The 576,716-nt window shown below is 39.0% G+C and overlaps 2 protein-coding genes, 4 long non-coding RNA genes and 1 pseudogene across 19 annotated transcripts, besides 18 other annotated features; 2 read left to right on the top strand and 5 right to left on the bottom strand.

Annotated features, from left to right (window-relative positions):
- Positions 12,136 to 13,335: an enhancer, noted in NCBI's record as "CDK7 strongly-dependent group 2 enhancer chr18:54877070-54878269 (GRCh37/hg19 assembly coordinates)". NCBI's record gives its function as "activates an origin of replication core promoter dependent on BRD2, BRD4, P300/CBP, MED14 and CDK7 cofactors, with strong dependence on CDK7, by STARR-seq in HCT116 cells {active_cell/tissue: HCT116}" and the evidence as "EXISTENCE:reporter gene assay evidence [ECO:0000049][PMID:35650434]".
- Positions 13,098 to 13,207: an enhancer, noted in NCBI's record as "active region_13368". NCBI's record gives its function as "activates an Ori minimal core promoter by ATAC-STARR-seq in GM12878 lymphoblastoid cells {active_cell/tissue: GM12878}" and the evidence as "EXISTENCE:reporter gene assay evidence [ECO:0000049][PMID:35858748]".
- On the top strand, positions 51,980 to 53,559 carry LINC02565 (long intergenic non-protein coding RNA 2565). The gene is made up of 2 exons (NR_149129.1): positions 51,980 to 52,041; positions 53,144 to 53,559. It is a non-coding gene; the product is annotated as a long intergenic non-protein coding RNA 2565 (long non-coding RNA).
- A 19,204-nt stretch (positions 53,560 to 72,763) lies between these two features.
- On the bottom strand, positions 72,764 to 76,087 carry BOD1L2 (biorientation of chromosomes in cell division 1 like 2). The gene has a single exon (NM_001257964.2). It carries the CDS (start codon positions 75,859 to 75,861, stop codon positions 75,343 to 75,345), a length of 519 nt encoding a protein of 172 aa, NP_001244893.1. The 5' UTR covers positions 75,862 to 76,087; the 3' UTR covers positions 72,764 to 75,342.
- Positions 75,323 to 75,918: an enhancer, noted in NCBI's record as "H3K27ac-H3K4me1 hESC enhancer chr18:54814487-54815082 (GRCh37/hg19 assembly coordinates)". NCBI's record gives its function as "activates a minimal SCP1, AML or CMV promoter by ChIP-STARR-seq in primed H9 embryonic stem cells {active_cell/tissue: H9 hESC(primed)}" and the evidence as "EXISTENCE:reporter gene assay evidence [ECO:0000049][PMID:30033119]".
- Positions 143,852 to 144,800: an enhancer, noted in NCBI's record as "H3K4me1 hESC enhancer chr18:54745605-54746553 (GRCh37/hg19 assembly coordinates)". NCBI's record gives its function as "activates a minimal SCP1, AML or CMV promoter by ChIP-STARR-seq in naive H9 embryonic stem cells {active_cell/tissue: H9 hESC(naive)}" and the evidence as "EXISTENCE:reporter gene assay evidence [ECO:0000049][PMID:30033119]".
- Positions 144,801 to 145,750: an enhancer, noted in NCBI's record as "OCT4-NANOG-H3K4me1 hESC enhancer chr18:54744655-54745604 (GRCh37/hg19 assembly coordinates)". NCBI's record gives its function as "activates a minimal SCP1, AML or CMV promoter by ChIP-STARR-seq in naive H9 embryonic stem cells {active_cell/tissue: H9 hESC(naive)}" and the evidence as "EXISTENCE:reporter gene assay evidence [ECO:0000049][PMID:30033119]".
- Positions 145,086 to 145,155: an enhancer, noted in NCBI's record as "active region_13367". NCBI's record gives its function as "activates an Ori minimal core promoter by ATAC-STARR-seq in GM12878 lymphoblastoid cells {active_cell/tissue: GM12878}" and the evidence as "EXISTENCE:reporter gene assay evidence [ECO:0000049][PMID:35858748]".
- Positions 145,751 to 146,700: an enhancer, noted in NCBI's record as "OCT4-NANOG-H3K27ac-H3K4me1 hESC enhancer chr18:54743705-54744654 (GRCh37/hg19 assembly coordinates)". NCBI's record gives its function as "activates a minimal SCP1, AML or CMV promoter by ChIP-STARR-seq in primed H9 embryonic stem cells {active_cell/tissue: H9 hESC(primed)}" and the evidence as "EXISTENCE:reporter gene assay evidence [ECO:0000049][PMID:30033119]".
- Positions 150,209 to 150,922: an enhancer, noted in NCBI's record as "OCT4-NANOG-H3K27ac hESC enhancer chr18:54739483-54740196 (GRCh37/hg19 assembly coordinates)". NCBI's record gives its function as "activates a minimal SCP1, AML or CMV promoter by ChIP-STARR-seq in naive H9 embryonic stem cells {active_cell/tissue: H9 hESC(naive)}" and the evidence as "EXISTENCE:reporter gene assay evidence [ECO:0000049][PMID:30033119]".
- Positions 150,923 to 151,636: an enhancer, noted in NCBI's record as "OCT4-NANOG-H3K27ac hESC enhancer chr18:54738769-54739482 (GRCh37/hg19 assembly coordinates)". NCBI's record gives its function as "activates a minimal SCP1, AML or CMV promoter by ChIP-STARR-seq in naive H9 embryonic stem cells {active_cell/tissue: H9 hESC(naive)}" and the evidence as "EXISTENCE:reporter gene assay evidence [ECO:0000049][PMID:30033119]".
- LINC-ROR (long intergenic non-protein coding RNA, regulator of reprogramming) lies at positions 151,055 to 168,615 on the top strand. 2 transcript variants are annotated; one of them, NR_152602.1, is made up of 5 exons: positions 151,055 to 151,270; positions 153,171 to 153,364; positions 166,488 to 166,543; positions 166,645 to 166,773; positions 166,933 to 168,615. It is a non-coding gene; the product is annotated as a long intergenic non-protein coding RNA, regulator of reprogramming (long non-coding RNA). The 2 variants fall into 2 exon arrangements; NR_048536.2 differs by lacking the exons at positions 166,488 to 166,543; positions 166,645 to 166,773 and adding an exon at positions 165,174 to 165,674 and having other exon boundaries at positions 166,924 to 168,615.
- Positions 157,961 to 158,496: an enhancer, noted in NCBI's record as "OCT4-NANOG-H3K27ac hESC enhancer chr18:54731909-54732444 (GRCh37/hg19 assembly coordinates)". NCBI's record gives its function as "activates a minimal SCP1, AML or CMV promoter by ChIP-STARR-seq in naive H9 embryonic stem cells {active_cell/tissue: H9 hESC(naive)}" and the evidence as "EXISTENCE:reporter gene assay evidence [ECO:0000049][PMID:30033119]".
- Positions 160,595 to 161,484: an enhancer, noted in NCBI's record as "H3K27ac-H3K4me1 hESC enhancer chr18:54728921-54729810 (GRCh37/hg19 assembly coordinates)". NCBI's record gives its function as "activates a minimal SCP1, AML or CMV promoter by ChIP-STARR-seq in naive H9 embryonic stem cells {active_cell/tissue: H9 hESC(naive)}" and the evidence as "EXISTENCE:reporter gene assay evidence [ECO:0000049][PMID:30033119]".
- Positions 171,082 to 171,301: an enhancer, noted in NCBI's record as "active region_13366". NCBI's record gives its function as "activates an Ori minimal core promoter by ATAC-STARR-seq in GM12878 lymphoblastoid cells {active_cell/tissue: GM12878}" and the evidence as "EXISTENCE:reporter gene assay evidence [ECO:0000049][PMID:35858748]".
- On the bottom strand, positions 171,692 to 173,078 carry LOC105372136 (uncharacterized). Its single transcript, XR_935515.2, has 3 exons — positions 173,038 to 173,078; positions 172,151 to 172,603; positions 171,692 to 171,936 (listed from the first exon to the last, which is right to left on the bottom strand). It is a non-coding gene; the product is annotated as an uncharacterized LOC105372136 (long non-coding RNA).
- Positions 173,079 to 173,878: 800 nt separating this feature from the next.
- WDR7-OT1 (WDR7 overlapping transcript 1) lies at positions 173,879 to 183,195 on the bottom strand. Its single transcript, XR_001753461.2, has 3 exons — positions 181,556 to 183,195; positions 178,977 to 179,214; positions 173,879 to 177,378 (listed from the first exon to the last, which is right to left on the bottom strand). It is a non-coding gene; the product is annotated as a WDR7 overlapping transcript 1 (long non-coding RNA).
- A 3,372-nt stretch (positions 183,196 to 186,567) lies between these two features.
- WDR7 (WD repeat domain 7) lies at positions 186,568 to 571,815 on the bottom strand. Of its 13 annotated transcripts, none has more exons than XR_007066131.1 (30): positions 571,598 to 571,815; positions 550,500 to 550,677; positions 543,736 to 543,842; positions 541,783 to 541,861; positions 540,321 to 540,495; positions 537,142 to 537,218; positions 536,200 to 536,319; positions 531,813 to 531,958; positions 531,357 to 531,459; positions 528,414 to 528,555; positions 527,976 to 528,224; positions 526,712 to 526,932; positions 505,015 to 505,210; positions 491,577 to 491,791; positions 465,822 to 466,591; positions 464,221 to 464,309; positions 446,294 to 446,392; positions 443,625 to 443,743; positions 441,518 to 441,641; positions 407,030 to 407,143; positions 343,009 to 343,230; positions 299,066 to 299,252; positions 287,269 to 287,386; positions 284,492 to 284,641; positions 283,781 to 283,863; positions 260,645 to 260,744; positions 202,325 to 202,429; positions 194,954 to 196,170; positions 193,212 to 193,349; positions 186,568 to 188,819 (listed from the first exon to the last, which is right to left on the bottom strand). XR_007066131.1 is itself a non-coding variant. In NM_015285.3 (28 exons), the coding sequence occupies exons 2-28, from the start codon at positions 550,656 to 550,658 to the stop codon at positions 195,967 to 195,969; spliced, it is 4,473 nt and encodes a 1,490-aa protein (NP_056100.2). In that variant the 5' UTR covers positions 550,659 to 550,677; positions 571,598 to 571,815; the 3' UTR covers positions 193,382 to 195,966. The 13 variants fall into 13 exon arrangements, 9 of the variants coding, with proteins under 9 accessions (NP_056100.2, NP_001369416.1, NP_443066.2 ...); XR_007066134.1 differs by lacking the exons at positions 186,568 to 188,819; positions 446,294 to 446,392 and adding exons at positions 191,034 to 192,868; positions 192,983 to 193,081; XR_007066132.1 differs by lacking the exon at positions 446,294 to 446,392 and having other exon boundaries at positions 186,568 to 187,000.
- Positions 210,254 to 210,754: an enhancer, noted in NCBI's record as "H3K4me1 hESC enhancer chr18:54679651-54680151 (GRCh37/hg19 assembly coordinates)". NCBI's record gives its function as "activates a minimal SCP1, AML or CMV promoter by ChIP-STARR-seq in naive H9 embryonic stem cells {active_cell/tissue: H9 hESC(naive)}" and the evidence as "EXISTENCE:reporter gene assay evidence [ECO:0000049][PMID:30033119]".
- Positions 218,147 to 218,196: an enhancer, noted in NCBI's record as "active region_13365". NCBI's record gives its function as "activates an Ori minimal core promoter by ATAC-STARR-seq in GM12878 lymphoblastoid cells {active_cell/tissue: GM12878}" and the evidence as "EXISTENCE:reporter gene assay evidence [ECO:0000049][PMID:35858748]".
- Positions 235,653 to 236,502: an enhancer, noted in NCBI's record as "OCT4-NANOG-H3K27ac hESC enhancer chr18:54653903-54654752 (GRCh37/hg19 assembly coordinates)". NCBI's record gives its function as "activates a minimal SCP1, AML or CMV promoter by ChIP-STARR-seq in naive H9 embryonic stem cells {active_cell/tissue: H9 hESC(naive)}" and the evidence as "EXISTENCE:reporter gene assay evidence [ECO:0000049][PMID:30033119]".
- On the bottom strand, positions 265,705 to 265,904 carry LOC124904382 (uncharacterized; annotated as a pseudogene).
- Positions 348,864 to 349,452: an enhancer, noted in NCBI's record as "OCT4-NANOG-H3K27ac hESC enhancer chr18:54540953-54541541 (GRCh37/hg19 assembly coordinates)". NCBI's record gives its function as "activates a minimal SCP1, AML or CMV promoter by ChIP-STARR-seq in primed H9 embryonic stem cells {active_cell/tissue: H9 hESC(primed)}" and the evidence as "EXISTENCE:reporter gene assay evidence [ECO:0000049][PMID:30033119]".
- Positions 386,416 to 386,917: an enhancer, noted in NCBI's record as "NANOG hESC enhancer chr18:54503488-54503989 (GRCh37/hg19 assembly coordinates)". NCBI's record gives its function as "activates a minimal SCP1, AML or CMV promoter by ChIP-STARR-seq in primed H9 embryonic stem cells {active_cell/tissue: H9 hESC(primed)}" and the evidence as "EXISTENCE:reporter gene assay evidence [ECO:0000049][PMID:30033119]".
- Positions 571,695 to 572,084: an enhancer, noted in NCBI's record as "active region_13364". NCBI's record gives its function as "activates an Ori minimal core promoter by ATAC-STARR-seq in GM12878 lymphoblastoid cells {active_cell/tissue: GM12878}" and the evidence as "EXISTENCE:reporter gene assay evidence [ECO:0000049][PMID:35858748]".

The raw sequence follows: 576,716 nt of genomic DNA, 5'->3' as shown, positions 1-576,716 counted from the left end.
TGCAGAGTCGTCTGGCTCCTGTGGGCCAGTAGCCAAAGAAATTCAAGTGGGGGCACGTATTTGGGCTCCTCTGGATCAATCCTTGGAATCTGGGGGCATGATTTCTTCTAGTATCTTCCTCCTCCTTCTTTCTTCCTCTTTTTTCTCTTCCTCCTCTCTTTTCTTCTTCTCTTCTACTCCCTTCTTTCTCTTTCTCTTCCTTCCTTCTTCTTGTTTTTTCTTTTTTCTTTTTTCTTTTTAAAGAAACAAGATTTCAGGCAAAGGCCTGTGTTCTGAGCAGCTGGCTGTAGGATGGTGGAGAAGGTTGGGGGTGGGACACCATGGAAGTAGACTTTTATTTTTTAGTTATTTTTTCCCCAAGCTGAAGCCTGTGGTTGTTTTCTCTGTAAGAGGATAATGAAGAATTTGCTGGTCTAGAATACAAGAATATTGAAATTGTTTCTCATCTGTAAGAAGGGTATGAGAATGACAAGAATGGACAGGAATGGCACCAGCTTTCAGAGGGTGACTATATGGGAGACCCAAGGGCAGACCACATGGAGATGAGGTATCATGGTACAGGTGCGGTTGAGGGACACAAAGGGCATGGTAGGACAACATGACGACCGAGATGTCAGAGCACACATGTTGAGCCTCTTGGAGGTTCCTGAGTGTGTGGTCTGTGCTCAGGCAGCATCTATAGAAGGCTGTGCTCACAGGCAAAGGCAACATCTCCCTCTTTACCAGCTTTAGTTGGCAGTCAAGGCATCATGAATTCATGCCTTTGGTCACTCCTAATTTATTGAGTACCCTCCAGGTTCCAGGGACCATGTTAGGCACTGAGGACAGGACAATAAGGTACCAGGATCATGCCACCATGAGGTGACAAAAATAAAGGAAAGGCCAAGAGAATCCCAGTGATGCCTGCACCACATCATTGTTCTTGAGCCGAGACCAGCAGCCCCAAACCTTCCAACATGTGTTGAGCCCACTGGAGTAGGTGCAGCCCCTGCTTCCAAGGGTCTAATACAGACAAACGGAATATAAGTGGATAAGCATCCCAAGAGTACAGCAAATACCTAGGGGGCCTGGGGACACAGAGCAGGGGCACTGTGCCAGACATTTCCACAACCACTCTCTACCCTTTTTCAGCTGCTCTGGGCCTGGGAGGCTGACCTAAAGGTCTAGGGTGGGCTTCTTTGTCCTCTAGCTCCCGTTGGGTTGGGCCAATGCAAGTCTCTGCCAGGAGATCAGAGGGTGGGAGGAAAGAGTGAGGTCAGGGCAATCACCCTCTTACCACTGCTTCCTCCTTGCATGGGCCACTCTTTGGGGCAGCCAAGTTCTCCTAGTAAGGGCCACAGCTTTTGTGGGACAGCCCTCTTCTGCAGCTGTAGCTGCAGCTTTCTCCAAGACTTAACAACCTGCTTCCTCCTTTAGCTCTCAGGGATGGAACATCTCTCTGCTGTGCCAACCCTGGGGGTTTGGCATCCTTTTCTGGTTTCCCTTTGCCCTATTCATACTTTGTAAGAACTCCTCTCCTGGTTCCCCCATTGAGCATGCCATCGGTTTCCCTGGGGATCTGACCAGGTTGTCCCTGATACATACTTCTGCCCCATGATGATGCGGGGCTTATCTCTAAAATAATATAAATGCATGCAAAACAGATGCTTTTACATCACTGTGTCATATTTTATCCTCACAAAAACCCTGCAATTGAAGCAGGAAGGAAACTGAGGCCCCTGGGATGAGCATCTGCTGAAGGTCCCACAGCTAGTTGGTCCCGGAGCTGGCATCTTTGACCTCCGTAAGGACAGGCCCTACCCTAAGGAAGGGGTGGCTGTCCTCTGTCTGGAGCCCTCTCTGATGCAGGGACTTGGTCAGCACAGCCTCCCTGAGCTTCCATTGTACCTGTTGCTCCCCTCCCCCACCCCTCACTATGCTGCAAAATGGAAAATGCTGTACCCAGCCAGCAACAGCCCTTTGTTCCACACTAACGAAACATGTTCTATGGGGAGCTAGCGTTCCACTTTGATTTTTGGGACTTACAAATAACGCTCTACAGCACATTGTTTGCTAGAATTACCCAGAGCTCAGCTTTTCTGCATTCATTCTGCCGTATGGAAAGAAGCTGCAGCAACAATCGATGGGTTTTCCATGGTCTCTGACTGTCCACTAGCTCGTATTTTACTGGTTTTATTTTGCTTATGCAGTCCCAGCTGTGATTATCAATACATGCATTCAAGCCGCTCCTGGCTCAAATTGTAGCAACAATAAGCTTGGGGGCAGGGGTGGCGATCTCCCACTCTCTGGCAAGGTTATAGTCTCTGGATTGAGAGAGAATAGGTGAGGGAGCAAAAGGGAGGGTGGTAGGGAGAAACTGAGCTCCAGGAGGAGGGAGGAGAGAAAGGAGAAAAAGCAAGGCAAGCCTCAATACCAGCATGCAGAGAGCCACTCTATTTCAATGCTCCAAGCGAACTTGAGTCCCAGCCCACCGATCTCTGAGCTCAGACTCCACATTCACAGACAAAACATCTCTCTCCAGCTGTTCCCTGTCACCCTTAAATCCTTTAAATACAGTCAGATGAAGCCAGCAGGGTTGCAGGATAAATTAACATGTTCAAGCAATTACCGAGGCTTTTTGATAATTCAAGTACAAGGGGCTTAAGTATTGGGTCTGGAGGAAAGAGAAAGAACTTCTGAATCCCTCACATTGTTTTTTAAAGTCTTAAAGTAAAAAGGAAATGTTTTCTGGGTGGGATGGGGATAGAGGTGAGCATTGTGCCACCAACTGATTTGTAATGGCCAAGCTGGTCTGAAATGTTCATTCAAATCTTCAATCAAATGCATGTTTGTTTAGCCAGCACCTTCACATCTAAATTGTGTGCATGTTCTAATTTATCCCTCTTATAACACACCTAAGTAAATGTTTAGATTTGTGATTCTCTTGGATATTCAAATTTGACCAATAGATTGTCTATGACACTAAGTAGCCATAAAAATACTTGGGGTGTGTGTATGTGCATATTGCCAGGAGAAGTTGTAATTAGAGCCAGACAAAGCCACAGGAGACATGCAAAATTCAATCAGTTATTATATTAATATCCATAAAAGTTGCATAGTCCTAACAGAGAAGAAGAATAAAAAATAAATTAGAATGGAATGGAGTGGTAAATAGATTATTGAACCCAATTAAGTATGTGGCTACCTGAGGAGAAGTAATAGACACTGTATGACTTAAAAAATTATCTAACATCATAACCCAGGAACAGGGGCGTGGGTGGTGGTGTGAGGACCATTTCACTCTTTGAATTTTGAAAATCATGACGTTGTGACAGTAAAAGTGGCTTTAGCCTAAATGCTGGCTAAATTGCCGATAAGAATCTGGTCAAATTATGATTAACATTCCTGGTCATTTAAGAAACCTCATCTAAAGGAAAAAACAAAAAAAATTTAGAAAAGTAATCCCCAAATTTGTTTAGAATAACATTGTTTGCTTACAGTGCAAATATGTTTTAACCCCAGAAAATTTTTAAATTAAAAATACAGATGTTTAAATGATTCAAACTGATAACATTGATATTTTTGCACAAAGAAATTGTGTGCATTTTTGTATCTATTTTTTTTTTTTTTTTGAGACGGGAGTCTCGCTCTTTTGCCCAGGCTGGAGTGCAATGGCGGGATCTCGGCTCACTGTAAGCTCCGCCTCCTGGCTTCACGCCGTTCCCCTGCCTCAGCCTCCCGAGTAGCTGGGACTACAGGCGCCCGCCACCACGCCCGGCTAATTTTTTGTATTTTTAGTAGAGATGGGGTTTCACCGTGTTAGCCGCATTTTTGTATCTTGAGTTTGTAATGTTTAAGAAAATTTACCTTCTTAGTAACAGTTTAGTCTCATGACATTAGTTTAAAGTGTGAACTGAGTGATTCCTTAAGTGTGTGATTTTAAGTGGAAATCTTACAAAATTAACTTACAGGGTTAGAATACAGGAGACTTTAGGGTTCATCATATTCATAAGTTTAACATATTACATTGATAAGAACTTAAGTTTTAGGAGGATTTTGTCAGTCAAACAAGCACTTTAAAAGGAAATTGAACATATTACATTTATAACTGTAGTTTAAAATGTTTAAATGAGTTTAATTAACCAAGTTTGTACATGGAATCATCCATGAACCAAAGTCTCCTTTAAAGTGGTTGTTACAATTTTGTAGACTTACACAAAGAATAATGAAATGTATAAGCTGAATGTAAAAGCTTAAATTGGTTTAAATTTGGCTCTTTAAGGAGAAACAACAGAATACAGTGGTTGAGAGCTTGGTTGCTGCGGCCAAACTACCAGGGTTTAAAACCTAGCATTTCTGTTTAATTGTTGTATGATCCTGGACCGGGAAATTGACCTGGCTGTGCCTCAGCATCCTCACCTGTAAAATGGGAATGCTGACATTAACAACATGCTAAATAAGTTAATAGGTGTAACCTCTTAGAATAGTTCCTGCCATATAATAAGCACTCATTAAATGTTGGCATTCGTTACTAAGATATTGAAAATCTTATTTCTAAAACTAAGCCTGAAATAGTCTTTTCTGCATACCAAAGCCTACTCATAAGAACATCAAAGACCTCACAGTGACATGCATGTCTATATAAGGTGCTTCTGACACAGCTCCAAGAAGTCCCTTGACAAGTGAAAAATTCAGTCGGTTTTTCTCTCTTTAGTTCTAAGTAGGTGGCGTCACTTCTCTGGGCTGGTTGAATGTCGCCAGTGCCTGTGCAGGTGGCACCACCTCCAGAAGTGGCTCCAGTCTTCCAAATTGGTTTCAGCGGCTCTCTACTCTAGACCAGTGAGCCTCTGGCATCACCTGTCTGAGGACATCTGCCAGCAGCAAAACCTTTTCGTAGCACTTCCTTAGTGAGTGGTCATGTTTGGTATCTACTAATTCAGAAGCTATGTAATGTGAATTTGAGAGCATTTTTCTTTCGTGTTTTAAACATCTTTCAATTTTATTATAAATATTTTTAAATATAATTAATCATTCCACAGGATAGGGAGTTTTGCCTTCAGTAATGGCAGTACTCTGCCATAATTCAGACTAAACCTTTCACTCAGAACTAGAGAAGCTGGACATGACTTAAAATATATCAGTTTGAACAGGGCCTTGAAGAGTCAGGATGTCAAGAACCAGCAGAAGAAGGAAGCCTAGACAGATGGGCCTGGCACTGAGGGGCTAGACTGACCATAAGAGTATATGACAGAGCCAAAGAAGGTAGGTGGAGCGTGCAAGGCTGGAGGATGAAATCTGGGGTTCAGGGCATAGCAAAGAAATGGAAATTACTAAACACACTTTATGCTTATAGTGGAGACCCAGTGGGCTAACCCCTTAAAGTAAGGGTGAACCAAATATATACCATCCCTTGTAGGAGTGAACACTTAAAGAAGAAAAATGAGATGGAAAACTTTTATTGCTAGACATCAAGACTTACAAAGCTACAGGAATGAAGACAGTGTGTAACTGGCGAAAGGATAGACGAATAGACCAAAGCAACTGAAGAGGAAGTTCAGAAACAAAATCACACTTACACAGACACTGCATTTTTACAAAGACGGCACTGCAGGCCAGAGAAAAAAAGACAGGTTTTTAAAATAAACAGTGCAGGCTATCCATAAGGGGAAAAACTTGAATCTTGACATTAAGCAAAAGAAGTGAATTTCACCGGGCGAGGTGGCGGGCGCCTGCATTCCCAGCTACGCGGGAGGCTGAGGCAGGAGAATGCCGTGAACCCGGGAGGCGGAGCTTGCAGTGAGCCGAGATGGCGCCACTGCAATCCAGCCTGGGCAACAGTGAGACTCCGTCTCAAAAAAAAAAAAAAACCAAAAAAAAAAAAAAAAAGAAGTGAATTTCAGACAGATGATTGGCCTAAACGTGAAACAAAAAAACTTCCAGAATATAACACAGAAAAATAGCTTCATGATTTCAGGGTAGGTATGATTATTTAAACAGGATGCAAAGAGCACTAGCTATAAAATAAAAGTTTAATAAATTGGACTACATTAAAATTTAGAACTTCTGCTCATCAAAAGACAGCTTTAAAAAATTTATTTATTTATCCATACATTACGTTGACAGAAAGAAGCCAGACACAAAAAAATTCATATTGTATACTTCCATTATGTAAGGTTCAAACGGGCAATACTAATCTATGATGGTTATTTTTGGGCAAGAGGTTTGATAGGGGCTCCCGAGATGTCAGTAAAGTTCTATTTTTTATCCTGGATTACTGTTATATAGTGAGTTCACTTTTTTTATTTTTTATTTTTTTTAAGACACAGGGTCTCACTCTGTAGCCCAGGTTGGAGTGCAGTGGCACAATCATAGCTCACTGCAGCCTTGACCTCCCAGGCTCAAGTGAGCCTACCATCTCAGCCTCCAGAGTAGCTAGGACTACAGGCGCATGTCCAGTTAATTTTTGTATTTTCAGTAGAGACGGGGTTTCACCATGTTGCCCAGGCTGGTCTTGAACTTGTAGTCTTAAGCAATCCACCTCAGCCTCCCAAAGTGTTGGGATTGCAGGTGTGAGCCACTGCACCTGGCTGAGTTAACTTTTTGATAATTCATTTTTGGTCTTCATTCACTTAAGATTTTTGCACCTTTTTGCACTGATATTTTTCAGTACAATAATATATTTTTTTTTAGTTAGAGAGACCAGTACAATGAACTCTATCTAGATTCATTCAGATTCAACAATTACCAGTGTTCGCTTCATCTGTTTTTTTTTTTTTTTCTGGTATATCCATGTATCAGATTACTTCACCCCTACACACACCAGCAGGAATCTTTAGGAATACAGACAATTTCTTACATAACTACAATGTCATTTTTGAATCTAACAATTTTCACAATAATTACTTGGTATAATTTCATATTTGTGACTATATATTTTAAATGACTTTGTGTGATTTTTAAAGAAAATCACAATAGTTCCCATGTATATTTGAAAACTAGTTGTACTCACAAGAGAAAAACTAGAAGTGGCCAATAAACCTATGCAAAATTCTTCTTCATTAGTTATCAAAGAAATGTCAATTAAAGTAGCAATTGAATATCATTTGCCACCTATGGATTATAAGATAGGGAAAAAAATGTAAAAAAATGATCATATTGAGTGAAAGCTGCCCTGCTGGTGAGATTTATAAATAGGTGAATTTCCGGAGGACATTTTGACGATTTGCATCAGAAGTCTTGGAGAGGAGCATACCCGGAAATTCCACTTCTCAGATTTTAACCTAAGGAGAAAACCAAGCAAACAAGTCTGGAAAGATGCATGGAAGTAAGTAACAAACCACTGTTAACCAGAGTGAGTGCTGGAAGCAATATCAAACATAAAAATATCCCCAACAGTAAGTAGATTGTGTTTTTGAAGGAAAACATCATATATATGATGTTTATATATATATAAAGAATGTAATACCATGAAACAAGCTAAAATGATAAATTGAATATACTTTTATTATCATGGAGATGTTTACAATGTAATGTTTAATTTTAAAAGATTATAACACAGCTTGTGCAATATTTCATTTCTGTAACATGCATCTGTGTATGTAATGTATGTGTGTCAAGTCTTAAGATACACTTCAAAATACTATAGTTTTCTCTGGATGGTCAGACTAAAGGTGATTCTAATTCTTTTTGCTTATGTGTACTTTCTATTTTTCTATGATTACTTTCATAATAAAAATATTTTAATGGAACCATTTACAGATACATGTGGGCAAGATCATAATAATAGCTACCATCTTTTTAGTACTTACCATGTGCCAGGCCCATTACAAATATCATCTAATTGAATCTCATTACAAACTTGAGGCAAATACTGTTATAATTCCCATTTTGCAGATGGAAGAACAGGATACATCTGTAGTAGCTTGTCTTGCTCTGAAGCCTTTGCTGTGCTTCCCCACCTTTCTGATGCCTGGCTTTGCTGCATAACTTGCTTTGGTCAATAAATTATGAGCAGCAGTGATGTAATCTACTTCAGAGCAGAAACTTTGAGTCATTATGTGATTATGTGATTCTGTCATTTAGTTTTTCATTCTGCTACAAGATCAACATGTCCCAGATAGGGGCTATTTCCTCAGCCTGGTATATACTAAGTTTTTTTTTTTTTTTTTTTTTTTGTGACGGAGTCTCGCTCTGTTGCCGATACTAACTTTTTGATAATTCATTTTTGATCATTCATTCACTTAAGACTTTTGCACCTTTTTGCACTGATATTTTTCAGTACAATAAATTTTTTTTAATTAAAGTTAAACTTGGGGACTGTGAGTGGGAAATTAAGCTTTCATTTGTTTATTTATGCTACTGAGATTTGGGGGTTATTTGTTACTGCAGCACAATTTAGCCTAGGCTGACTGACACCAACCAGGTTAAGTAAATTGCCTTAAATCACTGAGCTATTAAGTGGATGAACTGGAAATGAAACCGAGTCAGCCTTACACCAGAATCTGTCCAATTAACAAGCTACATAAGAATTTATTCTGTCTTTTCATTGTGCATTTTGCCCTTATGATTTTGACAATCCTTGCAATTACCCTGTGGCTCCTATGCCCAATATCTTAGGTCTGTCTTCTGCGTCTTTTTGCATGTATGTAAGCAATCCGATCCTGAGCTCCAGTCTTGAGCTTCAGATTTTGGCAAGCACATTAGTCAGCGTTTTCCAGAGAAACAGAACCAATAGGCTATATATAACGAGATCTATAAGAAGAGTTTTATTATAGGAATTGGCTTACGTGATTATGGAGGCTGAGAAATCCCACAGTCCACTGTCTGTAAGCTGATAAGGAAAGCAGGTGATGTAATTCAGTCTAAGTGTGAAGGCCTGAGAATGGGGGAGCCTGATGGCATAACTCCCAGTATTTGTCTGAGAGCTCAAGGACCAGGATCACCCATGTTTGAGGGCAGGAGAAGACAGATGTCTCTCCTCAAGCCAAGACAGCAGATTCACTCTTCCCCCACTGTTTTGTTCTATTCAGGCTCTCAGCAGATTGGATGATGTTCACCCACATTGGTGAGAGTGATCTTCTTTACTCAGTTAACCAATTCAAATGTTAATCTCTTCTGGGAACACCCTCACAAACAAACCCCAAAATAACGTTTTACCAGCTATCTGAGCATCCCTTAGCCCAGATAAGTGGACACATAAAATTAACCGTCATAGCAAGGAACTAATTCCAAATAGTGGCAATCTCCCTATAGCAGTCTCCCTTATAGCAGTCTCCCTATAAACCCAGGAGACCGAGCACATAATTATTTCCTTATTGCTCTATCAGTTTTGAGATTCCACGTATTTTCTCGGACTATAAGGCCTATGTACACTTTTGAGGCTATTTAGAGAACTGGCAACAAGTTCTTTCCATGAAGTGTGCAAGAAGAAATTGGTGAACAGAAGTTGTAACTAAAGATTTGGGGCAGGAAGAAAAAGAAACATTTAGCCTTGGAAGTACACATCAAATTATTCAGGATGCAAATACAGCTTAATGGTAGTATCCAAGGCAACTCTGGAGCAAGACTTCATAATTGCTGAATTCAACCAGGGTTCAATGAGGAGTTAAACACCAACCTATCCAAGTAAAAAAAAAAAATGGGGTAGCCAACCAGATAATCTCCCTCAACTCCACACTCACCCATGCATCATTCAGTTTCATCTTAGTCTCAGGGAGTCCCTGCCTCCTCCCATCTCTGCCCTGTAACACGCACACACATGCACTATCATTTTTTTTGCATATTACAGTCAATCAATAAATCTACTGTATTTAGAATTACAGGGTTGTAAAGCTAGAAGAGATCTTGGGTATCATCTTAGTCAAACTCTCCCATTTTACAAATGATGGAACTGAGGCGCAAAAATCATTAGTGACCTGCTCAGAGTCAAATTTGAACTACTCAGTTGTAGACCTCAGAGGAGAACTTAAGGTACCATACTCCAGTGTTCTTTTCAGTCTACTGTATTGCATTGTTAATTCAAGAACACAATGAACACCCAGCGTGAGCACATGATGAGAGCCTGTGTCTACAAAAAATACAAAAATTAGCCAGATATAGTGGTTCACACCTGTAGTCCCAGCTACTTGAGAGGCTGAGGTGGGAAGATCACTTGAGCACGGGAAGTCGAGGCTGCTGTGAGCCATGATCACACCACTGTACTCTAGTCTGGGCAACAAAGCAAGACCCTGTCTCAAAAAAAAGGAAGAAAAAAGAATACAATGAACAGGTTTTCTTTTGAAGTGACGGAAATGTTTTGGATCTAAATGTGTTAGTTGCGCAACAATATAAATGTACTAAATGCCACCAAATTGTATACTTTAAAATGGTTCAATTTACGTTCCGTGAATGTTCATGCTGATAGAAAAAATCATTACAAAAAGAATATGATGAGAATTAATTATGTCAGAACCCATTATTAATTGTACACAAATAAGTCCACCTGAACAGCATTAACCCCTAAGGCCAACGTTACTAATTCAGTCCCCCAAAATCATGGTGGTCTGCTGCACGACACTGGGTAAATAAGGCTCAATGTGTTGGCTTTCATCTCTTCATTTTAAGCCCAGCACTGTTGTTTCCACGGTACTGTAATGTCAGGGAATTATATTTAAGCCATTCTTAACTCCTCCAGCCCACATTGATCTTTCCCTTCTCTGAAACTCCAGCACTTATAACCTAAACTAGATGATTTAGAACTTAATTACGTTCTATCTTGTGCAGTTCTTTAATTGTTTGATGTAGGATAATCTTGTCTTACGATAAGACTGTAAGAACTTTGAAGTTAGAGACTCTTGTGTTAAATTTATTTATTAATGCATTCATTCATGAATACATCTAAAACCACTTTTCACCACCTATTGTGTGCCAGGTGCTTAGAGAACAAGACACATCACCCAACAACAAGGAGCTTGGTGTCTGTGAAATCTCCTCTGTGCCTGGCATGATGAAGGAGCATGGTACTTCAGCATCCAGCCTTAAAACTGAAAGACTTTGTCTCACTACAGATTCTCTTTTCTTGGGTTCCCTATTTCAGGTCTCAGTGAGAACATCAACTTTCCTTCTCAATCGCTTTTCCATGGCCCTTCTTTTCTTCATTCCCTCTGATGCTCCCTGGTGGGAGCTTTGCAGGAGCTTTCAGACAGATCTCCCTGCTTGTCCACCCACTGCTAACTCCACCTCCCTATTGCAACAAGAAAGATCTTTCTCAAACTGTGCTGTGAGTCTATCACTCCCTTATTATAAAACTTCCCACTGGTTTCTCTGTGTGCTTAAGAGAGATGAAGCCCAACCCTCTGTCAGGCTTGCAACACCCTTTGTTTTTGCACCCTTCTGATTTATCCAGCCTCATCTTTCCCTGTTTCCCCCATCATCCATCATCCAAGCTCCAGCCATCCTAAACTTTCTGCAGTTCCTCATCCTATGCCCAGCCTCTGATCCTTTGCACATGTTCTTCCTTCTTCCTGCAGCGCCTTCCTTTCTCCCCTATCTCCTCTGCCTGCTAACTAACTCCAGCTCATTTTATTGGTTTTAGCTTGGACATCACTTCTTGCTCACTGGCCTCTCTCAGGAGCTCGGAAGTCCTTCTGCATTTTCAGCTTCCCATGCCAACACCTTTATCATACTGCATTAGAATGTTCTGTTTCCTTGTCCATATCTCCTTTCATCTTCTATACCAATTGTTCCATGAGGGCAAGGACTAGGTCAGCTCGTTTATGGCTGTCATCCCACAGTCTAGCATATAATAGATGCCCAGTGAACATCTGTTGAAGTAACTGAATTTGATTATATTGAAGATATGATTGCACTAAAGAAAAAAGATACTAATTGTGTCAGAAGCATTTTGAACCAGTGTGACTCCATCTTGTATAGGGGCTGGGTGAAATAAGGCTGAGACCTACTGGACTGCATTCCCAGGAGATTAGGCATTCTAAGTCACAGGATAAGATAGGAGGTTGGCAGTGAGGGTGACCAGAGGTCACTTTCATCACCATCTTGGTTTTGGTGGGCTTTGGCCAGCATCTTTACCACATCCTGTTTTATTAGCAGGGTCTTTGTGACCTGTATTTTGTGCCAGCTCAGACTGCAGTGAAACTGCTGATTTTCCCTTACACGGTTGCCTGGTGGGTTGCAAGTGAGAAATCCAAGATCAGGCTCCAGGAGGGTGTGGTGGAAACCACAGAAAAAGCCTGGAGCCTTTGCACAGGCCAGGGAAGAGTGAGGAGGGGAAGGCACTGAGATTGGGGTGGAGTACCCAAGGAAAAGTCAAAGGTCAAAGTCCTCTCTTTCACTCTGTGATATCTAGTCCTGATCACTCACAGAAGTCTATTGAACTCAGTGACACTTTGTGCAGTGTCTGCCCTGCCCTCAGGTAATCATGGGAAAACCCCCAAATTCCCTCTCAGGTTTGGTATTTTATGGAATGCTAAATACCAAGGCTGAAGATTTTCGCATAGGATTGTAGGCAGGATAAAATTCTGAACTCAGGGTTCAGGACTCCCCTCATAGTACAGACCCTGGGGCAAAAGAATGTCACAGGACTCGCTCTTGGCACAAAGAAGGTTGATTTTCTTCATCATGAGAAGCTACACTTTGCCCAGTGCGGAGGAAAGGCTTGCAGACACTCCCTCGGCGCCTGCTGGTCCTGGCTAGGAGGAAGATGAGTCATTGTGCATTTTTCCCTGAGCTGGAGGCGGAGCTGACTGAGCAGTCCCAGCTCCCGCACAGCTTTCAGAAGGGGGACCTGCACACATCCTGCCAGCTTAGCCCCTTAATCACCTAAGGGATGTCTTAAGGTCTAGCTTGTTAATGCCCGCTCTTTCCTATTCCAAATTATTGCCTACCTCTGTTTTCTTGGTTTTGGTCCTGCAAAGTCAGGGGTTTGTCACCAAGGGACTGTCAGCAGGGAGTGTGGCCTCAGTGAGTTGCAGATTCACTTAGGGATGTCCCCAGCCCTCAGAAGTGAGATAAAGAGCAGCCCTAAGCGCTTCTCCTGCCGCTTCTCCACCTCCCCGACTAGTAAATTGCTCAGAGGAGAGATCAATGGGTCCGAGAGAAATTTCATTTCTCTTCCTCCCTCCGTGGGGTGTCTTTGCTGCCGCATCCTCCCGGCTGTAAATGCAATTCAGGAACTGGCTACAGTGAGCGGTGGGTGTGAGAGAAGGAACTCTCAGCATGAGCCAGAAGGGGTTTTCTTTTACCTTTGTCAGCATTGCACCTAATGATACCACGATGTGCCATTTTACATCACGGCATGTCAGAAATCAATGGGCCACCTGGGCGGTTGGCAGGTGGGGAGACAGAAACAGAGACCGCATCTTGGCAAGCTGGGGGAAAATGAAAGCTTGACTCGGCTGTGCCAGGGGCCAGGCCTTTTTGCTTTAAATCTCTCTTATCGTAGCCCCACAACACAGGAAGAAATGCTTATCTGCTTAATGCTTGCTTTCCCCCACCAAGTGGTAAACTGCAAGAGGATAGAGACTGTAAATAAATGAATGAATGAAAGAGATAGCAATGGGGAGAGATGTAGGACATGAGGGTCCAGTTCATTTCATGTCGTGTAAACAGAAATAATTATTTTAATTTTCAATATACTTACATGGCAACTAAACTTCTTACCATAAAAAATAAAGTGATATCTGTACAAAACATAAACCATTAAGTCCATGAATAATTCAGTCTGTCTTGGGATGATTTGTCTGTGCATTGGAAATTTGGATTAACTGCCTTCATGCCCAAACTGACTGCAATGGCTTTGTATTTTGATCTCATATACATGTTGCTTCTGGGTTAAGTAGATACATCTTGGATAGGACTGTTCATTCTCAGAAATAAACTCCTGATCTCAATCATTTAGAGAAAAACGCTTGGAGACGGTTCAGTCCTGCTCAAGAGTAGCCCTGCCACATCAAACTTCCAGGAATGCCAAGTGGGTCGGTATAAAGATTTGATCCTGTTGCGAATTGGAGCTGGTCCTGTACAAACAGTATGGCTAACTACTGCACAAGCCCACCAGACCACCACTGGTCTCCAAATCTCAGCTTTTCTCGGGCTCCTGCACACTCACCACACCATCTGCTCTTTCCTTCTGAGTTGAGTCACCTGCTGACCCGATGCATGGAGATTGGACCAAGTTCCCATGAATTATTTTCACCACGTGGTGAAAATATTTTCAGGAATGGGCACAACACTTTTTTGTGATTGTTCAGCTTCTTTGCACAGGGCATTTTGACAGATTTGTGGTTCTTTTTTTATCTGCTATATTTCTGCTCAAGAAAGAAACATTAAAACTGTCACATGGCCACTGAGTAGCAAAGAGCCCTCGTAGACTCCTTTTCTTCCTATCCAATCTTGCACCCTCACCCTCCTGCCAACCCCTTCCTGCCTCACCTCTCCTGGGGATGAACAATGGCATGGCCCTTGCAGAGGTGGTCAGGCACCCTTAGGGGGTTACCCAAATGAATCCCAAAGGTTCTACTTGCCCCATGTGCCAGCCATGGAGCCTGGACTCTTATTTTGAGATTCATTCCTCCATCACTGGTAGAGTTCAGGGTCTCTAGCATGGTTCTGTTATATCTTCCAGGGAACAGCTCAGCCACTTGCCTTCCAAAGTGACAGCCCATGGAGGAATGGGCATGAACTTTAGGGAGAATGGGTAATAAGAAAGAGGCTTGCCAGGAAGACCAGGGCTGTGGGCAGTGGTGGGGGGGCAGCTGGAAAAGAAAGAAGGCAACAGGTACTACAAGGAAGAATGGAAGAGTAGCCACAAGAGTGCCTTCCTCCTTCAGAGAGGACCACAGCATGCCTGGGGACAGGTCGCCTGAGCCCCAGGCGGTGGCCCAGCAGTTGACACTCCCTGGATCAGCTGGAAGAGTTCAAGTTCAAGGTTGTTATACAAACAAGCAGCTCCTGCTGCCTAGACTATCCCGCCTCCCATCAGTACTGCTCCTGAGCTCACCCCAGGATGACACAGACACACCTTTTAGATGCCACGTGTCACACCACTTCCTGTTTGGCTCAAGTTCCCTCCTTTATCCTCTTTGCCCTGAGATTTATTATTGTGCAGCGATCGCGTTGAATTGCATTCAAAATCAATTAGCACAGGTACTCAAAGATGAATGCTTAGGCTCTGAAGAAAGGTGATGAAAACATACCATTTAAATAGAAATCAATTTTCCTTTCATGTATTTCTTCCTTGCTGCTGCCCAAAATTAATAGTTTTTGGACATTTTTGTGTAAAGGGAAGACGTCTTTCACATAAACCATTTCCGCACTACCTCCTCTTGCCTCCCTTGGCTTCCACTGTAAGGCATATTCCCAGCTGGTAATATTACTGCATTAACTGTCTCCACGGTGATATTTAATGCAATGGTCATTTGAATAAGCTCAGCAGCACAAGGTGCTGGGTCAGCCTGGGAAAAAGGCCTTTGGACTTCTTGCATTGTGTCAACAGCAGGTAGATGGTTTGGGAGGCAGTCACTCCATTCCCACAACATCCAACATCAGGGCGGCTGACAACAATGTCCCCATGACATGCTCAGCCCTCTCTCTGCCTTCATCTTCATCAGAAATTCTGAGTGGAAAAATTAGATTCTCCATGAAGAGAGGCTGACAAAAAAGAGAAGTGAAGAAACTGTCACTCAGGGGAATCAGAACCTTTTTCAAATGTGGATATCAGAGCTGCTACAAATGGAGAAAGAGAGATAGAGAAGGAACTCTAGCAGTAAGGGTGAAGAAATGGTTAAGTTTGTGATAAATTAGCCCAGGAAGCCCTTCTCCAATTCCTCTTTGCTTCTTTCCTACTACTTCTCTCCTCCCCAGGAGCTAAGGCACTTACTGCATTCCAAGCATTCTGCCAAGTAGTTTGTGTATTTGGCCTCTCTTAAACTTCTCACCAACCAGGTGAGGAAGGGGCTGTGATAACACCTATTTTATAAATGAGGAAACTGAGGCACAGCGAGACAAAGTGACTTCGTTCAAGGTTATAATGGTTAATTTTATGTAACAATTTGACTAGGCCATGGGGTGCCTGGTTATTTGGTCAAGCATTAGTCTGGGTGTTTCTGGATAAGACTAACATTTGAATCTGTGGAGTGAGTAAATCAGATTGCGCTCCTGAATGGGGGTAATCCTCACCCAATCCTTTGAAAGCCTGAGTAGAATGAAATGCTAAGCAAGAGAGAATTTTTTCTCTACCTGACTGTCTTTGAGCACAGACCGAAGCACACTCTTCTGATTTCAGAGTCTGGCTGGGACTTGTAGCATCAGGTCGTCTCCTGGTTCTCGGATCTTGGAACTGCTCAGCCTCCATACTTGAGTCAATTCCTTGTAATAAAAATATATACTGGTTCTGTTTCTCTGGAGAATCCCAACTACCAGGAAAGTCATACAATTTGGACCCAGAAAATCTGATTCTGGATGGGTTCTCTAAAATGCCTGTTCTCTGCCTTTTGTTAAAGGCACAGACTTTGGAATTGTTATAGAATCCTACGGGGATTTGTTGAGGGGGTGGGGGGACATTTCCATGTTATCTCTAAGAAGCCCTAGGTCTTGGAACATGCTTAGAAAACCTCTCAGCATTCTGAGCTTCAGGGGAAGTTTTGTCCATACAAACTGTCAGGACAGGGATAAGACTACTGTGGGACGGGGGGAAGGGCCACAGCCAGTGGACACTTAAAATTGGCCTCTGGTGCCCACATGTAAGGCTGACATGGCCTCCATCCCTTTGGGGAGTACAGAGGAAATACTAGAATTTTCAGGCAGAAACCTGACATCCCTCTAGGGGAGCATCTGGATCCCTGGGACTGTCACCTTCTAGGGGAGCATCTGGATCCCTGGGAGTGTCACCTTCTAGGGGAGCATCTGGGCCCCTGGGAGTGTCACCAGCACTGCCTTCCTGGTGGTCACCCTCACAGACCAGAGACACAGCTCATAATCACCCTCAGCTCTTTGCCTTCAGTTGTAGACAAATCACAGCCTGGCTGAGGAAGAAAGAGCTGCCCGATCAGGGCACTTCAGTTTCTGGAGTCTGGTGAGGTATCCGACCAATATTCACCCAGTTAAATTTCCCTGGGGCTGAGGAGGTTGGATGTACCCTGTTATCTTCCCTTACTGTTTTAGAATCCAGTGTGGGAAGGAATCCATTACCAGGGAGGTCTGAATGTTCACTCTTCACTGAGCTTCAATTTATATTTTTTCTTTTGAAAAAGGAAAGGGCTTTCTTCAGTTGTTGTAGGCATGTTTCTATGCTAGAGCTTTAAATTGCGCTTCCTTAGTTCTGTTTTCAGGAACACGCAGTTCTCCCCTGCCAGCCTTTTCCAAAGCACACTGAATGGAGCATTTTAGAAATTTCACTGCAGAATGTAATTATTGTTCAGACCCATTCCAGATACGTCTGGCACTCATTTTCTCTCCTCATTCTCCTTCATTAAAACATATAATCAGATGAAGGGGTTGCCATGAATGGGAAGAAGAACTTCCTGGTACTCAAAGGCAGCGTCTCTTCATTAAAGAATGTGTCAGTCGCCCACTAGGAGAGCTCAGGGAGGCATTAGCTGTGGCTCTAGGACTGTGAAATCTGACTGCAGAGGACCTTAAAGCTTGACTCATGTATGGGTGGTAAAGATGGCATCAAGTCATCAGGCTCATCCTGCTCTTGACTGCTGGTGAAACTGGCTAGTGTATTTGGACCTGAAAGAATCTGAGACACCTGAACTCATCCTGGATCCAAGCAGCATAATACAGAGCTCCCACCGAAATGCTCTAAGGGCCCTTCTGTGTAGGCATAACCTAAAATCAAACATCAAAACAAAACCTGTACAGCCAGAATTTAAAAGACTGACAATACCAAGAGTTGACAACAATATAGATCAAATGGAATACTCACATGTTAATGGTGGGAATGAAAAATGGCACAGCCATTTTGGAAAGCAGTTTGGAATTTCTTACAAAGTTATTTATATACTTACCATGAAACCACACAAACTAATTCTTAGGTATTTGCCCAAAATAAATAAGAATAAATATTCACACATTAACTTGTACATGAACATTCAGAGTAGATTTATTCTTTTTTTTTTTTTTTTTTTTTTTTTAGACAGAGCCTTGCTCTGTTGCCAGGCTGGAGTGCAGTGGCGTGATCTCGGCTCACTGAAACCTCCAATTCCCTGGTTCAAGCGATTCTCCTGAGTCAGCCTCCTGAGTTGCTGAGATTACAGGCATGCACCACCACACCCAGCTAATTTTTGTATTTTTAGTAAAGATGGGGTTTCACCATGTTGGCCAGGATGGTCTTGATCTCCTGACCTGGTGATCTGCCTGCCTCGCCTCCCAAAGTGCTGGGATTACAGGCGTGAGCCACCATGCCCGGCTGATTTATTCTTAATAGTCCAAAACTGAGAGCAACCCAAATGTCCATGAACAGATGAATATGTCAACAAACTATGGTATATCCATTCAGTGGGATACTCTTCGGCATTATATAGGAATGAACTAACTGATACATACTGATGGATAGATTTCAAAACATGTTGAATAAAAAAAGCCAGACATCAAAGAGTGCAGATTACATATGCTTAACTCTAGAAAACAGTAATCTAATCTATAATGACAGAAAGTAGATCTGTGATTAGCTAGGGCTGGAGTGGAGGAAAGTGACAATTGACTGGGAAAGGACTTAGAGGGACTTTGGGGGGTAATGGAAATGTCCTCTATCTTGACTATAGTGGTGATGGCATGGGTATATAAATTTGTCACAACTCATCAAAATTTACACTTAAATGCATTTTACTGTATATAAATTATACCTTAATAAAGTTTATTTTAAAAGTGGGGTCTATGTCTCATGGTTCTGGGACCTGAATTAGAGAATTTATTCAGCAAATTGATGGAAAGAGAAACTTAAAGTTCTCTTAGCTTCTGTTTCTTATTTAACAGAGACAAAGGACCAGAGGGGTTGAGACTTGCCCATCCTTATATGGTTTCCTAACTTACAGTACTATCTTCTTTGCGGTAGACCTCTGGATGCTCACTCTGGAAGTAGAAATTAGATGTCCTAAAATGCCAGCATGTTGCAGAAGGGAAGAACTTGACACCACGAAGCTTAGCATTGGGTCCTGAGTTGGGGCCTCTCTGCCTATCTGAGGGAGTCATCTCTAGGCCTTCTCTCCTCCCCCTTATCTCTCTTTCCACTGCCCAAATCTTCCATATCCTCAAGGCCCAGCTCTTAGGTATAGCCTCCTAGGATTACCCCCAAAACTGCCCTGCCTTCTGAAATCCCTCAGTATTAAGTAGCTGCAGAAAAATATCTTGAGTTGCTATTTAATTCTTTCATTACTATTTTCATATTCCCCACATCTGGACACATAGTAGGTCCAATGAATACTTCCTGAGTAAATGAAGTATTTGTTGAGGACAACATCTACACCCAGTGGTATTGGATGCTGAGGAAGACACAGGGGAAGACTGATATCCAGTCCCTGGAACTCAGGAACCAAATGTCTAGAAGCAGAGTTTCAAAGGGAAAGACAGTGTTAAAGCATCAGGAATGGTTCTCAACCTTGGCTGCACAATCACATGGGAAGTTCTAAACTGCAGACACCTGAGTTTTCTTGCAATTCTGATATAATCAGTCCAGAGTAGGGGGCTACACAGTCAGAGATTTTACATTTCTCTAGATGATTTGAACATGTAGCTGAGGTGCAGAACCAATGAAATAGAAGTTGTAATCTGCCTTCTAAACTCTACTCATTAGCAAAAATGAGACTGTGTCAGAGCCTTCTTTGAACACGAGGTGTGGTATCAGAAGGCAAATCATCTTTGCCTCTCCAAATTCCTGAAGAAAATTTGTGACATCCTCCCCCAACACACTTGCCCTACCAGCTGCTCTATTAGCATTTCCGAGAGAATTTCCAGAACTTTAATGTTCATTAAAGTCTTTGGCAGGGATCAGCAGACAAGATTAGAATTAGACAAAAACTCTTTCTTTTGTTTGGCAAAGGGAAAAACAGCTGATATTCACAGCCTTGGGAAGCTCCTCCTTTAAGGGAAGTGTGGCACAGGGTGCTTGTTTCATCGTTAATTGTGCCATTCAGCTCTGGGCCCTTGAAGAGAGTGTACCAGGTGACTCAAATGCTGTTACTTCTACAGAATAGAGCATTAATCATTTAGCAGTTGTGGAAAGGTCTTGAAATCCAGCTGAAGTTGAATTAATCACCCTAATATTTATAGAAGGAATCAAAGATTGGTAGAATTGTTTCTTGGGACTTCGGGCTTCTGAACCTAGATGTCTTTTTTGGGAAACTGAGTGCTCTATTATTCTTCATTCCAGTTGGCTCAACAACCTAAGACTGTGTTTCTCAAAGTGCAGTCCCCAAATCACCTGCGTTATAGTCACCTGGGAGACTTATTGAAAACACACATTTTTGAGCCTCACCCCAAATCCTCTGGATCAGAGATACTCTGGGGGTGGGGACCTGGAATCTGAGTTTTAAATAAGCTCCCAAGGTGATTCTTCTGCCTCCTTAAGTGTGATGAAATCTGATACAATGGAATAAGCACCATGTGTTGAGTCAGGAGGCCTGACCATGAGTTCCAGACTTTAACATTAACTAGCAGCGTAAAAATGGGCAAGTCAGTCTATCTGAACCACCATAAAAAGACTGTTGTGAGAGTTAAAAGAAATACATGTGAAGATACTGTATACAGTGGGTCCTGCATAAAGTCTAGATGAATCTAAAGGTGGCCCTCTGCTTGATTCATTTATTCTTAAACTTTTATTATGCAAAATTTCAAATATATACAAATGTAGACAGAATAGTATGCACCCATGACCGAGTTTCAGTAATGATCAACGCATGGCCAGTCATGTCTCACTAGTGCTCCCTCCCTGCGTACTCCCCAAGTTTTTAAGTAAACCTCAGACTTATTATTATTTTACCTCTGAATATTACAGTGTATGGCTTTACAAGGTAAGAATTATTTTAAAACTAAACATTATCACACCTAAAATATTGACAATATTTTCTGAAGATCATAAAACATCCATTCGGTATTCAAATTTCTCTAATTGTCTCATACACACACAACACACACACACTACAGTTTGTATTGGTTGAAGTATCTCTTATATCTTTTTAAAATACATGTTCTTTCTCCACTTCTTTTTTTTTCTTGTAATTTTGCTTGTTGTTATGGAGAAAACTGTCTTCTGTAGCAATGGTTCTCAAAGCGTGGTCTCCATCACTTGGAAGCTTATTAGAAATGCAAAATTGCAGGTCCCACCCCAGAACTCATGAAACAGAATTGCCTAGCTCCCAAAAGCTCTCCAGATGATTTTCTTTTTTACTCTTTTTTTTTTTTTTTGAGATGGGGTCTCACTATGTTGCCCAGGCAGGAATTGAACTCCTGGACTCAAACAATACTCCTGCTTCAACTTCCCGAGTTGCTGAGATTACAGGTGTGGGCCCCTGCACCTGCCTTTCCAGGTGATTTTCATGTAGTTAAAGTTTAAGATGCATTTGTGACTGATTCCTCTTGGCGTCCCTTAAAATGGTCTAGTCTTCCCTATGTTAATGTAAATTAGTAGTTAAATCTAAAGGTTTGATCAGATTCATGGCTATTTTTTTTTCTTGCAAGACTACTTTCTAGGTGAAGTTGCTCACCTTCTGCTTTAGATCACATTTGTATTTATATCTTACCTGTCAATGCAGTGGTCACCCTTTGCTTTAGATCACGTTCGTATTTATATCTTACCTATCAATGCAGTGCTTTGAAAATAGATCAGTCAGTATTTGCAGATCAAAGAGCAAACTTCTGCCAAACATCATTCCCTATTTTTCTAACTATTTTTAGTATAATTTCTAAATACCTCCTAAATTGATCCTCTTTGAAATGAAATCTTCATCTGAAGCAAACATGATTCAATCACTTTGGGAAACTGAAACATTAGTCCCATTAACTTCTTACCACCTTCTAAGGGATTCACACCCACCTGCTCAGGATACATCCACAGATGCATTGGTTATCTTCATGGGGTGGTTTATGATGCACTTGGAAAAGACCTAAAACCCAATGGCTGACCATTGTGCTGAAAACTCTACCAGTTGAGATTCTTTCCTTTGGGTTTAAGGGATCAGCTCTCCAGTTAATTATATTTAAAGTGTAAAATGCTTCTGTGGGTAACAGATTTACCCATTTTCAGTCACTAGTATCTCATGCCTATAGTATGGATTCCCCAGTGCTGCTGTATAAATTGGCACAAACTTGGTGGCTTAGAGCAATAGGAGTTTGTTCTCTCACAGTTCTGAAGGCTACGAGTCCACAGTCAAGGTGTCAGCATGGCCACACTTCCTTAGAAGCTCTAGGAAATAATTCCTTTCTTGCCTCTTCTCGCTTTTGGTGATTGTAGGCATTCCCTGGCTTGTGACAGCATCACCCTGTTCTCTGCCTACCTCTGTCTTCACATGGCCCACTTCTCTTCGGATCTCTCTATGTGTCCTCTGCCTGTCTAATAAGGACACTCGTCATTGAATATAGGGCTCACCCTCAATCTAGGATGATTCCATCTTGAGATCCTTAACTATCTCTGCAAAGACATTGTTTCCAAATAAGGTCACATTCTGAGGTTCCAGGTAAATGTGAAATTTAGGGGAACATCATTCAACCCATGACACCGGCAATATATTTTTTGGCCAGGTTGCTGAGGAAAAGGGTGAGGGAGGTTGAGGAGAGCTCTGGGACACAGTTCACCGTCCAGCTGCCTTCGTGATTGGGAGTTTGCTCAGCACGAGGGTCCCAGTAGACCAAAGGAAGGGGGCAGCACCCAAGAGGAAAGAGATCCACAAAGGAAGGCCAGGAGCCCCTGAGATGACCCATGCTGACCTCACCATCTGGCCGAGGGCCTGCTCTATGCCCATAACAAGGTGTATCATTTTTCCTAATTTATTAATTCTGAGTCAAGATATGGTTTTTCACAAATTCCATCTCATGTTTTATAGAAATGTTCTAATGCATTCTGTCCAACTAATGCACAACCAAAGGCCTGGGAAGTCCTGGGGTATCGCTTGAATCTTGTTTTTAATTTAATAATAGCCTATGGTACTCATTTTTCAACATCTTAAAATCATGTCCAATGAAACTGACTCCTTTTTTTTTTCCTCCCTCGTAATCAACAGCGGGGGATAATGGAAAGCAAAATGCTTATTGTTTGAGAATGCACATCTCTTTGTTCTCTTCAGCCCAAGCAGCTGTAGCTCCATAAGCATCAGGAAGCTAACTTCCTAGACAGGGGAAGAATCAAATACTGATGACTTCACTCTCAGCTTCCTTAATCTTATTTTTCTTTTTTTCTGATACCATCCTCAGCTTATTTCATTTGTTGCATTTGTTGAACACCTATTGTGGGCAGGTTGGCATGTGCAGAGATGCAAAGATGAGCACAGCATAGTCCTAGTCTGTAAGAATCTCACAATCCAGCATGAGAGATGAATCAGAGCCATCTCCTTACAAATTCAAATATTTAAGGTTTGGAAAGAAACCTTCAGAACCCCACCTTCCTGGGTGTATTTGGTCCATGGCATCCCTCTCTGATCCCCAGAGTTCCCTCTGTTCTGGAACAGCGGGGAAGTAGAAGGAGGTAGGGGTGCTTTTTTGCCTCCTCATCTCCCTGAGATAAGAATTTGGACATTGGTAATAACAGCTAATATTTACCAAAGTTTACTATGTGGCAGGTATTTTCTAAGCATGTTATGTGCATTACTCATCTTCATCTCCATTTTCCAAGAGAGGAAACTGAGGCACAAAGAGATAAATAACTTACCCAAGCTCCAAGACTGCTCAGGTAAAAAGTGAATCCAGGCAGTCAGACCCAGAAACCCTTTAGGAATTAGGAATTTGGCCATTTGCTCTGGAGCTGGTTAGTTCTGCTCAGCCCCCTAAAATCCCTTAAGAGAGGAGAACTCATCCTTTAGGGATAAAACAAACTTGCCCCTGGTCTAGAGGGAGCCCTTCCAAAATGGAGGAGGAGGCTCTGAAGGTTTTAGTTCAGGCCTTCTAGGGAGGACAGCATGAGCCAAGTTTTGGCCACCTGTAGACGTGCAGGGGACTCCTGTTCCCATGCACCATCTTATTCAGCCCTTATTATCACATCCCAATGGTGCAACCAGTTGGTCAAGAAGAAGAAAGAAAGATGAGGATAAGTCCTGGGGTACATGCCCAATGGGGAGTGGACACATAGGTACCAGCACAGGAGAGGAAGAGAGATAGAAGCAAGGGAGGGGAGAGGTTCAGAAAGGAGGGAGGGATCAAAGGTCCAGTACTACAAAGAGGGCAAGAAAGATAAGATTGATAAATGGGCACTGGCGTTAGGGTGTCAGGGTATTTGGAGTTAAGGAGAGGGCTGGCTGGTTAAGGCAGAGTGGATAAGAGTGCACCCCTGGGACCTGGGAGTTGGGGGAGTTTAATGAATGGTGGCAGAGAAAATCCTAAGGATTAGCTTCTCTGGAAGGCTGAGAGGTTGGGAGCTTGGTGGAAGGGCTGGTCAAGCTAAGGCAGGGCCTAAATAGATAGGGCCTTAATAGACACACCATGCAGCTAAATGGTGGAGCAGAGGCCTGAAGGCGAAGAGGGGGTAGGTGGGTAGGGACTGAGTATTCCAGGGATCCCTTGGGAACAGGAAATGCCTGGAAGATCCAACGATAGGGCAACAGGACAATATGGCAAGGCACATCCATATGGTGGCATGTTTTGCAGCCATGAAAAATGACACCTCTGAAAGATATTTAACAACATGAAAAGTGTCCCCATAAACAGTATAGGGAAAAGAAGCATAGAAAACTATATGGTATGATTCCAATTTCCTTGAAAATGTGTGCATATTTGCACTGGCAGGAAATACACCAAAATACATGTGCTTTTAAAAATTATTTTCAGTATGTTCCAAGTTTTCTAAAACAAACATGTGTTACTTTTGCTATGATTAAAATGAGTACAGATGGCTGATAGCTTTGGCTAAACTGTAAGTATTTTTGGGCTTTTTATTCTGTTATCTGACTTGGAGAACTGGGAGGAAATGGCTTCTCCCACAGTTAGGTCCATCAAGCAACAGAAGGAACATCATGGGTTGATCATGTGCTATGTCCTCACATCTAGGCTAGGCTTGGGAAGAGATGGGGAAAATGCAAAGTGGCTTTAAAGTCCCTGAGACAGGAAGAAGCACATAAGAAAAAACAGAATGACGATGATATGGCCTTTGCCTCTTCGGAAAGAAGTGTTTGTCTATGAAGCTGGGGTGATTGGAGAAGTGGGACTTCATCTAGACCACGGGGAGTAAAAAGGTTTTGAAGGGCAGTCTCTTGCTTTGGGTTAGAGCCATTGCACACAGGCTTGAGATGGGGAGAGCCAGAGGTGTGCTGGGTTCCAGAAGTGAAAAGAAGACTCTGTCCAGCTAGTACTAGACAAGCCACTGGAGTCCCAGTACCTGCTGGAATCATCACTACTGAATGTCTGTGCTTTGTGGTTCATACAGGCCACAGCTTCAAGGGGCATGAGAAACAGGGCCCTGGAAACGTGGGCTGCCACAGTGGCTTCTGCCCTCCCCTCCACTTCTGTGATTCATTAACCCTGGAGGAAGGATAGTGCCAGAGAGATGATGAGAGGAGATGAAAGGGAGCAGAGCTTAAATGCTGTCAAAGCTGGGGAGAAAGGGGGACATCTGCTGTCAGACAGCATGTTGCCTCCAACTAGTTTGCTCTCTACAATCCACTCTGACTTTCAGTCTCTGATTTAGGCATTTCCTGCTACAGAAGCAACTTTCCTTCCTTGTCCTTCTCCCAACCTCCTCCCTGCCCCTGCCCCTACCTGATGTGGTACTGGGGCTACCACAGAGACCACTCTGGGCTGCTGTGGGCAAGAGGGTGCACTGGAAGAATGGACATGCCCTGGACTCTATTAGCATCTCTGCTCAGAGTTGATGAAGAAGGCAGGTCCTGAAAGCACCTCTTTGGATTGAAAAGGCAAGGACACGTCTCTCCGTTTGAAATCCACTGGGTATCTACTCTGAGCCAGGTGCTGCTAGGTGCTCTGGGAAAGATGCGGTCGGTGAGCAGAGACCAAACTGCCTGCCTCTGTGGAACTTGTAGCCCTGAGCACAGAGATAAGCACATAAATAATCAACTCAACAGTATGGCAGAGATTGCTAAGCACTTTGGAGAAAACTAAAGCAGGGAAAGATGTGGTGTGGGGAGGAGATTGGCTCCTTTGCTCCTAAACTTTCCTCACTGGCCAGCCCTAGTGTCTTCAGCCCTAGTGCACACCAGGAGACATGAGATTTGTGACCGTCAGCAGCTGCTCACTGCTTATACCTCTTCCAGCCAGAGGACTATCCCAGAACAGCCCTGGTCTTGATAGAAGAGGGGCTGTACACACGTGGTGCTGTGCTGCTCATTAAGACATGCAGGTATTTGGTGATGACTTTGGAAAAGCCAATGCCAACAAGTAAACAGGGTCCTCCAGGATCAAGTCAATGGTCTTTCTTCTGTCCTTGGGAGGTCAGCACCGTGACTTTATCCTCTCTGCCCATCCAGCTTTGCTCCACCTAAGTAGCTATGAGGGTGGTCATGGGACAAGTCTTCATTTTGCATCTGTCTTCTTCACTTCTCAAAACTCATCCCCAGAACTAACTTGCATGACTGGAAGGCACATGGTGCAATTTAAGGAAAGCTGAGTGAAGACCTGTCTAACCAAAAAGTCCTCCCAGTCAGTGCCAAGGCAGAACCCATGCTAGGTCCTACACACAAGGAATTGGTGACCCAGGCAATGGAAGTGCCAAGAACACCAAATTGAGACAAGGAGACTACTCAGAGATTGGTCAGAGCAGGAAGCCACTGCCACCCTAGGGCTAGAGAGGCCATGGGAGAAGGGTGTGAAGCAGGCCAACTAAAGGTGCTGGAACCATGGGCTTTGGCTGCTTAGTGAGACTGAGTCCAGGATTGAAAGGCTGCCCAGAAGGTGCACCATCACCTCTGGGACACAGAGATGGGAGGCCTGCCCTCACCTCTCCGTGCCCTCTCCCGGTTCTGGCCATGCCTCTCTGGTAGTTAGTTTTATGTGTAAGCTTGGCTAGACTGCAGAACCCAGTTATCTGATAAAATGCTAATCTATGTGTTTCTGTGAAGATATTTTATACACAGGGCTAACATCTACAATCAATTGACTTTAGGGAAAGTAGATTACCCTCGGTGGTATGGGTGGGCCTCGTTCAAACAGTTGAAGGCCTTAAGAGCAAAAACAGGTTTCTCAGAGAAGAAATTCTGCCTTACGACTGCACCATCACCTGCCTGAATGTGTAGCCTTGCCAGGCTGCCTGACAAATTTTAGACTTGTCAGCCCCAACAATCATATGAACCAGTTCCTTGATTTAAAGCTATCTATCTATCTATCTATCTATCTATCTATCTATCTATCTATCTCTATGTATCATCTATTATCTATCAATCATCTATTATCATCTATCAATCAACTATTTATCTATTATTTATCAAAGTATCACCATCTATCAACTATTATCATTATTATCTATCAATCATTTATCATCTACGTGCCTATCATCATTATCTATCATTTATCCATCAATCATCTGTTATCATGATCATCTATCAATCACCTACCTGTCTATTCATCTATCTTTATCATCTATCTATCTATTATCTATCTATCTATCTATCTATCTATCTATCTATCTATCTATCTATCTATCTGTCTATCTATCTATCTCTTATTGGTTCTGTTTCTCCAGAGAACACTGCTTAATATAGTCTCCCATTTACCAAAACTACATGGACACTGCCTGGCAAAGAAGCCTGAGAAGTGTACCTCTCTGCGATTCCATGCAGAATAGAGGAAGACTGGGAAATAAATCTGATAAGCATCGTAAGTCATTTACCTGGAATGACATTCCATTCTGTCCCATATTTCACTGAATGCTCCTCTTCTACAATTCCCAGGGGTTTGCATAGCAAGAGTAGCTAGTACATCTCACTAAGTCCCAGGCCCTGTGCTAAGTACTTTTCATGTATTATCTAATTTCATCCCCTTGACTGTCCAATGGGGTAGCTGCTATTATTATCTCTATTGTGCAGAGGAAGACACTGAGAGTGTAAGTAACTACCCAAGGCCACACAGTTAGCTTCAGTGGTAGAGCTGGGACTAAGCTCCAAAGCCTTCTGGCTTCTCTCTTTCAGACATGAAAAGAGTGTAGTTAACAGATTATCCATCTGGCAATCTGACAGTCCTGTGTTTGAATTCAGAGTCTACTTACCTTTGCAACATTGAATAAATTCATGAACTTTGCTCACATTGCATTTATTCATCTCTAAAATGGTGCTGTCTCACAGAGTTGAGAGGGCTGAAGGAGGCCACGTCTGTCAAAGTGCTCTTTAACCCACAAACTGCAACACAAATCCAAGCATTCTCTTCCTCGCTCACCTTTCTGCCCTTTTTTCTCCCGCTCAGAAGTGTCACTGTACATGTTCCTGCTTTCAAGTGGCCACATACGGCTCCATTTTGTTTTTTCTCACCAGGTCTATACCAACTGATTTTGCCCAGCCTGACACCCAGACACAATGGTGAGGGTGTCTTGGACATGTCACCATCAGCCAGTCCAAGGGCTGGAAGGAAACAATGCATGATTTATTGTGTCTGGCGCCCATGCAGTAAAAAAGGTAGGCTGGGGGCTTCCTGAAGCAGGAATATGGCATTTTCCAGAAGCACTGAATTTACTTCCAGCAGGTTCTCATTGGCTCCTTTCATTAAAAAGAAAAGGGGCGAGGGGATTGTCTTTACCTCCTCCTAGCCCTGGAAACCTGTGTTCACAGTTAGCTGCTTTCTTGGACACAGTGCATGGATCATGCAATAAAACCTGGCCTTTTGGTTTCTTTTCTCTAAGTATTGATCACTGTTCTGAATTTTCCATTCCAGCTTTTTCCTGCTATGATTTATTTTTTAAAAAGGAAGTAGGTCATTCTTCTTCAAGCTTCTCTTCGTTTCCTTGGCTGTTTTTCATTTTTACCTACCTACTAAGAAGGGAAAAATCATTGTAGGATCCTAGAATATTAGAGAAATAATCTGGGTTTGCATTTCTCAAACTGGAAGATATATTCCTAGAGGTGGGGATGGGGAAGGGTCTGTGGCCTTGTGCCACAGGATAGTTTTTAAAATATAAATTAAACATGGAACATCTTTTTGAAACATTAACTCACCTCCAAATTTGGCAGAGATTTTTTTTATATTAAAACAAATCTTTATTATGGAGTCGATTACAAAATTTACATGAATTTTTAGGTGAAAGACCGAGATTTTTATTTCAAAGACTTCATGTAGAGGGAGGGCAGGGCGAGGCTGGGCTGTAACCAGGAGTTGACCTTTCCAGGTCTCCAAATGCTTTAACCAGTTTATAACCCCAGGCTGAAGACTGAAGGTTTCTTCTTGGAGAAAGTCCCAGAGAATAGACAATCTTTAATAACATTTGGGGAACCCACCCTCAAGTAAAAGAGCAGGGTTCCCACCTCATCTGTTGTTTCTGCCCTACTAGTAAAGACTAATGAATAGGACAGAATTGCCAGAGTCTTGGACATGTGGGGTTGGCCCTCAGTTCTATGTCTGCCTCCTCGAAGTCTGTCTTGCCGTACTCTAAAACCTGGAAAGCTAAAAGGGACATTTCCCAGATTTCCTTGCAGCCAGGGTATGAGAAGTGAATTTGGTTTCATCAATAAGAGGCATCTGGCAATTTTGAAAGGTGGAAGGGAGGTAGAGGCCATCTTCCTAACGCTTAGGGCTTTCTGCCGGCAAGCAAGATGATGAAAGCTTCAGACAACAGTCTTCCCAGTACCAGTCTCCAGCTTTGTGAGAGGTGGTGGTGAGCTGTGGCAGCGTCCTGATCCTTGGATCACATCTTTGACAAAATGTTCTTGAACTCAATTCTTCCTGTTACAACCTCCTGTCTCCCTGCCCCTCTGGATATGGCAAAGGTAGGAGTCCCTTGACAAGTAGGTCTCTGAAGTTGTTAGGAGCTCAGCATAAAATCCTGGAGCCCAGTCCTCTAGGTGATTTTAAAAACACTCAATTCCCTTTATTAAATCTCTTTCTCCTTCAATAGCTAGACTGATTTCTGTAAACTCTGTATTATGTGGATTGTGCAAAGCCTGCTGCTTTTTACTGATATCTATTTTCTTCAATTAAAAAATTCCTGAGTTTTAGATGGAAATATGGCCACCTAACATGAGACCATTTCTCACTCTCCCTGGAAGCTAATTGTTGCCATGTGACAACCAGCCATGTGTCTGGCCAAAAGGGTGTGATCAGAAGTGATGTGTGCCCCTTCCAGGCCATGCCCTGAAAGCCATGGGCGTGTATTCCTCTCTCCTTTCCTTTGTTCCCTGTGGGTGGGATGCAGTTGTGATAGTGGCAGCTGAGGTAGCCAACTTGGACCCAGAGACAAAAGCTATCTGTTGAGAAAGGCAGTCAAATGATCATGACAACCTATGTCTGCACAAGTATAAGACAGGAAAATAAAATTATATATTGAAGTTAGGTTGCAGGGAACTCTGTTATAGTAGCTTGGGCTGAAATTTAACATAGAGAACCTGTCATTTTGGGAAAGTATCCAATAGGAAAGACAATCTAGCAGGGAAAAAGGAACTCAGGATAACAAAAAATATATAGAACAGAAGAAAACTAATAAAAAAAACCCCTATAGTAGTTAATGCTCTCAGGGAAAGAAGAAAAGATATTATATCTATGAAAAAAGAATAGTATAGTTTCTCTTTAAAAACAATACTCAGAAAATATCAAAGAACTCTTAAAATTATACAACCAAAAGTTTTTGAAAAGCCAGGGAAAAGTTAAAAAGCAAGATAAGGAAATTTTCCAGAATGAATAAACTCAAAAAAAAAAAAAAAAAAGGAAAACAGGAGTATAATGATCATAAATTTAGGAAATAATATCCTACTAAGAGAAATCACTATGAATTAAAACCAAAAATGGAAGAGATGAAATAATTAAATAAATAAAAGTAAACTGTTTCCTATAGAAGAATACAAGTTTCCAAATTAAAAGGGAAAACTAAGTGCTTAATACAATGAAACATGCCAGTTTCAGAATACCTGGGATAAGAAGACCTTAAAAATTGCCATAAGGAGAAATATGGCTTTCATATAAAATGTTTGAAATCAGAATGGCATCAGACTTCTCAACAGCACACAAAAATGCATAGCATTAAGACAGCCCCATTAAAACTCCAAGGAAAAGTAATTTTCAGTTTAGAACTTTCAGTGTAGCCAAATTATCCAAAACCATGCCCATTATAGGAACAAAATCTTCTCATTTATCATTCAGAAAGAAGCTATTGAAACGTGTTCCTTCCCAATGAGGGAATAACCAAGAAAAACAGGACATGAGATACAGGAGACAAGAAATATGGGGGAGAGGCTGTTATGGGTTGAGTTTCATCCCCTCAAAATTTATATGCAGAAGTCCTAACCCCCAGTGCCTCATAATGTGACCTTATTTTTAAACATGGTCATTGTAGATGTAATTAATTAATATGAGATCATGCTGGAGTAGGGTGGGACCCTAATCCAATATGGCTCAAATTTTTATAAGAAAAATGCCATGTGAAGAGACAGACAGACAGACACACACACACACACACACACACACACGGAGAACGACATGTGAATGTTGAAATGATGCTGTCACAACAAAAGAACCACCAGAAGCTAGGAATGAAGTCAGCACAGATCCTCTCCTAGTGCCTTCAGAGCGAGCAGGGCCCTGCTGACATCTTAATCTCTGTCTTCCAGCCTCAGAACTGTGAGGCAATAAATTTCTGTTGTTCGTGTGTGGCACTTTTTAATGGCAGACCTAGCAAACTAATACAGAGGGGAAAGGACATTAACAAATACTGGAAATGGTGGCTGCAAAATGACAGGTGGGCAACATGCCTAGTAAACAACCCATTCATCTAGGAGCAGGAAGACAGAGGTCTTCAGGAAGAAAACCAAGTAAGTATATATGTATTTTTTTCTGTTTTCCAAGTGAGAGGTAATGCAGGGAGAAAATTTACAGCTCTATTAGAGAGTTTGGGAAGAACTAGTGATAGGTACACAGAACAATAAGCCAACCAGAATCCAAATTAAAGCAATGAAAGGAGACAATTATTAACTCCAAGATAAACACACAAAAATGAAATGTAATTGTAGCACACTATGTGGCTCAGCAGTGAACAGTAGCTACCCAGTCTTAGCAATGTATCCTTAAATATTGATTTAACCCAAAATTGTTATGTAACTCTACTGGGAGGATGGGAAAGTGGGAGGGATAATAAAAATTCATAAACAATATTAAAACATTGATAAAGGGAAGAAATACAATATAAGCATATTATTTGAAGGTAAATAACTAAATAAGCTGCTAAAAGAGTTTTAAAAATACCTGCCTTGGGAGCAGGACTTGAGAACAGTCAAGACAGGGGAATACTGTTTTTAAGTCTTTTAGCATTCTTTAATTTCAAAGTGTGTGTGTATGTTATTTTGAAACAAAAAAAAAAGCTTTTTAAAATAAAATCTTTCATTTTCTTTTTTCTTACTGAGAGGGAAGATAGAGAATAATCATCGGCACTTCCCTTATCATTCCTTTGTCCTTGACAACAGTTGTCATACCTGATAGCCTTCTCTTTAGTTTAACTGCTTTTGCTATTTCTCTAATGCCTCAAAATATTTCCCCATCCATTAAATCACTTTAGTCATTTTTTTCCTATACTGATTCCAGTTTTTCCTCATCTTTCCTAAGAAACAGGACTAAAAACCACATAAGGTCTCCTCTGTGGGGGCACTGAAGAGTGTTGGCTTCCTGGCTAGATGGCATTTGCCTTCTGCCATTCATTGAAGCCATGTGGCTTCTCTCCCCATCTGGAGGTCCAGCCTGACCTACAATCTGGACAAAGACCAATCTTGTGCCTGAGTAGTTCAGTGTCATTCTTGAATCTTGTTTCATGTGTCTTCATTGAACTAGTCTGTTTTCTGTGACTTATTCAATTTAGTCTACTTTGTTATGATCCATGGATACGTTGCATTATAAAGTCTATCATCTACACTACAGATAAAGGTGGGTAATCTAAAGAACATCTCTTCCTTTTGGTTCTCTTTGTCTCTCTCTCTCTCCCTCTCTCTCCCTTTCTCTTTCTCTCTCTGTTTATTCTGAGAAAATGGCAAATGTTGGGAGGCAGATCCTGCCTTCACCTCTGCACACACACAATCTTAGTATGGTATAAACTCAAAACTGGATTCTGGCATTTGTATGGATGGAGGAGCAAATTGCTAAGTATTTGCTGGTTGTCTGTTTGCAATGGAGGGGATGGATTGGGGTTAAGCTTCCTTGCTCCAGTCTCCTAACATTGCTGCTCACATGCCTAAGCATTCATTCATTTCAGAGACATTTATTAAGTGCTAGTGGTGAACAAACCCTAAGTAGGCACAAAACACAGGTTTGTTAAATAGAATTGTGTGACAATAAACATTGACTCACTGAGGCAGTGGAGCAACAAGGAGGAGCACATGGCAAGAGCTGAATCCATGGCCATCTTGTAAGCTCTGGGGTTGTTGACCCCTGGCCTGAACCACAGCAAGCCAGCTTGTCACTGAGCCTGTCACGTGGGGCAGAAGCAAATGCCTTGCTGAGGCCTCAGGTCGATTACATCTATTGCTTCCACCTTATCTACATGGCTTGTCACTCTGTCATAGAAAGAAATTAAATTGGTCCAACTTGATTTACTCTTTACACGGCTGTGTTCATAAGCTCCCTGGGCCTTGCCCCCTTCTGGTTGACTGCACATTGATTGCTTGATGATTTGTTCTAGCATCTTCCCCAGAAGCCAGGTTAAGCTTATCAGGCTATAAGGAATGTGGTCATCTTTTTCTGCTTCCTAAAAGAAGGGCATCATGTTTGCTCTTTGTGGAGCTCCCGAGGCAACACCACTTCTCTGTGAAGGCTCAGAATAATTGCTGGTTTCTCCCCAATGGTCCCTGCCAATAATTCTCCAGGTCCATTCAAATTGAGTGTTGTGAGTCCCTGCGGGTTTCATTTCAGGCAGCTTTTTGCAGAGGATGTCTGGTCTATTTCAAGTATACTGGCCCTGGCCAGGACACATGGGCTGAGACTCCATGCCTGCAAAACAAGCCCAACTGCTAAAGACGAGGGAAAGCCTCAAAAAAGAAGCATTCTACTGTACTCATCTATCACTGGCTGGCTGGAAGGGGATCAGAAATCTTGAGAATTATTGGGAATTGGTTCTGTATGAGACAAAATGTCTGCTTGTGGTTGCTTTCTGAGTGTAACCCACAGACCTTACATCAACATGTAGCATCTTTTAGTAAAGACAGATGTAAAACTACACATTAAAACCTGTGCTATTTTGAATCCTTCTGCTACCTGCTTGCCCTCTTTGTCCATTGGGACATGTAATGCAAATGAAGAATGCTTCTGGTAAAATTTCATAAAAGCCTGTCTAACCTTTCTGCTCTTGTGTCCACAGGATGAGGCCACCTCTTTGTTCCTCTGTGATTTGTTTTTCTCCCCTCTCTCGCTCTCCTTTCTCTGCCCCACCTGTTCTCACCTCTTCCTTTTATAGATCCGTGAATACATCTCCATCTTCGTTCCATTCCCATCTTTTCTAAGTTCCAGAATTTTTCCTGAGGCTCCTGAGCTGCATATTTAAAGGGCACCTGTTTTTCTCCCATATTTCTTTACTCATTTGATTTTTCCCCTCCATTAGGTAGTGAGAAACTTCTTAATGAATTCCTTCAGCTTATAGAAATCTGCTTTTTAAAGGTTGTCTCTGGGTTTCTTCTTTCTTCTTCACTATCAACCTCTGGTTAAGATTATAGTTTTCCTCCAAGCTCTAAATCTCTAATTCTCTTCCTTTAAGAAAATGAATCAAGATAAACTAAATTTTCCTAATATACCTTTAGAATTCAGCAATTTTTGTCCTGATCATGCTGTAGATATTTTAATATAGAAAATATCTCTGTGCACACACACACATACACACCATTCCAAAATCCCAAACTTGTATTTCTTTGGGGATCTCATTTCCCACACCAGATCTAGATTTGTAGATTAATTGTATGCTTTACACTTTTAAAGGAAATGGTTGAACAATTTTCTCTCAAAGGAAGCAAGAAACTCCAACCACAGCCTAAAATTTCCTTCCAGCATTATCCCTTTCCAATATTGTCCCTTCCCACCCCAATTCCCCATACACACAATTTTTCCCCATTTCCCCTTCCTTCATTTATTCTTGATGATCTTGGGCAGATAAAACCACTTGTGAGATCTGAGTCATGTTAAAAAGACTTGCTTGTCTCTTCCTACTCCCTATCCCATCCTGTCCCACTGCCTGGACCTTAATTAGTGCCATCCTCTTGTGAAAAGTCTGATCCTCAGAAGATGGTGTGCTACATTTAACTCACTAAGCTACCATCATGTCCCAACCTAGCAATCTGACATCATTTATCAGGACTTTGTAGAATTTTGACATGGACAAATCTTCATGACCCAAGGAGAAAATTGCCATGTGCCATGCCATCTGGGGAGGTAAGGTCAGAGTGAGGAGTGGCTTCCAAAGGCCAGTTAGTGGCCCTTGACGCTCCAAAAAAGGGGGCAGAAGAGTAAGAAATTGAAGTTAGGGGCATGGACAAACTTCATGAGTAACATTTGGCTGGAGGAGAACTGACTTTCTCCATAAAAAATATAAAAGAGAGGTGGGGAAGGTCCATTTGGTGATTTGATACAGTCCATGCTGACACAAGGTAGATGGTACATATTTTCCTGAAATGACTTTAAGTTCACTTTTAAATTATTCAAGGGATAGGATGCCAATGGGAGGTGCCTTCTGGAAGGGCTATTCATCTTCCAAGTCAAGGGGCAGGCATCCAGTCAGCTGAAATTCTCCCATGCTTGATTCCAATCAATTGTTACTGCCAATAAGCACTCCTCCCTAAAGCAGCAGCACTGGAATTCAGCAAGAAAAGTGACAAAGACCCTCAGAAACATGAGAACTCTAGAAGGCAGCATAGAGAGGGAGGCAAAGTACCTGGTGAGGATGAACTCAGAGCCAAGAGGGACCCCACTTTGCAGGGAAAAGCTAAGTGGGAGATCCCCAGTGGTCCCCAATGCTATCACAGATGCCTACAATCCTAGCTACAGCAAAGCTCAATGGTCCTTGCAGCCCCTTAGCACAGTATGAGGAGCTGCCTGGAGTCCATGCATCTGCACTGCTCCGGAGAGTGAAATTATGTCAGGTCTTCCACATTCCCTGGGATCTAGGCTATGGCATGGCACCATTTTGAGAGGGGAACCATTACCACAGAGCACCCTGCCCTGAACCCCAGTAACCCCTGCATCTCCCTGTCCCTGTGGTGAACCCACTATCATCTTACCATGCTGAGGAAAGCTCCAGTGCTATGACCCCAGCTGCCTCCACAAACACCCAGTAGTGCAGCCATGACCCCAGCACACAAGCCCAAAGAACACCCTACACTCCAGGTAGTGGGTGGTCCAGTGCAGCAGGGGCCTGTCCCCAGGATCAGAAAAGCTGATGCATGTGCTCCCCAGGGGCTGAGAGCAACCCACCACCACCAGCAACCTTGCCTCCTCCACCAGCAGAGCCACTGAAGGCTGCATGGACTCCCCGGGGACAGACGACCAGCCCTCCCAATGCTAATTGCTGTCAGCAACCCCCAACCCCCTGCAGAGAAACTGCACATTGCCCATGCCCCCAGGGACTGAGGACTGGCTTGCCTGGTGCCTGCCAGTAACCTCACCCCATCTCCACAGCAAAGCCACTGTGGTTTGTGCATGCTCCGCCAGGGCCTGAGAGCCAGCCCCAGCAAAGCTGCACCACTGCCTCCGAAAAAAAAACCTACAGCCTAGGCCACTGAAGCACTTGCAGACACCACTGGCAGTGATTACAGCTGAAAAAAATTACACAGAGACTACACTACTGCACCCACCCAGAACCAAAGCCAAATCACCCTACTCAACCAATGCTACAGGATACATCTACCAGAAAATAAAATCTATTCCTACAAAAGCTACTCCAATAATGTTGGAAGAGGTGACTGTTCCACCAGATATGCAGATATCAATGGAAGCACACAAGAAACACAAAAATGTAAAGAAACATGACAACTCTAATGGAACACAATACATTTCCAGTAACAGACCTTAAAGAAAAGGAAACCATGAGATGCCTGAAAACAAATTAAAAATAATTATCTTAAGGAAACTCCGTGATATACAAGAGAATACAGATAGACAATGCAATGAAATCAGGAAAACAACTCATGACCTAAATGAGAAATAGAGAGAGATGTAATAAAAAGGAAACAGACAGAAATACTGGAACTAAAGAATTGAATGGATAAAATAAAAAATACAATTAAGAGTTTCAACAATAGATGAGATGAAGCAGAAGAAAGACTCTATGAACTTGAAGCCACATCTTTTGAAATAAGCCAGTCAGACAAAGAAGAAGAAGAAAAAAAAAGAACAAAGAAAGCCTGTAGGACTTATGGGACATCACTAAGTGAACAAGTGTTTACATAATGGAAGTTTCAGAAGGAAAGAGATAGAGAAAGACATAGAAAATCTATTTAATAAAATAATAGCTGAAAATTTCCCAAGTCTTGGGAGAGATATGGACATCTGATTCAAGAAGCTCAAAGTTCCCAAATAGAGTCAGCCCAAAATGATCCTTTCTGAGGAACACTATAGTAAAACTGACAAAAGTCAAAGACAAAGACTGACAAAAGTCAAAGAGAATTCTACCAACAGCAAGAGAAAAAGCATGAGGTCACACATAAGGGAATCAGACTAATAGCATTTTTTCAGCAGAGACCTAATAGGCCAGGAAAGAATTGAATGTTGTATTCAAAGTGCTAAAACAAAGAAAAAAAAAATGCCAGCCAAGAATACTATACACAGCAAAGCTATCTCATAAATGGAGGAATAAAGTCTTTCTCAGACAAGCAAGACTGGAGGGAATTCATCAATACTAGATGAGCCTTACAAAAAATGCTGACAGGAGTCACACATATGAAAGCAAAGATGATGAGTACCATCATGAAAACACACAGAAGTATAAAACTCACTGGTAGAGCAGATATACAAATGGAAAAGGAAAAAGGAATCAAACCTTATCACTATAGGAAACCACCAACTTGGCCAGGCACAGTGGCTCATGCCTTTACTTCCTAGAACTTTGGGAGGCCAAGATAGGAGGACTGCTTGAGTCCAGGAGTTCAAGATCAGCCTGGGCAACATAGTAAGACCCCGGCTCAACAAAAAATACAGAAATTAGCTAGGTATGATAGCACATGCCTATAGTTCCAGCTTCTCAGGAGGCTGAGGTGGGAGGATCACTTGAGCACAGGAGTTTGAGGTTGCAGTGAGCTATGATCATGCCATTGCACTCGAGTCTGGGTGACAGAGAGAGGCCCTGTCTCAAAAAAAAAAAAAAAAAAAAAAAAAAGTAGAAGAAAAGAAAACCACCAATGGGAGAGATAAATAATAAAAGGAATAAAAGAACAAACAATATATAAAACAACAAGAAAACAATTATTAAAATGACAAAAGTAAGTCCTCATCAATTAATAGCTTGAATGTAAATGTTTACATTTCACAGTTAAAAGATAAAGACTGACTGAATGAATTAAAAACCCCAACTATATACTGCTTAGAAGAAATTCACTTTACCTATGACTGAAAGTGAAGGAATGAAAAAAGATATTCCATGCAACAAAAGCCAAGAATGAGCAGAAGTAGCTATGCTTGTATCAGATAAAATACACTTTAAGTCAAAAACTGTAAAAAGAGACAAAGAAGGTCATTATATAACAATAAAGAGATATATTCTGTAGGAGAACATAACAATTGTAAATGTATATGTACCCCACACTGGTTCACTCAGATATATAAAGTAAACATTATTAGATCTAAAAAGAGAGAGATATTCCAGTACAATAATAGTTGAGAACTTCAACACTTCTCTTTCAACAATAGACAGATCACCTAGACAGAAACCAAAGAAACTGTAGTCTTAAACTGCACTATAGACTAAATTGACCTAACAGGCATTTACAGAGCATTTCATCTAACAGCTACAGAATATACATTCTTCTCATTAGCAAATGGAATATCTTCCAGAATAGACATATGTTAGGCCATAAAACAAGTCTTAGCAAATTTTTTAAAATTGAAATTATATCACATAGCTTTTTAGACAACAATGGAATAAAACTAGAAATCAGTAACAAGAGGAACTTTGGTAACTGTGCAAATACATGTAAATTTATAGTAGAGATGGGGTTTTGCCATGTTGGCCAGGGTGGTCTCGAACTCTTGACCTCGGGTGAAAAGCCCACCTCAGCCTCCCCAAGTGCTGGGATTACAGGCATGAGTCACCGCGCCTAGCCCTAAAATATCTTGAAACAAATGAAAAGAGAAACACAACCACAACCTATAGGTCAAAGCAGCACTAAGAGGGAAGTTTATGGCAATAAACACCTCCATTAAATCTTTCTAAGATTTCAATAAACAACCTAACAATGCACCTCAAGGAACTAGAAAAGCAAAAACAAACCAAACCCAAAATTAGTAGAAGGAAAGAAATAATAAAGATAAAATCAGAAATAAACACAACAGGGACTAAAAAATATATAAAAGTTTAACAAAAAATAGTTTTTTGAAAAGATAAAATAATTGACAAACTATTAGCTAGACTAAGAAAAAAGAAGTTCCAAATAAATAAAATTAGAAATGAAAAAAGTAATGATCCTAGTGATACTACAGAAATGCAAAGAATCATTAGAAACTATTATATGCCAAAAAATTAAAAAACCTTGTGAAAATGGATAAATTCCTGGATACATACAACCTACAAAAATTGAACAAAGAAGAAATAGAGAACCTGAACAGACCAATAATGAGCAACAAGATTGAATCAGTAATGGAAACTCTCCCAGCAACAACAAAAAGCCCAAGACTGGATGGTTTCATTACAGAATTCTACGAAACTTTTAAAAAAGAACAAACATCAGCTCTTCTCAAAATATTCCAGGGAAAAAAAATTGAAGGGGAAGGAATTCTTCCAAACTCATTCTTTGAGGCCAGCATTACCCTGATACCAAAACCAGAGAAGAACACAACAACAACAAAAGAAAACTACAGGCCAATATCCCTGATAAAGACAGGTGCAAAAATCCTCAGCAAAATACTAGCAAACAAAATCCAATAGTACATCAAAAAGATTATACAATATGATGAAGCAGGATTTAACCCAGGAATTCAAGGATGGTTCAACATATGCAAATCAATAAACCTTATACATCACATCAACACACTGAAGGACAAAAACCATGTGACTATGTCAATAGATGCATGAAAAACATTTGATGAAATTCAACATCCCTTTATTATAAAAACTCTCAACAAGTTAGGTATAGAAGAAATATACCTCAACACAATAAAAGCCATATATGACAAACTCATGGCTGACATCTTAATGGCAATAACTTGAAAGCTTTTTCTCTAAGAACTGGAACAAGATAAGGATGCACACTTTTATCATATTGTTCAACATAGTACTGGAAGTCCTAGCTAGAGCAATTGGGTAAGAAAAAGAAATAAAAGGCATCCAAGTTGGAAAGGAGAAAGTCAAATTGTCCCTGTTTGCAGAAGACATGATCTTATATAGAGAAAAGCCTAAAGACTCCACCAAGAACTGTTAGAACTGATAAACAAATTTAGTAAAGTTTCAGGATACAAAATCAATATACACAAAATCATTAACATTTCTGTACACCAATAATGAGCTAGCCGAAAAAGATATCAAGAAAGCAATTCATTTACAATAGCTACAAAAAAATACCTAGGAAGAAATTTAATCAAGCAGTTAAAAGATCTCTACAATGAAAACCACCAAATACTGATGAAAGAAATTAAAGAGGTCACAAAAAAATGTGAAGACACCTTGTGTTCATGATTAGAAGAATAAATATTGTTAAAATGACCATACTACCCGAAGTGATCTACAGATTCAAAGCAATCCCTATCAAAATACTAATGACATTCTTCACAGGAGTAGAAAACAATATTAAAATCTGTATGGAATTATAAAATACCCTGAATAGAAAAAGCAGTCTTGAGCAAAAAGAACAAAGCTGAAAACATCACACTACCTGACTTCAAAATATACTGTAAAGCTTGAAGTAACTAAAACAGCATGGTACTGGCATAAAAACAGATTCATAGACCAGTGGAATGGAATAGAGAACCCAGAAATAAATCCACATATCTACAGCCAACTGATTTTCAACAAAGGCACCAAGAACATGTTACACACTGGGGGAAATATAGTCTCTTCAATAAAAGTTGGTGGGAAAACTGAATATCCCTATGCAGAAAAATAAACTTAGACCCCTGTCTCTCACCATATAGAAAAATCAACTCAAAATGGATTAAAGACTTAAATATAAGACCCCAAACTATAAAAGTACTCGGGGGAAAAAAAACAGAAGAAATGCTTTGGACGTTGGTCTGAGTAAAGATTTTATGGAGAAGACCTCAAAAGCACTGGCAATAAGAGCAAAAATAGACAAATATGGTTATATCCAACTAAAAAGCTTCTGCACAGCAAAATAAACAATCAACAAAGTGCAAAGACAACCTACAGAATGGGAGAAAATATTTGCAAACTTTCCAACAAGGAATCAATAACCAGAATATATAAGAAACTCAAACAAGTCAACAGAAAAAAAACAAATAACACAATTAAAAATGGATAAATGAAGTGAAAAGACATTTCTCAAAAGAAGACATGCAAATGGCCAATAGGTATATGAAAAAATGTTCATCACTGGTCATCATGGAAATGCAAGTCAAAACCACAATAAGATATCATCTCATCCCAGTTAGAAGGGCTACTATCAAAAAGACAAAAAGTAATAAATGCTGGTGAGGATGTAAAGAAAGAGGAACTCTTATACACTGTTGGTGAGAATATAAATTAGTACAGCCACTATAGAAAACGAAGTTTCCTCAAAAAACTAAAAATAGAACTACCATATGATTTAGCAATGCCACTACTGGGTATATATTCCAAAGGAAAGGAAATCAATATATCAAAGAGTTGTCTGCGCCCCCATATTTACTGCAGCACTATTTCTAGTAGATGAATGAAGAAAATGTGTTACATATACACAATGGAATATTATTTGTTCATAAAAAAGAATGAAATCCTGTCATTCACAACACCATGGATGAGCCTGAAGGACAGACATTATGTTAAATAAAATCAGCGAGGCACAGAAAAATAAATACTGCATGTTCTCACTCATGTGTGGAAGCTAAAAAAGTTTATCTCGTAGAAGTAGAGACTAGAATAGTGATTATTAGAGTCTGGGAAAGGTAGCCTGGGAGAGGGGAATAGGGAGAGGTTGGTTAAAGGAAACAAAATTACACCTACATAAAAGGAATAAGTTCTAGTATTCCTTAGCACTGTAGGTGGCTATCATTAACAATATTTAATTGTATATTCCCAAATAGCTAGAAGGGAGGATTTTTACCCAACACAAAGAAATGATAAATATTTGAGGTGATGGATACGCTAATTACCCTGATTTGATCATTATGCATTGTATGCATATATTGATATATCACTCTGCAGCCCATAAATATGTACAATTACTATACGTTAATTAAAAATAATAATTTTTTAAAACCCTTCCATCCCAGAACAATTAAATCAGAATCTCCGGGGACCCAGGCAACAAAACTGCCCGGGTGACTGCCATGTGCAACCAAGGTTGAGAACTACTGAGTTTGCCACTCTATATTTTCAGGCAACCCAAATTAGGAGGGGCCAAGAAGCCTGTTGAGTCTCTTTCTTCCCTGCACTCTAGTGCATTGGTTCTGTTGCCTCATTCCAAAGGTTGTCAATCTTTCTGTGTTTGTGTCACTCTTTTAAACTGAGATTTTTGGCAACATACCTGAAGTGATTTGAAAACTCAACACTGACAGCTAGCAATTAGTACAGTGCAATCGGCACCAGGTTATTTACATGTAATGTATAAATGCCTCTATAAGCTGCTGCTGTAACACGCTATTGAGAGATTTTCCATTTCCTATTGGGTTGGAACACTTTGGTTCTATCCAAGCTCTTATACAATCTCAAGACAAACTTCTTACTTGCTTCAGTGAACACTCCCTCTTACTTTTGTATCAACCTGATGTTATGCCATGCTTCTTACCTATTTCTCTCAAAAAGTTATACCTAGTGCTACCCCATGGTGTTTGAGCCACTCAGGTTTGATCTGAAAGACACCAATGTAGCATTACTTAGTGGCCAATGTCATACATATTGATTGAAATCTAGCAGTCCTCCATAAAGGTTTGAAAAGTGAGCCACCGCAGAGCAGTTAAGATCCCCTGCCCAAATCACTGCAGCCAGAAATTTCTCCTATCTCTGGCCCAGCACCCGATTCAGGCTGGGTAGGCACTTACCTCCCCAGCTTTCCTGTCTCCTTCAGGCTTGGGTTCCCTCCCCCGAGGAGTTGGCCCCGTCCCAGAGGAAGCATATAGTAAGTTTTCTCTCTGGGTGGGAAACTGCATCTCACCAGAGATATCCTGCCACCTCCCACCTACACACCTGCCCACTAGCTTGATTTCTGACTCTCCACCTTCACTCACCCTCTGCTTGCCTGGTTTCTCTTCCTGCTCACCTACTCCTACCCTGACCACCAGCCTTCAGTCTCCCAGACTCCCTCCTATCTCTGGGCCCGGATCAAGCCTGCTTTCCTTGGTTCCTACTTGGCCTTCCTAGCTTGGCTATCTGTCCTGCTACCACCATTTTCAGCCCCATGGTGAGAAAGCCATCTTCAGCTCATGGTCAGCCTCAGAACCCTGCTTCTTTCTGCCTTCTGTTCAGCTGGTCATGTTGGTCCCTCTGACCCAGAATCCATGCTCTACCTTCACCTCTCATGGTCTTTTTGGCTCCCTTCTCCTGGGTCTTCCCCTCTTTATTATCAGCATTGTACTTCCCAGTTCCATTTGACCCAGAATGTGATAGGGTTTCTAATCCCAGTGGTGGTCTTGGGAGAGATTCTTCTATTCTCTCTGCCTTCTACCCCATTGCTCTGGGACTGACAGTGCCCCAACCCTGACCTTGTAGACTGACAGAGCCAAGAGCTAGAATCTCACAGGGTACACTGTGCTCAAGAGCCTGGGACAGAGATATGGGCACTTTCTGCAGTGTGCCATGAAGTTAAATGCCCATATTTGCAGTAGACACAACAATTCACTTGAGAACGTGAGCTGAGCATTCCTACGAAGCTCCATTATTTTGATAGCTTTGTGTTCTCTACAGGGACAGTCTCAGCAAAGCCAGCCATCTCAGTATCTCTCTCCCTTTCTTCCTATTTTTCTCTCATTTACCTGATGCCCTTGAGATTCTGTGACATTCTCAGAGTCAGCACCTGTATGCTGAGCCTGTCCCTGCCTTCTGCTGTGAAGCCAGGAGGCAGGATGGAGCTGTGGTCAAAAACACTCTGCAGCCAGACTGCTCAGATTTCATTCCTGACTTTGTCACTTACTAGTTGTATGACCTTGGGAAAAAGACTTAATTTCTCTGTGCCTCAGTTTCCACATCTATATAAGAGGGCTACATTTTTTTTTCCCTATTCATAGGGTTGCTGAGAGAGTAATGTGTGTTAATGTACATAAAAGCTCTTAGAACAGTTTTTTATGCTAAGAGCATAAAAGTTCTTAGAACAGTTCCTGTACCTATTAACACTCACTATAGGTTGGCAATTACCAGTCTTCCTTTATCATCTCTCACCTGCAGGAGTCTTCTGCATCTTCTTCATGCTTCCACTTTTGCCACTCAAGACAAATCACAAGATGGCTTCTCCTGCTTTGATTACTGGCATTCCATTGCACTTGACACAAGCTCTTCACCAAGGCCTACTGCATATGGGCCAGGATCCTTCTCTCTCTGCTTTGCTCTCACTGCACTGATCTCCTTTCTGTTCCTCCACACATCAAACTCCTCCTACCTCAGGGCACTTGCACATGCAGATTCCTCTGCCCTGAACCCTTTTCCTCCTTCTTCGCATTGTGGCTCCTTCAGTTCTCACGATAAAGATCATCTTCCTGGAAAGGGCTTCCCTAACCATTCTCAAATGGAAGGGCAAGAAGAGTCAGGTAGAGAGATTAAGCCTTGGGCCTGGAGCCAACCACTCATGAAAGCATCTGCCAAGAACAGTGGAGTCCTGGGGCCATTTTCCACAGCTGCCCTGTTGTGGGGCTTCAGTGGGGGGTGCACTAGGGAGTGTCAAAAATCAGGAGGCCTGGGCACAGGCCTTGGTCACTCCCCCTCTCTAGGCCACATTCCCTCTCCTATAAAAATAAACACAAGGAACTCCTATATCTCAAAGGCTTCTTCCAGCTCTAATATTCTATGATTTGTGCCTTTATCTAACCATACCCTCCAGCTTAGCCACAGAACAAAGCATAGAGACATTCTTATGATAGAATACAGCATTGGGGTGTGGGGAGCTGAAAGAGCTTTATGTGGCCAACAAAGAGCCTACTGACCCCTCTCCACTAAGAGGCAGTTTCAAGAAGCCTAACCCTGGAACCGCAGTCTAGCACTCACCTAATTCTTCTAGTCTCTTTCTGCGGTGGGTTTCCCAGGGAAACCTAGTGTCATTTCTGCAGACGGATCACATATTATCTTATTCTTCCAACACAAAAAGAAGTAAAAGGAGACGTAGGCAGAGAGGACCACTGAAAATAAGATGGAATCAAAAGGGCTTTTCTCTTTTAACAATTTGATATTTTCTAAGGCTGCCACCCTGGTAAGTATGCTGTTCTTTTCCTTGAAGATATTAATCAAAGGACAAAAACATGGACTTCTCAGAAGAAATATATAAATTACCAATCCAGACATAACGTGAATAATCTCACCAATGTGTTGAAGGCAAACCAAATCCATAGTAAGATAATATTGCAAAGATACATAGTGTTGCTAAAGACTTGGGAGAGATTAGACAAATTGGGATCACCTAAAGAGTTTTAAAAACGGCATACCTTTTGAGCCAATAATTTCATTTCTAAACATTTCTGCTATAGAAGAGCTCCCACAGGTACATGAAGTTATATGCATGTAAGTGGTCACAGCAGACTTGAGGGAGGAAAAAAATTGTAAACATTCTAAATGTCCAAGTGATAGCATTTTTTTTTTTTGAGACAGAGTCTCACTGTGTCTGTCAAGATGGAGTGCAGTGGCACAATGTCAGCTCACTGCAACCTCCTTCTCCCAGGCTCAACCAATTCTCCCGCCTCAGCCTCCCAAGTAGCTGGGATTACAGATGTGTGCCACCACACCTGGCTAATTTTTGTATTTTTAGTAGAGACGGAGTTTCACCATGTTGGCCAGGTTGGTCTCTAATTCCTGATCTCAGGTAATTCACCTGTCTCAGCCTCCCAAAGTGCTGGGATTACAGGTGTGAGCCACCACACCTGGCCAATAGCACATCTTTATACAAAAATATCAGACAGTAGTTAGGAAGTTTGGGCATATATTTCTAAGCTGTCCCTGAAAGATGCTTATGATATTTTTTTTAAAGAAAAGAAAGCAGCTGGGCACGGTGGCTCACGCCTGTAATCCCAGCACTTTGGGAGGCCAAGGTGGGTGGATCACGAGGTCAGGAGATCGAGACCATGCTGGCTAACACGATGAAACCCCATCTCTACTGAAAATACAAAAAATTAGCCGGGCGTGGTGGCGGGAGCCTATAGTCCCAGCTACTCGGGAGGGTGAGGCAGGAGAATGGCATGAACCTGGAAGGCGGAGCTTGCAGTGAGCAGAGATCGCGCCACTGCACTCCAGCCTGGGTGACAGAGCGAGACTCCGTCTAAAAAAAAAAAAAAGAAAAGAAAGCAAACTATGGAAAAGTGTTACAGCATTTTTTGTAAAAGAAATAAAGAGGAAAGTTGTATACATATTGTATATATATTGTGTATATATATATATAAATACATTCAAGCAAGTTGTATATATTTACACAGACATAGAAGGATTCAGAGGTCTCAAAATCAACAAAGGCATCCTAGACAGCTGCTAAACTCCTGGCCCCAGTGGGTTGGGTAGCATCTCTGAGGAATCACCACTCCCAGGGGACAGGCTTTCTGGTCTCTAAAGGGACCTTAGTGGCCATCTATTCGAACCTCTCATGTTAGAGACCTACAGGCTGAGCCCCAGGGACAGGCCAGAAGGCACAGAGCTTGCTGAGATTTGCTGCACTTTAGCACATTAAATGCCTGGCACAATTTTTCATGATTGTGACATTAATTTGACAAAATTAAATGCAGAGCTGGAGCAAGGGTGGCTGAGTCATTTGTGGAATAAGTTCATATGATGAAATACATGATGAAATAAGCCGTTAAAAGTGATATAGTAGAACAAGGTTTATTGACACCAATACATGAAATATTTCTGAGTTAACAGTGCAGGCAATCATAGTATATATAGTTTGAAATCTTTTAAAAAATACATATGTGTATAGAAAAAAGGCACAAGAAGGTGTGTAATTAGTTAAGATCTTCATGGTAAAGTTGCCTATGAAGTGTAGTATTTCAGAGTTTTCCTGATTTTCTACCCAAAACAAATGTCCAGTAGGCAGTCTACAAGATGGCCCCAGTGATCCCCTCCTCCTGGTATGCATGCCTTTGTAACCCTCCCTCCCCTTGAGTGGGGGCTGATTTAGTGACTTGCTTCTAGAGAATAGAATGCAGTAGAGTTGATGGGATGTCACTTTTGATATTAGTATATAAAAAGGCTGTGCACTCTCTCTTGCCTTCTCACTTGCTTTGAGGGAAGCCCACTGCCATGTTGCAAGCTGCCCTGTGAAGAGGCCTCCATGACAAAGAACTGTAGGGTCCCCTGGACAACAGCCAGCAAGGCAATGAGACCCTTAGTCCAATAGCCCACGAGGAACTGAATCTTGCCAAGAACCACATGGATGAGGTTGCAAGTAGGTCCTTCCCAAGGTGAGCCTTCAGATGAGACCACAGCCCCTGCTGACTTCTTAATTGCAGTCTTGTGAGACATCTTGAGCCAGAGGCATCTACCTAAGCCATGCTCAGATTCCAGTCCCATAGAAACTGGGAGATAATCATTCTTTGTTGTTTTAAACTGCTTAGTTTTGGATTCATGTATTACACAGAAATAGAAACTAATTCACTTATATAATAATATTTTAGAAATCACTTTCTAAAAAAAATTCTAGAGGCAAGTTTGCCAACAAACTCAGCACTAACTTTTTAGCTGCAAATCTCCTTTCCCCTGTCCAGTCCTTTCTTCCTGACATTGCCAAAACTAGTCATATCTGAACACCTGGGTTCTGATGCTTGACTAACTACAGAATCTCCTACTTCTGTAGGCCTCAATCTCCCCCTCCCACCCCCCGTACTTTTTTCAAACACAGCTGCAGCAACCCAACAGCCACACTTTACATAAAGTATCTCCCCAAAGTTCCAAATCTGAAGAAATTCGTGCTTGTGGCCGGCCTCTGGGTAAAATTAGCCCCCGCTTAAAAATGAGGTGCCAAGATGAGCTTCTAAACCTCTCCAGACTTAAAGTTTTCTGTACTTTAACACCTCGGCCAGCCGGGCATCGTGAGAACCTGGAATGATTCTTTATGAGCCCAAGCCCATTAAATGTGCTAGGAAAGTGCTTCTTTAGTCGTTAATGGAGTTGAGCATGCTGAGGGGAAAGAGATCAGATGAATACCTCAAGTTTCCATTCTGTAATCCCAGGAAAGCAATCTTATCAGGAGCTCAGTTAAATACGGTAAAAAGCACAGACCTCTCTTAGTCCTCCAGAGATCCAGAACTGGTCTATTTTGTCTCCAGTGTGGCTCATCGCATAAGCCCAAGACAATCCCACTTCAAGGATAAAATAGTATATTTTGAGGGTGATTAAGCACTAAATGTTCACTAGGTCAGAGATCTAAGTGGCCTGGGCACTCACAGGATTAGGGTACTTGCAGAAAACTGATCCCATGCCAGTCCCACTTTTTGCTCACACTCCCGAGAGTTTGATGCTGGACTTTAAAAAATGCTTCGGAAGTCAGCTGGTTTGTTTCTTGCTCTTCTTGTGATAACAGACCTTCATCTCTTGTCAAGGTCCTTACCTTCCTGTGAGATTGCAGTAACAGAAGAGTAATAATTGTAATAACCACTAGCCACTACATATGCATTATCTAATTTAAATGTTAAACTATGGGGTAGATGTTATTAAATCCATGTAAGAAATAAAGAGATTGAATCATAACAATATTAAATCATTTCCAAGGACATAAGTAGCAAATAACAGACCTGGGTTCAAGCACAGACCCTTGTGACTCTAAGCCTGTGTTCCTTGCAGTGTACCCTGGACGACATTGTTACATGTGCTTTCCCAAATCCACGGACTTCTGGCTGATCCGGGGTTGCAATATGCACTGCACCACCATCCTCTCTCTTGGAAATTCCCTTCGGCTGGGAAAGAAATGGATGATCAAGGTCAGTGGTTTCCAACCAGGCTGAACATCAGAATCCACAGGAATGATGCTAAGCCCCATTTCACCTCTGAGACTTTCAGGTTCAAGCGTCTGGAATGGGGCCACAGATCTGAATTTTTAAAGAAGGGTTCTGGTTGACTCTGACAGTTACATTAAATGAGTATATTTTGGAACCACCAGGCTGAGTGGCCTTAAAATTTTCTTCAAGAACTAAGGCTCCAGGGCAGGAGGGTACTAGGGAAACTGCCTGGCCACCTGACCCTTCTCTGATCTCCTCACTCTCTCAGGTGACCCCTTCCTGGACCTAGCATCCCTCAACTTTTCTGACTTCCCTGGACCAGGCTGGGAACTCACATTCTCTTCTAGAGAATAGAATGCAATAGAGTTGATGGGATGTCACTTTTGATATTAGTATGTAAAAAGGCTGTGCACTCTCTCTTGCCTTCTCACTTGCTTTGAGGGAAGCCCACTGCCATGTTGCAAGTTGCCCTGTGAAGAGGCCTCCATGACAAGGAACTGTAGGGTCCCCTGGACAACAGCCAGCAAGGCAATGAGACCCTTAGTCTCATCAATAGTCTACGAGGAACTGAATCTTGCAAGAACCACATGGATGAGGTTGCAAGTAAGACACCCTGGCCCAACATTGTGCCCCAGCCCACTGACCTGCCTCTGCCTAACCTTTCATTTTGGTACATTTTCTTTGGGTTCTGGCTCCTGCTCCCTGTCATCTAATCCTTCCAGGCCTTTTTGTTGTTGTTGTTGTTGTTAATAGCTAATGCATATATACAGTACAAATCTCCAAGGTTATAAGAGTATATTGAGAATAGCTTCTTCCCAATCTATTACTCAGCCACCCAGATCTCATCCCCAGAAGTCTCCTCAGGTATGTTTTATAAAAAGAAATACAAGGCAGGGTGCAGGGGCTCACCCCTTTAATCCAAGCACTTTGGGAGACTGAAGCAGAAACATAATTTGAGCCCAGGAGTTTGAGACCAGCTTGGTCAACAAAATGAAACCCCATCCCTACCAAAAACAACAACAACAACAAACAGACAAACTAATTGTGCACGATGGCACACACCTGTAGCCTGTAGCTATTCGGGGGGCTGAGCTGGGAGGATCATTTGAGCCCAGGAAGTCAAGGCTGCAGTGAGTTGTGATCATGCCACTGCACTCCAGTCTGGGCCACAGAGTGAGACCTTGTCTCAAACAAACAAAAAAAACATGGTAGCTCACTATATATACCATTCTTTCTTTGCTTATTTTGAGGACACGTTCTTAAAGATTGTTCCAGATCAGTGCCAAGGAAGTTCTGCAGCTTAATTTTCTATTGCATGAGTATGCAATAATTTTTTAGCCATCTTCTATTGAAGAACCTTTAAGCTGTTTCTAACAATGCCACAGTGAATATTCTTGCATGTATGACATTTCTCACATGCATGAGAATATCTGTAGAAAAACATCTGTGAAATTATAGGTCAAAGGGTATGTTGTATTTAACTCCAATTTCTCGTCCTTTCCAAGCCAGGCTTCTAACTCCTGGTACCCTGGGTAACAGAGCTCAGGCCTCTACTCATTTATGTCCCCAAGTCTTTAACCTGGGTCCCTGACTTCCTGCAACTGGAGGCTGCAGTGGCATTTCAGTGTATCCAGCCAGTCTAGTCACCTTCACCTGCTCGATGTGCACTCTGCCAGGCCCTCATCTCAGACTTGTTACTCAGGCTTCCACATCACAGTTCGTTGTAAAGTTTTTTTTTTTCTCTCTCTCTGAAGGGCTTATTCTCCAGACCCTGGGATATCCTTCCCTGTCTAGATTTAAAGCTCTTGGGCACCTTTCTATGCTAACTGACCTCAATAGACATCTCTGTCCATCCAGGTTCTCCCTTTTCTAATTCAACCAACCCAACTCTTCACCTCTCTTAGCTGATCTGCCATATTGAAACTCAAGACCTACCACGACTCATATGATCTAAACCTTCTCCCAGTAAAACCATAGTGTAGGTGACATTTGTCTTAGGGCCTTTCTGTCTACTTTCTCTGGGTCACTCCATGCCCTTAAAAATGCTCTCTGGGTCCCAGAGTTTCCTCTGGACACTTTGCCTGGATTCCCCTTCTGTCTTTAGCAGTGTTTTGTGTCCAGTTTTTTTACATTCCCTTCATTCTTGTTTCAGAACATATCTGTCTTATCTTCTATCTCCCAAGGGTCCAATTAGATAAACTCATCCTCGCTGGCAGATAATGGCACCAATGTGATCATCCTCCTAGAGGTATTTTCATCTTGGTATGGAGCCTCCAGAGCTATCTTTGCTTGAAAGAATGAAACTTCAGGAATGAAAGTTTGCACATAAAGGTGGGTCAGGGGTGAGATATTTTAGGAAAAGAGGAGTGGGTCTTACAGATAGCATGGCATGGTACAAAGAACACACAAAAGAAAACAGGTGTTCCAGGTCACCACTTCTCACTGGGAGATGCCAACAGTCCCTCACTTTGCAGAACCTGTTTCCTCACAATGCATTTTTCATAGTGATATTGAGTTCAACTAAGATAATTGATGAGAAAGTGCTTTGCAACTAGGAAAGACTTGTTCAGGTACAAGGTATTGTTACTCTTTCACCAGCATCCCACAAAGCCCAGAGCACTGAAAATGCCTAGAATTCCATGCCCTTGCAAGGCAGCCACTTGGCAAGAAAGAAGACAAAATCATTCTATCTTTTCTCTGCCTCATTCTCTAGAAAGTACTGATAGCAACAGATAATCCAATGAAGCTCTTGTTAAAATCCTTACATCATCAGAGTCAGCTCTAATTTTTTCATCCTGCCTCAAATGTTTACTTTGATTTCTTAGATTTATACAGAAATAACTTATTTTTATGTTACAGGTAGATATTCTATTTGAATTTGTTTTTGAGCGCTAGACATTTAAGTGTCCTTTCTGCATCCTATCGGTTCTCTCTAAGTTTTGGAAAATGTCCCTTATATCTGGCAGTCAAACCGTGTCTTTCTGCTTATTCAATTTGCTGTGGGATCCTGACTGTTGTGAGGAGTCTTTTGGAACAGCCTAGATGAGAGCTGACAGCTTCTCTTCTCCACACTTAGGATTCCCAGAGCACCCTGGCCACAGCTTCTGTCCTAAACTGTACAAACCTGGTGTCTTGGATGCAGATGCTTTGTTTCTCTGCATTATTCTCTTGCATTTGTTCAGATTTGTACAGGTCCATTACAATTGGTCCAGGTCACTGCCTCCTGGATGATTTCCTCAAGGGAGGCAGGGATTATAAGAATAAGTATTTTGTCCCAAGCCAGAATAATATTAAATGAAAAAAAGAACAAATGCTTCTTTCTATGACAGCTTTAGAGATATCTTTGGCTTCTCATTCTCCCCAGGCCAACTCAAAAGAAAATCAAATCCCAAATCTCCAAAAACTCATTTCTATCCCTACTTGTTCTCCACAGCAAGCCCATGAGAAAGACATTTCGGGAAAACTAGAATCCTGTTAAGTTATGGGATTTTTTTCAAGCCACATGGTTGATAAGTAGTCTGACCAGGATCCTGGAGCAACACAAGGAAGACAAGGACCCTTGAAGACAAGGCAGCCTTGAAACCAAATGAAGCCCTGGGCCAGTGAGCATGGCAAGAGGAAGACTGTTAATTGCGAGAAAGCTGGGTCTTGAAGATGATTCCATATCAACATACAGGGAGTTCCACCACTGAATGGTCTATCGGTTGGGAATGCCATCATTTATTTTCACCAGTGGGGAAGAATTGGTATTAATATCAAAACCACAGTACTGTCATACCCAGCTATAATTTGCAATGTTTATATGCCTGTACGAATGAATAATTAACAGTTAAATGAATCAATATATATCTATCTATGTGTAGGAATATCTAATCTATAATATATGCTCGCGTAAGTGGTAATTAATCTCTTTTTTGAGACAGGGTCTTTCTCTGTCATACAGGCTGGAGTGCAATGACATGATTATGGACCTTCAGGGATTGAGCAGCTCGACATCCCAAGGATCAAGCAATCCTCCGGCCTCAGCCTACCAAGTAGCTGGGACTACAGCCATTTGACACCCCACCCAGTTAATTTTTGTTTTTTGTTTTTTTGTAAAGACAAGGTTTAGCCATGTTGCCCAGGCTGGTCTGGAACCCCTGGGTTCAAGCAATCCTCCCACCTCAGCTTCCCAAAGTGCTGGGATTATAGGCATAAGCCACTGCACCCAGCATAAATAATCTCTTATTTGTTCATCCATGGTGTTGTCTTTAGTTTTTAAAAATGGATCCTTTTGTTATTCTTTTATAGCCCCAGATTAAGAATTTGTCCAAGTTTTGTATATTTTTTCAGTTATTTCAATATCAAAGCCCAGCACATCTTTAAAATCACTTCTATGTATAGATATTAACCTTTTTGACATTTGTGTTTTGGTATTCCATATTTACTCAGTTCTCCTTTCACACCCTCCCTTTAGAAGAGGAGTATGACCATGGCAGGATGGAGGGGTAGTGGCAGTAGGGGCCATAGTATGTTTTCTATATTTATCCAGCATATTTAAAACATGGTATTCTAGCTTCAAGGGAGAACATTGAACTCCCATTTGGACATGTTAAGTTGAAGATGTCTGTTAGACACCCAAGAGAATATGTCAAGCAGATATCATCTGCCCTTGTTTTTCCTTTTCCAAACTGGCTCTCCTTAGTTCCATCTCCAGATGACATGGTCCTCAAACCCTTTGTGATCTTGGTTCTCTACTCCAGTTCTTCAATGTTTTTCTTGAATGTGGCACCCAGAATTAAATAGAGCACCCCAGATAATGGCTGCCCAGCAGGATAGACATGTGTTTGTTATATAATTCTTAGAGACTATAGCTGACGTCACTGGTGCCCAGCCCATATCTTCTTGAGCCCTAGCATTTTCGTGCATGGTGGCCTGATTTCTAACTGTCAGCACCTAAATATCTTTGCCTGAGGACTTTCTCTGTCGGCCAGAGCCTGCTTTGTGCACAGTCAGAAGTGCCAAGGAGTCAACACTCCCCAAAGGAGTCTTCAGCCAGTAACGAAATGAAAGGTGGAGTATAAAAACCCCAGCTCCCTCACCACTCAGCTGGGGTAGCCCTGAGATTCATGCTCTCCACCCTCTTCAGAGTTTCCCGGCAGCATCATGTTCCTGTTACCCTTCTCACTACTGACTTGATGCTCATCCTTTCTTGGCTCCTTCCCTGTGTCACTTCCCCCATCCCATATGGGAGAAGGCTTCCTGGGTTCACCTTCCAAAGTAATTACTGGTACTGGAATTCTCATCTCAAGTTTTGCCTTAGGGTCACCCAAACTAAGACAGTGCCTAATGCTGCATCAGCTTTCTTACCAGTCACATGATGCTGTTGTATCCTTAATGTCAGATAAACTCCCAGCTTCTTTTTATGTCAACTGCTACCAAGCCACACATTCTCAGTGCTGTGCCTTTGTTATTGATTTTTTAACCTAAACTCAGAGTTTATGTTTATTCCTGTTATACTCTTAAGTTTTTTTCCATATTCCAACCTAACAGAATAACTTTGAATATTGATTTGTTCTTTCGTTGTGTTAACTATCCCTTCCAGACATGAGTCATATGTAGAAATCTGATAAGCATGTTTCCTGTGCCTTCATTCACTTAAAACAAACAAACAAACAAACTTTGAACAAGGTAGGGTTAGGAAAAGAATTCTAAACTCAATTCCTCCCATTGTTCAATAATCAAGATTCTTTCAGTAAGAATGCTTATTGGTAGTGATTCAAACTATCTGCACCAGTTCAACCCAGAATTTACAAATTTGCCCATAGGAATATCAGGCAAGCTCAGCTCAGTTGCTTTGCTAGAATAGAGAAGATCCACAATTATGTCATGCCTCTGATACATGAGCCTATAACCTTATCAGAAAGGAAATATGGTTCATTTGGCTTGTTATTAGCAATTTTATTTTAACCACTAAGAACCTCTGAATTCATTTCTAAAACCCTCCAATCTTCCTTTTATTTTCTTTTATTTATATATATATATTTTTATTTTATTTTACTTTATTTTTGAGACAGAGTCTCACTCTGTCACCAGGCTGGAGTGCAGTGGCATGATCTCGGCTCACTGCAACCTCTGCATCCCGGGTTCAAGCAATTCCTCTGCCTCAGCCTCCCAAGTAGCTGGGAATACAGGTGCACACCACCATGCCCAGCTAATTTTTGTATTTTTAGTAGAGATGGTGTTTCACCATGTTGGCCAGGATGGTCTCGATCTCTTGACCTTGTGATCTGCCCACCTCGGCCTCCCAAAGTGCTGGGATTACAGGCGTGAGCCATCACGCCTGGCCTCCAATCTTCCTTTTAATAATTTGATCTGGAATTTTATCAGGGAGCTATGCATGCATGTCAGGGGAGATCAAGTTTATGGTTTCCAGAATCTACACTTTCTTTTTGAGAATGGGAACTTTTGCCAGTACATTGTTTTCCTATCCTCATTTCCATAATTTCTCAACAACAGTAAGTAGTTTTAAGGTCACATTTGCAAGTTTTTTGAGGAGCCTGGGATGTAACTTTTCTGGAGACTTCAACCTACTTTAAATGGTCACATGCCCCCTGTGTCCCTCACTGCCTCCCTTCTGCTGAGCTCTCCCCAGTCCTGGGAAGGCTGATTCTTTAGCTAGAGAACCCAGACCAGCCCTGTGGCCTCATATTTCCACATCAGCCTTCTTGAATCTGTGTTCCTCCCCCCTCACTTATCTTTTTACATCAAACACATGGCTCAAAGCTTTTGATATTTGACTTGACTCTTCAGGACCCCAAGCTCCTCTGACTCAGCCCTCCACCCCCCACCCCTAACCCACGGCCCACTCTGCTTGAGGGCTCCCCAAAACCTCAAACTCCACCGTAAGCTCCCTGAGCAGCCACAAGGATTTTGGGGTTTGGTTTGGTTTTGCCTCTTACTCCCTTTTCATTTTCCCTGGCATCATTCACATTCACCAATCAGATTCATTTTTATCATCTCCTATTCCTCATGAGAAATACATTTTTTTATAACCTTTTACCTTGAATTCAAATCCATTTTTCCTCTGAAGCACCTGAGGTGAGGTGGGTATCTCCTCTTGTCCTAATCTTATCCACATGCCATGATATGGTTTGTCTGTGTCCCTACCCAAATCTCATCTTGAATCATAGCTCCTGTAATCCCCATGTGTTGTGGGAAGAACCTGGTGGGAGGTAATTGAATCAGAGGGGTGGGTTTTTCCCATGCTGTTCTTGTGATAATGAATAAGTTTCATGAGATCTGATGGTTTTATAAAGGCGAGTTCCCCTGCAAAATGCTCTCTTTCCTGCCACCATGTAAGATGTGACTTTGCTTCTCCTTTGCTTCCACCATGATTGTGAGTCCTCCCCAGCCATGTGGAACTGTGAGTCAATTAAACCTCTTTCCTTTATAAATTACCCAGTCTCAGATATGTCTTTATTAGCAGCATCAAAACAGACTAATACACACCACCAGTTTTCCTCCTGCATGTTCCTCAGTTCTGCTAGAACTGTAAAAAGATGGATTCCATAGACTGGAGTCACCCTGAGGGCAGGGATGGACCCCTATTCATGTTTGTGTCCAGCACAGTGCCTTGTTCACTGATGAAGTTGGATGCATTTTTTTCTTTCTTTCATGATTAGGGTTACTTGCCATGAATGTAGTCTAGCAAGGATGTGGTGAGTGACAGAGCTGGGGATACTACTATGGGCTGGGGAGCAAGAATTTCTTTTCCTGGTTCAGGTTCCCTCTCTTCCGAGAAGCCCAACCTTCTTCCTCAGGAAGCCTTGGGAATTAAGCTGGCAGAGATGTCTGCTGTCAGATTGTTTTCTGCTAAGTAACTCGTGGGGAGGAGGAGGAAGCCAGCCTGCAACCTACAGAGTATCCACATCCCAGGGAGCCTCTGACCCACACTGCTGAATGGGGCGCTAATAGACACCTGCCAACCCCAGAGTCAGGGGCAGCTGGATGGAGGAGGGAGGTGAGGTGGGGGGAGGAATGGGGGAGGGGGAGAAGAGGGAGGGAAGAAGGGAAAGGCGTGGGGAGGGAAGGAGGAGCTGGCCAATATTCCTGACTCTGCTCCCAAATCTCTTTGCAAAGCCATTACCAAAATTGATTTTAATAAATGAAAGATTTACCTGGGTCGAACATTGTTTTTAACTGGCAGCGATTAATTAATTAACTATCACCAGCCTGGCGATCACAATGGGATGATATTTTGATGCTAACACATTATTGAAAAGGACAAGCCATTTTTTTTTTTTCAAGTAATCAATTAATCAGTCCCAAATGAAGATTCAGACCACTGCCTATGCTCACAGGCACTTAATAGCTTCCTGCGCTGAGAATCCAAATACCTGCTTTAAGACTCTGTGCCCTGTTAAGCAGTTTGAGTCAAGTCAGTCAATGTTAATTCAGTATTTAAAAAAAATCACAATAGTTAACTTTAAGGAATCCCTGAAACATCTTCCTCATAATTAATAAATGAAAAATGTTCCTGCAGCTAATCAATAAAGTTGTTAGAATTGATCTGATGGGGAACTCTTTTTGTGGGTACAATTTTTCCCCTATTCAGAACAAAAGACTCCCCAGAGTGCTATCAACATGATAGACACTTAGGAGTCTAACCCAAAAGGAAAAAAAAATAGAAAGATGATTAATTAAAATCTCGGGTAGTGACATCTACTTTTATTCTGTGGGTAGAGAGCAGGGTCAAGTGTGAAGGTGGCGAATGTGAAGCTTTGGGAGAAGTTAAGGAAGCCAAGGTGCCCGGGGCTTTCCTCACTCCTTGTCCTGGAAAGACTAGAGAATCAGTCTCCTTGGAAGCTAAAAACAGTACTAACCCATGGAGGCCTGTGTCATTCAAGTCTGTCAAGCAGCATGGTAGCCTCGTTGTTGCAGCTGGGGTGCATAAAATGCAGGGAAATATGCTGGCGTGGAGCAATATCTCACAGACGATTTTGATGAACTGGTCTTCAGCATGGTCCAGAGCAAAAAAATCTGAGTGCTCTACTGGATCCCAAACCTGATGCTTCCTTCTAATTATTTGCACAAATTCTTGGGCTCATGCGCATCTACTGACCCAGAGTCAGTGAGACTGGGGTCTCGAAATCTGTGTTTTTAAAATATGCCCTAGTGATTTGACTCTGGCTCATATCAATGTGGGGTTACCACTGATTTTATCCATTTTCCCATCTCCAGGTATAAATGTAGGTAGTGGGTGACACTCATGATGTGTATTTATCTTTTGTTGGACATATCTATTGAGCCATTACTGTGTGCCAGGCATTGTACTGAGCACTTAATGTATAGTGGTCATTTAATCCTCACAGCAATCCTGTGAGATAGGCAACATGATTATTATCATCTTATAGATGAGTAATCGGAGACTTAGAAAGATAACTTGCTAAACGTCACACACCTAACAAGAAGCCCCCTAGGCTTTGAACCCAGGTTTGTCTGGTTCCTAGGTATGTGCTCCTACCACCCTGCGTCTGTCTCCAGTAAGTGACAGGCAGCTGAGAGGACACAGGGCAGAGTTGTAGGCTGGAAGCCCTGAGCATGCAGAATTTGAACAGCAGAACTTTAAGGCAAATGGCCTCTCAACTCCAAAGCTATGGAGTTTAGCTAATATGACTAAGCGGATTAATGTAATATTTTGTTCTTCTTTCTAGGAGGCTAGAATACCATTCTCTTTCAAATTACAAAATGATAAAGGTATGAAAGAAGGTAGAGCAGAAGGACAGTTGTAATTTTCCTAAAGTGTTTCGAGCCAATGAACTTGTTCTTCTATTAGAGTAACCATAATTTAATTAACCTGTGACAATACAGTATTCTTGGACAATTGGAACACTTGTTAAAAATGCAGGTTTCTGTACCTACCCAAGATCTACTGAAATAGGAGATTTGCATTTTTAACAACTTTCCAGGTCATTCTGATATCTGGCTAAGTGTGAGAAACATTGATGTAGTATTTCACCCACTTGTCCCATCTCCCGTTCCCAAGAAGATGTCGGTTGATGGTATAATAGGGAGTATATTGGACAGAAAGTACTGTAGTCATTTATTGCTATGGAACAAATTACCCCAAAAGTTGGTGGCTTAAAACCATTAAATGACTAAAAGTAAACATTTATTTAACTCACCAATCTGCAATTTGAACAGAGGTTAGCAGGGAAGGCCCACCTCTGCTCCATGAAGCACCAACTGGGGCTGGAATGAAGTGGGACTGGGGTGAAGTGGAGCTGAAAGATTCACTTCCAAAATGGCTTGCTCACATGGCTGATAAATTGGGACTTGCTATTGCCTGGGAGCTCAGCTGGGGGCTGAAAACTAAGGACATTAATTCCTCTCCACATTAGCTTCTCCATGGGCTGCTTGGGCTTCCTCACAGCATGGTTGCTGGGTTCCACTAATAAGAGTTCTAAGAGACAGAAAGTGGCAGCTCCCAGTTTCTTAAAGTCCTGGGTTGGGAACCTACTATGCTGTCAATTCTGTCATATACCATTGGTCAATCAATCACAGAGCCCAGATTCAAGGAGAAGGGACACAGATGTCTTCTCAATAAGAGAGTTCACATTGCTATAAAGACATACCTGAGATTGGATAATTTATAAAGAAAAGAGGTTTAATTGGGTCACGGTTCTGCAGGCTGTATGGGAAGCATGATACTGGCATCGGCTCGGCCTCTGGGGAGGCCTCAGGAAACTTACAATCAAGGCAGAAGGCGAGCGGGAACAAGCACTGTCATGTGGTAGGAGGAGGGGCAAGAGAGAGAGAGTGGAGGCGCCACACACTTTTAAACAAAAAGATCTCAAGAGAGCTCACTTACTATCATGAGAACAGCACCAAGTAATCCTTTTTAAAATAAGCACTTTTCATTGCACATTAAAATGTTATAAAATACTTAGAAAAATATTTCTACATAGTAGTTCTTTGGAACTCATCTATTATGTAAAAAAAGATGAACTTGTAAGTGATACAGTTATACATCCAAGTGAGAATTGAAGAGGATCAGTAAAAACCTTCTTGTTTTGGTTAGCATTCTTTTTCTGAGATGTCTGTCTGACTTCTCCCTGGGTTGTGATTCCTCCGGTACACTCAGAAATTCCTCAATAAACAAGGTCAGCACTTCTCCGTAGCTTATTCTTCCTGTCTCCTCTGATCACCCCTCTCTGAAGGAGGGCCCTGCAAACATCCATTGGAAAAAAATGAAAATGACTCTGAGCCTATATCATGGTTAGGCATAGAATCTGTCATGTGGATTCTGCAATCACATCCAAGTTAATCCACCTGCTCTTGGTAGTTTAGGAGGTGCTTCATTTTCATATCTCATCTTACAGGTGTACATTAGGTCTTGATAAGAGTTTCTCATCTTGTGTTCCAGGTTTTGGTGTGAGGGAGTAACCTCCCTGATCTCCCTGGTTCCTCTAGCATCACAAGGCAGAAGCAGCAGCATCTCTTCCATCTGCTGTAGTGAGGAAATAAAAGGTACTGAGCAAATCCCTCCATCTCTTGTCTATACCCTTCCCTAACTTGAAGATATTTTATGCTCTCTTAGACAGATCTTGGAGAAGAAGCTAATGGAACAGGAAAGCAGCTACTCTTTCAGATTCTGAGCAAGCTACTCCATGATTGAGTCCTTGTGCAAGGCAGCCCAAGGGAGGGGATGGCAGCACAACGGAGCCTGCATCCCAGCGGGGGAGTTAGCCTCCCCCGCCCCCTTCAGAATTCAGGGGGATATCTGAAATAGACCTAAAACTGCAGCCGAGCTAAATAAGCTCCACAAGGACATGGATTCGGCCATGTGTGAAGGGATCTCGATACAATATAACCACTGACAAGCTAAAACAACTCTTACAGCAGAGTTTTCCTATACCTAAACACTGTGGTGATGTGTGGACATTGAATCAGAGATCCTTAGATAGCCATGTGGCCCAATATCCTCATCTTCTTTGCAAAAAACCTAGAACCAGCAAGGTAAAGGTCTTCTTTCAAGAAGACACAACTAATTGCGAAAAGGGACCCAAGACAGGTATCCTGACTGTGGTGTTTTTAAAATATGATCCCCAATTCTTCAATACTTGCTATAGTTTGGATCTGTGTCCCTTTCCCAATCTCATGTCGAATTATAATCCCGAATATTGGAGGTGGGGCCTGGAGGGAGTGATTGGATCATGGGGGAAATTTCTCATTAATGGTTTAGCACCATCCCTTTGGTGCTGTTTACATGTTAGGAAGAAATCTTCCCTGCGTCTTCCAGCTTTTGGCGGCTCCTAGCAATTCATCACCTGCCTCTGTCTTCACACCTCTGTGTCCTCTTCTCTCTTTATAAGAACACTAGTCATTGGATTGAGAGTCATCACATGCTCACCACAGTATTGTTTATGGCAGCTGGCGATAGGGGCACACTCGAGGTTCCCATCACTGCTGGCAATTAATAAGGAAAGTGTGGTTTTAAAGTGGCCTTTTATCCCACATCCTGCTTTCTCTGCAGACCCAAGAGGCCTCTCCACCATTAGACATGCCACTAGACCAAGACTTCAAAATGCCTCAGTACTTGATATCTTGAAGCATAAGTTCCATCGTCAGCTTAGCTCAGCCCATCCCTCGAGGCTTACACCCTTCTATTGTTTCCAGGCTCCTTTTTAGGGAAGAGGCGGTGTTCAATCTATCTTTGTTTTCCTTCAGGTCTCAGCTCAGTGCTCTACACTCAAACATCATTAAATGCATGCTAAATCTATTAAGTCTATAATACTATTACCTGGAATGTATTTGTTAACTCTATATAAGATATATTGAGATCACTTGAGATCAAAATAAATGTTTGTTTCTTAAGAAAATAATCTATTTTTAGAAAGTAAATATAATTTAACTTAGTTGCCCTGCATAAATAGGAAATCTGATTATTCTTTGATTTTACTTTTCCTTTTTAAAATTTAATTCACAGAGAGATGACCAATTATGAATGACCCCACAGCTTAATAACATATCTGTTAATGTTCTTTGTTAAAAAAGCCAGTGAATTAAATTAAGTATTAACGGGGTTTGAATTGATTTGAGGAACTGAAACAAATAGATATTTTACCCTGTTGTGATCTAGTTCTAGATACTTTTCTTGCAGGTTAACTTCAGGTTTGGAAATAAAGTGGAACCTGTTTCTGCATCTTCAAAATCTATTTCTCTTGGGCCACATAACGGTATTGGACACTTGGTTATATGCAATTAATAATGAACACAACAGCCAAATGTTGACTATGATTGGTGCATATAATTCATTCATTCATTCATCTATTTGCCCATTCAACAAGCATTCACACTTTCCTACTATGTCAGACATTGCACTATGTCCTAGGGATTTAGAGACAAAATGGAAATAGTCTCTGTTATCAAGGAGCTGCCAGAATGGTAAAGAGAGGAGGGTATGTAAACAAATACAATATTACTGGAGTAGTGGTAGGGTGTGTGCAGAAAACAATGGGGACACAATGTGGCAGATCTACCTGAGAAAAGTCAGGAAAGTCTTTGTGGTGAAGGTGACTCTTACATTAATGTAGAAAGGCATGAAGACCATCTAGACAAAGGAATTCAATGGGAGAGTGGACATTAAGATTTGGAGAGCAGAAGAGAAATTGATCCTGGTAATACCAGCCTGGGAGTCATTAGCTTTTAGGTAGTTGTGTTAAGCTGGGTGAGTGGTTAAGATCTCCCAGCTGGCACCACAGGTAGCATAAGAGGACCAGGGTAGAAGAGAGCTGGTGTGAATTCTACCCAATGAAGTTGACCAGGGAAGGGCCTGTTGGAACTGTGGGCCAGTCCTGGAGGCTGAGACCCTCACAGGAAGCTACCCTTAATAGTTTAAGAAAACAGACAGATCTGAGTCCTAATATAAGCTGTGTGGCCTTGACAGATTGCTTAAACTTTGTCTCAGTTTCTATACCCACAGAATGAAAGTATTAATAGTACACACTGCAGGGTTATTAGAAGAATTAAATGAGATAATGTTTATAAAGGAGGGTCTGGTATACAGAAAGCAATCATTGCATAGTACCTATTGTTATCATTTTATTATTAAAATGAATGTGAAAATTGGGGAACGAATTTTAACCCTTTAACTACCAGATTGTAACATCCAGAAATATTTATTGAGCACCGGTGATGTTCCAGGCATGGTTTTTGGTGCTAGCAGGAGAGAAAACAATACCTGTGGCCTAAAGAGCTCAACCTGACCTGAAGAACTCAAGGGAATCTTGAACTTGAGTGGGGCAGAAAATGCAGTTTCATTTTCACTACACTTGCAAAAATGTAGCATTTTTCTTCAATTATGAATTTAGGCAACAAACCACAATAGTATTAGCAGTGCCTGTGGCTTTGTTATTAATAAAAATCAGTCTTGTCATATCACATTATAGTTCTTTTATAGGTTTAGAAATATTTATTGGAAATAGCATTACCTTAAAAGTAGAAATTGGGAGGCCAGTTTTAGATTCTCTTATTTTATGTATTAACAAATAAGCATATGTAATCCTTGTATCATAAATTTGAGATTTCTTTTACATTTTGATAACCATATTTCAATATAGTTGGTTTCTTTTGTGATACTATGTGTTTTGTCTTATGTATTTATAAAACCTTACTGTGAAAAGGGATGATCTGCAGACCCCCAGACTATCAATGGGGTCATGGAGCACAAAAATGTTAAGAATATCTGATATCTATTCAATTCTGGGAGAGACAAATAAAAAGCAAATCCCATGAATAGATAACGGAATGTCAAGTAGTGAGTGATGAGCTCCATGAAGACCAAAAGGCAGGGACCAGACCAGATTGTGGAGGGTTGATTTAAAGAGTGAAATCAGAGAAGGCTTCTCTGAGGAGGTGACTTTCATACACAGACCTGCAGGAAGCCAGGGAGGGAGTCGTGTGTATCTATGTGGTTGGGGAGAGGGCTCTGAGCTCAGGGGAGAGAAGGGGTGAAGGCTCTGAGGGTGCTTGGTGCATGTCTGGGTTGGAGAGGGTGAGGCTGGAGGATGAGAGCTATGGGGCCGGTAGACTTTGAGGCCTGGGGAGACTTTGGGTCTCTGTCTTATGCATTCACGGGTCCCCAGAACCTGGCCAAGTGGGAGCACAAAATAGACACCTAGCAAATGTGGCATTCAAGGAAACAAATTCCCCTCCCAGGCAGTTTTCTTGGGTTAATTGCCAAGGAAAAAGTTAAGTGGCAGTAGCTAGGTGAGGGACCTAATACAGAAGTCAGCAGAAAGAGCTGACCTGCCCTGAACATGGCCCTAGGACTGTGGCCAAGGAGAGATGCAGGGATGGGCTGCTCCCAGGGGTGTTGGGTAGAACTCAGGATGCAGGCTTCTTTCCTGTCTTGCGATCTAATAAAATAACTAACACTGCTTTCTCTTTTCTCCCACCATGCAATAACTCTGCACCCTCCACTCCCATCACAATCTCACCTGCTGGAGACAGTTAGTCAGAAGTCACAGGGCATGAGGGAGGCAGCAAGTGAGCAGTCGTAACCCCAACTGAGAGATTTTGAGCCCTTATCTCATGCCAGGCAGTTTTCTGAGAGCTTGACTCATTTAATTCTTATCAAAAAACTTTCTGAGGTAGGGGATGTTATTATCCTCACTTCACAAATGGGAAAACTGAGGCCCAGAAAGGTTAAATGGCAGCCATAGCACGTAGAACCTTAGTCAACAGCTGAGCTGGGAGTGGGCTCCAAGCGTCCTGACCCCAGAGGCTCCACAGCAGTCCTTGTAACCCCCACACCAAACTGGTTATGGGTAGTGACTCTGCCAGACACCAAAGGGAACACACAACCAATGCCAGAGGGACCTGGGCTAGACTGCCAGCAACTGCTTAGGAAGGGCTCCAGCCAGACAACCTTCAATTCCCTCCTATCCATGCCCCCCTCCTCCACTTGCCGCTAGCATGACATGAGAAACCAGAATTATAGGTAGACAGAATAAGATTCCAAACGGCAAGAAATATAGCTGCCTGGGGAGCAGCTGGCTTAACCGATCCTTGCTGATTGATTTGTTGACATCAAGAGGATTGTTAGGAAGGTTTTGGAATGCAGACTCTAGCAGATCTGATCAAAACCCACATCTCCTTTCGCCATGGGTATGAGGTGCAGCATTAACCTGGGCACCATTCAACTCTCAGTCTTGAAGGACCATGGGAATAAGGATTCCTGGCCACCAGTCAGAGTCCTGCAGCCAGATCTCCTATCACTCCAGTCCTTCAAAGGAGAGCAGTTGGATTCAAAAGAGGTAGAAGGAATTGTCCAGGATGACACAAATCAGGTCACAGAAGAGTGCCTCCAAATCCTAATAGTAGTATTGGCTTGGAGACCTCTAATCCTCTGAGATGGATCATCCAGTCCACCTCAACCCAGTAGGGTTTTCTTGTGCACAGTGGTAAACATTGCCCGCTCTCCCAAGCTCTGAAATGGGAGTGTGCGGAGTAGGCTCAGAGAAGGAGAGAAGGAGAAGAACAGAGATCTCCAGTAACTTTCTAGAGATGTTCTGGGGGTGTGAGCCAGCATCTAAGATATGCAGGTAGATACTTCCAAAGCAATAGAGATCTCCAGACATTCAGGAAAAGGATCCCTCCAGCAAGGAAGCCTGGAGGACCTCCCTGGGGCTTGGATGGGACTGCCCGCCACTCCGGTGATAGGCTTTTCTAGAGAAAATGGCACAGTGACAGAGGTGAGGGACCCAGGGGCCTTTAAGGCAGTAGAAGCCTTTCCTCGCATGTGCCTAAGGCTGTGAAAGAGCAATTCCTTGGCCCAGATAGTCTTTGTAGTGCCAGGTCAGTGGGGCAAGAGTGAAGGCCTCACACAGCCTGGGGAGCTCAGCCTGAAGATGGGACCCTCCCCATCCCAGGTTTTCCTTGCAGATCTCCTTCAAAAATCTGAATTCCTGCCTCCATAGCCACCAGTTTCACTGTTGAAGTGTGCACTCACTGTAAGGACAAAGAGGAGGAGGTTAGGCTGGGGCCACAAGTATAAGGAACAGGTGACTTTGCCCACCCATGAGGCTTGAGGGTCACATGGGGCCCTGCTTGGACCAAAGCAGCTGCATCTCCATTGTGTTTTTATTTTTAACTTTTTATTATGGAAATTCTCAAAGACACAAAAATGGAATTGTGATACAAATCCCCCTGCAGCGTTACCCAGCTTCAACAATTATCCACGTTTGATCAGTCTGGCCACATCCTTCCTCCTCTCAACCCCACTGAAGTATTTTAAAGCAAATTGCAGACATTGTGTTATTTCATCTATAAACACTTAAAAGTGTCTCTCTTATCAAGAAAGACTTGTTGAAACACAACCACAATACCACTGTCACACCTAACAACCCTTCTGTGATCAAATTTTCCCAGTTATCTGAAAAATGTGGTTTTATGATTGGTTTGTTCAAAACAAGATCCAAATAAAGTCTACATATTGAATTTAGTTGATATGTCTCTTTCACCCTTAAAAAGCAACTTTTATCCTGAGGAGTGCCCGGCTCCAGCACCTGACAGCAGCCAGGACCGAGCCCTCCACCCATTCCTAGCCTGTGGCTGCCCCAGCCCTGTTCACCACCCAGGGAGCTCTCCAAACACATGCTGGCTGGAAGCCGAGTGCGAAGCCTGCTTCCATCAAGGAAGCTGGAAGGCTGGCATCTGTGGAGGCCTTGCCCTTTTTTGTGTACATTGCACCTAACACCACACAGTAGATGCTCAATAAATCCCCACCGGATGATGCTGTGCAATCAGGTCCTCTCCTAAGAGTGGGTTTTCAGGGAAAGGAGAGCTGCCCTTAATAATTGGAGTGCAAAGATTTCAGACAATTAGCAATGTACACTACTAATAAACTCTTCTATCACACTTGCTGGTGCCAGACCCTGTTCTTCAGTGTTTCACATCTCATTTAATCTTCATCATAACTCCACGAGGTGGGTACGTACTCGCCATTTTACAGGCGAGGACACTGAGGCATAAAGAGGGAAGGTGACTTGCCCAGCTGGGAGGTGGCAGGGATAGAAAGAAAACCCAGGCAGCCTGGCCTTGAATCTCCACACCATCCACCCAGAACCGCAGCATACAAGCTGGGTGGGTTTAGCTGTGTGCCAAGGATCTGACTCCGAACACACAATAGGGTTTCAGCAAAGGGGCAAAGAACTGACCTCAGAAATGTTTGACTTTGACATCTGCACGGGGAGAATCAGACTCCTCCCAGTCCCCCGCAATGCACACACCCTCTGGTCCAGCTTGGGGCCTCATAGAGCCCACAGGGCTAGCGTTGGGCTGGGCTCACTGCAGAAGGGGCAGAAAAGCCAAGGAAGAAGCTGAGGCTGAGCCAAGAAGCCCCAGCTTCCCCTTGCCTGGGGCAGTGCCCCTGGCCAGGTCTTTCTACTGAAAATGCACAGACTCCAGAAGCCAAGTCCCATTGTTATTAATGCTTTAGTGAGAATCAGCTTTGTCCGATTTTTGGACGACTGTGAAAACAAGGATCTAAAAACAGAGATCAGTAAAGTACTGAAAATAACATGTCTGGGGGGCAGACCCAAGGTCACACTTGTCCTTTCTCAGCTGCCAGTCCTGTGCCCCCCAGAGCAGCCACAGCAGGAGGTAAGAGGTCACGAGAGTGCCCCCATGGCCTTCCTGAGTCAAGGCCAGGCTTTCGAAGGAACCTCCCTCCTGTCAGCAATGGGCCCAGCGGACTGGAAGGAACTGGCTTAATAAATGTTTGACTTTGCTATTTGGAGGAGGGCAGGAGCCTCGGCCAGGCCCCGGAGCGGCTCTGAAGTGCTGTGAGGCCCACTGACACTTCCTTTCCCTTTCCAAGGTGTTCTCATGACAGCTAGCTACCTGGCGTCTGCCGGGCTGGAGCAACTGCCTGTACAAGGTGGTGACCTTCTAAATCCACATCCGTTAATGAACCTGGCCGGCCCTGGGAGCCACAGAGGCTGCACCCTCTGCGGTGGCTTCTGCCAAATTCCTCTTGTTGTTTTTGATTCTCTTCTTCTTCCTCCTCCCCCTTCCCATTATGCCTGACATTTCTAAGGCCAAGTTTTGTTACAAGCAATTAGCCTATGTCAGAGATCTGGAGAGAAGGGCTGTGTTCCAAGAACCAGCTGAAGTAGGAAGTGCCAGAGTAGGGAGGGCTGCCTGGAAGCCCACTACTCAAAGGGCCCCTGCGTGGTGGCCCTGCACAGACCACCGCTCCCTGCACCAACAATGGGGACAGGCCTCTAGAGAGGTGAGCCATGGGTGCAGGAGCCCCCAAATGAGAATCCACCATTCTCTACTCTGGAGCCCTCCTCCTGCTTTTCATCTAGAAATTTATCCTCCCAACCTGAGCTTCCCAGACCCTGGATGGGCCCAAAAGCCGGAGTCCATGGCCTATTTCCAATCCTTGAAAAGGGAAAAAGAAATATATTTATCCACAATAAGCTGTATAGGCTAACCCCCAAAAGTATTTTTAACTTTGCCTGGAATTATTTTCTCACTCAGTATGGTCGTCTGTTTGGTATGCTGACAAATAAAAACAATGAAATAGAGTATTTCGGAATCAATGCATTCTCTGGGGTAGACATTTCTCAGGTGGAGGGTGGTATTTTGTGGGAGCCACGAGGGAGGAGGGAGAGGTGCTAAGTCCCCTGACCATCCAGCACCTCCTTCCTCAACGCAGCCTCTGGCGCTTCCTGATCCCCCAGCACCCGACTAGCCTCCATCCTCTGGCCTCTTAAGAGGACATGCAGCCATTACAACCCACGCACTGGTTGATCTCATCCCTTCAGTGTCAGGATACAATGAACTAACTTAAGGAATCAACATGAGCTCCTAAGAGAGGGCCCAAGGCCTCACCTAGCCCTTCCAGGTCACAATAGGGGATTTCAGAAGTTGAATCTTAAAACTGTTGCCTTCTTTGCTGCGGGCGCCATAGGTGAGCATTTCAGGAGGATGACGAAACTGAGGCCCAGGAGGCTACGTTGGCAGCCAAAGGTCCCAGGCAGGTTATGTAGATGGCCGTGACCAGAGCCAAGGTCTCCAGCCTCCCAGCACAGGGCTCTTCCCATGTTGAGGATGCCACTGACTCCCTGCCATTCACGTTCAGCCTATGTTCCATCTACAGTCCAGGACAGGAATGTAAAAAGAGGATCTGTGCAACAGCACCACAATCCAGAAACCTGGAAATCATCTGTTTCCATCCTGAAGGAAATCGTGTTCTCACAAACCCATTCACAGCCCAGCTACTAGCTCTCCAGAGAGCAGGAGGCTGCCTGCCTTGAGAGATCAAGGACCAGGGAGGAACGAAGGAGAAGAGTGGGCAAGGGAGAGAAAAATCTTAGTGGGAGCTGAGGGCGAAGAGAGCTAAGCTGCAACCTACTGTGCGTATTAAATCACTGGAACTCTTCGTGCGAGGGATTTCTTTCTTCCTAGTTGGGTGGGGTTTCAGAGATGCTCTACAGAGTCTGTCCTGGCTTGCCTTGGGGAGGACTGTGAATGTGGCCTGAGAGTAGAGAGCGTTGGATAACTGACTTCCATGCCCATACTCTGTAGGTTGCCAACCCCTTCCCATCTCAGCCCATGGCACTCCTGATACCTCCCAGAGATCTTCCCGCCTCTCTTCTCATACCACTTCTAATAATATTGCTTCCCTTTTCTTGGTCTCCTCTTAGGCCAGATTAGTTGTGTTCATGCACAGCCACAGCTGGTGGTTACCAGACCATGCAATGGTGCTCCAGCTCAAATGCTCTGCTGTGGAAAGTGGGGAAAATTCCTCTTCCATGCTGTCCAAAATAGAAGGCATGTGATTGTTCCCCATTTTTGGCACCTGTTTAATATTTTTGAGGTAGGATGATTTTTACGACTAGGATTTAAAAAAACAATTTAGAGGAAGCAGCAAGAAATATGCAACTGAAACATCACTGAGCAGGCAACTCTTCAATGGGCACTCACCAGTCAGCAACACAAACTCCTTCCACACGGGCTCCAGCTGGATCGCACACCACTGCCCCTTGGTCTAGTGAGACCCTCATTGAATGACATTCATTTTCTCAGTCATAGAGCCTACCCCTTATACCTATAGCTGCCCACAACCAATGATGGAGCTAAAGCTGCAATCTGAATAGAATCCCATTCTCCCTCTTCTGATTCTGTGATTTTGAGTCACACCGAGGGATGGGGAACAGAAAGAATGTGCTTAACCATCAGGCTTCCTAGAAACTGCCCAAATCTGCTGTCACCACTCATTGTTGGCGCATTCACTGGAGGGGCAAAGAAGAGGAGAGACGAGTGCAGTGATTTAGACCTGCTGGCTGTTCGTAATTATCTGTGGATTGGCAGTAGGGGTGGGAAGAGTACCCAAGAAATGATAACTGAAATTCCAAAGATTGAGTAGATGGAAAAAGAAACCTGGTAAATTTATCTTCTTCCTCCTCTCTTCCTGCCCAACAAAACAAAACAAAAATGGGTAATTAGTCAACATCACCTATTGTGTTTAGTAAGAATCTGGAAAACAGCCAGTTCCAGGAAGTGGAGAGGGAATGGATGCAGAGGGAAGCGGTTCTGGGTTTCCGGGCAGTGCCCGCTACACAATGGTTCTCAAGGTGTGGTTGCCTGGGGCAGCAGCACCAGCATCACTGGGAACCTTGTTAGAAATGCAGAGTCTCAGGCCTCACCCCAGACCCACTGCATCAGAAACTCTAAGGGTGGGCCCAGTAATGTGTATTTCAATCAGTACCACCCTCTGGTTAACCTTGATGCTCACTCAAGTTTGAGAAGTCCTCAACCTCAGGTGCACCCTGGTTTCCTGCATGGGGAACCATTCAAATCAGAGTGTGAAGATTCTCCAACCACTTGCTCCCTGCCGCCAGCCACTCCTGCCATTCCCAACCCTCTCTCCTGCGCCTTCCTTTGGCCTTGCCTTTTGGGGGCACCATCCCAGCTTAGCCTATCCTTTCTTTCCAGGTGCTACTCACATCTCTCCTCTTCAAAGACCCCAAAGACACTTCAGTCCTAGGAAACACTCCCTGCTATGAAGCCACATGTACTCACCTCTGTAACTCTCATTCTACACTGGCCTGCCTATCTTAGATACTTATTTTCCCAAGCCTAGAAGTGCCTGGGGTGCAGGGTCCTTGCCCTCCAAGTTGCCAGGAGGTGGGCCCAGAAATCATTTCCTGCAAAGGAGATCCCAGAGCACGTGTGTGAATCAAAAAGGAAGCCTGGGAGGGGAGCTGGCCTCCCAGTCTCCGCAGATTGTCCTGCTGGCACATGGCCCACAGGCAGGCCCTCCCCTGCAGGCCCGCATGTTATTCCCCACGTGGATTAGAGGCTGAACACAAACAGAATACAAAAGACAAAAGACAAGGAGCAGCGTTGCTGTCAGAGTCTATAAAAGTCTTGGAAGTGACAGCCGAGCTCTTGCCTGCTGCTGCTGCCCTGAAATCCAGAAAGAATCAATTTCAGACCCAGGGCCAAATGGTGCCCCAGGGGGCGTGCCTGTGACAGGTGCTGACTCCGCCCAGACCCCAGGACCCACCCAGCCCAGAGATCTGAGTGGGGGAGGAGGAAGGGGGAATGGAAGAGTCACCCTGCAGCTTAAAAAGGAAACACGCACATCTCTCTGTCTCTTTTTCAGTCTCTCTGCCCCTGTTTCTCTCTCTCTGTATCTGCTTCTCTGCCTCTTTCTGTCTCTGTTTGTCTATATCTTTGTCTCTGTCTCTCTCCCTCCCTTTTTCTCTGTTTCTTCTTTGTCTCTGTATTTCTGTTTCTCTGTCTCTTTCCCTCTGTCTGTCTCTCTCTGTCGTGCTCTTTCTATCTCACTGGTGTCTACTGCTGTATTCCTTCCCTGAAACTCTCTTTACTCATTATTAGGATTACAACTAAAATCATTTTCTTTCTTGCTTCATGAAACTAAACTGTGACTCTGGGGATAGTGACTGTATCGCCTACCCCTTTGGACTCCAAGTCTTCCCAAAACATAGACATTTTCAATAAATACTTGTAGTTCATTGATAAGAATGTATAGAATTCCAGAAATTACATTTATTTATCCTTCTGGATTGCAAGAAGGGAATTATTTAGCAGGGACCAGTGGGCAGGCATGCACGCACGCACGTAATGAGCTCTCTCAAGTCACGGTAGTTTGATTTATTTACATATTCATTTTCAGAATACAGCAGTGTCCATCGCATAGGTTAGCATTTTCCATTTGCCAAACTCATGGTGGGAACGGGAAGCATTCAGGCTATGGTTGGCAGATTTGGCAAACTAAAGCATGGGGCCCCAGTAAATTTGAATTTCAAATAAACAACAAATAACTTTTTAATACAAGTATGTTTCAAATATTGCACGGTCCATGCCCTAGGAGAGTATCTGTTGTTTCTCTGAAATTCACATTTGCTGAGCAACCTGTATTTTATCTGGCAACCTGTCTCAGGACAATTCAAGTAGAAAAGGAGAATAGAGAACTGGTAAAGGAAAAAAAAAACTTTAAAAGTTGTATTACACTTTATTACGTTATTTTTAAAAAGAAGAAGGAGAACAAACCCCAAACCAAAAATCACTTCCGCAACACATTTCTTAAAAGCAGAAATTAGGTTCCTTTTATGTTAGTGCAAAGATAGGTGCCAAGCTGGGGTCTCAGATGGAGTGATTTTAAATCTCAGAAAGAGCTTAGCTGTTTTTGTAAAAAGGAAAGTTGGCAAGTGATTAGTGCCGATGTGGCCCAGCTGCTCTTTTGTACTTCGAAAGAAACAATTAAAATGGCTGGGACATTAAACTTTAAAGAGCTGGGTTGTTCATATTCAGAAGCTAATTTTAAAAAGAGCCTGGTACCTGGGAAAGGAAGGGACATTTTCAGAAAGGACATGGTCTTCTACCTTCTGGACTCTAAATTTTGAAGAATCATTTAAAATAGCTCATAGGTAAACATTACAGATAAAATACCTCCAGGGATAAGAAAGCTCTTTCTTGCTTAGACATGTAGACACTAGATGCAAAATTAATTTTTGTTCACTTTTTAGATGATAAATACTGCCATCTGAGAAATTAAATGTTGGAAAAGACAAATCCAGAACTGGTTTCTTTCTACAAATTGCTGAGCTCCTGTGATGTGCTAGGTCCTGGGGTTAAGGAAAAGAAATGAACAAAGCAAATCCCTGCCCTGGAGGAAGCTCACATTTAAGTGGGGATGACAGATCTGTAAGCAAAGACAGTTCACTGTGGTGAGGTGGTGTGGCTAAAAGCATGGTTAAAAGGGTTAAAAGTGAGGGCTCTGTGCTCAATACAGGCTCAGCCCCAGCCCCACCACTTAGGCAGTGTCTGAGCTTTGGTTTCTACATTTATAAATGGGAATAAAAATGGGAATAAAGATACGATTTCTTCAATTAGATCATGAGGACTTACTACGGTAAGCGAAGTTAAGCGTTTAGTACACTGCCAGCTGTAGAGCAATAGAGCAAGTGCTTCGTCAGACCTAGCTACTATAGTAAGTGTGGTCATCCCTTATGAGATCTATGGGAGCACAGAGGAAGGAGTCTGTCACTCCTGCTTAGACGATGTGTGGCTCCTCAGGAGCTGAGTCTTAAAGGAGGGTAGGAGTGGTTGAGGGCATTCCCTTCACAGTGAGCAGAGGGAACACAGGGTGTCCAGGATAGTCATGGGCATGGTTGTCATATGAGAAATGACAGTGTACGGGGCAGCAGAGGTGACCAGGGGCCCCATTATCACGGGCCTCATAAACCATGCCAGGTGTCTGACCTTCTAGAAATATCAGAAAACTGACGGAGCTTAAAGAGGAAAAGGATGTAAATCTGCATTTCTTTTTTGTTGTTGCAGTTGAAAGATAAGCCATTTATTGACCATCCACTTTTCAAATAAAACACAAATGTGAGCATAACATAAACACACCCAAGACTCACTAGCCCCTGCAAGACAGGAAGCATTCTTGGACAGAGAGTCTGCAAATGAGTTTCCTTATACCTAATGTCTGAACTTCTCACTCATTCTAGGGTTTCATGCTTTGTTATCTCTTACAAAGGAAAGGAAACTGGCTAGAAGATTCATGTACAAGAAGGTCACAACTTCAAAGCTATCTGACACTAATGTTGTGTACAATCTAGTTTGCAACTCTGAGAGACAATATCAAATAAGTACTGTCAAATATTCCTCCCAGTTAACCTTTACTGTCATTGTTCTTTGAAATTGTCTTTGGGATTGGTTATGTTCTCTCGCTGTAGCTTTCGTTTATCTCAGAGCACAAACCCTAAAATCCATGTGCAGTCTCCATGTTCAAGTATAGATGTCTGTTTCAGGACAATCCTGGGTCGCGGTAGTGTTTCCCTCTCTGTAGTGTGTGTTTGGTGTCATGCCCTTGGAAAGGCTGGCCAAATGGCAGCGCAATGCAGGAGGGTGCCACGGTCAACTTTCTCTCTGGCGAACTTGCTTCCCTTTCAATCTGGTCACTGCTCATGGTCGAGGTGGAAATCTTGAGCTCAGTGATGAACTTGGCTTATCTTCAATCTGAAACTGCACTCTTATGTAACCGAATCCATTTCTTCACCAAAAATTAAATAGCGCTTTCAAAAGCTGTCAGGCATATTCTTAGGAAGTGTCCTGAGACGGAGCTGGAGGGTCCTGGCCTTCTGGCTCTGGAGGGAGTGCTGGCACAGCTGCTTCTTTCTGGGCCACCAGGAATTCATGAATTATTTGTTCTATTTGTGGCCTGAAGATGTGGTTTAGTTTTGGATCCACCACCTGAGAACTAATCCTGTCCACTCCAGCTTCTGACCTCCCTGACTGAACCACACTCTGCCTCAGACCATCGTGCAGTTGGTTGTCGTTTGCTGGAGGATTCCATTCCTGCTTGTCCAGATGTGTCGACACAAAATTATCCGCTTTCTGGCTCAGGTTTTGGTAAGCTGGCTTGGTGTCCACGTCAGCCTTGCAGTCCCGGCGGAAGCTGTCAAAAAGGCCCCTGCTCTTGAGCTGCCCCACGATGATAGCGATGAGCTGAGGGTCGCCAGGGGGCAACGAGGCCGGGTTGATGGGGCCGCCGCCCCCGCTGGCCCGGGTCGAGGCCGGGCCCGCACCGCCGCTGCCGCCGCCGCCACCGTCCGCCATGGCTGCGCACCGGGCCCACAAGGAAACCGATTATAGCTTCTTCTCCAGGACAGAAAGCCTAGAATGTGTAGAGGTGGCTAAGGGGGCGGTGAAGGAGGAGGGCCCCAAGGAGGCAGCGGCGGAGGTGACGGTGGTGGTGATGGCGGCGGGGCCGGTGGTTGGGGCGGCGGTGGGGGAGGCCAGCTCCAGACCGCGGAGGTTGTGGAAGACGCGGCAGCAACCGCCTGCTGGATTCCAAGCGCGCTCCAGATGGCGTCACCGTTGACCTTTGCATTGTGAGGCGGGAACCGTAATCTGCATTTCTTAAAAGATCTCTAAGAGGGAGGTGGGAAACAAATGCCAGTGGGCAAGGGCGAAACAGGGAGACAATTTCAGCAACCATTTCAGTGCCCTAAGAAGGAGATGGCGAGGAGTGAATGATCTTCGTGGCCTGGCAGGTGAAGAAGGTAACAGGGATACAAGAGATATTTAGGAGATAGACTCATCCCAGGGATTGGAGAACAACGGGGTGAGGGACGAGGGAAAGGAGAGGGTCAAGGATGACCCCCAGGCTTCTCACTTGGGCAGGTGCATGGAGGTGCCATTTACTAAATGGAGAACAGGTATAGAGGTGAGGATGGGAGACAGAGACATGATCGTGCATTCCATTTTTATTTACTAGTTTAAGATGGGTATGGGTTATTCAGATGCAGACATCTGCCTATGAAGTCCAAAGATACAAGGACTAGGGGCTGGGGAGAGACATCTAACTCACTGAAGGTAGAGACTATAGGTGGCAATTACAATGGAGAACTTAGAAGAGATAGAGGAACACCTGGAGAGCCCATGAGGGGGACTGAGAACAACACTAAAAAGATGGAGGGAAAACTACAAAAGCCTTGGATCATAGACCGCAAAAGGTACATTTCATGAAGGCCATGGGTGAAATGCCACACTATGTTCCACAAGGTGTCCATTGGCTTTGGTAGCCATTGATGAGCCTAGGGCAGATGTGTCAGTCAGAAGGAGGTCATTTCAACAAGAGAACTGTATTGCAACCAAGAGCCACAAAAGGCAACCACATCCAGCGCCATCCAATAGAGAAGTGCAGGTGCACAGAAAGAACCTTCTATCAATATTTCAAAAGAAAAGCAGATCCCTGATTTCACCCCAACACTCACTTCCCTGAATTAAAATGCCCCTGAGATGTAGACACCACATTGTTCTATAAGCCGTAACATAGCTTAAAGGTAGTATATTTCACAAAGAAAGTTTACACAACAGACTCTGTCAATAACCTCACCCCATAGCTTCTGACATACAAGTACAGATGCCTCAGATGGACGTATTCTGAATCTCATCCCACAGGAGACAGTGAACCTACCAAGACTTCACCACAGCAACCCCCTACCTATGCTCCTCACCATCCCCATGATCAGCTCGACAATTCAGTTCTGTATTTTTTTAAATTAATCAATATTTATTGAGGGACTAGTCGATGTGGCCCTGTGCTAAGCTTTATGGAGCTCTCCACGTGCCTGGCCCAGTCTAACACTCAATAAATGTTTGCTGTGGCTGTTGTTTAAGACAGGCAACATGGCCAGCCTTTGAAAAGCTTACAATCTAGTTGGAGAGGGGAGATGTTGACAGAGAAAACCATTGAGGACATACACAAGCTCCATGGGAACTTAGATGCAACATGCACACCTAGCATGGTGCCTGGAACAAAAGAGAGGCACCATTAATATTTGCAGAATAAAGATTGCATAGATGAAAGGAGGGTGTCCCTGTCATGTGTTGGAGAACACTGAAGCCTGGGAGAACGTGGCAGATGGAAGAAGACTTTGCAGAAGTGCTGGAGCCTGAACTGAGTCTTCATTTATCCCCTCACTGTGCATGAGCCCTTCAGATTGCACAGGAGTTCTCTTAGAATGCAATCACCTATGTGGATCCAAGATGAGATCTATGGGGTTCTCCAATCACAGCCTCACCCACAGAGGGACACTTACCTAAGCTTTTGAAAGTGATGATAATAACAATCATATTGCAGTGTTCCATTCTGTACTGAAAAATGTTCACTGTCAAACACCTTTTCTCCACATCCTCCCCAAGTCTTAAATAGTGTGCTGGCATGGTTTTTCTGAATAGCTGACTTGTGTATTATTTGTAATCATAAACATTAAGTTACCATAATTATCCCATCACCTTGGATCAGGGTTTAGGGCACAGGACAGTTCTCACCTCTCACCGAGGCTTCAAACCACTGCTCCCGGTTGCCTGGCAAACTATAAGGCCACTAGAGTAACTTCCCTGACCTCTAGCTGACCTGCAGGGATCAATGAACAATTAATTACTATCATCCCACTCCGGGAGAGATAGCACACTGCCATTTCTCAATTACAACTGGAAGTGCCCCTTGGCTGACAGCTGCCTGTCGGACAAGGCAAGCCCCATGCTGATTCAAACCAGTGCCTCCCACCGCAACTACACACACAGATACACACAGGCACATGCCATCTAACTCAGACCACATCCATTCCCCCACCACACCCACCCACAATCACACAGATCACACCATCTTCCCACCCACTAATCCCACACCCGCAATCACACTAGTGTCAGACTCTGAAATGTAGATACCAGAGTGTTCTATGATCCTTAGCATAACTCAGAGATTGTATATTTCACCAAGAAAATATTACAGACTCTGTCAATAATCTCATATCATAGCTTCTAACATGCAAGGATGCCTAGGAGGGATGACATTCTGAATATTACCTGGTAGGAAACAGTCAATAGTCTTTATCAGTATCAATTTTCCTCATGTATTACATAGGCACCTAGACCAGTATTGTTCAAGGGTAGGGATGACCCTTGCCTTTATGACTCAGGAAGACTTTGTCTTTGCTATACTTCTTGTGACATCTCTACAGGTAAAACTTTTGGTGTTTTCTACCTTCATCTCTTCCTACATCTTTAGTGTCCCCTCCACCCCCATCCTAACGCTCTGTGTTCTGTTTCCTTCCCAGTCACCTTGACCACATCACTTATACCTTTCTTAGCTCCTCCCCAAATACCAAAGCACTTTCTGCATATTCACTCCTTTCCAGCCCACTTCTCTCCACTTCTGATAAAGGAAAAAACTGGACTAATCAACTCAAATTGAAATGTTTCTGGCTGCTGACAGCTTCAGCTACCACTCCTGGAGTTAATCCTAAAATTCAGAAGAGTAAATATACTGGAACCTCAGAGGTTCCAGTTCTGCTTGAAGGTGGGAGTGGGCTACTTTTGCTCATAGAGGCTCGGAGAATCCTCATATCTCACTATGTGTGTATGTTTCCTGCTTTATTTCTACAATCAATGATCTAAACACTGGTTATTCCATTGGAAAGATCCACAAATGCATTAGGCAAGTCTTTTGATTGCACACAACAGAAACCCAGCTTAAAAAAGGAGGGGGGATATATGGGCTCACTTAAAGACACAAAGGTCTCTCTGGCTCAGGCATAGTGGGATCCAGGTACTTGAACACAATAATCAGAACTTGATCTCTGGTTTCCTCCTGACTGGCTCTCCTCCCAGGCTGGATGTCTTAACAGGGCTCTCCGAGCAGCTGCAGGTGTGCATCACCCATAGTCAGCAACTGCCACTGACAGGAGAGCTGCTAGTTCTGAGAAAGAGAAATTCCAACAGAAGTCTCAAGATCATATCTCTTGGTCTACCTTGGATCAGTCCTCATCCTCGAACCAATCTTATTGGCCAGAGGCATGGAAGACTAAACTAGAGAAAATTCCTCTCCTTTCCCAGCTCCTGACCTCTACTACCCAGGGCAGACTCAGCCTGTGGCCAGTCCTGGCCCCTGCTGATAACTGTACAAGAACAAAAGCCTTTTGCTAGCCAAAAGCTTGACTTAGGGAGCCTGTGACAATTTAGAGGAACTGTAAAGCCATGGTTTCTGGGCCCTCATCAGCAAGCAAAACTACCTTAAATTAATCAGGTATAGACTGTACTATCTTGATCAAACTACCAGGCACCTAGGAGATGATCACAAACATCACAGTTATTAAAGGAACATGCTTATGACTCCACTGCTTACATTTCCACCTTGTGCCATGCCCAGAAGGGACCAGTATCAGGATACACATTTCCAGTCTCTCCCCCAACTTCCCCCATCATGTGCTGCTCCAGCCAGAGGAAGAGTGACTTATCTGCTTGGGGAGATCAGGGAGAACCAGGCAAATCCACCAGGCCACATTTGCCAAGAGCAGAATCCTTGAGTGGGACATGGACATGTCTTGCTGGTTCTCTTAGACCTGCCTGGCTTCTTCTGGAGCTCACTGCCCTCCTCCTTTTCCCACCCCCAACCACAAGGGAAGTCTGCTTCTCTTTAGCAGGCATGTGGTTGGATGTGTATGTTCAGACCGGAGAGCCACACGGAAGATCTTGCTGCCCAGTTTTCCAGAGAGCCCTATGCTTTGGGTACTATAATTGACTCTTTGATCCCATTGAGCTCCTTAATTGGCTAAAACCAAGAGGGGAGAAAGCATAAGTAATTAGCACCTCCACCCCTTCTAGCACAACATCAGCAGCAGACAACAATGATGGTGATGATGATGAAGGTGGTGGTGATGATTACAGGAAGGTCTCTCCCAGAAGCAGTAGGGAGTCAGGCCAGCAGTGACCATGCTCTCCCACTTTCCCTCCCTAACAGAACCATCAGCCCTGAATGTCCCCCTACTGGGGGCTGAACCTTGTCCTCTGCAGAGAACACAAAAATAATTGCAAAGTGCTGTCTGCATCCTGCAGAAGCACACCAGCCACTTGAGCTTGGACATTAAATCATACCAGAAGACTGTATATCTGCCCTGGGAAGGAAGGAAGCAATTGAAACCCAGTATTTAAAGGCAGTCTCAGATTTATCCTCCCTCTTGACAGCCTACAAAACATTGGAGAATAGTCCCTGCCTTTCTCTGAATGATAAAACAGAAACCACTGTCCAGAAATTGGTCCTGAGAAAGTTCATCGCTCATTCTCATGTGACTTTCCTGAGAAACAAAAACTGCAGGCCAAAACTCTGAGTTTTAACAGCCTTCTACTTCCACTTATTTGCCAAGCAAGTGCTGTGTTGCCTTCTCAGCATCCTACAATGTTTCACTTTTTGTGCATTTCCTTTCTTGTTTTTTCACCAACAAGGCAGCAGCACTGATTTTTGTGCACTCTCATGGAGATACATCTCACCCACTGGCTTTGTTCAACCCATGCCCCACCCTTAACCAGCACACTTCCATGCCCCCGGAAGGGATTTTGAAGGCCAAATATTTTGGCTTGTTTCCATTCAGAAAGCTTCCCTATTGTTTGGACATTAGTAAACTAAAATCCAAAGTCCTCAGCCAATTACTTCACCTCCTAATCTAACTTTGGGAGTTTGCTGGCTCCGTGTCAAGCCGATTACTGACGAAAGGCAATCAGTCATCGTGCCTTGTCTGTGGGCAGGTGAGCCCAACCGCCCCGCAGGGCCAGGAGCAAGTCAACATAGGATTGCATCATCTGCAGCTCTCAGTCTGAAGAACTGTGGGTAACACAGTGTGCTGATAACCCCACTCCCTGTCTTGCAGGAGGAGCTCACATTGTTGACAATTAACCCAATCCAAGAGACCTGCATAAATCAATCACTACAGGAAAAAAAAAATTGTTCTTGATCTACAGTGACAAATGTGTAGACAAGGTCAGTGGCCTGGGTTTACAACCTTGCTGTCTGAAGTGAGAATCTGGGGAGGAAGCTGCCAGTAGAAGACAGGGGCATTTCCAAGAATTTCCAGAGACCCATGCTGAGCAACCTGCTTTGCACTGGACATTCCCACCCTCAGGCCTATTTCCTTCCCTTGACATTTGATGCTCTCTGCACTGGTCCATTTTGTGTTGCTATAAAGGAATACCTGAGACTGGGTAATTTATAAGGAAAAGAGGTTTATTTGACTCATGGTTCTGCAGGCTATTCCAGAAGCATGGCACCGTCATCTGCTGGGCTCTCAGGAAGCTTTTCCGGAAGGGGGAAGGCAGGGGGAGCGGGCATGGCTCTTGGTGAGAGAGGGAGCAGGAGAGACAGCAGGAGGTGCCAGGCTCTTTTAAACTAAAATCATACAGTGAGAACTCATACCACAGAGAGGGCACCAAGCCATTCATGAGGGATCCACCCCCATGGCGCATTTGCCCCCCACCAAGCTGCACTCTAACATTGGGGATCACAATTCGACAGGAGATTTGGAGGAGACAATCATCCAAACCATATCACCCTCCTTTGGGTTTCTGACTCAGTGTTGTCCCCAGTCCCACAGACTTGCAATTCCCAAAGGGCCTCCCCAACTGCAGGGCCATTGGCCAGGCCCTCTGCCCAGATGTCCCTTCCTCCTTCTTCACTGACACTACCCCTTCCCCTCCCTACTGGAAACCTCCTGTTTGTCATTCAGGTCTCAGCCTAGACATTCTTCAGTCCAGGCAACCTTCCTTGACCCCTCATTCTGCTCAAGGGCCCTTCAGGTGTTCTCCCATGGGGTCTATACCCATTTCCTGGGGCTGCTGTAGCAAAGTACCACAGACTGGGGGCTTAAAGCAGTGGCCCCCAAACTCTGTGGCAACAGTCCCTGTTTCGTGGAAGACAGTTTTTCCACGGGCTGGTGCAGGGCAGGTGGAGGTGGTTTCAGGATGATTCAAGCACATTGCATTTGTTGTGCATTTTATTTCTATTATTATTACATTGTAATATATAATGAAATAATTATACAACTTAACATAATGTAGAATCAGTGGGAGCCCTGAACTTGTTTTCCTGCAACTAGACAGTCCTATCTGGGGGTGATGGGAGACAGTGACAGATCATCAGGCACTAGATTCTCACAAGGACCATGCAACCTAGATCCCTCACATGCTCAGTTCACAATACGGTTCATGCTCTTGTGAGAATCTATTGTCACCGCTGATCTGACAGGAGGGGGAGCTCAGGCAGTCATGCTCACTCCCCTGCCACTCACCTCCTGCTGTGCGGCCTGGTTCCTAACAGGCCACAGACCAGTACCAGGGGGACCCCTGGTTTAAATAACAGAAATATATTGTCACACAGTTCTGGAGGCTGGAAGTCCAAGATCAAGATGTTGGCAGGGTTGGTTCTTTCTGAGGGCTGTGAGGGGAGGATCTGTCCCAGGTTTCTCTCCTCAGCTTGTAGGGGGATATCTTCTCCTTGTGTCTCTTCATGTCATTTCCCTTCTTTGCCTGTGTCCAGATTTCCTCTGTTTATAAAGTCACCAGTCATATTGGATTAGGGTCCACCCTAATGACCTCCGTTTATCTTGATTACCTTTGTAAAGACTATCTCCTAACAAGGCCATAGTCTGAGGTGCTGAGGTTAAGACTTCAACAGATGAATTTGAAGAGGAAAAAATTTAGCCCATAACAGGACCCTTACTACTTCTCACCTACCATAGGATATTAACTGGCCTCATTCCTCCTCCATCACCCTCACTGAGGGCAGGAATGGTGTCTGACCCTCCCTCTAGTCCAGTGCCTGGCATGGGGTATGTTCTCATTTCTGTTCATGATTTCACATGCCTGCCCCTCTCCTCTTTTTCTTCATTGTGTAATGCCCCTTGCTACTGACAGCATGGACCCTAGTGGCCACAGGAATTGAACTGCCTGGCATGGGAGTGGGTGGGGTGGGGAGGGCTGCTCAGAGCCCGCCTGCTGTTGGTGACACAGTGGTAATGACCTGAACACAGCTTCCCCATCTGCTTCAACCTCCGGGGAGCCACCACCATGAGGACGCGGGTCCCTCCTTGGCAGGGCATGCATCAAACTAATTCTCCGGTTCCATTTCTTAATCTAACGGGTGGTTCCAGGAATCCAGCCATGTGCTTTAATGGGCCCCTGTCATTAGAGGCTTGGCAAATGCTCACACTCCCAAGCTCCCTGAAGCCCAGGAGGGCTGGCCAAGGGCTGAGAGGCACCAAGGCCATTTTCAAAAGCAAAAGGGCAGCAGGATCATAGTCTGACATTTTTTTAAACCTGCATTTATTTAGTAAATAATGTATGTTAATGCAACATATGCTGTATTATGCAATAATGACAGAAACAACCTGATCCTCCTATCCCAGACTTCACTCGCATCCTGCAGCTGCTCGGCAGGAATCCTGCACCCGCCTCCAGCCAAGGACTCCTTGACAAGTTCACGAAAGGGCAATGAACGTTGGAGGTCAGCTCCTGGCTGCCTCGTCCGCTGCTGGGCTGCCCAACCTCCTCCTTGTCCCTCCCTTCTCACACCAAGCCATCCACACCTGCCAACTTCCACAGACCCTCCTCAGACCTGCAAGACCTCCCTGACCGTGTTGGCCCGCAGTGACCTCCATACTTGTCAAATCACCTCATCCCTTGTCATTTGGGTCTTAGTTGACATACAAGGGGCGTTGCAACTTTACTGCTTCCTCTGTCTGTCTCCTAAGCAGATCACAGAGTTGCCCTTCCTTCCTCAGGGCACCAGAGCAGTGCTTGGGCCAAGCCAGGATTATTCCAACTTCGGTTGACTGAAAACTTAATGTCACACCAGATCAGTGTTTGCTGGGGGTGTGCATGTGGGGCAGAAGGAGGTGACTGCAAAGGTGCATGAGAGAATTTTTTGGGGTGATGGAAATATTCTAATTCTTGACTGAGGTCGTGGTTACTTGGGAGTATACATTTCCCTAAACTCACCAAACTGTACAATTAAAATCTGTGTTTTAATGTATGTAAATTATTCCTCAATGAAGTTAATTAAAGAAAAAAAATCCGTGTTATTGTAACAACACATAGAACCAGGTTTCCCTCACAGTTTGGCAACTATGAAGTTCTAACCCCACCCTTGGTAGACAGCTATTCTGACACTCAATGACTGTGACAGAGCGGACCCGTGATACTTGTTAGAATCTGGGTTTGTCAGAGAGAGCACACAGCATCCATCCAAGAGAATGCTATGGGGCCTGTATTATCAGGAAAATTTTGTCTTAGCAGGAGATTGTTAAAATTCACTTAAGACATGTTTTATTTGAAAAAAACGACCCAGGCCCCAGCACCAGGAGCCTGGGTTCATGTCTGACAGTCCATGGGCTGTTGGCGGCATGCTTCCTTGATGTAGTTTTCTGTTCCTTTAACTATCAAATGAGGCTTCAGGCTGGCTAATCTGTGACATTTCTTTTAACTCTGCAATTCGATAATAAGGCTGCACCATTCCTGTGCACTGATAAAGTCACTAAATCACTGGAAAATTAGTGCCGGTGACATCCAACATGCTCCTGACACACACCTACCCTTTCATGGGCCCATTCCTAATTCCTGGTTCTTTGCTGAATTCTTCTTCCATCTCTTAGTTTTTCCTGAGTTCTTGTTGGTCAAGACTCTTTCTCACCTGCTTCTCTATTATTCTGGCAACTCAAAGTTAGTAAGTTTTTTGTGGTGATGGCAGAACCCCCAGCTTTTCTAGTCTGCCTCCTCTCTTACATGAGAACTCATGGTTGAGTGCTCTCTAGTACTCTGCCATGGGAAAGCATCTGTATAGGATGAGGACTTTATCAGTTTCAGCTCACATACTCCTCACGGTTCTGTGAGGTAAGTTTTATTATTTTATTTTCATTTTGCAGAAAAAGAAACTTAGCCATAAACGAGTTAGAGGGACTTGCCCAAGCTTACTCAGGCTATGCATGCGACAGCAGGATTGGGAAGTGAAGGCCTCAGACCCCAGGGTCTGTGTGCTTGACCATGATGCTGTTCTTCTTCCCTGAGACCCAAGGTACTTCAGGAAGACTGCTACCACCATGTTCGCTTTTCTTTATTAAGGAGAAATGCAACGAATATGACATTCAAGAAGAAACCCCTTCTTCTAAAAAAAAATGGGTGATAGGATAATCCCCAACTAATTTTTGGATGCTTTTGCCTAAAGTCTTATGATTGCTGGGAATGAAGAGTTAGTATTGGAACTGCAATTATTAGGGGGGTGGGGGAAGCAGGTGGTTTCCAACACACATGTCCCCTCCACCCCACTGGAATTCCCACAAAAATGTCACAGAGCCATAGAAACCTCCTTGGGCAGGCTCCCAAACTTAAAGACAGATTGCCCCTAACATGGAACAACCCCAGAAAGATCTTTATCAAATTATGCCCTTATGGTCATGGTGTTTTGTATGTTCCTTGAAGGAGAATTCAATGTAAAATGAGTTTAAGAAATGCTGGGAGTTCAAACACATCTCCTCACTAGTGTACTTCAAAGCTTTTATCACAAGTGAATTGCAAATCTCCCAACATAGTTTACCATGTGTATTTTCACCACGGAAGGTTGTTGTTGGTAGTGTTGGTGTATGTGTGTGTGGTAAGGGTAAGGTAAGAGTAGGTATTTGTTTTTGCCAAATGCCTTTTATTAATACCATCTTGAGGAAAACACAAAAAGACATTGAGAAAAATACTGCTACCATGGGTAGAAGACAAGGTGAAGACTCAGGTAAGTTAATATGGTGGCCAGCCTCCAAGATGGCTCCCAGTGATTCTCGCCTCTTAGTATTCCCATTTTTGTGTAGTCCCTTCCCACATAAGGCTGACCTGTACTGCTAAGTAAGATATTTCAGAAAGGATGGTGTATGACTTCTGAGGCTAGGTCATAAAAGACATTTCAGCTTCTTCCTTGCTCTCCCTTGGACCACTAACTCTGGAGGATGCTGACTGCTATGCTGTGAGGAACCCAAGCAGCCCAGTGGGGAGATCCAAGTGTTGTAAAGAACCGAGGCACCTCACCAATAGCCAGCATGGGCTTGCTGGTCACAAGAGTGTGCCATCTTGGAAGCAGATCCTCCAGCCCCAGTCCAGTCTTCAGATGACTGCAGTCCCAACTGTCATTCGAGTTCATGGGAGATAATAAGCCAGAACTACCCAGCCACAAGCCACTCTTGCGTTCCTGACCCACAGAAACTGTGTGAGATAATAAATATTAGTTGTTGTTTTAAGTCACTAAGTTTTAGGGTCATTTGTTATGCAGCAATAGATGCCTAATACAGTTAAGCAGAACTTCCATGATGTTTCCATGAAATGAACCTTTTGGACATAGTTTACACTCTTTAGAAATGAAGAGCAGTGATCTTCTGGCTACTATATTTCTATGACTGTATAGCTTCTATAACTATAGAAAAATAACAACAGAAACATTTTATTTGGGATGTTTTTGTCAATGAACAGGAAGACCAGTGGTGCTTGGTACTAATGTGTGGCTCCCATAATTTCATTTTCATCTACTGTATGTAGGTACATGCTTCCTTTACCTACTGTAAAACGTTGGCCTGCATTACATTAGTTTTGCTGTATAATAAGAACAGCATGATGTTACTCATTACTGCTATCTGCCTGTCTTGGGCTGTAAACCCCTAGCTGCAAGGATTGGTAGGGCACCTCGAACAAAAATTCTCATTTTTCTTAACAGTTGTGCTTGCGGAAAATGTAACAGTGTGCTCAGAGCGCCATTAACCTATCTGTCAGCTTTTAGCCTGTTCCTGAGAGTCTATGAACTTACTCTTAAAATCCTACAAAGAAGGAACTCTCATAATCTTAGCAAGGGATCACATTCTATTAATATTTTAATGTCTGCTTTGCTACAATAAAGTTTTGCTATATTATGAGAGAAATTTTGAGCTACTGCCCAGAAGAGGATAAAACAAGATATTTAAAGATTCAGCACTAAACAATGTTAATAACACCAATATGATGCTTTGTCTGAATTTTCTTGAAAAAAATGTTTTTAAAAGATACTCATGAATGGATAAATATAGTCACAAACTCTCAAGTTGAATAAGGGAGGCTACATTTCCCTCAGCCTTGGAACAAGGATAATAAAATATTGCTTTTATGGAGCCCCTTTCTTGGAAAAAGAGCTCATAAAACTTTATCATACATGTATTTGCTGTCTTAATGTAATCATTTAATCTCCCTCATGCTTTTCTCGAAGGCATCTTTACTACCGTGTGGCAGGGACTCCAGACTAATTGTGTTTACAGACAATGGTCAAGCCATCTTCTGAAAAGCCTGATTTTCTGGGGGAATGCAACAGTAAAAAACTCCACGATTTTTTTCCTTTATCTGAAAAAAAAATTATTGGGGTTTACTAGGATTGTAACCAGTGTCCCTATGAAGCAATGAGCTTGTTGTGCTGATTAACCTTATCTGCTGCCTCCTCATTCATTCTCTGGGTCACACAGGTTGCCATGGGAGAGTAAACACAGCCCTAGACCTTACCTTTTCACCTCGTCCTAATCTTCCTTTAGGGGCTCCTAGCAACTGTCCTGACCCCGAGAACGCAGTAAAAAGTGGAGGGTTGTGAGCTCAGACAAAGCAATTAGGCCTTTTGACCAATATCAACCAAGAGAAGGGAAGGGTGTAAGCTCAGACAAAGCAATTAAATCTTTCAACCAATATCAACCAAGAGAAGGGAAGGATGTGAGCTCAGACAAAGCAATTAGGTTTTTTGACCAGTATCAACAAGGATAAGGGAAGCTGGGAGGCTTCCTTCTGGGATCTTTATCAAGTAAGTTAAGCTGTCTCTCAGGGGATGACGCAACCTCTAGGTCAAGTGTGTCCATGCCTCATGCATTCTTTCATTTTGCTCAGAGAAGCAAGATGCCAAGCTCTCCCATCTCCTAGTGGAGGGTTGGGATTTGCTCAAGAGGAAGGGGCAGTGTAGGCAAGCCAGCTACGGGTGAGGGTTGGGTAGTGCCCCAGAAACTGCCTCGGCACTCCAACCCAGAGCCCAGTTTTGTCCTGCTCCTGGCTGCCTTTCTTACCAGAGATGCCCCTCTATCTATATTGAGATTTTACCTTTTTAACAGTTAATGAAAGGAGAGAAAAGATACAATTACCAGCAGTTTAGGGGCCAAGAGAGCATTTCCAAAGCTAATGCTCAGCTGTCTCTAGTCATTATTCTCCAATTCTGTCTCCTAATAGAGCTGGTTGTAGTTTTTAATCTGAATAAAATTTCACATCCACGTCTTTCCCCACCCCCTGCTCTTGATGGAAGCCTAGAGGGCCCAATAGATGATTGTTTGAATGAATGAAGGATGGATGAAGGAATGAATAATTTTTCTAATGGAATAGATCATTCTATCCTCAGAACAATCTGGTGAGATACACAAGTCATGTATTCCTCCACTTTTAACAGATGTGCAAACTGAGGTACAGAGGGATTTAACAACATCCTAAGGTCACATGGAGAATGAGTGACACTGAATTAGAACTTACAATGCTCTAAGTAGATAGTCCACAAACTATATCTTGCTTATGCCCATTTTTAGTTGAGCCGTTTAGATGCTAAGTAACTAGCCCTGCTCTCTCAACTTGGGGTGGCCCCATTTCCCTCCCAACTCTGATCCATTGGCACCTCCCAGTGCTCCCAGGCTTTCATGGTCCAACAGAACCCCTGTTTCTTCCCTGGTGCCATCCTGAGACCCACGCATGGAAGTAAACTCTTCCTCCCTGGTGCCACCCTAAGGCTGCTCATGATTTTCTATCCTGGCTCCTCTTTGCTGTATCCATGGCCCCAGCCCAGGGACATTCACAGCCTTGCCTGGATGGCCAATCCCACTACACCTGGGAAAAGTCTAGTTGGAGGAGATATTTTCATCAATTATCTTGTGGCACAAACAAGACCACTAGGAAGGGTTCCTCTGGCGAGGCACAGTGGCTCATGCCTGTAATCCCAACACTTCGGGAGGCTGAGGCGGGCAGATCACGAGGTCAGGAGATCGAGACCATCCTGGCTAACACCGTCTCTACTAAAAATACAAAAAATTTGCTGGGCGTGGTGGCACGTGCCTGTAATCCCAATTGCTTGGGAGGCTGAGGCAGGAGAATTGCTTGAACCTGGGAGGCGGAGGTTGCAGTGAGCTGAGATTACACCAATGCACTCTAACCTGGGCAACAAAGCAAGACTCCATCTCAAAAAAAAGAGAAAAAAAAAGAAGTGCTGCTCCTCTTCCTACTGATAAGTGGAGGAAATCACAAATCAGGAAGTGTGGGAGAATGGTTGGCGCATAAGCCACTGTGGGTCTTATTATTTTGGACACTTCTTGTGTTGTTGCTCCTTGAGCTCACTCCTTCCTTCCCCCTATTCTCTGGGGCACAGGGTAACTGTAAGCAATGGGGTTGGGTTTCTTTTCATTCATTTAAATGAAAAGACTTTCTCTCAAATTCCTTTCTTTTTCTGACATCCCATTGTTCAAAACATATTAATGTCTCTTCTGGAATTCCTTTCATTGCTTAATGAGTATTCTTTTGGATAATTTTTAATGGTGGCAACAATTTTCCATCCCTGAGGGTGGGTTTGGCTGTGGCTTTTTTGCCAGATAACAACAATGTAACTGTATGAAACATTTTACAGCTTTAGAGACTAGGATATCCTTGGTGTTGATAGATTCAGAATTAAGACTTAAGACTAAAGAAAATGGTGACTTTTATTTGGGTAGAAAATTTGACATAAAACAAAGGAAAGAGACAAGTTTTGGGGGTGGTTCAAGAATGGCCCAAAAGCATAGCCAAGAGTTGAGTTCTGGGCCAACCCCTTTGAGTAGTGGTGGCTCCACTGGGTAGCCAGAGTGACAGCTTTAGCAAAGGGCACAGATTTGGATGTCTTCATTCCAATGTGCGAGTTGTTAACAACCACAGCCAGTGCACCAGGAGCCTTCAACAAACATTCAAAAGTGCCTACTAAGTGTCAGGTGTGGTCATAAAGAAAGATGCAGGGTTTTAATGTCTGGATTTGCAACCTAATGGGGGCAAATGCAATACTCATATAACAAGTGCAGGCACAGGTGTCCATAGGGCCACATGGCACAAAGGAAGGCACTGTCACATCTCTTGGGGCTAATGGGGCAGAAGGGACTGTTGACCAGGCATGGAGTGTCAGTAAAGACTTCACGGGATTAGCAACAGTCCTCACAATTACCCCCCAGAGTAAGTATTCATATGCCCATTGTGCAGATGAGACAGCTGAAGGGGAGAGAGATTAAAATGCTGGCATGGGAACCAAGGATACTTCCTCTTTGCTTTGCTCACTGCTGCATATCCACCTAGCACTGCTTGAGTACTAAATTTCAGGGCTGGAATCTGGGTCTGTCTGAAATGCAACACAACACTCTCTATTTCAGAATGCTGCCTTCCTTTTGTTGAAAAAAAAAATCAGAATTCATTTATTGTTGTTGTTTTAAGTTTATAGGCATACTTCAATGAAAGTGAAGTACCTAGAACAGTCCCTGGCACACTATCAGTGTTGCTTAAATATTTACTGAATGAGGCAATGTGGCTGGTGCCTGGTAGGTGCCAAGAAAATGAGAGACAGATGGGAAGAGGAGAAGAGGGCAGACACAGTGCCAGGAGCATGCCAGGCACATTGGGCACAAATGGCATAGGAGGACCAGGTATTGGTTTTACTATTTGAGGGATAAGTAGAGTGAAGCTCAAAGATATGAGGTTCCTTGCCCTAAAATCACTCAGCAAGTGGCAGAAATGTGCCACACGGCTTCTGAACACAGTCACTGATTGAAGTAGACAACAGGCAGCAGCCAAGGAGTACATTCATGGGGCACAGGACACCACTGAGTTAGGATTTCTCTTCTTTCCTCATTCCTAGGCCCTAGTAGAACTCTGCTCTTCTAACTTTAACCAAATACTGATGCCTATTAAAATGTATCCCCCCTTACAAAATAACTAATGTTTAAACTTCTTTAAGTCTTCACCTTAGAAGGAATGAGCTTTCAATCCTTGTCTAAAGCCACATCTTAACAGTCGGTGGAGCAGAGCGAGAGTGTCTTGTCTATCTCCTTTTTACCTCATTGGTGAAGGAGGGATTCCTGCCCTAGGGCTCTGGGGATGGCCAAACACATACCATCGACACTGGACTGATGAGGTTCATAGCAGTTTATTTGTCACGTAGACTCACAGCCCAGAGGAGGAAGACAGCTCATTACATGCAGGATCACATGGGGTTGCACTCTAGAGAAGAGTGAGCTGGCAGGGACTGCGGGAGGCAAGCTTCATAGTAACAAGAGCCAGAGATGCCCCCAGCTCCTGCAGGAGCATGTGATTGGCTTGTTTGAATAATGTTGCAGGCTGGGAGGGGCATGAAACACATTGGGTTGAGGACCAGGTGGAGTGCGGTTGGTCCAGCCATTGAAGGAACTATGATGGTGGGAGCCTTTCTTTGCTAAATGGGGGCATATCTGGGAAGAGCAGGGGAATTCAGTTAGGCCTCTGGGGCTGCGTGAGGCTCAAAGACATCAAGGTATCACATGAAAGAAATTTCAGGCCTTACAATATAAAGTGAGACCTAGGGGCAGGTGCTACACAGTGAGAGAGGGAAGAAGGCAGTTTCACAATGTTACCCAAGATGGGCCCCTCCTCCCAGTGTAGCTGATAGCAACCCACACACAAGTCCATCAGCTGCGGCTCATCCATGCTGTGGAAGCCTTAACAGCATTAGAGAAGTTTGCTGTAAAAATGACTATAGTGACATGGAAGAATATCTCCAATATAGTGTAGAGTGAAACAGGCAGGGAACTGATGAGTGTATAGAGTAAGATCCCAATCAAATATTAAAATGACCAGTAAGCCCAATAAGTTGCAGCCAGCAATTTTCCCTGAATAGTGCAATTATGAGTGATTGGTTTTCTTCTGTAGTGATTTTATCTGGTTTCCATTAGCATTACTTTTTAAAATCATGTAGAAAATGTAAAGTGAATTTACACATCAAATTTATAATACTAGCCTTATAATTGCTCATATATTTACCCTTACTGGAGACCTGTATTTCTATATATGGCTTCAAATTACTGTCTAGCTTCTTCTTTTTATTATTTTAGAGATAGGGTGTCAGTCACTCAGATTGGAGTGCAGGGATGCTATAATAACTCACTGCAGCCTTCAATTCCTGGGCTCAAATGATCCTCCTGCCTCAGCCTCCTGAGTAGCCTGGACTATACATGCACAACACCATATCCAGCTAATTTTTATTTTATTTGTTGTAAAGACAGAGTCTCTCTATGTTGCCCAGGCTGGTGTTGGACTCTTGGCCTCAAGCCATCCTTTCCCTTCCACATTCCAAAGCCTGAGATAGGTTTGAGCCACCACACCTGGCCATCTAGCTTCTTTTCATTTCAATCTGAGGGACAGACTTCTCCCTTTATCATTTCTTGCAGGATAGATCTAGTGGTAAGAAACTCTCAGTATTATTTTTTGAATGTATTAAGAAAATAATATTTGGGAGGAAACAAACACAGAAATCAGAGACTTGACTGCCCCAGCTGTCTGGAGGCGACTTCAGAAGTAAAATAAGCCATCTCTACAGGCCACTTCATCACAAAGCTCTAACAAGGTTCTTGGAAACCACAACAATCTCACTGAAGACCCATATGGTACATGAGACATAGTTCCCCACAACCAGAGAGAACTCCACAAGAGCTCTGCCACTTAGTCCCTGTGAGACTTGGGGAAGTGAACTCACCTTCACCTTTTATAACAGGATCCTGTGTTTCCATATGGGAAAATGGGGAGGGGCTGATTTTAGGTGAGGGACTACCAACCCAGGTGCCTTAAGCCTTCACCAGAAGTGAGCTAGGCCATTGGGTAGACTGTTCAGGAATAAGAGCTGCCAGAGCTGTGAAAGACTGTTCACCTATTCCTACTCAAGAATAGGAACAGAGCTGCTGGCACTTCCAATTTTTAAAGAAAATCCCTCAAACTTTATTCTTATTTGAAGGCTCCTGATGTAAAATATTGATGATGAATTCAGCTTAACACAAATAAACCAAGAAACAATCCAAAACACTACAAAGGTCAAAAAAGACACATCCATCATGGGGATATATCTGGTCACCAGTTCACGACATCTGCATTATGTGATCTCTGAAGTCTCTTCAAGCTCTGGAACTTTGCGATTCAGTGATGTCTTGTTTCTCCTCTTGAGATGTGACATGTACAATAGGGAAGGTCAAACCGAGGTGCTTTCTATCTTTGAGGCAACACTGGTGAAGGCTGGAACCAGCAACAGGTGACATTCTCAAGCCGATGAATTTTTCTCCAACTCCATAGCGAGCCCTCAGCTGACTCCCTATCCTGTGTTTAACACGGCTGTGCTACTTCAGGCTCCCATCTCGCTGAGGGTGCCCATGTCAGCCAATGACCTTTGTTACACCCCAGTGCCTTCAGGTATATAAATAAGGAGCTTTTCTATCCAAACTGGACAGATAAGATGTACTATACTTGCATGTCACAAAGCAGACATGTGCAGTAGGGTCTCAGCTATAGAGGAAGGTGAGGTTCTGGAAATATTTTGTGAAAAAAAAGACTGTGTAAGTATGAGAAGGGTCATCAGATAATATCAGCTTTTACAGATCGGGGCTTCTCAGAGGGATGCTATAAAACACTCTTCACAGAGGCTCAAAAGGAGTATTGATTTTTTTAGGAGCAGAAGGGGTCAAAATTACATGTCTTGCACAACAGCAGCCACTGCTCTGCCACTCTGGACCTTTCTAACAAAGAACAAAGTCAGGAACAGGCAGAAAAATAGAGCTGAGAAGGGAGACAAAGAGGAAGGCATTGTCTGGTCCTGGCAAACCTTCCCCCGGACGCTGTATTAAGGCAAGGTGAAGCTCTTCAGCAATACCGGAACCTGATTTTATGTGGTGGCTGCTGCAGTTGACAGCCATCTCTGGGGACCTGCTGTGTGTCTGCAGGAAGGCGGTGGGAAAGGTCACCACAGGGCGGGCTGTGGCCCAATGGCACTGGCAGCCAAAGATTTCCCAGGTTGATGCACTTGATCCTCCAAGTAGATAAAATGCCCAGAAGGCACCAGACATTTTCATAGTCCAGCAGGATGGTGCTGAAATCAGCATTGCAGAATCCTGATGGCATGCCCCTCAGAACAAGAACATGGATACTTGCCGGTGTCTTTTGCTCTGGAAGGGTGGACAGGTGGAAGGGAGAAAGAGGTTGCTCTTGTGTGATTGCAAAAGAGGACGCAGCACCTATGTCCACTATGTGGCCTGAGAGAGGTCCCTTGCCCAAAGGGGTACAGGAAGACTTCCTTAGGAAGGAAGTTGGATTTATGTTTTGTTTATTTGTTTGTTTGTTTGTTCGTTTTCTGAGATAGGGTTTCACTCTATCACCCAGGCTGGAGTTCACTGGCATGATCACAGCTCACTGCAGACTTGACTTCCAGGATTCAAGCAATTCACCCACCTCAGCTGCCAGAGTAGCTGGGACCACAGGTGTGGTGACCACCATGCCAAGCTAATTTTTGTATCTTTTGCAGAGGCAAAGTCTTGCTATGTTGCCCAGGCTGGTGTCAAATTCCTGAGCTCAAGCAATCCAACCACCTTGGTCTCCCAAAGTGCTGGTATTACAGGAGTGAGCCACTGTGCCCAGCCCAGAATTTATAAATCAGAAGGTCACTTTCCTGGGGGCTGCAGCCAGGAAGCTATTAGAATGAATTAAACCAGCGAAGCTCTGGGAGTTAGCAACAGAGCAGAGAAGCAATCAATGGCATCTTAATTCTTGCTACCTCCTGGAAGTGTGGAGATCCTATTCTTTACTTTTTCTTCCCTCCCAGGTTCTGTCCAGTTGATAAGTAGACCGTATTTGCCTAAAAATGATCAAAATATTTCCTACTAAACCCAAAGTGTGAGGGTCTGAGAAGGTTCATCTGTAGAGCCTTCAGGGAACCCTACCTGCCACCCAAATGTGAATGAACCTGGGTGGAGATGCTGGGAATTTGAAGAGAAAGCACAATGTAATGGACAGCAGGCAGGATTAGGGGACAGCAAGAAAGATGGGCCCATGTTGTCTGTTTCCATGGAAGGATCCTGCCTCTGGAAATTGTGGCCTCGCAGATCCAGACTCCAGCTGATTGCACCACACACCCTGAAGGAGGTGGAGAGCAGACCAAGAGTTCACCCCAGCACTACTCCACCATATGGAAACCTGAAGGTGAGGAAGACAAAGGTTCCTCCACCCTTCACATACACACCAGAGCAGGGCTGGGCCATCAGATAGGTCAGAAGCAACGTGAAAAGGGCTAAGCTCTAAAGTTAGACACCAGCTTAAAACAGAGTGGGATCAACCAGTGAGAGGCTGTGGGTCATACCCGCTGCCAACTAGTGAGTGAAGTCAACCTGCAGGGTGACACAGCCATGCAGGGGGAGCCATGAAAGTTAGGGTCTAAGGAGCTGGAAAAGAACCAAGGAGAGAAAGGCAACAACAGACAGACAGAAGGGATGGCTATGATTGCACAAAGAACTTCCCTTCCTTCACAAGCCCACAGCTGGGTCTCTTGCCACTGCCTCAGCAGTTCTTTTCCCAAAGCCTCAGTCTCTAAGCCTGGCATCTGGATATGGGGCAAATGCAGACAGAGAAAGTTTCTGGTTAGCAGGAGAGAGCCCAGAACTAGCATCACTGGAAGCCCAACCCAAGGTGGTCAGTGACCAGGGAGTCTGTAAGCATAGAATGACTGAGACAACAAGGGCAGAGGTCGGGAGGGTGCATTGTGATCATGGGGAAGAACGGAGCTGGATCAGGTGAGAAAGCCCTGGAAGTGAGAATAGTAGTTAAGCTCCATGTTGTGGCTGTATGGTGAAAAGTCTGACCTAGATGCCAATTTCCCATACACTGAGCTTCCAAAAATGTCCAAGCATATGTCTTCGGGGCTTGATTTGGACAAGATCTGACCAATATAGTAACCATTTTCTGAGCAGCCTGCATGGGCTGGGTCCCAGGAGAGCCGTCTCAGATGGCCTGAAGGCAGAAGGAGCCTTCAATTTAAGGAGCCACCTGAGCTTCTTTCCCATCCGAGGATGGTGCTAGTGTGAGATTCTCCCTAGACTGAACATTAAGGAAAATGGGAATGTCCATGTTGACAAATCAGTTCAAGGATGGAAAAAGATTCTGTTAGAAGGTGAGACTTTAAGAAGCTTCTATACAACAGTAAGTTCTATTCATCTACGTTTCTCAACTTTGTAAAATTTCATCAGTCAAATCCTTTTGCTAAGACCCCATCTATTTCTCTGTTTATGGACTCCCTCAACCTTCCTTAATCATCCCTTTATGCTGAACTCGAGCTAAAATATTTATAACATGATATTATTAGCAAAGTTCATTCATTAAGGTAATGTTTACACTTCCATTACCAGCCAGTAGTGGTCTTTCATTCATGAAGTTCTCCTTTTGCCACTAGTCCTTAATGCAGATCACTGAACAATTAAGGGCTTCCTGTGCGTGGAGTTGTTCCAGGTTGCTCAGGTCTTCCGTTGGTGCCTACACTCAGGTCAGTGTTTTCTGAACAACTTTACTCTTGGGAAGGCTCAGGACATACTTCAGGTAATAAATGGTTTCTGTCACAATGACACCACAGACGGAATCCTGAGAAAAGATTTCACTAATGGCCCTGCTGGTTTATGGGGATTAGCCTAATCTCTCCCACCAGCAGTTCTCTTTCCTCTCTCTACCTGGGGTTCCTCTAGTCGACCCACGACCACTGTGAGCAAACAGTGGCCACAGGAAGGAAGGAAGCTTATAGGGACTCAGTCATGTTTGAAAACTGAACACAATAAGGCATGTTTATTCTGCAAAAAGTCCCTGTGTAAAAGGTAAGAGATGAGGCTTTGCCCTTTTTTGGAACTTCAAAACCTCACTGGGCTTATCCACTTAACAATGGAATGAAGTTCTACAAGAGAAGATAACTTCCCAGTGTCATGGAGCTGGCGCAAGAGCCCAGATTGGACTCTTCAACTCTCCAGGCCTATTTTCACTGCACCACATGTTCTTACAAAATGGGAGCTGGCCTTGGAGCTAGCCATTTGGAGCGGTTACCAACCTCCAGAAATTAATAGAACCCAAGACCAAGACCTCACATAGTTCGGCAAGGAGAAGCCTGAAAGTATGAGGGGAAAGCTACAGTGGACCTCAGGACAGTAAATGCTCTAAAAAGATGCTAGGTTCATGAATATTTCTTCCCCAGCCTTGAATGACCCAATGATTCATTTCACAAATGAAGAAACTATGGTTCAGAGAAGTTAAAAGACATGGCCAGGGTCATTCAGCCAGTTACCTGACTGAAATAAAGACCGTGCGACCCCATCCTCAGTCCAGTGCTCTCTGGCACACTGTCCTCCCACATCCAACTCATTCATTTAATAGCACATATTTCTGTTGCTTGCCAACTTGAGAAAAGATGAATGTAAATTGTTTTTTAAAGAAAAGAGGGCAGGGAGAATCGCATAGTTCCACTTCTAGGAGCTTATCCTGCGGATATATTCATATATATATACATATATATATGTATATATGTATATATATATATCTGTGAAACAATGTGTATACAAGACTATGCACTGCATTTTTTGTGGTAATTATTTGAGACAACTTAAATGTCCATCAGTAGGGGATTATTGATATAAGTTATGGTGTATCTATGTGGTGTGTCTATGCAGTGATTAAAAAGAATGAAGCAGCTATAATCAAGTGTATGTACTGCTATGAAAGACCTACAAGCTACAATGTTAAGCAAGATACACAACAGTGTGTGTGCTATGCTGCCAATTTTGCAGTGTGTGTGTGTATGTGTGTGTGTGTTTGCCTGTATCAAATAATTCTAGAAGAATGTCTAAGACACTGGAAACACTGGTTGCCTTTTGGGTGCCAATGCTTGGCACTTAGTAAATGCTCAATGAATACTTGTTATTGGAAGGAAAACATCCACCTTAACCAATATTGGCTTTCAACAAGGCATAAAATAGAAGTCTATGTATCCAATTATTCTCATTCCCTAACATTGACACCGGGGCCCACGTCCAGATTCCTGGGCTTTATGGAGTGAATGTCCTTCTGTAGCAAACATCTTTGCAGCCTGACACATCCAACTGCATTACAGCAAAGCCCAGGAAGCACAGCCTCTGGGGCTGGAGCACTTAACTCATAATGCCAAGAGGAGAGACTCACCAGCCACATTTGTTTCTCACAGGAATTCTTAAAATCTTTCCTAGACACCATCTAACGGGAAGTGAAAAGTGGCCAAGACAAAGACTCCAGTAAAAAAGACAGACTCTTTTCTCAAAATCACAGGAAAGAGCCAAAAGCTGAAACACCTTTTTAAATTTAAAAATGTATCTATTTATCAAAGAACTATAGGCCCCCATGGTGGAAAGATCACTCCCTTCCAGGGCCACACCTGGACAGCCCAGCCTATGGGATTATCCGTCCCCACCACAGCTTGCCCGTGGATTCTTCTTCTTATGGATTCCTTGTCTCTATTCTCCAAAATGATAACTAGTAAGAACTGAATAAACAAAACATGCTAGAGGTTAGATTCGTGGTATTAACCTGATGGTTTCTATTTTCCAAGAGTTGAATGTTTATTAAGAGCAAACTAACAATAAAGACATTACACCAAAACTAATAGTGGCCAGTGCTTATATGGCACTTACCAGGTTCTAGGCACAATTCTAAGCACTTTACCAAAGCTAATCTATTTAATCTTCCCAACAATCTAAGGATGTCAGTATTATGATTGTCCCCACTTTACAGATGAGGAAACTGAGGCTAATTAACTTTCCCCAGGCCCACGTTTATTAAGTGGTGGAACCAGAATTTGAACCACGAGAGTGTGGCTCTGGAATCAGTGCTTTTAACCACAATGCTAGAGATCCGAGGGAAGATTTAAGGGGCTGAGACAAGCCAACAAAGGCGTGGTTTATATACCTGGCGGCATGGTAATCAGTGCTGACAATGGAGCCCCATCATCCTCCAAACACATAGAAACACTGGATAAAAGATAACCAAAAAATGATTTAAATTTATAGCCAAGCTGAAAAGAAAGAAATAAAACTCTCCAGGTGCCAGAGGCATAAAGAGACTACAAAATGGGGTAAAAAAGTAATATTGGCCCTGGACTTTGGCCCCAGTGGCCGGCACACAAACAGCACATGTGGCCTGCAGCCCAGGTTTGCTTGACATAGGGAGCAAACCCAAGACCCTGCCTCTTCCCAAACCTTTGAAAAACCTGCAGCCTCCATGAAAAGAAGGCTGGAAAATTTCTCTTGATGGCTGGGGGGAGTGGCAAAGAGACATACCATCTGCCGGAGGAAAAACCGTCTGCCATGTGATATTGACATCCCAAGACTGCAGCTCGCATAGAGGTGAAGTCCAAATGTAAACCGCAGGCTAAAGTAGCTATACAAACCATTCACAAACAAATGAGCCCCTGGTGCTTCCAGCAGAAGCAAATGTAAAACCTCTCTGTAAATTTCCACCACCCAGGGGAAGGGGACACCCACAGGAAAAAAGACCTCCGATGAGAAGTCAAAAGTGTAAGATGATAGGAAGATAGGACCCACTCCGAGGAAGGCAATGGACTGCACTCCTGGCTGATTTTTCTTCAGCACACTCATACTTGTTTGTTTTTTATTTGTCTTCCTTACTAGTATTTAAGCTCGAGTATTGGGATTCGGTTTTTCATTGCTCTATCCTCAAAGCCTAGAACAATGGCAGGTGCATACTAGGCATCCAATAAATATTGATTGGACTTTGATAAAAACAATAATACATATTGTTTATGGCTATGTCATAGATAACATATGAAGCCTGGGTAGGAAAGGAGTCCAGTAGTATCAGGAGAGAGGCTCCCTCGGAGAGGAGAGAGAAGGCACAGGATGGGGTTGGGGATGCTGGAGCTCTCCGACTCTGTAACAGCTTTTATTTCTTTAAAAAATTACTGGAAGACTTTTGGCAACATAATAACGTTTGTTATATCTGGGTGGTGGTTCTATAGGAGCCCTACAGTATTCTTTGTCTGCTTTTCTGTGTGTTTGAAATATTTCAAAATTTAAAAGAATAATGCATACAGGTATTTGAGGAATGAAGGAGCTTCTAATCCAATCATGGGGCCTGGGGGCTGCCCTGATCCCCCTATTGCATTTGGACCATGGCCCTGATTAAATCCAACAGCCCAAGGTACAGGGGGTGCCCGGTTTGCATTCAGACTTCTTGATTGCAGAGATGGGCAGTGGAGGAGGAGAGAAGGCTCTGCGACGTGGCTTCCCTGGGACAATCCCCCAGGGGTGAACGACAGGCTCTTTGCTGGGTTGCGCTTCCGGGTGCAGCTAGGAAGAAGGGAGGTTGCTTCCACTCCTACTTTGGGATTTATGAAAACGATCACTCATAGACTTCTCTGCAAAACTGTAGGAACCCGACTAAAGGCGCCAGCTACCAATGCATCTTGCAGCCAGTTCGGGATTTCTGTGGGTCTTTCACCCAGCTGGCTGGCAGGATCCTCTCACCGAGTGGAGCCCGGCCCCGATCCCGCCTCGGGAGGCCAGGGAAAGCGCACCCCCTACCGGGCTCCTTCCTGGGCCGGGGTCGCCGCGGGACCGGGGGCTGCCACCGGCGCCCGGCCGCTGACCGGGCTCAGGCCACGCTCAGCAACGCACATGCACTCCCAGAAGCGCTGGAAGTGGGGGGCTGGGGGCTGCTTCTGCCCTACCTCCCCTGAGTTTGCGGGCGGCGGTTAGGGCGTGGAAGGAGGTCCAGGAACTTCACGTTTTCTGGCTACACAAAGACCACTCCGCTTTCCCGAGCAGCTCAAGCCAGCAGAAAGCAGGAAGCCGCCGTCCCCTCTCTCTGGCCATTCCCACTGCCCCTCCCCAAAGTGGGCTGCAAGGAAAATGGAGCCCATCAGCTCTAGGGATCTCTCTGGGCCTTGATTGATTCTGTTTTTGCGCTTTACAAATGATCGCTGGCCTGCTGGTTAAGCAAGCCAAGTAAACCTTTGCTAAGTACTTAGGCAACTTAAGCACCTGGCCTGAGAGGTACAGGCCTAGTTTAAGGAGCTCTGTCCAGTAGAAATCTAAAAAGCAAGCCACATATGCAATTTTAATTTTTCTAGTAGCCACATTAATAAACGTACAAAGAAATAAGTAGAATTAATTTTTCAATTAATAGACTTTACTTTATAAAAATCAGTTTTAGGTTTACAGAAAATTTGAACAGGAAGTTCAGAGTTCCCATATAGCACCCCTGCCATACATACTCAGGCCTGCGCACTCGCGTGCACACACACGCACACACACTTCACACTTCCCCCTACTAGCATCTTGCCTTAGTGTGGTACATTTATTACAATTGATGAACCGATGTTCATACATTATTGTTAACTAAAGCCCATAGTTTACATTAGGGCTCACTGTGTTGTATACTTCTATGGACTTTAACAAATGTATAAATGACATGTGTTACCAATGTAGAATCATACAGAATAGTATCACTGCTTTAAAAATCCCTATGATCCACCTGTTCCTCCATCCTTGCCTCCCCTCCCCAACCCTCTGGTAACAACTGATCTTTTCACTGTCTCCATAGTTTTGCCTTTCCCAGAGTGTTAAATAAGCAGAATCTTACAATGTATAGTTTTTCAGTATGGTTTCTTTCACTTAGCAATACGCATTTAAAGTTCCTCCATATCTTTTCACAGCTTGAGAGCTCATTTCTTTTTTGCACTGAATAATATCCCATTTTATGAATGCATTCCTGTTTTTTTTAATTCATTCATCTACCAAAGGACATCTTGGCTGTGAAATTAATTTTTAATAATATATTTTATTCAATATAGCCAAAATATCATTTCAACATTCACTCAATATTTTTAAATGATCGCACTACTTTACATTCTTTTTTTTATACTAAGTCTTTAAAATCCACAGTGTGTATTTTATATTTATAGCGCATCTCAACTTGACTTGCCACCTTTCAAGGGCTCAATAGCCCCAGGTGGCTACCATATTGGACACCATAGATCTAAAGAAAAAGAAAATATAGCTCCAACTTTGGCGAGTGTATAATTTTATCAGAAGAGATAGAATATCTACTATTCTCTCACACACACACACCCCATGACTTGAGAATTGCATGCATCCCTTTCACACAAATACAAATATATGGCTAGGTGCAGTGGTTCACGCCTGTAACCCCCACAATTTGGGAGGCCAAGGCTGGTGGATCATTTGGGGTCAGGAGTCCAAGACCAGCATGGCCAACACAGTAAAACCCCATCTCTACTAAAAATACAAAAATCAGCCACGTGTGGTGGTGCATGCCTGTAATCCCAGCTTCTCAGGAGGCTGAGGCAGGAGAATTTCTTCAGCCTGGGAGGTGGACGTCGCAGTGAGCCGAGATCACACCACTGCACTCCAGCCTGGGTGACAGAGTGAGACTCTGTCTCAAACAAACTAACAAAAAGAAATATGTTCAAAATTTGGAGAATTTTTTTGCTTGGATTTTGTTTTACCTTTTTCCATGGAAAAGATTTTTCTATGATAGGTTTTTATAATAGGCCTCAGGACCACCCCTATGCCCACACTACCTCCCAAAATTTGAACCAAAATGTGACATCTAAGGTAGCTGCTTAAATCACATATAATAACTTTTTCTACCTATTGGAAGCTTCCACACTTCTCTTAAAGATTTTCCACATTAAAATTTGTTTTATTCAATAGGTGCTAACTGAATGTCCAGGGAAGCAGTTTTCCAAGTGTGGTCTGGAGAGTCCTGGGAGTCTCCGAGATGCTTCTGGAGGCCCAGGGGTTCAGAACTATATTCATAATAATACTAGACTTTGCCTTTTTGTCTCATTCCCTCTTGAGAGCACAGTAGAGTTTTCAGAGCCTACATGATGGGTGTTGATGTGAGACGAAATCTAGAAACAGATATGGGAATCAAATTTAACTCTTTGCTATTAAGCCAGACTTCAAAGAGATTTACAAAAACATAAATCAATGCCATGCTTCTCACTAAATTTAAATCAAATCACTCTCCTTGTTACACATCTTTGTGTCAGAAAATATAGTTATTTTTCATAAAGCGTGATTTATTTTAATATTTAATATGTTTTCATTTGTTTGTTTGTTTTTGTTGTGGTTGTGGTTGAGACTCGCTCTATCGCCGACGCTGGAGTGCAGTGGCACGATCTCGGCTCATTGCAACCTCCACCTCCCAGGTTCGAGCGATTCTCCTGCCTCAGCCTCCCAAGTAGCTGGGACTACAGGTGTACATCTCCATGCCCAGCAAATTTTTTTGTATTTTTAGTAGAGATGGGGTTTTACCATGTTGGTCAGGTTGATCTCAAACTCCTGACCTCAGGTGATCCACCCACCTGAGCCTACCAAAGTGCTGGGATTACAGATGTGAGCCACTGCACTCGGCCTTCATTATTGTTTTAAATACATTAATACATATTTTAGATTGTTCTTAGTTTTAATTTCTAATGCAGTAAATATGTTAGATACAATCCACATAAACTAAACCTCTTCGGAGTCCTCAGTAAGAACGTAAAAGGGTTCTGAGGCCAAAAAGGATGTGCGGGGCTCCCTGCTAAGCTCTGTGGACACCAAGATAAATGAGCTTGAACCTCAATGAGACAAGTCACCTGAGAGGCCTGAGAGGTCCCCTCTTGATGTCCCTCTCCCTCTCTGCATGGCTTGCTTCGATTTCGTATGAGGAGCCACTCACATTAGGTAATATGAATGATGGTGTCCTGCTTCAGAACCCACTAACTGGGAGATCACACAACTTACTGTACAAACCAGAATACTTGATTTGAGTTAAAAGGACCATGCTATTCATGATTATGCTGGGATGATAGTCATCCTGTCACACCTCCTACAGAAAAGTTGATTTGTGCTCTTGAAAGTAACTGGAGTCGCCGGGCGCAGTGGTTCACGCCTGTAATCCCAGAACTTTGGGAAGCTGAAGTGGGTGGATCACCTGAGCTCAGGAGTTCGAGACTAGCCTGGCCAACATCGTGAAATCCCGTCTCTACTAAAAATACAAAAATTAGCTGGGCGTGGTGGTGCACACCTACAATTCCAGCTACTCGGGAGGCTGAGGCAGGAGAATCACTTGAACCTGGGGGGTGAAGGTTGCAGTGAGCCGAGATCGTGCCATTGCACTCCAGCCTGGGAGACAAGAGTGAAACTCAGTCTCAAAAAAAAAAAGAAAGTTGGTAACTGGAGATGCAGGTTGGAAAAGCCTCCATGGGTAGGAAGAAGACATGTGGCCACTATGTGTATGTGGGGGAGAATCCTGAGTATCTATAAAGCAAGAGTGGGGACCTAAGGAGTGGGCAGCTGCAGTGGGACCCAGGGAGAAAAGTTCCAACCAAAGGGTGTGAGTGGAGACAGAGAAGGAGGACGTCTCAGCCAGGCCCACCTGAGTCTTAGAATAGCTGGGCTCTTTCCCGCTGATTGTCCTTTACTGAAATTGAAATATGAACAAACAAAAATGTTTCTGGGTTACACAGTGGGATGATAATGGATACAGTGGCGCTCATTCTAGAAGACTGTTTGTAAGTACTAGATGAACAGAAAAGGACTCTGGTCATCACCTTCTGAGAGGAAGAAGCGAAGTCTACCCCACTGAGTTTTTATTCCATGTCCTTGCAAGTTTCTAAGTTAACTTCTAAAATCCCCTGATGAGTAAAGTTTTACAAACGTCATATATTTTTGTTGTCTTAAAGTGAACAGGAGCAAGTGAGTGTTGAAAGGAGAAACAAGAAGCACCATATGCAGGTTAGTCCTGGAAAGTTGACAGCTTTTGACAAATTACAGAGATGATGGCACATCCCGAAGTGAGCAGCATCTGCACTGGCATCAGCATTATCTGAATGAGGCATTAAAATGAGCTCAAAGCCCAGCTGTTTACAGCTTACTGAATGTATTTAGCCTGTCCCCAGAGGTGTGGTGCCTCAGGGAGCCCAAGAACAGTTACAAGTCCTGCCTTAAGTCCTGGCCAGCTCTAAGACCTGGGATCTAAGCCCAGCTCAGTCCCTGGTTAGCTGTGGGCCTCATCTTTTGATTTCTATTTTTTGCATCAAACAATTGGAGGTAATAAAGTCTTCCTCAGATGCTGTGATGGTTCCAGGTGAGCTGTCAAAGTGCTTGGCAGTCATCAATAATGTAAGGTAGCACGGAGTATATTACATGTAGAAGCAAACCTACAGCAAAGATTTCCTAAAAAGCCAGTAAAAGGCATTGCTTTAATAAAATAATGAGTTGGTCTCAATTTAGAGAATGACCACTATTCTTTTAATGGCTGCATGCCATGCAATAAACAAACAAACAAACAAAAAAAGGACGACAGGGAGCAAGGGGATGCAGGAGGAAAAAAGAGTGAAGATAAAATTAGAAAGACAAGATTGGTTCCCTTAACTCGGAATTCAATCCTGTCATCTCCTTGACAACTGGCCCTGCTGAGGGACAGGGGGGCAGAGGTCAGGTCCCAGGGGTTCACCTGCATCAGCAGAAATCCAGGCCTGAGGCCTGGCTGGTTGGCAAACTGGAAAACCTGAAGTGGGAAGCTCATGGCCAGCCTGCCTGGGGCCGGCCATCTCCCTTAAGTCTGACTGTCAGGAGAAGGGGTGGCCAGTGCACGGGGCTGCTGCCCTATGGGGGCTGTGGGATGGGAAGGAGCACCCACAGGTGAGCCAGAGGGGTGACATTCTCAGCAGTGCAGCACCAGCTGTGGCCAAGATTATGGGAAGTACTGTCCTGGACTTGGAGTCTAGAGAAACTTCCAGAGCTCTGTCTTTTGAGAGACAATAGCATCTGTGCCCCGACCCCCGCCCCAGCCCCTACTTTTCTCCGACAGTCAGAGAACAATGCTATGTGGTCCCTGCAGCTTTTGTGACCAACCCATGCTGAATCTGCTCAAATGACAAGCTCAGATCAGGTCACTGGACACAGCCAGGTGGCACTGTCAGAGTCCAGCCCAGGTACCTTTTGCTTCCTTAAGCAACATCCACATTCAGACTACAGATGAATACAAAGCCAAAGGCTTGGATCAAATTTGACTTCAGTACTGCTATGGTCTGAATGTTGGTGTTCTCCCAAATCCATCTGTTGAAACTTAATCCCCAATGTGGTAGCAGGAAGAGGTGGAGCCTTTTGGGAAGTGATTAAGTAAAGAGGGCTTTGCCCTTATGAATGGGATTAGGCCCTTATAAAAGAAGCCCTTATTATTTTTTTTAAGAGGAGCTAGTTTGCTCCTTCTGCCGTGTGAGGACGCAGCAACAAGGTGTCATCTATGGAGCAGAAATTGAGCCCTCACCAGATACCAAATCTGCAGGTGCCTTGATGTTGGACTTCCCAGCCTCCAAATCTGTGAGAAATGTTTGTTGTGTATAAATCATCCCAGTTTAAGGTATTTTGTTATCACAGCCCAAAAGAACTAAGACAAGTAAAGATGATTCTAAGACAAAATGCACAAATGCGGAAACTGCTTTCGAAAGGCCCATCCGATTGACCTCCCACCCCCAGCCCCTACTCTTTGCCTGTGTGTGAGCCTTCTTCACCCGGCTCTGAGCTCTATGCACGGCTGTGCTACCACCAGCCCCTTCCTTCTGCATGGAGGACAATTGAGAAGGCCCCAACACCTGTAAACACATGCATCTCGCTGCAGAGGATCTGGCATAGGCCGGGGTATCTATTGTACAATGGATCCCAGATGTCATCTCAAGGAAGAATTGCTTAGGGACACCGTCGAAAGCCCAGATTCTCATGTTGCAGTCCAGACACATGGGTCAGAATTTTCAGTAGGGGATCTGAGCAGTTGGGGTGTTTTTAAGTTCTCCCAGTGATTCCAATGCAGCTGGTCTTGGGAGGAGCATTGGAAACCCCCACTCTAAACCAAAGAGTAGTTATCCCTCATTTTTCAGCAGCACCAAATTTTTAATTTTTCTAAATAAATCATTTGGAGTATGCTTATTCTATAGCATAGACTTCAAAATTTGCACAAGCTTAAAAAAAAACTCTCAAATTTCACATTTGCTATGTTTTGTGGCCTCACTCACACACTCACCCAGGATATAAACATTCACTCCCCACTGCCATTAGGATGCTTTGTGGGAAAATATGAAATAGCAGGTCTGATGTGTTGTTGCCTCTCCCACGAATACTTGCCCTTTAATAGCACATCAGGGAGAAGAGCCCATAAACCTCTCAGAAATGAAATTAGACATAAGTAAATGAAAATAATGGCAGAACTGTAGACCCTGTAGATCAGGCAATGTTTGGAAAAGCAGGAATTCTGGGCCCCTTAATTCATGTCAGGCAGACAAATAATAATAAAATAGCAGCTAGCATTTATTGAGCATCTATTAGGTCCACACAGCATCTCTGGAGGATAGCATCTCCATTTCTACCTTATCAGTGATGAAACTGACCCTCAGAGCAATTAGAGGACTAGTCACACCCACAACAGGTAAGATTTGCATTTAGGTTGCTAGAGCCCCAGTTATTCCCTTCCATAATGGGGCTCCCTCATTAGGAAGCAAAACTTGCTGTAGGCAGAAGACTCATCCTGAAAAAGCAATGACAAGACAAAGTAGCCTCTGTCCCCAGAGGTGAGAAATGGCCAGGAACTCCAGGGTAAATCAGGAAGGTCAGGCGTCTGCACCCCACAGAAAACTAATCTCTTGCAAGGGTGGAGTCTGGATGGCATCCTTAAGTAAATTCTCTTGCTTTTGTGGCTTCTTATTAACCTGCTTACTGTCATCCACACAGCCACCCCTATTTGTTAAGGTCCATAGAGGGCCCGTAATTGGGTTTCCAGCTGGTCATAACATTATACCTGGATCATATTTGGGTTAATTGTCTGAAGCTGGGTTAATGTTCTCCCTCTGGGACAGACTCTGCACCCTTCAAAGGCTGAACCCCTCTTTCTGACAGACTTGGCCTGTGTGAGTTATGAGGAGGAGTAGGGCTTTTGTCAGGCAGCAGGTTCCCAGCAGCAATGGGAACAAAGGGCCATAGCTGGAAGAGGAACACAGCACTTGCACCTCTCTAATAAAACCACCCAGACAACTAGCATGTTGGAAAAATAAAAGACAGAAAAAATGAAGAGAATGATGTCTTAGGACCCGGCTCCGCAGAGTGGAAGTCCCAAGAGCCAAGCTTGCCTGACTGCACCGGGTTTGATGTAGTGTCTCAGCCCGGGGCCTCTGCCAGGAGCCAGTTACAAACCTTCCAAATCTCTCTCTCTCTAGTCTCATTGCTATGCAGACCAATTTTTCATTCATCTGGAATCCACTGCAGCATTTTAATGTGGAAAGCCTGCTATTCCATTTCTCTCCCCTGAAGAAAAATGGCTTAATTTCTCCAGCTGATAGATTTTTTTTCCTGATCCTTCAGACAGTAGAAAAAGACCCTGGAAAATCAGCTGCTGGACTATCCACAGACATTTTATGATGGCCATAAACAGGGCTGTGGCTGGATGACACAGCAGGCAGCATCCTGATTAGTGGTCTCAACACTGTTATTACCACCTCCTGTGAAAATGATGGACAGGTAGGTAGGTAGGTAGGTAGAAAGATAGATAAATAGATTGACTGATTGATAGACAAATGAATAATGGACAAATGAGTGGGTGGATGGATGGCTGGTTGGATGGATAAAACATGATAGGAGTTGTGGTTTCCCTACTATATTTGGGAAGAATAATCCACCCCCTATATTTTTCCCTACAGACATGTGAGACTTTCTAATACCAAATCAATCCAGATTCTCCTACCTACCCACTCACCACCAAATTGAGACAGATTTCATCAGCAGGGGAAAAATCTATTTAGAGAGGAAATTAGAGGAAAAATTGGGGTTAATCATTTTAGCTGTGTTTTCTGTTGTTCAACTCACATGGCTCGGATGGATGCTATCAGCCCATCCCATCTGTGGCTCTTCCTCTGAGGCTGAAGATGACCTGGTGTGGCCCGGGGCCAAAGAGAGCCAAGGACGAAGGGACACCAGGCCCTCCTCTGGGTGAAATAATTGGAATTTCATTAGAGGAGTGTGGTAGATGAATGTGGCATAGACCCTGGTGCCAAACCTCTAGGGTTGAAACCCCAGATCTGCTATGTGCTAACTTTGTGACTTCAACAAGTTACCTAACCTCTCCATGCCTCAGTTTCCCCATTTATAAAATGGGGAGAGTAATAGCACATACCTTGTACAATTGTTGTGACGATTAATGAGCTCATGTGCCTTAAATGTTTAGAAGAGAGGCTGACGTACAGTAAGCACAATGGGGAGTAAGTCAAATCTCTCCTCTAGACCCTCCAAATAAGCAAGTTTGTTACACAGAAGAAGAGACTTTAATCCCAACAAGAAGATAATCAAATTTAACTAACTCAGCCATAGGTGCAAGGCCAAAGGTTGCACTTAAGTGCAACCTTCTTCCCTTACACTGTTTATTGATCTTCCTCAACAACAAAAGCAACATCCATTCAAATCAATAGCCCAAGCTAGGGTGGACTCTGAATGAACAGGAAGTGAATTGTCAGGCTGGGGCCCTAAGCCAAGCCCTCATCCTAAGGCTTGTACCTCCAGGACATAATTCACTACCTTCTGCGGTGGTGGCCTTTGAAAAACCACCCGGGCAGCTAGATGTCCCTCAGAAGCCAGGAAGAGTTGGAAGACTTCATCCTGCTCTACATAATTTAAATGGCTACATTCTTCTAGGCATTACTTAGAAGTTGCCCCAGCGCCTACATTAATGTTAGCTGCCCCTTTGTTAAATATGCTTATTGATGTGTGGCTTGTTTTTGTGTCTGGGACTTTGAGGAGCTGAAGGTTATAAAAGCAAAAGACTGGTGAGTGTTAACATTGAATTTGACCACACACACACAAAAAAAATATAATTATCTCAGTGCCCCCATCTGCACATGTCACAGTGAACATCTGCACATGTCACAGTGATTCTGTTCCAAAAGAAAGCACTAGTTACAGATAGACCTTGATTCCCTACCCACCATTGCTCCTTCTACACTGCCAGCCAGCCAGAGCTTTCCCTGCTGGCCTGCATTCATGAATACCAGTTTTCATGAAGCCATGGCATTTTGTCTTTGGAGAGCAGGATGTAAAACTAGAGTGTGTCAACATGATGGAGAACTATGCTGCCATAAAAAATGATAAGCATGTGGATTGTGTCAATATATGGAAATAAGTATGTGAAATAGTGCTAAATGGAAACAAGTACAACACCCAATAGTTTGCACACATGGATTACAACTCCATCAATAATTATGTCTGCACACTCATCAGCAAGGGCTGGAAGCAAATTTAGAGTGGTGTACGTAGAGGATTATTTACTGGATTCTTTTTTTCTCCCATAGAATCTTATATATTTCTTATTTTTTATGAGAAGAATGGAAGTTTGGACTGAGACCAACAAGAAAAGCATTTAGCTGCTGACACAATTGCTTAGACAGGAAGGGACACTTGCAGTGGTTGGAAATATGCATCAAGGGAAGCTGCAAGCCTAAAAACTCATACAGTTTTATGAGCTCTGCAGACCCTCCCACTCCCAGACTGGCGGCAGCCACAGGCTGAGTGGAGACTCTAGCACCATTCTCCCAGACGGGCAGAGCACCAACTTCAGGGATGCAGAATACAGAGGAGGCTTCAATGGATATATGGCTTGTTTGCTACTATGTTCACATTTTGCTTTAGAAGGGGGTAACCACATTGTCCTGGCTTGTCCAGGCACAGCCCTAGTTGTCCTAGTATAATTATTAATATCATCCCCTTTTAGTTCAAAAGTGTTCCTGTTAGGATAATAAAATATATGGTCACCCTAATTAAAGGGGCCATTCAGGCCCCAGCTTGGTGCCTAGGAAGGTAAGTGTATTAGCCTGTTCTCCCTGCTGCTAATAAGGACATACCTGAGACTGGGTACTTTATAAAGGAAAGAGGTTTAATTGACTCACAGTTCTGCAGAGCTGGGGAGGCCTCAGGAAACTTACAATCATGGCAGAAGGGGAAGCAAACACATCCTTCTTCACATGGTGGCAGGAAGGAGAAGTGCTGATCAAAAGGGGGGAAAGCCTCTTAACCACCAGATCTCGTGAGAACTTACTCACCATCATGAGAGCAGTAGCATGGGGATAACTGCCCTCATGATTCAATTATGTCCCACCCCACTGGGTCCTTCCCACAGCACATGAAAATTATGGGAACTACAACTCAAGATAAGATTTGAGTGGGGACACAGCCAAACTATATTAGTAAGTGATACCTGTCCCTAAAGGCACCAAAAGACAGGCACATAGATACTCTCACTCTGATCTTACAACAGCCAGGGGATCAGGATGGCATTTCTGTCCCCAATTCACAAAAACATTTAGCTGTGGGCATGTATTGGGATTGCTGCCAGCGCTGTGTTGGAACCAGCTACTACCAGCCCATGGCAGCCGACTGGCACATACCTTCCCAGCTTTACATTCAGTGATATCATCTTGGTAGCTTGAAACTGAAATTGATGGGAGTATCTACACCATGGAAATCAGGAAGTTCTACAAGTTTGGGCTTTTATTTTTTCCAAGGGGGGGTAGGAGTTTGTTGTAAGATATTGGGCAGCACATCACAGATTGCTGGAGTCACTGAAGCTAGAATGTACCTTCTTATAGGACTAGATGATCAGACAGGTTTATACTGAGCTCCCAGTCAAAGCCCCAAAGGGTAACCCAAAAACTATGGAATGTGGTAATCCCTTGCAGACAGGAGAAATGGACAAGCATCTGTGGTTATTTTCCTCACCCATTGGAAATAAAATGAGAACCCAAACACCAATCAATTCAGTTGTCTTACGATATGACAGCTTGACTCACAGCCCAGCTTATCTGATACCTGACAATGTTGTTTGCATCCTATTAAAGCAGATAACCAGTGTGCTGTTGATGCAGCACTGAGTCTTCCTACAATGACAGCTTTTGAATCATGGCTCTTTCTTCATCATATGAGTCATCAAAAAACTCCATACCAATTGACACCGTAACATGTGTGTCACTACAAAGTGGCTTATTCTTTGGCACCAACGACATTTTGTTAATTTGTCCCTCCCCCACCCACACCTCATCCTGCAGCTCCTAAGTAGAGACCTTGGTGAAAGCTACATTTCATGGTCACGGACAATTCATTACTTCCTGTCACTTGCTATTTATTATTGGCTCTCTTTTGTAAACGTGGCAAGCAAAGGATGAACTTCTACAAAGTTGTAACAAGTACTTTAAGTGACTTTCTGGCACCTGCACTTCCATACTTGGTGAGTGTATTTGCTAAATCTAAAAGGTTTAATGAGAGAATCGAAGGTGAAGGAAATTTGGGTCTGGTCAGGAAACGTAAGGTACCAAAGAAAAAAGAGTGAAAGGGACCATCCCCAGAAGAGATTCTTCTCTAACTGGGCATGCTCAGCTGTGCAGGCTTTGAGGATGAAAGGAGCACTGTGTCTGCATTGATGAAGCATCTCCTGTTTGTAAAGTACTCTCCTACATGGCACAGGATAATAGATTAAAAACAGGGCATGTGCTTGCTGCCTTTATAAGCTAGTTGGAAGAGATGGGATGGAGGCAGAGGAAATAATGGGGTGCTGGTGAATGGGAGAGACAAGACAAACCAAAATGGCAATCCTTGACTTATATGTGATAGAGAAAGTCTAAATTAATGTAGTGCTTGTGGCTGAATTGAAAATTTTCTGGAAGGGGGCTTTTGAATGGGTTCCAGTAGCAGCTATAAAGTTTACATCTTCGTGAACTGAAAGCGAACCAAGAATTTTGAAACTCTAGAAATGAGAAACGACCTCAGCAAATTTTCATAGAATTTAACTCTGATTATTCTAGCATATTCTCTTTAGAGAGTACAACCTTTACATTTTTTTGATGACAATTCTACAATCCCCAAAGTGTCCTCAGAGTTTAAGTGTGTCTAGGACTAATGTGGAATAATTAGAAAAGGTGACAGTGTAGCCTCCAAAGTGGCAGCTGGGCGCCCAGTGTGTTTTAGTTAGTGGTTGACTTGCCATCCTTCCCATTAGCCTGTGTTCTCCAGGAGGAGGCAGCATGCCAGGCTCTGTGACCACTCCCCACAAAGAGCTGAGTTGTGTGAGTGCCAAGAGCAAGGCTCGGGCTTTGTGGAAGGCTTGGTGAGTGGTCATATGTGACACCACGACCCCTGGCATCTGCAATTTCCTAATTAATTTTACCACATGCAAGTCCTTGTACCTACCTCAGGTAAACTCAGCTATCTCATCAGTTGCAGCAGATGCTCCTTCTAGATTTCTCCAAGCTCTAAAATTTTAAAGTTTTATGATGATTTAAAAATCAGATTATGTAAGGCAAAAAAAATGTTTAAACCAGAAACACTTCTATTGATAATTTTGTAACAAAAGTTACACCGAACACAATCCCATGATGGTGAGGTGATACAGCCTTCAAAAGACAGAAGGGAGAGTAGTGGCTCAAGTCATGGACAATGACATTGATTTCCATGCTGCACTCTGAATTTCTGCATGCCCAAGGCAGCCAAATTTAAATTATGCAAACATTTGAGGAAGAACCTGTATATTTTGTATTAGATTGATTTATATAAGCCAGCCAACAAGGAATCTGAGATTATATTCTCCAGGCATATGTTCTTCTCCTTTGGCACAGTTGGCCTCTCATTTATCGGGTTCTGGGATAATCCTTTCTGCATATCTCTGTGCTGTAAATGGTGTCCTCAGAGCCTTCACAGAAGCTCCTTAAATGTCTGCTCATGTTTCAGACAAGTGGTTAGATCATACATCAATGCATGATCTTCTCATAACAGATTACCTGCCTCTGAACTCCAACCTTCACAAAATGCGGTATTTGATTCTAACCTATCACTCATAGGCAGCGTGACAACTCTTAAAAGAAGGAGACGAACTCTATATAGTTCATTCCTTACTGACATTTTTAAATGAACATCTGTTATGTAAACTCAGGTGAAGTTTTCAAAAATTCAGCTTTACTTTTTCATTAATTCTGATAACTGATTGACTGGTTTCCTTGACTCCTGGTTCATTAATCTTCAGCTATGATGATATTTCTCTTTAGACATATTTTCTGAATAGGTTGTGCATGGGGGGATTAGTTAAGAATGTCCTTTCTTCCTCTGTAACTGGATAAGCCCTAGATTTTTTAAATTGGCAGTTAAGTGATGTTCAATCCCAAAATAACCACAAAGGTTGAGCTGATTTCTGCATTATGACAAGGCAGTAAGGAGTAGACATTAAAATCGCAACGTGTCTTAGCTTTAATTCATTTGATGAACAGTCAGTCAGGTATAGCCATGGGTTAGGAGTCTGAGTCTCTTTGGGATGCTGGTGATTTGTTTTTTTTTTTCTTTCTGAACACCCATCTCAATTAATTGTCTCAGCAAAATGAGAAAGTCAAATTTCGATGGGCCTCATTTTAATTTCTACCCTAGTCAAAACATTCTACTTATTGATTTCTGCTCTAATTCCCCTAAGGGGTTATAAGAAATTTTCTGTCTTGGAAAAAATGCTCCACAGTGTCACAGAGCTAGTGGGAACTTCAGAGATCATATAGTTCAATGTCCTCATTTCACAGATGAGAAGACTAGGGCCTAGAACGATCGAGTGATCTGACCAAGGTGACTCAGAAAGTTAGCAGCAAAGCCAGGCCAAGGCCCTTCCAGTGCTCTGTTTATCATACCATGTTCTCTGCCCCGGTATAGACTGCCTTGCTGCTACTATCTCCTATTTATTCTAGTCTCTTGTACTCATCCTCCCATTTCCTGTGATTCAGCTATTTCCTGACCACCTATTTTATATTCTGGCCACCCATTTTACCATGAAACATTTCACCTGATGTCTTACTCATTGCCTTCCTGAATTGTGGTATAAATTTAGTGCTCTCATTTTGGCTTACATCCATGGTGTCTGCTTTACCCTGACAGTTAAATCCTGGATGCATCACCTAACAAAGACTCCAGATATTAGCAGATACTACATTTACTTCTTCCCTCATTTGAGATTCCTCATTGTCCTCTAATTTTCAGCCACTGCCAAGTCCAGACCCTTCACTTTGTGCTATTTTTGGCTCTCGTTTCAGCCACTTTGCAGAATTGCTGTCCATGGTACTGATATTAGCAAAAGCAGTGACTGTCCAGCCTGAGTGGGAAAAGCAGAAGTCTATAATGATTATAAATTATAAATCTTATAAATCTTATAAATTATATATACTTAACCAGACATTTCAAAGCCAGTTCTCTTTTTTAATGTCTCACCAGGAAAGGGACTGTCAAGTGGGTGATAGCTTGTGATGTGCTGATATATGTTTAACCAATAGCTCTCCAAGAAAAAAAAAACACATAATTTGTAGTGTTTTCCAATTTCCATGATATAAGCAGCACTCCTACAATGGCTGACTTCAAGCCACTCACGAGACGTCACTAAACACAAAGCTGAGAGAAGATATGTGCAATCAGCTCTCATGGGCTAGTGCAAGCTGGCTCCACCATGCCATTAGCCATAGCCCAACATTGCAGCTCAAGTTTCTTAAACTAGGATTTTCCCAAGGCGTGACATCCCCAAGGTGGCTGAGAGTAAAAAATGGCTAAAAGTGTTTCTGAAGTAAAGCCCTTTAGTGAGATCTCAATGTGAAGCCAAGAGAACAATACATGTCTTAAGCCCAACAAGACAGACACGGGGCCCTGAAATGGAAATAGGATACATGTTATGGGCCATATACTTTTTTAAGAGCGAGAGCAAATTAGGATAAACATGATCTTGGTACTATAAAAAGCATTGGAGTTGTCTGTAGATGGGTAGCCTGTGGACACATCACTTTGATTTGCAGGCACATGGCCAAGGGAAACACCCCTAGTGTGTCCTGTGATCATGATTTTCTCAGCTCCAAATCTGAAGTGGGATATCAAAGTTCCAGGATGTCTTTTGAGGTTAATTTTGCAATCACAGATAAAATTCTATATTTTTGAATACTATTTTTATTTCTACTTACTTTTTATTAAAAATCTATTTTGATATTGTGGAAATGATAATAGCCAAGACTGCCTTTTGATTATAAATAGGAGAGACCAACTGAATCTAGACAAATGAACAATTTATTGGGAGGAAACTGGGGCACCTCACAGAAAAACCAAGACCCTAAAAGGGAAAGGATTCATCTGAGATTCAGAAACAGCTGGTACCAGGAATATGACAATATCAAGACTACTCTCTGTTTCTTGTGTCTGCTTTACTTGGATGTCAACTGTGTTATTCCTTCTCTCTACACACCCTCTTTCTCCACATAGCAGAGAACAATGGTGTTTTTCAAGCTCTGAGCCTCACAGATCCATAGTGAAATAACTGAACGCTTTTAGTCCCTGATATGTACTGAATTGTGTTCCCCCAAAATTCATACGTTAAAACCCTAACTCCCAGTGTGACTGTATTTGGAGCTAGAGCTTTTAGGAGGTAATTAAGGTTGAATGAGGTCTTAAGAGTAGACTCCTAATCCAGTAAGAATATGGCCTCCTAAAGAAAGGAAGAGAGAGAAAGAGATCTTTCTCTGTATTTCCATAAGCACTCACCAAGGAAAGGCCATGTGAGGACATACTGAGAAGGCTGCCATCTGCAAGCCAGGAAGAGAGCCCTCAGCAGAAATTGAATCAGCTCACACAGCTTCTAAAACTGTGAGATAGAAATCTCTGGTATTTAAGCCACCCAATTTATGATATTTTGTTATGGCAGTCCAAGCAGACTAACAGTCTCAAATCCAAAATTATCAAAGAAAAGATCGTTGTTCCAGGTGAAGTAACATCCTTCTTCTTGGATCAATTAACTGTGTTTCAGGGTGGTAGAATCACATGTGAACCATGTGTGTAGTGGGGAGTTCCTACACAAGGGGTATTGTTAGGCAGGAAACCCAATAGATGCCTATCTCACTATCTATTTCTACATGTCATAGGATTGGTTTAGAGAACTATGACACTCCTAATATGATTTTTAACAAATTATACTAAATAAAGAATAGAGTCTTTCATAATACCAAATACTTTAGAAAGTCACTGACTTTTTAAAAAGTATTGCTACTGGGTACTGGATGAGTTATTTCTTTCTTTTTTTTTTTTTTTTTGGACAGAGTCTCACTCTGTCATCCAGGCTGGAGTGCAGTGGTGCGATCTCACCTCACTGCAACCTCTGCCTCCCAGGTTCAAGAGATTCTCCTGCCTCAGCCTCCTGAGTAGCTAGGATTACAGGCCCAGCTAATTTTTTGTATTTTTAGTAGAGATGGGGTTTCAACATGTTAGCCAGGATGGTCTCGTTCTCCTGACCTCGTGATCTGCCCACCTTGGCCTCCCAAAGTGCTGGGATTACAGGCGTGAGCCACTGCACCCAGCTGATCAGTCATTTCTTAATCTGTTTTTATATCAAAGTCATGTGAAGGGCTTTAAAAATATGTGAACTCGATTCCCAGGCAAGATGGCCCAATAGGAACAGCTCCAGTCTGCAGCTCCCAGTGAGACCAACGCAGAAGATGGATGATTTCCACATTTCCAACTGAGGTACCCAGTTCATCTCACTGGGACTGGTTAGACAGTGGGTGCAGCCCACAGAGGGCAAGCAAAAGCAGGGTGGGGAGTTGCCTCACCAGGAAGCACAAAGGGTCGGGGAACTCCCTCCCCTAGACAAGGGAAGCCGTGAGGGACTTGCCATGAAGGATGGTGCTATCTAGTCCAGATAGTCCAGATACTATGGTTTTCCCTCAGTCTTCACAACCCACAGACCAGGAGATTCCCTCAGGTGCCTACACCACAAGGGCCCTGGGTTTCAAGCACAAAACTGGATAGCTGTTTGGGTAGACTGAGCTAGCTGCAGAAGTTTTTTTGTTGTTGTTTTTGTGTTTTTTTTTTCCCCCTGGTGGCACCTGGAACACCAGTGAGACAGAACTGTTCACTCCTCTGGAAAGGGGGCTGAAGCTAGGGAGACAAGAAGTCTTGCTCAGTGGATCCCACCCCCATGGAGCCCAGCAAACTAAGATCCACTGGCTTGAAATTCTTGCTGCACAGCACAGCAGTGTGAAGTCAACCTGGGATGCTCAAGCTTGGTGGAAGGAGGGGTGTCCACCATTACTGAGGCTTGAGTAGGAGGTTTTCCCCTCACAGTGTAAATAAAGCTACCAGAAAGTTTGGACTGGCTGGAGCCCACTACAGTGCCACAAAGCTTCTGTAGCCAGACTGCCTCTCTAGATTCCTGCTGTCTGTGCAGGGCATCTCTGAAAGAAAAGCAGCAGCCTCAGTCAGGGGCTTATAGCTAAAACTCCCATCTCCCTGAGACAAAGCCCCCGGGGAAAGGGGCTGTGCCTAGGGCAAGGGGCAGCTATGGGCGCAGCTTCAGCGGACTTAAATGTTCTGGCCTGCTGGCTCTGAAGAGAACAGCAGATCTCCCAGCACAGCACTCGAGCTCTGCTAAGGGACAGACTGCCTCCTCAAGTGGGTCCCTGACCCCTGTGCCTCCTGACAGGGAGACATCTCCCAGCAGGGGTCAACAGACACCTCATATAGGAGAGCTCTGGCTGGCATCTGGTAGATGCCCCTCTGGAACGAAGCTTCCAGAAGAAGGAGCAGGCAGCAATCTTTGCTGTTCTGCAGCCTCTGCTGGAGATAACTGGGAAAACAGGGTCTGGAGTGGATCCCCAGCAAACTCCAGCAGACCTGCAGTAGAGGGGCCTGACTGTTAGAAGGAAAACTAACAAACAGAAAGCAATAGCATCAATATCAATAAAAAGGATGACCACGCAAAACTCCACCCAAAGGTCACCAACAGAAAAGACCAAAGGTAGATAAATCCATGAAGATGAGGAAAAACCAGCGCAAAAAGGCTGAAAATTCCAAAAATCAGAGCGCCTCTTCTCTTTCAAAGGATCACACCTCCTTGCCAGCAAGGGAACAAAACAGGATGGAGAATGAATTTGACAAATTGACAGAAGTAGACTTCAGAAGATGGGTAATAACAAACTCCTCTGAGCTAAAGAAGCATGTTCTAATCCAATGCAAGGAAGCTAAGAACTTTGATAAAAGGTTACAGGAATTGTTAACTAGAATAACCAGTTTAGAGAAGAACATAAATGACCTGATGGAGCTGAAAAACACAACACGAGAACTTCATGAAGCATACACAGTATCGTAGCCAAATGGATCAGGCAGAAGAAAGGATATCAGAGATTGAAGATCAACTTAATGAAATAAATCATGAAAACAAGATTAGAGAAAAAAGAATGAAAAGGAATGAAAAAAGCCTACAAGAAATATGGGACTATGTGAAAAGACCAAACCTACGTTTGATTGGTGTACCTGAAAGTGATGGGGAGAATGCAACCATGTTGGAAAACACACTTCAGGATATTATCCAGGAGAACTTCCCCAACCTAGCAAGACGGGCCAACATTCAAATTCAGGAAATACAGAGAACACCACAAAGATACTCCTCAAGAAGAGCAACCCCAAGACACATAATTGTCAGATTCACCAAGGTTGAAAGGAAGGAAAAAACGTTAAGGGCATCCAGAGAGAAAGGTTGGGTTACCCACAAAGAGAAGCCCATCAGACTAACAGCAGGTCTCTCTGCAGAAACCCTACAAGCCAGAAGAGAGTGTGCGCCAATATTCAACATTCTTAAAGAAAAGAATTTTCAACCCAGAATTTCATATCCAGCCAAACTAAGCTTCATAAGTGAAGGAGAAATAAAATCCTTTACAGGCAAGCAAATGCTGAGGGATTTTGTCACCACCAGGCCTGCCTTAAAAGAGCTCCTGAAGGAAGCACTAAATATGGAAAGGCAAAACTGGTACCAGCCACTGCAAAAACAAACCAAAATGTAAAGACCATTGACACTATGAAGAAACAGCATAAACTCACAGGCAAAATAACCAGCAAGCATCATAATGACCAGATCAAATTCACACATAACAATATTAACCTTAAATGTAACCAGCTAAATACCCCAATTAAAAGTCACAGACTGGCAAATTGGATAAAGAATCAAGACCCATCAGTGTGCTGTATTCAGGAGACCCATCTCATGTGCAGAGACACACACAGGCTCAAAATAAAGGGATGGAGGAAGATTTACCAAGCAAATGGAAAGCCAAAAAAAAAAAAAAAAAAAAAAAAGCAGGGGTTGCAATCCTAGTCTCTGATAAAACAGACTTTAATCCAACAAAGATCAAAAAAGACAAAGAAGGGCATTACTTACTGGTAAAGGGATCAATGCAACAAGAAGAGCTAACTATCCTAAATGTATATGCACCCAATACAGGAGCACCCAGATTCATAAAGCCAGTTCTTAAACACCTACAAAGACACTTAGACTCCCACACAATAATAGTGGGGCATTTTAACACCCCACTGTCAATATTAGATCAACAAGACAGAAAATTAACAAGGATATTCAGGACTAGAACTCAGCTCTGGACCAAGCGGACCTAATAGACATCTACAAAACTCTCCACCCCAAATCAACAGAATATACATTCTTCTCAGCACCACATCACACTTATTTTAAAATTGACCACATAATTGGAAGTAAAACACTCCTCAGCAAATGCAAAAGAACAGAAATTATAACAAACACTCTCTTAGACCACAGTGCAATCAAATTAGAACTCAGGATTAAGAAACTCACTCAAAACCGCACAACTACATGAAAACTGAACAATGTGCTCCTAAATGACTACTAGGTAAATAACAAAATTAAGGCAGAAATAAATAAGTTCTTTGAAGCCAATGAGAACACAGACACAACGTACCAGAATCTCTGGGACACAGCTAAAGCAGTGTTTAGAGGGAAATTTATAGCACTAAATGCCCGCAGGAGAAAGTGGGAAAGATCTAAAATCAATACCCTAATATCACAATTAAAAGAACTAGAGAGGAAAGAGCAAACAAATTCAAAAGCTAGCAAAAGACAATAAATAACTAAGATAAGTGCAGAACTGAAGGAGATAGAGACACAAAAAACCCTTCAAAAAATCAATGAATCCAGGAGGTGGTTTTTTGAAAAGATCAACAAAATAAATAGACCTCTAGCAAGACTAATAAAGAAGAAAAGAGAGAAGAATCAAAGAGACACAATAAAAAAATGATAAAGCGGAGATCACCAGTGATATCACAGAAATACAAACTACCATCAGAGAATACTATAAACACCTCTATGCAAATAAACTAGAAAATCTAGAAGAAATGGATAAATTCCTGGAGACATACACCCTCCCATGACTAAACCAGGAAGTAGTTAACTCCCTGAGTAGACCAATAACAAGTCCTGAAATAGAGGCAGTAGTTAATAGCCTACCAACCAAAAAAAGCCCAGGACCAGACGGATTCACAACTGAATTCTACCAGAGGTACAAAGAGGAGCTGGTACCATTCCTTCTGAAATTTTCCAAACAATAGAAAAAGAGGGACTCCTCCCTAACTCATTTTATGAGGCCAGCATCATCCTGATACCAAAACCTGGCAGAGACACACACACAAAAAGAAAATTTCAGGCCAATATCCCTGATGAACATTAATGCGAAAATCCTCAATAAAATACTGGCAAACTGAATGCAGTAGCATATTAAAAAGCTTATCCACCATGATCAACTTGGCTTCATCCCTGGGATGCAAGGCTAGTTCAACATATGCAAATCAATAAACGTAATCCATCACATAAAGAGGACGAATGACAAAAACCACATGATTATCTCAATAGATGCAGAAAAGGCCTTCGATAAAATTCAACTCCCCTTCATGCTAAAAACACTCAATAAACTAAGTATTGATGGAACATATCTCAAAATAATAAGAGCTATCTGTGACAAACCCACAGCCAATATCATACTGAATGGGCAAAAGCTGGAAGCATTCCCTTTGAAAACTGGCATAAAACAAGGATGCCCTCTCTCACCACTCTTATTCAACATAGTGTTGGAAGTTCTGGCCCGGGCAATCAGGCAAGAGAAAGAAATAAACAGTATTCAAATACGAAGAGAGAAAGTCGAATTATCTCTGTTTGCAGATGACATGATTGTATATTTAGAAAACACCATCATCTCAGGCCAAAAACTCCTTAAGCTGATAAGCAACTTCAGCAAAGTCTCAGGATACAAAATCAATGTGCAAAAATCACAAGCATTCCTATACACCAATAATAGACAAACAGAGAGCCAAATTATGAGCAAACTCCTATTCACAATTGCTACAAAGAGAATAAAATACCTAAGAATACAACTTACAAGGGATGTGAAGGACCTCTTCAAGGAGAGCTACAAACCACTGCTCAACGAAATAAGAGAGGACACAAACAAATGGAAAAACATTCCATGCTCATGAATAGGAAGAATCAATATCGTGAAAATGGCCATACTGCCTAACGTAATTTATAGATTCAATGCTATTCCCATCAAGCTACCATTAACTTTCTTCACAGAATTAGAAAAAACTACTTTAAATTTCCTATGGAACCAAAAAACAGCCCATATAGCCAAGACAATCCTTAAACAAAAAGAATAAAGCTGGAGGCATCATGCTACCTGACTTCAAACTATACTACAAGGCTACAGTAACCAAAACAGCATGGTACCAGTACCAAAACAGATATATAGACCAATGGAACAGAACAGAGCCCTCATAAATAACACCACACATCTAGAACCATCTGATCTTTGACAAACCTGACAAAAACAAGCAATGGGGAAAGGATTCCCTATTTAATAAATGGTGTTGGGAAAACTGGCTAGCCATATGCTGAAACTGGACTCCTTACTCACACCTTATTCAAAAGCAATTGCAACAAAAGCCAAAATTGACAAATGGGATCTAATTAAACTAAAGAGCTTCTGCACAGCAAAATAAACTATCATCAGAGTGAAGAAGCAACACACAGAATGGGAGAAAAATTTTGCAAGCTATCCATCTGACAAAGGGTTAATATCCAGCATCTACAAGGGAGTTAAACAAATTTACAAGAAAAAAAACAAACAACCCTATCAAAAAGTGGGCAAACAATATGAACAGACATTTTCAAAAGAAGACATTTATGTGGCCAACAAACATATGAAAAAAAAGCTGATTACCACTGATCATTAGAGAAATGCAAATCAAAACCACAATGAGATATTTTTAAAACCTGAAATGTGGAAGAGGGGGTGAAGGGAAGTTTAGATGACACAAAGTAATTACTCTTTTACTTGACAGGTAGAATGCATTACTGGCATATATTTCCTTATTCAAAACCCTCAGGACCAAATGTGTTTCGGAATTCAGGATTTTTTGAATGTTAGAAAGACAACACAGTTGTGTATGCTGTATGTCACAGAATATACCCAAAGAGTCTGGGACAACACTCTATAATCAAACTTCAATATTTCTGCAGCAAAATGTGGGAATATTTACACCATGTAGGATAAATAAAATATTATACATAGCCCCATATCAGTTCCACTCAGATAGCTACCAAATAGCTTCAAGTCAGTCACTGGCACCAAATGAGTTATGAAAAAACTTTCAGAACTTTTTGGATTTCCAAATTTCAGACAAAGGATTTGGAATTTAGTTTTAACTCTAAAACTATATTTCAGAAAGACTGCAAGGAAAGTCTAATCAACATAGCCAAAAGCAGTTCTTTAGAGAAGCTGGACAAACATCACCTCCTATGCTCATGTCTCTTTCCAGCCCAACCTCTGCTCTGACACTGGATCTGCTCAGGTCCCCCCTGTTTAAACACACACCCCATTACCCCAAGAAAATGTCCCCTCTCCTTGGTACCCCCCTTGCGCTCTGCCTTGTCCCCCTCCAGCTTCCTGTCTCACTTCTCTCCCTCACTTTTCCCTCCTGTCTTAAGCAATATAACTGTTTAATTTTTTTTGTTTGTTTGTTTCCATAGGTTTTTGGGAAACGGGCTGTCCTTGGTTACAGAAGTAAGTTCTTTAGTGGTGATTTGTGAGATTTTGGTGCACCCATCACCTGAGCAGTATACACTGAACCCAATTTGTAGTCTTTTATCCCTCACCTCCTTCCCACCCTTTCCCCTAGAGTCCCCAAAGTTCATTGTATCCTTTTTATGCCTTTGCATCCTCATAGCTTAGCTCCCACTTGTAAGTAAGAATATGCAATGTTTGGTTTTCCATTCCTGAGTTACTTCACTTAGGATAATAGCCTCCAATCCCGTTCGAGTGGCTGCTAATGCCATTAATTCATTCCTTTTTATGGCTAATTAATATTCCATCATACATATATACCACAGTTTCTTTCTTTTCTTTTCTTTTTTTTTTTGGAGACAGAGTCTCACTCTGTCACCAGGCTGGAGTGCAGTGGTGCGATCTCGGCTCACTGCAACCTCCACCTCCCCGGTTCAAGCAATTCTCCTGCCTCAGCCTCCCAAGTAGCTGGGACTACAGGTGCACGCCATCATGCCCAGCTAATTTTTGTATTTTTAGTAGAGACGGGGTTTCACCATGTTGGCCAGGATGGTCTCGATCTCTTAACCTCGTGATCCGCCTGCCTCGGCCTCCCAAAGTGCTGGCATTACAAGCATGAGCCACCGCGCCTGGCCTATACCACAGTTTCTTTACCCACTCATTGATTGATGGGCATTTGGGCTGCTTCTACATTTTTGCAAATGCAATATAACTTTATACCTCCTCTTTCCTCTTACTGGGATGCCCTCCTCCCTTCTTGTTACCTAGGAAACTCCCATTTTCCTCTCAAAACCTCCTTGGGTGTCACCTCCTCAGTGAAGATGTTACTGAACCTTCAAACCCCACTCGACCAGAGAGAATGCCTCCCTCTGCTGCATCCTTCCTCTCCCTTGGCATCACTAGATGGTTGCCCTGAATATAGTATATTAGATTTCTTTCCTTATTTGATTATCCTCCTTTTGAGGGAAAAAAGGGATTTTTATCTCTATACTTTAGTGCCAAGCACAGAGCCTAGGATATGGAGTAGAGGCCCCATAAATGTCTCTAAGTTTTGTTCAAACTCTACTTTGAGGTTGAAATTATAGGAGATAAAGGTATACAATGGATCTCCAACAACAGAATCAAGTGAGACTTCAAATACATCTTCACATAAGCCTACCTCACAATCAAGGAAGCATGATCGCAAATACTTATTGAGCACTTGTTTCATGCCATACTATCTTATCCCCAAGATAGCTCCATGAGGGGCATACCATTCTTACGTCTGTTTTCCAGACCAGGAAGCTGAAACTTTAAAAGAAATGTGCATCATGTCACACAGCTAGAAAGTGGCTAGGCTGGAATCCAAATGACTGCACTAGGCCACTTCCCAAAGAAGTCATTTTGGTGACCATCACGGTCATCAAAACATGACTTTCCCACAGACTTTGCACCCAGTGGGTCTCAGTCATGGGCGGTAGAAAGAGTTGCCCTGCATTGTAAGATATAGATAGAGGGCTTATGGGAAGATATAGAACTCATGGGAAGGTCCTTGACAAAATATTTTCTAACTGGTGTCAAAAATGTTGCTATTAATAATTTAATCCCTTCAAAGAAATAGCACATCAAGTCCCTAAGACTTCATGGTATGAAGAAATTTACCAGACATATTCCCATTCTAACAGTAAGGTTGTCACAAGGGTTTATGGGAGAGAGAGAGAGGGTAGAAAATGTAAAGATAGGGAAGTTGGCACTGAAAGCACGGAAGGTAGGGAGGTGGGGGGAGACAGATTCAGAAAATAAAGGTGAAGAATGAAGACCAGCTTCTCTGATTTTACAATTTGGCTTCTGGACCACGCGGATCTGGTCAGTTCCTACAGGAAATTGTTCTGGCCAGTGGGCATATCAGGTAAAAAGCTAGAAGCTCCTCAAAGTGTATTTTAAGTGTTTTGTTGTTGTTGTTGATGTTGTTCTTCTTCTTCTTCTTCTTGAGATAGGGCCTCGCTACGTTGCCCAGGCTGATCTTGAACTCCTGGGCTCAAGCTATCCTCCTGCCTTGGCCTCTCGAAGTGCTAAGATTACAGGCATAAGGCATTGCACCCAGCCTATTTAATAAAACATAATAAAAATGTAATGTTTTTATTACGTTCCAGCCTGTCTATATTGTGGGCTTTCTCCATCAGGAGCTGGGGTCTTCCTGTAAAACAACTCAGGTCCCAAACCTACCCAGGAAGACTCAGCCAAAATGTTGCAGTGTGTGTCCATCCAGGACTCACGCTATCTTGCAAAATCATTTTCCTTTGACTCTACCAGCCTGTGTGTCTGGTATTGTTCCTTCTCTTATCACTGCTCCCAAGCTGTCTTCCCCTGCATGAATCACTCTCTCTTGTTTCCCACTGCCTGACTTCTTAGCCTCAATATTTCTGCCTTCTCCCTTTGCTCTCTGCAGGAAACCGAAGTCTCAGATTTCACTTCTAACTGAAGCCTGACTTCTTTTCAGCGCGTATCAGAGCATCCAAGAACCCTTCAGACTCTAGTTTCCTCTGGCAGATGTGCTTGTCAGCAGCCACCCTGAAGGGCATCCCAGCCTGGGCAGTGCTCAGAAACTACTCAGACAAGGCAAACTGAGTGTGGGGGGTAGGGAGCACGAGACCCCACATCACAGGCTGTATTGCACCAAGCAGCAGGTTTGCCTGGGTGTAGTGCAAAGTTTCGTATTCATCTGAAAGCTTCGCTTTTGTCTAAGTGGCAACTACCTCACAGCATTGCTGCTTTGATTTAACATTACTATTCCTTCTCCTTCTCCTTCTCCTTCTCCTTCTTCTTCTCCTTCGCCTTCTCCTTCGCCTTCTCCTTCTCCTTCTTCTTCATGGAGTCTTGCTTTGTTGCCAGACTAGAGTGCAGTGGAGAGATCTCAGCTCACTGCAACCTCCACCTCCCGGATTCAAGTGATTCTCCTGCCTCAGCCTCCCAAGTAGCTGGGATTACAGATGCCCACCACTATGCCTGGCTAATTTTTGTATTTTTAGTAGAGATGGGGTTTCACCATGTTGGCCAGGCTGGTCTCAAAGTACTGAGCTCAGGCGATCTACCCATCTGGGCCTCTCAAAGTGCTGGGATTACAGGTGTAAGCTCATTGGTTTTCCCCAGGAAATGTGCAAGTCAGAAAATATCAAAATGTGTTCTTGTTAAGCCAGATTTCTGGAGGCTCTGGGGCCCTTCTGAAGCACAGATGTCCCCACCGAAAGGGGCCTAGAGTTCCAGTCCCCTCACTTCACAAAAAGGCTGGCTGCCAGGGCCACTCACCTAATTAGTGGTAGCATTTGGTTTAGAGCCCCAGGCTCTGAATCCCAGGCCAGTATCTTTTGACACACTTCCAATTTTCTTCTGAAAATTAGGAGTATAAAAAGCCCATAGTGAACACCTTCCAGAGTTGGAAGTCATTGAACAGAGGTCCGTAAAGAAAAGAACTTGAGCCCTTTGAGCAGGGCCTTCTCCTCTGGATCCCAGGACCCCTGGTGGGACTCATGAGAACCCCTCAAGGAGGCTGCATGTGGTTCAGCCTTACTAACCAGAAGTCTATGCCAGGGAGGATGGAAGATGAGGTGAAGAGGGAGGTACTGGCCAGAGCTCAAAATCTTGATCTGAGAGCTGGGGCAAGCTAGAGAATTGTTCCAAAGAGCAGGGTATAAGGCTCCATTGACACGGCGGGCCGCACAGGAGTGGGGAGGGTGGCTGGAGCCCAAGCAGAAGGAGATGCGTAAAGGTGAGGGATGCACTGGGTCACGGCACTGGACAGAGCGGGGGACCCACGGCCGGAACACAGAGGGTATGAGATCTGTAGGCTCTGGGGTGAGGCTGGGATCTCTTCCTCCAACCACAGCTGGTGCTGTTGGAAGACCACATTCTTGCTGGAGCAGAGAGGAGCAAAGAGCAGGGCTCCCTAGGGTTCGAGGATTCTGAGAAGAGCCTGAGGCTTTGCAAAGGCCAGAGCAATCAATAAGAGCATAAGACCAGTATGGAGAAGAAAGGGACAGGGTGGGAGAAAATGCAGGCGCCACGCTACTGGAGCTCCAGAGCTCTGAAAACAGATGGCTGGTTTAAGGCACTGGAGAGCTGGACAGAGCCCCAGCCTCTCCTGTGCTCAACATCTGCATTCTCTCTCTCTCTCCTTATTTCCTCCCTCTCTCTCCCCTACCACCCTTCCCTCTTTTACTGATTTTACCCTGGAACAGCTGTGTTTCATTTTGCCATCTGCAATTTCCTCATTGTCAACATTTAGCTTCATCTCCTCGCCATGCAAGTGGTTGTACTCTCAGACACATGAGGGACACAAGAAGCCCTTCTTTCCTGGGGACAATCTTTGTGGCACCGTTCTGCAAAAGGCTGCTTCGGATTCTATCTGGTAGCAACTAGCAGCCTGTGCTCGGGTATGTATGTGCACATGTGTGTGTGTATACATATGTGTGGGCATGTTTGTGTATATGCATGTGTGGGGGTGTGTGTTTGTGTGTGTTCCTGTATGTGCGTGTTTGTGTGCATGTGCTTGTGTGTGCCTGTATGTTTGTTTGTAAATGCATGTGTGTTTGTGTGTGCATGTATGTTCCTATGTGTGTGTGCATGTGTGGTTGTACGCATGTGTATATGTAATTGTGTGTGTGTTTGTGTATAGGCATGTAGGTGTTTGTGTGTGTTCCTGTATGTGTGTGTGTTTGGGTTGGTTTGGATATTATTGTTGGTTTGTCTCAGGGAGGTTTGGTTTTCTTTTTCTTCTCCCCAGCTCTGCTGTAGAGAGGAATGTCCCCTTCCTGGGACATCTGCACTCTTCACTCCACTCCCTTGCCCATGCAGACATGGCAGGAGTGTCCTGGATGAGAAAAGCCCCAGGCTGGGAAGGTAAGAGCACTTGTTCTTTTGCTGTCTGGGAATCTGCACTGACATCTGTGCAGTCAATCAGTCTGTTCTCCTTGAACTGCCTTTACAAAATACAAACACAGGATCCATGAATGTCATGAGAACTTTTTAGCACCTTTTACTCAATCGTTAGCTTCAGTCCCTTAACGAGCTCCTGAAGAGATGGGCCTTACAGCATGGAGAGGCCTTCCAAAGACAGAAATGCAACGAGGGGCCCAGTGGGGGTCTGAGAGCAAAGGACAAGGTGGGCTAGGAAGTCCCTAGGAACACCTGGTTAGAACCAGGTTAAGCTGGAGAGAAAAGAGCAAAGGAAAAGTTTGCACACATTGTCACCTTCCCTAGAGCCACCAGTCCAGCCCCGGTGTCTGTCCTAAGACATAGACATTTCTGCCTCTGTATTCACTCTTCTTCAGATGTATTGGATTGAGTTCATCTTTCTACTAAGAACGTAGTACGGCTTTAGAAAATGAAAACAGCTTTTAGTATAGGAAGCATGATAAATTCACCCCAATCTTTTCATCCCCAAAGCTATATGAATGATATCTGGAAGCAGCCATAAGAGGACAGATGAGTAGTGGAGGGTCAGAGGAGAGGATTCACGGACAAGTACTCTTCTGCCATTGGGTACTGCAGTTGCCTCCCCAGCATCCAGTCCTAGAATCATTGCAGTAAAGCAGCGCTGATGTTCAGAGATGTTCAGATTAACCCCACCTGACACCCTCCCTTGGCCACAGTGATTGGTTTTGCTAATTCAGGTTCACCTGTCCAGGGCCTAACATTATCCTGGCCATGGTGATTGACTCAGGGTGGTCCAATCAGCCCAAACCCCAGGGCTCTTGTTCTAGGGTTGTGAACAACCAGTTACTGAAATTGAACAAAGACACATACAGCCTCAGTTGCTGCTGGCTACTATGAGAGAAGTCAGCATTTACATTGATCCCCAGAGAAAAAGAACCGAAGAACCTGGGTCACTGATTGATAACAGGGACATGGGTCTAACTGAGTGGCTGGATCAAGCATTCTGAAGTCCGCCCACCTCTGAAATTTTCAGCTATGGGAGACTCTGCATTCACTTGTTAATGTCAGTTTGAAAGAGAGTTTCTGTTATTTGCAACTGAAAACATCCTCTTACATTTGCTTCTGAACACTGGTGTTTCCCTGATGTCTTTGGCTCAGATATCAGAGTGTCTTCATTGGGATAGGCAACTTGTCTCAGATGTGTGTTCTTGGCCTCACTACCTGTTTGCCAAACTCCTTTCACCTGGATCTAGGGCTCAGGTTTTAAACTTGGCAATGTCAGCCACAGGCCCTACTCCTTCGTTCATTCATTCATTCATTCACTCACTCAGAGAACTTTTATGAAATTCATTATGTGCCAAGCATTATGGTGGGCACTAGGAATAGAGAGAAAAGCAAGTCAAGAATTTTACCCCTAAATAGCATCTTAAGCTCATTTGTAACCTCGTCAGGTACAGTGTGTTTTATCCATGATTTCCTCCACGGAAATGTTTCTTTGTGGTTACCTTAGGGCAATTGCTATGGAACTTTTGCCTGAGGTTCTTGAAAACTCCCTGAGAGACAAGAGTTTGAGCTGGAATGGACACCACAGTTCCTGGCTCAGGAAGCTCATGTTGAGCTGGGAAGGCAATAGTGATACACAAGCATCAATTACAGCACCAGGAAAGCTGGATAATTCAATCCAATTAGGAACTAACTTATTGGGTGAGGCCCTGCTCCAGAAAGAGAGTCAAGAAGCTTCCAGTCCTCAGGTGGATTTCTAAGCAAATCTCCATCTTTCTAAAAGACTGCATTCAGCAATCTCTGAAGCTCAAATACGATTATAAAACTCCCACTTTGGAGTCATGGCTATTGGAAGTAGATTTCAAAGACTGGAGGTTTAGGCAAAACCCCAGCAGCCTAATACACATGAGTTTGCAGTTTTACAATGTGGTCAATATTCCATTTTTCTAGCTCCCTTGCCTTGTCCCACAGCTGTCTGTGGTTCTATTTCAGCATCCACCACAGCCTGTCTGGTGGAATTGTTACTTGTGTACCTTTCTCCCACCTGGCTGACCTGTGCAATCCTTGACAGCAAGGAGGGACAGAAGTTCTGCTCTGTAGAAACAACTCTAGAAAACACTGACATAGTGCTTACCTTGCATATATTTATCCTATCCTCATGACAGTCCATGGTATTATTATAGTATACCCATTTCAAAGTTGAGAAAACTGAGTCACCAAAAGTTTAAATAACTTGGCTGTGGCATTTGCATAGGGGCAGAGCTAGGATTTCAAACAGGCAACTGGATTTTGAAGTTCTTGCTCTTAACCATGGTGCTATCATATTTATCTTTAGGCACTCAATACAAGTGTGTGGGATTAAATGAAAGTTAACAGAGGAGATCCCTATAGCAAATACTCATAGCAGAAGTTCACGATCCTCCCTTCTGCTGACTGTTCACTAGGTTCTAAATGCCAGAAAGAGAGGCAGTTCAGGAATAGGAAATTGGAGGTGAGGTTCCAGGAAAAGGAGAGAGAAGTCTCTTTAATTGAACTCTTTCCTGAGGTCTTTTTGATGCCTGTTGCGGAAAGTCATGACACTGGAAGCCCACCAGGTCTAATATTTTTATATTGTCTGCAAAACTCTGACCTTGTGCAGGGCCATCAATTTTCTATAATGCAGTGCAATGTTTTAAAATCATAGTCACAGGATCTTTGACATTCCCTCCAGGAGAAGTGGAGTCTCTGTGCACTCTCTTTGAATCTGTAGTTGGAAGAGGAGCCTAATGACTTCTTTGACCTAAGGATTGGGGTGGAAATGACACTATGTGACTTCTGAGGCTCAACCATAAAGCCATACAGCTTCCACCTTCGTGGCTAGGAACACGTGTTCTTGGAACCCTCCACCTCCATGCAAGAAGTTTCACTGTGCTGAGACCACCATGCTGGAGAGGCCACATGTCAACGCTATGATCAACAACCCCAGCTAAGCCCATCTTTCAGCTGGCCAGAGGCCACCCTGTAAATGGATATGCCAGCCCTGGCTCTTTCAGCCCCGGCTCTTTCAGCCCCAGCTCCAGCCATTTGAATCAAGCCAGAAGAGCCATCCATACAGCTTCCTGTCCCACGGAGCCGGTGAGCATCATAAATGCTGTTGTTTTATGCTCTTAAGGTTGGGGGTGGCTGGTTATGCCATCAATAACCAGAATATTTGGGAGCAGCCTTACACATTTGGTAGGATTGGATGAGAAAACACGGAAACAAATTTAATTTGGGGCCTGACTGTATTGCAATTTTTTCAAAGATTGTCTTGACCCAGTTTGAGACCCGGTTAGAGGCAGGTCCATTCTTCTTCCTGAAACTGATTACGTCCACACCCCCAACCACCTCCCTGATGGGGCTCTCACACTCAGGGTCACTCTTCCTCTGTTCTGATCACCCCAGGGCCAGGTACCAGAAAACAAGGGACAGCCTCAACTCCCTACAGTCCACTGAAATTATTCAAACTAGTCAATCCTAAACTGGCTGCCCCCCCGTTTCCTTCCGGTAGAAACTACTTGCCCTCCACTTCCCGAGCAACCTTCGGTGCTAGGCTGTGTTCTCCCCAGGAAGCTGTGAGTAACAACACTGAAAACTCTTCCTGGTTCCCCCTTTCCATCTGCACTGGCCTCACCACACTCCACCCAAGGGAATGTGGTTTAAACAGTGACATCGAGTGTGTCATTCATCTGGGTCACCTTCTTCACCTTTGCCCCTTCCTTTCATGTCCTAATTTTTTATCATTAAGAAGCAGCACATTTCTGAAAAGGCAAACATAATCAACCTGGCTGCAAGACAGACTAGGAGAAGAGTGAAGGTGTGTTGGTTTGCGGACTTTGGGAAGCACAGTGATGGGGCAGGGGCAGGCAGGGAGACCACAAGCAGATGATCTGTGGGTCCCTAATGGACCAGTGGCCCTGTCCTGCATGCTGTGGTGAGGGATAAACCATCCATAAAACTGTTTCCTTGGCCAGGTGCAGTGGCTCACACCTGTAATCCCAGCACTTTGGGAGGCTGAGGTGGGTGGATCACTTGAGGTCAGGAGTTTGAGACCAGCCTGGCCAACATGGTGAAACCCCATCTCTACTAAAAATACAAAAATTAGCCAGGCATGGTGGTGCATGCCTGTAATCCCAGCTACTCGGGGGCCTGAGGAAGAAGAATCGCTTCAACTTGGGAGGCGGAGATTACAGTGAGCCAAGATCACGCCACTGCACTCCAACCTGGGCAACAGAGACAGACTCCATCTCAAAATGAACAAACAAACAAAAACTTTTCCTTGACATCGTGAGTGTTATCCAATGCTCTAGTCGTTTACCGTATGGACTAGCATCTTGCCTCTGTGCATACTCACAAAATTACATAACACATGCACCCGGTTCAGTAAACATCCTGTGATTAAAACCTGGAAGTCTGATATTGCAGAGCCACCTGCAGACATGCTTCTCAAACTCCAGTGCACTCTGAGTTCCCCAGGGATCTCACTGAAGTGCAGATTCAGAGTCAGCAGCTCTGGGGCGGATCTGATGAGATTCTGCACAGCACCCAAGCTCCCAGGTGATGCCAGGGCTGCTGGTCCAAGACCACACTTTGAAGAGTGAGGACTTGCCAACCTTCAAGACCCAGTGCATCAGAACCCAGGATCCTGGGAAGTCTTTTGGGTCTATTCCCCGTGAGCAGGGTGGTTCCAGCTCTGAGGAAAACTTTCCATCACCCCAGAGAGTCCTGTGGCCACTTGAACGTGAACGGGTCTGACCAGCTCCTTTTCTCCCTGTCCTCCACCCCAACAAAATAAGATGATGGAGACCTTGAGTGCTAGGCCCTGCTTCTTTTTTCTTTTCTTTTCTTTTTTTTTTGTTTTTTGTTTTTTGTTGTGTTTTGTTTTTTGTTTTTTGAGACAGAGTTTCACTCTGTCGCCCAGGCTGGAATGCAGTGGTGCAATCTCGACTCATTGCAACCTCTGCCTCCCGGATTCAAGAGATTCTCCTGCCTCACCCTCCTGAGTAGCTGGGACTAGAGGCACCTGCCACCATGCCTGGCTAATTTTTGTATTTTTCGTAGAGACGGGGTTTCACCAGGATGGTCTTTAGTAGAGTGGGGCTGGCCAGGCTGGTCTTGAACTCCTGACCCCAGGTGATCCCCCTGCTTCAGCCTCCCAAAGTGCTGGGATTACAGGTGTGAGCCACCACGTCCAGCCTAGGCCCTGTTTCTATGCGACCCTGCCACAGGGATATAGGGCCCCAACTTCTTCCCTTGTGCCCATCTAATGCTTCCTTTCCAGCCTGTCTCCTCAGCTTTCTCCCCCCGCGCCCCCAGCCCTGTGGTCTCCCTGACTGATTGGTTCACACACCCAGCCCCACCCTCACCACTAACACACCCAGTCCGGGAAGTGTGAATATTTCTAGACTGATGTCATTATCTCCCGAGAAGTTCATTCCCTGGAGGCTTCTACCTTCACCAGGGAAACGTTTAGTGAGGAGGCAGCTGAGGAAAGAAGGCATCTTTGCTTTTTAAAATCCAAGTAAAGAAAATGTTAGAAATGTATAAAGAATGCAAGTGAAGGACGAAGTGGCAAGGACTCCAAATCCCCCACAAAATGTCTGCATTTCTTTATTCCCTGAGACTCCTGGAAGTCATTTTCCATTTTTTACAGAGTTTAGAGCTAGTTATTATTATGCAAATCTGAGGTGTGCCAATTCGCCTCCACCCCACTGCCTGTGATGCTTGGTAGATTTGGAACACGGGATACAGAAAAGAATGTGTCTGGACTCTAAGAGAAGGATTGTCAGGTAGCTGTTAGTGTTTAAGGCAGGGGTCCCCAGCTATCCTCGTAGAATTATGATCACCCAATGGGTTCTTTTTGCCTGCTGTACAGATAAGCCCAATTCACTGAGACAGTATTAGTACAGTAGAGAAAGAGTTTAATTATTGCAAGGCAACTGACAGGAAGGATAGGAGTTATTACCCTAATCTATCTCCCCCAAAATTTGAAGTCTAGGGTTTTTTAAAGGACAATTTAGTAGGCAAGGAGCTAGGGAATGGGGAATGCTGATTGGTTGGGTTAGGAATGAAATCATCGGGAGTCAAATTGGCTTCTTGCTGTCTTCAGTTCCTGGATAGAATCACAAAACTAATTAAGCCAGTTTATCAGACTGTGTGATACCAGCAGGTCCATCAGAATGCAGGGTCTTAAAAATACCTTGAACACCAGTCTTAGGTTTTACAATAGTAATGTTATCGATAGGAGCCATTGGGGAGGTTAGAAATCTTGCAGCTTCTGTCTGCATGACTCCTGAGCCGTAATTTTAACCTAGTGACTAATTTGTTAATTTTACAAAGGTAATCTCAGTCCCCAAGCAAGGAGGGGGTAGTGTGGGAAAGGGTTATTATCATCTCTGCTTTAAGGTTAAACTATAAACTAAATTCCTCTTAATGTTAGCTTGGCTTATGCCCAGGAATGAACAAGGACAGCTGAGAGGATAGAAGCAAGATGGAGTCAGCTATGTCAGATTTCTCTTACTGTCCTCATTTTTCTATGTTAGATTTTCTTATTATGATAACTTTTGCCAAGATAGTTTCAGAATTGAGGGGCTAATGCCAACAAATATGAAATTCTCCTGGTTCACCGAGAAGGCTGTGGCTAAGAGGGCTTGGAAAAATGATTTAAAGAAGCATCTTCAGATAAACCCTGTTGAATTTACTCCATCCCACGTCCAATGAGCACTTTCTACAAGCTTTCTGATTCTCTCCCCTAGGAGATGGTCAATGCCTCAGGTGGCTGGATTTGATCTTGCGTTTCTGAAATTGTCCTCACAGGTTTAATAAGAATTACATGCCAGGTTCTGAAATATAGTTATAATTAAGCATTAATCAGGCCACATTTTGTGGCCCACTTCCTTGTAACCAAAAGTCACATCGCACTAAGGACTGACCATTTGCATCCGTATTGTTTCTATAGGTAGGATGAATTGCTTAAGATGTTCTTCAGAACCTGAATTCCCTGGAAAGGCTGATGCCAACCAGTTTGAAGACCCCAACAGAGGGACTGAATCAGCTTGAGAATGTAGTTTCTTTGTCACCCTGACCCATGATTTCACCCTGCATTCTTTGACCAATTCACAATTCTCACACCTTAGCCCATTTCAAAACCCTTAAAGTACCTAGCCCCAAACTCCTCAGGGAGGCAAATTTGAGGTTTCCTCTCATTAACCTACTATTAAAACACTTTTGTTGTTGTTGTTCAGAGTCTCGCTCTGTCACCCAGGCTAGAGTGCAGTGGCATGATCTTTGCCCAGTGCAACCTTTGCCTCCTGGGTTCAAGTGATTCTCCTGCCTTAGTCTCCCAAGTAGCTGGGACTACAGGTGCACACCACTACACCTGGCTAATTTTTTTCGTATTTTTAGTAGAGAAAGGGCTTTGCCATGTTCCCCAGGTTGGTCTCGAACTCCTGACCTCAATAATCTGCCTTCCTCGCCTCCCGAAGTGCCAGATTACAGGTGTGAGCCACCGCGCCCATCCTAAAACACTTTCTCTGCTGCAACCCTCGGTGTCAGTGTATTGACTTGCTATGCAACAGGCAATGTCCTATTATGGCCACATTTCCTATACTCCCTGCTGCAGTGGTTCTCAAACGTGGTCATAAGGCAGAGCTCCTGGTGTCAAAGTTTAATTGTAAGTAAAAACTTTTAAAAATTAATTCAGATACCCTAATCATCTAATCTCAAATTGCCACCCTACCATAATCACATTGCCCTATTTCAATTCTCCACAAAGAGCTTCACTGGCAGATATTTTTCGTGTTCATGTATGTGTGCATTTATTGTCTGCTTCACAGGCACACAGATTCTCTTTTTTATGTAACTCAGTTTTCTCTTCTTTGTCTTCGCTGCAACACAATCTCCACCCCTCCTCGCCAGCCCCCCAAGGCAGAGCTGTTGGAACCACATATTGCTTTGCCACTAATTACTCTAATTACTTTGCACTTCATTTGCATATGAATTTCCTGTAGGATCATTATCGTAAGGTTACAGCATCATTTCCTGGGCAATCCAGGTGGCCTTTGGCCAACGGGCCTTAACTCTACTTGGTCAAACTCTAATAGCGTTCTTAGTTCTCCCTAATCCTCCAACTGGAAGGGCACAAAACATTCTAGAGTTCATCGTTTCCCATCTATGCCTGTGTCAGCCTGCATCAAGCCACATGTTCTTTCCTAAAGCCACTGCCTCAACTCACTTTAGTTTTACTAATTCGCCATGATATTTTCCTTCTTCCAGTGCAATGGATTCCACTTCCAAGCAATACTGCCCACTCAACAACATGCAGCACTGGGGAAAGCGGGATAGTGACTTGAACTCTGAAGTTGGAAACAGACAAAAGAAAAGAAAGAGGAAGAGAGTAAAATAGATTGACTATGAATTATTTCCCGGTTCCCCTAAGGCTCTTTCAGTTGTGACAGGAAGTGACTCAAACTGGCTTAAGCATGTGGAGAGGAGGTCATTATAAGTGTGCCTCATGGAACCCAACCAAGAGCGAAAAGGACCCTAATCCTCCCCCTGAGGGCTAGGACGCAGTACACAAACACCATCCTCATGCCTCATTTACTCCTCTCTCTGTTTCTCTCTTCCCAGGTTTCTCTGCTTCCCTACACAGATCGAGCAGCTAAGCAGCTCCACAACCTTTAGCATTGCACATGTGCACAGCACAGAGGCTAAACAGAGACTCCTGAGCCCCAGTTCTAAATATCTGGGGAAAGTAACTTTACAGTCCTGTTTTCCACCAGCCGTGGCAAGGCAAGCAGTCCCCGGGAGGTGGAGTGAGGCTGGCCAGATCTCAAAAGCCCTGATGCACTTGTCCTGAATCAAAGGCACAGATAGGTGCTCTCAGCTTCCCCTCTCCTCACATCTCTATTACCACCACTTCCTTCCCTGTCTTTCATTTTCTGTTTATTTCGTTCAGTCTCTTGTTTCCATCCTCCTAAATAACAGGGCGGAAGGTTATTTAGAAAACAGTTGACCTCATGCAGTGCAGCCTCACTGCTTGGCGACTTTCTGTATTGAAGCATACACATTTGGTGCTTACGGTTTCATCTGTAAAAATGCCAGTAGGACCTAGGCTGGCTGTGACAGGAAGCCACACCTCCCCCTTCCTCTACTTCTTTGCTCTTGTATGTCCTGCACCAGCCTGTGTCACACCTATTAATACCCTTTAATGAAAGTACTCACTGAAAAGTTCTTCTGATGTAGTTAAGACAGGTTAATGATTGTCCTGCCACCATGTGAGGGCATTCTATGATGAACATGGAGTGGATGAAAACGTAAAGCAATCAATGTTTTCTATTTTCTAGTTCATTCATTCATCCCATATCTCAATCTTGCAGTTGAACAGTCAACTCACCAAAGTTCTGGGTCTTTTTCATTTTCTTGCTCTCTTGTTCATGGTGTATAATGAAGGAATGAGAGACTGGGAGAGAAAATTAGCATAATGAACCACTGGCACATAAAACAGGAGAGAAGAGCAAAAAGAGGACTTGCAGAGAGAACACATGAGGGACTAGAATGCGAGATGCAGTCTGAGAAAATCATAAATCCAGGGATGGAATGCATGAAGCAAGGAGAATGTGAATGTTAGATTCGCCTAGCAAAAACAGTGAATTTAAGAACGACTTTGTGAAGGTCCTGTGTCGGTTATGCATTGCCACTATATGCTGGTAATGGACAATCACAAAGTCTCAACGGCATTCAACAATAAGTGTATGCTCACATCCAAACATCTGGAATCAGTGAAGGGCTGACTATATGCTTCTGCTGAACTGCTAACTGCTCACAGGTCAAGGTTGGCTGATCTTGGCTAGGTTCATCCAGGCACTGCAGTTCAGCTGGCTTGCTCATGCCTCTGCTGACATCCCATTGACCACAGCAAGTGACATGGCTGAGGTCAGTGTTAAAGGATAGGGCAGGTCACACTGCCTGAAGTGCAGTGGGAGGAAGCTCAGATTCACATAGTGAAGAGTATGGCTATAGAGAAGGGTGAAAAATTGGGGCCATTGTTGCAACCAAGCAGGAGTATCACACTTAGAAAAAGTTCAAAAGCAACTGCTTCATCAGTAGTTACCACTGTTCTGAGTCTCTAACCTCTTGACTCTAGGCTGGGCTTGAGAATGTGGTAATTTTATACAGCCCTAAGGGGCACAGACATACTCTGTGGCTGGAGGATCTGGACTGTAGCAAGCAACATGCCAGCAGTAAGAAGACAGCAGGAGTAGCAACATCTGCACAGAGACTGGGGATTTACCTTCACTTTACAGCTTCACGTTTGTGTCTCAGTGCCCTAAAGACCTTCACTTCTATCTTGAGAGGTTCTTCCCTGGGGATAGGGTAGCTATATTTGATCAATCACATGGCCCTAAGAAAATTAATGACTAACATTGAAATACATATTTTTTCCTACTTTTCCCTCCAAACAATGTTAAACATATTTATAAAACATGGAATTTAAAAGCCTCTCTGGGTCCTCTCACATAACCTTTGCCAGATCTTATCAACAAGACTGATCCAAATGCTTCTTTTTAGTTTTCCATGAACCCTTTATTGAGGCCAGAATCCTTTCTGCTCAGCCTAAAAGTGGAGGAGTTCAGGTTGGCAGTAAAATGCCTGCAGGTTTCTTTTCTTCACTTGTTGTGACCCCTTTTCTCCTCAGTCACATACTTAGGTTTTTGAACTACAGTAATTCAAAAAATGACCTATATACCTACAATAGAATATTATTCATCAACAAAAAGAAATAAAGTACTAATACATGCTACAGCATGGCTGATCCTTTAAAACATCAGCTACATGAAAAAAAATCAGTCTCAAAGGACCACTTATTTATGATTCTGCTTATATGATATGCCCAGATAGATAAACCTATTGAGACAAAAGATAGGCAAGTGTTTTCCTTTGGCTGGGAGAGATAGAGAGATTGGGGAGTGATGGCTAAAAGGTGGGGGGTTGCTTTCTAGGGTAGTGAAAATGTTCCAAAGTTGATTGTGGTGATGGATACACAACTGTGAATACACTAGAATCATTGAATTATATGCTTTAAATGGATGAAGTGCATGGTATGTGAATTATATCTCACTACACTAGTTTTTTTAAAAATATAGCTTGTTTTTTAACATTCCAGATCCACTAAGGCATCTGTGCCACTTCCATGCAGGTTCCTGGTAACTTTTCTGCCATATAGCTAACGAAAAAAGGGAGAAAAGAGCCACATAGAACATGTATACAAAAAGAGAGCAAAATCCCCCATGAATATTTTCCTGTTTCGGAAGAAGTGATGCTCTATTTTAAGTTTCGACACCTTTGCCGCGTGCCACACAGTGCCCCTCCGCACAAACGTCCTGCAGTCTGTTGTGCTCCATGGTGCTCCCTTCCGTCTGCATTTTGGTGTGTTTTAAATAGTTCAAAACCACCAGAAGGCTCACAAGGAAACAGATTCTACCGCGGCTTTTGTATCACTAACAACTTAGAAAAGGCATTTGTGAAGATGCATTTGCCTTGATTACATTGCACGTGTATTTTTTTCATCTGCTCTATTTTCACTTCCTTCATTAAAAGCCTGTCTTGAAAGAAACTTGACATCTCCATAGCCTTTGGTGACTCTCAGGCATTTCCCTTCCATGCCCCACCCCACTCCCCACTCCCCCGCCCCACCGGCTTTTTTTTTTCCTACTCAAAAACGCATTGACATTTTATTGGTTTATAATATCTATAATTTCCTGATTATGTTAATGTACCACAATCCATAGATTAAATAAATTTTATGCATGAGTTACATCAGACCTAGAAAGTATTTTAAAGTGTTTTCCAGAATAAGAACTTTGAGAAATGCTGTCAAGAGTGAGAAGAAAGGCAAGGATGGAAGAGCTTGAAAGTGTGAAGGCAATGGCAAAGTTCTGAACTCATCACTCTGGAGAGCGAAGGAGGGAAAGTTGGCAGAGAACCACTGTAGGGTTGCTGGGCAGTTTTGAGGCTTTATTTGAGATTGGAGTTTGTACGTTTCCAGTGGCATCCATCTGTCTGTCCTATTGTGAGACTTCCTCCAACAGTCCTCAGCTCCTTGAATGAAGGCAGATAATTGGGTTCATCCAAGATTGGCATGTGTTGAAAAGATAGAAGAACCAGAGGGTCTGATCTGCTGAAAAGAGCGCTACTGAAATGATGTGCCAAGTCAGTCTTTTTTTTTTTTTAACAAAGAGAAAAAGACGCGAGTTCCCAAACCAACTCTGCCTCTTAGGAGGCATTCACTGCCTTCCTAAGCCCTGTGCCCCTGAAGAGGGTCTTTGATGGAGCCTCAGAATTGGTGCTTTCTGGCCTGGGCCCCAGAGCAAGTGGGCCTAAGTCTGCAACCCTGGCCACCTGCCCCCTTTCCTCTGCAGGTGCAGCAGCAGCACCCTACAACTGGGCTCAGGCCAAAGGTGAGTGACCGTAGGATGTGGGCCATTCTGCTGATCAACCTCCATCCAACCTCAGCAATCCATAAAAACAGCCCTGTCACCGAGAGGCTGCCCTCTGGAGCCATCAGGGCGCCTGTGGGAGGCAAAGAACAAGAGCTGCCTTCAGAGCAGACTGTTGCAGAGGAGCCCAGACAGACTAGGGGAAGATTCCTGGGGCTCCTCAGCAAGGCTGGCATGAAAACAGACAGGGACTCACAGGTTCCTCAAAACAGGAAAAGTGTCGGCAGTGACCCAGTGCACCCCTTCTTTCAGAAAAAGGCCTCTCACGGTGGGAGTCAGTGCTATTCATCAGATGACTTCCGGATCTCCCCTGGGGCACATGGCAAGATTGCCCTTCCTGCTCCACATAGCCATGTGACATGTTCAAGCCAGTGAAAAGTGAGTGGGAATATAAATGTCACTTCCTGGGTAGACTTAAGAAAGCACCCACTCATGATACATTCTCTTTCTCTCTGCAACAGGGAATGTCAAAGATACTCACTCTTGTATCTGCCTGCAGTGCAGAATGAAGAGAACTACAACAAAACTCCTCAGCCATGGGGGATCTGTAGCATGAGGCAGAAAGAAACTTTCATGACCATAGCATAATCTAGAAATAATCTTTTGTTAGTTACTGCAGCATGATCACCTAACTCATCCTGACTGACACATCATCTGATGAACAAATACCCCAGACTCGTGCAGTGAGAAAATGAAGGGAAAAGGAAGGTGTCTTAGTCCATTCAGGCTGCTGTAACACAGTTTCTTGGACTGGATAATTTATAAACAACAGAAACTTGTTGCTCACAGTTCTGGAGGCTGGGAAGTCCAAGATCAAGGTGACAACAGATTTGGTGTCTGGCGAGGACCCATGCTCTGCCTCATAGATGGCACCTTCCAGCTGTGTGCTCACATGGCAGAAGGGAAAACAAACTTCCTCAGGCCTATATTTTAAAGGCACTAATCCCATTCATGAGGACTCCGCCCAAAGCTCCACCCCTTAACACTATCTCATTGGAGATTAGGTATGAAGATATGAATTTTGAAGGGACACAAACATTCAGACCACAGCAGAAGGAAGCTAACATTTATTGATCACTTCTTTTGTGTCCCTTCTGCTTCTCAGGGCTGTTTATCTCTGCCCCCATCAATCATGGGTTGATTTCAGAGTTTAATCCTCAAAGGGCTGAACTTGTCCCCTTGTTCCCTTGTTTGTGAAGGTGCGGAGCAGCTCATGCTGCTGTCTAGAGGGAAAGTCCACAGTAACTTTTAGGAAACTTCCAACTCAGCATCAGTTGTGTCCAAGTGTTGGGGTTGGGGGGTGCTTGGTGAAGGATGGGGGCATGCAGGGAGAAAAACGCCAAGTCCCTTCATTTAATTAGTGATCTTGGGCCTGCAGGAAAAGAGAGAACACCCAGACGGGAGCAGAACAGTAAACTGCTCTCATGTACCAGGAGCATGAGAATGGCGCGGGGCTGGACAGGAGAAAAAAGAGTGGGAAGGCAGCCGAGCAGGCAGGTCCTGGCAAGGTCACGACAGCTAATGAAGCAGCAACAGGAAAGGGACAATCCCCTCTAGAGGGTGGAGATCAGAGTGCTGGGGTTCAAACAAGGAAAAGCCTCACACCTCTGGGACATCCAACCATTCATTTATTCACTCAACAAATACTTATTATTCACCTACTATGTGCCAGGTAATTTTCTAGGTGCTTGGAAAAAATAGCAAACAGAACAGACGATAATTCCAGCCCTCATGGAGCTTCTGTCCTAGAGGAGAAAAACAGATATGAAACCCACAAATAAGTAAAATATACAGTCCGTCCAATTGTGACCACAGCTATAGAGAAAATAAAGCAGGCAGTGTGTAGGGAATACAGGGTTGGGGCAACATTCAACAGAATTGCCAGAAAAGGCTCCTCTGAGAAGGTGAGTGACTCATGGGTATTGCAGGGATGGCATGTTTGCAGGCTCTGAGAGACAGTGTCCTTAGTACATACAGATGGCTAGGACCGGGGGGACCCAGGGCTGGATGTCCCTCCCACTTGATAGCACAGCCATTGAGTCAAGTGCACATGTATGGTTGGGATATGGTCTTCCTTTGTACAAGAGGAGATTTCTAATGCTTGTATGTGGAAGTCAGGATAGCGGCTCTGTTTCGCCCATTGATGGTTGGCTAAAGCCCTGGACAGCCCAGGAGGCCTGAATCCCCTCCCCGACACCCACTGCTGCCTCCTCCTAAGGCCTCACCTGGGCACACAGAGCCGGGGGGCCCCTGGCAGGCCGTCTGCAGGTCTTTTTCCCATGCCTGCATCTGTTTTCCTGACTCTGAGAAGGGGGAGGGAAGGCAGGCTCAGGGAAGGCTCCGTGTTTAGGAGCCAGCAGTTCACGGAAATGGCCTTGCCAGGTCCTGGAGGATGGATGGGCTGGTTACACCAATTGTCCGTTAGTAACTCCGGGTCCATTTGCCAGGTTCACATTCTCAATTCATAAAGGTTTAAAACTATGGATTTTCATTTTGCTTGTTGCACCTGTAACCTCCCAAGCATCCTCCAGGGCGTAGGGTGTCAGGCTGGCAGCCAGGCCTGCGAAGTAATGTAGCACCTCTGCAGGCGAGATGGGTGCTTGGGGAGAAGGGACATTACACAGATCAACCACTGCAAATCAATCAGGCCTGCCTTGCCTTTCAGGGACATTGGCTGTGGCTGCTGTGGTCTGCCCTGTCATGTGTCAGGGTGTGTGTGTACAGGGAGGGAGGGGTGGAAAATTCTGGAAAGTACTGGAGCTTCTAGCCCTGGTGAGGACAGAGGAACCAGGCCAAAACCCTCACTCTCAAATAACCAAGTCCACCAAAGGGCCACCACTTCCAGTCTCCCCTGCCCAGCCCACAACTCACAGGCTAAACTCATCACATCAGCACAACACTGCTCTCCCCAGATGCTTGCTAAGAGTGGCCAACAGTGCAGAGGACAGGAGCCAGGAACAACTTCTACAGGGTGGTGTTCCCCGGCCACCCTAGCAGACCTGACCACAAACCTGTGCACACACCCACGCCTTCCTCTTTGGGACCCCAGAGGGAGCCACCAGGGTGTTACCACAGTACCCTGGGGACTTCCTTTTATGGAGCCCTCGAGAGGGGCGGAGGAAGCCACATCTCAAGATTTGGTCACGATCACCTGCACATGACTATCATGGGGCCTGTTAAGGTCGCTGTGAAGGGACAGCAGAGAGGCAGAGGCCTTGGGACACCTCTGCCACGGCTCCTATGTCCTCTTCCGCATGCCTGCCTACAGGGTGTGTGTGCGCAGACGCACCCATCGCTAAATATTTCAGCAGATGAATGATTTTGGAGCGGGTGAGCAAGAGGCTGGAATAATGATTTATAGAATTTTAGAAAACTTGATTCCTTAAGTGTACTTCACAGCAGGGCCATCACACACACAAAGGCAGAGCTCTGCGATTGATCCTTTCAGGAAAGAAGAAAGGGGTGCCTGAGAGCCCTTTCAGCTTCATTGCTAGGGCACTTAGCAGTCATCAGCAACCCCGCCCCCACCCCTCCCGCACTGGTGCAAGTCCCTCACCCCGGGCCCCACCCTTGACCAAGGACCTGCCAATGGGGTGCACTGTTCCCTTGGCAGGGGCCTCTGGCTTCCTGCGCCTACCCTGCCCAATCCCCACGGCTAAGTTTTGCCCCCTCTGGGGGCTTTCCAATGGTCATCCTGACTCTACCAGAGCTGGCCTTGGCCTGAGCACAGTTCTGGGGAGTCCTGCCCAGAATGGCCACTCCCAGAGACTGGCTCCTCAGCACCCAGGAGGGTTCTCCACATGGCCCCTTCCCAAGCCCATGGGAGCCCTGCAGAGGACAGGCAAGGCCGCCACCGGCAAACTGGGCCCTCTGCCCCACAGACTCAGGCTGCAGCTCCACAATCACTCCCTCCCCTGGCCCAGCCCTGCAGCAGCTCACTCTCCAGGGTGGAGAACATGCCTTCTCGGAGGTCTCTCTTGTTCCCCCGAGAGAGACCACTGTGCAGCCAGGAGCCCCTGACTCCAGAGAGTGCTCATGAGAAGTCTCTGTCTTCTCATCTGTAAAATGGGATCACACATCATGACGGGCAAGAGACTTGAGGGCAGCAGGTGAACATCTGTGTGTGTGTGGTCCTCGTTCATGTTTATGACCATCATCCTTGTCAAAGAGGAATTTTAAAAGACATCAAGGTACCCATCTCTCACCTTCCCACAGGTATGCCATGTGGGAAATTGTCACCCCACTCTCACGGATCACCATGATGTCAGAAGGCTTTTGGGGTGTTTCTGGTTCAGAAAGTGGGAGCAATCCTGATGGGATCAGCCAGACTCAGATTCTCCCAGGGCAGCGAGGGAGGACGTGATCCCTCAGTTGCCGTCTCTCTGCCAGGGAGTTCCAATTGGCCAGGAGGCCATGTACACCATGGTGGTCCCAGCATGGAAGCGGCCCCCTATCCCTGACTCTCCTTGTCCTCAGAGGCCCGGTCCTTCCAGAGGTTGGCCGTCTGTGTGAAAGGCAGACTGTCACTGTAACAGTGAAGAAGGGATTCTGTGGGGACAGACACTGGCACAGGCCTCCTTTGGGCCAGACCTCTGTCCGCTTGGGTATCAGCTGGTCTGGCCCCAGCTTGGGCAGTGCAGAAGAGGGTCCCAGCAAGCCAGACGAGAAGCAAGGCGGAATGGCCACTGCCCAGGACAATCATTGAAAGCTTTCATGTTCGGGGACCAATTAATTATCTGAACCTCCCGATTTGAAAAGGAGGATGTTTAATCTCCCGCTTTCCCCAGGGTCTCAGCCCTTTGACCCCGCTTCTTGACCCCTGCCCTTCCACCTTGCTGCCTTCCCCAGAGGCCCGATTCTGTGCAGTCGCTTTGTTTAGTAAACAAGGCTCCCCAGTGGGGGAGGTTAAATGCAGGACGCTGGCATGGCACCTTCGGAGGAAGCCACACGCTCTTCGCAGGCAGCAAAGGACTGAGCCTGGGAGGGCCGATGCCAAGTGGTGTTCACTGGATTCTGGATTCTGTGTCTCCAAGTGAGGTTCTCGGTTCTCCTCTGGGAGAGTGAGCATTTCCTTAAGTCACAGCGCCCTTAAGCAGGGTCATTCTTGGTTCTTTTTCTGAGCATTGTTATGCAAAGAGCTGGCCAGAGGCATCCTGGCAGTGGGCACAGCTGCAGCAGATGCAATAACAGCCTCCCAAGGGAGCGAGCACAGGTTCTGGGGCTGTTGATTTCTCCATGCTCTTAAGCCATCCACTGGCGAGGTACAAGATGCCAGGGAGACCTAGGTTCAAATCCCAGTTTTGCTTCTAATTAGATTTTGGCCTTGGGCAAACAACTTAATTTTTCTTTGCCTGAGTTTCCTCATCCACAAAATGAAAAGAATGAGAGGATCTCTCTTATGGGACTGTTGGGAAAATTAGATGATAAAAGTGTTCTAGTCTAGTGTCGGGTCACTATGAGGTCTATATAAGAGTTGGCTAACTTTATTTTTTTTTCTGGTGAGAATTTTTTTTTTCCTAGAGGGTGACTCTCCCCCAACTTCCTCCCTTTCCCCAATGCCCACATGCTTCCATGGCACTAGGAACCCTACACTCTAGGTGCCACATCTGGGCATGTAGTCTAGGTCTGTGGAGTTTCTAGTTATCCTGAGCCAGTGGTTCTCAACCAGGGATGGTTTTGCCCCAGAGGACATCTGGCAACATCTGGGGGCATTTTTGGTTGTTGAAACTGGGGAAGGGGGTGCCACTGGCATCTAGTGGGTACAATCCCAGGACACTGTTAATTACCCTACAATGCACAGGACAGCCCTCCCACCCCCAGCTCAAAATGTCAACAATGCCCTGACCATGAGGCCAAAGTGAAAATAGGGCCAAGACAGAGACAGACACCCGTCACCTCCTCTCGCTTCTCACTGACCTGTGAACAAGTGGATGTTGCCAGCCCCCCACCCCAACAACAGATGAGATCCCCAGGAGGGGAGGGATGCATTGCGGTGATATTTTCATTCTCCCACATTCCCTCAAGAGTTCCCAGGAACAAAAGCAACCTCTCGACACAAATTATGTATCCTAAGAAACCAACTACAATATGCGTTCATGTAAATCAATGAACAAAAACCAATTGCTGCGGCACCAATTGTGAAACAAAGCCTCAGAACTAATGTTTGTAATTTGAAGTGTTCAAGAAAGTGATAAAAATCTACCCAGAGTGCTGGGTCCTCCTCTGTCTCTCGGTGACACTTCCCAGCCTTTCAGCTGTCACTCAGCCACAGTGGCTCCCAGGAGGGGTACTCTGCAACGCTGGTCTCCAGGGTCCCTCTGAGTTTAACCCCTTGCGAGGTGTTCATCCTCTCACTGGAGACAGAGACCAAGAAGTCTCCTTTCTGCATAGGCCCTGGTAACTTTGGTTACTGTCAGGGACAAACCAAACAACCTAATTAAAGGGGGCAGGGGCAGAGGTGGAGAAGAGAAGGGTGTACAGGAGGTTGCCCTTGAAATTTCTAGCACCTCCATAATTCTTCCTGCAAGATGGAGTCTGAATGACACCACCTAGCTGGCTAGGGGACCAGCTAGCCTCTGCCTGGTGCTCGCTCTGTAGATATTTCTTCGTATATAGCTAAATGCCATTATTCCCGAAGACGATGCCACAAAAAAACAGCATGCCCAACATCAAACCAAGTCTTGATGTTATGCTTCTCCTAATACTCTAATTGGGGGAAATGCTAATTACATAAGTGTACAATGCACCGTATTGTTTGTGTCTTTCTGACTGATAGCCATGATATCTGAAAGCTGATCAGCCTTAACCATGAACAAATTTCCTCACCAGAGAAGAAAGGAATTTGATCATTACCTGGAAATTATTTGCAACACATAAGGCAGGCAATTGGAATCTTAATTTATTTTTTTAATTTCTAAAATGGAAAAACATAATTATTTTGAAAACTATTTGTCTTTCTAGTGGGGTGGGAGGAGAATTTCCCCAAACCACAAGACTCCAGTAATTTCGCATTCTGTTTTAGTCTGTTACACCACAGACTTAATTACAGTTCCTCTCCCCGTATGCCTATGAAGTTTGACAGGATGCTGCCAACCTTCGATGAAAAGGGTTAGTTACTAGAAATGTATCTGTCTGATGCCCAACCTTGGCTTTATAAAGGGGGACTAGCACACACTTTGTCTACATTAACATAGAAATAGCAACTGCTTTTAGTAATAAATAAATGGTAGACTGTCCTTGGGAATCGTAGAAACGAAAATAACTTAAGTTGATGAGATTTTTTGCTCAACCACTGGAGCTGGTATTCATGCGCAAATCCAGGCACCAACTATGTGTCACTGGGCAAGTCTTGTCACTTCTCTGAGCTTCAGTGTCCTTACACATAAACCACAGATAATAATAGTACTCACATCGTGTTCTGAAAGTTAAAATAGATGATGCATATAAAGCCCTCGGCAAAGCATCTGGAATTTAGTTATTGCAAGATAAAAGTTAATTGTTGTGTAATCATTATAATAATGCAGTTCTAATCCGAGTCACTTTCATCCCCCTGCTATGGACGAAAAGTACCTTCCAAGGACATTTTTGCTGAGCTTCCCAGCACTTGTGAGGGGCTGCCCTGCCCATCTGATAGAAGATAAATTCTGAAGATGGGCAGGCCTCATTTCTGCTGGGTCCCCTGGCAAAAATGAGAGCAGAGCCCATGTGATCTTTTCGGAAAGGCAGAGCTGTTCAACTGGTCAATAATCACAGACCGGAATTCAGGACACTCCAATGGAACATGACATGAGTCAGCTCAATTCCCTCATCCTCAGCTTCCTCATCCAGGAGGTAAGAGGACAGGGCGAAGGCATTCCCATGCCCCTGTGCAACTCCAGAGTTTTGTGATTTCAGGATTCATAGTCAGAGGGCCCAACAGAAATTGGTGACTGCCCCACACACTTTTATTAACTGGAGGCAGAAGAGTATCATTTGCTTCTTCGATTCCTCCATAGTGCCCAGCATAGTGCTTCCCTGTGCTCAATAGATATCTGCTGACTGATCCACTGGTCAGATCCCAGGTCTCATGACTCCCAGATCCCTGCTCATTTAATTTCAAAAAGATCAATCAATCAATCAATCAATATATTTTCTACAGTGCTGCAGTGCCATTGTGCAGATCAGAAGAAGGTCGGCACCAGCCAAATAGCATTCCCATATTCCCATATCAATCCAACAGGCAGATAAAGACCACACACACACACATATGCACACACATACATGCACACACATATTAATACACAGGCATGCACACACGCACATACATGCACACATAAGCACATGCACACACATGACCATAATACAAGTGCACACACACGCATATGAACACTCATGCACACATACACATATGCACACATATGGACACACAGAAATGCACACACACATATGTACAGACACTTAGGAGGATATAGTGGCTCGGTCACGATGCAGAACCCTCATTTCTAGGAGTCCACCTCATAAGCACAAATCCTTTGGTGGACTCACAGGATAATTTCCCTAAGGGGCTTTGTCAGGCCTCTGAGCCCAAGCCAAGCCATTGCATCCCCTGTGACTTGCATGTACATGCCCAGATGGCCTGAAGTAACTGAAGAATCACAAAAGAAGTGAAAATGCCCTGCCCCGCCTTAACTGATGACATTCCACCACAAAAGAAGTGTAAATGGCTGGTCCTTCCCTTAAGTGATGACATTACCTTGTGAAAGTCCTTTTCCTGGCTCATCCTGGCTCAAAAAGCACCCCCACTGAGCACCTTGCGACCCCCACTCCTGCCCACCAGAGAACAAACCCCCTTTGACTGTAATTTTCCTTTACCTGCCCAAATCTTATAAAACAGCCCCACCCCTATCTCCCTTCGCTGACTGTCTTTTTGGACTCAGCCCGCCTGCACCCAGGTGAAATAAACAGCCATGTTGCTCACACAAAGCCTGTTTGGTGGTCTCTTCACACGGACGCTCATGAAATTTGGTGATGTGACTCGGATAGGGGGACCTCCCTTGGGAGATCAGTACCCTGTCCTCCTGCTCTTTGCTCCGTGAGAAAGATCCACCTACAACCTCAGGTCCTTAGACCAACCAGCCCAAGAAACATCTCACCAATTTCAAATCCAGTAAGTGGCCTCTTTTTACTCTCTTTTCCAACCTCCCTCACTATCCCTCAACCTCTTTCTCCTTTCAATCTTGGCGCCACACTTCAATATCTCTCCCTTCTCTTAATTTCAATTCCTTTCATTTTCTGGTAGAGACAAAGGAGACACGTTTTATCCGTGGACCCAAAACTCTGGCGCTGGTCACGGACTAGGGAAGGCAGCCTTCCCTTGGTGTTTAATCATTGCAGGGAAGCCTCTCTGATTATTCTTCCAGGTTTCAGAGGTGTCAGACCATGCAGGGACGCCTGCCTTGGTCCTTCACCCTTAGCGGCAAGTCCCGCTTTTCTGGGGAAGGGACAAGTACCCCAACCACTTCTCTCTGTGTCTCTACCCCTTCTCTGCCTTTCTGGGGGGCAAGAAACCCCCAACCCCTTCTCCTTCACTCTTAGTGGCAAGTCCCGCTTTTTTAGAGGAGGGCAAGTACCCCAACCTCGTATCTCTGTGCCCCAATCCCTTATTTCCACACCCCAACCTCTTATATCTCTGCCCCCCAATCCCTTATTTCCACGCACTGACCTCTTATCTCTGCACCCCAATCCCTTATTTCCGTGCCCCGACCTCTTATATCTCTGCACCCCGATCCCTTATTTCCACACCCCAACCTCTTATTTCTCTGTGCCCTGATCCCTTATTTCTGCACCCCAACCTTGTATCTCTGTGCCCTGACCCCTTTCCTGCTTTTCTGGAGGGTAAGAACCCCCAAACCGCTTCCCTCCGTGTCTCTACTCTCCCTTTTCTTTAAACTTGCCTCCTTCACTATGGGCAAAATTCCACCCTCCGTTCCTCCTTCTTTTCCTTTGGCCTGTGTTCTTAAGAACTTAAAACCTCTTCAACTCTCACCTGACCTAAAATCTAAGTGTCTTATTTTCTTCTGCAATGCCGCTTGACCCCAATACAAACTCGACAGTAGTTCCAAATAGCCGGAAAACAGCACTTTCAATTTTTCCATCCTGCAAGATCTAAATAATTCTTGTCGTAAAATGGGCAAATGGTCTGAGGTGCCTGATGTCCAGGCATTCTTTTACACATTGGTCCCTCCCTAGTCTCTGTGCCCAGTGCAACTTGTCCCAAATCTTCCTTTTTACCCTCCCACCTGTCCCCTCAGTCCCAACCCCAAGCGTCGCTGAGTCTTTCTAATATTCCTTTTCTACAGACCCATCTGACCTCTCCCCTCCTCCCCAGGCTGCTCCTCGCCAGGCCGAGCTAGGTCCCAATTCTTCCTCAGCCTCTGCTCCTCCACCCTATAATCCTTTTATCACCTCCCCTCCTCACACCCGGTCCGGCTTACAGTTTCATTCCGTGACTAGCCCTCCCCCACCTGCCCAGCAATTTACTCTTAAAAAGGTGGCTGGAGAGCTAAAGGCATAGTCAAGGTTAATGCTCCTTTTTCTTTATCCCAAATCAGATAGCATTTAGGCTCTTTTTCATCAAATATAAAAATCCAGCCCAATTCATGACTCGTTCAGCAGCAACCCTGAGACACTTTACAGCCCTAGACCCTAAAAGGTCAAAAGGCCGTCTTATTCTCAAAATACATTTTATTACCCAATCTGCTCCTGACATTAAATAAAACTCCAAAAATTAAATTCCAGCCCTCAAACCCCACAACAGGATTTAATTAACCTCGCCTTCAAGGTGTACAATAATAGAGAAAAGTTGCAATTCCTTGCCTCCACTGTGAGACGAATCCCAGCCACATCTCCAGCACACAAGAACTTCCAAATGCCTGAACTGCAGCAGCCAGGCGTTCCTCCAGAACCTCCTCCCCCAGGAGCTTGCTACAAGTGCCAGAAATCTGGCCACCAGGCCAAGGAATGCCTGCAGCCCAGGATTCCTCCTAAGCCGTGTCCCATCTGTGCAGGACCCCACTGGAAATCGGACTGTCCAACTCACCTGACAGCCACTCCCACAGCCGCTGGAACTCTGGCCCAAGGCTCTCTGACTCCTTCCCAGATCTTCTTGGCTTAGCGGCTGAAGACTGACGCTGCCCGATCGCCTCGGAAGCCCCCTAGACCATCACGGACGCCGAGCTTCGGGTAACTCTCACAGTGGAAGGTAAGTCCGTCCTCTTCTTAATCAATATGGAGGCTACCCACTCCACATTACCTTCTTTTCAAGGGCCTGTTTCCCTTGCCTCCATAACTGTTGTGGGTATTGACAGCCAGGTTGCTAAACCTCTTAAAACTCCCCAACTCTCGTGCCAACTTAGACAATACTCTTTTAAGCACTCCTTTTAGTTATCCCCACCTGCCCAGTTCCCTTATTAGGCCGAGACACTTTAACTAAATTATCTGCTTCCCTGACTATTCCTGGATTATAGCTACATCTCATTGCTGCCTTCCTTCCCAATCCAAAGCCTCCTTTGTGTCCTCCTCTTGTATTCCCCCACCTTAACCCACAAGTATAAGATACCTCTACTCCCTCCTTGGTGACCAATCATGCACCCCTTACCATCTCATTAAAACCTAATCACCCTTACCCTGCTCAACGCCAATATCCCATCCCACAGCATGCTTTGAAAGGATTAAAGCCTGTTATCACTCGCCTGCTACAGCATGGTCTTTTATAGCCTATAAACTCTCCTTATCATTCCCCCATTTTACCTGTCCTAAAACCAGACAAGCCTTACAAGTTAGTTCAGGATCTATGCTTTATCAACCAAATTGTTTTGCCTATCCACCCCATGGTGCCAAACCCATATACTCTCCTATACTCAATACCTCCCTCCACAACCCATTATTCTGTTCTGGATCTCAAACATGCTTTCTTTACTATTCCTTTGCACCCATCATCCCAGCCTCTCCTCGCTTTCACTTGGACTGACCCTGACACCCATCAGGCTCAGCAAATTACCTGGGCTGTACTGCCGCAAAGCTTCACAGGCAGCCCCCATTACTTCAGTCAAGCCTAAATTTCTTCCTTAACTGTTACCTATCTCAGCATAATTCTCATAAAAACACACGTGCTCTCCCTGCTGATCGAGTCCAATTAATCTCCCAAACCTCAATCCCTTACAAAACCACTCCTTTCCTTCCTAGGCATGGTTAGTGCAGTCAGAATTCTTACACAAGAGCCAGGACCGCACCCTGTAGCCTTTCTGTCCACACAACTTGACCTTACTGTTTTAGCCTAGCCATCATGTCTCCGTGTAGCAGCTGCTGCTGCCCTAATACTTTCAGAGGCCCTCAAAATCACAAACTATCTTCAACTTACTCTTTACATTTCTCATAACTTCCAGAATCGATGTTCTTCCTCATACCTGACGCATATACTTTCTGCTCCCTGGCTCCTTCAGCTGTACTCACTCTTTGTTAAGTCCCACAATTACCATTGTTCCTGGCCCGGACTTCAATCCGGCCTCCCACATTATTCCTGTTACCACAGCTGACCCCCATGACTGTATCTCTCTGATCCACCTGACGTTCACTCCATTTCCCCACATTTCCTTCTTCCCTGTTTCTCACCCTGATCACGCTTGATTTATTGATGGCAGTTCCACCAGGCCTAATCGCCACACACCAGCAAAAGCAGGCTATGCTATAGTACAAGCCTCTAGCCCGTCTCTTAGAACCTCTCATTTCCTTTCCATCATGGAAATCTATCCTCAAGGAGATCACTTCTCAGTGTTCCATCTGCTATTCTACTAGCCCCTCAGGGATTGTTCAGGTCCCCTCCATTTCCTACACATCAAGCTCGAAGATTTGTCCCTGCCCAGGACTGGCAAATTGACTTTACTTACATGCCCCGAGTCAGATAACTAAAATACCTCTTAGTCTAGGGTAGACATTTCCACTGGATAGGTAGAGTCCTTTCCTACAGGGTCTGAGAAGGCCACCGTGGTCATTTATTTCCTTCTGTCAGACAGAATTCCTTGGTTGGCCTTCTCACCTCTATACAGTCTGATAACAGACCAACCTTTTCTAGTCAAATCACCCAAGCAGTTTCTCAGGCTCTTGATATTCAGTGGGACCTTCATATCCCTTACCATCCTCAATCTTCAAGAAAAGTAGAACGGACTAATGGTCTTTTAAAGACACACCTCACCAAGCTCAGCCTCCAACTTAAAAAGGATTGGACAGTGCTTTTACCTCTTGCCCTTCTCAGAATTAGAGCCTGTCCTCGAGATGCTACAGGGTACAGTCCATTTGAACTTCTATATGGACGCACTTTCTTGCTTGGCCCCAACCTCATCTCAGACACCAGCCCTCTAGGTGACTATCTTCCAGTCCTCCAACAGGCTAGACAGGAAATTCGCCAGGCTGCTAATCTTCACTTGCCTACTCCAGATCCCCAGCCATATGAAGACACCCTAGCTGGATGATCAGTTCTTATTAAGAATCTGACCCCTCAAACTCTACAACCTGGATGGACCGGACCCTACGTAGTCATCTATAGTACCCCAACTGCCGTCCGCCTGCAGGATCCTCCCCACTGGGTTCACCATTCCAGAATAAAGCTGTGTCCATCGGACAGCCAACCTAATCCCTCCTCTTCCTCCTGGAAGTCACAAGTACTCTCCCCTACTTCCCTTAAACTCACTCGTATTTCTGAAGAACAGTAATAACCCTTATAAGCCTAACCATCCCTTCATTCTATTAGGTCTGTTCGTCCTTACCCTACTTTTTGCAACAGGGCTTTATGAAGTCACCCCACCACTTAGGCTGAGCCCCAAAAACCTTGTCATCCCTACTATTTTCTGTCTAGTCTTACTCCTATTCTCTGTTCTCAACTACTTATAAATGCCCTACTCTTGTTTACACTGCTGGTTTACACTGTTTCTTCAAGCCATCACAGCTGATATCTCTTGGTGCTATCCCCAAACTGCCACTCTTAATTCCCTCTCAGAGTGGGTAGATGATCTTTGCTGGCAGGGCACCCTCCAATACTTCCACCCTGATGAAGTTCTATTCTTTACTTTTATACTCACTCTTATTCTCATTCCCATTCTCATGCCACCCTTTACCTCTCCCCAGCTATCTCCACCACACTATCAACCTTACCCATTCTCTCCTAGCAGCTTCTAATCCCTCCTTAGTGACCAACTGCTGGCTTTGCATTTCCCTTTCTTCCAGTGCCTACATAGCTGTCCCCGCCTTACAGACAGACTGGGCAACATCTCCTGTCTCCTTACACCTCCGAACTTCCTTTAACAGCCCTCACCTTTACCCTCCTAAAGAACTCATTTACTTTCTAGACAGGTCCAGCAAGACTTCCCCAGACATTTCACATCAGCAAGCTGCCGCCCTCCTCCGCACTTATTTAAAAAACCTTTCTCTTTATACTCTACTCCCCCCATATTTGGACCTCTCACAACACAAACTACTATTCCTGTGGCCGCTCCTTTATGTATCTCTCGGCAAAGACCCACTGGAATTCCCCTAGGTAATATTTTACCTTCTCGATGTTCCTTTACTCTTCATCTCCGAAGCCCAACTACACACATCACTGAAACAATTGGAGCCTTCCAGCTCCATATTACAGACAAGCCCTCTATCAATACTGACAAACTTAAAAACATTAGCAGTAATTATTGCTTAGGAACACACTTACGCTGTATTTCACTCCATCCTTGGCTACCTTCCACTTGCTCATCAGACTCTCCTCCCAAGTCCTCTTCTTGTTTACTTATACCCAGTCCCGAAAATAACAGTGAAAGGTTGCTCGTGGATAGTCAACGTTTTCTCATACACCATGAAAATCGAACCTCCTCCTCTATGCAGTTACCCCATCAGTCCCCATTACAACCTCTGACGGCTGCCGCCCTAGCTGGATCCCTAGGAGTCTGGGTACAAGACACCCCTTTCAGCACTCCTCACCTTTTTACTTTACATCTCCAGTTTTGCCTTGCACAAGGTCTCTTCTTCCTCTGTGGATCCTCTACCTACATGTGTCTACCTGCTAATTGGACAGGCACATGCACACTAGTTTTCCTTACCCCCAAAATTCAATTTGCAAATGGGACCGAAGAGCTCCCTGTTCCCCTCATGACACCGACATGACAAAAAAGAGTTATTCCACTAATTCCCTTGATGGTTGGTTTAGGACTTTCTGCCTCCACTATTGCTCTCGGTACTGGAATAGCAGGCATTTCAACCTCTGTCACGACCTTCCGTAGCCTGTCTAATGACTTCTCTGCTAGCATCACAGACATATCACAAACTTTATCAGTCCTCCAGGCCCAAGTTGACTCTTTAGCTGCAGTTGTCCTCCAAAACTGCCGAGGCCTTGACTTACTCACTGTTGAAAAAGGAGGATTCTGTATATTCTTAAATGAAGAGTGTTGTTTTTACCTAAATCAATCTGGCCTGGTGTATGACAACATAAAAAAACTCAAGGATAGAGCCCAAAAACTTGCCAACCAAGCAAGTAATTACACTGAATCCCCTTGGGCACTCTCTAATTGGATGTCCTGGGTCCTCCCAATTCTTAGTTCTTTAATACCCATTTTTCTCCTTCTTTTATTCGGACCTCGTATCTTCCATTTAGTTTCTCAATTCATCCAAAACCGTATCCAGGCCATCACCAATCATTCTATATGACAAATGTTTCTTCTAACAACCCCACAATATCACCCCTTACCACAAGATCTCCCTTCAGCTTAATCTCTCCCACTCTAGGTTCCCATGCCGCCCCAATCCCGCTCGAAGCAGCCCTGAGAAACATCGCCCATTCTCTCTCTCCACACCACCCCCCAAAAATTTTCGCTGCCCCAACACTTCAACACTATTTTGTTTCATTTTTCTTATTAATATAAGAAGGCAGGAATGTCAGGCCTCTGAGCCCAAGCCAAGCCATCGCATCCCCTGTGACTTGCACGCATATGCCCAGATGGCCTGAAGTAACTGAAGAATCACAAAAGAAGTGAAAATGCCCTGCCCCGCCTTAACTGATGACATTCCACCACAAAAGAAGTGTAAATGGCCGGTCCTTCCCTTAAGTGATGACATTACCTTGTGAAAGTCCTTTTCCTGGCTCATCCTGGCTCAAAAAGCACCCCCACTGAGCCCTTGCGACCCCCCACTCCTGCCCACCAGAGAACAAACCCCCTTTGACTGTAATTTTCCTTTACCTGCCCAAATCTTATAAAACAGCCCCACCCCTATCTCCCTTCGCTGACTGTCTTTTTGGACTCAGCCCGCCTGCACCCAGGTGAAATAAACAGCCATGTTGCTCACACAAAGCCTGTTTGGTGGTCTCTTCACACGGACGCGCATGAAAGGCTTTCCCTAATGTCAAAGATTTGGAGGAAAATCACCCAAGATGGCTCCAAGAACCACACACATCCAAGCAAGCCAACTGGAAGTGCAGACACCCCTGCAGACACGACCGTGTCCTCATCTGTGTTCCAGTCATTGGGACTACGAGAGCTCTCAGGAAGATGAACAAGAAACAACATCTAAATAAGTAATAGTGGTAGGGCAATTGGAGCCTCCTCATTCTCCAGCTTCCTCCCCCAGAGCTCATCGCCTGACCCCCAACTTTCCCCATTTTCCAAGTCAGTGCACTTGGTGGGGGCCCATCAGGCCAGTGCTCCCTGATCACATCCCGTCGTTGCTTGGCCAGGGAACTGTTGTCAATTTAGAGAAGGTGGAATTCATTTCTTTACATTCACATCCGATCTTATCAAAGGGGCTGCCATGAGGGGCAGAGCTGCTGGTTTTGTTCTTTCAGCTTCCTCTCTCCCCCTTCCCCCACTCTGTGGGTCTCTCTCCCTCTCCCCCTTAGCCTCCAAGCCTGAGTCAGAGATCTCCTCTCTGAAGTTAATGGCTGTAAGAAGATTTCATTTTATTATATCTTCAACAGTCCTGTTATTTTAAATTTGCCTTTGACAAACTCAGAGCCCTGGAATCACCATTTAGGAAACAAAGCTTAACCGGGAGCTTTTAAGAAGGGTATTTTCCCTTCCATTTTAGCAGGCTAGTAAAAATCAATAATGCTGTGTTCCCATCTGTAGACCACCTGACATCTCATGAATGGTCAATGGAGCCTGCTCTGACTGCAGAAGCCACTGAGAGATGCACTGGCCAGCCTGGCATGCAAGCTGGACACTCGCCTTGCCTTTCTGCCAATTTCAGGGCTTCACTCACCCCAGAAGGTGCTCCTGGGTGCCTTCCTTGGGAGGAAGGCTGGGTTTTTCCTGACAGAGTTTACAGTGGCCAAATTGAGGATGGGAAAATTGTGGGATGGGGAAGAGAGATGTTATCTGAGCTCAGAGATGATCAAACCCTTTGTCCCCCAAAGGATTCGTTAAATAGGACAAGCCTAGGATGGGGATTTGGAGGGTATTATTCCAGTGCAATTAGCCATGAGCTCCAGGAGGCAAGAAGCTGTCAATTGGTCCTCACTGATGCCAAAAGGTTTGGGACCCCAAACCCTGCCCGGATGCTTGTCAACCCCTTGATAGGCTGAAGCAGGGGCAACAGCAAAACTCAGCCCTGGTGCAGGACACAACGCCCTCTGCCTCCATGTGTGCCCCAAGGCATGCGCTTCTCCCACTGCCCAGAGGCATCTAAATGTGTCCTTGCAGGACAGCCAGTGTGGCCTTTCCCACAGCACATGTACAGAAACAAATGTGACTTCCAAACAATGGAGCCAAAATTTAGAAGCCACTGTGACTGCAGGACCCATGAGAAACAGGACTCCGTGGAAAACAGCCAAGACAAGGCAGGGAACCATGAAACAGCCAACCCCCCTCGCACCACCCTGAGGCCTTTTCAAAGACACAGACTGAAACATATTGTCACTCCTAAGCCAAGTTTAACTTCTAAAGAAATCTTTTCAAGATGTTCAAAGCGCCAAATGCAGTTTAGCTCTAAGCACTACCATCTGCCACTGCAGGCAAGCCCATCCCGTAATCCCTGGCTCGGGCAGAGGCCCGCGGAGCAGGGTTGCCTGCTGTGCCCACTGGAGAATGCACATTGGGTAGCGAGTGACAAAGGGCCCGCTGGGGCTCTGCCGGCTCCTGGGCAGCGGCACATGGGGTGCAGCAGGGTGTGGAAGCAGTTGAGGAGACAGCACATCTGTGCAGACATAGCACACCTGGGCTGAAGCCAGGTCTCAAAGTGACACCCAGAGCCCCTGTAGTCATTGTGAGTAGGGAGGGAAAACTCAAGGTCCACTAGCGAAGCTTGGAATTCCTTTGCCTCTAGAATCTCAGGTGCAAATAAATGGACACATATTTGATTTCCAAATGGAAACTCATCTTGCATTGGTTTTTGTTTCTCTCTTTTTTTTTCTGTTTATTTTTTTCTGTTCTGGAAAATGCCATCATGAGTTGGCATGAAATTAAACAGCTGCCCATTTTAATGGGAGAACTAATACTCTTTGTGAGCTATGCCTCATCCACCATCTCAACTCCAACTTTGTATATCCTGAGTGCAGGAAATTCAAGACAGGCCAGAAGGTCTGTTACACTGCGGCCAGGAGCACAGCACTGGCACATCACAGAGACTCAGAGCCAGAGAAGGAAGAGATGCAGGGGCCAGGGCCCCTCTCAGTGGAGGGTGAAGGGGCTCAGGGGTGAACTCAGGGTTAAGGGAGATCGGGGAGGCCCAAAGGATCAGAGTGGAGTGGAAGGAGGCGAAGTTAGCCAGGAAACAAGATGACCACGAGGACCTCAGATGTGCCCTCATCCTCTGAAATCCCCTGGAGCCCTCAGACCCAGAAACAGGAGATTGGCTTGGTTTGGGGTTGGGGTTTCGTTTTTATTTTCTCTGGTGCCTGACCGGAGTCTGGGTGATAGCCTTTAAAACACCTTGAAATCTGTAGCCACCACTTCAGCCAAACGCCCAGCCCGCCATGAAAGCATCTAGAAGCACAGCGAAATGGCGCACAAGGAGGCTCCAAATTCTTCCTCCCTTCACCTTTCCCTTTCCTGCAGGCCCCCTTGCACCCACTCCATCCCTGACCCTGCTCAGGGTTAGTAAACCTGGGGCTCTAGGTGGTGGCCCCAGCAGGCCCAGCTCCCTGGGGGCCATGTGTCCATCTGTGAACTGTGCAAAGGGCCTGTGGGGAACATACTGCTCCCATGGGCTGGGGAGAAATTTCTGGGAGTGTGTTTCTTGTCCCAACAATTGGTAGAGGAGATACCAGTGGCATTTAGAGGATGAAGACTGGAACCGCTGAAGATCCAGACCCCTGAGTTCCAATCACAGTTCTAGCACTGATTGGCTGTGTAAACTTCTCTGGCCTCAGTTTCCTCATCTGTAAAATGGCAATAATAACCATGCCTACCTCCCAAGATTGTTGTGCACATGCTGTGAATCAACCTTTACAAAGCCCCTAGAACAAGGCCTAAAACTTACAAATATCAGTGATCATTTTCCTGAAATCTAAGGGACAGAATAAATAATCGTCCCGTGCTCTATGTGACTTTCAGATGTTCCACTAAACATTGGAATAGATTGAAAAACATCTTTATAGTGATCTGAGCTTGAAATGTAACTCTTTTTCATATATAAACATAAAAAATTTAAAAGGTTTTAACATACAACGGGTCTTCCAGGATTGCAATCACTATATTGGATCGGACACAGCATATTCATCTCCTCAGATTCTCTTCGCTGCACCTTGCCACCTGGGCTTTCAGCTTTCTGCTCCACCTGAGTCTCAACAAGGCATCCTCATTCCACCACCTAAGCCCCACCAGCCATGTGCCCTTGTGCCGTGAATCTCAGAATGCTTCTGTTGCTTCTAGCATCACATAACAGGCCACGCTCAAGGAGGTGTGATCTGGCTTCCTGCTCAGTTGCCAAGGGACCAGATAACATAACCCAGAAGTACAGGAGAGTCAATTCCCCATGGAATGAACTTTGGCCATTGGGTATCAGGATTCCCACTTTCTTCCTTCTCCCTGGGGACTGTTCTAAAGTTTGATTTCTCTGTACAAGCTGGCTGGGGACTTCCCGTGTGGCCGAGCGTACACACCCTCCTCACAGCATGTCTTGAAGCAGCGGCTGTCCAGCAGCGCATAAGTTTGTGTGGCTTTCCACCTTCACTGCCACGCTTCCTTGTCTTTCATGCTTGCTGCCCTGGGATTGTACCTCCTAGAGAAAGCATCACCACTTTACCCCAGCCTCATGCTGCATTCCAGGAAACGGGCTCACATTTCTCTACAGAGGGGAGCTTGCACTGTGTCTTTACCGAGAGTTGTTTGCCATTTCAGAAAAATCACAAAATCAGTCAGGTGCAGCGGCTCACACCTGTAATCCCAGCACTTTGAGAGGCTGAGGTGGGTGGATCACTTGAGGTCAGGAGTTCGAGACCAGCCTGGCCAAAATGATGAAACCCCATCTCTACCAAAAATACAAAAATCAGCTGGTCATGGTGGTGCCTGTCTGTAATCCCAGCTACTTGGAAGGCTGAGGCAGGAGAAACGCTTGAACCCGGGAGGCAGAGGTTGCAGAGAGCCGAGATCACACCACTGCACTCCAGCCTGGGCAACAGAGTGAGACTCCCTCTCAAAGAAAAAAAAAAAAGAAAAATCACGTAATCAACAGCAACAACACTTAAGGTATTGAAGTCACAAATACAATACAACCTACCTCCATCAGTCTGTGTGTATAGCTGTGGCATTCATTTGAGTACAGTTGTGCCTGTGTATTTACTTATTGAACTACTTTATTATAAATGACTTTCGTTTTATTTCTCCCTATATTACAGGTAGGGCATTACATCGATTTTTTATTATGGATAAAGGCAGGTTATATTATCTATAAATGCTATATCAGGATAGTAAAGAGGTCATTACAAAATATTTGTCATGTAAAGAGGAGACTGAGTTGACAATGCTGAGAAGCCATGGTGGAGGAGAAAGAGCCCCAGACTGGCCCTAGGCCATTGGCCTGCTGTGTCGTAGTGGATAAGACATTGGTCTCCATGGGCATTGGTTTCTCCTCCACAAAATGAAGAGGTGGAATGACATGCTCCCTTGAGTCCCCTGCAGTTCTACCACCCAGAGGTTTAGTTTCCAGAGCTGTTATCTGCTGCTATTTTTCTATGCTTCCACTAAGCTGTTTCCTCTGTTGTCAGAACCCATCCGAGACTGGCAGGCAGTGAGTGGACACCCACCTAAGTTAGATTTCACTCCAAAATTATAGGTACACCATAGGGCCCTGCTGGCTGCCATCCTGGGCCACCTGGGTCACCTGCCCTGAGTGTAGATGTCTGCCTGCACTGTGTAAGTCAGCCCACCTGTCACATCACAGTGTCGGGCCCCTCCTGGGTCTCCGCGTGCTTCCTGACCTTGCCACACTCACTGTGTCCTGCTTCCAGGGCTGGCAGCTGCCTGGGAACTTTGCCCCAGCTCTGTCTCTGTCCCTCCAGGCAATACCTCCTGATCCTCTCCCAGGCCCAACTGTCAGGGAAGGCAAGGGCCGAAGCCCAAGTCCCATGGCAGGAACTGGAAGTCGTTACCTGGAAGGCAGATGCTTTGAGAGCCAGGCCACTGCCCTTGAGCTTTCCTAGGGTGCTGGAGGGGAGGTTCTTTTTCCTTCCTGAGAAACTCTAAGTCTGGGTCAGTAAATTACAGCTTGTGAGACAGTTGCGTAGTAGTTGGACATGTAATGTCCCAGTTCTAATGACATGAACATTAGCATTTACTAAGCTTCTGAACTCTTCCAGTGTGAATCTTCACAACGGAATCTTCACAACATCTCTGCAAGGTGGATAATTATTAGCTCGATTTCATAGTGGGAAAATCAAGGCTCAGATGAACCTTCCTCAAGTCCTGGTAAACAAGGAGCGGAGGCAGGGCTTAAACCCGGCTGCTGTGGCTCCAAATCCTCACCTTTTGCTCCCACTCTGGTGCCTCTCACCCTGCTAGCTAAAGACAGTTCCACCAGATGACCCAGGAGAGCAGGCGCTGGGACAAGGAAGCAGCTGTGACCTGGCCCAAAGGCAGTGCTTTTCTTTGCATAGCATTTTTTAAATTTAAAAAGCACAGTGCATACCAGTTGATGCCCCAGCCCTCCCTCCCAGGTAGATTTTGAAATCCTCTAGATGTGGAAAAATCTAAACATATTGTGCTATTTACAGAGTAAACAAGGGGAGTTGAGGATTTCATAAGCATGTTCTCCACTTTTTTTTCCCTTTTCCTCTTCCATCTTGGGAGTAGAAGAAAACAGATTCGGTTTACCTGAGACTCAACTTCAATCCCTTGGACAGAAGAGTGCTATGCTAGGTGCCAGGTTAGTGGGGGTTGGAAGTACAGATTTGGGGTTTGGGGCAGAAAAGAGTCAGCTGTGGGTTAAAGTGGAGTGGACCAGCTCCCCCGGGGCATGATTCTGGCACCTTCGTCTCTGGCAGGGTGGAGGGGGGTCCTGGGTACTTAGCAGCTCTGAGCTTTCAAGTCCTCTCATATAAAATGAGGACAGCTGGCCCCGCCTCAGGGGATGCTAGAGAATTCAGTGAGACCATGGGTGTCAAGGGCTTCACTTGTGGAAGGATGCTACATCCCTCCTCACCCTCAGAAGGCTCCAAAAAGATGTGCACAGGAAGGCAAGGGAGTGGTCGCCAGGACTTCAGAGGACACGGTGACTGGGACCTGGATGGGCGGTAAAGGAGACGGGGTGGCAGGAGACCACACACAGAACAGACTGGGAAAATGGGGTGGCAGACGGTGGTGCAGGGCCATGGAGATTTGTGGGCAGCCTTCAATGGAGTGTGTGCTTGGGGCACGCCTGGGGCATTTCTGATTCTTCTTCCTCTTCCAGCCCAAAAATATCGTCAGAGTGTCAGGGTGGGTCTTCCCCCTGTGGTTTCCACCACCTTGTGCCAACTCAAATGATGGGAATGATGTCATTTAACAGACCTAGTGTGACCAAGACTGCGATCTGTCCCTCAGTATCTGTTCTCTTCTTATCAGAAACACAACTACAGATTTCTACCTGGTGCATGGCCATCGCTCATGAAGACTACAACTTCCAGCTTCCTTTGAAGAAAAAGAGGACTTGATGGCATTGTCGCTAAGTAAGAAATAATGTGTGTGACTTCAGGGTTGCCCCCTTAAAGGGAGGGGACATTTTCCATCCTGCTGTTCAGAGTATGGATGTGATGAGAGACATCTTGGATGATGCAGAGGAGGTGAACACCCCAGGACAATGAAACCACAGGAGAGAAAGAGCCTGCGCTGGCCCATCTAGCACAGCCACTGGACACAGGGACCACCTGCCTCTGCACTCTTATGGAAGGAGGAAATCTAACTTTCCCAGTTTAAGGCACTGTTACTTTGGGCTCCTGTTACATAACTGTGGCAGAATGAAGGTTCAACATGGAAACTGGCAATGTTGAAGAAACATAAAGTTCATTGCTTGAATATCTGAAGTTGTGGACTCAATCTCATACCTGCTCCACTTATGAGTTATAGGTGAGTAGTGTGCTCACTAAACTTCAGCTGCACACTCAACAGCATTAGCCAAGAGGGAAATGCAAATCAAAAACACAATAAGATGCCAGTTCCCACCCAGTTGAATGGTTATAACTTTTTTAAAAAGAAAAAAAATAAGTGTAAATGAGAATGTGGGTAAAGCAGAATACTCATGCACCACTGGTGGGAATGTGAAATGGTGCAGCCCCTTTGGAAAACAGTTTGGTCTGGCAGTTTCTCAAAAAGTTAAACATAGGGTTCCCATATGACCCTGCAACTTTGCTCCTAGGTATACACCCAAGAGAGTTGAAAACATGGTCCCACAGAGAAACTTGGACACAAGTGTTCACAGCAGCACTATTCCTATTAGATAGCAGTAGAAATAACCTAAATGTCCATCAACCGATAAAGAGATAAAATGTTGTCTATCCATACTATGGAATATTATTCAGTCATAAAAAGGAAGGGAGTTCTGATACATGCTACAGCATACATGAACCTTGCAGACATGATGCTAACTGGGCTCCATTTATATGAAGTGTCTGGACTAGGCAACTCTGTAGAGATGGACAGTAGATTAGTGGTTTCCAAGGGGCTGAGGACAGGGGTATCAGTGGCAGGGGGAATTGGGAGTGTCTGCTAACAAGTACAGCTTTTTTTGGGGGCTGACGAATATATTCTGGAACTAGATAATGGTGATGGTTGTACAACATTGTAAATATAGTGAAAACCACTGAATTGTGCACTTTAAAATGGTGGGAATTTTTGTTTTTTGTTTTTGTTTTTGAGACTGGGTCTCACTCTGTCATCTAGGCTGGAGTGCAGTGGTACAATCATGGCACACTGCAGCCTCAACCTCATGGGCTCAGGTGATCCTCCTGCCTCAGCCTCTCAAGCAGCTGAGACTACAGGTGAGTGCCAGCATGCCTGGCTAATTTTTGTTATTATTATTATTATTATTATTTTGTAGAGAGGGGGTTTTGCCATGTTTCCCAGGCTGGTCTCGAACTCCTGGGCTCAAGTGATCCGCCCAGCTCAGCCTCCCAAAGTGCTAGGATTACAAGCATGAGCCACTGCACCCAGCCAAAAGCCCAAAATGGTAGGTTATGTGTTATGTGAAATTTGTCTCATAGCAAAATTGTCACACAAAGGAAAAGCACCATGTTCCCCATCGCCCTCTCCTTCTGCACACAGCATTACCACATCTAGCTTGATACCCCAGCAAACATCTCTATTGATGGCATTTCAGTTCTTCCAGGTCTCAGGAATGGGATCAGCAGGTCTCAGGGTTGTACTCTCCTGGATCTCTCACCAGCCACCTCAAACCAGCTGCCATAGCCTGTCCACTTCCACTCCAATCTTCTCTTCCTTCATCACCTCCCTTGCACACCCTGATAACCTCGAAAGAGAACTCTTCCCAAGGCTCTGTTCCAAACACATCGCCACTCTGCTTAGAACCTTCAATGACTCCTCATGGCCTAGGAGGTTTCTCTCCCATCTGGATCCAGCTGACGTTCCCAGCACCTTCTCCTGACTCCTGTCTTTTCTTGAACCAGTTCTGCCCAACAAGGAGGAAAGGGCTGACAGAGTGAAAGTCCCAGGGCATGTGGGAATGTGACTCTTTTCACTTTAAATTCTATGACTGGAAAGTTTTGGGCAGAGTTGGACATGTGCACTTAGCTTCCAGAAGACAGAATCCTTTTAAAAGAGTCAGAGAAAACACTGGCTTCCTGCCATGACATGAGATACAGACAGGAGAGTTGGGAAGCTTTTTAAAGATGGCACTATGACTACAATCACAGAAACTCTCCATGAGGAAGTAAAAGAAAGCACCTGCAACACTCCAGCTATGCAGACCACTCTGTAATGGGCTCAGATCTGGACAGGTGTGTGGAAAGGTGGGTCAACAGGTCAGGCGTCACAGACTTGGAACATTCATGGTGGAAAAGAAAAAGCCCCAAAGAAGAGACTTCAGGATAAATGAGAAAATACTCAAGACAGCAAAAGTCTCTTTTAGAAATGTTGGAGAAAGAACACTTAATGTCAGGAGTTACTGTTGATTGATGGCCTTACTGTGTAGCAGGTGAGAAACCCATTGTTCAGTTCCCTAAAGTCACCCTATTCTCCCAATCATCCTATGGAGGGGGAACCATGATGGTTATCCCCATCTTATAAATAAAGCAACAGAGGCTTAGAAGGACGAACTCTTTTTCTCAAGGTTACCCAGATCATTTTGCAGAAGTCCCTAGATTTGAATCATGCTCTTGCTTTGAGGTTAAAGACACAGGGGAAGTCGAACTCCTTATCTCCTATATCCTGAATAGGGAAAACCAAACATTGTCAAGAGGAGAGGAAGCCTGAGAGTTGGCATGAATCAGAGTGCTGGGCAGTCTGGAGTCTTCCCCACTGAGTTGATGATGGAACAGTAGAGTGGGGCCTGAGCCCCGTTAGGGCATGAGCTGCTGAATGATTCATGTGAACACCATGCACATGGGAGTGAGGTTTTGAGCAGTGTGCCACAGGAGCCTACCCTCAGGCCCCACCATAAAATGTAGGGCCAGTCCTACATTTTATCAATGACTTGCGTGAACACAGAAAATGTGGATACAACCAAAAGGTAACAATCCAATTAAAAAATGGACAAAAAACTTGAATAAACATTTCTCAAAAGAAGATATACAAATGATCAAAAAGCATATGAAAAAATGCTCAACATCGCTAATTGTAAGAGAAATGCAAATCAAAACTATAATGAGATACCACCTTATATTGATTAGGAAGACTGCTATAAAAATAGTAAACAAACAAACAAACAAAGTAAGTCTTGGGGAGGATGCAGAGAAATTAAAATTTTTGTGCACTGTTAGTGGGAATGTAAAATGGTGCAGCTGTTACGGGAAACGGTATGACAGTTCCTCAAAAAATAAAATGTAGAAACAGCATATGTTCTAGCAATTCTATTTCTGGATAACATACCCAAACGAATTAAAAACAGGGTCTCAAAGAGAGATCCGTACACCCATGTTCATAGCAGCATGATTCACCCTGGCAAAAGGAGAAAGTAGCCCCAGTGTCCATTGTGAATGAGTAGATAAACAAAATGTGGCACATACACAGAATTAAATATTATTCAGCCTTTTAAAGGAAGGAAATCCTGACACATGGTACAACATGGATGAACCCTGAGGACTTTATGCTAAGTGGAATAAACCAGTCTCACTAAAGAGCAAATACCATAGGATTCCACTTATGTGAGGTACATAGAGTAGTCACATTCATAGAAATAGAAAGTAGAATGGCAGTTGCCAGGGGTCAGGGGAAAAAGTTTAAGGAGAAAGCCCCTTTGGGGGAACAAGATGGTGCCTGGAAAATAGAGGTTATAAAACCTGTATTCCAACCCTCAGTGGGCTCAAATCTTTCTGCATGGAGCCAGGTTTTCCCCATCTGATTCTTCATGAAGTTCCCACCCACCCCCTCATCTCCTGCACAGACAGAGAGCAGCCTGGATTTACTGTGACAGGGTGCAGAGGGGGTTCTTTGCAGCTGCCTTTTGGGGTGGGGCCACAGCTGGTTGTTCTTGAACCCTAAGTAAGTCTTGGGATAAAACTGTTGCAAATGAAGCTATTAAGAACCCTGGTTAGTTCAATAAGGGCTTTTGAATAACAAAACAAAAAAAAGTAGGATTCTTAAATCAGCATCATCAGCTCTGTGTATTCCTGGAGCTTGAGGGGTTCCTGCCAAAGAAGCCGAACTAAGGAGGCTTGGGAGAGGCTCCAGGGCCTTTCTGGGGTGCTTCAGAATGTGGCAGAGGTTGCTTCTCAGCAGGTTTAAAGAGTGATGATTTTACTTACAATCGGGGCTTTGTGGGAAGTTTAGATATTGCTTACAAGTTTCCAGAATGTGGTTTATTTAAAACCAGAATTTGCAGAGGACCCACTAGTCCAAGTTTCTGTGCTAATAAAGCCTGATTTGCAAAGATGGTCAGGGCAGTCACGGCAGAGTCTGCGGGGCCACCAAGACCCAACAGGCTCGGACTCAGCGTCCTCTCCTTGCTGTCTCCAAAGCAGAGCACTTACTCCTGAACAACTCTGCCCGTCAGCTGTTTGTCAAAACCAAGGCAACAATTAAAACAATCCAGAAAGCAAATTCTGGGCACCAGGAAAGCCCCATAGCAAATAGGGTTGGCCCTGGCACCAATCTGTGGGTGTGGGACATCAGAGTGCCTACCAGGTGGAGTTGGGGGATTCGAGCAGTTTCCACACTGAGAGAAGTGGGGATGGCTGGGCCTGAACCAGCTGGGGAGGGCTGCCCATCCTGCTGGGTGTCCTGTCCCAGACCCTTTCAGATGCTGCCAGGACATGGAGGGTGACAGAGCAGCTGAGTCAGATTGCAAGGGGTTCAAATGCAGAATCCTGGGCCTCCCAGGCCCACCGAATGGGACCCTGGAGCAGTATGGCTGGAGTGTGCATGGCTAGGAAGCCGGGTTTCTGACACACCTCCAGTGGATCTGGGCGCACTCCAGTTTGAGACCATCCTCTGGGTGACAGCCCTGCTGCAGGGGTCAAAGGGTGATGGATGAATCAATTTTATTGACTTTTAAAGCTGAAGGAGTCATGGGGCCCAGCCCAGCTCACCAGGCACAGAGGCAGCACATTGAATATTCACCTCCTCCTTCAGCGTCCATTTCCCTCCATCCATCCTGGTTGTGTCTCAGGACTGGCAGTGAACCGGAGAGACAGAATCCCTGTTCTCAGGGACCCACCATTCCAGATGATGACGGTGCCTTCAATTAAATAGCACTGTCACATCACAATCACCCATGATTCTATCGCCTGTTGTTGAGTATATTGTTCTACCAACTTACAGATGAGGGAATAGGACCCAAGAAGCCCAAGGGCTTGGCCATGGTCTGGAAGCTTATAAGGGAAGGACAAATCCTTGAAGGCAGTGCCTTCTGCCCCCGACCCCCCAACCCCCAACCCATGCCAACCCACAGAGAATTACTGGGCCTCATCTCTACAAATCAGGGGTTCTCAATGTGGGCACTTCTCCAGGGGACGCTTGGCAATGTCTGGAAACATTTTTGGTTGTTACAACTGGGGGTGCTACTGGCATCTAGTGGGTAGAGGTTGGGGATGCAGCTAAGCCTCCCACAAAATGCACAGCAAAGAGTGATCCACCCCAAATGCCAAACAGTTCTTGTGGCTGAGAATAGAGGCAGGGCGGGGATTTATGTTATTTAACACAGTAGATTGGCTGTTTCATAGAAGTAGTGTGAGATAAATACGTTCTTCACTTTACAGAAGAGAAAATTAAGGGTAAAAAGTAATGAATGCTAAAGGTCCCATAACTAGAACCAGGTAGAACTGGGACCTAAACCAGCATCTGTCCTGCTCTAAGTAATCATAGCTTTGCCCCTGAACCTCCTGGTCACCTTGGGGCCAGCAGACTAGGCTCAGTGCGAACAGGAGGAGGCCTGGGTCTGAAACAGCTTGAGAAGCACCTTACCCCAAATCCCCACAGATCTGAGGGCTCCTTACTTGCTGCTGTCCCCAGGGCCCTGCCCAGTGCCTCATTTCCCACTAAGGAAATCCCCTTGAAATTCTTTTCTTGGTTGTTTTTTGTTTGGTTGGTTTTGGTTTTTTGCAGGTGCTGAGGTTCAGGAGTCTGCACTCAGCTTGTCATTAAATCAGGCTTAAACTGGAAGTCTGGCCAGACTGGGGCGGGTCTCCAGTTATCTTGTGTGACAGCCACAATGGCTCGCCTGGCTTCTGTCCAATCTGGGTAGGTCTCCAGTTATCTTGTGTGACAGCCACAGTGGCTCGCCCTGCTGCCACCACCCTGGCCCCTGCTCTGGGGGTGCTTGGAGCCTCCCACCCACCCCACAAAACTGGATCCATTAAAGGGCTTTCCAGGCCACACCCAGCTAAGTTCACAACACCCCCTTCCCTGGCAGGCTGGGGCCAGGAGGGGCCCTCCCTTTCCTTGGAGGGATGAGCTGGGACAGAAGGCAGGGGAAGGAGATCAGAGATTCCCTCCATTCAATTCAGAAATAATGGATTCCTACAGAAAAGTCACTTCCAGGGACAATTTGGTGGTACCTGCTGATTGGCATCTCTTTGGAGGATTTATTTATGGGCACACAGTTCTTGAAACCTACTGGAAGGTGGGCCCAGCACCAAGGACCCACTGGGGCAGGGCGTTTCTGGAAGTAGTGCAGCTGGTTCCCACGGGAATGCAGATGCAGAGGAGGCCAACCCAGCTTCTCCCAGTGTAGCAGCCATAAAGTCAGGGGATAGAGAGGAGGGAGGGAGAGAGAGGAAATGCTTTGCAGGGCGTTGCACACTTGCTGGGCTTCTCCCCAAGGCCTGGGGCTCCTCTCCTCACCCTCTTCTGGCCCCTTCCTTTTCTCACCCTCCTCACCCCCACCTAGGCTCTAAGTGAGGAAAGAGGTGCCACTCACTCCCAGGACTCACCCCATCCGCTCCCCAGAGTGAGCCTTCTCAAAGCCTCAGAAGGAGGAACATTCCAGAAGGGAATTGTTCCTGTGCTTGAGATGGAAAGAGTACGTTAAAGTGGTCCAGTGGGCAGGAGAGATGGTCAGAGGCATGGCCCATCTGCCAGTCAGGGCTGGGGTTTGCAGACATCAGCCTGGCCAAGCTGGGACCTTTGTACCCCAGCCCAGATGCCAGTGAGGTCAGCGAGGCCACGTCTGAAATGTAAAATGCAATCATGGCAATAACTTCCCTGTTTCCACGTCTCACCTTTATGACACATTGTTTGGCTGGGGTTTAAGGAAGCAGAACCACTAGGAGTGATGTAGAATGAGCAGCCCACTGCAGGGATTTGACTGCTGTGGGAGCTGGGCACACAGTCTTGTTTCTTCTGAGTGGGGTCATGTGCCTGAAGTCCCAGGGCCAGCGTTGCAACTGAAAGACAGGAGTGACAGGGGAGAGCAGGGACAATGGGAACCCCCAGTGGACAAGGTGGAACCTGCCTTGGCCTCTCTGTCTCCAGGCTCCAACCTGGCTACCCAGGAGGCCTGCCTGCAGGAGGAGGCACGCTTCTGCCCTGGAACTATGCTGGCTCACACCTGGCCACAGTTTGGAGCAGCTGAAGGAAGGAGTCTTCTGGGAGATGGGAGACTGGGGAAGGTAGGGGTGTGCTTGGGGAACTGAGAGGAGGTGGGGAACATATATTAATAATATACCCATACTAGCCGGGCAGTGGCTCAAGCCTGTAATCCCAGCATTTTGGGAGGCTGAGGCAGGCGGATCGCTTAAGCCCAGGAATTCGAGACCAGCCCAGGCAGCATGAAGAGACACCCCCCACCCCGTCTCTACAAAACAATACAAAAAATTACCCAGGTGTGGTGGTGCGACCCTATAGTCCCAGCTACTTGGGAGGCTGAGGCAGGAAGATCACCCGAGCCCAGGAGGTGGAGGTTGCAGTGAGCCGAGATCATACCACAGCACCTCAGCCTGGGCAACAGAGGAAGACCCTGTCTCAAAATAATAATAATAATAATATTCATCATCATGATCATATACCCATACAAATCTAACTCAAGGGAGGTAGGGAGAGGCAGGGGAGGTAGGGGAGATGGGGGACTTGCAAATAGGTTGGGGAGGAGAAATGATATGGGTGGAGTTGGGGGTCAGGGGCTTCTTGAAGTGCTTTAGCCAGGCATGAGCTACAGGAGTGCCTGCAGGGACCATCCAGGATCCGAATGGCTGAGTTTCCCATCCGCTTCACCCATCTTGCACAAATTTCACCTGCACGAAGCCGGAAAGGGAATTATAGAAACTGCTATTCAGCTTAGAAGTTGACAAATTGCAAAATCACCAGATTTTAAAATTCCATATATGGTTGTGGTTTGGTTTTATAGTTCAGGCTCTTGTGTATTTTTAAACAGGTGTGTGTGTGTGTGTGTGTGTGTGTGTGTGTGTGTGTGTGTGGACTCCCCTTGGATTGAACATACCTCTGCTTTTCTCAGCGGAATTCCTTTGAGGAACCCTTGAAATTCTGACAGAAAAATGAGCGCCACAGTAAGAAATCTGCTGGAAAAGAATGCGGGACGTGTGTGTTTAGTGTGTGTGTGTATTCAGGCCGTGTGTGTCTTGGTGTGTGCGCCCTGTCTCCAAACTCATTTCATGCTGGGGGTGGGAAGACAAATGGAAAGGAAAGAGTCAAAGACAACAACAGAAAACGAAGCTGCATATTGCGGCTGTGAGGCCAGTGTCCTTTCCCCAAGAACCAGATGCAGATTTCAATCAATTCAATCAATGGGCAATGTTTGCCGGCCATAAAAATAGCCCAGAGGTTGCTGGTCAGCGGCTCTAAGATGGATGACCAGTGGCCCTGGAGGTCCCAAAGGTCAAAGATGACTATCACCTTAAAATGTAATCTGTGCCGGCCCCCAGCCCTGCGGCTGGCGGGTGGGGCGGCATCTGCAGCCATGCCCCAGGCCAGGCCACTCTCAGCCACAGCCTGGCAGAGGGCCTTCCTGGAGCCACAGCCTGGCAGAGGGCCTTCCTGGATCCTGGGCCGTGGGGTCTGCCTGTCCATCCTCCAGAGCCCTGGCCTGAGGCTGCTGTCCTGCCCGGCAGGGATGCTGCATTTTCTCCATCCGTCACTGCTCGCCATGATGTCCCATAGGAGGCTGCAAAAGAGCAGGGCTGCCGTTTGGCTTTCACCAGGCAAACCCTCGCCTCCTGCCGCTCTGTGTGGCTGCGGCAGTTTCTTAGGTATCATCGTCTTTCATTTGTCGTGGTGAGAAGGGATAATGGCAGCCATCCCTCTGTCCCTGGTAAGCGATGATTGAGAGGCCTTGCCGTCCTCGGCTTCCTCCCCTCCTTGACTACAGCTCCCTCATTTCATTTGGCTTTTTCCTCCCTCCTCAGTCGGGAATCACCTGCTGCTTCTTCATCCAGACATTCTTTCCCGGGCCTTCCTGCATCAGCATAGGCAGGGAGCCATGTGAAGTGAATCTCAGAGCCTTGCAGCTCATCTTGAAACCTCTTTCTCCTCTCCCTGTTCACTGTCTGAGGAATGCCACCTTTCTTCTCCCCATCTTTGGTTCAGTGGTCTCGTTACTTTTCCCATCTGCTGTGTTGCATTCGGACAGTGCTTAAGGATGAGGAAGGCCTGATAAGCACTTTGTTGAGTTGCATTGTCTCCTGAAAAGGGCTGCTTCCCTTTCTGTCCACTGTTGCTGACTGGTTGCTGGGGTTGTGCACTCGAGAGCAGGGTCTGCCTACTGGTTATCAACGTCCTTCCACAAATCATCGCTGTTCGGCTATTTAATGGTTGACGTGTCACCAGAAGATGCAGTATTTCCCAAAAGTTAGGAAGCAAATAAATTATTACAGTTTAAAAATGAATCTATTTATTGATCTCCTTCTTTTACACTATTAATGCTAATTGTTTTTCATGGTGCATGCATTTGGGATTCATCGAAATGAATTCTTAATGAATTTCCAAACACGAAAATTATAGCAGGGTAACAGATAGCAACAAATCATTCTACCATTTCTCAAAGGCCTTCTGCTCTGAAGGGACCTTGCAATATGAGGAGGAATCGCATGTGTTTGTCTATAAGATTTGAGATAGTGCTGCCAATTGTGTAGATGTGTGGGTGGACACTACAGCTAGCTACATTGTTTGAGCACCTACTGTGTGCCAGGTTCCAGGCTAGATTGTTTACATTGTTTCATTGAATATGCCCAAAAGCCCAAGGTCAGTTTTGTCATTTCCACTTTATTTATTCAGAAACTGAGACCCAAAGAGGTTCACACATCTATCAAGTGGAGAACCCAAATACAAGCCCAATTTAATCTGGCTCTAAAGCCCACGCTCTTTCCCCTGGGCCAATCTCTGTGCTGGACAGGTATCACACTGGCTGCAGCAGGTTCATGACAGGGGATGTGGTCACTGATTCTGCCCATCTGTCCCATCAGAGTAAACCTTGGGTCTTGCTGTTGAATGAGTCCAAGTCACAGCACATAACTCACACCTCACATTGGTCTGTTCCTTCTTAACCATCACATCAGACAAAAGGCAGCATTGTGCCCTCTTACCTCTCTTGAAGAAGAGGAGACCACTATCTGTCTCCCCTTATTCCTCTGTAGTAATTTTTGAGCTAGACAAGTGGCCAAGCCAAAGACTATACTTCCCAGGGTTTCTTGCAGCTGAGTGTAGCCATGTGACTATCAAGATGTGAGCAGACTTAATGTGTGCCATGAGTTTGGATGTGTGCCTTGAGTTTTGATGTTTTGATGTGTGTCTTGAGTTTTGCCTTTAAAGGAAGGAAAGAGCGTTTTCACATCTTCTTGCTGTCTGGAATTTAGATCTGATGGTAGGTGTTGAAGGTGGCTTCTAGAAGCTGGAAAAAGGCAAGGAAAGATAATCCTCCCGAGAGCCTCAGCCAGCCCTGCCGACATTGAGACCTAACCCAGTGACGATGATTTTGGACTTCCCACCTCCAGAACTGTAAAATAATAAATTTGTGTTGTTCTAAGGCATTAAGTTGGAGAAACTTATTATGGCTGCAATAGGAAATATAATGGGGGAATCCAGATAAAAGGAGAATCCAGTCCATGAAGGAAAGGGCATGCCAGGGTGAAGCAATAACGCTGTTCTGCATGCTCCCAAATCCCATCAGTGATCTTCTCCCCAACCTTCAAGGTCCAGCAGCAGCCTCCTCTCAGAAGCCTTCCTGGACCACACCAAGCAACTGGCTTCCATGCTGATCTCATCAGAGAAACTACATACTGGTATAGAAAGATAGGGCCTCTTGGGGAGGAAGTGAATGTAGCCCCAGCCCTGCTAATCCAGAGCCTAGCACAAGCTGCCCTTCCTTGTGGAACACCTGGCACCATAGTTACCATCTGTGCAGACCATGGTGCCTTGGAGTTTCAGCCATTCAGAAGAACAAAGTAGGCCCAAAGGAGGAAAGAAGGAGGTACACAGGCAGTATTCCTTCTAGCGAGGCTAGTGTGTGTTGGCCTGAAGGCCCAACAGGCAAGATCTATCTCTCCAAAGGGGAAGGGACCATCCTAGAATTGCCAATATGGCACCTGTCTGCTCCCTTCCCACCTCCCCTCACCAGGTTGTGAAAACTTGACCTCACAATCCTTCCCCTGTTAAGAGAACTTGACCTCACAATCGTTCTCACATAGAGTTCCAGAAGGCCACCACCAAGTGGTTGGAACTTGCCATCCCTGCCCCAGACCTTAAAAGTAAGAAAAGCAATAATTAAAACGGCTTCACCATTTGCATAACAACCACCACTATGATTATTACTGGCAGGAATCATCAATGGCTGCCAAAATTACTGCAAAAATGTATGATGGGGAACAGTGTCTCTGCATAATCTCAAAGCATTTCCTCATAAGACACATATTAATTATAAAGGAAAAAAATCATAGTTTACATATTTTATAGTTGAGAAAACTGACAGATACTACCTTAATCATGTGATAAAAGTGGACATTGCCAGGAATGACCATCATGTTCCTCTTGATACACTGCACTGAGAAGGACACAATGTCACTGCTGTGGTCTCCTGGCAAAAAAAAAAGCACAATCTGAATCTAATCATGAAGAAACATCAGGCAATCCTGAATTGGGACTGTCTGCAAAATAACTAACCTGTACTCTTCAAAAGTGTCAAGGTCATGAAAGACAAAGGAAGACTGAGGACCTGTCAGAGATGAGAAGAGTCTCAATTGGTATCAGAATCAAAGAAACTGTGGGGTCTTGGATTGGATCCTGGACCAGAAAACGAACATTTGCTGACACATTTGGTAACATTTAAGGTCTGTAGCTTAGTTTAACAGTATTGGTCAATGTTAATTCACCAGTTTTGATTCTTGAACTATGATTATGTCACATGTTACCGTTTGGGATGCTGAGTAAGGGCACATGGGAACTCTTTCTTCAACTTGTTTGTAAGTCTGAAATTATTTCAAAGTAAAGAGTTTATTTAAAAACTTTCTCTATTATCTGAACACTTTCATATTACTGATTTGATTTTATCCTAATTACAACGTCTCAAGAGGGTGGCATTATCTATATTTACTGAGAAAATGGGAGATTAAGTAAGGAAAGTGATTTGTCCAGGTCACCAGCAGGGAAGTAGCATGCAGACCTGAGACTTGAATCTGAATTTCCTATTTCCAAATCCTAGTTGCCTTTCCAACTAGAATGAACTGGCTATGCTACATGTCTTCATAAAAGAAGAAGATGACTTTTTGAGAGACTTGGGTCTAACCAGGACATAGTCAACAGTCCCGCTCTGGGGGCATTCTGATTCCATCTGCCTTCCCTCCACCCATGACCCCACAGGTGCATGCACAGCATCATCCATATCAGAGATAGGCTGACCCCCTTGCCAGTCCTTGCATTCACCAGCAATTCCACCCTTCTCGAGGCTAAAACAGGGCCTCTTTTCACCACAAATAGGGTTTTCAATGCACTGGGGAGTAGAAAGGATGCTTGCAGGGTTCTTAGCCAGGAGTTCAGTTCAGCAGGAACTTTGAATCTATTTAATTCTGGTTACAAATGAGTTGACTTCAGCTCCCAATCTATAAAAGAATTGTTGAGAAACAGAGTGTTGAACTTGGAGGGAGCTCATTTGGGTTCTGAGCTCTGATTGTCAGGGATTTTCATCCCAGTTTTCCCAGGATTGGCTAGGTTTATGTCTGTTGTCCTGGGGTAATTATTAATTGTTCCATCTTTCGCCCTCAAAAGTGTCCCAGTTAGGACAAGAAACTATCTGGTCACCACATACAGTAATTATCTGGTTGAACCTCTGATTTTCAAGGAAAGAACAGAAGGCCCAGCGAGGTGGAGTAACCTGCCCAAGGCCACACAGTCCTTCAGTAACAGTGTCTCCATTGGCTGCAGTACTATTGCCAGGGATGACCGGTTTTAACTATTTTGGTTGGGACTTTGGTGTCAGTACCTTCTACCCCAGTTCTCAGTTTCATCCTTGGTTGCTTTCTTTGGGGCTGGGTCTCGCTCCCTGCAATGGAAGCAGTTGCCCTCCCTTCGTCATCTCCCTCTGGGGAAGCTGTAGTAGTCTCCTAATTGGTCTCCTCATGCCTTCTCTTACTCCTCTCCAATCTCGCACATCAGCCAATGGTTTCTTCGAAACACAAATCTCATAGTGTTCTCTTCCTGTTAATGCCCCATCCCACACCAACCCTGTGTGACCTGACTCCTCTTGCAAACCACTCCCTACCCCCGCATCTTCCTTTCCCCCTTTTGCTTATAACTACTGCTCTTTATCTGTCTCACCCACGGGAATGTAAGCTCCACAAGGGCAGGAACCAGGTCTCTTCTGATTCAAAGTTACATCCCTGGTGCCTCTTAAATGCTCAGCACCATGGATGATCAATGAAGATGAGATGTCCTTTGCAGGGACACGGATGACTTGTAGTCCTGACATTCTGATTCTATGGAGTTGATCAGAAAACCACTTAAGGCACCCGGGCCCCAGTGGTACAGCGTTTTCCCTGGATCCGATTCCTTTTTCCTATGATGCAAAGAAACATAGAACTAGAAGAATAACCTTACAGAATATGATCTATGTAAAATGAAACATCCCGAATCTCACATCTCCATACACTAGCCTCATCTGGAAGCTGCTGTGGTTCTTGTCATGCCCTTTTCATCTCAACCTACCATGTTTCTGGAACATGAACATGAACATGGACAGAAATCATCCTATCAATCCCCCTCAAACAAAAACCAAACACATGATAAAGCCATACTGGTCTTCTGACATCAGCCTTTCCAACCCCTCCGTCATACAGATGGGAAAACAGATGCCCCAGAGAGATTGGCTTTAGGATCTGGGCTTGGGCCAATCTTTTGATGGGGAGCAGCATACCTTAGTGCACCCCTGTGCAAGAGGCCTGGGCTTCCACCTTGGGACACAGTGAATGGTGGTGCCCAGAGCCAGTCCCAGCCTGGTGCCTAATGAAACTATCAACAGCACCTGTGAGGTTCCACATGGACTCCTGTGAAGTGTTTCTTAAACTGTAGGTGCACACGAATCATCCAGGAAGCTTGCCAAAATGCAGTTGTGACCCAGGAGGTCTGGGTGTGACCTAAGGTTTTACATTTCTAAATAGCTCCCAGGGGATATGGATGCGGCTGGTGCCCAGACCACACTTTGCTTTTTAGTTTTTGTTTTTGTTTTTGTTTTAATTATACCTTAAGTTCTGGGATACATGTACAGAACGTGCAGGTTTGTTACATAGGTATAGGAATACCTGTGCCATGGTGGTTTGCTGCACCCATCAGCCCGTCATCTACATTAAGTATTTCTCCTAATGCTATCCCTCCCCTTGCCCTCCACCCCCGACAGGCCCTGGGGTGTGATGTTCCCCTCCCTGTGTCCATGTGTTCTCATTGTTCAACTCCCACTTATGAGTGAGAACATGTGGTGTTTGTTTTTCTGTTCCTGTGTTAGTTTGCTGAGAATGATGGTTTCCAACTTCATCCCTGTTCCTGCAAAGGACATGAACTCATCCTTTTTTATGTCTGCATAGTATTCCATGGTGTATATGTGCCACATTTTCTTTATCCAGTCTATCATTGCTGGACATTTGGGTTGGTTCCAAGTCTTTGCTATTGTGAACCATGCTGCAATAAACATACATGTGCATGTGTCTTTATGGTAGAATGATTTATAATCCTTTGGGTATATACCCAGTAATGGGATTGCTGGGTCAAATGGTATTTCTGGTTCTAGATCTTTGAGGAATCACCACACTGCCTTCCACAATGGTTGAACTAGTTTACAGTCCCACCAACAGTGTAAAAGTGTTCCTATTTCTCCACATCCTCTCCAGCATCTGTTGTTTCGTGACTTTTTAATGATCGCCATTCTAACTGGCATGAGATGGTATCTCATTGTGGTTTTGATTTTCATTTCTCTAAGTGATCATGAACTTTTTTTCATGTGTTTGTTGGCCACAGAAATGTCTTTTTTTGAGAAGTGCCAGACCACACTTTGAATGGTATGGCTGTAGCTCAGGAGTCAGTCACCAGTGTGGACTGAAAGTTTGTGTCCCCTCAAAATACATACATTAAAACCTAATCACCAAAGCAACAGTATTGGGAGATGGGAACATTGGGAGTTGATTAGGCCATGAGGGCAGAGCCCTAGTAAATGAGATTAGTGCCCTCATAAAAGAGGCCCCAGAGAGCTCCCTCACCCCTTCCACCATGTGAGGCCACAGCAGGAAGATGCATTCTGTGACCAGGAACTGGGCCCTCACCAGACACTGAACCTGCCCATGCCTTGATCTTGGACTCCCCAGCTTCCACAACTGTAAGGAATAAAGTTCTGTTGTTTATAAGCCACCCAGCTTATGGCAGTTTGCTATAGCAGCCAAAATGGACTAAGACAGCCACCTTGTCTGCTGAAGGGCCAGATAGTAAATATTTTAGGCTTTGTGGGCTAAGAGGCAAAATTGAGAATATTGCACAGAGAGAAAACAAATTTCCACACATTTTTTCTTGATGAAATTCAAAATATAATAATTGAATACATTTTTTTTTGGTAATTTTAGGAGTTCAGTAAGGGGAAAATCACCCTAAGCAGGTTTTCAACATGAGGAATGTAGACTCTACCCTTTTCTACCCAGACTCTTCTTTGTTATCTAATACCATATTTTACAAACAGCAAGAAATATAAGCCCCAGGAAGTGAAACAACAAGAATTGTTTCCAGTGCATTTCTGAGCCGGCAATGAAGCTTAGCCTTTGTCTTCAAGAAATAGATCCAATGTGACAGACACTGCAGCTTTGTATTTTTTGACTAAGTTATTAACCAATACATTTGAAGTAATTCAGCCTTCTACTCACCCTGTGGCTTGTCATGTGGGATGGTGTTCTGAGGGTTAACGTAAATACAGTTCGTAGAGGTGCGTCTCACTCCTGGAGCTGGTGTTCCTGACTGAGGGACTGCAAGTCTGAATAGTGTAAATGGAATCTGACTTCCCCACGGCAGCAATGCTATAATGTGGGATTATGTGAATGGGAATTTTCTGTGGAAGGATCCTACCTGCGAAGGGAACAGTAGCAGTGAAGGAATCAAGGTGTGAACATGGATGATGTTTTCCAAGAATGTGAGTATTCTGGACTGGCAAATGCCATTGGTCCCCCATCTCTCGCACTGGGGAACCCTGGGCTTCTGCCTCCTTCCTGACATTTCACTCACCAACTCCTCTAACTCCTGCCTCTTACATGTCCCTTGGCCCTTCCTTTTGGTGTCCATCACACCTGCAATAGTTTGAGTTCTCAGAATCTCTAGATGTGCAGCCATCCCTGGCCTCCCTGTCACAACGATCTCCATTTTCTAAACTATGATGCATCCTGCCACCAGGTTTAGCCAAGATATGGGATCATTGTTGCCCTGAAAATCATTGAGAACTCTCCAGACCTCTCAGGAAACAGCCTAGCTCCGTGTCACTGGCTACAAAGATCTTCATGCTGGCTTCAGCTCATGAGTTTGAATCACTTCATGCCATGTCACTGTACACTGTACAGTCTGTTTTCAAGGGTTGGCTGCAAGGGGCTCAGCCAGTGGGGAAGATGATTATATCATATGACAGGAGAAAGAGGTGGGTGTCTGCAGGGCTGGCTCCTCTAGAAGCCCAGTGATGTCACTGAGGATTTACCCCAGTAAGTTGGCTTGAGCCAAGGTGGGTTCCAACATAGGCCCAAAATGGCTTGTGGGTTCCCAGGTATCACAGATTCACACAGCTATGTCCACAGATAGAAACTTCTACGTGAATGTCTCTTTTCACTGGGGAGGAAAACCTTTCCCAAGAGCACCCCCCTCCCACCTCATGGGCCAGAATGGCACTGAAGGCCTTACTTATACCACTAGGCACTGCATGAGCTTGCTGGCTTGAATTAATCAAGCTTCCATTTCCAAGGCTGATAAACTCCAGCCTGAGCACATGGTCATTGGTGCAAAGAACAGAGCCAAGCCCAGGCTTAGAAGCATGGAATAAAGGGGAACATGGCTCTGGGTAAGGGACTGGCTACATCTGCTGCTCCCTGAAAACATCACCTGCCTTCACAGTTCCATGCCTTCAGTCACGTCTCCCCTTTGTCTGAATGTTCTTCCACCCTGGGAAACTCCTATTCATCTTTCAAGATTCAGCCATAATGCCACCACCGCTGCAGTGTGACTGTGTTGGGAAACTCCAAGTGGCAGAGAGCTGCAGGAAGCCTCTAGGCTCCAGCCAACAGCCTGCAAGGGCCTCCAGTGACAGCCAGCGAGAAAGTGAGGCCCCCAGTCCTACAAGCAGAAGAAATTGAATTCTGCCAACAATGACATGAACTTTGAAGCAAATTCTCTCCCTCACAAGCCTCAGATGGGACCATAGACCCAGCCAGCACCTTGATTGCAGCCTGTGAGAGATCTTGAGGCCAAGGCTCCTGGCTAAGCCTAGGCTGGATGCCTGGTTCCGAGAAGCTGTAATGCCATAAATATGTGTGTGTGTGCATGCGCGTGTGTGCATGCGCATGTGTGCATGCAAGTGTGTGTGTGCGTGTGTGTGTGTACGTGTGTGTGTGTGTGTTTTGAGACAGAGTCTCACTCTGTCGCCTAGGCTGGAGTGCAGTGGTGCCATCTTCGTTCACTGCAACCTCCGCCTCCCAGGTTCAAGTGATTCTCCTGCCTCAGCCTCCCAAGTAGGTAGGATTATGGGTGTGTACCACCACACTCAGCTAATTTTTGTATTTTTAGTAGAGATGGGGTCTCACCATATTGGCCAGGCTAGTCTTGAACTCCTGACCTCAAGTGATCTGCCTGCCTCAGCCTCTCAAGGTGCTGGGATTACAAGCATGAGCCACTGCACCCGGGCAAATGTGTTTTAAGAAGTTTGTGCTAATATTGTTACTGTATAGATAATTAACAAACCCCGTTTCCCCCAACCCACTCCAACCCATTCTCCACATTGCAGCTGAGTGGTGTTTTCTAGCTAAATTAAATCACACCTTTCAACTCACAATTTTTGGATGGTTTTTGAGTCCCCTAAGAGTGCCCTTGACCATTGTCTACAGGATTCAATACTGTCCAGATGCCTCACTTGTGGCCACACCTGGCTCATTACCTGCTGTCACTCTCCCTTCTGCCTCAGGGACCTCACACGTGCTATTTTCTTCTCTAGAAGCTCTTCCCGCTTCCAACTGCTCCACCAACATCCAGCTCCTTATCTTCCTTCAGAGACCCCGGGTTGACCTTGCCCACTCCTTCCCTGGGCTATTGGGTCTCAGCTGCCCTTGTTTCCGTCACTGCTCATGTTACAATTTGTGGCTGGCTTAGTCCCCACCCCAGCCCACTAGACTGTGAGCCCATAAGGGCAGGTGTCACAACTGTTGCCTTCCCCACTACAATCCCAGCACCTAGTTCTCTGCCTGATGCATGGTAGATGTTCACTAGATATTTACCAGATGAATGAATGGGCTTAATTCTCATCGGAATCTACCAGAATGTATATGTTCCAGTGAATGTTTATCTTAATGTCTCCTGACTCTACAGTCAGAGGAGACATTCCCAAGGCTGATGCTCATTTCTTTTCTCTGTCCCCTCCTCCTTTGTGCTCCCATTGTATGCTTCAGGCTTGAATCACATGTCCTGGGGAGGAAGGCTGTGGACTAGAGCTGGAAGAGGAAAAAAAAGGAATGAAATCAGGGATGGATGGAGCTCAGGTGGCTGGGATCCAGGGAGGGACGGCTGAAGAAGGAAGCACTGAAGGAAGCAGACAGAGGCCTGGGATGCCAGGGAGGTGACCCAGAACCCAGTGCCTGTGTGCATAGTGCGTGTATCTGGCTATGCACAACCATTGAGGATTGCTCCAAGTTAAACCATCAGAAGGAGGGGCTGCGGGCGTGTGTACACTATGGATAATGGGCCTCACAACATCCAGCGCATTAGCTAGATAGCCTTTGAGATGCATAAAGGATGTGAGTGCCTGCACTGTATTAATTTCACCGTTGCTAGAAATGCCTGGAAAATAATAGGCATTCAATAAGTCACTGTGGAATAAATAAATGAAGATTGAATTTTGAGGTCCTTGGTTTTTTATTGAGGTCAATATGAGAATAAAGCATGTCTCTTTCGCTACTATAAAGCTGGCCTTGATGATAGCGTCCATTGATGGAGAGGAAAGAGCACTTTGGATTTTAATCCCAACTCTACCACTTTACTAGCTGTGTGACCTTAGGCCAGTTACTTAACCTGTCAGTGTATCAGTTTTCTAACCTATACAATGTGGGCTAATTCAGAATTATTGAGAGACTTAAGTGAAATTACATATGTCAAATGCCTCACATGGGCTCCAAGCACATCTGGATCCTCAATCCCTTCACTTGTTAGAAAAGAGACCTGAGATGTGTGTCACAGCCTGGAGCCTGCTGCAGGGCCAAAGCTGAGGCTAATGGATGTGAGTATGGTGGCATATTATGGTTTGCTCTAGTAGGTTCTGATATATTCCAATATTTCCCAGAACGAGATCATCAGGGATGGGGAGCCAAGACTATGTAAACCCGATATGTGACAATAGAGACTGGAACAGCCCCTGTCCTGTCAGGGGATGCTCTTTGCTGATTCTGGCCAAGTGGAGAGAGTATGTCTTGTAATACTTCTCTGTTCAAGTCACCTGGGAGGCAAACCATTTTTTTAATCTTAAGTTTCGGAAGTCTGTTTTATATGTATCAGTGACTCTCAAGTTATTAAAGATTGCCTCTCTGGAGAAGAATATCTAGAGGAAGAGGAGGTGTCTGCAAAAGCAAACGGGAGAAGTCAGAAAGTTGTGGCCCCATGAAGGCAAGGAGAGCGGGCAGTGCCAGGGACTGGCCAGCAGCACTAAATGCTACTGCGTAATCAATGAAAACCAGGGCCAATTGCTGTCAATCAACTTCCACTTTCCCAAAGAAAGTATCCATTGTCTACAAGAAAACAAACAAACAAACAAACAAAAAACTGGTTGCTGAGTTGTAAAATCACTAATTTGTGAATAGTCCTGCTATTCACAAATGAGAATCAACATAGTTCCAGTACTTGTAAAATTTGGCACAATGGCCATACATCCAAAGGGAAAACACAGGGGCTTACATGAACCAAAAACCTCTTCTATTCTCCCCACACTTCCTCCTGCTTCTAAAGACTGTGGCCGGATAGTCCCTGGCGATTCCCTCCTCATCTCCTGTTCCACGAGGGCCACTGGAAACACAGAGGAAACTGGGCCTTGGCAACAGAGTCTGGGACTCAAAAATATTAGATTTCCCTTTTATTTTTGGTGCAATCTTGGTCATTTGTCTATGTGACCTGCAGTTATTTTCATTTCTAAAAGGGAGCTAATTCTTGGCTTTCAGAATGAAGAATTAAGAAAAATAATGAATGCACCTACTATGGTACCTGGTGCACAATAAGTCCTCAGAAATATTAGTTCCCTTCCAGCTTTCCTCTTTACTTTTTAAAACTGAGCATTTGGATTTGGTTGAAGAAAGAAAAAAAAAAAAACAGGAAAAGAGTTCATGGTAAAGCTTATTTTCCTGTAACACAGAAGCAGGAAATTAAGACCTGAAAAATCTCATAATTTAAGAAGACAAGAAGAGTTAGGATAGTGGCATTCACTGAATGTTTACAATGATCTAAGTGCGCTGCATATATTAACTCTTTTCTCTTTTCATTCTTACAAGAAGACTATGAGGCAGGCATGATCATCACTCCCATTTTCCAGGCAAGGACACCAGGGACATGGAGATGTGAGTGGTATACAAAGGGAGTTATCTGGCTAATAAGTGGCAGAGCCATACTTGAACCTAGGTGGGTTCATCTGGGAAGGAGACTCTGAGACAGATTTGCTGAAAGCGGGTGTATTAGGAAGTGTTCCTGGGATCAACATCTGTGTGAAGGAAGCAATACATAGGCAGGGGGGAGCTGGACTGTGATGTGGTTGCAACAGAGTTCTCTGACAAATGCGCTGGGAGCTATGAAGCTGGAATGGCCCTTCAGAGATGTTCCAAACTGAAGCAAAGAGGGTTGAGTCCTTTTATCCCCATGATGGGTTATTGGGTGTAGCTCTCATTAGGGAGGAGGATGTGGCCTTGAGGAGAGTGGCTCTCTTTAGCCTCAAGCAATTCCTGTAGCAGGTCTCAGTTGGGAAATATCAGCTGCCGACAACCCAGTACCTGGGGGAGTGAATGCATACCACAGTGTCCCCTGCCTTCACCCTTTGCCCCGCTCAGATCCACTTGCTTTGAAAAAAGCCTGGGAACAGCCATTCCAGGATTCTGGGGGAAACATAACAGAAATATTAGTGGAACAAACTACAACCCCTGCTGTCGCAGCTGCTCCCAAAGCCACCACTGATATCTATTGCTTCCCTTCTCTACTACTCATTCTAAACTCTCCTCCCCCTTGGCAAGAATCTCTGCTACTTTCCATTGCTTACTACTGGGCAAACCCAGAGTCTCATCCACAAGGGGTCTGAGCTCCTGCTAACCATGCCATTTGGGTTTACAAACCAGGCAAGGGATTTTGACTTCTTACTGGAATGGCTGCTTTCAGCCTCCTGTGATCCATTTTCGATTTCTTTTGCCTGTATAGATGAACAATACCCTTGTTGGCTGCCCTCCCATCTTGCACTTAGGGATGACATGTTTTATTAGATCCAAAGATCTCTGCAGGTCTGGTCTCTCTGGCCGCCACTCCAAACTTGCTACTAATTATGATGATTGCACCCACCAGGTCTGTATTATTTCAGGACCTTGTCATCCTCCTTGATACCTGGGGCCCAGTTCTGTCATGACATCTTCTACCCTCAGTCCTGGCCTGCAGGGATGTGGGTGCCCTTCTAGCACCTTCCTTCAATTCATTGCTGGAATGAATGTCCCCAGCCTCTCTCGCAGAGCAGAGGCATCCAGTGGATTTGGGGGTACCTAGCATACCTGCTCCAGCAGTCTCCTCACTCTGAGCTTTCCTGTTCTTGCCTCCACCCTCTGTCACATCAGTTCTGACATTTCTTCTTAGTGTCAGCCACCATTTTCTCCAAGCCAAGCAGCTTATAACATCAGGGCAGCACTTTTTCCCTGGGTCCTTGCGGGTTGTTCAATCTCCTATCGATAAACTCTCCCTTGACCCACTTTATAGTCCGTTTCCCCTTGACCCAGCACCTGCTAAATCCAGTCCCATTTCAGTGGCTATGTTGGGTACATGTTGGTGAGGACCTACAGCTCCTATGGGAGATGGTTCTTTCCCTGTCCTAGCAGGTCCAGCACTTTGGCAGCCAGGTTGTACCATGACTTAACCCAAGTCACTCCAGTGGGGGGCATGTGTAGTTTTGCATGGGAGAAGCCTCTGCATTATCTTCAAGCAAAGAAAGAGGAACGCCGGCTTTGAACAGGGAGGAGCTGGCCATGTAGGCAGGCCCGAGGAGGGTTCACTGGAATCGGGGGTTCAAGATTGTTCAAGTGCATCAACCCAGAGAACCCCGTTCACCTCTGTCAGGGCTCTGACCCTGGGGCAGAAGATTTTTAGAGGTGAGTTCAGCCTCTGGAGCTGTGCTTCTCCATGGGCTGAGCCTGCTCATGTTTGGCTGTAGGAGATGAAGCTCTCCTTAGATGTTAAGGAGTCTCAGAGAGACTTTCTCTCTCTGAGAGAAAGCCAGAGGCTTTCACATTTAGCCTCTACTGGGTGATTAATCACCCTTCAGCTTTTCATTGTCTTTTTTCCAGAGCACTCCACAACAGTCATCCAAGTCCATCGTCTTTATAATTTTTCCTTTCCCTTACTTTTCAATTCCTGCCACGTGGTACCCTCCAGCACATCGCCCTCCATCAGCACGCCATACAAGCATCACCAAGGAAAGTTTTAACAATTGTGCAGCCAAGCGTGCCAGAGGCTGTCCATGAGGGCCCACGACCAGTGATGGGTCCTTCTTTTCATGGTTCAATGGGTGGCTCAGCTCCCAAACTCCATTTTTGAATCTGTTTTCTTGGGACACTCCTGGTGGGTTCTTTGGGATGCAGACTATGTGTGAGAGAGGTCTGCACATAGGAAGTTTATGGAGCAGTGTTCTCGGGATCAGCATCTGTAAGGAAATGCCCAGGCCTGGGCAGACAGAGAGGTTGAGCTGGGATGCAGTTCAGTGAAGCCTTCAGTCAATGCTCAAGGGAGTTCTGGAGCTGGGATGGCCTTTCCAAGTGGTTTTGAAATGGAGCTTGGGGCTGGGTCTTTTATTTTTATTTATTTATTTTTTTTTTGAGGCGGAGACTCACCATCCTTAGCACCTTCCTTACGACTTGCTGAGTCTCTGTCACCCAGAGTCTCACTCTCTTGCCTGGGCTGGAGTGCAGTGGCACAATCTCGGCTTGTTGCAACCTCCACCTCCTGGGTTCAAGTGATTCTCCTGCCTCAGCCTCCTGAGTAGCTGGGATTACAGATGCCCACCAACACGCCCATCTAATTTTTGTATTTCTAATACAGATGGGGTTTCACCACATTGTCCAGGCTGGTCTTGAACTCCTGACCTCAAGTGATCCTCCCCGCCTCACCCTCGCAAAATGCTGGGATTACAGGCATGAGCCACCACACCTCAGCCGGGGCTGGGTCTTTAAACCTCTTTCCTGACCCATCATGGGATGTGTTTGCTCCCCAGGAAAGGAAGCATGACCTTGGGTGAGACAGTTCTCTTTGGCTGGGAAGCAATCTTTACGGAAGGACTCAGCACACAGCTGTTAGAATGCTTCGGTTCTGCAGTGGGATTTGGGTGGGGGTGGGAGGACCTGGGCAGTGCACTGTGCCAGGCATTCAACTCACTGTGCCAGTCACACAGTAGAATCCAGGAGTAGGAGAACACACAACTTATTTTTAAAACAACAAAAGCTTTTCTTAAATAAAGAAAATGAAACATGGAAAACACTAAAGCCGGAAAAATCTTTTATTAGGGTTTTTGACTTATGGATTTCGAGTGTCCTTTGACAAAGGAGTCTGGTTTTCTGTTATTGCAATAATGGCTGCAAAGTGAAGAACTTTCTTGATTGTTGGCAGCATCTACCAATGTCCTTCAGGTTGTAGGTCTGAAGTAGTTTATACTCATTCCGATCACACAAAACTTTGACTTCTATAAATTCCTACATTATAACATCCCCAGTATCCTCCTAATTAATTCCTATTTATTTTTTAAGGCCTAGCCCAAATGTTTCCTCTCTGGGAAACCTAACAATACCACCTCATCAGAATCGATCACTTCCTGTGTTCTCATTGCTCTTTACCTGCCCCGGGTCTCAGCACTTATTCCATAGTGTTATGGTGCTTGGTGAGATTGTGAGCTCATCAGCAAGAGGAAAATAAAATAAAGAACATACGCTTGGCATATTCTAAGGTTCAATACAAGCTTGCTGGTTGAATACAAATAATGTTTCATTGCCGTATCTTTATTCACACATTTTCACTAAAACTTGAAGTGCCGCTGGGTGGGTCAAGTTTTAGAGCATCATTTCCCAACCTTTTTTGCACGAGGGACCAGTTTCATGCAAAAAAGGCTGGTGGTTGGGGATGTTTTCGGGATGATTCAAATGCATTATATTTATTGTGCACATTATTTCTATTATTACACTGTATATATATATATATATATATATATATATATATATATATATATAAAATAATTATACAACTCACCATAATGTAGAATCAGTGAGAGCCCTGAGCTTGTTTTCCTGCAACTAAACGGTCCTCTCTGGGGGTGATGGGATACACTGACAGATCATCAGGTATTAGATTCTCACAAGGAGAGTGCAACCTAGATCCCTCACATGCTCAGTTCACAATAGGATTCACGCTCTTATGAGAATCTAATGCCGCAGCTGATATGACAGGAGGCTGAGCTCAGGCAGTAATGCAAGTGATGGGGACCTCTGTAAATACAGATGAAACTTTGCTGGCTCACCACCACTCACCTCCTGCTGTGCAGCCTGGTTCCTCACAGGCCACAGTCTGATATCAGGGGTTGAGGGCCGCTGTTTTAGAGAATACATTTCAAATTTGGGAAGACTAAAGCACTAAGTCATTTTGACGTTAAGTCAGAACAAGAAGATATTGGCAACAGAACCTACATATTCAGTTTCCTTTGCTTTGGTGATTCCATGAAATCCACTCTACAATACTTTTGTCCAGAGTCTTATTCAATCTCGATAGATGCATATTTGGAAGAAACTCATTAAGAAACTCAAAGTCACCCCTGATGCTAATGTGAGTCCTAAATCTAATGCGGTGATCTTTCTTTTTGAGGAATCAGTGATAACTTCAGCCACAACCAACCAGTTTCCTCCATTGGCATGTATTTAGGCATTTCTTCATGTCTACAAATTTTGGTGAGAAGCGGGGTGGTAACACATAGCAATATGGCAAAGCAGCTGGGGAATACAAACAGAACCACAGGAGCCCTCCTTTGGATAGGATGTTCAGATCTACTTGTGGAGTCCACATAGAGATGAAAACATAAAACAAAAATCCAAGTTTTCCAAAGAACACAGGTCATCTTGTTTATCCATGCTCAATTAGGACTCCTGTCTCCTAAAAATATTAGCTTACATCTATTGAGTGCTTCCTGTGTGCCACTCTTCTGAGCATTTGACAGGTGCAATACAATGGATTTCACAAATGCAGCACATATTTACTTCATACCCCTACAATTCGAGCAGTGCTAGACTCCTGGCCTTCTCTGGGAAATCTCAGAATATTGAGGAGGTTTGGCTGGCTGCGTTCTCTTTTTGAAACAAAACAAAATAAAAATTTCCAGCCTGATCTATCACCTCAGAATAGAACGGGATTTATTAATGAGTAAGCAGGTATATAAATAGAAGCTATATTTTCACTATATTTTTAATACTCTTTAATTAGCACATGTTTACAGCAGGCCTGATGATGTACTTTAGATACTTAAGACTCCTTTGTCCTTCTGAGCTTGTCTGGCAGGTATGGGCACCACTGGCTTCTTAGTTTTCTTATCAGTAGGAAAGCAAAGAATCTATATCCACTTGATGGAGGTATTTGTCTACAGAATGAATGGCTCTAATCTTGCTGGTAAGAATGAATTGTTTACCATCTTCCTAGAGGTGCATAAACCTCTCACTCAGAGAGACATTAATTAGAATATCTTCATAAGTAATTTGCTTAAAGGGACTTGGGAAACTAGAAAAAAAATTAAGTTCTAGGTACAAGAACTCTTTTCTCATGCAAAGGATTGAACTGAATGTGAAGGAGGATCCAGGATTTACAATGCCATTATGGCAGAATCAACATGAATTGCAAAACCAAATTCTGAGATGTTAGCACAAAACAATGTAACCACTCAAAAAAACAAAACAAAACAAAACAAAACAATCTGTAGCCAAAAGGTGTACAGAAGCAGGAAGTCTGAATGCTTTTTGAGCATTCAATATTCATCGTTCTGCTGCTACAAAAATGTAAGTTTTGATTAAAGAGGGATGATCACCTCAATGGTCACACAATTGTGAGCTTAGTTCATTAAAAGGACAATTACAAGCACAAAACTCTCTGTAGTCCTTTTTTTTTTTTTTTTAAACAGCAAAAAGAACTGAACATCTAATTTTTGAAATTCTTCTGGCTTTTCTTTTTGACCTTTGGTATTTGTATGTATTGACGATCTCTAAACCATTGCACAAAAACACCTTGAAGTGTCAGGCTTTAAAAATGAGTCTTCTTTTCTCTTTCTCCTGTGCAGCTTGGATTATCTTGGCCTTGTCAAAACACATTCTCTAGTTAGAGGGTGGAAGTATTTCCCTCCTGGCTCCAAAGTATTGATTTTCTTCAACACTGGGCTCTGTCAGTCAGCCGAAGGGGTGAAAGGTGAAAGTTCACCCAGCACTGCTTGGCTTTACCTTCCTATTAACGTCACGCCTTTCCACATTTGATCAGTTTATGTGATCGCTGATCATATAGAACTGTTACTGCCCCTATTTTCCCTATAAGAATACATTTAAGTCATGAGATGTTAAAACATTTCCTGGGGCCCACAGTGGGCATTTAATAGGGCCCAAGATGCCTCAGACCACTCCTGGAATGTTCACCGAATTCTTACAGAAAATTATACTGTTACACGATGATTGACTCAAATCAAGCTTTTGTGTTCTTATCTGAAATAATTAAGAGACAAGAAGTACATTCACTACTTACACATAACCCTCTATGAGCAGTAAGGACCTATTTTATTATTCTTGATTTTTCTGAAAACCAATTATACCCTTTACCTGAGGGATTCAAATTCGACTCCAAACTGAGCGTGAAATGCAATGAACTTGATGATCTCAGCCTAGCTCCCGAGAGGCAGCCAACCCATGCCATCCAATCTGACAAGATATGATTTGGTGCCATTACCAGTCTATTTGGGAGCATGTAGAGTAGAGATAAAGCAACAGGCATGCAACGCCTTTCCCAAACCACAGAGAGTGCCAGTGAGTTTCTGGAGGGAGAGCTTACCTCTGCACTTCTGCTCTACTGTCCTCTGGGAATAAGTTGCCTTTCCCAAGCCAGCTCTCCAGGGAAATGAATGATTAGAAGCAGCAGGGCTAGCGGAGCATACGGATTTCAACTGAGGATGTTTAAGATGAGTGAACACTGGAAAAGGTAATATTGTGAGAAAAACAGTCTTCAATACAATTGTTTTATTTAACACACATATGTACACAGGAACATTCAGCACACATAGAGTCTATTAAGTGGAATCATTAAGAAATGTCTGGAGAGGCAGACATTTTAATTCACTCGCTGTACACAGGGAGTTCAATCATCACATTTTCATACAGGTGTCACGTCATGTCATCTTTTGCTTGTAAATTACCAATGAAGCCACATATGTCTCTACATATACAAGGACAGGTCCAAATACAGTGCCAGTGAAATCAATAAAACATTAAAGGTGTACGCTGGGATGACAATGCAGAGTTTACCTCAGTGCTGAGAAATCTAAGCTGGGATGAAGTTTGGGACTGTGGCTATTAAAATAGCCAAGGAGAGATTTATGTTAACAAGAATGCAGATATTAGTTTAGTAGTTAGAGATGACCGTCTAATCATCAAACATCGTCCACCCCAGGGTTTTGCAGCCATAGCTTTCTACTGGCCTTGGTTGCCTGTGCAGACGGAATACGTGAAAGGCCTACCCACGCTTGTGGCCCAGGGCTATTGCTCCTCTGGGCCCCCTGGCTTTGTTCTCAACCTTCGTGGCGGGGGGAGCCATCCGTGTGTTTGCGGCAGGCTGCCTACCACTCTCACACCTCTTTCCTGACACACAGAACATTTTTGTTAAAGAAAATGCTAAGGTATACATTTACCTCATCATTCCAAATAGAGATGTAGTCTACAATAAATTAATTTCCATTTAAGTTCATAAAGTAAACATATGTTGGGTATAGAGAAGACTCTGGACCCACTGGAAAACAAAGTGAGCCTTTTACCTTACATTTCTCTAGCTATGCCAAACACAACAGCACGTTCACCAAACAAATAAAGTCTAAACTGTATAGGTCTTTGTTTCTTCCTTGGAAACTACATATATAATCTTTATAAATACAATGTACATGCATGTGCCTAAATTCACTTTTGAAAGAATACCCAACTCTAAAACCAAGGAACAGTATAGATTTGCCGTCAATGGAAATAACATCATATCATTATGAAAGAGATGATCTAATGGTCTTAATTTCTTAATATGCTCTTTAAAAATCTGTTTCAGTGAAATAACCAATGTTTGTTCCTAGACTTTGATCCTACTTTTTTGTATATCAGATAAACTCTGACAACCTAAACTTTTAAGACTAAATTCTCCCATTATCATTTTGGTTCCTTTGTAAACTTCACATATTTTCTCTGAATTTAACAAATAATTTTCTATTTTTGCATGTAATAAATGATTTTGCCCAACTAACCAACCAATCAACAATTAGGCAACCAAACAACCCCTCACAAGTATATACAGATCAAGGTTTGTTAGAAACAATTCATACAAAATATAATTCTATTTTTTTCATTATTATGAGCTAGAACCAGCACAATCTGACATAAGAAGAAAGTGGTCTAGTTAAAGCTTACTTAGAAGCATAATGAACACCCTCATTGCAATGTTTGCTCAAATAAATCGAGAGCCCACATATTTTTATATACACTCCTGAACATTTGTGCCATAGTTATTACTTTTCCAGAATACTTGTTTAAAAGAAATACCTTATTAGCTTTCCTTTAGTTGATCAGTAGTAGTTTGAAGGCTGAATTATAATAATTTCATAACTGACATATGCCACACATATGGGAACTACAGGATTGCAAGTTTTCCGGGGGAAAGGGGTAAGCTCTTTCTTCAACAGGATCTGTAGCAGTAGATAGGAGAGTCTTCATTTTCGGTACACGCTATGCTTCTGAACTTGGCTCTTTATCACAAAAGTCCCTTCAAGAGATTAGTTACAGTGACTGGATAATTACATTAACTAGATCATAGGGAGTGATTATTTTTATTTTAAACTACTAAATAGACTATCATTTAAGCAAGAGATGAGCACTTCAGAAGGCTAAGTGTCTGGAAAACTATTTTCTACAAGGAAAATATTTTTGTGTACATAATTAATCATGAATCTCAAATTGGTTAGCTGTTGATAAAGAAGGTGGTAGCTAAACCCTAGGAAATTGGATTGAGTAATTTCCTAGCAATCACCAGAAGAAAAGAACATGTAAACACAGAATCTTTTTGGTAAACAATATTTTAGGTAATTCAAAGGGCAATAATTTCAATCGTGAGGACTGCCACATGACCTCAACACCCAGTGTCAGAACGGCCAGATTCAAGCAGCACTTCAGAGGTGCGGTTGAGATGGCTAAAAATGCTGATCTGGGCTGGGAGTGCAATCACAGTGTTTATTGATTTTTGTGCTTCTGTTGCACCAAGCAACAAGAGCGTTCCCAGGAACCACTGGCTTTCCCCTGCCATCTCTGGCAGGGAAAAACTACCTGGTGACAGGATGGCCACATCCTGCAGAGCATGTGTGCGTGCCTCTGAATCGACAGATGGCACGAGCGGGTTCTGCCCCTGAGAAGCATGCACAAGTGACAAGACCCGGCCGTGCCACTGGATGGCACTGGGGTGGGCAGGCCCCTGGGAACAATCTGGTGTGAGGAAGGACAGAGCAACATCGGCTTGGATAATTTAGAGAACTAAAACGCAGTCACGGCGGCAGGCAGCAGCATTAGACCATGAAGCGGTGCTCCTTCCCGTCATGGGCCATGAGGATGACGTTGCGGTTGGAAGTCCAGATGAGCCGGGCCAGCTTGAGGGCATTGTGGGAGCCGGGGGACGCGGGCTGCACAGGGGGCACCTGGTAGGTTTTAATGCAGCGCAGCTGAGGTGCCGAGTTCAGCATGCCGATGCTTCCCAGCAGTGACGTGTTCATCTGGAGGGACAGGAGAGCACATGTGTCACTTGAACAGCCCTCTCCCTTTCCCTATCACAGAGACTGGGTCGATCTCTCCTGGCTACTTTCCCCTCCATCATGGTTATTCTCCTTCACCTAAGCTTGTTCTTAACCTCTCAAAAGTTCCTTTCAGTGTGCTTGGAATTGTTCCGATGCTGTTATGGTAAATGCAGAAATCTAGAGGAATTTTATAGGGGTAGAACCTGACAAAAGGAGAGTCCATGGATCTTTAGGAAGAGGGCTAAATTATACCTCTTAATAAAATGGTTCATTTAGACAACACAGATATTTGGAAATTGTGGATATTTAAAACTGAAGACTTTCATGTTCTTTACCACAATGCTAACTGCACTCACTCCCTGAAGGATGAGTCAGCGAAGACAAGTTTTGGGATTTGTAATTAGTTCAAGAAAAGGAAGCAAAGTTAAGCAGTAGATAGAGTGACAATTGGATCAAATAAAGCTCAAGACTCCCTTCCACCCCCATTTCCCACCTACTAATACCTTCACTCTTCACTTGCTTTTTAAAAACTCGCTTTCTGGAAAGCTCTTGCTTATTATAAAGTGCAGAACCAGAATCAATTTCATCTCAACACTATGTCTGTGCCTCACTGTTTTGCTATCATACTAAGGAGAGTCTGCTGTTAATATTTTATTGACAATACCTTTTTATCAATTGATAACTTCTGCTTTTTGGCAGTTTTTCTGGATTTAAATTTTAGGTTTTCTTAATCCAGCCACATAAATGAAAAACAACATGGAAATTATGAATCATGAACAACTATGCATTCAGGTTGAAGTACTAAATACTGAATGGTAGCTGTCTAAGTGAACTGTTTCCTAAGCAACTGAGTCTGAAGATTTCTTTAGATTCTAAATATTACTTAAAATATCTTCAATAGCATTATGTGTGCTATTATAATATCACATGGAAAGAATACTGAAAATCTGGAAAGAAGCCTTGGAAATAACACTTTTTCTTTGTACTAATTTTCATTTCCAATGCTTCTCTCCAGTATAACCTCCATCTCGATGTAAGATTCTAGAGATTTGCATGAAGCATGCAGATTATGATCCAACATCTACAAATGGTTGATCCATGAAACTCTGGCAAATCCTAGGACATTTAAGATGCGTTATCACTGACATCATCCCCTGCATGTGGATCAGTGCAAAACACAAGCCATTCCTTTTTCTAGCCCTTCTCAGCAGCAGGATGGTGTCAGAGGGCGTAAATCATGGCATCTCTAGCAGAGTGTGTGCAGGCTCCACTGACATTTTCACAATTTAAATCATCTTGAGTAATAACCCTTTTAAGATGACTAATGTTACTGATTTTCCTGCATTAATAATAGCGCTGAACACAACACAGAGGTGAAAAAAAATCACTAGTGTACGAGGTCACATTTTAAAACCAAATGTATGGTTATTGTTAACTCTTTCTGTTAAAGTTCGGTTCCTGTTTCCAGCCAGGCAGTTCCTTACTGTCACCCTTTCAGAAGCGTGTTTCTTTGCTTCCTTCTCTCCTTTTCCCAAAAACTTCACAGAAGATAAAAATCAATGCCTTATTGCTTTCTTGGATGTTCCCAAATAGTTAAAATATAAATAATGATGATGAGCTTAATTTGATAGATCCAAATGACACAGAAGATTGCTGGTTAACATTAACTGGCATCAACAGGCGTAGTGTGTTTTAGAAAAAATCTAATTTCTCAGTTGATAAATAACTACAAGGTATTTTTCATTCTTTATGGATTTTCTATGAATATATGTATGAAGCTTGACTTCTGCTGGTAATTCAAAATGCAAGGGGCATATAATGCTCAGACACTTCCTTATTTTTAATTCCTCTCTTCAAATTTAGCCAGGAACAAAAAATGGGTTGAGAGCTAAACATGAAAAGGGAGAGAATATCTCATGGGAATACTCTAGATGTAAAGATTTTAGAAAAGGCCATTACAACTGGGTTCCTCTTATAACCTGAGCCATCCCTACTTTGATAAATGCCTTTGGTCAGGTCAAATAGCCTTCCTGCCTGAGAATAGGGATTTGTGAAATTCTATAAGGGACATAACTATCATAGTTCACATATCCCTATTCCTGCCTGAGAATAGGGATATGTGAAATCCTGTAAGGGACATAACTATCATAGCTCACATATCCCTATTCCTGTCTGAGAATAGGGATATGTGAAATTCTATAAGGGACATAACTATCATAGCTCACATATCCCTATTCCTGTCTGAGAATAGGGATATGTGAAATCCTGTAAGGGACATAACTATCATAGTTCACATATCCCTATTCCTGTCTGAGAATAGGGATATGTGAAATTCTATAAGGGACATAACTATCATAGCTCACATATCCCTATTCCTGCCTGAGAATAGGGATATGTGAAATTCTATAAGGGACATAACTATCATAGCTCACATATCCCTATTCCTGTCTGAGAATAGGGATATGTGAAATCCTGTAAGGGACATAACATGTGGAACGATAAAGACCCCCATGTTCACTAAAATGCATTGCTCAAGATCATCCTTTCCCTATGACCTCTTCAAATTCGGCATGAATGTGAAGTATTATAGTAACGGTATTAATTTTTCCAATAAACTCAGACAAATGACTCTCTCTGAAACAACTAACAATTTTTTCAATATTAATGTTTTCTTGAACAGCGACTGGATACAAACGATGCTCGAGTAAGGACATCTTGAGCCTTGAATGAATGCAAACTATGTGGAATTATGAGATTTGGTAACATTCACTTTTTCCTGATTGCAAAGATAGTAAATACTCATTGTGGAAAATTCAAATAATAAAGAAAAGTACAAAAAGGAAAGCAAAAAACCCCTGAAATATCTTTTCCCAAAGACAGTCACTGTTAAAATTTTGGTAAACAACCTTCCAGACCTCCACATATACATAAAGATGAAGAGAAGCAGAGTTAATAAATTTTATATAAACAAGCTTATATTAAAATGTAGTTTCATAATTTGCCTTTTTGTTCAACAAAATGCTGATGGCAGTCTTCTCTTGTTAATGACTACAAATTTACATTATTCCTTTTAAATGGCTGAATAGTATTCTACTATACAATGGAGTAAATAAAAATAAACGAAACCAGTATCTACCTAATTTATTATCAGCATTTCTGAAAAAGGATATTTGCTGGACAGTGGTGGTAAGATTTGGGTGAGAGAATTGTGACTGTATTTCATTACTAAACTCCTCCTCTTGCTCAAATGCCAATGGATACAGAGAAGTGAAATATTCAAATTGTAGAAAACGGGGTTAGAAAATCAAAGGGCTTGAAAGACTGCCAAATTACATCATTTGATAGATGAGAATGTAAATTCACTCAAGTGTAACTTTGGCTTTTTTCTTCCCTTCAAAAATAAACGCTTCACAAAACTGGTTCTTTGAAGATTATTTTCTGAACACACAGAAACACAGCTATAATTCATCACAACAGGAAATGTTTTAATGCTATTCCCAATGTAAGTAATGCTGCACACAGACCTTACTAAGTCTCACTTGAGTAATTATCCAACCAATATTTCTCATTAACACTCATTTCTCAGCAAAGATTTTAATAGCTGATAGCTTTAGTAAGGCTCTGTATTAATAAGACTTCATTAACTTTTCAAAATATATTACAGTACACTTACTGGAATAATATAAAAGTATTCTGATACATCATTACAACGAAACAACATGTATCTAAATAAATCAGCAAAGCCCATTTGGGGAGAGCAGCAGTAGATCTAATACTGTTTTTTGGACTCTTAATTCAAATAAGACAACTACAATTCTGGAAGAGATTTCATTGCATTTTCCTGAGAAAGCTGAAAGGACTTGTTTTTGTATCTTCCATTAAAATTTCAAGACTGAGTTTGGTACAACATAAACATGAAGAAATGGGCTGTATGTTAAATTCCGACATTGGTTTTAGAGGCAAGAATGACCTGGGTGTTGCCTGGGCTGCTTTGGCTTTGGCATGTGCAAATAACAGGAAGCAGCCCTTGGAGTAGGTGAGCTTGTGGATTAAGGACATGTACTGCAGCCCCACTGTGTGCAAAGCCACGTGTCCAGGCACACAGATGTGAGTGCGCTTGGCAAAGCCCAGAGTCAACAGCAGGAGGCTTCAGAGAGGAACTGGAAGACAAAAAGATGTTACCTGAAAAGGAAGCCATCTAATAAACGAGCTTGGTCTCTAAGTGAAAAGGATGTTACCCATAATCCCATCAGTGACCTGGGCAGTAATTTTGATATAAATAGAAAAATATTCAAGGAAGGGATGAGCATATCCAAATAAAACCTTGAAGATCTTAGGGGAAAAAGATAATTTAACATTTAGAAAATTTCATTTAAAATACTCCTGAAAATACTGGGAAAAGTTTCAAATCTGGCTAATATGTGAGGTATTTCTTATATAAGAAATTATGTTTTCTTAGCAGAAAGAAAGTTGGAAAAAAGAGATGTTTTGTTTGTTTATTCCAAAGAAGAAACCCTGGACAGAACACAGGTTTCTGGCAAGCACGGACCCATGACTTACTGATCTCTGTGTCTCTAATGCACAGGCCAGTACCTACCACTCAGACATCCAATAAATGTGGAATGAGTGGAGCTTTATATAAATATTCCTCCAAGATCCCAAGAGAACAGGAAATAAAAGAAAATTTGTATGAAGGTACAGCTGACATAACAGAGGCCATTGAGTTAGACACGAGTGGCGGCGGGGGGGACCCCAAAAAAATCAGTAGGTAAAATCCTTAAAGAACCACTGCTGCAAAAGCCCAGTTTCTGGACACCTAATGGAATCACTGTGGAATTTCAGGAGTGGAAAACACCAGTGCTGTGGATACTCACTGGGAAAATGAGGGCTGGGTGAGATCTCTGATAAAGGGAGTTTAATATGAGCGAATTAAGATGCTGGAGATATATTCTGGAAGAAAGGCTAATGAGAAAATAAACTGGAAAACTAAATTAGATAAAAGTAGAAGAAGTCTGACAGATTTTGAAGTTGTCATGCTTTAATAGCACGTTGTTACTTAAGTAATTTATTGTATCCATTTTACATTTTATTACCTATTGATTTTTTCCAACTATCACCCAGTTATGCTGAAGCCTTGTTTAAACTTTTATTTTGTTTTGTTTTAGATTTCAAAGCAATAAACTGAATCTCATAAAACATACTGGCATTCTAAGAAAATAAAGGTAACAACAAAATTTTAAATTAACTTTTTTGGGGGTGTTTAATTTCTTGGTAATTTTCAGGACTAAAAGAGTAAGGTAATTAAAAAGAAGATGGGATAGAAATTAAGCAGTGAGGATCAAACATATTCTATTGCCAAAATTAGTTGCTCAAAATTAATGTTCATTTTATTCAGAACTAAACATAGGCATTCTCATGAACTGCTTACCAAAGACTACGTGAGATCTTAAGAAATGTTCTGAACAGTTTGAGCATTATGAGTATTATGTGGGAAATTCAGAATGCAAAGAAAAATGAGATAATTATAAAAGGGACATGAGGTGAACACTAGGAAAACACCTTATTATCCTATGCCCTACACCCTGTTAGAGTCACAGACCCAGGGACCAAGTGTGAAGGCCTCGTGTAAATGAATAGCTGAAGCCAGCGAGGCTTCTCCTGCCCGATTCCTCTCAGGCCAGGCCCTCAAACATGCCGGCCCTTGCTCACGGCTACTCATGCACCTGTGCCCCCTTCTTAACCACCCACACCTCCTGACCCACCCTGAACACTGAGCCCTTCCTCCACATCACTCAAGCCTCAGTTTAGGTGTCACTTCCCCTGAAAAGCCTTCCCACCACCTTATTCTCAGGCTCCCCTGGGACCATAATTGCTTGCTTATTTATGTATGTCTACTTCAGACTGCAAGCTCCATGAGAGCAGATGCCCCTCTTTCCAGATTGCTAATTGTATTCTCAGCACCCTGCATGCTAGTGCCTGGCACATCATCAGCAATCAATACAGACTGGATGTTTGCTGCAAGGAGGGAGGGAGGACAGGAAGGAGGGCCGGCAGGTAGGCTCAACAGGAAGGCTTACTACCAAAGGCATATCACGCAGTATATGCTTTAAGACCCTGGAGCATCTACTCTTACCTGCCAAAAAGAAATGTGGCTGTCAGTGTTTGAGTAGGTGGCAAGATATCTTCCATCAGGAGCAAAAGCCACTGCAGTGATTGGTCCCTTGTGTCCATGGATTGTCTAAAATAAAATTCAGATATCATGAATGATAAGCATTTCACAGGACAATTACAAGTACACACACAAATGCATTCAATGTTGAACAAGTTACGTCATGGGTATTAGATGCTGTTATCTTCTTTGTTTATAAAATCAGCTTAGAAAAATAAGCAAAGCAACAGACGTTCTCTCATTGAGGGAACTCTCCAAGGGCTTCAATCTTGTTCTGAGGTGTCCACCTGCCTCCTAGTTGGGGAGGGCAGCATGAGCCCAAAGAAAAAGCATATATTAATAGGCAAACCAATGTGCTAATTCATTTATGTCCACCACAGGGAAAAATTTTACAATTAGTTAGAAAGGTAAGAAACTGATCACCAGAAGTATCCAGGAACTTTGCTCATCTGAAATAAAAAACAATCAAAGCTGCGTTATAAAAATCCCTGTTCTGGAAGGAGTTAAAGACTATAATTTCATCTCCTTAATAATTATACACTGCTCATGCTTTATGCTTCATTTTCTACCAATAACACTGTATTTAAATGTATATAGCTGCAATTAGTAAATATACATCCACACACATGTGGGAGGTTTGGGCACACACATAAATCAAATACCATTAAAAACAAGTTAACAGGGATAGTTTTGAACCTCTGCCAAATAGCTATCATTGATTTAACCATGAATAATAAAAAGGAAGTTGTATTTTAGACTAGGTCTTTGATAGAAGGTCCCTCCTAATAAAAACAATACTCAAGTCTGATGATATTAATAATTACAGAAGACATTGGATACTAAGCAAATTAGCATAATATTGTATTAATCTCCCTGTACTGAACTATTTAAAACCATACCTCTGCCACAATAACCAATATTCAATCTGGCTTACAAGCTGTAGGTTGGTCTCCTCCCTTTGTCTAGAAAGGAATAGGAAATGTGTGCCCTTAAACTAAGAAAATTCAGGACAGGTTTACTTCCAGCTGTCATTTTTGATAAAGAATTGTGAGCCCTGAGTCTCAGTGGGAGCATCAGGCTTGTTATGTGTTTCGGCCCACAGGTAGTGTACATTTCAGGAGATTTTTTTCATATTACATATCTGAATGCCTAAGATGAAGAAGAAGAGGGAAAACAGGGGTAGGGACACAAGCACATTCCTTGCTGCCTTTGCATTCTGTCCTTTCTTGTCATTAGACTTTCAAGGGACTGTGGTGTCCCAAATAACACTTGTTTTCTAACACTCAAAAAAAAAGTTATGTTGGTATAGAACTGGGCTCTGGGCAGGGAGAGAGCATTGATGTGAGCCGGACTTCCTGGGTTTGCATGTGAGCTCTACTACGTATTAACTGTGGAACCTAAGGCCACGTTATTTAAGAAACTTAACATTGCAGAGTACCCATGTTTGTAAAGTAGGAACGATGATGATGATGATAATGATAATATCTAACTCAAAGAGCTTTGTAAAGGTTAAATGAGGTAATACGTAGCGTTCTGCACAATGCATGGCATATAACAATTCAATACTTTTAATATTTTTGTTACTCCTGCTTGCTTAGAGTTGACCAGACACATATAAACAGTCATATAACTCAATCACTTGAGTACACTATTCAATGAACCCTTCTCCAAAACTCTGCCTTAATCACATATCTCAGAATCACCATCACGTAGCATACCAGGTTGCCTACAAACACAGACTTCAGACTGTGGCATTTGATGAAATAGATGTGATTACTCATGATGCTGGCCCATAAATGTACTAATTTAAGAAATGGAGTGCACTTGCTGCATAATTAGCGCAAGAAACCAGCTTAACATGAACTATTCTGGAATGAGAATCACTCAGGCAGGAAAAAAGCCTTTCACCAATTAAATCGGAAAAAGTGGTCCATTCCCACTTACTAGGTCAGTTTAATCAGCTCATTGGGAAAGCATTTTTAACTGTTTTTTAACATCAAGATTCAGTTCTGCTAAAAGTCTGAAATTCTATTGGGCCAATCTGAGGACACTTTATAGTAAAGACAGTAGGACAGTAAGTCCTTGACTTAGAGGCTGCAAACTCAAAACCCTTAACCTGAAATTAGATAATAGATGTGTTTGGTTTGGCCTGCAAAAGTGCAAAAAACAAATTTTTTCAGCCCATCTTTCTAATTGATCAGATCTTCTGTAAAAACAAGATTTCCAGCCTCTCCTGAAAAACTGGAGGATCGGACAATACTGGGCCTCTGTTCACATGTGGCAGCATCAGCCAGGGCTGAGTGGTGGTGAGCACTTCAGCCTGAGCATGTGCTCTTCACTTCACCAGTCCAGCACTGACACAAAAGAAGACCTGTGTACCAGGCTGCCCAGCTCACTTATTTCCCACCTGGTCCCTCCTGGCATTTAATGCAACCTTTCTATTACAAATATTTGATTCAAAATTCAAAGTTTCTTCCATGCTCTGGGATCCTAATATCCATCTAAAACTGTGAGTAGATTAAAAGTTCTTCTAAGAAAAACTGGCCCTTCTTGAAAGCCCCCAAAGCCCAACTCTGTGTAGAGGTGGACTGAGCCTCCTTCTGGAGATTGGGCCCCTCAGTTTCAAAACAGAATGCCAAGCCTTCCTCCTTCAGATTAGCATCCTTCCTTAATCAGCAACCAGAAGGTTGCTTCAGTAAGTTAGAGAACATAACAGTAAGCAGGCTATAAACCACCAGGTCCAAAGCATGTTACAACCCAGTGGACACATTCACAACCCTTTCTTTGAGGCTAGCAAGTTAGCTTTTTGTAAAAGTAGTAAAACAGACTCACTGGGACCATATTTGCTCCTTCAGAACAGTGTTCTCTAAATATTCCATTTTTTGTCTTCCTCTGGCGAGTATTTAAAACATCCACGTGAAGGGTACTTCTATTTCAGCTGAAGACACTGATCATTGTTATTTAAGTGTCTCTCAAAGAAGATTTTGGGAAATAAGTTCAGCCTGAATTGTCTGCTGGGAAAATGTTTGTCTTTCCAGATAAATTTGTTGCTTTCATTTATCATGTAACAATAATTACATAACCTAACACTGTCTTGCTTTACTGCCAGGAAACTCAGAACTAAATTTATGCTCATTCTATGTAGATCAAGTAATAAATACTTCCTCCTACTCATTTTACTCATCACTGTTCCGTTTTCATTTGTTGTTGTTGAAGTCCTGTCATATACTGAGTTTAACTTTCTTGAAAGTCTTCTTTGGACAAAGGGGGACTACATCTTGGATCAGAACATCACACACACACACACACACACACACACACACACACACACACACAGCATGACTTGGATAAGAACAGCACACACACATGCACACACACACACACACACACACACACACACAGCATGATGCTGCTAGGTGCCCTACAGGGCTGGCTTTTTAAAGCAACCTAAAGAAAAACCACAGAGTGCTGACTGCAGCTGACAGACAGACCTGCTGTCTCGTAAGAGCAAGCACCGCTCAAGCAGTGCAGGGAAGTTCGCTGTTTTAAATGGCTTGGTACATCTGGTGAGTTCATTACAATCTCAGCCCGAGAGGTGCTTCAACCCTCACTGTAATGGAAATGTTGCCATTGTCTTTTGTTCAGATTCTCTGAACTTCTAAGATCTGTGCAGGCACCACCTGAACTGACTTTAACCTCTACTCTGGCATTAGAGATGCAGCTGTGCGGATCGCACAGAACTTGTAAGTGCTTTGTGATGGAGCGGATTGGATGGTTTGGGTCTCAAATGCTAGACCTTGAAGAACATTTTCCAAAAAACAAACAAGTTTCAACATAAATAGAGGTTTGGTAGACTTTTTATATGCGAATGAGTATCATGCCTTGTTATATTTTTAGTCAAAGAAATTGCTGTCTTGAAAAGACAGAAATGGAATATAAAGAAATTAATCAAATTCAGGAAGTGCTACAAACAATTAAAAAAAATCAAGCAATTATTCCTAGCAGGAGATAAGAGTGTTGAACTGTTAAACACCCCCACCCCTTTTTCTCATTAAAGAAAAGGAACTGGGAAGCAGAATAATGAACAATACTTAATGTACCCAAGTTTTTAACACACATTTTCAATGTGCTCTGCAAAGAAATATAATTAACCCAGTTGTACAGAGAAGGAACCAGAAATGAGAATTTCTAAAATGATTTGGTCAGCGTCAATAAAAGCCATGACTTTCTAGAATATTCTCTTTAAAACTGCTCTCACATGGTTTGTCAGCTTCCAAATGACAAGTTTGGGACTTGAAACCAACCCACTTTGAGGTTGAATAAAATTAAAGAGAACATCTTATGTTTACTTGTAGGTCTCATCATTTTTTTTTCTTTAAGGGGGAACACAAAATCCTATCTAAACCATTTTCTTAACATAAATTATGAAAACGAGATTTCCAAAAGTAGGTAAGATTTCCCTATCATAAATACCAGCACAAGGAAAAGATTCATAAAGTACTGACCCATGTATTTTGTATAACATTTAGTAACATAAACTGGAAAAATGCACGAGCGTGGACTGAACCTTGATGACCCCCAAGATCTTGAGGGGCTGAGAGGGAAGCGGCCGGTGTGGCTGTGGGCTTCTCAGGAAGCAGTGTGGCTGACTTTAGATTAAGTCAGGCAGTTGCAATTTGAGGGGCGCTTGAAAGGTCTGCTGAGCCGAAATACGTCCTCCCCAGTTGGCTGCACGTGGCCTCTGAAATCTCGAAAAACACAATTATGCCTTCACCTGAGGCATTTTCCCTAGAATGTGCTCCGGCAGAGGGCAAACAGGACAAGCTTGTTTTCATAAGGTACAAGCATGGCAGATGCCCTGACTTTAGGGTGAGCCTGAATGAAGTGTCTGTGTGTGTATGGAGTCAAAAAATAGGTAAGACAGGTCAGAAATTCAAGGCAGTCAGTGCCTCAGAAGTGAGGAAGAACTCTCAAAAGGAGAGGCAATACCAAAGACCTGCAAATACCCACATCTTCCCAGTGCTGCTCCCACTTAATGATACCCGGCAACGCCAAGTGAGGTGCAGCGGGTGCTTGCAGCACTCATCGTACGTTTGGCATCTCTCTCATGTTAACAGCAGCTGAAGTCAGAAAAGGGCAGCTAAGGAGGGGGAACCAGGCTCTGATTTGCATGCCTTTCTGACATCCCAATACAGGAGCCCGTAGATTTCATGGCTGGCTGGCAGGGAGGTAACTGCTCAAGGCAGAGAGAAGACAAAGACATCGCTCTGACTGACAGCTCTGTTAGGCAAGGGAAAGGCTCATCAAAAAAGAGCCATTTCAAAAGAGTTTAAAAGTTAAGAATTAATTATGTTCCAGGAAAAAAAAATCCCCCTTCTTTTCTCCCAAGCAATCAATTTGTGAAAATTTTATTAGATATTTCAGGTTCATCTGCTCAAGGAAACAAATTATAGATTCAACAAATAATTTAGGCAGATAATAACGCCATTAAAAAACAGATAATCTCATCTATGGCCGATTAGAAGGTTCAAGTCCAATTTAATTATCACGATGAACTAAGCCTTCTCAAGTCTCTTTGTGCATAGGCTCTTAAGATCACATGGTGTTGCCAAGAACACTGAAAGGTCACCCATTCTGCTGTGTGTGTGGACAGGGCTACGGTGAAGCAGGTCAGACAGATGAAAATCTATTCTGTTTTCAGATATCTCCAGAGAAAGATTCCCACATCTCCCCTGAGGACCCTTTTCAGTGTTTAACAATGTGTGCTGTCAGGGAATTTTTCCTTATATCAAATCTAAATCCAAAACACTGCAGTTGAAGCTTGCTTCCTCTGGTCCTGGCCTCAGTAGAGATGGAGAACAGCTGGTGACCAATCTTAGTGTGACAGCCTTTTAAAAGCTTGAGGACTGTTGCAGCAGCCTGCCCCCTCTTTTACTTAATTTTGTTTTCAGGATTAAAAAAAAAAAATCCCAGTGACTATAACCTTTCCTTTCAGGTTTTATTTCTCAACTTTTTAATAATTTCAGTGGATTTTCCTTAAACTCTCTCCAAGCTTTCCAATCAAGACATCTTAGAGTTGGATGGTATCTTTGAGGTCACCTTATTCAACTACATCTCATGATGTGGAATTTCTTTTCTTCCTTTTTTTTTTCTTTTGAGACAGAGTTTTACTCTTGTTGCCCAGGCTGGAGTGCAATGGCGCGATCTCGGCTCACTGCAACCTCCGCATCTCAGGTTCAAGTGATTCTCCTGCCTCAGCCTCCTGAGTAGCTGGGATTATAGGCACCCACCAACCGCCTGGCGAATTTTTTGTATTTTTAGTAGAGACAGGGTTTCTCCATGTTGGTCAGGCTGGTCTTGAACTCCTGACCTCAGGTGATCCACCCACCTCAGCCTCCCAAAGTGCTGGGATTACAGGTGTGAGCACCTGGCCTCAAGATGTGGACTTTCTTTTATTCCTTTTCTTCTTTTTTTTTTTTTTGAGATGGAGTCTTACTCTGTCACCTAGACTGGAATGCAGAGTGCAATGGCACGATCTCGGCTCACTGCAATCTCTGCCTCCAAGGTTCAAGTGATTCTCCTGCCTCAGCCTCCCGAGTAGCTGGGATTACAGGTGCATGCCATGACGCCCAGCTAATTTTTGTATTTTTATTGGAGACAGGGTTTCCCCAAGTTGGCCAGGCTGGTCTTGAACTCCTGACCCCAAGTGATCCACCTGCCTCGGCCTCTCAAAGTGCTGGGATTATAGGCGTGAACCACTGTGCCCAGCCAAGATGTGGAATTTCAAACCAGACTGAGTACTGGAATTAGATCAGATGTCATTACAGTTTCTCATAACCCTATGCAGCCTGGCCAGCATATGCTTATTTTATCAGAAAACAGCAATTGTGGCTGATGATCACCATTAAAAGATAATTTACTAGAACTCCTTGAAAAGGAAAAACTCGTACAGTTGTTGGCATGCAGATGGCTGCATCTGCAGTGCTCCCCGTTATCTTTAGGAGAGTGAGATGTGCACACCTAAGCCAATGGACAGTGTCTTGGGGCTGCAGAAACATCTTGAAGAGGCATCCACTGACAAAAACCCAGATGATCAACCCCTGCTCTAAAGCCTCTTCTATCACTTTCCAAAATACATTAGTACTCATTTTGCACCCTGTTTATTTTCATTAAACATGTACTCCCATTCATTTATTGCTCGTTAACCCTCTTCTATTTCTCTCTTCTCCAATTTACTAATTCTCAACACTTACATCATATCACCTGGGTGCTTAAAGAGGTTAGTTTCTGTCTCACCATTGGGTCTTGATAAAATTGCATCATATAACGTAATACTTTAATTTAAAACAAAAAGTGGATTTAGCAAAGGTCAACTATAAAACAGTTGTCGTCATCCTTGAAATAAATTTTAAAATTGTACATGGAAGGGTAAACATGCATTACTATGCTATACCACAGAACAGTGGTCCTCAACCCCTGGACCATGGACTGGTACCGGTCCATGGCCTGTTAAGAACCAGGCCGTACAGCAGGAGGGTGGGTGACAGGTAAGCAAGCCTCTGCCTCCTGTCAGGTCAGTGGCAGTGTTAGATTCTCATAGGTGTGCAAACCCTATTGTGAACTGTGCATGCGAGGAATCTAGGTTGTGCCCTCCTTATGAGAATCTAACTAATGCCTGATGATCTGAGGAGGAACAGTTTCATCACAAAACCATCCATCCCACTCAGGTCCATGGAAAACTTGTCTTCCATGAAACTGGTCCCTGCTGCCAAAAAGGTTGGGGACTGTTGCTATAGAGAATTCAAAAAGCATACTAAGAAGGCAAACTTTTGTAGCATGTATGATATGCCAGGTGCTGTTCCAGACACTTTTACATAAACTTTTTAATCTTTACATATCAACCCAATGAGATAAGCAGACTATGTTATTCCCCACCTCATAGATGAGGGGACCGAGGCACAGGGAGGTGCGATAACTTGTTTGGGTTAGAATCCAGGCAGTCTGGGGCCAGAGTCTGCTGCCTCACAGAATACCAGGTAAAAGAAAGCTATGAACTGCTGGATCTTCAATTTCCGTAGCTTGACTTTCCTACAGCTGAGAAAGTCTTATGTATATTATACACTAACACTTATAAGTGACTTCGCCACACCAAATAACAAAGACCTTGAGTGATGTCTGGTGGTGCTTGGAGGCTGGGTGCAGCCCCAGCCCAGGCAGCTACAGCAGGGCTGCTTGGAAACAAGAGCTTGTGGCGGTGCTGGAGCTTGCCCGGCAGAAGTGTCCGTCTCCTCATTCTGGACAGGCAACAGTCAGCCAGGCCACCTTGCAGACCCTTCTGAATTTCAGGGGACCTCGCAGAACCCCTAGACTCCCAACCCCATGTGGCATGGAGGTGGCTTCCACATACACAGGAAGGTCCCTGGATTGGCCCAACCTCCCTTCCTATCCTGGTGCTGTCCTGGTCCACGGCAATCTCCCCTACCCTGCCATCCCTGTGAGGACGGCTGGGATGACAGCACTGCCTGGGACATAGGAAGCCCATTTTCCCAGGGTAGTCCTGCCTTCGTGTGGGGTGAGGCAGGGTCCACTGGCCCACTGTCACAGTGAGGATGAAGAAACACTCTTTTATTTGACCCACCTCCAGGAGTTCAAACCTCTTAAAACAGAGTTGTCCTGGCCTTCTTCACTGGCTAAGGAGGAGGAAGGCACCTGTGTTGATTTCCCCAGATACCCAGGCCAGGTTACAGAGATGGTAGCCCCATCTCTCTCACCAGCAGCCTCCCTCCCTGGTCCTCAGTGCCTGAAGGTTTTCACCCTCCCATCAGCTTGTCTGTACCCCCAAAGAGGCAATATCTTCCTACAAGGACCATAAATAAGCACTTTTTAAGTAAAGGATAATTAGAGTTAGGAACCTGTTTCTTTCTCACTTGGGACGCAAAATATAAAAACTAAAAATATCGACCAAAATGGAAGTACATGGTAAATGCAATCCTAAAACTCTCTAGTATTGAAAAGAACTCAGCTTTTCTTATTGGGTGTACTATCTCCTATAGTCTACGCACATAAGACTAGATGCTGCCCTTTGGCAGTTCTACAATGATTTTGAACAGAGATTTGAGAGTTGAAAACCGAGTGTTTATCTCTATAATTTCTTTTCTTGATGGAGGGCTGAGGCAATGCTTTTTATTCACATTATGCCAACTTTATGTTATAAAGTCAACCTGTTTTGGCATTTTCCAAGCCAAGGTATTGAAACTATTCAATGAATTATTTTCTATCACCATCTAATTGAAAAGAATATATATTCAGAGGGAAAAACAAGTAGACTTGATATCATTTTAACATCTTAATGGAAAATAGATTTAAGGATAAATATAATAAAGTGAGCTATCTTAAGTTTTATTGTAAGATATAATGCCTCAAGTAAACAGGCTCTCTTTATTTCTTAAAACTAGCTTCAGTGTTTACTGCTCATTTTCAGTTACTAAAAGTTACGTATATGTCATTCGAGGACAAACTGACATTGATGAATTGAAAGAGCTTTTCACTACCTACATATTGACAATCCTTATGATGCAAGTAATAGTTTTCAATATTTCTTCTGTGGGGGGGTTATATATTAACATGCATGTGCATATGCACATATACACATACAACACCCTTATCTAGGAATAGTGAGAATCAAAATACATGCTCAAAACTATTGTATTATTGTAATTTTGACATTCCTAATAAGTTTTTTATGGTATCGAGGCTTATATTTTCACTAAGATCCTTTATAAATTATCAAAATTATTTTTAAAAGGAAGTTTTATGAATAGAAAAATAGAGAATAAACATTTAAGCCAATCGTTGCTTACCAAACTTAAAAACGCTGTAATCATCATACAGCAAACTCTAAAAAATAGGTACTGATTTTAGGAGCATTTTCCCTTCGATTTAACTGGGAAACTTCCAGATTCAAAGAAAAGTTCTCCATCAATTAGACATTAATTCACCTATTAATGTCTAAGCCCTTCTTTCCCCTTTTCTTGCTGCAGATAATCAGGAACTAGCCTTGCTCTTCCCTGTTCTTCTGATTTATTAGGCCCAATATTTCCAGGATAAAGTAACAATAGAATATCCAATTAAATTATACATAATTGATATGTCTTTTCTTTGCATGTTGAAATGATTAATTATATAGAATCATACTTTGAAAATTAGGTTTGCTAAAAATCCCAAACATCACAAGTTAATATATTATATGATCACCACCAATTTTTGGCTAATAAAATGACAGCAGTATGTTTGTACTGTACAACTTTTAGACTCAATAATGATTAAAAAAGCCTAAAGACATAAATGAAAACATAACGTTTTGATATAATTTAACATTTAAAAATATAATTACACAGCCATACTTAAAGATGATTCATGGACACTCTACTGCTGAATACTAATATAATTTAGATAAATGTGGTTGTTTTAAATAAAAGAATAGTGAATAAATTATCAAATATTTACACTGCTCATATGAAATATTTATTAAAGTTTCACTTGCATATGCCTAAAAAGTCACACAAAATGTTTTCTTCAGATCTGGGCAAACCCAAAGCTAAATGTTTTTTTCAGTATTTCTAATAGAAAACTATTTGAACACATGCTAGAAGTCTTATACTGTGCTATGAAAATAAATCCCTCCCCTCCTGCTTCCACATGGAGTTCCTCAGCAGCATGAATGGTCTTGATTATCTCCACCCTTTCTAGACATTTCAGGCTTTTACATGGCAGGACTTCAGCAGACACATGTACACACTAACTCACTGGACAGCAATCACATTCCTAAGTAAATGTCCGTCATGATGGGACTTGGCATTTTCGTGGGTTTTGATTTGGGTTATGGTTAACGGAAGATGGTTTGGTTAGAGCAGTAGGTCAGGATCTTCACATGTGTTCCCGCTCCTTTGTCACCTCTCCTTTGCCTGGTATAGTGCCTGGTGACACAAAATTGTCTGATGTAGATTATAAAGCTAGGGAATTTATATTTTTTGAAATTATGTTTCAAAAGTATTTAACATTTTCACCATTCTGAAAAGAGAAATGCTTGAAAGTGTTACATTACAACATAAAATAAAATTCTAAAATTCATACATATATTAACCAACATTACCATACCTTTGGATTCATGTTTATTTTGGATAATGATAGAACATATTCACTAGGACACATTACAGATTTAGAAATTTTACACTTTTATGTGTAGTTTATTATGCCTCTTCCACTTATTAAAACTGAAAAATTAGATTAGTCTGGAACATAACCTAATTTATGTTGTATGTTGTTCTGCATTACAAGGTTCATTCCTTTTGTTAAGAAATACCAAGTTATTTAGTCATGTAACCAAACACCACCTGTTCCCCCAAAACCTATTGAAATAAAAAAACAAAAAGTGAATTCCCTTGATGATGGTGACTTCTTAGAGACTGATCTAGAATGAATACCTTCTAACTTAAAGCTCCTTTCACATTTTTACTTTTCCCAATACAATTTTAATAGTAAAACAATTGCATTGTTCAAAATAAATGCAATAAAAATATAAAGAAATACCAAGTTACAAAAAGATAAAATTAACCTTCTACTTTTGATATAACATCCAACATTTTTCTATTAAAATCATAATATTCATAAAATATGCAATATATGTCTTTTTTTCACATAGCAATTGCATTTGCAAATCTCCCAGAGTAATTACTGTGGCAAAATAACACTGACATTACTTGTCAGTCCTCTGACTTATACTTAGACTATCCACTTTCACTTAGTGGATTAAAATTTGTCTTTGCTGGTTTTATGAATAGGTAAAATTTTCTGATTTGCTTATTTGTAAAATAATATTATCTGTCTTGCCTACCTCATGGGATTAAATAGTTTTAGGAAAATGTAGTTAAAAATATTTACTGAGATTTTTGTTTTAGGTCCTGTGCAAGATATCAGAGTATAAAGATGAGATAGGACCCCTGCCAGTGAATCTAGGAATGGGAGACCAACAGGTTGACAGTAAGCGACTATGGTATGGTGCAATCAACAGCGTAATAGAGATGTGCTGAAGATGTCACAGAAACACAGACGAGGAGACAGTAGTTTCTGTCCAGCGGCAGGAGATGTCAGAAAAAGGTACAGAGAGAAGGTTGTATTTGAACTGAGCTTTAAAGGACCACCAGAAGTTGGTGAGAAGAACAAGAGATGAGTCTAAGCAAACATGTGCCAAGTGAAGACTTCAGAGGGGTCCAAGAAAACGGCCAGCACTCCCGTGTCACTCTGCCTAGGGGAGCACCAGGGGGCGAGGAGAGGTGGAGACAGGCAGGCTTGAAAACGAGGCAGAAAGGCAGCTATGGCCAGGCTATAAGCCGCCTTCTTGTGGTGTCAAGAAATGTGGACTTAATTCATAGTCAATAGAGAGTTTTCTGAAGTTTTTAAATATGAGAATGGTCAGATCAGACTAGTTTTAAGAAAATTCTGCAGAGGGTGGAGAAGAGGGAAACAGAAAGGAAGAAGGACTTGTTGGGAAGCAAATGTAGCAGAGAAATGGGGAGCTGAATGAGGAAGTGGGCATGGACAGGAAGGAGAGGGCAAGCGGGGCTGGTGGTGCTGCTGTGACCTGGACAGGGAAGGCACAAACGAAAGAAGACCCTGGGGAGGGCGCGGCGGATAGGGATCAGTGGGAAGGTGTCAGAGGAAATAATGAGCTCAGTGTGAGAATTCAGGTGGAGGGACTGAGCACACAGAAATATGTTAGAGAGTGAGGAAAATGAATTTGGAGCTTAGGAACAGGTTTATGAAAAGAAAGGCAGATTTGGGAGGAACCAGCACATAGAGAGATGTGGAAGGAATAGACCCTGCACTCAGCCCTGTTCCTGGTACACAGCAGCTTCTCCAGGAATGTTTGTTAAAAAATCCAATGTAAATGGTTGAGAAAGTCCATGAAGAGTAGATAGAGTGAAAAGACCAAAAGGATGAGGATAAAACGACAGGAGACACTAGCAGTATAAGGGGTGGGCAGAAAAGAAAGACCTGGGCTCATTGTACACATTGTAGACCTGAAATATAATATTTTATCTAATATTTTATTTTTAAATTAAATATTTCAAGGTTGTTCCCAATGTACAAATCACCTTTAAAAGAGGATTTTGTGATAAATTAATGTAGTTAATAACAAAATTGCTTTGAAGGTTGACAGTATTTAAACTTTTAAATGATAACCCTTTATCAAGTAGTAATTATCTGACTCAGAGATCAGAAAATCAATTATTAAAAAGTCAAATTTCTGCAATCAAAAACATATATTTGAATTAAATTTAACATTTTAATCTACAAATACTTGCCAACTCAAAACACTCTAATTTCTCTAATTTTAACTTTAAATTTCATCAGTTATCCACAAATTATGTTTTAGAAAGCCCAATGTATAATATACTTAAGATTTCTCCAAGTATAATTATTTTTTTCTCCAAGTATAATTATAAAAAGAAAAAATATACTATTAAACATTAGGAGGCCGGGAGCGGTGGCTCACGCCTGTAATCCCAGCACTTTGGGAGGCCAAGGCGGGTGGATCACGAGGTCAGGAGATCGAGACTATCGTGGCTAACATGGTGAAACCCCGTCTCTACTAAAAATACAAAAAATTAGCTGGGTGTTGTGGCGGGCGCCTGTAGTCGCAGCTACTCGGGAGGCTGAGGCAGGAGAATGGCGTGAACCCGGGAGGTGGAGCTTGCAGTGAGCTGAGATTGGGCCACTGCACTCCAGCCTGGGTGACAGAGCGAGATTCCGTCTCAAAAAAAAAAAAAAAAGTTAGGAAAGATAACAAAAAAGGAATTAAACTGGAACTTGTATATATTTGTGGATGTACATGCCTGTATACATACATACACACATATGTACTGGTTGCTCACTTAGATATGCAGATTCTTCTCGAACACACAAAAAAATTAACCAAATTAATGACTTTAAAAAATCTACATTAGTGATCATAATCACCAATTTGGTTTTGATACAAATTTCAATTAGTCTCTGTATTCATAAGCTAGAATCAATGCAAAAAATGCTGGATACTTTACTACTAATTATAGCCACACAATTCATATTTATATAAGCATTCCCTATAGTTTGGCCAAAGGTAATTTACCTGAATGAAAGGGAAAGTGAATATCCTATCACTAAAATTAAATTTTAGAGGAATATCTATTTAATGTTCTTAAAGTGGGAGATATATTGGCTTAAACCTTTGTATCTTTAATGCAATCATACTGCCTAATGATAAGCAAAACTAAAAGGTCAATTCATTACAAAATTCAATATTTGGACCATCAAACTCTTTAGTACTTAATAAGCAATTAATATTTGTCAATGAAAAATGTTGTGGTAATACAGGTGAAAATCAATAACACAAGCCCACTTGTTGCACTACCACTGACAAGCTATCTAAATAACTACAATCTTGAAGAAAAAAAAAAAACTGCTTTGATGTTTTAACTTATGTTCTTTCCAAGCAGACGTGAATCCTGTGATGCTCTCTGTTTATAACACAGAATGCACTTTGTTAGTAATCTGCTCATAATTACTATCATGCATGTGACCCAGAGACGTGTGCCTTAAAATAACATTCTATGCCTTATTACAGATGCTATTAAGGGCACACTTTAATACTATGCATGCTAATTTTATTCACTTTAAAGAAAAAAGCATCTAAAACTCAACCAGAAGCTTTCCATTTAATATAATATTTTCCTTTAGGAGTAAGTATATGAGAAGGTAGTTTGGACACACTTCTGAGGCTTAAAAGACTTTATATATGAACTTTGCATTAGCAAAAATAATTTTTAGTAGAAGCATAATTTTTATTTAGACCAAGCTTGTCCAACCTGTGGTCTATGGGCCACATGCGGCCCAGGATGGCTTTGAATGTGGCCCAACACAAATTCATAAACTTTCTTAAAAGATGAGATTTTTTGTTTTTAGCTCATAAGCTAGCATTAGTGTTAGTATATTTTATGTGTGTGGACCAAGACAATTCTTCTTCTTCCAGTATGGCCCAGGAAAGTCAAAAGATTAAGACACCCCTGATTTAAATATTTTTTTCTTTGAAAAACACCGGGAAAAATATAAAAAAAGAAACTAAAAATTACCTATAGTACTACTATTTTTGGGGTACTTATAATAAAACTGAAAACCCTACCCAAATATACTTACTCATCAAATCCCATCCCTCAGAAGAACCACCATAAGTCACTGGCTTACAGTCTTCCAGATTTCATATTAGCTTGTCTTTGAAATCTTAAAGTTTATCAGATTTTCCTGGTATAAACAATTTCATACTCCTATGCACTATTTTATTTTTCCATAAAAATATTTTACTTGCTCAGAGATGAGAGTCATAGTTGCCAGATCACTTTAAATGTTGAAATTAAAATTATAACATTACATGGTAAGTGTAATATTATATGGTAAATGCATGCTCCCTAAAACTGTGCTTCTGCTTTTTTTAAAAAAGGAAGATTATTAACAAAAAAAATTATTTAACATACATTTAGTTGCTTTTATAGTTTAGAAATGATAAGGACATCATTTTTTTAAACAGTTTTTTATAATATGATAATAGTTTTATGCTAAACATTTCTATTTAACAGTCAATTGAGATTAGTGGTTAGATACAGCATTGTACATTAAGATGCCTGACACGGTATTATAAAATACAGATTTTTAATTTATGACTGTTCAGGTGTCAGAGTTTATAACTGCTTTGCCAAAGGTTAAATTACAAAGGAAGTCAACCAGGAAACCCAAGAGTACTCTTTAAATATGATACAGGCCTTCAACTCAAGGTGTGAGTACGAGTTAATACAGAACTACAAATGCCATTTATGGGTTTCATCTTTGGAAAGTTTAGACTTCACTGAGAAATCTGACTCATACTTCCTGTTCCAGCTATGAAAAACTCAGAACTCAATGTCATAATGGGCTCACTGAAAGGCAAATTCTGCTTGCAAAGTTAAAAAAGAGTGAAACTGTAAGAACTGTTTTGATCTGTAAAATATTGATAACTAATATAACTTTAAATACAAGAAATCCTTCTATTTGTAGTTCTGTATATTTACTGTGTCACTCCTGGCTATTCCGTATGCAATGTGGTAATTTTTAAAATGACCTGCTAGTGACATTTTTACGTTTAGTAGGTTGCAGTGTTTCCACATGGGCAGCCATCAAATGAGAGGTCCTAAAGTTTGTTTGGAATTCAGTTGTTTGGAACTCTGCACACCTTTAAACAGGAACAATGCGACAGATAGATTTCTGGGCCAGTTTCCAAAAGCCAAGAGAATTCTTAATGTTGTAGAATTTATAGTGCCAGTTCAATCTCCTAAGTACTATTTATAATAGTTTCTATGGGGAAAAGCATTTCAAGGTCCAAGCCAGCCCCAAGGAACTTAATTGTCTACTGTAGACACCAGAGACATATAACTTCTAACATCTCTGGATATACAGGAGGAATATATGTGTGGTACTAGGCCAGGGTGGTATGTGTGGGATGTCAGAGGGAAGTATGAGATTACCTATCTGGAGCTCCTAGATATTAGATTCATCCAAAGCTCTAAGCTAAAATCAGGGAGACATTCATTTACCTCCTCCTACACCCATAACCTCAGGTAGAAGTTAAATTATGGGATTACTGTGTAGGCCAGGTGAGAAACCTTGGAGATTTTCTGGGTATGAATGATTACAAAGGCTAGGGTGTGTGTGTGCGCGCACACACACATACACACATGTGGAGGGTATAATATAATGCGGAGGGTATGATATAACATACATATAATGTGAAGGGTATAACACACACCCTCCATGCGGAGGGAATACTATATTCAAAAGCCTAAAGGAAGGAGAGTATAGCTTGTTGGGGAAAAACAAACAAACAAAAAGCCCTCCAGAATGATCAATATTTACAGTGCAAGGAATGAAGTGGAGTCAGATAAGCATAGTTGGCAAATTAGTCTGAAGACAGACCATAAAGGGCCCCGTGATTTTCTGTGAATATGCACTGTGAACACATATTTAACGTAAGGATTATTAAATCCAACAATCATAATATTTTAAAAAATATTTACTGAAAGATTCGTGTGATCCAAATCATTACATTTTGCATCTAATTTAACTTTGAAAAGACAGCTATTTAATACTAGATTAATCCCTGAACATTTTGCTATTTATGGAGATCAAAAACCTGAGTAACAACATGGTTTTGTTCATTCTATATTTAGAAAGTGTGTTTGAGTTTTGAGTAACAAAATGGTGAATAACTAGATCACTCTCTCTGAGTAATTAGAGAGTGCTTTTTAAAGGACTTTTTAAAGGACTTTAAAAAGAGTGCTTTTTAAATGTTGTTCAAAAAGTAACAACATTTCCTTTGAATTGAGGCAGATCTAAAAGCAAAATGTCCTTTTTTGTATTTTTTTAGTATAATTTCTATTTCAAACATAGCATTAGTCTTAAATTGATAATAGCTTTGTTTTGGAATGCTTAGATTTATAAAAGTTCTTTATGAATTTTAAACACTGAAGAAGCACAAAACACAGAAGGGGTAATTACTGAAGTTCATCCATGTTTAAGTTTGGCTTCTGTGGACACTGTAATAAATCTATACTAATGCATCTCACAAATGCCTCATAAATTTACATCTTCTTTGATTTCTCAACAATTTTCAACAATAGCAAGATGAAACTGCAGTGAAATATCAAGATGTATAATTTACATAAATGTTGTATAAAATTAATAACTGATTTTTTAAAGTCAGGCATCTTTGCACTGATTATTAGAACTGTTTAGAATGTGAACTGAATGACTTTTGATGGCTGCACACTCAAGGACAACAGTGAGTGACCTTGAACAGCAGTGTATAAAAATACATTTATCACTGAAATGGCATGCTGGCTGCCAGTCAATATATGCCTCTCATTTGTTAGGAGGCTCTCCTGCTGTGATTCCCTCATTACAATTTTGCTTTTACTTCCTGGGCAAATGACAACTAGAAAATGAGGCGGTTTCTTTCTTGACCAAACTTAATCCAGAAAAAATGAGCTGACAGCTGCAGCCATTCAAGTGTTACAGAACATTTTACACGTTTGTAAAAGACATGATTATATATTCTAAATACTATATCACTAAATGTGACAGCCAACAAGTTATCTTACTTTCTTAGTCTCTTTTCGCTTATAGAATAGCTTCTTATATCCTCTTCAATCTATTTTTCTAATTAAATAATTTCTGGTGTAGGATGCGATAAACAGTAATTCAGAGACACATTGTGGAAAACTTTCCTGGATACTTAACAAAAATGTATGCAGCTAAAGTCTGACTACAGAAATAACTCCTGTCCTAGTTTTTATGATAATTATTTTCAATGCACAGTTTACATTTTTCTAGGATGCAAAAATAGGTATCCATTTAGATAATTTATTTGTACTATATGTATGTTCATATCAATAAAGAAAATTATAGTACAGTCACATATAGGTTTAAGTTATGTTTAATTTTTTTATGTAAGCATTTTCTGACCCAAAGATTTCTAGTCTGGGTTCGAGACAACTCAGGGCATAGTACATTATCATAGACACTATGAAATTATCACAAAATGCTGAAGCTCAAAACAATTTTTCCTTTTATTTAAAAATATAGATATTATTATGGAAAGCACCTCAGGAGGGGTAAAACAAAGGGAATGAAAACCTGAACAAACAATAATAAGGTTTAGAAATAAACTCCAAAAGTAATGACTGCTCTAATCATGGGTATTTTTGCTTTTCCTTTATTTAACATGGTTAAAGAATTTCGGTTCCAGTGTAGACAGGCCCAGTTTTCTAGTTAGGGTTCATATTTGGTATTCTATATCCAGAAATTTAATATTAGTTCTTAGTAAGGAAACAGATTGAAATACAGGTTAGGCAGATAAACATAAACGTGATGCTAAGAGAAACAAGCTAGACACAAACAGTTACATGCTGTATGATTCCATTTATATAAAATTCTTAATCAGGCAAAAACCACAGTGCAAGAAAGATTGGTGATTGTCAGGGGAAGAGGACTGACTGCAAAGGGGCAGAAGGACACTTTTTGGGTAATGGATATGTTCTTATCCTGATTATGGTGGTGGTCACATGGTTGTATACATTTGCTACCACTTATCAAACTGTGCACTTAAAACAAGTGAAGTTATTTTATGTGTATTTTACCTCATTAAGGCAGTTACCTATGCCACATGCACAGAAAAATAGATACATCAGGAAAGAGTGAGTTGGAGCTTTTGTTGCTCCTGCCTGGATCCACTGAGAAATGAACATGCAAAAGGCTCACTATTGAGAGCACAAGGCTAAGGCTGTTCCCCAGAACGCATTTTCAAGTTTTCCATCAGGTCTCAACCGACAGTGCTCCCACAATTTCCCTTGGGGAAACTTAACCACAAGCTACCATTTCTCGGTAAGGATGCCTTTCCTGTAAATCTGCTGGAAGTGTTCTTCTCCTTGAATTCTTGTTCATCACTCTCTAGTAGATTTGTGTATGCCACAAGTGATATATACATATTTTTTAAATATAAGCTAGACATTTTTGCTTAATTTATATTACTAGCTATTGATTCAGGATTGCTTGTCCAAACCATTCTTAATGTTTTTATTTTTGGGCCCTAAACATAAACTTACATCTCTCTCTCTCTCTCTCTCTCTCTCTCTCTCTCTCTCTCTTTTGTAGAGATGGGGTCTCATGGTTTTACACTATGTTGTCCAGGCTGGTCTCCAACTCCTGGGCCCAACTGATCCTCCCATGTTGGCCTCCTAAAGTGCTGGGATTCACTATACATGGCCCTACATTTACATCTCTTATTGTCCACTAATATTTATATTCAACTGAAAAGCTAAAGAATTTAGAGAAATATTTTTAAAATTCCAGAATATATAAACCTCTATACGCTAAAGATTCTACACCAGAAATTTATTAAGAGCTATCTTTAATAAACAGCACAGTCCCAGAATTGACAGTCTAGCTTTTACAAGAAGAAAGCTTTTGAACATTTTCTAGAACAACAACCAAACTATAAGAAAATAATACAATCATGCACTTCCTGTGTGCATCACTGCAGTTTTAAAAGGGCTTTCCTCTTCTCTGAAGGCTTGTGAGTAGAGAGTAATCAGTTAAATAGTGCTGTTTGAGCTTACAAATGTTCAATGAGCAAATTCTCTTCCAAAAATAGATTACAAAACCACTAAAAAACAAAATGATTATGGCCCATTAGAAAAAATAAATCTTTTTACAGAATATGGTACATATAGCTAAAATAACCCAACAAAGGGGCACAGGAAACAAAAATAATATTCAATGAAGGCAGAAAAAAATCAATATTTTTATATCGTGCTTAATTGACACCTTTTTTATTAAGAAAAACAGGAAATTAAATAATACAGGATCAGTGGAAATCAGCAAGAATACGATTCATTAAGCCTTCTCTTCTTCTTGGCCACTGAATTACTTCTGGTTTATAACAGGCTTTTAAAAGTATAAATGTGATTTTAGTTAATTAAATACAAATACTAATAAATCTCTTTTAAACTACTTCATAAAGGGAAGGATTATACTGTCAGGATTTTGGTTTACTGACATTCTCCCTGAATGTTTCCATACTAGAGCTCTTATTCTATGACTAAAAATATTTGGATACTTCCAATTCTTCATGCCCAGTCTGCTCCCAGCTGAGGAAATTGTGGTACGCTGGCCAGCTGCAGCACTGTTCCAGGTCCAGAGGATAGGAATTTGTCACAGAGAATTCTGCCTCAAATGCAACTGAAGTGGAGGGAATTTTGTTGACAGGAGAAGCTCATAGCGGTCAAAAGATGGGAGATCCCTTCTGTTCAGAGAACTATCTTGACAAGGCCTTGGGTGGTCCGTTCTCTAGGGGGGTTTTCTAGCAGTCCTATTTCTGCCCCAGCTACAAGGTTCTCCGCAGTTTTCTACTTTTCTTGCCATCCTTCCTCCTGTCTCCTTGGTATTGTTGGATTTATTGTATAAGATGATAGTGTAAGAGCATTAAATTTGCATTAGTTTCTGTTATTTTTCCTTAGTTGTTTTCTCTACTATAATATATCTCTACCTTTTCTCAGCTGTCAACACAAAGAACATCTTTCCTTGATAAGTGCCCACCACCCTTTTTTCTAGAGATTTTTCAAGGACTTAGATAGCCCAGACTAATATAGGGGCTGACATCATGGAGAAAGATTAAAAATAATTTTTTACTTCTCTTTCCTATTATTTTAGTCACCTCAGAATAAGTGGTTTAAAAGAGTTCTATGGATTTCTCTTTCTGTTCAACTGAAGTTTAATACATAAACCATTATCACTACTTCATATATATTTCCTAATATTTACTTATTCCTAAAATATTTATCTCTAATATCTCCACCCATCTAACAAATTTAACTTTTCTATATTTCTGTATTCAAAAACATTCCCCCAAACCCTAAATTCTTCACCAGGCTTCTTCTAACACACACAGTACAAAGAAACCAGATGGATTTTGTAGAATATGAAAAGACTTAGAACTCTGTTATTGTTTGCCATGCAGCCTCACATCAAACTAAAAGGTTATACTGTGAGGATTTCATTTCACTGACAGCCTCTGTAAACTTCTTCACACTATATTTGCGAATATAAGATTCCATAAATATTTTCATAACTCTGACTTCTTCCTGCAGGACATCCCCAGACATTGGAAATTGGAAATAATACCTTATATATGACACATTATTCATACTAGTAGTTGGAAAAACTGTTGCTAAAAGCTTGTTTTCTTCAGCTATTAAGCGCTACGATGTACCATCAAGAACTTGGGACAATCAAGAATAAGGCCTGCCATTTCTTAAGTATTCAGTATTTTTAAATTTTTAAAATATATGCTCTCATTTTATAAGTAGAATAATCACTTATTTCTCTTATATAAATAGCCACTTAAATCACATTCAGACCCACAAAAAAAGACTATTCCTTGGGTAAGAAAGATGACATTCTATGTACACAATTTAGTACATTTAATTTTTAGTGACTTGCTTTTGTATAATGACATTTTACAAAGATTTTAACAGTTATTGTATCATTTGATGGCAAACTCATTGAAGTGGACCTTCTAGCTTCAGCTCATATTCCTTAATAGAATTCTATGTGGGATGTGCTATAAAAGCAAACAGCAGAGTAAAGAAGTACAGAAGTTAAACGATTAATTCAAAGCTACTAAGACCACTGTTTTCAAGTCTGCTGATAGAGTTTAACTCTTTCCCTGCAGATCATTATGTCCCACGAAGTATGCCCCGACTCCCATGTTTTAGGAAGGTCTACTTTGGCCCAATGTTATCAAATAGAACCCATAAAATACCTGCATTATGCCTACAATTGCAGAGTCAAATATATGTGCAGAGAGATGGCAGCAGTTGACCTTTGCTGCTGTGATGCCCAGTGAAAATCCTGGGGAACGAGCACAGCTCCCAAGAGACCCGAGTTTAAACCCAATCTCTCATGGGTCTGAGAGAGTAACACAGGCACAAAAATTACGGATACCTAAGTCTTCACTGCTTATACCTTGGGGCTTTTTGATATCAAACTTTTGAAAAATGACCTCAGCACTCTCCTCCCAGGTTTTAGAAGCCCCATGATGTCCAAATATACACCTGATTTGTCTTCACTCCTTTGCTTTGTTTTGCACAGAACATAAAGAAAGCCATACATGATAAGAAGTGTGGCTTCTCCGCTGCTCTTCATCCTTCCTGGAAAGATGATCAAGAAAAATGGCTTATCTAATATCAGATCCAGGAGGAAGGAAAGTTTTATAACACAGACACATACACGTTTATGATTTAATCAGGAGACATATAATTGAATTTAAAAAACTGCAAAGGAGAAAGGCTGATTACCTTCTCCAACACTTTTAGCTCTTGCTATATACATTTTACATCCCACTGTTATAGGCCGCTATTTGCTCATCTGTTTATACTCTAAGTAATTTATTCATCTTTCTTCTGAAAAAGATGGAATCTAGAGATCAATCCAAGTGCCAAAAAAAATCCCAAGATGAATTAAAATATATTTTTTACAAGGAGTGAATAATTTTCAAAGGCTTTAAAAAAAGCTGTAGGTTATATCTGTTTGTTTTTAAGAAGCCCTAAATAAACAACTTTTCCCTACCTCCTTTGGTTGACAAGGTCTTCGTTATTGGTCCAAATAGAGATAAGCACCCTTTGGATAATTCAGCATAACTCTGTATTTCACTTTGTCAGGCAACAACCCACCCACATAATATTTACAATAATGCATTAACTTCTGGTTTGAGTCATTAATACCCAACCTTACAAGTCAAATAGTAAATGCCCCCCAGATCTGACCCATGGGGAAATTCAAGAATGAACGTTGTCTTCTCAGCAAACACTGTGGCTTTGCCTGAGATGTTTACAAGTGTGATAAACATTTATTTTTTTCTATATCTGCCACTACTGTGAGATTATTGATCAAATCATAGTTGAAAACACTCTGCCAGGGAGCATGGAGAAGAATATGTTGTTTCTGAAAAGTAATTGCTTCCTTTCCTCTGAACAATTCATTGTTTATCCAGGTTTGTTTTAAATTTGATTTTTTAAGGTCTCAATGCAAGTCATACTCTAAGATGCTCAGAAAATTAAGTATTTAAATTCCATAATTTTCACTAACAGTAAATTCATATGATACTGTTTCTGGTTAAGATATGTTATTCTTTGTTACTCCTTTTGTATTAAGCTTAGAAAAGATCCAGTTTTTTTTTCTTCTTCTTAGTATATTTGCAGGTAAATTTTATAGAATATCATGTGCGTTTTTCTACTCAAGTGAAACATTAGCAAAGCATTTAAAAATAAGTTTAAGTGCTATATGACAGTTACAGGCTAAAAATAATGAGGAATATTTGTGGATAGGTAGATATGGAACATCCTGCTGTCTGCTGAAAGCCTGATTTTAAGCTCCATTTTGTACTGATTGAAAGCTGAAGGAAGTAATGAGGCAGCCTCCCCTGCCCACTTCCTAATAATTCTGGGCACTTCTAACTCCACTGAGGGTTCTATTAGACTAACTGCCTCAAAGTTGAAAGGAAAACAAAATTTTTACCAGACATCGTCTAATTCTACATGATTTCCTAATCTACCAGCAGCCTAATTTTATTTCTATCCTAGCTGATAACCTTTTGGTTACAACCATTTGTCAAAACTACTAAAAATTTTACATTTCCAAATTAAGAAATGTAATCTCTCTGATAAATTTGGTCGTAATACTGTTTTATCTTTCTGAAAATGTAATTTCTAAATGCTTTCTATGATGTATGAACTATGCAAAAGTCTCTTTCAAAGCCCCAGAATCTATTAGATGAATCCCTTATTTCTTCTCTCTATAATTATATGCACAAAAGAGCATGCTTTATATAGAATCTAATCTTTCCTTTTAATTAGGTTCACCTAAAAAAGAAAAAAGAAAAAAAGAAGCAGTTACCAGCTCTCACACAGACAGTAGATGCTTGATGAACAATTTAGGAGCAGAAACAGATTCTCAATCAATTTATATTACAGGAAATTTTTAATTCATGTGTAAATTAATCAGGGTAAGAAGAGATCACAGTCAGCTCCTTATTAAATACTTCTAAACTCACTTTAAAAAGTGGGACATGCTGATGCTCCATATCCCTTTGGCACATCTCAAATTATTGCTCTATTCTGACCTTTGGAATCATTACGCCTGAAAAAAAACAAGTGGCCCAGGTACCAAATGTGCATTAATTCCAACCACCTGCTCTGTGGAGCCCAGCTTCTATATGTATAGCACAATGGACAAAATAGCTCTTCACCTGCAGACCCCATTCTATCTCCATGACAATGCCTTGGGAAAGGAACCCACGGACATGCACACATCACACCAAGCTCAGAGAGCTGACGCTGGGACTCAGTCTGGGGATGTAGTACACACAGACAGGAGGCAGAGGTCAGAGGAACATCAGAAACAGGGAGGATCCCTGTGGGTTCTAGTAGTTCTCATGAAATCTCAAGTGAAAATAACTTTGTAATGTTTTGTGGTATAAAGGACTAAATTTTAGAAATTTGGGATGAATGACTGGAGGTGGAGGATGAAAGAAAAGCAAATCTACGAATTTAGTTAGAACTAGGAAAAGTTCAAAAATAGGCGATTATGAACATGACTTAGAAAAAAACTGTGATGTCAAATAATCTCAGCAGTGTTTACTGAATACAGAATGAGTGATGTACGGAACATACTTCTTAGTACATGTAGATCTACTTTCAGTAGTATGCAATTCTGACTATCAATCAGATCCTTCCCCAACCCTAATAGATGCTACACATTCTACAATCATTTATACCATGCTTAAATGAAACCACATATTTCATACCCTTAAAAACTTGTTTCTGCCATGGAATATCAGGGAATAAGCATTTTGAAGAGGAACCCATCCTATGAATTCAGGTAAAATGTGTGTTTCTGAGGAAATAGGCAGGATTTTACCAAAAGGTTTCTCAATGTCCTCCTCTATCTTAATTTATCCTATAACTATAGGCAGTTACTAAGCACACCAGTAACCCCTTTCAGAATTTAATATCCTTAGCTTTATACCAGACTCAGAAAATATAGAAGTCTGAGTTTCAAAAGGAAGTTTTTTTTCTCTCATATTCTAGCTTAAATTATTTCAACACAACAAATACGAAGAGCAACTAAAAAAACTAAATTGTTTTAGCAACTTAGATTCTAAATTTGATAATTTAATTCACGTGAGAAATGCACCACTGGTTCCTGAAATTTTTGTTGAAAGAATTAATAAATTACTAGAAATTTAACACTGTCTAGCCTCTGGTGAGTTTGTAAAATCCTCTGTTAAAATCTTGAAGCCTAGAACTCTGGATGCTAGAATGAAGAGAAGCTATGCTATTAGTGGGTTTGAAAGACTGAATGTGTGCTAGAGTAGCATGCAATGGGATTTTTCTTCCCATAATGATCACTACAGGGTATAGTTCATGGATAGATGGTTTACCAAGATAGGATGCTGAAAATCTTGCTACTTATTTTAAAAGCACAGAACCTATTCAATTATGCCCTTGCAAAAGTAAACATATTCAGCCAACATCATAAGAGTTTGCAATTAAATTTTTCAGGGAAAACTTTAGGAGAGAAAACACACAAAAAGAAAAAATTCCCAGGACTTATGTGAACAAACTCTTTTTTTTAAAAAGATGAGAGAGCACATTTAATGGTAAAAATTTAACAGAATCATTGAACAAGTAACTCAGAAATGCTACAAGCATAACAAAACTCACATGTTTCCAAGGATTTTCACTTACTTCAACAGAACATACATAACACACACAGAATACAATGAAAATGCCCCTTTAAATAGTAATGAATGGGCTGGTGCAGTGGCTCAAGCCTGTAATCCTAGCACTTTGGGAGGCTGAGGCAGGCAAATCGCTTGAGCTCAGGAGTTCGAGACTAGCCTGGCCAACATGGAGAAACCCCATCTCTACAGAAAGAATACAAAAAAATTAGCCAGGCGTGGTGGCGTATGCCTGTAGTCCTAGCTACTTGTGGGGCTGAGGTGGGAGGATTGCTTGAGCCCAGGAGGTCGAGGCTGCAATGAGCCAAGATGGTGACACTGCCCTCTAGACTGGGTGACACAGTGAGACCCTGTCTCAAGAAGAAAAAAAAAAAAAAAGAAAAAAAAAGTAATGGATGAAAAAAATAAATAAAGAGTAACAGATGAGCGATGACACTTGTTCCATTCAAATCAACGACAATATAAAGTAAGCGGTATACTAGTGAGGAACACTATGTCTCCCCAGGCACCTGCCTACAATTGACTGGCAACAATTTATCTGTTTGATTTCTGCCAAATATGTATCCAGTAATCCGAAGATTATCCTCTGAGATGACTGATCACTTTACAGGAAAATATCATTCCTGTGAAGGGGTTTCCTATAAATTCGGATGAACAGGAAAAACACACACTCATCTCCCTCCCGCATCCCACCATCTTCCCTAGACAAAAGCTCCTTTTGACAGCCTGAACAAAAATGCTTTGCTAACACACTTAAAATGGAGCATTTACAGAGTTAAAAGCTGAAAAGGCCTATCCTGGGAGATGGAGGGAAATTAGATACATTTCTGCATTTCTTTTGATACAAATTCAATTTTTTAAGAGCCTTTACCCTAGACACGACGTCACACTTTTTACGATAATAAAAATTTAAAATCACAGTACTGGATGATGTGGCTTCAAGAGTGGTCAGCAACTTTACAATTTTTCCAGGCAGCCTCATCTCATTATAGCAGATGGCATCATTCCAAAAGAAAATAAAAGAAAAAAATTAAATTGATTACTATGTCAACCTTGGCATCCATATGCCAAATTGTTTTTTGATAAGAGCTAAGTATTAGGTAGAAACTCGAGAAAAATTATTTTCTCAATTCCAAATTCTTGCTATAAGAATTTCTTAAGTTCATAGATGCATATTTAAACAATCTGAGTATTTCCAAAATAACCAGCTTTTAAACTTTCCTTCTAAGGAGACCAATTTATTCATCTACTAAGTACCTTGTTTCTTCCCTCAAATTACTCCATTTCATCTAAACTATTTGTCACATATGTAAAAACAGATATAATATATAGTCAATTACCAGCAATAGAGCTTTGGGTTTGAGTTTGGGAGGTGTAGAATTTCAGAAAATGTTAGGTTATTACAGCAGTGAGTCAGCTTGTAGTTTGAATCAGCAAGGATCATTATCTATCAAAACATCAGTATGGTTTACCTACTGCTCTCATTCAAGCCCCAAATGAGGACAAACAACTATCCAGACCTGGGACATGTCTCTTCATGAGAAACTTACCAAATGCATGCTGTAGGTTCTTTTAACTATCGTATCCCTGAACTTCTAGTTCAGTGAAATATTTGGGAATTGATTGGATTGGCTTAGAGAAGTCACAGGACAAGACTGAGGAAGACAATGCGCCAGAAAATGTCTGGTTCATCATACCTTCATTTGACTAGGTTTGCATTACATCATTTTTCAAAATAATTACTATCTTTTACCTGGAATAGTTCTCCATTACCGTTATATGTTCCGTGTGGCCCTAATGTTAACTTCCAATTCATACTCCTAATTAAGACATAGACCTTTTCAGAGTTTTGTTAAAAATATGTTAATTTCTACTTTTGGCCAAAATTCAAGCTTTAATATTAATTTTAAAATTAGCTTAAGAAAGTTCACTCCTTTGGGAATAATCTCTGTATGCAGTCTCCACACTATCCCATATTTGCCTTGATACTGGTCCTATCATTTTTGAGATAACCAAGTTTGTTAAGAAACATTCCACATAGATAATTTCATCATCATAAAGATATTCCATAGTTTCTTCCCATAGACATTTAAATTCACCAAGTGACAAGTTGCTCTGTTCTATCGCTAGTTACATAAAGAAGGCAGGCACTCTCAGCTTTCCAGCTCTAAAGCATTCATATTAATGCATTTTGCTACTGATAGGTCTAGCTCGGAATAGATTCTTAGGCTGAAGGAGTGATTACAGAAGATCAGTTGTCTTAAGATAGGTAAGGAAAAAGGAAGTTGTTATTTGATTAGCTAAATTATTCTTTTTCATTATGAGTACTTTATAAAATTAAACAGCATGGGCTTGAGGTTATTTTACACTGAGCAGGACTCGTTTTCTATTTTAATTGATTAATATGATTAATTAGAAGAAGAAATGGAGAATATTAAAAATCAGGCAAAATACATTTGTAACAAAAATAATATATTTTGAAAGCCATGAATAGTCTGAACATTTTATTAAATTACACATGAACTCATAATGGGAAACTGAACTGACAGATACAGATCATCTCTCTCCATTAACAGTTTGTTCTTAGAGATCGCTGGGATCACATTTTAAAGCAGGGTATTAGTATTCACAATTTAAATAATATCTTGGGCTGTTGCCAATAAGCCACATTTCAAATAAAGGTATCAGTTATGGAGAGTTCAACAAAGACAGATTCCTTTTTCTTTCTTACTCTATAATCACTCACACTTCCAAATCCATAGCTATGGACTGCCCACAGGCTCAGTGTTGTCCATAAACCTGTTTTGTTTGGTCCACATAATGTCTAAAATTTTTAGAGTTCTTTTTTCCCCCCAACAGGGTTAGGCAATCTCTAGTCTCATGGTCCCTTGCCTCCTTCAGGATTACTCCAACTCTCATTTGGCCAGTTTCTCCAATATTTAAAAAATGAGGCCGGGCATGGTGGCTCATGCCTGTAATCCTAGCACTTTGGGAGGCCAAGGCAGGCGGATCACGAGGTCAGAAGATCGAGACCATCCTGGCTAACACGGTGAAACCCGTCTCTACCAAAAATACAAAAAATCAGCCGGGAGTGGTGACGGACGCCTGTAGTCCCAGCTACTCGGGAGGCTGAGGCAGGAGAATGGCATGAACCCAGGAGGCGGAGCTTGCGGTGAGCCGCGATCGTGCCACTTCACTCCAGCCTGGGCGACAGAGCGAGACTCCGTCTCAAAAAAAAAAAAAAAAAAAAATGAGGAGAAGGTGTACGGTAGCTAGTAAGAGGTGGTGCTATCTTCATAAGTTGTGTCCAAAGCTGAGAAAGGCACATGCCCTGACTTTCATCACAGGAGAACAGGCAGTGAGCAACCCAACCTGAATGGGAACTGAATGGAATGAGAATCAGTCTAGTACCTAACAATACAATTTGGTGTACTAGTGAGGTAGTAAGTAGTTGTTGGGTTTAGGAATAAGTGAGGAAAGAAGAGAACCCGGAATGGGGAAATGGCATATGCAAAGGTCCTGGGGTGAGAGAGAAAAGCTGAGATTGAAATAACAACAACAAAAAGTCAGCTGGTGTAGCCTGAGCACAGAGGCTGCAGGGGAGAGCCTGGTGAGAAAAAGCTGGAGCAATAGGTAGGAGGGTAAGACAGAATAACTATGGTATATATAAGTAAAGCTTACCTCCTAAGTATTATTAGTAATATAAACATTTACATCAACTCAGCCTTTATAATATTTGCATTTTAAAATCATGATGGAAACTTTTCCAAGTGTACAACAGCAGACAGAATAGTACCTATAATGAACCTCTGTGTACCCTTTGCCCAGCTTTAGCATAATTTTGCTTCATCCAGGTTCATCTTCTTTTTCCCCCTCTCATATTGTTTGAAAGAAAACCTTAGAAATCATATGTTCTCATCTATAGGATGTTTGTTTTTAATGTAACTTCCTACTATTGTGAAAAAGAAGTTTAAAATGAAACGTAAAGGTGGAGTGAGGTGGCTCTCACTAGGCTCTGGAGAAGCACAAGGATTCCCATATGGGCTTTTGGTCCACAGCACCTCTGATTCCCTGATTGCTCCAAGTTCCTTTCCTGCTAGGCAACACTGGCAGCAGCTTCTACTGCCACTCACCTAAGGACTTCAGGTCTTTGTTTCAGACAGTTTTACCTGCCATGAATGGCAATGCAGTTCACGCAATGAAAGGAGAATTCTTGGGTCTTCAGCTCTGTGCCCTTTGGTTTCCTGGATTTAATTCCAAATTCTATGCTTTTATATACCAGCAATTTTGTTTATAGTTTTCTGCTTAGGATGGCCTAATCTTTTTAAAAACCAAAATTAATTAAAAAATAGGAATAGTAAGGAGTCAGCTTATGCTTTAAGAAGTGTTAACTTTCCACTTAAAGAAAGACATTAGTTTTACATGGTCCTGTTTGCTCATTTAGTGGACACTTACTATAGACTTGGGTTTGATAAATATTTTAGTTTAAAATCCAAAGACTGTTTTAAGAATGAACAAACTCAGCCATGTAAGTGATGAAGGCTGGGTGCCATCGAGAGAGCAGTCAAGGTTTAAATAATATTCTGGACATTTTCAATGTAGGAACTGTACCTACGGGAATAAAGGTAAGCTTGGAAACTTATAATTCTTATTAAGAAAAAAATACTCTATTGAGACAAATAAAATTACAGGTATAATCAAGTATCATAAGTTATTTAAAAAATAAGCACCAAAAGTCCTGGCATTTTTGGTTGATAGAAATTCTTCCTAAAAAAGTCTTTCACTTCGCCAGGGAAGTTATTATTTTAATTTCATAAGTAGATTAATAGTTTCAGCATGCATTAAATGCCTAACTACTTGACAAGACCTTCTGAAAATTGCATACAAATTAGAGTAGAAGTTGTACTAAGAAGAATTTTAAATCTCTATAAAATGAACAGACTCTTCCAGTTCTTATTTGAACATCAAAAGATAAAAAAGACCATCAAAGAAACTAATTACTTGGAAAAAATATCATTTTTTAAAGCCATAAGATAATTCATTTATTGGAAATTTTGTGAGGAGCTTGAGAAAAATTAACTTTCAAGGATTTTCTTTAGAATATGACATCTAAGTAAAACAAAGAACTCAACTCCTCAGTCTTATTAGCCACATATGGCTAATGGCTATCACACTGGAGAGTACAGACACAGAATATTTTTATCATCACAGAAAGTCCTAATGAATAATGTTGCTTTAGAAGACACAGTTAAATTCATGCTGAAAACATTATAAAATTAGCCATGGTATTCTCACCATTTTTTTTTTTTTTCAAAAAACCATACACACATATACTCCTGAGAGTTATATCTAAAAGGTGGCATCTTTTTCTCCTTTAAGAGTCAAACCAAAATTACTGTAGATAATTCAATTTTTTTCTGTTAAATACCAAATCAGAGCCAATATAAAAAAACATAAATTATTCTTCCCTGAAATATAATCAATTTACAAGAAACCGGAACAAAAACAAGGCTACAAAACTAACATTTTTCTCCATCCCCCTCTCCCTTGGTCTATTATTAACTGTGATAATTGCAAATAAGTTAAAAAGAATTTCCTAAACCAAACATCCAATTAATATTCCCTATAGAACTTCCAACTATTTAATAACTTTTTTTGAATTAAAGCACAACCATGCTTCTTCTGAATTTATAAGAATGCCCAATTTTTTTTATTGGAGTAGGGTCTATTAACTGCTGCAAAATTGCGACGACTCTATACACACACACACACACACACACACACACACACACACACACACACACTTGCCTTCCATGAGGTCTTTCTTCTGAGGAAACTTACCTTTAAAAAATAAATTTATATTTTTTTCAAAGATGTACTTGCATGTTCAACTGATACCACTTAAACAATAAAATAAAAGCTTATGGGTTTAAACTTTGGCTTATAAATCTGAGACCTGAACTAACAATTTTATAGAAGCACCAATTTGGATTGGCTGAGAAGGTGGGCAAGGAAATGTCAATTTTGCCTCAACTGGAGTGCTGCACACAGGCAGCAATGATATCAATGAGCAGCAATGTGGTATGTTTATCATGAGATAATCACACCCCTAGAGGTTTAGAAGCACTCAGCTGAACCTTATGCCTCACAACACACTTGGGGTGTCATTATCTCATGATAACCATACTCCCTGTCAAGCCTTATTGCTTAATTAGGGGTTACGAAGGTGATAAGACTAAAAGAAATCGGATGAACAGTACCTAAGATGAATGATACCTTAATCAACTTAAATCTGGTGGCTGAAGGAGGCGTGATGAACAGACACAATGAGTTACATGTTATTTTTAGAGAAATTTGTTAATAATAAATGAGGAGAAACCCAGTCTGCATTCCCAGATTATTTGAATTACATTTTCCAGGAGACATGATATTTATGATTAATAATTTAAATTGTGTTTTCACACAGTATGTAAAATGTTCAAGAAATTAATGATAACATGAAATTTAACTTTGACCTAAGATATCCAGCTTATGCATGACAGTGATTCATCATAATCCAAGCATAGGATTTAAGTATTAAGTCTGCAAGGGAACTGATCAATAACACCTACACCATGTACGATTTTAACAAAGTAACCTGAAACCAGAGACAAAAAATAACGTGATATACTCTTTACTATTTTTTTCTCTATTACACCTTAAAATAATCAAGCACAAAAGAAAAAAAATCATAGCACCAAAATGCTTTAAAAGGTTATGCCCAAATACGTAACTTTAGTTCTTTTGTTCTATTTTTATAAACAACTGCCATATTTGTGGACAAAATATAGCTTCAGATATGGTGCACTTGAAGCTGCTTTCCAATTCACTGTGAAACATCAATTATCTTTATCAAATAACAGTATCCTCATCTCAGTCCATTATCAAGATGGAGTCTTATTTTAGCTGGACTGCAGCCCTATCTGTATATCAGGGCTGGCCGCGGTGGCAGAGCGTGAGTGAAAGGCTGTGAGATAATCAATAATCATCATCAAATTGTGGTCGAAAGGTTGTGAGGATGGAAGTTTTTGATGAAACCTCACCTTTTTTTTTTTTTTTTTTTTTTTTTTGGTACAGATGATAAGGCTTAACCTTTGCAATACCTGATGATTATGTCTCAGTTAGAGGAATCCTTGTGTACACTTTCAAGTGGTTCTGAATGTCCAAAGACACACTGAAATACTTAGGCTTAAGTGGAACACAAACCTCATGCTATCAAAAACCATCAGGTGGAAGCGCTCAAAACAATTGTGAACATGGTTATTGTAAACTTGATCCGCAACTCAGACACAGGGAATTCAAACCCTGACTTACTATGGCTGTTAAATCCCTGTGAGTAAAGGTCAGCTCTGGAAGAACAATGTTTGCATAACAATAGGTAAAACACACCCTGTGGTTTTCCCAAAGGTTACTGAACTGTTGCCTAAGCCTATGGACCTTGATTTTAAAAAAGGCCTCTGCTTGAGACTTACAGGGTTTAATGGCATCTACTCTCATCCTGTGTCCTAAAATGTCATGAATTTGGCATGAAAAATGATGAGGAGATTCAATTTTTTAATTCAATAGAACAACACTAATTTGGAGGGATGAGAAGTGGAATGCCTTTTATTTTTATTTTTTTTTTATTTTCCCCCGTCATTGGGTTCTGTTTACATCAAGTGGACATAAACTGAAAGTAAATCAGCTGAGAAGCAGCTAGATTAAAATTAGGGACAACTTTGTTGTCTGGGGTTCTGTACAGATCTGTCATCCAGAGGCAGCCCACTAAGGCTATACTATATACCACCCCACCCTCTGAAGCCACACTTCTGAAAGCTTTAATTTAAAAATCCTTATTTTATAGTGGTTTGACATTTTTAAAAGCATACATTTAGAAAACTATGTATCCTTCAAACATAAAACCTATCAAAGTATGATAAAACATGAAAACTAAATCCATAAACCAGAACAAAGGAATTATCATTTCAAAATGTCAAAGTGTTGGTAGTTTGATAATACCACAGTTTAAAAGCAAGATCCTTTTCTTAAATTGCAAAATTCACTGATATAAATGGTCAAAATTTTAAACATCTTAAAGTGGTGAGCTACTAATCATTGAACATATCGCTATCAGTATTACAGTAGATGTTTTGGAAACAGACCCTAGTTCAGGGAAATCATGAAGTTGAATATGTATACACACACACACACACACACACACACACACACACACACACACACACACACAAAGAAGCTGAAATTAGCTCTATTATAATTTCCAAAGTCTGAATTTATTTAAAGTAGGTTTGTTAAAGAAAATTTTGTTCTAATGAAAACACTCTAAACAACTTCAGTAAAAAGCAACCAATTATATTAACCTAATTTGTGACCTATCTTTCCTATAAAAATGTCCAACACAAATTTAGAGTAATTGCCCCTTTTTGAGCTATATTGCCTTTCCTATAGTAACAGCAGTTAATATACATGAAAATATTTAAACTCTCTTTAAGAAACATGTACATTTTATTCACTCTACCAACAGAAAAAGCCTGTTTCTTAGGATCTCTGAGCTCCTTTTGACATGCTATAATTTCCATCAATACTTAGTGTACAATACCTGTTAATGCTAATTGTGGATTAGGAAATATATCAGAAATAATTAAAAATTAATAAAATATATAAAACCTCCAATATAAAACAATATAAAACAAAAATACATGCTCAAGGAGACCCATTTTCCACTGATTAAAGCTTCAATTAAAAAAATATTTCAAGGTAACTAAGAGGAAAGATTTTACTTGATTTTGTGTACTTGATATAGAGAAGTTAAAATGTATCTTGGAAGACATTTTGAGAATGGCAAATTAGAAACATACTAATCAAATACAATCAGAAACTTCAACTTCCCCCACCTCCTCCCCATTCACTATAACAAATATATACCACAGTAACAAATCATAGCATAATCCTTGTGATATATTTTAAAATTTGGTTTTGAAAATACATGTTATAGCAACATGTCAAGCCTAATGTTAATGCAAAATATTCTTTTCCTTAGCCTATTATTTTAAAAGTATAATATTTATATTAATCATGCTAAATTTCATGTTGACAATATATGCAAAGCTAGCACTGGCTTTTTTAAGACAATAAAAATTTAGCAGTGTGTGGAATCTTGCTATAGAAGTAGCTATTAAAAGTACACAGGACAGAATCCTAAAATTGCTGCAACACTTTACCCCACATACAATAAATGTTCTCCAGAAACACTGTGGTGTTCTAAGGCTGAATCAGTTGGCTCCCAGAGCTGAGTAGCAATAAGATAGTATGTTTTATTATGAGTGTCATGGAGATGGTGTGAAAAATCAAGAGCCACAGGCAGTCGGCAGCAATGGGTCAATAATGCTCCCAGAGACATTGTGTAGATAATCAACAACAAGGCCCGAGGTTCTCTCGGCACTGCACACAGCTGAAGGGCAAATCAATACAGCCAGGGAAGGGCACTGCCCTGCTCCACTTCCCACAGTACGCTATGGCTGCTGTAGGAAAACCGCCCCCAAAATGAAAATAAAGGAAACTGGTTGTGCAACTAACAATCACAAATTCATCCTTCAAAGAGGCTTCCAAAAAATCCAAACACAATTCAATATAAAGTCTGCCCAAAAATGAACCCAGGGGAAGGTTTCATTTAAAAAGTGCTGCATAAATAGGGATTAAGACATAATGACTTAAATATAAAAAAGGGCAAACATGGTCTTATGAAGTATTCTAGTTTATAATATTAAAATCAAAGTTTAACCAAGTTTTTTTGTGAGTAAAACATTCCAGTTTGGGAGATTTTACTTTGTTAACTTTGGTGTCTAGTATTGCTAGTGCTCAAACAGATCATGCTCATGTTTATCATTAGAAGGGTAAATAAGAACTAAAACTATGCTACATTTTAGAAAGTGTGAATTATATTTGAATAACTTTGTTTCCAAAAAAGGAACATAACATTTAAATGTATTCTATTGGTTCTGAGGACATTTTGCCAACAGTTTTTGTAACTGACACTTTGCTAAATATATGATGCTAATATTTCATACATTTCAGTAAAAATTTATGGGTAGGAATATGTTGATTTATTATTTCTCAAGAGAAAGGTGATTCATCACATCCATCATTCTGTTAATCATTGGGTGTTATTTCTAAGTTACTATGTAAAGCCATCTTTCATGAAACATGAAGAAAAGGTGCTGGAAGAAAATAGGACAGTGAAAATTTTTAAGGTTTATTTCTTATTTTTCACAATTAAAATTTCTTCTTTTTTTCAAACGGATAAAATAGTATCTTTAAGCATTAGGACGTGTCCTAGCTCAAGACTGTGATAACTGTAAACATTCCTCAAATATGTCATAGGAAGAAGTGTAATATGTTTCTATTGTTACAATATTTAAAAGAAATGAAAAAAGAAAAAACTGCAATTGTGTAAAATGGCATGTAAGTGAATTTAGGAAACAAATCACTGATCCCTTATAGCATTTTAATTGTATTTTAAAGGAATATTATCTGTTTATTCTAGTGATAAGAGACTATCTTGTTTCCCTTTTTCACTGACAATTATTTACAGCTATTGAGGATAACAGTTCTATATTGTTTAGTAAGATGCTACCATAAGAATGCTCCAAAATTATACTTATTCTGGGGACACATTTTTTGACTAGTAAGAATATGAATCAAAAAATAATTTCTTTGTTGATGGTTATGTTTTACTGTTAGGAAACTGACAGGGAGTTTATTTCTCTCTCTCTCTCTCTCTCTCTCTCTGTGTGTGTGTGTGTTTATTGAAATATGATGTCTATAAAGTAAACCTAGACTTTAACTAGGAGAGAAACTGAGTATAAATTGTCCACTCTGGACTCTACATTTATGACTGGTAGGCTGGTGCAATATAGTTAGAAGCAGGTTTCCATTTTTGAAAAGTTATATTATCTAGTCACCATGACAACAAAACTGAGTACTATAGCAAGCCACAGAAAAATTACTGCCTTGAAAATAGGAAAGGTGGCTTCTTAAAGTAGTTTGAAGCTTTGTAAATATTTACTTCATGAAAACGCCACTTTTACTAACAATCTAAAGGTATTTAGTAAAAAATAGGAACCTTTTCATTATCAAATAAGACGGTTCAGACTCAGATGCTGCTAACAATGACAAGTCCGAAATGAAAAGCAAGAGTATACACAGTCTTTAAAAAGCAATTCTCCTCTGGGACCCCTTGTTGTCCCTTCACACCTACCTATTATTAGATAATTTGTGTTGACCTATTTAATTTTAGACCTTCCACCTCTTTGTCAAATCTGGTTGAGATCAGCTTGCCTAAATCCTGCTGTTGTCCTGCAGCTGAGGAGTGTGTGACATGACAGCTGGTTGATTTGCCTATTTTTCTCTTATTGGCTGAGGAAACTGCCAAGGCAGTGAAATACTCCAAGACAGACATAGATTTTAGATGCTTCCTCATTTTGAAAACTAGGAACATTTCTACATGTTTAGAGAGCATCTGCTGAACCTCAGACACTACACATTATCATGGTGCTTTATTTTCACCTAACATGAGCAGAAGTTAAGAATAATTTAGAATGTACTCCTATGGACATAATGCTAGCAGATTAAAAACCCCTCAATTCTAATTGTGTTTAGAGGCTTTGGTATTTGGTGGGATTTTTTTAAGTCCCATAACCACATGATCAATCCAGGTGATTTAAAATCAATGCCAAACCCAGACAAAGGCTGTAGTAAACAGCTCTCTATCTGCTTCATGGAAAAAGGTGAAAAATTAGAAAAGAAGCTCTTCTTTCAGTGAGATGCCTAAACCATGTGAAAATAGCTCAAGCTCATGAGCCTTCTTGTATTTCCTTGACGAAAATTTTCCTTGATGAAAATTCCAAAACTGAATCTACACCCCTCACCAAAAATGAAGAAAAAGCCTCTAACAATTGTGGGAGTCAATTCTGATACCTTTGCTAATATGAAAAGGAAGCCTTTGTTGTGAAACGAATAATGCTCCCTCCTTGGCAAAACAGATATGCTCATTAATCCTGTAAGCATAATTTCTTTTAAGAATATTCAGAAGCTGGGTGCCTTTGAAATCCACCAAATTTTAAAGTAATGTGTGTCCTTGAAACCCCTGGACAAGTGGCCCTATTTAAAGTCAGATACGGGCTTTTGGCACAAACCTAGGATTTCAGGTTTGTCTCAATGGTCCCTTCATTACTTTCATCAGCACAGACCTTAATGCCCCTTGGATTTTGGGGGTTAACATTAAATTGATATTAAAACGGTTCAGAATAATAGTGTTAACACTGATCAGTATACAATGTGCGGAGTATTTTTTTCATGGCATATCCAAAATCATATCTTTCACATCTCTTGTTAAACCCTTCCCTATCACTGAGGGTTTTACCTTGGTAAACCATGGGTCAGTTGTTCTCCTGTAGTAGTGAAATATCCTACAGCACATGTAACAACAGACATCTTAAAAAGCAAAACTCTCTTCTATCTCTTCTCTTACTTTTCAAGCTAAGCAGGTCTCAACTGGCCTGCCTTCCTACTTAGTCCACTGCTGCCAGGCCTTTACCTCACTACTGCACAGAGCTTGCTTTTGTAAAGTCACCAGTGACCTTCTGTTGCCAAATCTGATGGACTTCTCATAATTTTTATCTTACTTGACCTTTTGGCAGCATTTCTTCCATGAGACACTCCTCTTTGAGTATCTATGGCACCACCACATTCTGACTTTTCTCATGCCTTCAAACCATCCACTCTCCCATTGTTGCCAGATGCATCTCTCCATCTTATCTCTAAACACTGAAGTTTTTCAGGGCTTTGTCCCAGCCCTATTTTCTTCTCACTCTACATTTATCTGTTGCCATAGCTCTAAATACATCAACAAGCCAATGATATCTAAATTTTTATGTCGAGCACAGACATGTCTGTGCTCCAGAGCCATGCATATAGCTAAATACTTGGCATCTCCACATGTATATAGCTGAATACTTGTTAGGTATCTCAGAGCTAACATCAAAAACTGAACTATTAATTTTCTTCTACTCTTTATTCCACAAATTGCTCCTCTTCCAATGTTTCCCATCTATTCAGCTCCTCATGCCAAAAACTGTGAATTATCCTCAAAACTTCATTCTCTCTTAATTACCATACCAAAGTCATCACAAGTTCAGTCAATTTTACCTTTAGGCTTTATCTTAAATTGGTTCATTTCTCCCAATTTTCACTGTCTTCATAACGGTCAAGGCTACTCTCATCTCTAACCTGGAGTACTTCTGGAATAGCCTGAAACTAGTCTCCCCATTTCTACTTTTGTCTTGCTGAATCCATTCCCCACACAGCAGCAAAAATGATCTTTATAAAAGGGTAGATCAGATAATGTAACTTGCTCAGAACCCTTCATGATTTCTCACTGCACTGAGGATAATATCAAAATTCCTCATCCTGACTGGCGAGGGCCTCTGGTGAGCTGGCTGTGGCCCATCTGTCTGTCTTGTGTCAGGTTCCCTTTCCTCCCATTCACTCCATTCAGTTCCTCAAGGACCCTAAGATCTTCCTCACCTCAGGGCCTTTGCACATGCTCTTCTCTCCCATCCACTTGATGTCTCCATAACCCTTACTCATTACACATAGCTTTGAGTTAGATGTCACTTTCTTACAAAGGTTGGACATCATCCTTTTAGTTCTCCCTGTTGCATACTTTTTCACCACACTTTATACTTTTCTTCATAGTATTTATCGCAAAATGTAATAATGTGTTTCTTTAATTATTTGCTTATTAACTCCTTTAGCCTGCAAGCTCCATGAAGGTAGTCAGCACTACCTGTCTTGCTAACCATTCTACATCACTGCCTGACATAGAACCCAGCACACACACCTACTCACTAACATGTGTTAAATGAATGAGTGGATGAACGAGCTCAGCCTTGTAAAATCACACTCCATATGTCTTGGGCTTCTACACACGGCTCCACACCACTGCCAGAGCGTCTGGTATGCAAATGCAATCTGGGGGTGCTAGCCACAGCTTGTGGATGGGGATCAACAGTCCCTCTGCAGGGGCTGTTCTAAGAAGCCCCTTTGTATTAAAAATATGGCTGAGGGAAAGAGGATAGCTCAGAATTCCCAAACAATCTAAGTCTCTAAAATGGGAGCACCCAGGAACCAACCTGAACCTCCTCTATGTCTCATCATGACCTAAAGCCAGAAAAGAGCTCTCTGGTAGAGCCTAACCTGAGTCCCTACTTTTGCTCTGGAGCATGTGTAATTGCCATTGTGGGTAGAGGACACTTAGAGGAGAGCTCAGAATGGCCTGTGGCTTTGGCAGAAAAAAGGCTATGGCTGCTGGTTAAGGAAGTCTCTGGTTGCTTTACCATAAAACCGTGGTGCATAATTACTTTTAGTATATCATGAAGGATATAGTAACAAACTAAATGCTTAGTATTTTCCCAACGTATAGAAATGGCTAATATCTTGGTAATTTCACTGGATTTACCACTTGGAAAAGTAAGGCAGCTAAAAGTGTTCTTCTAATTATCTCCATAGAGGAGGCATTAGTAATAATGCCTCATAATAATTAAATAGAAATATATTACTTCAATAGTGTGTAGCACTAGCCTAGTAGCTAGTAGGTGGTAAATACTATTTGTTAAATTTAGAAATTATTTGATGGATACTGCAGCAAAAGAAGACAGTCTACCAAATTGTGACAGAGATCCAGAGATAGGGGCATCCTGAATTCTGTGTTGATCTGAGTAATTGGAGAAAATGTCCCTGTTCGGAGCAAAGCTACAAAGGGTTAACAAGATATTGGTGACTTCCTTAAGCACATTTTCTATTAGCGATTTTATCAGATAGAGGCTCCCTCCTGTTGTAATTTGAAGAACTGAAAAGACATCAAAAAGGGCACTGGTTGAGAGAAAAGGAGGCTGTATGTGTCTTCAACAGTAGGGACTTAAAATTCTGGCTGGGTGGTTTAGCATAATGTCACAGGAAAATTCTCAAATATAACACAGAAATCTAGGGATCCTAGCCCTAACTAAGCTCAGGACAGTGAGAGAAATTTATGGGTAGAAAGGAATAACTAAAACCCTATTAACTAAAATGTTATGATTTTAGGTAATATTTCAAAGCAAATATAGGAGTATATAGACTGCAAATATCTATACTTATACATATTAATAACCCATATATAGGCAAAAATCATTGTTTGCGGCAATATCATAGGTTTTCCCCCTGTAAACCTTTCTTCAAGGCTGTTGCTACATTGCCTTTTCAATAATAATAAAAAAATCAAATTCCACTCATCTTAAAGTTCCATTTCAGCCTATGTGATTCTAGATCTCAAGCAAATGATTTTTCCTTATTTTTAAATTATTTGATTTTATAGGCCTTGGGGACTGAAATATTAATTCACACATTATTTGTTCCTCATACAGTATGTTATTTTATTCCGTAAACTCAGAGTTTCCAAATCCAGCCTGCCTTAGAATTACATGCGGGCATGCTATAGAAACGTAGATACCTGTGTCCCTGCATTAAAGATTCTGAATTAAAGACCTCAGGACGTCTGAGGAAGGAGGAGTCTATTTTGAAATTTCCTACATGATTCTGATATGTCACCTGGTTTGGAAAGAACAATGCTAAATGGCAATGCCCAGTGAATTTACATAAAAGGAACTCCTAGACAGATGGAAACATCCATGGAGAACTAAACACACATACATCATCAGATAAAGGAAATACTGGGTTTGTATTACAATTAATGATTATTTTCCCTTGACTGGGCTTTGCAATTTTCAAAAGCCCTTTCACATACCTACTTCTAGAAGGCATCTCACCTTTCTCTTCTCACACTCTTTTTGCAAAAATAAGGATGTTGGACGAAACTATTTCCTTTAGCCTAAAAATACAGTCTTGTGTCTGATATATAGTAGCACTCAATAAATGTTTCTTAAATCAATGAATGCATGCATGGTTACCACTAAAAGCCATGCAGAGTACATTGGGGGACATTGACAGGTTTTTTAAAAAATTGTCTTATCCCTAATAAACTTGGGCTCAGAGAAGTTAAACAACAAACTTAGTAAATGGGTATACAAGCAAATTTTCTGACTCCTCATTTGATGCTCTTTCTTTGATGCTAGCATTCTTGTTGAAATTTGTGGATTAGGCTGTATTGGGTGAAGGACAGTCCACATGCCTGTATTTTGCATTCATACCACTACCAATGAATGACAAACTGCTGTATAGGTATAATGGCATGTAAGTTGTTGCCTTCTTCTTTAACCTCTGTCTACAGTAGAGGCAGTAATTCCAGAGGCTTATATACGTGTCTACAAGTAATAAATCTGTGTGAGTTACTGCTGTGTCCTTGTAGATTTACAACTATAAGTTTTAATTCATCTCTGACAACGCATTTACATAAATTACAGCAACACAGTAACAATGCCATATTGCTGGGACTTTCACCCAGAGACTCAGGAGGCTTTAGGCAGCTGGTTTTCTTACTACTATAAAGGGCCACTCTCAGTATATATGAGATAGAAGCATTTTACTTATGTAGATGTTTTCTTATATCCCTTCTTATATAATGTTTTCATTATATAAATGTTTTCTTGCTCCTGTCATTCCTTCAAAAGTAAACTACGTTTTTAATACCTTTCTCTGCATTAATGAATATTCTAGATTAAGATGATACTTTAAAGCAGGAGCAGAATTACTTAAGTAAACATTCAAAGCAATGAATGCAAATTATTTCTAAGCACCTACTTTGTCTACAAGCTGCTTAACAGCTCACTCTAAAGCAGGAACACAGATCAGCTGAGCTGGGAGGGATGTGGGACACTAAGGTTTGCAAGGCCAGCCTTTCCTCTCAGTGCAATGAAGCCATGGGGAAGCGGGCCTTGGCCTCTATTCAGGATGCCAGAATGGATCAGAGCCGAATCTTCCAAGGCTTATCCTGCACTCTTCCATCCCAGCTCACAGTTTCAGTAAGAATAAAGGGGACAGCTGAAACTTTTAAAGTAACTTTACTATTAATGTCTAGTTACTTTTAACATGTTTCCTATTGGCAAGCGTTTTGTTCTTAGACCAAGCCAACAATTCTCTTTCAAATTAACTGGACTGCCCTTTAAAGATGATTATGAATCAACCCACCACCACGATTTATTGAGTAGTTAAAATGTAACAGTCATGAATCTAAATATCTTACATACATTGGCTTGATTAATCTTCAAGAGGATCTAAAATTATTCCTATTTTACAGGCAAAGAAGCTGCTTTAAAGAGAACAAGTCACTTGTTCTGGGTCTCAAGGACAGTAAGTGAAAGGGCAGCTACCCAAACCCAGATCTATTCCAAAGCCTCTGCCATCAACTGTTATTTTCCTGTTGACTTGTCTCAGAGTACTCCATGGCAGATGTCAGCAAGTTTTCTTGAGAAGGCAAATGTTGGTTGCCTTCCTTGGGCCCACCCCTTGTGCTCAGGGAAGGGTGAGGCCCTCTTTTCTCTCAGGAATGAATCTCAGTCAATCATGATAGTTCCATTTTCATTCCAGCAACAGGTTTTTAAATGGGTAAGTGATATGATTTTGGTCAACAAGACAAGAGAAAGGGGTTTTCTTAACGGGTGTATTTGTTTTAAAGTTCCCCTTTCTGCCTCAGGATGGTATCCTCTGCATAGGTTGCTGGCTTGGTGGCAGCCATGTTGTACCCTGAGGTGGTCCTGCCAAAGAGGCTGAGATGCCGAATAAGCAAAACAGAGTCTCCTGATAGACTCGGGTTTCTGAGAACACCACTGAGTTGCTCACCATACTACCTACCTCTGGATGCTTTGTTGTGTGAAATAATAAATTAATTTAAAGCCTTTTTATGACTATTACTTTGCAGATGAAATGCCCTAATTATTAAATCTTTCTAACAATTCTATAATTCTTTTCTTTTAAAAATTCCTGCCCATACCTAAACTAAATCTTTCCGTTGTCTCATGTCAGTCTTTCCTATCAGTCTGTAGCACATCCTTTTTCTCACTATTCTCAGAAAATACAGCTTTTGCTTCTGCATTATAGTATCAATTTCTATTTTTACTTAATGTATATATTTAACATGCTGTATTTTAAGGTTGATCAAAATCTGCTTGCTATTTGTCATGATTCTTACTCTTTTTCTTCACCCAGCCACCAGTGATGTCAATGAAGCCCTGATCGACTGTGCTGGGATCATTTCCAAAGCCTCCAGGAGCAAACCTTCTTCAATTCAACCTCAACGGTGTGGACAGCACACCGACCTTCCAAAATTGAAGGTCTGATTTTGTTGCTTTCCTGCTTCAAACTCTTCAAGTGGTTTCTCTGAAAGTAACGCCAGGCATTCAGCAGAGTATTAATTTATGCACTCAACTTCTGAAGTCAGTCACTAACAATTAAAAATTGGGAGATTTTAAAATAAAAATCCAGATGTTCAGCTTATCTTGAAAAATCTGAAGACCAGGCAACACTAGGTCCACCCTTTCACCTGGCACCAAGTGATGGGATCTGAGGCACATCTGATTCCTCTCCATACAGCATGTGCCCTCCGGTGTGCCACAGTCTCCACTCCTCTCAATTCCAATACTGAAGCAAAATATCACTTGGCATTTTGTTCAAGGCTTTACCTGTTGTTTTACAGACGGTAGAATTAAAAAGAAAAATATTTCTGGGATGGTACTATCAAAAATGGAAAAACATAAAAAAAGAGGGCTGATCTTTTATTAATTTATGCCACCTTCTTCATCTCTGCAGGCATTGGTGTTTGTCACTGCTGACTCATGACACTCCAAACTATAAAGCAATCTGTCCAGGGGAGGCTTTCCAGAATCTCATTCCTCCTAACCATTAGGCTTGTCCACCTCCTCCTCTATCACACTTTCACACTCCTTTGCAACCTTTGCTTCAGGCATAACAAAAACAAAAACCTTACAGTCCCTGGAATGTACCATCAGCTAAATGATTCTCTGTGCTTCTGCTGATGCTTCATCCTCTCCCAGAAAAGTTTTCTTCTCCCATGTCTGCCCACAGAACACCTACTCAGGGATCAACTCAAATATCCCTTTGCCCCACTACCCCCGAGACGGAGTCTTGCTCTGTCGCCTAGGCTGGAGTGCAGTGGCGTGATCTCAGCTCACTACAACCTCTGCCTCCCAGGTTCAAGCGATTCTCCTGCCTCTGCCTCCTGAGTAGCTGGGATTAGACGCCCGCCACCACACCCGGCTAATTTTTGTATTTTTAGTAGATACGGGGTTTCACCATGTTAGCCAGGGTGGTCTCGAACTCCTGACCCCGTGATCCACCCGCCTCAGCCTCCCAAAGTGCTGGGATTACAGGTGTGAGCCACCACACCCAGTCCAAACATCACCCTTCTGATGAACCTTTTCCTGTTCTTCTCCCCTCCACAGGATTCAGCCTGTCCTCCTCTGCAGACTGTCACATTCTACTGGAGCACTGAAAAGCTTTATTGTACTTATTTGTTTCATCTTTGTCTTTCCTGCCAGATTGTAAATACCTTGCCCACCCAGGTAGTCGTTCCCTTTTGCATTTCATAGTGCCATGTCAATACTTCTAGATATCATATGCTGAAGGTATGATAACACAATCTCTCTTAATTGACTTTCACTTTACTGACTCGTGGGGTTAACCAAGACTCCTATTCCCTCTGTCACATATCCTAACTGGTGCCTAGCACATGAGCAATGCCCGTGGTCGGGAGGCTACTCTCTGATAATTCCACTCACTATTGCTCTAACTAGTTAAGCTCTATGACCTAGAGTTAACCAAAGCTGAATAACGGTAGTGTGTACCTGTAGTACCAGCTACTTGGGAGGATCACTTGAGTCCAGGAGTTCAGGGCTGTAGTGCACTATGATCATGCCTGTGAACAGCCACTGCACTCCAGCTTGGGCAACAAAGTGAGACTCCCATCTCAAAAAAAAAAAAAAAAAAAGCAAGAAAAGCAAAGAAAGGAAAAGGAAAAGGAAAAGGAAAGGAAAAGGGAAAGGACAAGACAAGGCAAGATGTGCTAATGCTAGTTGTGCTTGGCAATGCAGTCAGGTTACATAGGATATATAATTCATACAATAAGAGTGGAAATAGGGCTTTTAAAAAACATATGTACACACATGAAATTAGGTGTGAGATAACTGTAAAAGATGGGAAAAAACACAAAAATCTAGAATTATACTCTGAGAATGCTTTATAAGTATCTTTAATTTGTCAGTGCACTTAAACAGAAAATGGTATGTCTTAGCAAGAAAAATGTTCCAGAACTACAACAATGGACCAACAATGGAGACAAGAGTCTTTGGTCCCACCATAAAAGAGATGGGAAATAAGACTATCTTCATAAAACTTAAAAGGAAATGGTTTAGGACATACATCATTTTATATGATCCTACACTTGAGCAACATTTTTGATGAAGTGACCGACTTCTGGGGCTGAGGTCCTGGATCCAGAGCTTTAATGGTACCAGGTATGTGCCTCTTCCTCTACTAGACTTGAGGTCTATCTGAAGTTCCATTTGAGACAGGACCTACCAAATCTTGACACAACCCTTGAAATCAGCATCAGCACTCTTTACAACCTATCAGGAATGACAGAGTCATGTCCTCATTACATATGTTTTAGAATACTCATGAGTCATATTTGGCAAATAACTATCAAGATGCCAGGCCTTGTGCTAAATTCTTTATATACTCAGAGTGGATATGAAGAATACGAGGCAGTGAATCCAGAATGAATTCAATGTACTAGGACTCTTCTATCTAGTATTTCCTAATTTTGTGGACTATATATAGGTGGAATACACCCCCCCCACACACAATATGTATATATATTAGGCATTTATATTTATCTTTTTAGTGTTGAAGAGAAAAAGAGAATGGCTAGATGGGAAAGAATGGCATTAAGAAATATACAAAATAATGTGAATTTTTACTCAAAATAAATTTTAGCCTATCAAATGCTTTTGCAAGGATGTTGAAATGCCTATAACAACTGCTCAGTTTGTAAACAGTAGAACTCTCTGTCTCATCCCATTATAGATATTACGAAGGATATAATTTATTTTTTCTTGGTGCAAAATTCTTGAATACTGCCATTCAAAGTGTAACACAGATATAAGAAGTACCCATGGCCGGGCGCGGTGGCTCGCGCCTGTAATCCCAGCACTTTGGTAGGATGAGGTAGGCGGATCACTTGATCACTTGAGGTCAGGAGTTTGAGACCAGCCTGGCCAACATGGTGAAACCCCGTCTCCACTAAAAATACAAAGAAAAATTAGCTGGGCATGGCGGCACACACCTGTAATCCCAGCTACATAGGCAGCTGAGGCAGGAGAATCCCTTGAACCCAGGAAACAGAGGTTGCAGTGAGCCGAGATTGCACGACTGCATTCCAGCCTGGGTGACAGAGTGAGACTTTGTCTAAAAACAAAACAAAACACAAAAAACAAAACAAAACAAAAAAAAACCAAGAAGTACTTGTGAGTGGTGGGATAAATAACAGAGAAATACTCCTCCACACGGTCAGTTAAAACTATTCTTTAAAAAATTTTAAACTTTCAGAATAAATGATGGTCTAATTTCAGGCATTGTTCTGGATATCTGTTTCTCTACCTAGAAGTTTTTCTCTAAATAGCATTTCACTTTTAAAACTAGTAGCTTGTTAGGCAATTCTTCAATGCAGTGTCAGGAAGCCATTGTCTTCTCCAACCATTCATCTTATGATCACCCCTGATGCCATATTTCTGGTTGTTGCTCCAGAATGTCACAGAAAACACCTGCCATAAAACCAGCTGCTGAAAAGAGCAGGAAGAAAATACCTAAAATGTCACTGTCTAAGTACTGTAGTCAATTCTCACTGCAATTTTTGCAATCACCACATAAGTGCCCTTGATGTATAAGCGTTATAGACTTCTGCTCAGTGAAAACTGTGCCCGAAGCTCAAAATTCTGCCTCAAACAAACATCAATCTTACTGTCCACAAGATCCCTAAGGTCCACTGCTCCTCCTAACTAGAAGTAAAATCTTTGTTATTTTTAGAGAGAAGAACACATTGCTTTCCAAACTTCCATTAATATAGGTGTGTTTGCTGACATTTCTGTTTAGACTTGAATATCAGCTTTCTTTTGCTATCTAGTGTCTTAGAGTGCTTGACAGAATTAAATCTGTCATAGAAGATTACATTGGCTCATTTTCATTAAATGCTTTAAATCACACACTGAAGACATTTTCATACCTTGCTAAGTCCCCTTTCCCCCAAAATATAATTTTAGCTAACAGAAAATGTCAGCATTCAGTTATTTAATATTTTGCTAATACTATGTAACTTTGTTTACAACATCTATATTACTCATTTAGCATGTAATAAATCACAGATAAGAAATGTCTCTGCTTATCTATTGAAATAATTGTTTCTCACTTAAGATTTGTGAAATTCCCCATATTATGCTGATTTGAAAATTGCTGTAATATGGACCGTTCACACACATCAGGGGACACATTTCTGATATTTCTGATAAGCATGCTTTCCCTGTGTTTTCTTGGTTCTCTGGGCTTTGCATATGTTATACCTTCTGCCTGGAATAATGTCCCTTGCCCTTCCCCTCCTTTGCCTAACTCCTAATTGTTAATTGCTCAGTTCAGATATCCTCTCCTTCAGGAAGCCCTTCCTAACCAATCCTCCCCAGACCCTAAACAAATCTGGGGTAGTGCTCTTCTTGCTTTCTCCCCTATCACTCCAGGCTGCCCTCCTTGAAAGGTTGTGCACGGCACTTCAATTATGGATGTATATCTGCCTTCTATACCAAATTATGTTCCCTGAGGGTAGGAACAGTTCATATTTACTTTTTGATCTCTTGCCTATAATACAGTGTCTGGCGCACATAAGAGCCATCATAAGTTTGTTTTATAAACAAAATGAATAATAAATCATGAATAAATGGAGAAACAATCTGTTGTCTAAGATGACAAATACAGGAGGCAAAACAGGCCAATAGTGGGGGTGTTCCTTTTTTTTTTTTTTTTTGGGAGACAGAATTTCGCTCTTGTCGCTCAGGCTGGAGTGCAGTGGTGCGATCTCGGCTCACTGCAAACTGCAACTTCCGCCTCCCAGGTTCAAGTGATTCTCTTGCCTCAGCCTCCTGAGTAGCTGGGATTACAGGCACCTATCACCATGCTCAGCTAATTTTTGTATTTTTAGTAGAGATGGGGTTTCACCACATTGGCCAGGCTGGTCTCGAACTCCTGACCTCAGGTGATCCGCCTGCCTTGGCCTCCCAAAGTGCTGGGATTACTGGTGCGAGCCACTGCGCCCAGCTGGGAGTTCCATTTTTTATGAGAATACCCACAGTTCAAAAGTCTTTCCATTATTCACAGTTGCTTATAAACTATTTGTGAAACAGCATCAGAGCATTCTGATAATAAAATGCACAAATCTTTTCACTTAGCAGTGCTCATCCAGAATTTACCCTAAAAAACCAAATATTCATAAAAGTTATATAAATAAGGATTTCTAGGGCAGTGAAACTATACTGGATGATACAATAATGGGTGAATACACGTCATTATATATTTGCCCACACCCATAGAATGCACAACACGGAGAGTGAACCCTAATGTACTCCTGGTGACAATGTGTCAGTATAAGTTCATCAGTTGTAACAAATATCCCACTCGCGCAGGGGATGCTGATCATGGGTGAGGCTATGCATGCGTGGGAGCAGAGGTATATGGAAAATCTCTGTACCTTCTGCTGAATTTTGCTGTGAACCTAAAACTGTTCTAAAAAAGTATGTTAAATAAATTTTAATCAGTTGACTCAGAAGGAGCCTAATATGGCAGTAATGTTAAAAGCAATATTTATTTTATAATACATTTTTTTAAATATTGAAGAACAGAATATCAGTAGGACAACAGATTAATGTGCTGGAAAAAAATCAGGATAGACAAAGTGACAATTATTAAGCACAGATGAATGAGGACAGATCAGTAAGTATAATCTTGAATGTTGTATTCATTCTACTACTAGTTCAAATAGTCCTGGGGGAAAAAAAAAACAGCAAAAAAAAAAACAAACCAAAAAAAATCCTAAGAAAGCAATTTCAACAGATCTAGCCAGTATGAAGTAGTGTATCCTGCAGCAGGAGGGAACAGAATAGGGTGAGCTGATTTAATCTTATTTAAACCGATGGTTAAATAATAATTAGGATAGCTAACATTTTTTGATATTTATTTTACATATATTTATAACACAATGCTAGAAGTGTTATTATGTCCATTTTATAGATGAATAAAGAAGTACAGGAGTTTAAGTGCCTTGCTCAAAGCCACAAAACTAAGAAGAAGCTGAGGAAGGACTTGAATTCAGGCAGCTCAGTTTCAGAATCTACTCTATTAACTACGCAACCACACTGCCTTCTCTAGTAAGAAAGACGAAATAAATAGCCTAGTAATTAAATTTAGAGATCATATTAAATATGGCATATTATAAACACCAGCAATAAGATAATTATTTTGAGCAACAAATATGAATACAAATAAAGAGCCTGAGAGGGCTGTGTAACTTACAAGGGGTATAAGTAATACAAAGGGCAGGCAAAATTAATTTCAATAGAAGCATTAATGAAAACATTAACAAACACAGAGCCAACACTCATTATTTTAATGTGGACTGTCTTCAGCATTTTTGTTTGCCAGGAGTGCTTCACCTATTAGTATAGAGTAACTGTATTTACTCGGTGAGACATTTCAATATAATATAAAGATAAATGTAACTGGAACCAGGCATCTCCTGAAATCCTTACTGTGTTTGTAACAAATCATCCAACAGATATTTCTGAATGCTTCCTGTGTAACCTGGGAAAGGAGTATAGGGAATGACAGCGAATGGGGTTATTGAATGAAACAGCTCATAGGAGGAGAAGATTATGTATGATGATCAAAACCAGAATCTCAAAGGTCTTGAGGAAAGGCCAAGAGCCTAATTTAGGCTGTCAGCAGAGAGAAAAGGTAGATTTCAGGTATACCATTAAAGAAAAGTTAACTGAACTTAGTAACTGGATATGGACAGGTGAAGGAGAGGCAACATGACTTGTGGTGCCATATTATTATGCCAGTTACAGGAAAAGGCAGGTTAGAAAGGATGCTGGTAGAAAGTATGGGCTAGAGAGATTGTCTGACACATTGAATTTGAGACAAAAGATATCCAAATGGAAATGTCTAGCAGACTGTTAAAAGTCATGGAGCTGGAGTTTAGGCAGGGCCCTGGCTGGAGACCTGATTTGTCTTACCTGCTTACAGAGAATAATCAGTATCAATAATAATGTGTGGATTTTCAGCCAAAGTCAGGAAAAAGTATAGATGAAAGGAGAAATCTGTATCCTGGGCAGTAGAGTGATAAGAATTAACATTAAGGTCCTCTAAGAGATTAGGAAATCCAGTAAATGAGATAGTTGCAAACCAAGGCAGGTGACAATGCTATGGAAGTTAAGGGAAGATAGAATTTGAGAGAGAGGGAAGTCAGTTGTATTAAGCCATGCCAAGGATGTGTGTGGTTTCAGTGGCTCGGTAAAGGTGGAAGCTAGAAGGTGTGGGGTGGAGGGGGTGCTGTAGGCTGCGTGACAAGGCACATGTTAACGTTCCAGAATTTACCTCCTGCTCTATACGGGATTAGAGTTAGACCACAGTTGCCATAGTGCTGTAGATACCATCAATCTTTGCTTCTATTTTATTTCTTTCATTATCTGGCCTATGTCAGGCCTGTAATGGTTTAATACAGAAATATAGATAGATCTTTTATGACTCATAAGAAAGGTTTTTCTATGCTTTTTCTGAAAAGATATCCTATTCTCTCTACACAGAAACAACAATTTGATGACATGATTCTGAAATACTGAAATATAACCATAACCAAACTAATATATTTGATATAATTACAGCACAGTTTGTTTTGGTTTACCATGTCATATTATATTTTTAAAGTTTTTTTTATTCTAAAGCCTCAGAGTTTTTTAGTTGAACAACATGCATTGCATTGTGCATCTACTATATACCAGGCACTAGACAACAGGAAGCTTTAAGAACAGGTTCTTTAAGGAACTTAAAACTTTTCAATAGTAAAGTTATTTTAATAATTTGATATAGAGAAGTCTTTAGCTACACTTTCTTTCTCTATACATCATTGCTTTTTTTTTTTTGGTAGCCCTTCACCAAAGTATGAGAAGAAAGTAAATGCCTACATCTACCAAAGTGGATGACGCCTCCAAGTGACATAGTACAGTCTGTCTGTGGTTTTCTCACCCTTGGATTCAATCAACTGCTGATGGAAAATATTTGGAGGCAAAATGGATGGCTGCATCTGCATTTAATGTGTATAGACTTTTTTTTGGTCATTATTCCCTAACCAATACAGTATAACTATTTATATAACATTTACATAGTATTAGATGTTACAAGTAATCTAGAGGTGATTTAAAGTATATGAGAGGAGGTGCTTTTGTTAAATGTAAATGCCTCACCATTTTATATCAGGGACTTGAGCATCTATGGATTTTGGTATCCCAGGGTGGCCTAGAGCCAATTCCCTGTGGATACTCCACCCAAGGATGACTGTACAAACTTCACGAGGAAAGCTAGTTAACACGAGCCTAAGAGAATCTTGCAAAGAGCGAGCAGTTATTACAAAGAATGCATTCAAAAAGGATTAGAAATCAGTGAGATATGATATCAAGTCTGCCAAACCAAAGGCAAATATTGATAGAGGGAAGATTTTCATTGCTGACTTAACCAAACACATGCCTGGACCGCTAAGGAGTCAGGGACCCTAATTCATCTGCTTAGCAAGAGCACAGCCTATCAAACACAATTTAAGCACTTCTTCATAGGGAGTTAGATACTTAAAAAAAAAATTAAGTAAAATTCCAGTCAGGTATGTTCCTAAATTGCTGGCGGTTCCCAAGTAAAAGCACAGTCAGCAGCACAGCAGGACCTTAACTACTGAATTGCATCAAAGTTTCTGATCTCCATAATCAGTGGAGACTCAGCTACCACCACAGGCAAGAACAGCCTGCAGAAAGGAAACCTTCACATGGCCTAAGGCAGTGCTGCTTCAACTTTTCCACCCAAGCGCTCCCTATTGAGCAGGCTGAACTCCTGGCCTTAGCACCTACAAAAGCCTAGATGTCTCCAGTTTCATCTATAAAATTCCCTACAATTAATGAAATTTAATTGTAATGCAATATATTTCCAATTTTATTTTAATATAATAATCGCCAACATTTACTGAATGCTAACTACTTGGCTGGTGCTGGCTAAGAATTTTACCTAAGTTACCATTTTGACTTCTGACACAGACTCTCTCCTTTGACCAAAACCTTCATCAGGCTCCTCTGAGTTCCCTGCTTGACTAGGCCTGAACTTGGGCTTCCCTCTCTGTCCTTCTTGAATCCAGTTTGAACAAGAATCCTAAGTCAGTTAGAAGGAAATCTCCCTGGGCATCTGACCATACCTCCAATATCTTAATCCCCTGGCCTGCCTTCAGCAAGAATCCTGTCTAGTCAGCTTAGCCAGAAACCCCGTATCCTTGATGTTTCTTTGTAGTACAGTTGACTCTTGAAGAATGCAGGGGTAAGGGGTGCCAACTCCCTCAGAGTTAAAAGTCAACATGTAACTTTTGACTTTCCCCAAATTTGACTACTACTTATAGAGTACTAGAAGACTAGAAGCCTTAACCAATAAGTTGACACAAACCAGTCATTTGACACATATCTTGTATGTTATATGTGTTATATACTATATTCTTACAATTAAGCTAGAGAAAAGAAAATATTAAAATCATAAGGAAGAGAAAATCTATTTACTCTTCATCAAGTGGAAATGGGTCATCATAAAGGCCTTCATCCTCCTCAACTTCATGTTGAATAGGCAGAGGAGGAGGATGAAGAAGAGGGGTTGGTCTTGCTGTCTCAGGGGTGGCAGAGGGAGAAGAGGTGAAGGAGGTGTAAGAGGGGGCAGGAGAGGCAAGGCACACTTGACGTAACTTTTATTGAAAAAAATCCACGTATAGGTGAACCCACACAGTCCAAACCCTTGTTCAAGGGTCAACTGCAATTTTCCATGCACTGACCCCACCCTGCTCCTTGGTTATAAATCCTCAATTGTCCCTGTAGGAGCTGGAGTCTCTCCCTCACTGCAAGACCCCGTTGTAGCGGTCACTATGCCCACCACCATGTCTGCCTTTGATAAAGTCTGCTTTACCATGTTTGTTAACAAGTAAGTAGACAGATTTCTCTTTAACACTTCTAACAATAATAGATATTATTTCTGTTACGATTTTACAAATCAGGAAGCTTCAGCTTACAGAAGTTAATAAACTATTCCAAGGATACAAAGTTAATTATATTAATCTTGTATCAATATAATTATATATATAATCATTAACATAGAGATGGAGTTCAACCCCACACAAATTTCTAGTTATCCTTATCCTCTATATTATACTATAATGTTTTAAATCACTTTTAAATTAGTTGACTCTTCCTCCTCAATTATTTCAGGTAGGGGTTAGCAAACCCTTTCTGTAAAGGGCCAGATAATATTTTAGGCTTGTGGACCACAAAACAGTTTTTGCCAGTGACAACTACTCAATTCTGACATTGTAGTAGACAATATATAAACGAATGTGTGTGCCTGTGTTCGAATAAAACTTTATTTACTAAAACAAGTGGCAGGCTAGCTTCAGGCCATAGTTTGTCACCCCTTGATATAAGGACAATTCATATTTCAGGCCAACATGCCATACTTATCCTGTGGTTTTGCATAATCTGTTTGGGAATAACAGATCTAAAAAAAAAAACAGATTAAAAAAAAAAAGGCAGAAGTCAATACCAAAAGGTAAAGGAAAAGGATTTAATTTTTCCTTTATCTTTTACCAACCAATCTCACAATGACAACAGGGGACATATATGACCCTTCAGTCTCTCAGTCATGGGTTCTCTGATCCCACTGGGCCTCTTCTCAGCCTCAGGATCCTTTCTTGCGTTTCAGTGTGATTCCCCCAATCTAAGTGATCATGTCTTATTTTTCCATCCAACTGGGACCATACCCCTACAGCCAAGTGAATTTTCTAGTTATCCCTTTATATGTATTTTTATGTGATATCGCTGTGTCTTTGTTCATACTAAAAAAAATTGTCCCACACCCTCTGTTAACTGATTCCAACAGATTCTTTAAGAAATGCTTAATTGCATTCTTAGTTCAAAATGATCCTTTGATTCACCTATAATACATCATTTCTAAACATGCTACCCATACTATGAATCTTGTTTCAAATGTTGGCTCATTTTTTTCCAAATATTATAATGCTAGTAAAATAAAAGAATTAAGAGAATAGCTTAAGAGTTCAGTGTCACTGGATATAACTGGTAACTGACAAAAGTAATGATTGATGTTAGAGATTTAGCCTTGTTTTCACGTTCTGAATGATGAGAGGAAGGTGCAGCCTTCCCTTTCATACAGAAGTGGAAGGTAAAGGTTATTCAATAATTTGGGTTGGTAACTTTGGGTATCAAAATCAAGAAGATGAGGTAGGAAAAAATTATGGGGACACTAAAATGTCTAAATAGGCTGGATGCAGTGGCTCATGCCTGTAGTCCCAGCACTTTGGGAGGCTGAGGTGGGCGGATCACTTGAGGTCACAAATTTGAGATCAGCCTGGCCAACATGATGAGACCCCATCTCTACTAAAAATACAAAAAAATTAGCCAGGTGTGGTGGTGTGCGCCTGTAATCCCAACTACTCGGGAGGCTGAAGTGAGAATCACTTGAACTGAGAATTGCTTGAACCCTCAAGGAAGAGGTTGCAGTGAGCCAAGATCACACCTTCTGTACTCTAGCCTGGGCAACAGACAGACACTCCATCCCAAAAACAAACAAAACAAAAATAAGATGCCTAAATATACTAAAATGATATACATAAAATGGCATATGAATGACATTACATATTCTTGTTAAGAAAGAATGTCTTTTTGATAAGTGTTTCTCAAGTATTTTAATTGAAAAAGATAAGATATTCAAAAATATTCTTTTTTTTTTTTTTTTTTGCATGTTACCAAGATCTTCACTGAGACCACTTAGTAGGAAGAAAAATACAGAAATATACCCTGAAGTACAACTTTGTCCTTTCTCATTAATTCTTCCTAATAGCTGTTGTTCTCTCACTCATCTTGGGGTCGCCTCACAGTGCTCACACTGCCTCACTCTTCCTCTGCTGATGGCAGCTGTGTCTTATGTGGTAACAAAGAGTCCTCTCTGTGATCTCCTCACTTCATTTTTAAAGAAGCCTGACAAGGTCACCTTGTTCTTTTTTTTTTTTCTTTACCTGGTAGATGCTTGTGGTTTATTTCTCTCAAATTTACTAGCAGTAATATACTCCAGTTTTAAAAACTGTCTTAACAAAAGAGAATCTGAAAATGCTATCTGAAGAACCTGTCTCTCTTATGAAAGGATCTTATAAATAACATGCAATTTAACTTTTAAACAAGTATTCAGAGTGTTTTCATTGTTCTCAGTGAGGGCCCACAGTAGAAGAATATGGTGGGGAGTTAATGTCTTAAAAAAAATCACAAACAAAATTTGACAGTTAAACAAGTATGGCAAATAGTGCATATTTGATGCACGCCCAGAAAATGCACAATGCACATTCACACATTAGAGACTTTGAGAAGGTCTGAACAAAGAAAGCTGTTTAACATTCCAACAGTATCCCCTAAACTTGTCTGACCCCTGAAATTTTTACCCCCAACACCTCAACACCTGTTACCATCTCTTAGAACTACTTCATGGAAAGAAGCCAGACTTTTAGATAATTAATTAATAGTTCATTAAATTTAACAGACAGTTTAACATTTTAGCTACATCCTTATGAATTTCTTCCTATCCTTCTGGAAATTCCTAATACGATAATATGGAATATATCCACATTAATAAATGCTACAAAGAAATATAAGAAGCTATGACTTGGAACTATTTACCAATGCAACATTATAAATTTACCATGATCATGGTGGAGCCTAACCCCGATTTTGTGAAGTAACAGTGCGACTCTGGGATAAAGTGATTTAAGGCTATGTTTCAATTCCTTTACATCTAAAGTGGGGTTAGATTTGCCCTCTCTTCCCAACTGGTATATATTGAGAATCAGGTGATCAAGATCAGGAACTAAATCAATAATTTTTCACAAACAGTGAAGTGTTATAAAAGCATAAAGTGTTACAAAAGTTTAAAAAGTAGTATTTCAAGTACAGCATGTATTTCCTTTTCACAGAACTATAATAAATGCTGTTGTGATTTTTTCTTTTTTGAACTCTGACTAGATCACTGTCTTATAATTGTGAAATACCTCATTTTGCTTAGAGAAAATTAATTTTTGTTCAATCATTATATCATAATAACATATCATCAAACTTTTCAGAAAACACATGGCAAAAATAAGATCAGAAAACTCGGTTTAAAACAAGAAAATATGTATTGCAAAATAGTTTGTTAGCAGTGCCACCTTACTCTGGGCTCTCTTATGAACTCTTCTGTGGCAACCCTTCAGTCCCAGTGAATGAAGACAGTAGGGCTCTATATTCTGTGCGTCCTTCATTAAACTATTGATCCCTTTAGCATTATCCATAATGTTCCAGCAGCTCAGCACGTCAACTGGTGAAGTGCTAGTCTCTCTCTCCTTTCAATAACTTCCACGCTTTATGGAGAGGAAGTCACAATGATTTATTTACCTGACATTTTCCAGTCCGGATGTCGTACAGGGCCACTGAACCATGGCGAGCTCCAACTGCTATTCTGTGATTCCGCTCATAATAGCTGACCATGTAGAACCTGAGTTGAACATTTTAACAACAAAAACAAAAACAAGAAGCCAGGTGAGATGACCTGCACTTGGAAGTGGACAGCAACATTTCAAAGGTTAAAGCCAGCTCTGATATATATTTTGAAATAAATATATCCATAATAAATATATTATGATTTTTCAAAAATGTTTCATTTTAGTAATTCTTGAAAATTAGCTGAAAGAAAAATGATGTAGAATATCACTTTGGCCTCTTAATAATTATTTTCAACAGAAACAACTTACAATCACAAGCACCCTTGAATTTTTGAAACAAGAAATAAGGGCCAAATAAAAAAAAATTAAATATGAAAATCCAATTTTGCTACGGTGACTACTATGCAAATAGTTCTATTTGAGCAGAAATGGAAAAGATGAGAAGACTTACGTATTCCATGTAATTATGTTCTCCTGGTTTATTATAGTATTAAAGAGTAAACACTATTTACTCTATTTATGATTGTTTCTGGCAGAACAATCATAAAAAGACTACATAAAATTTATGCCTAAGTTCATATCAGTAGTTTAGAATAAAATTAGAAAACTATCCACCAGAAAAAGTTATCCTGTCAAGTTCCCTTGATTTCCCATGTTTACCAGCTTATCTAATGATAGCCATGGCTTTTAGCAGTGTGAATAAGCATATTTGGTACTTATATTGCATTGCATAAAAATAGGATTTAGCAAGGATGGTTTGAAGATTGTAAGAGATTGATTTATTATTTATTTTTATTTTTCCAGATTAATTTTCATGATGAGGTTAAGTATTTGAATTCCTTGTCTGTGCATTGCCATACTGATTTCACGTCTACATGGCTGAGGCCTGAAGGTAAGAATAAAAATTATGAGAAGTATAAATAAGGTATAATTTTATATCTGCGAATAGTTTCAAATATACCTTCCCATTATCTAGTCCTATTGTCTCAGTGTGAGTTGCCCAGATGAACAAGTGGCCTACCCTAGATATTTAGGAGGATTTTGCACCAATTCTATTACACGTTCTTTGTCTTTTCCCCTTGGGTTCCATAATACCAAACTAACTGTTCTGTTAATATTTATATTTTATAAGGGGGGAGGAAGAGGCAAAACATGACAGAAAAAAAAATCTCATTTCTCTAATGCTTTCCTGAGGTAGATATACCAGGGCATGGGACAGCATTTCTGATATTCTAGTAATAGAGGCTGAGAGAGACAAGATATTTGAATGTGGGAGCATTCTGAAACCAGGGATATTCTGACAAAGCCATTTGGCATTAGCAGACACTATGACATTCATATATATTTCATAAATCTGGAAAACAAACCATTAAATTTTTAAACTTTTGTTACTTATTATCAAGTAATACACTGAACAATATTTTTGTCCCAACCCTAAGCCCCACTGAATAACCAACCTCCTCCCCTTTAGTGGAAGGTTAATGCTCATTTTTTTTTTTTAACTTTTAGTAACAGGAAGGAAACCACTTTAGTGTGTCCTGCTGGGTGGATTTTCTGTGCTCATGAATGGCACTGTCCTCTTTGTACATTGGTTTGAGAGAAGGAAGGATATAGAAAGCTCCTAAAACATATGAAGCTTCCCTGGCTACTAAGTGGTTAGGAAAAAGCTAGTTTCTCAAAGTTTTTCTTGTCCAAAGAATATTACTCTACCTTAAGAGAAAGAGTGGGAATCAGCATTCAAAACCTACCATTCTCACATTTGAAAATGAAAATGATTTAGAAGAGTTTAAAAAACAATTTACTGTTTTGTTACTCGATAATTACAGTGGTCTAAGTATTGGGCATCACTGTGTCCATAACTGTGCCTACATCTACATCTATATCTATACACATATACTCATGAATAATGTATGTCTTATTATGGTACATAGAATATAATATCTAACAAATGTTTTAGCAAATATTTATTCTGTGCAGGTTAATAGGCACAGGAAAATATAATTTGCAGTGGTATTTTGTTTTACCTATTATTTGCACAAATTTAACAACTATATTGCCAACATCCTTTTGCAAAACTGAAAATAATTACCCCCAAAATAACCCTCTTCAAAACAATACATTGGTAAGATATACTTGTGTTGACAAAATCTTACTTAGTGAAACTAGAATCTGAAGAGGTTTTGTTACATTGCCCATTTCCTATGCTCTGGATATCAAACTCATCCTTCTGTATCATCTACAAACACCATTATTTATGGTAGAAAGAAAGATCAAATCTATTCCTGGAATCAAATCGTTACTTTTCCTGAAAGGACCATATATATTACAGGTCTGCATTTTTCATTCTTTGGAATTTACTACTGGACTAATACTTGTAAACAATAACTTAAAGAATTCTGGACAGTGAAGGTCATAAGGCATGTTTTAATCTTAGGATTTCTTGTTAAACTTTTTATTCCTTTAGCAGTGGCTCTCTTAACAAAAGAAATCAGTGGTATGTACGCAGTCACTTCCCAAGTATTCACTATGGGAACCAGCTGCAGTGAACCAATCCCTGCTGAGGCTTCCAGAGCCCACCATCCTCCTGGTCTGCTCTTTCCTGGAGCCAGTCCTCCATGTAGGGTCTGTCAAGACGAAGGATGGTAAGTCCTCTATGTAAGGTCTGTCAAGACGAAGGAGCAAGATGCATTACTTGCTCCCTGCCCTGAAGGGATCAATGGATTGAAGAGAAGGGTCCGTTATAGTTTTTAAAGCTGCACTTTTCTAATCTTGACCAGATCCTGCATGACCGATTTTTCCTACGGGATGAAAATTCCTGTAAAATTTGGGGGTTTCAGAGTAAGTGTTATTGTGTGTTGAGCCTTCTGGAAATGGTGTCTTGGTCTCCAGTTCACTGTGTTGATAACATGTCACTTAGGCAGTTGCCCATGACCTGGCAAGAACCATTTTTATATTCATGTTTGAACAACAGTTCTCCTCTGCTAGGCAGACCACAAGGAAACTGTGAAGCCAGAGAACACATCATCACTCAAGTCAGTGAAAGAAGAATCAAGTGGAAATGGGTAATAATGTAAATTATATTTCTTGCTGGAGCTGAGGTGGTCATCATCCAATAAGTTGAAAGTCACTGATCTCCATGCTTTCATCATTGTCCGCATGCAGTCAGAGTAACTTTTCAACAATAAATCACCTCCCTTCTGTTCACAGCCCTGTTCACGCTGCTCTAGTCACAGTGATCTCCTTGCACTTTCTTGAATATGCCAAAGGGGTTCCCATTTGGGGGTTTTGACAGTTGCTGCTCCCTCTGCTTGAAAATCTCATCAGCCTGTTAACTGCCATTGCTCGTGCCCTCACTTCATTTACATCTCTGTTCCAAAGTTATCTTGACAAAGGAGGCTTTTATGGGCCACCTTGTTTAACACAACAGCCTTTTACCCATTATTTTTAACGCAATATCCTACTTTTTCTTTATTATGTCCATCACTATTGAGATATTAAACAATGATTTTTATTTATTGCTTTTTATCCTCCATCTGGGACTTTGTGTTTTGCATGAATACATAAATATGGTCCAAGCAAGTAGGATGCAACAGAAAGTGAAGTTTGAAACATTACACTTACCCATTATCCAGTGTATGATCTATGCTAAACATGGATTTTTATGACCAATGAATATTTTATAGGGTCTAAAGTAATAATTGAGATGAACAACAAAGGAAACAAAAACTGTCCAAAAATGGCAGAAATCAAGAAATGGGCTCTCCCATGACCCTTCTAGAAATGTATTTTCAGTGGAAACAAACAATTGTAGATTTACAAGAAGTTATCTGTAAAGACTCCTGGAGTCTGGGTACCTTAGCATGAGACTGACAGTTACATAATAAAAAATATGTAGTTATATATTAGGGAATTAGAAAAGATTGCATGAGCTGAAATTCAAAAAGGTAAATACAAACAGTCTAAATAATAATATACACAATAAAATATATTTTCAATATAAATGTTGTCCTGGAAAAAAAATGACTCTAAGAATTTGCCAAAGATTTATATTAGCACACACAAATTTCAATAAAAATGGTATCATTTTGATGCCATTATTGAAATAGGGCAAAACATAATTAAAAGATAATCATTTATCAATCATTGTTAACTATTACTAGAACACGTTATTGTGGAGGAGTGATACAATCCAGTTCTTCCGAGATGTATTTGTGACTTCAACTATTGAGGAGCAACCCACAGTGGGGTGTACAAAACCCCGGAGAGGGATGGTTTGAGTTTGAAACACAAATATGAACTGAGTCTACTCTGGCACAGCAAATCACTTTGAAGCACACCATGTTGCTTGGGAGTTTGCCAAACACTCAGTACCTGAGTTTCTAAATAACTTTGGCACTCCCTATTTATACTTTCCCTTGGATTGATGAACTTTTAATCTTTATCAAAAATGGCCTGCAAATAAGAGAAAATGTGTGAAACTTAAAAGTTAATTTGAAAAAAGAAATAGAAAACATGCAACTCTCAGCAGATTAGGACTTGGGAGAAAGATAGAAACCTGTAAAATCACTTTAACTATGAGTTCAGCAATTTGCAATGATCTCAGGATGTTAAGTTACTGCTGTATATCACTTCCTTGGACATTAGAATGCAACAAGAAACACTCTTCAATTAATCCAAGATTAACCTCCAGCTTCACATGAAACCATCTTAAATCTAAGCGTACACAAAAGAGAATATAGGGAATAAAACTATCTTTTTTTCCCCAAAATAATACCACAACTACTACTATGTGCAGCTAACATTTACTGAGTATTATGTATCAGGCACTGTCCTAAGTATCTGTATATGTATTTTCAAAAGTAACCGAGGTATTATGAGCAATTCTTATTGAGTTGTTTTTAGGAATTCTTAACATTGATTTAAAATGTTTCACACCCACTAACAGTAACTACTCTTAACTATTTACTGGATCTGGATCTTAAGAGAGCTTTTTCTACCTTTTTTTTTTTTTTTCCCATTCAGACTGCATCCTCTCCCTCTTACTCTCGCAGAGGAAGAGAAGAACCATCAGTAATGGCAAAGCGCAGTTGAAGGGAAGCAACATGCTCAGGGGAGGATGCTGCGCCTCCTCTTTGTGATTTCTGCTGCTCTACACATTCAGAGCAATTTCTCTAGTAACAAACTATAGAAATGATCCTTGAAAGTATCGTCTATTTTCTAACCTTTAATACAAAAGTGATGTACATACTACACATACTTTTCTGCAACTTCGCTTTCTTCATGGGATGGTCCTCTCATGTCAGCACACATGGATCTCATGTCATTCTTGCTCACATCTGCATTGTAGTTCTGCGTATGTGCATTATATTATTTAACCATTCTTTTTCTGATGGGAACTTAGGTTATACTGTACACAGATCCTTGTATACCTAGGTATTTTTGTAGGATAGTCACCAAAGCTGCATCAAAGCATATGTACATTTTAAATTTTAGTAGACAATGCAAAATTGCCTTCACTTTTCACTAAAAGAATGTTCCTACTTGGTATTACCAAACTTCATACTTTTTTGCCAATAAGAGGAAAAAAAGTATCACATTTTTGTTTTAATTTACACAAAGTGACTTTTTAGACTGATCCACTTGGTTACAGTCTGCAGGATATGCATGTAGGTTACATTCTTAATGTAAAGAAAAATTATTTAAAATCGAATCAACTGCATGTTGCATCCCTTTATTCATCATGCATACTGGATGGGAAAGGAAATACCTATGAGGTATTCCCAATAAACCACAGGAAAGATTTGATTACACAACACAGGCAAGCTGGTTCTGCAGGAAAGAACAACAGGACTTCTACAGTGGAGCAATGTACATGTCACTTTGACCCCAAGAAGGTACCAGTGACAACCAACTACCTCAACCTCCTTGGCTAGACAGGACAAGATGCCAAAGAGCTCTTTCGGGGCCACAAACTTGAGGAGCTCAGCCTAAAAGATTCAAGGGTAGGTTCTCAGAGAATTGGTCAACAGCCCTCATGGATGCCATAGCCACAATCAAGGGGGACAGTTTTGTTCAGGAAGAGGCACTGTCTAGAACATGTTTGCATACACCCTCCAGAATTTCAGACTGCCATGCTGCTAATATGTTTGAAAGGTTCATAGACATCAAGGTGGCTTTGGTGAAGGCATCAGCTCAGGGCGAGCTGTGTTGTTAGTTTTGGGGGCTATGAACGGTGGAGGGTGGGGCAATGTTTTCCAGAAATGCATCATTCCTGTGGAGAGCACTAGTTCAAAAAACCAAATGAAATATCTCTTATTCTGGGATGGTGACAGACACTGGGGAATTCCATTTGAGAGTCACTACTTCCCAATCAAGGTTTTGCACACTGTAAATAGTCAATAAGTATTTCCTGCTGAGTAGTTCATTTCCCTCTGAAAAACTTGCCACAAGCACACTGTAGCTGGCATGTTACAAGCAAGATCAAAAATGTTTCCTGGGCTATCCAGGCATCAGCAATCCTGCAAGGAAAAATAGCATGCACATCTAGGGTTTGAGGTACAATGGCTGAGAAACAGGTTCCTTATTGCCTGGATCTATACTTACTAATTGTGTAACCATGAGTAAGTTCATTAACTTGTCTATGTCTCAGTGTCCTGATATGGAACAGGGGAACAATAATGGTACTTATTAAAGTATTGTGTGGTTGAAATGAGTTAATGCAACAGAAGTACCTAAAACAGTGCCTGACACATAGTAAACACTGGTAGGTGCATGCAAACCGTATCAGCTATCATCATCATCATCATCATCATCATCATCATCATCATCCATCTGCATCTCTGAATATATACTACAGAGAGATTAAATAAGATGTAGTTAATTTGCTATTTTCCTAGGGCAAATAAGTGTCAACTAATAACATGCTAATACATAAGGAAAATGAATGCTCAGAATATTTTAAATTTATATATTTTCAAATACTTACAATTTACAAGTATAAACCTGATAATAATTGCAAATTATTTTATAGCTTCCATCTAAATTTGCTAATATAATAGGGATTTGGTCTGAAACACTTTTCTGTAGCATTTCAAACAGGCTGAAAATTAAATATTCCTCCTGTTATACAGTGAAATGGAATACTGCTGGAAGGTCAAGTTTTTTGTTTTAATATGAAGAACTTTAGCATTAAAAGACAGCCACCTGTCTGGGAGATTTTAGGATAGACAAACTGGACTAGAATGATTTTAGAGGGAGTTCTACTTGTGAATATAGAAGTAACATCTATAATTATTTATCATGAAATGTATTCTATAAAATGAGACCTAACTTAAGAATTTTACTGGAATTTAGGACTGAAGCTACTTTACATCCCATTATTGTAATCACCATATGGGATAAAAACAAACCACAGATTTGGAGGAGTTTCTTAAAATATGAGCTCATGCACTGTTCTAAAGTAGACAGTGTTCATTTCCTTACTAGATTTTAAGTGCCCATTTAGGTGAACAGAGCTGATTCAGCTTTTCACTTGAAAAGCAAAATCAATCAGTCTGTCTACATAATAACGAAGTTTAAGAAAAGGTAAGCTATCTCTGAAAATGCAGACTTTTAACTGTTCTGTCTAGATTAGTTTTTTCATTCAGTTCAAAAGTTTAAACACTTATTTTACCTTGAATTTTTTAAATCTTATCTGTGTTATAGCTATAACGTTTCCCCAATGACACTTTTTACTATTTCTTTCATTTGCATTATTCTAATATATATCCAATTTTAAAGAAACACACACTCATTGAAAAGAGAAACACAGATGATTTATCATAGAAAAACAGTTAAGAAGTGAACGTAACTCTTTACCAATAATTCCCTCCCATCACCCCCAGTATTCACCAGTCATAGCTTGGGGTGTGTCTTTCCAGATCTTTTTCTCTTCATATATATACCTGTATAGGTATGAATATTGATCTTCACATATAGTTTTCTTTTTTAAAAATGATTTTATTTTACATACTCTTCTGCAATATTGCTAGCTTCTTTTAAAATTTCTCTTTTGCTAACATCTTTCCATGTCAGTAGAAATGGCTTACCTCAATCTTTTTAATGGCTGTATGGTATGCCACAGTTCTCTACATTTAATAGAGGCAACTGTTAGTAAGAAATAATTTCATTTAGAGGACACAAGTGAATGAGTGTTTTAATATAAAGCATATTATTCTATGTAAATACCAACATAACTTCCGACAAAGGTCAACTAAAAGTTAATCAGTTAAATCCAGCAAAAACAGTATTAAACACTTTAAATTTTAATGTCAATGATTTTAGAGGGATTTCTACTTGTGAATATAGAAGTAACATCTTAAGTAAATTAGAGAAAATTATATCCCAAGTCCTTTAAAGTTAGTACCCTCCATGCCACTACTAATGTCTTTAATATCTACTGGAAAGCCAAAGTAGTTGAGTCATTACATGCATTGTTCAGTTCTATGCACATAGTGCTTGAGAATTTCTTCATTCTTTGCCATGAAATATGCAATGTAAAAGAATACACACTGTAATTTTTGCAAAGTAATCATTGATTCATTAGTCAGCGATTCACAATAGTGTTTAATTAGTATTTCGTTCAATGAGAGTCATTCTTATATATAAAAATAAGCATAGATTTTGGAGTCAGAAGGATATATCTGCCTGACAAACATCTACTCATCTTTGAAAACTCTGCTAAAAATACTACCAGTTCTCCTTTCCTCTATGCAAAACTGCCAGCTCCCTCCTTTGTGTCCCTCTTATCATGGCACTGGGTCTCTTCTGTGTGTCCTGGACACTCTTTTCTCATAGTGTTTGTGACAGCTCACTGATTGATCTCTCTGTCTCTGCCAAGCCAACTTTAAGGCCCTTTAGGGCAGGGACTGCCTGACAGGCCCAGCATAGCACACAGCACAGACAAACGAAGAATTGAATGAATTGGAAATTTTCAGAGAAGTCACACAAGTGCTTAAAAATTATTTTACTTTGTTAAATTGAACAAGTTCAATTTTTTGATTCCTATTTGTTGAGTGGCTTGTTTTTTTCTAATTTTGGAATTGGGTACTAAGATTAGCCATTTATATGTTAAAAACCAGTCAGTTAAAATATTTTCATTTTTATTTTCAGTTCTAAAGATAAACACCATATAGTGTTATAAATATCAACATTAAATATGACTGAAGTTTCTATTGATTTTTCATCTCTTTAATAAGTATACTGAGTGGATGATATGCTTTTTTAAAAATACGGTTTATTTTTTAGAGATGTTTTAAAATCAAAGCAAAATGAGGAGAGAGTTCCTATATTACTCCTACCTCTGCATACACACAGCCTCCCCCACTATCAATATCCTCCACCAGGGTGACAGCTTTCTGATAAATTTACATATCATTCACATTAGCGTTCACTCTTGGTTTTGTACATTCTATGGATTTTGACAAATGTATAATGGCATACATCTACCATTAGAGTATCATATGTATCATATAACATAGTGTCACTACCCTGAAAATCCTTTCTCCCCCGACCTCTGGCAACCACTAATCTTTTTCTGACTATAGTTTTGCCATTTCCAGGATGTCATATAGCTGGGGATCATATAATAGATAGCCTTTCCAGATTGATTTCTTGCATTTAGTAATATGCATTTAGTAATATGCATTTCTCCATGTCTTTTCATGGCTTGACAGCTAATTTTTTAATAGTGCTGAAAAATATTCCATTGTCTGAATGTAAGAGAGGTAATATGCTTTTAAAAAACTATCCGTTTGGTTTCCACTTAAACGTTTTTCTCCATAAAACTTCATCAGATACAAAAATAGCATTAAACAAAATAGGAACTCCTTGTTTTTCTTAAAACATGTGATTTACTTTCCATATTAATTGAGTTCTTTGTTCATTAAATAGTCTTAGTGTAGGATTACGTTTGAGAGTAATTATTTCAAAGAATTTTTAGGAAGGCATCAAAGAAGCTGCAGCATTCATATAGCCCTGCATTAAGATGTATATATTTTAACATGTTTCAGTATTGTAAGACAATGGTTGGTAATCATATATTTGTAAGTCAGTCACGAGAAAAGTAGCTGCTACGCAAAAATTTTAATATTTTGGAGTTGAATGTTGCCAAGGTTAGCAGGCACAAGAGCCCCTTGTTTCATACAGGAGGAAACTGAAGTCGAGTGATGTGCTCCAGACTGCACAGCTGGGTGTGGCAAAGGCGGGAGCCCTCACCACCTGGAATTCGCTGTCTCACCAGAGGCAGTCCCACAGGGACAGCTGAGAGCAGTGCTTCTCAAGTGTCCACACTGACACCAGGATGTTATTTGCCCTTTTCACTCTCATTTTCTCACAAATGCATAGCTGAGTTTTCCAGATTTTACATGATCTGAGATATCACAGGTGGAAGCGGATAAGATAATTCAGCTGACTTATGTTAAGCCAGACATCAAAGAGGTTGGCAAACATCATTTTTCATAAAAGTATTTTTATGTTAACATATAATGGGTTTTTAAACAAAATAAATAATTTTAAAATTTCTCAGTTTAAATTTCTAATATGGCAAATATTGATAGTTATAACTCACTGTAAACAAATGTTCTTTGGGCTCTTCAATAATTTTTAAGAGTTTAAAGGGGTCCTAAGATTAAAGAGGTTGAAAATTATTCACTTAGAGTCTTAAATCTTTGAAAAAGCAGACTATATACATAGTGTATATATGCATATATGTATATGTGCATGTGTATATACATATAGTGTGCATATAAATATCTTAAGATATAATACAGATATACAGTATATATGTAGCTTAAGATATATACATCACGTGTGTATATATCTTAAGATTTCATATATAAATTCCATATTTTAGGGAATTATATATATTCTGTATCTTTGAGAATTTTGTTTCAAAGACACAAAAGCAAGCTAAACACAAATGCTTAGGGTTGCTGAGAAGAAACTGTAAGATAACCTTAGAATCGACAGATGAGATGACATTTAGGATGGGGAGAGGTAACTGTCAACTAGAGAAGGGAAAGCCAAGGTAACAAAGGTGAGGAAGAGGGTGTGAGGAAGAGGTACGGGAGTGTGCGCCCTGGCTCTCTGTTCTAGGAGCAGGCTCTTTAATCCTCAGTGCAGGCACAGGGTCTCTGCATTCATCATTCAACAGTTAAGGTTGCTGGGACTATAATAGGAAATTATCAGAGAAGTTCCCTGTTCTTAAGGGCCTAATGAGTAAAAAAAGGATAAACAAGAGGAGTGAAGATTATAGAATTCTGTGAAGCTAAAAGGGTAATAATGTGAGAGTGATGGCGAGGAGGCTATTATACATAGGGAGGTCAGAGGAGGTTGACCTGAACGGTGAGACCAAGCTGGCTTCGTCAATATCTGGAGGAGGTGCCTTCTAGGCAGAGGAAATAGCAACAACAAAAGTTCTGAGGTAGGAATAAGCTTGGCCTTATTAAAGGAAAAGAAAAAAGACTAATGGGCCCTGAGCCTACAGAATTTGAGAATGGCACTTCAAGAATGCAAGCCTGACACATTTAAGAGGACGTCATCTATAACATGACCTCAAAACAATAGGCAGATTTGCTACCAAGTATTATGTACCATGGTGATTTAACATCAAATGCCCATGGTTCCTTAAGGAGGTCCCCTTCTGGAATCAGTGGCACTGGAATTTGAGGACAGTCAGGAATCCCAAGAAAAGTTAATGGTCCTTTAAAATAAGTAGAAGTTTCAGGATTTCTATTGAGCTACAGGAAACGTAGCCTTAGTTTTCCTGAAATCTAGCCTACCTTCTCTCCAGGTACTGGATTGTAGGAAAGGTTATCACTTTGGGATATGGGAGATGCAGAAAATAACGAGTTTTAAGAAAGAAAAAATATGTTTCATGATTCTGTGCAAAAGGATTTCACTACATCAGTGGTTCTCAAACTGTGGTTTGCAGATGCCTTTCCTTTGAGAAGTCTATGAGATCAAAACAATTTTCATAAAAATACTGAGGTATTATTTGACCTTTTCATCGTGTTGACTTTGCACTGATGGTGCAAAAGCAATGGTGGGTAAAACTGCTGGCACTTTAACCCGAATCAAGGCAGGGGCACTGACACGTACTAGTTTAGCAGTTGCTATATTCTTCACTGCCACGCTGGCAGTGAGCAAAACAACAGAACAGTTTCACTTCAGAATATCCATGATGAAAAAGTTATTAATCAATTAAATTTCAACCCTTGAGTACACATTGTTTCAATATTCAGTGTGACAAAGTGGAAAGTACACACAAAGCACTTCTGTATACTGAAATCTCATGGTTGTCTTGGAGAAAAACACTCGTCAGATTGACTTGCAAAATGAACTAGCTGCTTTTCTCATCGAACACCATTTACTTGAAAGCATAACTGAGAGAAAAACTACAGTTATTTGGGAGATACTTTCTTGAATATGAACAAAGTTAAGCCTTTCCAGGAAAACAACTGACAAGATTTATTGCCAACGATAAATTCAAGCTTTTAAGTAAAAATAAGAATTTTGGAAGCCTGTATCTGGCTTCTCAAAACTAACTTTTTTGAGGAGATCAGCAGTAATATTAGCAAATGTGCTATTTTAATATTGTTAAATGCAAAGTGACCATATATGGAGAGACAACATAACTCAGTGGACCAACATTCTCCGAAGACCAGTGCATAATGTTACAAAATCACAGGCAGGTGAAAGACCCATTCAAAGTGCAAGATACACTGGTGGATTTAATATAACAGTAAAGTTCATGTGACTGCAGATTCCATACTGCAACTAACCTTTAAAAAACAATCACATGTTGAGTTTTGGTGTAGTGCCCAAGAAGATACAAAATTACCTGAAAAGGCTATTAAAACATTCCTCACTTTTCAACTACACGTCTGCGCAAGCAGATTTTTAAATTCTGACCATATATTCCAACCAAAACAATATACTGCAACAGATGAAAGACATGCATAGATATTAAATTCCACCTGTCTTCTAGACAGTAAAGAGATCTGACAAATGTAAAGCAAGGCTACTTTTCTCAATATTTGTTCATTTTGGAAAGTATTTTTCATAAAATATTTCTACATCAATGCAAAATGAGTTTATTTTAAATAAATCAATATTTTTAAAATGCTCAGTTTTAATTTTTAAAAGATGAAAATATAGATACAACCTTCATAAACAAAAACTCAGGTCTTCAATTTTGATGAGATCCTGAGACCAAAAAGTTTGAGAACCACTACTTTAAAGACTGAAAAGCATTTCGTAATCAAAGATTGCTTGTAGCCAAAGGGAAAGAGAGAGAGAGAGAGAGAGAGAGAGACTTTAGAAAACCAGTGGGGGCAAAAATCAGATTCCAGTAGATGAAGAGAGTGGGAGAGGTGACAAACTGGATGAAGTGTAAACTCCTTGTCCTGGAGAAGGATGGACTGGACAGTAGGTGGAGAAGATGCAGAGAGAAGGAAGGGTTTTTACAAGAGAACAAAATACACTTCCAGGCTGAGAAAGAGATGCCATAGAGAGAAAATGAGATGAAGGATGGAGAGGAAGAGGCCTGGGCTTGGAACTCAGCAATGGTCAGCTCATCCTCTGATGAGATGGCTGAACTCCATGTGTGCCCCTGACACGTGTAAGCCTGTGTAAGAGTGCACACCCCACTCTGAAGAGCACAGAGCAGGGATGAGATCTGTTCAGGAAAGCTGGGCTTCACTTTGGTCTGATTGTCAGCACAAAAAAAGCTCATCAGTTTGCCTGTTTTTAAAATGAAGGACAGGAGGCAGTAAGTCATAACAGAAGGTCTTTTATAGAATCAAAATTTTACAACTTGTAATTCTATAAAAATAATGCAGTAAGGTCACTGCTTAAGCGAAAGAACTGATGCCATTTATTAGGATGAAATTAAGGACTAAACACATGAAGCGCCATAGCTAGTGTCATTATTCAAGCACAGTTACTGAACTGAGTGGCTACATTGAGGGCGTATATTTTTTTAAACTAAAAATTGGGACAGAGCCCAACAAAGGATCTTTTTTTTTTTTGAATCTGTGAATTTATTTGACAAGTCTTTGAAAACCATAAAATTAAATCATTCTTGGTTATACATCAAATAAACTGCCTTAACTTAAAACAATAAAAGTGAGTGAAATAAGGACCTATCTGGGAATGCTGGGACATATGGTCTTTGGCTAGTTGGAGTCCTCTACTAGTTGCTATAAAAGAAATGAAGGGGAAAGCCCCTTTCCTCAAGCTACTTATAATGTGCAGTTTTAAGCTACTTATAATGTGCAGTCGTGCATATAATGTACGACTGTGCAGTTTTAAGTGACCAAAAATCACGTCTAGAGGCATATCTAATTTTTGCTCTGAAGAAATCCTAAAATCTCTTATGACTTACAATTTCATTAAAAAAAAACCCTAATCCTTTATTTGTCATGCATTACGCCACTACCAGACCTCAAGATCATAATACAATCACCGTAAACTTACAAAGTACATTATATTTGTAGAAGTATTTTATCTTCATTTCTAACGGAGCCTTGATAGTAGCTTCCAAGAGCTTAAACCTCTCTATTCTGACATTAGTAAAGAATACTTTTGCCAAATAAAAAACAAGCATTCCTTTTGGAACATGTGCGTATCACACATACAGATTCTAGAGTGCTTTTCTCTGGACTCAGTAGCATCTGTGCAGAACACACCGCAAGTACTGCTCTACGCCTTCACGTTTCATGATGCTGCAGCACACTAAGTAGTGTAACACCAGTCAGCATTGATCCAGTGACCAAAGGAAGACACATAATCCAACTGAGTCAAGCATGGCACACTCCGTGTTGATTGGTCTTCTGCGTGAGGGACTTCACAAGGGGATCTGAGTTCAGTAACGTGGCAACTTGCAAAGGAATTTTAACAAGGAATTCTGAAGAAATTTCAGTGATGTTTATCCTCCCAAGCCTTGAAAGGAGTCAGTTCTACTTTCTTGGCGTCTAGGGTATTTTTAACTGAGGATGCTGTATTATTTATAGTCCAGGCAATTAAATGTAAATTACTCAGAACCCTCTAACAATAATTATCTAGAGTGCTAGATGATGCCTTTTTGAAGATCACCGAGGAGACGTATGAAGGCAAAGCCAAGGCCCAGCTGGGAAAGAACCAACAGAGATTCATTTCTTAAATGTTACCTTATTGTGCTTCCTATTCTGCTCATTTATAAACATAAAACTAATTCAGTGCTGCAGCAGTCTTGTGGCTAATACGTTTGTGATTTAAAATGGATGCAGTTTGATTCCTATAAAATAATACAGCCATATTTGTTACAGTGATAAAACATCTGACAGGAGAACTATTTTGTATAACTGTGTTTTGAAGGATGTGTGTGCTACATTTTTTCAAGGGCACTGAAATCTAAGTAATTTTCTTGTATTATTAGTAGATGACACTATATTATTAATATCCCAGAAAGTGAAATGTGAATTATTAGGAAATATTTAAAGCTATGACTATAACATTAATACAGCTAGTTAATAGTGTGTGATTTTTACAACTTTTACTGGATTTATTACAGAAAAATATCTATAGCTACGTAAACAACTCCAGGAAGAGCTAAAGTATTTCAGTTAATACAAAAAATGTCTTTTTTATTGTAGAAAATAATCATAGCTGATAATATTCTCACAATGATTTTTACTTTCATGGCTTTTGAAATAAAACCGTGTATTTCATATACACACACACATATATGTACTTAGGTACATATACACATACATAATACATACACACACATACATAACATAAAGGACTTAGGGAAGCTTCTAGAATACAGTAAAAAGACAAAAAAGACAAAGCTGAAGGTATGATTATGAGGGAAGGAATACAGGAGACAAAAGCCATAACTTCCTAGACATAAGCAGGGACTTTGGCTTTGAACTGCTTAATGCCCAAGGCAAATTTTAAAATTAACACCGGTTATACGAGAAAAACAAACAAACAAACACAAACAAACAAAACCCACATTCTAGGTTCCTTAGGAAAACAAAAACGGGCTGTCATCTAGATTTAAAAGAAATGTCTCGATTGAGTCTTCGTAGAAGGGACACTAAACAATGTACTGAGTGACATCAACATGACAGCCCTGCGATAACGGGGCCACCATGTTCTTATGCACTCCCTTGAAAGGTGGCTCCATGCAAATGGCAGGCCTAATGCTGAAGAGGAACATGGGCAAGGAAACCCCGGAGGAGAACAGACAGCCTAGGCCAAACATGCAGCTCTTGGATGGTTTCACCCAATCTAGGGATGTAAACTAGAATACTCTGAGGAATAAATGGACCACATGTATTCTAAACTAGCTTCTTAGTGCTCTGTGTTTCTCAGCTGAGTTTTAGATAAAACCTGATTAATGAAAGTTTGCACTTAAAGTCATCAGCAGGCATTCTGTGGCACTAAGATCAAGTCTTTAAAAGCTCATGGTGTATCTCTGGAATGCATGGGATGAAGGAATATCTTCAGGCATTTCCTTAGAAATTCTGAGTTTATTCAATATATAAATGAATAAACATCCAAGGACTTAAGGTTTTACATAACACAACATGGCCACAGAGAACAATGACTCAGGTTTTGTTTTTCTTGATTTTGGATTACTAGAGTACTTGGTTTTCAAAGTTTAGTGTTCATAAGAATCACCGGGGGAGGCTATGAAATTGCCAGGCTTCAGGAAAGTCAGCTGTAGTGGCTGTCATGTGGATCCTAGAAATCAGGTCATTCTCTTGAAGGTAGTCTGGGAACAGTACTCTGAGATCATTCTTCTCCCCAGTGCCTGACAGGGAGCAAGTACTCTGCATGTTTCTAAATTTCACCTTCCTATCTGTGTCCTCAGTTCTCTCAGCTACTAGGCACTGAATGTACCTTATTTAATATTCAGTTGTGTGAGCTCCTTCCTAGCATGTTCTTGACAGTCACGGAATCTCTAAAACTACCTGGTTTATAAACTACACACATATTTTATGTCTTCTCTATGAGAACCTGCAATTTCATGCTGACCTCAGTCCTACAGACAGCTACAGACTATTCTAGGGCAGTCACACTGTTCATAGGATAGATTTTTATAGAGTTGGACACGAATTGCATAATAGAAGAGTTGAACAGTGTGACTGTTCAGAAAAGTCAACTCTTCTTTGCACGTTGGCCCCTAAAAAGTTTAGACACAAATGTATGGCTCACCTCTGGCAAATACAGAGGACTTCTATTCTCATGTTGGCCTTGTCTTGCTTTCCTACTCCTATTCTTCCTTTGCCTCAATTTCCTCACTATTTTTACATTTGATGATCACTTTCAAAGCTGCTTAAACTCCTTTACGGAACAGGGTAAGTGGATGTTTTAAGTATGTGTGTATGTATGTGTACATGCATACACAGATGGATAAATACATACAGGTTAAAAGCTAGATATAAAAAATAATCAATGATGAATAAGAAGGTTTGGGTTTTATCTTGGAGTTAGAACTTTATTAGTCACTGAACTAATAAATATCACTATAAATATCACTATCTAATTCTCCAAAAATGTTTACATTTACATAGTGTCTTCTTTAATTTGCTTGTGAATTAATAGGTTTGAAAACATTTAATCTGCAAAGTGCGATATAAATGAAAAATATATTATTAATTATGCATTGCTATAATCCCATGTTTTAATATCAACAAGCGAGATTCAGTCAGTGATATAGAAAGAATGTCTATCAAATTTTACTGGTATGCGCTCTAAACCATTTCTGTTTTCAAACAGATGACATCGGAAGTTTTAACAGCTGATAGAAAAGCTATTATATGAACAAAATTTTTAAAACTAAATTTTTTGTATAGATGCTTTCAATGGATTCACAGTTTATAGCTCAAATTTTAAATATGTTTTGAAGAAAGTTATCACAGAACAAAGAAATTCAGTTAACATTGTAATTTGGTGACTGAATGTACCACTCATTAAATTATATATTAAGTCATTATGAAATCATTAATAAACGGGACTTTAATAAAATGGAAATTTTAATTTGCAACCTGATAAATAACTATCAAAATAAAGAAAATCTTAGAGAAATTACCACGTTAAAGTTTTAAAATCCTGAACCTAAAAATGAAAACCCAGGTGCACATGAGAACTACAAGACTGGCTGGGCGCAGTGGCTCACGCCTATAATCCCAGCACTTTGGGAGGACGAGCCAGGCAGATCATGAGGTCAAGAGATCAACACCATCCTGGCCAACATGGTGAAACCCCATCTCAACTGAAAAAAGAATACAAAAATGAGCTGGGCGTGGTGGCTCACACCTGAAGTCCCAGCTACTTGGGAGGCTGAGGCAGGAGAACTGCTTGAACCTGGGAGGCAGAGGTTGCAGTGAGCCGAGATTGCGCCACTGCACTCCAGCCTGGCAAGGGAGTGAGACTCCATCTCAAAAAAAAAAAAAAAAAAAAAAAAACCCACAAAACATACAAAAAAACCCTACAAGCCCACTGGTGAAGGTGAAAAAAACTAAATAACAAAATAAAACCAAAAAACCCAAACTCAGGATTATTCAGCATTCTATATATAATGCTATTTTATCTTTGGACTCACAGAGAATAATTTTATGTTTACCACAAGTCAGAATACATTCTGTTTTTAAATACTCAATGACTTCAGGATACTATATTAGTTAGCTCTTAATTAAATTAATACAGCTTTAGATGTGAAGATCATGTTTACAATGCTGACTAAAAATTATTTATTACTTTTTTACAGATATGAAAGCAATAATGTCATCTGGTAGTTTTTTACTTATATATTACTTTGAAATACATATTAGCTAATATTTTGTATACATTTTGGATTTTCACATTATTCTTAGAGAGATCCATGGAAAAATAATATTGTGTGAATACCCAAATCATAAGCACTTTTCTAGATGCATCCATAAATATTTCATTTATGAAGAACACTAATGAAGTTTCACACCATTTTGTGATCTGTCAACCACAGCAACCGAATGCTGACATAAGGCAACATTAAAGAGGTTAGTCTAAGATAAAACCCAGAGCACATTTTAAAAAAGGTAAAAGGAAGGAAACAAAAAAAAAAAGAATACAAAACTATATAAAGATTTTAAAAACAAACATCACATATCTGAACCACAGATATTCATGCCATTGACTTTGGAGTTTCCTATTTCATGAAAGGCATTTTGTACATAGAAGACTCAAAAGTGCTGTAAGGCACCTAGTAGAATCCAACGGTACAGACATGGCAGATATTCAATAAAATAATTTTAACTCCTACTGATATGTTACCTTTGTTGTTGTTCATATATTAACCTAGTAAAAATCAGCCAACAGATGGAGTGGCATTGACCTGTGAAACTTCTGAGATCCCATGCAAGCTTAGTGTTCTCTGAAGTCCTCTATAATTTATCATCTATTGCAGCTCACATTTAGCATAAGCTACAAGCTTATATTGTTAATCATTCTTCTATGTTTATGTGCTGACTCACAAATAAATGGGCCTATGTGGACTTTATTTTCATAATCTTAATAATATCTACATAACTTAATAACTTTGTTATAAATCTGATGTTTCATAAAATTTTGTGTTATCAACTATGTTCTGGTAGAAGAATTACACATTTTTGCTTAACTTTTTCTGACTTTCTATTGCCTATCAAATACAGTAAGTCCTTACTTAACGTGAGGATTTAATATGTTCTTGAAAACTGACCTATAATGAAACCAGTTGTACCACAGGCTAATTGATATAAATAAATAGTTATGTTTCTATGGCACATTTCTGGTCACAAAAACATCACCAAACTCAGAAAGACCCAAAACACTTCCAATGTTAAACACTGAAATAAAGTTGAGATCTACATACATTTAAGAAAGATTAATAAAAATGTTACCAGGACCACCCTGATGAAATAATTGGAAAAGTTCTTTTTCTTACTGTTTTTCTTTATTTATGCCCTTTATTTGTAGGCACAGCTGCATAAAGAAACCAGACAGCCCAGTAGCACCAGAGCTTCTCCATTCCTGACCAGATACCAGAGGGAGATAAGATCCCCAACTGGCACAAACTGGAACAAGTGACCCCTAGTTGCCTTTAGATCCTTAATATTATCATTATAATGCTAAAATTCCCTCCCCCAAAAGAACACCTCGCCATTTTGTGTCATGGGTTGCATGAAGATGTATGTTTATGCACTGAGCCTGTGCATCTGGGGTCCCACCCTGTGCATGCTAACATCCCTCTCCCTCCCCATACCCGGTCCTTAAACGCACCATGCCTTCTATTTGTCGGGGAGAGGGCGTCTTTAGACCAAGAGTTCTTTCCTTCTCCAGGCCTGGCCAGGAGTAAACCCTGCTTGACTTTTTCCTGCTTTGCGACTGATAACAAAGCAGGGAAAGAACTCCACCTACCAGTGACAAAAACAGGTAAGATCATTATTTACCCACTTATTCTAGTTCAGGATCATGGATGGCTGGAGTCTCTCCCAGCGACTCAGGGCACTAGGCAGAACCAGCCCTGGATAGGATGCCATTCCATGGCAGAGTGCGTGTGCACACGCCAGACACTCTCGCTCAGATGGGGACCATTTAGAAATGCTAGTTCACCTAATGGGCACATCTTTGGGATGTGGGAGGAAACCAGAGTACCCAGAGAAAACCCACATGGACCTGAGGAGAAAGTGTAAAGGCCACATAGACAGTGACCCCAGCTGAGAATTATTTTTTTCTCTTCAACATTATGATGAAATGATGTTGAATGAAATGACATTATTCAAGGACCTGCTGTAATAGTCAAACTCTTTCCTATGAAATTCAAAGCCCTCTATACTCGGGCACTATACTAGACTCCTATCCTCAACCTATGTTCTAGCCACTCTACTACACAGCATTTACCAAACTTGCTGTACACTGCTGTGCTGCCAAACATTTGCCAGCCTGGTTCCCTCTGCAATTCAAGATGACACACCCCTAATTATCCTGCAAAGCCCACCCCATCAACTCTTCTGTGAAGCTTCCAGAATCCACCACCACTTTTCCATCACCACAACTCCCTCAGAGGGAAAATCCCTCTTTCCATTTGGCAGACACTTTTATTAAGGCATTTTTCACAGGTTATTATTATTATTATTATTATGCCTTCTCCTTTGTGAAACTTTTTCAGACTCCCATACCCAGAATTAAGCACTCCATTTATTGCCTACCTCAGTCCCTGGTATGTAATTCTACTCCAGCATAGGAAGAAGCTGGAATCATCTGTCTGTATAATTACCTCTCCTGTGCCCCGTGAGGATATCATCTTATTCATCATTGTTTCCCCAGGGCCTGGCTAGTACTTGATACACAGTAGGTGTTCAATAAATGTTATTAAATTGATAAACAAAATAGAACTCCTTTCCGCCAAATCAGAAAAAATTTATACTGAGCCTTCAGTTAAGACACACGCCTCCTTAGCATTCTAGCAGAACCCTGACTCTTCACTGACCACATAATAGGAAACAAAAGTGCATATGCAGCAGACTAAGGTGGTTTTAGGGATTGAGTATATGGCTTGTGGAGGAGGTAGGCTTCCAGCAGAGGGGAAAAACAGATCCTTTAAACATTGAGCACTTTCATGTTAACTCCAGGAAGCTTCTTTACATGCCAGTGGCTGGTGCTATAAGGAGCACTGTTAAAATTCAGTAAAATAAGCCCTAATAAAACTGCTTCCTCATCACCTCCAGGAAGTGACAGGCAAAAGTACATTTTCGCTTAGACATTCCCATTGAAAATAGTCAACTGGAAAAATAACAACTACCTGTATTCTTAAAATCAATTAATTGTGCATAAGATTTAATATATACAATTCTTAAGAAGAAGACCATAAACCAAACACACGGCATAATGTTAAAACACGGCTGTATTCTAATTTGCCAAACCCCATCACAAGAAAATATGCATCTGTAAACAGGTATGCTACAGTATAATTTTTTTAAAATTTGTGTTTATGTTTTTAAATTTTGGGATGCATGAATCAGAAACTGCAAAATAAAGAGATAGGATACAAGGTCTATTGTAAATACAGAAAAAGATATGCGAAGGCTCATAGAGTACAATCACGTGCTGAAATACATTTGCATAGCAGGTAATGCCATTGCTCTCAGGAAAGCTGTAGTCTAAAATGAAGCTTTCTACTACAATGTATTCATAAAAATGAGCAAAAATAGAATATCATTGAACTTGTCTTAAAAAGAAAAATGTTATATAACTATGAATAACTGGTTGTTCTGTTTTCTACAAAAACAATTATCTTCAACAGATTTAAATACTATTTCTAACGACCGCATGGAGATTAAACCTTTTTTAACAAGATGTACCTCAATCTATAAGCATTTTGAGAACCAAGCTTAAAACAGCTTTGAAAGAAAAATAAACATAACGTTACTACACTTTGGCTCTAAAAATACCCCTTCATGCTATAATAATTATATGCTATATAATTATTAAATTATGTATATATATAATTTATAGTTATACTTAGCAAATGCAACATTGTTTATGAAAGTTTTAACTTTTCTTGGCTTCTTTTCCTGCTTTCTCATAAGGAAAACACCTATACTTAAGAGAACGTAATGCAAAGACTGGCCTTGGTATTAAAAATAAACTTTATCAGTGAAAGCGTGGCACAAAGATGTCTGCTGGCAGAAAAGAACATTTTCTTTCCAAAGCCAGAAGCTTCCTAACTCAATTGTATAATGTAAATAATAATTAGAGTAATGAATATAAGAATACAGACATATTCAATGAATGTTCTCTCTTACTCATTTTTTCTAAGGTTTGAGCAAAATATCTTCATCACCCAATTTCAAATAGCTAACTCTACTATATTTTTGTTTTTAACTGTAACCTGCCCATATTGTTTTAGAAAGTAAGCAGACATTAATAAATAACTGGATTTCTAATTGACCAAGACTACTAACACCATGCCAAAAATTTTTAAAATTATTTGTTACTGAAAATTATTTATTCTGCATGCTCTTGAAGGCTTCTTTACCTGCAGATGGCTGGGAAACATTCTTGAAGACCTTTCTTTTTAACTAAAGATCCTTCAAGGCAGTACATAATGATGTCCATAACCTTTGACAGAAAAGAACAGATTTAAAATTAATTTCAAATACTTAATTTTCCAAAATGTAAATGATTAATTTAGGCCTCATTTGCCCATAGAAAGTCTATATAGCTTTATTTTAGTATTTAAAATAAAAACAAAAGCAATTTAAGCCATGTGTATACTACAGTCTATCCTTTCTCTTATCTGTGAAAAGAAATTTAAAGGACAGTGCAATAAAATAAAGACAACAGACTTGTTTAGTTTAAAGTCAATTCATATTTATGTACATAATACATTATTCAACACATTATATATTTTATTTATAATGAAAGATGTCAAAGGGAACATAACCTTTACATATTACAGACCTTTACATATTACAGACCAATTCCATGTGAATGGTGAATGAACTTGAAAATCGTTTTGATTTTTGAGGAAATTTAAATAAGTCTTCCAGAAATGGCACAAAAGTTAATTTTAGTTATCTCTCTCTTACACACACACACACACACACACACACACACACACTCATTCTTTCTCTCTCACCCTTCATCTCTTTTAGAGATGCTGGAAATAAAGATACTGATTTATATTACTTCATTAGAATATTTAATTTAGGTTGCTGATGGATCATTTAAAACAGGATATTCTTACCTCCACGAGAAGATCCACAACATCTGTGGGCATCTTTTCAATAAGAATTTCAATGACTCTCAAAATTTCCCCTTTAGCTCGTGCAAGAGTTGTTGTGTGCATATTCTGCTGTGATTGGGTATTTGCTGCAAGAGCCGTATGTCTGTGTACCTACAAAACATTTCTATGCTGTAGATATGATTGACACTGATATAGTTTTACATTTCTAGCCATGGTTTATTTTTTACTTTCTAATACTATAGAAAAAAATAAACTTCTTGTGGGTGAGTCAGAAAATACTTTTGTTTACAAAAACAATACTTAGTATAATAAAAACTCAATAGGTATTGCCTAATAGAATTCTGTAAGTTCCTGAACATTATATGAGACGTTAATACAACACTATCATGACATGTTTAAAAAGAAACATATTGAGGACTTGTGAATTTGGTACATTTGGAACTGAAGTAGACAGAAGTTGGCAGATGCCCAGGAAGTAAAAGATACGATCCTTGCTCTCAAGTAATGATAGTGCAGCTGACCCATGAACAACATGGGTTTGAAATGCATGACCCGACTTATACTCAGATTTTCTTCTGCCTCTGAGCCTCTGATTAGCAAGACTAATCCCCTCCACTTCCTCCCCCTCAGTCTACTCAATGTGGAGATGACAAGGATGAAGACCTTTATGATGATCCACTTTCACTTAATGAATAGGACATAGATTTTCACTTCCTTATGAGTTTCTTCACATTTTCTTTTCTCTAGTTTACTTTATAGTAAGACTACAGTATATAATATATATAACATACAAAATATGTGTTAATTGTTTATGTTATCAGTAAGACTTTTGGTCAACAGTGGGCTAAGAGTAGTTAAGTTTTGGAGCAGTCAAATATTATTTGTGGGTTTTTGACTGCTAGGGGGATCAGTGCCCCTAACTCCCTTACTGTTTGAGGATCAACTGCAAATAAGACTTTAACCACACTCACTGTGTCCCAGAAATTATTCTCTAAGTGCTTTACAATTAAGTTGGAAAATCCATATGAACATGCCTCCAAAAATAATGAGCATGGCAAATAATATACATTCAGTGTGATTTTCCCTATACAATCGTAAGCTTTATAGTTCAGAGGAGAAAGAATATTAACAGGCCCTGGACTAGCCCGGGAAGAGCCATAAGGTAGTAGGCATAGAAACGGGGTAGAGGTCAGAGATAATAATAAGAAATACTTTAGTATTTTACTCTAATACTCTAAGATTGAACAATGAAGTGGAAAACTTGTGTGTGTTGTTTCATTTATTTTTATTTATTTATTTTTTATTATATAATATTTACAGATAGGGTTTCACTTCACTATGTTGCCCAGGCTAGACTCAAACTCCTAGGCTTAAGCCATCCTCCTGCCTCAGCCTCCCAAACAGCTAGGACTACAGGCACATGCCACAGTACCAGGCTGAAAACTTCTTTTTAAAGGTAATAAATGTGGACTGTTACTTTAAAATTATCTTTCCAGCCAAAAGCTGGAGTAGAATGAATTCAAAGCATGGGTATTCTAACAGTTCATTTTTAAAAAAATACTCATATGTAAATGGTGCAAATGAAGTTTGAAAACACAATTAATACAAGGACCTGTCAGACTAATGTGAGGCTTATTCACTATATTCAATATTATGACCTGTGCATATTCCACTGATGGGAAAAACTGGCAAAAAAAACCTTCCAAGACTAATAAAATTGGCCATTTATGCTCATATATATATATGCACACATTATATAAAACTATATAATACCTACAAAATAAATACATACATATGTGCATTTTAAATCTAGTGGAACCTTACTATAACATTATGCACTATTAGAAAAATGCACACCCTTAAGTCTACAAATTTATTTTAGATATGAATTCAAAGCCTCAGTGCCTCACATAAGCCTATACAAAATGCTATTAGGACTTTCTTTCCTCCCCTCCCAGCGAAATGCATGGCACAAATATTTACAGCATGCCTATTAGGGATAGCTCTGGGGCAGACATAGGCCCAGTAGGTTTCAGTTTATCTGAATAGACTCAGAGGTAATTTATTACTTTAAAAATTCATCATAGCTACAGGAAAAACAACTCAGACAGAGCCCATACCCCATGGACACTGAGTCTGCCCATTATTCATGCTGAAATGGAATAAACCTTTAAAAAAAATTTAAGAGCTGATCATCCTTTCCTTTTCTTCCTCCTACTAAGACCTATAGGAAAGTTCCTATAATTGGCTCATTGTTCTTTACTAGTTTTCCAGTTAGATGTGGGCAATTAGTTTGAACACTAAGAATGTGGGAATCAACTGGCATTCAAGTCTTTATCTGTGACAAGTAATAGGAAAAACAATTAGCAAGTTTATGACTTACATTTTTCGTTTACAGTTAGAGAGCCAGTACTAAATAAGAAGTTTAGTTTTGATGACAAGTAGGTACTTACATGTGAAAAGTGTGAACACCTTTAATGTATTTGAGTTTTCATATGCCTGCTGTAATTCAGATTGAAAAATGATTGTCAAATATTTATAAGTGAATTAACTTTGAGAACAGAAATGAATACAGAAGCAGAAGTAATGAATGCACCACACCGTGGAATTCAGTGTACATGCACACAGACACATGTGTTCATTTCAGTACTAAATTATTAACTTGCATTGTTCTAGAATAAACTGTAAAGGGGATTTGTGGATATGAACCCTCAGCTTATAGTATCAAATAATTCCTCTAAATGAGAAGATGGAGCACACTGAGAAGTTCCGCTCACCTCTTTGGCTATGGTGGTGATGAAGGCGGGTGGTCTGGCGGTGGCAATGAGCGAGAGGGCATGCCTCGCAGAGCGGGCCGAGTCAGCTGCTGGGCTCAGAGGCAACCCCATTGTGATGCTAAACAGGGATCAGAAAAAGGGAAAAAAAGAAAAGAAGCATTAGAAATATGGACTGAAAAGATTAGACACAGCTTATAATGTCAGTTCAAGGTCAATGGGAGCACTCAAACAGTTAGAATATAATGGACTTGCAACAATGGGCAGTGATTAGGAGTCAGGGTGTTCTGGCATCAAATACAAAATGGAATAATTAACCGTGAAGATTGAAAACAGTATGTGCATCTGTCCAAAGTGTTAAAAACGCCTTGTTAACAAATTATCAAGAACTAGTACTGAATACATATCACAAAGCTCAGAATGAGGTAAGAACGAATATTGTGCTGAATATTTTCAAATTTTTCCTAAAAATAGTTAAGTATTTATTTATAAAGCCATATTAAAAGACTGTAAGGTTGTATATCTGAAAGGAAGGCAAGATTCACTCCTGTCTATAAAATTGTCACAAGTACTGAGAATGACAAAATTATTTTTTGTTTGTATATTATTTTTCATTTGAAATATCCTTAGTACCACTGGTTTACCCCAGTTTAGTACTTTTAGAACCAATCTACTAAACAGCATGCTCCACCAACAGTTATTTAGTACTAATGCCAAAAATTCTATTAACTGATACTAATTCTGTTTATATAAAGAAGGGATAGCATGATGTTGTCCAGGCTATTTGTAAGACGAGGCACACAATGAAATAAATCTTCCCAAACTCCGAGAATGCCAGGGTCATGATAGGAGAGTGATGCTATATTCACTCCCCACCTCTACTACATGAAAATATCAATATTCTTGTTTCCAAGCTTCCTTTATATTATATATAATCCACTGGGAACAGTATCAAGACTTTTACTAAAATGTGGCACGTGATCTGCCCATTAACTGTATACAAGGAGTATTTTGTTACTCAGTATGGAATACAATTATAGTTTCCCGAGTTAAATATTTTTAAATTTAAATATGTATTTGAAGACATATGAACACTTATCCTACTCCAATTAAATGAGTATATGTGCTTTATATGTAAACTGGATTGTGTTTACTGAAAATTCTCAAAAAGTTTACAGGTATCTCTATAATTGATCTAAGAACCATTATTTTAACTTGTAGCTGAAAATAAAAATTATGTAGGCATTCTCTTCATTGTTAAAGGAAATTCTGCTTATAAGTCTTTGTGACTGTTACACTGCTTAAATCTCTGACTGATAGTATAACTGTCTCTCTTCTTTTTCCCATACGGAGGGTAGAGACGAAGCAGGGGCTCAGAAGACAGAACTATGGAGAGTTTTCCTTGGATGTTTAACACTAAAAAGAAAGATGTGAGCTGAGAGAACACACACATATTGAACAATGCACAAGCAGAAGGCATCGGTGGGCATCTCCCCACCTCCCTGCCATGGAAGAGCCCGATGCTCTTGGGTCCCAGTAGGAGCTGGAAAGAGGTGTTTTGCGAGAAAGCAAGATGGGCAGTTGGCCAGTTTCTTTTCTGGATTAAACTTGGCTAACTGCAAATTCAGTGAAAGAAATGTTTACTGTGTGAGTAGTGCTGGGGCTAGACTGCTTAATACTTATTGTAAAATTCAGATTATAAACCCAAATTTTAAGTCAAGTTTTAAACAATACAAAAGCCAATTAAACTACATGTAGATACCCTGTGATGCTTCTTTTCATCCATCAATGTGGATGAATAGGGATTGATGATACTGCAAGGCTGTAAACAATCAAAATGTTACATTAATTGAATAATTCTACACAAAATGAAATCAAGTTTGGGAAAATCAATAAAATCACAGAATGCTGGAGTTGGCAAAGATTTCCCAGGCAACATCTCTGACAAGCAGTCAGCCAGGGAAAAGGAATGTCCATCTCCTGGGCAGCCCCTCCTAGATCTGGAAGGCACGCTACAGAGGAAGAACTGGGTGCAGAGCCCAAGGTCTAGGTTGAAAGCCAGGCTTTCCTGTGTTATTTCATGCCCTTTGCATCTGCTCCAGAATATCCCTATGAAGTGGTTGATACAGGTATTTACAAGTGAGAAGGCGGGTCTGAGAACTTAAGTGACAGGCTGGGTAGTTGTGGATGTCTTTCAGGACAGCTAACCTTTGGAGACAATACACGGGGGAGAGGAGTGACCATACTGTGGTTACTTGGATTACTGAATCAGTAATGTGACTAAACTCAGTGGCTTTGGATGAATGGTTAGATTGCATCTTTGAGAGAAGATTTTAGTGATATGTTATAATACTTAGCTTTCAGCTGTTTTATTCAATATTAATAATGGTTTGAATGAAGATACAGGAGGCACAGTTATCAGTTGGTGTGGTTATAAAAATTGTAAGGGAGAGCAGCCATATTACAAAACAGAACTAACATCTACAGAGTTATCAGAAAGATCAAACTCAGCTAAATAAGAAGTCTTATGTGTGGGCACAAAAATGACCAACTTCACAGGTGTGGGATTGGCAACACACTGCTGAACCAGGCTCGTGAACTACTGAGGATTGCATCTGAAACATAAATATGTGTGGTAGTGATTCTGCTGCCCAAAGAGCTGGGCTGTGTCATGAGAAATACAATAATAGGGAAGGTGTTACTCCTGCTGTAGTTCATGGCTCTGGGCACCTGTCTGCCCTCCCCGTGGATATACTTCTCCCTAGGTGCTAAGAGAAAGGGTCTGGCTTCTGCAGGACAAGAGTTACAGTGTCCTCCTAGAATCCAGAGAAGTCCAGTCTGTCCCCAGCTGTGTGCTGCTGGGACCCCTTGCCATTGGAAACCAACATAAGCAGGATCATAGCAAACTCACCATTACCTCTAAGTTCTCGCTTCCATCCCTTCTCCGGTTCTTTTCATGGAAATGTTTAGTGAGAAGCTAAGAGAGGGAGACAGACAGATAGACACACACACACACACACACACACACACACACCCAGAATGAAGAGATACAATCATGTGTGCACTTGAGTGTGGGAGTGGTCAGTTGACAGATCTTCAGGGTTCATGCCACAGTGACAAGTGGATAGTTTCCCCTTACCCTTATGCTGTGTCCTGTGGCCACCCTGGACTGAATAAGTACATCATCTGTAAAATGGGTATATTAAAATATCTACTTCACAGCACTGACAAGAAGACTAAATGAGGTAACAAATACAAAAACAACTAGCCCTGCCGGCTCCTCTATTATATGTACAATAAATGCTTCTTCTGACCAAAGACGCTTCTCATAAAAAAAAGCAAAGTGAAGGGAAAATGAGATAAACTACCAGCAGGTTGCTGCTTCAAGCCAAGAGGCCTAGCCACACGTCATCCTTCCCCCATGTCAACAAATGGCCTTGTGAATTTGGGGGAATCAGCAAACTTCCTATAGTCATAAAAATGATAAAGGTTGGTGCTTTGGTGCTGGGTGGTGGGTCTAGAAGAGAAGCTATAGGGTAAGGGGGAAGGAAGTGAATCAAAGACATGTGAACCTATTGCCCACTGAGTTCAGTGGAAGCTGGAAAAGCCAGCACTTTTGAAGAGGCATCAGTGTGCGCACCTGAGGGATTCTCTCCATTGGTGTCTGGCAGTCTGAGCACAGGACTGCAGAATGTGGATAATTCTACAGCTCTGAGGTCAGGGCTCTGCAGTGACCTGGAGGGTATGGCATCCACAGTGCAAAAGTTGGGGGCTGTGTGTGTGAGGGTAGAGAGATGGTCAAGGCATAGGGAGAAACCTTGTGTCCCTCCTCTAGTCTACTCAATTCACCGTCATCATAGTCATCTTCCCAAAGCACCAACTTTATTTCCTGGTTGCCCTACTTAAAAGTAGCCTTCTCTACCACCTCTAGGAAAAACTCTAAACACCTTGGCTTAAGATTCTAGGCCCTCCATAATCTAGTTCCCTAATTTTCAACTCACTCTTTTCAACACCAATGCTCCTGAAGTCAGGCTAATTTCCAAGCTGGTCCCTAAAGGTCTGTTCCTTTATTTTATTCTAGTATTTTGCTAAGGTTTCTCCTCTAGCCCTTTCCCCATTGGTGCAGTCTCCTCCCTCCTCTCTGTTCAATTCTTGTCTTCCCACATGGTATTCTCTTAACTACGATAGCACTCATTGACTTCTAGTGAAACAAAAATAATCAACAGCAAACCCCATTTATTCCAGGCCCTTAATACTAAATCACATTTTGCCAGGCCTTACTAATTAGTTTTATATTATGAACTCTGCACAGATTTGAAACATGCCTGACAATTCTGTGTAACTCCCCAAAGTGCCCGGTACAGCCCCTGGACATGGTGGTAGCTCCACAGTTACACAGTAAGTGAAGTAGCTGGCAAATTCAGCAGGCAGAAAAAAAAATCATTTAAGCTAGCTATTGGACTGAATTGACCAGGCAATGAAGTCAAAGCAATTGATCTGGTAGTCCCAACAGATGAAGTCTAATTCTGCATTTGGTTATCTTTAAAGTCAAGAGTGCATTGTCTGTGTGATATATTTTAATGTGAGATTCTATCTGAATGAAGAAGGACCATACTATCAGAGGTTTGAAATTAAAGGAGTGTCAACCTTATTCTGGAAACTGCAGTGTAAATATGGAACGCATTTGTGTCATCTGATCCCACCTATCTGGCTGTTATGCGGATCACCCGTTACACAGGTTTACAGGATGGGTCTTTCGGTTCTCTTTATTCTAAAAAAAAAAGAGGACATGACAGACTCTCTGCTTTACTCAGCATTTCAGTGTACACACCCAATATGAAATATCAGAGATGACAGGTATTTTAAATAAAAATATGAATGGAAAAATAGTCCACGCAGCCTGAGCTCCCCCTTCACAGAACTGCTCATTAATCCTGTTCTAAAGCTCACTCCATCGTGGTGAAAGCATTTCAAAAGTTACATGTAAGAACACTTTGGTTAAATGTCATGATCTAAAATTGTCAGACTTTATCAGCTGTCAAATTAAGGAATAATGTAAGAGAATATTCCAGGGGGGCCGGTGGAGGAGACATATAAACTTTCATTGAATAGCCTGAAAATTTTGGTCAATAGGAACAGGGTAATGAAAATAGGCCACATCAAAAACAAAGACTTCTAAAATGACTTTAAAAACACATACTTAATGTATAGCCCCTGGTATTCCCATTTTATTCCTTCCTGGCTAAACAGGTATGTTAATATTTGTCCTCAATTTCACAAGATATCTTCAATTCCTCTGTCATGTCGTACCTTTATTTCACAACTTGCAGGTGGCATTGAGTTCCTAAACCCAAAGGTGGCAATTCCTCCCTTAAATGTGTATCTTTAAGATCTATTTCCTGTATGCTAAATACAATTACAGTGAATAAAAACTATGCTAATAGGATTTATTTATATGGCTTCCTCAGATTATAAATTTTCTGTTAAGAATAAATTTCACAGAAACAGGAAAAATATGAATAGCTTAAATATGGAATCCTAAAGCATCTTAGTGTTTGCATGATGTGTTTCTGTCTCCACTCCTCACCCCCAAAATTCAAGAATGGCTGAGATTTGAGCTAGCATACAAAAAATGTTTTTCTCGCATTCTATGTAGTTCAAAAGGAATCTTTCTAATGTATGGTGCTTATCTGTGTGTCATCAAAGCATGTGTGGTTTCCAGTGACTTTATGCTTCTCTCTGAATGTTTGGTAAATTGTGATGATCCCAGAAAAGCAGTGGGCAGTCTGTAATTCACTAATGTCCCTCAGCTGTGGCAGTATGTGATGCTCGCCCGGCCCCTTCAGCAGCTGGGCCGGCACTGCTCCACTGTTCTCTTTCAGAGTAAAGGCCCTGCCACATGAACGAGGCAAATGGATCAAAATCACAGACCACAACTTAGAGAGATGGAAGTCTAGGCTTCCAAGAGCAGCAGAATTTTTCTGCTCCTTAGTATAGTGGGATTTTCTGCTGTTTCTATCATGTTATCAATCAATATGTACATGACCATGCTGATCTAACAAAATTATGAATGCATAAAAAGGTTAATACTATATGTTTCTACTTTTCTCACAATTAGCTGGGGATGGCTCAGTCTATGATTCCAATGAAGTGCAGTCTCAGTTTTCTCTTAAACAGTTCATCATGAATGAACAGTCCATCCCCATTATTTAAAAATTTCCTCACATAAGATTTTACCAGTGAATCACTCACCTTATTAAGGGTGGCATAGCCGTATGGTACAGGAGCTGCAAGATGGGAGTCAGGAAACCTGAGTGACAGTCTTGGCTCTTAGAGTACCACTGTGACCTCAGCCAAGTTGTTTAATCTGTCTAAACCTTATTTTTACTTAATAGCACATTACGGATACTGGATCAGATGATGTTGAAAAGATTTTCATCTCTAAAAGGAAAATCTTTAAATCCCATGACTTTATTCAACATTTATTGTGTGCAAATCACTTGGCAAATGTTATGAGTAAATAAGAATAAACACATAATATATGACACAAGCACTCAAGAGTTTACTGATATGTAAATAAGGCTTTTACAATCTAGAAGGTACAAAATCTTTGATGAAAATATTTTTTTTTTTGAGACAGGGTCTTGCTCTGTTGCCCAGGCTGGAGTACAGTGGTACGATCATAGCTCACTGCAGCCTTGACCTCCTGTGCTCAAGTGATCCTCCTGCCTCAGCCTCCTAAGTAGCTGGAACTACATGCTCCTGTAGTTTTTTTAATTTCTTAAATTTTGTAGAGACAGGTTCTCACTATGTTGCCCAGGCTGGTCTCAAACTCCTGGGCTCAAGTGATCCTGCCTCAGCCTCCCAGAGTGCTGGGATTACAGGTGTGAACCATCATGTCCAGCTGAAAATAATTTTATTAAACATATTTAAAAATCTAAAGTACACTGAAAATTCTGATTATGTACTTTAACGAATTGTTTTAATTCTGTGGATGTTAAGATTTGGAATGCAAGATCACACAGTATTAGGAGCTCTGGCTTTTGGAATAAGCTAGAGTAGGGTTTGAATCTTATTTTTTTCAGTAACTACAATGTTACTCTGGACAAGAGGCAGCATCTCTCTATCAGATTCATTTTTTTCTCATCTGCAAAGTGGGGATGATAATGCCTATTTCTTGAATTTCTCTAAAACAAGTTGAGGACATTGGAGATCTGAATAGCACAGAAGCTCATAGGTAGTAAGCATTCAATAGAAGGACTGCATCCCAGGCCACTATATCCCTGCACAAGGCTAGCTATGTGATAGGTGCTAAAACAAAGAAAAAACTCACTGCAACAATCTTTTCATAAAGTCAAGACACACCAATTCTTTATCTGACCCTAATCTATTCCCCTGAGATAATTGGGAAGGAAATTATGTTTGAGATTTATTTATTTATTTAGAGTCAAGGTCTTGTTCTGTCACCCAGGCTGTAGAGTAGTGGTCCAATCACCACTTAGTGCAGCCTTGGCCTCCCAGACTCAAGCGATCCTTCCTCCTCAGCCTCCCTGGTAGCTGGGACTACAGGTACACGGCACCATGCCCAGGTAATTATTATTTTTGTTTGTAGAGACGGGGTCTCGCTATGTTACCCAGGCTGTTTTCAAACTCCTGAGCTCAAGCAATCCTCCCACCTCGGCCTCCCAAAGTGCTAGGATTACAGGTATGAGCCACCACGTCCAGCCACTGTGTTTCAGTTTTACATGGGAGAATCCCAGTTTAAGTTCTACAAGAAATTAACAAATAAAATTAGCTAAAAATAGCATTTTCCTCCTTTCACAGATGTTTGGCATGCCTGCGCTTTCCTACCCCTTTCTTTCGCATGCCCCTGTCCTTCCCCCGCTCTCTTCATAACTACTCAAATGACAGATCCAAATGAAACCCCTCCTTGCATCCCCTCTGGTTACCCAGGGTGATTCATTTCACTATGCCCTGAATGTCTATACTTTTTACCTTCCTTCCCACTTTGCATCATGGTTATTTTGGGGCAGATCTTGTCTTTCCTGTAAGACTGCAACTGTCTTGAAGACATGATTTTTGATTCAAATTTGCAACTACAGAGAAAACCTAATGTTGTTCTTTTCACATATTAATTATACAATATGCTTGATTAATTAATAGTTAAAATTTGGCAAAATATCTGAAAACATTAGAAAACAACTGTAGATATTTTGATTTCAAAGATGTAAAGTTGCATATCATGTTTCTAAAATAAAGGGGTAACCAATTCTGGAAAAATACTCTATTTTTTTTTAAGAGTCGGGTCTCACTGTTGCCCATGCTGGAGTGCAGTGGTTCGATCATGGCTCACTGCAACCTTGAACTTCTTGGCTCAAGCAATCCTTCCCCTTCAGCCTCCTGAGTAGCTGGGACCACAGGTGTATGCCACATGCCCTGTTAATTTTTTATTTATTTATTTTTTAGAGATGGGGGGGTCTTCCTGTTTTGCTCAGGCTGGTCTCAAATTCCTGGGCTCAAGCGATCCTCTCACCTCAACCTCCCAAAGTGCTGGGATTACAAGCATGAGCCACCAAGCCCAGCCAGAAAATACCCTCTTCATCTCGAGGCATATACAGTGTTTTAGGAGACCTCTTAGGAGTCAGCTCAGCAGGAGATGTCGGGACATGGGGGAGAGGCAAAAGGGAACTCTGCCATGATATGTGTTCTCTAGACAAGGCAGGGGACCTGATTGGTTGCCCCTCCGCAAAACCCCTGCCCTCATAAACTCACAAGAATAAGAAGAAAGTAGGAAACACTGCTTATGTTTTTTTTTCTTTTTCAATAAACGTGAACTGAAATTTTAAAAAGCACAGGCCTAACATAAAAGCTTCTTCATAAAGCAAGCTTAACATCACAGACAGAAGCAAGGCGGCTGAGCACCGTTACTGTGTACACAGTAAATCAGGCACAAAAAGGGGCAGCCCAACAGGGCAGCACAAGGGTAAGATCCACACTTAACCCTCTGCACACATTGCTGCTCCACTTCCCACCATCTCAGGCTCTGCACCCTCTGCCGAGTGTGTCACGGATGTAACAGGCCATTTTCCATCTAAATCTTGTTATAGATTAATAAGCAAACATTTTCTTGCTTATTATGCAATTTATCATGATGAAAATTACATTGGACTCCTCAAGGCTACATGCTGATACATTCATTTATTCAGAGCTGTGTACAGAAAGTCACACTAATCTTCATGACAGAAAAGGATGTAATAGCAAGATTTAAATTGCCTACTGAAAACTTCAGTGTTTGTGTCTGTGGACAAACTACATGTAGATAAGACCTAAGCACATCTTTATGCTTGCTGGTACAAGCCTAATGTAAATTTCTTTAAAAACAAAATCAAACAAAATATTAAATACTAACCCTGAATAAAAGCCCTTCACTTCTCCTCCCAGGCAACAAAACAGTGTATACTACTGAAATTGTGTTTTGATCAGATTTAAAAATAAGCTCCAAAATTAAGTCAAAGCAAAATTTCAGACAATCGAAAAATGTGAATGTTTCTCAAGACAAACCAGGAGAGCTGCAATAACAGAAGCCAACACTGTTGATGTGTGGCGGGTGCACATGGCAGCTGCAGCCAAGGGGAGGGCAGAGGTTGAAAAGATGTTCTAGAGCTTCATGCAAAGGCCAGCTGCCTCGTACTATAGGCACAGACTCCTGGGCTCAAATTGCCTCCTAATCCTTCAAGTCCCATTGAGAATCTTCAGGCCTCCTGTATCCAGAAAACTATCCTGCCTACCATTATGCTAAACTGCTCATTCTAGAGTCAGGCAGCTCTTGATCTGCTGAATACAAGGACCTAACAATGGCATCACCACCAGTACCACCAGTACTTCTGCCACATAGGAAGACATTTCATCTCTTAATATATGCTCACTATTCTAAGCAATTTGCAAATATAAGCTCATTTAATATATCTTAGGAGACAGGTACTTTAATTAGCCCCAACTTGTAGATACAGAGAGGTAAAGTAATTTGCTGGAGGGCATACGGCTAGGGAGACACCGAGGTAAAGTTTAGGATGCATGGTAGTATGATAGGAGGTAACTGGGGGGCAGGCAGCAGCTGTTTAGGTTTGAATGAATGTCCTCTACCAATCTTCTTGGGACTTTACGCTGGCAATGCCCAATCTGTAGACAAAGCCACAGAGTTCCATTCTAGCCTTCAATTGCTTCTCTGGTCTCTACTTCCTGAGCATAGAGCAGTCAGTAGACAACTATGGACCCAAAGCATGCCAGAACTTAAGGGAATGGCAAAGCAAAGGGCTAAGAACTCTACTCTTAAAAAAAGTTAGCAAGGACAAGAATGAAACACCATTCATTGAGAAAATCCAAGTGGTGGTAACATTTTCGTTAAGGGAGGCATTATGGGACAGTTCAAGAATTCCAACCACTTCATACCCACTGGGATGATTATACTAAAAAAATAAAAAAGAGAGAAAGAAAGAAAAAAACAAGTGTTGGCGAGGCTGTAGAGAAAATGGAACTGTTGTGCACTGCTGGTGGGAAAACAGTCTGGTGGTTCCTCAATAAGTTAAACATGGAATTATCAGATGACCCAGAAATTCTACTCCTACATGTCTACTCAAATGAAAACAGGTGTTCAAATACTTATGCACAAATGTTTATAGCAGCTACATTCACAATAGCCAAAAGGCAGAAACAACCCAAATGTCCATCAACAGGTAAATGGATTAACTATATGTGATATAACCATGAATGGAATGTTATTCAGCCATAAAGAGCAACAAAGCACTATGATATGCCACAACATGAATGGACCTTGAAAGACATCATGTCAGTGAAGAAGCCAGTCACAAAGGACCACAGTTTGTATGGTTCTGTTTATATGAGATATGCAGAATAGGCAAATTCACAGAGACAGAAGATTAATGGTTGCCAGGGCCTGTTGAAGTGGTAACAGGGGAGGACTGCTTAATGGGCATGGGGCTTCCATTCAGGGTGACTTCTGTGGGGACTAAATAGTGGTAACAGTTGCACAACACTGTGATTATACTTAATGCCACTGAATTATAGACTTTAAGATGGCTACAGTGGTAAATTTCATGATATGTGTATTATACACCAAAAGGAAACAAAAGAACTCTTTGCAGGAATCAGGAGATTGAGTTTTCAAACCAACAGTAATCTCCACCACCAATAGGACCCCCTGCCCCATCAATCCTAGTCAGTTGGTCACCACGTGTGTTTCCCACCTATTTGACTTTAGCAGCTCCCTCAGTTCATCTTCCTCTTGTAGAACTCTCTCATCATTGCTTCCCTGGATCACTGCCACCTCCTCATGGCTGGTCCTTTACTGTGTTTAAGTGAAACCTCAACGTAGTTGATTTAAAAGCTAATATGAGTGTGGAGGAGCAATTCCCCAATTTGGCCACGTATGCTGGCCATAATCATTTCTGATCAAGTATCATGTATTTAATATATATATCATTTTCCTTATTAACAATATTATACTATTATTAGTGAGTAATACTTCACGGTATAACAAATACAATTGGAAAACTATGTCACATATCATTCACTGGCTCAGGGCTAAATCCCGATTGTGTTAAAATTATAGAAACATGCTTCCTTTTCATTGTCCATATTCAAAACTTCACATATTGAAACATTTGTGTATTTTTTATCTATTAAACATGCACAATCTATACAGAATGATCAATAAACCCACCAAAAAAACCCCTAAAACAAAAAACAGTGACAAATTAAATTAACCGGAATCCACACATACTTGGCAAGTTGTTTCTCGGCATCGGCACAAAGTTCGAGAAGCCCCATCAGAACAGCGGACACATCCATGTAAGGCTCCCAAACAGTGAACCCACGTCCAATCAGATCAATGGCTGTTCTTCGGATAGTGCTGTGTGGAGGAAGTTTGGGGCTTGGAGGCTGTAGCAGAAGAAACGTCAGTGCCTTGCCTGAAATTATAGAATAAAATGCAGAGCAAAAGGGGAATTTTACTTTTGTAATTGTTTCTTTTGAAGCATACTTTCAAAATATAATCCATTTTTGATTTTTTAACTGAAAAAGGTATTGAACCTCAAGACTACACAAGATCTTGGATAAATGGTTTGCTCAGCCACATTCTTTGAAGAGAAAAGTTAGGCTATATTGTTTTATACCATATTCTAAAGTGTTTTAATTACATATTGTACGTAAATGAGTATATATAATTTCAAAACATATCAGTGATCTTAAATTCCAAACAATGTTTCTCCCTAACTCAGGGTTCTGCAAAGTGGAGATGGTTTCAAATAATGTAATGTGGTACTTCTTAACCTTTCTTCTGCATCTAACACAGTTCATATGTAAAATACTCCCCCTCAGTAACACCTCTCATTACAGGCGCGTTGCAATGAAGGATGGAGAATGTAGAACATGTAGTTTGAAAAAGCTTCCTTCCTAAAGCATCTATTTTCCTCTATATTCTGGTGTATGTACTGATATAGTACAATGATGTCAAGTGTGTGGTAAGCTCTTCATATGATTTTGTTAAACGTGTTAATAGTTCAATATTATTTCTAAATCTGGTAAGATGACCTAGATCTTAATGAACATGTATTCCTTTATGTTGACGATGATGCTGACAATTTGTATACTTACGTCTAGTGGCTATTAAGCCACAAAACTTTATCTACTTCAGAAGGCATTTTGACATTTAAAAAAGAAAACCAGCAGGGGTTACGAAAAGCCAATTGTAATTTAGAAGAGTTTTTGTTTGTTTGTTTTTTTGAGGGGAAGAAAGAAAATAGTTCCTAAGTCACAGAACAGTACAGTATACTGATTAAAAGGAACACATGCTTCAGGTTTAAGACAGGGAATTAACCACGGTTCCATAACTTATCGGGGGCAGGCCTAGGAAGGTACTCACTGAGCCTGACTTTTCTCATACTACTGAGCTTATTCTGAATACCTATTAAACATGGCTCTTTTCTAAATGAAGAAAATGGCATATAAACTTTAATACAACATATCCAACCAACAAAAGTATATAATAATTTTTATATTATAGTCAATTGTTAAATGAGAATGGATTGAAATGGAAAGGAAGAGAAGGGAAGAGTATTGTAAAGCCAGGATAAGAGTCAGTGGATACACTGAAAAGTAGTGATTCTGAATTTCTTCTCAGTCATGGAACCCTTTAAGAATCTGATGAAAGCCATCAGTCCTTTCCCCAGGAAACTACACACACAGTCATACCCATCAAATTCTGCAGAAGAATGTCAAGGCGGCCATGGATTGTAGATTAACAATTCCTGCAGTAAACTAAACATCCCAAAATTCATATTTCGTATGTGTATTTGTAAATTTTACTTTTGTATTTAACCATATAATTATAATATGTAAAGCTTCATGTTTTACTTTTGGATCAGAAAAATATTAAACTCCTTTAAAAAAGGTAACACACATTTTTCTATTTTCTGCCAGCACATACGTGTCCTTTTATCACATGAAATGCTCATATTTTTAAATATGAGCATTTCCCTTTTCCTCAGTAAGTCTGTCAGCTCCTTGAGGGTAGAAACTGTGTTTCACATAACTTTGCATCTTCTAAACCACCAACCACAGTGCACACATTATTTACATAAATGAAAAATAGGTCTGCCTTTACTGTCAGAATATTTCTAATACAGCTCCCTGCCCCAGTTTGTCAGAATGATATTTCAAAATGTCTAGTTATCTACCATTTTCCTGTTTATTTTTTACTTCTTGGAAGTCATAAGAGCTACAGAAAAACTCCAGCTGCTATTCTCTGCAGACATCCTGAAACACCAGCAGCCATGGCTTCCAATCTAAGCAATAAGGGTCCCTGGAGGTGAATCCTTGCTAAATATTGCAAAAGGAGGTAAAGTTTCCTAAGTACAATCTTTTACAGCATTTCAGTCATTTTCCTTAGTGGCACTTTACCATTTTTGTATTCATTACAGATGGGAGCATACAGGCAACACTAGAGGCCTGACTGATTCCTAAGGGCCTCTGTGTTGGGAGCTCTAGAGGAAGCTTCCTCACCGCTCTGGACAATTTTTTCCTGAGAGTGAAAATAAACAATAAGTGGTCGATGTTTTGATATTTTCCATCACTGTTCTGACAAAGTGGGAAGGACAGCACAGGGGAACTGATCACTTGCACTTGGATGAAATGACAGAAAAGCGTTCTCCTTTTCTACCTCCTTTCAAAAGACCCTCCTTTCAGAAGACCCTGGCTCTACAAGGGCCACAAGAGTGCCTGCTGCTCCTCTGTCAAGCATGGCCTCACTGTGAGAATGTGTGGCTCAGCAGAAAACACAGGGCCCCTAGAGCACCAGCATCCCTTCTCTTAAATCATGTTCTATTTCACTCAACGATCTCATAAGTAAAATTCCCCTATAGCATCTCTCCTTCTTTAGTTCAAATTATAGTCTCCAAGTAACATAAAGTAAAGATCCCTACAGTTTTGGCAGGGCAGTTTTTACAGCTCTGGCAGGCCATGTGAGGGCATTAAAAGGAGAGAGGAAAATGGGCTACTCTACACACAAATTTCAAATCTACTGGTAAGAGTATGATGTTTCCTGTTTTTCAGGGAGCTGTTTTGGAATTACAAAGATGTACAAATGTTAAAACTCCCTGTCTATCTCTAACAACTTTTCCCAAATAAAACATGTAAATAACAGAAGTGAAAAAGGATATTCAAGTTAAACCTTTTGATTTCTAGCCTTGTTGATTAATAGGAAGCATACTACTTTTCTGCTACTAGCATTAATGACAATGATGTTCTGCAGGAATAATCTGGGATGCCTAAGACTTCAAACTTCTTAATCATCTATTCTTTATGCTGATATTAAGAAACCAGCCTTTAAAAAATATTATATAATAGAAAGATATAGCTAAATTTATTCCTTTCTTAACTTATATTGTATTCTCTAATTTAGGGGTTTTCTAATTTATAATTCCATATGACACAGGTGCTCTGCAACATGGATCAAAGAGGACCAAATGCTGAAATTAAGATAATGATAGGTCTTCCCTTTTGATAAAGTCTCATGACAGAATTTTATGAATTTTGCCTCCCATAATTTTTCTTAAACAGTTGGTATTGAATAAAAGTTGTATACTTTAATCTGTATAAGATAGAATCTAATTTTGTAGAAAATAAATATTTCCTTATTTGATATAAATGGACCACTATTCCACAGTATCTCACTGAGAGGGCAAGGTGGGGAATGATGCTACCATTGAGCATCAACACCAATCCCTTCTTAAAGGTTCTCCAGTGACGGTATTAAAAAGTTCAGCTAACTGGCCTGGCATTCAGTCAAGGATTTTCGCATTTGGTGCCAACCCATCAACTCAAAGATTCATGTAATACCTATGAATTGCAAATTGCTATACTCTACTATGTGCTAGGGAAAAAAAGAGAATAAGACTCAGTTTCTTCCCTTAAGGAAATTTATTACAATTCAGGAAACAGGAGCAAACAGGCAATCTGAATATATTGTGCATTGTGTTATAATTTTTATAAGCACAAGCTATCAAGACAGAGCTTAACAGAGGCACTTAACCTCATCTTGGGGGCTATAAGAAGGCTTCCAGGGGAAGGTGATCTTTATGCCACAACCTTAAAAATAAGTAGGAATTAGCCAGTTAAAGGAGAAGGGAAAGAAAACATTCCAGGCAGAGGAAAGAGCATGTGTAAAGACCAGGAAATAAGAGGGAACATGGCAAGATCAAGGGGTTACATGTAGTAAAACATGGCTAGAAACTGTGTGTATGTATGGTTGGGGAAGGGATAAATAGGTGAAGGGGAGAAGAGGGCGGGGGGATGAAGTGTAACAGTGAAACAAAAGGCAAGACAGGTTATTACAGCTCCAGGACAAAGGGCCTTATATGCCACGCTAAGGAATTTGTTTATTCTGGTGATAATAAAAAACCATTACAAAGTTTTAAGCAAAGGAGAGATCTGATCACATTTCATTTTTAAAAAATCAGTATTTGAGGTGTCATGTGATTAGAAAAGGGCAAATGCCCTTTTAATTCTGATCTTCTCATCCCCAGCCAAATGGGATTAATTAGAATCATAGAATTTCTGAATGGAAAGACCTTTAGAAAAATCTGGTATATTTCTATGTTCTATGAGATAACAGAACCATGGAGGACAAGTGGTTAGGTGTAGCTCTGGGTAAGGAATTGAGGTCTCTGTGGCCCCAACAATGTGTAATAACTAGTACACAATTTATATCCTTGTGAACATGCTGTATTCATGACACTACCAACTATGGATTCAGAACTACATCTACAACCAATCCCAAGTCCACTTTCTCCTCCTTCAGAAATAATTTCAGCTGAGTTAACGAGCATCTCCCCAAAACAGAAGATGAAGTAATGTTTTATCTTTTCTCAAACAATGAGTTTTTGTCACTGATGCAACAGATAACAATACCAAGGTTCCTGTAATTGTCTTTGCTCTAACTTAGTTGCATCATGGCCACAAAATGGTTAATTCCACATCCAGCACAGCATCCACTTCCCAGGCAGGAAGTGGGAGGAGGGTGAAGGACAAAAGGACATGTGTCAGTTAAGTCCAGCTCCTTTTAAGGTCTAATTACATATTTCATTGGCCAGAATTATACCATATAATAATTCCCTATTTTCCAGGGAGGATGGGAAATGCAGTTTGTCAGCTGTACATATTGCCAGTTTCAACAAAACTGAGGCTTTGTGACCTGGAAGGGGAGAATTGAATGGGGTAGGTAGCTACCAATTTCTACTGCATCTTCCCTGCTTATGTTAGAATGAAATTTTTCCTTTTAATATAGCAAATACTGCACACACAGTGAACAAACACAAATATACTATCTTTTGGCATTTATTCTATTGCTTAAAGCTATTTTTATTTATTTATTAATTTACCTTTCACACTTGCTAAACAGGTTAAGTTCCCTGGGCCAAATGACATTCAAGAAAAACACTTTTATGTTTGGCCTAAGGCTTAGCACAGTGCTTTATACTCAATAAGAACTTAATATATAATTGTTGCTTTGGTAAATGTTGAAAATTACTTTATACCATATGTGCCTAGCACAGTCAAAATTATGCACAGGTCAGAAATTTCTAAGAGTCTGCTACAAACTTGTCTTGGACAATGGCAAAGTTTCCAGTTGTATGGTGAAATATGAAAAATATAAACAATGTACTAAGTTTTTTCATAAAGCTATATTTATTCAATGTAAAGGAGTGCTTATTCTGCGGTATGGTCTTACTATTTCGGTGAGGTGATTTTCTTACCACTTTTTTTGGTGAATACATTTTTTTAATAGAGTGGTATTCTCTAATGTTTATAAAAAACAAAATAAAAAAATTGAAATAGTACTAATACATGCCCTCACATTTTATTTTTAGAAATTTTACTAGTCTATGATATCCAAAAGACTAGAAATCATTGCCATTTGTAATAAATTTACTATCCTGGGGGAACTAAAGAGCACCTTCTCTATATAAGTAACACAAACAGTAAGACCTTTTACTAGTCACTGACTCTTTATTGAGAATGTCAAGAGACTCCTAACTCAACTTGTTACAAGATGGAATTCAGCATTATTCATGTCAATCTGGGGCCATCTTCAAGATTAAGTTATCAAATCAGTGGTGTTTCTTACCTATAAGCTAGGTGAGCAGTACAGATACTGCAGCAGCTTTATAGTGAGAATTTAGTGTGTAACATCTCAGCACCACCTCTGTTATGTCAGGCCAAATGTACAAATAAACTACCGAAATGCAGACAGACTCAGAACACTAGAAGACAAATCAAAATGAAACAAAATCCTTTAAAAAGCAGAAAACACTTAAAATCCAGCATTGGATACATCACAACTTAGACCCTCTGGCTGTTGAGAAATGAATTCTGTTATGCTGTCAAGAATAATAATAGCTCATATTTTAATGCTATTAATTCATATCAAATTTTTACATTTCTTAAGAGTCCCAACTTTAATTGTACTTTTTTTTTAAAGGTGCTATGAGGTGATATGAAAGAGCAAAGCTGCCAGAAAATATTTACACTTTGCTGTAACAGCAAAATGCTAAAAAGGAGAAAAGGACTGAGGCAGAGAGCGCAAAATAAAGCCTATGTAAGCTGTGGCTAAATAGATGACAGTATTATACTATGGGTAACTTGTTGCTCCAGCAAGATGAATATTGTTCAATCATGAACCGACCAGTGAAAAATGCCAATGTTTAAAACTTTTGTAGTATCTGGCTACGTATAATGGCTAGCCCTTTTAAAAGCCATAACACACACCCACACACATGCATGCACACACATTTGTTCTCTCTTATTACTTAGAATTGCTTAATGAATTTCTTTTTTGGAACATTTATTTATCCCTATCACAAAGCACAGACTCAATTTATTAACGCACGCTACATTTATTGAATGCCTGTTATAGGAAAACACATCATTAACTATAAAGAAATATAGTTACATATTTTTATAAGCATCACGTATCATTTTCAGCATAATTTGTTTGATAAATAACACTTTTATATTGCTATTTCACTTTTCCTCTCTTACATCTTTAGAACAAGGGTAGGGACTACACCTGATAGTAGGACCTTCAGTTCACAGCACATACACAACAGACACACAGAACGCGGAATTTTTTTTTTTTGAGACGGAATGTCACCCTGTCGCCCAGGCTGGAGTGCAACGGCATGATCTCGGCTCACTGCAACATCTGTCTCCCGGGTTCAAGTGATTCTCCTGTCTCAGATTCCCAAGTAGCTGGGATTACAGGCATGCACCACCATGCCTGGCTAATTTTTTGTATCTTTAGTACAGACAGGGTTTCACCATGTTGGCCAGGCTGGTCTCGAACTCCTAACCTCATGATCCGCCTGCCTCGGCCTCCCAAAGTACTGGGATTACAGGCGTGAGCCACCACGCCCGGCTAATTTTTGGTATCTTTAGTAGAGAGGGGGTTTCACCATGTTGGCCAGGCTGGTCTGGAACTCCTGACCTCATGATCTACCTGCCTCGGGCCTCCCAAACAGAACACGGACTTCTTTTAATCACTACAATTATTTTATTCATTTAAAACACATACACACATACACACAAACAGTAAAATGCCAGTGGTGTATACTAATACAATACCAGAGGTGCCTCACACCTTTATTTTCTTATAACCACAGATGCAACTGAGATATTAATCATGCAGTTTTTTTAAAAAATAGTTTCCATTTGTGCAGAAATGGCACAAGATAATTAAGGATTTTAAAAGTTGTAAAACTAGTGACGTCGTTCCCAGCCTTCCATTTGTAATTTTTATTTCCTTTTTTAAATTTTTGTCTAAGTTCCGGATTAAGAAAATGTGGCACATATACACCATGGAATACTATGCAGCCATAAAAAAGGATGAGTTCATGTCCTTTGTAGGGATATGGATGAAGCTGGAAACCATCATTCTGAGCAAACTATCGCAAGGACAGAAAACCAAACACCGCATGTTCTCACTCATAGGTGGGAATTGAACAATGAGAACACTTGGACACAGGAAGGGGAACATCACACACCGGGACCTGTCGTGGGGTGGCGGGAGGGGGGAGGGATAGCATTAGGAGATATACCTAATGTAAATGACGAGTTAATGGGTACAGCACACCAACATGGCACACGTATACCTGTGTAACAAAACTGCACGTTGTGCACATGTACCCTAGAACTTAAAATATAATAAAAAAAATTTTGTCTAAGTTTTCCATTGATGTTTCCCTTAAACCCAAAGACCTCATAGGAATCTGCAGTTACCCGCAGGAAGTTTCTAGAACCAGCCATCATAAGCCCCCATAAACCGCCAGTACACCCATTAGAAGACAGTGACAGGCAGTGGATTACTGAGGAGGCTGACGGAGGAAAATGTGGACGGATGGTACACAGAAAGGAGGAGGGGAGAACTCCTCCATGACAAAGGGTCCCTCGCTAGAGGCAAGGGAACTTGGATTGAATGGCAACCAATGCTAACAGAAGACCATTGGCCAGAGAGAGGAGTTTTTAGGATTAGAAATTAAAACGAGTCAAACCATGTTTACTAGGGAGAATAACATTTTCTTAATAGAATTATTACAAAACCAGAGAGTTTTAGAGAATTTTTCAAACACCCCTGAGGGATAATTCATGAGTATTACTGCTGTCTGCTGGTAGGAAACACAAATAACTACTTTCTCGGGCTTTGGTCCCCCCTAGGCTAGTCAACTGGCCTAGTTAAGACAATTTCATTCCTCATACTTAAAAGAAAATCATCAATGAAGACATAGCCACTGCAGGTTGCTGGATCTGAATAGTGAAGAAGGGGAAAAAGGTCATATTTTAAAAATACTTTAATTAGTAGCTCAATTACAACCAAATTCCTATGGGAGAATATATTATATGCACTTTAAACCAAATGAATTTATGATGATTTATGCCATTACAATGAGTGCAAAATGAATTAATAATGATTGGCCACTTATTTCAAAGTGTAACCAAGTGAATGAAGCCTTTTCCCACTTGCTAATGTCCATCAAAGAACAAGGATGGCACAGTGCCATCTAGAATTCTATTTCTTTGCTTTATACACATCCTTGATTTAATTAAAAATAATTCCAAGGTACCCATTATTTATGAATATGGATTGAGAAACACTTCTATAACTAGAAGCTTTGTGTTAATGCAATTATTAAAAATTGTTTTCAAACTTTTTATATCCTGTACTGCATAAAAATAAGTCATTTCTTTTAATGGAAAGCATACAATAACTGTTAAATTAAGAAATTAATTTAATAAAGATATTTTAAAATTCATTAACATCAGTTTAATCAAAACAGTCTTCAAAGTAGTTAGCTATTTCCTGTCCTATAATCAGAAGAGTATAAAATCCAAATTCTCTTTGATTTAAAGCACATTTTTTTCTGTTCTGCTGAATTTCAAATTAAGTTGTGTCATGTAGGGAAATTTAATCTCATTTTGCTTTTGGTATAATGTATTTTGGATGGCAGACCAAAATAGGAGACAGTCTTAGCTTCCTATAAATGAGCAAAATGATGTTACTTAATGCATGTAGCCGTCTTCTACCTAGGGAAGGTAAAAAGTGCTGATTGTTTGATGGTCAGGGGATCAGCAATAAAGAAGTAAATAACAGAAACAGATGTTTATGTGGTCAAAGAGGTGTTAAAAAAAATCCATTAACCTACTGAATCTTTAATTGAATAGTCCGAACACTTCTATATCCCCTTCCCAAAAGCGGGAGGACTATTGAATGGCATGAGCGAAAGAGATGGAAGGAGGGAGGAAGGGAGACAGACAAGAGAACAGCCAGGTTTCAGTTCTAGCTCGAGCACCTATTAGCTGAATGATCCTATTATTCATTTCGTATTTACTGAGTGCCTGCTGTGTACCAGGCCCTATTTTAAGTGCAGATTTACAAAAGTCTATGCTCTTCTGAAGCTTATCTTCTAGTTGGGACATACAAACCAAATAAACAAATGTATCAAGTGGCACTAAGTGCTGTGAAGAAAAATAAAGCAGGGTAAGATCCTAGAAAGTGACAGACAGGGAAGGACTCTGCAGAAGGTGACATTTGAACAAAGACTTGAGTGAGATGAAAGAGAATCGTGTGAGTATCTGTGGGAGAAGCACAAAGGGCCCTGAGGCAGGAGCCTGCCTGGGATCTCTGAGGGACAGCAAAACGTCCAGTGTGGCCGGATGGCAGTGAACAAGGCAGAGTGGTAGGACATGAAGTCACAGAGGTAGCTGCGGGATGGATCATGCTGGGCCTTTTAAATGTGGGGTTTTATTCTAAGTGTCATGAGAAACTTGTGGAAGGTTATGTGGAGGACAGTGATGCAGACTGCTTTCAACTTGAAAGCAGCTGGGTCCTGTGTATGGAATAGACCGTAGTGGGGCAAGAGTAAAATTAGGGAGGCCTACTGAGAGGCTCCCAACGGCTCAGGCAAGACAGAATGCTGGGGTTGGACTATAACAGGAGTCATGGAGTAGTGATAACTGAATTCTGGATTTTTTATTTTATTTTTTTGAAACAGGGTCTCACTCTGTCACCCAGGCTGGAGTGCAGTGGTGTGATCACAGTTCACTGCAGCCTATACCTACTGGGCTCACGCGATCCTCCCACCTTAGCCTCCTGAGTACCTGGGACTACAGGTGCACACCACCACATCAGGCTAATTTTTTTTTTTTTTTTTTTTTTGTAGAGATGGGGTCTCACTCTGTTGCCCAGGCTGGTCTCAAACTCCTGGGCTTGAGTGATCCTCCCACCTAAGCCTCCCAAAGTGCTCAGATTACAGGCATGAGCCACTCTTTCTTGTCTGAATTCTAGATTAAAAACATTTTTTTTTAAAGATAGAGTGGACAGGATTAATTTAGGGATTAGATGTAGTCATGACAGAAAGAAAGTATGATTCTCAAAAATTGGGCATAAACAATTAGGTGAATGGTGGTTACATGTAGTGAAACGATAATAAGAGAGAAGAAGAGTTTCCTCTTGTTGTTTTGAAGCAAGGGGCAGTTATCCAAAGTTTAGTTTTGGGACATTTCAAACTTTAGATACGCATCAAACATTTAAGGGTGGGTGTCAGCTAAGTCACTGGATACACAAATCTGGAGACCAATACAGAAACCAGCACTAGAATTAAAATTAGGTTGGACACAGTGGCTCATGCTTGTAATCCCAGCACTTCGAGAGCCTGAGGTGAGAGGATCGTTTGAGCTCAGGCAATCAAGACCAGCCTGGGCAACAAAGTGAGACCCTGTCTCTACAAAAAATTCTTGAAAAAATTAGGCATGGTGTGTGTACCTGCAGTCCCAGCTAGCTGGGAGGCTGATATAAGAGGATCCCTTGAGCCCAGGAGGTAAAGGCTGCAGTGAGCTATGATCACACCACTGCACTCCAGCCTGGGTGACAGAGTGAGACCGTCTCAAAAAAAAAAAAATTAAATTAAAACTAAAAATACATGTACAGATGGCTCAGAGGCCATGGAACTGGATGTGATACCTACAGAATTAATGTAGATACTGAAGAACTTTTACAGGTTGAAAAGCAATGTCAAGACTGAGTACAAGTGGCCAATGAGGTGGGTGAAAAGCAGGAGATGATGTCACTGAAAACAAGTGAAGAAAGTGTCAAGGTTTAACATAGTTGGAATTATCATATGCTACCAAGAGCCTGAGACAAGGGCTGAGAATCACTCATTGGATTTGGCAATTTATAAGCCAATGGTAACCTCACAAAAAGATTTTAGTAGGGTGAAAGGCAGGAAAGCCTGGTTGAAGCAAATTCAGGAAAGAATGGTAGCTGAGAAAGCAGAGAAGGTAAATTTAGTCAGAGTATTTAGTATAGAATGTACACAATTATATAGATCTCCTGTGACCATGATTTCCTATGGCTACTGATAATTTGGTGCAGTGAGCTCAATTCAGAGATCACTTATTAATCATGATGTTAAACTTGGTGTTCCTGTAACCTTCTATAGGAAGAGAATGGTGGATGAAATGGATATGAGTGTCTCTGGTTTATGTGACACGGATTTCTCACTAAAAATGAAGTAGCAGTCCATGTTCTATCCATTGCTTCTATCAGCCTCCTCTGGGCCTGACCACCTCCAGGAATCAACCAATCAGAGTGAGTCTCTGGCCTTCCCAGGGATAAAACTCACCTAACACTCCAGCTTCACTCACTCACTTCTGATTTCTACAGGAATGCATCTTCACCCTTTCTGGTCACCCATACACCATTAAACATCCGTGAAGGGGGGCTTGCCACAGATTCCAGGGTTCTGATGGTGTCAATGTACCTCCCCAAAGTGATGAACTTACCACTCAGTCAAAGGCTCATGCTCAGTTTTTTATCCATTCGCGCTAATGTAGAGAGTTAAGAATTAAAGTATTATTAAAAAGTACATAAAACCCAAACAATGACATTCTCCAAAGAAATGCCATTAATGTCAACCAAAAATATGGCAAGAAACTGAAAAGAAGTATTTCATTATAACTTCATAATTGTCTCTTCTTTTAAATAATTCACATAAGCTAATTAAGTAAGCTATCATTACAAGATAAATCTCAAAGTGATCTTATAGGTAGTCCAGTGGAGATTAAAATCATATGAAAAATTATTTGATCTCTTTTCTAATAACCACAGTAAAGGACTCAACTGGAACAAGGAATTGCTGAGTGTTAACCCTTTACGCATACACAGTCAAAGACCCCAGATAAGTATGCCCTTGGTGGACACTAAATACTCAGTACACTGTGATATGGATACTAGAGTAAGTGTAGGAGAAATAAATTCAGAATTGTTTTACATGTTGGTAAATGGACAAACACTGACATTCTCAATACAAGCACTTTAAATGTTTCCTTTCTACACATTTATTTTATTGAAATTGAGTAAGGGGGAAAAAAGATGAGCAAACAAAAGTCACTCTGCTGCCCGTTTCTCAGTCTGGACATCTTTGTTTAAGCTTTGACTTGGCTTAAATGAACGAATTAATATTGACAAAAACATCAACTAAGCTAATGAGTTGTTAGTTAAGGCAATAAACATGTCACATTAGAGTCAGCGCAGTAAAGAGGTAATTAGCCCTGGAAAAGCCCTGCTGATTGGAGCTGTTGAGATCTTCTGCTCTTAACCTTTGAGTCCATTATCTAACCCAGAAGTGGTGGCTGTGTTAATGGGAACTCGCCAGTAGTTCCCAGCCTGACCACAGCAGCAAGCCCACGCTCAGAATTCTGGGATGAAAGGGGTGCTGGTGTATTTACAAGACAGGCCTCAACAAAGCTCTATGAAAATCTGCAGCAGGGCTCTTTCTGGAAGAGATGTCAATGTCAAACAAAGAGGGAAGGCAAATATATTTCCAAAGAAATATTTTTTAACAAAAGGATACACAATAACTTTTAAGTAACAGAATATTACAAAGGAAAAGTCACGTCAATCACAAAATACTCTCCCTTCTACAAATAAGGATGCGCTGATCCTTTCAAGATAAAGCACAAGATACTATAATATGAATTCCCGACTATCTGAGCTATAGAAACTGAAATCACAGACAATTAAAAATCTTAGATAATTTACATTCATTTAAGACAAAAAAGAAGCATAACATGATACTGTACTTCTGAAATCTATATGTTTACATGAGATTACCCTTTAGAGAAGCTTGCTTTATAAAATCTGGATGTTTTTGGAACTTCTCACTAATTTTACTGATTTGGCTTTAGGACAATTACAACTAGCATTTCAAAGTCTATGTTGAAAAAAAATTAAATGCTTGGAGAAAAATCACAAATAGCAGGACAAAAATCTATATAGGAGTGAAAACATACCATATCATATGACTAAAACTTTCATTCTCTAGATTAGTGGGCCATTTCTGAAATAGAGTGAAAGACCACATTGGAGAGTACCATTTGAGTCTGCATAATCTTCATATCAACTTCCCCAAAAATTATCAAATACAGGCTAAGTTTTTACATTGCTTCTAATATCATATATTCATATCTATAGAAGCTACTAACATATATGACAGACTGAGATTACATTATCAGGAAATATTTATTTTCCCTTGGGAACTTGTTTATCTTTTGAGCTTAAACAAACATGTCATGAATTTATAACACTACACTCCTGTTCACTTTTGAACATTTTAATACTTTTATGCAATTTTCTTTTACAAAGGAAGAAAATATTCCATCCTAATTTTGTTATTATGTAAGTTTGAAGGAAGAAATTGTCAGATATGCAGCTCTTGCTGCTACTGCCATGTACATATGTATGGCAGGGTGTGTGTGTGTCTGGATGTTAAAGGGAGAGAAACAATGGGACATTTACTATACAGTAAATCAATATGTGCTATCTTTTTTCAGGCTGAGCAATTTCAAAAGGGACAGGAAGCAATTAGTTGCCTCATACCTTATTGGCTAGTGTATGGTTTTAATATTTCCTAAGTTTTCCCTCAAATATAACTCCTCTTTTACTAAATTTGCAAAATAGCAGCAAATGGCTTAGTTTTCATTAGCTAATTGTTCCATATAATCAAATTTAGACTGAAAAGCACTATAACACCATCTTCATTTTTAATAAAAGGTGAAAGAATACTGTAAACCAAAATAAGAAATATTAATATATTTTTCTGTTATTCTATTGCCATTGATAGCTAAGCATAACCTAAAATAACATAATACGGTATTCACTTCTTATGTTATATATAAAACATATAAAAATGTCCAAATACTTCAAAATTGTCTAGGAGCAATAAAGAAAAATAAATAAGGCTGTCAAAGTATTTTTCAAACTTTACAACCATGTATGAGTTTAACTTGCTATAATTATTTCTATAATAATTTCATGTCTAGGCAGTATATCACAGAACAATAGTGCACAATCTTTTCCTCTACCCCAACATACCTGAAGAATATGACATTACCAAACCATGTTTTAAAATGGCAAAATGTTCCAAAACTGGAGGGAGTATAATTTTTAAAAGTCCTCCAGACAATCCAGATATATTCCCTCACTCCACATCTTGCCCCTTCCCCTTTCCACCCAGAAGCCAAATGCTACCCTTCTTTCTCTCTCCAGTGACTAAAAATCTATGGATGGTAGGAGAGAGCTATTAAGTAAGACCTGGATTCTAATCCCAAGCTTAATATTTGGTAACTGTTTGATCTTGGGTAACAAACTGGGTATAAGTTTCCTCATTCAATGAGATAAAATGAGACAGAGGTAAGACCTATTCTTGAACAGATAGGAGTAAAAATAACACAGGGTAGACTCTTGATATATTATATGCCTCTCCCTCCATACTCCTGTACATATGTACAGATAAACGGTTCCTTAGTTACTTTCTTCAATCACAGATATTTATCTGGAAATTATACTTAGACTTGAAAATTGACTATTTTTTACAAAGGAAAACTTATTGGACTCCGATCCTTTAAAAATACTATAAAGCATGTTATCAAACTAAGAAAAAACAGTGCAATGATTGAATGATGGGAAGGAAAGAGGGAAACAGGGAAATTTTATTTGCTGACTGACTGGTAGGTGGCAGTCCACCTGGTAGGTCCTGTGCTGGGTGTTTACATGTAGTATTTCACTCATTTCTGAAAACAGACTTGTGAGGGAGATGATAGTAGTTTCAATTTTGAATATGAGAAAAATTACTTCTCCAAAACCTAAATAACTTATTCTAGATTATACTGTTTGAATTGCCAAAATAAGGTTGACCTGACTTGACAGCCTCTGTCTGACCATTATATTATATACAATACTTGTTTGAAAGTAATAATGTATGTCATATTCCACACTTAGGATGCTATCTGCAAAGGAGTTTTATGTTTAATATTGCAAATGAAATACACCATATTGTTTTCTCCAGATGATCCCAGCAACTATAAACTGGGTTCGTAATCAAAGAAGTGCTGAATCATTTTAACATGTATGAAAAGTGAAAAGCTTGATTGGCAGAGTTTCCCAAGGATGGCAGAAATTAATTTGAATGATCAACATGTATTAGCACATAAAAATAAGTCAGAGAAAGGCAAACCAATATTCCAAAAACTGGTTTCCCAGCCTTTGCCCTGTTAACTCTGGCCTAGTTAAACTGAACTAGCAATGCTATTTTTCTTCCTCTCGAAGTCTGTGGAGGGTGAATCAAATGTGAAAGCAAGATCAATTCTGTTCTAAGACAGTAAATGAGCTTAAAATCAGACCAGTTTCAGCTTATGGAGAGAATCTAACTATACAAGCTTAAATGCATGTTTATAGAACTATATTATAGAGGCAGAAGAAAAGAGAATACACTCCCACCCTCAATGACAAACAGATGTTATGGTTATCGATAGTGCCAAAAAGCCATTCGGTCCCACCTACCACATCCGCATATACAGCTGCTGTTCTGCATGTTTGTAGCCTCCCAAAATCATATGTTGAAATGTAACCCCCAAGGTGATGGTATTACGAGGTGGGGGTCCTGGGCACTAATGAGATTAGTGCCTTTACAAAAGAAGCCTGAGGGAGTTTGTTCACCCTTTCTACCAAGTGAGGACTCTCAGGAAGAAGGCACCATCCATGAGGAACAGGCCCTCACCAGATACTGAATCCACTAGAGTCTTTACCTTGGACTTCCTAGCCTTCAGAACTGCCGAGCAATACATTTCTGTTTTTTAATAAATTACCGAGCCTAAAGTATTTTGTTATAGCAGCCCAAGTAGACTAAGAGAATAGCTAAAGATTACAACAAAATATCTTCATGCCTATTTTACAAAAGCCAAGAGCTAGAAGGGTACAATCTTATTAGGCAGATCAGAAAATCAAACCTCAAAGAGGTTATTATGGTTTACTCCACACTAAAGAGCCAAGCGTCACGGCACGTCCAGAATCCAAAGCTCCTGTCTCAAAAACCGGCATTCCCTCCATGGTAATAGAAGGCATCCATAAGAAGTGAGGTTCAAAGTTATTGTCATTATAACTGTTGTCATTTTAACCATTTTTGATCACAACCATACCCCAATGCTTAACATACTCTCTGGCATTGAGGAAGCACTAAAAAATATTTGTGGAATGAAAGAATTGATTCACACTTCACCGTCCATATTTTAAGCATTTTTCAAGGTCTCAGTTCAGTTTTACTTTTTTTACCAAAATAAAGGAAACAGATGGTCACCCCAGCTATTTTGTTCTTGAATCTCTGTAGCACATCTTTATACCATTAAAAAACACACAGACTTGGAAAGCTGAGTGAAAAAGAATCTTAACAGATAATCCGGCCCAGAGGGTTCTAACCCTGGTTGGTATTGAGAATCACCTGATGAGCTTAATGAAAACACAAATTCTTAGCTCCACTGCAGACCTAGAGATGCAGAACACAGTCCAGTGGCATGAAGTTCACTATTCTGTGTGACAGCCAGTGCCAATCTTAGACTTTTTCATTATGCAAAATGCAAAGATAAGCAAAAGTAGAAAGAAGTGTAGACTGGGCATGGTGGCTCATGCCTGTAATCCCAGCACTTTGGGAGGCCAAGGTGGGTGGATCACCTGAGGTCAGGAGTTCAAGACCAGCCTGGCCAACATGGTGAAATCCTGTCTCTACTAGAAATACAAATTAGCTGGCTGTGGTGGCACATGTCTGTAATCCCAGCTACTCAGGAGGCTGAGGCAGAAGAATCACTTGAAGCTGGCAGGTGGAGGTTGCTGTGAGCCAAGATCATGCCATTGCATTCCAGCCTGGGCAACAAGAGTGAAATTCCATCTCAAAAAAAAAAAAAAAAGAAGGAAAGAAAGAAAGAAAAAGAAAAAAGAAGCATATAAGCCTTGCTGTACCCATCATCCAGCTTCAACAACTTTGAACCAGTGGCTAATCTTGTTTCATCCACACTCTCATTTGCTTCCCCCTCTTTAATGCCCTCTCTTGTCTCTTTCATGCCTTTTTTCTTTCCTTCACTTATTTACATCTGTCTCTTCCAATCATAATTCAAATGTCTCCTAAATCGCTTAATCTACAGTTTGCCCCTACCCCTTTTCTTGAAGAAATCAGTTCTTTTATCCCATAGAGTCTCCTCAAATCTGGATCCTGCTGAGTATATTCCTATGACAATATTTAAAGTGTTTTCTAGCCTTTGTAGTTCCTATAAACTGGTTGAACAGATTCAGTTTGAATTTTTAACGATTTCTTAGATCTGCTATGTACTTCCATCAGAAGCGTACAATGCCTGGCTCTCTCTTACGGTGATATTAGGAGTGATTGCCCAGGTCCATTAATACATTAGGGGTGGCAAAATGATTATATTCCATCATTCCTTCTTCATTTATTGGCTACAATATTGTTATAAAGAAGAATTTCCTTTCATCAACCATTTGATTATGCTGAGGTACATGTGTATAAAATGTACTAATTTTCAAAATAAGTTAATTCCCTAGCATCATTCAAAAATGACACTGAGGTTTATGTGATTTTTTTTCCCCGAGTACCACTTTGAACTCTTCAATGAATCAAAGTAAATTTGATAGGTTCCTATTTCAATCCACTACAGTTAGTATTGTCTTTTTATTTTGCTTATAATATTTGAAAGAAATATAAATAGATAAATCGCTCCTGGATTCTCAGTCACTGTAAGTGGAGGTGTTTTCACATTAAATTACATTTCTTTTAGCACCTGTATAATTTCATATGATATATATATATATATATAGTTTCATAATAAATATAAATAAAATTTCATGTAGTTACTGCTACTAAATATAAAAGATTTTCCTTGAATTGTAAGTTCTCAGGGTACATTTGTAACTCTTAATCCTCTAGAATAAAAGTAGTCAGAAGCTAAGCAGAAATCCTTATCAATATCTTCTGAAAATTGTCTATAATCACACCAGGCACAGTGGCTCATGCCTGTAATCCCAGCACTTTGGGAGGCTGAGGTGGGCAGATCACTTGAGGCCAGGAGCTCAAGACCAGCCTGGCCAACATGGAGAAACCCCGTCTCTACTAAAAATACAGAAACTAGCTGGGTGTGGTGGTGCAAAACTGTAGTCCCAGCTACTCGGGAGGCTGAGGCATGAGAATCTCTTGAACCCAGGAGGTGGAGGTTGGGGTGAGCCAAGATGGTGCCACTGCACTCTAAACTGGATGACAGAGCAAGACTATCTCAAAACAGAATAAAACAAAATAAACAAACAGAAATTGTCTATAATCATAAAGGGAAATAATACAGTCTACAAGTTCCTTATTGTTTCAGGTAAGATACTCCTTAAATTTTAGGTTTAATTGTCTTCACCAAAGTCCTACCTTTTTCATACTCTCTAAGCCACACTTACCTTTCAATCTGTGAGACTATCTATCTACTTTCTTCTTATGTTTGTAACGGCTTCGGGTCAATTTTTTGCCTGGAGAACATTTGCCCTAATAAGTAGCTGCGTCATTCCTTCCATGGTTCTCTCACTGTTTTATATAACAATTTGTTAATGTTCTCTAGTTCATCTGGAGATGACCACACCACAAAGATTCTGGCATTTTCAGGGAAGAAGCTCAAAAAAAAGGGTTAATTGAAGGTGAGTTTCCTAAGCAAGATAATGTATTCAAACATGAGCTTACACATAGTCACTTAATAATCCTAAATAAGAGCAAAAGACTCTGCACATGGATTCTTTCTTTCTGTCAGGAAGAAAGTGCATTCTTTATCTTGGTTTCCACATGTGGAAAGCAGGAATGGCTGCCACTCTCCACTCTGCACAGGGGCAATAATTGTAAAAACCTAATAATGTCACATAAAAAATCATGAGTATCTTGAAATCAAAAGGCTACAAAAAACATATTGTTGCCCCAAAAGTTAGGCTATTATTGTTAGCAAGTTTAGAGGTAATTAAGCTTAAATGCAGAACACTTCTAATTAAAAACTATACTAATAGCTGAGGTTTTGAAAAATACACTGCATTAAAAATTATTATGAGGCCAGGCACAGTAGCTCACACCTGTAATCCCAGCACTTTGGGAGGATGAGACAGGCGGATCACCTGAGGTCAGGAGTTAGAGACCAGCCTGGCTAACATGGTGAAACCTCGTCTCTATTAAAAATACAAAAATTAGCTGGGCATAGTGGCAGGTGCCTGTAATCCCAGCTACTCGGGAGGCTGAGGCAGGAGAATCACTCGAACCCAGGAGGCAGAGGTTGCAGTGAGCTGAGATCGCGCCACTGCACTCCATCCTGGGCAACTGAGAAAGACTCCATCTCAAAAAAAAAAAAATTATTTTGAGCATTCTCATATTTAAGATAAAAGAGTTCTGCAAATTTATCAATCCATCAACTTTAAACAATGCATTAACTAAACACTGCATTAACCGCACTTTAAAGGTTAAGCTGTGAGTCAGGAAATAAAAAATTCTCTGAATAGCACATTGTAATTTAGCTAGATTTTGAACCATGGAAGGTGGAATCAAACGAGGTCACAACCAAATTTTTAAAATAACTTCATTTCTGGATAACAGAACAAAATGATTGCTTATCACCAGTGAGATGGCAAGGAATCTACTTGTGGTCCATAGTAATTTTCTTGAATCTGACAGAACACCAAATCCAACTTCCATTGAAAATGGAAAAATGGCTGGGTGTGGTGGCTCACATCTGTAATCCCAGCACTTTGGGAGGCCGAGGAGTGCGCATCACTTGAGGTCAGGAGTTCAAGACCAGCCTGGCCAACATGGTGAAACCCTGTCTCTACTAAAAATACAAAAATTAGCCAGGCATGGTGGCACATGCCTGTAATCCCAGCTACTCGGGAGGCTGAGGCAGAAGAATCACTTGAACCCAGGTGGCGGAGGCTGCAGTGAGTCGAGATCACGTCACTGCATTCCAGCCTGGGTGACAGGGCAAGACTCCTTCTCAAAGTAAATAAATAAATAAATAAATAATAAAAATAAAATGAAAAACAAATATACCAATTGGCTACTGTTTTATTAATGGATACTTACTATCCACAGCTCAACTCTCAAAACAACAAGTGAATTTTACCACCAGAATGAAGATTATTAAAAATAATACCGAACTAATTACAACTTCATTCATGGAATTAAAAGACCTCAGTGAAACACCATCTTTAGAAAATATCAGAAAATAAAGGCAGACCAATAAAAGATGCAAAACCTCAACGGTTGATGAGGTACTCTCTAGTATGTTTTTAGGCAAGGTTGCTATTAAGTATAAAACAAAAGCAAGTAACTACCACCCAAGGCATTAATACACAATGCTGCCAACGGGCAATCACCTTGATATTTAAGTCAGAAAGGCCAATATTTATTTCAGAAAGGTTCTGAAATAAGAACCTACTGGGTGGTGTGTCAGGAGGGCAACCACGTAAGCAAGTTTGAAAGAACCTGCAAAAATTCACACATTCCTAGACATAAAACGCATTTTTGAGAGAATGAAAAAATCTGTTAACCAAAACACTTTCTATCGATACAGTGATGAGAGTCACACCTTCCTTATGCTGCTGCAGTAAAAGACTGAGTCATAAGTCACTCATTACCTTTTACTTCCCTTAACATCATACTTGTCTGTCTTTTGTCCAGTTGTTAATTTGAGCTCTGGTTTATATAATTTGCTTTAAAAAGCTGGTGCACTTCCAAATCCTAGCACAGTTGAAAATTTACTATTAGGATGAGCCATGTGAAATAGCCAATATTTGACCATCTTTGACCCTCAAAAATGGCAATTTCATATGACACAAGTTAATATTTGATACAATAGTCCTTAATACCACTACACCTGCAACACAGGCATTCAGACAGAAAAATCACAGAGTTTCCATCTGTGTTTACCTGGATGTCTGTCTGTACATGATTTAAGGGAGGTACTAAATAAGACAATAACATTTCAATCTTTGTCTAGCATTTAAAAAATATAGCTTTTAAATAAGCACATTATATAATTATATATACATGTCCCTATATAAATGTCCACAAAGGCAAACTCTACTTTGTAGTTACCAAAATTAACTTGATTGACAAAAGATAGGCTCAGCACTATGATTTCTGGGCAATGAAAACAGCTTGAATGACACACTGCATATAACTATGTAATATTGCTATACTTTAGAAGTAGCCACATCAATATTTTAGGACTTGTGTTATTGCCCAGAACTCTTCTCTTCCCAGAAGCAGAGTGGCCTGTTCAACTCAAGCCAACTGCTATATGCAGTTCCGGAGGTCACAGAACTGACACTGGTGACATTCTGAGCAGACTGCTTTGTGATGTGATGGTCAGTCAGACAAAGTAGAATTTTAAATGAGCTTGAGCTTAACAAGCCTGAAACTCTTCTGTAGCACTTAAAAGTCTGAAGAATTCTCCACTTGCCAATAGTAGTATTCGCCCTTCAAACCATGAACACAAAGACACTAGTAAATCCTCTGCTTGCCATTTTTATTCTTTCTTTACTCCCAGAATGCTGTCCCAGTGAACTGACAACCGCAGCTAAAATGGATGGCACTCCAACATTTTACAACATACAATGCAACTAGGTTGCCTTTTCTATTTTGGAGAAAATACATTGTAATGACCACTGGGACTGAGGATAAGAGATTATAGGGACCATTTCTTCAGTCTGATAAAGCACCTAGTAGCAGGCTCAGAAATCCATAGCAATTAAAAGGCAAATAAAAGTTAAATATAGAATTTGTACATCTATTGTACATTATAATCAAAGATGTGATCTTGTTAACAGATCATTAATTATTCCTTATCACTAACATCCTTGTGAAGTACTAGGTAAGCGATGGGACATTACTAGGCCATTGAAATGCAAATTTGGGGACAACAGTTGCCAACCATCATTTATTTATCTGTAAATGCAAAATGGAGTTAGTTGTGCTTACTCTACAGAGGTAGAATTCATTTTTTGAGGCATGGCCTGGTTTTCAAACCTACCCCATGACTATACTGCCTAGAGATCTACCCAGCTATGATAAGAGTACTTCCCAGAAAGCAACAAAATAGAGAACAATTTCTGGATTGTCCTTTCAAAACTTAAGACAATGACATTATAATAACTATTTATAGAGAATATAATTAGCATTATTATTTTTAAAAATTTTCAAAGACACGGTCTTGCTATGCCCACACTGGTGTTAAACTCCTGGCCTCAAGCAATCCTTCGGCCTTAGCCTCCCCAAGTGCTGGGATTACAGGCATGAGCCATCATGCCTAGCCCATGATTAGCATTATAAAGAACCAAGCAGATAATAAAATTTTAGTGATGTGAAAGTTTTGATTTATGAGACTGTATTTAGAATTATAACAGTAAATTATTCCTTCTAGAACAGTTAGCAATGTATAGTATCTCAGCTCTAAATTCATTGTTTACCTACTGCTTTGCAATACTGGAGCTGGACTCTGGAAACATGTCCTTTGCCAGCTGGCAGAATGTTAAGCTTCATTGATAGAGGTCAATGGAGAGATCCGGCAAGGGGAAAAACACTTCCCTCCCCAAGCTGCTGTGGATGGCCTAACCCTTGGAAAATGGCAGGCTGTGTCTATAGACCAGCTTGGACCAGCCCATCAGCTCTAGCCCCCATCCCTGAAGAAACTTCCAGATTAGCAACAAGCTGCCTCCACTCACAGGCAGCGGTAGGCCACTTTGGCAAATTTCATTATCTACAAGCCCGATGTTCCCCTAGGAATCACTGACTCTTTAAAGAAGTCTAATCTTAGCCTTGGAGGAGGGCCTCTCCCAGTCCTGAGTCACTTTACTATCCACTCTTCCGCACCCTAGACGAGGTAGTAGCTGATATTTTGCACATAGTATCTCTGGACCCCTGAGTCTCTTTTTACCTCTTTTAGTAGTTAATCATTTTCTGCTAGTGAGAAGCTCTTTGTATTAAACTTCCACTGTTTAGGTAACTGATGTGGTTTCTATTTCCTGACTGATTTACCTCCCTTCCTCTCCATCTCCCTTCAAGAATGAATGGGAACCAACTTTACACTACCTAAAGTAACCGCTTTTACTTCTCTGGCTTGGAGACTACTACATAGCTTTAATAGTATTCTAGAAAATTCTACCTTCTCTTTTCTTTACAAAATCATGAAGTAGTACAATTCAGTTACTATAAAAGTTCTCCAAAGTGTCCAGCCCGTCTACTCTATAGATGACAAGATAAAATTTCTGATAACAGTGAAAATTTACTAAAATGCCTAAATCAAAATGCCATTAACAATTTTATATATATATATATATATATATATATACACACACACACACACACATATATATATGTGTCCAGTGAGCTTAATTCAGAGATCACTTATTAATCATGATGTACTCTTATTTGCTTAAAGGAGAAAATCTACAGGTTTGGAGCATAAATCAGACAGTCATCACCTAGGCACACATAAATAATGCAAAACTTTAAAGCACATATTGAATTCTTAGGGATTATTTCTAAAGTTACTTGTTTATCAATGTGTCAGCACTTTGTCAATGGAAATATAAAACTCCTTTATTCTTAAAGCTTATATGATGATCAGAAATCGTTAACACAAAAAGCATTTATTTCTTACACATTAGATATAGTCAAGATTAGTTTCAGGCTTGTACAGTCTAGAATGATTTTTTTTTAAAACAATAAAATACAAAACTAAAGGTAACAAATGAAAAGTATGTTGTACTGGGATCTAATTCCCATGGGTAGCTTTCCTTAGTGTGGGCTCAAGGAAAATACCAATTAATTGCAATGGGCATGTGCAGAAGAAAAACACTCTGAAAAGGTAAAACAAAAGATGCCTTAAAATTTTCAGGAATTTAGGCAATACCTTAGAAACACATTATTGTGTCTTTAATATAAGAATTTTTAAAACTTTGAGGACAGCATGGAAGATTTTTCTTTTTTTCTCCTATGACTAGCAACAAACAAAATTCAGAATATGACTTACTCTAATATTTTGTTTCAACTTTATTTCATGTAATATAGTGGGGAAAAATATACCTATTTAAAATAATGAATTAGAGGTAAGAAGCATCATGGCTTAATGGACATGGATAAAGTTGAATGTGAAAAATATACTCTCTATTCCAAGACCTACCTAATAACACAATGATATATGCTAAAAATCTCTAATTATTATGCTTCTATTTTTAAATCTATAAATAAAACTGTACCAAACTTTCTACCCATGGGTTGTATAGCACCCTCGAAAACTGGAAAGGGAGAAATATTGGGGAAGGAATAGAAACATTAAATTGCTATTCTTAATTCTTAACATAATCAGCTACTTTGAAATATAGTATTACTTATACTACTATAAAATATAAATCTATCTTTATTCTGCTACCTAGGAAGAACCGCTTTTTAAGAACTATTTTGAAATAATTTTTGGCTTCCAGAAAACTTGCATAAATACAGAGATTTCACAGAATTCTTCACTCAGATTCTTCTAAGGTCAACTTACATAACCATTGTATGATTATCAAAATTAGTATTGGTAGAATCCTACTCACTAGCCTACAGACCTGGTTTAAGCTTCACCAGCGCCCTTTTTGGTTCCCACATCCACTTCTAGATCCCACACTGTATTTAGTTGTCATGTCTCTTTAGTCTTCTTCAATCTGTGACAGTTCCTGACATGGTTCATCTTCTCTTCCAAGACTCTGACATTTTTGGTGAATAATGGTTCATTTTGTGGAATGTCTCTCAGTTGGGATGTTTTCTCAAGATTAGATTAAAGGTATGCCCTTTGACTAGAATATCACAGATATGTCCTTGCAAGTGTATCATTCCAAGGAAAATCTGACGTTGAAATGTTTTATTACTGACAACGCTACCCTTCATCATTTGTTTAAGCTAACGAATTACAGTGGAGAAATCAACTTTCCCTTTGCAACTGATACATATCTTGGGAGGAAAAACTTGAAGGCTGTGTTAAATATACTGATTTTAACATCCACCCCTGAATCTTGTCTGCAACAATTACTTCTGTGATCTTCGCCTAATAAAGATTTCCCTGATTCTTGCTATATTTATTAACCAGAATCCTTCTGTAAGAGCTGTCCCTTATCCTTCATTTATTTATTTATTCTAATAGTATGGCTTCATGGGTATTTTATTCTATAGATTATAATTCCATAAAATATATCATATTTTGTTGCCTAAATTGTTCCAGTTTTGGCTATTAGAAGCACCTTCAGGTTGGTCCCATGTCCTTTTGACGTGCCCCTATCCTTTTTAAGCCCTTATTTTTTGACATCACAGACAGATGTTCTAAGCCCTAAAATCAACTGCTTCTCCAAGGAGTCCTAGTTCCTTTTATTAGATAATGGTATTTCAAAACCAACATCTTTGCTATAGGTATGGACTTTGCTACTGGAGTGTCATTGCTCCTGGACCCTCTCAGTGGCCAGAGGTAGGAAATATACGTCTCCACACCAATCAAGGTATAAAAAAGTATTTATATTTATTTCTATATCTGTATGCATGCATACTAAACTATGAGGTCATAATTATATTTCGAGATTCATTCTACCCTTTTCTTTTTCCTTAATTGTAACTGAGAGAAACATTTTTATAATCTTGGTCACTGCTATTTTAGATACTTGAATCATAATATTTACTACAAGACTGAATCAAAGTGTACACATTTTTATGCCCTTCTTTTATTTGGCTCAACAATACAAAGGTAAAGATGCATAATTTTTATGTGACAACATAAAAAATATCAATGTCTTACAATATTTATGAAGCCCCTTGGGTAGTTCTACCTGAATTCACCCCCTTTCTTAGCACCCTTTAGAGTAATCATTGTTCTGAGTTGTGTGGTTTCATTCCCTAGCTTTCATTTTTCTTACTACATACGTTTGTATCCCTAATAATAAATTATTTCATTTTACATGGTTTTGAACTTCATAAAAGTTCATTCTTTTTCCATTCTTTTTTTGCTCAGTATATTTGTCCAATACTTAATGCACATGCGCTGATTCCAATTTTTGTTATTTCAAACTGTTTGCTATGAACATGCTTGTACATGTTTCCTGGGTTACATGTGAAAAGGTTTCTCTAAATATAGAAAAGGGTGGACTCACAAGATAATATACTCAATTGTTTTCCAAAGAGACTAAACCAATTTACATTCTTATAATAAGTATAAAAGAGTTCTGGTTGTTCCAAGTCCTCCACAAAACTTGATAATGTTGGACTTTAGGTTTTCAGTCTGGAAGGTAAAATATTATAGTACATTGTGCTTTTAATTTGCATTTCCTTGACAATAGGGCTTAGCATCTTTTCATAAGTGTACTGGCCATCCTTGTTTCCTTTCTGAGAAATACTTTTTCAACCTTTATCCATTTTCTGCTACGGATTTCTCTTTTTCTTATTTTTTAAATATAAAGATATTTAACCATCTCTTGTCAGTGACCTATGTTACAATCACTTTTTGTTTCTCTTTGTACCTTTATTTTTCACTTTCTTTCAAGTATTTTTGATGAAGAAAAGTTTGTAAGTTTAATGTACTTGAATTTGTCAGTCTTCTTAGTGGCTTGGTTTGGCATTCTGTCACCTATTTATGAAATCTTTCCCCATTCCAAGGTCATATTTTCCTATATCATCTTTCAAAATTTTTGAAAGGTTTTGTCTGTAAATCCACATGGAATTGATTTTTGGTAATGACAGGCATTAGGTGATCCAATTTCATTATTTTTTCTTGTGGTTAGCTAATAGTATATATACCATTTATTTAAAAATGCAATCTTTTATTTCACTGATCTACAATGCTAGGTCTATATAAAATCAAATTCCTATGCATGTATGAATGATTTCTATGCTGCCTATTTTGTTCTGTGAGTCTGCTGGTCTCTCCTGCACCAAGGTAACAATGTAATAATTACAATAAATTTAGAACAGCTTTTGACATAAGGTAAGGGAAATCCCTCCACCTTGTTTATCTTCTTTAGGAGTGTCATGGCTTTTCTTAGTCTATTGCTCTCTCATATAAATTTCAGAATCAGCATGCCAAGTTCAATAACAAAAACGATGACAAATATTCAACTGGTGTTTAGTTTGGAATGGTATTAATCTATCAATAAGTTTATGAAAATTGACATCTTTATAATATTCAGTACTCCTAGTCACAAAAAATGTATATCTCTCTAGGTGTTTCAAAATCTCTTTCAGTAAGATTTTAAATTTTTTTCTATAAGTCTTACATATTTTTTGTTAGGTTAATGCTTTGGTATTTTATATTTTATAATATTGTCTAGTTGATTTACTATTATCTACCTCAAAGGTTACAATGAGGATTATATGAGTTAATATTTATAAAGTGCCCAAAATAGTAACCAGTATATTGTCAGCACTACATGTGTTTATTGAATAAAACAAAATAAATCATATATTCCATTTATCTCTGGTATATTCATTTTAGAATAATTTGGCCTAGTTATTATAAGAATGATGAGATTTTGATTGTGATTGTGTACAATGTGTATATTAATTTGAGAGCAACTGAGATATTTGCCATATGGAATCACCCATCCAAGAAATGCAAACCATTTACTCAAATATTATTTTAGTTCCCTCGGTAGTATATTCTGTAATTCTTTTTTTCTCTTCATTTTTAATTTTTAATTTTTATGGGTACATGGTAGATATACATATTTAGGGGTACATGTGATGTTTTGATACAGTCATACAATGTGTAATAATCACAACAGGAAAATGTATTTCTTAAGTGTATTCTTAGCTATGCAATTTCATTTCGTAGCCATAATTGTTGAGTTTTTTTTTTACTATTAAATTTGAGCATCATTTTAATTTATTTTAACCACACAAATATCTATTCACTGTAAAAAAAATTTTTAAAAAAATCCAAGTGTATCTAGCAAATTTTTCCTATCCCCTAATGCTTTTGGTAATTGGGTAAGTTGAAATTGTATTGTCATCTGCATTCCTCCTATGACAAAATGCCTACCTGTAGCCTTTAAAAATTTTTTTTTGTTGTATTTTACTTCCCGGTTTTTATGGTCTTACTAGTTAGAAGGGTCTTTCAAAAAATGATGATTTTTTACATTTTCTACTTTGTTCACTAGTAGACAGAAGTTACTCATTTTTGATTATTTATCTTGCTGATTGACATATGGATATCCTTGGTTTTCCAAATATACAATTACAAGCTGTTCAATATTTATAACTCTTATTTTGCTACATTTGCTAAAATGTCCATGCTAAATAATACCATTAACATGCTACTTGTTAGAATATATCTAATGTGAACCGACTAAGGATGACGTAGCTTTTAGTTTCAGCTTAATATTCTGTATCATGCTAATGAAAGTTATTCTACTCATTGTTTATTAAGAGTCCTTATGTGGAAAAGATACTGAATTTTAAAAATGTCTTTTTTATTTTTTACTTCTGTTGAAATAATCATATATTTTTTCCTTTGACTACTTGTATACTTTTTATATTGGACAATATATCATACCATGAGTGTCCAGTTAACAGACAATACACTTTCAAAAAGATTAGCAAACTAATCTCAGCAGTTACATAATCAAAGAGAAAGTTTCAGTTAAAATGTAAGATACTACAAGGGCTGCTTTATGTATAAGCACTTTAGTTTTCACTCATTACTTCAGTCGTTGCTCAACAAAATAGACAAAGATTCATGACTTGGTAGAATAACTACTGTAAATAGGTAAATTATATATAGGATGTTGGAAGGCAACAAATACTTTAAAAAAGAAAGTATAGAACAATATACAAGGGACTGGATATGGGGGAGGAAAGGCAGCAGTTTGCAGGATTAAATAGAGTGATCTGGATAGGTCTCATTGAGAAGTTGAAAATTGAGCAACTGCTTGAAAGAAGTGAAGGAGTTAACCAAGCAGGTATCTGGGGGAAAGAGTGTCCCAGCAGAAGGAGTGACTAGTATGCCTGAGAAGCAGCCAGGGCACTGGAGTAAGCAAGGTGAAAAGTAGGAGAAAACTGAGTTCACATAGTGCTTTTCAGGGCATGGGGAGGACTCTGGCTTTTAGACCCTTGCAGAATTTTGAGCCAAACATGGATGTGATCCACATTAGGTTCTTAAAGAATCACTACCACGACTGCTATGCTGGAAGGGAAAAACGGTGAGGCAGGAAGCCTTCGCAGGAACCCGGGTAAGAATGAAGGTAGGCAACCCTGATGCTAACAGGAAAGGTGGTGAGAAATAGCTGACTTTGGGATATATTTTCAAGTAGACCCAATAAGATATACTTGATAGATTAGATGTGTTATGTCAGAGAAAAAGAGGAATTAGGGATGAACCTAAGAAACTGGAAAAAATGAATAAGCATCAACTGAGACAGGGAAGGCCACAAGTAGAATAGGTTTAGATGGGAAAACCAAGAATTTTGACTATTATTGAGTTTTTGAAGGCTATATAACATCTAGTTTTCAAAGTTTTGTCAATTTTTTAGGAATCTACCCCTATTTTTGCAGATACAATGTGATGTCAAACACCAACTTCTAAAACACACATGCACAAATCAGTTCTGCTGTTCTTGAAGTAGTGCGAAGGGCCTAGGTAGCCACTGAGCCATCTCCATCTAACCCCAGGGTTTTGAAGAATATAATTTAAAAACCAAAGGTATAAGGAAAGAGCCATACATTTATTGATTTCACACAAACATTCGAGTCCTCTAGTGGACTTGGGTCTGGCAGTGTCCAGTTGAATTGGGTAGCAACAAGAAGTCCATGAGCACCTACCGTTTGACACACAGGCTAAAGGGCAAAGAAACAAAATAGACTTGGACTCCCTACCATTCAACAAAGTCTTAAAAATTGTGTTTTCTAAGGACATGGCAGGTGGTCTACAAACAAGTTCACAAAATGTTTCTATATACCTCTTACTGAAAGGCTTTTTAAGAGAACCATCAAAAGCTCTGCAGTTCTTAGAGGGATTAACACTAGATGTTCATGGTCCTTTCTTGATAAAAAATTGTTTGAACTTATAGAAACTTCAATACTTTAATTACAGAGATCCTGATGCACTTATATATTAAGACATACAAATATGAAGCCATCACTCTGCAGGACTGTCAGAAAACTACAGGCCAAGTTTATTTAAAAATTAGGAACCACAATGTCCTAATGCAGAAAAAAAAAAAGTCACCAGCAAACAATGTGACCCGTTATTAAATTGGCTACAAAGGCAATCTAGTGACAAAGAATCAAAAAAACTGAACTAAAATGAAAAATTGAATCAAAGTAACCAGTATATACTTTAGGTGGCTGGCAGAAAGAGTCTTGTACCATGCTGCATCACATTCTAGACCAAAAAATTATTATAAAGCCTTCATACTACTTAAATTCCTATAAGGGTACAGTTCTCATTTTGCTTTTACTTATAAATATTGTATGTTGTATAACAGCTTTATAATTTTTAACTGTGATCTCTACTTGCATTACAGACCCTGTCTTGATGATGTAATCTCATCTAAACTAAACTAAAACTATCTAAATGTTACTACCACGGATGTTATATTTAACTACTGAAGTATCTTCTTCATCAAAGTCACCTCAAAGCCCTTTTGCATATTAAATGTCAAGAAACGACCATTAACAGACTTTTCAAATGATGTACAGTAGGGATTGGTAGTTTTCTGTTGTCTTTTTCCTTTTGTAAAAAGCCAGACAGTGAATATTTCTGGCTTTGCAGGCCATACGATTTCTATAGCAACTACTTGACTCTGCTGTTTTAGCATGAAACAACCATTAATAATACGTAAACACATGGGTATGGCTGTGTTCCAATAAAACTTTATTTGCAAAAAAAAATGGGAATGGGGCCACGTTTGACATACAGTTATGGTTTGCTGATCTGTGGCCTATAGTACAATTATATTCAACATAACACAAGTATATGAAGCTGAACATGTGTGGAAAATGAGTTATGTAAAGGACAGACAGCAGAAAAATACTTTAAAGATGCTCAGCTTCAAGCACATAGCATAGCTATGGACTACTGGAATGTATAAAAGCAGACAGAACAACTGGTATAGAACAATTAAAGTGAGATAGGCAAGTTCAAGTGGCAAAATAAATACAAGCACTCTACAGTTAAAATAATACATCACATTAATTTCATAGAGGTCTATAATTTCAGATGGAAATGGCCTTAGAAATAGCTTTGTGTGAATTACTTGTTTTCTGGAAGAGAAATTCAAAGTCCTTAGTGTAGTGGCTTAACAAAAAATGGTTGCAAATTAAAGTTATTTTTGGAGAAGTAGGATGAGATTACATCATCAAGACAGGCAGGGTCTATAATGTAAGTGTCAGATCGCAGTTAAAAATGATAAAGCTGTTATACAACATATATTATTTACAAGTAAGAGCAAAATGAGTAGCCAAAACTTCCATCCAATCTGAACTTAGTATGCTGATGTGGTTGAAATGAGAAATAAGGTAATAAACATACAGAAATTCATCCAAACATAAATAATTACAAAAATATTTAGTGTTATATTTAAACATATAAAATGTGTATGATAATGTGGCCAAAGAAAAGTATATTTTTACACAAATCCTCTGAGAACTAATGTATTTTACCACAAACAGTGAAAATCAGTATATGTTACAGAAAAGAACAGCATGAGCTTTGGGGGAAAAATGCATCTGGATTCAGAGTGTTTATAGGACAGATAACTTTAAGGAATTTACTTGATTTTTTAAGAATATCAGTTCACTTATATACAAAATGGTGATAATACTATCTACCTCACAGGGTTCTTACGAAGATTAAAAACTATATACAGATTTTAAAGAGCTATTTCCTTTCCTTATTCTTCTACAAACACATTTAACAACAACAACAACAGAAACTAACATTTATAAGTACTTATATGTCAGGCATTTTTTTCATGCATTGATTTACTTAATCCTTACAATAACTGTGAGGTAGGAGCTACTGTTATATACTATTCCTGTGTCTTAGTTAAGGAAATCGAGCCACAAAGTATTCAAGGCCACACAGCTGTGATGTGGTGATACCAAGATTCGAAACCAAGCTCTGGTTCCCAAATAACAAAATCACAATAAAAAGGCTGAACTACCTAAAGAATTAGTTCTGAAAGTAGTATAAATGTCATGTATTCACTCTGATTAGTTCCCGTTATCTCTTCCATTTGAAAATGTAAAGAAAAGGTATAATTTGTGCATTAAGGTAGTTTAATGACTACAGCTACCATAAAATACTCAATTTAAAATAACTGTAAAAGATTCTAGATTCTACTGGGTCTCTCTACTCTGGCTACACATCAAAATTACATATGAAGTTTTAAAAAGAATACAGATGCCTGAATCCCACCCCTGGCTTTCTGAATAGGAAGACTACCTAAATGCTCAGATACTCACATTTTAAAAACATTCTGCAAGTGATTTGAGTACATAGCTTAAGTGAAGAGTCACTGTCTAAACACAGATGTAATGGTGATGTAAGTCCAGTGGCATCTGCAACCAGGATGATTTTCAAAGATAAAAATACAAGTGAGAGGTGGTGGTAAGGAACATGGGACGCTGAGTTAGTGCACTGAGAACAAACAAGTCAGAGAAGAGAGTAAGGAGCCAGATAGGAAGGCCAGATTCATTCCAAGTGCCAGGATGGCCAGGTTGGAAACACAAAGGAAATCAAACAGAAATGCAATCTCTATGGCCACAGCAGCATTTCAGCAACACAATCTGATAACTATTTGTGAATGGTAAGAATATCTGTTCTTTTGCTATTGCTTATCTTTGCAAATGGCTTGTCATTGTTGCTACTTTTTAACATAACTTGCAACTACCACTAGTTTTGTTATTAATTGCAATTCTGTGGCATTGTCGTAAGCTTGCTAATAAAACATTTGAAATTTGGCTTCACTTTCTTCTCTTAAAATCTAGGAAATAAATTCATTATAAAATCAATCTCAACCTATATTAACCTATTCATTAAATAAAATATGCATGATTAAAAAGCACAGGGAGTACTTGGGGGATCATTTTCACAAAGTACACTACAACAAAATAAAAACCAAACAGCACCAGAACAATATAAAAATTGAAATACAAGTTCATAGAATTGCAATATCCCTTAGGCAGAATTGAGGCTTCCATTTAGTGGTGCAGTGTTGTGGCTGAACTAATCTGTAACTATATTGTTTTAAAAAGTCATAATAACAGGTAAGCAATTATTTCAACAAACTCCTGCAGTGGTTCTTATCCATTTTTATTTAATGGCCTTCTTTTGAGAACTTCATGGAATCTGTGCATCCTTTTCCTAGGGAAAACAGCAACAAAAACAAAAACCACAAATGCACATAAATGTGGCTTTTTCCATGTAATGGCAGGTAGATCATGTACCTTGGCCAGCATTGTAGTATTTCTAAAGACTCACTGTGGGAAAAAATTAATTATCTCTAGTGTATCTCATACCAAAGAGAAAGCCATTCCTAAAGCCCAGATATGTGAATTTTTTATGTCTATGCATATCCATAGCAACAGCACATTCCTAAATGAAAGCTTCAATAGATGTCCGTATTCACAGGTGACCTGGTACTTGCTGGCATCCCCTCCTCTCTTCTCTGTAGCAGCAGTTCTGAATCTTCTTTATAACACACAAAAATATGTGGAATGGTGAAAATATGCTGCTTTAGAGTTAGAACACAGGTGTTTCAGTCCAGGCTTCGTACTTTTTAGCAGTGTAATCTTTTTAAAAAATTTAACCTATGCCCTCAATTTATTGTCTGCACAAAGTTTAATCCAATTTTAGAAATCTTTAGTAAATATATTCAGTGGTACTAAGCAAAGCTTCAGTTTCTTCATCTGATAAATGAGAATAGCAATGGTACTTATTTGATAGGACTAAGAGAGTAAATAATACACGTCAAGTATACAGCAAAATGTCTGGCAAACAGTAAATGGTCAATGATCAGCTATTATTAACATGCCTCATATTGTGCTAAGTGTTGGACAAAAATGTCTTTCAGGGTAACAAGAGATATGTATGGAGTTGGAATTAAAAAGGTGTTAAATAAATGACAGTTTCTTCCTCTCTCCATTTGTTAAAATAGAAAGAGAACTGGGACACACGTAATTTAGTAGCATGCTGCAGAGGAAGCTGGCAAGGTTGCCCATCTCCTCCCCATCATGACTGAAGTCCCCACTTCCCTAAGTTCTTGTGTCTGTGGCTGACAAGTCTCAGTGGAATCCCTCTGTGGGCTTTGCCCTAGGATAAGGAAAGCTGCCTTATCCAAAGTTACATCCCCTTCCTAGGCCTCCCAACCCTTTTCCAATCCAATGACTGACTGACAAGGGGATATTAAAGTTGAGCCCTGATCCCTAATTCAGGACAAGTCTGAAGGGTCATCCCAGCTCCAGAGTTCCCCCAAATCAACTGAGGCCTTCTATGTAACTAAAACACAATTCAACTTCCCCCTCTGCCTAATCCTGTTTCACTCCCCTTAAGATAGACATTGATCCTAAGAATACCCCTGCACACAAATCTGCCTCGGAGTCTGCTGCCTCGGGAAATGACTTACGACACTTGCCCAAAGTCAAAAAGCTAATGAGAGAGCAAAATGGAATTTACTACAGATGTGCCAGCATAATTCCACAATTATAAAATGAGCAGAAGAGACCCAATGAAAGAATGAACCAAAAGACCTATAAGGTAATGTCATAAATAATACCTTAAAACATTCTAATAATGCCTCATTTGTGGGTTGGAATAAAAATGCAGAAGGATCTCCACTGAAGTGTGCTGATATAAAACAAGACAGCAGCCATCCCTGCATGGAGAAGAAAATCGGAAGGTGATGAAGGAGATGAATTTCCTGAAATGCTTTGTATTTCCCTTCAGGAGCAGAAGACTATTTGGACCAAAAGAAGTTTTAAAGTCAGAATAGCTCCTGCCTTTTATTTTATGCAAGAGAATTCTGCAACCCAGAGGGATACATAGCTTACCCAAGGGCACAACGTAACACTAGCCTAATCTAGGCTTCTCATTAATCTTCAGAGTCCTTCAGCTTCGTCTTTGACATGTGATTTCAATATATGTAAAGTGTAACTCCCATAAAAGATTCATCTATGTTCAAAAAAGTATAAGATACGTTACAAAACTAAGTATGGCTTTTGAATTACGCATCAGTGTCATTCCTTCCTCCCATCAATGTGGATAACTGGGGTTTCACTACATTATGGGTTTTCACAGAATGCTTCAGGAGGAAGGTTAGAACTCACTATCTATGCCTCTAACTACATTAGCAATTAAAGTTCATTAAATATTGTATCTTAATGGCCTTATCTCAAAATGAGGATAATAATTATTCTCTCATTCAATAGGATGCCATAAAGAGTAAATATTTAATGGTAGCAATGCATTCTAAATGCCACATAAACAAACATGACAATACATGTAACAGCTTCCAGCAGGTTAACATTATAATAGGTTAATATTACACATGACTGATCAAAAAGAGTACACGTAAGACAGAGGGTCATTTAGACATCTAATTGTTTTCAAACAGGAGAGCAAGATTTAAACTGATAAATTTAAATTTAATTAAGACATCCCAATTCAAATAAGAAAGGTCTTGAAAATCCCTGTGGTTGGCAAAATTACCATCAAGGAACTTAAGACCTCTGAGGAAAAAAAAAAATAGGTTAATGGGATAAAAGTTAAAAGCAAATCCATGTTTACCTTTAAAATATTTTTATAGCAGTTAAAATAAAATAGGCTAAGAACAAGAAAGGAAAAAAAATATCAAGGACATTCTACACATTTTAAATTGTTTCTATGAGGTACTATATCATTCATTCTGATACACTATTCCTTGCCTGCTAGAAACTTCCCAAAATCGCTCATAAATAGAATTTACTAAGAAGCATTGCAGTCTTCCCTTCCCATATCTAGTCCTTTATTCAAAATGCTCAAAGAACAGGCCAGGTTCTAAAACACTTAAATATTTAAAATGTTTGCATAAATTTTATTTATCTTCATTGGGAAAGTTGAGGAGAAATCATGCAAAAGTCCCTCCCCATAGTGCCGTTCAGCCCAGGTTGAGCTCATGCCAGAAATACACTCCAGAACCCCTTTCCATATAGTTCAACTTCCTGTCTTTTAACAATCCAAATGAGCAGTCCTAAGGCCCTTCAGTTCCCAAGATTTCTTTGAAAAATATGTTTCTACTCTGCCACAGCTTTTCAAATCCCTTTTTTCCCCTAATTCTTTCCTCTTTTTCTAGTGATAGTAGTAACAATTTTCAAATAAAATTATCACAGTTAGTGGAGTACTGAAGTCCCCCATTATTATTGTGTTGCTATCTCATTTCTTAGTTCTAGTAGTAATTGTTTTATAAATTTGGGAGCTCCAGTGTTAGGTGTATATATATTTAAAATTGTGATATTTTCCTGTTGGGCAAGTCCTTTTATCATTAGATAATGTCCCTCTTTGTCTTTCTGCTGTTGCTTTAAAATTTGTCTGATATAAGAATAGCTATTTCTGCTTATTTTTGATGTCCATTTGCATGGAATATCTTTTGTAGAAAAAGATATCCGCTTTAGCTTAAGTTTACATGAGTCCTTATGTGTTAGGTGAGTGTCTTGAAGACAGCAGAAACTTGGTTGGTGAATTCTTATCCATTCTGCCATTCTGTATCTTTTAAGTGGAGCATTTAGGCCATTTACATTCAATGTTAGTACTGAGATATGAGGTATTATTCTATTCATTGTGCTATTTGTTGCCTGAATACCTTTTTATTTATTTTTGTTTTGTAGGTCCTGTGAGATTTATGTTTTCAGGAGGTTCTATTTTGGTGTATTTCAAGGATTTGTTTCAAGATTTAGACCTTTTAGCAGTTCCTGTAGTGCTGGCTTGGTAGAGGCAAATTCTCTTAGCATTTGTTTGTCTGAAAAAGACTTTATCTTTCCTTCATTTATGGATCTTACTTAGTTTTGCTGGATACAAAATTCTTGGCTGATAATTGTTTTGGCTAAGGAAGCTAAAGGTAGGGCCTCAATCCCTTCTGGTTTTTAGGGCTTCTGCTGAGAAATCTGCTGTTAATCTGATAGGTTTTCCTTTATAGGTTACCTGGTGCTTTTGCCTCACAGCTCTTAAGAATCTTTCCTTCATCTCGACTTTAGATAACCTGATGACTATGTGCCTAGGTCATGATCTTTTTGTGATAAATTTCTCAGGTGTTGAGCTTCTTGTATTTGGATGTCTAGATCTCTAGCAAGGGTGCAAATGTTTTCCTCGATTATTCCCTCAAATATGTTTTCCAAACTTTTAGATTCCCCTTCTTTCTCAGGAACACCAATTATTCTTAGGTTTAAACAGGAGAGGTCATTTAGGTCTCAGGTCATTTAACAAAATGCCAAACTTCTTGGAGGCTTTGTTCATTTTTAAAAATTCTTTTAAAATTATTTTGTCTTTGTTGGATTGGGTTAATTCAAAAACCTTGTGTTCGAGTTCTGAAGTTTTTTGTTTTTTTTTTTTTTTGAGACAGAGTCTCGCTCTGTCGCCTAGGCTGGAGTGCAGTGGCGTGATCTCGGCTCACTGCGAACTCCGCCTCCTGGGTTCATGCCATTCTCCTGCCTCAGTCTCCCGAGTAGCTGGGACTACAGGTGCCCGTCACCATGCCTGGCTAATTTTCTGTATTTTTTTTTTTAGTAGAGACAGGGTTTCACCGTGTTAGCTAGGATGGTCTTGATCTGACCTCGTGATCCGCCCGCCTGGGCCTCCCAAAGTGCTGGGATTACAGGCATGAGCCACCGCGCCCAGCTGAGTTCTGAAGTTCTTTCTTCTGCTTGTTCGATTCTATTGCTGAGACTTTCCAGTGTATTTCACATTTCTCTAAGCATGTCCTTCATTCCAGAAGTTGTGATTGTTTATTTGTGCTATCTGTTTCACTGAAGATTTTTCCCTTCATATCTTATATAATTTTTTTGATTTCATTAAGTTGAACTTCACCTTTCTCTGGTGCCTCCTTGATTAGCTTAATAATTGACCTTCTGAATTCTTTTTCTGGCAATTCAGAAATTTATTCTTGGTTTGGATCCATTGCTGGTGAGCTAGTATGATCTTTTGGAGGTATTACAAAACCTTGTTTTGTCATATTACCAGAATTGTTTTTCTGGTTCCTTCTCATTTGGATAGGCTATGTCAAAGAGATCTGGGGCTCAAGGCTGCTGTTCAGATTCTTTTGTCCCATGGGGTGCTCCCTTGATGTACTGCTCTCCCCCTTCCACTGTGGATGTGGCTTCCTGAGAGCCAAACTGTAATGGTTATTTGTCTTCTGGGTCTAGACAGCCAGCAGAGCTACCGGGCTCTGGGCTGGGACTGAGGCATTCTGCACAGAGACCTGTGATGTGAACCGTCTTCAGGTCTCTCAGCCATGGATACCAGCACCCACTCCAGTGGAGGTGGCCAGGGAGTGAAATAGACTCTGTGAGCATCCTTAGTTGTAGTTTTATTGCACCAGTTTTGTGTTGGTTGGCTTCCAGCCAGGAGGTGGTGCTTTCAAGAAAGCATCAGCTGTGGTAGTATAGGGAGGATCAGGTGGTGGGTAGGGCCCTAGAGCTCCCAAGTGTTTATGTCCTTTGTCTTTGCTATCAGGGCAGGTAGAGAAAGACCATCAGGTTGGGGCAGGGTTAGGCATGTCTGAGCTCAGACTCTTTTTGGGCCTGGCTTGCTGCAGCCGTGGTGGGGGATGGGAGTGTGGTTCTCAGGCCCTTCTAGACATTGGCTTAGGGAAAGACTTCATGACCAAGAACCCAAAAGCAAATGCAACAAAAACAAAGATAAATAGATGGGAGTTAATTAAATGAAAAAGCTTCTACACAGCAAAAGAAACCACCAGCAGAGTAAACAGACAACCCACAAAGTGGGAGAAAATCTTCACAATCTACACATCTGACAAAGGACAAATATCCAGAAACTACAAGGAACTCAAACAAATCAGTAAGAACAAACAATCCCATCAAAAGACTGGCTAAGGACATGAATAGACAATTTTCAAAAGGAGATATACAAATGGCCAACAAACATATGAAAAAAATGGTCAACATCGCTAATTATCAGGGAAAGGCAAATCAAAACCACAATGCGACACCACCTTGCTCCTGCAAGAATGGCCATGATCAAAAAATAATAGATGTTGTCGTGGATGTTATGAAAAGGGAACGCTTTTACACCATTGTTGGGAATGTAAACTAGTACAACCACTATGCAAAACAGTGTGAAGATTCCTTAAAAAACTAAGAGTAGAACTACCACTTAATCCAGCAATCCCAATATAGGGTATCTACCCAGAGGAAAACAAGTCATTATATGAATAAGATACTTGCACACCCATATTTATAGCAGCACAATTAGCAATTGCAAAAATATGGAATCAGCCGAAATGCCCATCAATCAATGACTGGATAAAGAAATTGTGGTATATATACACACCATGGAGTACTACTCAGCCATAAAAAGGAATGAAATATTGGCATTTACAGAAATCTGGATGGAACTGGAGACCATTATTCTAAGTGAAGTAACTCAGGAATAGAAAACCAAACATCGTATGTTCTCACTCATACGTGGGAACTAAGCTATGATGTCTCAAAAGCATAAGAATGATACAATGGACATTCAGGATTCAGGGGAAAGGGTGGGAGAGGGGTGAGGGATAAAAGATTGCACACTGGGTACAGTGTGCACTGGTAGGGTGATGGGTGAACCAAAATCTCAGAAATCACGACTAAAGGACTTATTCATGTAACCAAACAACACTTGCTCCTCCAAAACCTATTGAAATTTAAAAAAAAAAAACAAAAAAACAAGACTGAGAGATTAAATGGACTTTTAAAAAAACTGTAAACAGATAAAAATTTAAAAAATAAAATTATTACAGTTAAAAGAAAAGTCATATAGAAGCTAATTCACAAATAACACAATTTTGTGTAAAGATAAACTGTGATTAGAAAAGTGATGACAACAGTACTCTCTTACATAACTAGGATAATGAGATGTAAACTAACCTACCCAGCATCCAGCCCAGAGCCTGAATGCAACCAATCAGCAATTCATTTATTTACCACCTTCCTGCTTTTTTTTTTTTTTTTTTTTTGAGACGGAGTCTCGCTCTGTCGCCCAGGCTGGAGGGCAGTGGCGCCACCTCGGCTCACTGCAAGCTCCACCTCCCAGGTTCACGCCATTCTCCTGCCTCAGCCTCCCGAGCAGCTGGGACTACAGGCGCCTGCCACCGCATCTGGCCAATTTTTTGTATTTTTAGTAGAGATGGGGTTTCACTGTGGTCTCAATCTCCTGACCTCCCGATCCACCCACCTCGGCCTCCCAAAGTGCTGGGATTACAGGTGTGAGCCACCGCGCCCAGCCGTTCCTACATTTATATACAGATATTTGTACTAAGCAATGGAAAAATTCTAAATGAAACAGCATTTATTTTCACTCTCCTTGCAGGAAAATATCAAATACAAAAGGATGGTGTTGAGAAATTACACAAAATATGTTAGACTTAATCAGTGGTCTTCAAAATAGGTAACCCTCTTCAAACAGGAGTATATTAAAAGTTTCAAGGAATAGGTAGTTTTAGAAGCACAAACAGTTTAAGACCTAGGTATTTTAAAGGAATTGATTTCTGGGTGCTAAATTTGCTAATGAACTCCTTCCCTAAAACTGTGAGGGTAGAAATTTCCACTTCAAAGAAAATAATAAAGGATTTAAGATTTCTGATTTTTAATGGGAAGTTTGTTCAGGTATTTATTAAAAATTGATGATGATGGATATGAAATAGTTAAATATTCTACTGAATATATTAGAAAGAGCCATAAGTTTTATTTTTAAACATCAATATTCACAATCTCCTCAAGATACTGTGAAAATATATTTTGCAATTAAAAAGTTGTAGCTGTCAACATAAAATGTGCAAAGGATTAGACATTTCTTGACACTCTCAGGGAGTTATTGAGCAAAAAAGTTTGAAAGCCACCACACCAAATCATGTCAAAGCTTCATTAACCTCTAATAGTCTAATGCCAAACTTCTAAATAAGGACCTGCTCTACATATGTTAAGTCCTGGGCTGTCTGAAGTGACAGATAAGCTAGACTAATTAAAGAGCCCTTTGTAGAAATGGTGAGATTTAAGCAAGGTTTTAGGAATGGATAGCAGGGATCTTGAAGAACTTGAGAAAAGATAAATAAGCCCGAGTGGGGAGGTAGGAGCCAGTAAGCATGTAGTTGTTGGCCGTAGAGGGAGAGTAATGTGCCCAGGTGGAGAAGGGAAACGGTTCTCAGGTCGCAAGACACTTGAGTTCAAGTTTAGGTTTTACTACTTTTTGGCTGAGTCACTTTGAAGAAGTCTTAAGTTCATTTTGAAGATCAAATGAGGGGAAAGACAGGAAAGAAAGTGTTTTTTAAATTGTAAAGTTATAGCCAGGTGCAGTGGCTCATGCCTGTAATCCTAGCACTTTGGGAGGCTGAGGTGGGTGGATCCTTTCTGGTCAGGAGTTTGAGGCCAGCCTGGCCAACATGGGGAAACCCCGTCTCTATGAAAAATACAAAAATTACCCAGTCATCGTGGCCTACACCTGTAATCCTGGCTACTTGGGAGGCTGAGGCAGGAGGTTGCAGTGAACCAAGATCATGCCACTGCACTCCAGCCTGGGTGACAGAGAGAGACTCTGTCTCAAAAAATAAAATAAAATAAATCAATAAATTGTAAAGTTACAGCACATATTAGTCATTAAGCCCTTTCCAACTGGGAGCCACTGAATAGCAGCAGTTTGCATAATGGTCAAAAGCATGAACTCTGGAACAACAGACTAGATGGAAACAAAAACTCCTTTCCCAGAGGTATGATCCTTGCCAGGTTAACTAAACCTCTCTATGCCCCACCAGCTTTATGCATAAAATCGAGATAAGAGGGATCCACTTTACAGGGTTATTATGAGGATGAAGTGAGGTAATGCATGTAAAGAGCTAAAAAAAAATAGTGCTCATAATAGTTGCATCATTATGGTTGGTGGTGGTATTGTTTAAATTTAAACGTTATTACTCTGATTCTCAAACTGAGATCAAGAGATTATCACTAATAAGTATTTGTTGAATGAAGTCTTTCAAAAAACAGTTATAGGAGGGGCAGCTAAGTCTATTGAAGGGCTTTTATAATAAAAGTCACTAACATGGCCCTCAGTTTTACAGCAAGAGTATGTGGCAATGGTCCAGTGAAGTTCACTGCTGTCATAAATAACAAAGTAACATGCATCTTTTTCTCTTGCTTAAAGGCCAAAAAAGCAAAAGGATCTATTGCATTTTGTTCTACAAGAATATTTTGTGATGTATTCAGTTGGACTATATTTGTTCCTTAAGAGGACACAATTTATTAGAAATAATTTTGCTATATGGTGCCACATGCCACTCTGACCTTACTGAAAGGAATTCTGACACTGAAGAACCAAAAGAGCTTATTTTAAAGCACCCTTACCTATTATTAACATACCAAGCACAGAACCAAAGAGAGTAGAATGACACAGCCCTTTGAATTTTGATTGTTATAGTCTATAGTCATTTAAAAACTGTTACTGGAATATTTTTTAAATTACAGGGTTAATTCATAATTCATCATGTATGCTCTTTTTCATAAACCCATGTATTATTTATATGTATTATCACATATACAAATTTATTAATATGCCCATTAATTTAACAAATATGTGTTGAGAATTTATTTATTGAAAGGAGAATGAATATATTTTCTTTTCAAAAGAAAAGACTGGTGTTCCACCCCAGTCCTGACTTTTCAAACCACATTCAGAACAAACTGCATAGTTTTCCAGAAATTATTTTAAAAGCTTTAACTTGAATCTAGCTTTCATAAATTCTGGCTAAAATCTTGACGAACAATGCAAAAATACAAAGGTCAGAAATGTGTTATTTTAAGAATAGCATTTAAAAGACGATGTTTTAACTTTTAAAAAGGAGTTCAGGTTACTGTAACTAACGGGAAATGTGCCAGATTGTACTGCTTTCTAACTTCACGCAAGCAATCTAAATGAGCTAAAACTCAGGATATAGTCAATGTTATGAGATTTTGCTGACAAATAATATGTATTCAGAAGCAACAGATCAGCATTAGAAGTTTTAAAACTTACAAGTATGTCTGGCCAGCGAGTAGTTGGATCCACCACTAGTCAACCCGAATCCCTCAGGAATTTGGCTAGAGCTTCGAGGTCTGGTCAATAGTTTAGGAGGTTCAATTTCAGCACCAAATTCAGCTCCTATTACTCCAAGTAAAACAATAGCGGTAGCTTGCTTCCGTCTTTCCTCGTAAGATGTAGAAATTTTTTTCATTTGTGGGACACTTGATAAGCAACCTGAAGACCAAAACATAGAATCTCAACTTAGAACAAATCAATATACAAAAAGACACATGATTAGAAAAACATTCAGGACTGCACGTTCGGAAAGAATAGCATTTTCAGCAAATGGCACTAGGACAAATGGTTACTCACAGGCAAAAGGATGAATTTAGACAGACCCCTATCTCTAACCTTCCAAAAAAAAACCTGAAAATTGATCATAATCCTAAATATAACAGCTAAAACAAAAAACAACTCTAAGAAGGCAACATAGGTGTATATGTTTGTAATTCTGGATTATATAATGATTTCTTAGATATGATACCAAAAGCACCAGTAATTTTTTAAAAATTTTACATAGGATTTCATCAATACTAAAAACTTTTGTGCTTGAAAAGACAGAATCAAGAAAGGATAAAGACAACCCACAGAATCAGAGAAACTATTGTCAAATCACCTATCTAATAAAAATTATTTCCAGAATATATAAAAACTTTCATGACTCAATAATAAGAACAATCTGAATAGATATTTTTCCAAAGTTGTATGAATGGTCAACACGCACATGAAAAGATGCTAAACATCATTAGTCATGAGGAAAATGCAAAGCAAAACCACAATGAGATACCACTTCACATCCATGAGAATGGCTGCAATAAAAAAGACCATTACAGTGCTGTTGAGGATGCACAGAAATGGAAACCCTCATGCTTTGTTGTTGGGCATGATAAAAATGGCACAACTACTTTGGAAAACAGCTTGGCAGTTCCTCAACAAGTTAGACATAGGGTTACCATGTGGCCCAGCAACTCCACTCCAACGTATCTCCCAAACAGAAATGACACACATGTACACACAAAGACATGGATGCTCACAGCAGCATTATTCAAAATAGCCTTGGAAACAACTGAAATGTCCATCAACTGAAGAATAAAGAAAATGTATTAGGTTGGTGCAAAAGTAATCGCAGTATTTGCCATTACTTTCAGTGGCAAAAATAGCGATTACTTTTGTACAAATCTAAGTATATCCATACAAAATTAGATTACTCAGCAATAAAAAAGGAATGAAGTAATGATACATGCCACAAAAATGACGCTGAAAACATTACGCTAAGGGGAAGAAGCTGGTCACAAAAGACCATATATTGTATGATTCCATTTATATGAAATGTTTAGAATAGGCAAATCCATAGAGACAGAAAGCAGATTAGTGGTTGGCTGGAGTGGGGGTAAAATGGTTAACAATAGCTAATAAGTACTAGTTTTAGGGAGTAATGAAAATGTTCTAAAATTAGATTGAGGTAATATCTGCACAACCCCAAATATGCTAAGAATCACTGAATTCCACATTTTAAAAGGATGAATTTTATACAACATACATCTTATCTCAGTACATTTGTTTTTTTAGAAAGATTGTTCATTGAGTAATTTATTAATGTGCCCATTAATTTAACAAATATTTATTGGGCATCTACTTTGGATCAGAAAATAACAAGCATGAAAATAAACAGCTCAGGTTTCTAAGAATCTCACAAGTGCATGAAAAAAAGAGAGCACATTGGATTTAAGACTCAAAGGGTAAGTTTTCCAGGCAATAAGAGGGATGGGCCATACGAGGAGGAGAAGGATGATTATTTCATCCAGTATGGCACAGAATGCAAAACAGCAATCAGATATTTGAAGAAATACTTGTTACTGGAGCAAAGCTCAGCATAGTTTCATATTCAGAAGAAAGATTAGAAGGATACCCAAAAATAATTAAAACAATTTTATATCTTGATTAGAATACCAATAAATAGGGCATAATAGGAATGTTACTTCTTAAAATTTCCTTTCTTAACCTCACTCTTGCTACATTCTTTTAAGACTTACATAGTTCTACCCTTTTTTAGTTCTACTCCATTCTAAAAATAGTCTACCATTATTTTTTGATATTTATTATGCAATATTATAAGCATCCACAGAATTAGTAGAAAATATATAAAGAAATCATGACTAACATGTACACAACTAATGAACCTTATAAAATACTGATGTTTTTCCAAAGGTTTCCAATTTTTATAAAGTAATTAATCTGGGTATTATCAAAGCCCACCATGGACTGTGTCTTGACCTCACTGCCTTGCCCTCCTGCCCTAAAGGTCACCACAATTCTGACCTTATCAAATTTTATATCTATTATATAATTATATCAATGTTACCTGAAATAAATTAATATATTTTCTGGCCTTGAACTATGCTTCCATATCTGGGGTAAACCCTGGATAAACAAACGTATGCATGGATAAGCAGTGACAGATAGATAACACCAACAGATAAACACACCAACAGACAGACCCTGAACTAAATTTGCTAATAGGCTTTTTTATATCCATGTCCATAAGTGAGACTGGTCTATACTTTTCTTTTCATATTCTATACTTAGTATCAACATAATACGAGCCTCAGAAATGAGTTAAGTAACGTTCACTCTCAGTCCCTGAGGTCCCCCTTCCATCATTCCTTGAAAACAGTTGAAGGATTCTTGAAGTTTCATGAAAGTTCTCCTCTAAAACTATTAAGTCTGCATTTCGAGACACTCCCTGTGTGGAGTCAGAGGGTAGGATATGGTGGCAAAAGTAGCAGGATGAAGGAAGGAATATTTATTATAAATAGCTCCTTATTTAGTTTGACTTTCTTCTTCTTGAGTCATTTCTGGCAGATTATAATTTTAAAAGAATTATCTATTTCATCTACATTTTCAAATTTATTGGTATGGAATTATTTACAGTATTCTCTATATGATTAAAAAAACTCAAGTATATCAGCAGATATGGATCCCTTAAACACTGTGTATTTATACCTTCTCTAATATTATTTTTCATGCTTTTCTTAAAGTTTTGCTGGAAATATATGTTTTATCAGATTATTTTTGTTTTGGTTTTTATTTTTATTTTTGTAGAGACAGGGTTTCACTATGTTTCCCAAGGTGGTCTTGTACTCCTGGCCACAAGTGATCTTCCTGCCTTCGCCTCCCAAAGCGCAGGAATTACAGGCATGAACCACTGTGCCCAGCCCCAAATTAGTTTTAAAAAGTACTTTGGTTTTGATCTTTTGTATCATTGTTTTCTATCTTATTAATTTCTGCTCTTATTTTTATTATTTCTCCTTCTACTGTCTTTAGATTATCTCTTTCTTCTGTTTTGCTTCTAGTTTCTTGTGTTGAATAGAACTCACTTATTTCCACTATTTTACATTATGGTTAACATTGCCAGTCACGTATTTAATACATGCATTTTCCTCTTCTTTTTTATCAATTTTTTTCTGAGTAGCAATGCACTCAGATCTTTTCAATGTCCTTTCAGGAACTGAGGAAGCTATAGCCTAGCTCCTGGCTTTAAACTTTATTCATGATGTATTGTAAGTCCTCTTTAGCTCATAGGAGCCAAAAGCCTGCTTCTGGAAAGTAGCTAATGGTTTCAGCCCAGATCATTACATTTCTATTTCATTACTGGTCCACAGAGATATCTTTTTTGAGCCTAGTTATGTCTCTTTGGTTTTCTCTTTGTATACTTTATCCATCATAGCAATGTATTTGGCACAGAAGGATTAAAAAAGTGAACTCCCGGAGCCATCTTGATTGGAGGTCAGCTTTCTGCTCTTTCTAATACTAATCCACCCAGTTTTTCTGGCCGCTTTCAGTTCTTTGCGCTATATGTTGATTAAATGAGTATAACAAAGGTCACTCAAAGCTCGGTATGCCAACCGAGAAATTAGCAGCAAGGCTCTCTGAATATTTTTTGGTATTTTGTTTTATTTTATCTATTTGTTTTACTTTGTCATTCTGTATTACTGGAGGTAAGGCAAACTAAAGAGGTGCCAAACCATGAGAGGCCTCATATGGCAAGCTGAAGACTTCTAACCTATGGCTAATTGAAAGCCATTAAATAGTTCTGTATAAGGTGGTGATGTTAGATTCATTCACTGTTAGATCATGGTAGTGGCAGTATGGTGGATGAATTGTGAGGTCAAACAAGACTGGTGTCAAGGAAAACCAAAAGAAGACTCACACAATGATCAGGTGAACAACAATAAGAACCAGTGGTGGTGGCAGTTCATTCCATCCATTACTGAACTCAGTTATTCAACATGTAAGAATTGCAGGTCTTGTGTATGCCTGGATTATGCTAGATAAAAATTAATACAGTTAAGTAAAGCCCTGCCCTCATTGAACTTAAGGGCTACTAAACAGGCATTGGAAATGTGTAAGTTACAGAATCAATGAGAACTTTCTGGATCGAAAAAACAGTATGTTTAAGAACTTAAAGCATGAAGGAGTCTGTGGATTTCTATTTCAAGGACAGCTAAGTTGGCTGGAACTCTATAACTCTAGAGGAGAACTGCAGAAAATGAAGCAGGAGAGGCAGGAAAGGGCCAGATCATATATGATTCTGTAGGTCATATGCACATTCCAATTTATATCCCACAAACAGTGGGAAGGTATGCAAGATGGGTTTTAAACTACAGAATAGCTTAATTAGATTTAGGGTTTCAAAAATCCACTGTAAGCATAGTATAAAGAATATTAGAAGTGGGGTGATCACTTGAGGGGTACTGTAGAAATCAAGATGAGAGATTACAGTGGATTTGGTTTTGTGATGTTAAACAGAAGACACGGGAAGTGGAGAGCTTTACAATACACGATGAGGTCTGAGAAGATGGAAATATGGCAGAAAGATTTGAGATATCATATCCTAAGTTCTTTTAAAAATTACTGATGAAAACAAAACAGAACAAAACAACCCTGGTAACAAAAGTAGATACAGCCTTTCCAGAAGCTGACTTTAAAAAACTTCTGGAGGACACGACTTTATAGTATACACTTTAAATTCCATTGTTTAGCTGTGCTGAAAGGCACAAAAAAATCTGGATGTTGGCAAGAAGACCTAGTTGAGTCTAAGAAATGGAAATTATAGGATATTATAAAGAATCTAATAATTTAAAAAGAACTGAGTGAGAAAGTGGCTTAACGTATGTAAGGGAAAAAGGAGGATTGGTTATCTAGAAAACTAAGATGGTAACACCAGAGTATTACTTACTTGGATTCCTAAAATGTTTGGTGCAATTATGAGTATAAAAAAGATTTCTTCTTGTTGCTGTTATGGTTTCTTAGCTTCCGCACATCACACTTTATTCTTTTTCTTTTTTTAAAGTTAGTTCTGGATGTTTGCCATTCACTTTTAGGTAGTGTACAGAAAGGAAAAATCGAAAAGGAGTCCACAGATAATAGATTTATCTTTAAAACTATTCTAATTGCTCACGTAAAAGTTTAGTTATGAAACATTTTCTTAATTTGTTGAATTTTGTATAGGATATTTCAGATCACATGCAGGTTGATTAATAATGATGCCCCTCCAATGTTACAAATTATTTTGTCATGATAAATCATATTTTGTGAATTATATTTCTTATAAAATATTTTAAATTAATAATTAAAATATCTTCTAGTCTGATACCAAAGTATGCATTTCTCTCTCTTCATGGAAAGTTTTAGTTTTTTAAAGACAGAGAGGAAATGTCAGTAAAAAGTATTAGCAGGTATATGCTATTACAGATTCAAAGTGTGACACCAATCTGTGATAGCTATGGTAACTAAAGGGGGAAAAAAACCACCTAAATGCGTAACCATACTAAGAAGAAAAAAAAATCAATAATCATTGCCTCTGTGTTTAGAAGAACCTTAATTCTAGAAAAAGTGATATTTAACATTTTGATAATCTGTATCTCAGGATATGCATTTAAAACCAACTTTGTTTATGTATAAGAACAGGCACAAGGAGGAAAAGCTCTGTGGCACAGCATCTAGATTCACATACTATATATTTTACTCTTTACATAGTATTCTTGAAACAGGAAGCAAACCAAGCTCCCCTCCCCCATGTCTCAGCAAGAGCATGCTCCATAACAATAGTTCAAAGGAAAGCTCTATTCTGCAGTTGCACTGATTGTTCTGTCAGCTGACCTCTGCAGAAGGGAATTGCTAACCGCTGCCTTGCTCCTTAGCTGACAAATGAATGATCGCAGCTCCATCTATTTTCACTATGGCTGCCTCTAGCCCAGGTGCTCAGACAGAGAGCCTGGTGTGACATCTTAGATCAAGATGAATTGGCACAAACTCCTGATTCAAGATTGTTTTATACCATTTAATTTAGTTTCTTCCCCTGCTTGGATGAGCACAGCTCTGGTTATGGATTTCTATTCTAATGTACTGAAGCAGGCCCTGAAAGAAGCCAATGAAGCAGCTGCTGGAGCACGGGACTGCAGGGATACTGATCAATAGGCAAGGCATTGACCCCAGCCGTTCAGCCTCTGCAATGGCCACTGCTTGAAGCGGGAGGGGGCACAGAAGCACATATGGGCTGCTTCCAGTAGGAAATTAAACAACAGGGGCATTTGGTGAGCTCCGCCTCCATCCCTGGTCCCCCACCTTCTTTATGTTCCTTTTGTTTAATTGCCTCAATTTTGTCTTAACTCCCACTCCAGGGGAAGGAATTAAGACTTTAGGGAAGTTTTAACAGTGTACTTTCAAACAATCATTTGTAAATTTTATCCCTAAGCTAATGGAAAGAATTGTAACAGGTACCCTCTGCTAAGTGGCCAAAATATGAAATCTTAATTAGCTGTCAAGTACATCACTTGGTGTAGTTTAAAGGTTGGCATGTACATAGGCTCATAAGAACACCGCCCAACTGGCAATTAACACTACTGATGCTGAAATTCTACAGTATGTAATTTTTATCAGTATTCAAATCTAAAAAGATGATAGCCCTTCATTAACAAGGAAAGAGGTAAAAAAGAACAAGGAAAGGAGTCCCTAAAGGAGACACTGACTGATTAGTGTTTCTATAAGGGAGAGATGCCCATCCTGCTACTGTTCTAAAAATAACACAGCAATTTCTCATTCCTATAATTTTTCAAATTTGGAAATATCTTTAAATTATTGGCTTGCCTGTACTTTCTGTTAACAGAAGAAATATGTAACTAGTTGCAATGTTTTCCTACAAATAAAATGACAACCAAATGGAAGATTTTGAGATATTAAAAATAAAATAATTCTGTAAAAGTAAACCTTTCTACAGTTTCATTTGTCTCATGAAAATTTGGTATTTTTTTTCCAGAGACATGCCTCCATTTAATCATGCTAAGGGGTGACATGGAGATCCATTTTCTTGACAGGACGGTTGATCACCCTATCACAGTAAGAAAATTAATACCTTCAACTAGCCCTGTGTGGAAAAGAGAAGCTATATGCGATGGTAAAGGACATTAATGTTCTACATTTTAAGTTGCAAACAGAATACATGTTCTGTGTGAAAATGATACGTGGTCTCATTATTGGGTTACTTATAACAAAATATGAGGCTTTAATTTTGATTAAAACAACAATTTACTTGACAGAGTGTTCTTCAAATGTACGTAATTGTCTTCAGATTTAGCATAATTGACTCTAGATTTACACAAACTGGAGTAAACACTTTACTTACAGCTTAACTAGAATACAGGTAAAATATTTGAGAAGTTTAAGCTATTTAAAGGGCTATGAGGTATTGATTACTTCATTTAAAAAGCAGTCAGAGAGTGCAACCAAGAGGTCAAGATAAATTTAACAGTTTGAAGCACTTTACTAAATAACTCTAAAGATCATGTTAATTGGCTTTGTGCAGTGCTAGGGTAAAATTAATTTTATCCTGGCTTACAATAAAAGGATTAAAAGACATATTAAGTTCTTCAGTTTTAACTGGAATAGGAATCAATGGATTTGAATTAAGGCTAAAGGCGGTTTTATGAGAGATGGACTACTAGCAGATACTTTATATGTGCTATTGAGCCATATATTGATGGGGCTTTATTATTGCATTAGGTATTAAAACCTTAGATAAGTAGATACCACCAATTTACTACTCCGAGAATACTTTCAGAACTGTGCTTTGACCTGAAAAAACTGTTCTTAAACATTCAATTCTTTATTTAGAAATGAGTGTCATAATACTTGTTACAGCTGACATATATAAGTAAATTTCTAGTAAAAATTAAAATAATGCGGTTGAATTCAGTCAGAACTCCCGTCAAGATAATAACCATATTGAAAACATAAACTATAAAATAAACATGTCATTAGGATTTTTTTAACCCAACACATTATATTAAGATTTGTGTTAACATAACAATTTTATGCCAGAAATTTCTGGCACAAGATGGAGTCCAAACGAAATTCACAATGATACAAATATTGTCTAAATTTAGTATAAATTGCAATATACCCTAAAAACCTTTTGAAAGGTCAGAAATGTCTATTGGTTCATGATAAATAAAAATAAACAATAAAAGTGTTTCTTTACTTTTAAATATTTAATAATATGTTTGAGAATCATACGTGTACAAAGATAATTTGGTTTTACTATTTGCTGCCTCCAAAGTGAAAAATACAATTTGCATTTAATAAGACATAGTTTTAAAAATAACCGTGACTTTGTAAGACTTTACATAAATGACTAGAAAAACAGTGAGCTGTAAGATCTCACAGCAGAAAACTAAATGGCAACATGTAGAGACTAAAATAATTTGGATTAAGCTAGAAAATACTTTCTATTATGGTTTTTTAGAGCCTTGTTTTATTTGTAATAAAGTGTATTTGCTAATATTAGATTTTGATTAATTATTAAAGAGCAAGAGCAAACTTAGCAAAGTGAACTTTGTTAATACTGACATTCTGGAGAACAAGCGAACTTTCAGACTTAAGACACGATTTACTATGTACAATGTCTGCATATAGTCAAAATAAATAGTCTGAGCACATCATTCAGAGCCCTACAAATGTTAGTCAATAAAGCTGCAAAAGATTTCTATTTTCAGACCAGTAAAATATTCTTCTAAAATTTTCATTTTATTTCTATTTTCTCAGTCCCAAGGATATTTTAAATGTGATATGGCATTATCAGCACACACTGACTATAAAAAGCATATATAAAACTGTATACTGTATTGAGTTTAAAACAATACATGATAGTGAAATGTGTCCAATCAAAATATATTTCAAACTAGATCTTCAAAAGTGAGTTACATTCAAATTGTCTTTAGATGTACTTTAATCAAAATAACTTTACCTTTCTCCTGACTACTATCCAAATTGAGGCTGGGCATGGTGGCTCACACCTCTAATTCCAGTACTTTGGAAGCTGAGGCAGGAAGATTGCTTCAGCCCAGGAGTTCAAGGTCAACCTGGGCAACAGAGCAAGACCCCATCTCTAAATTAATTAATTAATTGATACACCTGGCTGCCTAATGGAATATTAACAATTTTTAAGATCTATCTTTTTAATTATCATTGTATGCTGGTAATCAAATATGTTAATTCTATATTTACATACATAAATACATTGCATGTACATAATTATACATCTACACATAAGTATATAGCATTCTTAGTGAAGGTACCAAGACATGATACCTAAGCAAGCTAGAACTACACTTTTGAGATTTTTTTAAAACATGTTTTAGAATTATAATGAGAAAAATGTTGGCCCTCAGTGGAGTTTTCACAGTGTAAATAAGTTGTTTCCATATATGTATGGCTCAAACATTTTCCATACCTACTTGTTATTCTTAGGGTTGCTTAAAGTAGGGATAAAGTACAATACCATAAAAATGTCAAATTTTATCAGATATATAACAATAGTCTTTCAAAATAGCTTGCTAACAATAGGAAAAAAATCTTAAAAACAAACAAAAATCTGTTAATATTCATTTTTAAAACACTTTGGCTTTAAAAGAACTTAAAATGCTACATAAGTCATCCAATGTACCCCAAGTCTTTGAAGTCAAATACTTCAAAGCTAAATTTGTTAAATGGGAACACACAAAGACATAGATTGGTGATAATCCAGCTTGGGAGAAAGGACCCAAGATCTCGCTGTCCTGGTGGTGAATCCAGGTTTCATAGGCTCATGTGGAGGATGTATGTTGTGGATCCATGCCATTGTAAATGTATGTAATTAAGTTCTTTTCCTAAACCAAATGTGTTTATATGAATATTATATATTATTTTCATTTGTTGGCATAACTTAGAGCTCTGCAATTTCTACAAAATATGTCAAATAAATTTTAGTGATACAAAAAAATAAAATTGTACATGGTTGTATGGCCAACATGTAAATTTCAACCTGTGCACCTAAAGTAAATAAAATAAAGTTTTTAAGTTTTCTGTGTCTTCTTCTTTGCCTCCTATCAAGAAAATGAACTGATTAAAAATGGCTGTCATAGGGCACTTCCACATTTACTTTCAAATTTTCACATTATTATCAAAGCTACTGTGTGTATAGCTAATCTTGTGTTAGCGGCATAGATTTTCCCCCACTGTATTAAACACATATTTGAGTTACTTTGTGACACATCTGCCAATGTTTTCCTCACATCTACTGACAGAACATATGGAATTTGCTCCCCAAATCTAAGAGGCTTTTGCTGCTGGTGTTGCTGCTGTGTTACTTCCCCACTCACTTGAAAACTGAAGTAAACAAACATGCTATTAATTTGTATGTATGCACGATAGCCCCCTGCTGGAACACAATAGGTTCTGCAAATGCATATTTCTTTCTGCAGCTGCTGATTAAGCCATTCTGAAATAATGCCTCTTGTATACACATGTATTACATGTGTGTGCAGTTGACAAAATAGACAAAGCTATTTTCCATTAAATCAGATAAATGCAAAATATATGACCACTCTAAAATGATTTTCTTTTTCAAAGAAATAATCACTCCTCTGAAGGTGTGTCAATTATTTTGATAATTATAAATCTTAAGCTTTGAGGGCAATTCACATGTTTTTCAAGTAATTCATGAAACAATTTCTTATTTTTCACAAAGATCCTGTCCTATACCTATTTTCCTACCATCTGCATCATCTTATATTTCCCTTTATTCTCTACCTGAATAACAAGTTAATTTTTTTCTTTGCCTTTACTATTAGGGCAAACATTCTCAGTTTGAAAGGAAATTGAGATTTTAGTAATCCCAAGTATCTAAGGCAGCTAAGTAATCAGAAGTCTTATAGGTAAAAACTATCTCCAAAAACGTCTAACTTTTTTGCTTCAATTGACCTTTCAAAGGTGAATCTGATACACATGGCAAATTTAAGAAACTACAAATTGTAACACTGAGACCATTATTCGCATTTCCATGAGAAAAGGAATATTTCAGAAACACAGTGGGTAGTGACTTGTAAAATTATACAAATCTGAAAACACAGCATATCATTCTCAGATATTTTCTCATACAGTTACTACTTAGAAAAAGAAACTCTGGCAATGAGATTTACTTATAAAAATAGCGGGGTAGACATGGTACGTTTCTGTAAAAGATCAAATAGAAAACATGAGACAACATTTGGTGGACTGGTAGAATACCTCCTATGAAGATTTTATATCTGTGCATTTCAGCATAGTAAGAAATAAATAAACCTAAGGTCATTTTTATTTATAAAATGACAAATCATTTACTGGATTCACTTAAAACATATTTTCACCTGGGTCATTACCAACTCAGTGATATAAAACTGAGATGAAAAAGGCCTTGCTCTACTTCTGAGCCATTAACAAGTACATCTGTTCATTTATAAGGAGTATCTGTAGTATTCATTTTTTTAAATTATATCGCAATAATAAAACAATGACATGTGACTAAAAGTGACCATTTTTTAAAGGTTCGTTTGGAGTAAATTAGAACCTCTAAAGGATCTCTAGCTTTGAAAAATGATCACCTTATTTTACGTTATTTTTTCTTCTGCTTTCTTTACTGTAAGTGAGATGTTAAGTAGAAATAAAGGAGCATAGTTAGGGGCAACATAGTATCTTGGAAATTAATGCCCACACCTTTGTGGTACCTAGTTGTTATTTGGCAAATTTTTTTCATAGACCTTTTTCTATATACATAATTTCTTTTACTATATACCTTTTCAAATGAGCATATAGAGATATAAAAATGTACTAATATTCTCTTTCCTGTAACTACTTTATAGGATTTCCTATTATCTAGTTAATTTCATTTCGAATTTGGCTCTGAGTTGCCTCTGTTGCAAATATCAGACTGAAACAGCTTTCAGTCCTTGAATTTTTTGCACAATTATTCCAATGTTTAACTTAGCACATATGCCTAGAGATACTGAATATCTAACTCATTCATGTATTACAACTATGGATTTGGAAATGCTACTACTCCTGAAATAAACAGTAGGGGAAAAGTTTAATGTTTGCCTAGATATGTATGTAGTCAGATACTCAGGTTTATAAGATGTCATGCCATTTTTCCAAAACTAATTTTAAAACAAATCTGTTTCTGCTATGATACAACATAATCGTTTCCTCAAAATCCTCCCTATCTATCTCCCTCCCAATGATTTGAATCATTAGGTTACTCTGGAATTGTGAAGAGACGGCTTTCTAATCTCTAGTCTTTTATTAAGACAGAGATAACAGCATATGTAAAAACCTGGAAAATATATATGTATTGATGTTTGGTAAACATACATCCTCAAGATGGCTATTATTGTACTTAAACTGCTCTGAGATTTTTAAAAAAATTTTATGCTGGGCGTGCTGACTCATGCCTGTAATCCCAGCACTTTAGGAGGCCAAGGCAGGCAGATGGCTTGAGCTCAGGAGTTCGAGACCAGCCTAGGCAACATGGTGAAACCACATTTCTACTAAAAATACAAAAGAAATAAAAAAAATTAGCCAGGTGTGGTGGTGAGTGCCTGCAGTCTCAGCTGCTCAGGAGGCTGAGATGGGAGAATCGCTTGAGCCCAGGGGGCGGAGGTTGCAGTGAGCTGTTATTGTGCCACTGCACTCCAGCCTGGGCAACAGAGTGAGACCCTGCCTCAAAAATAAATAAATAAATAAATAAATAAATAAGTAAGTAAATAAAGTTGTTGCATAATAGATGTACATATTTTCAGGGTATATGTGGTAATTTAATACATTCATGTAATTTGTAAAGATCAAATGAGTGTAACTGGGATATTCATCACCTTAAATATTTGTCTTTTCTTTATGCTAGAAATGCTCAGATTCTTCTCTTCCAGTTATTTCAAAATATACAATAGGCTCTGAGACTCTCTGGCAGGACAAAAAAAGGAACATAAAGTCAAGAGGAGATAAACTTTACTGAAAACTCCTACCACCACTGCCATAAAATCACCAGTGTCAGTGTCACGAATATTTTGCCATATAAGAGCTGAACACAGACAAAAGCAATCCAAAGCAAGAATTTAATATGTGCTTATCATTTCTCTGAAACATAATTTCTCCTATTAGCAAAAGAAAAAATAATTTATCTAATACTTAATCCAATGTTTTTGATTTCTAAAAAATACTCAATAAGAAATAGTATTTACTCATAGAAAAAAAATCTTTCGAAATATGTTAAAGATAAAAAGTTCCTCCATTTTAAAAACATCAACAAAAAAACTGAAGTCCACCTTTTACTTAAGGTGATTCATATACCTCCTAATACTGTATTTGTTATAATGACATAATTATATGCCTACTACAATCACTTTCCAGATTCATTAAAAAAAAACAGAAAAACTATTAAGATTTAAAAAAACAAAAAACATATTGGAAGCTGAGTGTGTAAAGCATCTCTTAGGTCCAAGGTAAGATGACTGGCTGAATTTTAAAATTTTAGAGAAAAAAGGAGATTACAGAGCTGCTCTTTTAATCAGAACAACAGATATTTTATAGATAAGGAAAGTTAAGTATGTGAAGTGTTCAAGCCACAAGGTGAAGGGCACAAACAGAGTGGGCATTCCTGGCAACATCATTCTGGATGGATCACCAGAATCTTCACTGACCTACAATCTCAGTGTTTACTGCATAGAAATTAGTTAATATTTGATGCCTATGCCAACATGAATCTCTATTATGTATCTTCAAATCTTGTATAGTTTTAAATGTTCCTTAAAAAATAATAAGCAAGCAAAATTTATAATTAGAAAAAAGTCTTAAAAAAAGTTTTGGACCATGGTATCTAATGTTATATATATTTAGTACAAAGCTATCTAAAAAATGTAGAAAATGCCAGAAGAGATATTCTATCAAGCATATGAACTACATTAAATTGTTTTTATATGAAAGATAAATATGAAATACTGAAACATACCAAAAACAAAGTACTGAGCATCAATGCATTACCATACAGAAATCAAATACTTAAATGATTTAACAGAATAAAATCAGCATGCCTTCCACAGAAACATCAACCATTTCCACAGAAGAAAAATTTCTCCAAATACAATATATGGTCAATAACACTAATTCAAAATATGAATTAAACATTAATTTCTCTACATAAACCTTCCTGTAAGTTGTCTACTATAAACATGCATGTACAAATATTTTCAAAAGTCACATACTGCACCTCAGAATACTGCAAATAAATTCATAATCATTTCTGAAGTTTACTGTGTAATATCAAACAATAGCTAAGAATCAACATAAGGGTTAAGACAATCATTTTCTACTGCATACTAGTGCTATTCTAAGCCGATAGTGTGTTTAAATCCACACCAATGAAATCAATACAGCACTGTTGTATTCAAGGTGAGACCAAATAAACCTGTCTGAAGCTTTGAGAAATAGGCTTTGCAGTATACTTTGAGTGCTAAATGCCTTTCAGTCCAGAGATGTCATTAAATAATCATTAGCCATCATTCACTCTTCCTAAAAAGCTTAACACCTAAACTTGTTCAGCATCCACTACAACATTAGTATAGACTACCAAGTAAGTACTTATTAGCACTTAGAGATGTTTCAACCACTCTTTTTAAACATGTATCACTTTTTCAAAAAAGACTGCAAAATATTAATACATATTTACCGCTGGATTAGAGTGCATTGGATACAAATGATTAGTAAAAAGGATATCAATGTAATGATCGGTCTTGTTTGGATAACATGGCATAACCTCACAGAGCTACAATCAACTCTTTCCTGGTTAATCTATCAAAATAAAACCCAGTGTCTTTCTTCTCATTGAGTATCATATATTATTCAGTACCACATATATGTCAAATGAAATTAAGTTAATAATGATAGAGAATTCATCAGGAGGCAATCTTGGCTTTGATCCTGAATGTATTTTAAAATAATGCTTCCTTTATCAATGCTATTCATATCTCAATTTCAATATATGATCATCTCAATTGCTGAATATCTACTATAATGGACCCTGCATTATTTTAGATATCATGAAGTAGAGAGACAAAATTAAGATATATTTATCTTCTATTACCCGAGAGGTTAAATACATAACACAGAATGATCTTTATTTAGTAATGTTATTAGATCAAATGTATAAATTTGATGGTCACGGTAATTTTTTCTGTACTGGTAACAAGTTAATTTTTGTATGCTATTATACTAATCCTCTCCATTTCAAGTTAATGTTAATGAAAATGTCATTTTCGCAAGACATTAAATTGTTCTTCATTTTTAAAAGCTCAAACAAAAATATATGGCCAGATACTTATGATCTCATTTACAGTTTTATAACATCACTTTCAATTTAATACAGATTTCAAGCTAAGTGAGAGTCATGACATTATATAAACATTTCATTTAACCAGATGATATTTGATATTTTCCCAGAAGTATTTAAGTAACTAAAAACAAATAAAAGTATATTTTAGCTATTAGGTTTTTTAAATACACATTGTATAAATATAAACTGTAATATTTAGAAATGTTCTAGTATTCTAATTATCATAAGTCCATTTGATGCTTTTTCTTTTTTCTCTCAAGAGCACAACATAAAATTTCAATTGCTAAGATATGAGCAAGTAAAATATTACTTGGATAGTTTGGTAAATGTAGTATCACAATATTATATTTCAATTTATAAAACATTTTAAGCCTCAGAAATTAAAGAAGATAACATTATATAAAACCAAAACTCATCACAGATCATTTTAATGTCAAGTTGTCTTTTACATGCAGTATTGAGATTTTTAGAACTCTTTCAATACATTTCGAGATATAAAATGGCCATTCACTTTCACTTGTTAAGGTACATCAATAGGTACACAGAACTGATCAAACAGCTAACTAAAAACAAAGTACCAGTTTAGTCATTGTGAAAAGGACAAACTTCTTTGGGAAAATTCAAGAAAAACAGTAAAGCTAAAAGTCATCTATTAATACTTGTATAATATGCAGATAACAAGAGAAAAGGTTAATATCCAAAGTTAAGAATAATGTAAATATAAATTACTTTCCTAGAAAAGCCCTGAATCTCAAAATTTTGTACTTTTGCAATAAATAAAAATATGAAGTTTACAATTATAATAATTTGCCAGGAAATGTAATACTTTTTCAAAAATATATAATCTATAATAATTTATAAAATTAGTACCACTGAACCTGACTGTGCTCTCCCCTTCTTGTAGAGGTACACTCCTTCAAAACCTCAGTAAATTCTCATTTCTTCATCTATAAAACAGTGCTGGCAAAGTGCTTTTATCCCTCTCAAATTCTGTAACAAGAATTTCATATTGCTAATCTCTTACTCACTACAGAATCAATATTTGTAACATATTTCCTAAATTTTGAGAAATGTTTTGCTTTATTATTACAACTATTTAATTTAAAACAAAATTGATTTATTATCCCTACAATTAAATTTAGCCTTATTTTTAAAGGTAAAAATAAGAAAAGAGATTTTATTTGTCCTCTCTAACACTACAATTGTTTTGTATATACTAAACAACTATGTTATGAAAAAGAAACAAAATGTTGTTTTCAAATAATTCATGCCTTTAAAGATATGTTAGATTAACTGTTAATACAAAAACATGATCAATAAAAGCAATTCATTCTTGACTCTCAAATCTCACTGGGTATAGGTGAAACTTCAATAAAACTGGTACTCCTCTGGATTTTACATTTTGAAGCATGATTACTATTTTATTGAAAAGTATATAGGAGTAACACACTATTCTAAATTATAGTCATTTTGAAACTAAGTTGCAACTTATCCTGATTCTTTATGAACAGACTAGGTTTTTATTGGAAATCAATTGGAAGGCAGGTAAAATTAGATAGCCATGGTTACCAGAATATCAATAAGAGATATAGCAATATCCAATTCCAAGTCTTATGCTAAAATAAAAAGTAAAAGATACTAAAATAAAGGTACATCTTCTGCATGCAAATGTTTAAGATGCAGACTATATTTTCAATGCCATTATATATAACCTGAAAGACATAATTAAAAAATTTTCACTATTGTTACTTCATTATCAAAATTATTATCAAGACAGGGTTTTATTTTATATTTTTCATTTGCAGGTTCTAAAAACTAAAACAACTATACTGAAATGTAAAGATATAAAACAGGCAATTTAAGCTTTATCACATTTCAAATATTTCTTTAATATAGGTAATGTTATATAAATAAGAAAAATTTCTTAAAATGTAGTGAGTATGCTATGTTGAATTTAAGAGTTGACTGTATAAAATTAAGATAAATAAAAAACACAAGAGAGAGTTTATCACAAACTTTTAAATACTATTCATATACCGTTAATTCAAAAAGCTATAATTACAACATAAACATTATTGATAATGTAAATATCTTCAAAATGCATTACTTGATGAATTTACATTTGTAAGTTATTAAATCAATATCAGATCAAAATCTTCACATTAAAAAATAAAGTATGCAGACTTCCAAGATATACAACATAATAGTGGACGATAGTAAAGTAGTTCTAAAAATTATTTTAGCTTTGTTTCTGAATTTTTCTTCGTTAATTTATATTTATATGCAAATTTTCATCTACTACGTATACTTAGGCTTATTTGGAAAAAGGCATAACAAATTTTATAGAATATACTTACATATATAAATAATCCATCTCATTTACCCCTTAAACATCAATTTATATAAAGAAATGCACCTATCTATAGGTACAAGAATCACTGAAATTTTTCTGTGTGTAAAAGTACTGAAAAAGTCCAACGGTCTAATTGTTATTGGAATGTAATAGTTACATTACACTCGAGGCTATTAAGCATGCATTCCTTAACCTAATTAAGTGTTCAAAATCATGAGATTTAATTTTCATAGGAGCAGAGATCAATATTATGATACTTATTTTTCTTAAACTATTTCTCAAAACCGCTAAACCTTAACATGCTGTTCACTCCTAAAGTGACAAATACAGAAAATCAGTGGGTTCTTGAAATATGCTACCAACAATCCTGTTCAGAAATGAAAGGCCAATACTATATTAAAGAAAAAAAAATGAAACCACAAATAAGTAACAGAATTATAGCAGGCCCTACAGTGTTGTAGAAGCTCAATACTCGACTGCTCTGCTGCTGGAACAACTCCAGAGAGAGTTAACCTGGTGTGATAAAAGACTTGACAAAGCAATTCTGACTGTGCAGCAATGCTAAGTTGTGGACTAATACAAGAACAGGAGGCCCAATCGCTGTCTTTCACCATGCACAATTTACACATGGCTTTATCAATAGCCTTAGTGCTGAATACAGAACACACTCTATTTGGCTTTCAGTCAATTAAGCCTTAAGCTGTCAGCAAACAAGACTTTTAAGTTAATTTTGAATCACCACGAATCAAGTTGAAGGTTGTGAAAGGGCGGCTCACACGCCGGCATGAAAAAAGGCAGTTTAATTGCCTCTGAATAGCTATTATATGCTGCAATTGGCCTATTGAATCTTAGATGATCTATTTATTTATCAAAGTGCAACCATCAAGGATTAGAAAAAGAATATAAACTGTACTTTCGCTGTTTCACGTAATTGATGTATTTTACAAAAGTATTTAAAAATTCATATTTTTAAAGCAGATTTTTTAATGTAAAACATTTGTGAAATAGAAAGCAAAACAGTTAACATAGAAATAGAGCAATTGTATTTCTAGAAAAACAAAGATATATTTTTTAAAAGATACACTTTTTACTATGTAATATTTTCATGTATTATATGATACAAACCAATGGTTTAGAACACATGTACTCCTTCATAAATATTTATATTGTAAATGTTCATGAAAAAAAAAGAGGCAGAAAAAGAATTATAAAATTGAGCTAAATCAGATTTTAAAACAACTTAATTTAACATTCCTTAGATTAACTGCATCATTAATTGTGTGAAGAAAAAGAACACCAAATACATCATTTTAATAAAGACATTTTTTTAACTAAGATTAAGGCTTAAGAAAATAGCATAATCAAATTAAAAGGATTATTATATTCCTAAACTGCATGATACTTATTTTCAAGAAAGACTGTGGTTGGTCACAATCCTAATGAGTTTTTTCCTGAAATTATTTTTTTCAATTGCATGAGATCTGGTTTATTATTATAGGGTTACTCATGAGTGCTGGATGTGTATATTGATTTTTTTATTAGAAGAGGGCACTGAAGCATTAGGTCAGTTGCGGGGAGGGAATGCTCAGATTTGTAAACAGATGTAAACATAGATCAAATTTAAGGATGGTAAAACTGAACCATTTTGCTTTAGCTGGGATGAGCTATGGTTCTTTTTTCACATTTTTACAAGTCAGTCTTTCAAGAGTAAATGTATTGAAGCATGCACTCATGATTACATAGGGAAATCATATGGAGATTAATGGCTATAAAGTATTAATGGTTATAAGAATTTAGATAGAATACGAGTTAATTTTAGTGTTCCCTCAAGAACAGTCACATATTCTTGAAAGCATGGGCCCATCATTCTGTGCTTCCAGTCAGCAGAGGCGATGGGCTTGGGAATCAGTACTGACTACCATCATTCCAGGAATTACCACACATTCGGGGGCTGAAATTCAATGAAAGAGTATGGAAACCCTTTCTCCTTCCCTCTTTTCTCATCCATTATTATAAAATACTTTTCTTGCATTTATATTCTCAAAATATCTTAGAATCATTTACTAGTTATACCCCACAAAAATCAATGCTACTAAAACCATAAAGATAAAGACATTAAAGGAGCGAATGCCTATATGACTTCCAAGGGAAACACAGGAAGGAAGCAGATGAAGTGTGAAGAGCCGGACTACCCGGGATAACACAAAGTAGAAGCCATATGAAGAAGGGATATTCTTCCTCATCATTACTAAGACGTGTTAACAAAAGACCTAAGTTCAATGGTCACAAATGTTCACTGCACATTTCATTTTATATTTGTGTATTTTATATATTTATACAAGACACAAGGTGTTCGAAATTATTTCGTTTTACTCATACAAACATCCATTTATTCAAAATGGGTGGGAAGGCATACTAGGGACTAATAACAGGGTTTCTGCCTTTTTGTACCTTACATTCAGGGGAGGAAGGCGAACACATAGACATACAAATTCCAAAGTATAATAATACTAAGAGCAAGCAAGAGAGTGACATAGAAAATAAGGCAGAAAACAATCAATTTTAGAAAGAAATCTCAAGGATAAAGAAGAACCTGAGGCACGGGTTGATAAGCTGCCCCAGTCTTGTGGCTAGGGAGTGGTGGGGCCAGGAGGCAAACCAGGCAGACCACCTCTAAAGCCAATGCTTTTACCTACTACCCTAAAGAAACAATAAAAATTAGGTATACTAAGGTGTAATAACCCTTTCCTCAAAGATATCAGAGCTTAATAGGAAAGTAAAGATAAATTAACAAATAACTGAAAACCAAGGAAGAAAGCAATACTTATCAATAAGCAAGGTCAACAACAATAAGAAAGTCATAGATATTCAGAGGAAGTTGACCTCAGTAGACAAAGGGGAGGACCTCACAACAGAAGTGTCACCCCAGAGAGGTCCCTAAATCCATTCAGATTTGACAAGAAGAAATAAGGGTGCACCTAAAGAATAAACCACAGCAGAAGTTGAATCCTATCCTGACCACCTCCCCTCATGGCCACCGTCTTCTTCATCTTTTGCTCTTCTCTAGTCTTTTGGCATAGCATCTACCATCTTCTAATATATTATAAAAAATACACTAATTTATTCTACTTACTGCCCCTCAACCCCTTCCCCCTGCAAGAAGGCAGGGGTTGAGACGACTTCTGTCATTTTGCTTGCAGATGTTGCTCAAGGGTTTAGAACAATGCCTGGCATGTAGGTGCTTAATAAATATTTGAATATTTGATGCTAAATAAATATTTGTTGAATTAATGAATCAAGCCTAGAAGCAGAACAACTCCAATTATACCTGGGAAAGAAAAACCAGTTTAATTTGGCCCAAGATAGAGATACTGAAAACAGTAAGTGGGAACTAAAGCTAGAATGTGAAGTAGGCCAGCACGGTGGCTCACACCTGTAATCCCAGCACCTTAGGGGATTGAGGTAGGAGGATCGCTTGAGGCCAAGAGTTCTAGACCAGCCTGGGCAACAGAGCGAGACCTTGTCTCTACATTAAAAAATAAATGATAAAAATCTTAAAATAAAAAAAAGAATGTGAAATAGTTTTAGAATATAGGGGTCTTCTATACCAGGCTAAGGAGATTATATTCTAAAAGCAATGACAAGCCACGGAAATTTTTGAATTATATGGTGATTATTAGGAAGATCATTCTGACAACTGTGCATTTAAGAGATTTGAGACAGAGGCAGTAGCTACTAAAAGGGTAGTGGCAGTGAACATGGAAAAGAGGAGCTATTACACAGGAATAAAAAGTCTGAGCTAAAGAGAGTGAAGAGTCAAACATAACTTTAAGGTTTCAAATCTGTACAAATGGTGCTAATAAAAATAAGTAGAATTCAAGCATAACAGCTTAAAGTAACTGAAGGCTATTCACATGGAGAAGTCTAGCAAGCAGCTGAAAGTAAAAGCCTGGAGCTCAGCAGAGAGATGAGATCTGGAGAGAGAAAGCTGGAAATGATTCCCAGTCAGGTGATAGGTAATGATGAGTGTAACAAGGAAAAGAAGAGAGGAGGGGACCAAGCAGAGAATGCTGGGGAAAACCTAGTCATGTACCAAACTGTAGGAGTTAAAAAAGGGAGTCACAGAGAAGGTAGGAGGGGACATTTCCTTTCCTACTTTCTTAGAGTGACAAACCTCTACACAGCGTTTTGGGCTGCAGGTCTGCTAGCTGGCGGTCCTCTGGGCTCCCATACTGCTTCATGCAAAGCCTCCCAGCAGCATTCACAGGCTTTTTTGTAATTTGCCACTTTCTGTCCTTTATCCCTCTATTTCCTATAGCATAATCCAGGGTGTCCCAGGGTGTGTGTGAGCATGTACACACATGCACACACACATATATGTGTATCTGAGTGTGTATATAAGACTACATGCTGGCAAAATATATATGTGTATATATGTATGCATAGGCGTGTACGTAAAGCTTTATGCTGCTGGTTGGGCACAGTGGCTCACACCTGTAATCCCAGCACTTTGGGAGGCCGAGGTAGGCAGATTGCTTGAGCTCAGGAGTTCGTGACCGGCCTGGGCAACACAGAGAACCAATCTCTACAAAAAATACAAAAATTAGCAGGGTGTGGTAGTGCACACCTACAGTCCCAGCTACCCTGGAGGCTGAGGCGGAAGGATCGCGTGAGCCAGGAGGTTGAGGACACAATGAGCTGAGATCACACCACTGCACTCCAGCCTGGGTGACACAGAGAGACCCTGCTTCGAAAAAAGAAAAAAATGGTTTTATGCTACCAATATGTTCCTGGTCCACTAAGAGTTCCACACTCTGAGGAAGAATACTATATCAGAAACCACTATTTATTACTTTCCTTCCACTCTAGTATAAAAAACACAGAAAGGTAATTACTCTGAATGTTTTATATTGAACCAATAGAAGATTTTAGGGCCAATATTGCCCACAGAATTTACACCTCATTCCTAGTGAGGCATTTGACACATTCTCACAGGATCTTCTGTGCTAGCTTAAGCTGACAGGAAATTAGAAGGAATCAAAGCAGGTATCTCCCTTATATTACATAACTTTCTCCTTTTAGGGAAAACAATTACATAATATTTTAAACATAATAATTTAATATAATCATATAAGGGAGAAAGTAACCATAAAAAACTTTTAGAATAGCTGTGGTCTCAGCTAAAAATCTCTACTTCTCAAAAACAAACTAGGGGAGGAGGCAGGAGGACGGTAAAATGGCATTACATACACTCTGGCTTCAAAGTATTGTTGCTGTTTTTTCTTAAAGACATTTTAGGAAGTACAGAAGGCTACTCAATACTTCATCATATGAGGTATCAATGTGGAAAGACTTAGTAACTCTAGGATAATAGCCTATAAATATACATTATAACAAATCTTTTTCTTAAATAAAATGTTGATCATTATTATTTAAATTAAAAAAGATTTTAAAAATTATAGTTTTCTATTTTTATTTATTTATTTATTTTTTTAAAGACTAAGTCTTGCTCTGTCACCTAGGCTGGAGTGCAGTGGCGCAATCTCAGCTCACTGCAACCTCCACTTCCCCAGTTCAAGCAATTCTTGTGCCTCAGCCTCCAGAGTAGCTGGGATTACAGGCACGTGTTACCTTGCCTGGCTAATTTTTGTAAGTTTTGTAGAGCCAGGGTTTCACCAGGTTGGCCAGACTGGTCTCGAACTCCTGACCTCAAGTGATCCACCTGCCTTGGCCTCCCAAAGTGCTGGGATTACAGGCGTGAGCCACTGTGCCTAGCCATAGTTATAGGATCTTTAATACAACAGAAGTTGATTTCTTCTGTAGAATAAATATACACAAAGGCCCATCTGCTGTGAGGCAGAGCTCTCACAGTGTGTCAGTGCACTGTGATTGTTCTAAAGAGTCAGTCTTGGAAATTTTGGTCTTATTCACCTCTCCTCTAGTTTCCTTCTAGGATTTTCCCTGCGCTCCCCTGGCTTCTTCGCCATCCCTCACCCGGTGTTTCCCAGAGGTACCAGAGTGACTTCTCTTATAGATGCATGTAGGGTATGCAGTTTGTCATGAATAGCTGAGCCCCTTCCCCTCTCTTTGGGACACATTTACTTACAAAGAGCAGATATCCTGCTCTGCTCTGAGAGCAGTGAGTTTTATAGAAACAGGTGCACAAGTGGAAAGGCAGTGGTTTTCCAGCATAGCCTGTAATGAATAATTAATTTATCTACAAAATGTATTAGAGAACAACAAAGGGCCAAGAATAACCAAGACACTTCTGAAGAAGAAAAGAAGGAATGACATGCCCAACTGGATATAAAGACTAATTATAAAGCCGCAGTAAGTAAAACAGCATGGTATTGGTGCAGGAACAAATTCACAAACAGAATAAAGTAAGCAAAAACCCCCCAGGGTCCAGATATGCATATATCATGAAGAAATGTTTATTTATATGAATCAAAATGAAATTGGAATTCTACACCATACACAAAAATCAACCTCAAGTGGATTAACAGCTTTTATGTCTGTAGGAAAACTTTAAAACTTATGAATGAAAATAAATATGATGGCATAAGGAAGAATTTCTTAAGATCCTGAACACCCTAGCCATAAAAGAAAAGATGAATAAATTCAACTACACAAAAGAACTCCTCTTTATCAAAGGCATCTTAAAGAAAATGAAAATATAAGATACAAGCTGAGAGAGTATACTTATCATATATATAACTGACAAACTATTAGTATTCTAAACATATAAAGAACTTCTACAATTAGAAAGACCATCCAATGGGGGGAAAAAAAAACAGGCAAAAGACTTGAACAGGCATTTCACAGAATAGGAAACACGTATGTTGAAACTCATTAGCAAGAAGGGAAATGCAAACCAAGGGCACAATAAGACATCCTTTTCTACTGTTAATAATTATCGAAATTTTAAATGTCAAGCGTTGGATAGAATGTAGATCAATAGCATCTCTCATACATCTTGGATAAGAATGTGACTCTATAAAGTTAATCATTTGCATACCCCAAGACACAGCAATTCCAGTCCTGAGTATATTATGATATATATGTATTGGTTTTGTCCATAGTTCCTGGCTCATAACTCCCTTAGCCCTTGTTACTGTCTTTTGTTATTATGTTGGAATACTTTAGGCCTCAGAAGCAGCCCTCAGAAAACAGAATCTCTCTGAGCTTCCCCTGCCCTCTCTTTCACCAGCTCCTTTTTCTCCCCAAGGCAGGAATGCTTCCTCACCCTTCCTGTCTTGGAGCTGGTCATGAAAAAATTCCCTCACCTACTTTGTCTAATTGTAGGTCATAAAACCTACATTTCAGAAGGGGTCCTACCCTATACCTGGGAGGAAAAAACGCTACATAGAAAGGCCAAGAAGATCTGAACAGATAAGGCTTACTGGGTTTCCTCCACAAAGTCCATTAGCATTAGAGCATACCTTTTCTGTCCAATCACATTAATACATGGATGTCCATGCTTCAGTCATGCCTATCCAAAGAAGTCTCCATAAAAGGCCGAGGAGGACGGGGTATGGAGAGCTTCCAGAGAGCTGATCACATAGAGGTTCCTGGAGGGTGTTATGCCCAGATTGGGCATGGAGGCTCCATGTCCCTTCCCTATGCCTTGCCCAATGCAACTCTTCATGTGTATCCTTTGTAATATCCTTTATGATAAACCAGAAGATACAAGTATGTGTTTCCCTAAGTTCTGTAAGCCACTTTAGCAAATTAATTAACTCGAAGAGGAGGAGGTCATAGGAAGTATGTTTTGTAGTCAGCTGACCAGAAGCACAGGTAAAACAATGCTGTGTCCCGGCAGACAGTGTGAGGACTGAATTGGAGGACACCAGCTGCTGGCCACTGCGGAACTGATTGTTTGCTTGCTGGAGGGGAGAAATCCCCGTACATTTAGTCAAAGAAGGCTTCTGTGCCGACTGCAGTGGTGTGAGAACAAAGGAAAACCAGTTTTTTCCACTCACTACTCAAGAGAAAATTATATGTATGTGTACAGAAGACATGAATCAGATGTTCATAACAACATTGTTTGTAAAAGTAAAATGAAACAAAAAATACTAATAACCCAAGTGTTTACTGGGTAAATTGTGACTTTTTCTATTTATTATTAATAAGTCATAAAAATGACAACTACAGCTACACATAACAAAACTAATGAATCTTTGTAATACAATGTTAAGAGGAAGAAAGTACTAATGGATTATATATACTGCAATACCTTTTTTAAGCTTAAAATGGGTGAAACCAAGCAATATATTGTTTAGGCATACCAATATATGAGACAAAACAAATAAACAACAAAAAACAGGTGAACAACATTCACAAAATTCAAAAGAGTGGTTACCTCTAGAAGCAGACAGGGAATGTAACAAGACAAGAACACACATGAAGATATAAGACTGGCCATATTCTAGTTCTTGGTTTGGGTAGGGGTTCGGGTCTCTGGTAGTTAAAATTAGGTGACTGACTGATTAAACGAAATATATTTAAAATTAGAAAATAAAACAAGACCTTTAATTTAATGAATCAAAGATGTTTGGGTGTGTGGTTGGTTGGCAGTCTGCATTAAATAAAGGAAACAGCCTGTAAGATAACTGGGAAATGAAAAGGCAAATTATTTGTATATACTGCACACAGTCTTTTAAACCATTAAAACAAAGGTTAAGAACAATGTTTATGATATACGACTAAGTGAGGGAATAAAACACTAGGACACAAAATCGCACAATTTTCCCTATAAAATTCCCTATAAGAATTTTCAAAATGCATAGAAAAGAGGACTGGAAGAAAGTCATCACTATGTTAACAGTTACTGTTTTGAGATGGTGGTGTTTCATATTTCTTTACCTTTTCTGTTTTCTAAAGTTTCTGCAAAGTAATTCATATTACTTCTCTAATTTTTAAGTTTTAAAGCTGTACACACATACACACAAAATCTTCAAGATATTTTTCGTATTTTGCCTGAATCCTTCATTTCCTCTTAAACAATAAATAATGTTTTCAAGTTTACTAATGATTCAATAAACCTAAATCTATTTGCATGTGTGCCTATGGTAACTGAATGTTATTACAGAACCTGCAAACATGTTAACACTCAGTAAAATTTCAAAGAGTAGAACACTTAAAGAATATTTTAAAACATGCTGAAGTACCTATTTAGTTGGAGCCATCAGTTCATCAGTAAGTATGTATATATTTTTATTTCAAATGAATGTAAATATCCACAGATATTCAGCAATCTAAATCTTCTAGTCCATTTATCCATATATGTGTATGTATATATATGTATGTGCTTGTTTTTTTACATTTAATAACTACATTAAATATGCTAGAAATTAGGTTTAGCCTTTATACTAACGTGGCCCCAGAACAGCTTAAAAGTTTGAGTATTCTGACAATATGAAAATTAATCATTAATTGCTTGATATTTGAGTGAATATTAAAACATAGTAAATTTCTAAGACAGGCACTAAACCAATAATTGCTATATACTAGAAAGGATGTACTCTGGATGCTTTCTTACATGATATAGCCAGATAAAATCCATTTTTATTCCACAATTCAAAATACGAGACAGAGGACAAAAATTCTTTTTCTGCCTGTCTGGGAATGAACTAGGTTGTTCTGATATCATTATATGACAGAACTTCACACTCATAATTCTGATAAAAGCAGAAGCTAATTCCAAATCACGCCATAAAGATCAAGTTTCCTTTGGCTTCCTTTCTCAACAACTGAGCCCCCGGACAAAACTCAGTGAATTTCTGCACCCAGGTAGTAAGAAGGTCCAGCTACTGAGATATCTGTCTGAATATTATCTAGAGACAGAATTTATGGCCTTAAAACACGTTTTTCTATAGCTGGGTGATACAGGGTGGGAACAGGGTTGGAGAAGAATGTTTCAAGGAGGAAAGCAAGTGAACAGGCATGGAGGAATGAAAGACTAAGACATGTTTGGAGAACTAACAGCAGAGAAGGTCAGAGGCTGAGAAATGAAGCCAGAGGGTCATTTTCTCTGTGAAGATGACAATAACAGGAACTGAAACTATAGCCTTTCAACAGCACTATCTACCAAAGTGAGCCCAACTGCTCAAATTTTCCCAAACAAGAGGAAAGCCATACTTTATAAGCATTTTCTAAATTAAGCTATATGTGCTAACAATGAGCAAGAAGGTGGGGGAAGGCACCTATATAATTCAAAATATGTTAAACTTTAATACTGTACCAAAAGACCACATTGGTGATTCTTCAAGTTATTGAAGAAAGATTAAGAATCTTAATATGAACTGTGTCTCCAGAGAAATCATTCATAACCCTGACATTTTGTATGACATTACAGGCATTTAGGGACATCATGAAGGATCAAGTTCAGAAATCTTGGTCTAGGTCAATGTTAAATCAGGCAACAAACAATTGTTGAGCAGCTGTGGGCTGGGTGCTTTGGTAGGTCATCAAAATGCAATGAGATCAAAATCTAGAAAGGAAGATGAACAAGTAAAGAGACAAGTATGATATATTATATGTTAAACTAAGCTAAGCTGGAGGCAAAGCAAATACCAGTGACAGCCAGTCTAGCCGAGAGCGTGCTCTAGGGACAGGAAAATCGTTTCAGAAAAGATGTAAGAGCTGAGTGTCGTGAGATGAGTAGGAGATAGTTGGGTGATATAGGGTGGGAACAGCGTTGGAGAAGAATGTTTCAAAGAGGAAAGCATGTGAACAGGCATGGAAGAATGAAAGACTAAGACATGTTTGGAGAACTAACCACAGAGAAAGTCAGAGGCTGAGAAATGAAGCCAGAGGGTCATATCATGAAGGTCCTAGAAAATTTTTAATTTTACTACAAAGGCATAAAGGACGCCCTGAAGAATTTTAAGCAGGGGAGTAACAGTGATAGTATTTATATTTTATAGAGATCATTTTGGCAGCAGGGAGGATTTGAACAGGTTATGGCTACATCATAAGCAACAATAGAACCCTGAAGTGGTTAAACAGAATGGGCTGCAGGAATGGAGAGCAGAAATTTAATAGAGAGAACCAACAACATATGACAATAAACTAGATTTGGGAGCAGTGAGGAAGCAGGAATTAAGGATAATTCCCAGGATTCTGGCTGGAATAAACAGTGAATGGTGGTATCCTAGAACAAGAGAAGAAACATAGGTCAAGGAAGCTGGTTGGTGCTTAGAAGAGTCAGTTCAAGCTAGGCACAATGGCTCACACCTGTAATCTCAGCACTTTGGGAGGCTGAGGCAGGAGGACTGCTTGAGGCCAGGAGTTCAAGACCAACCTAGGCAACAGAGCAAAACCCTATCTCTATAAACAATAATAAAAAAGTTAGTCAAGTATAGTGGTATGTGCCTGCAGTGCCAGCTACTCAGGAGGCTAAGGCAAGAGGATTGCTTGAACACAGGAGGTTGAGGCTGCAGTGGGCCATGATCAGGCCACTGTACTCTAGCCTGGGTAAAAGAGGGAGATTCTATCTCTATAAATAAATAAATATAGAAACATAAATAAATAATGAAGGTCAGTTCAGTTTTCAAAACACTGCATTTTAGAATAATCTACGTATACATGGCAAATAGGCAACTGGAATATCAATTTATTCAATCATCTAACCAATATTTATTGAACACCTACCAGTTTTCAGGTGCTGCTATATGGAATGGGGTTACACAGCCATGATCAACAATGAAACCTGGTCCTGCTTTACAGCATTTACATCCAGAACATAAAGAAGTAAACAAATAAATAAAAAAAATAATTTTAGACTGTTACACATTTTATAAGGAAAATAAAACTGAATTATGTACCAGAGAAAGTGACTAGAAGGGGAAGGGGTACTTTAGATTGGGCAATCTGGGAAGGCTATGTGAAAGAACTGGCACCTGAGCTCAGACTCAATCATCAGCCAGCCTTGTGAAGTTCTGGGAAAGAGGAAACAGTGTCAAGCTCCTAAAACTGGAACAGACTTGGCCACATTCATGAAGGCCACATTCATGAAACAAAAAAAAGGCAAATGTGTCTGTGTCATGGTGAATGTGAAGGGATGGAGGCACACAGGAGCAGATCATACATAAGACCATGTCGTCAATAGTAGCAAGTCCAAGTCTTAGTCTCAGGTGGGATAAAAAGTTACAGGGCCAGGCATAATGGCATGCACCTGTAGTCCCAGCTACTCAGGCCCAGGAGTTTGAGGTCAGCCTAGGCAACACAGTGAGACTTCATCTTGTTTTTTGTTTTGTTTTGTTTTGTTTTGTTTTAAAAAAGCTATTGGAAAGTTTTAAGCAGAAAGTGACATGATTTGAATGATCTGATTTACGTTTTTAAAGAATCACTCTGTGTAGCAAATGGTCTATAGGAAGACAAGAGCAGCCACAAGAACATCAGAGACTACAAATCAAAGTGATGTCAACTAGGATGGTAATCCTGGAGTTGAAGAAAAGTGGAAAATGTAGAATTAGGTGATTATTTTGAAAGCAGAAAGAGACAATGGGAATTGATGACCCCAGAACTGGGCTAAAGATTTAGTAGCAATCAGTAATCACAAGTGGTTGGACACAAGGAAGCTTAGAAAAGGACAAAAAATTAAATCCCTTGGAATATTGCCTTTTAAGAAATGAGCAGCAAAAGAGAAATCACTACAAGAAACAGAGGAGGAATAAGGAATGCAAAAGAACCATGTCCTGGGAGTAAAGGAAAGCTTCTGTTTAAAAGTAGTCAGAAGAGCCAAGGAGTCCTAATTTAGTCACAAAATAGAGTAGAACTAAACTCTAGGTCACTAGTGATCCTGATAAGGGTTTGTAAAATGGAATCTCAGGCAGAAGACCAGATTACACAAGGTTAGAAGGAATGAATGGCTAAAGAAGAAGCATATGTATCAGCTGTGAAGGAGAGAGAGATAAGGAGATAGATGAAGGGTACACTGGGTTAAGAGAAGACATTGCAATTTTAAAAGTTGATATATAAGTCTGATTTAGAAGGAAAGAGCCACGAAGCTTGGAAACTGTAAGAGGGAACATTTAATTATTTAGTAAGTGGGAAAAGTTAAGATAGTGTATTATTCCATTTTGGCATTGCTATAAAGAAATACCTGAGGCTGGGTAATTTATGAAGAAAAGAGATTTAATAGGCTCACAGTATTGCAAGCTGTACAGGAAGTATGGTGCCAGCATCTTCTTGGCTTTTGGGGAGGCCTCAGGGAGCTTTTACTCATGGCAGAAGGTGAAGCAGGTGCAGGCATATTACATGGTGAGAGAGAAAGAGCGAGCAAGGAGGTGGGGGGAGGTGCCAGGCTCTTTAAACAATCAGCTCTCACATGAACTCAGAGCCAGAATTCACTCATAACCATGAGGAGGGTACCAAGCCATTCATGAGGGATCCACCCCCATGACTCAAGCACCTCCCACCAGGACCCACCTATAACACTGGGGATTACATTTCAACAAGAAATTTGGAGACAGAAATCCATATCATATCATTCCATCCCTGGCCCCCTAATCTTATGTCCTTCTCACATTGCAAAATACAGTCATGCCTTCCCAATGGTCCTCTAAAGTCTTAACTCGTTCCAGCATTAACTCAAAAGTCCCAAAGACCAAAGTCTGATCTGAAACTCAAGCCAAGTTCCTTCTACCTATGAGCCTGTGAAATAAAAAATCAGTTATTTACTTCTAAGAGAGAATGGTGCTACAGGCATAAGGTAAACATTCCCATTCCAAAAGGAAGAAATTGGCCAGAACAAAGTGGCAATAGGCCCCATGCAAGTCTGAAACCCAGCAGAACAGTCATTACATCTTAAAGCTCCAGAATAATATTTGACTCCATGCCCCACATCCAGGACACACTGTGCAAGGGGTAGGCTCGCAAGGCCCATCCTAGTGGTTTTGCAAGGTGCAGCCTCTGTGGCTACTCTCGCAGGTTGGAGCTGACTGCCTGTGGATTTCCAGGCTCAGGGTGTATGCTGCCAATGGATCTACCATTCTGAGGTCTGGACAGTGGTGGCCCCTTTCCTACAGCTCCACTAGGCAGTGCTCCAACCCCACATTTCTCCTCTGTAGTGCCTAAGCAGAGGTTTCCTGCAGGGACTGTGCCCCGTGGCAGGCTTCTGCCTGGGCTCCCAGAGTTTCCAATACATCCTCTGAAATCTAGGGGGAATCTTTCAAGTCTCCTTGACTCTTGCATTCTGTTCACCTGCAAGCTTAACACGATGTGGAAGCCACCAAGGCTTATAGCTTTCGCCCTCTGGAATGATGGCCTGAGTTGTACCTGAGCACCTGAACCACAGCTGGAGCTGGCGTGGCTGGGATATGGGGAGAACTGTCATGAGGCTAAGCAGGAAAACAGGGCCTTGAGCTTGGCCCTCAAAGCCATTCTTTCCTTCTAGGTCGCTAGGTCTTTGATGGGAGGGGCTGCCTTGAAGACTTCTGAAATGCCTTCAAGGCCTTTTTCCCATTGTCTTGGATATTAGCACTTGGCTCCCTTTTAGTCACACTAACCTCTCTAGCAAGTGGTTGCTCCACAGTCTGCTTGTATTCCTCCCCCGAAAATATTCTTTCTCTGCCACATGGCTAGCTTGAAAATTTTCCAAACTTTTATACTCTGATTTCCTTTTAAATAAGTTCCAACTTTAAGTCACTTATTTGTTCCTGAATCTAATCACAGGCTGTTAGAAGCAGCCAGGCCACTATTTGAATGTCTTGCAACTTAGACATTTCTTTGGCCAAATACTCTAAATTACCATTCTTAAGTTCAAACTTCCACAGGGCCTTAGGGTCTGGACACAATGTAACCAAGTTCTTTGCTAGGGTGTAACAAGGGTAACCTTTACTCTAATTCCCAATAACTTTCATGTTTTCATCTGAGATCTCATCAGTGTAGCCTTTACTGTCCATATTTCTGTGAGTATTTTGGTCACAACCACTTAAAAAGTCTCTTAGGAATTCCCAACTTCCCCTCATATCTTCTGTCTTCTTCTGAGCCCTCCAAATGCTTCCAACGTCTGCCTGTTACCCAGTTCCAAAGCTGCTTCCACATCTTCAGGTATATTTAAAGCAATGCCCCATTCCTCAGTACCAATTTTCTATGTTAGTCCATTTTTGCGTTGTTATAAAGAAATACCCAAGGCTGGCTAATTTATAAAGAAAAGAAGCTTAATTTGGCTCATGGCTCTGCAGGCTGTATAGGAAATGTGGTGTCCACATCTGCTTCTGGTGAGAGCCTCAGGAAACTTACAATCATGGCAGAAGGTGAAGGAGGAGCAGGTGCATCACTTGGCAACAGAGGGAGCAAGAGAGAGAAGAAAAAGGTCCCAGACTTTTTTAAAACAGCCAGCTCTCACATGAACTACCAGAATGAGAACTCACTCATTACCATCGAGATGGCACCAAGCCATTTGTATTAGTCCGTTTTCATGCTACTGGTAAAGATTACTTGAAACTGGGAACAAAAAGAGGTTCAATTGGACTTATAGTTCCACATGGCTGGGGAGGCCTCAGAATCATGGAGGGAAGTGAAAGGGACTTTTTACATGGTGGCAGCAAGTGAAAAATAAGGAAAAAGCAAAAGTGGGAACCCCTGATAAACCCATGGGATCTCGTGAGACTTATTCACTACCATGAGGATAGTAGGGAAAGACTGGCACCCCTGATCCAATTACCTCCCCCTGGGTCCTTCCCACATTATGTGGGAATTCTGGGAGATACAATTCAAGTTGAGATTTGAGTGGGGACACAGCCAAACCATACCACCATTAATAAGGGATCCATCCCCATGACCCAAACACCTCCCAGTAGGCCCACCTCCAACAATGGAGGGTCACATTTCAACATGAGATTTGGAGGAGACAAATATCCAAACCTTATCACATAATCTCTTTAGAAAATAAAAGTATTTTTGTTAGTCAATATTCTGCCTTGTCACAATATATCAATGATTTCATGTCTATTTGTATGCTCCACAGTACCTGGCACAAACTAGTCTCTCAATAAAGAACGTGGGAAGAGAACATTTTATATTTTTATAAAAAGCAATGTTCACTAAAAATGCGTAAGTGTTGAGGGCAGGCTATTAAATACATAATCTTATTTAATTATTTCAGGTTACCAACTTTTAAAAACATAGCATAATAACATTTTTTCAAGCAAATTTCAATTTTAGTAGGACTAATAATAAAACAATTGTTTCTTTGTCGATTCTTGTTTTAAAGTACATATATGCAGTTTTTTAGAAAGAAACTTATATCTAATACTGAATTATAAATACATGAAGACACATGAAAATGAAGCTAATCCATTTTAAATTGGAGATTACCAGCTAATAATTTGAATCATGATTTTAATAGAGCTGCTAAATACAACAGCAATGGAATGTAGATAGGATTCACAAGAAAATGAGTTTTGTCCATTTTAAATTGGAAATTACCAACTAAATAATTTAAACCATAATTTTAATATATCTGCTAAATGTAACAGTGATGGAATGTTAGGATTCCATGAAAAACGCTGTATTTCTACTCCCCGTAAACTACATTATTAGTAAACAGAGATTTATAATCTCCAGAAATATTACTCATTTACTTTTTATAAATTCTATTACAAATCTGTGGAAAAGATATTTAAAATACAAATACATTTACATAGATCTTATTATTTCCTAAAAAATAACATATTATAGAAAAATTAAAAAATACTCAAAATACCAAAAATAAAGTAAGTTTTATGCATAGAAACACTACAGAGCTTTGCAACTTTTCATATACAACCAAGTAAGGTATTATTAAAAGAGAAAATCTTTTGGTTAGTAAAGATCCCTTTTTGTAAATACTTAACATAACTGCATAGAGTGGGACATATCAGATCAATTCATTCCAACCAAATCATTGTATCTATACAAGAGGAAAATATACAGTAGCCCCTGGTTATCCATAGGAGATATATTCCAAGTACCCCAGTGGATACTTGAAACCTCAGATAGCACCAAATCCTATATATGTTTTTTCCCTATACATACATATGATAAAGTTTAACTTATAAATTAGGCACAGAATGGCATTAACAATAACTAATGATAAAATACTACAATTATAATATACTGTAATAATTATATGAATGTGGTCTCTCTCTCTAAATATCTTACTGTATTGTACCATGAGTAACTGAAACTGCAGATAAGGAGGAACTACTATACCAGGAAAGAGTCTTTAAATCAATATAACTAGCAGGACAATTTTAAGCCTTGCTAGTTCCTCAGTTCTCATTATCTCTACCAACCTATGTGTGCATATTTCCCCTCTGATAAATCATTCATTTCTAGTGAACAGTAGCCTTTAGCCTTGTAAGGCCTTGTTTGAACCTTGTTGAATGTAAGGTTTCTCTATGGCTGCAGAGCGGTAGCTCTTTATTCTCTTACCATAAGCATTTAAAATTTAAAGCAATGAATTAAAAGCTTAAGCTCAAAAGTATAGCCCAAAATTATATTCTCTAAACTACATGTGAAAAGAATAACAATTTTATTTCAATTTAGAGTCTAATCTTTTTGTGACTGTCCTTAGTAGGGTGTAACACAATAAACACCATGGATCATTTTAAAAGCCACTCTCATATAAATGAAGTTGAGAAATTGTATACCAATGAGGAAAAATTTATTCTAATAATAGGACACTGAACATAAGCATCAGAAATGATGTATCTATTTTTTAAAAAGTTAAAGTAATGGTCAATAATTATTATAATGTTCTTTTGCCTCAGCATCACTAATCATTAGGGAAATTCAAATCAAAATCACAATGAGATACCTATATAACTTCACACTTCACGCTCATTAGGATTGCTATTATTTAAAAAAAAAAAAATAGATTGAGTGTGGTGGCTCATGCCTGTAATCCTAGCACTTTGGGAGGACGAGGCAGGCAGATCACAAGGTCAAGATTTCGAGACCAGCCTGACCAACATGGTGAAGCCCCATCTCTACTAAAAATACAAAAATTAGCCAGGCGTGGTGGTGTATGCCTATAATCCCAGCTACTCAGGAGGCTGAGGCAGGACAATTGCTTGAACCTGGGAGGCAGACGTTGCAGTGAACCAAGATTGTACCACTGCACTCCAACCTGGGCAACACAGCGAGACTCCATCTCAAAAAACAAAAAAAAAAAAAAAAGAAAGAAAAAAGAAAATATCGAGTGTTGATGAGGATGTGGAGAAACTGAGACTATAATGCACCGCTAGTAGGAATGTAAAATGGTACAGCCACTGTAGAAAACAGTATGACAGTTCCTCAAAATATTAAAGATAGAATGACCATGTATTACAACAAATCCAATCCTGTGTACCTAAAATAACTGAAAGCAGGGACTTGAACAGATAGTTCTATATCAATATTCATAGCAGCATTATTCACAGTCGCCAAAAGATAGAAGAAACCCAAGTGTCTGTAGAATGACAGATCCACTCTGTTGAATGGATCAACACAATTGTAAGCTCCTGACACAAGCTCTAACATGGATAAACCTTAAAGCCACTATGCTAAGTGAAATAAGCCAGACACTTATTTGATTCCACTTATATGAACTACCTACATTAGCCAAATTCATAGAGACAGAAAGCAGAACAGTGGTTGACAGAGGATGGAGGCAGGAAAGAATGGGAAGTTAGCATTCAATGGGTATAAGGTTTCACTTTGAGAAGATGAAAAAGTTTCGGAGAACGATTGGTGGTGATGGCTGAACAACAATGTGTACATACTTAACACCGCTGATTTGGCCACTTAAAAATAATTTAAATGGCACAATAAAGAAACTTTCACAGTTTAAAAAAGTGATCTAATGCCCAATTTTCAATAGCTAGACAGCTGAAAGAGGCAAATATTCATTTAATTAACATCATTAATGGATTTTTGTAAGAAAGGGGACTTTCAACATCAAAATTCATTTACTTCTTTTCATCTGTTCAGAGGTAACGGGATGAATCACCAGAATCAAAGCTTCCAGCTGCTTATAGCACTAGTTTAAAATTAATAGTCTTACAGCAACAACATCAAATGCCAAAAAAAAAGAGAAGCAATAGGCAGCAGGTTAATTCTTTTTTGGTGTAAAATGTCTGTAATTTTCTAGTAGCACATAAATGTGTCACTGTTTTGGTCTGCAATGTCTCTTCTCTCCCCAAAATTCTGACAGTATGGCTCTAAAGCTAAAAGTATATAACCAAATTAAAAGCTATCAAAAATCTTCAAATAAAGTTTTTCTAAAACGTTAAAATACTTCCACGGTAATTTAGTAGTTTCCTATGTGCATTTGCCATTGATCACTGTGTGTGTGTGTGTAAGAGAGAAAACATGAATAAAACACTAAAAGGATGTTATATTTAGCATACTTCAATGGGAATTTTGAATAGGCTATACCGAAGTACTACGAATCCTTTACTTACAGTCTCCTATACAATAGACTGTCAAGTGCTTAGAATCAGGGAACAACCTTATACCTTTCTGTTTACTGTAATATCAAACCTTGCAACATGGCGTCAGTCCTTGCTATTGTTTGAAATGTACTTAATCCCCAATGCAACAGTGTTGAGAAGTGTGGGACCTTTAAGAGATGATTAGATCATAAGAGCACTGCCTTAGTGAACGGACTAATGCTGTTATTGAGAGTTGGTTCCTGAAAAAAGGATGATTTGGTCCCCCTCCCCCGACCCTTACATGCACACAGGGGAACTCTCTTGCTCTTCCGCCTTCTGAAGGAATGATGTAGCAAGAAGGCCCTCACCAGATGCAGACCCCTTGACCTAGCCTCCAGAACCAAGAAATAAGTCTCTATTCTTTATAAATTACCCAGTCTCAGGTATTCAGTTACAGCAACACAAAAGGGACTAAGATAGGTTTCAACTAAATGTTAAAATGAAAACAAATATGTTGATGATGACTAGCGTGGGGGTCAGGGAAGATGAAGCAGTGAGGGAAAATAACTGTTTCACAAGAAATGAAAAGCATTGAGTATGATATGTTCCTTCCATAATCTAGGCTCCTGAAAAAGAGGTGAGTAATCAGTATTTCAACATTTAATTGTAGAAGCATATCTGATTACTGAATCTGTAACATAAAACATTTTTATTAAAAAAGTAGGAAAAGTTATATTATCCTTCCATCTCTGCATGCACACATACAGAGAAATGTAAAAATCCAAGATTCAACCCCAGCATCCTAACTCTGGAGTCTGTACTGTTAACCATGACATTACACTCTTTCCAACTGTTAAAAATGTCAAGAATAGATCCAATCAGCTGTGTACCTCAAATGACTCTTGCTATAAAGTAACAAAATCTACATAAACATCAGTGTGGTAATAGTAATTCAACAGAGTTATGTAACTTGTGGTGGAAAAATATTTTTAAATTTACGTTTTCTATTAGGGCCCATCAATCTACATTACGTACATGACAAAACATCCCCATTGTTGTATCTTTTTTTTTTTTTTTTAGACAGAGTCTCACTCTGTCGTCCAGGCTGGAGTGCAGTGGCGTGATCTTGGCTCACTGCAACCTCCACCTCCCAGGTTCAAGCAATTCTCCTCCCAAGCAGCCTCCCAAGTAGCTGCGATTATAGGCACACACTACCACGCCCAGCTAATTTTTTTCTGTTTTTAGTTGAAATTGGGTTTCACCGTGTTGGCCAGGCTGGTCTCAAACTCCTATTCTCAACTGATCTGCCTGCCTCAGCCTCCCAAAATGCTGGGATTACAGGTGTGGGCCACCGCGCCCAGCCATTCCCTTTATTTCTAATTGTAAATTACGACAACTTTTCTATGTTATTTTATATTATTTATTTATTTGAGATGGAGTCTCACTCTGTCACCCAGGCTGGAGTGCGGTGGTGCGATCTCAGCTCACTGTAACGTTTACCTCCCAGGTTCAAGTGATTCTCATGCCTCAGCCTCCCGAGTAGCTGGGATTACAGGTGCCCACCACCAAGCCTAGCTAATTTTTTTGTATTTTTAGTAGAGATGGGATTTTACCATGTTGGCCAGGCTGGTCTCAAACTTGTGACCTCATGTGATCCCCCCTGTCTTGGCCCCTCAAAGTGCTGGGATTACAGGCATGAGCCATCATGCCCAGCCCTTTTCCATTTTATAGTTTACTAACATGCATATTTTATAACAAAATTGTAGAAATGTGGGAAATGGGGTCTTTTTTTTTTCTTTTTTTTGAGACAAGATCTCACTCTATCATCCAGGCTGGAGTACAGTGATGCAATCACAGCTTACTGTAGCCTCAACCTCTCGGGTTCAGATGATCTTCTCACTGTAGCCTCCAGAGTAGCTGGGACTACCAGCACACGCCACTACCAGCTAATCTTTTGTATTTTTTGTAGAGATAGGGTTTTGCCATGTTGCCCAGGCTGGTCTCAAACTGCTGGGCTCAAATGATCCACCTGCCTCGACCTCCCAAAATGCTGGTATTGCAGGAGTGAGCCACTGTGTCCAGTCAAACATGGTCTTTTATGTTTCTCAAAAATATTTAACACTTAGTGTTCAGTTAGTATTAATTTAATTAAGTACTTAGTTTGATATTATTTTAAAACTTTTTACTTGATAACACTGAATATTTATTCTCTATTAATATTTATCTTCCTTTTTTGGATTATCAGTGCCTCTGATTTTTACGATATTTTATTCTTCCTTTTTACTTTCATATATCTTGATCATTTTGGTTCAATCATAATTTTCTATAGTTTTCCATTGCTCTTCCATTTTAGAATTATTTATTTCTCTGGAGAAACCCTCTAAGTCACTGTCACGGATGGCTCACTCTTCTCAAAATCTCTCCCCTTTCCCCCTTGTCTTAGGGTAATCCCTCTTCCTCTCCTAATAAAAATGTTATATAGCTTCCTTCCCCATCATGAGTCCTTTCAGTGTTTTTGCTTATTTTTTTGTTTGTTTTTGTTGTTGTTTTGTTTTGTTTTTGAGATGGAATCTCACACTGTCGTCAGAGCAGGAGTGCAGTGGCGCGATCTTGGCTCACCACAACATCCGCCTCCTGGGTACAAGAGATTCTCCTGCCTCAGCCTCCCGAGTAGCTGGGATTACAGGCACCTGCCACCATGCCCAGCTAATTTTTTGTATTTTTAGTAGAGACGAGGTTTCAATATTTTGGCCAGGCTGGTCTCTAACACCTGACGGCGTGACCTGACTGCCTCAGCCTTGCAAAATGCTGGGATTACAGGCGTGAGCCACCACGCCTGGCTGAGTCCTTTCAGTTTTATATTTCCATAGGCTCACCCCATGATTTAAAATATTCCACCTGGACAAAATCATACCAGATACATCTAATTATAAGCCATAAATACTCTATCGACTTCAAAAATAAGTGGCTGATTGCCATGGTCTTCTGCTTTATACTATTTTTTTCTCCCATGAGATTTTCTGGTACAGAAGAACCTAGATTAGTATAGCTTGGCTAATACTATAGAGTTTGTGTCAATTCACTGACCTAATGTTAGATAATATTAAAGAATAGTAATAATTTTAATAACATTATAGACGAGTCATAGTTGAGTCAACTTATTAATCATATAAGTTGAGTCTTATAAGTAAGAGATACACACTGAAACATTAATGACAAAATAATATGATATCTGGAGTTTGCTTTAAAATAATCTAGTGAAGGGAAGAATAGATGAAACAAGACTGACTATATGCTGACAACTATTAAAGAAGGTAACTAGTAAATGGGCGTCCATTATATTATTCTCTTTAATTTTGTGTGTGCTTGCAAATTTCCATAATACAAATAATTTATGCAGACCCTGATTTGATAACTATACATTGTATACAGGTATCAAAATATCACATGTACCTAAAAATATGTACAACTATTTATATATCAATAAAAATATATGAATTATGAGAAAACTTATGCTGAATCAAACTGGCTTTCTTTTGTGTTAATTTAGCTTTGTTAAACACACAAGTATAGAGCATAAACAATATGGAGAATGGTGAATAAGTTAAGGTTTTTATGTGAATAAATGTATGCTAATTACAAAGAAGCCTTAATAATCTTTAAAATAATCATACACAGTTTTTATTTGAAAGTAATAAAAGTCTTGCTTTAACATATTTCTTTTTATATATTTCTAGCTTGTCTATTTAATCCTGTATCTAATTATAAAAAAACTTAAAGCTAATGAAATTTCAAACCCTTAAAAATGATGTTGATGATTAACATGCTCTACACATTGAATACGCAAAACAATTCACATCCCACTTAGCTTAAGCTCCTTAAGATACAGCATCGCATATAAACATCACTCAGTTCTAATTCCAGTTCATGAGAATCTATATGACTGACCTTAAAATACAGGCTGTGTCTTTTTCCCAGCTTTGAGTATATACAGCAAAATTAAAATTAGTACCAAACAATTAAATCAGTAAACAATTTTTTAAAACTTTCTGCTATGGAAACAATTTTGTCGTTCACATTCTTGGGTGTCCCAGGATCAAAATTAAATAGATATAAAATGTACAAATTTAGAAGTAGAAATTTAGTCACTAAAGATTTTGTGTCCATACTCTATCAGCAGATGTCCAAAAATGTTAAGGAAAACTATACTTAACTTCCTCAAACTATTGCATTATTCAAGGGCAGGAGATCCAGTTTGGTACAATCAGTCAACAGTTCAATAAACAGCAAAGAATACAAACCTAAAATTCTCTAAGCTGTATATCCCTGCTTTAGCATAAAATGTCTAAGAACTTAAATAAGGATCAAAGAACATACTTTCAGGTATAAAGAAATAAAAGGCAAAAAAAAAATAATAATAAAGCAACAATGACACACAAATGTTAGCATATGCTGAGTGCTTAGACTTAAATAATACAAACCCAGATGTGTCTTTTATATATCATCATAATGCAGTGCTTTTGTTGAAACACTCTTCACTCTTATTCTTGTTCATAATGCTGGTTAAGATGTAAATGCGTAAATATCTCAGAATTCTGTCTAAATAGAAATGTACTAGTCCTTCATTTTATACTGATATGTACCCATCTTAGTTATGGAATAGTAGTAGGTCAGCTCTTAATGTTCTTCTATTCTTAAAAACAAATCGGCTGGGCACGGTGGCTCACCTGAAGTCAGAAGTTCAAGACCAGCCTGGCCAACATGGTGAAACCCCGTCTCTACTAAAAATACAAAAATTAGCTGGGCATGGTGGTGGGCACCTGTAATCCAGCTACTTGGGAGGCTGAGGCAGGAGAATAGCTTGCACCCAGGAGGCAGAGGTTGCAGTAAGCCGAGATCACGCATATTGCACTCCAACCTGGGCGACAAAAGCGAAACTCCGTCTCAAAAAAAAGAAAAACACATCAAATTATTCACTATAAAATGCTTAATGTTATATAAATTTCATTTCAATAAATCAAAATCTTTCAATATCTCAACTAATTCCCAAGCTATGTTTTCACTTATTTTTCCCTTATGTTTCTTCTTAAATTCACTAATAATGATTTGACAAAGTGGCATTTTAATATACTAATCAAAATTAGAGGTAATAAAACCTGTTTAAAATTTTACAATAGCAAATTATTAAACAGATTCAGCTTGTGACATTTTTACTTAAACTTGTTGGTGATGACAGCTGATGAGAAACATTAATAAATCCAATAACATTTTTCTACACGGCCATTTTGAAAATGTCAGCCATTGCTAATCAATACACTTCTGACTGGTCACAATGGCTCACAAAATGGTCACAATGACTAATTTTGAGATCTCTTTACAAGTCATAACCATAAAAAGCTTTATCTGAATAGTTGCTAGTTTTGTGTGTTCATCCTTTCTCACCGTCGAAAGAGCCAATTATATTGACAGCAATGGTCACGTTTGTTTTTCAAATGCAAATGGTTAAAATGTGAGTGACTTTTAGATTAACCTTCCCAAATTAAATTGCATCTTAACTGCACTGACATCTGTCATTCAAACAGATGTCAGCTCATAAACTTGACAAAGGACAAATTGTTTACACGTTTGTTGTGTGACAGATGTTTATCAGTCACAGCTCTGAGAAGTCATCTTTGAATATAAGATATTCAATGAGTGATTTTTGTTAAACTGTAAAAATATGCAGAAGAATTAATACACTAATAATTATCCTATTAAAATGACAAAAAGGTATTACTGAAAATGCTGTTAAATTATTTTAATTTGAAGTTATATGCCAATATAAAAATTCCCGTTGACTAATGGACTATCTTTTTAGAAGTTTTAGTTGAAAGGCTTCTTTCAAATAATGAAAATCATTACAAAGCATCAATCAAGTAAAATAAAATCATCCTTTGTGTTCATATTATCTTCTTTTATTGATAATTTTATGGAAAATAGATGAAAATAGACGCAAGAAAATGAATATTTTCATATTCAGCATTTGGAGAGGTTAAGTCTGTTTCAGATTTCAAAAAAGCACGCATGTCTAGGGTTGACTGATATACAATAGCAATTGCTAGTATGGTGATGGCTATTCAAAAAGTAGTTAAACGCAAATTAAAAACGTCTTTGATCTCTGTGTGACTGGCTGGTGAAGGAATCACATCCCAAAACATGTGCTGACAGGATCCGCCCTAAAACTCAGAAATGAGGCCCAGCAGGAGCCCTGTCCAGGGGCTGACTGGTGAGGCCCTACATTGTCAGCAACAGTGAGGTAGGGGCTGGTTGCTTGGGAGTGGCAGACGGTTTCGTTTGTTGTATATTTTCACTCTTCACCAAAATTTAGGTGAATCCTGGCCAGACATGAGAGGAAAGTGGCCTTACTGCACCTGCCACATTTACTTCAAAAAGAACGAACTCCAGTTGGAAGAGAATAAGAAAATATCTGTGTAAGTTTGGTTCTAACCACTCAACAAAACATTGTAAATAGTTTACATGACTACTTTGTACATGACTACAAAGCTTTCAATTAATCTTCACATTTTTCTTTTAATTTTCCTTAAAATTAAAACTAAACTCATAAAGCTTTAAAGAAAGCATCTCATATTCAAAGAAAATTATTCTTAGAAAAGTATAAAGTACACTTATACATCAGGTGCCTCACTTCATGAATCATATACAGTCAACTGCAAATATCTAAATATCAAGAAGAATCACAATTTTAATACCAGAGGAACCTGAATTTTTATTTTTTATCCCAAACCAACTTTTCTTAAAGTGATATTTAAAACTAATACAGTATGTGAATAATCTCATACCTACCTGTTTTACTATAACTTTTTGTCAACTTTAAAAACCTAGTAACATAAGACATAAGTTTTAAATCAAGAACTTATACATTCTTATAAATACTCCACCAATAAATATTTGTCACAAAAATGACAGCAGATGCAAAGCGAGCAAAATGAGTTTCACATACTGTTGAGACATGTATAACTTCCTAATCTCCTTGACCAGATACTTACATATACCTACCCTATCCCACAACAATAATCCAGGCAATAACTCTCTAGGTGACCTCTGAAAATCCTGATGATGATTAATGCTGTTGCTTATTTAAAAATTGCATATTTCCAAAATTACTGCAACTCAAGGCATGTCAAGAATGTTTTAAAATCCCTTTATACACTTATAAGTTAGGTACAATACTACAAATGTAAATTATAGACCTACACTGTCCACTAATGCACATATTCTGATCTTAGTACAGCATCTGAAGAAATCTATTAGAGTATTATTATTAACAAGATGAATAAATCTGAATTATGAACAAGATGAAGAATTAGTGAATCCTTTACTAGTTCTTAAGACAAGGGAGGCACATTTTTTGATATTCTAAAGATGTCTCTATTCTACTCTCACATTTCATTGATATTTTGGTGTGGTATACCTTGTTCTACTTTTGAACATACCCTCTTAAACACTGAGCTAATGAGACACTGCAAAAGGGTTACTTTATATTGAGTTGAAAAACCATATTGGAGAGTGACGTCAGGGCTGATGAAAAGGTAGAGAAGATCCCTACCCTTGTGCTGCAGAAGTCTTACTGGGGCCTGCTCAGCAGTTAACTAGTCAACACAGACAACACAGAAGGCTTGTTCATCACATTCACAGAGGTCATAAAGCAGGGAGAAATAACTAATGCACTGAAAAAGATTCCAAGTCTGGATGATGGGCTCAAACCAATAAGACGGAAAGCAGAAAGAACAAATATCAAGCCCTGCTTCTAAACTGGGAAGACTTGAATTAATAGCACTTCATATAAAATCTGACATTTTAAACGATTCCACTTTTAGCAGACAAAAATGTGGGATGCCTTCTAAAGTAAACCAGTTTAATTTCAAAATTATACACCATCCAGATAAAGGAAGAAAATAGTTGTGTAATACTTGCACTGGTCTGCTAGTGGGGGCATGGTCCATTCTGGGTACCACCTTCTAAGGAATATCACTGATAAAACATAGTACATACAAATGGAAGAGAGAAGGGTCTAGAAATCAGGTCACACGAGATATTGTTGAAGGACAAAGAGAAGACAAGGAGGGAGATCTCTTGCTCTATCACACAAACAAAACAAGCAAAATATGGAAGGAACGAAATTGCAAGCAGTGAGCCCCACAACTGGATAGGTGTGTATGTAGGGAGACTATTCTAAGGTAACCAACCCCCAGTGAGTCACATCGTTATACCACCCCTTGGCCTTGAGTAAAGGCAGGATCTGTGACTTACTACTAACCAGTGGACGACAGCAAAGTCATGGGAGGCCACTTCCATAATAAGATTACTTTGTACAGCACTCTCATGATTAGGTTTCAATCTATATACAACTCCACCTTGCTGGCACCTAGTAGAGAGATTGTTGTGCTGTCTTCAAAGATGCAAGCTGTTATGAAGGGAAATGCCTATGGATAGGGCCACACGGCAGGGAACTGAGGATGGCCTCTAGGAGCTGAGGACCTCAATCCTATAACTGCAAGGAACTGAATTGTGCCATTAAGAATGTGAGATTGGAAGAGGACCAAAAGCCTCAGATAAGACTTAGCCATGGTTAATGCCTTGACTGAAGCCTTTTGTGTCCTAGAGCAGAGGACATAGCTAAGCTGAACCCAGATTCCCTAACCCATGGAAACTATGAGATAATAAATGTGGGTATTTTAAACTACATTTGTGCTAATTTATTATGTAGCAATAGGAAAATTAATACAGTGTGTAAGCAAAAGTTCGGTAACCTTTATGTTCAGTGATGTGGTATGAAGGATTCTTTGAGACGGGAAAGATTGGTCTAGAATATAAAATCTAGCTACCAGATTATGAATAAGTCTTTCCAACTTTAAGAAACTATATAGCAAAATGAGGTGGGGGTTAAAGAAAAGATTTTTATATGGCACATGAATGACACTAATATTCTCTACACCAAATTCATAAAAACCCACTTATACAACAATTTAACTGACGTTTGTAACGCAGACATTCATTTTATTGGAATGTTTTATTTAATACTAGGTACCAATTAGCTTATATTAATTATAAACCTAGAGGACTTTAGATATTTAGAATGCTTTATTTTTTTTATTATACTTTAAGTTCTGGGATACATGTGCAGAACATGCAGGTTTGTTACATAGGTTACATCAACCCCTCATCTACATTAGGTATTTCTCCTAATGCTATTCCTCCCATAGTCCCATAGTCCCATATTTTCACATAGTCCCATATTTCTTGGAGGCTTTGTTCATTCCTTTTCATTCCTTTTTCTCTAATCTTGCCTTCACAATTTATTTCATTAAGTTGATCTTCAATCTCTGACATGCCTTCTTCCGCTTGACCAATTCTGCTACTAATACTTGTGTATGCTTCACGAAGTTCTCGTGCTGTGTTTTTCAGTTCCATCAGGTCGTTTATGTTCTTCTCTAAACTGGTTATTCTAGTTAGCAGTTCCTGTAACCTTTTATCAAGGTTCTTAGCTTCCTTGTATTGGGTTAGAACACGCTCCTTTAGGTTCAAGGAGTTTGTTATTACCCACCTTCTGAAGCCTACTTCTGTCTCTTCGTCAAACTCATTCTCTGTCCGGTTTTGTTCCCTTGCTGGCGAGGAGTTGTGATCCTTTGGAGGAGAAGAGGCATTCTGGTTTTAGGAATTTTCAGCCTTTTTGCGCTGGTTTTTCCTCATCTTCATGGATTTATCTACTTTGGTGTTTTCTGTTGGTGACCTTCAGATGGGGTTTTTGTGTGGGTGTTCTTTTTGTTGATGTTGATGCTATTCCTTTCTGTTTGTTAGTTTTCCTTTTAACAGGCCCCTCTTCTGTAGGTCTGCTGGAGTTTGCTGGAGGTCCACTCCAGACCCTGTTTGCCCAGGTATCACCAGTGGAGACTGCAGAACAGCAAACATTGCTGCCTTATCCTTTCTCTGGAAGCTTCGTCACAGAGGGGCACCTGCCAGATGCCAGCCAGAGCTCTCCTGTATGAGGTGTCTGTTGACCCCTGCTGGGAGGTATCTCCCAGTCTGGAGGCACGGGAGTCAGGGTCCCACTTGAGGAGGCAGTCTGTCCCTTAGCAGAGCTCTAGCGCTGTGCTGGGAGATCTGCTGCTCTCTTCAGAGCCAGCAGGCTGGAACGTTTAAGTCTGCTGAAGCTGCAACCACAGCCGCCCCTTTCCCCGGGTGCTCTGTCCCAAGGAGATGGGAGTTTTATCTAAAGTCTCTGAGTGGGGCTGCTGCTTTTCTTTCAGAGATGCCCTGCCCAGAGAAGAGGAATCTAGAGAGGCAGTCTTTCTACAGTGGCTCTGTGGCCCTGCGGTGGGCTCCGCCCAGTCCAAGCTTCCGGAAGCTTTGTTTACACCGTGAGAGGAAAACCGCCTACTGAAGCCTCAGTAATGGCAGACACCCCTGCCCCCACCAAGCTCAAGCATTCCAGGTCAACCTCAGACTGCTGTGCTGGCAGTGAGAATTTCAAGCCTGTGGATCTTAGCTTGCTGGGCTCTGTCGGGGTGGGAACTGCTGAGCAAGATCACTCGGCTCCCTGGCTTCAGCCCTCTTTCCAGGGGAGTGAACGGTTCTGATGTGCTGATGTTCCAGGTGCCACTGGGGTATGAAAGAAAAAAAAATCCTGCAGCTAGCTTGGTGTCCGCGCAAACAGCCACCCAGTTTTGTGCTTGAAACCCAGGGCCCTGGTGGTGTAGGCACACGAGGGAATCTCCTGATCTGCAGGTTGTGAAGACCATGGGAAAAGCATAGCATCTGGGTTGGACAGCACTGTCCCTCATGGCACAGTCCCTCAGGGCTTCCTTTGGTTAGGGGAGGGAGTTCCCCAACCCCTTGTGTTTCCTGGGTGAGACGACGCCTCACCCAGCTTCTGCTCACTGTCCATGGGCTGCACCCACTGTCCTAACCAGTCTCAGTGAGATGAACCAGGTACCTCAGTTCGAAATGCAGAAATCACCCACCTTCTGGGTTGGTCTCGCTGGGAGCTGCAGATGGGAGCTGTTCCTATTTGGCCATCTTCAGAATGTTTTAAATAAATATAAACAAATGCCATTTCAAGCACTTGCGCTACCTTTGTTCGGGCCCCTGCCAGCTGGAACCTAGACCACTGCTTACCCCGACTTGCCCCAGCATCATTCCCCAGTATTTTCAGCATCTATTGTCAGAGTGGTCTAGACTCTTTATTCATTCCAGCTAGTCCCCTGAATATGAGTAAAGCAGCTCAGCCAACAAACAGAGCCTTTCATCATCTGGCCTGCCTTTAGCATCCCCTCTTGTTAGTCCTGACCCTGTTCCCACTCTATACACATTCACAGGGAACCACTTACTCTTCCTCCCAAATGGCTGTACCACCTCTTGCTCTCTCTCCCTCCCAGGATTTGACTCTTTCTGAAAACTCTTTCACTCTCCCCTTTTTCCTAGCTAATTCCTTGAAGTTCAAAGATGCTCAGCCGGTGTATCATGAACTCCTACAGGGACTCTCCCAGGCTGGGTTGATGTACAAAGTTTAGTCTGGCTACACTGAAGATCATGCTTCTACAGTGGCAGTCATCTGTCAGATATCCCATTAAGCTGCACAGAGTGAATACCACATCCTGCATATCAGTAAAAAGTGTGCTAGAGGAGGTCAGGAGTTCAAGACCAGCCTGACCAACATGGTGAAACCCCGTCTCTACTAAAAATATAAAAATTAGCTGTGATGGTGGCACAGTGCTTATAATCCCAGCTACTCAGGAGGCTGAGGCAGGAGAATCGCTGGAACCCAGGAGACAGAGGTTGCAGTGAGCCGAGATTGTGCCACTGCACTCCAGCCTGGGCGACAGAGCGAGACTCCATCTCAAAAAAAAGTGTGCTGGGACAGCAAGCCAGACCCGCTGAAAGATCACTTGTTTAAGGGCATCTGCCAGAACTTCCACACAAATATATCTGAGTGAGTCAGACACCCTTAGTATCACAAGTATCGAAGATGTATAGTGCAGCGCCCAGAGGTGATCTAGAGGTAGCACCATGATGGTGATTATTACTAGTGACACGCTGAACTGGGCTGTATGGCCGGAATTTTCTTAACAGATCTTTTCCTATTTTTTAGAAGTCCTCTTCCCTAATTCCTAAGTCAATTGATAAATTCATCATGAGAAAATAATGAGGGCATTAGCAATGATGCTTGAGCAAGTTTGACAGTAGTGAGTAATGCCAAACCAAATTTTAAAAAAATTCATCATGAAGAATAGCTTTCCATGAACAGAAGAATGACCCCTTCTATTGTGTGCCGTGTATGGTGAAAACCCATAAGAGTATAAATGTCATTTTATGATGAATCGTATACATTTTACACCAAAACATCAAAATTATTTTAGATCATGAAGGGCAACAAAATCAACGCAACTGAAACACTGTGATAAAATTCAAGAGTGTGGTAAACTCAGGGCACCTGTACTGCATCTCACTTTTTCTTCTAAGTGCTCCCAAATCATATTTAACAATTCGCTGCAGACTTCCGGTATATGTGGACAGTACACTAACCAATTTAGAGCTGCTTGGATCCAATTTTCCCCATTTTTTAAAAAACAAAGACTTGTTGGACATTTGACTTTAGAAAACTCTGTGTTGTTATTTTCTAACTTTTCAATTTTAGACTTATCTATCTTTAAACTTATGATCCTCAACTATGGTCAATAAAAATTGGGTTCTCCTTTACATAAACACAACTTGCATACATCACATACACACTCCACATTCACACATTCACATACCACATTCACACGCTTTCTCCTGCCTTCTTCCTCCTGTGCCTCCCAATTTATATCACAGTTCTTAATAAAATTACATCATAATTAAGGTTGATAGTTTCACAATCTGTGCATGTTATGCATAACTCAATCATGTGGTTTTTGATAACTTTATCAGCACTGCTTTTTTTCCCTCCTTGCAGTCAATAACTGTCTTTTGTTATTTACTTGATTCTCTTTATATTTCAGTAATTTATCCCCAAATTCTCACCCAGAAGTGTAAATCTGTTATACAAGGGAGTAGATTCAGGAGCAGAAATCAAGCCTACCCTGGAAAATGGAACAGTTAGAACTTGCCAAATATCCAGAACATAAGGAAACTTATTAAATCAATACAGTCACGGAGACTTTCCACATGGGGAGGGGGTGCTGGACTTTGCAGCCTAAATGCTTCTCTCTCAGATTTCCCTTTTCCAAGTAACCCTCAGGGTGGCTAGGTTTCTGAGGGTTACAGTCCTATTTTGTGTGTGTGTGTGTGGTAGGGGGAGGTTGGGGTTTGTTTATTATTTTTTTTTTTTACAGAAGGCCTCCCTCTGTCACCCAGGCTGCAGTGCAGTGGTGCAATCATAGTGATCATTTTGTCTCAGCCTCCCAAGTAGCTGAGACTACAGGTGCACACCACCACACTCAGCTAAATTTTTTTTTTTTTTTTTTGGAGAGGTGAAGTTTCACTATGTTGCCGCGGGCTAATCTTGAACCCCTGGTCTGAAGCTATCCTCGTATGTGAGCCACTGTGCTCAGCCCTGAGCAGCATGTTCCTAAGGGATGTTGCCTAAAACAATGAGATGGGGGTTTGAAAGTATCAAGGGGCAAGACAGGTTTTATAAGGTTTATATAAAGGGTTATATAAAGATTATCTGGATCACTAGATCCTCAGCTTCCTCTTTCTTGGTTTACTTTCTCAATTTTGGAGGCACACATCCTCCACTAGTTCTTAAGACATAGGAGGCACATTTTTTGATAACCTGCATTTCTAAAACTGTCTATATTCTACTCTCACATTTAGTTGAATTTTGCTGTGGTACACCGTGCTCTGTTTTTGAACACACCCTCTTAAAAACTGAGCTGATGACAAACCATCCTTTGCAAGTATGAGAGTTATATTAAACATTCCCCCTTTTATCTTTCTCGGCAAGACTATTTAATGATAGTATGGTGAAGATCCTCTTTTAACCTTCAGATTTTAAAAAATATTTTAATTAATATTTAATATTTTAAGGTATCTTTCTCCATGGACCATATCCGTCTTGTCTATTATTTTTCAAACATGTTTTCTAAAGTCTAGTAATGACTGTCAACTAAATGGCCACATCAGAACATTCGGAAAGCTTGTCTCCATTATCTCTCCTTTTTACCCCTCACTTCACCATTGGCTGAACTCAGCTATGCATATGCAAATTAACTCTTCCTCAGCTACTTTTTCTTTTAAAGCTGCAGTTATGTCTGTTTCGTCAAATAATTCACCTTCATGGTCAAATTCAACTCAGACAATAAATGTGATAAAAGAAATCAATATAAAAGTGTTTAAGAAAATATAATTTATCAATATTTCACGAGCCAACTTTTATAAATTTGTGAAAATTTGAAGTGGTAGTTTGGATATGGCTTAGTTCTTGATCTGTAAAGTATAAATGTTTCTAGCAAGTTTATATCCTTGTAAAGGATAGTCAAACTACCTAGAATAAACACCACTAAGTCACTCAAAACTGATTTATAAATGATGTTAGTTATCAACCATTTATGTTATTAAAGCAAATCACTTAAGGATGATGGTGGTAATGAGAAGGGAAGTGAGGCAAGAAGCCTATCATATTTATTGAGCACTTACTATGCTCCAGTTCTTCTAAAAACATTCCATGCATCATCTCATTTAATCCTCAAGACAATCTTTTTTGTTTTTTGCTGTTTTTTTTAAATTTTTCATTTTTGTGGGTATATAGTAGGTGCATATATTTATGGGGTACATGAGATATTCCAATACAGGCATACAATTTGCAATAATCACATCATGGGAAATGGAATATCCATCTTCTCAAGCATTTATCCTCCATGTTATCAACAATCCAATTACACTCTTTTACTTATCTTTAAATGTACAACTAAATTATTTTGACTATGGTCACCCTGTTGTTCTACCAAATAATAGGTCTTATTCATTCTTTCTACCTATTTTTGTACCCATTAACCACCCCTCCCCCAACCCCCACTACCCTTCCCAGACTCTGGTAGGCTCTCTACCCTCCTTCTACTCATGGACATAGGTCCATGAGTTCAATTGCTTTGATTTTTAGATCCCATAAATGAGAACAGGCGACATTTGTCTTTCTGTGCCTGCCTTATTTCACTTAACAGAATGATCTCCAGTTCCACCTAGGTTGTTGTAAATGATTGGTCTCATTCTTTTTTATGGCTGAATAGTACTCCATTGCTCCATTGTGATTATGTCCCACATTTTCTGTAGCCATTCATCTGTCTCCTAATAACCTTATTATCCTCATATTTCAGGTGAGAAAATTGAGGCTTAGCACAGTCAAGTAACTCAAATAAGGGCATACAATGAACAAGTAAGGAAGCTGTCCTTACAGTCTGTCTGCTCTGGGCAAGGCCATTCTTCTTCTCACTCCCTCCACAGCTAATTATTTCTAAGTCTGTAAACTAACAGCTTGAGCTTGGAAGCTTTTCCCATGTCTCTCCACCTCCGCAATAAGCGCAGGCTTACCTCTTACATAACTCCTACCCTTAACTAAGCTCAGTACTCTGAATTCTCCCAGCTACAGAGAATATGCACATATATGTCATCTGTGCACTTGCATGCAGACATATCTAAAATTTGATCATTGCCTTCTCATCTAGAGGCTTGCTTTATTAAATCCCCCATAGAATGTGCTGATAGAAGACATAAGGCACTTATTCATGTTTTATTGAATAAAACTGAATATTCCTTATACTCCTTTTCAGTGGTACTAACCACACTGAAAAAATACATTTACAGAAAGGGTAAACAAAGAAAGAGTAGCTGGTTCTGATTCCCTGAATCCTTTCACACTGGATTTAATTCATCCATCTTTATTTAGGATAAATAGTTATAACAAAAAAGATGAGAAAATACTCTCAATATTTATCCTACCTATGAGTGAGGACTCCTCTTTCTAGTATGTCACGTGAGGAGAAAATACATTCAGGTTTATGGCTATCTTCACTTCAAATATTAAATATTACCTTTCATTTGTAATTTAAAACTTCAAATTAAGAGCAAAAGCTTTTACACTTGCAAGTGACTTGAAACCAAGAAATCATGGGGAAAGTCACAGATGATAGTAAATTTAATTATCTTTTTGTGTATTAAAAATGACTATGAAGTATCAGGAAGAAGGAGTCTTCAGAACCCGACATCTATTTTAAAACCTGTTTTTCCCCTTTAACATGGTTTGCACAGTAAAAGCAATCATTCACAGGTATGACATAGAGTCTGTGAATTATGAGACATTGTTGTCATTACTTTTGTGAATTACAACTTTTGGTCATATGAGTTTGATATCAATTATAAGGGCAATTCATGTAATATATAGATATATAATAGTGTGCCACAATCTAATGTAATTCACCCTTATCCATGAGTTATTATTACACAGCTCACAAAAGGCCAGACTTTAAGTTCATCCTGAAGGTTATTCACTCACAAGGATGGCTTCCCTCTACCACCCACCTGCCCTCCCCCAACCCCAATGCAGCATCTACATTATTATCCAACTAAGTATTTCTGCTTTTTTCCTGTTTGGTCTAAATTTAGCAAAAGAAATATATAATAGTTAATGCGAAACTCAAAACTTAAGGCTTTCTGATCTAATACTGTTTATGTGTTGGTGTATTTATGTGTGTGGTTTTATATGAACACGAGGTAGAAATTCTAGTTTATCTAGACAATACATAAAATTATCTTCATATACTGAATTTCTATGTTTCTCCTTTAAGAAAACAGGAAGTATTTTCTTCACATTTCAAACACTTCCTTGTACTACACAAAAAAGTTAAGCTATATTAAAAATTAAAATAGAAATTTCTATATATCACAAAAAGAAAATGACAAGTCATAATATATGTGTTTCTTTTTTCTCTTGTAAGGTTTATAAATGACTTGATTTTTTAAAAATTACTTCAATTTAAAAGCACAAGATCTAGAAGCAATAGCCCAGCTTCAAATCCTGACTTTGTCATTTCCTATCTGTGGCTTTTATGTGGCAAGTAACTTTACCATTCTGTGCCTCATTTTCTTCTCCTGTAAAACGGAAGCAATAATGAAGGCATCACATGAATTGTGTGAGGATTTAAAAGAGCATAGAGCCAGTCTGACACATATTAAGTACTCAATAAATGCTGCTAAGTCATTGAGATAGTTATTACTTTAAGTTCTTGATTTTGCAATGTGTTCTTTTACATAAGTTTGCAAAGATGGTGTTAATTACTATTTATTTGCCCAAACCCCTTGCAAAAATATTACATGCAAACAACCTTTACATGCACACACAAAAAATAAAAGTGCCCTTACTGGAAAATAGTATTATGAAAGATTTGGTGCCAAGGCAACAGTTGATTAAAGACTCTGGCTTTTGCTGACAGAATCCATCCTAGAAACGAGGAGGCACAGTTACCAGAGCAAGGAAGAAAAGGGTGACTGAAGAGGCAGCAACCAAATAGGGATTCCCAGACTTTGAAGAAACTGGGACCATCATCCACAAGTACATCTCCACTGTCTACCAAACCTGCAAGAGCCAAGGCAGACCACAGAAAGGGGATTCTCTGAGAATTCTATCAGGTCTAGTTCTCTGCTCGTGCAATTCCAATAGCACATCCCAACTTCCACCTGCTCATTAAGACAAGTTACAAAGCACATTTGTTCCAGGTTTTTGTTCTATCTTTTCTTATTTAAATCTATGTATCACATCCTTCTCCTAATTTTGAACACGTATTATTTTCCAAGAGAAAAAGATAAACTTTTAAACAGAAACAATAGTGACTAACTCGGTAGAGCTAATTATGTTCTTAGATGTGTTCCCAGTCTCATTTTCATAATATCAAGAGATAATTTATCTACAAATAAGCCTACATCACCTCACTAATGTGTTACCAAGATGTTTTGAGTCATTTAAATAGCCACTAAGAAGATGGGCAGGGAGGTTAAGGAGATATAAACTATGTAAGTATAGGAAGGATATAGCAAATGTGTTTAAGTAAATACACAGTGTATAAGGAGTGCTGCTTGAAATATGAGTAACCTTATGGATTAATTCAACCATTCATTCAATAAACATTTATTGAGAAGATGCTATGTACCAGCTATTCTAGTGCTAGGCATACAAGAAGGTAAAAGTCACATGCCCACATGACTCAGAAAGTGCAAGTGAAATGATCACTTAACAAAATTACAGATGTCATTATTGCTACATATTATTAAGCTGCAAGAGCAGAAGTGTGTACAATGAACAGGGAGATATTATATAAGAAGGGTCCAGATAGGATCCATGAAGATGACGACACTCAAGCTGAATTTGAGGGGAATTCTTGGAATTTCATCCCATATGTCAGAGTTAAGAGCATGCCAGTCAGATGGAGGGGCACATGCAAAGTATGAATCACAAAATAGCAGGGTACTCTGGGGAACAAAGTTAAGTACTGCTTTAGCTGATGACATCAGAGATATAAGTCAGCCCTTGAAGAACCCTAGATATCTCACCAAGGTATTTAGATTTGGAGCTATATTCAATGGGAAGTCATTAAGTAGCTGTTAATGAGGGTGAAGGGTGATGAACTGGCTTCTTAAACTCTCAGAGTCATGGAAGACATGATCTGGATGAGATAAGAGAATGAAGACAGGGAGATGGTTGCAGGAAAATGCAACGATAATCTGAAGAAGAAAAAATGCAAGGCTGGATCTAGGTATTCTCTGTGGAAACAGAGAAGACAAAAACCACTGAGAGATATTTAAGAGGCACATTTTACAAGAACTTACACCAACCGTATGTGGACATTGTTAAAAAGTGGGAAAGCCAGGATTATCCTTGGACTTCAAGTTTGAGATGTCAGGTCATTAACGGTACCATTAGTGATGTGCCTTTAACTGAGGTATACATATGAAAGAAGGTGAGGTTTAGGAAGAAACATAGCTCCTTTTTTGTTTTTTTGTTTGTTTGAGAGACGGAGTCTTGCTCTGTCGCCCAGGCTGGAGCGCAGGGATGTGATCTCAGCTCACTGCAACCTCCGCCTCCTGGGTTCAAGCGATTCTCCTGCCTCATCTTCCCAAGTAGCTGGGATTAAAGGCACCTGCCACCACTATGAATACAAATAATTTTTGTATTTTTTAGTAGAGATGGGTTTATACTATATGTTGACCAGGGTGGTCTCGAACTCCTGACCTCAGATGATCCGCAGGCCTCGGCCTCCCAAAGTGCTGGGATTACAGGCACTAGCCACCGAACTGGCCTATAGCTCCTTTTGCACTTGGTATTTAGGTATCTACAGGACATTCAGGCAGGAGGACATACGAATCTGATATTGAAAAGAGAAGGCTAGGTTGGAGATACAGATTTGATTGACAGTCATTAACATACAAGTGGTAGTTACCAAAGAACAGAAAAAGTAAATCACCCAGAGAGAAAATACGAGAAAAGAAAGTGTATCTCAGTTTTACACAGCATCATTTTTTTCTGTATTTTAATATTCATGTCAAAAACTTTCTCAAATACTGTATTTAGAAACATTCTACTTGTCCTTCAACACAAACTAAAGCTGAGCATTAAACACTAAACAAGAAAGAAATATTTTCATATACGGTTTCTTCTCCCAGATTTTTTTTAAAAAAGGACAAAAAGGTAAATTATTTGAAATGACATAGTTCACTCAGAAAACTATGAAATTTACACTTTTATTTTTCTTAATATCTGTTTTCATGAAAACTGCAGAGTTAAAAAACAAAAACCATAGCTTTAGTAATTTATAATTACTAAGAGCCTTAATATAGTAAACTCATATATTTTGTAGTAGCTAACATTCTGAAGTCAAAAGCAAGGGTAGTGATAATTTAGAAGTGACTTAAAATTCACATACATCTAAACTACTTTTTAGGCTGTTAAATATCAGTTAAAGAATGAGAAAGGCAGAGGGTGCGGGTGGAAGTCTCTTATTCTAGTTTACAAATTATACAGCCTCTGACTCCGGGCTAGGAAAGAACGTCTGGTTTCTGAATACATAATATGCCGTATTTTGTTCTTTGGAGCTTATCTGTACTTTAACAGGGTAAATTTCCTATCTTTCATTCAGAACAAATGTAAAAACATCTTATGAATAGGACCTTCAGTAAGTAAATGCACAAATCAATATTTAGTCTCAGACTAGACATCTTTTTCAGTTCTATTTTAAAATAGATGTTGACTTTAGTGTATAAACATATTAATGTATCAGTTTTATACTGATGACTTCAAAAAGCTGGACACAACAATGAACATTTACACGTATGTAATAAACTGACAGTTTAGTAATGAAAAATACTTCTATTTATATTATTATGTTACAACAGTCCTAAATAATGTTTGAAAATTTAAAGAACGAATATGCGGTGATTTTTTTCCTAATGGAGATAATCTCTTGGTCTAAATTTAGAATAACAAATTTGCATTTTAAATAATGGGACTAGATGGACACAGTAGCACACCTGTAGTACCAGCTACTCGGGAGTTTGAGGAGAGAGGATAGCGTGAGCCCAGTTTTTCCTTTGTTTTTATTGAGACAGAGTCTTGTTCTGTCACCCAGTCTGGAGTGCAGTGGTTCGAACATGGCTCACTGCAGCCTCGACCTCCTGAGCTCAAGTGATCCTCCCAGCTCAGCCTCCCACGTAGCTGGGACCACAGGTGCGCACCACCACACCTAGCTAACTTTTAATTTTTTTTTTTGTAGAGATAGGGTATCTCCCTGTTGTGTAGGATAGTCTCAAATGCCTGGCCTCAAGCAATCCTCCTGCCTTAGCTCTCCAAAGTGCTGGGATTATGGGTGTGAGCCACTATTCATGCCCAGCCAAACCCAAGAGTTTGAGACCAGCCTAGGCAACAGAGACCACATGTCAAAAAAAAAAAAAGGAGGGGTATGCAGGGGGAATAATGATGAGATTAGATATCCAGCAAAGTAACTACCTCTTATCATAAACAATCAAGGTAAACTGTGACATCATCTCATATTTCAAAAGAAAATGAAAATCTTCCAAAGTTTAATGTGTTACTTTGAGAATGTGAGGCAGTGCAGAGTAGGGCTTAAGACCACACATCAGCTTTGGAATCAGGTAGGACTCACTTTAATCCCAGATCTATTACCTGGTACATATGTGACCCTGTAAAAGTTATCTCTCTCAGCTTGTTTCCTCAACTACATATCTGGAAATATATTAGTATCTACTTCAAAGTAATTTCATAAGGCTCATGTGTAATGTGCTTGATAAAAGAAAGTTGTCAAGTGATATTACTTTTAACTTCTCTTACCCTTCTCTATTTTTTCTTCTTTCCATGGCAGCTCTCATCTTCTAATATACTGCATATTTATTTACTTCTTCTTCTTCTTATTGTCTGCCTCCCTCCATGAAAATGTAAGCTCCACAAGGACAAGTGTGATTGCCTATTTTATTCAATGGCATATCCTAAACAGTGTCTGGCAGTAAAGTACTCAAAAATATTTACTGATTGAATGAGTAGATGACTACTGAGAGGATTACTACACACTATTAATGATACTATATAATATTACTTTTCATCATTACTACATCTTTTCATTTTCATTCAGTTATATAGACTTTTTTGAATGAAAGGTCAAATCATATGTTTTGGGACACTAGGTATCAATCATGTAAGTTTTTTAAGAAAGAATGATATTAATTTATTTGATTGTAAAAGGAGAACATAAGCTAGTCTCTAAGATCATACCTACAAAAAAAATTTGATTCTATAATCCAAGAAAAACAAAAGCACATTTATAGAAAACTTACATCAATTTACTGTAAGACAGGACATCTTCTCAGAAACTTAAAACCTTAAATCAGTAAAATACACAGCTGTAAAGAATTAGATTTAAAATATATGTCTGTACAACGTAACTGAGGGCAGGGGGAGGAGGGATACAGACACATGTAAGTTCTGTCAGCACTAAATACACAGGAATAGCAAAATACATTATTCTCTGCATCTATTAATGAGTAATGGGAAGATATATATTTGCTCCTGAATGAGTAATCAAAATGTAGCTAATTATAATTTAACAAAAAATGCATCAAAAAGTAAAATAAGTACAGTCGACCCACCCATTGGGATCCACGTATCATTGCTGCTTTTGTAGTTGAATCTGTCAACTGTGCTGCTGATCTAGTATCAAGGTGGTTTTTTTTTTTTTTTTTTTTTTTTTGACAATGTCAGTGACTCTTGACCCTTTATCATCGTTTTTGGTCAGTTTGTGTCCTTGCTGTATTGAACAAGAGGTAAGACACCAAACTATGACCCTCAGAAGAATATAGGAACTTTCTTAAAGGCATACATGCAGGTTTGTGAATGAAACCCTTCCAAAATTCTGTTCAGCCTGCAATTAAGGTGAGGTTGTTTTTAGATGCAGTATTTAGAGGGTGTATCACTTCACCCACAATCAGAATGCTATACTGTACCATGATAAAAGACACATAAAATTAACTAAGTCACAGGAAGGTCTCACTTAAGCAGATTATGATCAATCCAAAATTTCTTCTATGTACGTCAGCTTTAGTGAGATTTACTCCATTAGTATAATTATGACCTATTAATAACATACTATAAATAGGAAAGTGTTATTTATAAATGTCAGTTATATATCTACATAGCAATTAAGTGATAATACTGGAAATAAAAGTATACATATAAAAGCAAACACACAGGTATACAGTACTCTTCTTGTGACTCAAATTATAATCTAGAATCAACACTATTGTTTTGTTTTAAATTCTATTAAGCAGTTAAAACAGATTCTAAATATACAGAGTATTATAAATCCTAAAGCAACGTCATTGAAAAGTACATTTCCCATGCATATTGTAATAGGTTTTAATATTGAATGTAATAGGTTTAATATTGAATGTAATAGGTTTGAATATTGAATAGGTTTTAATATGAAATAGGTTTTAATATTTTTCTACTTAAAACAACATTAATCCGCCAAGAGGGCTAATATGTCTATGATATATAATTTAAAACCTATGGTTAAAGGAAAGAATTTGATGAACCTCAAGACAGAACGCTAAGTAAAACTGAGTATGTGTGTTGACCAAGGCACACTGGCATTACTCTGTAGAGCCGATCAATAGATATTAGCTTTAAAAAGAGAGATAGAGAAAGAAGCTGCAGCATATTTTTTAAATGACAGAGTGAAGATTTAAATTGTATCAATCAAGACCCAATTTTTTTCCTCCTAGTCTTTCCAGCTGTTCTCTTCCAGTTAAGATTCTTCGCTTCAAATAAATTTAATTAGTTCCAATTGATCATAGCCAACACTTGTACAGCTTAATCCATGTGTCTTTACTTTGATAAGGCAAATGCTAACAAAGGCTACTAGGCTCAGATTCAACTGTCATAAAACAGTATTCATACCTAACCCATTTGTACCCAAAAGAAAAATTTCAAAAAGTATTCTGCCTTTAGTGAAAGCATTATATTATACCTCATATTTTAATTGTTATCTTGCTCAGACTGTTTCTAGAAATTAAGATCCAGATTACTACAATAATAAAAGTAATACAACTATACACATTAGCCTAACTATAGCTTTCAAATAAGAATTCCCTGAAAATGCAGGCAAATACCTGTCATGATATAATTACTACTTATTTTATGAAGAAATATTAGAACAATTCCTCTAAAATAACTGGAAAAATCACCTGAATGGCTGCACTAGCCAGCTTTCCCTTTTGTAGTACTGGCTCTCTACAACACTAGTTACCCCAAAACAAGATTATTGTGCTTGAATCAGATTTCTCTCAATGCATCTACCATATTTTTCATAATGCAATTTATATAGGATTCTAGTCAATGAAAAGAAATATGGTTTTCTTCTAAACCCTCACAAAAATCTATACCATAGCTTAATCGAGTCACACAATTTAAAGGTAACCCGAACGATCTACAGGCTGCAACATACTAGTTGCTTTGACAACATGGTAAGGAAGCCATTTTTTAGTTATTTAAGTTCTTCGGATATTGAACATTCTTGCCTCTAGTACCCATGACAGGAAATGGATAAATCAGCAGATAAAAGCCATTTGTCACATATGTTTAACCAAACTTACAGATTAAAATATAGTGTATGTAGCATTAATAGACTCTTCAAATTAGATTTGCATTCTTAGTTTCTTGATTTTGTTAACAATAAAATTAAAAAATCATATACTGTAATGCTATCTCATGACTTTGGTAGTGCATAATTCAAAATTTCAATGTACTGATTTAATAATGCTTACTTGACTGCTCAAAAATTCAGCTTTTATTCCAGAATGCAAATTGAGTTATTCTACTATTGCAAAGGCAAATTTATTTTTGCTATGACTTAAACAACTACTTTTTATAGATTGGAAGGTGTTTAAACTTTACAGGGAATTAAAATATAACAAAAAACATACATATGACAGTATGAAAAGCAGTGAAAACGGAACAAACACGGACTGGCTTAAAAATCTGCAAATAGGCCAGGTGCAGTGGCTCATGCCTGTAATCCCAGCACTTTGGGAGACCGAGGCAGGTGGATCACAAGGTCAGGAATTTGAGACCAGCCTGGCCAATATGGTGAAACTCTGTTTCTACTAAAAATACAAAAATTAGCTGGGCGTGGTGGTATGCACCTGTAGTTATAGCTGCTTGAGAGGCTGAGGCAGGAGAATTGCTTGAACCTGAGAGTGGAGGTTGCAGTGAGCCGAGATCGCGCCACTGCACCCCAACCTGGGCAACAAAGCAAGACTCCATCTCAAAAAAAAAAAAAAATCTGCAAAGAAAATAGATTTTCTTTAGCAGCTACCAAAACAAATTCTATAATTGTAAAGTGCTAAATGACTATCAGAAAAATTAGAAGTTCCTGAAATCGTTCATATTTAGGTTGGATAATATTTTTCATCAATGAACTTACACACTAAAAAGAATTTAAAAGTAATAGCCACCATCATCATCTCATTTTTATTGAAAATCAGATGTTCCCCAACTCTGGCAATATTAGGCAGCAGTGGCACAAGGCTATAGGTATTTTAAATATACACTTTGTAAATTTTCAAGGGAGATCTTAGACTTTCTTCTTCCCATGTAACAGTAACCTACCTATCACGGAGGGTGGGAGGGAAGGAGGAAATCTCCCCTTTCTTTTCTCCTTTTAATTTTTCTTTTTTTTTTTTTTTTGAGACAGAGTCTCACTCTGTTGCCTAGGCTGGAGCGCAGAGGTGCAATCTCGGCTCACTGCAACCTCCACCTCCCAGGTCAAGCGATTCTCCTGCCTCAGCCTCCCGAGTAGCTGGAATGACAGGCGCCCACCACCACACTTGGCTAATTTTTGTATTTTTAGTAGAGACGGGATTTTGCCATGTTGGCCAGGCTGGTCTCAAACTCCTGACCTCAGGTGATCTGCCCACCTCGGCCTCCCAAAGTGCTGGGATTACAGGTGTGAGCCACTGTGTCCAGCCCTCCCTTTAATTTTTGTTAAAAATTTTCTGTTATTTTCTGGGCATGCTTCTTTCTAAATTATTGATTACTATTAAATTAATATTTTCTGGGCGTACTTCTTTCTAAAATATTGATTAGTAGTAAATTAACATTTTTTACTATTAAATTAATATTTGTTGCTTCACAACAATTATACACTTTATGATCAAATTTTAAATTTTAACCACCCACACCCAAAACAAAAGCTTATTATTCTTAATACCAATGTAAGTATTTATACTAGGTTATTTTTAACCTCTGTGCATTCAAAGAAATTGAGCTGAATGTATTTGGAGATCCAGTAACTGAAACTGCCTTAAGAGTATAAAAAGACGGGCTAAACATTTATAGTGTGTGAGTTTCCTAAAATTTGCTTTATGTTTTTCACCTAAATTTCACTTCATGTGAAAGGTAATACAGATAAGAATGTTCAGTGGCCCAACAATTAAAAAGCAGCATTCACTTCTACAGTATAGGTATAAAGAGTAAGTCTTCCTATACAGCTTATATTGTATATATTGTGATTAAATTTTAGTATTTTTTAGTTTACCTGATAGTTGCAAAATCTTTCAAAACTTAATGAGTATATTCCTCTATACATTCCAAGGCTTTAGCAATGATCGCAGATTCTGAATTAAAAGGTCTCCAGAAAACAAGTGCACAGCTAGTAGGTTTATTGTTAGAACTACAATGAGCAAACCTGGACCAAAGAAACAGTTCCACTTCTTTTCACCTCAAAATTAAAGAGGACACTGAACAGTTTCATAAAACTAAATACACCATCAGTACAAGTTTCCATCCTTTCCGTCGAAATACTTAATCCCACCACAAATAACCTAGAAAACATTTTGCAATATCAAACAAAGCTCCAATCAGACGTTAAAGATGTCTGTGCTTACCAGTGGTGATGTCATCGTCAACAAGGTCATGCTCTTCCTCCTGGACTTTTGCTTCAGGCCCTGAGGCATCAGGAGCCGTGGTGATAGTCTGCGCGGCTTCTGATGTGACTCCAGCTAAAACAAATATGAATCACAAGGCTTCACTTCAAAAAATGAAAAGTAAAGCAAACAGAAAGTTTGAAGATTTTTAATTTACTTAATGGACATAAACACAATACATTAAAAAATATATATGTTCACCAAAATTAGAGACACAAATCAATGAATAAAACATTCACGTGTGCTCTATTTATTTGCATGTATATATGTACATGGGTATGTACTGTATTTACTTTTAACCAAGATCTGGGAAAAACAGAAACAGGATGCTGAAGTATTACATTTTTTACTCGATTCCTTTCAAGGTTTTTGCTACAGTTACTTTGGCTGATTTTGACAATTATTCAACAAAGAGGAAAGTGTGGATTGTTTTAAAAGTTTACTTCTTTTTAATGTTAGTTTGTTTATAACTTGGGAGTTGGGAGGAAAGATGAAGACAGAAGAATTTGTGCCCTGGGGCTAAGTAACGGACCTGAAACACACTACCCAAAAAAAGTATAACATCTCCCTCTATGAAGGAATTCGATATAAGGTCACGTAATTATCACAATGAAAGAAATTAACTGAAAGCAGACAGGCAAAGAAGTTCAGAGGCCAAAAGCTTCCATTCTGTAAATCGCCTGAGAATTTGCCAGCTCACACAAATGTCTTTTCCTTACATATCTATCATTTCATCTTTGATGATACATATTTGTTGTCATCTTGCATCTGTCACATTATTTCTCAATTTCACAACAGATACTAGGGTGCATCGATATTTTTCACATGGTTATCAAAAGGTATTTCTCAATCATGATAATATAAAAATTTCCCCATTAGAAGCTACTCTAGGAGTTAAACTTTCTAACCAAATCATCTTAAAAGGATATCAATAACTGCCTACATAGAATCCATTTAAATATTTTAAAGACCAAACACTTCTTTAGTTCAAGGACTTCTTTTCTAACAAGGGGTATTAACTTAAACATTTATGTGAAATTCAGCCTTGCTACCTCCGGTTAACCAAAGGCACCAAAAGAGGAAGAACCTTAGTCACAAACCACCGTAACAGATCCAGAAATGGACCTACCAGTAGGCAGTTCCAAGCTCTAAGGATTTAAACTTGTGGACTAAAACGCACCATTTTGGTACCACTACTTATTCAGAGTTGCTTTAAATAATAATAATAATAATGCTAAAGAATGATCCCTGATGAATAAAAAATGACAAACTCACCACTTTGCAGAAGCATTTTTTTTTTTAATTTTTAACTTTTATTTTAGGTTCAGGGGTACATGTGCAGGTTTGCTATATAGGTAAATTGCACGTCGTGGGGGTTTAGTGTACAAATTATTTCATTACGCAGGTAATAAGCATAGTACCCAAGAAGTAGTTTTTCAGTCCTTACCATCCTACCACTCTCCACCCTCAAGTACACCCCGGTGTCTGTTGTTCCCTTCTTTGTGTCCATCTGTACTCAATGTTTAACTTACAGAAGCACTTTGTTAGATTTATATGATCAATTTTAACATAAAGAAGGGGATGTACTAGAAAAATAATATTACTTTATTAAAGATAGCTATCAGTAAAATAATCACAGAGAGGAGATGAGAAGGTAAACATCACATTCCTAAATAGATACTGCTCAAATACAAAATCAAAAATCATTATTTCATATTAAATCAATATATAAATCTTTGAAATATCTGAGTCTCCATTTCTTGCTTAGAACTTGATAATTTTTAAAATGATCAGAGAAACATTGAAAAAATATTAAATAGTTTGGATAGTAACAATCAGCATTAGTATTTTCATTTCCTACAAAATTAAGGGATCAATGAAAATAAAGCTGGCATTTATGTAGTAACAAGTTTATGGATCCATTTACATTTATCTCATTTAATCAGAGAGGCTAAGTAATTGTTCAACATAATATGGCTACTAAATTCAGGAACCAGAATTGAGACGTAGGTCTTTTGATTTCAAACTTCAATATCAATTTACCACCAAGTCTTTCCAGGGACTAAGCTCCTGGGGACAGGGTGGGAGGTGTCACAGAACATCACAGCATAACCTTGAGAAACCACAGAATCACACAATACTGATTATAAATACTACCAAGCATTCCATAGAGCTCCTGTGCTGTGCCAGTTAACTATTCAACCAAGGGAATTCAGGATTTTGGAACAGAGCTTAAGGAACAAACAAGTACATCTCAAAGTAACTGAGGCTGAAAGACCAGGGAGTTGTGCTAAAACTGGTTCTTTGATTGATGCTTTCCAAAACTTAGTAAGGGTTATAAAATCCTCACCAGAAAAAAAAATACAAAGAAAAGAAAACTACAGACCAGTATCTCTCATAAAGATAGTCTCCAGAATTCATAACAAAAATAAAAGCAAATAGGATACAGCAACATATGAAAAGAATTATATACCATGACCAAGTAGGGTTTATTCACAGCATGAAAGGGGTTCAACTGGCCAAAATGGATCAATTAAGATCCAAAATATTAACAGGCTGAAGAAGAAGAAAAAAAAGAATTCCTGCTCATATCAATCATTTGACAAAATTCAACATCCATTCATGATTTAAAAAAGAAAAAAAAAACCTCTAAGAAAATAAGAATACAGAGGAACTTGATAAACAGCATCTACTAAAAGCCTACAACTAACATTACACTTAATGGTGAAAGTCTGAATGCTTTTGCCCTATGATCAGGAATATGGCAAAGATAGTCACACTCACCACTCTTACTTAACATATCATTGGAAGTTCTACCCAATGCCACAAAGCAAGAAAATACACACACATACACACATTTTAGAAAGAACGATGTAATTGCCCTATGTGATGGTTAATTTTTTTTTTTTAATGTTTTTTTTTTTTATTATACTCTAAGTTTTAGGGTACATGTGCACATTGTGCAGGTTAGTTACATATGTATACATGTGCCATGCTGGTGCGCTGCACCCACTAACGTGTCATCTAGCATTAGGTATATCTCCCAATGCTATCCCTCCCCCCTCCCCCGACCCCACCACAGTCCCCAGAGTGTGATATTCCCCTTCCTGTGTCCATGTGATCTCATTGTTCAATTCCCACCTATGATTAAGTGTCAACTTGATTGGATTAAGGGATACCTAGAGAGCCGGTAAAGTATTACCTCTGGTTATGTGTGTGACGGTGTTTCCTGGGAGACTGGTGTGTGAGTCAGTGTACTGAGTGGGAAAAATCGGCACTCAATGTGGGCAGACACCATTCAATTATCTGGGGGCCCTCGCTGAACAAAAGAGCAGAGAAAAAGCAAATTCTCACTCCTGGAGCTGGGATATCCTTTTTCTTCTGCCCTTGGACATCAGAACTTCAGGTTCTCTAGCCTTTGGACTCCAGGACTTACACCCAGCAACCCTGTAGGTTCTCAGGGCTTTGGCCATGGACTGAGAATTACACCCTTGGCTTCCCTGATTCTGAGGATTTTAGACTTAAACTGAGCCCCACCACCAGCTTCGCTGGGTCTCCCACTTACAGATGGCCTATCCTGGGACATTCCAGCCTTTGCAATTGCATGAGCCAATTGCATGAGCCAATTCCCCTAATAAGTCCCCTGTTCTCTCTATCTATTCTTTTGGTTCTGTTTCTCTGGAGAACTCTAATACACCCCACTCAAAGATAAAATGATTGTTTACAGGGAAATACAGAGGAATTATCGAAACTAATAAGTTAGTTCAGCAAGGCTGCAAAATATAAGAAAAAAACATGGAAAACATCGATTCTATTTCTATATGTTAGTAATGAACAATGGACACCTAATTTTTTTAAAGCCATAATACTATTAACAGTAATTATAAAAACTAAAATACTTAGATGTAAATCTGAAAAACCACAAACAGGTCTTGTATGCTGACAACTACAAAACACTGATGAAAGAAATCAAAGGAGATCTAAACAAATGAAACAGAATTACACTGTGTTCATGGAATCGGAAGATTCAAAACAGGAAAGACGCCAAATCTCCACAAATTGACTGATATACAGATTTAATGCAATTTCTAACAAAATCCCAGTAAGTTTTTTGTAGATATCAACAAAAGTATTCTAAAATTATATGAAAGACAAAGGAATTAGGACAAAACAATTCTGAAACTGAATAAAGTAGAAAAAAGTCATTTTACCCCATTTTAAGACATATAAAGTTATTAAAACCATGTGACTTTGGCAAAGTAATAAACATTATGTTAATGTAACAGAATAGAGAACCAAGAAACAGACAAACACCAATCTGCCAAAATGATTTTAGACAGAGGTGCAAAACCAATTCGATGGGGGAAGGATAATCTCTTCAAAACAGGGCTAGAACAACTGAACATCCATAAGCAAAAAAAATGAACCTTGATCTAAGGCTCATAATTTATATAAATAGTAACTCAAAGTAGATCATGGACTGAAATCTAATACATAAAAGTATAAAATTTTTCCAAAAAAACTCAGGAGAAAATCTCTGAAATGTAAGTTTAGACTTGATACCAAAAGCACAATCCACAAAAGAAAAAATTGGCAAAGTGGGCTTCATTAAAATTTTTAGACTTTTGTTCTACAAAGGCCCTATTAAGAAGATGAAAAGACAAGCTCCAAAACGAGAGAAAAGATTCACAAATCACACGTCCAACAAGTAATTAGTACCTGGACTATTTAAGGAACTCTCAAAACTCAAGAGTAAACAAACAATCTGGCATTTCCTCAGAAAGTTAAACATAGAGTTACCATGTGACCCAGCAATTTTAGTACTAGCGAATGAAAACATATGTCCACACAAAAGCATCTACACGAACATTCACAGCAGCATTATTCATAAAAGCCAAAAAGTGGAAAGTATCCAAATGTTCATCAACTGATGAATAAATGATAAATTCATACAATAGAATATTATATAGCAATACAAAGAAATGAAGTTCCAATACATGCTATGGCATGAATAAATATTAACAATTTTAACGCTAAATAAAAGAAGTCGCAAAACATTACATGCCTTATGATTCCATTTACATGAAATGTCTAGAAGAAGCAAACCTATGGAGACAGAAAGTAAATGTGTAGATTGGCCTAGGGCTGAGGTGGGTGGACAGAACATGGAGTAATGCTAATGGGGGCTGAGGTTTCACTTTGGGGTGTTTGAAACTGTCCTGAAGTTGATTGTGGAGATGCTTGTACAACTCTAAATCAGCTTAAAAAACCACTGAATTGTACACTTTCAAGGTTGAATTTAATATTAAGTGAATTACGTGTCAATAAAGCTGAATTTTTAAAAGTTTGGTTTTCTAACATTCCAGATCAACCAAGGTATCCATGCCACCTCAGTGTACTCTCTTGATACTTTTTTCTGCCATATAGCTGAAGAAAAAAAGGGAGGAAAAGAGTCACATAGAACATTTATACAATAAGAAAGCAAAATTCGCCACAAATATTTTGTTTCAGAAAGGCATAATTTTCTACTTAAAATTTTTAAAAATTAAACTATATTCTTTATGTTGACCATATTTGTAACTATATTAATCCTCAGTCAAAATTTCTGTATTATTTTGTTCCCAATCAATAAGAAGTGATTGACTTGTTTACTTCAAAATTATATATATATTTCATTTTTTAAAGATCAGCAAAATATTCTTAACTCCCATAATACAGGGCACTGTGATAGCAACAGACTACTTGCGATTTCTAACCTTTTTGGAAGACAGTAAAGGGGTAGGAGAAACTGAGAATGGACAGCCCAAATTACCACACTCAACTCTCAAATCCAAATGGCACAGCTCATTTAAAACTAATTTTAACCATTTGCTTTAAGGAAAATCTGATAGGTGCTTTTAACTTTTGAAGTTTTCAGCCATATAGTTATGGTAGAAGACTATTAAAAACCATTATTTAATACTTCTAAGCAAGGTAGTCATTATCTGCAAAAGAAGGAATAATATTTTTTAAAATTCCCAGCCATAAACCTGGCTATTTCTACTTTCTACATTATTTAGTTCTATCAGGACCTTATGTTAATGGATCGAGATAACAGTAGACTTTCTGTAAAAGGCAAAACAAAAATGAAATCAGTGGTTGCCAGGGGTTAGGAGTGTGACAAAAGGATTGACTATAAAGAGGTAAAGCAAAATTTTTAGAACAGTGAAAATAATCTATACCATGACTATTTACATGTGTTTAAAACTCATAGAACAATATGTTTAAAAGTGTGCATTTTACTATATATATATATACTTCCAAAAACTTAGCTTGTTAAAAAAACATACAATAGAAGGCACTACATCACTGTCACAAAAGAGAATTGAAGACTATGCCAGAATACAATGCTATTTTCAACAAAACACAGAGACTAGAAAAAATAGTTTTAGTTCTCCCTGCTACAAAAAGCTTAGCCTTTGTGTACTATCCACTACCAAAGAAAATGAAATATCCTTGCAAAAAAAAATAAGAGTCCACTAGGAAAATATATTTATGGAAATTTCAGGGTATTTTGTATATCAAAGTTATAAATATTGTCAATTAATTATATGGTGATATTTTGGTATATTCTTTTGTACTTGACATAAGTGAGCTTATTTGTCAAATTATACCACACAAGCTACGGTTTACTTACTTTCTGAGTATTTCCAAAATATTTGACAGTGATGAAAATCTCATAAAGGTTCAATAAATACTGAATACTTTATCTCATGGCACAAATTGCGTTATTTAAATATACTAGAAAATAACAGTAAGGGTACTTTGGGGAAAGAGATATGATAAAAAGAATAATAAGGAAATAAGGAGAGTAAAGAGATATAATAAAAAAGAAATACAATTAACAGAAAGACATGAGGCAGGTAAAAAACCAGTGAGTATCCAAATCCAGATTTCACAAAATAAAAAACCAATGTACATTATACCAAACAACAGTTCTCAATAAATGAGTTTTATATCATGCATCAGGAGGAAAATGGGGGCAGAGGGGGAATGGAGTGGGGCAGCAAGCTGGTATGAGTAAGTCTGGACACAACAGTAAAAGGGAAGTGGGAGGGTTGTAGCTAGTAGAAGTGAGAATTAGAGGACAAGAAAGACTATGAGATCCTCACGCCATCTAGATTTCTAAACGCTTAGATAACTCTTCATTACGAAAAATCTATATACATAAAACTTCCCAATTTTATGCAATATTTTTTAAGCCACTTCAGAAGTTTTTTAAAATATAAATATGGATATGCCATCTTCAAAATCAATGGAATTAAACTACACTCAACTAGCCCCACCAGTAAAATTGGGTATAGTATTCTAAAAATTATCTTTCATAAGCTTGTAAATTACCTTTATGAATTTTTTTCCAACTGGCTAACAATATCTGAGTAATAATAAATAACATGAACTCACAAGACTACAGTGTCATGTGATTAACATGAAATGCGAGAACAAAATACTAATTTTTAATATAGTAACATGTAAAAACCAGCACTTTAACCAATATGGAAATATAAAACCACTTCAGTTCATTATAGTTTCATTTTTTTATTGAAGATTAGATGGTAGTGATAAACACTGCTAGGACTAAGAATGGAGAAAGATATTTATAAATATTAACAAAAATTCTATTTCTCATTCTCAGTAATATAGATTTCCACTGAGATTGAAAAATAGATCCAAAAGAATGGCAGATATTTTTATTTCATCAGTTCCTCACAACTGTGGTTTTCCAGTCGTCCAATTAAAGTACACTGGAGGCAATAATTTGATATGAACATTTACTGTGAATGAGGTAAAATTTAACAATAAGGGAGTATGTGAGTATCTACAGTTTCTTTTCAGGCAGAAGGCCTGAATTTATTGGAAGCAGATCTCTGCAGTGACTGACCAACACTGCCCCACATTCCCCACAATCCTTATGACAGACAGACAGCCTGCCTCACATTAATTCACTTCACACCACTTCTATCGATCCACAGCCGGTTCCCTAGTCTCTCTGCACACATTGCCTGTCTGGCTGCCTACATCCACATCAGCACATACACACAAAGGCCATAGAAAGATAACCTTTTGCTTTCCATTAAAGACACAGTATCCACTTTTCCTTCTGCAATAACATCAAAAATATGAAATTAACAGTATAGATGTCTTGTAGAAAAGCCTTTCTGTAAGAAATTTATCCCTTATTCTGAATAAAGACCACTTCAATTTATCAAAAACAATAAAGTTAGTTTATTAAAGTCCACAAAGTAATTAGAGAAATAAAAATATAATTTAAAATAAGCAGAATGTCTTCAAGCTCAAATAACAATGTAAGAATTATTTGGTAACACGAGTTTTGATCTTTGTTTATGAACAAATGAAATACATTTTTTCCTAACTAGTATTTTTTTTTTTTAGAAAACTGCTCTCATATAAAATGTAATTATTAGCAATTCTGAAAGCAACAAAAGGGAAACATTTACTGAAAAATATGTAAGTAAAATAGAAAACAGGAAGTGTACTGTATCAATAGAATATTAATGGGATAGCATAAAGCTTTATTATTTCTCTTTCCCAAAAATATCTAAAAATTGATCCATCATTTAAAAAATCAAGCCTGATGCTTCTAATTACTGCATGTATTTTTTCAAAAATTTCTGTGAGATTTGCAGGATATGAGCTGACAACACCAATTTTGGTTTCAAAAGACACAAAAAAACCAAAGACTATGTTGTTCAACCTATAAATTGTTATGAAACAAAGAAAAAACCGTTTTGATACACAACTGTACTAAAGCATAAGCTTAACATTATAACCTCTGGCTGATTTAGAAACTCAAACTATAAGCAGAATTACATATCTCAGAACTGTGCTTAAAGTATGTTCTTTTAGATAAGAAGGTACCTTTGAAATCCTTCATGAATTTTTTTTTTTTTTTTTTTTGGCTAGGATCACCTAGGCAGAGGTTACATCATCAAGTGGTGACAAAAACAGTGCACTCACTACATTCAGTACCTTACACCTGTTGTTATTTATAACAGCAAGCTGCTTTGGAAATCAAAGGGAAACTGATGAAGGCTGCTGAAGTTGATGGCTTTAAAAAGGGGATGTTAAGATGTGTATTGGGCATGAAGGGTGGGATAGATCTGAGTAACAGAGAGGCTGGCATTGCCAATATAAGTAAAGCAAGCCATTAAAATGGTAAACATAACCGTGCAATAGGTATAATAACTGTGCAATGGTATAGGAAACAGTGCAATGTTCCCTCATTATACTAAACACTCAAGGAGCCTCCAGGCTATTATGCAACAAGCCCTATACCAGAGATTAGAGACACAAAAGTACAAAGACATACCCTTAGCTTCCAAAAAGTTTATATGTAAACTGAGGGAGTCATTAAATAAATTTAAGCACAGAAAATATCTTAATTTTATTTGTGTTTAGAAAGGGCTCTCCTGTAGCAATGTAAAGAATGACTTGGAGGGACTCGGTGAATGAAGGTAGCAATGAGGCCAATGATGTAAAACCGTGCTACTGGGAGCCCTAGTACTTCCTTAGAAGTGCCAGAAGGGAGACCTCTACCCTCCCCATCCTTACCTCTATGTGGTTGTGTGTATGCATGCATGCACACACATGTCCACATGTTTTACAGAAGTTTTCATTTGAAGAAAGGATACCGCTTTTCTAAAAGTCTGAAAATCACTGATCTATATATTTTTTTAAAGACAGTACTTAATGGAGAGAAAATCAAGAGTAGTTTTCAGTTAAAACACAGAATGGTAGGGCTGTTCTCTGAGCATGGCGAAGGCAGGAGGAAAAATTTATTCATTTAACTTTTTTGAATGATAGTTATTCTAGGCAAAGAAAATAAAAATGAAGGTAGGGAAACACAAGGACTTTACACTAGAGAATCTAATAGCCATAATGAAAATACAGATTTATCAATGAATAAGTGAAAATAGTTCACATATGGAGAAAAATCAGCTCTTCTTAGGATGGGAAGAGGAAGAAATACATGTCAAAGACAATTTCACAAGAAGGAAATATTTGAATTGGGTCTTGAAATATGTATAAGAATTCACAAAGAAATGACACTAGGTGAAGAAAACTCAAGGAAGAAAGGGTATGCTAAAAGTCCCTGGCGCATCTACAGAGCGGGTAGCAGGAGCATAAACAGTGTGAGAAGAGGTAGGCAATGAGGCTAATAAAACATTTGAGGCTAGAGCCCCAAAGGCAATGAGAAACAGGGTACTAACAGAAAATTTGAAGCAAGAAAGAAATTTTCATTCTTTAAAACAGATGCCTGGTTCCAGTATGGAAAATGAAGTAGAATCACTGGTAAATATAATTACAAGGTTGCTAGGGCAAGTGACTATGCAATGAAAGTAAATAAAAACTTCAATACCTGAGATTTGGGGATAAGTAAAAAAAAAAAAAATCCTATGATTTCTCTTTCTGGTCATCAGAATAGTTCAGGAATTCAGTTTTGGGTAGAGCCAGAAGCAGTTGTTAAAGACAATTATGAAGGCAGAGAGTTTAATGTAGTGTCAATCATAATCTCCAAAGACACAATCCCAAATGCCATAATCCTAAATGTTGAAATCTCGAAAGATGGAAATTCCCAAAAATCAAAGGTCTACAATCTAAAACTCCAAATGACGAAAATCTCTAGAGTCTAAAATCCCCAAAATCATAATCCCAAAACAGTAAAATCCCAAATTCTGAAATCCTGAAAGCCCGATTCTGGGGAAGTGATCAGTGCGCTTTTTGGTTGTATGCAGGATAGTTACATCATGTTAGTTACATCATGTTAGGAAGTATTACCTTTTTATTGTCTTCACTTGGAAATTAAATGGGTTTAAGGAGGTGTGGATGGGTAACAGCCTGACAAGGGGTGGACTTGTGGACTTAATTTTGGTATCAATTTAACTGGATTAAGGAACATCTAGAACCCAACCCAACCCAAAGCATTACTTAGGGTGTGCCTGTGAGAGTGTTTCCAGAGACGATTAATGTGAGAGTCTGAGTGGACTAGGTGGGGAAGGTCTGCCCTCAGTGTTGGCAGAAACCATCCAATTGGTCTTCCAGGGTCCAGGGAGAACAAATGCAGAAGGGAAATTGGTCTCTGAGAGCTGGGACAGACTTCTCTTCTGCTGCCTTAAACATCAGAAATTTGACGCTACGAAAGTGCATTATCACAACATTGACTTTGTGTATAAGCATTTGTGCATGTATGTAAAAATGGTGAAAGTTCCTCAATAAATGAAGAGATGTTCCTTTGTACATTTGCATTTGCGAAAAATAAAATGTCTCAAAATCTCAGCTCTCAAATTCACATTGCCTATGTGATGATCTGTCGCAGTTTTTGATCATTCTCATCAAAAGACTTAGATTGTCTAACACAGTATCTCAGCGGACCACTGTTATAAAGCTGAGTACACACAATCACCAACCACAGTGATATGCATTAATACATTTCACTTTTTGACTTACTTCTTTATGAATAGGTTCACTGACTCATAACTGTTATATCCATATGACTGTCATTAGCATACCAGAGTTTTTACGCTTACAAAACACAGATGTTATTGTTGCTTATTTTATTGTGTGAAGTGGACTATGAAGTGTTCTGACACGTTTTTTATGTTTCTCAAATAAATTCTCTATAAAAACGTAGAAACTATATTTTAAATTACCTTTTCCAGAATTATATTTTCAGGATTTTGATCTTTTGAATTATGATTCTCAGGGTTTTAGACTTTAAGGATTCTAATCTTTTGGGATTTCAATATTTGGAATTTTAGAGTTTGAGATTGTGTGTTTCAAGATTATGGCTCAAATCCAGTTTAATCTGCTAGCAGACAATCCCAGAGAGGTAACAAATAAAAAGCAATAATTTCTGGCAACCCAGCCAGGCTGCCTTTGTGTCATTGTATAAAACCTGATGAATACAAGATAGTAGACAGTGATATGTCATACATTAAATTCAATGATGGGCCAGGTGTGGTGGCTCACGTTTGTAATCCCAGCACTTTGGGAGGCTGAGGTGGCAGATCTCTTCAGCCAGGAGTTCGAGTCCTGCCTGAGCAACTTGGCAAAACCTCATTTCTACAAAAGAATACAAACATTAGGCTGGGCACAGTGGTGCACACCTGTAATCCCAGCTACTGAAAAGGTTGAGGTGGGAATATTGCTTGGGCGGTAAAGGCTGCAGTGAGCCATGATGGCACCGCTACACTCCAGCCTGGGCGACGGAGCAAGACCCTGTCTCAAAAAATTAATTAATTAATTAGATAAATTCAATGATGGATACAAGGGGTTGAGTTTAGCACAGTGCCTGAGATGTGGTAAGTGCTCAATAAGTAGCATTATAGTATCATTAAAGTTATTACCATTGCTTTTGTTATTATCAATTTTTGCTTATTGTTATTCTCTTTTTCCTAACTTCAGGAAAATACTGAATATTCAGCTTTTTTTCTCCATTTCATGAACCCATTTACTTATGCCTTTTTAAAAACTTTTAGTATTATTTCCCTCCTTTTAGAGCCACATTTCCAGACGTCTTACGATACATGTTTATAAATAAGATATTTGATGGCAAAAAATCAGAATATTTACCTTTCACAGAACCAATGTATCTTATTTTCTTTCACTGCCAAAAAATGTTATTTTCAAATATCTAAACACATACACACACAAACACACAAATAGGAACGCTTTTGACTCTTAACCTCTTTACACATAGTGAATAAATGATTTGAAAATAAATACACAAGAATCTGGTTTTAATATTGTGCTAGCAGATGACACATTTAATTGGCAACAATATGCTATGAGATCACACTATAAGGCATTTTGGATATTCCAATAACTTATCACAGTAATAAATTAGATAAACACTGTAATGTGCTCTGACTTTATTATTTGAGAATATTCAGTTATTTTATAGATAAGAATAAGATGGATGAAACTCATAAGAAGTGTTATATATGGACAGTAATGAGTACCATGTAAGAATATAGGCAAAACTAATAAGATACATTAAGTACAGACAGTAAGTTAATGACCTAGAAGATACATGATAAAAAGCATGAAACAAGCAAGAATGTTACTTATAGAGAGAAATAAATGGAAAGACAGCTCATAAGATAAAGCTGTAACACCTCTCGAAAAAAAAAACACAGGAGAAAATCTGCATGACCTTGTATTTGCCAATGAGTTTTTAAGATACAACACCAAAGGCATGAGTCATAAAAGAAAAACTAATTGGACTTTATCAAAATTAAAAACTTTTGCTCTGCAAAGGACGTTGTTAAGAGAATGAAAAACAACCCGCAGACTGGGAGAAAATATTTGAAAATTATATATTTATTTAAGGGTTTCTATCCAGTAAGTTCAAAGAACACTTAAAACTTTACTGTTGGGCCAGGTGCGGTGGCTCATGCCTGTAATCCCAGCACTTTGGGAGGCCAAGATGGGTGTATCACGAGGTCAGGAGATCGAGACCATCCTGGCTAACATGGTGAAACCCTGTCTCTACTAAAAATACAAAAAAAAAAAAAAAAAATTAGCCGGTGTGGCGGCGGGTGCCTGTAGTCCCAGCTACTCAGGAGGCTGAGGCAGGAGAATGGTATGAACCCAGGAGGCAGAGCTTGCAGTGAGTCGAGATCATGCCACTGCACTCCAGCCTGGGCAACAGAGGGAGACTCTCAAAAACCAAAACCAAAAACAAAACAAAAATTTTATTGTTAGGCAACCCAAGGTTAAAAAAAAAAAAAATTCTAACTATGGTAAGAAAAATTGGACAAAAGATGTAAATAGGCATTTCACCAAAATGGACATATGGATGGCAAATAATCATATGAAAGTATGTTCAACATTATTAGTCATTAAGGAAATATGAACTAAAATCATAGTGAGATATAACCACATACTTATTAACATGTCTAAAGTTAAAAAAATACTAACAATATGAGATGCTGACAAAGATGCAGAGCAATAGGAAAACTCACGCCTTCTTGGTAGGCACAACTGCTTTGGAAGACAGTTCTACTGAATTTTTAGTCATACTTACTCTTATATAACTAAGCAATTCCATTCCTAGGTAGTTGCTCAAGTGAAAAAACATGAAATTTATGAAACCTGGAAACTTACATTGACATAATACCCTGTACATGAATAGCTACTGGAGCTTCATTCATGATCATCAAAATCTGGAAACAACCCAGATGTCCCTAAACAGGTGAATGGATAAATATACTTTGGTACAGCCACATAATAAAACACTATTTAGCAATAAAAAGGAATGAATTATTGATTCCTGCAATAACATGAATGAATCTCAAGTGTATTTTGCTAGTGAAAGAAGCCAAACCCAAAAGACTACAGGTTAGGTTCCATTTATATGGAATTTTGGAAAAGGAAAAACTGTAAGGATGGAAAACAGATGAGTGATTGCCAGGGATTGAAAGGAGAGGAGTTGATTACAAAGAGGCTATATAAGGAAATTATTGAAGTGCTACAAACGTTCTGTATGGTACTGTGGTGATGGATATTTGACCATTTATCAAAACCTAAAGATCTATCTGCTACAAAGAATAAACTTTATTGTATACAAATTTTTAAAAATAATGAATTAACCAAAATGCCGAGGGAACCCAGGATGAACTGTAGATTCTGACAAATGAGTCTAAGTAAATTACAAATGTAGGACATAACCTCACTGAAGGTGTAAACAAAAACAGCTGACCTAAGTAACTTTGGAAAACAGGCCAAAAAACTGGTTAATGTAAAGCTAAAGACAAAAATAACTATACACAATACTACACTATAGTTGGTAAACTGGTTTTTCACATGGTATGAGTTAGCAATTCTGAATTACCTTTAATGTCTTCTAGGGTTGAAAAAATAAGTAAATATTGTAGATAATGAAAGATTTCTCAAATTCAAAGAAAGTAATTACAAATAAGCAAAGGAAAAAGATTAAATCTTTTTGTAGTGGATGAAAATGAGAAATATCAGTATGAACTCATATCCACTTTAATATACAGACACACACAAATACAGACATAATTCTAGATATGTGGGGGATACATGGGCTAGTGCACATACATATGTTTCCCAGTTCTGTCCACTCACAGGACCCAGAAGCAGTGAAATCCCTGTAGTAACAAGAACACCTAGCACTCAGATCTTAGTGTCTAATACCTCCATTAAAAGGAACCAGGGTTCCTTAGAGAAATGACTGATTCTACGGAAGGCAGGGAAAATACAGATGAGCAGGGAGCCTGTGCCAGAAAGTAAGAAAGTGCTTTAAGAAAAAAAGATGAGGCCATATCAAACTGACACTGAAGCAAACTTAAAAGAGCTCCCTATGGCCAATGCCAGGATAATCTGAGCAATGAACCGGCATTATAAAAGTTATATTCCTCAGACAGTTATTAGGAGCCTGCTGAGGGTCTGGCGCTGGGTCTTTGGGGACAAAATATAAGGTCCTGGATCTTGGCCCCAAGGAGATCTCAGTGGAGCACTTTCTATATGTATTTATTTTTATGAAGACTATATGGTTCAATATCACAATGGAACACAAATTATGTCTCAAAATGTAGATATGTATTTATATATAAGATATAAAGAAAGAAGTAAAATGGCAAGCTTCAGAGAAAACTAAGTAAGCACATGCATGAAATATATTGAGTTCAGCCTGGAAACATGACAAAGTGGGATCAAACTGGTGAAGATATAAACATGCATACACTGTAATGAGCATAATGCATCTATAGAAGCACATCATGATTCCACTACATTACAGTGATTAAACCTCACAATTCATTTTAAAGACTATTCATATCTAACCAATGATTTAGAGAATGAAAAGTTGAATTAAGTAAGGGAGCACCAATCATTGCCTCTGGCAGAGCTTTTAAAGAATTAACTTGCAAACAAAGTTATAAAAAGAATGAAAAATGAGCCAGACAGTAAGAAGACCACAGAGATACGACAGTGTATAAAGAGAATATAAACTTTCATTTTTAACCCCGTCCCACAAATAAAAACATAGCAAAGTCTATTTTTAAACAAGGCAGCCTACTCTTAGGCTACAACTCTAATTTCTTCCTTACTCTGGCAGTGAGCAAGGGAAACCAGGAAAGGAAGTTGAGTCACTGCAAATAAACTGGCATTAAAGAAAACTTGAAAAGATTAATAAAAGTAGATCAATTACTCTTACAGAGAATGCCAGCAATAAAAAATTATGCTTTAAAGGAGGTTAAATGAATAATCCCTATCCACTTGGTGTCATGAGAATCATATTTGATTTTGCAACCACTGATTTCAGTTAGAATGTTTCACAGCACATTTTAAAAATGTGTTTAATTCTGTCACCATAAATATACACCCACATGTTATCAGGCTAGCACACATATAATGTTTCACATAACATTTAATGAGGCATTAATAATATGTAAAATACTTCTTGAAACTGTGCGTGGTACATACCAAGTCTTATATATTTTTATATATTTACAAACAGTACTACTGTACTGTAAATATGTTAGTGTTGTCAGCTCTTTTATGACCCCCACAGCACATAAAATATTATCAGCAACACTGTAATATAGAGTATCAGTAACAAGTATTAAAATGTCATAGTTCTGATGAATAAAAAAAACCAAAATATTTGATATAAAAGCCACAAATATGTGACCTCAAGTAATACTTAAGATATTGTCATCCTGTTCCATTTATCCTTTTTATTTACATATATTTCACAGAGATTCTACATTTAGATAAAAATTAAAAGTTATACAGTACAAGAGTACTACACCCTCAAAAACAGTTTTAATATTTCACTCTAAAAATATCTCTTTTAAATGAATTCCTTGGCACCTCCAAATACTCTATTTTCCAGCTGTTTAAGTGACTGGCTATGCTGGACACTGAGTCCTTCACCATCTCTATAATAGTTCTTACTGCACTGTTTCATTGTTCATTTGATTACCTGCCTTCCTAATACACTATAAGCTCCATGAAGACAGGGACCATGACTACTTTGTTTATCATTATATTCTCCAGCCTATAGCTGTTTGGCAGTTAATAAATAGCTATTGAATTAGGGAGGGAAAGAAAAAGGGAGGAAGGATTGAAAACAAGCTGTGATACATACATTGATCAGGACATTTACTTAACATTGTTTTAATCTTTTATTATTCACCAGAAGCAATTCTATATGCAAATATGCAGTGTTTATAAATGAAATTTTGACAAATGTCTCATGTATAAGATCTATTTTATATATTCTCAGTATCTATCAAAAAGTCTATAATACAAATTATATAATCCATTTATTAAGAAAACTTTTATAAAGCAATAGCAAATACTAAATGGAAAAGAAAATAAATTGGGTAATTTAATTTTACATAAATAACATAGAAAAATACTACCTACTTAACCGCAGTATCACCCTCAATAACATAAGCATAAACAGACTATTCCTTAGAAATGTAATTGGAGAAAAGGCAACAAATTTCACGTTTAATTATTCTAGCCCAGGATATCTTAACTCATTACTAACATTCTGGGTTGGATAATTCTTTGTTGGCAGTGGCAAGGGCTGTCCTGTTTAGAAGCATCCCTGGCCTCTGTCCTAGTGGTGACAACCAAAATGTCTCCAGATATCACCAAATGTTGGGGTGTGAGGGTATGTAAAATCGCTGCAGGTTAAGAACCACTGTGCCAGTCAAATGAGTCTCAAAGCTACAAGTAAACTCATCAAGTCAAGTGAACTGAGTTATGTTATATCCAAAAGAATCACATGAAAGTCAACTCCCTCTGCCCCACCCCATAACCACTATTATTGATAGAAATGTGCTGCCCTACCAAAGCAGATTGATGTGCTTTCTACAGTGATTATTATCGTCAATATAATTAAATTTGCTATTACAAAAGTCAAGTAAAATCATTACATCCTTTAAAAATAAAATGCTTTTAACCAGGGAAATATTATCATCTTTGGTCCATCAATATAGCACCAATCATCATGTAACAGATTACAGAAACATTTCCAAAATTAGTGTACATTTCCCTGCGACATATATGTAATAAAAGTGATGGTAGTGATGGAAAGTGGAAAAATAGAAAAGAATATTTACAGGTAAAGATGATAGGTTTGAAGTGGCTATAAACGCCCAAGGGAAGATGAAGATGACTGAATGAAATGGAATCTCATTTCTTTTCATATCCAGCATCCAGAACAATGCTGTGCTCCATGTATGTGCAAAATACAATTTGTTTAACTGACTTAATGTTACGTTTAAGTTTTAGCTGACTTATTTTTTAGATAGATAGATAAAAGTGTATTCTGATAAATCCACAAGATGGGGTTGTTTCTTTGGGAATGGGGAAAACTATGATTCTAATGAAGGGATCCAGTATGCTAGGAATAATCACCAATCAGATAAAGAATTGAAATCAGAATATCTTAATGAACTTTGTGTTCAATCAAAATTAACTGCTTCTTCCCCTTTTCCTACATATCCTATTTATACCTGTTTTATATTTATATCATAAATATAAAATATAAAATGGTATATAAATATACCATTTATATTTTAAAAACTACATGGAACTAATTAATCACCATTCAATCAATTAGGGAATGAATCAATTAGAGAAGAATTAGAGATAAGTTTTCCATTTATCTCTAGTAAACTACTAGAAGGTGGGTTTGTTGTTATTGTTGTTGTTGTCCTTTTTACAGGTCCAAATGTAATCTCTTTGGGCCTTATCAGGTAAAGCAGCAACTAGGAAGCCTACTGAGGGCCTCACAGGGGCCCCTTCTACATCCACAAGATTAGAAGAAAGTGCATCCTTAGCTCAGTTCAACTTCATTTAAAAAGAGCTAACACTACTTGCCAAAGGCCCATCATGGATTCAAACACGTAATACCAAAGAGTTCTAGCAACTCATGAGTCTGTCTAATCTCTGTGATCCGAAGCAGAGCTGATGCACCTGGCTCACAGGATCACATGATTCCGCCAAGGTGCCTCAGGGAGGGAAAGAAAGGCATGATGATGTCTGTGAGCCAGTACCTGATGGACCACTATAAAGGTCCCAGCAAAGGAAAGACAGTCTTTGGTCCTAGGGTTGCAGTTTGATTTCTTTTTCCTCTAATTAAAAAACAAAATAGAGCAAAATCAAACAAACTCCCCTCAAATTTCTTAAAGAACTACGTTAGAAAATTTGGAGGTGATTTTAATTTAAGGTGACGTTTCCTTTTTTCTTCCATGCCATGGAAGAAATGTCATTTTCTTCTACATCATTCACTTGCACATTTTAATCTAATAAAATTAAAGAAAATGTAAAAGAACTGATCATAGTTCATGGATTTAGTAGGTATTAAATCTTTTTCTTCTTGTGTATTATTACATAATTACTGAGCACCTGCAAACTTGATAACAGAGGGCAATTAGATAGTGACACCTCATTTTTAGCAACAAAATGCTATTAAGTTTTTTTAGTGGAAATTTAACTTTTAGAAACATTAGCATATTTCAAGTAAAATCTCACCACAGTTATCAATGCAGAAATCTTTGTATACCAGCTGAGGCTTTGTAGAGTTTTCTAAACATGACGAGTTTGAAATCACTAGTCTTAAAGAAACATACACAATCAGTAGATATACATCTCTGGGTCTAAGTTCTTCATTTTCAAATGAATATTAACTAGATTAACTTCCCAAAGTCATGCAATCACTTGAGTGGGGCAGTGGGGAGAGGGAGTGAGCCAGTAGGGTAGTAAAGAAATCTTCAAATGGAGGTGAAGGAGGAAGATATCCTCACAGTGAAACCTCTTAGTTGCCTGAAGATGAGGCATCCCTTACAGTGGCACTATGTGCATAGCTATCCAACAAATTCCACCAGCTGGGAGAACTATGGGTGTTAAGATTATATCTCTATAGAAATTGCATTGATATACATCCAATAATCTATGATTTCGGTTATAAATATGTTTAGTGCATTAGCTAAATGGTACTGTTGTGATTTCCAGGTAAAAAAATTAACCTTCGAAGTACAGAAACTCATTATAATGTCATCGTGTTATCTAATAAAATCATTGTTGTATTCACATTTCCTATTTAACATTATGTTGGAGATATTAGCTAATATAATTGTGCAACTAAAATGAAACAAATGAATGTAACTGTGTTATCAACTTGGTGGTATGATCCCACAGAGAGAAACTATTTCCAGTGACCTTTAAGCACAATAATTTAACTGTTCATCTTCAGTGGTTTATACCCTAAGAAGAAAAAGTAACTATAAGCAAACAAACAAATAAAATCAAACAAATACAAATAAAGCTAGGCATTGGGGTGCATATCTGAATCTGAGACCAGCCTGGGCAACAGAGTGAATACAAACAAACAAGAACATCCACACATTATTTTTGGTAATCATATCATGTATGGCAGTGCTGACAGTATTCCAAACTGTTGTGTGTGTATTGTGGGGGAGAGCAGATGAGTCATTACATGGATGTTGTGAGGGAAAGTAAATACAGATGTAACGTTAATCAAATTAAGTAAAACTTCTGTAGTTCCAAATTTATTGGGGAATATCAGTATAAACTCAAAGTATTTTATATACTCTAAGATTCAAATGAAAGTGTGCATGCATCTACCAAAAAGGCAAGCAACAGTGAACAAACAGCAAGACGCATATCTAGCACTTTTTGCGATCTTAAAACACAATTTCCCACTAAAAGGACCAAGATTCTTACATGAGTTGACTCAGGTCTGAGTCAGGAAACGAGGTGGGCACAGAATGTCAGTAATTAGGCTACCAAAGATTACCAGGGTCTTATCAAAAGGATTCAGGAGTCAACTAAAGAGGCTTCCACTGATCAAAGATAGGAAAATTTGTAAAATGATATGAATCATTATAATGGACCAAAACCTAAATACGTTTCAATCCATGAATTCATATTAATATTTAAATACTTTAAAAATCACTTCGAGTCTTTGTTCTGTCATTTCTGAAGTGTAGCCAGGGTGCAGAGTAGTTGATGAGGATAAGATTCTCCTTAGAGAAGTATTCTAGCTAACAAATGAGGAAGGAATGTTAGAATTTATAATACTGGGATCTGCTACTCTAATGAAAAGAAAGGCAAAACTCATCACACTACAAACCTAATTTATTCTACAAATAAATCATAAAGAACGGGAGGAGAAAGAGCTAAAGACAAGTAGATGATTGATTGATAGAAACTCTATAGATTAAAAGAAATATGCAACATGTTAGCCAACTGTTATATATGAACTTTTATTTGAATCCTAAATGGCATAAACAAACTTTGAAAAAATTATGAAACATATTGGCAAAATAGAAACACTGAGTTACTGAATAATATTAACAAATTGGTTTTAATTTTTTGGCATTCAAAGTGTAGTGTAGGCTTTGGCTTTTTAAAAATAGACTTTATCTGGCCGGGCACGGTGGCTCACGCCTGTAATCCCAGCACTTTGGGAGGCCGAGGCAGGCAGATCACAAGGTCAGGAGATCGAGACCATCCTTGTTAGCACAATGAAACCCCTTCTCTACTAAAAATAGAAAAAATTAGCCAGGCATGGTGGTGGGCACCTGTAGTCCCAGCTGTTTGGGTGGCTGAGGCAGGAGAATGGCGTGAACCCAGGAGGCAGAGCTTGCATTGAGCCAAGATCACGCCACTGTACTCCAGCCTGGGCGACAGAGTGAGACTCTGTCTCAAAAAAAAAAAAAAAAAAAAAAATAGACTTTACCTTTTAAGACACAAACATTTACAGATAAGGCAATATTGCATTTGAGAACTGCTTTGGGAATAATGTGGGGCAAAAGATGAAGAGATAAAGAAAATAAGATTACCCAGGAGTCAGTAACCATTGAAACTAGGCAACAGGTATATGAAAGTTCATTACATTACTCTCCACCTTTCTCTACGTTTGATATATTCTAAGATACAAATGTTTTTAAAACAGAATAGAAAACACATTGGTTTTATCCAAAACCAGTCTCTAAAATTGTAATTTGGCAAACAGATCATTTAACAAATCATCCTAATAACTCTATGCAGCAACTCGAAGAGAAATAAGAAAAAAAGATTCACTGATTAGTAGTAAAGGTTAATACAATTTCTCTGAAATGGTCCCTGTTTGATGTGTTTTCTCCCCAAATACCTACCCTCCTACCAATCGCTACTAAGGACGTTTGACATATAATTAATAGAAAGATGTAAGCCCGCTTTCTAAAGAAGCATTTAAATGTTTTCTGGCCAAATATATAAGAGGAATATGTCTCTGTTATCCTATTCATGTGTTTCAATGATAAACTTCAAGAATAAATGTTTCTGCTTTTTACCATGATCACCTTATGCATACCACAGGGCTATGGGGCATGTATAACCAATGATAAAAAGAAAAAGCAAGTATGTGCAGAATTAATTACATAAGAATTCCTCAACCAAAAATTTAATCTGAAACAAAATCTCTTGCACATACTTTTAAATATTTAGTGTGAAAGAAAATCAAAACTCAACTAGTGTGCTTTCTAGAAATTGATTTACTGATTCTACACAGAACATGTCACAGAAGCTTTAGTGTGCTTACTATGCCTTGAAAAGAGAAGAAACCAAATTAACAGATTTAACTTCATCCAACGACAGGCAATTCATTAAGTTGAACAGGCAAGTGATTATAGAGGTTTGTCAAGTGCAGCATGGCTATTAAAAGATGACTGAATATATATGAATCTGCACTCATATTATACAATGACAGTTATATAAGAACAAATAAGTTCTAAAACCAGATAGTTGGCCAATCCATGTCTGATAGGTTATCACATTTTAATTCAAAATAATGAAGTATATGTCAGATAAGATCAGGCGCATTCAGGGTGGTATGGCAGTAGACTGAAGTATGTATCAAACATTAATGTAGCACATTCAAAATGGTTTCTGTGCTTCCAGGAGACAACTATTTTAGTCACATACTGAATTGAATGCACATACTGAGCTGGCACTCTGTTAGTGTACTTTGCTGGGTGCAACCTACTATGAAGCTCTACAAAGAGCGCAGTCATTTTCTGGAGAAGTAGCAAGAATATATTTCCCAAGTTGCCATACAGAACCAAAGGAGTTACAGAGAAATAAAAGTTGTCCCGCATGACAACAAATTTTAGTAATTGCCCTATATATAAGGGAAAGATTGTATTAACTCTTTACTAATTCTGCCCTGTGTCATAGTGTAGGTATGTGTGCATGTGTGTCTGTGTGTGTGTGTGTGTGTGTGTGTGTTAAAGAAAATAATTTGTTAAAGCAAGAAGGTTTTTAGGGAGCAGATAATTAAGCAGTTTTCAATTGTGCTAGATAGAACCCCAAAAGACAAAAGAACAGCATGAAGGTTTCATTGTACAAGAAATGAAACATTTTTCAAAAAAAAAAAAAAAACAAAGATTTAAAAGCCTAAAGAAATACTTTTTATTGGTTTTACGTATTGGAACTCTGGTTAAGATTTCATGTGTAAGTTTACTACCTAAAATGTTTGAAAAACATGGATTTATTCGCTCCCCTCCTTTTACACAAGAAGAAACTATGATGTAGTTAAGATTAGTGCAGAAGCTATGTGATCTCTCTGGGGTTACAGCTAACACATGGTGAAGAGGAGATACTACTCTTTCCACTGAATTCCCAACCAATAACCTGGTTCAGTAAATGATCACTTATATATCATTAGAAAAATCCTTGGCCAGGTACAGTGGCTCATGTCTGTAATCCAGCACTTTGAGAAGTCAAGAAGGGAGGATCACTTGAGCCCAGAAACTGGAGACCAGCTTGGGCAACATAGGAAGACCCCTTACGAAAGAAAAAATTTTAAATTAGCTAGACATGGTGGCGTGCACCTGTGGTCCCAGCTACGTGGAAGGCTGAGCCAGGAAGATTGCTTGAACGCAGGAGGTTGAGGTTGCAGTCAGCCGTGATCGTGCCACTGCACTCCAGCCTTCGTGACAGAGCGAGGCCCTATCTTGAAAGAAAGAAAAAGAAAAGAAAACCCCTTAGGAAAAAAAAAATTGTATTTTTCTCCCTAATTATTGTCATCTAATTTGGAAACTATAAAATGAAAAAATACAGATTCTTGGTTGAGGAGACAAGGCTTACAAGAATCGTCTTTTGAAACTCATCCCTCCTGCCTCTCACTTTCCTTTTGAGAACCATCATGCTAGAGTCCCTTCGCCACAAGACTGGGTAGTGACAAAACGGAGAAGGAAAGGTTTCTGGCCCCAAGTATGCATCCACTTCTAAATGGGAAAAGCTTGGGATGGTCTCAGAATCCTGATCACACCTTTAAAATAGGTGACATCTGAGACTATGTGGTTACTTTAAACCCTAAGTAAACATTTTATGAAAAGCACCATGGCTCTTTAGATTAAGACTGAAAAGGCCCAATCCTCCAGCCATCACCCAAAATTCAGAGACTCATTTCTCATTTAGTTTCTCTGACTGGTATTTATTTGCTTTGAAGACAGATCCTTGCTTAAGGAAAAAAAACAAACAGATAAAAATCAAAATAGAACCTAAGACATAGTAGCCACCTGCTAGAAGGGGGTAAAGAAAAAGCTTTCTCTACTTCATATCCAAGATATAAAGATATATAAAAATAAGATAATTTACATCTTTGTATCTATAAGATATGCCAGAACTTATCTGAAAATGTTTAATTATTAGAAAGATGTAATTTAATTATATGTTTTAAATCAGCATGAATATTCATGTATTAAGAATTATCCACCTCTTTTTCCATTTCCATTCCCTAAAGCTGGATGTTCTTTATTCCAAGACCATATTTCAAATGTTAAGTTTCATCATCTTTTCCTAGTAAAATGTAAACTCTTTTCATTAAGATTATACACACACACACAAAAACCCTGTGATTATAGCATGGACATTGACTGTCAAAACAATTTTTTAAAACAAGCAATAAAATAAGTGGTTGTGGTTATTTTCATCTCTAAATCAAGGAAAATATTTTCAAGTGATAGGTAAGTTTTACAGAACAAACACAGAAAATTTGTACAGAAAAATTACAAAAACACTAAGTACTGTTACAGATGACTGGGTTGGCATTTAACAGGCTGAAAGAAACCAGATCAATCTCAATCTTGCTGGGGTCAATTCAGGTGCTCAAACAAATAAAAAAAAAATTTTTCTTTATGTTTGTGTACTAGAGGTGCTAAAATATTAACCAAGTCTGCAAATGTCATGCACGATGAAACCATTTATAAATATTAAAACATATTTAAAATACATATTTGTATCAAAATCTGGTTAATAAAAACAGATAGCAGATGTAATATATCATTAGGACAATATCACTAAGGAAAAATAAAATATAAAATACCATACTTCCCCCACAAAAAAAAGCAGGAAGAGAAAGAATGGATTAAGCAAGATATTTAGGTATAATTTGATCATTTTAATCCCAGAATTTATAAACAATACTAGAACAAAATCTATCATTAGCTAATATAATAAAAATATTACAGGTAAAATAGGTTAATATAATTTTCTTGCAATGACTTTAAATTACTGTTTTCCTTCCAATCCGTAAGATCTATTCTGTCATATGCAGATCACAAGGCCAAACAAAAAAACAAGGCAAATACACATACCATCCAATCAACATAAAGAGATAAGAAAATCAGAAACAGGGTACAAAATTATAAATGCCTCACAATCCAATCAAAATTGGATTTCTATATGCATATTCAGTGTCTAAGTGGTAAAACATCACAAGATTATCAACTCAGCTTTTTGCTCTATAAAAACAAGTTGGACATGACTCTGAGTATCTGTACTGGAATACCATGTGCTAGAATAAAGAAAATTTATATTTAAAAGCTTACGAGACACTTGTTCTATTACAAAGACACGTTCCGGTATTCATGTGCAGTGTTTTGTAAAGTACTTTATTTCCATTAGCATTATAAATTTTTGTTCTTCAGCAAATCAGCTACAGAATAATGGCACAAATCAATATTGTACTCTTCACAGAAACTAATATTAGGTCATTTATTATAGCAAAGGCCACTAGAATCTCAGCTAAAGGTATATCAGGCATTTCCATTTGAACACCATTTTTTAAAATGAATGTGTCACAGGCTGAATGAGTGTTTTCTTTTATAAAACAGTCCTCTTAGACTTAAGTATGTACAACTTCTTAAAGCAGATGGTAAGTGAACACCTCTAAGAAAGTCAGCTACGCCTCCTAGGGGCCTTGCCACCAACTACAACTATAGGAGAGGTAATGAATTTCTGCACTGAAGGTATAAAGATAGGGAGAGACTTGTGAATGAGAAAAGGGGGACATGAAGAAAGATCTAAAGTTATTTCAAAGCCTTTCAAGCCCAGCAGTTTTGCCTCAGGGGCCTAAGTGGGATGAGAGAGAGAGAGGCAGGTGAAAATCACACTGGATGGACTCCCCCATCTCCTCACTGCTATACAAGGGACATGTGATTGAATTTCCACATGCTTCACTCCTTGCTTTGTTCCACAAAATGGCAAACTGTCATGGGGTTTCTACTGACATCCTGAGCGCAGGCTGTTGGCTCCATTGTTAGAGGACCGCTTGTGCGGAGGAGTTCCCTGGTAGCAGGAAGTGACTTCATCCTGCGGAGCTCCTAACATACAGAATTAACTTGATAACAGGGAATTTTCTGTTTATTACTTAGAAGTAAAGTCTAAATAACCAATCCATCCAAGAATACTTTCATTTTTAATTTGCCACTTGACTAATGTTCAAGACTTATTAAAAAGATAAAAGAAAACTCACGAGAATATTAAATGTTAACTCAAAGAACCCAAGTCACATGGAACGAATTTCCCTTTTAGATAGTCATGACTGATTAAGAACAAATTCCATTGTTATTCCATTAGGTTAGTGGCCAAATATAGATAAGTAGAACAGTTTAATGCTGCTAAATACGTGATCAGTCTAGAGCGCTTAAAATTAAGCTCAATAGCTCTGACTCTCTGGAAGAAAAAAGAGGAACAAATCTCTCAGGTCCCAATGAAACACTGCAAACAGATACACTACGGATACAGTGTGCTTTGCATAATATAGTTTGTCTTAGACAAACTCTTTCTGCCTCACAATATAAAGTATCACACAGAAGTAGTTTTCATATATATCACTCAGTCATAATTTAGTACTTCCCCTTCTAATCACAATGCATAATCATTTCCAATTGGCTTTGTGAACACTATAAGACAACTATTACAAATATTTTTGAAGAAACCTCATCCTTTAGTTTTAGCTGGTTCATAAAACAGGCATTACAAAAGGGGTATTTTAGAATTATTGAGTTCTTCATGAGTAACTTTCCCGTTCTTTCACCAATTAGAATACTCTTGCTCAAAAAGAAAAGACATCCAGAATACCACAAAGGAGATAGGAAAGTAGTCCAGCAAGCAGAAAGTGAGGAACCAAGAGGGACAGCACAGGGTGCTTACCTAAAGCTTAGGTATATTTTTATCAGAGAGCTCTTATTCTTAGCCAGTTTACTCTTATTTTACATTTAACTCAAGCTTGGTTGCCTGGCATCCACACCCCTACAACACTAGAAACAGTAAATTCGAAATCAGGGTAAAAGCTGCTAAAGGTGAAAGGTAGCAGCCCAATAGCAATAAAAATTGGTAACAATTACTAGACAATAAAAAAGAGGAGGAAGGAAAATTAGTAAAAACTACTATATAAAATGTAAGAGGCATTATCAATCTGGGGACTTTTCCATTCAAATAAAGAAGTATATTCTCTTCAATAAGCAAGTGGTGGTAATTTCACAGCATAGGCCAAAACAATAACTCTGGCTAGTGAATAGAGGATGAAAAAGCCAAAGACTTTTTGAAATATTTCAACAAAAAAAGGATGTATTTTTAAAAAATAACCTGAGCATTTAGTAATTAAAAAACCCTTAGTCATCTAGAAAACCATTCCTTAAAAACAACTATCTCACAGAATTGCAAACACTGAGGCATATATAAAAAGAGAAAGAAGGAAGAACGCTGTGTAGTTTAAGGCCTTTGGGCGGGGGAAAGACTCATACCATGTTTATCAAACTCTCTCCCTATCCTTCCCCCCGTCCTCTTCCTACGAACAAACCCTAAAAATATCGGCCTACCAAAGAATACACTAATATTTAAACTATTTTTACTAGCTACAATATCCTTTTCAACTCCCTCTGTAACACAGTTTCATCTTACCTTCTTGTATAGTGTTGGTCCATCCACATTTGTGCTCAGAATGACCACTACTTTATAATCATCAGAAAAGTGACTTCAATTCCAGGTTAAAATAGGTACTACAGTGTGGCTTGTTGAAAGTCAAACCCAAAACATTTACTAGGAGTGTCTTTCATTGAACAAAGAAAGCCTATTCTGTTTCCAAGGGGGATAAAAAGACGAGCCTAACCCTGGTAACCTTAACACAAAAGGAAGCTAAAAAGGCAGGGACTCGATAAGAACAAAGGATTGTGCTTTCTGATGACATCAATACGTATTAAACACGATGTGTTACACATCCTTCTATCAATATCTGAGATGATACATTTGCAAATTAATACTATGTTGGCCATAACTGCATAAAATTACAACGGCACCCTCTTTAGAAGAGATTTTGATTTATATAATGGTAGTGACTTTTATGTGTTTAATGTTTCTGAAACTAAAAGAGGAGATGAGCCCCTGTGAGCAGGCAGAATACAACGTACAAGAAATAATTACGCTTGTGACCTCATGCCCTGTAAGGTCACTCTGCGTTGCAGGCCAAAGGAAATCAGGAACCATCAGCATTTGCCTCAGAGTCATCACCAACTGAAATGAAGGGCAAGTGTGGGCATATTTCATAAACCAGCAGGTGCTTGACCTCATAAAAAAGTCAATTCTCAAAATGCTACAAGTAGAATATCACAAATAAGAGACATATAAAACTGGGTTCTGCCAAACAGCTTCACTTCAAAATAAATCTGAGACAACTCATAATATTTATCTTCATCTGAATTATAATGCAAAAATTTCAGAAAATAACATTAATCCCTATTTATTAGGTTGGTGCAAAAGTAATTGTGGTTTTTGCCACTACTTTTAATGGCAAAAACTATTTACTTTTGCACCAACCTAATAGTAACAATAACCAATAAAATTTTTAAAAAGTGTTTTTGGAACATAAAAGCAACAAACATGCTAAAGACTGAGGGCTCAGACAAGAATTATTATATTTCTATAAGTCAGTATTACAAGAACGTATGCCATATTATTTAAGTCCATTACCATTAGTATAGGAATCACAATGCACTTATCCTCAATTTATCTATCAGAAATTAAGCAGCAAAAGTTTACATACTCACGATATTTTTAAAGGATAAAATAGTATTTCCTGACTGGTTCAAGAACAGAGCACCATTATCTGAAACAAAATTCTCACAGTACTCAATTAGGGCTTGACTCTTTTTTGTTTCTTTGTTTTGTTTTTTTTTTTGGAGATAGAGTCTCGCTCCTGTCACCCAGGCTGGAGTGCAGTGGCGCGATCTTGGCTCACTGCAACTTCTGCCTCCCGGGTTCAAGCAATTCTCCTGCCTAAGCCTCCCGAGTAGCTGGGACTACAGGTGCACGCAGCCATGCCCGGCTAAATTTTGTATTTAGTAGAGACTGTTTTTCACCCTGTTGCCCAGGCTGGTCTTGAACTCCTGAGCTCAGGCAATCCGCCCGCTTCGGCCTCCCAAAGTGCTAGGATTACAGGCGTGAGCCACTGCGCCCGGTAAGGACTTTATTCTTATAACAATCTGTGAGCTGGCTTTTCAGTTAAGACAGACTATTGCTCCTTTTTCTTCCCCAGTGATCTCCAGTCTGGCAGTGATCTGCCAGAATCCCTGGGCAATATAAATTAAAGTGAATTCTGAGGCAGTGGCAATAAAGAGAACAAAACTATAGAAACCAACATAGAAAAGGAAAGGTACAGCCAGCCAACGTTCTGTACTTGTATTATGCACTTTACATTAAAAGCGTTACAAAGAGTTTCTCTTTTCATGCTCTCCTGTCCTGAGAGCCAGGCATGGTGGTGTGCACCTTTAGTTCCAGCTACTCAGGAGGCTGAGGCGGGAAGATCCCTTGAGCCTAGGAGTTCAAGTCCAGCCAGGACAACACAGCGAGACCCTGTCTCTTTAAAAAAAAAAAAAAAAGAAAAAGAAAAAAAGAATCCTGAGAAAAGCAACTGGCTCATTGTTTTCCTTACATTCTCAAACTAACCTGCAAACGGCTTTTTATTGCATAATGTACCTAAATAAAATATAGAAGATCCCAGTCAGTAAGACCAGATGCTTTATCATCTTAGTCCCAGCCCAATCACTTACGGACTGTGAAGTAGAGATAGTTACCACCCACATTAAACTTCATCTCTAAGATGAAGAGCTATCACAGTCCATCAGCCCAGTATGCCATTCTGCTCTTCAGGTAAGAGCGTTTTCTGATTTTCAGACAAATATGTAAGAAAAGGACTCTTAGACAAAGCTCAATTTTAAGTTAGGAGCTGCCAAGATTGCTTAGGGAATTATTGCATTTTGTAAAGTGCCTAGAATTATTAAATTATAAGAAAATATCTGATGGGTGGTATATTTGTCAGATATATTGTTTAATATTTTGCCCATTTTCAAAGAAGATTCTTATGCTAGAAACAGGTTTTGCATTTCTAAAGCAATACTTTACGATGTAACTTGCCACAATGATCATCTCAAACATTAATGACAATGGTAGAGGCGATTTCAGTACAAGCACGTTGATGGCAGGTGTGGGCTGTCTACCAGCTGGCTCCATAACCTTTTGATCCCTTCGGACAGCAAATCTGTTCAACAGCCCTATGTGGTCATTCCTCATTTGTTGTAAGCTTTCTTCTCCTTTCATACGTTCAGAATCCCTACTCCCTTAGCCTGACACCCTTTTATTAAAATAGAAAGCTCACAGTAAAGCAAACTAAAACGAGTTTAACACTCAGTCAATGTAGAAGTTCCAGAAAAGATTAATGTATTATATCAAGAGTTGTCAGTGCATGTTTCAGTTACATGTAGAATGCATGTTTGTCTTTCACAAAAAAAAAAACAACAACAATAAATGACAAGATCAAAGTTTTAAGTAAGCCAGCATTTAGCTAATATATGAAGTACTCTGGGATACTATAATCAAATACAAAAGACTTACATAAATACAAAACTTAAATATACAACATAAACATAATACATAAACAGAAAGGTTTAAATATGACATAAGAACAGCCTACTTTATACTTAAACAGTGACCAGACCCATCAAAGAGTCATTTTCTTACAATTTTTGTGACTCCATTTTGTTGTCGTTAACTGTAACACGGCTGCAAAGAACAGTGTCTGAAAGCAATATTAGTTAAGCTAAGTATCTACTCATTCTTCCATCTTCATCCCCATTTAAGATCCAAGGATGCCAGAGCAAGCAAGATGGAATAAATAGTGATTAATATACGTTCTCACTTATAAGTGGGAGCTAAATTCTGAGTATGCAAAGTCACACAGAGTGATATAATGGATTATGGAGACTCAGAAGGGGAAGGGTGGAGGAAGGGTGAGGGATAAAAAAAGCTACGTATTGGGTATAATGTACAGCAATGTGCACCTTTACCCTCCAGGTGAAGGCTGCACTAAAATCTCACACTTTACCACCTTACACTCCATCTATGTAACCAAAAACCATTTATACACCAAAAGCTATTGAAATAAAAAATAATTTTTTAAAAAAAGGAATAAATAGTGGTTACAAGAATAAGTTTTGGAGTCTGTCACTTAGTAACTGAGGGACCTTCAGAAAATTCTTTAATCTCTCCTGGCCTCCCATTTACTCCTCTGAAAGAAAACAAAAGGCTGGGGGCAGAGGCAGGCCGTGATGGCAATAGTGGGTACTTTACAAGGTTATTGTAATGGTTAAATGAAATAACGTAGACCAGATACTTAGCAAAGCCTGACGCAGACAAAGTGTCCAATTAATGGTAGGTATTACTATTTTACTTATATTTTATTCTCTCTGGGCCTGCTAACACACCTCTCTCCAAACAACATACACAGTTCTGGCACTGCTTCAGGGAGTAATTTGTGGCTATATTTTGCCTTTACCTTGTAGCTAACTTATTCTCTTCTTCCCAGGAATAAAATAAAAAGGCATCCACTACAATTGCTAATGGCATCTCTTTTTCCCAACGTTTTTCTCTGTCAAGAATACAACCCTGTACTAATCTTTGGTGTTTTTCTTAGACCTTTATAAGCAATCAATAATCAAGTCTTAGAAATTATCTTTTATTCTACCCTATCTACATTTAGGTCTGGTTCCCATAACCTCCCTTCTGCAATAGCCTGCCAGCTAGTTATTCTACTTTAATCAATTTCCCTACTTCACACGAGTCCATTTGGAATAAAGATGTCTTAAAAGCACCAATGTCTCAATATTTCCATAATAGCATTCTTATTTTTAAAAAAATTCTTTAGTGATTTGCCATTGCCTATTTTCACCTTCAAACAACTCTGTAAATACTATAGTCATAGTTTGTCCTTAATTTTGGGGATCTTATATTCAATAAAGCTTATGATGAGATGATCATCTAACTATATTTTCTGGAATATTATAAAGTTAATGCCCACAAATTATGAACAAAGAACACTTTTTCCGGACTACCTTCTCATCTACTCAAAGACAAAGTTCTTTTCATCCCAATTTTATTTTTTTGAAACTCTTTTTTATATTCTGGAAATTTGAAAATCTGCACATATTTTTAAAACAATCTTAAGCCTAATAACTTAGAGTCTATATGTCTAGATGCCTTGTTTTTTTTTTTAACTTAATTTGCTTTATTAAAATAGAAAAATTTCCAGAAAGCAAATGATAACCTATATTCACTAAGTAAATATTTTATTGCTCAAACAATTAAGAATTTTCACTGGAGCTGTTAATGTGTGATACTTCGGCTATAAGTGAAATAAATATTTGCATTTTTATAGATTATAAAGTATTTAACAAAAGTATTATGCTTACTATGGGCTAGGAATTGTTCTACGCACTTAACAAAGATTAACTCATGCCACACACATAATAACCCTATAAAGTCCTATTATCATCTTTATTTCATCTGCGATAAAACTGAGACTAAGAAAGCTTAAGAAAAGTGCCCAAGGTCACATGCTTGATTAAACATCCACTAGAGTCACCACTGGCAAAGATCTGGTAGAGTTTAAACCAGATATAAAAGTTATAAACCTTTCTGAATTTTGTTTTCATTTTCCTTCTTGTATAATAATGTACTGTCCATCTTGACATGTGTAATGAGTATTTCATTACAAAGAATAACTGGTATTGGCAAAAGGTCATTTAAAATGAGTCCACCTAAAACCCAGGCCAAATTTTCATAATAAAAAGTTTTTTTTAAAGTTTCACTCACACTTTATCTTGCAAAACTGAAAATTTATCTTACAATGAATATAATTTAGGGTAAAATTTTAATTTTAATTCAATATAATTTAGGGTAAAATTTTTTAATCAATATAATTAAGAGCAAAATTAAAATTTTATTTGACTCAATTATATTGATTATAATTTAGTCACTTAGTAACTGAGGGACCTTAAAAAAATTATTTAGTAACTAAACTGTTTTTAGAAAAATATAAAACAAACCAAACAAAAATACAAAACCAACCAAATGATGAACTGGGAATGAGTATGCTCATTATGATAGCAAAATACAACTCTTTTCCAATGCACATTCAATGTAGCAACATAATTATAAAGCTTTTATTTTGCAAAAGAATATTCAAAAAATTTCAACAATTTTTCTAATCCTTTCAAATTATACTCTTTTGAAAGATTTATCCATCAAAATCCTTCCCAATTTTCTCTTTGTAAATATTGCCTGAGTCTAACTCTATCAGATCTTTGTTTTTCTAAGGATTCACAATCCCAACTTTAACTAGCAAGAGAGTTTGCCTTGTATCTGCACTTGCATATCATCAGATCCATATCGAACAAGCTGGCATCCATAAGCATAATAATGCAATGGGCGGAGGCACATGTTAGTACTAGAGTAGGATGTTTGATGGGGAATTCATTTATAAAAGTCAGTTCATTAATGAATATTTTGATATAGACAGCCTTTGCCTTTTGTTTTTTAAAGCAAGTTCCAAACTACAGAGATTCAGAAAATAATAAAGTGAATTTGAGGATCTGTTCTTTTCACTTTAAGGTCAGTGACTCATTTTTGTTGATGGGTAGTAGCATATATATTTGTGAGTACAGGTACCTTTTCTACATATTCCTGCAAAGCTTTGTAGAGAAGCATGAGAACTCTTACGTGATATGACGTGGTCTATGTACTGAGGTAAGTAAGGAGCCCAGGCATCAATGGCTTCCTTCCTGCCTGCCTGCTCAATTCTTCTCAGTTCCGCCAGAAGCAGGGCCTGCGCGGCTTCTCTCACCTAAGACCACAGACCCAAATGTAAAAGCAGAAAGCAGATTAGTTGAGGAGGTGAATATTCATAAACTAGAAAATTTATAATGAAATAAGGCTAGAAAACATAAAAACCATATTTATTTACATGAAAAACACTATTAACCGAATGAGTTAACTACTTAAAAATCAGATGCTAGCAAATCATCAAAGATATTTTAATTAATGATTTCACTGAAAACTATTTTAACACTAATGGAAAGAATTAGGTTTCAACAATTTAATCACTGCATTTTCCAAAGCATTCTTGAACTTTAAAACTGCATTTTCCAAAGCATTTTTGAACTTTAATGTAGCATTTTACTTTTAAAATTTCTATATTAACATTATTGTTAAGCCACTGTGAGAGCTATTGTTTTTTTAGCTTGAAGTTAACCTTATCTATTTAATTTCTTTATATTATATATGCTAAGTAGATACTATTTATACAAACAAATACGTATAAGTTAACATGATTCACGTATACCTAAGACATGCTTAAACAATGTTTTTGACAAATAAATATTCCTGTATAAAGGCATAACTTATTTTAGTTTTATAGAGGAAATCATTTTTCAAAATTATATATTTTTCTTTCAATGTAGCATACAAATTTTATTTTGCAGTTTTAATTTAGTGTTATTTTGGCAAAAATGCCACAGGCATGAAGTCAAAAAAGCTAGTCAATTATTAAGTGCTGTACCAATTTATTAACTTTTTCTGAGACCAAGTGTTGCCCTGTTGACCAGGCTGGAGTGCCATGGCGTGATCTCGGCTCACTGCAACTTCCACCTCCCGGGCTCCAGTAATACTTGGGCCTCAGCCTCCCAAGTAGCTAGGACTACAGGCGTATGCCACCACGACCGGCTAATTTTTTTTTGTATTTTTAGTAGAGACAGGGTTTCACCATGTTGCCCAGGCTGGTCTCACCCACCTGGGCCTCCCAAAGCGTTGGGATTACAGGCATGACCCACATCACCCGGCCTATTAACTCTTTATAATTGAAAAGATAACTTAGCAGCATCTAAATAAAAACAACTTTTTTACTGGTACTTTTAAGTATAAGTGACTTCTGAAGTGAATTCAAAATATTATTCAATGAAAATGCTAGTATTCTGCAATCCCATTTGGAGTTGAGAGGAGAAAGTCTAGGAAAGAAGCAATTATATTACTCGTACTTATATTTGGAAAATTAAGAATCCTGGATAATATAAACTGCTATGGCTATACAGGTCGAATGCCATAATAAGGAAAATCTTTATTAAACATTTTCAAGTGCTTGGTAATATTATATTCCAAGTAATATCTAATATAGAATAAGGCCATTAACACAAAATAGTGGCTACCATTTAGTGAGCTCCTACCATGTGTCAGGTACTGTACTTCCTGTTTTACTTGCATCATCTGATTTGATCCTGACGGCAATCCCATGAGGAATATATTATTATCCCCACTTTATAAATGAGCTTTAAATAGGTTAAGTAAATTGCCCAGGGTCACAAAGTTCATAATTGGTGGGACTGATATTTAAACCCAGGTGTCTTCTAATTCCAAGGCCTCCTTTTACAATAACACACTACCTTTCACTGAAATATGGCAATTGAATTAGAACTTAATTTATGTGATGACACTGAGTGTGTAATTCTGGGGGAAGCAGGTTTATGTATTTGTTTATGCATGAGTGTGTGTGATCCGTACAGAAACCAAACTTAAGAAATAGTTCCATAAAGTATATAAGACTTCATCAAACAGTCACTGAATTCTTTAAAAGTAAACGAATAAACCAGCTGGAGCATTACTGGTTGGTATAAAAGCTGACAAAGAAGAAAACATAAATCATGAATCCACATTTTCTATCACATAATGAACAGATGATAAATCAGATAAACAGTAATCATTTTTGTTTCAAGTTTACATTTGACCAATGCCTTTTTAATATTTTTGTTTTCTATCCTTATCACTTTAGCATTACCTCCAAGCATCGATCTTGCCATCTTCGGGCCAGCATCTCCAGAAGGGGAGGCCTAAATTTATCCAATCCCAGTAGGTCTGGCAGCATAACACAGTGCATAGCAGCTAACTGACTCCAACCTGTCAAAAATGTAATATATTACAAATTCTTTAACCATTTTGGCATTCCCTAAGTCAACAGTTCTTTATGTAAGTATACCAAAAACAAAAAAAGGCAGATCTGCTAAGTTATATTACAAATGATTTCAATTTAATAGTAGACACTTTGTGCAAAGAATTATACTAAACGTATTTCATCCCTAAATCATGTAATTGGTGCCTATAAGAATTCTCAACATCTTAAAAGAAATAAAAATAAATTTCCACTGGAAGTATATCCAAATTCACAAGAAAAACACATTTCTTAACAGTCCCTCTAAAATAAAATATATATTAAAGAATGGCAAAACACAGAAATAAACACATACTAGAGCTATAGATTTGAAACCACTGTCAGTTAAAAGGGCATTCACACAGATATCCAAAAATAGGTTCATGTCACTTAAGGCATGGCCATCTGTGTGTTACCACTGTGTCAGCCAAAAGAGATGTCCTCCATTTCTGTCAGAGGACCTCTCATTAAGGTACCTTTTCTTACAAAATGAATCAGATTAAATATCTAACCATAATATCTAATATTTAAAGTAACATAACCCCCAATTTGGAAAGAAAAAAATGAATTCAGACATTCCACAAAATAAAAACCTAACAATTCAAAATTTACAAAATCTTAAACATTGTTAAACCTAATCTATGACAATAAAAGTGACTTTTTCTAAAATTCTAATTCACAATATGGAACTTGATTATAGGAAAAAAAGACAAACACTGTATGCCAGTGCAAAGTGTAAAAATATTAGATAACAGACATTCCCAAATAGTCACTCCAATGCCATTTTAAAGGTATGTGAAAATAGATACACAATAACTGAAGTATTAGATAACAGACATTCCCAAATAATCACTGCAACCCCATTTTAAAGGTATGTGAAAATACATATACAATAAATTCCTCATTCTTACCAAATTATCGATGAGGCCACTATTAACCCATGATAATTACCATTACCTCCTAGGGATAATATTTAAAGACAAGTAATCAAAGATGGGTGCAAAAAAAAGTCTGCTATCATGTTACAAGATGAATTATCTGTGAAGATAGAATTTTAGCAAATCAGTGTTTTGAAATAATCTAAACTGTAATCTTCTTAAAATAATGACAAAAACCTTACCATAAAATTTTAAATTATTGGAATTGCCAAAGAGAGTGAATGAGAGCGGGAGAGAGACAGACTGACAAGCCACTTATCTAAAGATTCATCCTTTCAGTGAGGAAATTCTCATCAACTGATAATAAACATGTAATTACATTAATTAAGGTGATGGAAACACATTTTAGATTATAACTTCTTTATAATAGAGGGAGATATACTTTAGATATACATATATGTATATACCTAGTAATTTCCTAAAGTATTTCAATGTTTCATATAAGTATAAAGTGTATTCATGAGCTAAATTTTAACATATGGTGATTCTCACCAAGGTCCAAACAGCTTATTTTTTGAATTAACAAATAGTGTAACAAATATGACCCAAATTATTTTGGTAAAGTTCGAATTTTGCTAAAATTCGGTCTTAACATACAAACCTTATTAAAGTTCTATGACAAGGAAACCAAAAATGAAGTTACACTTTTAAGTCCCCATGTTTTCTTTCCAAAGGAGTGGTGCTTGCAACATGGGCTCTGTACTTTATGGCCACTGGAAGATTCCAGATTGCAAGATTCCTTCCATTTGAAAAATGCTTTTTCATGAAGAGCCAGGTCTTACTGTTATATTTTTGATTTTGAAAATGTCTTCCTTTTTATGTTATGCAAAGTGGTAACTACAAACGCAATGAAGACAGTGGATGTAACTCAGAGCTCACGTTTCATTAAGCTTCTGGGCAGTACAAATAATCCTAGATAGGTCTTATGGAATAAAGGTTTGTAGGTCCCATTCCCATTTTCAGGGCTCCAAAAATACTTTCGACTTGTGTAACTCCACAGAGATAACATGGTAGCCCAACTACGCCTTAAATACTGAAATAATGAATTTTTGCCTGAGCTTAAAACAGAAATAGTAAAGAGGGTAAATAGGTAAATTCCTATCAGTCTATAATCACTGGTGCCAATAATCAATCTGAAGACTTTTCCAATGAGAATGTTAAGAGATTCCCTCACAACTCCCTCTAACTGGCATACACAATTGTGAAAAGGCAGCAAAGTGTGTCTGCCACCAAGTAATGATACATATAAAATAAATTCATTAGCTCTAATGCCAGAGATCAAATGGCAAACATCATTACAAAAACCAATCCACCTTTATCACTGACTTTACATCAAAGATTGGCATCTCTGCACTTAACAGTAGTCTAGATTATAGAAAACATGGATTATACCAGCCAGAGGTAACATTACATTTTTAAAACTGGTTCTTGTCATTGACATTAGCAAATAAAGTCATAAAATGGGAACTTTAGAATCTCATACATAACAAAGCAGATGAATGTGTAACTCAGATAAAAAGAACATGTCTGTCAGAATAAAGCACAGATTGAGAGAAAGTTGTTAGAAGTTGAGAGAGATACCTTCATTTACTAAGAAACAGGTATGTAAAGCAGGAGCAGAAGGAGGGTCAGAGCCAGAGTGATCAGCATCAGACCGAGCGGAAACGACAGGTGCAGCAACTTGCAGAGGAAAAGAGAAGAAGTAAAGAGGAGAGAATTGAAGTACAGCAGTTTCTGAAAAAAAGCTTAGTATTAGTGAAGAATGAAAAACAAAGTAGGCAAAACAGAGAATGTAGAACTGAAACGATGTTTTCATCAGAAAGGCATGATCATTAAAGATTACAGCAGAAAAATGATATATTTTATTGAACAGTAATCACAATATAGTTCAAATTCATCTTAGAGTCAAAATCTAATATTCTGATGAATGTATTGACTAATGCAAAACATAGCTCTAAAACAACTAGAGCCATCATGAAAAAATGACAGTAAAAATTAGCAAAAATGTTATTCAATTTTTAAAATGTATCACGATGAAAAAGCTTTATGTTGGTCTTCATATTGTCAGTTACATTTTCCTAACAGTTTATTCTCTGACATTATGTGTAAATTATTTTTAAATTTTCAAACCAATATTCACTAAGATCATTTCAACTTTTCACACTTATTTTATGAAAACTCAATTTAAAATATCCCAACTTGCAAAGAATATATATACCATGTTTAACTCTTGTTAAAAGAATCCTAACAGGTTCATTCATTGGAGTTTTTTTTTTTTAATTATTTCACAAATACTCCCTATGCTAAAAAAAAATTTTTGTGAATTTTATATTTCTTATAGAGGTACCAATTCACTCCCTAACCCCTCAAGAAAGTTATGTTGCCAAGAAAATGTTTCAGCTTAAATTATCATACGAAAAAGCAAAAGGACCGTATGGCACACACATTCTACAACTGGAGGTCAATGTTAAGATTTAGAGGTCACCATTTGACACTTCTTTCCTATGGCGAAATTACCATATGTCATGCACAAGCATCTTCAAATTAATCCCTCTCCTTTCTTCTGTCATTGAACAGCAATAGGTTTGGGCTCCTGAACAGATTAAGCATTGTCTGCTGAATGATATGTTTGCTTTTCATGCAGTGAAGTTCTTTTGTGACAACAGAACAGCTGCATGAAAACAACTTTTTCATAATTTCCACACGAATGCATCATAATGTCAATCAGGCACGTGTGAGGTAAACAGTAGAACGAAAAGAAGTCCATGAAAAATAACACAAAAAGCAACTCTAACTCCATAAACCCTAAGAAGCACGTCTTGCACAAATGAAAGTTTCATCTAGGAAATTATAATTCTTTATTATTATAAGAGATCTGATTTTTGTTCCTTATGAAATTAAAATTATTTTACAATGTTATACTTATGAAATAAATAGAGCTACTTTTAATTCTATATTTCATAAGACCTACAAACTCCATTACAAAGTAATCTTGCAAAGAAATCCCAAATATTTCTATATTCCAGGGAATAATTTTATCATTTTTAATTACAAATTCAGTGATTATGACTTATAAATTATTCATCCTCCATGCAAAAAGTTGGTAAGCCTTGGTAGCCAGGAGTAAATTTGCAGGTTTTAATTTTTGTTCTGCCAAAATGTTCCTCTGGTGGCTTCAGTTAGGACTTTTCCATAATTTCACTTTTTCAAAAATGGGGAGAAATTGTTATCCCTGGAAAGGCTGTGTTAATTTTGCATGGTTTTACTCTTAATTCTGAAAGGACAATAGAATGAGAGGGTGAGGAAATTCAATACAAATGAATAAAAGTTTAGGATTGAGTGGTCATTACCCTAACACAAGTCAAATAAGTCGTGGGATTAATGATTCCTATAAGGAACAAGTGTAAAAGGAAACTAGAAACGTTACTGGCAGAAATGCTAGAATAGGCGTATGTCTTAATAGAATATTGTTTAACATATTAACTATTTTTAAGGAAAGAAAAAAACAGATTCTCGATATTGTATTTTTGAAGTCATATTTAAATGACATTTCATTTAGAAAAAAAGGCATTTACACTCATCCTTTAATAAATTTTATGGGCACTAAAAATCAAGAAAAATATTGTAATAGAAATCAAAGAATCAGATTTACTATGCTTTAAAAATCTCTGCATCACCACCAAAAAATACTTCATTCACACTACCTCACAACTGAAATGGCAAAATCTACAGCACTTTCAAAATTCATCAGGAAATTAAACTCTGCTACAGCTTTCACAACTATCTACATAAGAAAAATCAGCAATTAGCAGAAAAAATTACTTCCAAGATAAAAAGCTCAAGATTTAATAAATAATAAATCTGAAGTTGCATGGGGCACTGAATATGAAAGATTTACACCATAAAACATAATCAAGCATTTGATTTCTTAACAGAAAAGCTGCTATGTCACCTATCAATTTGCTTCTCTTATTAAGGATTGGGAAAACAGCTGTAGCACAGCTTCAACATAGTGACAAAATTAACACAGTTCCATTATTTTATCTGAGCCGCTTCAACTGCTTACTCTCATAAGAAAAGACAGGTGAAGATAAATAAACGTGTGTGACAACGTGTATATGCACACATCTGCCCTGGCCTCCCCTTACATAGCACATACATATCCAATATTATAACATCCCTAGATTCTGCTTCTCAACAGGAATATTTGAGTTTTTAATTGAAATTTGATTCTAAACTCCATTTAAATTTGATTCTAAACTACTCCTATTGTGATATTAAAATATTTATAGGACAGAAAGTTAACATACTTCGGGTGCTCCATACATATTGGTCTAAATCTCATTATCTTCCTAGCACATAAACACAAGTAGCCCTTTTCAATACATTTTTCAGAGAAAAAAATTTTTAAAGTACAAAAAAATGCAATGTTTAAAAAAGTAAGTTTTTTTCAAAGCTTAATACTAAAAAAAGAATACAATTATTTAATGATGAGTCCTTTTAAAGTATTTCATGGTAATCACGATGTTATGGGGAGGGTGGGTGAGGGGAGAGAAGAAGGAAGAGAAGAAAGAGAAAACATGAAAAAATTAGAAGTTAAGAAGCTTTGTAGAATTAACCACCACGTACTTAACATAAAGGCATTCGGCACTGAGTCTGCATCTAGTCCAGATATTATAGAGCAACATTTGGCTTTTTATAAGTTTTCTTTTGTGTCAATACTTTTATGTTTTAGGTAGATGGGCATTTTAGCCACCTTATAAATCAACATGAAACATTTGGATAAATCATTAGTTCAGGTTTCATTGCCTCTTTTTTAATGCTTGACTTTTTGAGGTACAAAACTAGATAATGCAACAACCTGTTTGGTTATGTATAATATATCATATCTCCAATGCTTCATGCAATTGCCATAATTAATGCACTAACTTTGCTATGAATGCAATATTGGCAAGAAAACTAATTCTCCTTCCAATTCCTTTTGTTATCTGAAAAATTCCCATTCGATATTTCCTAATGCCAAAAAGATTACAAAAAGCTATACCAATACATTTAACTATCATCATGAATAGAAGGTTTGAAAACAAATACATTAGTAATGAATGATAAAAAAAAAAACTTCTCTTTAAAGAAAGGAAGCCTCCAACCTTGTATGTGTAGTAATCATAAAGACTGTCTTGAAGCCCCGTTACAATGCTACCCTTTAGCATCGTACTACCAGACCCAGATAAAAACAAAAGTGCCTTCATAAGGGGCCCTATTTCTATTTCAGGAACCCTGCCTCATTAAATTAATCTACAAAATATGTCCAATAAGCTAGAGCTATTTTGTTGTTATTATACAAGAAGGCACTGTGCTTTAATTCTGCATGTTTTAATATGTCCAATAGAATTGGCAGCTCATGCAACATAAAGGGCAATAATATAAGCACAGTTTTAATACGTCAAACAGTATTAAAAAGCTCATTTTGAATACAGGATTCCCCTGCCCCATCCCCAAGTATGGCTTCTGATAGGAAACCATTTTCAAACATTTTAACTGTTTCTTACAGCATTTACTTCTATATCATTAAATAATATGCTAATCCTGCAATTTCTTGCTTTACCAAATCTAAACATTAGCTATTGGTTTCCACCAATACTGTGGAAGATGATTTAACTTTGCCAAACCACATCTCCTAACCAATCTCCTTTCCTTTACTCCCAATATAAATATATATACTATCTATATATTATTTTAGATTTTTCTATTATATAGGTATATTTTATATGATATATATCTCTATACGAATAGTCATTTATATAGAGAGATAAATATCTCTATGTCTATGGAAATAATGTTCAATGTTGACTCAAATAGCTTACTAAGATCATACTTCTTTCCTTGGACACCTTGCTGGGGATTTTTTCAGAATTTAAAAATTATATTTTCTCCCCATTTGTCTTCTTTTCTGTGTACCTATTTCTTCTAAGTTAAACCCCTCGATAGCTTCTCAATGATTTTTCACAGAGCAGTGTCATTTTTCCTTGAACCATCTCTTCGGAAGCCATCTCACAGCCCTGCTTGTATCTGCCACGTGGTTACCATCCTGAGACTTTCCTTCACTGTAATCCTTCACTGATGACCATGTCAGGTCACAAGTGCTCCCCTCAATGGGTTTCCCAGTTCCTGGGCCCCATGTTTTATTTTTCCTTGGTTTACTTCTTTATTTTGATGGAGCACATCTTGCAAAACTTTGCTGAGAAAAGGTACTCTATATAGTAATAGTAATTTTTTTAAGACTATGAGTGTCTGAAATTGCTATTATTCTGCCTTTTTGACTGATGGTTTGCATTCAGAATTCTAAAAATGCAAAAATTATCTTCTCTCTAGCTTTTTTTTTTTTTTTTTTTTTTTTTTTTGAGACAGGGTCTTGCTCTGTCACCCAGGCTGGAGTGTAGTGGTGTGATCACAGCTCACTGCAGCTTCAACCACCTGGTCTCAAGCCATCTTCCCAACCTCAGCAACCTGAGTAGCTGGGACTACAGGTGCACACCATCACACCCCGATAATTTCTGTATTTTTTTTTTCTTCTTCTTTGAGATGGAGTTTCGCTCTTGTTGCCCAGGCTGGAGTGCAATGGCATGATCTTGGCTCACCACAACCTCTGCCTCCTGGGTTCAAGAGATTCTCTTGCCTCAGCCTCCTGAGTAGCTGGGATCATAGGTGCGCACCACCACACCTGGCTAATTTTGTATTTTCTAGTAGAGATGGGGTTTCTCCAAGTTGGTCAGGCTGGTCTCAAACTCCAGACCTCAGGTGATCTGCCCACCTCAATCTCCCAAAGTGCCAGGATTACAGGCATGAACCACCGTGCCCGGCCAGTATTTTTTTTTTTCTTTTTTTGGGGGGGGGTGGGGGAGGGTAGAGATGGGGTTTTGCCATGTCACCCAGGCTGGTCTCAAACTCTTGCATTCAAGCAATCCACCTACCTCAGCCTCCCAAATTCCTGGGACTAAAGGCATGAGCCACCACGCTCCACCTTTCCTACACATTTTTAAGAAACACACATCTCCTAACCAATCTTCATCATCCTCTCTTTAGCTTAGGGTTACTATTAAGAAGGCCAATAACATTTTTACTCTTTACATATAACTAATGAAACTGTTAAAGTTAGTCCAAACGTTACAAGAAACCATACAGAGAAAATGAACATCATATAAGTACTATGATCATGAAACAGAGATGTATTTGGAAATTAATGACAAAAGCAATTATATTAGCAGCTATGATAATTTCAAATATGCTACTTACACAATGTTAAAGTTTTGGTGGTATTGGTATTTCTGGACACTGCATTTCATAAACAAATTCCTATCCTAAAAAGTCACTGCAGAGTTCTTGGGCAATATGGACATAATTGTTTGGGTCAGTTGTTGTAGGGAATAAATGAAAAACACAGAGGAAAGTGCATGGTATGTACTAAGTAAATATATTTAGTCATGTTATAAATTCATTAATACCATTCATCATGGTGCTGATACAAACAATATATGCAAACCTTATTTAAGTGATGGACTCATTCATAATATAGACCCTTTCCATTAGATAGGAAACCACCAACTGAACACGTTTAGAAGCAATATAGAAATGCAATGTCCAAAGATTCTTAGGGAAAAAAAAAGGATATCCTTAAAACACCATAAAAGAAGACCACAAAAAACTAAGGGAAATAGGGCAGTACAAAGGTGCAGGCAGCAGAAAGGTAAGGACTTACCAGAGCAGAATGAATTAGCAGCCCAACAGGTACACAAGACAACACATGAAGGTGCTCATAATGTTTAAAAAATACAGTCACACTACTTCACCTGTACATCACCACTGGATTATATCAGAAGTGCAATAAACACAGATGTGATGAAAATTTTACCTTGGCCTATAACTCAAATCAAAAAGTCAAAAAACAAAGTTTCTGTAAAAGGTTTCCCTCATTACTAACGTCCAAAATAAACCAATGAGTTCTCTAAGACCAAGAACCATGGGGAGAGAGTTCATTGTAAAAGATAAATGTATAACATAAACACTAACTTGAATTTGGTATATGAAGGCTATTAAAATTTTCTACTTCACTTAACACTAAATAAGTAACAATTACTATATGTCGATATTGGGCTAAGCACACAAAAACACACAAAGATAAGACAAAGTGTCTGCCCTCAAGGCACTCATTGTCTAGAAAAGCATATAATAACCAATTAAAATATTATCATAAATTGCACTCCTGTGGATTTTCTCCAATAGACATAATAAGCACCTTGAGGGCAGAGATTTGTCAGCCCTTACAGCCTCAGCACGTAGTTATTGACATACTGACTCCAGAAACATAAAGAGAAGGTTATCTGTAGATTCATTCATTCAGTAAATATTTCCTGAGCTCCTTCTATGTATCAGCCACTGTTCCAAGCACTTGGGATAAATCACTAAACAAAGCAGAAAAAAAATGTCCCTACCCTTTGAGCTTCCACAGCAAATCAAAGGTGTACACCAATTAAAAAAAATAAAGGCACAGAAAGTCAAATCCGCCAAATTTTAAGGGATTCTCAGATACATTCCTTAATATGATGTATGGACTCTATGTTAAGTACTGTTTATTTCTCTATAAATCCTGGAAAAGAATAGTGATTAAACTATTGTTTAATTTATATAACTCTTTCCTGAGATAATTTAACAATGACCACCTCTTACTTCTAAGTTTAGACAACCTAAATTGAACCCATTTCTGAAAAATAAAGTTGCAAAGAACATAACATAATCTTAAACTTTACATTGCTTAAACTTGCTTGGGCACCTCCCACTGAGTAAAGATGCAACTACTAAACATAAAGATATGGTCACAATCAAGATAAGCACTAGAGACACAGACCAGAGACTTACGTCATGAGATTAATGAATAGAGAGAAATACAGTACATTAGAACGTAGAACAGTCAGGCACAGAGGCTTACTCCTGTAATCGCAGCACTTTGGGAGGTTGGGGTGGGAGGATCACTTGAGCCCAGGAGTTCGAAACCAGCCTGGGCAATATGGTGAAACTCCATTTCTACAACAAATTTAAAATTAACTGGGCATGGTGGCCTTTGACTATAGTCCCAACTATTCAAGAGCCTCGACTGGAAGTCGAGGCTGCGGTAAGCCACGATTGCACCACTGCGGTCCAGCCTGGACAAGAGAGTGAGACTCCGTCTCAAAGGAAAAAAAAAAAAAGCAGAAAAGCCTAAAGCCATGAGCAGACTTACAGCTATATTTACCATGAATAAAAGTGTGGTTATTTGATAACTCTAATCCCTTTTTCTCAAGTAGCATGTTTCATAAACCGCAAAATCAAGTGTCAAAAAAAATAAACTGTATAAAAAAAAGTAGACAAGTGACAATAAATGTTAATTATTGACAAACATTGAATTAACAAGTCCACTGTTAGGCAAAATAAACCTCTTGTGAAGATACTATTTTCCAATGAAGTGCCCTAATATTGGTTATGGAAAATTATATAAGCTGAACTATCTTAACTATCTTTATTCTCAAACCCAAATGTCTATCAAAGTTCCAATCCCCAGCTGAAGTCTTTACTTCATATAGATTATTTGGCAGCTGAACAAGTATTAGCCAACATGCAAGTGACAGCTTATTGAAAAGACGCATATTCATGTTTGCAATACAACTTAAAAAGACATTGTAAGTCAATGTGCACAGTAGAGGAAGTCAGGAAATAAAAAACATAAGAGGAAAATGTTTAGAAGCAAACCAAGCTAAGAAAAGCCAAAGTAGAAAGATGAAAAAATAATGCTCTAACTGCTGAAATATTAGACAACTCAGAGTCCTTTGTATCTCTTACCACTTCCAACCCTAAATTGGTTATTTATGTTCATGTTACCGACTAGACACATACTACTCAAGAGAGTACATGTCAGACCAATCTCTCTAACCTCCCTAACAAGAGTTGTTAGGAGACAAAAATAACTTAATATTTTTGAGAAAACAATTAACACTATATATTTATTTCAATATTAAAATAGAAAGTGAGCTTCATAATGGTATTCTAAAGTATTTTACTATGTAGCTCTCTCTCAGTAGGAACTGCTGGCCTTCATTTACTTTAGAAGAAAAGTATATATGCTTTCCAAATGAAAATTCCTAAATCTATTGCCTTAAATAAATGCTTTTTTTTAAAAAGACCCAATTTTCAAAGCCGCCTTCACTGCTCTCAAAACTCAATGCTTTTCTGAGAGAAGCAATATTAAAGTATTCGAACTTTAAAAATCTTCAGACTTGACCAGGTGAGCAAATCTAACACCATCATGGTGGTGAATATATAATGCATCATGACAATGTCACAAATTATATGAGAATGTTTCCATCTATTATGATTACAGAGAAGGAAAAATGTAATTCAAGAAGAATCACCAACTGTTAAGAATCATAATGAAGATGATGAGGAGGATAACAAATAATATCTCTAACAGAAATAAATATTGAATCGTCCCACCATTGATTCGTTGAGTATATCCTGGAAAATATTGTCAATGAATTCAGAAAAATAAAACATATACTGTTGCAGAAAAAGCACGGGATCTAGAGTTAAAAAGTGCTGGTTGTGTCCTAATCATACTACCATTACTAAGAATACATTAAACAAGTCCCTTGCCAGTATAAGCCTGTTTCCATTTCTACCAGTAATAACACTCTAAAAATATCACAACTCCATATATACAAATAATATTTACTTTATAAAATAATAGATATTTGGAACATTTTTAAATAAAGGGAAAGGAACTTCCACTTCTGGCCAAGATGGAGTAACAAGAAACAGATTTGCAGTCAGGCCCAAAACAACCAAAAACAAACAAACAAAATGACAAAATGTATGAACAATGGTTTTCAAGCCACTGGGCATCATGCAATGAAGGACTGAGAGATGGGAGACAAGCAACGTGAGCCCTGTGATCCTATGATTACCCCAGCTTATTGCCTTAAGAGAGTTCCTAGGTGAAGCTACATGGAGAACAAAGTGAGCAGCCCAGCAGTTTCCCTGAGTTCAGGAGACAAAGCTGAGAGTCTCAGGAAACCAGGGCAGCTAGAATTCAATGTACAGAAAGAAGGGAGCTGCAAAGATCAAAGTTCTTCAGAGGATCTCCCTCAAGTATACAGCAGAATACCAATCAGTACATGTCTGTAAAGAAACTACTCGAGCTGGGGGGAAAATATCTAAAGGACCAGAAACAGTGCCTGCTCCCAACAGCCTAAATGGAAAACCTCATAATTCACAGGGCATTGGATATTCTGGAAGGTTTGGCCTCAGTAATAGGGAGTAATTCATCTTAGAGCACTGCTCCAAATCCACCTAACAAGTCATAAAAGCAAGACCAGGAAAAAAAAGAAACTGTTTCCACATGACATAACTGCATCCCACAACAAAGCTCAAGATTTTTAAGAACACAAAAGTGTCCAGCACCCAAACAGGCAAAATTCAAACATCTCCCATCTATTCTAAGATTATCAAACACGCAAAGAGGCAGGAAAGCACAGTCCACAAGGAGGAGAATAATTAATTTAAACCAACCCAGAACTGACAGAGCTATCAAAATTATCAGTGAAGGGTGTTAAAACATTTATTATAACTGCAATCCATGTATTCAAAGCAGTTAGGTAGAGACAAGGAAAAAAAATTTTAAGACCCAAATCAAAATTCTGGGGACACATATAACAATGTCTGAGATTAAAAGTGAATTGGATGACAGCTGGGCATGGTCACTCATGCCTGCAATCCCAGCACTTTGAGGGGGCCAAACAGGGAAAATTGCTGCAGCCTGGGGGTTCAAGACCAACCTAGGCAACATAGCGAGACACTGTCTCTATAAAAAAAAATAAAAATAAATTTTTAAAGTGCACTGGATGGGACCAATGGCATATTACACATTGCTGAGAAAAGACTAATAAACTTGAAGACATTGCAATGGAAACTATCTCAATCAAAACACAGAGAGGAAAAATAATCCCGAAATAAAAGAGCACCGTGATAGGTGAAACAACTTCAATCAGCCTAACGTACATGTAATTTCAGTCCCTTAGAGAGAGGAGGGAGGAAAGGGCAGAATGAATATTTGAAGAAATAATTATTGAAAATTTTTCAAAATTAATAAACTCAATGAACCCCAACCACAAGAAACATGAAGAACACTACACTGAAGAACCACACAATCAAACTGCTCAAAACCAGTGATAAACGGAAAATCTTAAAAGCAACAAGATTAATAAAGTAATGTTACAGTCAGAGGAACAAAGATAAGAATGCTATCAGATCTTGTTAGAACTAATGCAAACAAGAAGACAACAGAATATCATCTTCAAAGCATTAAAAGATATAAAAAGTCAACCTGGAATTCTATACCAGAAAAAAAAAAAAGCTTTCAAAAACAAAGACAAACAAAGATGTTTTCAAATGTACAAAAACTTGAAGAGCAGACGCTCACTAAAAGAAAGATTAGCATGCAGGGCTTAAAACCTAGATGACAGCTTGATAGGTACAGCAAAACAACATGGCACATGTGTATCCATGTAGCAAACCTGCACGTTCAGCACATGGATCCCAGAACTTAAATAAATAAATAAATAGATAGATAGATACATACATACATACATATATACATACATAAAAAGAAAGCTTAAAGTAAGTCCTTTTGTTAGAAGAATTTTACCAGATAGAAGTCTTGATCTACACAAAGGAATGTAGAATACCAAAAAAGGTAACTACGTGGGTAAATATGTATTTTTTCTTATTTCAGTCTCTTTAAAATATAATTACTGTTAAACACAAATCACAAGAATAATTTGTGAGGTTTATAACATATATAAAAGTAAAATGCAGGACAACAGTAGCATAAAGACCAGGAGATGAGAAATGCTAATATAATATTATAAGGTTTAACATTTATATTAAATGTTAAATAGTATAATAGCACTTGAATGTACACTGTGATAACGGAAAGACATAGACTACAGACTCTAAAAAAACTACTAAAATAATAAAAATTAGCTTATAAAGCCATAAAGGAGATCAAATGGAATCATAAAAAAAATCTTTTTAGTCTAAAAGACAGCAGAAAAAGAAAAAGAACAAAAAATAAATGCAACGAAGAGAAAAATAAGGTAGTAGGATAACAGATTCAAACCTAACCATATCAACAATCACATTAAATGTAAACGGCTTATGCATCTCAAGTAAAAAGCAGGTCAGATTGGATTAAAAAATAAGACCCACTATATGCTGCCCACAAGAAACACATCTTAAATATAAAGAGCCAAATAGGTAAAAAGTAAAAGGATGAGAAAAGATTATACTATGTTAACAGTAGCCAAAAATGCTGAAATTACTGTATTATTATAAACAAAGTAAATTTCAAAGCAAAGGACATTACCAAGGATAAAGAAGGTCATTTCATAATGACGAGGGTCAAATAATCAAGAAGAAATAAAAATTCCAAAGGTTTATGCACCTAATAAGAGAGCTTCAAAATACATGAAGCAAAAACTGGGATAGAAATGCAAGAAGGAATAAACAAACCCATAATTATAGCTGCAGATTCAATACTCTTATTTAATTGATAAAGGCAAGCAGGCAGAAAAATCAGCAAGTATATACTAAACTTGAACACGGGCAACTTGACCTGACTGACAGTTATAAAATATTCCACCCAACAACAGCAGAATACACATTCTTCTGAAGTACACACAGTATATTTACCAAGACAGACTATATTTTGGGCCATAAAACAAGTCTCAATAAATTCAAAAGGATTCACATTGTATAACATGGAGACTATAGTTAGTAACAATGTATTATATACTTAAAAATTGCTGAGGGAGTAATTTTAAGTGTTCTCAACACACATAAAATGATACATATATGAGGTCATAGATATGTTAATTAGCTAGATTTAGCCATTCCACAATGTACACATGTATCAAAACATCATGTTGTACACTATAAATGTACGCAATGTTATTGGCCCATATATAAACACAATCAATTGAAACAAATGCCAAAGGATTCAAACCACACAAAATATAGTATCTGACCATAAAATGAAAACCAGTAACAGACAGATCCTAGGAAAATCCACAAGTGTTTGGAAATTATATTAACTGATTACTAAATTATCCATGGGTAAAAGAAAAAAATCAAAAGGAAAATTAAAAGTACAATATGGCAAAGTGTGTGTAATGCCACTAAAATAATACTTAGGGGAAAATTTGTAGCATTGAATGCCTATATTAGAAAAGGAGAAAGGTTTTAAATCAATGATCTCAGCTTTTACCTTAAGAAATTAAAAATATAAGAGCACATTTAAAATAGAAAAAATAAATAATAATCAAATCAAAAACCAGTGAAATAGAAAAATAATAGATATCAATGAATAGAAGGCTAGTTCTTTGAAAAGATCCATAAAATTGCTAAACTACAAGACAGACTGATCAAGAAAAAGGGAAAAAACATAAATTATGAATAACAGAAATGAAAGAGTGAATATAATTTCAAATCCTACAAATATGATAGTAAAAGCAAAATAAAAGATTACACACAACTTTTTGCTGATAAATTTGACACAAATGATCAAAGTTCACCCAAGTAGACATTTTTGAAAACAAGCAGAATAGCCCTATATCTATAATACTTTTAAATCCGTAGTTAAAAACCTTCCCATAAAGAAAACCCCTGGGCTTTCACTAGTGAATTAGATCAACCAAATATGGAAGAATTATCAACCTACACTCACCCGTCCAGAAAATACAGGGAAAGGGGCTACTTCCTAATTCATTCTGTGAGGCCAGCATTATCCTATCAGCAAAACTGGACAAAGGCATTAATAGAAATGAAAACTAAAGACCAAACTTCCTCATGAACTTACACATGAACACCCTTAACAAAATTTTAGCAAATTGTACCTAACAAACTATAAAATTGGTAATTCAAAATGTGGTCTATATTGCAAGGTTGTTTTAAAACTTAAAAGTCAATATACTTTGTCTTATTAAGAAAATAAAAGACAAAAATCAAATAATCATTTCAATAGATGCAGAAAAAACATCTGAATAAAATCTAACATCTATTCATAATTTTTAAAATCTCGACAAACTAAGAATAGAATGGAACTTTTTCAACCTGATAAAGAACATCGAAGAAGGCCAGGCGTGGTGGCTCACGCATGTAATCCCAGCACTGTGGGAGGATCACGAGGTCAGGAGCTCAAGACCATCCTGGCTAACACGGTGAAACCCTGTCTCTACTAAAAATACAAAAAATTAGCTGGGCGTGGTGCGGGCGCCTGTAGTCCCAGCTACTCAGGAGGCTGAGGCAGGAGAATAGCATGAACCCAGGAGGCGGAGCTTGCAGTGAGCTGAGATCGCGCCACTGCACTCCAGCCTGGGCGACAGAGCCAGACTCCATCTCAAAAACAAAACAAAACAAAAAAACAAACAAACAAAAAAAAAACTTTATTCGTAGGCAACCCAAGGTAAAAAAAAAAAAAAATTCTTACTAAGGTAAGAAAAATTGGACAAAAGATATAAATAGGCATTTCGCCAAAATGGACATATGGATGGCAAACAAAAAACAAAACAAAACAAAAAACAGCACACTGAATCCAAAAAATGGAGGAGGATGTAAATAAAGAGCAGAATTTAAGGAAGTGGGGAAAAATATGCACTAGAAAGGATAAAGTCAAATTGAGGTCATTAAAATGACTAATAAGATTGATAAACCCCTGGTAAGACTGATGAAGCAAAAAGAGAGAAGACATAAATTATTAAAATCAGGAATAAAAACAAGGACATATTACAGATACCAGAGAGATTAAAAGACAATATTATAATCTCAAATGTCAATATATTTGAAAATTTAGAATCAGAGAAACTCCTAAATATGTACTACTTAACAAAACTGACACCAAAGAAACAAAATCTGAAAAGTCAATGAGATAAGTTGAACCCAGAATTAAAAACTGCCTACAAAGAAAACTCTAGATCTAAATCCAGCAAATTTAAATCTAGAGTTTGAATTTATGAAAGAAATGTTGCCAATCTTATACAAACTCTTCATGAAAATAGAAAAAAAAGAAAACATTCCACAACTCAGTTTTTGTAACCTGAATAATCTGAAAGCTTCTAAGGACATCAGAAAAAAAAAGTTTTCCTAAATAAAAAATATTAAATCAAATACAATAATTTATAAGAAAATAATACATCAAAACAAAATTGGTTTTATTCTAGGATGCAAGATTGGGTTTATGTTCTAAATTTGCCACATTAATAGAGGAAAATTAAAAGTTATACAATCATCTCAATCAATACAGAAAAGGTATGATAAAATCCAAATACACTGATGATAAACATTAGCAAAGAAGGAATAAAAGGTAGCTAGTTTCTTAACATCTACAAAAGCATATAGGAAATATCATAATTATGAAAGGTTTAAAAGTTTTCCCTTTGAAACTGGGAAAAGGTTATCTCATATGATTACCCTGACATTCAAAGGAATCCCCAGATAAATTATTTTAATTAATAGGTGAATTCAGCAAGATTGCTTGATACAATATTAGTATACAAAAATCAACTGCATTTCTATACTGGGGCACAGAAATGAAAAATAGCTAAACATTACCAGTTAAGAAAAATTTTTAAATCTAATATCCAAATCCAATATTTAGATATATATGTTATATATCTAAAATATATATAAAACCTCTACACATAAAACCATATGAGTTATGATAGATAAAGAACACCTAAATAAATGCAGAGATATATCAAGTTGATGTATAATGAGTGAATCCCATAAAGATATTAATTATCTCCAAACTTATCTAAATTCAATATAACTGCAATTAAAATCACAACAGGTTTTTGAGGCAATTGAGAAACTGATTCTAAAATTTATATTGAAATTCAAAGGGACAAAAGAAGCCAAGACACACTTTAAAAAAAATAAGGTGGTAAGATTTCATCTACTGAATATCAAGTCTCATTACAGAGCAACAGTAATTAAGACACAAGGCTAGACAAACCAATCAATGGAATCAAACAGCCCAGAAACATACTATCATCTATAAAGAAATTTTATTGGCCAGATGCAATGGTTGATGCCTGTAATTCCAGCACTTTGGGAGGCCAAAGTGGGTGAATTGCCTGAGCTCAGGAGTTCAAGACCAGCCTGGGCAGAATGGCAAAACCCCATCTCTACTAAAAATAGAAAAAATTAGTCAGGATGGTGGTGTGCACCTATAGTCCCACTTGCTCGGGAGGCAGAGGTGGGAGGATTGCTTGAGCCTGGCAGGTGGAGGCTGCAGTGAGCTGTGATTGTGCCACTGCACCCCAGCCTGGGTCTAATAGAAAAATATGTAAGAGTTGAACATTTACTTCACAAAAGAAAATATAGAAATGAGTAATCAACATATAAAATGTGTTTAAACAGTAGTAAAGGAATGCAAATTAAACATATGAGACACTATTATACACATATCAAAATGGCTAAAGTGAAAAAGAAGGAAAATATTAGGTGTTGGCTAGGGTATCTCATCAGTTGTATATAAGAGTTCTCATTGCTCCATATCCTAGTCAACGCTTAATATTTTCTCTTTTTCACTTTAGCCATTGTGATGAATGTATATCAGTCTCACACTTAGGAAAACACTTTAACATTACCTACTAAAGCTGAAGATATTCAGAAATTTCCACTTTTAGTTATATACAAAACAGAAACGCTTATAATATGCACTAAGTTTAAAATACAAGGATGCTCATAGCAGAATCATTTATAAACACCAAATGCTGGACACAATCCAAATGTCTAATGACCAAAAAAAGAGAATAAACTGTGATCTATTCATTCAACAGAATACTACACAGCAATGAAAATGGACAAACTATGGTCAAATGCAACAACACTGATAAATGTCACAAAAGACAAGCACAAAATATATACTGTTTAATTGACTAAATTTATATAAAACTTAAAAGATAGGCAAAATTAAACAATAGAGTTTAGAAATTTAAACTTAGGTGGTACAACTGTAAAAGAAAGAAAAGAAGTGGCTTCACAAAAGTCAAGATAGTGATTACCTCTAGAAGAGGAAGGTATGATGATTGGGAAGGAACAAGCAGGATGCTTCTGAAGTGCTGGCAATACTCTAATCCTTGCCAAGGACATAGTTACAAGGGTGTTCTGCTTCTAAAAATCACTGTACGTTTCTGTTTTGTGCATGTTTCTGTATGTATATTATATTTCACACATGCAAGCATAAAAAAGTTATCTAACCAAAACTATTATAAAACTTTTATATAGCTTAATATACACTATTACATAATGATCTTATAACTTTAATTAGAGGTCAGAGAAATGAGAAGGGTGACTGTGTGGGTTTGGAAATGATGGATAGAAATGGCATAGAAAGTGTGGGAGTTTATCTTCCACAATGAGAACCATCTGACAGTGCCTAACGCTGAAAATCAAGCACACCATTTAAGGATGTTAAAGTAAGTCTCAAATAATCAGCTAAGAGAGATAAAAGTACTTGTCTTGTGGAAGAGGAAAACTACAGATATAAAGTTGGGGGTCTACTGTTTAACAAACCTTGTAAAACTACTGTTTGACTCTTTCAAACTTAAAAAAAAGTAGGGAAGAAAAATGCCAGTATGCCACCATTTATAAGCAGAAGCTGCATCAACCCATCTGTTGCTTACTTCTTTACTTTTCTCTATCACATTCTGTGAAGAGTCAGTATTAACTCTTTGTCCAAAGTGAAGTTCTCTAAGTAGACATAACTCCCCAACTCTCTTGATTAGCTCATTTGTCAGTCTTAATAGGAATATAAAAGATATATGCAGATACATCTAAGTATATTAATTAATTATACTCAGGAATATGTAGAAATTATTAGTAGAGGAAGAGAAACTCAACCTTTCTTCTCCTCCATCTCCTAATGAAAAACAAAGCTATAGGTGAAAGTTAAGGTATATAATGACTCAAATAAAAAGAAAAGATAAAAAGAATAGCTTAACAAGGATTTCCACTTATGAATCACAACACATGAACTATGGGAAAATGGCAGATTAGTTGTAGTATGGAACTATGAACTTAAGCATTTATAAATGTAGTTTAAAATAGGTATAACTTTTAAACTCAAGAAACACACAATTAAAACACTACTGTTGTCAAGTTAAGGTGCCCCAATGCATAAAAATTAGTCCAAAGACAGTATAATAAAATTATCTGAAATATGCTCATTTATCACTTTCTAAATAAATCTGATTTATCCTTAACTGACATCTTAATTATCCATATTTACATCTGGAATATAACAACTTTTCTCTCTTTTAACAATCCAAGACAAACAAATATTATGATTATACATTAGCTATGCCTCCTCAGTTTCTAGAGCTGAAATGTCATGTCAATTACTTAATAAGATTTAATTTTACCTTGTTTAATCTGTCCTTGCACAATATTACTGGAAGTTGGAGGGGAACCCCTTGCCTTAGAAAGGTCTGGGGTGCTTGGTCTAGGTGGCCTTAAAAAAGAAGAAAAAAATACAAGATATATTTTGATACTGTCATATTTCCAGAACTATTTAAAATAAAAAATTTTCTACTTCTAAACGAATCACAAAAGAAACATATATAGAACATTTTCAATTTACCATTCCAGAAAGATTTTTTTTGGTTTGGACCTATTAACGTTTTCCATTTCAAATGAGTAAATGATTAGCAAGTAAAAATCTGACATGTGCAATTTGTGCTTCATATTAGTTTAAGAAATATTTTCTAACATCATACTTAACCCTTTGTTCTTCAATATTCAGATGCTGAGATTTCAGTCTACTCCACAGCATTAATCCAAGTGAATTCATAGAAAGATAGATTAAAAACATTCAACCCAAAAACCTGAAAACAGTCTTCAGGCATTAAGAAATCTTGGACTATAGAGGCAGACTGTCTCAGTTGTGAATTCTGACACTACCACTTACTAGCTATGTTACCTTGGGCACGTTACATCATCTCTCTGTGTCTCAGTTTTGTTCTCCGTAATAAAAGGGATAATAAAAGTACATACCTCATAGGGTTAAGGGAACTAACAAATTAGTTTTTATAAAGTACTTACAACAGAGACTGACACAAAGTAAGTGCTATATAAGTATTTGTTAGAATTGTTTTTAATTCTTCATATGGTAAATGCTCAATAGAGTATAATAAAAAGTTGTCTCCATAAAAAGACAAATTGAGGCTAAGTATTCTGGAAATATTAAAATAGTATTCTCCTGCATTTTAAATAGTTTTTTCTTTCTCTATTGAAAAATTCTGACTATACTTCTCACAAAATTCTGAAGCCAAATCTCTGAACACGTCAATCATTACATATGTTACAATGAGAAGAAGCATTTAATGAAATATACATTTTTTTTTTTTTGAGACAGAGTCTTACTCTGTTGCTTAGGCTGGAGTACAGTGGCACAATCGTGGCTCACTGCAGCCACGAACTTCCAGGCTCAAGCGACCCTCCCACCTCAGCCCCCCAAGTAGCTGGGACTACATGCATGTAACCACCATGCCCAGCTAATTACTTTTATTTTTGCAGAGGCAGGGTCTATGCTGCTCAGGCTGGTCTCAAACTCCTGGCTTCAAGTGATCCTCCTGCCTCAGCCTCCCAAAGTGCTGGGATTACAAGTGTCAGCTACCATGCCCAGCCTCAAATATATATTTTGAATTGAATATTAGGGCAAACTTCAAGTACGTATACAATTTTATAATTATATTTACAAGAGCTAGTCTATATGACCAACTCCCTCATTCCAAATTTTTAAAAAACATCTAAGTATGCCAATCATACATAAAATTGTTTAATTTTATTATGTTTTAATCGGGCATTTTGAAACTGGTGTTTTAAAATGTAAAAGGGAAACAACTGAGATGACACTGAAATAATAAAATTGTGTAGAGCCAAAAAAGAGTAATCAACAATGAAAAAATAAAACAGGTTTCTTTTTTTGAAACTTAAGAATAAAATCAAACTATCATGGTCACACCTGGTAGGACCCTTCTTCATATGATCACCAATAAAAGTTGCATTGGTCATACTCATTAAAGTATTTGCCAAAGAAATGATAGACAGGAGATGCTGTGTGGTGACGGCACGGGACACTCCGTAAGTTCCCTTTCCTACTCCCTCAGACGCTGGCAGCTTCCTTCCTACTTCTGTTTTCCCATGTGACAGTTTACAAGCAGGCTGATTATAACCCGGCAGCATCAGTGACATATGGCCTCCTCTTGACAAGAGGCCAAACGATACGGTGCAGTGGGGTTTCAGCATTCCAAGGCGATCCAGGCAAACTTCATCCAGTACTTCATTCAAACCCCAGGCGTGAAGGCAGGACATAAACAGCTTTGCAGTGTCCATAGTTAAATTATATTCTAATAGGGTCAATGGCTTTGATTTGCTGGACCGATATTCAGGATCACTTTCTTCCCTTCTCTGCCTCATTATCTCCTCATCCTCCTCTTCATCATCAAGGAGGTGTTCCTTGATGTTCTCTTTGATCGTTTCTTTCACTTGTTGGAAGAGAACTGCTGCTCGTTTTCCAGTTAAAAAAGAGCCCCCTTTGTCTGAACTGCCAGATGCTTTTTGCAAATTCTCTGGGGAAATAAGAGCAGTATTCGGCCTAGAGGCTTCTTCAGTCAGGAGTTGAATAATCAACGCTTCCACATCAAAGAATAGCACATGTATGTCCGGGTCTGTTAGGTTTGTCTTTATTGCTTGAACCATCAGGGAGTTATGAGAATATTTAGGTAAATTTCCCTGTAATAAATATTTTTAAAAGATAGTTATAATTAAAAGTGCTTAATTTCATACATTCATTAATAAACAATAAATAATCAGAGGAATTAACATGCTTATTAAGCTGTCCTTCTAGGAACCTATATCATGAAAAGTAACATACTAACTTTGCCAATCAGCAGCATGTAAAAGATATCAGCTTACACAATTAGAAGAACTTTATGCTGAAACAATCACAAAATTGCCAATTAGTTTAAAAACCAAGAAAATAATAGTTTATTATTGAAGCAGGGAGTCTCTTTACTCACAGTAATGATTAAAATGTGTTTCAATAATTTATGAGCAAATCCTGTCTCTGAAAATAAACTACTGTTCCACCTGATGGAATAATCCGTTTATCGTGGCTCCTGATCCTTTAAGTTGCTACAACCATCATATCCCTCCTTTTTCCATTTTACCTTCAATCTCTCCCTATTCAAAGATTCCATTCCCTGAATAAAGAACATATTACAGTCTACTTAGATCCTTTAAAAAATGCTATCTTTTGACCATGCTCCCTTTTCTATTTCTCTCCTCTTCTAGCCAAATTTCTGTCCCTTTTAGCAAAATTTACTGAAAGTAGTAGACTACTCCAATGAAAATTCTTCAGTCCCTCTCTTCCTTAATGTCTTTGCAGTATATGACATTGTTATTTTTTCCCGAGATAGAAAGAAAAATAAAGAGACAAAGAAAGAACTAAAAGAAAGAATAAGAAGCCACCTCTCCAGCATCCTGGAGGGTAATAAAGATTTATCTGGAGAGTACCTCCTGGTAAGTCTTCTACCTCTGTCAATCTCTCCCTCTCAGGCAGCTGCCCTGATAACTCACTCTTCCCCCTACATGGGAACTATCACCTATATGTAGATGGCTCTCTAATTTCCATCATCAGCCAGACCAGTCTCCTAAAGGAGTTTCAATCCTGTATCTCCAATGGCTTGTATTGGGATATCCCACAGTACCTACCTCACATTTTTACGTTCTCATCTCCACCCCTCACTAAACCTCCTGGGCCTCCTGATTCATCAGCTGGAAATCATTCTGTTTTCTTCCTATCCCGCTGTCACGACAGAAATTCAGACCACTTATCTTTGCTCCTCAAGACAGGTTTCACTGTCCCTGGTCTCTTACTCCAACATATGTGACCTCCACAGAACTACAGACTTCCTTCTGAGGCAAAAATCTAATCATGTCACTCTACCAAAAAATTTCCATTATCATGAATTATTAAGAAAAATAGACAATACAAAATTCTTAAAAACTAAATCACAATATAGGTGAATATCTAACTGATCTTGAGATGAGAATGGACTTTCTAAACATACTTAAAAGTTCACTACGATAAAAAACATGTTAAATGACAACTAAAAAATAGGAATAAAATGTTCCAGAAATAGGACTAATGAAGAGTTGTAACAGATACAAACATTTCTTAAAAGCAATAATACTATTGCCAAAAGAAAAAAAAAAGAAAAAAACTATGAAGACCAAAGACAGTAAAAGAAACATAAAGGGAGAATATAGGGAAAACCTGCTCAAATTGGTTGTCAAGTAAATAACAGTTAAAATAACTACAAGATAAGTGTTTTATCTTATTAACTTATTAGCAAACAGTAAACACTAAAAACAGTATAGAGAAAGTCAAACTCATACACTGCAGCTGTGAATTTGAATAGTTTTAAAAGAGTAATTTGGCAAAATACCTTATAAGCCTTTATGATTGATATTGTTTGATCCAATATATTTATTTCCAGGATCCTATCTTAAACAGTCAGAAATACAGACAAGGATTTATGTTCAAAGATGTTCAGTGAAACTGTATCGAATATTTTAAATTGGAAACCACCTAAATATCTAACAGTAAGGAAACTAGTAAATAATTTATGCATTGACATATAATAAATATTGCAGAATTTATAAATCATCTTTTCTGGGCACATCTAACCATGTAGAAAAATACCCATAGTCGAATTTTAAGTGAGATGAAACTATACACTCATCCACACGTACACGCACACGCGTGCACACATACACACACACACCAGTTATGGTTCCAATTTCACATATTTAATGCTTAAGTATATATACATATATACATACACACACATTATATATGGCATGGCAAGAAAGACTGCTTATATATATTTGTGTGTGTATATATGTGTATATATACACGTATATATACACATATATACGTGTATATATACACACACATATATACACACATATATACGTATATATACACACATATATATGTATATACATACACACACACACATATACACACACACACACACACACACACACACACACACACACAAAGCACAAAACATCCTCCAAGATATACTGCTGCTTACCCTTCCAATTTCACCTCTCACCACAATCCCTATAACTTCTGCCAAATCAAACCACTTGTACTTTCCCGGACCAAAGTGTGTGTGTACATATATACACACAAACATACATATATATGTGACTGGAAAGAAATGTGTGAAAATATTAATAGTAATTACAATCTTGTGATGGAATTATAGAACATTTTGTTTGTATTGCTATATATTTCTTAGATTACATATAATCATATACAATCTAATTTGTATTGCTATATATTTCTTAGATTGTATATAATCATATAATCAATATATATTTTAATAATTAGAAAATAAAGCTCTAGAATAAAATGTGAACTCCTTTAGCACAATCTTCAAGGTCCATTACAGTCTGACATCAAATACCTTCCGAGCTTTAACAAATAGGCCCTAGTACCAAAACTATGGCCCCTCACATATAAATACGTTTACTTATTCCCCTTCCCAAAATGCTCTTCCTTTACTCCACTCCAATCCCTTCTCTTCCATCGACACCCTATTATTCCACAAATATATGTATATCAAATCATCACACTCTATACCTAGGATATACACAATTGACAATTTGTCAGTTGTCCCCCAGTAAATTTGGTGGGGGGAGGGGGGTGGGAGAAAGAGACTAATTCTGCCAAGGAAGTTAGTCCACAGTGAATCCAACTCCCACAACATTTTATGTCTACTATGTATCACATATTTGTATGTCTTTGCCACATTTATATAATTTGTTGTTCTAGATATTTGCATTTTCCTATACTCTACAGGAACATTTCAAAATCAGGGACCAATCATGTCTTACTCATCTTGTAGAGTCTTAAACCTATTACAGCACCTAGCAGAATGAACAAAGACTATTATGAAAATTATATAAAATTGGCTGGTCCAAGTGTAGTGGTGTTTAGAACTAATTGGTCCAACCAGTTACAGATTTCTTTGTTCCCTCTCCACTCCCACTGCTTCACTTGACTAGCCTTAAAATTTTTTTAGGAAAATTATTTTAAATTGCCAATCAGCTCTTCTGACATAAAATTACCACAAATCCCCTTAACTGGTCTCCCTTCTGTCTTAATTTCCTCCCATCTGACCACGTTTCTTTCTAGCTTAAGAGACTTCAACATTCTGTTGAACCCAAGGATAAAATCCAGACTTACCTGCAAAGCACAAAACATCTTTCAAGATATACTGCTGCTTACCCTTCCAAGTTCATCTCTCACCACAATCCCTATAACTTCTGCCAAATCAAACCACTTGTACTTTCAGAACCAAGTAGTTTCAGACATTTGTATTTCTGCATATGCTTATGCCAGAATCATGCTCCCTCCGGAATCTCTCTTCTGCCACTCAAGTCATACATACTTCTACTCATCCTGCAAGAAGTATTTCAAGTGGCTTCTCTTCTGAAAATTACTTACAAATTTTTCAAGCAGATCTATCACTACTTCCTGTGGGTAAACTTCTGTTCTAAGTATTTCTATACTACAGTTAAGCATCCTAAAATACATAAATAATGTGATAAATTTGCACTACACAATCATAAAGTTACAAATGCAGAAAAAAATCAAGACTTTCCAAATCTCATTCTCGTATTTAATTCATTCATTCCCCCAGCTGCCTAACACCTATTATGTCTTGTGTTTGCGCAGGGTATTGAGGGAACCAAGACGAGTCAGAAATGGTTTTTCTAGTCATGGAACTCAAAACAGATGATGATGCGTACATAAGTTATTATAATGTTGGATGAATGGTGCCATAAAGAGAGATGGCAAGGCACAAGAAGGGGACGCAATGGAGAAAGTACCAGCTCCATCTCGGGTGACCGGGAAACCCGCATGGAAGATGTAATGAGCAATGAAAGAGCACTCCTGGCAGAACAATGGCCAGATGTGAAACAGGACAAAGACAGAAGTATCACATGATGGATACTGCTGAAACAAGTGTCCAAGATGGAGAATGCAAGGCATGGCTTTATCCTGCAGGCTCGGGAGCCACTAAAGCAGTATTTTTCTCAGAATCACCAGGAGTGCTTGTTAAATACAGCTTCCTGGGCCTGATATCAGACCTGAACCAGTATCTTTAGGAACGCGTCAGAATCTAATGAGCACCCCAGACTACTTTATGCAGTAAAGTTTGAGAACTGTTGTCTAAAGGCTTTAATGAGGGGAGTAACATGATCAAACTTAATTGTATAAACATTTATCTACCAGCAATGTTGGCTAAAGGGAGCAAGATCACTAATGAATGTGAAATGGAAGGCAACTGAAACCATCCAGATGAGGGAAGATAAAAGTATGCAATAGCACTGAGCATGTAGAAAACATGACAGATTGAAAAATGTGTACATTACCCTTTTATTTCTCATAGCACTGTGCTTGATATTTTCTTTTTCAAATGCTGAATGAGTAATGTCAGACACTATGCTTACTGATTTTTACCTACCAACACTAGTTAAAGTGAATACTACATAAAATTACATACAATATCTTATCTAAAATAATATTGATACAAAAATTATTATTAATAATGATAGCTACCACATACAAAGCTGTTGTTATGGCCTAGGCACCAGACTAGGTATTACGGCTGGTTATGTCACAGCAAAAGATAAAATATCATCATATATCAATATTAGGTAGACAGACCTGACACTGGGTATGAAGGAATAGGTAATAACAACATTAGGTAAAAGAAGAGCCCACCACAGTGCTTTGGCAGATGCTGCCTCTCTGGGAAATAGCTGCAAAATTCTTTTAGGATAAAGATAAAGACCATTACTACCAAAGAATATAAAATCAAACATGCTTGGTAAAGAAATTATTGAAGCAGCACAAGTGACTTGAAGAAAAAAGGAGGCAAGAGTGGTAGCCTCAAGATAGCCCTTTAAGCTCTCTCACCTGGTGTCAACCCCACATGCCCGCTTTCGGCACCTGCAGATCTGTGAATGCTTCTGTCCCTTCCTGGGAGGTGTGCCAGCAGACAGCCCATGTGCATGGACACCTGAAAGGTCATCTAGTGTCTGGGACAATGATATCGGGATGCAATTTCGTGTGATTCCTCTTATTAGAGCTTCTTAGTGCACTGATTGTGTCATTGTAGCAAAAACTATAGCTAACAGTAATCCACAGAAAAAGAGTTTAAAAAAAGAAAAAAAAACAGGAACAAAAACAGATGAGAAGATAACAGGAGGAGACTAAAAAGGAGAGAAAATGAGTAACCTCCAAGTCCTACAGATAAACTATAATTTCTGTTTTCACCAAGTCCTGCATAACTTGTAATACCTGACAATAGATTTAACTGACCCAACAAAGTCTTGTTACAACAAAATATAGGTATGCAGCAAAGTTGTGAGGATATTTTGGCTAAATGCATGGAGATGGCAGCATTAATCACCAACATGTCTGATATTGTAATATAGTACACTAAGCTTATCTATAGGGAAATTAAAACATCTATCAAACTCATAAGTCTCTTGGCTTAGTCATAAGATATTCATGTCTAGAGCACACTAATTCATTCAAATGAGCTTATATTCTTAACAATGTCAAATACGGACTATCGGATCCAGAAAATTCTCTAGCAGGAAGCTTAGTATGTTTCCGCTGCTACCTTTATTAAGAACATTTGAAATGTGTGCTCACAAACTCACCTTTACATTATCGTGGAAGAAGATTAAATTCAGTTTAACAAATATTTGTGGAGTGCCTTTTATGTGCAAGATGCTTGGGACAAAATAAAGCCTCTGTCCTTATGAAGAAAGCCAACTAGGAAAGTTAAATTATAAGGTATATACAAATGAAAAGACCTCAAATTTGCTAGTAAGATTCAACGATAAATGCAAAATACACACATCTACACACACTTACTTAGAAGGGTAGTAAGATAGACATATTTGACATTTTCAGTGTAAGAACCAAGTCAGTTGTAACTTTAAATACAGATCTAACCATTTCAGATTTTAAATAAGGAATCTGACTTAAAATATTACAGAAATAAAGCCACAGGAAAAAAATATTGGATTGCTTCCTCATTGCTGAAAGTGAACCTGTGACAATTACAGGTTAAGAGTAGCAGGTAAAATTGTCAAGTGAAAACCCAAGGAAAACAACAGAACTATGATTCATGAGATTAACCTGTATTCAAGCATGGATATTTTTTGGCACATAAACACACAGACACACACACGCACACACACACACACCCATACACAGTAGCCTCCAGCAACAAAAAAGCAATAACTTAGAATCTGCAGAGGAAAACATGTTGATGAATCCTTATCATTATTATATATTTATAATGTTTATTATTAAATATTTTAATATATTCTAGGGTTAAATCATGTCTGATGAAATACCTGAAAGCTTTCTTTCCTAAAACCAATATTATAATGATATTTTCAGTGTATTTCATTTTATCCTGTGACAAAGAGAAACGTAAAACAATGGCAATAATTGTACTCTTCCACCATTCACTTCAATGATCCTGACTCAAAGCTTACTTATTTCAGAATCATTTTTTAATATTACAGTTTTCAAGAGGATTTTAAAACACCTTATAAAATAATTTACTATTTATCTTGAATGAGCACTGAGTCCAATCTATAGTGATATCAAATGGTTCCTATTGTTAATTAAAAAGAGTTTATTTATACCAGCAAGCAGTACAGACATAGGCTGATTTTCATGCTAAAGTATAAAGCAGAAGAGTTAATAATTTAAAAAAAAATCAGAATCTCCTTTGAAAGCAGAGATTAAGGATACTAAGAACAAAGCTAGGAAATATTACAAATCTAACACACACACACACACACACACACACACAAACACACACACACTTCTATAGATATTAATACTTTGAGTCTTGAAATGGAAAACAAAAAACACTTGACAAATGTTAGTATGCTGTTTTACAAAATTATGTAGCCATATTACATTGCATGTTCTGAATAATTTTAAATTTCCTAAATGTGAAAAACGGTTTATTGCCTAATAATATTTTGGCAGGAAAAATAAATTAAATATTTTATAATTTTACTCTTGATTTAGTATATTTATTGAATAAAAGTTTTTAAAAGAATTTCTGAAATTCTGATGCATGTTAAATGTAAAACGGTCACTGAATAAAAACAAATTGATGTCTTGATGTAATTTTTAAATAGCTAAGGGAAAAACCTCATCATCTACTAAAAAATATGCACAATATTAATGTTTCAATATTAAATATTTTAAGTACTAGAAAAAAGGAAGGAAGGAAGGAAGAAGGAGAAAGGCAGAGAGTGAAAAGGGAGGCATAAAAATTAGAAAATATCAAGAAACTGTGGAGACTGAAATGGATATTTGGTGCCCTCTGCTGTTGTTTTGCTGTTACTTAACATTAAGAGTTAGGATAATACAAGTGAGTTTCATCAGAGAATCCATTTATGTTGGAATTAGACAATATATACTATTATTCATCTTAAATATTTTATTTTAGACAGGATAAGACTTCATGGGTAGGTGTGAATGACAATACAGTCACAGACTTCATGTTATTTGACTTTTCATATGTTTTCATTAACAAGTATGTTAATAAGCATAAACTAGAGACATTTGACTGAGGTTTTAAGGTTTCATATTACGTTATAATTTAATATGATATAAATAAAATAGAAATCACTTAATTACAGTAAGTTGTAACCATTAAGTATAGATGTTTAGGTCATGCCTTTGATAAAGAAAATATCTTTCAAAGATATTTCTGTAGACCATGTCTTACTGGATAATGCCTGAATAATAATATCCAAATAGTATTAATATATTAAGAGGTTAGAAGATCAATATATTAAGAGCTTCCACAACAGCAGCACAAAAGAGATTGATTTTCAACTCTTCCCAAAGGGCCAAGTTACCAAAGTAACAAGACCAGGAGTGTTCCTCCATTGTACAGACCTTTACAAGACTCAGCTTCCCTAGTATCAATCCTTCTATCTTCCAAATAAAGAAAAGACTGCCTACCTCAATAAGGTGTTGTAGACAGCAAACAGATAACACAAGCAGTATTCCTTTCACTGGTAAGGGACAGATAACAAAACCCTGCTCATTTCATCTCAAATGAATGTATCAAAGATACATGTGAACATAGTTTACACCAAGTGAAGGAAAGAAAATGCAAAAGTCCAAAGAGCTCCTAGTATAACACACCCTTCTAGATATGCTGAAACCCTTAACACACTTGTAAATGAATGGAAACAAGGTGAGATTCTGGGAGGCTCCACTCCATAAGAACAAGGATAAGACTGATAATGAGAAAATGAAAAGAAGAAAAAAAAAACTGCCCTAATCAACCTTGGGTCACTGTGATGAACAAGCCCTCATTTCAGAAATGTTCATGCTCGTGTAGATTCTAAGCTATTTTGAACCCTCTTCCCTCATCACGATCCAACTTGGCCCACATCTCACTATTCTCTCCACACAGTGGCCATGCCCACCTGCATCTGCACAGGCTGCTCCCTTTGCCTGGGGTGTTCTTCCCCACCGTCCTCCTAATGTCAAGCCTCTCTCTTCTGAAAAGCCTTCCCAACAACCCTTCAGGTCAGTTTGGCTCTTGGGGTTCTCTCTCACTTGGTTCATACCTTAGGTAGTAAAAGGCTCAACACAATGAACTACGCACTTTTCTCCCACATCAGGTAGGAACTCCCCAATGCCAGGGCCCACTGGGTGTGGGTGTAACTGATGCCCTCTCCAGCTGGTTGTAGCTTGGGGCCTAGCTTAGAGTATGCATTCAATATGTGCTGAATGAATGCATGAATCAATCAATCAAGAGTATTAAACTATGTATGTTGAACAACTATTGTGATGAATGTTTTCAAATCTGTTATCCCATTTAACTTCATTACAACCCTATTATACCAATTTTAAAACTAAAACCAAGTTGAAGATGAGAGATAAGTCAGTCAGTCACCTAAGGTCACACAGCAAGTCAATGGTGACAATACAGGAGGAAGTCAGGTTCCTCCTCTATCTGCCCACCACTTCCTCCATGTTTTGAATAATTCTAGCTATCAGGGGACTCTCAACATTCATTCTGTAGAGATTTGAGAGAGAAGGGAGGTGGTAGAGGAAAGACTGAATCCACTCCACATTAGTGAACCTTCAAATCCTGGGTTATTTAGTGATTCAATGAACACTGTGCTGAGCACTGGAAATACAAGAAGCAATATGGTGTGGTCCTCTGAGAAGCTCTTTGTCTGATATAGAGCAGTGGTTTTGAGCAGGGGTAATTCTCCCCTCACTCCCAACGGACACTTGGTAATGTCTGGAGACACTTTGCTAGTGACGACTTGGAAGGGTGCTAATAGCATCTAGTGGGTAGAGGCTAGGGATGGTGCTAAAAATACTGCACAGGATTCCACAAGAAAAAATTATCAAGCCAAAAATGACAATAGTGTTGAGGTTGAGAAACTCTGATACAGAGAAATAGAGATGGAAACAAATACATCTACCTGCTTACTTATACTAGTACAATAGAATAAGTACTAGGATAGCAATATAATCCAAGTGCCAGAGGATCAGAGAGGAAGACCCAACTGCCCCTGTCTGATCTGGCTGTATTATACTTGAAAAATTCAGGTAGCCTTTGCAGGGACAGAGGTCACAGAACTCATGCTCATGAGATGAGTAGGAGTTAGCCAGGTGAAGGGTGGCACAAGCATATAGCAAGTACTACACTTACTGAAATAGAAGTGAAGGAGACTAAAAACCAAGTAACATTACACTGTAACAACCTAAAATCCTGGGCTATGCTGATAAATCTGCTCCCCTTTTACCATTCCCATCCTTTTTCCTACCCCGTCCTTTCTACCCATCTATTTGCCTGAGAAAATATCACTTTTACCAGAGCTGATTGCTGCTTAGTGTGATTGTGATTGAGGTGTGAATGTAATTAGGAAAAATAAGTATTTTAATACAAAATAAGAGAGAGATCAGTGGAAGACATTAACAGATCTTTGGATATTTTACCTGTTGTACTCAACTGACAGCATCATATAGAATTTCAGTCACAACCACTATGTACCAGTTATACTTCCTATACTTGGACAATGCAGTAAACTGTCTCCCTGAGATAACTGACAAATATATTTCTATTCAAGGTTAATTTTAGGGCCTGCAATACCATGTCATATAAATCATCTTACAAGATTCACACTGGAAAAAAATGTTTAAACCTTGAAATCATTGTCCCTGACTCACACACTTGCTGGCCAACCATTGTCCTAGGAAAGTTCAACATCCATATAGGTCAGTGATTTTCAACTTAGGGTCTGCAGTTGTTGGAGGTCAAGGGGCTTCTTTATGGGATGTAAAAGGATTCAAAGTAGGAGGGCAAATGACACAATGTTAAGCATAGGGTCATTTAGTAAAGTGAGTTACTAAGGTTACTTTTGCTCATTATGCTACAAGTGCTATTTTTATATTTTGCTATTTATAAACTTAAATTAGCATGTGACTAATTTTCTAGAACAAGGGTCCCCAACCTTCAGGCCAAGAACTGGTACTGGTCCACAGGTTCATGGCTTGTTAGGAACGGGGTCCTACAGCAGGAGCTGAGCGGCGGGCAAGTGAGCATTACCACCTGAGCTCCACCTCCTGTCATATCAGCAGTGGCATTAGCTTCTCATAGGAGTGAAAACCCTATTGTGAACTGTGTATGCAAGGGATTTACAGTGTGCGTTCCTTATGAGACTCTAACGCCAGTTTCATCCCGAAACCATCTACCCCAGGCCATGGAAAAACCGTCTTCCACGAAACCAGTCCCTGGTGCCAAAAAGGTTGGGGCGTGCTGTTCTGGAGACTTTCAGCATTCTAATTAGATGTCACACTATTATGAACCGTAGAGTAATGGTACAAATATTTTACTGCATATGAACACTGGACAGTGTCACATAAGGGATGCCTTGATATTCTGTGCATCGTAAGTGTGGGCTTTCAAATGCTGTTATCTTGCTTTCAAATTGCAAGTTCCTATTAGGTTCATCATTTAGTTTGGGGATTTGTACTTGCATCAACAATATTTTAAACTATAATTTTCCAAAACACATTCATAAGGCATGTATGAATCCTATTGTTAAGTCATAACTTAATCCCTACTCCCAAATTAGCCTGTTAGATGGCACTGCATTCTTATCACAAGGCTCTTTATCCAGTGGGAGGAGAAAAGACCAGGAAAGTGCACCACCAAATACTAAAAGCCATAGTGACTTTCACAACTTCCACTCCACTCAACCTCAGCCAGCCACTCCCATGGCCATGCACACTGGGTCCTGTCCTTACCTGAGAAACCTTAAATGCTAATATCCCCACTCTGGCCACACCTTCTAGAGTTCCAGATCTCCCCCACATCTGCTCTTCAGCCTCTTGGAGCACAAACTGCTGTAACCTGTAGGTGGGAACCATCTGGGAACCTTTGAAACCTCCCACGCAAAGGTTGCACCCCATACCAATTAAATCAGAAAATCCTCGTGTAGGAGCCAGGTGCCAGTAGTCTCAAAAGATCCCTAGGTGATTTCAGGTGCAGCATGGTTTGGGAACCACTATCATGGGGCATTCAGGCCCTGGATTCCACAATTTCATCCCCATCAGCCCCTTCTTCCCCTTCCCTGCCTGTCCAACCACAGTCGGTCCTAGCAATCAGTCTTTCACAACCACCCTCCATTCCCTTTTATGTCTGCATTTCAAATACAAATTCAGTGAATCCTTACACTTGCTCTTAGACCCCTCCTTCCCTAATCTCTACCACTCTCATCAGGTCCCCTACTCAGGATCACTCCCTTCCTCCCCACAGACAATCTTAGCTCCAACTTCTGGGAGAAATGGGAAGGCTTTAGGAATGCTCTCTCCTCAATCCCCATCCACTATCCACAGAAACATATATCCATCCAGACACCCAGCCTGTGCTCTTTCTTTTTTTTTTTTTTTTTTTTTTTTCTTTTTTGAGACGGAGTCTCGCTCTGTCACCCAGGCTGGAGTGCAGTGGCGCGATCTCGGCTCACTGCAAGCTCCGCCTCCCGGGTTCACGCCATTCTCCTGCCTCAGCCTCCCGAGTAGCTGGGACTACAGGCGCCCGCCACTACGCCCAGCTAACTTTTTGTATTTTTAGTAGAGACGGGGTTTCACCATGGTCTCGATCTCCTGACCTCGTGATCCGTCCGCCTCGGCCTCCCAAAGTGCTGGGATTACAGGCGTGAGCCACCGCGCCCGGCCCCAGCCTCTGCTCTTTCCCTTCAGTTTCAGAAATAAGGTTTTCCTCCTCCACATCAAGGCCAACTGCCTTCCTTCCCTTTACCTTTGAAATCGCCCACTCTCTCATCCCCTGGAAACCTAGCTTCATCAATTATCAATTCCTCCCTATCCTGATCGAGAACGTTCCTCTCACTACTTGATCATCATCCTCAGCCCACAAATACTCTCAGCTGTCTTCAAAACTGCATCTCCCTCTAGCTACTCTCTTTCCTTCTCTTCTCATACACACATTTCAAAAGTATTATACATTTGTTACTATTTCTATTTCCACACTTTCCTTTCACTCCTTAACTCTCCACAGTGAACCTTCTCCTTCCAACATCCTGGGAAGACAGTTCTTAAAAAGAATACTAATGACTTCATTGACAAACACATTTCGATCCTTCTAATACCCAACATCTACTGCATTTGACACAAGTGATTACTCTCTACTCTGCCTGAAACTCTTGATTCCCTCTGTTTACAGGTTAGCCCATTCTCCTGGCTCTCCTCACATGCCTCACACCACTCCTTCTCTAAATCGTTTCCTTTTCCTCCTCCCTTAAGGTTAGTAAGCCCAGAGTCTAGCTCTGAATGATCTCCTCCACTTCCACAGTATTAAGAACCATCTTTTGGATGTCTCATCACCACAGCCCTGCCTCAAGTTTCACTCTCTTAAAGGTCTTGCAGACATCACAACATAGATGTCCCATAAGAACCTCATACTCACCATGAACAAAGCAACTCCTCATCATCCCGGACAAAACCTGCTTTTACATTCGATATCACACGTGATAGAGCTACTTTCTATTCTATCACCCAATCAGAAAACCTGTGAGCCAACCTTCCTTACCACCCATACCTAAGCAATCACGAAGTCTCACCGAATCTAACTCACAAATAGCTCTTGAATTTAAACTCTCCTCCCTATTACCTATTATCTGTTTTACATACTGGCTTTCATATATAATTCCTTTTGAGAGTAGGGTTACGAAGCTAATTTTTTTTAAAGTTTGAAAGCCACTGAGATAAAAGATAAAGCTTAAGCACCTTCACATGGTGCTTTAATGGACTCGCCTCATTTCCCACCACACCTGTCTCCCCGCACGTGGTATTTCCTGCTTCCCACTTTGCTTGGGCCACCTAGTTCTCCCAGAACACACTGCAACCCATCTGCTTCCATCATCTGAATATATCTACTCATCCTTGAATGTCACCTCCTCCAAGAAGCCAGTCCTAATCACCTCAAGCTGAGACAGGCTTCCGCAATACTTTCTGCATGTCTCAGCCAACCCCGCTACTTTATTCAATTGTATTTATCTGAGTGTATTTTCTGAAGGTAAATATGTCTTATTCATTTGGTTCCCCAGGACCTAACACAGTACCTAGTAGTCAATAAATGTTTAACTGAACTTGACTGATTCAATTATTTTCTAACAGAGGCTTTAAAAGTCAAGAAGTTTGAAAACTTCTATATGATCTCATAAAGAGCAGATTTTCAAACATATTAGAAGAGAATAAATTATTTCATCTCCCAAAATACTAAATTATTAGCATTTTGCCATAAATATGTATATTTTTATAAATTACTTCACAATACCTTTGAGTTCTCAAATAAGAGTTAAAGTATTATACACAAGGGCTAGAAAGATCTGGCTGCTGAAAAGTCATAGGGTTTAATCCACCTAGCACTCCCTATTCTCTCAGCTTTCTACTATTTGATTTATGATGTGAGATAGTAAAAGAAATTTCTCCTCAGCTGTGTCTAACCTACATTCCACAATAATCTATATTTCTTCTTAATATAGTGTATTTTTGTTAATGTATTTGCAAGGAAAAACAAAACTGCTCTGAATTTAAAACCATCAAAGAACAAGACTGCTTCCCCTTGGCTCAGAATATGATGAATTATATTTAGTATGAACTCTGAATCCCATTCATAAATCCATTGAACACCTATTATATGTAACACACAGGGTCAATAAGGCACTAGAACCACAGGATTTATTAGGCTTCAGGAAGAGTTGTTCTGTTGTATATGTCATTATTTGATGGTATTATGCAATCATCACAATAAATCCAGTCATGTCTAATTCAAGGATCCTTAAAAAGGGAAAAGAGCCAAAAATCCTGTAATCACCAGAAACTTAGCAAATATGAATTAAATATTTAGTTAGTTTTGAGAATTTAGTTTTGTTCCGTAATGTAATGGTTGAGATTGCATTCATAGTAACCTAAAACTCATTTCCTTCAAACTGGAGAAGAGTTGGTGGAAAGGTACCCTGAGTTGGAAATTTTCAAAGTATCCATCCCAAACTCTCTGAAATATACACACATGATGCACACATACATTTATACATAAAGGAGCACATGCACTCACAACCCACATATAGTGTAATTTTCTACGTGTGTGAGTCCTATGACAGTGGACTTTTATTTTAATGGAGAACTTGGAGCAGATGTCAGATTTGTAGGAGCAGGAAGGGCCGATTAAATACAAAAAGATCAATCATAAGGTATTATCTGGGGGAAAGATCATAAACTAGAAGAGTGGCAGAGGCAGAGAGAAGACTGCTTTCAGAAGGAGATAAAAATGACAAAAGATTATTTTGGATTGGTTTTCAAGAGAAGATGATTCGATAACATTTAGGATTTGTAATATAGATAATGGGACAAACAGTGATGACAGTTACTAGGACAGAAAAAGTATTGGCAAACTTTTTCTGTAAAGAGCCACATAGCAAATACTTTAAACTTTGAGGGCCACAAAGCTTTATGTCACATATTCTTAATAATATTTTTAAAATATAAAAAGCATTCATAGCTCAAGGGCCCTATTGACCTGTAGGCCACAGTTTGCACCACTAGGTAGTAGAAAATAATGAGAAATGGAATGTTCTATGGGACATGATTTTGAGTTCAATCTTAGACATGTTGGCTTTAAAGTACCTTGGATAAAGCAGAGATCAAGCAAGCAGTAGGACCATCACTGGGAATACAGAAAGCAACAGAGCTTTTGAAAGTCTTGTGGGGCTAAAGAGAAAATTGAATATTCAAGGGACCAAGATCCTAGAGAGAAGGGAGGGAAAGAAAACAGAAGCTGACACAGGGCCATTCATGTTAAATGCCAAATACTGAAGCTGTGTGGGGAGACTAAGAATGTCTCTAGAAAGCAAAATGGAGTTTTTGGCAGGGTTCTCATGCTAAGAAGATAAGAAGTAGGATTCAGGACTCAACAAGCAAAAGAACCCCGTTAAATATTCTGGGCTCTCTGTTGGAAGCCCTGGAAGGACTAGAGAAGTAGAAGCAGAATCACAGATAGGCAGAGATTTAAAATACTGCAACCTAGCCTTGACTCAGGTTAGTCCCTGATTATATTAAGTTGGTCAGCCTTTATTCTATCTGAACAGCAGAGAAAGGGTGAGCCCCCTCTAGAAGAGGATATCATTTGAACAAGCTACTTTTTTTACCTACAATGTCTGGTATTTAACAAAAAATTACTACACATGCCAAGAGATTACAGCATATAACTGAAATTAGAGGCAATTAAAAGAGAGTCACCAGTGATACAGATATTAGAGTTGGCAGATAAAGATTTTAAGAAAATTAGGATTAATATGTTCAAGAAAATATAGAAAATGATGGAAAAGAAGATAAAAAGATAAAGAATTTCAGCAGATAACTGAAATCAATTTTTAAAAAAGGATCAAGTAGGTAGCCTAGAAATAAAGACAGTAATAATAATTAAAAGTATAACTCAGTAAAGGAGTTTGTGGAAAAACAGCAGAAAACAGTACTATGGAACACAGAAAATATATACATTGAAACACAGAGGGAGACAAAGATTACAAAATAGAGAGAAGAACATGAAACCTACGAAAAACAATTTTTTAAAAACGGGCAAAGGAGGCAGTCTAATTTACATGTTATTGGAGTTTCTGAAAGAGAGGTAAGAAAATAGCATCTGAAAAGATAATGGCCTCAAGAATTTTCCTGCACTAGTGAAAGACACAAACCTACAGATTCAAAAAGCTCTGGCAACTCCAAGCAGTATAAATACAAAAAAAAAAAAAAATCACATCTAGGTATGTCATATTTAAACTGCTAAAAAACAAGGGAAAAATAGAAAACCTTAATAGCAATGGGGGGATCCAAAGGAATAACAATAAGAATGATAGCTTATTCCCCCCCCCAAAAAAAGATGGAAATGAGAAGATAATGAAATCTTTACAGTGCAAAAGACCACCAACCTAAAAATCTATAATCAGCAAACATATCCTTCAAAAACAGAGAACATTTTCAGACAATCAAAAACTGAGAAAATTCAATGCCAATAAACTTGTACTAAAAGAAATGAGTAGTTCTTTCGAGGAAGAAAATGATCTTAGATGAAAACATAAAAATGTAAAGTACAAAAAGAACAGAGTTTAAATATAAGAATATTAAATAATATTGACTGAACAAAACAATAATAATGTCTAGTGGAATTTAAAGTATATGTAAAGTTACAATGCATGGCAACTAAAATGTAAAAAGAAGGGGGGGCAAATGGAGTTGTAGTGTTCTAAGGCTCTAGCACCAGCAGAGAAATTCTAATAGGAATAATTTGTTTTAGACTGTAATAAGTCAAAGATGTACTTACAATCTCTAGGGCAAAAACTAAAAGAATACTAACAGAATCTATAGCTAACAAGTATAAGAAGGGGAAAGTAAAATTTAAATATATTTGCTGAATCTGAAAGAGGCCAAGAAAAAATAGAAATAAACATAAAAACAGTGAAATGGAACTCAAACGTTAAGATGGTAGATCTAAACACTACTATATCAGTTTTCAGAGAAAAACAGAGATAGAGTAGCAGGGATTAGCAGTGGCCATAATAGTCAAGAGAAGAGCAAAGAGATAAAAGGTTTATAAAGAAGCAATTTAGAAAAAAAAAATCCAGCAGTCTAGGAAACTTGGAAAGGAAGTAAATGTGGATAATATTTTATCAACAGATAAATCTAGAACGCATTATTATAACCAATGTTTGCACTGAGTTACCAAAAAAGAGTTAACATTCAATACATCTTAATTAAAAGATAGGAATCATAATGTTTCCTATTCAAAAAGTTAAACAACACATTTTGCAAAAAAAAAAAAAAAAAAAAAAAAAGGATTTTATGCTATCTAAATGATCTGGACATTTCAGAGAATCCACAAAGTCCATATTTTAATATGCCAAATCATGGAGGCGAAATTTCCTGATTGCTATTCTTAGCTTATAAGTGCCAGGATTCAGAAAGCAATCAAAATTATGAGTGTAACTATTATGATACCCAAACATTATTCTTTCAGAGTATCATCTCTGTTATCATGTGAGAGACTGAAAATAATTTGTTTGTTTGTTTTTGTTTGAGACAGGGTCTCGCTCTGTCACCCAGGCTATAGTCCTGTGGCATGATCTCAGCTCAATGCAGCCTCAACCTCCTGGGCTCAAGCAATCCTCCCACCCCAGCCCCTAGAGCAGCTGGGACCACAGGTGTGTGCCACTAAGCCTGGCTAATTTTTGTAGAGGCAGGGTTTCACCATTGCCCAGGCTGGTCTCCAACTCCTGATTCAAACGATCCGCCTACCTCGGCCTCCCAATGTGCTAGGATTACAGGCATGAGCCACCGTGCCTGGCCAAGTTTTAAATATCTCTATATCATATAATCACCAAAGCTAATAAGAAGCATGTTAGAAGATCATGATTATTTTATTACTGGACTAATATTACTTCTAGTATCTCTCCAGAATGGAAGGGGACAAACGTTTCCTTTATTTGACTGAGAAAATGTATTTCCCCTCTTACAGTCACAGGCATTTACTCCTTTGTTTTCTTAAGACTGGACAGCTTAGCTAAGGCTCCTTTATTTATTAGGGACTAGACAACAATTGGCGTAATTTAAAATTTTGTCCCAATAACCACAGAGGACAAACAAAACTTACATACTTATGAATATATAATAATATATTATCAACATACTCATATTTTCTATTAAAATATTCATTAAAGTTTTGGGACAGAATGTTAAACAAATTTAATTGATTCTTCAAAGGTCATACATATCATAAGAATTCTTCTAAGGACAAAAACAGTTCACTAAACAAGGCCTGGTATCCCGTACACAATGTCATTTGGCTTGTCCCTGTCTGTACCTTACAGTGCCCTTTTCACAGTGAATCATAAAGTCTATTCAATCAGTACAAATTTTTTTAGAGTGAATTTTGCAAGCAAAGAACACAGACTATGTTCTTAGTAGGTTATATTTGACTTCTAAATTCCATTCTCTTGCCTCGTTACACAGAATACAAAGCTACTGACCTTTGCAAATATAGCACATTCATTTTTTTTCAGACTTTTGACTAATTAGACAACATGAGAGAAATGTAAGGTAAAAGATAAATCATCCTGGTCATTTTTCCACTTCCTCAACCTCATCATTTTCCCCTATAAATAAGGTGATTCTGATTGGCACAACAATGCTCAAGATGTAAAGCTGCAGAACAGAAAATTACACACAGTAGGATGAAGAAATTAATTTCACGGCAGTAATGGTTTTCTAGCTTCACTAATAAAATCCCTTTAGCCCAAGATCTCTTTACGAAGAACCATGTATGTAGCAAATGCTTTATGAGAAAAACATGTCAGAAACATCACCGGATATGCTCAGCCCATCTTCTAAATATATGCATGTATGCATTCGCCAAATATCATCATGTGCAATCTATAAATGACTGGTTATCTATATTTTACAAATCTTCTAACTCCTAATCCACTGAACTGCTTATGCTGGGTGGTGTTGGGATTTAAAAAAAGAAAAAAGAGAAAAAAAGATGGCTCTACCTCCAAAGAATTATAAGCATCTCTTCCTTCCTTTTAACAGAAATCACAGCCTACTTTCATTCTCTTCCACTGAAAATGACTTGGTACATTCATCTTCCTCTCTTTAATCATTACCAATTACAAAGAAACAATTTCTAGTAAGGGTAAACTCTCCAGCTCTGTTCTTAACACCATGTCCTCCTGCATTGTCCCACCTGTTATCCTCCCACCAACATAAATGCTCAGTGATCTCCTAAACAGAGCATAAACCCAGATCTTAAATCCCTAGACACTGAAGCTACTACCCTCCTCTTTTTCCATCAAAAGCTAATTTCTTCCACACTCTTTACCTCCACTTCTTATACTCAGCTCACTGTACCCTGATTTCTGACCAAACCAACTCTACCAAAACAGCTCTCTTAATAATCACCAATGGCTTTCCTAATTACTAAACCTACACACCCCAATTCTTAATGTTATTTCATTTCTCTGACAAACTGTAGACCTTTTACTTTTGTTTTCAACGGTATGTGTGATCTAGAATCCGTCTGTATGATTTCTCTTTCTCTGCTTCTCACTGGCTCATCTTCATCTCCCTGATATCTAAACAGGCATTCTGTCTTCAAATTTCTTCCATTTCCATACTCTGTCTCTCAATAATATCATACGAAGATGTGGCTTAAAAAGAATTTCTTAAAGGAAAACTTTACAAACAACTCTCAATTTCTATCTTGTAATTCTATACCAAGATTTTGCAATGCATTACCAGTTGTCAAAATGTACTAAGTATAATTCATTCATTTTTCTCATTCATTAATCCATTCAACAAATAGTCATATTTTTAAAAAGAGTCAGTTGGCTAGAACTGGAATAATCAAGGATTGAAGAATAAAATTAAATGAGGGAAGCACATGTCTGATCACATAGAGTTTCAGAGGCAACTCTGAATTTTGAATTTTGTTTTAAAGTTTGTTTTAAAGATGACAGGACACCACTGGAGTTTACCTGCCCAAGGTCACCCACGGCTAGCAAGTTATAGAAACATAATTTGAATACAGACATGCCTGTCACCAGAACCCAGGCTCTTAACCACTCTTTTGAACTGCTTTTATAAAAATAAAGCAAAAGCCATTCCACCAGAGAACTGTACTTACGATCGTGATATTAACAATGCTATCTTCTGATGTAGTTGATATTAACAATGCTATCTTCTGATGTAGGGGTCGGCAAACTATGACCCATGGGCCAAATCCAACTCACCACCTGCTTCTGTAAATAGTTTTATTGGAAAGCAGTCATGCTCATTTGTTCACATATTGTCTATGCCTGCTTTCACACTATAAAGCAAAGTTAAGTCACTGTGAAAGAGGCAGTCCACAAAGCCTAAAATATTTACTATCTAGCCCTTTATAGAAAGAGTTTGTCAATCTTTGTTCCATCCAACTGTCTTTAGGTGCATCAGTTGCTAATTGGGGACAATAAGAACTACCTCACCTATTTGCAGTGACAATTCAGGAAAAGAGCATATCTGAAAAAAATCAAATGACAGCAGGCACCCAAAAATGTGAACTGCAGTCTAAGTCAGGCTCTACACTCCAGCATCTATTTAGGAAAAAAATAATACCATCTCCATTTTATCTCACCATCATGTCACTTATTTCTCAAAGGTATTTTGCTGACTTGCACACACCCCAACTCCTAACACTACCAATAAGATGCACGTCTCCTATTACAATCATCCTCAAAGCCTATTCCATGGCCTGTACATTCTTGTTAATAGCACTGCCATTCTCCCCTCAGCCGGGTTTTGGTTTCTGAAATAATCTTGAACATCAAACTCTTCAAGACCAGAGTGAAGTCCTATTTATTCAACTTATGCAACAGCTTCCTAACCATCCCCTTTTCCACATTTCCAGGGCCTAATCCTATTTCCAGTCCCCATGACCTCTCACTTTATCATTCCAGTAACCTCACAATTCATTTCCCAAATCAATATTTGTAAGTGTCTTACATTAAAATGTTAGATATGACAAAATATTTCTTAAGCAATCAAAAGTATCCTTTTAAAAGTATTCAGCATCATGTCAGCACCCATTAAATTACATCCTCAGCTTTGCATTCAAGTTCTTCTATGACACAATTCTAATTGACACCTCAAACTAACTTCCTACTAAATTGCTTGAGCAATTATCATTTTTCACTAGTATGTACCATACTCTATGTGTAGTTATACTACAATGCAATATAGTTATACTACATTGAGTATTGGAAATAAAAAGATGAAAAACTGAACTGCTGTCCTGAAGAAGTTTAAAATCTAGTAGGGAAGACAAATATAAAGAACAAAAAATACCCCATACAAAGGGAAAAGTGTTTTGGGAAACGTATGAACAAAAAAAATGTGAGCATAAAAAGAATGTAAGAACTAACTCTGCCAAAATGGGTGGAGGGGCTAAGGGTTGGTAATGGCTTCACTGTCCTGAGGAAGAGTGAGATTAAAAAACAAGGGTAGGGAAGGGAAAAGAGGGATAGGATAGAGGATGCAGGATTCCTGCTATTTCAAGCTTTTTTTTTTTTTTTTTCAAAAGCAGTGGTTTTAAACCGGGGGCAATTTTTGCCTCTTAAGGGAAATTTGACAACGTCTAAAGACATCTGATTGTCACAACTGGAAAGAGGAGGCTACTACCAGCATGATGTGATGTAGGTAGAAGACAGAAATGATGCTCAGCATCCTACTATATAGACTCCAGTCCTCCAACAAGAAAGAATTACCCATCCCAAAATGTCAATCTGTCACAAATGAGTTATCATGGTCTACAGTCAAAAGGAACGGGAATAAAGGAAAGGATAAAGCTGAGATAAGTCCAGGATGGGTTAGAACACTGATAATACAGAGAAGGCAAGGAAGGAGAATGAGTTATATCTACACAACTTCACTCACCAAAACCAAAGGAAGAATGCAAAACTGAGCAAAACTTCCTTTTGCAAAGGAAGAATGCAAGTTACTAATGAATGCTCCACATCTAAAGGTTCATGAACACAGCCTTGAGGCTGCAATGCAGGGGTCTTAAGACAATCAGTTATGAGGGAATGGCAAAGACAAGGGCAAAACAGCGAAAGAAAAGGCTCTCTGCACTTTCTGTTCCACATCATCCAATTCAACACATAGTTATTGCACAGCAGCTGCTGCTAGATGTCATGGAAAAGCACAGAGATAAATAAGTCAAAAATCCCTGCTCTCAAAAAGACTGAATTTCAGTAGGGAGAATTAGATAAATATATAAGTTATCATAATATAAAGAAAAAAATACATGTCATAAGAGAAATGCAAAGGGTTTCAAATATACACAATCTTACAAAAGACTCCTTCACAGTAATAAAGTATTTTACTTAATACCCTCTTGATCTTCTACTGTGAGAAAAAAATCACAGGATAGTAAATTCTCCATCTTTGTGAAGTTTTCAATGTCCAGTATAATTAACATAATTAGCAAAATAAAATATCTGTTACTTCCATATAGCCCTGATTGCTAACACTATGTTACCAAGACAAAAAGCAGCACTTTCTATAGAGTATCCCAATACAGGCTTTGCTTTCCATTGAAAGACTCATGTAAAAAATTAGATCCAATATCCTAGAGTAAGTCCTGTACCATTGAGAAGCTCTTAGTTGTTTGTTTTTTACTTTGGGTGGGTTTATTTCTCCTGAGGTTAGAAAGCTATCCAGAGGACAGCTCTTTAAATATTCTCTTCAGAAGGAACCTCAAACTCAACATGAGAAAATAGTTAGAGAAATCCCTAATGGTCCAGCCAACATACATTTTTTATAAAGTGATTATCCTCCTGCAGCTTCAGCTTCCTAAGCCTTTTTCCTCCCTTCTATAATTGTTTTCCTTGTAGGCCAGGCAACAATTACCACTGCTACAAGACTAAGGAGGTTCACAAGCAATATATTTTACAATACATAAGTGTAGTGTCTCTGATATCTGGTGCTTTTATCACTAATTGCGCTATAAAATACGCTATTAAAACAGGGACAAACAAGATTGTAAAAATCACATAATGGACCACGACCACTTACAAAAGCCATTCATAACTGTTACTGTACCACTTATTTTTCTTTAATTTTCAAGTTATATAATTATTTTTCCAAATTTTTACTTCTAGGGGATACCATCAAGAAAAAGAATATATCTGGGAGTTACACCACATGCATGCATGCTCTTAAACATATTGTTTTATAAATTTGCTCAAAATCAAATTACATATCATGTCAGAAAATGTGCTATGAACACTGAATTCCTAGAGACAGCTACAAGATTCCTTGGAAGTAACTGAAGGTATGGCCAATGCTTTCAGCTGTGATTTCTTCACAAACTTTAGGGTTTGCTACTGAAAGCACAGAGGAAAAATGTAGAATGATTTCACAGTTCCAGTTGTTGAAATATACAATACAACATAGCTGATAAAACATTTATATCTTGAGGGAAGAAATAATGATCAAAGGGTGACATTACTGCGAACTACTGGAGGATGTGGGTCAGTGGAACTGCCTACAGTATTTCATGTATCATCAGCACGCACGAACTCATGGTTAATTTTCAAGTCTGCAGATGAGCCTTTCAACCCCTTTACTATTTATTCACATGTCTAACCATTTAAAAAAATGAAAATCAAGGAGAGACTAAAATTAAAAGTATTTGTGCCTATTCATTAATAACTCTAATGAATATTTAGATGGAACTAGAATTTTAAGTAGTGATTGAGATGAAATATTGAGATTGTCTCTAGGTTTGATTTATCCATTACTAGAGACAAACTAGTGCTAATTATACCACATGACACAAATACCACAGACCAAACAGTGGCTAGACTCTACAAAACTAAAGATAAGTAACCAATTCATGAATTGGGATTGGTTTTTTTAATAGGATCATCTTCTGTTAACTGAAGAAGTAACTTATACTTTATTAAGTGTCAGTAAGGAAAGTGTGTTTGAGCTTGGGTCTCAGAAAAATTTCAGTACTTCTGCAACACCATCATACGTATTCTGAAACATTTTCTTAAATCTTTACAATCGCTTAACCTTACTAAAATCAGAACCTAATTTTAAAACAAATGATACATCACAATTACAGACATCTTAATTGTACCTAAATTACTTTTTTCCCTCCTTAGGACATTAGCTAGTGCTCAATCTTTCAACAGAAAGACTACCAAAAAGTAAGACAGATTATATACAGTTGGTTTGCCCTAATTTCAGAAACTAAAGTCACTTAATTCAGTCGGAAGAATTTAAAAATATTTGAATGGTAAGAATAATATACTTTTCCAAAATGCCAAGTACTTGAAAAACTCAAACCATGTTGGATAAACCTAAATGAAAATCAAAAGTTTATTTTTCAAGGGTCATTTCTCAAAAATTATTTTCTAAGATATGCCAAAGCCATGTTACTAAATGAAGTTAAATGGGGTCTACACACTTCATGGGCCCACATATAAAACTTACCTTGTCAGATGCCTCAGAAGCCAAGAGGTTAGTTGCAAGGGTTTGTAGCTTATGATGGGCCATATTTTTAAGAGCAGCAAGACTACGTCTCGTCATAGCTTGTTTTAGGTTGACTGCTGGATGACTAAGTGAATCAACAGCAGCAGGAACAGCTTCATCACAAGCGTTTAGAATCTCAACTGCTGTTATCCCCATCACACAACGATCCAATGCACCTGCGAGAAAAATATATTCACAAATATTTCATAACACTACAACATTTTGAATAGTTTAAGTAAAGAAAAAATGGTATGAAAATTTTTTAAGTAGAAACATGTTTTATCAATGCCTCCTGGAAATTTTTTTTTGTACTTCCTTCCTCTAACAATCTTCCATGTAGTACCTACCACCTCAATGAATTCCTCTCCCACAAAGTCCCTGATGCAACTTCCCAATAAAGTCAAGTTCAGAGCTAAGATTCCAACAACCTTCTCCAGGCTTTTCCACTCTTTCTACCTCCCAGATGGTTTTCTTGACTACTCCTGTCCCATCGCACCATTACAAACATTAAAATCTATGATTTGACCTTCCTCTAAGTTGTATATCAATCTTAAACGAAAAAAGTCTTACTAAAATTTGTTTTTTTCCTCATTGAATAATTGCTGAAGCTTCTCTAAGAAACTTCCACAAAACAGAAAAAATATTATAATTTCTACATTTTGTCTGCAAATTCTTGACTCTTACTCTCACCATCCAGCCAAATGTTTCTTCGTATGTTTGTGGAAATTACCACTACTTCTACTTACAACTACTTTACTTATTTATTTATTTATTTTTTATTTTTTATTTTTTTGAGACAGAATCTCGCTCTGTCGCCCAGGCTGGAGTGCAATGGCGCGATCTTGGCTCACTACAAGTTCCGCCTCCTGGGTTCACATCATTCTCCTGTCTCAGCCTCCCGAGTAGCTGGGACCACAGGTGCCCGCCATCACGCCCGGCTAATTTTTTGTATTTTTAGTAGAGACAGGGTTTCACCGTGTTAGCCAGGATGGTCTCGATCTCCTGACCTCGTGATCCGCCCGCCTCGGCCTCCCAAAGTGCTGGGATTACAGGCATGAGCCACCACGCCCGGCCTACAACTACTTTAACGCTTCTTTATTTGGCTATCCTTTCTGTTTATCTCCATCTATGCATTTCTTGTCTAAGTCACAGCAAAAACTTCCTCCAATGTGAGCTTCACCACCTCCTTCACCCACCTTTCAAGCTCTTAATGTTACATTTTCAATGAGTTATTCTCTGGCCATCTTATCAAATTCTCCCTTTTCTGCTTTATTTTCTCCATAACACGAACACCAGAGAACATACTATGTGTTTAAAGTTTTTGTTATTTTTGACCTGCCTCTCTCCACCCAGAATGTAAACTGCACAAAAGCTAGAGAGTTTCAGATGTTTTGTTCACTGTTGTATCCCTGGTACACTGAACAGTGCCCAGCACATTGGAGGCACAGAGTAACTATTTGTTGATTAAATAGAGATAGAGTTAGCAGCCTCAAAATACAGAGTTCTAACAAATCTATGAGAAAAAAATAAGCCAACAAAATAATGTTTAAAGAATATGAACAATCAAGAAAAGAAATTGAAATAGGTAGTAATCATACAAAAAGATGTCAACCTCACTAATAATCAAAGAAATCAAATTGAAGCAATAATGAAATACTATTTATATCTTACCGTACAGATATTCAGCATTCTCAAGTATGTAAGAAAACTGGTAATACACTTTTAGTACAAATAAAAATTAGTAATTTTTTTAACAAATTCTATTAAATTTAAAACTCACATTTCCTTTAACACAGGAATTCCTATTCTAAGATTATGCTAAATAATGATACCATATCCAAACATATATGTGTGTGGTTGGGTTATAAATGTCTTAATCGTAATAGAAAAATTTTTCAGAAACCTAAATATCTAACATTAGTAGACTGTGTCAATAATTTATGATGTATCCACTAAAAGGAGTACTGTGAAGTTACAAAAACAATGTTTAAAAGCATGCTCTGCTATATATATTAACATAGAATAAAAGCCACAACATACTGTTAAATGAAAATAACAAGTTAGAGAAGAGTATTCATAGTATAAAGTGGGGGAAGGGATATTACAGTCACAGAAAAATACTCTCAATAGATGTACACTACTTGGTTAACAGGATATATTTACATGGTTGAATTAGTATAGAACTTCATATTCTTGTACATGAAGATTTGTAACATATCAATTTTTTACAAATGTATATCATATTATGTTTTTAAATATTGTGGGAAAAGATTATTTTAAGTAAATTAAAGTTAATTCAATTTTGAAAATAATATGATATTCTTTCAGATATCTTAAAGTTTCACAGGAATAAATTTAGAATTTACTGCTCTAGCTCTTAATTCTCCATTAAATGTAGTTTGTAGTTATAATGGAAAGGCTTAAGTGACTTTCCCTTATTGATATCTAAAATAAAATCATTAATCAACAAATAAGTGAGAATATACTACCTGCAAAAGCTCCAAGTAACTAATTTGATCTCTGGTGTCTAAAGTTTATACTTCCTCTTCTCTTCTGAACAACCGAGCCCAAAGTCAGTAAATACACCTGAGCAAAGGTAGGAGCCCATGTCAGATAAGGGGCATGGTGGTGAAAAGCGGGCCTGCAGCAGCCCAGAGCAATATGTCAGAGGCTGAGAGGGTGCAGAGGGAAGCTAAACAAGAGGGAAGTGGTGGCAGCAGCTTGGCACAGGGTTTAGCCCCAGAAGCATGTGCATCAAGAGACACTGTTGGAACCTGAGTGGAGAGAGGAGGGAGTTCACACAGTGACGCAGCCCAGTACAGATCCCAAAGGTGGGTCTAAGAAATCAACACATGAAAGCAACCTGGCACAGAAGGTTGAAGTCTAAGAGGTATGAAAAGGGCATCCATATGGTGAGTGGGGATGGGATGGGGCCCAAAGAGAGAAGAGGGCATCTATGCAGGTAGGCAGCTTTGCACAGGGTGCTAGATCCCAAAAGGGGAGAAAGGATGACTATGCTGGGAAGAGAGGACATCAGTCACAGGGTATCAGCCAGGATGGATAAAAAGCACATCCACACGAGGAGGCAGCATCATCTACTTCAGCTGTAAAGCAAGACAATGCTGAAAGAAAAAAAATATCCAGTGTGAAGGGACTCCCACTGACCAAATCCAAGACATCACATAAGAGTTTAGGAATGTAATCTGTTGTATAAAATAGAGATCCAACTGCAAATAAATGAGTAACTTAAATGTTTGATAAAGAAAAGCTATTTACATGGTTTCAAAGTATCTTTTCACAAAATGCTTACTAATTACAAAAAGAAAAAACATAACTTTGCAGTGAAGAAGCCAAAAAACACCTTAAGTGACCTAAGTAAACTCTAGTGATGAAACAAATTAAAATCATATGCCAACTGATAAGATGTAATGAGAAAAATGTCAGTGATTTTCTTGCCAAAGATACATATTCTGAAAATAACCATGAGAAGACATCAGATAAACGGAAATTGGGAAACATTTTATAAAACGACTGGCCAGAAATATTCAAAACTTTCAGTCTTTAAGGTGAAGGAAGAACTAAGGAATTATTTTAAATTGAAAGGGGGATAGAACTAACCATGCATAATTCTAATCTGGATCTTTTTGCAGTAAAAGACTGTAGTGGAACAACTGGAAAAGTTGGAATAAAGTCTGAAGATTAAATGGTTGTAACATATCAATGGTAATTAACTTCCTGGGGTGGGAGAGAAATGTATACCCCAAGAGTGAGGGTCAAAACATTTGCACATAAGAAGACAATCAACAACACAAGCCAAAAAGAATAATAAAGAGGCTGATATGGTTTCGCCCTGAGTCACCACCCAAATCTCACCTTGAATTGTAATAATCCCCATGTGTCAAGCGTGGGACGAGGTGGAGATAATTGAATCATGGAGACAGTTTCCTCTATGCTGTTCTCCTAATAGTCAGTGAGTTCTCACAAGATCTGATGATTTTACAAGGGGCTTTCCCCTTCGCTCAGCACTCCTCCCTTCTGCTGCCCTGTGAAGAGGTGCCTTTCACCATGATTGTAAGTTTCCTGAGGCCTCCCCAACCATGCGGAACTGTGAGTCAGTTAAACCTCTTTTCTTTATAAATTAGCCACTCTCAGGTATTTATTCACAGTAGCATGAGAATGGACTAATACAGAGGTTCAAAAGATAGAAAAAAAAAATCCATTCCCAACTAAACCTGTTTTTAAAAATATCAGGGAAAGAGTGGACTCTGCCTGAATATTTAAAGATTTTGAAAATTCAAATTAGCAGAAAAGACTTCTGCTTCCAGCCAAGATGGAGTAATAGGAACTGAATTTACCCTTTTACGTAAAATAATTGGGAAAAAAATAGATGTAAGGATTTGAAACAATGCTTTTTCAGACAATCCTTAATTGACTAATGTCCATTGTCTGAACACTGACTAACATCCATTGTCTGAATAGCCTAACAGATTCCTTAAGTTGAAGACAGATAGCTTAGAGTACAGGCAGCTAGAGTTTGCAGAATAGACTACCAGGGTGAAGAAAGCTCCACAGAAACCTGCAGAAGGTCCTCCTTACATACTCGGCAGAGTACTGATTACTGTGTGACTATGAAGAAAGTACCCAAGGCCAAGGAAAGAACCACTTGAAAAGATTACAGGGTACAGTACCCAGGACTCAGACAGGATTGTGAATAGTACCTACTCTGACCAGCCAGAATGGAAACCTCAAATTCATGAGCCACTGGGTACAGTTCTCAGGAAGGTGTTCCATTTGCAGTGGATAATAATTAGCTCCACATTTAACCCTGCTCCAGCCCTACCTGACAAGGCAAGACCCAAAAGGATCAAACTGTTTCTCAGTAATTTAACTGTGTCCCATCAAGCAGGAGAAAGAAATAAAGGGTATTCAATTAGGAAAAGAGGAAGTCAAATTGTCCCTGTTTGCAGATGACATGATTGTATATCTAGAAAACCCCATTGTCTCAGCCCAAAATCTCCTTAAGCTGATAAGCAACTTCAGCAAAGTCTCAGGATACAAAATCAATGTGCAAAAATCACAGGCATTCTTATATTCTGATAACAGACAAACAGAGAGCCAAATCATGAGTGAACTCCCATTCACAATTGCTTCAAAGAGAATAAAATACCTAGGAATCCAACTTACAAGGGATATGAAGGACCTCTTCAAGGAGAACTACAAACCACTGCTCAATGAAATCAAAGAGGATACAAACAAATGGAAGAACATTCCATGCTCATAGATAGGAAGAATCAATGTCGTGAAAATGGCCATACTGCCCAAGGTAATTTATAGATTCAATGCCATCCCCATCAAGCTACCAATGACTTTCTTCACAAAATTGGAAAAAACTACTTTAAAGTTCATATGGAACCAAAAAAGAGCCTGCATTGCCAAGTCAATCCTCCAAAAGAACAAAGCTGGAGGCATCATGCTACCTGACTTCAAACTATACTACAAGGCTACAGTAACCAAAACAGCATGGTACTGATATCAAAACAGACATACAGAACAATGGAACAGAACAGAGCCCTCAGAAATAATACCACACATCTACAACTATTTGATCTTTGACAAACCTCACAAAAACAAGAAATGGGGAAAGGATTCCCTATTTAACAAATGGTGCTGGGAAAACTGGCTAGCCATATGTAGAAAGCTGAAACTGGATCCCTTCCTTATACCTTATACAAAAATTAATTCAAGATGGATTAAAGACTTAAATGTTAGACCTAAAACCATAAAAACCCTAGAAGAAAACCTAGGCAATACCATTCAGGACATAGGCATAGGCAAGGACTTCATGTCTAAAACACCAAAAGCAATGGCAACAAAAGCCAAAATTGACAAATGCGATCTAATTAAACTAAAGAGCTTCTGCACAGCAAAAGAAACTACCATCAAGAGTGAACAGGCAACCTACAGAATGGGAGAAAATTTTTGCAATCTACTCATCTGACAAAGGGCTAATATCCAAAATCTACAATGAACTCCAACAAATTTACAAGAAAAAAACAAACAACCCCATCAAAAAGTGGGCAAAGTATATGAACAGACACTTCTCAAAAGAAGACATTTATACAGCCAACAGACACATGAAAAAATGCTCATCATCACTGGCCATCAGAGAAATGCAAATCAAAACCACAATGAGATACCATCTCACACCAGTTAGAATGGCAATCATTAAAAAGTCAGGAAACAACAGGTGCTGGAGAGGATGTAGAGAAATAGGAACACTTTTACACTGTTGGGGGACTGTAAACTAGTTCAACCATTGTGGAAGACAGTGTGGTGATTCCTCAGGGATCTAGAACTAGAAATACCATTTGACCCAGCCATCCCATTACTGGGTATATACCCAAAGGATTATAAATCATGCGGCTATAAAGACACATGCACACATATGTTTATTGCAGCACTATTCACAATAGCAAAGACTTGGAACCAACTCAAATGTCCAACAATGATAGACTGGATTAAGCAAATGTGGCACATATACACCATGGAATACTATGCAGCCATAAAAAAGAATGAGTTCATGTCCTTTGTAAGGACATGGATGAAGCTGGAAACCATCATTCTCAGCAAACTATCGCAAGGACAAAAAACCAAACACCGCATGTTCTCACTCATAGGTGGGAACTGAACAATGAGAACACCTGGACACAGGAAGGGGAACATCACACACCAGGGCCTGTTGTGGGGTGGTGGGAGAGCGGGGGAGGGATAGCATTAGGAGATATACCTAAAGTAAATGACAAGTTAATGAGTGCAGCACACCAACATGGCACATGTATACATATGTAACAAACCTGCACATTTTGCACATGTACCCTAGAACTTAAAGTATAATTATATATATATATAAAATTAAAAAAAGGTAAAAAAAATTTAACTGTGTCCCACAACAAAGCTCAAAAAAATTTACAGGAATACAAAAATATCCAATACCCAACAAAATAAAGTTCACGATATCTGGTGTCTAATAAAAAATTACAAAGGCATGGCCAGGAGCGGTGGCTCATGCCTGTAACCCCTGCACTTTGGGAGGCCAAGGCAGGTGGATCACCTGAGGTCAGGAGCTCGAGACCAACCTGGCAAACATGATGAAACCCCCCATCTCTACTAAAAATACAAAAAATTAACTGAGCGTGGTGGTGCCTATAATCCCAGCTTCTTGGGAGGCCTGAGGCAGGATAATCACTTGAACCTGGGAGGCAGAGACTGCAGTGAACTGAGATTGGGCCACTGCACTCCAGCCTGGGCAACAAGAGTGAAACTCTGTCTCAAAAAAAAAAAAAAAAAAATTACCAGGCATGTCAAAAAAATGATCAATACTGAGTGAAAAAAAAAAAATCAAATCAAGAAAAACAAGCCCAGAACTGATAAACATATTAAAATTTGAAGACAACGGCATTAAAAGTTATTATAATTATATTCCAGATGTTCAAAAGGTTTTGCATAGAGAAATAGAAGATATTAAAGTACCAAAATCAAGCTTTGAGAAATGTAAACTACAGTGTTTGGGATGAAAAATATACTAGATGGGAACAATTAGATTAGACATTATAGAAGAAAATATCAGTAAGCTTGAAGGCATAGCAATAGAAATTATATAAAATGAAACCAAAAAAAGTTTTTAAATGAAAATACCATCACAGTGAGCTGAAGAACAACTTCAAATGGCTTAAAAGACATATAATTGGAGTCTCCAAAGAAAAGAAAAGAAAATGGAGGGGAGAAAATATATTTGAATAAATTATGGCCAAAAGTTTTCCAAATTTGATAAAATCTACACAGCCACGGATCCAATAAGTATAACAAACCCCAAGAACAAGAAATAGAAAGAAAACCACAATCAAATTGCTCAAAACCAGTAATTAAGGAAAAAATTTAAAAGGAGCCAGAGAAAAGAAATGTTATATACAGAGGAAACATAAGGTTGACAGATTTCTTGCTGAAAATAATGCAACCCAGAAGACAGCTGGAGTACAGACAGCAAAAGACAAAAACCTGTTGACCTAGAATTCTATACCTAGAGAAAATAGCCTTTAAAAATGAAGATAAAATAGAGTTTTTTTCAAACATGCAAAAGCTGAAAGAATTCATCACCTGCAGACCTACACTAAAAGAAAAATTAAGTATTAGACAAAAGAAAAATGACTCCAGGCAAAATCTATATCTACACAAAGCAATAAAGAGCAATGGAAATGGTGACTACATAAGTAAATATGCAAGACTGCATTCTTATTACTCAAATTTCCTTAAAATATCATAGATACTTTTGTTTGTTTTAAACAAAAAAAAAAAGGAAAGAAAAAAGCAATGTTCCAAGTGAGTGAAAATCACGAAAACAATATGGATGACACTAGCAAGAAGAATTGGGAGTGACCCAATTATTATTGACTAGAGCAACTGGTCTGTGTAAAAGAACAGTAAGAGGTAAAGACAGAAGGTAGGAAAGTACCACACTATGGAAGACCTTGTCTTGAAGGCTTTATGAACTAATATTGTTTATGGTTTATTCATTAAGACATTAATATGAAGCAAGTGTTGTCAGTGTTTTCTTTCCTAAGATTAATTTCCCGGCAGAGTAAAGGATGAATTAGAAGGTAGAAAGAGTAGGCAGGGTACCCAATAAAGATAGCCTAGGTATGGAAAAATATGGCCATAAATTACAATGGTACACTGGAAATAATAAAAAAGTAGTTGAGGGATACCTAATGGGAAAGACTTAGTGATTAATTGCATGGAGGGGTTGTGAGAGGAGGGAGTAGTAAGCACAGTCATATCTCCACTCTAACAACCCCTTCCTTCAAAAAGGGAAGCAATGAAAATGGTAACTACAGAGGTAGGTAAATATGTAAGATTTCATAAAGTCAATCATTAAAAGAGAAAAAAGAAACTCTCTGATTATACTTGGTTTTACCAAGGTTATAGTCAATTACCTCTTTTTCTTAACCCATTCATTCTCTGTGTCTTCCCCTGTCCTATAGCATGTTTTGTAACAGAATGAAAAGCAAAAATGTACAGAAAAGCTGATGATGTAATGGCAATATATAGTGAAATACAAATGTAAGATCTAATTTCCACTGTATTAGATACTACTGGCAAAGGGTCAAATACGTGAAGAAAACACTTGCTACTAAAACCCTCCACTAATAACAAAGGACTGAACTTCAACACTACCTCCTGATTCTCTTCAGCAATTTTAGTAACAAGAGAAAAACATCAATTTAAATGTATCAAAATAAAAGCATGAAAAACGTTTTCAAAAATTAGTCTTAAGGAAGAATAACAGTCACTAAGACTTTACTTGTATGACAATCTGAGCCCCTGAAACACATGCTTTTTGTTAGCCATGTTTTATATATGTTTTTCAAAAGACATACAAATATACATTAATTCATAATTCCCTGCTAGATTTTATTAGGTACTTAAGTTCAAAAAGATGACTCAAATGCATATTTCATGAAGTACATGCAAAAAGAGAAATATCAGAAAACATGGAGTGCAGAACATAAAAAGAAACATCACAGAACAAATAAATTCACAAGTCCTCATACACTAATTTCTGATGATATTTGTCAAGCATTAATGGTGTTTGCATTTGTATAAGAACATCTAATAATTATACATAAGGAATAGAAATATGATGTGGGAATCACTTTTGTTGTGTAGCAAGAATGATAAAAAGAAGCCAGATGAGAATGTGGTTTAGGCTTGGTAATGGCTAGATAAGAAGAACATTTTGTAACATCAGTCATTACTTTCAGCATGCCTGTTTCCCAAACAGACAGGATTCTGACCTTGTCAAAGGCCTGTGAGAATGGCACTGCATACTTACTGGGAATATGAAATGTGAAGAACGAGACGGTTGATCCCAGAAGCACATCAACAGCTCCACAGAAACCACCTAGGTCAGTGACCCACCTTTAATAACTTCGTAAGAGGGAAGCAAGAGGTTCATCTGGCTAAATCTTGTTGCTAGTGTTTGGGTAGTTTTTTAACTATTTAGAGATGTGAAAGAATAATTTCCATGGCCATTACATCACTATTACATTGCTATTACATATAAGAAAATGTCACAATAAAAGAACAAAAGATTCTAGAACTCCAGCTCTCTACATTTTGTATTACTAGCTTTGACTGGATTTCACAGGGAACTATAAACTGAAAACACAAAGTACTCATTTGAAGGAAAAAAATGTTTAAACATGCTGCATAAACGTATAAAGGAAAGACACTTCAAGTGTTTTACACTAGAAACATCAGTATAACTCAAAACAATAACTAGAAAATTGCCCAATATGCAAAACAGGGTTAATGTGGTATGGCTGCATTTGGAAAAATACATTCCTGAAACACTAACAAGAGAGATCAAGTATCTCCTCAGAGTTTAAATACATTTCATACATCAAACCCTGGCTGAATCTGATTTTTTCTAGCTTCATTTTTTATTTATTTAATAAATAAATAAATTTAATAAATAAATAATGTCAATACCTCCAGGATGTACCTTACTGACTCCCCAGGGAACTTTGTATCACTAGCTACAGCATGAACAGCAAGGAGGAAAAAAACAATGTATGCCTCCCATTATGGTTGAAATCCAAAATAAATCCAGCTTCTCTATAGCATTTATCTTGAATGTCATATTGACTGATTGTTTACCCAAATCTTCAGCATGTAATTTCAATATTACATGCTGTATTTTATCTAAATTGGGCTTAATTACACTAAACTGATTATAACAATAACCTCTTCCAGTACCCCTACAGTTAGGGCCTATTTGTCATTTCCTTCTAGAAAACTCACTAGAACAGTAACTTTGTCTATCAGTAAGGCCTCATTTGTAAATAATTTCATTTTATATTCTTCACAAATATATTTATAGTATCTGAAATATTCAAGTATTATCTAAGCATCAGAAAAGTTCAGAAAAATGATAGTCTCTTCATCATACTTAATTTGAACAAGTCCCAGACAAGTTTACTATACATTTTCACTTAATATACATCAGCTATTAATTTAATAGTTATAGGGTTTTTTTTGTTTGTTTATTTTTAAGACAGAGTCTCTCTCTGTCTCCCAGGCTGGGGTGCAGTGGTGCAATCACAGCTCACTGTAGCCTCGACCTCCTGGTCTCAAGTGATTCTCTCACCTCAGCCACCTGAGTGGATGGGACACAGGCATGTGCCCCCACACCCAGCTAATTTTTGTATTTTTTTTTGTAGAGACAGAGTTTGGCCATGTCTCCCAGGCTGGTCTCAAACTCCTTGGCTCAAGCGATCCACTCCCCTCCATCTCCCAAAGTGCTAGGACTACAGGTGTGAGCCACTGCACCCAGTCTTAATATTGATAGTATTTTAATACAGTGTCTTGCAAATGCCATTATTGCTATAAGAACTTTCTTTAATACTAATTCCCAAAAAATTATTTCTAAATGTAGATAAAGTCATATTCCCAAGTTCAACAAAGTAACAAGTTAAGCAGCATGCTTCTTTAATAACAGTAGTAGGAAATAGATACACATGCATGTATACACACACACACAAGCTTACAATTGCACACACATACACATACATATAAACACACTTACATTCTGTTTACCACATGCCAGGGAAATATTATCTCATTTTATTCTCTCAGAAATGCTTTAAGATAGAAAATATTATTACCCTAATTTTACAGATGAGGAAATTGAGGGACAAATATCCAGTGACTTGGAATAGATCACAGTGTTAGCTAGGAGTCCATCCTAGCTAGTTCAAACTAAACAGTCTGACTCTAGAACTAAAGACAAATTCCATATATTCAGTTTATGAAGTGGACCAAAAAAGAAAACACAAGACTGCTATTCAGCAGATAGGACATAACATAAAGACACACAAAAGAAAGATATAAAATTGCATATGTAGTATGACAGCAATTCTGTTTTTTTTTTTTTTTTTTGAGACAGAGTCTCGCTGTGTCTCCCAGGCTGGAGTGCAGTGGCGCGATCTTGGCTCACTGCAAGCTCCGCCTCCCGGGTTCACGCCATTCTCCTGCCTCAGCCTCCCAAGTAGCTGGGACTACAGGCGCCCGCCAACATGCCCGGCTAATTTTTTGTATTTTTAGTAGAAACGGGGTTTCAAGTGTTAGCCAAGATGGTCTTGATCTCCTGACCTCGTGATCCGCCCGTCTCGGCCTCCCAAAGTGCTAGGATTACAGGCGTGAGCCACCGCGCCCGGCCAGCAATTCTGTTTTTTAAAATGCCCAGAAAGAGATTAGAAAGACATGTGCCAAAAATGTTAACATTTACCAATGAGCAATGAGATGTGGGCTCATCTTTCTTCTTTTCTAATACTTTTGTGCTTTTAAAACTTGACCAAAAAGTATGAATCTCTTTTACAATGAGAGACAAGAGAAAGAAAGGTTACATGCAAAAGCAAGGAAGTTTGACAGACTTCAAGAATGCTTCCTCTTGTCAAGATTGCCTATGTACTACCAGTTAAAATGAAGACAATAAATAAAAGATTACCGAAGCTTATGGCTATTTATTCCCAAAAGGCTTAAGAGAACTCCCGTTCGCACAATAGTGCATGCACAAATATGTATATAGTCTGATTTCAAAAAATGCTATTTAAAACAAAGACGAAGAAAAGGAAAAAATCTAGTAGAAATATTAGTACAACTAGGAATTAAAAGAAAGACTTTAATAACTGATAGATGATTAGTGAAAATTGTGAAAGTAAAAAAGCAACGAGTTTCAAAAAGGCCTAAACCAATAAACATTTAGTTATATACTTACAAATTTCTGAGGGAAAACCACAGCAGTCTGTGTATAAACATTACATATCATTGTCTGTGCTTTTAAGCTAAGCATTACTATTTCTACATTATACCCCCAATACATAAACTTTCTGAAACTCGAAATTTTAAATGTTCTCTCTAGAACTTGAAAACTTCATTTTAATTACCTCATACAAGTAACTGCCCAGCATTGCTTTTCTGCTGTTCAAAGAAAAAAGGGTTGTATCTTTTTCACCGTATGTAAACCTGAGATAAAAATGATTTCTTCTTCTTGTCCACAGTTTACTTGTGAATTATATAGAAAACATATATACTTTGTTGTCCATATGTCTGTCCTCATCTGTATATTATCCTCAATTACATGCTTTTAAAGATTCGTGAAATATTCTACAAACATTTGGCATAGCAGAACAAAAAAGAGGCCACTTAAACAATTAGAAATAAAAGTAGCAACTATTTTACATTTCAAGCCTTTTTTCTTCATATAAAAGACATTTTCATTTCTAGAAAATGAAATACACCCATTTAATTTTCTATAGTATCTCTTCATACTTGTTCTTACCAGTATCCATTTGCCAGACGTACACAGAACCATCTGAACACCCCACCACCAGGTAATCATCAGAAGGCCTCCATTTGATTACTTGAATAGGAAAAAGGTGACGAGATGCCAACATTATGCATTTTTTCTCTCGCAAACTTAGAAGTCCTACTGAGTGGTCACTGGCTACAGAGCAGATGCAGTGCTGTACTCTTGCCTGAAAAGAAGAATAAACCTTAATTGTGTTTAAATTAAATTTAGAATAAAATGGATCCTGTTTTCAATAACTTAAGGCAAAATTAATTATACATTTGCTGCCACTGAAAAACCACCACAATATTAGGTCATGTTGAAAAGTATGTTCCTTTATATTATACATAAAACCCAGATCAATCATCAAAATATTTTTATACTAAATTAATTCTAGATTAAAGATTGCAAAAGGTACACTGGAAAAACTGCTGTTCAAATTTAAAGATGACCTCACTACAATGATTGCTATATTGGAGCAGGCAAAGCTGAGAAAAAATTGATCTGTTATTAGGTGTGCTCTTTCCACAGTGTGAACTTTCCTTTGTTTGCTGTGGGAGCTGCTTTCTGCAGTGCTTCTTTCTGTCTGTGACTCTTTCATTTAGACCCATGCTCTTCCCTGCACCTTTGATCAAAAACAATACCCTCACCGTCCCTCTGCCACGATCATTTCTTAGGAGTCATAGATATTCACATTATCTGTAGATATGCATTCCTATTTCCTTCATGGTTTCTATCTATAATGTCAGCAGATGCATCACCTCAAGTAGCCACACAATAGCCAATTAAATGTTCTGCTGTGTATTTTCTGCTCACCTCTAGTTTTTGCCCTTCAACTCCTTTTTAGAACAAGACAAGATATAAATAATCAAAGATTTTCTCTGGTAAGAGAGAACTGAACCCATGACCTAAAAAATTAAAAATTAAAGTCTAGATTTCTATAAAACAATTTATAAACAATTGAAAACTTAACTTTTCAGTGACTTACTGGTTTATGCTTTCAGGTCATACTGAGGGAAACCACATAAAAACAGCCATCAGAAACTCATTCTTGTACATATTGTGGCTATTTATTGAGGGGGAGGCCCACTGCACTATAAATATACTCTTTCCCTTGTATGGGATCTAAAGAAAAAACACGTCAAACCTCACCCTGCTGGGGGTTCTCCTAAGCAAACAGGTTGTTTTTAAACTAAAGATCAATATCTCAATATCTTTCCCAAATGGGACACGTTGATAGGTATTAGGTGAAAAAAAGGGAGGAAAGTGTGGTCAAATGTGCATGGGAAATACTGACAATACTGAGGTTGGGTAGTAGCTGTTGTTTTTAACCACAGAACTTCCAAGAACCTTTAGAATGCTGTGACTGTAATTATCTCTTTAAGGGGATACAACACCATTCATCTCCAAAGTTGTTTGACCACAGTAATCTTATTAAGACCTAGTTTTAGATGAACACACTTTGGAAACTCAGAACTGAATTTTCTGTCTATAACAGTGCTGGATCTTGGGCATAAGTATCTGAATATGGTCTATCAATGGTCTCATTTGCTTTCTCCCCTTACATTCTCTTCACCATGATTTAGCTTTATTTTTATCTTACTAGCATAATGTTTACTTTTGTAAACAACCTAAAATCAATGTTTGAATGAAGCTGCATAGTAATAAAACAAAAATAACAGTAATATTTAACTATTTATTCTTAAATTCAACTGTTTTATTTTTATTCTTTGTTAGCTTCATTTGTACTTTGTGTATTATAATTACACACTATAATCAGCATAACAGGTGTTTACTCATGTTACAAGTTAAAAAAAAACTAAGTTCGGAGAAATAGTATTACAAACCTTCATTAAAACGTTAATAGAATTTTCTTAAGCATGTTTTAAGCTTACTTATTTTCCTGATAAACATTCAGTTGAAACATGAAATGTGATTCTTAATGTCTTAGCAAAAGACATTAAATACTGAGGGGTAGTTGATTCTGACACACACAAATTAGTTTTATAATTAACAAATCAAAACAAAATGGCAAACTACAAAAATAGTTAAATTTGGGTATGTTAGAACAAAACTGGGTAAATACACACACACACACACACACACACACACACACACACTGCTACGTATGTACGTTGCTAATTCAAAGCAACAGAGAGTTCAATACAATGGATGCTTTGCATTTCTACAGCTTATCATCAGTACTGACTTTGTCAAATATATCCATTATTCATTTTATAAAAAGGGTTGGTTGCTACATTAATGGTTAAATACAATATTCTATTTTGCAACATCGATCTGCCAAAAAGTGGTCATTTTATTTATTGCCCTCATCAAAGAAACAGTTATCTTTTTCTACGGGTATAATTAACTTAAAGAATGATGCCTAAACAGTATTCCTTTTAATCTGTTCATGTCCTCCCATCAGGCACTGATCAGTCACAGTATTCACACACCCAACACTACTGTTTTATATCTATAATATTTAATAGAGCCTCTATGTTGCCCAGGCTAGTCTTGAACTCCTGGGCTCAAGCAATCCGCCTGCCTCAGCCTCCCAAAGTGCTAGGACTACAGGCATGAACCACCGCGCCTGGCCACTGACCCTACTTTTGATTCTGCTACTTAGACTCCCAAACTCTCCAAAATCTTCTTTATAAAGAGCTAATCCCTAATTAGTGCCACACATCTAACTGACCTATTTGCTAGTCCCCACGTCGAAAGTCATTTCATTCATGCTCACATATACTCTAGTCATTCCTTTCCAAAAAGTAGAGAAAATGAAGTATGAGTCAATATGAAGTTTTGCCAATATTCTCTACTATGTTAGGCGTTCCTAAAATTCTGCCCTACTGGAGATCTCAACATCTGAGGTGACACAAAGCTGCTGACAACCACTGAGCTACGCATACTCTCTCTCTCTGTCAAAGATCTCCTTACCATAGTTTGTAATTTAGCAGAGAGAGGACTAGAGCCATTAAGCAAAGAAAAAAGGTTTTCTCATTCTTATGAGAAACTTGACCTTCCGCATTATCAACCCCTCATGAGAAGTTTCCCTGTCAGAACTTTCACCCTCCCCACAGATACACAGGCAGATAATTTCAAAGATTTAAGAAAACGTAATCTATCTTCATAAGACTTAAAAACTCTACATTATTACTCTCATGTAGTAAAAATAAAGGACATACAAAATGAATATTAAATAAGAGCATAGGATCTGCTTTAAAAAGTAGATTATGAGATGTAATTTTCTGAAGGTTAAAAAAAAGAGCTTTAACACCAAGATTCTAGCTTTTCATTTCTACATGACACATTCTCCTCTGACACATATATTTAACTAAATATGTTTTAAAGAATACTTTTATTCCCCTTTCACATAGTGTAATAATGAAAATTTGCAAATAACAAGCTCAATCTACAAAAAACTGTTTGGTCCAGGCCGGGCACAGTGGCTCACACCTATAATACCAGCACTTTGGGAGGTCGAGGGGGATGGATCACCTGAGGTCAAAAGTTCAAGACCAGCCTGGCTAACATGGTGAGAGCCCATCTCTACTAAAAATACAAAACAGTAGCCGATGGGGAGGCTGAGGGAGGAGAATCGCCTGAACCTGGGAGGCAGAAGTTGCACTGAACCGAGATCGCACCATTGCACTCTAGCCTGGATGACGGAGTGAGACTCCATCTCAAAAAAAAAAAAAAAAAAGTTTCGTCCAAAGTAAACATGATATACCATCTCTGTAAATGATAATAAGTATCTAAAGAGTTAACTTTAGCTTTACTGTAATAAGAAAGACTGGAAGTAGCCAAAATAATCAAGAATGAAAACAAAAAAAAATCAATATTACTAAGCCCAAGAAAGCATAGTTATTAGAGGTACTTAACTCACAAGAAAAGATGGTTCTGTGCTTTTTAAATATGGATTAAAATAAATCTAATTTTTCTTCTTTCAAAAAAATGCTAGTCCAACTCATATAAAGAAAACTGGCCTGAAGTGGAAATGACCCAATATAGTAAAACCTCATTAATTTTGATTTCACTAATTAATTCTGAGGTGATGGCTACCTTTGCAGCCTGTGTGAAAACAAATTAATGGTATAAACAAAGCAAATGTCTAGCTTATTTAAGTGTAAAAGGAAAAAAGACTATTCAAGCAACATTTCATATTAATTTTAAACAATGAACAGAGTAATAATAAATAATTCTCAGCTTTCTGTTAAATAAAAGCACTTAAAAGTTCTGATAAAACACAACTTGGTTTCCTCTTATCTGTCCTCAAAATTATTAAAGCACTTCTTAAAGAATACTTTATAACTCATATTTCTTCCTGATTTACACCCAGCTTCTTCACAAATGAGTTAAATTAGCACAATTCCTTTATTATTAAATTCTAGAGATCTGGGTTACTGAACACCTATTTCACCTGCAATGACTCATTCTATAATTTGATTAATTCCATTCTACTTCATCTTTTTCCATTTCAACCTCGAAAAGTCACCTAAACATGATTTAACACCAATGGCATTATAACAAGATAATGTATAAAACACTTAAACTGTATAAGTAAAATAATAATACAACAACTAAAAAATGTGAACCTCTTATCTTTAAACTTATTTGAAAAATATTTATGCCTCAAATTATTCCTATTACACATGCATTAAATAATTTTGAAATGTGTTCCCAATAGTTGTATATTTATAAATTGTATATGTGTAATTCTGTGCAATGTATCACCTAAATTGTAATAGATGCACAAATACATATATTTCAAAAGGATGACTCAAGGTTTAAATAAACAGATTTAAGAATAAACATTTCTCAAATGTCTCATTAATGTGAGTAACTTCACATTACATTAGCCAATATCTCATGTCACAAAATAGATCCTTAGGAAGGTTTCCTTATTAATGACAGTGGATGTAAATACAAATTTCATATAATTATAAATTTTTTGCTGCCCTCCTGCCAGACTGATCAAATGATCATTAAAACTTGTAATATAGCCGATGAAGAGATTTTTCATTAGAAATATCTCCCATCCATATTTTCCCTGCCCATTTTGTGATGGCTAGGTTTAGAACTATATAATATAATCTGCAAATCCCTTAAGCAAGCACATTTTAAGTGGAAACAAACAGGATGAAAGTAACTCTGGCACCCCACTTGAGGCTCACCCACTCTTGCCTGAGATGATGCGTGTCCCTCTGGTATGCAAAACAGGTGAGGCCACCAATGCCCCTCCTTCTAGTAAATGTTCATAAAGCTCAATTTCCTAAGATTAAAAAATAAGTAAGTAAAAGTTCTAAGATTTTCTTCCTATACCTCCATTGACTGTCTCATCTATTCTACTTCAGTAACCGCTGCTATCAACTGACTTAAAGAATGTAAACATAAAATTCCCCTTAAAAATTTGTATTGTTATGGAACAGAACTTATGCAGCACAGATGAAGTATTCTATCAACTTAGATAGTATTTTACAGGTGAAAGCTATTCAAATTCATGTTCCAAACACTGTATTCATTCTGCCCTACATGCAATATGCACCAATGACATCAAATGCCAATTAAAAGTAAAGGCTAACAACAATCAACAGAATATTTAACCAAGTAAAAACTCTATTTTTATTTTATGAAAAAGCAAGGAGAGGGGAGAAAATACTGGCCCAAAACAAGTATATTCTTAGGTCAATTATTATTTTTCAAATAATTATCATCCTAAGCCAAATAAAGGCTCATTGGATTTGCCAGTAAATAATCCTCAGTAGTGCTGAACAGCAGAATGCCACAAGCTATCACAGAATCTGACAGAGTCAGAATATACCACCTAGGTCACCCAGTCTGACCTTACACATTTTACAAGACTTCATTTTAAACCATTCCCAGAAACCTCTTATGTAACCTGTTCCTAAGCATCTGCCATGAATTACAGAAATCAGAGACAGCTAGTTTATCCCATCCACTAGCTCTCTGGGGAGATGACTCCACTTTCCAACAGCTCCCAGTGTAAATAATAGATATTTTTTATTTTCTATTTTTGCTAATTTGTTTTTCTAAACTAAATTACTCTTTTTCTTCATATCATTTCAGAAGCAATGGTCTTATGTGCCCAAAACAATTTTTCTCTTGGCCTGAATAGTCGCTAAACACATGAACATTCTATTGTCTTTCCTTTTAAACATGCCCATCATTAGACATGCTGTAAATGACCAGTTTCTTTTGCTCATAAATCAATCCCACTATTCTCTTAATCATTATCTCTTGTACTTCCCAGAACTCTTGCTATGGAACATAAATGTGCAGTTAAGATGCATCATTTATCACGTTAAATATTCTACCTGAAGGGGAAAAAACAGCCTATGAAATTAAATGTTAATTTCACTTCTACACTTTCACAAAACTAGACCTTTAAAAAAAGCTTTAAAAATCCAAACTTCATTTAAAAAAAAAAGTAGAGGACTGTTTATTTAATACATGTTTTAGAAAAAAAGGCCATATGGTCCAGCCAAAACACCGATTAACAAACTAATTGGATAATTACGTGAACAAGAAAACTTTTAAGGACTAGTTTTAATGTCTTCCTTTATTCACTGTATAAAAAAAAACACTGAAGAAATAGTGGGCTAATTAGAACTCTATAATTCTTCAACTGCTTCCTTATTAATAAAATGGTAAAGAAATATGAAGGATTTAATACAAGATTAAGAAAATACTATCAAAGAAAAAACATGTATTTAATAAATAACATTGTGATAGCTTAGAGAGGAGCAGATATTTTTTATCCTTACATCACCCCACAATCATAAATACATTTCAGATATATTATTTTATGTTTGTTTTTAATTTAGCCATTGTTTCTTATCAAGTCTTATCACATTTCTGGGTGGGATAAGATTTCAAGCTTCAAAAAATGTGGAAGAAACTACAAATAAAAAAATAAATTTGATTACATAAAAACTGAAAATACGTGTAGGTTAAAAAATTCAACAGTAAATAATAAATTAGAAATTCCAGCAACAACAGAAGCCACATAAGCTTAATATTTTAGTTAAGAGCTCAAACACTAATAACCCTTGGAGAGGAAAAAAAAAAGCAAAGGACAAAAAGAAAAATGTCTTTTAAAAAAAAAAACTAAAATCCTTTTAGAAAAATTTGAATATTTCTAGGTATCAAAGAAAAGCAAATTCAAACATTAAAATACTATTTTTACCTGTCAACTTGGACAAAGATTCTAAAAATTACAATGCCAAATAGTTAACATTTTGGGGGTTGATACTTTTTGCTAGGCATGTTCCAACTGCTTGGCAGTAATTCATTACAGTCTCATAACAACCCTTCGAGGTAGGTACTATTATTTCCATTTTTAAAGATGTAGAAACTGAAGCATATAAGTAACTAACATTTGTGCTGGCAAGCGGCAATGAAGTGGGCGCTGAGAGTAGAAAATAATTTCATAATATAATTCAGCAGCCTTAAAAATGTTAATAAGCTATTATATCAAATTTCTGAGGTTCTGATACTTTCATTGAGTAGACTATATCCAAAGAAAATAATCCTAAATGAAAGAAAATATTTACATACAAACACATTCAATATTGTATTATTTACAGTAGAAGATACTGGGAACAATTAAATACCCAAGGTAGAATTGCTAAGTAAATATGGTATGCTCACACAATGTAATGGAAAATTACTTTCATGAATAAGCAAAATAAGTCGGAAAATATTTGTCATAATATTAAATGAAGATGCAATATGCACAGGAAACTGTATCTACAGTATAATCACATGGATATAATAAAATGGATTTTAAAAGCCTAGAAGAACGTGTATCAAAATATATTAATTGGCCAGGCACGGTGGCTCACGCCTGTAATCCCAGCACTTTGGGAGGCTGAGGCAGGCGGATCACAAGGTCAGGAAATCAAGACCATCCTGGCTAACACGGTGAAACCCCGTGTCTACTAAAAATACAAAAAATTAGCCAGGCATGCTGGCAGGCGCCTATAGTCCCAGCTACTCGGGAGGCTGAGGCAGGAGAATGGCATGAACCCAAGAGGTGGACCTTGCAGTGAGACGAGATTGCGCCACTGCACTCCAGCCTGGGTGACAGAGCGAGACTCCATCACAAAAAAAAAAAAAAACAACTATATATATATATAAATTGTGGTTCTCTTAATTGTAGAAGAATAACAGGTGACCTTTTACCTTCTTAGTTATCTCTACTTTCAAAAATGTTAACAGTGGGTATACATTAATCAAGGTGGAATGAAAACTATACCACATTTTTAAAGAGCAAGTAACATATTACAAGTAAAAGAAAATAAAAGGGGACTAAAACTGAAAAACTCCAAACTTGAATAATCAAAGATGAAAAACTAAAAGATAAATTATGCAAATCAATAATGAAAAATGACAAAAATTGGAGAAAACTACTTACTTTGAAATAGACTACTAAATCTGCTAGAGGGCAGCATTTATCAGTTCAGCCTGTGAAGTCAGACTACTCAGGATCAAATTCGAGCTCTGCCATTTGCTAACTGTCTGACTTGGATGAGTCATTTAACCTCTCTGAGTCTCTTTTCTCTATGTGATGTGGTTAACAGCAGTAACATACCTAACAGAATTGCTGTGTGAATAACACGAAATATAAATTCATGCAGTGACTAACATGTCATGAATACAAAAGATGATAATATTATCTCCATCATTATTATTATTATGTAATTATATACCATAGATTCTATCTTTTAGAATGTAATTGTATTTATTTTCTGAAGGGGTTAAGTGTTGCTGAAGTTTAGGTATCTACCAGAAAATGTGAAAACATTCATAATTCTTCAAGAACATAAGTTTCCCTTTTTCAATACTTTCTTCTCATATTAATACCTCTGCTTTAATTTAATCTGAATAGTTTCATCTGCATAATCATCAGTATCACTCACATGCTACCATAAATTACATTAATAAAGCTTTATAACAATTTATAAATAAATAAAATACAACTCCTCAATGGCCAGCTTCCACTGTTCTCTGAATATTTCTTATGTTTTTCTACTGAACTTACTTTATTTTTCACTTCATGCCTTTAAAATATTAAAATGCTTTCTTTAATTTCACTTATATATTTATGGGTTTTAGAGACTGAGATGGTTAAATCTGCAAGCTCTAAAATTATAAAGTTTTGTTGTTGTTGCTGTTGTTGTTGTTGTTTGAGACAGAGTCTCGTTCTGTTGCACAGGCTGGAGTACAGTGGCACGATCTCGGCTCACTGCAACCTCTGCCTCCCAGGTTCAAGTGATTCTCCTACCTCAGTCTCTCAAGTAGCTGGGATTACAGGCACATGCCACCATGCCTGGATAATTTTTTTGTATTTTTAGTAAACACGGGGTTTCACCATGCTGGCCAGTCTGGTCTCAAACTCCTGACCTCAGGTGATCCACCTGTCTTGGCCTCCCAAAGTGCTGGGATCACAGGCGTCAGCCACCGCGCCTGACCTTATATTCTAAAGTTTGTTAAGGAACTCAAAGTGTTGCCCCTTTCCACTCTCCACACACCATTCAGCTGTCCGCTGTCATCTGTCCATGCCCACAAACCTTGGGCTGCACACATTCAGGGAGTTAGACCTTCTGAAAAAAGACTGCCTGGTATTACAACTCCCAAAAGCTTTCTGTTGGTCCTGCCCTTCTACTTTCTCACTCCTCAACTTAGAACTTAAATGGCAACCACACATCTGACCAAGCGATTTTTAATCTGTCTGCTTGGCCTTACCTGTTTCTGCAAATCATACCTATATCATTACAAGAAATAAACACTGGGCCAGGCATGATGGCTCATACCCATAATCCCAGCACTTTGGGAGGCCGATGTGGGCAGATCACTAGAGGTCAGGAGTTTGAGACCAGCCTGGCCAACATGGTGAATCCCCATCTCTACTAAAAATACAAAAATTTACTGAGTGTGTTGGCGAGCCCTTGTAATCCCAGCTACTCAGGAGGCTGAGGCACAAGAATCGCTTGAACCTGGGAGGCGGAGGTTGCAGTGAGAAGAGATAGCGCCACTGTATTCCAGCCTGGATGACAGAGCAAGACTCTGTCTCAGAAAAAAAAAAAAAAAAAAAGGAATAAACACTGAATTCACACACCTCTGATACAGCCACAGAAAACTTTCTCTTTCCTTTCTTATGGAAACAAACGGGTTGACAGATACTGTCCTCATTTTTCTAACTGGAGATGCAGAACAAACCTGTATATCTCTTTCCTGGCAGTAAATTAACAGAACACAATATGCTAAAAGCACCTCTTTGTTTTGAAAGGATGCTGGCTTGCTCTTTAAGCCTGTATCAAAAAAACGCAGAGAAACCTAACCTTCAGTGTCCACAAAACACTATGGGCTGGCAAGAATGCTGTGCCTAGCCCATAATTTATGTCCTAAGAAGAGCAATAAATGGGGTCAAACCTCCCCCTTGATCATCTGGGGTCATGTTGACAAACGCTTTGCATGTGTAATACCCCACTGTAATCTACCCACAAATGTCCAGAAAAACATGACCCAGTTTGGGCTTCTCAGACAGTTGAAAACCCCAATTTTCAGGCAATGAGCAGGAAAGAATGGTACTTAGGACTATAATTTCCAAGGAATTAGAGGAGAGTAAAAACCTGTTATCCAGTTGTTGGTTCTTAATTATCTTGAAACTTCTATCTCATGCCAAAAAAAAAAAAAAACAAAACGCAAAGTTAGACTGTCAGAGGAAGAGAAGTCATCCCTAATTTGTACGGGTTTTAAAACCACCTGGCCATAGTTGGGAAACAAGCAAATGAAAAGTACCTAACAGAGGAACAAAGTATATCTACAGTAAAGTCAGTTGAGGCTGGGCATGGTAGCTCATGCCTGTAATCCCAACATTTTGGGAGGCCAAGGCAGGTGGATCATTTGATGTCAGGAGTTTGAGACCATCCTGGCCAACATGGTAAAACCTCATCTCTACTAAAAACATAAAAAAATTAGCTGGGTGTGGTGGTGCGCGCCTGTAATCCCAGCTACTGGGGAGGCTGAGGCAAGAGAATCGCTTGAACCAGGAGATGGAGGTTGCAGTGAACTGAGATCACACCACTGCACTCCAGCCTGGGTGGCAGAGTGAGACTCTCTCTCAAAAAAAAAAATAAAAATTTGGCGGGGCACAGTGGCTCATGTCTGTAATCCCAGCAATCTGGGAGACTGAGACAGGCCAAGGTCAAGAGATTGATGCCATCCTGGCCAACATGGTGAAACCCCGTCTCTACTAAAAATACAAAAATTAGCTGGGTGTGGTGGAATTCACCAGTAGTCCCAGCTACTCGGGAGGCTGAGTCAGGAGAATCACTTGAACCTGGGAGGCAGAGGTTGCAGTGAGCCAAGATGGCACCACTGCACTCCAGCCTGGGTGACAGAGCGAGACTCCATCTCAAAAAAAAAATAAAAATAAAAATAAAATTTTTCTAAAAAGTCATTTGAGTACTGAAAATGAACGTACAAACTGCCCAGATTTAGGCATTTATCATCCAAATGACAATGTAGATAACTGAAAATAGAAATAATAGCAACAATAATGATGATTCAATGAGCTCTCATTACAGGCCAAGCGTTACTTCTAAACCTTAAACCAACACTTCACAGAAATTGTGGCTAGGGCCTAGAGATGTTAAGTAACCTGCTAATGCCACTCCAAGATGGGTGACACAAATCCAGGTCTGTTTGGTTCTAAAGGCTGTTCTCACTGACCAATTGACGGTTCCATTATTTCAAGCTCCATATGCCTACAGCAGAGTGTGCTCTCCAACTCCTTTAGAAAGTCTTCACCAATGACTAAGAAAAATCATTGATAATGACTCCAAAAAGAGAATCATCATACAAAAGTCAACTTTGTTGTTTGTTCTTTTTTTCTAAGATGTTATCATCCATTTTCATTTCATTTTACCAGCTTGTCAAATCTTTCTTTAGACAAATAACATGAACATTTTCCCTCTCAGTACAGTCCCATATTTTATTATCTTTACTTTTTTCTTCCCTACCTAAGTAGGCTGAAATAAAGTATCCTATTGCAGCTAGACTGCAGCACATACAAAACCATCACTCTGATCTGTTGGTCATTATTTTCTTTTTGTTGTGGTTTTTGAGACGGCATCTCCCTCTGTCGCCCAGGCTGGAGTACAGTGGCGCAATCTCAGCTCACTGCAACCTCCACCTCCCAGGTTCAAGGGACTTTCCTGCCTCAGCCTCCCGAGTAGCTGGGACTATAGGCACGCGCCACCACACCCAGCTAATTTTTTTTGTATTTAATAGAGATGGGGTTTCACCATGTTGGCCAGGATGGTCTCGATCTCTTGACCTTGTGATCTGCCAGCCTCAGCCTGCCAAAATGCTGGGATTACAGGCGTGAGCCATCGTGCCAGGCCAGTCATTATTTTCAAAGTAATGTATGTATGTCCAATTCCTGCCAGGATCCGCCTAAATCCAAGTATTATCAAGTACTATCTATTGTAGACAGATCCATCAGGTACTAGTCAGGAAAACATCAATTGTTCCAGACACCTCCACATAACATGCATAATGCTAAGAGCATCTGCAAACAGAGGTTGTTAATGTATCATTTATGATTTTATAAATATCCACAAAACTAATATATTCAAATATCATATATATTGACCTTCCTTAAAGTCTTCCAAAATCACCCAAAGTAGACTTCCTAAGTGCCCTATGTACTCCCTGAGGGCTTTGAAAAACCCCTTTCCATAAGATTTATCATACTCCTTTATAACTGCTGTTTGCTGGTCTGGCTCCCTCATTAGACTAAATATTACAAAAAAAAAAAAGATATCTTATCCCTATCTCTGGTTCTAGAAAGTGCCTGAAATATGGCAGATAGTCAGATATTTGCCCAATGAATGTCTAATCAAAAATATGTTGCACCAAACTGAATACTACACTTAAAAGGTAATTCATTTCTTCCTAGCAATTTTTGCCATTTAAAAATATAGAGAGCAGTGCATGGTGGCTCACACCTGTAATCCTAGCACTTTAAGACGCCAAGATAGGAGGATCACTTGAGGCCAGGAGTTCAATGCCAGCCTGGGCAACATAGCAAGACTTCATCTCTAAAAAACAAAAATTAAATTAAAAAAATGAAATGTAAACTCATTTTGAAATTGTCCTATGATTGTGTTACTCAAGAAAAATTAGTTGTTGTGTAATACTTTCTCTCCAGTCCAAAATAAAAAGTCAATTTAATCAGCTACTTCATTCACTAGGTTTAGCATGAAATCACTTCTGACCATTATTAAAAGTAAATTTCATGCCTAATCAGCAATATGATTTAAGATTTTAAGGAATCTTTCCAAAATGTAAGAATTTCTAATTTTTTAAAATGTTTGGCATGATATCAGCACAGTCAGCTAAGGATGCAGTCTTTCTCATTACTGTTAAAGGGGCCTCTCACTGCCAGTCCCTTAGCACTGAGTTTTCTGGCCTCCTACACAAGAGACAGGTGTAAGACATTAAATTGCAGTTTTGCCATTAAAATAACAAAAATTACTTGCACAACCTAATATTTGAATGTATACATAATATTCATAGCATGACAGGGTCTCACTCTGTCACCTAGGCTGGAGTGTAATGGCGCAATCATGCCTCACTGCAGCCTTGAACTCCAGGGCTCAAGCAATCCTCTCACCTCAGCCTCCCAAGTAGCTAGAACTATATGCCCATGTCACCAAACCCAGCTTTTTTTTTTTCTTTTTTGATAGAGACAGGGTTTCACTATGTTGCCCAGGCTGGTCTTGAACTCCTGGCATCAAGTGATCCTCCCAGCTTGACCTCTCAAATTGTTGAAATTACAGGTGTAAGCCACCATGCTCAGCCTCAACTTTTTATCTTTAAACAATAGTATAGAATAGTAGTACAAATTTGGAAAACATAAAATTATCAAGAATATAAAACCAACCAGAATGTACAACTAATATAGTATTGGTAATATTAATACATTTGTGCTTTAAAATGAACGTGAGAGCTATAGTTACATATGCTCTACATACAGCTGCTTTCAAGACTAGAAAATTAGCAAGGCTTAAAAGATTATAAACAGGATGATGAAGGATTACGGTAGTAAAATGGTGACTGTACAAACCTATTCCTCATTGTTTGAAGAGCAATTTGACAATACCTGTTCAAAAGCCTTTAAAAATTAATATGCCCTTTTTTATAGCAACTCCAAGTATAAGAACTTATCCTAAGAAACCATTCTAGAGCTACAAAAATATTTAGCTGTACTAATTATCATTCCCACCGTTGATAACAGGCAAAAAAAAAAACTTTAAAGCAACATTCTAAAATGTCCAATAAAAATGAATTACAGAGTATCATTTAAAATGATGTTGTAGGAATATTCTTAGTGACAAATATGATGTCTTTAGAAAATATCTCTATTTTCTATAACTATGTATTATTTAATTTTTAAAAATAAAATTAATATCAAAAAGATGGTGCCAAATACATAAAAATATATGAAAATGTTCTCAAAATCAAAGAGAATTAAGTGTTAAAGGAAAAAGGATGACACAGAACATTATGTACATTGTATTTTAAGAAAATAATGTTAGTTCTGCTTCCTGTTTTTGCTTAGTTTGTATTCACAAAGTTTGCTCTGCTTGACTTCAGATATTAAGCTATAGGTATAGACATTGCTTTTTAAATGCAATATTCAAATTAAATTAATAACAAAAATCTAGAATCAAAAATGGGAGATAAGAGCAAATTCAGGCAAAAGCTTTCAGTACTTTGTCAGAATAATAGTATGATATATTAAAAAGAATATCTAATTTGTCAATTGCCCTTACTGGCTGTGAACATTAGCCACACTGGTATACACACAGTCACGTGTTCCATTCATATTAGCATACCTGTTTCTAGGAGCCGGGAATCTAATACTGGTTTTAATACTGTCAATTGAAGGCACAAACACTAGTGTTCAGGTTAGATGACGCACATTCCTGTTTTCACAAATCCATGCTGCCCCCTTCTGGGTATTTTTGGAGATTACGTGACCAAAAGTTTAATATGATAAATTAAACAAAAAGTATTCATTCTTTAACTAATATATTAAAGAACTTAGCCTATATGCTTACATGTAGAAACATATCACTGGTACTAAACAGTTTATTTTTCGGCATTTTCGAAAACTTCTGTTCTGAATAATTCTAACAACAGAAAGACAGCTCTGAGAATTTAATCGTCAATGTAAATGAGGAAAATAAATAGTAAATATTAAATAGCTATAATACTAAAAGTAAATAAAACATGACACTTTAATAAGTTTCCCTACTCCTTCCTCTCACTCTCAAAAGTAAACCAGGGTCTGAATTTGGCACTAGCTTTCCCTTCGGTTTTAATATTTTTACTACCTATACATGTATCCAAAAATATGCAGTATGGATTTGTGTTTTTAAAATGTAAATAAATGGTATCACACTGTATTACACACACAAAGGTTTCATACCACAAACTGTACTTCTAAATCCAGCTACCTACCACAATTGAAAATCAACTAAGAAAATATGGATAGTTTCATGTAAAATATCACCACAATTCAATAAGTTGGCAATATTATACTGGGTGATTAGTGTTATTTTTTAATTCATGAATTTTCACTGCTGTCAATCATATCTATCTGGTTTGTTAAGGAAAATGTTTTATAACGTACTCTTGATATATTAAAATAATTTTATTCCCTCAGTATTTTTTCCAAAACCTAGTTTCTTTCTCTAAGAGTAACCTATGTGGAAATACAAGAAAAAGTGCCTGGATCTTGGACAATAGACTCTTTAAAGCTAAAATCTATAATAAAAGGAGAACGATAAGCAACAGGGAAAGGTAAAATAAACTGGGAGGGAGGTGGAAGGGACGATGTCAGATCATCTCATCTGTAACTACATAATTCTAATGATGGAGCGTTGGAGGAAGTTTCCTGCCGCAGCACTCCAAAGGCATTAAAAATATCTGCCTTCCCTTTCACCAGCTCTCTTCAGATTCCCCAGGCAACTGGTACACTCTTGGCCTCCCCTATCCCAGAGTTCAGATTTTGCTAATTCACCCAAGTCTACCTCTCACAACTACTCCAATCTGAAAATCATTCTCTCTCTAACCACGCTGTGTTGTGTAAATTTTGTAGTTGTCAGAATAAAATTAAGCTAATATTCTATAGTTCTGAAGCATTAAAACACTGTAAAATTGAAAATATCTGAAGGATTAATAAGACATTGCACTCAAGGTTAAGGGAACCAAAAAGCTGGAGAACAGGAGAGAAAGGGAGACTTGCACTTCCTTAGTAATATTTATACCTTTTGCATTTTATACTATGTGCATCACTACCTATTTATGAAATATTTTAAGGTACCATAGTAAACAGTCCAAGTACAGATGAAAAGTTAATAGCCCAGTTTAAATTTTAGCTGTTTTTAAAAAAAAGTTTCTAATACATCTCCTATATCTAATATTTGAAGTGGCAATATAATTTAATAACAACATAAAAAGCTCGAGTTTAAATTTGAATCCTATTAAAATTCATAAGAACTGTCACATCTGAATAGCAATAAATCATGAGAAAACCACTCATTTAAAAATAATAAACATAACTTGGAATGATAAAAATGGTATAGGACTTTATATCTGTCATATAATTTTTATACTGTGAACAGCTTTATTTCAAGCAAATGATATATAGTAGTTTGTTTTATCAAGAAACTGAACCTTTATATACTCTTAAAAAAACAGAAATGGCAAATAACCTAATATTAGAAACCTCAAAACCACAGATTCCAACACCTCTCAAGAAGTCAATATGTAGTTAGTCAAACCTCTCAGGTCTTTTCAAGTAGTTTACCAAAGCTCCTTGTTTCTCTGGGTACCTATAATACGCCCTTGCCATCATCACCAAAACATTTGTGATTTATAGTCTGCCTGTACCAGGCTTAAATACTTACCTTATCCTCCTTCTAAAATGTAAGCTTATATTTCTTGGAACATTTAAACACATTACTTCCTCAACTGTTCTCAATAACCCTTCAGAACTACACAATCCTGAATTATTTCAAAATTTTATATCTTAAAGGGTACCTTCAGATTTTTTAATTTTCTTACATTTTAATTCTTTAAAATAATCCGTATCAGGTAAAAGCTAAATATCAGTTAACCAGACTATTCAACGAATCAATACTGAATTTCAAAGATCTTTTCCTAAATGAACTTTTGCTTTTTTAAGAAACAATATTGGGCCTGTAATCCCAGCACTTTGGGAGGCCGAGGCGGGCGGATCACGAGGTCAGGAGATCGAGACCATCCTGGCTAACACGGTGAAACCCCGTCTCTACTAAAAATACAAAAAATTAGCCGGGCGTGGTAGCGGGCGCCTGTAGTCCCAGCTACTCGGGAGGCTGAGGCAGGAGAATGGCGTGAACCCGGGAGGCGGAGCTTGCAGTGAGCCGAGATCGCGCCACTGCACTCCAGCCTGGGCGACAGAGCGAGACTCCGTCTCAAAAAAAAAAAAAAAAAAAAAAGAAACAATATTGGCCAGGCGCAGTGGCTCACACCTGTAATCCCAGCACTTTGAGAGGCCGAGGTGGGTGGATCACGAGGTCGAGAGATCGAGACCATCCTGGCCAACATGGTGAAACCCTGTCTCTACTAAAAATACAAAAATTAGCTGGGCAAGGTGGCACATGCCTTTATTCCCAGCTACATGGGTGACTGAGGCAGGAGAATCACTTGAACCCGGGAGGTGGAGGTTGCAGTGAGCCGAGATCATGCCACTGCACTCCAGCCTGGCAACAGCGTAAGACTCCATCTCAAAAAAAAAAAAAAAAAAAAAAAGAAAATGAAAAATAAACAGTATCTTTAAAAAATGAAAAACCAAAATCCTTTAACACAAAATAAAAGGAAAAATATATTCAATTTAAGTACTCTACATAATACTATATTTAGGCAATATTTGTCATCTTTGAATATGCAAAATTTTTTAAGTAATTAAAAGTCCCACTAACAAAAGAATAGAAAAATAGTTCATTAAAAATAAAGCATACAAAACCACTTAAGTCTGCCACTAAATTAATGCTAATCTCTAGTAGGAATTTGGAAAGACTTTTAGATAAAAAGATATTAAAAACAGCTCAAAAATGAAGGAGTGGGGAAAGAAAGGATGATAAATACCTACTGACATGTATGTGGAGTTTGAAAAGGGGGTCTGGAGTCTGTCTTCAGAGCTCATCTCCAACTTCCAGCTGCAGCATCTGTTCTACCTAGCAGACAGTTTTTCACTTTTTGTTTACTATCTACCTAAGTTAGGAGACAAATAATGAATTATTTAGCTGAGTACTTTTTCTTAACAACTTTGTACGTTTTAGGAAACGTGAAGTGTGACTATAAAGAGAGGAGAAATCATCAGCTTTGTACATTCTTATTCACAGTTAAAGTAATTTTTACACACAACTGACATTTCTCTGTTTTAGAATATCTTTCCTGAACAAATAATTACAAGAAGTCCAAACTCAACTTCCACCTGAATTCACCTAAAACCCAAAACTATTCTAATAAACAAAACAGATGACAAACTCTTCAGCATTTATCTCTAATCATTACTTTTGGTAAATATTTATAATCTTTCAACTACAATTAGCTGATCAACTATCTCAACTACTATTGCCCAATCAAAACGTTTAAACAAAAATAAAAATATATTCTGCTAAAAAGAACAGGACACTGGGTCAATTTATGAGAGGGACTATTCAAGCATTAGAATCAGTATATGATGTAGCAAACTCTAATCTCAGCCACACATTTTCTAAACATTTAGCAAACATCAAACTCTGCTTTTTATTAAGCAATTAGGCTCTTTGATCTTTAAACATACTTGCTGATGTGCATAAAACCACCTAACCAGCTAACTGAACAGGTTATTAACTAGGCAGTCATTATTTATTTGCTAAATTACCCCACAGCTAAAATCAAGTATCTTTGTCTTTATCAGGACTTTTGAATAAGAATTTTAAAATTTCTTTTTTTTCCTTTTTATAATTTCAATTTTTTAAAATTTAACTTTCATTTTAAGTTCAGGGGTACATGCACAGGTTTGTTATACAGGTAAATTTGTGTCATGGGGGTTTGTTGTACAGATTATTGCATCACCCAAGTATTAAGCCCAGTACCCATTAGTTGTTTTTCCCAATCCTCTCCGTCCTCCCACCCAAGAAAATTTCTATTGTTAAGCATGTAATAACTAAATTACAAATTGCAAATACATTATTTTTCAAGTACTAGACTTCCCTGTCTAGATCATTTTTCCTCATATTCTCCAGGCCAACTACCGCTTTTGGCTTGTCCAAGTTTAGTAGCGAGCCCATTCTCCGTTTAGTTGCATATATGTCTATTAGTATTTTATTCACTACATTTTATTTTTAAATACAAATAGTCAAAAACATTTTATTATTTTAAATACCAATCTGAATTTTTTTTTTTTTTTTTGAGACAGAGTCTTGCTCTGTCACCCAGGCTGGAGTGCAGTGGTGCAATCTCAGCTCACTGCAAGCTCCACCTCCTGGGTTCACGCCATTCTCCTGCCTCAGCCTCCCAAGTAGCTGGGACTACAGGCGCCTGCCACCATGCCCAGCTAATTTTTTGTAGTTTTAGTAGAGACGGGGTTTCACCGTGTCAGCCAGGATGGTCTTGATCTCCTGACCTCGTGATCCGCCCCTCTCAGCCTCCCAAAGTGCTGGGATTACAGGCATGAGCCACCATGCCCTGCCCACTTGAAATTTTTTAAAAGAAATTTGTTTAAAAAACACAAGGGAATATATAAGCTAAAAAAATGTATAATTAACATATTCAAATAGAGAGCATGACCTTGTGTAAGCCATTCCAAACTTTTTTTTTTTTAAACAGCGTTTCGCTCCTGTTGCCCAGGTTGGAGTGCAAGGGTACGATCTCAGCTCACTGCAACCCCTGCCTCCCAGGTTCAAGCAATTCTCCTGCCTCAGCCTCCTAAGGAGCTGGGATTACAGGCATGCACCATCACACCTGGCAAATTTTTTGTAATTTTAGTAGAGAAGGGGTTTCTCCATGTTGATCAGGCTGTTCTCGAACTCCCAACTTCAGGTGATACGCCTGCCTCAGCCTCCCAAAGTGCTGGGATTACAGGCTTGAGCCATCGCACCTGGCCCATTCCAAACTTTTAATCACATTTGTAATTTAAAGAAAAACTATATCTTATTCTATCTAATATTCTATTATTTTAAATATTTTATTCTCTCACACACACACAAAATCAATCAAAACAGAAATGGTTGTTCTAAACTAGTATAGAATTATCTAAATAATCAATTTTTGCATTGAAAAATTAGATATTTCACCAAATGTGCATTCAGAAAAGAAAATTGTCATGTTTCACCATAGGACATAACTACTATAAAATGAAGTTTAGGAGAGGGGTTGTAACAATACCTTAATTTATTAATGTAATTACAATAATATCTATTTCACCAAAATATGACATAAAATTGGTTAAATACATAGCAGTTTTTCACAGTGAATAAGAAATTAACAACCTAATTGGAAGAAAGGAATAAAAAAGAAGGAAGAGAACAATTAAGGAGGTAAATTTGCAAATCTGCCAGGAAAAATAATGAGAAACATTGGTACTAGGATTTCTTACAAAGCCACCAATATCAAATCAAACAAAATCTAGCACTGGCAGAACATGGTTGATAAAATAAATTATCAGGAAGATTAAGCAAGTAAGCAGAAGGGCCAAGAAAAATTTTGTAGATTTTGAAATGAGATATCTTGTAGATACTGCAGCAGATACACCAGTAAGACTGTTTTCAATTTCAGTAATACCAGAGCTGGTGACGGTGAATGAATTATGATAAGCATGACTTGTCTACAAGAAGACGATGTCTCTATATGTGCAAACAAATGAGTGAGTGTTGGGAGACAGTGATTATGCACACAAAGATGACTAATCACATGAATAAGTCCCATGATTAATAAACAATAAAAAAAAGTACTGTTATCAGTCCTAAGCCCTCCTAAAATCTCATATTTCTATTTATAAGACATCACAGCCTAACTTAAAATGCATCAGAAAGCAATCTGGTTCCACAAAGGTATGTATGAAATTTTCCAAAATCATCATCAGTGACTGTTAGGCTTTGTCTCCCTTGTTAACAACAATTTTTTATTTAAGTGAACTCTATCGATAAGTATTTTGCCTTTACCAACATATATATTCATTGTCTTTGCTCAGATGGACCCAAAAATAATGAGATTGTACAATGTCTTCAGGCATACTTAAATTATTTTAAAATGTAAAATTGAAACATCATTCAATAAACATTTTCTCAACTGCTGCTATGTTTCAGAAAGAAGCCAGACCATTTTGAAGCTAGTAAAAAAACACTATGTCTCTCTTCTGTTTCTATGTGCCCCAATAGTTAGTGGCCGTAACTTTGCCTAAATGTTACTATTATTTTAGTTTTAAAATTGAAAGGGTTTTCTTAATTATCTTGTCACACTTCCTTTAAGTTAGTCTAGATTCCATTTACATTCCTGATAGTAATATAACTTGGCTCTACCATAGTGAAATAATCTTTTATATAAATCAACTTACACTACAGTTTTCAGGTGGAACTAGAAGTTGAGTAATCTCACCACCATGAACACAGAAGATATGTTTCATTTCTCCAGAAAATATGTCCCAAATTATGACTGAAAAATCCACACCTCCAGATATCAGGTATCTTTGATCATACCGAGCTGAGACCTGATGAGGATATAGCAAACATGTGACTTTGTTCCGATGACCACGGAGTGTTCTGTGAGGTGGCCAACCTGTGAATGAGGGTTTGGATTTAAAATGGGAAAATTAAAGGTTTACCAAGTTTCAGTAAGTAAAAGTAAACATGAATGTTTAGAATAGCTACAAATTATATCACAGCAAAGGCTTCCAATTTTATCTTCTAACACAACTCTGCCTAATTCAGTATCTACTAGCCACATGAGACTACTGAGCACTTGAAATGGGGGTAATCCAGATTCCTATGTGCTGTGAATTTAAACTAGTCATGAGATTTTGAAGAGTTGATACAAAAAACCTAAAATATTTCATCAACAATCTTCATATTGATTAGAAGTTGAAATGAAAATAGTTTTTGCTATATTGGGTTATATAAAATATAGTCAATTTCAACTGTTTCATTTTATTTTTTAACACAGCTATTAGGAAATTACAGGTATGGTTATATATATATGGTTGACATTCGATTTCCACTGGCTGTTGAGAGGCCGAGGCAGGCAGATCACTTGAGGTCAGGAGTTCGAGACCAGCCTGGCCAACATGGTGAAACTGTCCCTACAAAAAATACAAAAATTAGCTGGGTGTGGTGGCACATGCCTATAATCCCAGCTACTTGGGGGGCTGTGCAGGAGAACTGCTTGAACTCAGGAGGCAGAGATTGTAGTGAGCCGAGATCATGCCACTGCACTCTAGTCTGAGCAACACAGTGAGACTCTTTCTCGGAAAAAAAAAAAAAAAAGATTTCTATTGGATGGTACTGTTCTGGAGGATTTTCAGAATTACTGGTAATACAGTAATTATTTAGTAATCCATAGAGATAACTAAGAGATGAAACTATTAACATATCTCAAAGAGATAAAATTGGATACTTCTTTATTTACAGTCATTACATTGTATTAATTCTAATAACAGGCACTGAATATTTTATCTGTGCATTAAACTCTACCAACTACATAGCACCCCAACAACTAACTACACTGATTCACTGTATTTATTTAAAAACAAAAAACAGAGACATTTTCACTCTCTGGGTAAGAGTTGTCAAAACACTTTAGACATACGGAGCTCTTCAGTATACCTCTTCTGAGCATGTGTTCCCCTTGCAACAGCTGTACTATGGCCGTCTGTGTGGCAGGTACAATAACTATGCTTCCATCTTCACGACCACAAACAAGTCGTCCATGTGCTGGTATGTACACACTTGCAGTTACTTTAAGAGGTTCATTACTATTGGGAATCACACTCAGCTGATCTATAATTCCAGCAGGACAAGGATTCAGTTTATCAAATGCCTCTTGCAAACTAATAGAAGTTGTCATTGCCAGCCCTGTAGAGGTTTGGTTTTGTATAAAAGAAAAACATTTGTGCATGTTAAAAAAAATTTAAAACATTAAAATAATGTTGATTGATCCAGTAATCAAAGAAAATGATATATGTACATTATGAATGTTATTCAGTAGTTGGTATTTAAGATATTAAATTAATTAAGAAATTGTTACACATGATTTACTATTACCTTCTTCACTTCCCTGTTTATCAGCTGTGTCTGATATGTTCCAAATATTCAACCTTCCAGAAGAATCACCCTGAATTAACAGTTTATGGAAATATTCTCTGCATCCATAGAAGAACCGAGTAACAGGAGGACAAATTAGCAACTGCCAAAAAAAGTATTTGAATATCTTTAGCTGTATTTTTAATCAAAATATTTCACACATTAATGCTTTTCAAACAAAGATATTAGGTAATTTGTCCCAGTAGCCAAGTTGAAAAAGTGTTTATAGCATGATTATTCAACAATATTTTAATGTAATTCTATAGCACTAACATACATGTCAACTAATATTCTAATCTAGTATAACACACACATTGAATGAAACAAAAACTGTATTTACAGCCTTTCTCTAAAGTTAGCATTTATGCTACTTTTCACCACTTTATAATAACTCATGTGTAGCCACAATAATGCAATTTAACTGCCTATTATTAAATAATTAACACATAGCTAAGCTTTATCAAAAAGAAAAGTCTTCACTTAAAAGGTCAAGATGAGAGAACTCACTATTCCTGCTTTTTTTGCCCACTCCTGATTAATCATTAAGAATAGCAACAAAATTAGGGAACAGTGGCTCATGCTTGTAATCCCAACAATGACACGGAAGATCGCTTGAGGCCAGGAGTCAGAGACCGGCCCTGGACAACTAAGCGAAATCCTGTCTCTACAGGAAAAAAAAAAAAACTTAGCCCAGCATGGTGGCACAGGCTCATAGCTCCAGGTATTCAGGAGGCTGTGGTGGGAGCATCACTTGAGTCCAGGAGTTTGAAGCTACAGTGAACTATCATTTCGCTACTGCACTCCAGCCTGGATGACACAGCAAGACCTTGCCTCAAAAAAACAAAAAGTAGGCTGGCCACAGTGGCTCATGCCTGTAATGCCAGCACTTTGGGAGGCTGCAGCGGGCAGATCACTTGAGGCCAAAAGTTCAAGACCAGCCTGGCCAACATGGTGAAACCCTGTCTCTAATAAAAATACAAAAATTAGCCAGGTGTGGTGGTGCGTGCCTGTAATCCCAGCTACTCGGGAGGCTGAGGCAGGAGAATCGCTTGAACCCAGGAAGCAAAGGTTGCAGTGAGCCGAGATCACACCACTGCACTCCAGCCTGGGAGTCAAAGGGCGACTCCATCTCAAAAAAAAAAAAAAAACAAAAAAAAAAACCAACAAAATTGAACTATCAAGCTTGTGCAACTAGAGGACCCCATTGTTAAAATTAGTATATTTTTCAACTAATAGCATATCATGTTTTACTTGCTCATATTTTCATAATCAATTTGAACCTAGCCTCTGTTAGCTACCAGCTACCAGGAACAAAAACCATTCATTAGGATCTTATGTGTACTTTCATTTTCAGCTCAAGATTTTGTGCCTTCAATGAAGTACTATCTGAAAATACTAAATAGTGTGGTGGACTTCTACTAAAATTCGGAGGATTACTTCACAAATACTGGAATATTAAAGAACAGAATCTTAGCCTGAAAAGCAATATTAAATTTGACTTCAGTTTTGACAATTATAGTTAATAGTCTAATTACTGTATTCAAATACTGGTTAATCAAATACAGTAATTAACAGCTAAAAGCATTAGCCAATGGAAACTACACATATTAAGCATAACCAATCGTTTGACTTTACTTACTGAATTTTTTTTGCTTTTGAGACAGGGTCTCGCCATGTTGCCCAGGCTGGAGTGCAGTGGCACGATCACAGCTCACTGCAGCCTCCACCTCCCAGCTCAAAGGATCTTCCCACTTCAGCCTCCCAAGTAGCTGGGACTACAGGCGTGTACCACCACACCATGCTAATTTTTTTTTTTGTAGAGATGGGGTCTCACTATGTCGCCCAGACTAAAATTTTTAATTGATAAACTATATATTTAACAAGGAAAAATTGCTACAGCAGCTGTAATAACCAATATTCTACATTTCAACACACCACAAAATACACATTTTTAATTTAAAACGTATTAGGGAGCTGATATTTAAAGAAAATGATTTTTTTTTTGGTTTTGCTTATGTATATTTTTTATACAAGTCATTATTCCTTAGGTTAATTGGACATGACTATCTAGGTTGAAGAGCAGTAAGTGGAAGTTTGAATAAAGAACAGACAGGCTAAAGATGATCTTAATTGTACATAGATATACAAATTCTATATATTCAAAATATTCATGGAAAGAACAATTCCCTTCCCCTAGCCACCCGGCCACATAAACGTGAGACGTAATGTTCAGAATGATAAAGCCATGGAAACCTAGAACATCAATTAAAAAAAAAAAAAACAAAAAAAACTCTGCTTTCAAAGCCAAAGCTTCTTTCTTACTGCTCAATATAGAGTTGAAAACCCAGTACTAAGTGCTGTTGTACTTCAACATTAAGTGGATATTAAGCACGTTTTCAGAAATCACAATAAACTTTTATTTTTATAGAGAAAAAATGTTTTATTCTTTATTTCTAGTTTCTAATGATTTAAAATGCTACATGATTTTGTGGAGGTATTGCAATGCCTTGTTCAACAAAGGAACTATTATTACTCAGCATTATTACATAACTATGTGTGCTCTTCTAAAAATATATCTGTCACTATGTTTATAATTGCATGATAGTATGTAAAATAATTTACACCATCAATATGAACTTCATCAAAAAGTCAATTTCAATACGCAATTAGCATAAGATCACTTGTACTCTTAGAAAAACGAATGTTATTTCATAGGCATATTATATGTTTTTAAACAAGCAGATTTTGAAATGTCCTTATAACTGACCATCTCAAAATGTTTTACATTTAACACAGTGCTTTGAATTGTATCAAATTTTTTAAACCTATCACAAGACAATAAATACAGTTGTAGAAGTTTTTCAATGTAACTTTCAATTATAAATGACACCTCAAGAATTTTACCTCTTTATCTTTTCGATCCAAGAGGATATGTTGTACAGGAGGAATTAAATTTTCAACTGCCTTCCCCACATCACTGCGGAATGAATCACTAGCTGGAAGGCAACTGAATATGGGAAAAATACAATATTCAATTAAAATACTGACATTAAATACTTTATAATTCCATATGACAAGGTTTGTTGGTATTGGACAAAAAGGGGATTTTTAAATTATAGTTAATTTAATGCAGGCATTAAATTAAATAATGTTATAAAAATATTGTCCTTCAAATAAAAATCCACCTAATTTTTGCACTTAGAAGTTAAATTGGAATTAAAAATCTAACTTAAGAAGTTCTGAAGTGTTTTATCAAAGTTAAATATTTATAATACATACATTTTCTTAAAGTCAGGTTGTACCCTAAATTCTGAATCTTTTACTTTTGATGACTGTCCTAATTTATTACTTGCTGCATACCTGGCAGGTAGTTTGTAAATATAACTTTGCCCATTTTCTGTCCAAATGATGACTTTATCTGATGAGACAAAGTCCCCCCCGGTCCATGTCTGTCCATTTTCACTAGGACCTGAACACAACAAGGAATAGTCTCCGGCATCGAACACCTGCAAGGAAGAAAGAAATTCACAATCTACTCCATATTGTTGTAAAAAGTAAGATCCAGTGACATTTCAAGTTTAAAAAAAAAGCCTGGAAATGTATTTAGAAAACTCAGTTTGCTGCATCAGATAAAGAAAGTTTGTCAATAAGCCCTGGGAGAGGTCACCTTCAATAGGGAAGACACAACTAGGCCCCTAGTTATGGGTAACCTCCCTGTGGACAGGGAATAGGCTATGACAAGTGGAGCGAGGGTGCTCCCCACTACAGGAACAGTTATCCTCAGACTTTCTATCTAGTGAAAGTATTCCATTAAAGAATTGCAAATAATAGGGAATCAACCTCAAATATACAGGCTTGAGCCCTGTTTTATTTCTATGTCTAGTAACAGCATTTTTTTTTTTTTCTTGAGACAAAGTCTTGCTCTGCCACCCAGGCTGAAGTGCAGTGGCACAATCAGAGCTCACTGCAACCTCAAACTCCTGGGCTCAAGTGATTCTCCTACCTCAGCCTAGCTGGGACTGTAAGAGCATGCCACCATGCCCTGCTAACTTTTTTATTTCTTATTTCTTGTAGAGACAGGGTCTCACCATGTTGCCCAGGCTGGTCTCGAACTCCTGGGCTCAAGTGATCCTCCCACCCTGGCCTCCTAAAGTGCTGGGATTACAGGCATGAGCCACCTTGCCTGGCCCAGTAGCAACATTTCTAACAATAAACTCTGGCATGGGAATAACTCATTATTATAAGGGAGTTACTTTGCTCTACATTATTTCATCAATGTTCTAAAATACTATAGTTAACAGGCTCAATTTTACTATGTAATAATTTTCACATATAAAATTCAAATCCCTATAATTTCACCAGCAGTAAAGGCTACTAACCTTATAGGGCTTTACATTTGCAAGGCACTGCAAAGTTTACAAAGTACCTTTACAATTATTATCTCATATGACCCTGAGAATCACCGCAGATGTTACTATTCCAGTTTACAGACAAGAAATGGACACAAATAAAGATTTGATCAATTGCTCAAAGTCATGTGTCCAGTAAGTGATAGAGCCAAAGCTAAAAACTCTGCTCTTATAATTCCTAGCAGAATTATTCTATCACTTTTAATATTTGAAAAAAGTACATTAAATGTTGTTAGAAAATTTTCCCAGGAGGAATGAGTAATTCCTCATTCCTCAATAGATCAGAGGTTTTATTTTACTTTTCTTTAAAGAAAACAATGAAGTTGCTTGTATACAGCCTTGAAGTTAGAACACATCCTAGCTGCATTTACCATGATTTCTTATAATATTTATCAGTGTATAACATCAGCACTACAATTATAGCCAAGAAAACTCCAAGAAAGAGTAAGGAAGGGAAACTAGCCCTCCAGCCCTATTATCTGTTAAAGCAAATCATACAACTATAAAAGTTAGAACAATATAGTATTAATTCATGAATGGGCAGACAAATCCAGAAGTCTGAAAACAGATTCCAATAATGTAGGAATATAGTATATTATCAAGGGACAACAGACGAATGAATTATTCAACAAATGGCATCAGGAACTGGGGGGGTCCATCTGACATAAAAATAAAATTGGATCTATATCTCACAATTTATACAAAATAAATTCCAGATTAAAGATTCAAAGGTATGTAAGACAAAACCATATAGGCCAGGCACGGTGGCTCATGCCTATAATCCCAGCCCTTTGGGAGGCCAAGGCAAGCTGACCACTTGATGCCAGGAGTTCAAGACCAGCCTGAGCAACAAGGTGAAACCCATCTCTACTAAAAATACAAAAATTGGTCAGGCGTGGTGGTCCATGCCTGTGATCCCAGCTACTTGGGAGGCTGAGGCAGGAGAATCCCTTGAACCTGAGAGGCAGAGGTTACAGTGAGCCGAGATTGCACCATTGCACTCCAGCCTGGGCGACAGCAAGACTCTGTCTCAAAACAAACAGACAAAATTAAAAATAAAACCATATAAAAATTAGGGGAAAATGAAAGATTTGAATCTCAGCTTATGGTAAGCCCAATTGAAAACTTCTTCATGATAATAAGTATCTTAAAAAGCCATTCTGGTGGGTTGTAGTACTATCTCAGTATTGTCTTAATATGATGATTAGTGAAGTTGAGCACCTTTCTATACATTTACTGGCCATCTGGCTTTCATCTTTTGTGAAATATTTTTGTCCAATTTCCTGCTGAGTGTTCCGTAGTTTTCTTCCTGATTTGCAGGAGTTGGGTTTTTTAATAAATACTGGACAATTCTTCATCATCTATGTATATTGTAATTATCTCCTCTGACTACGTGAGTTGTCTTTTTACTCTTATGTATGCATTTTAAGAAAGAAAAAGCTGTTCTCACATAATTACAAAATGTTTATAATGGACACAAATGAAACTGGTACTAGATACTCTTATCTGGAAGGGAAAGGGAAGTTCCAGCGGGGAAGAGACACATTTTTCACTGTATCCTCTTGCCCCTTTTTTTTTTTCCCCAAGACAGAGTCTTGCTCTGTCAGCCAGGCTGGAGTGCAGTGCCGCAATCTCGGCTCACTGCAACCTCTGCCTCCCGGGCTCAAGTAATTATTCTGCCTCAGTCTCCCAAGTAGCTGGGATTACAGGTGTGCGTCACCATGCACTGCTGATTTTTTTTTTTTTTTTTTGTATTTTTAGTAGAGACGGGGTTTCACATGTTGGCCAGGCTGGTCTCGAACTCCTGACCTTGTGATCTGCCTGCCTCGGGCCTCCCAAAGTGCTGGGATTACAGGCATGAGCCACCATGCCCAGATTGTTTTTTTATTACTATTTGCATCTGTTTTAAATTTTAACACAAAGGAAGAAACCCATAAAACCTACTCTAAGCAAGCAGCAGCTAGCTTTTCCTAATTTTATTCTAATATAGTAAGTGACAACGATAAGGTTAAGGTGCTGCTTCCCTAGTCATTCCTTTCACCATATGGCCCATCCCCTTGTGTTCTAAGCTCAGGAAACCAGCCCATTCCAGGTTCTAATTATGACACAGTACAGCATAGTAGTAATGAGAGCAGCTGCTGCAGTCAGATACCCATGTTGTAACTCAGCAACTCCGCTGCCATTTATATAACCTTTGTCAAGTTATTCATCCCTTTACTGCCTCAGCTGCCTCATCTGCAAAATGGGGAAAGTAACAAGTCCTCCTGTGGTAAGCAGTCTCTAACAGGGCCCCAGTGATCCCAAACCCTGGTATTCATACCCATGTGTAATCCTCTCCCCTGAGTATAGGTTGCATTTTGTGACTGTTTTTAAAGAACAAAATGTAGCCAGGAATGGTGGCTCATGCTTATAATCCCAGCACTTTGGGGGGCTGAGGCAGGAGGATCGCCTGAGCCCAGGAGTTCAAGACCGGCCTGGGCAACAGGGTGAGACCCCATCTCTACAAAAAAATTCTAAAATTAGCCAGGCTTGGTAATGCGTGCCTGTAGTCCTAGCAACTCAGGAGGCTGAGGTGGGAGGATCCTTTGAGGCCAGGAGTTCAAGGCTGTAGTGAACTATGATTGTGCCATTGCACTCCAGCCTGGGCTACAGAATGAGACCACATCTCTTTAAAAAAACAAAAAACAAAAACAAGAACCTGGGTGATAAAACATGTTTGTTGTTTTAAACTAATAATTTTTGGAATGATTTGTTATTCAGAATTAAATAGCTAATCCACCTAACCTCAGAGAGTTGTAAGGATTAAAAGAAATAATACATGGCAAGCTTTGAAAAAAGTGCTAGTCACAGAGCAAGTGCCCAAAACATGCTATTTTTCTATTATGGAAATATTAAAGTCTGGCAATGTGGAAGTAATATACCTCTTCCATCATTAGCTCTGAAGTGATATGAGAAGACTTTCCAACTGCAAGAAGCCAGGGAAAATATTGACTATTAGCTTTAATAACACCCTACAAAGAAATGTCCAAACTGTAGAAAACTCCCTACTACTGCTTATATTGTACTGATAAGACAGTGACTAAAACAGTAGCAAAAAGGAGAAATTAAGACCAATGAAATACAGTCTCTAATTGAATCATTCCATAAACACAAACAAAAAAAGACAACTACATATAGCCAAGTCCCAACTTCTCAAAATGTGATATCAAAAGCAGACATGAATTCTAAATGATGAAAATAGTCTTGCACCAAGTACTTCTTTAGGGTTCTTTGGAAATCTGATAAACCAATGTCTTGAAGGATAAAAATACAGCTTCTTATTTATATAATTATCTTACCCTCCAATATTTGGAACACACAACCAAAAGTGACCTTTGTGTAAATGCACAAAAAGAGATGCTTTGGCAATTCTGACAATAAATTGGTTTGGATTCCTCCTCAAATATTGGCTCAGTATCCTGAAAAGAAAGATTTGTAAAAATTTAGGAATAGCATGATTGTCAATTAAAATTATCACACAATGATAAAGGCAACAAAATTAAATAAAGGCATCGCTTCATATGTTCATCATTTTAGCCCCTCAGGTAAGCGCCACGGTAGTAAAAAGCAGCAAAGATATACCCTAAAAGCAGCTAGACACAAATACTGTTGCTACAAAATCCCCTGAGATTTCAATTCTGATGATACTCAGAGTATCATCACTCTGGTAATGACAGATGATAAAGTCTGCCTTAATCCTAATTTTTGTAGCTATATGTGCTTTTTTAAAAAATCCAATTAATTCCTCTATCTTCTCCTGAATTCCATGCCTAAAAATTCCCTAGCTGAAGAGAGTAGCATCAAAATTGTCAGACTTCATCTTTCTCATTGATAAAAAAAAGAACAAGGAATTCAAGCCCAAAGAACTGAAATAGATGACTAAAAATGGCTTTGTATATTTTTTGTGGTGATTTGCTTTATTTTTTTTTCCTTTGAGTCAATTTAAACAGAAGCAGTTGAGGAGAACCTCACCTCTTTTACGTTTCTCCTCTACATATCCTGCGCAATATGTTTCTCTATTTTATATCCATGATAGAGCAGATGTTGCCATTAAAAGTAAATAAAAAATTCACTCCCATAGCATACTAGAGAATCTTCCATACTATGCCTATAAGAAAATTATCAAAAAATAATCACTTTTTCCTTCCCCCTTAAAAAAAATGGAAGGGGCATATCATTACTAAAATTTTGAGCTACAGAGAATAAAAACAGAGAAATCACCCCAGTTTCCTTTTTCTCACCTGCATGTCACTTATTTCCGAGGTAACAATCCAGACCTTCAGGATGCCAGTCACCGAGAGTGCTACCACTGTGTCCTCTAAAATGAGAAGGGACAAAAAAGCAGCCCAGGTTACGAACATAATACGCTTTTTCTAAATATTAAGATGTTTTGCTTGAATAAAATTAAACAATAGCATGTTTTACAATTAGCAGAAAAACATAATTCTCTATTTCATGAAACAGAAACCAGGTTTTGAAACACAAGTTAATAAAGATGGCCAACAACTTAAAATTCAAGGAAAATTATTTCTAGCTAATTGAATTTTTTATTTCTAATCAAGAAGTTTTTAATAATTTCAAATGTTCTTGATTACTATGTTAACAATGAACTTATACACTTCAAAATTTACAACTTCTAATTCTTTATCATGGATGAGCTCAAGCACTTCATTTCTTCAAGGCACAAATTTCTCCCCCTTTCCCACATACCTTGCCACCTTCCAGATACTTCATTGCACATTACACCCTCCCCAGAGTGTGATCAAGAGAAAGATATGATATAAAATCTAAGTTCCTAAGCTTCAGGTAAGGGACTAGTGACAGCACCAGGGTCACGTACAGGAATTTTGAGAGGATGAGCATTGGAAAGCAGTCAACGTAGGCTCCAGAGTGAAGGAGGGGAATGTTAAAAGCAAAATCACATTTTTCTTCACTAATTAACCAATGAACTTTAGATAACAAACTATCTTAAATACAATTTTCTTATCTGGAAGCAAATATAAATGAATAACAACAGTACCTATCCTAATGGGTTGTTATAAAAATTAAGACACGCCAAGGGAAAACATTCAGCACATACTAAATTCTCAATAAAGTTGAGTTATTACTGTTATTTAAAAAATTGTTATCTTTAAATAAAAACCTTATCAATATCACATAGTTCTCTAGGCACTGTAAGGCATTGAAATTAATTGATTTAAGTTACAGTCTATTCTGTTCAGACTACAGTGTAAACATATATAAAAGGAGTATAAAAATTTTAAATAGGCAAACCGCTTGGTCACAAATACAGATCTGTTTTAAATAAAAGATTCATTGTAACTAATATTAGAGATAAATATATGAATGATTAGTTCCCTATTGCCTGGAAAATTAACGCAAATCTCATTCTCACTGTTATGCTTAGGAATAAAGCAGTAATTCTCTAATATGCATAAAAAACCTCTCTGAGAAGGTTCACATTAGAGAAGCCTGCTGAATTTTATTTTACCAAACATCTCCCAAATATATTTAACCAGAGATCCCACCTTTTTGACAAATACCTATTAACAAACTTCAGAACCAACACTCTGAAGAACAGCGGCAGGAAATGAAGCCAGTGCATCCACTATTCCGACAGTCCACTTTAGTGCAGGCCTGCACCACTCTCAGCTGGGCAACTAATCTCTTAATTTCCTCCCATCTTTGAAGTTTAAAGCATAAGTCCCTTCAGAGACTGCCCATCATCTACAGTGAGAGCCTGCAAGCTACAGCTCATGAGTCAACTCCAGCCCACTGGCTGTTTTTGTAAATAAAGTTTTATCGCAACACAGCCAGGCTCAATCACTAATGTATTGTCTGCGGCTGTTTTTGTGCTAAAACAGCAGAGTTGAGTAGTTGAAACATGGACCATATGGCCTGCAGAGCCTAAAATATTTCATATCTGGCCCTTTACAGTATAAGTTTGACAACCCCTGATCCACAAAGTGAATTCCCTAGCTGATACACAGGGCTTTCAAGACCTGTCTCCTGCCAGCTCTGCCAGCCTTATATCCTGCCACTCCTTCCCTCATACTTCTTGTCCCAGAAAAAGATAATCTATAGTTTCACATATACACCTATCATAATTTTAATGCTTTTGTACCTACAGACTATCTCCTTTGCCAGAAACATCCTGATCGCAGGTCTGCTAAACTCTTTCTCATCTTCCAAATCCTAGATCAGACTTCATCTGATCTGGACAGCCCTCTACTGCCCTCAATCAGCCTCACTGCCATCCTCTCCATACTATTTTTCCATCTTGCACACTTTGCACTCTAAACTGTTATTTGTTTATATATCATTGTCCTTTACTAGAATTTGACTCCCTTAAGTATTAATATTTCAATCCCTTGCACCTGGAAGACTGTAGGCATTCGATAAATATTTGCTGAATGACTACTGAATAAAAAGCTATGTGCTGATTTTCCTACCCTAAGAGGTTACAAAGCAAAAGCTCCTATAAAGTTGAAGGCAATTCACTAATGGGAGGGAAGCAGTGTAACACAGTGGTTAAAGTAACTACTCCGGGGTCCTTTAGCAAAGATGGCATCACACTAACTCTCATCATTCTCCTCATCTATATGATGAATATTAACAGTACCTACCCCACTAAGTATTGTGAGAATTGATCATATGTAAATGCTTAGCATGGTGCTTGGTAGTGTAAACACACAGTAAATGAAAGTCCTCATGGTGATGGTGCTGCTGATACCGGTGGTAGTGGTGGTGGTTATTTACTGGCCTCTATAGGAAGCACATAACTATGAAGCCATTTGAAAGTAAAAGAATGCTCCTTAAAAGGCTTATAAAAGTAGACATTCAATGTTCTGCATTAACTATTACTCTTTTCCTGACAACTTTACTTTTGCTTTTATGGTTGTTATTAAGAGGTTTCAACAAAAATGAAGAAAAGATAATAATATTTATTGAGCATCAAGTACATATCAGCCCCTTCCAGGAACTTTCATTAAATTTAACTGTGTATAATCTCTCCTTTTTCACTGTCCCCATTTGAAATGGAAACATTCCCTATGCCTCTTAAGCAAGTGACAGAACCAGGCCCCAGAAATATACAGGTAAAACTACAGCTCTTCCCAAAGGTAAAACTACACCCCCAAAGGTTAAGCTATTCTTCCTCCACTTCAGATAATCACCCATATACTCTGTCAAAAGCTGATGATCTATACATCATGGAATGGAGATAAGCCAACAATTAAGTCTTCATTCAATCAAAGATTTCTTTATGAAGGAAGAAACAGACCATAAATTATTGGTGTAGTTATTTCTTACATAGAAGAATATATCCCAAAGTATTAATTTATGATAAATTGTAGAATGTTCTAGTAAACTAAACATTAAGTCATGGTGCTAAAGCTCCTAACAGGCATAATACACTGACCTTGTGTTCGGTGGGATCGAATAATACTCATGGAGCTAATCCAGTCTGGTGATATCTTTGATACTAAGGAGTATAATACTTCAAGGCTGGTAGCATCCACAACAAGGATTTCAGGGTAATGTCCGTGGCATAAAAGCCTTCCTTCTCGCTGATTCCCAACAGAGAACTGGTAGAACTACATTCATGCCAAAAGGAAAAAAGATTTCTGAGTGTTCTCCTTTAATTTAGATACTTGATTAATATGCATTCATCAAGGTTATTACAATATTCTCCTAAAGCTCAACTTCTTCGGTAAGAATTTTAGATATTTACCAAATGGTACATATTATATGGGTGTATGTGCACACACATATATTAAGTTATATTAAAATTTTTAAATAGCTAACAAAAATTATTTTCCTAACATCTTATCCTCCCTTTTGAATTATTTTGAAATAGAATTCGTGATAATTGTTTTTATCCCCCTCTAGCATCTAAAACAGAACTGTTGAATAAATTAATAAAACACCTGAATAAAATCAGCTTTACAAATCACATCAAAAGGAAGCTCAGGTGGGTCACAAAAATAACATGAATTTCAAATAAGTAGAAATAGGGAAATATAAGCTTATAATTACTAGTTATGCAAATACAATTTAGAAGGATGATTGATGTTCAAACATAATCAGGGCCTCAGCTTCCTTATATGTAAAATGATATACTCCTATTTAATATGTAAGGGTGTCAGGAGGACTAAATCAAACACAATACAAGAAATGCCTACACTGTATCTGCTCAATAAATGTGAGTTACCTTCTCTTCCTTTCCCATTGAAATCATAATTGATCATATTTTTAATATAATTCATAATTTTTCCAACACTCAACACAGTAAACAATTAGTAAACTGAAGTACAGAGAATTAGACAGCTATGAAAAAGTAAAAAAGAATACCAGGAATGTAAGTCAGAAACTACAAATTCCTGTGTAACACTCTACATATTAAGCCAGGCATATGAAACAGTCATGTCTTCTGAAGAGTTGGAAAGTTTTAAAAATACATGTCCAAGGACCAACTGCATGAGCAATAAAAAAGATATGGTCCAAAAAGTAGGTCAATTTGTGTCAATCACAAGTGGAATCACAAAGGATTTTGCAAGGAAGAATTCCATTATTTAGGACCTAGAGCATTTTCCCAAGTAGTGAAGGGGCTCTCACTTGGGTAACCAAGGTAGCCCAGAATAGCAGAAGCAGCAGCAATTTGCTTGCCCTGTATCTTTCCCCATTAGTCTCCTCTCCTTTCTTACCCCTCCCAACTGTACCATCTTACGAGGAACACTTTTACCGCTTCAATTCTAGTTTTCTTGTCTTGTTACTACCACCCACCATTTTTCATATAAAAATATAGGCTCAATGTTTTAAAAATATTTTAAATTATATACTTATAATAGTTTGTACTTAGAGTCACAGAAATAGAAACTAACCTGTATGCCAGTATGTGTGCAAGCTAATTTTGTAAATTCAATACATCTGCCATCACTCACATCCCAGAGGCACATCTCTCTATAAAACAAAATAATGGTCAGCTTTGAGTGTGACTTTTTAAAGCACCATTCAACTTTGTCACAGTGATTTAAAATTAATCTTCCATTAAAACTAATATATTTCAGAAAAAGTAGCATACAGTTATTACTGTTGTTCATCAAAATTTCCAGTCCTCCCTCGACCCTCCTAACACCCCTTCCAAACTGCCCACCCCCCACCATAGTCCACATTCTTTGTAGGCCCATAATAAGACTGCATTTCCTGGTTCCGTTTTGGTTAATGAAGTCTTGTAAGTAGTTCTGGCCGGAACCAATGCAAGGCTTTCCAGAGCTCTGTTCCAGAGACTGGCTGCTTCACACAGAGGTTGCTCCCTCACTCTGAACCTCAAAGTAAGGATAACAGTGAAGCAGAGTAGAGGCCTCAAGTGACACATGACGGACAAGTGACAAAAACAAGAAATAAACTTCTAATTTAAACTACTGAGATTTTATATTTGTCATCCAGGTAGCTAGAGAATTTCAAACTGCAAAAAACAAAAGTTAAAGTCAACTGAATTTCAAACTTTTGCAAATAAAATACCAGATTCCAGTTTTCATTCTGTATGTATTGTAATTTTATTGAATGCACACAAAAAAACTAGATATAAGATTGAAAGATATAACATTGAAAATTAGAAATGTCAACATGCCTTGTCTATTGAAGAAATACATTTAACAAAAAAAATTAATAAAATGCAATGATCCTGATATTATTAGAGTTTTCTTTAAGATACCATTTTCTATATCTCATATGGTATTATATAAGACAATTTTTCAAAGAGCATTCAATTTAAAATATGCATTCTAATGGGAATTATCCTTTAATTGACCAACAGCTACTATATTTTTAGCTTATGTTGCTTCTTTTTGTTCCAGTGAATTATACAAGGTTCTCTTCAGTGGGGAGAACAATTTCTGTTTTGTTTTGCTTTTTTGAGACAGGGTCTCACTGTGTCACCCAGGCTGGAGTGCAGTGGCACAATCACAGCTCATAACAGCCTCAATCTCCTGGGCTCGGGTGATCCTACCACCTCAGCCTCCTAAGTAGCTCAGACTACAGGTGCACGCCATCATGCCCGGCTAGTTTTTGCATTTTTTTGTAGAGACAGGGTTTTAACATGTTGCTCAGGCTGGTCTCAAACTCCTGTGCTCACGTGATCCGCCCATCCCAGCCTCCCAAAGTGTTAGGATTACAGGAGTGAGCCACCACACATAGCAACAATTTCTTATATAATTCTCTTCAAGTTCCCCAACTTTCTTCAATAGTATATTGTATAAATATATGTAATTTTCTAAGCACCAAAAAATGTTTTGAAAACTGTTTGTAAATCTTTTTAAACATTTAATAACATTGGGCTCTACAACTACTGTTCAATGACCTGCCTCTCTAAAGCAAGCTGCATTCTGAGACTTGGGAACACAAATAGTTATGTTAGTGTATTAATACATATCAATATAACGTTATGAACTTTTTCATGGCATCATCTTCAAAATTTATGCTAGCCTAGCATCATTCAGGTTTTTAAAAGGAAATCTCAAAGTTGTCTGGCAACTCAATAAAAACAACATGGAGATGAATGATCGTGCTTTAACTTTTATAGTATTCTGAGTTCCTTAAAAGCAAGCCAAAGGACATAATCATAAATTACAATAAAAGTATTATAAAATCATTAACACAGATAAAATTTACATCCCTAAAATCAGATTTTAAATATCTACATTTAGATTTAGACAATACAAAGCATTTATTTAGGAGATATTCTAAAAGAAAAAAAAAATACCTCGCTACTTACAAGGCATTGGTGCTAGTTATAAAGACTCATGAGAAAAAGAGGCAAATGAGAAAATACTTACCCACTTTCAGATGCACTCACAATATACTGTTTGTCACTGGAAGCACAAGCTTTAGACAAACAAGTGATTGATGCTGTATGACCAAACAACAGTGCTCGAGGATTAATCTAGAAATGCAAAAATATGCTAGTTTAAGTACCAAACTTAAAAATTAACCTTCTATTTGAGTGTCAGCTTAGCCATAGTAAAATAGAAGACTAGGTAGACTGCTAAGATTTTTTATTCTAGCCCCTGGCTCTTGCAAAGCACTGCTGGAGCCGCCTGGGAGAACTTCTAGCCCTGAAAGGAAAGACACAGGCCTGGCTGGCTTCACTACTGGCTGATTGTAGAGACCCAGGGCCTTAAAACAAACATAGGCAGTAGCCAGGGAGTGGTTACAACAGGCCTTAAGCAAAACCCAGTGCTATGCTGGCTTCAGGTGTGACTCAGTGCAGTACTAGTGAAGGTGGACACAGGGGTGCTTGTGTCATTCCACCCCCCAGTCCAAGTAATTCATAACAGAGACAGAGAGAGAGACTCCATTTGTGTGAGGGAAAGGATGAACAGAGAACAACAGTCTCTGCCTGGTAATCCAGAGAATTGTCCCGAATCTTGTCCAAGCCCATCAAGGCGGTACCTCTACGAGTCTGCAAGAACCACAGTGCTGCTGGGTGCGGTGCCTCATGTCTGTAATCCCAGCACTTTGGGAGGCTAAGGTGGGCAGATCATGAGGTCAGGAGTTCAAGACCAGCCTGACCAATGTGGTAAAACCCCATCTCTACTAAAAATACAAAAATTAGCCAGGCGTGGTGGCGCGCACCTGTAATTCCAGCTACTCAGGAGGCTGAGGCAGGAGAATCGCTTGAACCCAGGAGGCAGAGGTTGCAGTGAGCCGAGATCGCTCCACTGCACTCCAGCTTGGGGGACAGAGTGAGACTCCGTCTCAAAAAAAAAAAAGACCACAGTGTTACTGGGTCTCCCCTAAAGCAGATACAGCTTTGAACACAACACCCAAGTCCTTTCGCATATCTGGAAAGCCTTCCCAAGAAGGACAGGTACAAACAAGTCCAGACAGTGAAGAATACAATAAATACTTAATTCCTCCATGGCCAGACAAGACAAACATCTACAAGTATCAAGACCATCCAGGAAAACACAACCTCACCAAATGAAGGAAATAAGGCAACAGGGACCAATCCGGGAGAAACAAATACGTGACTGTTCAGACAGATAATTCGAAATAGGGTTTGAATTCTCTGTTTTGAGAAAACTCAAAGAAATTCAAGATAACACAGAGAAAGAATTCAGAGTTCTATCAGACAAATTTAAGAGACTGAAATAATAAAAAAGAATCTGGCAGAAATTCTGAAGCTGAAAATGCAATTGGCATACTAAAGAATGTATCAGAATCTTTTAATAGCGGAAATGATCAAGCAGAGAAAAGAAATAGTGAGCTTGAAGATGGCCTATTTGAAAATATACAGTCAAAGGAAACAAAAGAAAAGAGAATAAAAAGCCATGAAGCATGCCTACAGGATCTAGAAAATAGCCTCAAAAGGGCAAATATATGAGTTACTGGTCATAAAGAGGAGGCAGAGAAGGAGATAGGGGTAGAAAGTTTATACAAAGGAATAATAACAAAGAATCCCCAAATCTAGAGAACGATACAAATATCCAAGTACTTATAGAACACCAAGCAAATTTAACCCAAAGATGACTACCTCACGGTATTTAATAATCAAACTCCCAGAGGTCAAGGATTAAGAAAGAATCCTAAAAGCCAAAAAAGAAAAGACACAACATACACTGGGCCAAGCACAGTGGCTCATGCCTAAAATCTCAGCACTCTGGGAGGTCCGAGGTGGGTGAATCACTTGAGGCCAGGAGTTTGAGACCAGCCTGGGCAAAATGGCAAAACCCCATCTCTACTAAAAATACAAAAATTAGCCAGGTGGGGTGGCACACATCTGTAGTCCCAGCTACTTGGGAGGCTGAGGCACAGGAATCCCTGGAACCCAGGAGGCAGAGGTTGCAGGAAGTTGAGATCACGCCACTGCACTTCAGCCTGGGCAACAGAGAAATACTGTCTCAAAATAAACAAGCAAACAATGGAGCTCCAACACGTCTGGAACCAGACTTTTCAGTGGAAATCTTACAGGCCAGGGGAGAGTGGCATGACATATTTAAAGTACCAAAGGAAAGAATAGTAAATCCAGCAAAAATATCCCTGAAGCCTGAAAGAGAAATAAAGACTTTCTAGACAAACAAAAGCCAAGGGATTTCATCAATCCTAGACCTATCCTACAAGAAATGCAAAAGGGAGTACTTCGATCAGAAAGAAAAGGATGTTAGTGAGCATCTGAAGGTACAAACTCACCAGTAATAGTAAGTACACAGAAAAACACAGAATATTGCAACACTGTAACTATGTTGTGTAAACTACTCTTAAGTAGAAAGAGTAAATGAAACAATCAAAAATAACTACAACGTTTCAAGACACAGACGGTACAATAAGATATAATTAGTAACAATAAAAAGTTAAAAAGCTGACAGGCCCCTGGCTCATGCCTGTAATTCCAGCACTTAGCCTGACACAGTGACATGGGCCTGTAGTCCCAGATACTTGGAGGCTGGGGTGGCAGGATTGCCTGAGCCCAGGAAGACAGACTGCAGTGAGCCAAGGTCATGCCACTCCACTCCAGCTTGGGTGACAAAGTGGGACCCTGTCTCCCAAAAAAAAAACCAAAAAAACAAAAAAAAAAGTTAAAAAGCAAGGGAAGTTAAGGTGTAGAGTCTTTATTAGTTGTCCTTTTTTGTTTGTGTTTATGCAAATAGTGTTATTATCAGCTTAAAATAATGGGTTATAACATAGTATCTGCAAGCCTCATGGTAATCTCAAACCAAAAAACATACAATGGATACACAACAAATAAAAAGCAAGAAAATAAATCGTATCACCTGAGTAAATCACCATCACTGAAAGGAAGACCTGAAGGAAATAAATATCACAAAACAACAAGAAAACAAAAAACAAAATAGCAGAAATAAGTCCTTACTTACCAATAATAACGAGGACTTATCAATAATAACACTGAATGTAAATGGACTAAACTCTCCGATCAAAAGACAGAGTGGCTGAATGGATGAAAAAACAAGACCCAATGATCTCTTGCCTACAAGAAACACACTTCACCTATAAAAACACACATAGACTGAAAATAAAGGGATGAAAAAAGATATTCCATGCCAATGGAAACCAAAAAAAGCAGAAATAGGTACACTTAGACAAAACAGGACTTCAAGACAAAAACTATAAGAAGAGACAGAGAAAGTCACTATATAATAATGAAGGAGTCAATTCAGCAAGAGGGTATAACAATTTTAAATATATATTCACCCAGCACCAGAGCACCCAGATATATAAAGCAAATATTATTAGAGCTAACAAGAGAGATAGGCCCCAATACAATAATAGCCAGGTGTGTAGTAGTGTGCACCTGTAGACCCAGCTACTCAAGAGGATGAAGCAGGAGGATCACTTGAACCTGGGAGATCAAGGCTGCAGTAAGCTATCATTGCACCCCAGCCTGGGCAACAGAGTGAGACCTTATCTCAAAAAAAATAAAAATAATAAAAATAAAAGTGAAAGACTAGATGCTTTCCCTCTGCTAAAGATTAGGAACGAAAATAGGATGTCCACTCTTGCCACTTCTATTCAATATTGTTATGGAGGTGCCATCCAGGAACATTAGGCAAAAAAATGAAATAAAAGGCATCCCTATTAGAAAGCAAAAAGTAGAACTATCTCTATTGGAGAGTGACATTATCTTGTATGCAGAAAATCCTAAAGGATCCACTAAAAAACTATTAGAAGTAATAAGTCCAATAAGGTTGTAAGATACAAGATGAATAAACAAACTCAAATGTATTTCTATACACCAGCAATGAAAAATCTGAAAATAAAATAAATGGAAAAATTCTATATCTAATAGATTCAAAAAATAAAATTCTTTGAAATAAATTTAACAAAAGTAATACAAACCTTATATTCTGAAAACTACAAAATATCGCTGAAAAAAAACTAAAGATCTAAATAAATGGAAATGCATTCAATGTTCATGGGTCAGAAAATTTGATATGGTTAAAATAGCAGTACTCTCCAAATTGATCTAGTGAGTCAACATATTCCCTATTAAAGCTCCAACTGACTTCTTTGTAGAAATTGACAAGCTGATTCTAAAATTCATATGGAAATGCAAGGGACCCCACCAAAACAATCTTGAAAAAGAAGAGCAATACTGGAGGACTCACATATCTGGATTTCAAAACTTAATATAAAACAATAGTAATTAAGACAGTGAGTATATAAAACAACGGTAATTAGGACAGCGAGTATAGACATCTAGAGGATATGGATAAGAACACATACAAAGAACCATAAAATAGAATTGAGAGCCCAGATAGAAACCCATGACATTTATGGTCAATTGATTTTTCTTAAGAGTCCAATAGCATTCAATGGAGAACAAGCAGTCCTTCTGACCAATAGTGCTAGGATAATTTGATAGCCACATGCAAAAGAATGAAGTCAAACCCTTCTCTTACACCACAGAAAAATTAACTAATATGGATCGAAGACCTAAATGTAAGAAGTAAAACTAGTATATAAAATTCTTAGGAAAAAAACACAGGGATAAATCTTCATGACCTTAGATTTAGCAACGGTTTCTTAGATATGACAACAATAACATAAGCAAACAAAGGAAAAAGATAAACTGAACTTTATCAAACTTAAAATATTTTGTGCTTCAAAGGACACAATCGAGAAAGTGAAAAAACAACTGATAAAATGGGAGAAAATAAATGTAAATCTTATATCTGTTAAGGGATTTGTATCTAGAATATATGAAGAATTTTTACGATTCAATAATAAAAAGACAACCCAATTTTAAAATGGGCAAAGGAAAAAATTTTAAGTTAAAAATTTTTTTAATGGGCAAAGACTCTGAATAGACAGTTTGCCAGAGAAGATATACAAACGGCCAATGAGAACATGAAAAGAAGCTCAACATCATTAGCCATCAGGTAAATTCAAACCCAAATCACAATGAGATACCACTTTACACACAAAATTCGGGCTAGAATCAAAAAGATAACAGCTATTGATTGACAAGGATGTGGAAAACCTGGAACCCTCATGCACTGCTGATGGGAATGCAAAATGATGTAGTTACTTTGGAAAACAGTCTGGCAGTTCCTTAAATAACAGGTTAAACATAGAGGTACCTACCATACGATCCCACAATTCCACGCTCGGGTGTATACCTAAGTGCACTGAAATCATGTGTCCACACAAAAACTCATACACAAATGTGTAATACTCATAGCAGCATTACTCATAAGGGCCAGAAATATTTGGCCATAAAAAGAAATGAAGTACTGATACATGCTACAATGTGGGTGAACCTTAAAAACATTATGCTACATGATAAAAGCCAGTCATAAAAAAACACATATTATAGTTATATGATTCCATTTATATTAAATGTCCAGAATAATCACGACGTTAGTGACAGAAGGTAGATTAGTGGTGGTCTAGGGAGAATGAGTATTAGAAGTGACTTTTTTTTTTTTGGAGACAAGGTCTCACTCCCATTGCCCAGGCTGGAGTGCAGTGGTACGAGTAGCCTGGACCTCCTGGGCTCAGGTGATTTTTTCCACCTCAGCCTCTGGAGTAGCTGGGACTACAGGCATGCACCACCACGTCCGGCTAGTTTTTTGTATTTTCAGTAGAGATGGGGTTTCACCATGTTGCCCAGGCTGGTCTCAAACTCCTGGACTCAAGCAATCTATCCACCTCAGCCCCACAAAGTGCTGGGATTACAGGCATGAGCCACCATGCCTGGCCCAGGAGGGACATTTAAAGGGTACAGGGTTTGTTTTGGAAGTGATGAAAATGTTCTAAAATTGACCTTGGTAATGGCCGCGCAACTTTATGAACGTACTAAGAAACGTCAAAACGTGCATTTGAAACAGATTAATTATGTAGTATGTGAATTATATCTCAATAAGGCTATTATCCAAAAAAAGTAATTTAAAAAATCACCTTTCTTGACCCCACATTCCATACCAGCTACCACTCCATTTTCTCTTTTTCCTTTGACAACAAATTCCTGGAAAGAGTTGTCAGAGAAAGGAGTTACAAATATGGAAAGGAGAAAAGTAGGATAAACGCTGTGGTGTTATGTTGGAATTAGACGTATCAGTGTGAACGTGTGTGTGTGTGTGTGTGTGTGTGTCCCCAGCTCCTATTTCCCTAGCTCTGTCCACTGACAGCCCTGGAAGCAGAGCACACTGAGCAATCCATAGTAGTAAGGAATGACAATAAAGGCACAGTCATTAATCAATACAACAAAATCTATACTTTGTAAAAAGTTTTGCCCTCTTCAAAGCATTTACCATAGAAGGTTTTAAGTGTTTTAAATTTTCTAAAACCTCTTTGGAAAACCTTCTTCAGTATGGGTCATCATCATTTGAAAAATCTTAAATGTAACAAAACAGTAAGTCACTTAGGGTAGATATTACAATTGAAAATGGCCAAAAGCCCTCAGAAGTCAACTCTGATGAATAGTGTAAATAATGAATCTGTATACTACTAGTTTTAGTCAAAACACATTTTTCAGAAAATCTACTGTGGGCCCAAAAGCATCATTTGGGGACTATATTATCTTCTAATAAGTAGATTTTTATATCTAAAATGTATAATAGGCATTTCACATACTCACTTGCAGTTCTACTGAAAGATCCCAGAGACATATTTGTCCGTCGTGACATCCTGTTACGATCGTGGCCCCATCATCTGTTAAAAGTACGGCTGAGATGCAATGTGTGGGCGCTTTTCGACCCCAAAGAACAATGGGTAGAACAAGGCTGTTTCCTGCCATTGTGTTTGTGTTTTCAAACCTGAAAATGTTATAAAAATTGTCAGATATTACAATATTTCTCTCGAAAACATGTTATATATTTTTGTTATAAAACCAACAATTTGAAAATAATCATATATTCCTGGGAGTGAATTACAGCTACTTAAATATTTATTATTTTCAAAAAAAAACGACTAGTTTATTATAACTACTCTAGATTCAGGTGCTTACAAAATAATACACAATCAACACCTGTGAAAAGAAAGAAATAACGAAATAATAATAAACAGGTCTTTACCCCAGGCATTCACAGTTTTTAAAATTTACTAATAAAAGGCCAATGACTTCAGTACCTCATATTTATCTAGGATTTCACAGTTTATAAAGCGCTTTTATGTATACTATTTCATTTTGATTCTCAAAACAGCCTTTTGACATTGGCTGACTAGAAACTGAGGCATAAACATGACCTGCCCTAGGACACAGAACTAGCAAGTCATAAAACTCAAATACAAATCTTGACCTTCAGATCCCAAGTTGTATGCCTCCATTAAAAAAGACAGGTCAAACCGTTCTCAGAAAGTCTGGTACACACAGACTGTACTGTACCACTACCACTAGACAGTAATTATGAAGAATTTTCTAAGTCCCAGAAATTCTTCTGAACATTGTATGTGTGTGTATAAATGTAAGTACATATATAAACTCCATTAATCCTTACAACAAATCAGGAGGTAAACACTATTATCATTCCTATTTCATAGACAAAGACACTGAGGCACAAAGCGATAAGTGATGGAGCCCAGATCAGAACCCAGGCAGCCTGACTTCAGAACCTGTGGTCTTTCTCACTCTGCTAGGCTACTGATGACAAATGAGATTTCCAAACCAGCAATAAATACCAACGCCCAAGAAAAACTCAGTCCTGTTTCACACTGAGCTAAACATTTTCAAAACTCTGTTCAGGGCCGGGCGCAGTGGCTCACGCCTGTAATCCCAGCACTTTGGGAGGCCAAGGTGGGTGGATCACCTGAGTCAGGAGTTCAAGACCAGCCTGGCCAACAAGGTGAAACTCCATCTCTACTAAAAATACAAAAATTAGCCAGGCATGGTGGCAGGTGCCTGTAAACCCAGCTACTTGAGAGGCTTGAACCTGGGAGGCAGAGGTTGCAGTGAGCCAAGATCGCACCATTGCACTCCAGCCTGAGCAACAGGAAACTTTGTCTCAAAAAAAAAAAAAAAAAACACTTTGCTCAGTGTGAAACCCATTCAACCACACTTACTCCAAACCCGTTATGCCTGAAGGTCATGAAAGTCTTTTGTTGTAAACTCTGAACATTGAGGGAAGAAAAGAATGTCTTTGTAAACTCATTTCTCCATTAAAGAAAAAAATGTAGCTTCTGGTGAAGGGATTTAAATTTGAGATAGTAATAGATTAACCAGAGCATCCTGGAGTGCACCTCTTGCAGGAGAGCACATATGAGGAAGTATTCCTTAATATAACAAAATTAAAATCTAATTGGCAAAACAATATTTAGGGGTTAAAAACTGTGGTCAAAGACCTAGATAACAGGAGTTCAGAGAAGTTAGAAAAAGAAGACTGGAATAGTCAAAGAAAGCTGCATAGAAGAGAGTACTCTCAGATCTCATTAGACACTAGAAGTCACCTATAGCCTGACAGATGGCCAATCAAAAGGTATAATCATTAAAGACAAAATGAGGCGATGGCCAGGTGCGGTGGCTCACATCTGTAATCCCAGCACTTTGGGAGGCCAAGGTCGGCAGATCACTTGAGGTCAAGAGTTCAAGACCAGCCTGGCCAACATGGTGAAACCCCGTCCCTGCTAAAAATACAAACATTAGCCAGGCGAGGTGGTGGGTGCCTGTAGTCCCAGCTACTTAGGAGGCTAAGGCAGGAGAATCACTTGAACCCGGGAGGCAGAGGTTGCAGTGAGCCGAGATCGCGCCACTGCATTCCAGCCTGGCAACAGAGCAAGAGTTCATCTCAAAAATAAAATAAAATAAAATAATAATTTATATCACCAAAGATTTCTCTCAAGTAAATAAGTACTAAACACTGAATCCAACGTGGTGAGACCTGGAAAGAACACCATTTCTCTAGCTAGTTGGCGACTCGTACTCAGTACATACTGCCTGGCTTAAAGAGAATGCAAACAGATTCAGGACTACGGAGTATAGGGTACTAAATGGCCCAAAACATTTTTTTCTAATATCTTAAAAACCTAATAAAAGTGAAACTTCAGAAAAGCCACCAGAAGCACTAATGAAATAATGTGAAATAGAGGATAACATCGCTTATGATGATAGAATAGTATATGACAATCAAATACTTCTAGAAAGGACTACCAGCGAATTGGCAACCACATAAACCTAGTTCTAAGCAACTGATCAAAACAAAAACAAAAAAAAGGGCAAATTAGCCAGGACCTAACCATTTAATCAGGTAGATCACAGGAATCTAAGTTTGAATTTCTTTAAAATGAATAACGGATGAGCCAAGACACACTAAACTGCCAACACAAGGAAGTTTTTTAAGGGGAAAAAAGGGCAATGTAAATCCAGAGCATGCAGTTTTTCAGCCATCAGCATTCAACCAGTCTATGTATTAGTTAATAAACCATGCTTAACGTTCCCAACATTATCACCTATTGTAGCAAAAAACTTCAATATGTTCCAAAAGCTTTATATTAAGTGGAAGTAAGCAAGTCACAGGACAGGATTTATTGGGATAAAAAAAATTATATTTTTATGGAAAGTGCCAAAAGCAAAAGTGATTGAACAAATGACTAGAATAATCTGTTAACTTTAATAGAAACTCTCAAATAAAATTACCTTACTAATTCTCCAAAATATTATATATATAATATATTCAGATTTTGCAACTAGTACATTGAGGGCATATGCTATCTTTCAGATCTCAACATGATCTTACAAATTGATATGTTCTTAGACTAGATGCTTCTAAAAACAAAATAATATTAGGAACATTGAGTTTTCATTTATGTTTGTATCAAAATCTGGCTTAAAGTTACATTTAGAGACTGCTTATTCAATTGAAATGTTTAAAAGATAAAGCTCTGGAGCCAACAAATATCAGTAATTCTAGATTCTACTTCTCATTTTGTCACTAGTTATGCAGTCTTTGATGATATCTCACTTCTGAGGCTTAGTTTTCTCATTGTTATTAAAATTAATATTGAATCATTTTTAAGTTAACAAATCATAAGGAAACAGGCATCTTAGAGATAAAATTTCAGTCATCTCTTTTGATTAATTTCAGGTATTGCTTTATTTCCCCTAATTTCACTTATTTCTCAGCTCTGTATAGAAATAATTTAAAATACTATACTCCAGTCAACAAGAGCAACAAAAATAATAACTGAAAGAACACTGGGCCTACAATCAGATGACCTATATTCAAATCCTGGCCCTTCTATGTGATCTTGACAAAGTTATCTCTCTAGGTCTCAGTTTCCCCATCTGTAAAAGATGGATAATAATATTCTCCTCCTCTCAGAAAGATGTCATAAGATCAAGCGACCATATATGTAATGCAACTAGTACAATACCTAGCACATGGCAGATGCTCAGTAAATATTATTTAAAAAAAAAAAAAACACAGATTTTGCTACTTCTTCACATTCTGCTTACACATCTACAGGCTTTTTCCAGTACTTAATATTCAATAAGGTTGGACTTTCCAACAGGTTAATACCTTTCATTGACTTTCTGCCAAAGTATAAAAGTATTACTGTGTATGCTTGTCAAACAACTCAAATTGTGCAATTGTGCAATGCAAATATAACAATTTAGTTCTGCATTACTTTATTAGAAATAATACTACCAACTTCCATCCCAAAACTAAAATGGCTTTCAAATAAAATTCCAAACTCCTAATAATTAGTATACATTTTAGAGCAGCATTTCTCAGGTTTCTAGTTCATGCCAATGCCATGGTAGGTATAAGTATTACAATAATAAATAAAATAGACACAATTCAGCTATCCAGTGGGGCTTACATACATGTAAACAATTACCACAGAGCATGAGAGAAGTCTCAAGACATATGGAAACACAAAAGATGGATTCCCTAACCTAGACTTCAATGGGTCCAGGAAGGATTCCTAGAAGAAATGATGACTAGAATGAGTAGGAATTAACCGGAATAGGCTCAGGTAATCACATGTTCTAAGGGCCAGAGGTGTAATCTCAATTCTTTCTAAACAGTAAATAGTAGGGCTGACATTTAAAGTAAAAAGGCAGAATGGTGAAAAAACAACCAATAGCCAACATGCATCAGATCACAAGGGGCTTCTTGGTAAGACATTTTCAAGAGTTTGGACTTTAATTTGACAGCAAAGGGAAGCAGGTAAAGTGCTTTAAATCTGACATTGCTTTTCAGAAAGATCACTCAAGCTGTGATATAACAGAGAGGGATAAAACTGAGGACCTGAAGACCAATGAGGCTACTGGAGTTCTGCAGAAGAGAAATGGTGGTGCTTAAATTTATCACAATCTCTTATTACTTATTTCTGGGGCGTCTCTGTTAATGGCTGTCTCCACCACCACTCTTTCAAGCTCCCTGGTTACAAGATGCACACTCTGTGTACTCACTACCAAATGATGCTTAGCACAACATCTACCACATAGGACATCTTTAATAAATATATGGTGAAGGGTGTTCATGGTGAGAATAGTACTAATAATAATACTGATATGAGAGCTAAAGATATAATAGATAAGACTTGATTTTCAACACACCAAGGTGATCAGGATGCAACATGGATTCTGATGCAAGTTTCACACAAAGGTACTTTGAGGATAAAAGAAAAGAAAAAGCAGTTTTAAATACTGAAAGCTTTCTAAGTAAAGGATGGGCATTATTATTACAATACTGATGCCTAGGGAAGTATCGACAATTTAGATTCCATCATGGAAGATAAATTACTCTATGCTTAACCATAATTTATTAACTCTAGGTTTGGGGATGAGAGAAAATACAAGGTTCCACACTGATCTTCAGTTGGGCCACATTGTAAAGATACTTAATGGTCCAATAAGCAGATATCTACATAGAGAAGCAACATGCTCAAACTTTTTGAGATAGTATGAGGGTTGGATTACCACAGAGAAACAACTAAAGACAGATAAACCAAATATGATGCTACTGCAAAAAGCCTGGGTGCTAAGTGAGAAGAAGCTTAGCTAAAGTTAGAGTACTGAAAGAAAAATAGGAGACATTACAGAGGAAGAACAATAAGTCATGGGGTTTGGCGAAATACGTAAGGCCACAGGCAAGAAGACTATTGCTTTCCAAACTGGGTGGTAAGGAAAGAGGTAGGAGGGAAGCATAGTGAGGCAGAGGAAGGAAAGAGAGTGCAATGACGCTAAAGAGGAATCTGGTCTCTAAAAAATTGTAACTCAGAAAGTATTTTCATAAAATGATACCAGAGACCTCAACAAAACTGTTCTGAATGGTAAAAAAGCAATGAGCTTTTGCCAAACCAAGTCATTTCAAAAGTTTATGAAATAACGCTCTGTCTCCTGCTGTTTTGCTTTTATTTTTTATATTTAAGCATTTAAAAAAGAAACGCTTTTGTAATTGACAAAAAAAAAAAAAAATAGCCTGGTTTCCCAATCCAGAATGGAGAGTATAGCTGGTTACCATCCAGGGGATTTTTTATTTGGGTGGATATTTAGGTCTGTTAGCAACTCTCTCAAGATCACACATCAAACTGATCTCAGAGCTCAAAAGCAAACACAGATCTCCAGGGTCCTAATGCAACACTTTTCACTCTCCTATATTGTCTTCATTTACCACAAAATTCCATTTATCAGAAAGCTTCATTATCCAGGCATTCTGGTTAATCAAGATTTTGCCAAAACACAGTACTCATTAAAAGATAAATGGAACTGCAGTGTTTACAGATAAAATCATATGATGTCTGTGATCAGTGGCTCCTGGGAGAGGAAAGAGAATATGGGCTAAGTGGTGTTAGAAGGAATGAAGATGAGGCCGGGCGCAGTGGCTCATGCCTGTAATCCCAGCACTTTGGGAGGCCAAAGTGGGTGGATCACCTGAGGTTGGGAGTTTGAGACCAGCCTGACCAAATGGAGAAACCCCGTCTCTACTAAAAATAAAAAATTAGCTGGGCATGGTGGCGCATGCCTGTAATCCCAGCTACTAGAAAGGCTAAGGCAGGAGAATCGCTTGAACCCGGGAGACGGAGGTTGCAGTGAGCCAAGATTGTGCCGTTGCACTCCAGCCTGGGCAACAAGAGTGAAACTGCGGCTCAAAAAAAAAAAAAAAAAAAGACGAAGGAATGAAGATGAAATAGTATCCTAAGTATGATGGATGCTATGTGCCCAAATCTTCCTTCAGGAAGGAAGGACCCAACTGGTGAGAGAGCTCCCAGCAGACAAGCCCAGGTTGTCAGCACCACTAAGGATTGCCTCAGCCCAAGAGAGATGGCTTGTCCAAGCTCTTGTACCCTTCCCATGGGACAGCCCACATCCAGTGACGGATCAATATGGAAATATAAAGGCCAGACCCCCTCACAAATCAGGATATCACTGAAGGGTCATCCCATCTTCAGAACTTCCCCCAGGGTCAACTGAGACTCCTCTGAGACTCATCACGACTCAACTTTAACCCAGGGCCAAACTATTTCCTTTCCCTGGGTGTTGATCCCAAGAGCACTCCCTAATAAGCCTGAGTCTCCATCTCAGAGTCCGCTCACCAGGGAACTCAAACTGTGAAAGTAAGTATCGAAGCTCTTTTTAGTGCAAGAGTGTGCATTATACTGTTCTTTCTACTTTTATATATTTGAAAATGTCTATAATTTTTAAAGGGTACCTGGAAAGAACTTCAATGTCCACAAATCAGGGATTAAATAAATTATGATAGAGCTTTATAATGGAACACTGCAGTATGAGATATAAAACAAACACCAAAATATACAGTGGGTACACACACACTTTGAATAATTCTGAAATGATAACGTACAAAAAAAATCAGTAATATGACTGCCTTTTAAGAGGAAGACTAGGAAGAGGAGACTGGGCTGAGTAGAATTCCTAATTCTCAAGATAAATTCTTGGGTTTTTTGTTTGTTTGTTTGTTTTTGCCCCATCATTGTGTTTTCCATTATAATACAGTTAAATAAAGTGGCCTAGATACACCTACACCAAGTTCTTCTTCTTCTTCTTTTTTTTTTTTTTTTAGATGGAGTTTTACTCTTGTCACCCAGGCGGGAGTGCAGTGGTGCAATCTCGGCTCATTGCAACCTCTGCCTCCCAGATTCAAGGGATTCTCCTGCCCCAGCCTCCTGAGTAGCTGGGATTACAGGCGCCCGCTACTAGTCCTAACTAATTTTTGTATTTTTAGCAGAGACGGGGTTTTGCCATGTTGGCCAGGCTGATCTCAAACTCCTGACCTCAGGTGATCCACCCGCCTCACCTCCCAAGGTGCTGGGATTACAGCCATGAGCCACCATGCCCAGCCACACCAAGTTCTTTTGTTTTAAAGTTGTACATATGCACACAACATGGCGTTCTGAACATACATTTAACTTTAACAAGTATTTATCTTTAGCCTATAATATTTTCAAATGCTAGCTCCCTTCCACTGTGAGTGCCCTGTCCTAAGCCACATGATTTACTACTCCTACTACTATTTTCACTACACCTTCCAAATGCCTGATGCATACCACTCATTCATTTGTACAGCCTATGTTTCTCAAGGATAAAATCTATAAATCTAGCACCTTTGTTATCTAAGCATTATCAAGTAAGCTGCATATCTGCACCTAAAACGCTGACTTTTACTAGGGGTCAATATGTATTTATTGAATGAATAAACAGAGAATAACAATAACTAGCATTTATTAAGCCCTCACTATGTGCCAAGGGCTGTATTAAGGGTTTCATGTACAACTCAAATTTAACTCTTTTGAGGAAAAATGTCTCTTAAAAAAAAAAAAAAAGGAGAAAAAAAAAAACTTCTGAACTCTGCAAAAATCTTCCTCCTTTAATTATGTTCTCACCGTCTACCATTTCAATCTATTTTATAAGTTGACCTTTGCCCTTCAAACATGTCTACATTTCATTTTTATCCAAATACCTTCACTGGCCTCTACTTGTAACCCTAACAATCTCTCTCCCTCTCATTACAATTAGCATTTTGAAATCTGTGGTCTTTAACTTGGTGCTTCCATTTCCTTAGTATAAAGGCCTCATGTACTCTAGTCTGCGCCCTCAAAAAGACTTAATTTAAGGACACTCAAGATCTCCCACTACATGAAGGGGTCAACAATCCTAAAATGACACTCCAGGGCAGAGCTCTCCAATATGGCAGAGACAAGCAATACCTTATAAGACAAGTGAGAAAAGAGGATGCTTTGACATTAATCGATTGTTGATACCTATTCTTCCTAAGTCCAATTATCTTATATATACTTTATAGCTGCTAGTGTGACATTGCTGATTTTTTGCAATGCACTCTCTTTTTTTCTGGTACAGCAGACTGTCCCCATTATCTTCTTCCTATTTTCTCATCTTTCCTCTACCTAGACACGTGAAGGCCCAAAAAGCCCTAAGAAAAATTCCAAAGACTTAACCCTGTTACCTCATGTTGTTGTTGTTTTTTTTTAATTTGATATGACTTTAAAATTTTTTTAATGAAATTACCTTTCTCCGTGTGATTCCTCCCAAATTTTTATTATGAAAAATCTCAAATATACAAAAGTTCAAAGAAGAATATAACAATCACTCAAAAAATAATATCGTGTCATATTTCCCTTGGCAATGTGGTATATCTACATATATGCTGTGCATATATATATGTATATATGCTGTGCATATATATATGTATATATGCTGTGCATATATGTGGTGTATATATGCTGTGCATATATGTGTGTTTTTAAAAAGTCTGTGCATCTATATGTGTACATATTTTGTGTGTGTAGAACCACTTGAAAGTAACTTATACATACCATGATGATTCACCCCTAAATGCTTTTAAAGACAGAACTTAAAAATAAGGGCATTCTCCTTCATAAACACAATACCATTATCACACTCACTATTATCAACACCATAATCATTCTCTAATAGCATCTACAAACTAGTCCATATTCAAATCACTTCAATAATCTACAAAATGCTTTTTATAATGTTTTCCCTCAGACCTGTAAACAAAATACTCAAGTTTTATGCACTGCATTTGGTTGTTGTTATGGACTGAATGGTATGTCCTCCCAAAACGCATATGTTGAAGCCCTAACCCCCAGTGTATTTGTGTATTTGGAGGTCAGGCCTGTGAGAAGGTGATAAAGGTTAAATGTGGTCATAAGAGCAAGACACTACTGTGATAGGGCTGGTGTCCTTGTAAGAAGGGTAAGAGACACAAAAGCTCTCTCCCTCTCCACCACTGTGAGGACGCAGTGAGAGGGCAGCCATCTGCAAGCCAGGAAGAGAGCCCTCACAGAAAATAAACCTTCTGACCTTGATCTGGGGCACTTCTAGCCTCCAGGACTGTGGGAAAATAAAATTCTGTTGTTTAAGCCACTCAGTTTGTAGTATTTTGTATGGCAGCCTGAACAGGCTAAAAAAGCTGTTATGTCTCTTTAGTTCTAGAATGATCCCACCTTATTTTTTTTAATACTAATTTTAAGAAGCCAAACCAATTGTTTGTAGAATGTTCCATATCTGAAGATTTTTCTGATTGTTTTTTATGATATCATTTAACTTGTTCCTTTCTGATTGTTTTTTATGACATCATTTAACTTCTTCCTTGTTCCTCCATCACCTGTTTTTACTACACCTGTTCCTCCATCACCTGTTTTTACTACAAACGAAATTGGATCTAACGTTTGCCTCAAGTGAACGTTGTGGGCAAGAATACTCGATAGATGTTGATGTACACTTCACACTGCACCACCTCAGGAAGCACACAACATCACATTGTCTATGAGCAACAATGCTACCTTCGACCATTTGATTCAGATGGTGACTACCAGATTACTTTCACTGCTACTGTTTTTGTTTTTCCTTTTGAAACTATCAATGACCTATGGGGCGATATTCTGATAAGACCATCCTGTTTCACACTATCCCATGTAATATTGGTAGCACACATGATTTCTAAAAGCTATAAACAGTTAAGATTATATACAAACTAGTATCAGATCAATGTTAATTCCTCCACACTGTTTGTCTAGCTCTCAAATGCAAAAGCAGGACGTATTTCTATCCTAGCAACAGGGTGTTTTCACAGGATAGTCAATATGTTCTCAGTCTATGTACTTCTTGTGTCCCAGGCAGGCCCCCTGTGACTTGCAGACAAAAACAAACTCAAATTTTCTCTCACGAGGATGCGCATACATGAATTGGCACAGGCCTTAGCTACCCACCTACCGATGGGGAATATGAGAAGCAAGTACTAAACCCTAAACAGCTAAATGTATTTGCCACAGCTGCAGTGAAAGAAGAATGAGAAGTTTGTAAAGGTTTATTCAAATTCTCAGAGAACATTCCTATGTCATTTGTCAAAAGAGTGTACCCAAGTCAAGATCACAGTATGATGTGATGAGGACATGATGATTAAGATGATGTATTTTGTGTGTGTGTGTGTGCTTGTGCATTTACCACCAATCAATTGAAGACTTGGAAAACAAACCTGAAGCAGATAATAAAGACTCTGTTTATTATACTACTATGAAACAGCTAGGTCATAAAAACACACTAAAGAAACTACTCGGCTGCTTCCTTATAACAAAGTGTTTCCAGAATTTAAGGGCTGTAAGGGACACAACCTTCTGAACACTTAAGCAGCTGACAAGATTATACTTTCTTATTTGGGTGGTTAAGAAATATACTGTACTCTCAATGAGCCTGACACTTTAGGACTGCTTGGTTAAAGGAAGCCCCAGTGTTCGGTTTCAAAGGAACATGTGGAATGAGCAGATGGCAACAGGAGACTACACTTATTTCTTATTGCTAAACAGCCCTGAGTGCATGAGAGACAGATTTTGAAGAACTGCAGAACTATCTGGTCAAAAATAAATCACATTTTAAAAGTGATTCATAGATGCTGAGGCATATAAATCATGTTTTAAATTTCTGCAGGTGATATTATAATGAATGAACTCTTCTGCTTATGCTGTATCCATCACCAACCTACAGCAATTTCAAGAGTTACTGATTAAGCTAAAAGCCCATTATGCCCACCAAGACCTTACTTTTTAAAGGAAATTCCATTTGGTTGAACCAACTTCGACTTTCTCCTGCCACCCACCTCTAATCTCATTTGCATCTCCAGTCATTCCAATTTCTTCCCTTAGGTTGCCATCAAAAGTCTAAACTGAGCACTGAACTTTCTCGTTGTATATAAATTGAATTAAACAGAAAAAGAAGAAACAAACATGCTTCCCCAAATTTGAAGCTGAATTGTCACATTAGTCTTGGAATCACTAAAATAAGATGGGCAACTGTGAAGGTATGAAAGTCACACTAACTAGAGAGGAACCCAGCTCTCCATTTCCATTTTAAACTCTGAGGAAATATGTGATGTCTCAAGTTAAACTTCTCATTTGTAACATTACCCTCCTCCTGCTCTGCCTGTCACAAAAACTGCCCTTGACAAGGTCACCAATGACCTCCCCACTGTTAAATCCATTATCAAGTTCTAACCCTTATCTTACTTGACCTACCAGCAATTTGACATAGTTCATATTCCGTCTTTGAAATAAATACTTCTTTACCTGGCCTCAAAGTCTTCACTTTTTCCTGACTTTCCTTCTTCTTCTCTAGCTTTAGTCTCCTTTCTTTCTTTTCTTTCTTTTTTTTTTTTTTTAACCTTTAAATATTGGCATTCCCACAACTTAGTCCTTAGACTTCTCTTCTCTGGCAACACTCCCTCCCTCAATGATCTCATCAAGCCTCATTGCTTTAAACCATCTATAGGTTGAGTATCCTTTATCTGAAACACTTGGGATCAGAAGTGTTTTAGATTTTGGATTTTTTTCAAATTTGGGGATATTTGTATTATACTTACAGGTTGAGCATCTCTAATCTGAAAAATCTAAAATGCAAAATGCTCCAATGAGCATTTCTTTGGAGTGTCATGTTTATGCTCAAGAGTTTTGGATTTTGGAGCATTTTGGATTGCAGATTTTGACAGTTCCCCAGTTTATTGTGTGGGATGCTTTTCTGAAATCCAAATCAGTATGTCCAGCTTCCTACTCAACATCTCCTTTTGGATAGCTAATAAGTTTCTCAAACTTGGCATGTCCAAAAGTGAGCCCCTGATCATTCCTCAATGGTGCCCCTCCCACAGTCTACCCATCTTAGTTATTGGCAACTCCAGTTTTATAGCTACACAGACCAAAATCCTAGAATCATCTTTAGTTACTCTATTACTCTCTCACACATACACATTCCACATCCCAATCCATCAGTAAACTCCACTGGCTATACCTTCAAATCATATCCAGAATCCTGCAACATCTCAACACTTTCACTACAACCACCCTATTCTCAATCAGCATCTTCCATCAGGGATAACACAACAGCCCTCTAACTGGTCTCCCTGTTTCCATCTTTGCTCCCCTGCAGTCTCAACACAGCATATAGAGTGACACTATTAAAAAAAAAAATCATGCTGTGATCACATCTCAAAATCTTCCAATGGCTTCCTGTCTCACACATAGCAAAAGCCAACTCTACATACAACTGCCTATCCTATATGAGTGAGGTGGTTGTTCTCTCCCTTGCTTACTCTTTTCCATCTGCTCTGATTCATTGGTGTTGCTCAAAGATACTAAACAGAATCTTACCTCAGAACAGTGTCCCCCACCCCAGATTCCTTCTGGCACACTCCTTTGCCCTCTTCAAATCTCTATAAAATATTACCTTTTTAGTGAAGAGTTTCCTGACCATCATAAATTGCAAAATCTACCACTCAAACTAAACACTTACAATCATTTAACATACCATATGTTTTATTTATTTATCATCTGCCTCTCCTGGTGTATGTTCTATGATGGTAAAGATCTGTGTTTGGTTTCTTCTCTATTGTATTCCCAGTGCCTAAAATTCCTTCCACATAGAAGGAATCCAAATACTTGAATAAATAAACAAACTAGTGAATGAAATATGTTTGCGTTGGTTTAAGTAAAGTTGCACCCATCAGCAAATTAAAGTATATCCCGATTTTATATGTTTTGGATTTCACAGGGCAGTTTCTTGTCAACTAGTTCTTCTATAATAATGTCAACAATTAATACAAGCCTCCTTAATCAAAATGTCATTAACATATTGTTTTTTTCCCCAGCTACAGGTTTTACCTACGCTCCTGCCTCTTTTAGTCTATCGTGACATATACACAGCAAAATATATCTTAGGGCCTATGAAGCAAATTAGCTGACATAATCACTACTACAGTCACTAAGGCCTAGTAATTAATCACAACACTGTTTCTTAAAAGTAAGTACAGGGGGCCGGGCGCGGTGGCTCAAGCCTATAATCCCAGCACTTTGGGAGGCCAAAGCTGGCAGATCACAAGATCAGGAGTTCAAGACCAGCCTGGCCAACATGGTGAAACCCCATCTCTACTAAAAAAAAAATACAAAAATTAGCTGGGCACAGTGGTGCACGCCTGTAGTCCCAGCTACTCAGGAGGCTGGGGCAGGAGAATCGCTTGAACCCAGGAAGTGGAGGTTGCAGTGAGCCAAGATCATGCCACTGCACTCCAGTCTGAGCAACAGAGTGAGACTCTGTCGTTAAAAAAAAGTAAGTAAGTACAGTGATATTTCATTCGTGTGAATTTTTTGCTCCAACTAATGGAAGTTTATACTGTTTATTTGTATTTGAAACATTTAGAAAAAAGAAGAGCCTTTAAGGAAGATAGCTTAAATGTGAAATAAACTTGAATGTGAAAACAGAAGGTAACTGGCTCACTCTATCAGTCTGTTATCACTGACATATACCAACTACCAACATTCAGAGAGAAACATGATGTGCAAAAAACTATCTTCAGTGAGCTTGTAGGGTCATAAATTACAACTGCTAAGCTGAATGGGAGACTGCATTTTCAAAGTCATGTATTTCCAGGCTGGGCGCAGTGGCTCATGACTAATTCCAGTACTTTGGGAGGCCGAGGCAGGCAGATCACTTGAGGTCAGGAGTTTGAGACCAGCCAGGCCAACATGGTGAAACCCTGTCTCTAATAAAAATACAAAAATTAGTTGGGTGTGGTGGTGCACACCTGTAATCCCAGCTACTTGGGAGGCTGAGGCAGAAAAATTGCTTGAACCGGGGAGGCAGAGGTTGCAGTGAGCCGAGATCATACCACTGCACTCTAGCCTGGGCGACAGAGCGAGATTCTGTGTCAAAAACAAAACAAAACAAAAAAACAAAGTCACATATCTCCAGAAATGTTATATTTTAAAGAGCCTACAGAATAACGCTTAGCACTTCAGAAATCTTCCCTCCCCTAAACTGACCAGTGCCCTAACATTCGTTGTTCCAACATTTTATGGCTCCCACTAACTCAAGTAATCAACAGCCAAAAAAAAAAACCCCTGTAATTTCATTAAACGTCACCAACATAGTTTGAAAAAAAATCCAATTTTATTTAAAATAGTAAATACTTCATGAATGTAATATATATGTTCCTTAATAGAAAGGAAGTAAAAATTTCCTTGGACTCACAAGGACTTTCTGAATGCAGTCATGATGTAGGATTTCTTCTTCCAACATAATTGTTTGTGTTCTTTTGTATTCAGCAAAGCAGCTTTAAGAATCAGATACAGACAAAGACAAACGAACCATATGGATGGAATTCAAATTGTAAGTTAACATTACTATCATAGTACCTGTCAGTGAGAACATGTCCTCTTATTGATGGCAGAATTTCACTGAGCTATCCATAGCTCTCAGCTGATTTTGCCTATGATCAATGGCATGCACATATGTAAGACTATTAATTCTTCAAAAAGTGCATGAATTAAATGGACAAAAATGAGAACAGAACCTACAAACCTCACTAACTCCATAATTTAATTGCCAGGCATGGTGGCTCACGCCTGTAATCCCAGCACTTCAGGAGGCCTAGGTGGGAGGATAACCTGAGGTCAGGAGTTTGAGACCAACCTGGTGAAACCCCATCTCTACTAAAAATACAAAAATTGGCCGGGTGTCCTGGCGGGCACCTGTAATCCCAGCTACTAGGGAGGCTGAGGCAGGAGAAACGCTTGAACTTGGGAGTTGGAGGTTGCAGTGAGCTGAGATCACACCACTGCACTCCAGCCTGGGCAACAGAGTGAGACTCCATCTAAAAAAAAAAAAAAAGTCCCAACAAATTAAAAAACTGTCACAGGGAGATGTAACAGATAAACCCAGGAATAAAGGCACTACATAGTTCCAGGCCTCACTCTACACGCACTAAAATTACTTCAAGATTTACACTATGAATTTTGATTTCTGTCTAGTAGAACACAAAAAGACAAAGGTAGATTATCAATATATGAAAATCAATAGCATTTTCTTGTATCAGCACTAATCTACTTAAAAAATAGTATACCATTCACAGTATTTTTATAAACTACAATATTTTACTCAAAGTCATAAGTGAAAGACCATTCCATGTTCTCAGATAAAATGTCCTAATATTATAAAGATATCAATTTTCCTCAAAATAAATCTGTAAGTCAAAGTTCTACTGGTATTGTTTTTAGAAACTCAAACTAACTCTAAAATACATAGGAAAGAATAAAAATACATAAATAGCTGAGCCAAACTTTGAAAATGGGCAAAGATGAGAGAAAGTGCTCTACCAGATATTTAACATCACTAGCTAATTTGGGAAATGCAAATTAAGACCACACTGAGATATCATCACACATCAGAACAGTTAAAAAAAAAAAAAATAGTGGCCGGGCGCAGTGGCTCACATCTATAATCCTAGCACTTTGGGAGGCTGAGGCGGGCAGATTGCCTGAGCTCAGGAGTTCGAGACCAGCTTGGGCAACATGGTAAAACCCCATCTCTACTAAAATGCAAAAAATTAACTAGGTGTGGTGGCATGCGCTTGTAGTCCCAGCTACTCGGGAGGCTGAGGCAGGAGAATTGCTTGAATCTGGGAGGCGGAGGTTGCACTGAGCCAAGATTGCGCCACTGCACTCCAGCCTGGGTGACAGAGCAAGACTCCATCTCCAAAAAAAAAAAAAAAAACAGTGACAGTATCAAATGCTAGTGGAAGACGATGCAAAGAAATGCAATCTCTCATACATTCCTGGTAGAAATGTAAAATGGTACAACCACTCCAGAAAACACTTTGGGAGTTACTTCAAAAACTAAACATACACTTACCATACCATCCAGCAACCATGTCCCTGGGCATTTATCCCCCAAAAAATGAAAATTTAAATCCATACGCACACACACACACAAAACTGTACAAGAATGTTCACAGCAGCTTTATCTGTAACAGCCAAAAATTAAAAACAGCCCAGATATGCAGGTGAATGGTTAAACTTGGATACATACGTACCATGGAATACTACTCAACAATTAAGAAGTACAAACTATTGATAAATGCAACAATTTGGATGAACCTCAAGAACTGTCTCATTCAACAATGTTGATGAATCTCAAGAACTGTCTCATTCAACAATTTGGATGAATCTCAATTTCAAAAGATTACATGCTATAGGATTCCATTTATATAGCACTCTGGTAATGACAAAATTATAGAGATAGAAACTGATTAAACTGATTAAGGGATGGTGAGGGTAAGGGAGGTGGATGAAACTAGAAAGAGGTAACATGAAGAAAATCTTTGTAGTGATAGAATAGTTCCATATCTTCTTCCTCTTTTTTTTTTTTTTTTTTTGAGACAGGGTCTTACTCTGTCCCAGGCTAGAGTGCAGTGGCATAATCACAGCTCACTGCAGCTTCAACCTTCCCAGGCTTAGGTGATCCTCCCACCTCAGCCCCCCAAGTAGCTGGGACTACAGGCATGCACAACCACACCAGACTAATTTTCGTATTTTTTGCCAGAGACGGGGTTTTGACATGTTGCTGGTCTCAAACTCCTGGGCTCAAGCAATCTGCCTACCTCAGCCTCCCAAAGTGCTGGGACTACGGGCATGGTCAACCACATCAGCCTAGCTCTGTATCTTGATTGCAGAGGTAGTTGCAGGAATCCACACAGGTGATAAAATGGCACAGAACTATACACAGGCATTGTACAAAATCAATTTATTGGTTTTGATACTGTACTACAGTGGTATAAATTGTAACTATTGAGGGAAGTTCCTTGGGTGAAGCTGCATAAAATGTAACCACTGGAGGAAACCAGACCTCTCTTTACTATTTGTGCAACTTCCTATGAACCTATAATTATATCAAAATAAAGTTAAAACAAAATAAATGGGAAGAGTTATTTATATAGGAGGAAAAAACATACTACTACAAAACCATAGAGTTAAAACAGTATAGTGTTAGAGCAAGAACAGACAAACCAAAGGAAAGGACTCAATATTCAGAGTATATATGAGCACTTAATACACAGTGTGACACCATATCTATGGGAAAAGGGAAGAAAGATGCCAGGAAAACTGGCACAGTACATGGAAAATAAACTGGATCACAAACTTGTGACACATAAAAAGTTAAACTCTGCATGTATTAAAGACCAATAAGTTTAAAAGAAAACTATGAATTAGCAGTACATAACATAGCAGAGTAACTTTGTGGCACAGCACTGGGGAAAGATTTCTTAAACAAAACCTCCAAAATACAACCATATAGCCAAAAGATTTTTTAATTTGATTATATCAAAATATAAGATTTCTGTTCAATGAAGAACATCATGAGAAAGATTACAGACAAATGACAGATTAGGAACAGATACACTTGTAATACTTAAATGATTAGTATCTATGGAATACAAGAAATGTCCGCAAATCAACAAGAAAGAACTGAAACCCCAAAATAAAAATGGGTGAAGGGATGAACAGGCAATTTCACAAACAAAAAATTAAAAAAGATAAAACACACATGAAGAAATACTCAGATTCGGCAGGGCACGCTGGCTCATGCCTGTAATCCCAGCACTTTGGGAGGCTGAGGCAGGCAGATCACAAGGTCAAGAGATCGAGACCATCCTGGCCAACATAGTGAAACTCCGTCTCTTCTAAAAATACAAAAATTAGCTGGGCGTAGTGGCGCGTGCCTGTAGTTGCAGCTACTCAGGAGGCTAAGGCAGGAGAATCGCTTGAACCTGGGAGACAGAGATGGCAGTGAGCCAAGATCGCACTACTGCACTCCACCCTGGCAAGAGTGAGACTCCATCTCAGAAAAAAAAAGAAATGCTCAGATTCATTAGTAGTGAATGAATCTGAATAAATAATGAAATGTAATTTAAAATGAGATTTAATTTTGTATCTATTAGTCTGGAAAAATTGGAGCACTGAATAAAACCAAGCATTTGTGGGGAAACAAAGATAAAGGAACCCTCACGAGCTTCCTGCAGGTGTATAGACTATTGCTGCTTGTTCTAAACATCATCTGGTGGTGCTTCAATAAAATATATGAAAACCAAATGATCCAGAATCACATATGGATCTATAACTCACTGAAAGTATCACAGAGGTCTAAAATGTATGCTTATCATAGTATTATCTGTAGAGGTAGGAAAATGAAAATAACATGGGTATCTACAAATAGGAGAGCAGACAGATAAACTGTAGTAGATGTACATTCTGAAATATTGTGCAGCACTTGGAAGCAAAGAACAGCAATGCAATAGATCTTCAAAACATAATAGTGAGACAAAAAAACTGCACGATATCATCTCTATAAATTAAAAATGTGGGCACCCAGAACAATATACATTTAATAACACATACAAACAGAAGAATACACATCATACAGAATGGTTGCATATGGGTTGATGAGCAAGAGAAAACAGCGGGAATTAGAAACAAAAAACAATGAATGAGACTGGATGTGGTGGCTCACACCTGTAATCCCAGCACTTTGGGAGGCCAAGGCTGGTGGATCACCTGAGGTCAGGAGTTCGAGACCAGCCTGACCAACATGGTGAAACCCCATGTGTACTAAAAATACAAAAATTAGCCAGGCATGGTGGCACAGTCTGTAATCCCAAGCTAGTCAGGAGGCTGAGGCAGGAGAATCGCTTGAGCCCGGGATGGGGAGGTTGCAGTGAGCTGAGATCACGCCACTGCACTCCAGCCTGGGCAATAAGAGCGAAACTCCATCTAAAAAAAAAAAAGAAGAACGAAAAATGCAGGCAGGGGAGATGCCTTGAACAGCCCATTGAATTGAGTAAGATTAACTCCATCCTCTGCACCTGAGGTCCAAAATGAACTTTAAGGACTCATACATCTAATAAACATCACACCACTAAAGCTAAATGTCATCCTACCCCTCTCACGAAGAAAACACAAAACAAGCTCACTACTTTGAAGATTTTCGATGCTAAGTGTGTTACATGGAGAAACCACCCAACTTCCTTTAACTTCAAAACGGAACATATATCAAAGATAAAAGGAAACTGTAAGATACAAGGGTCACTACCCCTAAAATTTAAGTTAAATTCTTACAGGGATATTCAAACCAAGCCAAGCCCAGTCCCTTTGATTCACCCAGTCACCGAGATCTTTTAAAATTTAGTTACAGGTGGCAATAAGAAAAAATAAAGGGCATACTCTCATTTTTCTCTTAAAGTATTTCTCTGAAACACTCTTAAAATAAGGATTGGCAGTAAAATAAATGAATTTTCTACCATAATCCCTAATTGACATTAATAATAAAGCATTAATTATATTTATAGTGGTTCGTTTTCCCAATTTATAATAACTAATATGTATTGTTCTGGATGGAACTAGACAGTTTTTTATTCTTTGTAATAATGAGGGCATTTCAACACATTATGTTCACTTTTAAGCTGACCTTCATACAGCCACGAGTTTGTTTATAAAGCAAGAAGCAGAGTCAAACTAAAATTTTTGTTTTACAAAATGTCAAAAACTCAGTTAATTTCTTTCATACAACAGGCAATTCCTGCAACCTTGCCCATAAAATCCTAAGACATAAACACCTGAAAGAGTCAGTTTGCCTTTTTTTGTCTCATGGCAAATATTACAGTGAGAGGAAGCTATAGCTGCCACTGACCGAACCCTAAATTCAGCAGCATCAACAATATCAATGCAGCCTGTCATGCGACGGTAGGTTCCCTAGTTTCAGACTATCTAACCCAGCAAATTCTGCCTCAAAAAGTGACATACTAAGTGGGTAAAAAACATAAAACAGCAATTTTTGAATCAAAGTTAGGGTAGTGCTGACTTCAAACATAGCTTCAGAACGCTGGGACCCATCACTAAGTGAATGGGAGTGACTGGCATCCGCTCAGACAAGTACTAGGGCAAAGGGATAAGAACTGGCAGATGGCATCTCAAAAATGAAATTCTAACAGTGGTGTCAGTACCTTGGGCATGGGCAAAAATAGTACCAACAGGAAAGGAAAGACTATATGAACCCCAAAAGCAAGCACATCGCCCAAAATTGCTGTCAATAACCACCAACGATCATCACCAATCACCTGATCCCGTTTAGATTGCACCTGGGAACCAGGCAGTCCCACCTCAAGACCAAAGCAACTGTCACAAGTAGCAAATATCACTCACCAGGCAAGGGAGCCACAAAGACCCCCGGCTGGCCCCCACGCTCTTGGTAACGGCGCCTACTTTTGGGCCCGACCTGCAGGCTTGCAGCCGCAGCGATCTGACAGCTAGCACCGCCCCCGGCTAGAGCGGGTTTGTGACCTTTGACCCCTGACCCCTGACCTCCACGGTGCAGGAACATCCCGCCCTGTGGTTTCCCATGGAGAAGCTTGAAAGCCCCCTTACCTGTCACAGCTTCATCTCATGCCGCGATGTAGCCTATCAGACCGCCGGTGGGCGCCCCAGCCAAGGAGGACAAGGATAGGGCGGAACTACGGAGGATGCGGGGTGCGTAGATCCTGCTGGGATAATCCGTGGGGCGGCAAGCGCTATACAGCCGCCGTCTCCCCAGTGATACTGCAAGGTGCCGGTGCCGCCGCCGCCGCCACTGCAGTAAATCAGCTGACACCAGCCCCAACTGCCGTGACTTTCGCTGCAACTGTCGCAAAAATGAGGGGGCGGGAAAGACTCACCATTTCCCTACTTGCAAGGCCTAAGCCGGCGCCGAGAGAGCCAGCCGCGTTACGATGGAGACCGAAAGTGGAGAAAAGGCCAGCTGTGGGCAAGGAGTGCACGGCCGCCATCTTGGTTGTGGGAAGTCTCGTCTAGGCTGTCCTCTCTCCAGTTGGGAGGACCAAGATGGAGCGAAGGATGAAGTAGCAAGTGCACGTCTTTCTTGGGAGCAGGATGTTGCGCAAGTTTACACTTCTGACCCCATCACACTGCTTCCCACTGAGATGCAAGAGGTAGGGAATTCCCTAAACACTGGAAAGTATGTTGGATGCTGGAAAGCTAAAAAGAATGACAAATGTCCCCCAAGATAGATAAGCTATAGTATAGTGCAGGATGAGAAATGCCAAATAAGGAGCAAGGAAGAAAAGAGATGAATTATTTCTAGGTTGGGGTAAGGAAGGATAATCACATTAGGTCATATGGAAGTCTAGAAAAATTGGTCAGATTTGGAATAATAATTGGGAAAGGAAAACAACTTTGTCACCAGCATTGAAATGTAAAACATGAATATATGCAATAAATAGAAAGTTAAATTTGGAAGAAATACAAGGGACGTGAAGTAGGTGAAGTGGGAAAATGTGGTATCAGGGCTTAGCTGTTTCTGCTCCGTGAGCGGCTCCTTTAACAGGCAGTCTATGCCCTGGAGCTCTCTTGTGGGTTGATAGAGACTTCATCACATTCGGCCTAGACCAGGTAATAAAAAAGTAACATGGAAAAATAGAATAATGTAGATAACAAGAGGCTTTTAGTGGCCATATAAGCTTTTTGGTCTTTATTCCAAAGACAATGAAAAGTAATTGAAGACTTTTGACTAATAAATAGTGTAGCACTTTTCCTAACCACATGGTATTCAGGTTTTTAAAATTGCTTTACAACAAATTATCACAGTCTTAGTGTCTTAGTGGCTTAAAGCAACACATATGTATTGCCTCACATTCCATGGGCAAGGAGGTCAGGAACAGGTTAGCTGAGTCCTGTGCTCATGCTCTCACAAGGCTACAAGTGGATGTCAGCCAAACTGCAATTCTCATCTGGAGGCTCAACTAGGGAAGAATCTGATTCCAAACTCCTGTCAGCTCATTCAGTTCCTTGTGGCTGTCTGACTAGGGGCCCTGGCTTCTTACTGGCTCTGAACTGGAAGTGGCCATCAGGTCCTAGCAGCCACCCACAGTTCCTTACCACATGGGCCTTACTAAAGGCTCTCTCGCAACATGGCAGCATACTCCTTCAAAGCTAGCAAGGAGAATCTCTCTACTGAGCACAAGAAAGGAGTCACACAGATATAGATACAGCCATGGATATGGACATGGACATAGATATGGAAATGGATGTAGATGATAACCTAAATTAGGGAGTGACAGCCATCACCTTTGCCATATATTATTGGTTAAAGTAAGTCACGGGTTTTATCTGTACTCAAGGAGAAAGGATTATACAAGAGTGTGACTTATCGGGGTCACTTAAGATGGGCCAGCCACAAATATTAATTTGGCAGCAATGTGCCATGTAAATCAGGTGGGAAATACAGGGAAGCAAGGAGACAAGTGAGATGTCGTCATTGTTGTTGTAACCAAAAATGTATGGTTATCACTGCAAAAGAATCATAAATGAGACCCACAGGATAAAATCGGGAATTTCACCATTTTAGAGGCATATATATATATATTTTTTGAGATGGAGTCTTGCCCTGTCACCCAGGCTGGAGTACAATGGCACCATCTCAGCTCACTGCAACATCCACCTCCTGGGTTCACGCAATCCTCCTTCCTCGGCCTCCCGAGTAGCTGGGATTGCAGGTGCACACCATCACACCTGGCTAATTTTTTTTATTTTTAGTAGAGATGGGGTTTCACTCTATTGGCCAGACTGGTCCCGAACTCCTGGCCTCAAGATTGGCCTGTCTCGGCCTCCCAAAGTGTTGGGATTACAGGCGTGAGCCACCACACCCAGCTTTAGTGGCATTTTTAAAACTTAAGTACTACTCTGTCCTTAAAATTTAGTAGCAGGCTGGGCACAGTGGCTCACGCCTGTAATCCCAGCACTTTAGGAGGCCGAGGCAGGCAGATCGCAAGGTTGGGGGTTTGAGAATTTAGTAGCAAATTACCCTACAGCACACCAGTACCTTCTGGACTTCTTAAGCTCCAGGTTAGCTCTGCAAAAGGCAAGGAGGCTTGTTCTTCCATTTTACAAATTTCAAAAGAGGGAGATAGCCCAGTGGCCTAACAGTGACTTTATTGCTACTGTTATTTTCGGATCACTTCATGCATGCTGTTATTTTTTTCTCATCGAGGTTTTCAGTCGTAGTTTGGTATTCCCCATGGTGCCTAGTACTCAGCTAATACTCCCCTTTCCTTCCTGGACCCTCTCCCAGAAAAGTCCTATCATGGTCGATGGCTTTATTTTAATACCAAATGGCAAAGAGGCTTAATAAGGGTTTTTTGCATGATTTTTGTGTAATTAAAACTGTTTTGTGCAATTAAGAGATTCCTTTTGCACTTTCTCACATGACATAAAAGTCAAGTGTTGATACTTCTCTTTTTTTCCTGTCTCATGACTTCCATGATTCAAACCATTTCTTTCCAAGTAACAAAATGTCTTTTTCTAGAAACATCTCTAGTTACTCCATACTCAGGCCTTTTAGGAAGGAGTGAAGGTGATAAGGTTTAGGGTGTTAAGCCTCCTCACAAATGAGGGTTTCACAGCCCCCCTCACCAAACCAGCAAGACTAGCAAGGGAAAATTAGAATAGATAATGAAGGAGGAGCTGATAAGTCCTAGTGGTAGCCCTGGTCACCAACTGCAGCAACAGGGCTGTAGATCGTCTACTAACCTCCCTCTTCTAGGTTTCCCATAAGGAAGAGAGGGTGACCAGAAACCTGGAGGAGTTGCTCCCCAAACCTGTGTAGAGAAGGGAACTCATTTTTGTGTAAATAGTGGACTATGGGAGACACATGAAGCACCACCCAGATTCCCCTTCAAGAAAGAACCACTTCCTAGCTGCAAGGAGAGTGGTTTGCTCACACTCTTGCTGTTAGCTTCTTCAGGGTCACCTGGGCTTTCCAGCTGAGATCACACTAATCTTGAGGCAGCCTCTGATGAATGACTGAGCAGGGTGAGGAAAGTCCAGGGCACATTCTTCTTGGGGAGGCCCCTGTTCTAGGGGGTGGTATCAAGGCATAGGAATTTCTGCTCCCATGGGGGACTCCTTTAACAGGCAATCTTTGTACTAGAGCTTCCTCTTGGGTTAGTAGAGACTTTGTCAGATCTGCTTTTTCCCTTCCTCGGCCCAATCCTGCTTCCTCCCTTTTCCTCTCACAGATGTGAGAGAAATAAACCTTTTGGACTCCTCACTCCATCTCAGCATCAGCTTCCCAGAGAACCCAGCCTGCACCATGACACCATTTTTAACAATTGACAATCAGGAGCTGTCATTGTACTTTTGCAACTTTTCCCTCAGTTTTTTTTTTTTCCGTATAAAAAGTTGGAAAAAAAGAAACAAAGATTAAACTGATTTTTACTGATTTTTAATAAAAGAGAGACATCAGACTTATCAACCCATGCAATGCATGTGTCTTATTTTGATATTGATTCAAGTAAGCTATAAAATAAATTAGGAGAAAAATGGGAAATTTTAACCGAGTGGATATTTAATGATATTAAAGAAGCCTTGTTAACATATTAGAATGTAATAATGATATTTCGGTTATGTCTTTAGAGGATTCCTCATCTTCCAGATGTGCAGGCTGAAATATTTATGGATGAAATTGTCAGATGCCTAGCATTTGCTCCATGATAATCTGAGGTAAGGAAGACAGTGGCAATAGCTACCTTAACTTTACTTCCATCTTCATGAAATAGTACATTCTTTTACTTCTAATTCTAATTCATCAAGGTGAAAAACATCACTTATTCACCATCCAGTGGTTTTAGGCACTATGCTGAGCTACACATACAGAAAATGCAGAGACTTGGTTCTTGTGGTCAAGTTACTCAGTCTGGCAGGGAGGCAGGGAGACAGGCAGACCCACTACTGTGAGGAGTGATGTACCTGGTGCTTTCCACCAGTTGCCATGGGGCTGATCCTCCTACTGACCTTGTAATACTAATGTTCTGAATTTTGATGGGAAATATTGTTTTTAACATTGTGTGAAAAGCCACTTCCTTATTGTACAGAAACCACTAACATACATTTGACTTTTATTGGATTTCTTCAGTATCTGGCCCTCAGATGTACTCAGATATTCAGATATCTGCTACTTAAGAATGGACTGAATGATGAGCGTGTGTATGTGTTACGTGTGTGTTTGCTCAAGGGCATGCCTGAGAGAGGGCTTTGAATAAAGTGAAGCTTCTGTTAAGAGTTTTATCAGCTGGACATAGTGGCTCATCTCTGTAATCCCAGCATTTTTGGAGGCCGAGGTGGGTGGATCACTTGAGGTCAGGAGTTTGAGACCAGCCTGACCAATATGGTGAAACCCCATTCCTACTAAAAATGCAAAAATTAGCCAGGTGTGGTGACATGCACCTATAATCCCAAGTACTTGAGAAGCTGAGGTAGGATTGTCGCTTGAACCCAGGAGCCAGTGGTTGTAGTGAGTCAAGATCACGCCGCTGCACTCCAGCCTGAACAACAGCATGAGCCTGTCTCAGAAAAAAAAAAAAAAAAAAAAAAAAGAATTTTATCATTTCCTTCCTTGTTTGTCTTTCCTAGCTAGACAATATCTACAATACCACAAGCAAAAAGAGCTCTTTTATAGCTAGTGATTAAATGAAAACACAGATTGTAAGTTTTG

Source organism: Homo sapiens, chromosome 18 (assembly GCF_000001405.40).
Source record: "Homo sapiens chromosome 18, GRCh38.p14 Primary Assembly".
NCBI classification, from domain to species: domain Eukaryota; kingdom Metazoa; phylum Chordata; class Mammalia; order Primates; family Hominidae; genus Homo; species Homo sapiens.
This window is presented reverse-complemented; position numbering and strand designations above follow the sequence as displayed.

Bases quoted from the DNA above. Each gene is read 5' to 3' on its own strand.
- BOD1L2 (NM_001257964.2), bottom strand. From the start codon at position 75,861: ATGGCGGACGGTGGCGGCGGCGGCAGCGGCGGTGCGGGCCCGGCCTCG.
- WDR7 (NM_015285.3), bottom strand. From the start codon at position 550,658: ATGGCAGGAAACAGCCTTGTTCTACCCATTGTTCTTTGGGGTCGAAAA. The intron at 543,843-550,499 runs GTGAGTATGTGA...TTGCATTTCTAG, and splicing joins ATCTTTCAGTAGAACTGCAA to ATTAATCCTCGAGCACTGTT. The intron at 491,792-505,014 runs GTAAGAACAAGT...TTTTTCTCGCAG, and splicing joins CGTCTGGCAAATGGATACTG to GTGCATTGGATCGTTGTGTG.